Below are 576716 nucleotides of genomic sequence, written 5' to 3'. Positions count from 1 at the left end.
GAATCTAGCAGATAGGAATTATAAAGTGTTAGGACAGAGAGCTTTGTTGTTTTAGACGCTAAGTCATCTCCGACTCTTTCGTGACCCCAGGGACTATAGTCCACCAGGCTTCTCTGTCCATAGGATTTTCCAAGCAAGAATACTGAAGAGAGTTGCCATGTCCTTCTCCAGGGGATCTTCCCCACCCAGGGATCAAACCTGTGTCTCCTGCACTGGCAGGCGGATTCTTTACCGCTGAGCCACCTGGGGAGCCCAGCACAGAGAGCTTGGTGAGGCCCAAATTGGAAAGAAATAGTATTTTTGTTCATTGTTTGTTTTTCCCAGCACAGTTCAGGTCAGAAAGTGCCCTGACAGGCTGAACTGGTCAGACTGGGGGTAATGGTATGATGGACATAGAAGATAAATGCTGATTCACCACTTGAATGTTTTATAGCTGGTAGAAAACACAAGGTGGGAAACTTGCTGGCTAGTATCTTAGAAGAAACTCTTCTTATTTCATACGAATAGATGTGGAAACTGAGACACAGGTGGAAATTGTCCTGACTTAGACGTAGCCTGAGATTATTGATTTTCTGGTTGCTAGAACACTCCTTTTTCAAATAACAACAGTAATAGCCATAATAACAATAAAAACAGCCCACAATTTTCTGTGTGCTTCACATGTGTCAGGCTCTGTGCTAAGCATTTTATATGCCTATAAATACAGCATTGTGCAAACTTCATCACAGCCTCACAAGTAAGTTCTAAGGCTCAGAGAGGTTGAGTCAACTGCCCAAATCACACAGTTAGTAAATGGCAGAAATAAGATTTTAAAATGTAGACAGCCTGACTCCAGAATCTGAGGTGTTTTCTGTCTTGTTTTGTTTTGTTTTTTAATTGTTTGGTCACACCATGCAAAATGTAGGATCTTAGTTCCCCAACTAGGGATCAAACCTGTTCCCCCTGCATTGGAAGCACAGAGTCTTAACTACTGAACCACCAAGGAAGTCCCCAGAATCTGAATTTGTTTAAACTCTTTGACTCTGCTTCTTTATAAAATAGCATTCATCAACAAATATTGATGGAGCCCCCATAGGATTCTGGATGAGTGACAGGTTCTGTCTCTCCTCCATGAACTCATCACTTCATCAGAGAAACAGATTCATATGTAGAGAATTGAATACAGTGTAAAATGCTTCAGTGAGGGGACTTCCCGGGAAGTCCAGTGGTTACGGCTCCACACTACAATGCAGGAAGCACGTTTGAGCACCGGTCAGGGAACTAAGCACACGCACAGGGGTCTAAGGCCCCACATGCCGCGTAGTACTGTCAAGAAAAAGAAAAAAAAAAACAGAAACGGTGGGCAGGTATAGGAGTTACCCTTGAGAGCACACTTCCCGCATGCATGACATCTTGTTACTAAGGCCAGGCTCGCTCTGCTCATCACACAAGAGGCCAGTGAATCCGAGAGATGAGGGGTTGAGGCAAGGAATATGCAGAAAGCTTAGCATAAGAAGCTTGACTAAGAAGATGGCAGACTAATGTCTCAAAATAACCGTGTTGTTGGGGTCTTGACACCAGGTTCTTTTATGGATCAGAGATGGGGGTTATGTGAAAAAACAAAGTAAAAAGGCCATTTAATCTTGCAAATATCTCCTAGAACGGCAAGCTTCAGGCAGGGGGATGTGTTAATTTCTTCATTCCTGCCATCTACAGGTGGAAAGGCTTCTCAACAAAGCCTCTTTAGTTAACAGTCAGGCAGAGGGGCAAGATTCTCTGAGGCAGGCCATTATGTATGATTATAATAACAAAAGCAGTTTTAAAAAAGGGGGGGTTAAAATCAAAGAAACAGATCTAGCATGGAAGAGTCAAAATTGACTCTTCCCTGTTACAATCTCTTGATCCTCACAACACATCCTGAGGAAGCTATCTCCATAGAAGGACATGTGATTTGCTCAAAGTCACCCAACTGGTAATGCAAGGAGCCAAGATTCAAACTTGGGATAACTGACCCCAGTGCTAAGGAAAGTTCCTGACCACCATGCCATAAGAGTGCACAGGATCCCTCCAGGAAAGCATTCATCAAGGTAAGGCAGACTTTCCACTGGCCCATAGCTTTGTTGTCCGAAAGTTATGGTCAACTTGGAGAAGGCAATGGCAACCCGCTCCAGTACTCTTGCCTGGAAAATCCCATGGACGGAGGAGCCTAGTAGGCTGCAGTCCATGGGGTCGCTAGGAGTCAGGCACGACAGAGTGACTTCACTTTCAATTTTCACTTTCATGCATTGGAGAAGGAAATGGCAACCCACTCCAGTGTTCCTGCCTGGAGAATCCCAGGGACGGGGGAGCCTGGTGGGCTGCCGTCTATGGGGTTGCACAGAGTCAGACACGACTGAAGCGACTTAGCAGAGAGCAGCATAGCATGGTCAACCACTTCCTCTCAGAATGCAGTTCAAATCAACAAAACCCTAGGCTTCAGGAAACACTCCGTTTTATAGGACAGACCCTGTCCTTTAAAGAACACCTTCCCTTCCAGGTGTTTATAAATTCAAGGCCATTTTTGGACTCATGCATTTGAGGAAACCCTGGTGGCTCAGATGGTAAAGAGTACCTTCAATGCAGAAGATGCAGGAGACACAGATTTAATCCCTGGGTCAGGAAGATCCCCTGGAGGAGGGGATGGCAACCCACTCCAATATTCTTGCCTGGAGAATCTCATGGACAGAGGAGCCTGGTGGGCTACAGCGCATAGAGTTGTAAAAAGTTGGACATGACTGAAGTGACTTAGCCCAGCACAGCACATATCATGAAGGGGTTTCACAAGACCAAGTTTAAACTTGGTTCTCAAAATAGATTCACCTCTCCAATAAACCAATTCAGAATTATAACCAGTCTTGTTTAGGTAGCAGCAACCTGCATTTGTCCCGAAGACACAGTTTTTCCATATATTTTCCATATATTCACTCAAACGTTTTATTAATTGCTGGCAATGTGCTAGGCATTGTGATAGGCACTGGTGAACACAAGTTTTTAAAAGATAGAACTTAAAGTATCAGCAAAACAAGGGTTTCAAAAAATTAAGAGGAAAAATTTTTGAGTATTTCATATTTTATATCCCCCCCAAAAAACCATACAAGTAATCATAATAGCAAAAATTGAATTTAAGGCAATCATAATGTTTTCAGTACTCTAGGTCTCCAACTGCTTCCAAGAAAAAGACATTAGTCCCTAGTCTTTATGGAGCTGGATGAAATATATGTAGAAAATGTTTGAGCATGGTCATTTTTGAGTCAGACAGGACTTGGTTCAAATCCCATTTCTGCTACTTTCCAACTATATGATTTTGGACACGATCCTTAAATCATGAGTCTTGTTTTCTTCATCTATAAAATGTGAATAGTAACAACTTGCTCTTAGAGTTGTTATATGGATTTCATAAAGTGATGTCAATAAAGTGTATAGTCTAAATCAATATAAATGGAACCTCTTTTATGAGACCTTTCTTATCCATGGTTCTATTAGGTATCTATTTGTGCATAACAAATCATCATAAATTTAGTGTCTTAAAACAATGCACACTTATTACCTCACAGTGTCTGCACATCAGGAATTCAGGCATAATTTACCTAGGTTCCCTCTTTTCCAATCTCTCACAAGCTTGAAATCTAAGTACTGGCCAAGGTTGGAGTCCCATCTGAAAGCTCAACTGGAGAAGGTTTTTCTTCCAAGCTCACTTATGTTGCTGTTGTCAGGATTTAGTTCCTTCTGGGCTATTGGGCTGAGAGCGTCAGTTCCCAGCTGGCTGTTAACCAGAAGACACCCTCAGTTCCTTGTTACATGGATCTCCCCAACATCAAAGCCAGCCAGGGAGAGAGTCTGAGCAGGACAGAATTTACAATCTTAAATAATACAATCATGGAAGTTACATCCCATCATGTTTCCTATTTTACCTTGGTTAGAAGCAAGTCATAGGTCTTGCCCATCCTCCAGGGGAGGGAATTACACAAGAGGTGAGAGTTCAGGCCGGGGGAGGGGTGGAGGGCAGAAGGGGGGTGGGGAGGGGGTGGGTGGGGCAGTGGGAAACTTTTAGAAACTGTCTGCCACACCAGCTGACATTTCTCTCACCTTCAGTAGAGGTTTCTACTACTGGTGTCCTGCTTGAAATTAGGTGGTGTCAAATGGAACTCAGGACACCTTTGAACCCAAGTTGTATTTATTCACCTAGCAAATATTTACTGAATATCTACTTATTCAACTCTACTGGTCTAGACATTGGATATACTGTTTAAAAAAACTGTTTAAAAAATAAAAAACAGGTAAAATCTCTGTCTTCATGAAACATACCATATTGGCAGAACAGGGAGGAGGGTTACAGAACACTCTCTGCACTATCAATAATTTATCATATGTGACTCAAGTGTAAAGTTTAAACATAAAATTTGAAATCCATGGTTTATTTCCAGAGAATTGCTTAAAATGTTTATTGACAATTGCAGTAACCACTGCCTCAGTGGAACAAGGTCTCTCCAAAAAGAAATTAATTTTTAAATAACTGGAAGTCTTAACTCATGCTAATTACATGAGTACATACATTTGTTACAGCTCATTGAAATGCCACAGCTAGAATGTGCGCATGTTATTGCATGTAAATTATAGCCCATTAAATAAATAAATAAAAATTCGTTTCAGAAAAAACTACCTAAGAAGTGCCTTGCCTGATGAAAGATTTTTCTAAATTGGCAGGATCATCAATAGACCACAAATTATCAGAAAATATTGATTATAACCTATAATTCATCATTTTCCTGAAATGAAAGTAAGAAAATACATTTTTTACATTACAAATATAGAGCAATTTGTAATTATATATATCTTTATTTTACAGCTCATTCAACATCATCTACCCATTAATAGAGGACCAAGTCTTCCATGATTGTAATTAAATTCAGTCATCTTTGCTATTTTGCTGACTTTTCAGTTATTAAAAAACATATCACATACAAAATTTTTTATTTTGTTGTTATGAGTCATATATGTCAAGATGGGACCCCATGGTGGGGGGGGGGGGATAAATTGAAAGACTGGGAATCACATATAAAATATATAACTAATAAGGGCATACTGTATAGCACTCTACTCAATATTCTGTAATGGCCTATCTGGGAAAGAATCTTAAAACAAGTTGGCTATATGTGTACATATAACTGATTCAATTTGCTGAACACCTGAAACTAACACAACATTGTAGTGAATATGTTGTTCAATAAAGTTCTTGGTGAATATGAAAAATATGCCTTTTATTTTTACTTAAAACCAAACAGACGTTTTGATCAACCCAATAAATCAACTATACTCCAATAAAAAAAAAATTTTTTTTTTAAGAAGGGACCCCAGAACATATTTTAACAGTTTTTTTTTTTGTCTCGTACACAGGGTTATTGTTATCATCTTTCTAAATTCCATATATATGCGTTAGTATACTGTACATATACACAATGGAGTATTACTCAGCCATTAAAAAGAATACATTTGAATCAGTTCTAATGAGGTGGATGAAACTGGAGCCTATTATACAGAGTGAAGTAAGCCAGAAGGAAAAACACCAATACAGTATACTAACAGTTTTTTAAAGTACATTACAACATGTAAATTTTAGCCTTTGGGGTATGTGGGTCTCCCCATGTCCTCTTGCCCTGGGTCTCAGAAATGTCCCGGGCAAGCCTGCCAAGGGGCTCAGCTTCCAACTCTGAAGGTCACACCAGAGTGATGGTTGAAAGTGAAACCAGAAGAATCACTACACGAAATCCAGCCATGCCCCTACACAGCTGTGTGACCTGGGCAAGCATCTGCTTGTAAAATTACAAGCATTGTTTTCAGGGCAATTGCAAGAATCCCTGCCCTTCTCAGGTTCTAAGTGAGCCTTATTCATGTCACCCTTTAAAAATATGCATACTCGGTAATCAGAACGCCTGCACACCTCAAACTCCTGCATCTACCCAAGAGGGGCAGGAAGCCACAGGAGATAGCTTCTCCACCTCTGGCTAAGATCAAGCTGCATATCAGACCAGTGCATTGGAACCACCAGCCTTGGCAATCATGGTACATAGAAGAGCAAGAGATGAAAGCAAGCTGAGAACACAGGGCCTGGAGTAGGGGGAAGCAAACTTCTGTAAAGAACCAAACAGTATACAAGTTCCCTGGTGGTCCAGAGGTTAGAGCTCCATGCTTCCAGTGCAGGAGTCATAGGTTTGATCCCTGGTTGGGGAACTAAGATCCCACCTGTGGCATGGTGCAGTCAAAAGGGGGGAAAAAACGACCAAACGGTATGTATTTCAGCTCCACAGGCCGGACAGTCACAAAGGCGATGCATGAGCAGCCACAGGCCACACACATACAAATGGATGTGGCCAGTTTCCAATAAAACTTTATTTACAAAAACAGGCAGTGGGCCAGATTTGGCCCATGGGCCATAAGCTTACCAACCCAGGATCCAGATTCAAATGGAATATCTGTGAAATCCCAGCTGCGCTGTGCTGTGTGTTCTTGTATAAGTTACCTAACTTCTCTGAGCCTCGGTCTCCCCATATGAAATTCAGCAGAATAAGAATACCAGATCCACAGTGTTGGTGTGAAAATCCTCACATTTTAAATACAAAGTATTTCACATCATTCTGGGAACTCAGTATACCAGGATAAAAGTCAGCTGTTAACTACTGTCTGGTCTAGAATGAGCGAGGCTCCATCCCTTCCCAGCTGGGTGACCTCATGCAGGTGAGATAACCTCTCTGTGCCTGAGTTTCCCAGATATAAAATATGAATAAAAGCAGTTGTGAGAATTAAATGAGACAATTAATGCAAAATGCTTAGAAGAATGCCTGTAAAAAAAAAAAAGCACACTGGAAAGTTAGCTTATTATTGTGTTATGATAAATTATAAATTATTATTTTGTTATTATGTTTCTTACAGAGAAGAGATTGAATCAACAGAGTAAGGGGAAAAGTTCCTTTATAGCAAAGAAAAGAGCACCAAGATTCTTGCCTTTCCCAAAAGCTATTAAGACTTGAGCCTTTAGCCAAAGACACTGAGTGTAAAAATGTCTTTCTTTGCACCCACAGGTCAGCCAGGAGACAGCCACACTGAAACCAGCAGATTGGAAGCTGAATTGTATCTACCACACTTAGCTTTGCCTCTAAATTCCTACTAAAGATGAAACACAATATCTAGAACCTTCGTGGGAGCTTTGAGACAAAGCTATGGGATGAGATGGGAGGGGTATTTTAATGAATACCCCCCAGATTGTTTTTACCTGGTTTTAATCTTAGTTTCACATTTCTTCTATCCTTTATTTAGTCTCTAGAATTTGCCATCAGCTTGTCAAAGACCAGTGATGCCTCTTCAAATATATTCTCTTTTGTAATTTATATATCGAATATATGAAGGTCTCTTTGGCTGGGGGTTTTCCCAACACACACAGAAGCCAACTCAATTAACTTTCCTTAAGGAAATTCCATCGCCTTTGAGAAAAACAGTTCTTGATCCTCTCCTCTGGGCTGCTGCTCCAACACACACACACACACACGCACACACACACAAACACACAAACGCAAGTCCAAACAGCACTAAAGTAATTAAAGCAGCTGGGATTGATTGGGGTTCTGAGTGACCTTTTGGTAACTTACCTACGCCTGCCATTTAGAGAAAGAATAATTTATGATGCAAGTCGAAGTGCAGAAAACCAAGGCAGACAGAAAGAGAATTCTGATTAGCCAAGAGGGGTGAACTGTCAGGAAGGGGCCCCAGAGCCCCTTGTCAAAACAGGGAACAAAAGCAGTAAATGTCCAGGTTCGCCCAGACACAGACGCCTGCGGTTCCCAGGGTGAGTCTGCTCCTCTGGTTTGGAGAATCCAAGAAGTTCAGGGTTGGGAAGGTCTTAAAGGTCTCACTCAGCCCACTCATTTGACAAATGAGGAAACTGAGGCTCAGGGTAGAGGCTGACTCACTCCAGATTTGACTGTAGGTCATCTGCCTGTCGGATGCTACGAGTTTCCCACTTTATCTGGACCAGTGTATTCAAACCAGAGGGATCTTCAAATTCCAAAATGCCCTTTACTTGTAAATTATAAATAAGTTCGTGATTCAGATTACAAATTAAAATCGCAGAAAGCAAGCTCGACAACACATGGATTATTTTCTGCTTTGTTCTCTACTGTACCCAGCACCTAGATTAAGAGCTGCCATGAGGTAAATAATGCATTTCTCTAGAATGAGCTTTCAGGAGCCACCTTTCCTGGATTCAACAGATGAACATAGGGCTGGGGCAGCTCTGTATCCAAAGTGCTACCCATTTGAGGGTCAGGAAAACAGAAGATCTAGATGCCACAGTATTGCAGCTGCATTAAGACTATTCCATTGCCTCTCCACCAGCAGTCCCACAGGCAGGAATGGCCACTGATGAAATCTGTGCCGCTACAAGAATAGATCAAACGGCTGAGGCTCTCCTTAATGAATTCCCACCAGTGCCCCCCCTTGGCTTCGGCTGTTACTGTTACCTGGGAAATGCTTCGCTGGCCTCTGAGTCTTCACATCTCACCCACACTTTAAAATCCAGCTTGTAGGACTTCCCTGGTGGTCCAGTGGTTAAGACTTTGTGCTTTCAATCCAGGGGGTGTGGGTTCAATCCCTGGTCCAGGATCTAAGAGCCTCCATGCCATGCAGCATGGTCAAAAAGTAAAAAAGTAAAATTAAACCCAGCTCACGTGCTACCTCCTCCAGGAAGCTTTCTTTTCTTTTTCCTACACAGAAGCAACCCTTCCCTCTTTTGAGCTAACTTCCACACATCTTTTGGGACTTTGTTTAAATGTTACTTTGTCAGGGGAACCTTCTCTGACTTTCTGGACAAGGTTAGATTTTCCTACTTCTTATACTTTTACTATCACAGCACTGATTGTGCTTTTCTTATTATCTGTCTTTCCCCTTTGGATAGTAAATGTCTTGAGAAGAGAGATCATTTCTGCTCTCTTCCACCATGTGAATTCCTAGAACCTAGCACAGTGCCTTAACCACAGGAGGCATGAACAAACTGAAGGACGGATGGATGGATCGATGAATGGTTGAATGAATCAATTAATGAATTAACCAATGAATGAATCAACATATGAATCACTTACATATTATTATCCAACCTCTAGCATGCTGTTGAATTTACTTCTCAAAGACAGAAGAATGCAGTGGTTAAAAGCGTGGTTTCCAACAGGCTCATAAACACAGAGAACAGACCTGTGGTGGCCAAGGGGACGAGGGTAGGAGAGGAATGGAGCAGGAGTGTGGATTAGCAGAGGCCAACTATTATTACAGAATGGATTAACAAGGTCCTATGGTATAGCACAGGGAACCACATTCAATATCTGGTGATCAACCATAATGGAAACGAATATGAAAAAGAATGTAAATATGCATAGCTGAATCACTTGGCTGTACAGTAGAAGTTAGCACAGCACTGTAAGTCAACTGGAGAAGGCAACGGCACCCCACTCCAGTAGTCTTGCCTGGAAAATCCCATGGATGGAGGAGCCTGGTGGGCAGCAGTCCATGGGGTCGCTAAGAGTCGGACATGACTGAGTGACTTCACTTTCACTTTCCACTTCCATGCATTGGAGAAGGAAATGGCAACCCACTCCAGTGTTCTTGCCTGGAGAATCCCAGGAACGGGGGAGCCTGGTGGGCTGCCGTCTATGGGGTCGCACAGAGTCGGACACGACTGAAGTGACTTAGCAGCAGCAGTAAGTCAACTATACTTCAATAAAATTTTAAAAATTGTGCTTTCTAGAGTGAGGCTGCCTAAGACAAAATTTTAACTCCATTTACCACCTGCATGGTGTGGAAGAAGGTCCTTCACACTTCTGAGCCTCAGTTTCCCCATCTCTAAAGGAGAACCATCGTACTGCCCACACATCATAGGACTGTTGTGGGTTTAAATGAGATCATGCATGTGAAGTGCTTGGCACATCACAAGTACTCAGGAAACGTTAGCTTTATTGTTCTGATAACTCTTTTGGCAAGAGTTGTCAAATTCATCTTTGTAAGGCCCAGTACCTGGCAGATACACACGTTTGGGTCTCAAAAAGACTGAACACTTACATGGATATTGTAAACCTTTCTGCCAGGACACTTCAAAACTCTGAGAATGTCAAATATGTCAGCTACGTGGAAGGAAGCTAAAGGGAAATGACAGCTAAATGTAATCCCTGACCCTGGACTGGGTCCTAAAAGAATGCTATAAAGAACATCCTTGAGTCCACTGACAGAGCTGATCTACAGATGAAGACGAGATGCAGGTACTGTGTAAATGCTAAAGTCTCTGAAGTCGACAACTGTAATATGCTTACATGAGGCTATCCACATATTATACGCTGAAATATTTAGGGGTAAAAGACCTTCATATATGCACCTTACTCTTACATGGTTCAGAAAAATGATACACATAGAGAGAAAAGGAAAAAGCAGAGTAAAATACAAGTGACTCCAGCTCAAGGAAGGATATACTTCATGCTACTTTTGTTCTTGAAATTTTTCAACAAGTTTGAAATTATTTCCAGATGGAAAGAGTTTTGCAAATTATGGAATGAATCTGGAACCACCAGATTACAGTTCTGGATTTTCAAATAATATTATAGTTACATCTGAAAAACAATCTAGTAAATTAATAATCTCCAGGCTTCCCAGGTAGTACTAATGGTAAAGAATCTGCCTGTCATTGCAGGGGGAGATATGAGAGATCTGGATTTTCGATCCCTGGGTCGGGAAGATCCCCTGGAGGAGGGGATGGCAACCCACTCCAGTATTCTTGCCTGGAGAATCCCATGGACAGAGGAGCCTCATGGGCTACAGTCCACAGAGTTGCAAAGAGTCGGACATGACTGAAGTGACTTAGCACGCGACTCAAACTAATCTCAGCAGATAAGCCTGCAGAGGAGGCAAACACTCGACTCCCCAACCCTTTCTCAGGGCAGACATTACTAGTCAAGATGGCATCCTTAATTAGTAAATCCAGACACAACCTCTGAATCCTCAACACAGCTACTACCAAGCAAATAAAACAACTCCCTGGATGGAATAACCATGGACTTGACCTCCTTCCGAGAGCTTTCTGTTCTAATCAGGGACTCATCAGACTTCAAAGCCTTCCTAGTGGAGGCACCATAGCCCCTGGAACATCTAGATGGATGATCTACAAAGTACCACTCAAAGTCTTCTATACGTTATTCCCATTGAAACTTAGGACTGATTTTACTTTGGTAAATTTACTAAGGTTCTATGTGGTCGGAAGATTCTAGCAGTCAGATTTCTTTGTCTGAATAGCATCTCTTCAAGGCCTTCCCAGGTGGCACTACCAGTGGTAAAGAACCCGCCTGCCAATTCAGGAGACATAAGAGATGTGGGTTTTATCCTCGGGTTGGGAAGATCCCCTAGAGGAGGGCATGACAACCCACTCCAGCATTCTTGCCTGAAGAATCCCATGGACAGAGGAGCCTGGTGGGCTACAGTCAAAGGGTCACAAAGAGTCAGATATGACTGAAGCGACTTAGCACACAGGCACACCATCTCTTCAAACACACCTTCCAACTTGACAAGTCACTTTAACCTTCATGAACCTCAGTCTCCCCATCTACAAAAAGGAACATACAATAACCCTCCAGACTGTTATGAGGACTGGCCAAGGTAATGATCGTGAACATCTTATACCCTTTACAGCTAAATTATATGATTATAGTGATGGTGATTAACCACATCATCATCCTTCCATCTTTTTCTGCTCTCCAATTACCGCCCCCCTCCCCCTCCCGCCCCGCCCAGTTAATGGAGTCCTATTTCTCTTTAGAAGGTAGGAAACAGCCTCTTCCCCAAACATCTCCAGCCTGGGTTCTTCAACAACCCATGGAGCTCTCCTGCCTTGAACCTAACCATGCCTGAGTTTCGAGAGAGCAGTTATGTGTCCATTTTCTTCGATTATCAGTGAAAGGTTAAGTGCCCCGGGCCTCAGCTCCCAGATATCCATCTAGGCTTTCCATTATGAGCGGAGGTAGATCAACCGGGTCTGTGAGTTTCATTCTCTGGCCCTGGGCTCTCCAGCTAATAGAACCTCAGCCACTCTCTTGAAGGTAAAGCTTTATCTCCGGGCAAAGCCAACCAATTTAAATGGCACTCACAGCTCAGGCCCGCATGTTCATGGGCTCTGAGTACTCCAAGGAGCCAGAGCAATAAAATCTATTAGGTCTCCTTTGTCCCATCTTGTTGTGAACTTATAAGAAAAAGCCACTAAGAGGATCAGTACCCAGAAAAACCTTCATAATTGTGGCTTCTATGCAGCGAATGAGGACAATTACCAAGGCAACCGGCCAATCATTCTGGTTAAGGGCAGAGGGAGTTTATTCCAGAAGAGGCTGTTTCGAACCTCTATGGCACTGTAATCAGAGAGTAACCAACATTTTAAAAGGCCCTTGTGTAAAAACAGGAGGAACAGCAGGGGAGGAAAAGAGGAGAGGGGGGGAAGAAATTAATTTCCTCTTATTTCCTGCCTGCCTCATTGATTGCAGTCCAAAGGCAAAATGATGCACTCGCCCTGGTGCACCTGGGGCCATGGGGGCTGACAGCCAAGCCGGCGATGTTGTCTGATTTTATGCATGCATTTGTTTACTTCTTTTCCCCTCTGGATCTGGCACCTGCAGTGTTGATCTCAAGACAGGTGCAGCCAGGGCGTCAGTAAGAATCACCAAAAAAGGTATGGAGCTTCTTTCAGTACCTTCTGGTCCCGTGAAAATAAAAACAGTAGCCCATCCTTCCTGACCCTGCCTCCATCACCTCAGTTGCTGATTTTGGCAGATCATTTTGTGATGAAAGTTGTTTTGCTCAGCAGAGTGTCTCCTATGAGTTTATGTTGGAAATCAGGGGAAACTGGGAAAACTCTAGATGCTTTTCCATCTTGGGGACTCTGGAGATTTTAGCTGATACTGAATTGGGGACTGACTTTTCCTGCTGGACCATGAGAGGCTCCTGGGATGGTTGAGGACATGGGTGAGAATATATCTTTGGTCTACAGTCTCTGTGTTCTCAGCTCTGTGTCCCCATGATTCCTCCCTGCCTCCAACCCTCCCAGCCATGGGCAGTGACACACTAGATAACCTGCCCCGTGTTTGCTCATCTTCCTGGTAGGACTAGCAAAGCCAGTGAAACAAGAGGCTATCTTTTCCATTAGTGAGCCCCCATGATGTGAGGTGTGAAAGAGAGGTGTGCCCCATTGAAAAAAGTCCCTGATTCACTCGATAAACACAGGCCAGGCACTATTCTCTTAGCACCATGTAGGAAATCATTTCCTTGTTTCTCCCCAACTAGCAGAGTCTATCATTCTAGTTAGACTGAGATAACAGTAATGAAAACAACAGGAGTATAATAATATGACCCCAGCAACAGGTGAATTGAACATTTGCCCTTATGTCACGATCTCCCTTAAGCCTCTAGGATATTATGGCATCAGTCAGGGTCCCAGCAGGAAATAAGTGGCACATTCAAAGGGTTTAACTGATGAGGGTTTAATAAAGGGTCTCTCTTTTTTGTAGATGTACAGCCATGTTTCTCCCCCCAGCTTTATTGAGATGCAATTGACGTGTGCGTGTGTGTGTATGCTCAGTCGCTGAGTGTGACTCTTTGTGATCCTATGCACTATAGCCCTCCAGGCTCCTCTGTCCATGGGATTCTCCAGGCAAGAATACTGGAGTGGGTGGCCATGCCCTCCTCCAGGAGATCTTCCTGACCCAGGGATTGAGCCTGTGTCACCTGCATTGCAGGCAGATTCTTCACCCACTGAGCCACCTGGGAGCCCAAATGACATGTAACATTGAATAAATTTAAGGTGTACAAAGTGTTGATTTGAGACATTTATATATGGCAGTAGGATCACCACCACTACCGGCTTCCCCAACAGCTCCTTCACGTCACATACTAACCATTTCCTTTCTGTGGTGAGAACATGTAAGATCTCCTCTCTTAGCAAATTACAAGTACATAATACAGTGTTGATAAGTTCTGGTACTCTAATAAAGGGGTCTATTTTCACAGGTGTGAACAGGGTTCAAGGAGTCAGCAAAGCATATTTAAATTCCTGGGGTCAGCCTTGGGTGGGGAGATGTTACCACCTGCAGCCAAATGAAGGGGCATAGGGCTCCCAGGCGAAGGACATGGAAGAGAGGCCACCCAAGAGGAGCTGGAGAAACAGAACAGCCCAGTCATTCCCTCCCTCCTGACCTCCAGCCTTTCTCCAGTGATTCCCACTGGCCAATCAATTGAGGTTGAATCAATCACCAACAGCCAGTAAGTTAATCAATCATGACTATTTAGTGAAGCCTTCATAAAAGCCCAAAAAGGAAGGGGTTGAGAGCTTCCTCGATGGGGAACCAAAACACATCCACGTGCCGTTTGTGCTCAGCTCCAAGTCCCAGGAGGCAAGAAGCCTCTTTTTCAGTATCTTGCCCTATGAATCTTTTCCATTAGGCTGTTCCTGAGTTGTTTTATAATAAACTAGAATCATAAACTGTACAGTCAAAGCTATGGTTTTTCCAGTAGTCATGCACGGAAATGAGAGTTGGACCATTAAGAAGGCTGAGCGATGAAGAATTGATGCTTTTAAACTGTGGTGCTGGAGAAGACTCTTGAGAGTCCCTTGGACTGCAAGATCAAACCAGTCAATTCTAAAAGAAATCAACCCTGAATAGGGTTGAAATCAAGTCCTTCATTGGAAGGACTGGTGCTGAAGCTGAAGCCCCAATACTTTGGCCACCTGATGTGAAGAACCAACTCATTGCAAAAGACCCTGCTGCTAAAGACTGAAGGCAAGAGGAGAAGTGGGGGGTGACAGAGAATGAGATGGTTAGATGGCATCACCAACTCAATGGACATGAGTTTGAGCCAACTCTGGAAGATAGAGAAGGAAAGGGAAACCTGGCTTGCTGCGGTCCATGGGGTCACAAAGAGTTGGACACGACTTAGTGATTAAACAACATTAATAAACTGGTAATCTAGTGAATTCATGGATTTCTTGAGTTCTGTAAGCTATTCTAGCAAATTAATTGAATCCAAGAAATGGGTCACTGGAACCTTCCATTTGTAGCCAGTGGGTCAGAAGGACTTCTGAACCTGGGCTTGCGATTGGATTGGTGTATGAAGTCTTGCACGACTGAGCCTTTGTTTCTTTTTTAATATTTATGTATTGATTTAGCTGTGCTGGGACTTAGTTTCAGTTGCAGCATGTGGGATCTAGTTCCCTGACCAGAGATCGAACCCTGGCCTCCTGCACTGGGAACACGGAGTCTTAGCCACTGGACCACCAGGGAAATCCTAGGACTGAGCTCTTTACCTGTGAAATCTGATTCTATCTCCACAAAGTTAGTGTCAGGATTGAGCTGACACCCTGCTGGTGTCTGAGAATTGCTTATTGGTGCAGGAAAGCTGAATTTGGGTCCAGAAACCTAATCTAGTTGGGATACTATTAGATGATGCTATGGCCAGAGGATTCAGGAATATTGGAACCCTGTCCCAGACCATATGAGGTCCCGAGGCAATTCCATGCGAGGGATGGACACATGGAAGGTGAATTTGGAGACTGACACTAAATTCTCATGCATAACTCAAATTATCCCAGGGGGTCATGGAAAGACCCATTGGTAACAACAGCCCTGGAGCTTCCCTAGTGGCTCAGTGGTAAAGAAACCACCTGCCAATGTAGGAGACACAGGTTTAATCCCTGGGTTGGGAAGATCCCCTGGAGAAGGAAAGGGCAACCCACTCCAATATTCTTGCATGGGAAATCCCATAGAGGAGCCTGGAGGGCTGCAGTCCATGGGGTTGCAAAAAGTTGGACATGACTTAGTGACTAAACAACCACCACAATAGCCTTAGAAAAAAGCAGACCAGAGCTTTTTTTCATTTATTTCATTCCCTACATTTAAACTTACATTTCAGCATCACCAATTTTTTTAACTGAAGGATGATTGCTTTACAATGTTGTGTTAATTTTTGCTGAACAACGTGAATCAGCTACATGTATATATTTCTCCCCTCCCTCTTGAGCCTCCCTCCCACCCACCCCCCGCCCCAATCAGTCATCACAGAGCACCGAGCTGAGCTCCCTAAGCACCTCCACTTTTTATGCAGGAATTCACCTTTTATTTCCCACCTGGATGATCTTCTAATTGGGCTTCTAATTGGGCTTCCTGTGCATTTTCCCTGAAGTTTCTCTAATGTTGTTTACTAATGCTTTCTTGACATCTTCATTGAGGTACTGACAAATAAAGATGGTATATGGTATATGATTTGATGTCTGATATATGAATAATTATGAAAATAACTGCCACAATCAAGCTAATTAACATACTTCTGGTTGTGTATGTGTGTTGAGAACATTTAAAGATCTACCACTTGGCAAATTTTAAGCATACTATACATTTTTATAATTGGAGGATAATTGCTGTACATCATGGCATTCTTTCTTTTGTACAACAACATGAATCAGCTATAAATATACATATGTCCCTTCCTTCTTGAGCTTTCTACCACCCCCATCCCATCCCTCTAGGTCATCAGAGAAAACTGGGCTGAGCTCCCTGTGTTATATAGCACCTTCCCACTAGCTGTCTATTTTACACATGGTCGTGTATGTACATCAATGCTACTCTCTCAATTCATCCCCCCCTCTCCTTCCCCCACTGTGTCCATAAGTCCATTCTCTACCTCTGCATCTCTATTCCTGCCCTACAAATAGGTTAATCAGTACCATTTTTCTTGATTCCAAGTGCACGGATTAATACATGGTATCAATATTATTAACCGAAGTCATCCTGCTGTACATTAGATCTCTAGAACTTACTCATCTTGCATAATTGGAACTTTGTACCCCTAGACCATTGACCACATTTTTTCCTCCCCCACCCCTGGTAACTACCATCTTTTACTATTTCCATGAGTTTGACTATTTTAGGTTCCACATGTGAGTTCATGGCTTATTACCCTTAGCATAATGTCCTCATGACCTGCTTTGCCTAATAGAAAATGGTTAGGAGTGACATTTGGGGGTCCAGCTTCCACATTCATCCCCTGGGGACCCAGCACCATGCGGCAAAGATGCTGGTCCAGAATGCTGGAGGGAGAGAACACACAGAGAACCGAGACCCCCGTCTAAGAGCCACACCAATGGCCAGTTGTGTAAATGAAGTCCCCTCGGACATTCCGGCCCCAGCCGCATTCTCAGCAGATTGCAGCCGTATGAATGACCCTAGCCCACAACCCCACAGAGAAGAGGTGTGCGGTCCTAGCACAGCCCTGGGAAAATCACAAAATTGTGAGCTAATAAACAGTTGCTGTTTAAGCCACTATCTCTTGTTTACAGCGAGAGATAACTGAAATAGTGCCTTTTAAACATCCATCCCCCAAGAAAGAGTTCTCCAGTCCAGTGGACTGGAACCTGAATTATGCAAATCAGTGATGCCCATTCCTGAGGTGGAGTAAAGGGGATGGCAGGGTGGGTGGGAGAACCCTTCTTGTAGAAAGGAACAGAAGGACCAAACCTTTCATCCTTCAAAGTCCTGATATGTGTGTGTGGTTGTCCTGCAAGCCAGTAACAGCAGTTCACATGAGCTGTTGAGTTTTTTATTGTATCAAAATACACATAACATAAAATTTACCCTTCTAACCATTTCAAGGTGTACATTTCAGCAACGTTAGGTACATTCACCATGCTGTGTGACCATCACCACTACTCACTGCCCCAACAGAAACCCCACAGTTATTAAGCAATCACTCCTCATTCTCTCTTCCCCTCAACCCAAGATAACTCCTTACCTACTTTCTGTCTGTATGGATTTGCCCATTTGGGACATTTCATATAAATGAAACATGCAATATAATGATCTTTTTTGTGTCTGGCTTCTATCACTTAGAATGATGTTTTCAAGATTCAGCCATGTTGTAGCATGTATCATTACATCATTCCTTTTTATGGCTATATAATACTCCTTTGCATGGATAGGCCACATTTTATTTATCTTTTCATCCATTGATGAACATTTGGGTTGTTTCCACCTTTTAGCTTTATCATACAAACTTTGAACTAATTCAGTAGCTGTCAACCAAGGGTCCTTGTGATCCACCCTCAAGGGGACATTTGGTCCCATCTGGAGACACTCCTGATTGTCAAAAATGAGGCAAGGTGCTACTAACATCTACTGAACAGAAGCCAGAGATGCTGGTCAATGTCCCACGATTCACAGGAGAGCCCCACAAGAATGCTGCTGCTGTGACTATTCAGTTGCTCAGTCCTGTCTGACTCTCCATGATCCTAAGGACTGTAGCCCACCAGGCTTTTCTGTCCATGAGATTTTCCAGGCAAGAATACCAGAGTGGGTTGCCAATTTCCTCCTCAAGGGGATCTTCCCAGTACAGGGATTGAACCCACATCAACTGCATTGCAGGTGGATTCTTTACTGCTGAGCCATCAGGGAAGCCCTCACCACAAGAATACTCAAGACACAAATGTCCCCAGTGCTGTGGTAGAGAGACCCTGCTCTAATCCAACCTCTCCCAGCCACCATGGAGGTATAGGGACTATGCCACACTTTCCATTTAGTGTGGATTCTTTCAAAGCCCCCCTCCAATAAATGATCAACCTTCTCTCCTTCCCATCCCAGAATTCACAGCCTGGTGACCAGTTTAGAAATGTGAGATTCTTTTTTAACACCCACTATTTCCAAGAGGGAAATCAAAACAGAACCCTTGAAATCAATTTGCAGGAAAAAAAAAAATAAAAGGATATTTCTGATGTTTTTCTAAGCTTTTCATCCTTTTTAAAAACACGGGGGTCAAGTGGCAAGTGAAGAATAAAAGCAAGTGTTCAAAAGCACGAGCGACCAAAAGTCCACAGAAAATCAAAACAAACCCAGCTCTCAGTGTGCGTAATTACGGGTACAACCCAGTAATGAAAGCTTTATTGGTTTAATGTGATTCCATCAAGTACCAAAAAGCGGGAAGGAGTGGGAGAAAGAAAGAAAATGGATATGAAAGAGCAGAGGGAGGGAGGAGACATGAAAGAGGAATACGAGAGAGCAGAGAGGGTGAAACCAGGAGGCACTGGTAATTAAGCTGCACGTTCCGGGTGTTGGACCAGTGTTTATTCAAAGGAGCAGCAGGAACAGACCTGAACACCTTCTCCAAAACGTGCACCTCTTCATTCAACCAACAGATCACCTGCCAGTGCCGTGTGCTTGACCCTGGTTTTGGTAGCGGGGATCCAGCAATGAATAAATTAGACAAAAATCCTGCTGCTTCCCCCTGGAGCTTACATTCAAGCAGGGAAAACAGCCATTCAATGAAATAGTAGGTGTGGGCCTCCCTGGCAGTTCAGTGGTTAGGACTGTGCTCTTCCACTGCTGGGGGCCCAGGTTTGATCCCTGATCAGGGAACTAAGATCCTAAAAGCCACATGGTATGGTCAAAAAAAAAAAAAACACACAAAGAAAAGTAAAATACATTGTACCTTTGCAGAAAAAAAAAAAAAAAGCAGGGGGAGGGGACAGGAAGCACCAGGGATGGGGGAGATGCTGGAATTTTAGAGCAAGTGGCCAAGGAGGGGGTGATAATCTTTTTTTGACCATGCCACATGGCATGTGGAATCTAGTTGTCTGATTAGGGATCAAACTCATAACCCCTGCAGTGGAAGCACAGGGTCTTAACCACTGGACCACCAGGGAAGTCCCAGGAAGGGGTGATAGATAGCAAAGATCTGAAGGAAGTGAAGGAGTAAGCCAAGGACAGATTTAGGGAAAGATCATTCCAGGTGGGGGGAAAGGATGTGCAAATGTCCTGGAGTGGGATGTGCCTGTGGAGGAAGAGTGAAGGGGTTAGTGTTGGGACAGAGCAGCGGGGAGGCCTGTGGGAGATGGGTCAGAGCCCAGGAGACCTCATTGGGCACAGGAAGGTCTTTGTTTTTCCCCTGAGTGAGAAGTGGGCCCTGGGTGGGGGCAGGGGGTTAGACATAAGATTACTCTCATAGGAATTAGTGTGAGGCACCAAGGGAGGCACCAAGGGAGTGGCTGGTCCTGGGAGGGTCAGTTCCTCCAGGGTCAGTAAGAGCCCAGTTATCATAGCATCAGGAAATAAAACATGCTTAATACAGGGTGACCCACATCCAAGGACTGATCCACGCAGGAGTGTGAAGGTCTGGGTCTCCCATTTTCATTGCTGTATAGTATTCCTTAGCACAAATGTACCCAAATTCCCATTCTTCTTTAATGGATTTTGAGTCAATAGGCTTGTAGCAAAAATAATTTCTCCAAATGGCTAATAAACACATGAAATATTCTCAATATCATTAGTTTCCAGGGAAATTCTAGTTAAAACCAAAATGGGATACTGCTGCTGCTAAGTCGCTTCAGTCACGTCCAACTCTGTGCGACCCCACAGATGGCAGCCCACCAGGCTCCCCCATCCCTGGGATCCTCCAGGCAAGAATACTGGAGTGGGTTGCCATTTCCTTCTCCAACCCATGAAAGTGAAAAGTGAAAGTGAAGTCACTCAGTCGTGTCCACCTTCTAGCAACCTCATAGACTGCAGCCTACTAGGCTCCTCCGTCCATGGGATTTTCCAGGCAAGAGTACTAGAGTGGGTTGCCATTGCCTTCTCCGAAAATGAGATACTAATATATACCAACCAGAATGGCTAATAGTAAAAGTTGGAAAATACCAAGTGTTGGTGAGGATGTGGTCCCACAGTATTCCTCTTTCATCAAACCAAGCTGTGTGATAACTGGGTTCCTGGATGAGAAAGTAACTGTGTTCCCCAAAACCAAAGGAAACCAAGAACCACAGCAATTGAGTACAGATTTTAAATCAACCAATTAGCTCTTCAGTATAAACACAGACAGCAGGCAAATTCACCAGCCCTCCCTCCTAAGCCCCTCATCCAGCCTGCTGTTCCCTGTTAAGGCTATAAACCCAACCATAGTTGAATGTTGTTGTTGTTGTTGTTGTTGTTAAGTTGCTAAGTTGTGTCGGACTCTCTGTGACCCCATGGACTCCAGCACACCCATCTCCCATAGTTCACTAAATTCATGTGCATTGCGTCAGTGGTGCTCTCTAACCATCTCATCCTCTGTTGCCTCCTTCTCCTCCTGCTCTCAATCTTTCCCAACATCAGGGTCTTTTGCACTGAGTCATCAGCTCTTTGCATCAGGTGGCCAAAGTCTTGGAGCTTCAGCTTCACCATCAGTCCTTTCAATGAATATTCAGGATTGGTTTCCTTTAGGATCGACTGGTTTGATCTCCTTGCAGGCTGAGGGACTCTGAAGTGTTTTCTCCAGCACAATTCAAAACCATTAATTCTTCAGCACTCAGCCTTCTTCATGATCCAACTCTCACATCCATACATGACTACTGGAAAAACTATAACTTTGACTAGACAGACCTTTTTGGCAAAGTGATGCCTCTGTGTTTGAATGTGCTGTCTAGGTTTGTCATAGCTTTCCTTTCAAGGAGCAAGTGTCTTTTAATTTCGTGGCTGCAGTCACCATCTGCAGTGATTTGGGAGCTCAAGAAAATAAAATGTCACTTCTCCTTTTTCCCTTCTCTTTGCCATGAAGTGATAGAACCAGATGCCATGATCTTAGTGTTCTTCATGCTGAGTTTTAAGCCAGCTTTTTCATTCTCCTCTTCCACCCTCATCAAGAGGCTCTCAACACCAAACCAAAGGGGCAAAGATGGATATGCCATCTCTGACATAACTGTATGCTTGAACCTTGAGGCTGGAGAGCCAGCGGGCATGTGGATAGTCATCTCTCTTTGACATATTGCCTGAATGCAGGTCTGGTTGTTTTGATAGGCTTTCAAAAAATAAAAATTATAATCTAAAAGGTTACAGTGATGGATATTGAAATCCAAACCCTAAAAGCCTTCTGACTATGGTGTTCCAGGTGGCTCCAAGATATTTTTTTTTCCTTCTTTTTAATCTAAATCATGTTCTCAGACAGCACAGAGCCTGGTATAAATTCTCTTCTGCACTAATCTTTTATATACTTTTATGCTTGTCTGAGATGATTGAACATGACTCATTCATGGTTCTGTTTTCCACCACCGCTGGTCTCTTCCAGTCGGCAACATCTGGTTTTTTGCAGTAAAAGTTTCCCTTAGTCTGTCACATAACTCTGCGGTGTTCTGAGGAGAAGAGGAGTCTACACCAGGGGCTGGTCAAGTGCCAGGAACTGCCATGGACGATAGCAGGGCCGGGATCATCTCTACTATTTATCGATGGTGATATGAAACTGAAAGTCGGCTGAATAAAAACTGTCAGCTCTACAGTGTAGACTGATAGATTTCAACCTTTTATGTATATATATAGAGAGAGTTTTTGCTGCAAATCCTTTTTTTCAAACAAAATTTCAATAAAATTGTGAAGAGTTCCTGTTCTGGGGGAGACACACCCTCCCCTTCACTCTCAAGACAAGTCATGAAGCCCCTTCTCTGAGACGCCAGTGCTCCCAAGAGATTCTCAAAAGCCACTGTGCAAAGCAGGTTCATACCATAGTTCTGGTTACCATAGGTTATCGCCAGGTGATCTTGATTTTTTTCCCCTGCTTTTTCTATATTTTAAATGCTCTACAATGAACATTTATAACTCCATCATCATAAAATAAATTGGAACATCTTAAAGAAAACTGGTATCGTTTGATACTCCTTAAACATACCCCATAAAGCATCAAGTCAGTCTCTGGCAATCAGTCTTTAAGTATAATAACCAAGTGGTAAATACATGCCAGGTACTGTTCTTGGCATAGAAGATACAGTGGTGAATACTGAGAGAGCAGCTGACTTCAAAGGTCTGACAGTTTAACAGCAGGAAGACAGATGCAGGAGGCTTCTGCCCAGCATCACTCCCCAGCAACTCACTTGAAGAATTCCCTGTGAGTTGGAATCCTCTGGGTCTAGAGACCCTAGTACTCAGAGAGAGGCTCAGTAATAATCCCAGGACTCAACAATAATCCCACTCAACTCAAATCTATGGCTGCTTCCTGGTCACTTTGTGGAATTCACACCAGTCCTCCAGAAGGCAGAGCAATCAGCATGCTGGCATGGGTCACTGACCTTGATCATCATCAGGAGACTGGGCTGTAGCACAATGGAATTTTTATGTTTTTTGTTTTTGTTTTTTATTCACTAAGTTGTATCCAATTCTTGTGACCCCATGGACAGTATAACCCATCAGGCTCTTCTGTCCATGTGATTCTCCAGGCCAACAATACTGGAGGAGGTTGCCACTTCCTCCTCCAAGGGATCTTCTAGACACAGGGATTGAACCCATGCCTCCTGCATTGGCAGGTGGATTCTTTTATCTCTGAGCCACTGGGGAAGCCCAACACAATGGAGATAGGGAGGTAATTGCTTGTGTTTGGCAGTTTGCTAGGGCATCTCTTGTTGTCCCCATGCCTAGGAGTAACTGAACATGGATAATACAGCCACCCCGGCCTGATAAGGATGGGGTCACCGTGGGCTCAGACTCCTCCAGGATGAGGATCTGAGTCACCCCACCAGGCCAGTTGCTCAGACCAGAAGAGGGAGAGGGGAACCCGGAATGAATAGTGAGTGGGAGGAAGATGATGAGTGTTTGACATGGAAATATTCATTCATGTGATGGTTGATGACATGGAAACACTTGTCCATGGGATGGTTGATAACATGAAACCATCTGCAACAGTGGGGGCTCTCATCCAGCCCACTTCCCCTCCTCTTAGAAATGTCTTCAGGAATTGGTGACCAGAGTCCTGGAGATACTCCACCTAGATGAAATGAATGTATGTGAGAAGCAAATGGCTCTAAAGGGTGGATTGTAGCAGACAATGTTGGTGTCCTATCTGAACCCTCCTAGCTGGACTGTGCACCCATTCCCCCAGCTGCACTGTTGTTGGCTGAATATAGCTCAGAGCTGACTCATTCTCCATATAATTGGCCAAAATGGAACCGCCTCTTCCAGGAGGCTAAGCTATCCTTCTGTAGGGGAGGCTGGCATGGTGGTACAAAAGCCCATAATGGGGTACCAATTCCATGGAGCAACTTACGTTCCAGATCATGAACTCCTTATTGCAAAATTCAGAGTTAAATTGAAGAAAGTAGGGAAAACCACTAGGCCATCCAGGTATGACCTAAATCAAAACCCTGATGATTATACAGTGAAAGTGACAAATAGATTCAAGGGATTAGATCCGATAGAGTGCCTGAAGAACTATGGACAGAGGTTCGTAACATTGTACAGGACAGTGATCAAGATCATCCCCAAGAAGAAGAAATGCAAAAAAGCAAAATGGTTTTCTGAGGAGGCCTTACAAATAGCTGAGAAAAGAAGAGAAGCTAAAGGCAAAGGAACAAAGGAAAGATATACCCATCTGAATGCAGAGCTCCAAAGAATAGCAAGGAGAGATAAGAAAGGCTTCCTCAGTGATCAATGTAAAGAAGTAGAGGAAAACAATAGAATGAAAAAGACTAGAGATCTCTTCAAGAAAATGAGAGATAACAAGGGAGCATTTCATGCAAAGATGGACACAATAAAGAATACAATACACAACAAAGAAGAGAAACAGAACGGACCTAACAAAAGCAGAAGAAATTAAGAAGAGGTCCAAGAACACACAGAAAAACTATACAAAACAGATCTTATTGACCCAGGTAACCACAATAGTGTGGTCACTCACCTAGAGTCACACATCCTGGAGTGTGCAGTCAAGTGGGCCTCAGGAACTATCACTACAAGCAAAGCTAGTGGAAGTGATGGAACTTCAGCTGAGCTATTCAAATCCTAAAAGATGATGCTGTGAAAGTGCTGCACTCAAAATGCCAGCAAATATGGAAAACTCAGCAGTGGCCACAGGACTGGAAAAGGTCAGTTTTCATTCTAATCTCAAAGAAGGGCAATGCCAAAGAATGTTCAAACTACCGCACAATTACACTCATTTTACATGCTAGCAAAGTAATGCTCAAAATTCTCCAAGCTAGGCTTCAACAGTACTTGAATTGAGAACTTCCAGATGCTCAAGTTGGATTTAGAAAAGGGAGATGAACCAGAGATCAAATATCCAATATCTGTTGGATCATAGAAAAAGCAAGAGAATTCCAGAAAAACATCTATTTCTGCTTCATTGACTATGTTAAAGCCTTTGATTGTGTGAATCTCAACAAACTGTGAAAAATTCTTAAAGAAATGGGAATATCAGACCACCTTACCTGCCTTCTGAGAAACCTGTATGCAGGTCAAGAAGCAACAGTTAGAACTGGACATGGAACAATGAAATGGTCCAAAATTGGGAAAGGATTACATCAAGGCTGTATATTGTAACCCTGCTTATTTAATTTATATGAAGAGTACATCATGCAAAATGCCAGGCTGGATGAAGCTGAAATCAAGATTGCCAGGAGAAACATCAATAACCTCAGATATGCAGATGACACCACCCTTACGGTAGAAAGTGAAGAGGAACTAAAGAGCCTTGTGATAAAAGTAAAAGAGGAGAGTGAAAAAGATGGCTTAAAACTCAACATTCAAAAAGCTAAGATCAAAGCATCCAGTCCCATCACTTCATGACAAGTAGATGGGGGAAAAATGGAAACAGTGACAAGAGTTTATTTTCTTGGGCTCCAAAATCACTGCAGATGGTGACTGCAGCCATGAAACTAAAAGACGCTTGCTCCTTGGAAGAAAAGCTATGACAAACCTAGACTGCATATTAAAAAGCAGAGACGGTACTTTGCCAACAAAGATTCTTCTAGTCAAAGCTATGGTTTTTCCAGTAGTCATCTATGGATATGAGAGTTGAACCATCAAGAAGAATGATTGCCAAAGAACTGATGCTTTTGAACTGTGCTGCTAAAGAAGACTCGAGAGTCCCTTGGAATACAAGGAGATCAAACCAGTCAATCCTAAAGGAAATCAGTCCTGAATATTCATTGGAAGGATTGATCTGAAGCTCCAATATTTTCGCCACTTGATGTGAAGAACCGACTCACTGAAAAAGACCCTGATGATGAGAAAGATTGAAGGCAGGAGGAGAAGGGAATGACAGAGGACAAGATGGTTTTAGACAGAGGACAAGATGGTTTTATGGCATCACCAACTCAATGGACATGAGTTGAGCAAGCTCCAGGAGATGATGAAGGACAGGGAGCCTGGTGTGCTGCAGTCCATGGGGTTGCAAAGAGTCGGATACGACTGAGTGACTGAACAACAATTGAGGTTTCTTTTTTCAAACATGTATCCAGTTGAAAAGACTTTCCTTTCCTAATGGAATTGGGGCATTTGCTAAAAATTGTGTCTGTGTGAACTTGGCTTCTGTTGCATTGATCTATTTGTCTATCCCTGAGGTCGTACTCTTGCTTAGATTTTTTTTCCCCTGACTTACCATCTTTCCCTCATGCCTCATCTCCTAAGAGAACTCTCTTAATAAATTGGTTGGCTAACATTCCCATCACAGGCTCCATTTTCAGGGAAAGAGATTTAAGATTGCAACAGACATGCAGGTTAATTGTTAAATGAGATACTTCCAGGTGCTAATCAGTACCAGGAATAAGTTAAATATGGTAATACTGCAGTAAAGGACTGGCTTGCCTGTGGAAAGCTAGTTTAGCAAAGGTGTCTCTGAGAAAGTGACATTTAAGTCAAGTCCTGAGTCATGACAACATAAGTGGATGGTTGAAAGGCAAGGAAAATAATCACTAGAGCCAAGATGGTCTAGGAACTGAGAGGGAAGAGTGTTGAATGTTGATCTTCAATGTCATGACTGAAGCCAGAAGCATGATGGTCAGAGAAATGGTAGAAACTGGTGCAGAGAAGAAGTTGCCAAGCCAGGAAAGAGTTTATTGAAAAGCCCTTCATATTAGCTGGGAGTTTTGATGAGGGAAGTAGAGATCATTTCAAAGTGTCAGTTGTGTGGGAGGGAGGCTCAAGAGGGAGGAGATTTATGTATACATATAGCTGATTCACATTGTACAACAGACAACACAACATTGTAAAGCAATTATCCTCCAACTAAAAAAAAACTTTTTTTAAATGTTTTTAAGTGTCAGTGGAAAGCAAAGAGTACACCCACCACATCTGCAGGTACTGAGTTCTTCAGGAGCTGGGAGAAACCCACAATCTCCCTGAAGAGGGCTGTAGGGGAAGGTGTCCTTAGGGACAAGATATACAGCCAAGATGCATATGGAGAAAGAATATGATCAGAATTTGAACTTGAACATGTAGCAAAATCAAATGGAGGACTTGTTAAAACACAGATTTCTAGGTCCCACCCCAGGGTTTCTGATTCAGAAGGCTTGAGGTAGGGACCCAAGAATGTGTATTTCTAATAAGTTCCCAGGTGACACTGATGATGGGAGACCAGGGACCACTCTTTGAGACCCACTGGCTCAGACAATACCACGTCAGGAGACAGATAGTGGCTCAGCATTGGCAAGACCATGGACTGCTTTTGTTAATAAAGTTTTATTGGCACACAGCCATGCCCATTTGCTCACATGTCATCTGCAGCTGCTTTCCGGGTTCAGGGGCCGAGATGAGTAGTTGCAACAGAGGCTGTGTGACCTGCAGAGCCAAATATATTTATTAATACAACTCTGGCTCCTCATAGAAAAAGTTGGCTGATCTCCATTCTGTTTTATCACTAGACTTCTGGAGTTTCTTGATGGCGTGCCTAGGGGAGTTCAAGGCGACAAAGTACCCCAGATAAGGGTCATGATCTTTCGTAACCTAATCTTTCCTGTTCTCTTCGAAACGGTAGGTGTGTGCTCTTAAAGATTATTTAACTATCTTTTTTAGCGACCTTCCAGTTAGAACTGGGGGCTTCTCTGGTTGGCTCAGTTGGTAAAGAATCTGCCTGCAATGCAGGAGACCACCTGCAATGCAGGAGACCAGGGCTCAATCCCTGGGTCACGAAGATCCCCTGGAGCAGGAAATGGCAGCCCACTCTAGTATGCTTGCCTGAGAGATCCCATAGATAAAGGAGCCTGGCAGGCTCCAGTCCATGGAGTCGCAAGAGTTGAACAAAACTGAGCGACTAACACTCACTCACTCAGTTGGAACTGAGATATTTGTTTTCGATCCACCAAGGTAATGATGTGGATTTTTAATAGAACTATCTATGGGCCCATCAGACATGAGTCTTTACAAAACTCTAAGATGTAAAGAAATGCCTCTACAGAGAGAGTTGAACACATCGAGGTGGGGGGCTTCCCTCTTGACCCACTCTGGACCACCATCTGAACTGCTATCAATTCATAATGAAGACTTTAGGTGCCTGGAGCAAAATGAGAAGAGAAAGAAAATTTTTCTTTTTAAAATGAAGCTAACCATGCTTATTGTCCTTTCTTCTGAAAGCTTTTTCCAAATTTTTTGGTGTTAAAAATGTACTTTCTTTAAAAAAAGAAAAAAAAAGAACAAATGGTGATTTTTAAACAGCAGCTATTTTAAAATTTTTCTAGTACCTGCCAAACAGAGAAGGCAATGGCACCCCACTCCAGTACTCTTTCCTGGAAAATCCCATGGACAGAGGAGCCTGGAGGGCTGCAGTCCATGGGGTCGCTGAGGGTCGGACATGACTGAGCGACTTCACTTTCACTTTTCACTTTCATGCATTGGAGAAGGAAATGGCAACCCACTCCAGTGTTCTTGCCTGGAGAATCCCAGGGACGGGGGAGCCTGGCGGGCTGCCATCTATGGGGTCACACAGAGTCGGACACAACTGAAGCGACTTAGCAGCAGCAGTACCTGCCAAAACAAAGAGTGGACACCTAACACTAGTCCAGGGCTCAGATGGCAAAGAATCTGCATGCAAGGCAGGAGACCCAGGTTCAATTCCTAGGTTAGGAAGAGCCCCTGGAGAAAGGAATGGCTACCCACTCCAGTATTCTTGCCTGGAGAACCCAAGGATAGCGGAGCCTGGTGCGCTACAGTCCATGGGGTCACAAAGAGTCAGACACTATTGAGTAATGGACACTTTCACATTAGTGCATCTGATTTTTCAGAAATTCCACTGATCTGTAAAATACCAAAGCGTGGGAAACAGTGTACTAAGATACTATAACAGAACTGCAGTGCATGTCACCTCCTTTGCCCACACCCTAGAACATTACATTGAGTGGGATTCTACGGTCTGTCTGATCTCACAGGAAAGTGTGCAATGATCGATTGATTAGTGCTGTCTGCACAGGTGCAGGAAGTCAGCCTGAAGCCTGGGCTGCCTTCACCTGCCACCTTTAAACGAACACCATTATCAGCAAAAACACATTTCTAGATCTGATCTTGAGACCCAAGAGGTTCCATGAGCACAAAGCGTACAGCTTGCTCATAAACATGCCCTAAGACAGTAAGAGGGAAATTGGGTGTAGGCACTAATACCCCCCACAGCTCATTTAAAGACCCCAGAGATGGCCTCAAAAAATAGAAGCAATCGAGTTATCATAAAGTAGATCCCACTTCCCCAGAGGAACAATGTTATACTTGGTGCACCCAGCCAATGACTGGGTCCCAAGCAAACCAGAACAGGACACAAAGTGGAACCATACATACACAATGATAACGGAAATAACATCTAAGATCTTTTTAACTCCCACCCTCACTGCTCTGCCAAAGAACCAAGTTTTGCCCCATTAGGAACGATGTTGCCCTCTTTCCATGAGCATGCACAGACTAGACTAGGTCACGAGCAATTTATAAGAATCTGCCTCCTTCAGGGAGAGACACGGATGACTGAGAGTCAGGGAAGGGAGGGAGATTCACTTTATTTATCTTTGGAGCCCTTTAAACACTCTACATATATTGCCTATTCACTAATAAGTTTCCAAAACTTAAAACCATCACCACTGTCATTTCATAAGAGAAAGAATGTTTTCTAACCATGAAAAATAAAAGGACACCATCACAGAATATAAGATCATCTTTTTCCACAAAGAAGGGGTGGCAACTTAACACGGACTAAGAAATAAAACATGCAGTACAGTTTCATGTTTTGTCCAAATGCAAAAATAGAAACTTTCACTTTGCAATATACACTACATATAATTGTCTTAATAGAAGGTTGTTTTATGGGGGGAACACTTTGGTGATATATTTTGAAGTTAAACTCACCTAATTTCTTCCAGCCAATTATTTTCACATTGTTGACTGAAAAGCCACTTTCCCCTATGAATGTAGAAAACACCCACAGCACCTTCACTGATCTTTCAGATCTTAACTATTTTGGGCAAAGCCAGAAAAATTCAGGAACCAGGCCTATAGGTTTCTGGCTATTTCTCCTGACTTCTCACTGCAGTCATTTAGAAAAAACAGCAGCTACAGGTGTGAGTCGGAGAAGGCAATGGCACCCCACTCCAGTACTCTTGCCTGGAAAATCCCATGGATGGAGGAGCCTGGTAGGCTATAGTCCATGGGGTTGCTAAGAGCTGGGCACAACTGAAGCGACTTAGCAGCAGCAGCACAGGTGTGAGTTCCAACCAGCAAGTGTTACAAATGAATACACAATTTTTCAACTAAATAGTCTATTAAAAAAAAAAAACAAAACTAACCTACTAGCAGGCACTTTAAAGCCTATGAAAGTCTAAAAAGAGCCACATGAAGTATATCCTATTGGACCCACTTCCCAAAGGAGACAATGAAAGCTCAGAGCAGTTAAGTGACTTGCCCAGGAACACACAGCATGAAAGCAATAAAGAAAAATTCAAACCCCGCTCAGCCAGACAGCCAGGCTTACTCACTCAGAATGCATGTAGCTGGTGTTCACTCATGGCTGGCTCCCTTCTTGAACTTCTACTCCCAGTGGGTTCTGCCAGGAGTCTGCCAACTGAGGGAGAGAGCAGTCAAGACACACAGGCCTGGAACTGTTGGGGCTGGGAGTAGGGTTGGACACTGGCCCTCGGACTTGGCACTGCTTCCAGCACATGGCCGGAGTCCAGTTGGGCTTCTCCATAAATACAATCCCCAGTCAGGCCCCCTGGTCCAGGTACAAGTGAACTTCAACCTAAAGGAACGACTTGGGAGACACTAGGCCCCACGGGCTTGAAGAGCAGAAAAGGCCTCTGAGGATACATGCCTTCAAAACCCACTAGGCCAGGCCCCGTGTACCACTCCCTCCTCCCAGCCCCAAGCCTGGAAACCATTTCTTAAATATTCAAACATGGCCTCTAAGCTGGGAGATTAACCGAGACGCAGCCTTCTTATCGCAGGTAGGACTTTCAGAGGCCCTCCTGGTATAACCGTAACAGGATCCCTCCAGGAGGGGAACTAATCACCCTGAAAGCTTCTGAGCGTGGAGGGGAGGCAGGAGCAGAGTCTGCCCAACCCGGGCCAGCCTCATCCCCGCAGTGACCCACATACAGGGAAGAAACCTACCTGCTGCAAGACTGGGCCCCAGCCTCTCCGAACGTGCAGAACCCAGAGCTGTGGACATGAGACACAAGCGATAGCCAGGCCCATTTCATAGATGGGGTTCATCGAGTCACACTCAGAAAGCCCTCCAGGGCCCAGGACACCCAGGGTCCTCTTGCAGTTGTCCTAACCAGCATAGCCGGCCCATCTGAAGGATGCTCCACGTGCATGCTGGAAGCAGAAGGTTACAGTCAGGAGTTCTGTGAGTCAGTAGCTTGAATTCAGCCTCAGCAATTGTTCTCCTGGTGGTTTTTTGTTGTTGTTTTTTTTTTAACAGCCCAGATTGTGGGCATTCTTTGAAAGCCCACATGCTTGGGATATCATGCAATGCAGGTAACTGAAAGAATTTGAACTTTAGAACCCCAAAGACCTGGGGCAGGGTCTCAGCGCCTTAGGAACTGACTAGCTTCAGGTGCTTGATTAAGTCACGTGACTGCTTGGCCCCTATCCTCATCTCCTGAGTTAAAGTGAGAAAGGACCCCTACTAACGAGGCTGCTCCAAGGATTAAAAGAAACAAACAATTGTAAATCAAATGCATGGCCTTGCTGAAGGGCAGGGTGGCTGATGAAACTGACACAGGGGTCATTTTCAGGCAGGTCCCCTCTACCGGATTGTGAGTCCTGCTAAGGCAGGGTCTGGTGCTCAGTGAATTCTAATTGAAGGAAATCAACACAGAGGTATTTACAACTGCCTTTCTCATCTTCTGTTGCCAACAGCAGAATAAACATTCTCTTCAGGGGAGCCAGGAGAATAGATACTCACCCGGGCGTTGCCCTTCAGAAGCCAGTAGCATCATGGAACCTAAGCTGCTATTCTAATCAATACCTCTTTTTTTTTTTTTAACTCAAAAGATCTAAAGCCTGTATTTTTCCTATGTCCGTCTTCTTTAAAAGTTCTTTTTAGTTGCAGGATAACTACAATATTGTTTTGGTCTCTGCCATACATCAACAAGGATCAGCCATAGGTATACATATGTCCCCTCCCTCCTGAGACTCCCTCCCCCCTCCCACCTCATCCCACCCCTCTAAGTTGTCACAGAGCCCTGGTTTGAATTCCTTGAGTCATACAGCAAATTCCCGCTGGCCATCTATTTTACAAATGCTAGTGTATATGTTCGGAGAAGGCAATGGCACCCCACTCCAGTACTTTTGCCTAGAAAATCCCATGGACAGAGGAGCCTGGTAGGCTGCAGTCCATGGGGTCGCTAGAGTCGGACACGACTGAGCGACTTCACTTTCAATTTTCACTTTCATGCACTGGAGAAGGAAATGGCAACCCACTCCAGTGTTCTTGCCTGGAGAATCCCAGGGACGGGGAAGCCTAGTGGGCTGCCATCTATGAGGTCGCACAGAGTCGGACACGACTGAAGCGACCTAGCAGCAGCAGCAGCAGCAGCAGTGTATATGTTTCCATGCTACTCTCTCCATTTGTACCACCCTCTCCTTCCTTGGGCTTCCCTGGTGGCTCAGCTGGTAAAGAATCCACCTGCAATGAGGGAGACGTGGGTTTGATCCCTGGGTTGGGAAGATCCCCTGGAGAAGGGAAAGGTACCCACTCCAGCATTCTGGCCTGGAGAATTCCACGGACTGTATAGTCCACGGGGTCGCAAAGAGTCAGACACAACTGAGCGACTTTCACTTTTTCCTTCCTAAGCAACCCCCGCTGTGTCCGTAAGTCTGTTCTCTATGTCTGCGTCTCCATTGCATCTTATTTTAACTTTTTATTTTGTATTGGGGTATAGCCAATTTAAAATGTGATTGTCTCAATTAAACAGCAAAGGGACTCAGCCATACATACACATATATGCATTCTGCCCCAAACTCCCCTCCCATAATCACCTTCTATCACAAGAGGTACACAGGGGCCATGTGGCCTGGTTTTTTTTCATAATAATCCCCAATTTCCCAATGAAACAGACACTGTGTCATCTCCACGAGTTTGCCCAAGCCCTCTCCTGCTCTGGGAGTCTAGCCCATCCTTCCAGACTCAGTTCAGGTGCTTCCTGTCCAGTGAAGCCTCCCTACAGAGGAGGGAACCTCCCTCTGGCTCCGGACATGCTGACCTTCTCTGCTCTGGGCTGAGACACAAGTTCCAGACACACAGACCTGGTTCCCATCTGCTCTGGGTGACTGGGCAAACCACTTGATGTCCCAGAGGCTTGAGATTCCTGAAAAAATTCCCTAGAGCTACTGTAGACCTTAAACAAAAATATGTAAAGCACAAGACCTGGTACCTTAGGTACTCCTTCGATTAATGGGAGTTGTTCTTCTTACTGTGGACAAGGCCCATTTTCTCCAACTAAACACCCACTCCCCAACAGACACACACAGGTGCACCCCTCTAAACGCAGGGGGTGCTCTGCTTGCCCTGGTTGGTAAATGGCTGGTGATGTAAGACAGCAGACAATGAATATCACACGCTCTCTCTCTCAAGCACCTACTATGTGCAAGAATCACACAAGGAGAAAAACAGGAATAAAGGAATGAGTTGGGGTCTGGACATGAGGGAGGCCGATTTGCAGGGAGAACAGGATTTGTCAGCTTCAGGAAACAGGACCAAGCTCTGAATCACCAATCTACAGAACTTCCTTGAGTCCCAGGCTTCCTCATTTGTAAGCATGTTCTAGGATCCACACCGTGTGAGCATTAAACATCCCACATAAAGATCTAACACAGAGAAAATGTAAAAAATGTTAGTATTTATAAATGTGCTTGTTATTAGTGGTAATAAACCCCGGGAGGTATTATCACTGTGTACCTTGAAGTCAAGGGAGGAAAAAAGTGATGAAAGGAACCCGGGGCTTTGGGCTGTCCTTTTGTCTTCAAACAGAGCAAGGACCTGGGCTGGGAAGAGTTGTGTGTGCTCAGTTAGGGTGTGCTCAATTGCAGGTCACAGACTAGATCGCCTTAAACAACCAAGTACAATTTCCCACCTAACAAGCCCAGAGCAGGCTGCCGGGGTTCGCGAGCTCAGGGAGGCCAAAGTTCTGGATCAATATCACTGCAACTCTCTAGTCCTCCATTCCTAGACTCAGCTCCATGGTAGCCCTCGTCTGCCAGCCTCCAAAGCATTCGGGAGGGGGGGGGGGCGGGGGTGGGAGGAAGGGACATTTCCCGGAACCCCTCACAGTCCCAGAGCTGCCATCAGGTCCCGCTGACCAGAGTTGGGTCACGTCAGTACCCAGAAGCCAAGGATACCTAGGCAACGGGACTGGGTTTACCGTGACTACGCAGAGTCTCGCGATGTTTCATCCCTGGGGCTGGGCCCAGCTTCCCTGCAAACTTGACACGCCCCTTTTTTTCCCGCAAGTGATGAGGTTCTGTTAGCAGGAGCATCAAGGAAGAGGCTGGCAGTGCCCAACACCTGGATGTACACATGGAAAGAGCAAAAGGCGGGGGCAGAGAGGATCCTGTCCCCAGTGCCCCCAGGAACTAAAGGTCAGTCAGAGCCTCAGGTGAGACTTATAAGATGCTTACTGTGTTCCAGGTCCACATGCCTGACACAGTCGAGGGTACAGGAAACCTGACTCCTGCCCGTAAAAGGACAATAAGGTCAAATCACAGCTACAAGACACACACACAGCTGTCTAAAGAGTGGACGCTTCGATGGCTCCAGGCTGGTTGATTCTGTAGGTCTCAGTGTCCCGGGTCTGCAGAGTAAGGCCAGGGTGCCAGAAGAGGCAAGGGGGTCAGCCATTGCCAGTGCAGAGAGGGTCAGTGAGCCCAGCCAAGAACCTGTTCCCTACACTGAGAACACTTACTTCTATGAAATGTCAGGGTTTGCCCCGGATGCTGGGCACAGAGGGAGGAGCCCTCGGCCCTGTCCTTCATGAGCTCACAGCCTTCCTGCACCTCACTCATTTCTGTACCCCAAGTACATAATAACAGCAACAGTAAATGTGTATCATTTGCTGTAAACCAAGCCCCACTTTGAGCACTTCACAGTGCTCAAATCTCAGTTGGTATAATCTCAGTTGGTCAGACAACCACCCTATGAGGAGGTACAGTTAAGGTCCACATGTAATAAATGAGGAAACTGAGGCAGAAGACATTACATACCTAGAAAAGCAGTGTGATGAGAGCGGTGTGAGTGAGAAGCAGGAATTCTAGTTCCAGTCTTGGCTCAGCCACAGACGTTCTGTGGGAGCCAGGAAAGCTCTCTCTGGACCTCAGCTTTCCTGCCTGTAAAAGGAATGATGCTCCATGAGCCAGAAGGTTCTGAGCAGGGGTTCTTGAACTTTGCTGCCCAGTAGAAACACCTGGGATCTTCCAAAACTCTGATACCCTCATCAGATCACAGGTCAATTAAGTCAGGAAGTCTGGGCATGAGAGCCAGGAATCTGCGATTTCTTGTTTTGCTTCATTTTTAAGTCATCAGGTGATTCCTACTTGCAGCCAAGTCTGGGGACAAGGATGATGATTTCCTGGCATCCTGTAAGAGTGCACAAGGATGGCCTGGTACAGAATGAAGACTGAGCCACAATTAAATATCCAGAATGGTCAAATCCATAGAGACAGCAGATTAGTTGCTGCTGGGGGCTGGGAGGAGGGGGAATAGACTGTTCACTGGGTCCGAGTTTCTAAAAGGAGATGGAAATGTTCCGGCCCTAGATCCAGGTGGTGGTTGCACAGCATTGTGAAGGTACTAAATGCCACTGAATTGCACACTTCAAAATGCTAAATTTTGTAATGTATATTTTACCACACACACACACACACAAAGGTTGAAAATGAATACAAATTCAATTGAAAATATGGTGTCTCTCAGAAGGTCAGAACTTTGTGCGCAAGCAAGGGAAGGAACAAGGTCAGAGCTGTCTCTGCAGGCAGACCTGAGTTCAAATCCCTAGTCTGCGACTTGCTAAGTGGATGCTGTGTGACCCTGAACAAGTGACCTCACCTCTCTGATGCTCTTTCTGGCCTCCTCTATAAAATGGAGGTAAGAAAACTACTGACCTCAGAGAGCTATGCTGAGGCTGGAATGGGACATGTACACAACATATTGCTTAATGAATGAAAATTATTATTACTCAGAATCACAGGAAAGCACTTCAGGGATTTGGCAAAGACAGAGAATGCTGGGGCCCAGAGAGGGAAGGGACTTGAGCAGAGTCACCCAGTGGGGATGAGAGCCAAGGAGCACCAACATCCGGGTGCCAGCCTGGCCACCTCCCTCCACCCGCGGGGCCAGGGAGCCTGACCCACCTGGTCCCCAGGCGCTGGGCGGGGCTGCCGGCTCTCACCTGGCGCTGCAGGCGGCCCCCACCCGCCACCCGCCTTTCATCTCCCCTCCTCGTGGCTCCGGGCGCCGCTTTCCCAATTGCCCAGGTGACGCCAGAGCCCGGGCTCTTGGCTTCCGCGGGGGGCGGGGCGGGCAGGTGAGGCCGCCACCAGGTGAGGCCGCCCCGCGGGAGGCCCGCCCACCGCACCGCCTCGCCTCCTCCCGGTCTGTGGCGACATCTGCTGGCCGTCTCCGGAGGGACACAACCTCTGCTCTGATTTCTGCTTCAATTCAGACTCAGTTCAGTTCAGTCTCTCCTCGCGACCCCATGAATGGCAGCACTCCAGGCCTCCCTGTCCATCACCAACTCCCGAAGTTCACCCAAACTCGTGCATCGAGTCGGTGATGCCATCCAGCCATCTCATCCTCTGTTGTCCCCTTCTCCTCCTGCCCACAATCCCTCCCAGCATCAGGGTCTTTTCCAATGAATCAGCTCTTCACATGAGGTGGCCAAAGTATTGGAGTTTCAGCCTCAGCATCAGTCCTTCCAATTAACACCCAGGACTGATCTCCTTTAGAATGGACTGGTTGAATCTCCTTACCATCCAAGGGACTCTCAAGAGTCTTCTCCAACACCATAGTTCAAAAGCATCGATTCTTCAGTGCTCAGCTTTCTTCACAGTAATCCCCATTAATCCCTGAGCACCTCCTAGGGGCCCCGTACCGTGTTAGGTGTCTGGGATTCGCACCATCCCATGTCTCCAGGAATCTCAGACTACCTGAAAGCTCAGATGCAGAGAAGACAAAGAAAAACTTGCAAGTTGCAACCATTCTTTGCTCAGATACAGAATAACATTAGTTGGGGAGGTACCAGCCCATCCTCTCTGAGGAGATGTCCGTGGAAAGACTTAAAAGAAACCCAGAAAATCTCAGGGAAAGGAAGTGAAAGTAGTCCAGGCATAGGAAGACACCTGGCCTTTTACAGGTGAAAAGCCCAGAGGCTGGAACACCATGGCTGTGGTATGAAGTAGGCAGAGATCAGATGAGACCTTCTATCTATACTCTCAGTGTTCCCATGGGAAAACTAGGACCCGGGAAAAGGACTTTCCCTCTTAACAGAGTGAGGCAGTGACAGCCAAGCCTGGAGGACTCTTAGGCTCCACCACCCTCTCCAGCCTGGACTGCTATTGGTATCCAAGGATCCATTCAAACATTTCTTGAGCAGTTATTTGTGTGCCAAAGACTGTGCTAAGCATTAAGAACAAAGTAGTAAATGAGACATATTCCTTGAGATCCTCCTAATCTAGTGAGGGCATCAAATCTGTCTAGGATGGTTAGACAAGGTTCTCCGTCCCCCACAACATACAAACCCAAAGGAATGAATCTCTAATGGTAGAAATCTGGGACAAGTAGAGGCCAGTAGAGGAGGTATCTCGGCACTCTCTAAAGCATACCATAGGAACAAATCATTTTAATCAGTCCCTAGCCCCAGGTTTTTTGTTTGACTGTTTTTGGCCGAAGGGATAGGTCAGAGGGATGGAGTCAGGATACACAGCTGGACCTCTTCTGAGATCAAAATCCTTGTGGTAGATTCAGCTCAGGGAATGTGTTAGTAATAGGAGTTCACCCCCAGGTTCCCAGAGGAGAGAACTTGTGCTCAGAATTCTGTGAGAGGGTCCTTATTATATACCGGGTGGTCAGGCTGATGGGCTAGGGTGATCCATGCCCTCCTCCTCTTCATTGTCATCGTCTGGAATGATCATCATTGGCACTATTGAGAATTTACTCCCAACCAGCTTCCAGTCCTTGGTTTATTAAACCAAAGAAGGTTTATTAATCACCATTGCTGTCCCAGCATTCATTTGGGGTTGGGACAGACTCAGAAAGGTGAAAGCCACCTTTCAACAGCTCACAGAAGAGGCAGGTTGGTGTTTAAGCAAATTATTTCAACCTGGTGTGATAAAGTGATTACAACTGTGGTAATTTCCACTTGGGAGGATGGACGGAAGGCCGTGGATTCACTCTGCCTGGAGAGGTTTTAAGAGGGAAGTCCTACTGAACCTTGAAAACCTTCATCTGAATCTCTAGTCCCGTGGTTCTCAGACTGTGGTCCTGAAGCAGCAGCATTTTCACCACTAGGCACTTTGTTAAAACTGCAGATTCTGAATCTGGAACTCTGGGGTGGGTCCCAGTGATCTGTGTTTTAGCAGCCCTGAAGCTGATTTTGATGCTCCCTGAAGACAGAACCTCTGCGTGAGGCAGAAGGACACAGCATGCCTGCGTGCTCAGTTGCTTCAGTTATGTCCGACTCTTTGCAACCCTATGGACTGTAGCCTACCAGGCTCCTCTGTCCATGGGATTCTCCAAGCAAGAAAGAATACTGGAGTTGGTTGCCATGCCCTCCTCCATGCGCTCTTCCCGACCCGGGGATCAAACTCTTCCTGTGTCTTCTGCATTGCAGACAAATTCTTTACCCACTGAGCCACCTGGGAAGCCCAAAAAGAGGCAGAGGAGCCTATAAATTGGTGTCTTCAACAAGGGAACACTACTAAAGTTGAAATTACTAATTATTTTCACCCAGCTTTTACATTCCTTTTTATTTCTTTTGTCTCAGAATATTGTCTCATCTTAATTCTACATGTGTATCTGTTCTCATAGACTGTCAGGACCACACCAAAAAAGAACAAGTGTGGTCAAATAGGGGACTGAATGACCAGTCATTAACTTGGGACACTCCTGTTACAGCACTGAAATTATCACATCCCATAAGACCTTTAAGTCATGGGCAAACCAGGACAGTTGGTCATCTTAAGTAGGAATTTATAGTTGTGCCTTACTGTGACTAAATATCAAACAACCCAAACACTGAGAGTATTGAATTATAATGTTGGCAACCTTTTTACGCCAGTCCTAATCCCAAGTTCAATTTTGTAATCTTCATCATAATCATCTTCATGGCTTCTGATTCACTTTAATAAAACTCATAGGCAAAATGTTACACACTTCATTTTTATGACTCAGGAGTATCCTTAAAACTTGACCGTAAGGTCGAAAATGTACATTCTACGGTAGAGCGATCCTGCTTTTAGGAGAAACTTCTAGAGAAATTAGCTGGAAGAAAAGTTAATTGGTATATTGGTAGTTAGTGTCTTGAGAGATCCTTTTGCACTGAGATATGGAAACAATGTAAGTTATCATCAGAAGAATGGACCATCACATGGTACCAAAAAACAAATAAATCAAAGCTATAAGTATTTTGATTCAGCAGAACCCTAGGGGGCAATCCCAGGACAGACCCCTCCCCCAAATCCTCTGCTTTCAGCTCCTCTCTTAAGTACCTACATAACAGTACCTGATGCATATTTCCTGGGTAGTTTTTCATCTAAAACCCGCCACCAAATGGAAGAAATTAAGGACTTGAAGATCACGAGCACGTAGCCCTAGACCTTCTGGCCCTTCAGGATTGGTCACCATCAACCAATCAGAGAATTGTCGGGAGCTGATCAGGTACCCTGGGACGCCCGTCCCTCACCTGGTCTTTTTTAAATGATTTGCTGGAAGCCTGGAGCTCAAGGAGCTCGAGGAGCTCGGGGGCGGGGGTGGGTTTAGCACGAGCCACCTGTCCTCCTTGCATAAAGCTATACTTTCCTTCACTACAACGCGGTGTCAACAGCTTGGCTTTTACTGCGCATGAGCGAGGAATCCGTGGAGGCCTGTCTCGCGTGGATTCCTCGCGCGTGGACGCCTTGCCTGTGGCGTGTCAGAACCCGCAGCGGCGGCGGCATCTCCCGGGACCTAGCCAGCGGCTGCCTGAGAACCTTTGCCTCCAAGTCACCCCCAGAACTGGCCGGCGGGCGTCCCTGGCCCCTGGCACTTCGGAGTTTAGAGGTGATGCAGATGAGGCCCTCATAGTGGCCGACCGAGACATCTTTGGTGAGTAATGGCGCTCGAGTGTGATGACGCCTGGGTACCCAGCTCCATAACGTTGGTCTTGCCTGAGGTAGAACTTTACTTGGGTCTTTCCCCCCTTGGACCCACCTTGGGCTTTCCTTCAGCCTCATCTCTGATGGGACTGAGGTTCTACCTCTCTGGGGCTAGGAAACTTTGACCCTGAGAGACAGACCGTTTGGCATTGCGGTAGATTTCACAACACCTGCGGTGAAGAGTTAATTATGGGTATTCAGATCTCTGTTTTCCATCTTAAAATCCCCCTACGGGTGAATTTTGCGAAACTGGGAGAACTTCAGCTATGCTATCAGAAATGAAAGAAAGTGATGTTTTTGTTGTCAGCACTGTGGGTCTCAGTTCTCCTTGAGATCTGGAGAACAGAGGCTTCAGCGGTTCTGCTACCATATCAAAGTGAGCATTTTCCATAGCTTTGGCTTGTATTAATATCTCGGGGGGAGAGGGGGTGTGTGTTTCCATACCTAAGTCCAAATCCTGTTCTCTCTTCCTGGTTTTGCTGAAATTGAGGCATGTGATTCTGAGCAAATGATAGATATATTCTTTTCTATAACTGTTTGTTTCAACTGAATTGGGTGTTTGGAAACTGGGGGAACATTTCTGAAAATGGTCAAGGTGGCCGGACAGTTTGCAAGGAGGAAGCTGCATTTCTCTTGTGTCTTTCAGATGAATATATCGGCCTGGAACCTCAGGAACTTACCTAGTAATCTGTGTTCCTGAGGCTGAGGAAAAATATATATTTTAAACTCAAGCAGAAAAATTGAAATCCCTGGTTCTGTCTTTATGTATTTGTAAAAATTAACTTGTAAAAATGCTCTATTTGAGTTAAAAGTAAGTGCTTACAAAATACTTCTAAGTATAAAAGATGCTAGCCAGAAAAATTGCAGTTTCACTTGGTCTAGGAAATATGTAACATCTAATTAGTATCTGGTATTGTCGCTTCTTGGCCTTTTGGCTAAGATCTAGTGTAATATCTGGTATTGAAGCCAGTATAAGTTTGGTAGAATCAATACAGACATATATTTTGTTCTACCAAAATCCCATGGGCGGAGGAGCCTGGTGGGAGGCCTTCTCTGGGGTCGCACAGAGTCGGACACAACTGAATTGACTTAGCAGTAGCAGCAGGTTACTGAAGATAGATAAATTTGTTACTTTTGTTGCAATTTGTCAGCAGAAAGAAACATTTAATTACCTTGTATGATGAAATTCTTATATGTAAATTACATGCAAATAAAACAACAGCTTTTGGGTGAACTTTTTACAAATAATTGTTTTAGGAATGTCTACTTAAAAATGATTTCTCTAGATAATGTGGTAACTTGAAATTTCAGAGTTGTGCTAAATTAAGTTAAATAATGGAAGTTTATTTTATAGTTAAGTCATTAGCAAGCAAAATTAATGAAACATTAATAACTGGATGTTGGCTTCCCTTTACAGAGAAACTAAATGTGTTTAGGACTATTACTAAATGGTGCCACTGAGATGTTTTCTATTAAAAGCACATGTTTTTAGAAATTATTGGTATTTGTTTGACAAACTACAGAATGCTAATGTAAACGTTTATAAATACTTCTTGGTTTTCACTAGAGATTAAGGCTCTTAAGAGTTGAAGATTCTAATTTAAATATGTAATTAAAGCAGTTAGACTAATAAAGGAAACACTTCAGTATACAGTAGGAAAATAGGATATATGTTTTAAGTAAAAGAAGGTATGAGGAAAGGAATTGCATCTTGTTAAGAAAAAGAAAGGGATTTGGTTCTGGAGCTGTTTGTTTCTAGATCGGGAAAAAAATAAAGGACAAAGCTAAGATGGATACAGAAAGCTGTGGAAGGTTTGTGGAAAGGCAGTCCTGAAAAAGGAGTTTTATGAATGGTCAGGCTGAGATTATATTAAACTAAGTAAATGGATTTTATTAAAAGTAGGCTGGTACAGGACTAGATTTTGTTCCTCTCTTGAGAGAATAAGTTTACTTAGAATGCTAATTTTGATAACAGATTGTGTGAATTTCCTTGCCTTTAAGTGATCTGTATTTGCTTTTTTTAAATTGAAGAATAGTTGATTTACAATGTTGTGTTAGTTTCTGGTGTACAGCAAAGTAATTGTTTTGTGTGTATATATACACACACATACATATACACATATATCTTTTTCATAGTCTTTTCCAACGGTTTGTTACAGGATATTGAATTTAATTCCTTGGGCTATACAGTAGGACCTTGTTTATATACTAGTATCTGTTTATATGTAGTTTGTATTTGCTAATCTCAAACTCCTAATTTATCCCTCCCCTCACCCCCTTCCCCCTTTGGTATCCATAAATTTGTTTTCTATGTCTGAGTCTGTTTTGGTGGTAAATAAGTGCATTTGTATCATATTTTAGATTCCACATATAAGTGATATGGTATTTGTCTTTTTCTGACTTCAGTCGCTCAGTCATGTCCGACTCTTTGCAACCCCATGAATTGCAGCACGTCAGGCCTCCCTGTCTATCACCAACTCCCGGAGTTCACTCAGACTCACGTCCATCAAGTCAGTGATGCCATCCAGCCATCTCATCCTCTGTCGTCCCCTTCTCCTCCTGCCCCCAATCCCTCCCAGCATCAGAGTCTTTTCCAATGAGTCAACTCTTTGCATGAGGTGGCCAAAGTACTGGAGTTTCAGCTTTAGCATCAGTCCTTCCAATGAACACCCAGGACTGCTCTCCTTTAGGATGGACTGGTTGGATCTCCTTGCAGTCCAAGGGACTCTCGAGTCTTCTCCAACACCACAGTTCAAAAGCATCAATTCTTCAGTGCTCAGCTTTCTTCACAGTCCAACTCTCACATCCATACATGACCACTGGAAAAACCATAGCCTGGACTAGACGGACCTTTGCTGGCAAAGTAATGTTTCTGCTTTTGAATATGCTATCTAGATTGGTCATAACTTTCCTTCCAAGGAGTAAGCATCTTTTAATTTCAGGGCTGCAGTCACCATCTGCAGTGACTTCACTTAGGTCCATTCATGTTGCTACAAATGGTATTATTTCATTTTTAGGGCTGAGCAGTACCCTTATATATATATATTATATATATACACACATCACAGCCCCTTTATCCATTAAATTGTTAATGGACTTTTAGATGTCTTCCTTGCCTTGGCTATTGTAAATAGTGCTGCTGTGAACATTGCAGTACCTGTATTTTTTTGAATTAGAGTTTTCTCTGGGTATCTACACAGGCATGGGATTGCAGGATCATATGGTATTTCTATTTTTAGTTTTTAAAGGAACCTCTATACTGTTTTCCATAATGAATCAATTTTTCACTCCCAACAATGTATGAGGATTCCTTTTGCTATATATACCCTCTCCAGCATTTGTTATTTGTAAACTTTTTAATGATGGCCATTCTGACCAATGTGACATAATAACCTCATGATAGTTTCAAGTTGCATTTCTCTCAGTGATGTTGAGCGTCTTTGCATGTTCCTATTGGCTATGTCTTCTTTGAAGAAATATCTATTCAGTTTTATGCCCATTTTTTATTGGGTTGTTTGCTTCTTGTTATGGAGTTATATGAGCTATTTCTGTATTTTAGAAGTTAAGCCCTTGTCAGTTGCATTATTTGCAAATATTTTCTCCCGTCCCATAGACTATTTCATTTTGTTTAGGGTTTCCTTTGCTGTTCAAAACCTTAAAAGTTCGATCAGGCCTCATTTGTTTTTGTTTGCTTCTCTTTCTGTTGCCTTGGAGACTGACGTAAGGAAACATTGCTGCAGTTTCTGTCACTGTTTTGCCTGTGTTCTCTCCTAGGAGTCCCATGGTGTCATGTCTTTCAAGCCATTTGGAGTTTATTTTTGGGCTCGGTGTGAGGTTGTGTTCCAACTTCATTGATTTACATGTGACTGTCCAGCTTTCCCATCACCACTTGCTGAAGAGACTGTCTTTTCTCTGTTGTATATTGTTGCCCTTTGTTGAAGATTAATTGACCATACATGTGCTGACTTATTTCTGGGCTCTCTATTCCATTCTATTGAGCTACATGTCTGTTTTTGTGCCCAAAATACCATGTTGTTTTGATTACTGTTGCGCTGTAGTATTGTCTGAAGTCTGGGAGAGTTATGCCTACAACTTTGTTCTTTTTCCTGAGTATTGGTTTGGCACTTCTGGGTCTTTTACAGTTCCATATAAATTTTAGGATTATTCTACCTAGAGCCAGACATCCTGGAATGTGAAGTCAAGTGGGTCTTAGAAAGCATCACTACGAACAAAGCTAGTGGAGGTGATAGAATTCCAGTTGAGCTATTCCATATCCTGAAAGATGATGCTGTGAAAGTGCTGCACTCAATATGCTGGCAAATTTGGAAAACTCAGCAGTGGCCACAGGACTGGAAAAGGTCAGTTTTCATTCCAATCCCAAAGAAAGGCAATGCCAAAGAATGCTCAAACTACCACACAATTGCACCCATCTCACATGCTAGTAAAGTAATGCTCAAAATTCTCCAAGCCAAGCTTCAGCAATATGTGAACCATGAACTTCCTGATGTCCAAGCTGGTTTTAGAAAAGGCAGAGGAACCAGAGATCAAATTGCCAACATCCGCTGGATCATGGAAAAAGCAAGAGAGTTTCAGAAAAGCATCTATTTCTGCTTTATTAACTATGCCAAAGCCTTTGACTGTGTGGATCACAATAAACTGTGGAAAATTCTGAAAGAGATGGGAATACCAGACCACCTGACCTGCCTCTTGAGAGATTTGTATGCAGGTCAGGAAGCAACAGTTAGAACTGGACATGGAACAACAGACTGGTTCCAAATAGGAAAAGGAGTATGTCAAGGCTGTATATTGTCACCCTGTTTATTTAACTTATATGCAGAGTACATCATGAGAAACGCTGGACTGGAAGAAGCACAAGCTGGAATCAAGATTGCCGGGAGAAATATCAATAACCTCAGACATGCAGATGACACCACCCTTATGGCAGGAAGTGAAGAGGAACTAAAGAGCCTCCTGATGAAAGTGAAAGAGGAGAGTGAAAAAGTTGGCTTAAAGCTCAACATTCAGAAAACGAAGATCATGGCATCTGGTCCCGTCACTTCATGGGAAATAGATGGGAAAACAGTGGAAACAGTGTCAGACTTTATTTTTCTGGGCTCCAAAATCGCTGCAGATGGTGATTGCAGCCATGAAATTAAAAGACGCTTACTCCTTGGAAGGAAAGTTATGACCAACCTAGATAGCATGTTCAAAAGCAGAGACATTACTTTGCCAACAAAGGTCCATCTAGTCAAGGCTATGGTTTTTCCTGTGGTCACGTATGGATGTGAGAGTTGGACTGTGAAGAAGGCAGAGCACTGAAGAATTGATGTTTTTGAACTGTGGTGTTGGAGAAGACTCTTGTGGGTCCCTTGGACTGCAAGGAGATCCAAGCAGTCCATTCTGAAGGAGATCAGCCCTGAGATTTCTTGGGAAGGAATGATGCTGAAGCTGAAACTCCAGTACTTTGGCCACCTCATGCGAAGAGTTGACTCATTGGAAAAGACTCTGATGCTGGGAGGGATTGGGGGCAAGAGGAGAAGGGGACGACAGAGGATGAGATGGCTGGATGGCATCACTGACTAGATGGACGTGAGTCTGAGTGAACTCCGGGAGTTGGTGATGGACAGGGAGGCCTGGCGTGCTGCGATTCATGGGGTCACAAAGAGTCGGACACGACTGAACGACTGATCTGATCTGATTTCTGTGAAAAATCTCATGGGGAATTTAATAGGGATTGCATTAAGTCTGTAGTTTTATTTGGGTTGTGTGGCCATTTCAGTAACGTTAATTTTTCTAGTTCGAGAGCGCGGGATACCTTTCCATTTCTTTGCATCATCTTCAGTTTCCTTTATCAGTGTTTTTCTTCTAATTCTCGGCATGTAAGTCTTTCACCTCCTTGGTCAGGTTTATTCCTAAGTATTTTTATGCAATTTTAAAAAGAATTTTTTTTAATTGGCGTATGGTTGCTTTACAATGTTGTGTTAGTTTCTGCTGTACAGCAAAGTGAATCAGCTATATATATATATCCCCCTTTCTTGACTTCCTTCCCATTTAGGTCGTGACAGTGCATTGAGTAAAGGTCCCTGTGCTATACAGTAGGTTCTTACTTGTTATCTATTTTATACATGGTTGTGTATATATGTCAGTCCCAATCTCCCAATTCATCCCACCTGCCTTTCCCCCTTGAGAGCCATACATTTGCTTTATACATCTGTTTCTACTCTGCTTTGTAAATAAGATCGTCTATACCAATTTTTTTCAGATTCCACATATATGCAGTAATACGATACTTGTTTTTCTCTTTCTGACTTCACCCTGTATGACAGTCTGTCTATATCTCTACAAATGACCCAATTTCATTCCTTTTTATGGCTGAGTAATAATATCCCATTATATATATATATATATATATACGCACCACATCTTCTTTCTCCGTTCCTCTGTTGATGGACGTTTAGGCTGTTTCCATGTTCTAGTTATTGTAAATAGTGTTGCAGTGAACATTGGGGTGCATATCTTTTTGAATTAATGGTTTTCTGTCAGTATATGCCTAGTAATGGGATTGCTGGGTCAGATGATAGTTCTATTTTTAGTTTTTTAAGGAACCTCCATATTCTTCTCCGTGATGGCTGTATCAAATTACATTCCCACCAACAGTGCAAGAGGGCTCCCTTTTCTCCAGGCCCTCTCCAGCATTTATTGTCTGTAGATTTTGTGATTATGGCCAATCTGACCAGTGTGAGGTGATACCTCACTGTAGTTTTGTTTTGCATTTCTCTAGTAATTAGTAATGTTGAGCTTCTTTTCATGTGTTTTTTGGCCATCTGTATGTCTTCTTTGGGAAAATGTCTATTTCGGTCTTCCACCCAGTTTTTGATTGAGTTGTGTTTTTTTTTATATTGAGCTGTTTGTATATTTTGGAGATTAACCCTGTTTCATTTGCTTCGTTTTCAAGTATTTTCTCCCATTCTGCATGTTCTCTTTTTGTTTATGATTTTCCTTGCTGTTCAAAAAGCTTTTAATTTTAGTTAGGTCCCATTTGTTTGTTTTTATTTTTATTCTCATTACTCTAGGATTGCAGTCCCCAGCCTTTTGGCACCGGGGACTGGTGTCATGGAAGACAATTTTTCCGTGGACTGGGGAGGAGGGTTCTAGTTTCACCTGCCATTCAACTCCTGCAGCCCAGGTCCCCTAACACCCGGTGTTGGGGACCCCTCCTGTAGGAGATGAGCCAAAGAAGAGCTTGCTGAAATTTATGTCAAAGTGTGTTCTGCCTGTTTTCCTCTAAGACTTTTATAGGGTCTGGCCTTACATTTAGGTCTTTAATCCATTTTGAGTTTACTTTTGTGTATGGTGTTAGTGTTTTAATTTCATTCTTTTACATGTAGCTATCTAATTTCCCAGCACCACTTATTGAAGAGACTGTCTTTTCTCCATTGTGTATTCCGGCCTCCTTGGTCATAGATTAGGTGATCGTAGGCTTGTGGGCTTATTTCTGGATTTTGTATCCTGTTCCATTGATCCATATTTCTGTTTTTATACAGAAATATAGTACAGGCTGAAGTCAGGGAATATAGTCTGAGGTCAGGGAGCCTGATTCCTGCAGCTCCATTTTTTTGGTTTTTTTCTCAAGATTGCTTTTGCTATTTGAGGTTTTTTTGTGTTCCATACAAATAGTAAAATTTTTTGTTCTAGTACTGTGAAAAAATGCCATTAGTAATTTGACAAGGGGGCTTCCTAGGTGGTTCAGTGGTAAAGAATCCACCTTCCAATGCAGTAGACTTGGGTTCAATCCCTGGGTCAGAAAGATCCCCTGGAAAAGGAAATGGTAACTCACTCCAGCATTCTCGCCTGGGAAAGCCCATGGACAGAGGAGCCTGATGGGCTACAATCCATAGGGTCGCAAAGAGTCGGACACAACTTTTTAGCGACTAGATGACAATAACAATTTGATATGGATTGCATTGAATCTGTAAATTGCTTTTGGTAGTATAGTCATTTTCACAATATTGATATCTATTTGTATTGTCTTTGATTTCTCTCGTCATATCTTAGTTTTCTGTGTACAGGTCTTTTGCCTCTTTAGGTTTATTCCTAGGTATTTTATTCCAATGGTAAATGGGATGGTTTTCTTAATTTCTCTTTCTGATCTTTCATTATTAGTGTATAGGAATGCAAGAGATTTCTGTGTATTAATTTTGTATCCTGAGACTTTACTAAATTCATTGATTATCTCTAGTAGTTTTCTGATGGCATCTTTAGGATTTTCTATTAGGTTGATATAAAAGTAATTGCAGTTTCAGACCATAAATTTTAAGTCATTGTAACTAGGCCCAAACACATCTTTATTAATCAAGATAGGAACCATTACAATCAACACATTTTTGCCAACAAGAAATAAGACTTCTCATTCCTGTAGCATAAAAGTCCATGCTTCGGGATTCGATGAACTCTTGGTTGGTTGTGGAAGCATTTTCCCTGAAAAAAGTTGTCAAGATTCTTGTAGAAGTGGTAATCGGTTGGTGAGAGGTCAGGTGATAGATGATATGATAGATGAGGGAAAACGTCATAGCCTAATTTGTTCAACTTTTGAAAAGTTGTTGCGTGACGTGTGGTCAGGTGTGGTGGTGGAGAAGAACTGAGCCCTTTCTGTTGACCAGTGTTGCCTGCAGGCCTTGCGGTTTTCAGTGCCTATCATTGATTTGCTGAGTATACTGCTCTCAGATGTAATGGTTTCACTGGGATTTAGAAAACTGTAGGATCAGACTGCCGGTGACCATGACCTTTTTTTGGTGCAAGCTTGGCTTTGGGAAGTGCTTTGGAGCTTACTGTCAGTCCAGCTACTGAGCTGGTCATTGCTGGTTGTGATATAAAGCCCACTTTTCATCACAGTCCAATCAAGAAATGGTTCGTTGTTGCATAGAATAAGAGAAGATGATATTTCAAAATGATGATTTTTTTTTGAATAGCATTTGGCTCATGAGATACTCACTTATCAAGCTTTTTCAACTTTCCAGTTTGCTTCAGATGCTGAACAATCATAGAATGGTCGATGTTGATTTCTTTGGCAACTTCTCGTGTAGTTGTAGGAGAATCAGCTTCCACGATTGCTTTCAGTTGGTCATTGTCACCTTCCATGGCCAGCCACTATGCTGCTCACCTTCAAGGCTCTTGTCTCCCTTGCAAAACTTCTTGAACCACCACTGCGCTGTATGTTCATTAGCAGTTCTGGGCCAAATGCCTTGTTGATGTTGCGAGTTGTCTCTGCTGCTTTACAACCCATTATGAACTAAATAAGAAAATTGATTTTTATCTAACATCATTTCCATAGTCTAAAATAAATATGAAATAAACAGCAAGTAGTCTTTAGCAAAAAAACATAAAGCAAGAAATGTGCATTAAAATCATACGTAACATAACCATATTTATTGAGAATGTGTCCCAACATCAAGAGCAAATTTCAACAAAAACCATAGTTATGTTTGCACCAACCTACTATGTGTAGTATCATGTTATCTGCACTTCTTCAGGGCTAGTTTGGATTCCTTTTATTTCTGTTTCTTCTCAGATCGCCATGGCTAGGACTTCCAAAACTACAGTGAATAATAGTGGCTAGAGTGGGCATCTTTGTCTTTTTTCTGATTTTACAGGAAATGCTTTCAATTTTTCACCATTGAGAATAATGTGTGTTGTGGGTTTGTCATATATGGCCTTTATTATGTTGAGGTAATTTCCCTCTATGCCCACTTTCTAGACTTTTTTTTTTTTTTATCATAAATCAGTGAATTTTGTTGAAAAGCTTTTTATGCATCTATTGAGGTGATCATATGGTTTTTATTCTCCAGTTTGTTAATAGGGTGTATGACATTGCTATTGTGTATACTGAAGAATCCTTGCATCCCTGGGATAAATCCCACTTGATATATGATTCTTTTACTGTGTTGGTGGATTCTGTTTGCTAGTATTTTCATGAGGATTTTTGCATCTCTTTCCGTCAGTGGTACTGGCCTGAAATTTTCTTTGTAATATCTTTGTCTGGTTTTGGTATCAGGGTAATGGTGGCTTCGTGTGAGTTTGAGAGTGTTCCTCCCTCTGCAATTCTTTGGAAGAGTTTGAGAAGGACAGGTGTTAGCTCTTCTCTAAATGTTTGATAGAATTTTCCTGCGAAACCATCTGGTCCTGGACTTTTGTTTGTTGGAAGATTTTTAATCACAATTTCCATTTCATTACTTGTGATTGATCTGTTCATGTTTTCTATTTCTTTCTGATTCAGTCTTAGAAGGTTGTACCTTTCTAAGAGTTTGTCCATTTCTTCCAGGTTGTCCATTTTATTGGCATACAGTTGCTTCTGGTAGTCTCTTATCCTGTGTAAAGTGGATTTTTTTTAACTTTTATTTTCTGATATTTTATTGTTAGTGTAAAGGAATGCAAAAGATTTCTTTATGTTAATCTTGTGTCCTGCTGCTTTGCTGAATTCATTTATTCTAGAAGTTTTTGTGTGGAGTCTTTAGGGTTTTCTGTATATAGTATTGCCTTATCTGCATATGATGACGGTTTTACCTCTTCCATTCCAATTTGCAGTCCTTTTTATTTCTTCTTGTCTGATTACTGTGCCTAGGACTTCCAATACTATGTTGAATAGAAGTGGTGAGAGTGTGCATACTAGTCTTTTTCCAGATTTTACCAGGAAGGCTTTCAGCTTTTCACTGTTGAGCATGTGGGTTTGTCATAAAAATTTATCATGTTGAGATATGTTCCCTCATTACTCATTTTTGGTAAGAGTTTTTATCATGAATGGATGTTGAATTTTATCAAATGCTTTTTCTGCTTTTTCTGCATCTGAGATGATCAAGTGGTTTTTGTCTTTTCCTTTGTTCGTGTGGTTTATCACATTGATTTGCACATGTTGAACAATCCTTGTGACCTTGGGATGAATCTAACTTGATTGTATGACTTTTAATTTTATGTATTGTTGGATGTGGTTTGCTAATACTTGAGATTTTTGCATCTATATTCATCAAAGATATTGGCCTGTAATTTTCTATTTGGGTAATATCTTTGGCGTTAGTATCAGGATGATGGTGGCTTCATACAATGACTTGTGGAGTGTTCCCTCCTCTTTAATCTTTTGGAAAAGTTTGAAAGGATCAGTATAAATTTTTATATGTTTGGTAGAATTCCCCAGTAAAGCCATCTGGTCCTGGACTTGTCTTTAACAGATCCTCTTTCACTTCTAGTAATTGGTCTGTTCAAATTGTGTGTTTTCCTTCTTTCAGTTTTTGGTTGTATGTTTCTAAGAAATATTTCCATTTCTTCTAGGTTGTCCAGTTTGTCCTCATATACTTGCTCACAGTGTGGTACTTGTTATTTCTCATCTTTCATTTCTTATTTTGCTTCTTAGGCTCCTCTTGCCTCTCTTCTTGGTGAGTCTGGGCAAGGATTGTTGATTTTGTTTATCCTTTCAAAGAACTAGCTCTTGGGTTTATTTCCTTTTTTTTTTTTTTCAGTCTTGATTTTATTTCTTCTCTGATATTTAGTATTTCCTTCCTTCTGCTGACTTTGGGTTTTGTTTATTCTTTTTCCAGTTCTTTTAAGTGGTAGTTTAGGTTTTTTGAGATTTTTCTTGTTTGCTGAGAAAGGCCCATATGGGTATGAATATCCTCTAAGGACTGCTGCTGCCAATAAATTTTGTATGGTAGTGTTTTCATTGTCAAATTTATCTCAAGGTATTTTTAAATTTTCATCTTTTACTCCCTCATTGACCCATAAAACTCTTCATTTTATAGATGAGAAAGCTGTGTCTCAGGGTGAAAGGCTTTAGCTCAGACCAGGTGCTAATACTACACTGGCAACATCATGCTGATTGATTCTGCTAAAATCTCTTGCCTAAGGTGAGAGACAACTTACTGCACCTCCCACCTGCTGCCACCCAAAGCCAGATGCCATGTATTGCAGGTCCCTCTTAGATTCTGGAGGCAACAAGAACACGTCTGAGTGAGCTCCTTATCCACCTACAGAGCCACTCAGAAGGCTTCCAGCTTCAGTGGGAACCAGAGCAGAGAAAGGCTCTGCAGAGCATCCAGGCTACAGCACGAGCTGCTGACAACCCAGGTCCATGGTCTGGTGGACACACCAGTGCAGCAGAGGTTGCACAGAAGAGGGAAAGGAGAACACTCCCTGGATATTGTGGACTCCTTATACCACTGAACTGGCAAAGGAAACAAGTTAATTTACTGACAGAGGTTGATCCCTATTAGCAAGTGAGAATTAATAGGGATCAGTTTGAAGTGGGTGGTTTCAGTTCAGTGAGAGTAAGGAAGATGGTGTAACAAGGGTTTGGGTCACAACCACCAAATAAAGAACCCCCAGCAGCTGGCTAAGAGTGGAGGAAACACAGAATGAGGGGTGGGAGGATGGCAGCCTCACGACCACAATTCAGAAACAAGGATATAAGGACTTCGTATATTTTCTTTAGCTATGTTATAGGGATGTGTTTATTTTTATATACTAACAATTATATTTTCCTCCTTCCCATTATTTTACACATGACTGTTGGAAATTAAGTTTATGATTTAGCCATTAGGGACTAGAATATTCAGCAGCACTGTGACTGAATTTCAGGGGTAATTTGTATATTATTAATCAGCATAGATTCAGTGACCCTTGAAACTGTGCATCCTGTCAATTTGGAGAAAAGAGTGAGAATTTATTTGTAAGAAGCATGGCTGTATCTTTTTTCAGATAAGAACATGAAGTTAATCAATTGTATATAAATTGTATATATGGAAGCTGAATCGTGGAAGGAAGAGACTATGTTTTCAATTTATTGCCTCTAGTTCTAAATGCACCCTTTTTTGCCTGCTCTGTGGAGAGGAATCTGAGCTTCTAAACCGTTTTCCTTTCCCACATGGCACAATGTTACGTGTTGCCAGCAGAGGGCGCTAGAGAGACACTGCAGGAGGAAGGTTCTTCTAGTGCTGATGGGTTGTTTACCAGGTTTCTCCTGCGCGCCCTCCAGTGGCCGACTGCTGCCGTGCGCAGCAGTCAGCAGCATCTAGGCTCCCTTCACCTCCAACCCGATCGCAGGGCACTTTCTGAATGGAGTGCCTCCAGGGAGACCCCACCCTATAATCGCTTTCTGTGACACCCTGGGAGGGGCGTCCACTGTGTCGCACCAGCATGGCACCCCAGCACTTCTGCCAGCTGGTGAACCACAGCCGTGTCCTCCCAACAAAGCCTGGATCTCAGCCCTGTTGGGGGATCTGGGTGGGAGTCTCTTGGGCGGTCTACCTCCGCCCTAGGGGGAGGAACTGCTCCTTAGGGCTGCTCTTCCTGGAGCTTTAGATGTCTGTACTTCTTATTCAGTTCACGCTAACAACTTAGGACAAATTCAGACTGCCTGTGAGGAAGGGGGACTACCCGGCGCCTCTCCAGACTGTCCCCCCTCCCCTTCCCCCTCCTGTTTTCTTTGCCTCCGACTATCCCCCCACCACCGTTTCTCATCTGTTCCTCTCTGTCCCCTTCTCCTTCCTCCTCTTCCTTGTCTTATCACCACCCACCCTCCCTCTTTGAAAAGTAAGCAGCTCAGATTTTTGTGCGCTTGAGATGCCTGTTGCTTCAGAGCCTGGCAGAGGGCTCCTCTCTTTCCCTGTGATGACCCACCAAGAAGGGGTGGGCAGAGGCACAGGGCAGTCACAAAGGGCTGCATGGTCACTGCCCCAGCCAAGAGGCCCACACAGCACTGGCCTCCCTTCAGGCGCTTCCTGACACCTGCCTCTGCAGAACTCCTTCAGTGAATGTGGATTGAAAAATCTACACAGAAAAATCTGAGATCTCCAGCCTGAAACCTGAAAGTATGAAATGCACAACAAGACTTAAGACTGGCTAAATCCCCTCTCCAGGCCTCAGTTTTCACATATGTAAAATGGGGAGGACTTTCTTTTCTTCACATAATTTTATCTTTATATTAAATATTTATTTATTTGGCTGTGCCAGGTCTTAGTTGCAGCATGTGGGATCTAGTTCCTCACCAGGGACCAAACCCAGGTCCTCTGATTGGGAGTGCGGTGTCTTAGCCACTGGACCACCAGGGAAGTCACCTTCAGATAGTTTTACCTATTTGAAAGGTTTGTAGAAACAGTTTCTCTGTTCCAGATACCATTCTAAGCACTGTATACTGATGCTGCTGCTAAGTCACTTCAGTCGTGTCCAACTCTGTGCAACCCCAGAGACGGCAGCCCATCAGGCTCCCCTGTCCCTGGGATTCTCCAGGCAAGAACACTGGAGTGGTTTGCCATTCCTTCTCCAATGCATGAAAGTGAAAGTGAAGTCGCTCAATCGTGCCCGACCCTCAGCGACCCCATGGACTGCAGCCTTCCAGGCTCCTCCATCCATGGGATTTTCCAGGCAAGAGTACTGGAGTGGGGTGCCATTTCCTTCTCCACTGTATATTGATACATATTAATTGAATCAATATAACAAGCCAACACAGAGAAGGCAATGGCACCCCACTCCAGTACTCCTGCCTGGAAAATCCCATGGACGGAGGAGCCTGGTAGGCTGCAGTCCATGGGGTCGCTAAGAGTCAGACATGACTAAAGCGACTTAGCAGGAGCAACAAGCCAACAAGGGAGGGACTATTCTTCCCATTTTATAAGCATGTCTATGACACATTAATGAAACAAAACCAGTGTTTAAAAGTGTATGTGAACATGACATTTACTATTAAACCTGAAAGGGTTAAGCCCCACCTTGTTAAAAATCATAATCTCAAGGATGAAGGTGTTGAGGAATGCAAACACCGTCACTTTCAACCTAGGCTCTGGTGATGTTTGACTATAATGTGCATACAAGCAGTTTGTAATAAAACAGATATTTCCAATCTGAATAATGAATGCATGAAATGCACAAACAGACTTAAGGCTGGCCAGGTCCTCTCTCCAGGCCTCAGTATTCCCATCTGTAAAATGGAAATGGCCTCTTCTTCGTGTTTTATGTATTTAACAAAGATTTGTAGAAACAGTGTCTTTGTGCCAGGTGCCATTCTAAACACTTTGATTCAGTTAATATGTATAATCCTTACAACAAGCTAATGAAAGAGGGGCAATTATTCTTCCCATTTTATAGATGGAGGAACTGAGGCACAGAGAGATTGAGTGACTTAGCCAAGCTTACCTAGCTAATAAATGCCAGAGCTAGGATTTGAACTCAAGCAGTCAGGCTCCAGAGCCTTGCTGTCATACAGTGTAGCAAAGAGTCAGTGAGAATGTATGTGAAATGCTTTTCATGTAATGTGTCACCCAATACTTGTGGAAGGTGAGAGGTGCTTCTCAGACTCTGCCTGCAGCGTGTGCTCCCCACAGCCCCCTAGAGTAGTCCCTGGCCCATAAAAGCCTCAGAACCCAACTGCTGGGTTAATGAATGTGCAAATGAACAAATCCACAGATGCCTGGACCATCACCTTACTTCTCTAAGCATATTTTGCATGGCAGCATCTAGCCCAGGAGCTAGCACATATTAAGGCTAAGGGATAAATGGGTGGAGAGAGCATTTGGGACACAAGTAGGGCATCAGGAAATGACTGGCTTACAGCAAGATGGTTATTCTTCTGTTTCCTTAAAGCCACACTCTGACTCTTCTGGGAGCTCCAAGCAGGCAGGGACCTTAGCCCAGGGCATGGCACACAGTAGGTGCTCAGGAATGGGTGAAGAACAAATGGCTGAGAGTGGGGCCTGAGGGAACAGAGGGAATCGGAGCTGGGTGAGCGTCTGTCCTGAGAGCTCAGGCAGGATGACCCCAAGGTGCCAGCCTGCAGCCTCCGTGGGCAGCTCAGCATGGTGCCTGGCCATGCGTGACCTGGGGGAGAGGAGGCAGGATCTGCTCTGTGGGGGGAGGAATGTGAAGAGGAAGGAGCCGAGGGGGTGGCGAGAGCCCAAGCCCAGGCAGGGCTGGGAGGAAGCCTGCTGGCTGTCAGCTGTGGGTCTGCGGCCAAGAAGAACTTCCCTCACATTGTCTTCATGGGGCCCCTCCTAGGCTCCTGAAAGAACATACATGCAGCACCCCCAGAATCCTCCTTCCACACCCACAGCCCCAACATCCACCCTCTAAGGTCAGTGCACCCTAGGAAGAATCTCTCCCTTCCTGAAGCCCCCAGAGACAGAATTAAAATCAAGCCTTCTTTCTCCCTGTTCACCAGGACCTGTCCACTTCCCCTCCCCTCATGGAACCAGGTCCCTTTCAGCCTCCCTCCACCTCCTGCCCTCCTGGAGAGCAGGCTCCCATTACTCATTCTCACTAACATCCCCATGCTGCCAAGAACGTGAGTCTCTAATTGTGCGGTTCTAGGCATGTCCATTAGAGCTGGGCTGTTAATTGTGCTGTTCCAATGTCTTCTGCGTTCTTACTTATTACCCAGCTGTCAACTGCTGAGAGGCCTGTGAAAATCTTCCACTGTTATTGTGCACTGGGGCCGTGTGACATGCACCCAAGTTGGAAATGATGATAGCTTCCAGTGAATTGAGTCTTAACATTACATTGTAAGCCTCTTCTTTTCTGACAGTGCTCTTTGCCATAAAGGCTATTTGGCTGGATATTAATATAGTCATATAAGCTTGCTAGTATTTGCCAGGCGTGTGTGTATTATGTACCTTATCCTTGAACTTTGATGTGCATTGTAGGTTTAGCTGCATCTTCTATCAACAGTTTATAGCTGACTTTTATTTTTGTTTTTCATCCAATAAGACATGGCTTCTTATTGTTATTCCTAATATACTTAGATTTATTGTAATTGCTGGTATATTTTAATCTATATCTACCATCTTCTGTTTGCACTTTTTTCTGTTTTTCCTATGCACTTCTTTTTTTATTTTTCTGTCTTCAACTTGATTGACAGTTTTCTGTTTCTTTTACTTTTCATGTTGGAGGCTGTACATTCTGGCCCTTTACTGTTGATTTTTAATTTTTCTCCATGGCTTCTAGCTAATTGTGGGTAGCTGAGTTAATATGTATATCTTCCTCTCTAGCAATACAAAGATTTAGATCACTTTTATTCAGATTATCCTGGGGTAGGTTTTATTTCCAAATGGTTTTATAACCTCAAAATACTCTGTCGTTGTTTTTTTATAACTTGTACATTTGATTTACCCATATGTATGGATTTCTCTTCACCTCTTCTTGCTATGGTCCATGCTTCCTCCTGCATTTGTTTTCCTTCTTCCTCAAGGATGTGCCTCAGTATTTCTATGTCTCAGGTAATGTTTAAAGCTATTCTTTTGTCTGTTTGAAAATATCTACTTCAGCTCTCATTCTTCACTTGATAGTTTCCCTGGGTATAGAGTTCTGGGTTGTCAGTTACTACGTTCTCAGCAGTTTGCAAACGACTTTTATCCTCTGTTGTTGCTATTGAGACATGTGATGTCAGGACTTCCTTGCCAATCTTTTGTTTCAATTAAGGTTGTTTCTTTTGCTCTGTGTTCTGCAGTTTTATTATGATGTGCATTTATTTTTATGTATCCTTCTTGGTTTTTATATATGATCGAAAATTTCTAGGTATTTTGTAAACAGGGGGTTTGGGGTTTGGTAGTTCAGAGTCTAGTGGGGGTGGATCCAGAATCACTCTTGCGGGAGCCTGTGTGTCCCCAGCACTGCCTGGCTCAGAGCACACAGGCAGCTTGGGCAGGACAGGGTGCAGTCAGAAAGATCCCAGCCTCAGCTCTCAAGGGAGCCAGGCCTTCAGTTAACGCCCTGGGAGCAGGACATCAGGGTGGGAATAACTGACACAAGTAAGTAAGATCACTTGATAGACACTCAGTGATGCTCCCTCTGGAAGGGGATTCTCCTGACTGAGAGCAGAGAGGGGGAAGAACTGCCTGAGGTGCTGAGAGAACAGGGATGGATTAGGGGAGGACCCCCTTGGGGAGCACACAGTCCAACAAGGCAGGGCTGCTCTATGTAACCAGGAAGACGAGGCTCCCAAGTGCCTGCCCCCTGCAGTTTTAGCAAACATGCACCCTAGTGGTAGGTGGTGCCTAGGCTGGTTCTCAGCAGCAGCAACACACTGATGAAACACTCTTCATAGCTACAAATTGATTTCATCCTCACAACAGGCTACTGAGCCCCCCCATTTAAACATGGAGAAACTGAGGCTCAGAGGGCAAATAGTGTAACTTCTTGTGCCTTAGTTTCTTCTTCTGTCATGTGGGATAATGGTAACAACCTCTATGGGCTGGTGTGAGAATGAAATGAGTTGATGTCTATGAAGTGTGTTCTGTAGAGCAGGAGAAGATAATAGGTGTTAGTGATGAATATTATCCACCTCACCCCAGAATCCAGCCTTCTCTTGGCCCCTCCCCACCCTCCACACAATGTCCTGCATCACTGTCTTCATAACATTTATCCCTGTATGAAATTACACATTCACTTGTGTGCCTGTTTACTGTGTCTTCCCCATAGATTCCTTGTGCCATGGGGACAGAGCCTCATGTTTGTTCACTCTGTCCCTGACAAGGTGGCACTCCATAGATGTTTCTGAGTCTGAGAGTAACTAAGCAACTGCTGGAGTCTGGATTTCAAGGAATCCCCAGTTAACCTAGATCCATGGGCCAGCCACTCACTCTGACCCATAGAAAGTAGCCTCTGAAATGCACATCCCTGGTCAGCCACAGCCACACTGAGAGTTACTGTTAACCCATGCAGCTCTCTCTCCTCCAAGGGCATCCTCATCCCTGGGCTACATTTATTTTCCGCTCCTGGTACTCTCTGTTTGGAGCTCTTTATAATACCTGTTGGCAATTATTGATTCCCTGCACAGCTGGGGAAGGTTCTCATAGGCAGAAACCAAATCAGTCATCTCTGAGTCTCTAGCACGTGCCAGGTATCTAGAAGGTATTGGAATGAAGGACAGAATATTGGATGACACCAGGAAAGGGTCACCAGATGTAAGACACCAAGTTAAAACTGACTTCCCTGGGGGCTCAGTGGTTAGGACTCCATGCTTCTGCTCCAGGGGGCATAGAAGGGAACTAAGATCGTGGGTGTCATGTGTCACAGTTTAAAAAAGCAAAGCGAATTCTGATGGATATTTTTAGTATTAGTATGGCCCAAGTATGGCATGGGATATACTTAAATGGAAAACCATTTTTTTGGTTCTCTGAAATTCAAATTTAACTTGATAGCCTGTACTTCCATTTGCAAATTGTAGCAATCTTATAGGAGAGGTACATGCAAGGGACAGGAAGGGGAGACAAGTCAAACGTGCCTGTGGGGCTGGGCTTGCTGGGGAGGTGGGCAGAGCTGGCAATGCAGCTGCAAGATCAGTGGATTCTAAAGTGTGACCTCCAAGTATCTGATCAAGAAAGGTGGCAAGGGCTTCCTTTCAACCCCTCTGCCTCTGGCCTTGTGAAGGGACAGTCAGGGCTACTCAGGGAGTGTGGCTGGGGAAGAGAAGTGGGATGTCAGGAGGATCACTCTGGAGAAGGGGGATGCTCTCGTTTCGTCGTCTGGACCTCTCAGCGGGCCATATCCCAGGTCCTCAGGAAAGGCGTGTCAGCTGAAAATACACACCCCCTAAGGCCAGCTCCACCCTGCCTTCCCCAAAGTAACCACACGCTTCAGTCATCAGCAGGGGTGTGACACATTGCATTCATAATGAGGAAACCTCCACACCTTACACAATTCAAAAACAAATACTCTCATACATTTCTACATATTTGGACAGATTTTCAAATTTAACTTCATTAGGTACTTTTCAAACATGCATGAAAGTAGACAGAAGAATGTAACAGTCACCCATGTATTTGTCACATGATTTCACAATTATCAAAATTTTGCCACCCTCCTTATACTGATATTTATACCCTCACCCTTCCCCCACAAGCACACACTTACTTCCTTTGTGAGTTTTCTTAAAGCAGGTCTCAGACATCATATCATTTTATCCAGTTTACAATTCTAAGGGGTTTACAAAAACACCACAGTTTATCATGAGTGTTGTAATCCCATTTTACACATGTGCAAACTGAGGCCTAGAAAGCTGAAGTTCTTGTCCAAAGTGACAAGGAAATGGGGTTGGCACCAAACCATCAAGACCCCCGAACCTGAGACTCCCCTTCCTCCATGAGGCCCCTCAACCAGCCCTCCTCCTTTCCCCCATGGCAGGGCTCCCAAGTCAGACTTTGATCTCTGCCAGGCCCAAATTCCAGGCAGAGGTCTGGCCAGCCAGCTCAGGCAAGGCGATTGATGGGGTGCTGATGATGTCAGGGTTTACAGACAAGAGCCGGGCTGGCCCAGGCCAGGCTGCTGAGGGCCAATTGTCAACCGTGATGGGAACCAGACACCTCAGCCCCCTGGGGCCTGGAGGAGAAGGTGCGGGGCCAGGAGGGGGCCTGGGGGTTTCTCACCCTGCAGCAGCCACAGACTAAAGAGTACACGTCAGGTGGGATCAGATGGTCTCAGTTCCTCAAGGAGCCTGAGGGTGTCAGGGGTGTCCTGAGGGTGTCAGGGGTGTCCTGAACCTCCTCCACGTGGGATCTAGCAGGAAGGGCTCTCGACTGAGTCCAGTGTTGGCCTCTGAAAATGACCTCAGACCATCTTTCCCTCTCTGAGCCTCAGTCCACTCACCAATAACAAAAGAAGCTGAGACTAGATCAGGGGTCAGCACACGTTTCCCATAAAGGGCCAAATACTTCAGCTTTAGGAGCCACACAGCCTTTACTGTAGCTACCAGGTTCTGCCACTGTAGCCTGAAAACTGCCAGAGATGAGATCTACTGGAGTGGGCATGGCTGTGTTCCAATAAAGCTTTATTTACAAAAAGAGGTAGAGGGCCACATTTGCCCTCCAGCTGTAGCTGGCTGACCCATGGACTAGCCAGTCACTAAAGGCACTTTGATGGGCTTCTTCCATAGCTCAATTGGTAAAGAATCTGCCTGCAATGCAGGAGACACTGGTTTGATTCCTGGGTCGGGAAGATCCACTGCAGAAGGGATAGGTTACCCACTCCAGTATTCTTGGGCTTCTCTTGTGGCTCAACTGGTAAAGAATCTGCCTGCAATGCGGAAGACCTGGGTTTGATCCCTGGGTTGGGAAGATCCCCTAGAGAAGGGATAGGCTACCCACTCTAGTATTCTGGCCTGAAGAATTACATGGACTATACAGTCCATGGGATCACAAAGAGTCGGACACGACTGAGCGACTTTCACTTTCAAAGGCACTTTGAACTCTGAAAAATATGCACATCAGAGATTAGGGTTGACAAACTCCTATGCTCACAGGAGCCGGGCAGATAATGTGGATGAAGCAAAAGCCAGTGGAAGGCATTCAGGAGTGCTGAGGACTGAAGCAAAAACTACAGGCTGTGCCCTGATGAGAGGAGATGGCCTGGGGTGCTCCCTGCTTTAGCCAGTTGTTGCCAGGTGGAGACCAACTTACTCCCAAATATAAACGATTATTCAAAAGATGCTGGAAATCTGCTTGTTAAAAAATGTGAGTTGCCCCGTTTTGAAATGCTGGTTATAAACTCAAACTTGTAAGAAACATAGCGTGGCCACAATCCCATCACACTGTGTGCCGTGTTTGGCCCAAGGGCCACCTTTTGCCCTTCTTTCAGATCCTCCCCCCACCTCCCCACCTACTGCAGACACCAGGTTAATGTTTGCAGAAGCACAGAGACTGTTTTGGGGGCTCACCTTGGTGGACTGGTGTTTTCGCCCAGCCTTGGACACTACAGGCTAATGGAAAAGTAAGAAATACTGATACGAAAAGAACCCCGGCCCAGTCACGGGCCTTCATCCCTTGGGGCCTGGACCAGAGAATCTCCTGGGGAAGCAGCTCTGCTGCTGACCTAGAACCAGTCATCTGCAAGGCTCTCCGTCTGAGATGGGGGAGCACCGAGGTTTTTCCTCTTGGCGGGAAGCAGGCAAGGCTGTCACCCCAGCCACTTGCCCTGATGTCCCCGATGGCCACCGGCTCAGCCTTGGAGGCGTGTCCCTCTGCACCGGCTCTCCAGGAAGGCCCACATTGCTCTGGTCCATCATCGTTTTCCTGGCTGGCACAGAAGGGGCCATGTTGCCAGCCTATGGGTGTTTCATTGCCAACTGTCTGAAAAGCAACATCTAGCCAAGATGTGCAACTCTAGAAGAGCTGTGAGAGGCAGAGGACCATGGGCAGAGACTTGGGGCTAGGCTGGGATGGGGGTGTTTAGCTTGAGGCCTATTGGTCTGGGAGCCATAAAAAATGCTAATTAATCTTCCCGCTGGTCTCAGGGGATAAAGTTAGAGCCAGAAATGAGTCTGGCACTGTGAAGACTTCAGAAAGATACACAGAAGCTCTGCCCGTGTGAACTGAGGAGAAAACAAGACACCTGCCATCTCCCTCCAGAGCCATCCAGTGGGGTCTGTCTTCTCAGCCACCTTTGAAAATCAGGCTTACTGAGGTATCATTAATTTTTAAAAATACACCCACTTTGGTGCAGCTGCTGTAGAAAACAGAAGGGAGCTTCCCTAAAAAACTATAAACAGAATGACCATGCCAGTTAGAAATCTCACTTCTGGGTATGAACCCCCAAAACTGAAAGCAGGGTGTCAAAGGGACACTCATGGCCATGTTCAAAGCCACATTATTCACAGTAGCCAAAGGTGGAAGCACCCCACCTGCCCATGAATGGACCAGCAGAGTATGGTCTATTCCAACAATGGAATGTTCAGATCAGTCAGTTCAGTGGCTCAGTTGTGTCCGACTCTTTGCAACCCCATGGACCGCAGCACGTCAGACCTCCCTGGCCATCACCAACTTCCAGAGTTTACTCAAACTCATGTCCATCGAGTCAGTGATACCATCCAACCCTCTCATCCTCTGTCTTCCCCCTCTCCTCCTACCTTCAATCTTTTCCAGCATCAGAGTCTTTTCCAATGAGTCAACTCTTTGCATGAGGTGGCCAAAGTACTGGAGTTTCAGCTTCAGCATCAGTCCTTCCCATGAATATTCAGGACTGATCTCCTTTAGGATGGACTGGTTGGATCTCCTTGCAGTCCAAGGGACTCTCAAGAGTCTTCTCCAACACCACAGTTGAAAAGCATCGATTCTTTGGCGCTCAGCTTTCTTTGTAGTCCAAGTCTCACATCCATACATGACTATGGAAAAACCATAGCTTTGACTAGTCGGACCTCTGTTGGCAAAGTAATATCTCTGTTTTTTAATATGCTGTCTAAAATAGAGTGTTACCCAACCTTAAAAAGGTTTTAAGGTTACTCAAACCTTAAAAGGAAGGAGATCCTGACATATGTACCACCTGGACAGACTTTGAGGACATCGTGCTCAGTGACTTAAGCCAGACAGACAAATACTGTACAACTCCACGTGTATGAGGTTCCTAGAGGAGTTGGATTCATAGAGACAGAAAGTCAATGGTGGTGACCAGAGGCAGGAGGGGGAGGGAGAGTGGGGAAGTGTTGGTTCATGGGGGCAGAGTTTCCACTTGCAAAATGGAAAAGGTCTGGAGATCAGTTGTTAGCAAACTGTGAATGTAATGCTGCTGCTGCTGCTAAGTCGCTTCAGTCGTGTCCGACTCTGTGCGACCCCATAGACGGCAGCCCACCAGGCTCCCCCGTCCCTGGGATTCTCCAGGCAAGAACACTGGAGTGGGTTGCCATTTCCTTCTCCAATGCATGAAAGTGAAAAGTGAAAGTGAAGTCGCTCAGTCGTGTCCGACTCCTAGCGACCCCATGGACCGCAGCCTACCTGGCTCCTCTGTCCATGGGATTTGCCAGGCAAGAGTGCTGGAATGGGGTGCCATTGTCTTCTCCGTGAATACACTGAGCCCTACTTAAAAGTGGTAAGGTGATAAGTTTTATGTTGTGCCTTTTTTTCCCTACAATTAAACTTTAGCATTTTAAATGACGCACCCATTTCATGTGTACGGTTCCTTGGGCCTCACTGTAGTCTAAGGTGGTTTTAAACTTTTTGCTGAATGAAAGTCTAATTTAAAGGAAATGATTCCCCCCATCCCCTAGATCTGGGCCAAGTCTAACCCTCTGTGGCTACAAGGAGCTGCTCCTACCTAGACTTCTAATCTGTCTGTGGGAGGGGACAGGAGGGAGCCAGGGAAAGACATTTACTTTGGCTTCTTGATTTCTAATCAGCTGCCCAGGGATTGAAAGTAGCAGTATGAACCATTGGGTCGACAGACACACCCAGACAAACACAGCTCCCAAACACACCCACACCCAGACACACACCCCCCCAGACACACACCCACACACCCCCCAGACACATACCCACACACCCCAGACACACATGCCCCCCAGACACAGCAACCCCCCTTGGCAGCTGCCCAGCCTGAGCACACTCCCCCATGTGCTGTAAATTTGCCAGATAGGAGCCAGGCTGCTCTTGAAAACCACCCCACACTTGTCCTTGGATGTTGCCGGGAGTTTGTCCCCTGGGGCTGTTCACCCCAGTGAGAACTTCCCTGGAGAGTGAACTCAGATCAGCCTCCTTGACTTCTCCCTTCATACCCTCCTCCCACCTAGCCTTGAAGACCTTTGACTTTTGCCAGTAAAGAGTGGTCTATAAATGTCGCCCCCTGGTGGCACATCTGGGACATCACAAAAATATGTTGGTGCTTTTGTGTTTCATTGAATTCATTTAATTCCAAATATTTGAGGGGGGGAAATCATGACAGTGGAGAAAGCCAGAAGACACCTTAACCAAGTGATCAGATTCACGTCACCTTCCAGTGGACAGGGGGACAGCATGTACCCCCGACTATGGCTGTCTCAAGTATCCTTACCCCTCAAATCCCATTACTTTTGCAACTTCTTCATGATCCTAAATTATTTAAAATTTATTTCAAAATTTCAAAGTTATTTCAACATAAAAAGTTAGTGTGGGCTTCCCTGGTGGCTCAGTGGTTAAGAAATCCACCTACTGTTGCAGGAGACACGGGTTTGATCACTGGTCCCGGAAGATCCCACATGATGCAGAGCAATGAAGCCTGTGCCCCACAATTATTTTTTTTTAATTGAAGGATAACTGCTTTATAGTGTTGCGTTGGTTTCTGCCATACATCAACATCAATCAGCCGTAGGTACAGAACTACTGAGCCTGTGCTCTAGAGCCTGGGAACTGCAGCTGCTGAGCTCATGCACCACAACTGCTGAGGCTCACACACCCTAGAGCCCTGCTCTAGAGCGAGAGAAGCCACCAGCACGAGAAGCCGCACAGGGCAATGCGGGGCGGTCCTTGCTTGCTGCACCGAGAGACCGAAGACCCAGCACAGCCAAAATAAATGAGATACAATTATCTTTTAAAAAATAGCGTGTTTGTGGGCCTTCTTGCTTATGTGGAAGGCACTGATCTTTAAACTGGGGATATCTGCTTTCGTGGAACTTATGTTTTCATAGGAGAGAAAACACATACACAAACCCAGCAGTTGCCTCTGTGTCAAATGAAAGGGCTGGAAAGCAAAGTAAGGAAAGACAAAGGGTTGGGGGGAGCTGGTGGCTGGGGGTCAGGGGTGAGCTTTCCGTGGAGATACTCAGTTTCAGGGCCCCAAGTGGCTTAGGCGAGGCCCCATGAACTCCTTCACTAGTGGGCACTGTCATGTGTTAGATCGCATGAGGGCCGTGGATGAGAAGGGGGTGCGTGTGTTTTTTAAGGGCTTCCCTGGAAGCTCAGCTGGTAAAGAATTCGCCTGCAATGCAGGAGACCCTGGTTTGATTCCTGGGTCGGGAAGATCCCCTGGAGAAGGAATAGGCTACCCACTCAGGTATTCTTGGGCTTCCCTGGTGGTCAGATGGTAAAGAATCTACCTGTAATATGGGAGACCTGGGTTTGAGCCCTGGTTTGGGAAGATCCCCTGGAGGAGGGCATGGCAACTCACTCCAGTATTCTTGCCTGGAGAATCCCCGGCGGGCTGCAGCCCACGGGGTCGCAAAGAGTCAGACACGACTGAGCAACTAAGCACAGGGCTCTTTAAACAGCTGGTGTGTGACACAGGCCTTACTAGGCAAGTGGTGGGTGAGCAGAGGCCTGCAGGGAAAGGTCTGAGTTTCTGGTGCCAGGAACAGGATGCGCAAAGGTCCAGCAGTGGGCTTCTCACTCACAACACTGAGCACAACGGGACACTCAGTGTTACCCACGGACTTAACTTCTTTCTCTGCCCTCCTACAAGGGACACAAAAGTCGGCTTACTGCTGTGTCCTCAGCTGCCTGGCACATAGTGAGCTCGGGGATGATGATCTGCTGAATTAATGAACGTGTTTATGGGAGAGCTCACCCCAACCCTTCACCCCTAACCCTTGTCCTTGCTGTTTTTGCTTTCCGGTTCTTACTGTTGACATAGATGCGACTACTGGGCGGGTATGTGTGTGTGCTCTCCTTTAAGAACGTAAGTTCCATGAAGGCAGGTATCTCCAGTTTAAAGATCAGTGCCTTCCACACATGGAGAAGGTCTCACAAACACTGTAATATTTATTTTGAAATACTTTTGTATCTTGGAAAATTTTTTGAAATAATTTAGGGTCACAGAAAAGTTGCAAAAAGTAGGGATTCAAGCATTAAGGATACTTGAGAAAGGAGGTACTCTACTCAGTGTATCACGTCGGAGATACATGACGTCCCCCTGTCCTCTGGAAGGTGATGTGGACCTGATCACTTGGTTAAGGTGTCTTCCAGCTTTCTCCACTGTCATGATTTCCCCCCTCAGATACTTGGAATTAAATGAATTCAATGAAATACGAAGGCACCAACATATTTTTGTTATGTCCCAAATATTCCACCAGGGGGCGAAGTTCAGCTACCAATGTTCACAAGCAGAAGGCAGGGAGTTTGAGAACTAAAGGTCAAGGCTGGGGGCGGGGGGCGGGGCGGTTGGTGAGTGGAGGGTTAGCTCACGGAGGCTAGCCTGAGTTTGCTTTCCCAGGGGAGCCCTCACGGGTGAACAGCCCCAGGGGACACACTACCGGCTACACGCTAGGGCCAGTTGGAATAGTTGGGGTGGCTTTCAAGAACAGGCTGGCTCCTACTTGGCAAATTTATAGCACACAGAGGAGTGAGCCCAGGCTGGACAGCTGCCCTGGGGGTTGATGTGTCTGGATGTTGTGTGTGGGGGTGTATGTGTGTGTGCCTGGGTGGGTATGCGTGTGTCTGTCGAGCCAGTGGTTCATGCTGCGACTTTCAATCCCTTTGCAGCTGATTAGAAGTTAAGAAGCCGAAGTAAACGTCTCTCCCTGGCTCCCTCCTATTCCCTCCCACAGACAGAAGTCCAGGTAGGAGCAGCTCCTTGCAGCCACAGAGAGTTAGACTTGGCGAAGATCCTGGGCAGGGGTGGGGAGAAGATAATTTCCTTTAAATTAGACTTTCATTCGGCAAAAAGTTTGAAACCACCTTAGACTGCAGTGAGTAAGGCGCAAGGGGCTTTATGAATGAGGGCGTGCCCAAGGAGCTGCACACATGAAATGCGTGCATCGTTTAAAATGTTGAAGTTTAACTGTAGGGAAAAAGGCTCAACGTAGAACTCACCACCTTATCACTTTCACATAGTGCTCAGTGTCTTCACGGTTTGGTAACAGCTGATCTGCAGAACTTTTCCATTTTGCAAGTGGAAACTCTGCCCCCATGAAACAACACCTCCCCACTCTCCCTCCCCCTCCTGCCCGTGGTCCCCACCATCTTACTTTCAGTCTCTATGAATCCACCTCGTCTAGGAACCTCGTATATGTGGACTCATACAGTATTTGTCTTTCTGTGTCTGGCTTAAGTCACTGCGCATGATGTCCTCAAGGTCTGTCCGGGTGGTGTGTTTGTCAGGATCTCCTTCTTTTTTAAGGCTGAGCAACATTCCATTGTTAGAACGGACAGTACTCTGTTAGTCCATTCATGGGCACGTGGGGTGCTTCCGCCTTTGGCCACTGTGCATAAATGCGGCTTTGAACTTGGCCATGAGTGTCTCTTGACTCTGCTCTCAGTTCTTGAGGGTCAGTACCCAGATATGGGATTACTTGTCATTCTCCTCATAGTTTTTTAGGGAAGCTCCCTCCTGTTTTCCACAGCAGCCACACCAAAATGGGTGTATTTTTTTAAAATAAATGATACCTCAGTAAACCTGATTTTCAAAGGCAGCTGAGAAGACAGACCCCACTGGATGACTCTGGAGGGGAGATGGCAGGTGTCTTGTTTTCTCCTCAGGTCACACAGGCAGAGCTTCTGTGTATCTTTCCCAGGTCTGCATAGCTCCAGACTCATTTCTGGCTCTTATTTTATTCCCTGAGACCAGTGGGAAGAATAATCAGCATTTTTTATGGCTCCTAGGCCTGTAGGCTCCACTCCCCACTCCGAAAAATAAACACCTCCATCCCGGCCAAGCTCCAAGTCTCTGCCCATGGTCCCCTGCCTCTCACAGCTCTTCTAGAGTTGCATGTCTTGGCTGGATGTTGCCTTTGAGACAGTTGGCAACGAGACACCAATAGGCTGGCAACGTGGCCCCTTTTGTGCCAGCCAGGAAAATGGCAATGGACCAGAGCAATGTGGGCCTTCTTGGGGAGCCAGCACAGAGAGACACACCTCCAAGGCTGAGCTGGTGGCCATCAGGGATGTCAGGGCAAGTGGCCGGGGGTGACAGCCTTGCCTGCTTCCCGCCAAGAGAAGCCTCGGTGCTCCCCCATCTCAGACGGAGAGCCTCGCAGATGACTGGTTCTAGGCCAGCAGCAGAGCTGCTTCCCCAGGAGATTCTCTGCTCCAGGCCCCAAGGGATGAAGGCCCGTGACTGAGGCCAGGTTCCTCTTTATCAGCGTTCCTAACTTCCCCTTTGGCCTGTTGATGTCCAAGGTGGGCGAAAACACCAGTCCACCAAAGTGAGCCCCCAAAACGGTCTCTGTGCTTCTGCAAACACTAACCCGGTGTCTGCAGTAGGTGGGGAGGTGGGGGAGGATCTGAAAGAAGGGCAGAGTTTGCAGAGGGTGGCCCTTTGGCCAAATACAGCACGTGGCCAGTGTGATGGGATTGGGGCCACCCTATGTTCCTTACAGGTTTGAGTTTGTAACCAACCTTTCAAACTGGGGCAACTCACATTTTTTAACAAGCAGATTTCCAGCGTGTTTTGAATAATCACTTATATTTGGTATCCACTTGGTATAAATTGGCCGAAGCAGGGAGTACCCAGGCCATCTCTTCTAGTCAGGGCACAGCCTGACTAGTTTCCCTGCAGTCCTCACCACTCCCTAATGCCTTCTACTGGCTTTGCTTCATCCACAGGATCTGCGCTGTGAGCCCCAATCTGACTTGCACATTTTGCAGAGTTCAAATCACCTGTAGTGATTGGCTACTCCACAGGTTAACCAACTACAGCTGGAGAGCAAATGTGGCCCTTTACCTCTTTTTGTAAATAAAGCTTTATTGGAACACAGCCATGCCCACTCCAGTAGATCTCATCTCTGGCAGTTTTCAGGCTACAGTGGCAGAACCTGGTAGCTACAGTAAAGGCTGTGTGGCTCCTAAAGCTGAAGTATTTGGCCCTTTATGGGAAACGTGTGCTGACCCCTGATCTAGTCTCAGCTTCTTTTGTTATTGGTGAGCGGACTGAGGCCCAGAGAGGGAAAGAGGGTCTGAGGTCATTTTCAGAGGCCAACACTGGACTCTGAGTCAAGAGCCCTTCCTGCTAGATCCCACATGGAGGAGGTTCACAACATCCCTGACACCCCCAGGGCCTCCCTGAGCTCCTTGAGGAACCGAGACCATCTGATCCCACCTGACGTGTACTCTTCAGTCTGTGGCTGCTGCAGGGTGAGAAACCCCCAGGCCCCCTCCTGGCCCCGCACCTTCTCCTCCAGGCCCCAGGGGGCTGAGGTGTCTGGTTCCCATCACGGTTGACAATCGGCCTTCAGCAGCCTGGCCTGGGCCAGCCCGGCTCTTGTCTGTAAACCCTGACATCATCAGCACCCCATCAATCGCCTTGCCTGAGCTGGCTGGCCAGACCTCTGCCTGGAATTTGGCCCTGGCAGAGATCAAAGTCGGACTTGGGAGCCCTGCCATGGAGGAAAGGAGGAGGGCTAGCGGGGGGCCTCATGGAGGAAGGGGAGTCTCAGGTTCGGGGGTCTTGATGGCTTGGTGCCAGTCTACTGTGCCCCTCTCACTTTGGACAAGAACTTCAGCTCTCTAGGCCTCAGTTTGCACATGTGTCAATTGGAATTACAGCACCCATGAAATTGGTGGGTCTGTAAACCCCTTAGAATGTAAAGCTGGATAAGACAATGTCTCAAATTTAAGAATACTCAAAGGGGAATTAAATGTGTGCTGTGGGGAAGTGGAGAGGGCATAAATAAAATGAGGTTGGCAAAACAATAATCACTAAATCTAAGTGAAGACTATGTGAGTGATCATTACACTTTTCTGTTTTGTGGATGTTTGAAAATTTCCTAAAGAGTTCAATTTAAAAACTCTGTATAGGGCTTCCCTGGTGACTCAGTGATAAAAGAATCCACCTGCCAGTACAGGAGACAAGGGTTCGATCCCTGGGTCGGGAAGATCCTGCGTGATGCAGAGCAGCTAAGCCTCTGTGCACCACAGCTATTGAGCCTGTGCTCTAGAGCCCAGGAGCCGCAACTACTGAAGGCTGCATGGACCCTAGAATCTGTGCTCTGCAACAGGAGAAGCCACCACACCGCAACTAGAGAGGAGCCCCAACTTCACCACAACCAGAGGAAAGTCCATGCATAACAGTGAAGACCCAGCACAGCCATAAATAAATAAAATTATTTTTAAAAATCTGTATAAATCTGTAGAAATGTATGAGATAGTTTGTTTTTGAGTTGGGGGAAGTAACAGGGTTCCCTGATGATAAAATGTCTTACACCCCTGCTGATGTCTGAAGCCCGTGGTTAGCGTGGGGAAGGCAGAGTGGAGCCGGCCTTGGAGGTGTGTGTTTTCCCCTGACGCACGTTTGTTAAGGACCTGGTATATACTAGAGGCTGAGAGTGCCAGGTGATGAGATGAGAGCACCCACCTTCTCCAGAGTGATCTGCCCAACACTCCCTGAGCCGCCCTTCCTGAACATGCCCTGACTGTCCCTCATGGGACCAGAGGCGGGGGGTCAGCCCAGGCCCGTGGCCACCTTCCATGGGCAGATATTATGAGACCACACTTTAGAACCATCTTGCTGCCGCACTGCCAGCTGTGCCCACCTCCCCAGCAAGCCCAGCCCTGCAGGCATGTTTGACCTCTGTCACCCCTTCCTGTCCTTTGCAGGTGATTCTGCTATAAAATTGCTAGCTTTAGCAAATGGAAACACAGGATGTCCAGTTAAATTTGAATTTCAGAGAACCAATAGATGATTTTTAGCGTAAGCATATCCCATACCATATTTTATTGTTGTTCAGTCTCTCAGTCGTGTCTGATTCTTTGTGACCCCATGGACTGCAGCACACCAGAGACTTCACCATCCTGCCCTTCACCATCTCCTGGAGTTTGCTCCAAACTCATGTCCATTGAGTCGGTGATGCCATACAACCATCTCATCCTCTGTTGCCCCCTTCTCCTCCTGCTCTCAATCTTTCCTAGCATCAGGGTCTTTTTCCAATGAGTTGACTCTTCACATCAGGTGGCGAAAGAATTGGAGCTTCAGCTTGAGCATTAGTCCTTCCAATGAATATTCAGGACTGATTTCCTTTAGGATTGACTGGTTTGATTTCCTTGCTGTCCAAGGGACTCTCAAGAGTCTTCTCCAGCACCACAGTTTGAAAGCATCAATTCTTCGGTGCTCAGCCTTCTTTATGGCCCAAATCTCACATCCATATGTGACTATTGGAAAAACCATAGCTTTGAATATACGGACTTTTGTCAACAGAGTGATGTCTCTGTTTTTTAACATGCTACCTAGATTTGTCATAACTTTTCTTCCAAGGAGCAAGCATTTTTTAATTTCATGTCTGCAGTCACCATCCACAGTGATTTTGGAGCTAAGAAAATAAAGTCTATCACTGTTTCCATTTTCCACATCTATTTGCCATGAAGTGATGGAACCAGACGCCATCATCTTCATTTTTGTAATGTTGAGTTTTAAGCCACCTTTTTCACTGTTCTCTTTCAGTTTCATCAAGAGGCTCTCTAGTTCCTCTTTACTTTTGGCTATTAGGATTGTTATCACATGCATATCTGAGGTTATTGATCTTTCTCCCAGCAATCTTGATTCCAGCTTGTGATTCATCCAGCCTGGCCTTTTACATGATGTACTTTGCATATAAGTTAAATAAGCAGGGTGACAATATACAGCCTTGACGTACTCCTTTCCCAATTTTGAACCGGTTTGTTGTTTCCAAACAACCGGTTTGCTGTTTGTCCAATTCTGTTTCTTCTTGACCTGCATACAGGTTTCTCAGGAGACAGGTAAGGTAGTCTGGTATTCCCATCTCTTTAAGAATTTTCCACAGTTGTTGTGATCCACATAGTCAAAGGCTTTAACATAGTCAGTGAAGCAGAAGTAGATGTTTTTCTTGAAGTCTCTTCCTTTTTCTATGATCTCACAGATGTTGGCAATTTGATCTCTGGTCCCTCTGCCTTTTCTGAATCCAGCTTGTATATCTGGAAGTTCTCTGTTCACACACTTGAAGCCTAGCTTAAAGGAGTTTGAGCATTACTCTGCTAGCATGTGAAATGACTGCAATTGTACAATGGTTTGAATATTCTTTGGCATTGTCTTTCTTTGAGATTAGAATGAAAACTGACTTTTCCAGTCCTGTGGCCACTGCTGAGTTTTCCAAACTTGCTGGCATATTGAGTGCAGGACTTGAACAGCATGATCTTTCAGGATTTTAAAAAGTCCAGTTGGAATTCCATTACCTCCATTAGCTTTGTTCATAATAATGCTTCCTAAGGCCCATTTGATTTCACACTCTGGGATGTCCAGCTTTAGGTGAGTGGCCACACCGCTGTGGTTACCTAAGTCATTAAGACCTTTTTTCTGTACAGTTTTTCTGTATATTCTTGCCACCACTTCTTAATCTCTTCTTCTGTTAGTTGCTTATAATTTCTGTCCTTTATTGTTCCCATCCTTGCATGAAATATTTTCTTGATATCTCCAGTTTTCTTGAAGAGATCTCTAGTCTTTCCCATTCCATTGTTTTGCTCTATTTCTTTGCATTGTTCACTTAAGAAGGCTTTCTTATCTCCCCTTGCTATTCTTTGGAATTCAGCATTCAGTTGGGTATATCTTATCCTTTCTCCTTTGCCTTTCACTTCTCTTCTTTTCTCAACTATTTGTAAGGCTTCTTCAGACAACCATTTTGCCTTCTTGCATTTCTTTTTCTTTGGGATGATATTATTCACCACCTCCTGTACGATGTTACGAACCTCTGTCCATAGTTCTTCAGCCACTCTATCATATCTAATCCCTTAAATCTATTTGTCACTTCCACTGTATGATCATAAGGGTTTTGATTTATGGCCTAGTGCTTTTCCCTACTTTTTTCAGTTGAAGTCTGAATTTTGCAATAAGGAGCTCATGATATGAGACACAGTTAACTCCAGGTCTTGTTTTTGCTGACTGTTTAGAGCTTTTCCATCTTCATCTGCAAAGAATATAATCAATCTGATTTCGGACATGCTTATACTAAAAAATATCCATCATTTATCTGAAATTCAATTTTTTTCCATACCACGTGACATATGGGATCATAGTTCCCTTTCATATCCCCTGCAGTGGAAGCATGGAGTCTCAACCACTGAGCACCCAGGGAAGTCAGTTTTAACTAGGGGTATTATATCTGGTGTCCCTTTCCTGGTGTCATCCAATAATCTGTCCTTCCTTCCAACACCATCCAGATACCTGACATGTGCCAGAGACTCAGAGATTACTGACTTAGTTCCTGCCTATGAGAACCTTCCCTGGCTGTACAGGGAATCAATAATTGCCAACAAGTGTTTAAAATAGAGGTCTAAGCAGAGAGTATTAGAAGCAAAAAATGAAAGTAGCCCGGGGATGAGGATGCCCTTGGAGGAGACAGAGCTGCATGGGGTGACATTGACTCTAGATAGAGCTGTAGTTGACCAGGGATATGCATTTCACAGGCTGCTTTCTGTGGGTCAGAGTGAGTGGCTGGCCTGTGGATGTAGGTTAATCAGCAGTTCCTTGAAATCCAGGCTCCATCAATTGCTTAGTTACTCTGAGACTCAGAAACAACTATGGAGTGCCATCTTGTCAGGGACACTGAGTGAATGAACAGGTGAGGTCTTGTCCCCATGGCACAAGGGATCAAGGGGAAAGACACAGAACACAGGCATATAGGTAAATGAATGTGGGATTTCACGCAAGAAAAGTGCTATGAAGAAAATGATACAGGACACTGTGGTGGAAGGTGTTGAGGGTCTGAGGGGAGGGCTGGATTCTGGGGTGAAGTGGATAATATTCATCACTAACATTTTAACATTCCTTTTACTATTTCCTCCTGTATTCCTGCCTGGAAAATCCCAAGGATGGAGGAGCCTGGTAGACTATGGTCCATGGCGTCACAAAGAGTCGGACACAACTGAGTGACTTCACTTTCACTTTTCCTACTCCTCCGAATGCTCTTCATAGATGAACTCATTTCATTCTTACACCAGCCCAAAGAGGTTGTAACCATTATTATCCCATATGGCAGATGAAGAAACGGAGGCACAGAGAAATTACACTATTTGCCCTCTGAACCTCAGCTTCCCCATCTTTAATGGGAGGCTCAGTAGACTGCTGTGAGGATGAAATCAATTTGTAACTATGAAGAGTGCTTCATGGGTGCATCAGTGTTGCTGAGAACCAGCCTGTGCACCAAGCATCTATCACGTGGATACATATTTGCTAACAATTGGGGGAAAAGTGAAAGTGAAGTCACTCAGTCGTGTCCCACTCTTTGTGACCCCATGGACTATAGCCTACCAGGCTCCTCCATCCATGGGATTTTCCAGGCAAGAGTACAGGAGGAAATAGTAAAAGGAATGTTTAAAATGTTAGTGATGAATATTATCCACTTCACCCCAGAACCAGCCCTCCCCTCAGACCCTCAGCACCTTCTACCAACAGGCTTCCACTTGGGAGCCTCCTTGGCTTCCCTGTTACATTAGAGCAGCCTGCCTTGTTGGACTGTGAACTCCCAAAAGGGTGTCCTCACTTCATCTATCCCTGTTCCCTCAGCATCTGGACCAGCACAGGCATGTTGCAGGAATTCTTCCCTCTCTCTGGTTTCAGTCATGGAGAATCCCCTTCCAAGAAGCATCACTGAGTGTCTATCAAGTTATCTTACTTATTTGTGTCAGTTATTCCCACCCTGATGTCCTGCTCCCAGGGCACTAACTGAACATAAGGCTCCCTTGAGAGCTGAGGCTGGGATCTTTCTGATTCCACACTGTCCTGACCAAGCTGCCTGCGGGCTCTGAGCCAGGCAGTGCTGGGGACACACAGGCTCCTCCAAGAGAGATTCTGGCTTCCCCTCCCTCTGCTATCCCAGAGAAGGGAATGTCAACCCACTCCAGTATTCTTGCCTGGAGAATGACAGAGGAGCCTTGTGAGTTATAGTCCATGGGGTTGCAAAGAGTTGGACATGACTGAGTCACTCACACACACACCACACTGTACTGTGGACTATCAAACCAAAACCCCCTGTATTTACAAAATACCTAAAAATTTTGCATCATATATAAAAACCAAGCAGGATAAATAAAAATAAATCCACATCGTAATACAACTGTAGAACACAGAGCCAAAGAAACAACCTTAATCAATGGAAAGATCACCAAGAAAGGACTGACATCACACATCTCAGCAGCAACAACAGAGAATAAAAGTCACCATCTGCAAAATGCTGAGAACACAGTAACTGACAACCCCAAATTCTATACCCAGTGAGACTATCATGTGAAGACGGAGAACTGAAGTACATGTTTTTGTTTTCAAATAGACAAAAGAGATGCTTTAATCATCACCTGAAATGCTGAAATAACTGCTGGGGCATATCCTTTAGGAAGAAGGACAACAAATGCAGGAGGAAACATGGACCATAGGAAGAAGAGGTGACGAGAAAGCAGTAAATATACGGGCAAATCAAAATGCACAAATTAGAGAAAATAGCGACAGTGTGCTGAGGTTGTAAAACCATGCAGAAGTAAACCCTTCATGGGATTATCTGAATTAAAGTGTTCTAAATCTTTGTATTGCTGGAGATATGTATTGATATTGACGAACTTAGTTACCCATAGTTATCTTGAAGCCAGGGGGAAAAATCCTTAATTTCAGTGTCAACATTAAAATAATTGAGCAAAATACACAGCTTCAGTACTCTTGCCTGGAAAACCCCATGGACGGAGGAGCCTGGTAGGCTGCAGTCCATGGGATCGCTAGAGTCGGACACAACTGAGCGACTTCCCTTTCACTTTTCACTTTCATGCATTGGAGAAGTAAATGGCAACCCACTCCAGCGTTCTTGCCTGGAGAATCCCAGGGATGGGGATTCCATCTCTGGGATCACACAGAGTCGGACACGACTGAAGTGACTTAGCAGCAGCAGCAGCAAAGGAAAAAAAGAGGACATAGAGAAAACTCAGTCAATCCAGTAGAGGGAAGAAAAAAGAAATATATAGAAAAGACATAAAAGCACAAAAAGATGGTAGATATAGATTCAGTTATATCAGCAGTCACAGTACATCTAAGTTTATCAGTAACAGCAATAAGAAACCATGTCTTATTGGGTGAAGAACAAAAATAATAGTCAACTGTTCATTGTTTATAGAAGATGCAGCTACAACTATAAGGGCACAAAAAGATTAGAAATACAAGGACTAATCTGGCAAACACTAAGAGCAAACTTGCATGACTATATTCATATCTAGCCAAAAAGACTTTATCTCAAAGAGCACTGTCAGAAATGAGGCTTACAATGTAATGTTAAGACTTAATTCACTGGAAGCTATAATTATTTCAAACTTGAGTGCACTTAACATCCCCAATCCACAATGACAGTGGAAGATTTTCACAGGCCTCTCAGCAGTTGACAGCTGTGTAATAAGGAAGTAAGAAAACAGAAGACATTGGAACAACACAGTTAACAGCCCAGCTCTAATGGACGTGTCTCGAGCCACACAATTACAGACTCAAGTTCTTGGCAGCACAGGGACATTTGTGAAAATGAATGATGAGACTCTGCTCTCCAGGTGGGCAGAAGGTGGAAGGAGGCTGAAAGGGATCCAGTTCCAGGAGAGGAGGGGAGGTGGGCAGAGCCTGGGCAAACAGGGAGAAGGAAGGCTGGATTGTTTTTCTTAAAATATATATTTTATTGAAGTACAGTTGATTACAGTGTTTCACGTGCACAGCAAGGTGATTCAGTTTTTATATACACACATATATTATTTCTGAAATTATTTTCCATTATAGGTTATTACAAGATATTGACTGTATTTCCTTGTGCTGTACAGTAAACCTTTGTTGCTTGATGCATACCTATTTTTTTTTATTAGAAATCGAGCATTCTATTTATATCAAGTCAACAAGTGGCATCAAAATGTCATACATTTTTTAGTTCGGCAAAAATTTATAGTTTTTCTAAAATATATATTATACATATTACTTAGTTCAGTTCAGTTGAGTCACTCAGTCATGTCCAACTCTTTGCCACCCCATGAATCACAGCACGCCAGACCTCCCTGTCCATCACCAACTCTCGGAGTTCACTCAAACTCATGTTCATCGAGTCGGTGATGCCATCCAGCCATCTCATCCTCTGTCGTCCCCTTCTCCTCCTGCCCCCAATCCCTCCCAGCATCAGGGTCTTTTCCAATGAGTCAACTCTTTGCATGAGGTGGCCAATGTATTGGAGTTTCAGCTTCAGCATCAGTCCTTCCAATGAACATCCAGGACTGGTCGCCTTTAGGATGGACTGGTTGGATCTCCTTGCAGTCCAAGGGACCCACAAGAGTCTTCTCCAACACCACAGTTCAAAAGCATCAATTCTTCAGCGCTCAGCCTTCTTCACAGTCCAACTCTCACATCCATACATGACCACTAGAAAAACCATAGCTTTGACTAGATGGACCTTTGTTGGCAAAGTAATATCTCTGCTTTTCAATATACTACCTAGGTTGGTCATAACTGTCCTTCCAAGGAGTAAGCGTCTTTTAATTTCATGGCTGCAATGACCATCTGCAGTGATTCTGGAACTCAAAAAAATAAAGTCTGACACTTTCCACCGTTTCCCCATCTATTTGCCATGAAGTGATGGGACCGGATGCCATGATCTTTGTTTTCTGAATGTTGAGCTTTAAGCCAACTTTTTCACTCTCCACCTTCACTTTCATCAAGAGGCTTTTTAGTTCCTCTTCACTTTCTGCCATAAGGGTGGTGTCATCTGCATATCTGAGGTTATTGATATTTCTCCCGGCAATCTTGATCCCAGCTTGCGCTTCTTCCAGCCCAGCGTTTCTCATGATGTACTCTGCATATACGTTAAATAAGCAGGGTGACAATATGCGGCCTTGAAGTACTCCTTTTCCTATTTGGAACCAGGCTGTTGTTCCATGTCCAGTTTGAACCATTGCTTCCTGACCTGCATATAGGTTTCTCAAGAGGCAGGTCAGGTGGTCTGGTATTCCCATCTCTTTCAGAATTTTCCACAGTTTATTGTGATCCACATAGTCAAAGGCTTTGGCATAGTCAATGAAGCAGAAATAGATGTTTTTCTGGAACTCTCTTGCTTTTTCAATGATCCAGCGGATGTTGGAAATTTGATCTCTGGTTCCTCTGCCTTTTTAAAACCAGCGTGAACATCTGGAATTTCACGGTTCACATACTGCTGAAGCCTGGCTTGGAGAATTTTGAGCATCACTTTACTAGCATGTGAGATGAGTGCAATTGTGCGGTAGTTTGAGCATTCTTTGGCATTGCCTTTCTTTGGGATTGGAATGAAAACTGACCTTTTCCAGTCCTGTGGCCACTGCTGAGTTTTCAAAATGTGCTGGCATATTGAGTGCAGCACTTTCACAGCATCATCTTTCAGGATTTGAAATAGCTCAACTGGAATTCCATCACCTCCACTAGCTTTGTTCGTAGTGATGCTTTTTAAGGTCCACTTGACTTTACATTCCAGGATGTTTAGCTCTAGGTGAGTGATCACACCATTGTGATTATCTGGGTTGTGAAGCTCTTTTCTGTACAGTTCCTCTGTGTATTCTTGCCACCTCTTCTTAATATCTTCTGCTTCTGTTAGGTCCATACCACTTCTGTCCTTTATCGAGCCCATCTTTGCAGGAAATGTTCCCTTGGTATCTCTAATTTTCTTGAAGAGATCTCTAGTCTTTCCCATTCTATTGTTTTCCTCTGTTTCTTTGCACTGATCACTGAGGAAGGCTTTCTTATCAGTACTTGGATGCAATCTCAAAAACAACAGAATGATCTCTGTTCCTTTCCAAGGCAAACCATTCAATATCACAGTAATCCAAGCCTATACCCCAACCAGTAACGCTGAAGAAGCTGAAGTTGAACGGTTCTATGAAGACCTACAAGACGTTTTAGAACTAACACCCAAAAAAGATGTCCTTTTCATTATAGGGGACTGGAATGCAAAAGTAGGAAGTCAAGAAACACCTGGAGTAAGAGGCAAATTTGGCCTTGGAGTACGGAATGAAGCAGGGCAAAGGCTAATAGAGTTTTGCCAAGAGAACACACTGGTCATAATAAACACTCTCTTCCAACAACACAAGAGAAGACTCTACACATGGACATCACCAGATGGTCAACACCAAAATAAGATCGATTATATTCTTTACAGCCAAAGATGGAGAAGCTCTATACAGTCAGCAAAAATAAGACCGGGAGCTGACTATGGCTCAGATCATGAAATCCTTATTGCCAAATTCAGACTTAAATTGAAGAAAGTGGGGAAAACGACTAGATCATTCAGGTATGACCTAAATCAAATCCCTTATGATTATACAGTGGAAGTGAGAAATAGATTTAAGGGACTAGATCTGATAGACGGAGTGTCTGATGAACTATGGACGGGGGTTCATGACATTGTACAGGAGACAGGGATCAGGACCATCCCCAAGGAAAAGAGATGCAAACAAGCAAAATGGCTGTCTGAGGAGGCCTTACAAATAGCTGTGAAAAGAAGAGAAGCAAAAAGCAAAGGAGAAAAGAAAAGATACAAGTATTACTTATATATATGTATGCAAAAATTTTCTATGTTTGATAAAGGCTTGAGAGAGAACATAAAAAGAAGAGATGTAGAAATTGGAAAACATAAACTAAATGAAATGGGAGCACCGAATATAAAATAGAAAAAGTGAAACAAACTAGATAAAAGTAAAAGATCATCATGTAGTGCAGTTGTTTTTAAACATGACTTGCTCATTAGAAACATATCTGGAGCTCTGGAGGAAAAAAGGCAATGCCTGGGCATTTGAATATTTCAAAAAAATTCAAGATAATTCTGATATGCATCTGGATTTTAAAAAGTGATAACAGGTTTTTCTATTAAATCCTAGTTTTGACAATACAGAGTTCTATTTTTCTGTTGACTTATCATGATACAATGGTATTAAATGAGTAATAGTTAATCACAATAGTAAAAGATGTTATCAGTTTTCAGTCAATAGCCAGACAAAAAATAAAAGATAATTACTATTGTAAGCCATAATGGGAACATGATTAACTTAACAATATAAAATAATTACATACAATTTGGGGGATCAAGCAGAGTGATGTGGTAAGTGGAAGTGTATACAAGAACATGTTTTGATCAGATTGCTCAGCTAGTCTCTGTCTTTTGGTTGGTGCATTTAATCCACTTACATTTAAGGTAATTATCAATATGTATGATCCTATTACCATTTTAATTGTTTTGGATTTATTTTTTGTAGGTCTTTTCCTTCTCTTATGTTTCCTGTCTAGAAAAGTTCCTTTAGCACTTGTTGTAAAGCTGGTTTGGTGGTGCTGAATTCTTTTGCTTGTCTGGAAAGCTTTTGATTTCTCCATCAAATCTGAATCAGAGTTTTGCTATGTAGTGTTCTTGGTTATAGGGCTTCTCTGATAGCTCAGTTGGTAAGGGATCTGCCTGCAATGTGGGAGACCTGGGTTTGATCCCTGGGTTGGGAAGATCCCCTGAAGAAGGGAAAGGCTACCCACTCCAGTATTCTGGGCCTGGGGAGTTCCATGGGATCGCAGAGAGTCAGACATGACTCAGCGACTTTCACTTCACTTCATTCTTGGCTGTAGATTCTTCCTTTTCATCATTTTAAATATAATATGCCATTCCCTTCTGGCTTATAGAGTTTCTGTTGAGAAATCAGCTGATAGCCTGACAGAATTTTCCTTATATGTTATTTATCATTTCCCCCTTGTTGCTTTTAATATTTTTCTTTGTCTTCAATTTTTGTCAGTTTGATGTGTTCCTCCTTGGGTTTACCCCATCTGGGACTCTGTGCTTTCTGGATGTGGTTGACTATTTCCTTTCCCATATTAGGGAAGTTTTCATCTTTTATCTCTTCAAATATTTTCTCAGGTCCTTTCTCTCTCTCCTCCTTCTGGGACTCCTGTAAAGCAAATGTTGGTGCACTTAATGTTGTCCCAGAGGTCTCTTAGGCTGTCTTCATTTCTTTTCATTCTTTTTTCTGTATTCTGTCCTGCAGTGATTTCTAACATTCTGTCCTGCGGGTCATTTATCTATTCTTGTTGTTCAGTTGCTCAGTTGTGTCTGACTCTCTGCAACCCCATGGACTGTAGCATGTCAGGCTTTTCTGTCCTTCACCATCCCCCAAAGTTTGCTCAAACTCCTGTCCATTGAGTAGGTGATGCCATCTAACCATCTCATCCTCTGTCATCCCCTTCTCCTCCTTCTCTGTCTTTCCCAGCGTGAGGGTCTTTTCCAGTCAGTCAGCTCTTCACATCAGGTGGCCAAAGTATTGGAGCTTCAGCAGCAATCCTTCCATTGACTATTCAGGGTTGATTTCCTTTAGGATTGACTGGTTTGATCTCCTTGCTGTCCGGGGACTGTCAAGAGTCTTCTCTAGCACCATAGTTCGAAGGCACCAATTCTTCAGTGCTCAGCTTTTTTTATGGTCCAACTCTCACATCCATACATGACTATTGGAAAAACCATAGCTTTGACTATGTGGACCTTTGTTGCCAAAGTAATGTCTCTGCTTTTTAATACACTGTCTAGGTTTGTCATTGCTTTTCTTCCAAGGAGCAACCATCCTTTAATTTCATGGCTGCAGTCACCATCTGCAGTGATTTTGGAGCCCAAGAAAATAAAGTCTGTCACTGTTTTCACTGTTCCTCCATCTATTTGCCATGAGGTGATGGGACCAGATGCCATGATTTTCATTTTTTGAATGTTGAGTTTTAAGCCAGCTTTTTCACTCTCCTCTTTTACTTTCACAAGAGGCTCTTTAGTTCCTCTTTGCTTTCTGCCATAAGGGTGGTGTCATCTGCATATCTGAGGTTATTGATATTTCTCCTGGCAGTCTTGATTCCAGCTTGTGATTTATCCAGCCCATATGTACTCTGTATGTTAGTTATATAAGCAGAGTGACAATATACAGCCTTGATGTACTCCTTCCCCAGTTTTGAACCAGTTTGTTGTTCTGTGTCCAGTTCTAACTGTTGCTTCTTGGTCTACTTACAGATCTCTCAGGAGACCGGTAAGAAAGTAAGGTGGTCTGGTATTCCCATGTCTTTAGGAACTTTCCATACTTTGTTGTGATACGCACAGTCAAAGGCTTTAGCATAGTCAATGAAGCAGAAGTAGATGTTTTTCTGGAATTCTCTTGCTTTTTCTATGATCCAACAGATGTTGGCAATTTGATCTTTGGTTCCTCTGCCTGTTCTTCTGCCTCACTAGTCTCACTTATGCTGTTGATTCCTTCTCGTGTATTATTCATCTCTGTTTGCTTGTTCTTTAGTTCTTATAGCTCTTTGGTAAACATTTCTTTCATCTTCTCCACTGTTTTGTCTAGATCCCAGATCATCTTCACTGAAGAAGTGAAGTGAAGTTGCTCAGTCATGTCCGACTCTTTGCAACCCCATGGACTGTAGCCTACCAGGCTCCTCTGTTCACAGAATTCTCCAGGCAAGAATACTGGAGTGGGTTGCCATTTCCTTCCCCAAAAAATATTTCTTTGAGCCCCCCTTTTTTTTGCTGGGTGGGGGGGGCAAGAATACTGGAGTGGGTTGCTATTCCCTTCTCCAGGAGAGCTTCCTGACCCAATAATTGAACCCGGGTCTCCCCCACTGTAGGCAGACGCTTTACCGTCTGAGCCACCAAGGAAGTCGAAAGTTGCTTATCTCCACTTCATTTAGTTGTTTTTCTGGGGTTTTATCTTGTCCCTTCATCTGGAACATAACTGTGCTTTTTCATAGTGAGTAACTTTCTGTAATATGGTTATTGTTTTAGCTGTTGTGGGATAGTGGTTCTTTCTTATTCTGTCTGCCCTCTGATCAGTGAGGCTAAAAGGCTTGTGTAAGCTTCCTGATGGAGGTGACTGGCTATGGGAGAAACTGGATCTTGCTCTGGTGGGTAGGGCCTTGCTCAGTAAAGCTTTAATCCAGTTATCTGCTGATGGGTAGGGTTGCGCTCCCTCCCCTGAGGCAATCCAGCCCCGGTGTCTGCTTTATGGTAGGTGGTGAACTCCAAAGGGGACCTTCCCAGCCTGCTGCTGCCAGTGCCCCTGCCGACCCAGGAGGCCCTCCAGCATCAGCAGGTAGTTTTGGTTCAGTCTCCTGTGGGGTCACGGCTCCTTTCCTCTGGATCTTGATGCATGCAAGATTTTGTTTGTGCCCCCCAAGGGTAGGATCTCTGTTTCTCCCAGTCCTGTGGAAGTCCTGTCATCAAATCCCACTGGCCTGTGTCGACTGAAACAAAGATGTACAACTTGAGAGTTGTGAGTTAAGTTTTATTTGGGGCAAAATGAGAACTGCAGCCGGGAGGCAGCATCTCAGATAGCTTGGAGAGACTGCTCCAAAGCCGCAGTGGGGGAAAGTCAATATATAAGGTTTTGATGAAAGGGGAATTCAATACCATGAAGCACTCATTTTACAAAAGGTTTCTGTTAGTCATGAGACTCTGATGTCACCATGAAGGGATTTATTTAGTGCTTCTCTAGATATGAGGAGATTCAAGGATTGAGATCATAAAATCTGTTCCTAAAAACATCCAACTATCTAAAACCAGTCCCACCAGATTCCCTGGAGCACAGACTGCCTCACTCCACCCTGAACCCTCAGGGGTTGTTGGAGGTCAGCAGCTATAATAGCAGCATGGGGTTCAGTCTCCATAGAGGTGGATGGCAAATGCCTTTGTTGTTCAATTGTTGGCAATGCTCTTGTAAGTGCCCATTTGTAGTTGACACCTGCAAGGCCAGATTCCCTGGGGATTCCTGTCCCTGTGTTGGATCCGCAGGCTGAGAAGCCCAACACGGGGTTCAGAACCTTCACAACAATGGGAGAACTTCTTTGGTATTATTGTTCTCAGTTTGTTACCATACCACCCAGTGGGTATGGAATTTCAGTTTATTATGATTGTGCCCCTCCTACCCTCTCACTGTGGCTGCTTCTTTGTGTTTGGACATGGATATCTATTTTTTTGGTGGGTTCCAGCATCCAGCATCCTCCATGGAAAAGAAATGCAAAAAAGCAAAATGGCTGTCTGAGGAGGCCTTACAAATAGCTGTGAAAAGAAGAGAAGCAAAAAGCAAAGGAGAAAAGGAAAGAGATAAGCATCTGAATGCAGAGTTCCAAAGAATAGCAAGGAGAGATAAGAAAGCCTTCCTCAACAGTCAATGCAAAGAAAGAGGAAAACAACAGAATAGGAAAGACTAGAGATCTCTTCAAGAAAATTAGAGATACCAAGGGAACATTTCATGCAAAGATGGGCTCGATAAAGGACAGAAATGGTATGGACCTAACAGAAGCAGAAGATATTAAGAAGAGGTGGCAAGAATACACAGAGGAACTGTACAGAAAAGAGCTTCACAACCCAGATAATCACAATGGTGTGATTACTCACCTAGAGCTAGACATCCTGGAATGTAAAGTGGGCCTTAGAAAACATCACTATGAACAAAGCTAGTGGAGGTGATAGAATTCCAGTTGAACTATTGCAAATCCTGAAAGATGATGCTGTGAAAGTGCTGCACTCAATATGCCAGCACATTTGGAAAACTCAGCAGTGGCCACAGGACTGGAAAAGGTCAGTTTTCATTCCAATCCCAAAGAAAGGCAATGCCAAAGAATGCTCAAACTACTGCACAATTGCATTCATCTCACACGCTAGTAAAGTGATGCTCAAAATTCTCCAAGCCAGGCTTCAGCAGTATGTGAACCGTGAAATTCCAGATGTTCACGCTGGTTTTAAAAAGGCAGAGGAACCAAAGATCAAATTTCCAACATCCGCTGAATCATCGAAAAAGCAAGAGAATTCCAGAAAAACATCTATTTCTGCTTCATTGACTATGCCAATGCCTTTGACTGTGTGGATCACAATAAACTGTGGAAAATTCTGAAAGAGATGGGAATACCAGACCACCTGACCTGCCTTTTGAGAAACCTATATGCAGGTCAGGAAGCAATGGTTCGAACTGGACATGAAACAACAGACTGGTTCCAAATAGGAAACAGAGTATGTCAAGGCTGTATATTGTTACCCTGCTTATTTAACGTATATGCAGAGTACATCATGAGAAACGCTGGGCTGGAAGAAGTGCAAGCTGGGATCAAGATTGCCGGGAGAAATATCAGATATGCAGATGACACCACTCTTACGGCAGAAAGTGAAGAGGAACTAAAAAGCCTCTTGATGAAAGTGAAAGTGGAGAGTGAAAAAGTTGGCTTAAAGCTCAACATTCAGAAAACAAAGATCATGGCATCCGGTCCCATCACTTCATGGCAAATAGATGGGGAAACAGTGGAGACAGTGTCAGACTTTATTTTTCTGGGCTCCAAAATCACTGCAGATGGTGATTGCAGCCATGAAATTAAAAGACGCTTACTCCTTGGAAGGAAAGTTATGACCAACCTAGATAATATATTGAAAAGCAGAGATATTACTTTGCCAACAAAGGTCCGTCTAGTCAAGGCTATGGTTTTTTCCAGTGGTCATGTATGGATGTGAGAGTTGGACTGTGAAGAAAGCTGAGCACCGAAGAATTGATGCTTTTGAACTGTGGTGTTGGAGAAGACTCTTGTGGGTCCCTTGGACTGCAAGGAGATCCAACCAGTCCATCCTAAAGGCGACCAGTCCTGGATGTTCATTGGAAGGACTGATGCTGAAGCTGAAACTCCAATACATTGGCCACCTCATGCGAAGAGTTGACTCATTGGAAAAGACCCTGATGCTGGGAGGGGTTGGGGGCAGGAGGAGAAGGGGACGACAGAGGGTGAGATGGCTGGATGGCATCACTGACTCAATGGACATGAGTTTGAGTGAACTCCGAGAGTTGGTGATGGACAGGGAGCCCTGGTGCGTTGATTCATGGGGTGGCAAAGAGTTGAACATGACTGAGCAACTGAACTGAGCATCCTCCTATTGATGGTTGTTCAACAGCTAGTTGCAGTTTTGGTGCTCTCATACGAGGAGATGAGTGCACGTCCTTCTACTGTTCCATCTTGGAAGGCTGGGTTTTTAATTCTGCCTCTGGGGGCTTCAGGCAGGGAGAGACTCTCTCTGGGGTGCAGATACTTGTAGGGTGGGTGTTGGAGTTTTCTTGGGGAAGGAGGACTTTGGGTGGGAGCCTGCATGTATTTTCCTCCAGAAACCTTTTCCTTGAGGTCAGGAATCTGTTTTCTGGAGGAAACTGGGAGGAGGTCCCCCCAAAAGACATGGTGGGGGAAGTTCTTGGCCTCAGTCCCACAGGTGACAGCCAGCAGGCTTCTTCTCCAGCCACCCCCTCAGCTCCTTCCCCTAGGGCTGAGGTAGACCCCCACACACCCAGGCCCCCCAACAGGGCTGAGATCCAGACTTTGTTTTCTGAAGGGCATGGTCATGGTTCACCAGATGGCAGAGAAGTGCTAGGGTGCCATGCTGGTGAAACATGCCAGAAACCTGCCCCTCCCAGGGTGCCAGGGGTCTTCCTGGAGGCGCTCTGTAAGCGGAAGCTGCCCTGCGGAGAGGGCTGTTGGTGGAGGGAGCCTCTGGGTGCTGCTGACTGCCCTGCACTGCAGCAGCCGGCCACTGGAGGGCGCACGGGGGAAGCCTGGTGAGCCACCCATCGGCCCCAGGAAGAGCCCTGTCCTCCTGCAGTGTCTCCAGCGCCCTCTGCTGGCAACATTGAACATTGTGCCATGTGGGTGGCTCACTGGGTAAACAGTTTGCCTGCAGTGTAGGAGACATGGGTTCAATCCCTGTGTCAGGAAGATCCCCTGGAGAAGGAAATGGCAACCCACTCCGGTATTCTTGCCTGGAAGATTCCATGGACAGAGGAGCGTGGTGAGCTACAGTCCACAGGGTCACAGAGAGTCAGACCCAACTGAAGTGCCTAACACTTTCACTTCATGTGGGAAAGGAAAATGATTAAGAAGCTCAGATTCCTCTCCATAGTGCAGGCAAAATTGGGTGCATTTAGAACTAGAAGAAATAAATTGAAAACAGCACAGTCTCTTCCTTCCATGATTCAGCTTCCACAGGTACCCTGCCTCCACATTGTAATTTTATATACAACAAACAACTTTATGTTCCTGTCTGACAAGATACAGCCATGCTTCTTACAAATAAATTCTTGCTCTTCAAAATGAGGAGATGCACAGTTTCAAAGGTCAGTGAATCTATACAGACTAATCACATACACATCACCCTGAAATTCAGCCACAGTGTCACTGAATATTCTAGTCCCTAAAGGCTAAAGTTTAAACTTATCGGCCAACAATCATGTGTAAAATAATAGGAAGAAAGAAAAAGATGACGGTTAGCACATAAAAACACACACATCCCTATAACACAGCAATAGAAAACATACCAAGTCCTTACAGCCTTGTTTCTGCAGTCGTGGTTGTGAGGCTCAGTGATCCATACAGCTTCACCCTTCCTCCTCTCATTTTCTCTTTCCCCCACTCTCAGCCAGAACTCCAGCTGTTGGAGGTTCTTTACTTGGTGGTTGTGACCCAAACCTTCGTTTCTGAGTTTTTTGAGTCCTCAACCACCCTGACATTGTCGGCTGCCGTGTTTCTCCACCCACCTTCACTGTCTGGCATGGAAATGCTGGGGTCCACAGTACCCAGGGGGTGGCCTCCTTTCCCACTTCTGTGCAACCACCGCTGCACTGGTGTGTCCACCAGATCATGGACCCTGGTTGTCAGCAGCTTGTGCTGTAGCCTGGACGCTCTGCAGAGCCTTCCCATGCTCTGGTCCCCACTGAAGCTGGCAGCCCTCGGGTGGCTCTGGACGTGGGTAAGGAGCTCACTCAGACATTGCCTGCAGAATCTAACAGGGCCCACCACACATGGCATCTAGCTTTGGGTGGTAGAGGGTGGGAGGTGCAGTAACTCAACTTTGACCTTGGGGGAGGGGTCTCCACACATTCCAGATCACTGTGCCCCAGACTCCTTACCGAGGAGGGGTCCCCGAATGTTTGTGGTGGTTGTCTTCTCTCTCTCCTGTTTGTATGACTTTTGAAAGCATCTCAGACCTTGCTACTTCCTGCTCAGTAGAGCCGATCAGCATGATGTTCTCAATGTCGTGAACCACGAGTATCAAGGTCTCTGTATTAGGGCAGAGAACTGGAGAATTGGGGCATAAAAGGTTGAAGACATTGCAACTGGAAAATTTTTCTCAGCATTTTGTGTTGTTATTTAATCACAATTCAGTTGCTCAGTCATGTCTGACTCTTTGTGACCCCATGGACTGAAGCATGCCAGGCTTCCCTGTCCATCAACAACTCCTGGAGCTTACTCAAACTCATGTCCATAGTGTCAGTGATGCCATCCAACCATCTCATCCTCTGTCGTCCCCTTCTCCTCCTGCCTTCAATCTTTCCCAGCATCAGGGTCTTTTATAGGGAGTCAGTTCTTTGTATCAGGTGGCCAAAGTATTGGAGTTTCATCTTCAGCATTGGTCCTTCCAATGAATATTCAGGACTGATCTCCTTTAGGATGGACCGGTTGGATCTCCTTCTAGTCCAAGGGACTCTCAAGAGTCTTCTTCAATGCCACAGTTCAAAAGCATCAGTTCTTCAGTGCTCAGCTTTCTTTATAGTCCAACTATCACATCCATACATGACCACTGGAAAAACCATAGCTTTGACTAGACAGACCTTTGTTGGCAAAGTAATGTCTCTGCTTTTTAATATGCTGTCTAGGTTGGTCATAGCTTTTCTTCCAAAGACCAAGTCACAGTAAAGCACATATATAAATGCCTGCTAATGATGACTATCCTGGTTTGCCCAAAACTTAAAGGTGTTCTAGAACATGGGCCTTTTACTGTTAAAACAGGACTGTCCCAGGCAACTCAATGGTTAGTCACTGTATCCCCTGTTTGACTACTCTTGTTCTTTTTGGTGTGGTCCTGACAGTCTGTGAGAACAAATGCACTCGTAGAAGTAAAAGGGAATGTAAAAGCTGGGTGAAAAGAAAAATCAGGAGTTTCAACTTCAGTACTGTTCCCAGACCCTGCGGTCATGGGAAATTGTCTTGATGCTTAATGAAAACACCTATTTAGAGACTTCTTTGGTCCTTCTGCCTCACGCAGAGGTTCTGTCTTCAGGGCACATCAGAATCACCTGCAGGGCTGTTAAAACGCAGATCACTGGGACCCACCCCAGAGTTGCAGGTTCAGAATCTGCAGTTGTAACAAAGTCCCTGAGTGGTGGAAATGCTGCTGCTTCGGACCACACTCTGAGAACCGCGGGACTGGAGATTCAGATGAAGGTTTTCAAGGTTCGGTAGGACTTCCCTCTTAAGACCTCTCCAGGCAGAGTGAATCCACGGCCTTCTGTGTTCCTCCCAAGTGGAAATTACCGCCTTTGCAGCACTTTTGTGGCACTGCGTTAAAATGATTTGCTTCAGTATTAACACGCGTCTTCTGTGAGCTGTTCAAGGGTGGCTTTCACCCTTCTGAGCCTGTCCCAACCTCAAATGAATGCTGGGACAGCTGGAAGCTGGTTGGGAGTAAATTCTCAATAGTGCCAATGATGATCATTCCAGACGATGACGATGAAGAGGCGGCGGCCGTGGGTCACACTAGCCCATCAGCCTGACTGCCCTGTATGTAATAAGGACCTTCTCGCAGAATTCTGAGCACAAGTTCTCTCCTCTGGGAACCTGGGGGTGAACTCCTATTACTAACACATTCCCTGAGCTGAATCGACCACAGTGATTTTGGTATCTCAGAGGAGATTCAGCTGTGTAACGTGACTCCATCCCTCTCTGATCTAATGTTTCAATTCTGTGAAAACCTGGGACTAAGGATTGATTAAAATGATTTGTTCCTATGGTATGCTTTCAAGAGTGCTGAGATACCTCCTCTACTGGCCTCTCCTTGTCCCAGATTTCTATTAGAGATTCATTCCTTTGGATTTGTCTCTTGTGGGGGAGGGAGAACCTTGTCTAACCATCCTAGACAGGTTTGATGCCCACACTAGATTAGGAGGATCTCAAGGAATGTGTCTCATTTACCACTATGTTCTTAATGCTTAGCACAGTCTTTGACACATAAGTAACTGCTCAAGAAGTGTTTGTTGAATGAATGAATGGATCCTTGGATACCAACAGCAGTCCAGGCTGGAGAGGGTGGTGGAGCCTAAGAGTCCTCCAGGCTTGGCTGTCACTGCCTCACTCTGTTAAGAGGGAAAGTCCTTTTCCCGGGTCCTAGTTTTCCCATGGGAACACTGAGAGTATAGATAGAAGGTCTCATCTGATCTCTGCCTACTTCATACCACAGCCATGGTGTTCCAGCCTCTGGGCTTTTCACCTGTAAAAGGCCAGGTGTCTTCCTATGCCTGAACTACTTTCACTTCCTTTCCCTGAGATTTTCTGGGTTTCTTTTAAGTCTTTCCACAGACATCTCCTCAGAGAGGATGGGCTGGTACCTCCCCAACTAATGTTATTCTGTATCTGAGCAAAGAATGATTGCAACTTGCAAGTTTTTCTTTGTCTTCTCTGCATCTGAGCTTTCAGGTAGTCTGAGATTCCTGGAGACATGGGATGGTGCGAATCCCAGACACCTAACACCGTGCGGGGCCCCTAGGAGGTGCTCAGGGATTAATGGGGATTAATTTGAACTGAAGCAGAAATCAGAGCAGAGGTTGTGTCCCTCCGGGGATGGCCAGCAGATGTCGCCACAGACCGGGAGGAGGCGAGGCGGTGCGGTGGGCGGGCCTCCCGCGGGGCGGCCTCACCTGGTGGCGGCCTCACCTGCCCGCCCCGCCCCCCGCGGAAGCCAAGAGCCCGGGCTCTGGCGTCACCTGGGCAATTGGGAAAGCGGTGCCCGGAGCCACGAGGAGGGGAGATGAAAGGCGGGTGGCGGGTGGGGGCCGCCTGCAGCGCCAGGTGAGAGCCGGCAGCCCCGCCCAGCGCCTGGGGACCAGGTGAGTCAGGCTCCCTGGCTCCGCGGGTGGAGGGAGGTGGCCAGGCTGGCACCCGGATGACAGTGCTCCTTGGCTCTCTTCCCCACTGGGTGACTCTGCTCAAGTCCCTTCCCTCTCTGGGCCCCCCGTTCTTGGTCTTGTCAGGTCCCTGAGGTGCGTTCCTGTGGTTCCGCGTAATAATGACTTTGACTCATTAAGCAGTGTGTGGCGTGCATTTCCCATTTGAGCTTCAACACAGCTCTCTCCACCTGGGTTCCATCCCTGGGTTGGGAAGATCCCCTGGAGAAGGGAACGACCACCCACTCCAGTGTTCTGGCCTGGAGAATTTCATGGACTATACAGTCCATGGGGTTGCAAGGAGTAGGACAGGACTGAGCAACTTTCACTTTCCGTAACTCTCTGAGCTTGGTAGTTTTCTTATGTCCATTTTACAGAGGCCAGAGAGAGGATCAGGGGTGAGGTCGCTTGCTCAGGGTCGCACAGCATCCACTTAGCAAGTTGCAGACTAGAAATTTGAGCCCAGAGTCTGAGTTCTGGTGCTGTTCCTCCCCTTGCTTGCTCACCCTGTGAGAGAGACACCCTATTTTATTTTCACAATTCTATATCAATGTATCTCAAGAAAAAAATTTTTTTTACATATCCACTCTTTTAAAAATTCTTTTCTGGGACTTCCCTGGTGATCCAGTTGTTAAGAATCCACATGTCCATGCAGGGGACACAGGTTCAGTCCTTGGTCAGGGAATTAAGATCTCACACGCTTCGGGGCAACTAAGCCTGAGTGCTCTTGAGCTCATGCTTTGCAACAAGAGAAGCTACCACAGCGAGAAGCCTGAGCACCACCACTAGAGGGCAGCCCTGCTCGCTACCACTGGAGAAGGACTGCGCCGCGCAAACACCGGGCACAGCCGAAACAAGCACACGGGCGAAAATGCTTTTCCATGCGGGTCATTACAGAGTATGGAGAAGAGTTCCCTGTGCTCTACATTTTCCCTGGTGGCTCAGACAATAAAGAATCAGCCTGCAATGCAGGACATCCGGGTTAGATCCCTGGGCTAGGAAGATGCCCTGGAAAGGGGAATGCCTTCCCACTCCAGTATTCTTGCCTCGAGAGTTCCACGGACAGAGGAGCCTGGCAGGGTACAGTCCATGGGGTCGCAAAGAGTCAGACTTAACTGAGCAATGAATACTTTAAACTTTTTCACCTTCAGTGTGTATATGTAGATCCTAATCTCCAAATGTTTACCTCCCCTTCCATTCCCCTTTCCCCCGGAACCATAAGATTTTTTCCCTACATCTGTGACACTATTTCTGTTTTGTAAATAATTTCATTTGTACCGTTTTTTTTAAGATTCCGCATAACACCCTATTTTGGTTGAATTACTTTTTATTTACTCTCAATGCCCTCGCCTCTCCCACCCCCTCACTGCTTTTGGGGGCTGGCAGGCAAGGGCCACCTCGGAGCTGAGTCCAGAAATTGAAGTCTAGAGAGATGCAGTGATATTGATCCAGAACCTTGGCCTCCCTGAGCTCACAAACAACCCTGGACTGGACTTGTGAGGTGGGAAATTACTACTGACTTGGTTGTTTAAGGCCGGCTAGTCTATGACCTGCCGCTGGGCACATCCTAACTGAGAGAACTCTTCCCGGAAGGAGAGCACAAGGGCCAGCGTTCCCGTCATCCCTTTTCTCACCCTTCACGTCACAGCACCCAGTGCTGCGCCTTCTGGGGCTGAGAGCCACTATTTAGAGCCTGTTGAGGGTGTTCATTGGAGGGACTGATGCTGAGGCTGAAACTCCAGTACTTTGGCCACCTCATGCGAAGAGTTGACTTGGAAAAGACTCTGATGCTGGGAGGGATTGGGGGCAGGAGGAGAAGGGGACGACAGAGGATGAGATGGCTGGATGGCATCACTGACTTGATGGACGTGAGTTTGAGTGAACTCCGGGAGTTGGTGATGGACAGGGAGGCCTGGCGTGCTGCGATTCATGGGGTTGCAAGGAGTCGGACACGACTGAGCAACTGAACTGAACATTTTTTTAACACTTTCTCTGTGTTAATACTTTATGTGGAAAAAAAAAATACTTTATGTGGGTTGGGTTTTTTATTGGACGATTATTGCTGTACAGTATTATGTTGGTTTCTGCTGTACATCAGCATGAATCAGCCACAGGTATACACAGCGATTGTTTCATCTATTGATCACAGAATCCCACGACGTGAATCCTGGAACTTGTTTACAGATGAGGAAGCCTGGGACTCGGGAAAGACCTGCAGCTTGATAGTTGAGAGCTTGGTCCTGTTTCCCTTGCAAATCCTCAGTCTCCCTCACGTCAAGACACCCCAGCTCATCCCTTTATCCCCATGTTTCTCATTGTGCAATTCTTGCTCAGAGTATATGCTTGATAGAGGCAACGTGGGGTTCTAAAGTTCAAATTCTTTGTTATCTCATTCTGCCTTTAGGGTGATAACCCAGGCATGTGGGGTTCCAAAGGATGCCTGTGCTCTGAGCAAAAAATGCCAGGAGGATTGCCCTGGTTGAGTTCAAGCTACCGACAGTTCAACTACTGACTCACAAAACCCCTGACTCTCTAACCATCCTTGTCCAGCACGCACCTGGAGCATCCTTCAGATGGGACGGTAGGCCAGCCATGCTGGATTGGACAACTGCAAGAGGACCCTGGGCATCCCAGGCTTTGGAGGGCTTACTGAGCATGATTTGATGAACCCCATCTATGAAATGGGTCTGGCTATCGCTTGTGTCTCATGTCTTCAGCTCTGGGTTCTGCACGTTCGGGGAGGCTGGGGCCCAGTCTTGCAGCAGGTAGGTTTCTTCCCTGTATGTGGGTCACTGCGGGGATGAGGCTGGCCCGGGTGGGGCAGACTCTCTGCTCCTGCCTCCCCTCCACGCTCAGAAGCTTTCAGGGTGATTAGTTCCCCTCCTGGAGGGATCCTGTTACGGTTCTACCAGGAGGGCCTCTGAAAGTCCTACCTGCAATAAGAAGGCTGCGTCTTGGTTAATCTCCCAGCTTAGAGGCCATGTTTGAATATTTAAGAAATGGTTTCCAGGCTTGGGGCTGGGAGGAGGGAGTGGTACATGAGGCCTAGCATAGTGGGTTTTGAAGGCGTGTATCCTCAGAGGCCTTTTCTGCTCTTCAAGCTCGTGGGGCCTGGTGTCTCCCGAGTTGTTTCTTTAGATTGACATTCACTTGTAGCTGGACTAGGGGGCCTGACAGGGGCTATATTTACGAGAAGCTCAGCTGGACGCGGGCCATGTGCTGGAAGCAGCGCCAAGTCTGAGTACGGGCCAGTGTCCGATCCTGTTCCCAGCCTGAACGCGCCCAGGCCTGTGTATCTTGACTGTCTCTTCTCTCCCTCAGCTGGCAGACTCCTGGCAGGACCCACTGGGAGTAGAAATTTGAAAGGAGTCAGCCCTGAGTGAGCTGACCATATGCATGCATTCTGAGTATGCCTGGCCATCTGGCTGACCGGGGTTTGAGTTTGTTTTTACTCCTGTCCTGCTATGTGATCCTGGTCAAGTCACTTAATTGCTCTGAGTTTTAATTGTCTCCTTTGTGAAGTGGATTCTGTATTATGTACTTCACATGGCAGTTTTCAAACCTTAGGTTGTTTAAGTGCCTGGAATATGTTAGTTTTGTTTTTTTAATAAATTAGTTGAAGAAATATATATTCACCGTCTTGCTGATGGGAACTCACACCTGTCCCCAAAGTGATACGGCATAAGAAATAGCCAGAGACTGGATGAGAACAGGCTGAGTTTCTGAATTTTTCTAGCTTTGTCCTGAATAGTTAAATTTATGAAAGATCAGTGAAGACACTGTGGGTGTTTCCCACATTCATAGGGGAAAGCAGATTTTCAGTCAATGATATCAAAATAATTGGCCAGAGTAAATTACATGAGTTTTACTTCTGTACCTAACCACTCTTGGATCTGCTCACCCGTGAGCAGTAAATCCCATCTACTGACACCTGGTGGTCGTGACGGCAAGTGCAGCTTTAGTGTAAAGGTGCCGATAGAAGGCAGGCAGGTGGCCCTCTAAACCCTGAGCTCCCTGAAGGCTTTCAGCAAAGCCCTTTAGGAGGTGAGGTGAGGGAGGGGCTTCCCGGGTCTGTGATCAAGTCGTGCACAATTCTGTTACTGGTTGAGGTGAACAGTCTTTAGACACCAGAAGGTCAAGGACTACATGCTCATGATTATAAAGTCGTTAAATTCTTCCATTTGGTGGTTTTCAGAGCTGAAAAATTACTCAGGAGATATGCATCAGATACTGTTATCCAGGCACTTCACAGAGGAGCTAAAGCAGAAGATATGGGGGAGGGGTCTGTCCCCAGGAAGGCCCCATAGGGTCCTTCTGAGTTAAAATACGTATAGCTTTGGTTCATTTAGTTTTGGGTACCACGTGATGATCCAGTCTCCTGTTGACAACTTACGTGTTTTCCTAATTTACCTCCCCACTCGCGCTATCCGCTTTGGTAACCATCAGTTTGTTTTCTGTGTCTGTGAGTCTGTTTCTGTTTGATAAATAAGTGCACTTGTATCATTTTTTTCAGACTCCACATATGAGTGATATCGTGTGATATTTGTCTTCCTCTCTGTGACTTCCTTTGCTTAGTATGACAGTCTCCAGGTCCATCCATGTTGTTGCAAATGGCATTATTTCATTCTTTTTTATGGCTGGGTAATATATGGCTGGTAATAAAGTCAAAGGCTTTGGCATAGTCAAAGCAGAAATAGATGTTTTTCTGGAACTCTCTTGCTTTTTCCATGATCCAGCAGATGTTGGCAATGTGATCTCTGGTTCCTCTGCTTTTTCTAAAACCAGCTTGAACACGTGGAAGTACGTGGTTCACATATTGCTGAAGCCTGGCTTGGAGAATTTTGAGCATTACTTTGCTAGCATGTGAGATGAGTGCAATTGTGCGGTAGTTTGAGCATTCTTTGGCATTGCCTTTCTTTGGGATTGGAATGAAAACTGACCTTTTCCAGTCCTGTGGCTACTGCTGAGTTTTCCAAATGTGCTGGCATATTGAGTGCAACACTTTCACAGCATCATCTTTCAGGATTTGAAATAGCTCAACTGGAATTCCATCACTTCCACTAGCTTTGTTCGTAGTGATGCTTTCTAAGGCCCACTTGACTTCACATTCCAGGATGACCTGGCCTCTTGAGAAATCTGTATGCAGGTCAGGAAGCAACAGTTAGAACTGGACATGGAACAACAGACTGGTTCCAAATAGGAAACGGAGTATGTCAAGGCTGTATATTGTCACCCTGCTTATTTAACTTACATGCAGAGTACATCATGAGAAACGCTGGGCTGGAAGAAGCACAAGCTGGGATCAAGACTGCCGGGAGAAATATCAATAACCTCAGATATGCAGATGACACCACCCTTATGGCAGAAAGTGAAGAGGAACTAAAGAGCCTCTTGATGAAAGTGAAAGAGGAGAGTGAAAAAGTTGGCTTAAAGCTCAACATTCAGAAAACAAAGATCATGGCATCCGGTCCCATCACTTCATAGGAAATAGATGGGAAAACAGTGGAAACAGTGTCAGACTTTATTTTTCTGGGCTCCAAAATCACTGCAGATGGTGACTTCAGCCATGAAATTAAAAGATGCTTACTCTTTAGAAGGAAAGTTATGACCAACCTAGATAGTATATTGAAAAGCAGAGATACTACTTTGCCAACAAAGGTCCGTCTAGTCAAGGCTATGGTTTTTCCTGTGGTCATGTATGGATGTGAGAGTTGGACTGTGAAGAAGGCTGAGCGCTGAAGAATTGATGCTTTTGAACTGTGGTGTTGGAGAAGACTCTTGTGGGTCCCTTGGACTGCAAGGAGATCCAACCAGTCCATTCTGAAGGAGATCAGCCCTGGGATTTCTTTGGAAGGAATGATGCTAAAGCTGAAACTCCAATACTTTGGCCACCTCATGCGAAGAGTTGACTCATTGGGAAAGACTCTGATGCTGGGAGGGATTGGGGGCAGGAGGAGAAGGGGACGACAGAGGATGAGATGGCTGGATGGCATCACTGACTCGATGGACGTGAGTCTCAGTGAACTCCGGGAGTTGGTGATGGACAGGGAGGCCTGGCGTGCTGCGATTCACGGGGTCCCAAAGAGTCGGACACAACTGAGCGACTGAACTGAATTGAACTGGAGTATTGTATCCATGCTGCTGCTGCTGCTAAGTCGCTTCAGTCGTGTCCAACTCTGTGAGACCCCATAGACAGCAGCCCACCAGGCTCCCCCGTCCCTGGGATTCTCCAGGCAAGAATACTGGAGTGGGTTGCCATTTCCTCCTTCAATGCATGAAAGTGAAAAGTGAAAGTGAAGTCGCTCAGTCGTTTCCGACTCTTCGCGACCCCATGGACTGCAGCCTACCAGGCTCCTCCGCCTAGGGGATTTTCCAGGCAAGAGGACTGGAGTGGGGTGCCATTGCCTTCTCCATTGTATCCATACCACATCTTATTGATCCATTCATCTCCTGATGGACATTCAGGTTGCTTCCATGTCTTGGCTAGTGTAAATAGTGCTGTGATGAACATCGAGGTGCGTGTATCTTTTCAAATTACAGTTTTATTCAGATATATGCAAAGGAGTGTGATTGCTGGATCATGTGTCAACTCTATTTTTAGTGTTTTAAAGAACCTCCACATATTTTCCATAGTGCTGCACCAATTTGTATTACCACCAGCTGTATAGGAGGGTTCCCTTTTCTGCACACCCTCTTCAGCATTTATGATTTGGAGACATTTTGAAGACGGCCATTCTGGCTGGTCTGAGGTGATGCCTCATTGTGGTTTTGATTTGCGTTTCTCTAATAATCAGCAGTGGTGAGTGTCTTTTCACGTGCCTGTTGTCCATCTGTATGTCTTCTTTGGAGAGATATCTACCTAGGTCTTCTGCTCAATTTTATTAGGTTCTTTGTTTCTGCTTTTTTTTTTATTAGGCTGTATGAGCTGTTTGTATATTTTGGAAATTAATGCCTTGTCGGTAGCATCATTTTCCAACGATGCTTGGTCTGTAGGTTGTCATTTCATTTTGTTAATGGTTCCTTTGCTGTGCAAAAGTTTTTAAGTTTAATTAGGTCCCATTTGTTTATTTTTTGTCTTTGCTTCCATTACTGTAGGAGATGGGTCCCCCAAAATATTGCTGTGTTCTATGTCAGTGTTCTGCTTACGTTTTCCTCTAGGAGTTTGATCGTATCCGGTCTTACCTTTGGGTCTTTAATCCACGTGAGCTTATCTTGTGTATGGCGCTAGAGGCCGTCCTGGTTTTATTATTTCACAGGCAGCTGCCCAGTGTTCCCAGCACCAGTTATTGAGGAGACTGTCTTTCCTCCACGTGTATCTGTGCCTGCTTTGTTGTGGATTAATCGATCACAGTGTGTGAGTTTATTTCCGGGCTTTCTGTCATTCCATTGATCTATGTCTGTTTTTGTGTCAGAACCACACTCCTTTGATTACTGTAGATTTGTAGTATACTCGAAGTCAGGGAGAGTGATTCCTCCAGCTCTGTTCTTCTTTCTCAAATTTGTTTTTGGTTTTCAGGGTCTTTTCTGTTTCCATACAGATTAAAATTTTGTTTTAGTCCTGTGAAAAATGCGATTGGTTATCTGGTAGGGATTGCCTTGAATCTGTGGATTGTTTTGGGTAGTATGAACATTTTTACAATATTGAGTCTTCCAATCCAAGAAATTAAGGGATTCTCCAGTCCCTTTATTTTCTGATATTCTGTTGATAGTGTATAGAAATGTAACAGATTTCTGAACATGAAGTTTGTATGCAGCAACTTTACTGCATTTATTGATGAGCTCTATTAGTTTTCGGTTGTATCTTGAGGATGTCCTATGTATAGCATCATTTCATCTGCGAACAGTGACAGTTTCACTTCTTTTCCAGTTTAGATCCCCTTTCTTTTCTTCTGATTGCTGTGACTAGGACTTCCAAATCTGTGTTGAATAAAAGTGGTGAGGGCAGGTATCTTTGATTTGTTTATGATCTTAGAGGAAAACCTTTCAGCTTTTCACCATTAAGAATGATGTTAGCTGTGGGTTTGTCATATATGGCTTTTATTCTATTGAGGTTGATTCCCTTTATGCCCAATTCCTGAGGAAATTTTATCATAAATGGATGTTGAATTTTGCTTTTTCTGCATCTATTGAGATGACCTTACAGCTTTTATTCTTCAGGTTGTTGATGTGGTATAACACATAGATTTTAAGAATATTGAAAAATCTTTGCATCTCTGGGATAAATCCCACTTGATCACGGTGTATGATCTTTTTAATGTATTGCTAGAGTAAGTTTGTTAGTATCTTGTTGAGAATTTTTGCATCTATCTTCATCAGTGATATTGCCTGTAATTTGCTTTTTTGTGTGATATATCTTTGTCTGGTTTTGGTATCAGAGTGGCCTCATAAAATGAATTCAGAAATATTTCTTCCTCTGTAATTTTTTTGGAATAGTTTCAGAAGCAGAAGTATTAACTTTTTCTGTAAACGTTGGGTAGAATTCAACTGTCAAGGCTGCTGGTCCTGGACTTTGGCTTGTTGGGAGTTTTTAAATTACTAATTCCATTTCAGTACTGGTAATTGGTCTGCTCGTATTTTCTACTTCTTCCTGGGTCAGTCTTGGGAGATTATACCCGCCTGTGAGCTTGCCCATTTCTTCCGGGTCGTGCACTTATCGGCGCACGGTTGCCTGTGGTCGTCTCTTACCCTTTGTTTCTGCGGTGTCAGTCGTTACTTCTACTTGCTCATCTCTGGTTTTATTGGTTTGGGCCCTCTCCCTTTTTCCCCTGATGAGTCTGGCTAAAGGTTTATCAATTTTCTTTATCTTTTCAAAGAACCATCCCTTAGTTCCATTGATTCCTTTTTTTTTTTAATCTCTATTTCTCTTGTTTCTGCTCTGATATTTATGATTTCTTCCTTCTATTAACTCTGGATTCTGTTTGTTCTTTCTGTAGCTGCTTTCGGTGTAAGATTAGGTGCTAAGTTGAGATTCACCTTGTTTCCTGAGGAAAACATGTCGCTATGAACTTTGCTCTTACAACTGCTTTTGCTGTAGCCTAGAGGTTTTAGACCGCCAGGTTTTCGTTTGTGTTTGTCTCTAGATACTTTCCGATTTGCTCTTTGCTTCCTTCAGTGATCCCTGGTTGTGTAGTAGCCTGTGGTTTAGCAGCCTCGGTGTGTGTGTGTTTTTTTTCTTGCTGTTGTTTTCTTTGTAGACGTCTAGCCTCATAGAGTTGTGGTTGTAAGAGGTGCTTGATGTGATTTCAGTTTTCTTAAATGTACCAAGGCTTGCTTTGTGGCCCAGAGTTTGATCTGTCATAGAGAGTGTTCCGTGTGCATTTTAAAAGAATATATATTCTGTTGCTTTTAGATGGAATGCTCTATAAATATCAGTTCAACTGTTCTGATATCATTTAATGCCTGTGTTTCCTTTTTGCTTTTCTGTCTGGCTGAACTGCCCATTGATAGAAGTGTGTTGTTAAAGTCCCCACTATTATTGTTACTGTCATTTTCTCCTTTTATGTCTGTTAACATTTACCTTATATATTGAGATGATCCTATGTTGGGTACATATATATTTATAATTGTTATATTTTCTTCTTGGGTTGATTCTTTAATCATTGTGTAATGATTCTTTAACCACTGCCTCTTGTAATAGTCTTTATTTTAAAGTCTATTTTGTCTGATTAAATATTACATCTCTGGCTTTCTTTTGATTTCCATTTGCACAGACTATCTTTTTCCATCCCCTCACTTGCAGTCTATATGTGTCTCTAGGTCTAAAGGGAGTCTCTTGTAGGCAGCAAATATGACTCTTATTTTTGTATCCATTCAGCTAGTCTGTCTTTGGTTGGAGCATTTAGACTATTTACATTTAAGGTAATTGTTGATATGTGTGTTCCTATTGCCATTTTGTTAATTGTTTTGGATTTTTTGATGTGGACCATTTTAAAAGTCTTTATAGAATTTGTTACAATATTGTTTGTTTTCTGTTTTGGTTTTTGGCTGCAAGATACATGGGATCTTACTCTCTGAACAGGGATTGAACCCATACCCCCTGCATCAGAAGGTAAAGTCTTAACCACTGGACCACCAGGGAGGCCCCTGGATTTGCTTTCATAGGTCTTTCCCCCCACTTCCTTTGTTCTCTTCTCATTTGATGACAATTTTTAGTGTTATCTGTGGATTCCTTTTGCTTTTGTCTGTGTTTTTTGTTTTGTAGTTACCATGTGGTTTTTGTATAGGAGACTTTATTTAGATGTGCTTGTTTTAAGTTGATAATCTCTTAATTTCAGGCACATTTTATTTTATTTTTTTTTAATATTTATTTATTTGACTGTGCCAGGTCTTTGGGGCACAGAGGATCTTCAACTGTGGCATGTGGGACCTAGTTCCCTGACCAGGGATAGAACCCAGGCCCCCTACATTGGGAGCGCAGAGTCTTAGCCACTGGACCACCAGGGAAGTCCCCAGGCACATTTTAGATACACTGCATTTGTAATCGCCTCTCATGATTACTGTTTTTGTTTTTGTATTTTACATCTAATCATTTTCTGTATCCCTTAACTGCTTGTTTGTGGACACAAATGACTTTACCCCTTGTGTCTTTTAACCTCCCGACTAGCTTTGTGCCCGGATGACCTCCTACCTTTATTGTAAGTTTGCCTTTCCTGGTGAGCCTTTCTATTTTGCAATTTTCTTGTTTCTAGTTCTGGCCTTTTCTTTTCTGCCTAGAAAATTCCTTTGGCATTTGCTGTAAAGCTGGTTTAGTGATGCTGAATTTTTTTGGCTTTGCTCATCTGTAAAGCTTTTGATTTCTCCATCAAATATGACTAGATCCTTGCTGAGTAGAGTATTCTTAGTTGTATGTAGTTGTTTTCTCTTTCATCACTTTAAAAGCCTTATGGGAATTCCCTCACCCAGAAGTGTTCCAGGTACCTCCTTCACCCCGCAGCTCAGAGACAGATCTGAGGGCTTCAACTCCAACGACTGAGGAGCAGACCCTGCCCCCGACAAGGGCTGTGACAACCCCAAAACAAAGAGGAGGCCTTGCCGACACCCGGTGCAGGCTCTGGTCCCCACACCACCAGCCACACCCCCTTCAAGGGGATAATGCCCAGCACACACTGAGGACGCACACAGACACTAAAAACAGCCTTTGCACCAAAAATATTAGACTCCCACAGCTACACGGGGATGACCCACAGGAAGAGCAGCCCTTCAAGACCACTGTAGATGGCTGTCTCTTCTGAACCCAAAGAAATGTAAGTAAAATGAAGAAATAAACCCATACACATATGATCAACTCATCTTTGACAAAAGTGGCAGTATATACAAGGGCTTCCCTGGTGGCTCAGATGGGAGAGAATCTGCCTGCAATGCAGGAGACCCAGGTTCGATCCCTGGGTTGGGAAGATCCCTGGAGAAGGGAATGGCAACCCACTCCAGTATTCTTGCCTGGAGAATCCTATGGACAGAGGAGCCTGGTGGGCTACAGTCCACGGGGTCACAAAGAGTCAGACATGACTGAGTGACTAATACTTGCATGTTCGTACACAATGGAGAAAAGATAATCCCTTCAGCGAGTGATGTTGGGAAAGCTAGATCTACAGTGATACTCATTTCTCTAGTTCAGCCATTTTACCTGTGGTTTAATTATTCCAAATGTAGCCAGTACTTTGAAATAGCACAGCATTTGGGAGGTCACTTAGATTTTTTTGCTTTAATGTGGACCAATTTTTTTGTCTTTATTGAATTTTTTCAGTATGGCTTTTGTTCTATGTTTTGGTTCTCTGGCCACAAGTCATGTGGAATCTTAGTTCGCTGACCAGGGATTGAACCCCCACCCCCTTTGCTGGAAGGTGAAGTCTTAACCACTGGACCACTGGCAAAGTCCCTGGGAGGTCACTTTAAAACAGTTTTATTTTTGTTTTCCCCTGACTCCTTATTCTACAGTTACAGTTATTCCCTCGCTCCTAGATAGAATTTAGGGGAGGCCTCATAACTTCTCTGGTCACTATTAGGTAATGGTAAGTGTTCTGGTCCCTTTAAGTTACAAAACATAGGGACTTCCCTGGCAGTCCAGGGGTTACAACTCCACGCTGTCAGTATAGGGGGTGCAGGTTTGATCCCTGGTCAGGGAATTGAGATCCCACTTGCCTCATGGCATGGCCAAAAAAAAAAAAAAAAAAAAACCAGTAACAAAACACACTCTCGGCAGGCATTTGAATCTCACTGTCATGGAATGCTTCTGTGAGCTCTTTGGAGACTTGCCAGCCCATAATGGAGGTCCCTCCCTGGGTTTCTCTGATATGGCAAAAGTATCGTTCACAAAGCTGGATAGCTGCATGCCCACAAATGAAGTTAGAACCCACCCTAGCACCATACACAAAAACAGTCTCAAAAGGGCTTAAAGACATAAATATAAGACATGACACCATAAAACTCCTGACACCATGACACCATAAAACAGAGAACATAGGCAAAAATTCTCTGACTGGTACCATAAATCATACCACTGTTTTCTTAGGTCAGTCTCTTAAGGCAATAGAAAAAAAAGCAAAAATAAATGGGATCTAATTAAACTTCTAGGCTTTTGCACAGCAAAGGAAACCATACCCAAAATGAAAAGACAGATGACCGAAAGGGAGAAAATATTTGCAAATGATGCAACTGACAATAGCTTAACTTCCAAACGATACATACAGTTGATGTAACTCAGTAACAGAAACCCAAAGGATTCAGTCAAAAAAGAAGGCAGAAGACCTAAATAGATATTTCTCCAAAGCAGACAGATAGATGGCCAACAGCACATGAAAAGATGTTCAGCATCACTAATTATGAGAAATGCAAATCAAAACTACAGTCAGGTATCACAGCACCGACTCAATGGACATGAGTTTGAGCAAGCTCCAGGAGCTGCTGATGGACAGGGAAGCCTGGCGTGCCGCAGTCTACGGGGTTGCAGAATCGGACATGACTGAGTGACTGAACTGAACTGATCACCTCATACCAGTTAGTGCCCATCGTTAAAAAGTCTACAAATGACAAATGCTGGGGAGGACGTGGAGGAACGAGAAGCCCTCCTACACTGTTGGTAGGAATGTAAATGGGTATAGCCACCATGGAAAACAGTACGGAGGTGCTTTAAGAACTAAAAATAGAATTATCATATGATCTTGCAATCCCAGTCCTGGGTATATATCTAGAGAACACTGTAGTTTGAAAATGTACATGTACCTCCATGTTCATGGGCTTCCCTGGTAGCTCAGATGGTAAAGAATCTGCCTGCATTGCACAGACCTGGGTTCAATCCCTGGGTTGGGAAGATCCCCTTGAGGAGGGCTTGGCAACTCCCATATTCTTGCCTGGAGAATCCCCATGGGCAGAGGAGCCTGGTGGGCTACAGTTCATGGGCTTGCACAGTCGGACACAACTGAGTGACTAGGCACACCATGTCATAGCAGCACGGTTTACATTAGCCAAGACATGTTGTTCAGTCAGTCAGTTACGGCCTACTCTTTGGGACCCCGTGGACTATAGCACGCCAGGCTTTCCTGACCTTCACTATCTCCTGGAGTTCTCTCAAACTCGTGTCTGTTGTGTTGATGATGCCATCCAGCCGTCTCATCCTCTGTCGCCCCCTTCTCCTCCTGCCTTTAATCTTTCCCAGCGTCAGGGTCTTTTCCAGTGAGTCAGCTCTTGACATCAGGTGGCCAGAGTATTGGAGCTTCAGCATCAGTCCTTCCAATGAACAGTCAGGGTTGATCTCCTTTAGGGTAGACTGGTTTGATCTTGCAGTCCGAGGGACTCTCAGGAGTTTTCTCCAGCACCACAGTTTGAAATCATCAGTTCTTCGGTGCTCAGCTTTCTTTATGGTCCAACTCTCACATCTGTATGTGACCACTAGAAAAACCACAGCTTTGACTAAATGGACCTTTGTTGGCAAAGTGACGTCTCTGCTTTTGAATACACTGTGCAGTTTGTCCTGACTTTTATTCTAAGGAGCAGGTGCCTTTTAATTTCATGGCTGCAGTCATCGTCTGCAGTGATTTTGGAGCCCAAGAAAATAAAGTCTCTCATTGTTTCAATTGTTTCCCCATCTATTTTCCATGAAGTGATGGAACCACATGCCATGATCTTAGTTTTTTGAATGTTGAGTTTTAAGCCAGCTTTTTCATTCTCTTCTTTCACCGTCATCAACAGGTTCTTTAGTTCTTCTTCACTTTCTGCCTGTAAGGTTGGTGTCATTTGCCTATCTGCGGTTACTGACATTTTCCCCAGCAATCTTGATTCCAGCTTGAGCTTCATCTATCCCAGCATTCCGCATGATGTACCCTGCATATAAATTAATAAGCAGGGTGACAATATACAGCCTTGACATACTCTTTCCCAATTTGGAACCAGTCTGTTGTTCTATGTCCAGTTCTAACTGTTGCTTCTTGACCTGCATACAGATTTCTCAGGAGGCAGGTCAGGTGGTTTGGTATTCCCATCTCTTTAAAAATTTCCCACAGTTTGTTGTGATCCACACAGTCAAGGCCTAGTCAATGAAGCCAAAGTAGATGTTTTTCTGGAGTTCCCTTGCTTTTTCTATGATCCAAGAAATGTTGGCAATTTGATCTCTGGTTCCTCTGCCTTTTTAAAATTCAGCTTGTACATCTGTAATTTCTTAGTTCACATACTGTTGAAGCCTAGCTTGAAGGATTTTGAGCATTACCTTACTGGCATGTTTTGAAATGAGTGCAATTGTGTGGTAGTATGAACATTCTGTGGCATTGTCTGTCTTTGGGATTGGAATGAAAACTGACTTTTCCAGTCCTGTGGCCACTACTGAGTTTTCCAAATTTGCTGGCATATTGAGTGCAGCATTTTAACAGCATCTTCTTTCAGGATTTTAAAAAGTCCAGTTGGAATTCCATCACCTCCACTAGCTTTGTTCATAGTAATGCTTCCTAAGGCCCACTTCACTTTGCATTCCAGGATGTCTGGCTGTAGGTGAGTGGCCACACCACTGTGGTTACCTAAGTCATTAAGTCCTTTTTCTGTACTATTTTTCTGTGTATTCTTGCCATTATTTCTTAGTATCTTCTCCTTCTGTTGGGTCCTTACCATTTCTGTCCTTTATTGTGCCCATCCTTGCGTGAAATGTTCCCTTGGTGTCTCTAGTTTTCTTGGGGAGATCTGTAATCTTTCTCTTTCTATTGTTTTCCTCTAATATTTTTGCATTGTTCACTTAGGAAGGCTTTCTTATCTCTCCTTGATATTCTTTGGAACTGTGCATTCATATGGGTGTGTTTTTCCTTTTCTCCTTTGCCTTTCGCTTCTCTTCTTTTCTCAACTGGTTGTAAGCCCTCCTCAGACAACCATTTTGGAAGAAACCTAAATATCCATCAACACAATTAAGTATTACTCAGCTATTAAAAAGAACAAAATAATGCCATTTGCAGCAACATGGATGGACCTAGAGATTATCACACTAAGTGAAGTTAGAGAAGACACATATCATGTGGTATCACTTAATCACTTACATGTGAAATCTAAAATATGATACAAGTGAACCATTTACGAAACAGACTCACAGACTTAGAAAAGAAACTCTGGTTGTCAAAGGGGAAAGTGGAAGGAAGAGAGATAAATTAGGGGTTTGGGATTAACATATACACATTACAAGATATAAAATAAACAATAAGGACTTACTGTGTGGAACAGGGAACTATGTTCAATATCCAGTAATAAACCATAATGGAAAGAACATACACACACACACACGTATGTATACACATATATGGAGCTTCCCAGGTAGCGCTGGTGGTAAAGAATCCGCCTGCCAATGCAGGAGACACGAGAGACACGGGTTCAGTGGCTGGGTCAGGAAGATCCCAGAGGAGGAAATGGCAACCTGCTCCAGTATGCTTGCCTGGAGAATTCTATGGACATATAATATGTAACTGAATCGCTCTGCTATATACCAGAAACTGAACATTGTAAATTACATACCCTTTGTTTAAAGAAGATTCCAAACTGGCGACAGGAATGGGTTTGCCCATTGCCCGGGCTGGTTTGGGGAGTGCATTTCTCTGCGGGGCTCTTTTAGAGGCTGGTTCACTCTGTCACAGATGCTGGCCTCCTCGGTCCTTAGGATATGGGAGCGCGGGGGTTATCTCTTCACCCCCTAGCACAGGGCCTGGCACCTGAGAGGCACAGAGTATCTGTTGACAGAATCCTCAAATTCCTTCTGCAGATGTGTTACCGTTCTGTGAAGTGGCTTCTGCCTTTGCTATGGAGAGAAGCGTGTAACTAAGGGAGCTGCTCAAACCTGCAGGGCAGTATCCAGGGGAAAGGGGGACAAAGACGGACAAAAATTCTGCTCTGATTCACAGGTCTCCACAGGGCCTGGGAGATGCATACAGCTGCGTGAGTCTTGAGAGAACAGGATGGAGGTGGAGTTAGGACTCGTGGTTAAGGAAGGATTTTTTTTTTTTTAGATGTGTACATGTAGATAAGTGCATTGTGAATGTTTGTGGATTGTTGTAAGGCAGTCACTAACTGAAAACTAAGGTTTCTCTTCAAAATGTTTTGAAAGATAAAAACAATTGAGTTCATACACAAAAAGGTTAAACAGAAAAGAGAAAGGAAGCAAACAAATCATATGTGCATTTTTAAGAACTGGTTGACAGGTCAAAGGGCAACACAGAACAGGAAACGCAAATGGTAGAAATGGCGCTGTCGAAAGAGATTGTAATTCTACGAAGCAATGAGACGCCATGACTTGTATGAAGAGCAACTAACACAGAAAGACAAAGGTTGGAAATAAATGGTCGGTCAAAGATAGAACCAGAATTCCAACTAAAGGAAATAGGGTTGGTAATATTCATATCAAAGGATAATTTAAAGCGAAAAATCTATGCAGAATTCATTATAGAGATAAATTATATAACAGATACATCATAAACCTTTATGCAGCAATAATGTAGGGTAGAGGGAAAAAAGGACAGCCAAATTGCAGTGGGACATTTAACTCCTACTATCTGGACGTCAGCTGAGGTCCAGACAGAAGATATAGAAAATATATTGATACTTGAGACAATTAATCCATCTCAAATCTTACATTCTGGCACTGTACTGTCCAGTGGGATAGTTAAGTGTGTGACTTGGAAATGTGAACATGGCTGAGGGGACTAATTTTTAAATTTTATTTTATTTTCATTAAAATTTAAAACCTGAAGCAGCATACAATTTTTTGGTTAAATTCAGCCTGTTTTGATACAATTGTATTTTGCTTTAACCACTGAAAATTTAGCATCCAAATTAGATACATTGTAAACAAAATATTGAATTTTGAAGACTTAACTGCAAAAATAAGAATGCTAAATATCTGATAACTTTTATTTCACATTGAAATATAAAAATTTAGCTATATGGAGTTAAAGAAAAATATTCAAAGTAATATCCCCTGTTGTCTTCACTTTGTAAATGTGGCTACTAGAAATTATAAAACTACATTTATGTGGCTCACGTTATATTTCTGTTGTGTTAGTTACTCAGTCTTGTCCAACTCTTTGTAATCCCGTGGATTGTAGCCCACCAGACTTCTCTGTCCGTGGAATTCTTCTTTTTTTAATTACTTTAATTGGAGGACAATTACAATGTTGTGATGATTTCTGCTGTACATCAGTGTGTATTGGCCACAGGTATACACGTGTCCCTGCATCCTGAACCCCCTCCCACCCTATCCCTCCAGGCTGTCATGGAGCACCGGCCTTGGGTGCCCTGCGCCATACATTAAACTCCCACAGGCTATCTGCTTTACATATAGTAACATTTGTGTATGTGTTAGTCACTCAGTCGTGTCCGACTCTTTGCGACCCCATGGACTGTAGCCGGCCAGGCTCCTCTGTCCCTGGGATTCTCCAGGCAAGAACACTGGAGTGGCTTGCCATTCCCTTCTCCAGGGGATCTTCCCAACCCAGGGATCAAACCTGGGTCTCCCAGATTGCAGGCAGAGTCTTTATGATCTGAGCCAACAGGGAAGCCCAGTAATGTGTATGTTTCATTGCTATTCTCTCAAGTCATCTCACCCTCTCCTCCTCCCACTGAGTCTAAAAATCTATTCTTTGTCCATGTAATTCTCCAGGCAAGAATACTGGCATGGGCAGCCATTCCTTCTCCAGGGGCTCTGAGGGACAGAGCTGAATAGGACACACCTTGTTTTGAAGGTTTTGGAGACTGTTTGCAAAACCCAGTCATTATTAGATTATGTGTAGTAAGAGAAAATTACAGTCCAAGAGACTTGAAATCCAAAGAGAACTTTCCTTTATTTAAAAAAAAGCAGATCCAAAAAGAAAGAAAACACCCGAGTCTAAAAATAAAAATGAAAACATTAAACATCAAAACCTGTAGGATGCAGTCAGCTTTAACATAGTCCCAGAGCAGTCATTTTTATCCCTTTAAGGATCAGATACCGCTGAGAATCTGATACAATAGATCCCCGCCCTAGAAAAAATGCAAACACAAAGAATTTTGCTTGTAACTCCAGGAGGCCCACACACATCCAGAAGCCCCTAGGCTATAAGTGCCTGTATCATCAAAACGGAAAATAAATTAACTATGCAGGCAATTAAGATTCAAGGAAAATAAAACCCTCAAGGAAACTAGGAAAGGGAACAAGATTAAAAGCCAGGATAAATAACAGCAGAATTGTTAAATCCATGAGCTATTTCTTTGGAAAAAATCAAAACTAAAAAACAGCAACTGCTAGAATAATCCATCAAGAAAGGAAAAAGAAAAAAATGCATAAACAGAAATGAGAAGGACCATACATTACCAAAACAGCAGGTTCAAAATTAAGGGAATACTGTGCACAATTGCATAGTAGTAATATGTTGGAAAACTCAATTTTTTCCCTGTAAAAATTCAAATTTCCAAAATTGGCATAAGAAATAGAAAACCTAAATCAATAACAGAAAAATAAAAGGAATTCTTCTATTTTCTAGTATATAAAATATATATTTTCTGCTCCTCCAAAAAGCAGCAGCAGGTGGTGAATTTGCTGGTAAATTTCAGTTTTGATGTGTATTCATTCCACTCTTTCAACAAACGTTTCCCGTGTGCCTACTCACAGCATCAGTATATAGTCAGCCCAATCTGAGGTCGTTTTTGTCATTTTAAGTAAACTCTCCTGTTCACAGAAATGACTGGAAAGTCATTAGTTCATCCCATGAGAAAAAAAATGACCTTGATTCCTAGACCTGATAGGGAGATAAATTCCTAAGTTTTGTAGTGATAAGAGACCTGGTGTGTGCACATAGATAGAACTACATAAACATTCTCTTCTACAATTAAAAATCACACACTTAAAGGAGGCAGATAGTAAATAATTTTATATATTAAATAACATAAATTAGTAAGAGCTCCATCAAGCCTCTAAGTAAACAAAGTAAGATTTAAATAAGAGAAGCTAACTTGTAAATGCTTTCTGAAAAGTGTTGGGCGCTCAAATTAATTAATTAAGACAATGACCATCTTACATGTTAAATGGATGACCCTTCCACAGCAAACATTTCCAAGTCAGCCCTCTCACTTTAGCTCTGGCAGGGCCAGTTCTCCTGAATATCATGTGGTTTTATGAAACCTGCTTAATTTGCAAGCAAGGAGACAAAGACATAAAATAGGGAGCACTGGCCAGAGAGATGCTGAAAGGGGCTGTTATAATTTCAGCGTGTCTGCCTGTTCTGAGGTGTGGGTGATTTTAAACACACCGCGACACACCTGCTTAGACTCCAACCTGAGCAGAGCACCAAGTTGCAGCCCGGACAAACGCTGTTTCTAGATAACTAAAACATTCTTTCCACACCTCCCTGCTTGCCTTAAAAAGAAAAAAGTGAGACTGACCCAGTGTCTGTCTGCATCTGCATCTTCCTTGGTAACTAATGTTCACTGAGGAAAATAACCTTAACAGAGAAAAATCAGGACTTCAGTCTTGCCAAGCTTTCTTCCTCAACTTTTATTCTTACCTGCTTTATTACTTTGTTCTGACTAGAAGCAGTTAAGTGCCAAAAAAAAATCTTTTTTAAAGTTGACCTGAGAATTTCAAGTGAAGTGGTGGGACTTGGTAAATCTGGTTCCAAGCAGAGTAAGATGCCCAGGGCAACTGTTGCAACCCTGTAATTACCAGACAAAACAGAATTTTATGATGGTGTCTCATTAGGTATTAATGACATGAACTAATTCCTGGTAGAGTGACCTTTCCTTTGTGTCAAGGGGATATAAACAAACTAATCATAATCATGTATTACAAGATAATGTAATACATGAAAATCGCATCTTGTTAGGACTGTAGCAAGTGGTACATTCAAAAGGGAAAGAAATCTTTATAGAACAGTTGGTGGTGTGTAGATGACAAGGAACAAAATCTGTTTCCAGTATGTCTCACGCACACAGACACCAAGTCTTATGACAAATCTGTCCTTAAGAACTATTGACAAACTGCACTTTTTTATAAAGATTTTTCATGAGCTCTTTGATATCAGTTGGGAACAAATTCCTGGCCCCAGAACAGGGGCCAGGACATAAAACTATTGGATGGCATGGTTTGGGGGGAATGAACTGGTTTAAGCAGAATCTGAGCAGAGCAAATGCCTGGAGGCCGATGGCTGGAATGACAGGTCAGACTTACCTACACGGAATCTGCAAAATGAATGAATTTGATAGTTTTTTCTGTCTTAGAGATTTCGCTACTGTTGATGTTGGTATGGCTAATAATGTTATGAAAACAGAGTTCCTAGTATAAATAAAGTCAACATTCAATGGTTGTTGGATTAAGTGCCATCGGATGTATGAGCACAGAACCCAAGAAAATGAATTGGTTGGAAAAATACCACCTAGTTCTGATTTTTACAGGGACACAGGAATAGTTGGACTGACCCGAATTCACAGAATCTACGAAGTGCGCAGTTGTCGGTGCTTTTTGGCCAGGGGCGTGTCCAAGAGGGCTGGGAACTAGGTATAAAGCAGTGGTAACTGGATAAGACAGAGATCAACATTATCTGTTAACCGAAATGGTCTCACTTTTCTCAGCCTTCTTTCAATAGTACAACTATAGTAACACGGACACAGCTTTTGTGCTGGCATGGAACTGCCCTCAACTCAGTCGCAGAGGAAATAACTGAGGCTGAACAGTGGCAACAGTTTTATCTGTAGGTTCAGAGTTAGAACAGTGTATATTGCCCATGAGCTGGAGGAAGATTAAAGGCAAGGTCTTTCAGCTTACTCAGATTTTGACAGTAGGCTCTGCCAAGTCCTGGTGTTAAAACTACTTTAGCGAGTGCTTCTGCCCCGATGGTGGTTTCTCCTACGGAAAGGATCCAAGGAGAGCACGAGGCAGTGGGGCCATGCAGTCAGTGAGTGTCTTGTTTGTATGTGTGCTGGGTGGCACACAACTGTCATCAGCCCGTGTGCTGGGAAAACAGTAGAGTTGGAACTGTTGTTTCTAAGGAACAACAAAAGGGAACTGGCTGAGCCCATGAAGAGACAGGAGCAGAAAACAGACTTGTAGTCTAGGACTGACTGCAGCCTTAAGAGCTGGAAGACAGTAGATCATTGTTGGAGCGATCCACTCAAAACAGTGAAGGAAAAACACCAGAGCTCCAATTCCAAAGCTGTGTATGTGTGCTCATTCTAAACCTTGATCCATGAATGCACTTGTATCTTGGAGTATGTGAAACCTATAACAGCTATCAGATGTAGTGATCAGGGGAGTAAAACTTTACTCTGGAAGGCAGAGCCTGGCTCCTGGTCAAGGGCTGTTCAATCCATAGCGCATAACACCTTTTGAATAGGCGTCATCATTTTTACTACAAAAGCAGGATGGAAGGGGGAAAAAAAGCCACTCAATGTTTCAGTAATTCAATAATTTATTCCTCTAAAAAAGTGTGTAAAAGTATATAGCTCTCATTCACAAGGTATATATGAATGACATTTAAAATGGAGGCTTTTTAGTATTGTTTCTTTTATCAAAGTCTTTTAGTGTACTGTACCAGCGCTATACTGTAGTTTTTTTAAATGAACTTCACATATTTTTGTATTCTTTCAAATTGTTTGCTATATATAAAAGAAGCTCACTGCAAAATGCTTGAAGGAAAAAGGAAACAAAAGAAATTCAGAACTTCCCAGAAATGTACAGCTTTTACATTTAAAAAAGGTTCTGAAATATACATACAAGCATGCTGGACAAACCCACCCCTCCCCTCCCCATGTCCCCTCTTTAGTTCAAACCAAGGTAAGAGTTCTGATTTCTGCAGAATTTCCAAAATTAAAAATAAAAAAAAAATAAAATAAGTTCTCACTCTGTAGCAAATCCAGGGCTTGTACATTTCAGATTAATTCAGTAAAAAACTCACAAGTAAAATAATGCATATTTAAGGGAAATATTATACAGACTTTTTCACACAGAAGTACATAATAAGATTTTTTTAAAATCTATTGCCATTCATTTATTTTTGCACAAAAACGTATAAATATGTCACCAGCTTTTTCTTAACTTAAAAAACTTAAATAAAAGACACCAGATGAAAACTACCCTTTGCTGCCTTTTTTTTTTTTTTTTAAGTTTTTGTAGGGGTTTTTTAGTTTTTTGTGTTTTTTTCTTTTTTTGCTGAGAATTGGGTTTCTAGAGAAGAAAAGCCCCTGCATTAAAAACAGCCCATTAAAAAAAAAATTCAAAGTTCTGATGAATTCTGGGAAAAAAAGCAACCCCAAAGTGGTAAAAGATTACAAATATCTACTTTACAATTTGTCTTCTCACCAAGATAATTTTATACAAGTTTACAATCTTCATCATCTTATGCTCTTCAAAAGGCCTTGAGAATTTTTCCTTTCTGATTAAGAAAAAATAGCACTGCAATATTTTTAAAGTCAATTTTACACTGTACACATTAGATACAAATGGTTCGATATATCAGATTTTTTAACCTATACATTGCGAAAGTCAACCCCTCCCCCTCAATTGGTGGTACAGAGAACAAAATTATCCATTTACAAGTGATTTCTCTGCTTTCACATTCCCACCACACATTTTTTTTTAATGTTTTAAACGTTAGATTATTTCAAGAAAAATACTTTTACAAAATCATCAGTTATTACATTTTTTCTTTTTTTTTTTTGTTAATAACCAGAATATGGAAGTTTCTTGGAAGAACTTTTAAAATCTGCATGATTCTCTCTACAGATGACTAGAACTCTACAGCCTGACCAGAGTGGCTCACGGGAGGCAAGCCCACACCCACTGCCCTCAGATAGAAACGCACAGCAAGGTAGGGGGTAGAGACGGGGTCTTCAGGACAACCCGCTCAAGCCTGGGGTGAGGAGTCATAAAATACTTTAGTTAGCCTTAATGCTTTAAAAAGGCATGTTTGTTTGTTTTTAAAAAGTTCCACCACAAAGGCTCAACTTCAAGTACTAATTTAATGGTTAAGTTGTAATATTTCTTTGAAATAATATTCCTATGGTCCAGAAAAAATTCACCATATTTATAACTGATGTTATGAACGAACACTTTTGATTGTGATATGTACATGAGTCCCTTTTGATCTAATGAGAGGAGAGACCTGGCTTTCAGTAAGAATTCACTAGAAAATATGTTTCCACTGTGACTATATAAAACTAACGAAGGTACTTGCCTCCATGGCTCTGGGGGGAGCCTGACTGCCTTCTGTGTAAAAATGTCCTTCATGAAACGCTGGCCACTTCTAATAAGGAACGTGGCAGAGCGTTTACCCAGTTTGTTCTCGACAAAACCTACTGCTGGGTGGTTTGAGTATATTATTACTTTGTAGGCATGATCCTCCCTAATTTGTATTCACTCCTTTTCCGGCTTCTAGGACAGAGGTATGTAGTCAAAGAATCCTATGGTGGATCTGAGTTGGGTTTTTAGCTACTGTACCTGGTCCTCGCGAATTAAAAAAATAAAAATAAAAGAAGTCACATGACAGAACAACCTAAAATAAATAAACAAAACGAAGACGTCTCCAGACCGCTTGTATCCACACACAGGTATAAAGTCAACCAAAGCACTCACGCCAGTCTAGATGGGAGCACGAGAGAGACAGAAACCCTATGATGAAATCATGTCCTTGAGCTGGTTCTTATTTTTCAAAAGTCCCAGATTATGGAGTTCAGGTAACCCACAGGCCATACACCAGGAACTGGAGGGTTTCCTCGAGGGCTACACTGCCCATGTTAAACAGAGACTGAAAACACAGACTCTTGTGCAAAAGGACACCGTCTCTTCTATTTCCCTCTTAAAAACCAACAAAAACTTCCTGTGGCCCAGTGGTTGGGGCCCGCACACACTGTAACACTGGCTGAAAGTCACTGCTCGTGGAAGCTTCCAGGTCCATGAGAGGAGTGTCAGCGAGTCACTCTGGTACTGAACACCGCAGAAATGACATGTGCCTGCTGAGAAGGAATCACAGTGCGGGACTGTGCAGAGTGGTCTCCAAAGGAGGAAGTGGGGTATTTCAGAGTGTCGCAGGTTTCTTGGACTGAGGTTGCAGGGAGAAGGAACTGAGCCAGAGAGAACAAGTGCTTTTCCAATTAGAGTATATTCATGATGGCATTGTACAACTGAGTGAGCACCACAAAGTGGACGGGAAGGCAGGAGGTACGGTCCTGGGTGGCCGGATTGCACGTGAGCCACGACAGAGCGTTGTACTGCTCCAAAACAAACCTGCCGGAGAGAACACACAGGTCAGGGTGCCTGGCGGCCGCAGGACGAAGGCATGACCTCATTCTGTAAGTGGTCCCGCGCCCTAGCCCGGAGCGCCTGTCCTGACTCCCCTTCCTTCCAGACCTGCACTGTCCAATACGGCAGCCACCGCCCCTCATCAACTCAGACATGGTATATGTAGAGAACGGGCTCAGGGGTTTCAGGGACTGAGTATTTCAAAAAAGAGAAAATAGCTCCTGACTATTTTTACATTGATTACCATTCAAATGATACTATTTATATGATCATTATCATATATTTTTATATATTACTAAAATTTCAAAATTTTTCTAGTAGCCATATTAAGATGGTAATTATGTGACTCACTTCTACTGGATGGTGTTGCTCTAGAGGCTCTGGAAGCCAAAATCATGTAGATTAGGTTCTTGCTTTAATTATAATTTTCAAATCATTTAAGAGTTAGGAAACATTAGAAAAAGCTTACATATCTTCTCAAGGTATATGAAGCATGTTTATAGCTTGCTAAAGTGCAAGAGAATTCTGAGAGGTATTTCCCAACCATGGAATTTGTTTTACTTTATTTATATAATCTATGTCAGGGAGGGTAGAAAATGTGTTCAAAGTCAAGTGCTTTAAGCTTCAGACGTGGTTTTCTACCTATCCACGCCTAATCTGATCTACTTTCATCACCATGACTGCCGCTTGGGAACAGGAAGTGACAGCAGCGGTGCTCATGCCCAACTACCGGTGTGACGACGTCTGCTGCCCTGTCTGTCTGTCCGTCCGTCCGTCCAAGGCATGCGTTGGAGGGATGTGGTTTCTCACTGGCTAATTCGACAGTGCTCCACTGCACAAAAGGTAACATCTCTTCCACAAACACCACATTTTACTCTTGTTTTTCCAAGGTGTTTTTCATTAAAACATATAATTTCAAACTGTACTGCTATGTTGTCTAGGTCTGAATCTACCTTAAAACATCAGACGTGGTTTTGGAGTCAAGAGGATGTGGAACCCGCTGAGAATTCCTGGCGGGGAGAAGTTCGTCCGTCTGTGCTACAGAAATGTGGTGATGCAGCGAAGCCTGGTAAAAGAACAGAGAATGTTACTGTTCGGGCCTAGTCAACTTGGGAAGGAAGCCCACGTCTGCCAGCAGCAGATACTATCTAAAGTCCCTTAGGAGTCAGGGCTTCTGTAAGTCCCTGGATTCAAGCTGCTCAGTAACCCCAAGGTGATTCCAAATAACTCCATATCCTAGAATAGAGAGAGGGAAAAAGCTATTTTTGCAAATGCCCTACAAATAGTGTCCCTCCACAGGTTTTAATCTGCAGAGGCCCACAGTCTGGGTGTGGCTGACGGTGTCACCGTGATCCTCTCTCCTGACCTCCAGGCTCCGTCACTGGTGTACTGCCCTTCCAGCGTCAGTCCAGAGGCACGTGCTATCCCACCTGAAGCACCATGCCAGAGCCCTGGGTTCAGCAGGTACCAGCATGTTCTATCAACTATGAAGTTCCCCATCAATCTTTAACATAAGGGTTTTAGCATAGTTTTACTTTATTAATTTTGAAATATTTAAAGCAGAGGCCACATAAATGTTTGATTCTCCTTCAAAAGGTGACTTATTTTAAATGTTTTCTTTTCCAGCACAACTATGAACCCATAGACTTAGCATTAGCAGTCTGTTGCCACCACTGATCACTCTAATGACCAAATGACTGATCCCATCCCTGGGCAATGGGAACCCCTCCAAGTTGGCTGTTGGTTCTTAGAAAAGACTCTAATAATCTTTGGTAACGTCCATGCTTTTAGGCATGAAAAGATGTCTCAGGACATCATGAATTTCTTACTTTGGTCCTGCAATCAGTCATTCCTTAGAGAACTCTTATTCTTTGAATAGTAAGTGGTGTTGAGAAATCATACATGTGTCAAAAAAGGTGTTTATTGCTACTAAGCTATCATCTCTAAGTCTTTTCAGTAAACAGAGCTTAAAAATGTATATTTTTTTAAGAGAGGAGAAGATAATAATTCTGACGGTAAAGATTATGGATTTTTAATATAAATTCTTTGATTTCATAATACTGTGTTAAAGTCATCAGGAAAAGAAAACTGTTTTGGTTTTAACCATCCAGGTGTATGTGTGTGTATCACGTGGATTCCTCTGTGGTGGGACTTCTGCATCAGAAGGGGTATGCCACAGTCCTGCCGAAAGAGTATGATATTCAACATCCGCATTTTTGCCAATCTATGGATTTCTTCTAGGTTCTTTCACCCAAAGTGAAGTGAGAGATCTTTTGCTTTTAACTTTAATTTGGAGTAAAAGAAATATACAGGAAAGGCATGCATAAACATAGGGTTTTTAGCTCACTCCTGCCCTACTTCTAAAAAGAACACTGGCCCCCATGAAGGGGAGGAGGAGGACAAGCAGTCATTACTGACCTCTCCCTCCCCAGGCGTAACTTCCCTGACGGCAGTAATCCTACACAGAACCACAGGGTGACCTGAGGTCTCCTCCCTGGGGAAATGTCATTCCTCTGTGACATGGTTTTGGGTTCCTCTCCTAAATTCTGCTCTCTGCCTCTAGCTGTAAGTAAAACAGCCTCAGATTTCAAGTAGACACGAGAGAATCAGGGAACAAATTCTCACCAAATTTCGAGTTTTAAGTCATTCATTCCGCCGCACCTCCCCCCACCCCCCCGCGCCAAAACTTCAAACATGACACCAAACCAACCTTTAGGAAGAGGGGACACTGGTTCTGAGCCTGGGGACATGATGACCAAAACCACTGGGGGAGATTCTCGGCTTTGGCGGTTGACACAAAATACCCAAGGGCTAGAGGCTGCTGTTTCAGCTCCTCGGGTGCTTCCCTAGAAAGAAGACGCTCACCCTGGCTCTGAAAGACAAAGTCCCAAAGCGTGATCAGCATTTATCACCAAAGAAAGCTTTCTGTAAAATCTTTTCAAAAGAAATCCATATAACTGCCATGCACACTAGTTTCTGGTATGCCACATGACGGCTCTAATTGTGGGAAATCATCACGTAAGGAACATCCCCATACACAGAGCTGAATGGTTTTTATTTTGATGAGAACTTTAAAAAAAAAATCTACGCATAGCAACTATCAAATATACAATATGGTGTTTTTAAATGATTTCTTTCTGGCTGTGCTGGGTCTCTGTTGCGGCGCGTGGGCTGTGGAGCACAGGCCGAGCTGTCCCGTGGCACGTCCTCCTGGACCAGGGATGGACTCTGTGCCCTGTATTGGCAAGCGGATTCTTAACCACTGGACCACCAGGGAAGTCCCTACAATATGGTATTAACTATGCATTATTACATCTGCAGACACTTCTTGTGTAACTGGAAGTTCGTCCTCTCTGACACCGTCACCCAGGTTTCATCAGTTCACCGTGCACACTGTAGTGACCAGGCTGGTAGCACCTCACACAGATGAACTGATGGAGAAAGGGCGGCAGGGGAGGCAGTGTCTGCCACACACGGACATCTGGTGAGATATATACATAAAACTAACATCAGCCGAGTAAACAGACTTATTTTCTCTGCTTCCTTTTCTGCAGAACATAAAATCTGCTCCATGGCATTATTAGATAACAAACTAAAAATGGAAGGAGTGGACTCTGACAGCTGAAGGCGCCGCACCACCACACCCATCTGCTCTTTCCCCTGCAGTCACCCAAAAACAGACGCCTGACTGTCCACTGTCAACAGGTCGTAACAACTCAAGGGTCTCTGACCTGCCAGCAGTGGGAAGTCTTGTTTCAATTTACAGCAATCCCAGGAGTAAGAGATTTTTGTGAGAGACTTACTGGGCGTTTTTTTTTTTTTTAATTGACATTTTCCTCATCTTTGACTCTCTTAGCTAGCCTCAAGAGTTGAAAATGTACCTTTTATGCAAGCAATAATAAGTAATTCATTTGTTCTCAAAAGCCTTCTGTTTCAAAGAAAAAAAAAAACCCTCAACTACTACACCAAGTTGTAGCAATTCTGAGTTGCTTAAGAAAAACTAACTGCAACTTTGAATGCTTTCTCCTGTTGTAGCCTCTTAACTGAATATCAAAGAAGGGTTAATGGTTCAGGAGGAGGAAATGCTGAAAGCCCGTCAGAGTTACCCGGCTGCAGGCGTTCAGGAGTGAAAAAGGCCACCTGACCAGCTTCAGCACAGAACTGTTTCAAGTGTGACATTCAATGGCTTGAGGTGCCAACCAAGGGAGAAAAGACAGCACACCTCTGCTTCTCACAAAACTAACATACTTCAGTTACCAATTCTTTGTTAGTGGACAGGCTGAATTACAACCACCAGTACTGGTAGATAGTTGCTAGTATTTCCATTTCACAGTTAAAGTAACTATGGCTGAGAAAAGTAGAGTAAACTTGTCCAAGATCGCACAAGCTAGTGAGCTGTAACTCAGAGCTGTGTTTACCAACCTCCAGGGCACACATTCCTCGCTGCAGCGCTACTGGCCTCCAGAATCACGGTAATCCTAAATTCAACCACTCAATGCAAAAGTTGTGTTCTCGGTCCCCATCACAATCTCCAGTGAGCCAATAAATTGTCATTAACGGGCAAATGCTTGAGGAGGAAGTCAAGACACGTACAATCTCTTCCTCCAGAAGGGAAAATTAGGGGGCAGGCAGTAACATGAAGGCAGACTACTGAGTTGCCGTTCCTTGGTCTCATCTGCTCTGTAACTAAAGTTTTCCATCTTCTGATTGTCCTTCAGTGAACTCAGGGCTGGCAATAAAAGTCCCACCTGACAGAAACCTAAGTCCTTTAAGAACATCTTTGTGTCTAAATGAGGGTAAACAGATTGCTTTTACTTGTCCAGTTTAAGATATCGGACAGCTATTTTTCTGTGTCCAAGCCCTCAGTCTCTTAGTATTTTAAGTTTAAGACCAGGATAAGGCATGCATCACCTAGCTTTATGGCAGAACCTTTAATGCTTCAATCTTCTGCTAGTTCACCTCTAATATCCCTAGGATATTTAAAGATGAAACTAGTTGTAAGCTCTGTTTTGTCCCTTAATACTCTGGCATTAACATGGACACATCTCCAAAATCAGCCACCTGTGGGCTCTTCCATTCCTGCAGGCTGGCTACACAGGAGGTCAGACTGCCTACAAAAGGTGGAAAACACAGACCAAGACAAGGGAGGCCTCTTTCCGAATAACCATCAACAGTGTGTTCTTCAGTTAACACAGTTATTCTGCATGTTGAATAAGCAGGATTATTGAACTAGTCTCTGAAAAGCTGCTGTTTTGGCAAAAATATTACAATTAACTGGGAAACGGCAAGCAACCAAAATTAATTTTTGCTCAGAAAACAATTGCAAAAAACTCTGACAGCTGTAATGGACTATTCTTCTGATTAAACACAGTCATCAGGAATGGTGATACATTTCTTTAGAATTCCTGCCTTTGCTCAAAATGAAACAACAGAGCCACACTGACTTCACTTGTATCAGGACCACCGGGAGGAAAGGCGGATGTGGTAACGGAGGTCAGCACCTCTAGGGGCCTTCCCTCAAGGCTGCGGTGGGTTTAAACGTGCCAAGTTTCCCAAGTCATGCTTACCCGACTGTGCTGAAAGTGAGAGCCCACGCCGATTCCAGAAGGAGAGCCTGGGGAGGGGACTGGGGAGGAGTTAGGAGAGGAATGGAGATTCCCAGTCATTAATATGCCAATATCATTGTCCATATCATCTGGGAATGGAAGGTCAACAAACATGTCATCTAGAGGGGAGAGAGAAAAACACAAAAATTAAAAAGCTCATCCACAGCCCCGACTTAAAGCAAAACACAGTCTGCTGGCCTAGGGCTGTTCTAGGTATGCATCATTAACCACTTAGACTTAACGTGTGCCCTTTGGGTTCAAGGTGCTGCAAATAAGCCTTTCATTGTGTCCTGTCTCTAGTGATCTCCTAGTGTGAAGTATGCACAGAATGGAGAAATAACATAAAACTCCAGCCTCCAAAGGCACATAAAACATGGCAAAACAGCTAAAGAAGCAATTTAATTATTAAACAAAATTAAAACTGACGCCATCCAAGAAAACAGCACACTCCATCTATATATCCAATTAGCATCTAAAAACACTTAAGGCTGAATTAATGCATGCTAATAGGTGTGAACTTGGCCTGAAACTGGAGGCCTCTTACACCAGCAGATCAAAGCACACTGATTTCCCTAGGAAATTCTCTCCTGTATCATAGAAGTAAGGCACACAAACAGCAGAGAACCTGGAAGGTATAAAATGGGAAGCCTCGTCACCAAGAACAGTCCCGCTGGTTCTGGTTCTGTATTATGACCCCACGATCATGCTACACATCTAACCTGTGTGCACACACGCAGGGTGATGGCCTTTCACCCTCCCCCTTTAACGGGAGCAAATGCTGCTAAAAACCCCTCAAAAGACACTGTAAATGGCTGCATAATATTGAGCATTTTACAGTTTATACTCAGTTAACAAATGCTTTAAGATATTCAAACCAAGAATATCTATTAAGAATCATCAACTAAGGAGTTGTTTCAGAGCGAATTAGATGCTGTCTGACTACTGCCCAGTAGTCTTCACCCATTTCAAACCAGCTAAGAAATATTCATTGAAAGAGTGACATCACAGCACACAGACACTTTCTGCCTTTCATTTCATGAAAAACAGGAGAACGTTAATTACCCAAGAGAGGACAGTGTTTATATGGCCTTGGCAATGGTATAAATGAAATCCTCAAGACCGAAAAGATGCTTAGCCCTTCAGTTCCCTCATGCTCTATAAGCTGTTCATTACAACACAGAAGAACCTGCCGCAGCGCAGTGACTCCTTGCTGTAGCACGGCATTTTGGTGAAGGAGTCGAGCTGCACTGTGCCCACTCACCATTGTTGGGGCTAAACCCATCTTCATTGGGATAGTTGGCTGGAGCCACCTGGATGGTTGACGACGTCGGGAACACCAAGATGTGTGTACAGGAAGCGTCTTGAGGGGTGTTAAGCTGAGATGACTGCATGTTCAGTGCAGTACTTCGACCAAAAACAGAGCCCATTGTGACAGCATCTTAAAGGCAGGGAAAAGGTATTCACTCCTTTTGTGTAGCAGTGAACAACTCCAGAAATACATTTTAAGAGGACCTGAGCTGGACTGATATGAGTCTGACACAAGTGCCATGATGGACACACATTTAAAGTTGAGCCCATTTGTTTAAATATTTTCAAGAAACTGACTCAGAGCATTTACCTATGATAGCCCAAGCCAGATTTCACATTAGGAAAGTTAAGATAAAATTGGACTGAGCCAACCAAGTATGATTTAATTAAGTATTTCTAAAAATAAAACCTTCTGTTCTCCTGTGATTGCTAATAATTTATAAAGGACTGTTCTCCCAACAGCGCAGTTCTGTAGAAATGATACCATTCAACTAAAAATTGTTAAAATGCATATTTATTGAATGCATACTATATGCTAGATTCTATACTAAATCTTTACTCATCTCATTCAATCATCAAAGCCAACATCATGAGGTAAGAACTACTACCCCATGTCATAAGGAGGACAGAGCACAAAGAAATGATGTAACCCGCCCCACAGGCCGGGGTCAGGCAAATAATTCGCCATGACTCTAAGAGCTCTCGATCACACTCAGGACTCAGGCTCTCTCCCAAGTGATGGTTAACAAATAATAAAGTCACAAACCACTCCCTTGGAAGAGACCAAACGGTTTCCACTTTTGAGACTTGAGTACAACTGTTTTTCATAAGGATACAATCTATATTTGTGTGTGAACTTCAGAATAAATGGACTGAAGTACTCTGATACCTAATTAAGAAAACTGACAAGAGAGTTACCTGGCATCACTACAAAGGAGCCCTGGGGCTCCATGGCAACCAGGCAGGCACTGAGGATAGAAGGCGAGTCTGCGGCAGAGATTCCACACATCCGGCACACGTCCTTGAGCCGTTTACTGATTGTCTGTAGTGAACATTCTCCGAGGAGGATACTCCAATCTGGAATCAAATACCACAGTCTCACACAGTCTTTGAAATGCATACTGATGTGAGCTTTGAGTGTTTTACCAGTTCTGCCTGATAATTGAATTTCCAGGATTGGGCCCTAAAGGGAGTATGTCTTTATACAGGTTCCCCTCCTTGCTACAAAGAAAATGTTACTTGACCTCGATTACACTTCATTAACAAGGGAACAAAGGCCCACCATTATGGAGACTGAGGTTACGTGGGGGCCCAGCACAGACGCAGGCACATGTGCGCATACTTTCTGTTGGGGATGCCAGTCTATTCTGCCCTTTCTCCTTCTCCAGGCCTGGTTCTTTCACACCCTCATGGATACTTTTCCTCAGAAGAGAGCACAGCTGGGGGCGAACCTCAGTTTGGTTTACTGCTCTAGGTTGGTGGTTTCATCAAAGGCGAGCAGCAGAAGGAACCAAGGGGACCCTTTCCTGGCATGCCCCGAACAGCTGGTAAGCAATGGGTCCAAGTAACATGCTCCAGATAACGCCACATTAGCTGTTCAGATTAAAAAGGTGGCACAAATTTTCTATTGTTTGTTTCTTGCCCCCAAACAAAGGCAGGATATCTCATCACAGAACCGCAGAGGGTAATGTTACTCTGGGAATTGAAGAGCACTCGGCCCTCCCTTTATTCTGACCCTGGACACACAGGAGCCCATCAGTGTGACACGAGTGCAGCTGTGCACTGTCACACCCGAGGCAACACCACGCCACCTGTCCACCGCCACATGCTGCTCTCCCTTAAAAAGTTTAAAAAACCCCAAAACTTTCACGAAAATTTCATATTCCCAATGAACAGTGAACAGAAGTGGCTGAAATAAAAAGGGTCAAGGAACACGGAGGAGGGTGTATGTTGAAAAAACCACAGAAAAACCCGAGAAATGTGAATTCAGTATTTAAGAACCAAATAAGAAAGAAAAGCCAGTATGATTCTTTTTATCACAAACACTGTGGTGATAAAGAACAGAGATTCACAAAACCGAAATCTGTGGACCCGTATCTGCTACTGCCCCACAGAAATGCAAGGTGGTGCAGAGCTCGGTTTCCCAAAGGAAGAAGCTCGTGTCCTGGACACTACGCTGTTTCCTGTGTTTACTCCTTGAAGGCACGTTTTCTCTCAGTCTTCTGATGGAGCCCTTGGTCACACTTGTGTCCCTTCTAAAAAATCATACAAGGGAGGGCAACAGCTCTAATAATTTTCCAAAACACCAAATAACTAGACTACTAGGCTATATTTTCATCTCCTCTACTTCTTTTCTATTATATTCTAACTTTTCCCAAGGGTTAAGAGTAGCTTAAAGCCTTTAAGAAGTAAGATTGACTAAAAGGTATACTATGAGAGAAGATAGGAATTCTGACAGAAATGAAATGATGAATCCCCTAATGAATTAGACCTCCAGGCTACTGATACAGACTCATTATAAGTATAATATTCTTTTAAAAATGAAAAGGGTGATATTTTTCTCTTGGCCTAGAGTATGATTTAATAATAAAAAAAACTCTGTGTATAAGAAGATTCCTAAACAAACACTTAATACATATTATATATTTGTATAAACTGCTGTTAAACCCTAATAATTAACCCCTCTGGGCACTTGATACAAGACGAGTTATCTCCATATCAGGGGGTTTATTTCAGGGTTTCCCCAAATACCTGATATAAATTTCACGTAAGAAATACTATGCACACTCCAATACAAGGGTCCACAAGGCCAGGTCGTGCCCACCACCTGATGTCAGCAAGGTCTCTGAGAACACAGCCATGCCCACTCAAGGGGGTACTGTCTGTGGCTATTGTGACATACAATAGAATAGCTGGGTTGCTCAACAGTGACCAGCTAGCCTGCACAGTCCAAAATATTTACTATCTGGCCCTTTACAAAGAAAGTTTGCCAACTCTGCCCTAATATACACATGAAACATGAAAACTACCAGGCTAATTTGTGACACATGCTTGCTTTTGCACACACCTTAGAAAAAATTCACATCTATATGCGTATACTGGACTTCTTATAGATACGCCATTGATAGGCCTTAAAAAAAGATAATCTAGGCCTGTTCAAATAAAACTGTACAAGTAGCTCCACGAGGATAATGAATGAGCTGGGCTCAACATCAGCCAAGGCGGCTGCCAGTGGTCAGTGGTGTTACACGGCACTTATTTTTATTCCTTTGTTGTATTTCTTATAAGGAATATAAGTTCGGGGATTCAACTTTAAAAAAAAGACAAAACACCTGTTCTCTTAAATTTCCAGACCACAGACTATCAGATAGTGGTGATGTTTTATAAAGATGGTTCAAATTTGCAACTACTTGTCCTTGTCAACAAGGACTATCTTGTTATCACGCCACTGAAACAATACAGTCTCCTCACCATCAACCATCAAAAACAAACAAGCAAATGCAAGTAAAGGCTGTATATGACGTTTACGATCATCCATAATCTGATATAAAATTTTCCAGGTAAAACTGACTTGTTTAAAAAAAAACAACAAAAACCACTTGTTCTTTTCACTGACTCAATACACAAATGTTAGAAATTCTAATTTAGTGTCCCTTTTATAGATTAATATAAAGAATTATTTTTCTGCTAGGTTCAATATTTAAAATTTTCTTTGTAAATGATTCTGTTGCTAATAGAAAGTCTAAAAATCACAAGTTTACCCCGTACATTTAGAAGAATCAGAAAATATAACGTGCTCTATCTACTCTTATTCCCAACTTTACTGTTTTCTCCCTCAGCTTAGTTAATGACGTTAGCTCAGCCCTCTTCCTTTCCTTTGCTTCAGGAATTTCTCACCTTTGAGTTCCCCGTGGCCTAGACGCCCGAGTCGCCCGATCACAACTCTCCAGGGCAGAGATGTCATCTGGACAATACCGACGCACCATTCCCACAACTTCTGCAGTCCGATCTTACGTGCAGATACTTTACTCCTCCGTGACCTCAAATAAATGGAAAAGGGTCCCCAAATGAGTCAGAGCTATTACTCAGTATGACAAAACCAAGAAAATTCCAAAGAACCCACCCACATGGTACCCAGTGCATTTAGGTGGGAGAGTTAGAAATATCCATGAGCTGAGAAAAGGCACAGTGTCAGTCTCCATGCACCACGAACACCAAGGCTCCTCACCTGTTTGGTAAAGCAATATTTACAATACAAGTTTCTAATAATTCTCCATGGAGATCAGTGCAGGAAGCCAAAAGCCAGCGCTGGTCGTGAGACAGACAATAGCCCACAAAGAGCACGTTGTATTTCTGGCTCGCTTCACCAAGCGTCTCTCCCGGCTCTGTCTGCTTGTCTTTGATTGGGGCCAATATAAAAGGAGGGGAGTAAAGCTGGATCGGGCTGGGCCGCTGAAATAAGAATCAAAATCAGAATCAGTAACAACACAGAGCAACTCAATTCGGTGTTCACAACAAACCCCATATAGCACTGAGGGAAACCAACAGGGAGAAATGACAATAGACTGCACCCCGACTAGTCCTATAAATAAATGATGATACAAAAAGACTGTATAAGTCACATGAGCTGGGGAACTCAAGCCAGTATTTCTTTATGAAAATAAATAATTGGCCCAACTTAGTCATTAGGAAAGTCATTAGGATTAAAACCACTATATACCCACCAGAATGTGTGAAATACAAAAGACAGACAACATCAAGTACTCATGAGAACAGGGTGACTAGAACTCTCTCTCACTGCTGGTATATGATGTGCTTTGGGAAAGTATTGACAACAGCCTGAAAAGCTGAACAAACATGTACCCTCTGATCCCCACCCCACAAACGCACATATATGCTGACAAAGGACAGGTATAAGCATGTTCCTAACAGTATCCATTTTAATAGCTCAGAAAAAGGCACACAAAACTAACAAGCCATGTGGGATGTGTTACTTCTACCTTCTGATCAGCAAGATGTTTGTGGAAGCAGGAAAAAAGAATTCCAAAAAGAAATGGAGCAACCAGAAAAAAGATGAGTTAATGTTTGCAAATGCAGAAGAAGAATTTTTCTACAAGAAGACAATCCTGAAATTCAACTACTCGGTGCAGGAGGAGAGTGACACATGTCTGGGAGGCCAATGGTCCTTTGATGATGTACCAATGAAGCCCCTGAAAACTGTGATGTTAATTCCAAGCAACAAAATGAATGAAATTATGGAAAAACTGAAAGAACATCTGTCTGTCTAACCCATCTCCCATGGACCATGGTGGGCTTGCTTCTGTTCAATTACCAGAAGACTTGGTGGAGGCTTACTTAAAAACTCATGATTTTATTCAGATGAATGTCCTCTTAGAAAAAGTAGGGTTCTGTCACCCGTGTGTGCGACACATTTACAAAATATCTTTGCTTTTTAAAATTTTGGTCAAGTTAAGAATGGCTGCTTAAAAACTTTTCTAGTAATAAGAAAAATATGGAGTAGCAATTTAAAGAACTCAATAAAAACTTCTACTTTTAGTTTTTAAATTAAAAAAAAAAAAAAGCTCAGAAGAGAAAACAACCTAAATAACCATCAATAGTAACGTGGATGCTAAGCTGTGATAAAATTACACAAGCAGGGCATCAAATGGCCAAGAGAATGAAAAAACCATCACAGGCGACAAAATGGGTAATTCTCAGCACTGAATCAAAGTCACACAAAAGACTGTAAACTATAATTCCATTTACATAAAAGCCAAAAAATGGGCAAAATTACACTGTTACAAGTCAAAATAGTGATTACCACTGGAGTGACTAGAAGAGATGTTGGAGATGGATGCTTGTTATGCTTTATTTCTGGCTCTTAGTTACTTAATATTTTTACTTATAGAAATTCAGCAAGCAGTACACTTACTGACTATGCCAAAGCCTTTGACTGTGTGGATCACAATAAACTGTGGAAAATTCTGAAAGAGATGGGAATACCAGACCACCTGACCTGCCTCTTGAGAAACCTGTATGCAGGTCAGGAAGCAACAGTTAGAACTGGACATGGAACAACAGACTGGTTCCAAATAGGAAAAGGAGTACATCAAGGCTGTATATTGTCACCCTGCTTATTTAACTTACATGCAGAGTACATCATGAGAAACGCTGGGCTGGAGGAAGCACAAGCTGGAATCAAGATTGCCGGGAGAAATATCAATAACCTCAGATATGCAGATGACACCACCCTAATGGCAGAAGGTGAAGAGGAACTAAAGAGCCTCTTGATGAAAGTGAAAGAGGAGAGTGAAAAAGTGGGCTTAAAGCTCAACATTCAGAAAACGAAGATCATGGCATCCGGTCCCATCACTTCATGGCAAATGGATGGGGAAACAGTGACTGACTTTATTTTTCTGGGCTCCAATATCACTGCGGATGGTGATTACAGTGATGAAATTAAAAGACGCTTACTCCTTGGCAGGAAAGTTATGACCAACCTAGATAGCATGTTCAAAAGCAGAGACATTACTTTGTCCAGAAAGGTCCATCTTGTCAAGGCTATGGTTTTTCCAGTGGTCATGTATGGATGTGAGAGTTGGACTGTGAAGAAAGCTGAGCGCCTAAGAATTGATGCTTTTGAACTGTGGTGTTGGAGAAGACTCTTCAGAGTCCCTTGCACTGCAAGGAGAGCCAACCAGTCCATTCTGAAGGAGAGCAGTCCTGGGTGTTCATTGGAAGGACTGATGCTAAAGCTGAAACTCCAATACTTTGGCCACCTCATGCGAAGAGTTGGCTCATTGGAAAAGACTCTGATGCTGGGAGGGATTGGGGGCAGGAGGAGAACGGGACGACAAGAGGATGAGATGGGTGGATGGCATCACTGACTCAATGGATGTGGGTCTGGGTGAACTCCGGGAGTTTGTGATGGATGGAGGCCTGGCGTGCTGCGGTTCATGGGGTCGCAAAGAGTCGGACACAACTGAGCAACTGAACTGAACTGAACACTTAAGACTGGGCACTTTTCAGTATGTATATTATACCTTACTATGTGTATGTGTGTGCAATTTAAGAAATCAAAGCATTAGCTGTTACCGAAGACAAATATTTTAGATAAACTGTGATGAAATTTAACCTTTTTGTTTACAGCTATTACATACATATCGGTATTTAGTAGACTACAGCAGGGGTCAGCAAACTTCTATAAAGGACCGGACAGCAAACACTTTAGGCCTTGCGAGTCTCTTTCACATAATCCTCTCTTTGTAAAACTGTAACCATCACTCCCATCTAACTGCTCATACACATGCAGGCTGCAGGCTGGGTTTAGCCCACAGTCAGAGTTGCCAGCCCATGAACTACAGCATAAGAAACAGTAATAATGCAATTACAGAATTTTGAAGTTAAAGGAGACTTTAGAGATAATTTAACCGAATTCCTTTATTTCAGGGATACAAAGATATTCAACAATTTGTTCAAGTTTTAAACCTAACCTTATCACTGATCCATTCACTCTCCACAGACCTGGAAATTTCACACCAGAAAAACCAAAAACACATAGCTACATAAAAACTCATACACGACTATTTAGAGCAGCATTAGTCAAGGAAATGGCAACCCACTCCAGTGTTCTTGCCTGGAGAATCCCAGGGACGGGGGAGCCTGGTGGGCTGCCGTCTATGGGGTCGCACAGAGTCGGACACGACTGAATCGACTTAGCAGTAGCAGTCACAAAGTGGAAAAGAAAGTGGAAAAGTCCACACGTCCATCCACTAATGGGATAAACAAGTTGTGGTCCATCCATATAATGGAGCATTATTTAGCCACGGAAGAAGTGCCATATGTGCTATGACATGGAGGTACCTTGAAAACATGATGTTAAGTGCAAGAAGCCACACATAAAAGCTTACATGTGGGATGATTTCATTTACATAAAACACCCAGAACATGCAACCCTACAGAGACAGCAAGTGGGATCGTGGCTCCAGGAGCTTGCATGGGGCTGTGCCACTGCAGAAACTTCGAATCCCTGGAAGCAGAGGACTCGCATCTCGCTCACCGCTGCATAGTCGACACCTAACACAGAGTCTGGGAGCAGACACTCAGCTCCAGCCACTGAGTGAAAGTGAAATTCTACCCGCAGACTGAGGGAGAGGCCGCGCCTAGAGGTGAGCCAGGACCCTCACGCAAGGGAAGACTCAGAGACCTCAGCAAGTATTCATGATGTTTGGTTCTTAGGTTTTTAATTAAGTCAAACCATTGATTTCTCTCTTCCTGTTCCAGAGCAAAAGGAAAGAAAGCATATTTTTGCAATTTATTTTCATCTGAGCCTCACTTTGTCTCATGAACTCTCACGGTGTTCTGCCAGTACGTTATATAATCTTTTAAAACATTACATAATGCCTTGGGATATCTTAATATAGGCAGTCAGCCTTTACTTACTCCTATGAAAATGCAGACTGCTATTAGCTGTCACTTGAAATTGTGATAGCTTCTTATGAAAGCATAAGGAATGACTGCATCTGAATTGTACAATAACCACAAGAGGTAAAGAACTAAAAGATTTAAAATGCATACAGAAAGGACAAACTCATGATTTCCAGACACAAATAAGAAGCAGAAATGGATTTATTACAATTCTAGAAAAAGCTAGTAGAGAAAATAGATGACTTGCTCACCAAAGTAAAAAAAACACAAACTCAACAAACTAATCTAGAATTGCCAAAGACAGAACTTTTCTATAACCCCAGGGTGGATGTAAGCTGTCAGCTAAGCAGTTCCTTTCCCTGGGACCAAGCTGACTTGAACCAGGTTACAACAAATGCGGTATAAGTAGTACGTCATTTTTTTTTTTTTTTTAGTTTTCCAGAAAAACATTACCGACTAAAATTAGCTATTTGGGTATTAAGTTCTCTAACAGTAAAGCACTGTTTGCTGGCTCTCATTAATGGGTAATTTTTCATGCAAAAGTTGTGGAATTGATTTTTGAAGGCTTTGAAAGTCCTCAACACTGCCCTGTACATCTATCTTCAGGAAAAGATGATTTAGTAAAACAACAGCAGTATACAACTCTTGTTTAAGGCATGTTTGCCTTGGTGTTTTGGAGGTACACATCTGTAGAAGATAGGGTTAGGAAGACGGAGAGAAAACACATCCATCCACACACACAAGCACAGAGACCAGGGGAGGAGAAAGCATCAGAAGGTGAGGGGTCCGTGCGGAGTGAACACACACAACAGCTGCTCCAGGAGGAAAGAGCTGGGGGGGGGTGGAGGTAGAGAGTGATTCGAGACACAGATCAGCTTCCAAAACTAATGAGCAAAATAAACATAGGAAAGCTGAACATTAGTAAGTAAAGTAAAAAGGGTAAGTGTGTTGTTGCCTTAGATGTTACATCAAGAAAAAAGCAGGAGTTTGCTTGCCTCCTTTCTCAAAAAATTATACAAGTTCAGAGAAGTTATCTCCTCTATTTCAACTTAAGGATTAGAGAAATCTACCACTCTTATATAAAGGCAGAAGACAGAACAAGCAAGTAACTCTCCTGGCTTGCATCTTTAGTATAAAAGCAGTCTTTGCCAATTTCTGCCCTGCTGCTGCCTACCTCCGGGTTCTTGAGAGTCATCTCAATGCTGGCGGCAGGCCCGAATCCTGTGAGGGATTTAATGTGGATCTGTGTAGGCAGAGGTCGCCTGCACTGGCAGTACACTGAAAATGCCATGGACTTCAAGTACTGGATGTAGAAAACTTGCTCATCCTTCATTGTCTGCAGCATGTACTGGCAAGGCACAATCTACAGACACAAATACAAACAAGACTGGAAACAGATCTAACATGCTAACAGGCAGCTGGAAAATGAAACGGCATGCATTCTTTATTTGAATGGGGGAGGCAACTTTAGTCTTAAAATACAGAAATGCCAAACAATATAATTCAATCTTAATTCCTTTCAGTGACACAAAGTCTTACATTACAACTAACAGCAGTTTAAGAAGGGGTGTCACTCTGCTAGGCAAGTTACACTGTCACTTAGAAATTACCCTGTTCCCATTTTAAGGATAAATTCTCAATTTATTGTTGCTATGCCCTCAAATTTTAAAACTTGCTTTAAAATGTATTTCTCAGTTCTTACACTTAATATGCACGGCATCACTGGAATTATTGTCTAATCATGTGAGATACAAACTTCGATGAAAAACTATCAACAGACTACACCAGGAGCTTTAAATTAATTCTATAGAAATGACTTGAGTTAAAAGGGACAGTAATACAAAAATCTAAACACCCATCATTTTTCACCTATTAAATTATAAACTTAAAAAATTATTACACTATGAAGTTGGCAAAGGTGCAGTGAAAATGAGCATGCTCATCCACTCCTGAGAGAACTGTAAGTAACTGTAACCTTTTGGGAAAGGAATCTGGCATTATTTATCAGTATCTTTATCTAAGAATCCACTTTAAGAAATACTTGAAATATAAAAGAGAGATTACACATAAAGATGTTTATTCTGGCAGTATTCATTTATTTACTGGTCACACTATGCAGTTTTCGGGACCCTAGTTCCCCAACCAGGGGCTGAACCTGGCCCCGGCACTGGAAGCACAGAATCCCAACCACTAGCCTGCCAAAACAGTGAAATGGTAGAAAAAAATTACATGAAAATATGATCTCAATTGTGTAAACAAACACAGAAAAGAGGTTAGAGAAACAGCAAAATACTAACTAATAATGTCTGAATCTAAAAGGTTGAATTAAGAATAAATTTTTTTCTGTTTTCATATACATACAGTTAAAAAAAATGTATTCATATTCATAAAAACAACAAAGTAAATAAACTTGCAGTTAGTTACCTGGAGAATGAAAGAATTTCTCATATGCTCAGGTAAATTATCCAGCATTTCTGTGTAGCAGCGCATCAAACTCAACAGCCAAAAGTTTCCGGAAGTGGAGTCTTCCTCCGCAGTGTACGTGAAGGGGTCCACCATGTAGATGACGACAGCCGGAGGGTAGGCTTGGCTGTCTGCAGAGTCAGGCTCCGTGGGAATGCCTATTCTCTCCCTTTCTGTAACACTGCACACAGAGCCACTTATGAGATGTGCAACATAAATTATAAAAAATACATCAACTCCAGAGCAGACTGACTCCCTGGACAGAGATTACAGAGTAAATGCAACATCAACAGGGAACAAAATGAAGGCAAACCCAGTCAGTCAGCACCAAGATAGATGGAAAATGACAATGTGCTTCTCTAAAATGGGAGATCTCTTTTCACCGCCATGGTTTCCTTCTACAAAGATGTTTTATAATGCTGTTATGTTAATACGAAGAGGTTGAAAGTCAAAATGTTAGTCACTCAGTCGTGTCGGACTCTTTGTCCAACTGTAGCCCACCAGGCTCCTCTGTCCATGGGATTCTCCAGGCAAGAATACTGGAGGGGTTGCCATTCCCTTCTCCAGGGCATCATCCCAACCCAGGGATCGAACCTGGGTCTCCTGCACTGCAGGCAGATTCTGTACCATTTGAGCCACCAGAGAAATATTATTCATATAGTATTAATAGTAATATTAATTACACTAAGTATATTAATTAGTAAGTACATACTATTATACTAGTAATACAATAATTACTAGTAAGTTTATAAGAAGTTCTCAAATTTCTTAACACTGAACTATAGACTGACAGGTGTTACCTTCTTTGGGGAAGAACAGAAATATAGTGCTTCACTAGGTTTAGAGACGCATGAAGTTGAGGGGGCTGGGGCACAGAGGAAGGGTAGCCCAGGGGTCCAAGCCGAGGCCACTCGGCTCGGTCAGAGCACTGTACCTTTCCTGTCCATCCTGGGAGGGCTGCGAGGAGCTCTGCCCAGGCTCGGTGTCTCCAGCGCAGCCCAGGCTCCCTTGCGTTCTCTCTGCAGCGCTGGCCCCGGTGCTGGGGTTCTGCCCCCCGACACTACCGCTGAATCCTGAGGAAGAGGTAGTGCTGATCTGGTTGATGATGGGAGCAGAGGCCGATGTGGAGACTGGGGGCCCGGTGGAGCCAGAGGCCGAACTGCTTGCAGCCGGGTTCAGAGAACTGCCGTTGGAGGTGGGATTAAACGCACTGCCCGCCGAGGGCGCGGCCGAGCCTGAATTTGAAGCTAAAGGCCCAGCGCTCCCAGGTGGCACTTGTGCCTGTGCTGCTGCTGGTGGGGTCTGGTACTTAGGTGGTATCAACAGGCTGCTGTCGAGCTGCAGAGTGGCCAGATAAGGTGCTGAAAGAGGACACACAGAGAAGTGACTTCAGGGACGTCCTGCAGGTCTGGCTGATGCAGACACTCAGAACAGTCACTTTCTAAAGAGCTATGCTTCCAGGCTGCAATACTCTGGTTCTGACACCCAAAATGCTATCTCCACACTGAAACACAAGCTTGTAGATAAACAGGGAATAAACATGGGGCCACTTGTTATAAATTCTGGAAGAGCCTTCTTTGGAGAACAGAAGAAAAAGGACAAAACCAATCATTTCGTTTTCAAGAAAACCAATCATTTTCCTTTCAGACCAATTCCACACACCTTCACTAAAAACTGAGAGGCCATGTATTCTCAGACATCATGGTATATTATGCTCCTATGTGTTTAACGCCTTATAAGCTAGGTCTAAGATTCTCTTGATAATCTGGGTTAAAATTAACCAGTTAATACCAAATCATGCTGCTACATTTTTGAAACGTGGAGTAAATTAGATATGACTTCTTTAGGCTACTTTAAATAGCTTTTCAAGAATATACATGCACATGAAAACTAACATTTAACTACTTAGAACAAAAAGATTGTGCACTCAGCCGCGTACGATTCTTTGCGACCCTATGGACGGTAGCCCGTCAGGCTCCTCTGTCCATGGGATTTTTTCAGGTAAGAATGGGGGAGGGGGGAAACAATCTGATAGTCTACATCTCAAATTTGACTTTGTCACGTAAATCTCCACTTACCTAGGTGATGGCGGCAAACTTGCGCATAAAGTTTGAGTCTGGAATGATTGTCACTCTCCTCGCTGCCCCACGGCTGGCTGAACCACTCGCTCACGAGCTCTTCCGTCAGCTTCTGCGCCACAGTCCTCCCCACACGCATGATCCCGTCGCGCAGCACTTTGCAGATGGGCTTGTGCTGCCCGAGTCGGCACATCTGACAGAACACAGTAGACCCCACTCAGAACAGGGACCCTCCCTCCTCAGAGTGCACCGTCAGCCGCTGAGATGCCTGACACACACATGGAGGCATCTTCCTTCTTCACTCAGCGTTTCCACGTGCAACCAGACCAGTAATGTATTTGAATCTGCTCTCCTGTCTTTCCAAACCCTGGACCAGCCTCTCTAAGGAAAAATGTTCTTTCTGAAGAAAAAAATAAATGCTTGTTCACCCCAAGCACCTCCTCCCCAGCAAGGGAACACTGCTGAGCGCTACCTGACTGCTAATGGTCAAATAAAGAGCCGGATTCCTGCCTACGAAGGCTGACGGAGACATATGTCCACTGAAATCTCTTAAGTAATCCCTACTCTGGATGTTCTCCCATAGGATAACACTAACATTTTATGGGCCATCTGCTACACTGCTACATTTGGAGATCCCCAAGAGCAGAGGCCACTAAAGCAGTGGACATGCTGACTACTTTTTAAAAGTAAATAGTTGTTTTAGCACAATGAGATCCTATTATTAACCTCCAGAACATTAAAGGGGTGCTTATGGTAAAGAATGAATACAATATGTCTGCAAAAAGTAAGCTACTTAACTACATGCTCACTGGCAGGAGAGCCCATATAACTAGCCCATATTAGAGCTGATGAACAGAAGGCTTACCAAACCCCTAAAAAATCCTCTAGTGTACACTCCTCTGAAGCAGGTATACATTACTGCCAAAAGAGCAATTCTGAAGTGATCGGGTAATCCTTTTATGTTCTGTAACTTAGTCTGAGAGCTTCATTTAAAAGAATGACTGGGCTTTAAAATTGCTTAGACAAGTTTTCTGCATTAGGGTAATTGTGATTCAGTATTATTATGCATCATGGACCAGGCACAGTTTAGAAATTACTGTTTCCAAGGATTTCCTTTGGTGGCTTAATTGATGCCATTATTTCAGACATAAGCCCCTTCTCTTTTCTCTGAAGCAACATGTAAATTTACTATTTCATGTGTACTCATACATTTATAGATGGTCAATTTCCGTTATGGAATACTTTTGAAATTCAACTTGGCATCTTATTTAATAAACATTTTGGTAATGCTTATATTATGTCACAGCTCCAAACACTTTATAAACATTAATTTCATTTACTCTCATCAAATATGAAGATTAATTAGGAGGATAAGGTACAGAAACTTTAGTGTATATGTACTTTAGCAGAAGAAATATACACTAACTCTTTAAAGACAGGTATGATTCTAATTTTTCAAAAGTAACAGGACTTTATACACTAAATATACAAAATTATCTAACATTACTAGGGTTATTACATTATTAATCTGTACCAAAACTGAGTTTAAGATGTTTAAATAAAACATAACAGGGACATGAGTCACTAAACTTCTATGTGATTAGGAATTTTCCAGCTAAACACTTTTATACTGTTTTCAGGAACTCCCCCCACCCCCAAGAGTAGATGTATTTTCTTTTTGTGAAGTTCTTCTTTTGAACAACCACTAACCCCCGGTGAGTAGTCCTTTTAAACTCAAGCACATAAACGGGGGGAAAAAACAGCTAGTAAGACTGGTAGAGGAAAATCTTTTCAATCTAATAAAATATAAAGCTATGATGGGAAAACAATGTACTTCCTGAAAAACTTGCCAACTTATCCTTTTCTTCGTCCTCCAACTACATGCAAATTTTCCTGGAGATCTATTTTGAAGCTATTTATCCTTTAAAATTTAGCCACAACTAGAAACAGTCCGAGGCCCTGCATCATACAGACGACTTTCACCTCTCGTGTCTCTCTCACCTCATATACAGCGCTCAAGTCCCTGAAGAAAGTTTTGGCTCCTTCGAGCAAGGCCTCGTTTTCTGGACACACCACAATATAGGCAACATCACGGTGGCCCCCGTATGGGTCCAACAACAGCCTCTCCCAAAACGGCAAGGAGAACGGCGAGATGGTGAGGAAGTCCTTGTCGTAGCCTACCAGCAGGGTGGGGATGGGCAGCGGCTCAGGAGACTCTTCAGAACCTAAAACAAGACTGCAGCTTAGGAAAGCTCTTGCGAGTCCGTTTCCCGCTACCTCCTCAACTGCGCGTTCTCTAGCGATTTGTCTTAATTCTGGCATGGGACATTTTATTGTAGGCTGACATGATACTCTTAGTCTTCAAATCCTCTAATTAAATGGCCCCTGATGAAGAACTTTAATTAAATGAGTCAGAACATGCTTATAAAGGTTCAGTGAGTGCAGAGCAGAGCAGGTTAGTGTTAGTTCTCTGAACAAAACGATCTACCTGCCTCTAAGACAGGCACTCTGGTCCTGACTACAAAGAAGCTGTCAGAACTAGTTCAGAGGTTCACCCAGATGAAACGGCAGCGAGCACTGGGAAGACGAGATTCTAACAAATAGTCTAGTTAGGCATTGTTTGCCCCATTGACCTTGATTATGCCAAAGACATTAAGAAATAAGTTATCTCCGAAACTGACTATTGGAAAACAAGGAGATTATAAACTGTAGTAGTCAGGAGGGAAAAGATTCTATTTTGTCAGCAAAGGAAGACTTGACAGTAACTAAAGCTGCTCTTTTCACAGAAGAAAAAAATCCGAAAGAACGTCAACAGGGAGAAAGGTCTACCGTAGGTTCCCCGTCCTGCCATCTTGTGGAACTGCTGCCAGGTGAGTGGTCCCTGCACGTGCTGGATGTTCTCCCAGGTCCTGCCCGTGCGCTTCTTCTGGATGGCGTCCTGGAGAAAGGGCTGCAGGGACAGCAACGTACGGACCACGTCCTGGGAGGACAGCATGCTGATGTCTAGCACTGCAAAGGAAAACGACAGAACAGGACCCGTCAAGGCGGGCTGGCGCGGCCTCAGCAACAGGCCCTGACAGAGACGTCACTAGCAGTAGAGACTCTAAAATACTTAGTAAGTAATAAATTTTATTATTATTGGAAATAATAAAAGGGGAAATAAAGTTATTCTATATAATCAAGGCTAACTATAGAACTGCCTAAAAGTGGAAAGGTAAATAGGTCTGACTTTTTAAAACCATACAGACCTGTTTCCAAGGGTATTCACAAGAAAAGAGAGCTGCAAAAATTTCTTAATGATTGCTTCATAATTACTTTTAGTTTCTTAATTACTTTTCAAAAAATTATCTATTTCTGTATGGCTATGCTGGGTCTCTGTCGCTGTGTGCAGGCTTCTGGTTGCAGTGAACAGGAGGCTGCTCTCCAGTTGCAGTGGGGGCTTCTCACTGCAGTGGCTTCTCCTGTGGCGGCGTGCAGGCTCCGAGTACAGGCTCAGCAGCTGTGGCGCACCGGCCTAGTGGCCCCACGGCAGGTAGGATCTTCCTGGACTAGGGTCAAACCCGAGTCCCTGCACTGGTAGATGGATTCTTAATCACTAGATCACCAGGGAAGTCCAGTTAATTACTTTTGTTTACAAGTATCAATGTTTATCTGATTATATGATGAGTGGGAAAAGGAATTTAAAAAGAAGCTTAGAACAGCTGGAGAGTCACGGTTTCAGAACACACATTCTTCCTGCTAGCAGGAGGACTCCTTAACCTCGAACATGAAAACCTCTGAAACTCTCCCCAAACTGCACGTGCATGCATGAACACAGGTGTTCCCAGGGGGGAGAGGGTCCATACTGCTCACCAAATTCCCTAAAAGATCTGAAGGAAGAAGCACTGAAGTTGGAGGTGGTCAGCTATGCGCCTGCAGAGCGGGGGCCTTGAGACCTTTCCTTGCTCTCACTTCCCCGGCTGGCGAGGACGGTGGCACAGACGGAAACCTGTGACCTATTTACCAACCGAGCCCGGGACACACGGTGTGAAGGGTATGGAGACATTCTCAGGTGCGCCCTCAAATCAAACACAGGCTGCAAACCCATGGCACAGAGGTTTTGTTTTCATTTCTCAATCTGAAACGGACTTCTCAGGAAATTTCATATACAAATCTGGATTTCCAGCTTCTCTTGAAAAACTGGAAAACGATCTGACAACCCTGGGGCTGAGACCACCGCACTGCTAGAGGACCACCATCTAGAGTCGAGGAGCTGCCTCTTTCAGGCAGTTTTTGACACCCCTGCTCTGCTGCCTGCCTGAGACTGAAGCAGAATTAACCTCCTTTATCTTCAAGCCTGTGCTTCTTTTCTTCTTACAGTAAAGAAAAAAGTAAAGTACTTCTTGTACTCATGGTTCTATCCAATGTAGGAAAATGAGAGACTAAGAGAGTTACAGGTTAAAGAAAAATAAAAGCAGAGGCAATTCTTTGTGAACTCTATTCCTATGCATGCAAAATAGGATATTGTGGAAGGACACTGCTTTTTTGCAAAGCTGGCTCTCCACATCATTTGTTTACACGATCTGTCTGGTACTTTCAGCATCTGAATTTAGAACCCACATCTCATCTGCAATAAAACATGCTATTCTTCATATCCAAAGATGACACTACTCATCCACCCACCCAGACTGCTTTTCTATCTGAAGGCCACTATCTAATAAAAGAAACCACGTAAGATAATCACCCATAATTCTTTAGGGCAAAGACTAATTCATAAATTCATGCAGCAGCCATTAATCCAAGGCTTGCCAAGTATAAGGCATTGTACTTAAACCTTAAGGAGTTATAAAAATGAGTATAACCCTTGAAATATTTTCTCAGGCGTCTCTACCTCCCAGGAGTCTCCTTGCTTATATAACCTTCTCCTCTGCAAGACTGAGGATGATTCCAAAAGTAGGGTCCGTGTTTCTTCCATTCATAGAATCCCTCCAGCTTGGCCTCTGCTCCCACCAACAGCTCTCACTGTGGTCAAAAGACCTGTTTAATACTTATCTTAGAAGCCTGACTTACTGAATGCCTGCTGACCACTCCCTTTGTGGAGCTTGGTTACACAGCAGAATGCAGTAAAGCTCTAAGTCAGGCCCTCCTCTGGCTCCACACCTGCTTCCTCCTCAGTGAGGCCTCCTCCTTCACCACGCCCTGACCTGGGCTACCATCCCTGTGCCGTCCACTCCCCTTCCCCTGAGCTCCACGCCATCAAGTCCCAAGTGTCCACCTGGACATCTCAAAGGAGATCTTTAAAACTTACTTCCCAAACTCAATTATGACCTTTAGACCTAGTCTTTCCCCAGAACACTCATTTTTGACCAACATGCCACCATCTGTCCAGGTGTACAAGTCACAAACCTGGGTGTTTTCCTTAATCTCTCTCTCTCTCTCTGATCCCCAAAACCCAACGCATTACCAAGTCCTGCCATAATACCTCCCAAACGGCCCCTGACTGTTCCCACTTCTTGTCCATCTCCTGTGCTGGGACAGTAAGCCAAGCTACTGGTTCTTCATCTGCGGCAGGAACTTCTCAGTGTCCTTCAACCCCCTCTTGCCGTTTTCTAATCCTCAGTCCGCATTCCAGTCAGAGTCCACCGTTTCTGAGTACACAAATCTGATGGCAGTGTCTCTTCATAACGCATCAAGGACTTGTTAAAACTGAAGACCCAGGGCCCAGCGTGTTCCCAAAGGCTCTTGATAATCTAGCCCTGCTGGCCTCTGGGCTCGTCTGAAGGCCCCGCACCTACTTAACTGTGGCCCTCCACACTCGCCACTCCTGCCCTCAGTTAACCTGTACCCAGCGTTGCAATCTCAAATATCACTGCTTCTTCAAGAAGTGTCCTCTGACACCCCATGCTTTCATCACTTATAATGGTTTGCAGTTATATGCTTATTTGTTAGTTGTGTGATTCATGTCACTTTCCAAAATAGATTAGAAAGTCCCTGAGGGCAGGTACCTTGTCTCTTTCATTCACCACTTTCTCCCCCAGGACACATCACAGCACAGATAGAGAGTGAATAAAGAAAAGGAACAGTCAGGTGCTCAGCACTCTTAGAGCCAAACTCCAAAAACGTTTATCACCTGGAGTTTTTAAGACAGTGACATACCCAGGAGCCCCAACATAAAGTAAAACGTGATTACTGTTACCAGAGACATAAAATACTGGAAAATCAGAGGAAAGAGAAAGTACTCTGTAAATGGACAGAAGGCTTCCTGGAAGAAGTATCATGGAAACTTGACCCAGAAGGGTGTGCAGATTATCAGTCTGTATAATCTAGATCAGGGCTCCCCAATCCCTGGGCCACAGACAAGTACCAGTCCGCGGCCTGTTAGGAACTGGGCTGCACAGCAGGTGAGCCGGGCAAGCGAGTGAAGCTTCATCTGTATTTAGTCACTCCCCATCACTTATATCCTCCTGGTCGGTGGAAAAATGGTCTCCCATGAAACCGGTCCCAGGTGTCAAAAAGGATAGGGACCGTTGATCCCGATGACTTTTATCCCACAACGTAATTACTCTTCTCCAAATGTGTTTCACATGAAACATTTCCCCATCCTTAAATTTCGAATTTCAAGATAGCTCTCACTTCAGTTGTGTCTATTTTTTAAGAAATAAAACTTAAAATTTTGTCACATAAAGTAAGGCAAGTGTGGGAGTTATCGTCATGCCGAGACAGTTCTCAAAGTAAATCTGTACTCCGGGAAACCTACCATTGCTGTGAGGCCAGGAGTGCACAGTGGCGCTTCTCACCAGGGCTTCATCCACTTTGCCACCCGTGGGATTATCCACATACTGCCGACCCTGCTCCAAGGCATTAAAGCATTCCGTCCAGTAATCATTATTATCTGCCTGCACCCGGTCGTAACTCCAGCTCACGCAGGGAAGGGTCTGGCGGCTGCTGGAGGAAATGTAGTCTAGGAAACTCAGAGAAGCAAAAGGCTGTGTGTGTTGGTTCTGCAAGAGGAGGAGAAGGCTTATCGGTGGCTCCTGGGGTTTTCTGGCTCCTTCCATCTGAGGAAGGAAGGTGGTCTGACACATCATTAGGCGCCTTTCAGCAGCCTGACCAATGTCAGAATTCTTCCCAAAAATATCCAACTCGTCTTCCAGGAAGAGTCCTGAATTGTAACCAAGTTTGCGATTCATGATCGCACTAAACCCACAGGTGCAGCGGTACTGGTCCTCGTTGGAAGAATCAGGGATGTAGAGCCCGACATCCGCCCCTTTGATGTTCATGTTGCAGGCACAGATGCAACAGCTGTCAAAGTTTCTGTCTTTAAAGATATTCATCACAGAATCCGAAAGAATCAGGGTGACATAGAGACTGTGGGCTTCGGGGATTGGCTGCATGGTGGCAGGCTCCACAGAATTGAGAGGCCGAGTGGTAGAGGGGGTAGAGGCTGGTGAGCCCTGGTCGGTGCTGTCATACTTCACAGAGCCCTGACCACTGGCAGTGCCCCCTCCTCTGGGAGTTCTTGGTGTCCTGGGGGTTCGTGGTGTGGGGACAGAGAAGCGAGGGGTTGCTGGGGATGGTAAAACTCCTGCTCCACTGTTGCTGGCTGGGGCAGCGCTGTTGAGCGTCACCGGCGTGTTCATCTGTGGCGTGTTCAGATAATCTGGATCTGCCAGGCTCCCGACACTAGGCACATTGCTGCAAGAGAGATGGCACCTCGTGAGAACAGGGGGCAGGACACGGGTGCCAGACACACGCCTCAGCACCCCAGCCCGGCCGGGCCATTTCTTATTTACGCGTGCTATTGCTTGGTTTATTTGGTTTTCTTTTTTTTTTTTTTTTAAGGATTCAAAGGAGTCAGTGCAGTGTGTGGAAAAGCAAGCAGCAAGGTATGAAGAGTAATTCAATACAGCAGTGCCCGTCCACTTAGTCCACACTTCAGCAAGCCTCCTCTTCATCTTTTGAGGAAACTTTGGCTATTTTTAACAAGAAAACATGATACTGCGTTTGGACAAAGTAGTTCTGAAAAACTCTAACTACTAAATAGAACTTTAACACATGAGTTCAGATGCCAAATTAGCTAGAAGACCATAGATGAAATTCCCATCTAATTTGCAATTACAATTTTGTCCTTTTTTGAGACTGAAAGTCTGCCAGTGTACTTGTTCTCTGAGGCTATAATCTACATGTGATTCTATAGTAGTTATAATCAAACGCACATGAAAATTTAACATTTTTTAGTTTCCAAAAAATGCAGTCCTATCTAGCTTGCATTTTTATTGTAATGAGTGACCATGAGGGAATTCTATTTGAGGAACCCATTGGCCAGTCATATATTACAATTAATACAAATGTTACACATGCTGCCAAGAGGACTTGGTCTTAATTAGGTCTGTGCACGTAAGTATACATGCCACATCAAAGTGTCCCAACTGCTAACAGGCTTCTGCGGTAGGCAACTGCAGTTCATTTTCTATTTTCCATACGCCATGCAAAACAGCACCATGATTTTGAATTCCCAGAGACAATCACACTGTGCTGTTTTCTCATAAGCAGTGACTTCTGTCTGGAACAGCCACAAAGAAAACAAAAGTGTCCATGGTTTTGTAATAAAAGTTCTTATTGTAAAAAAATGTTCTTGATATACATTATTAGAGGTACCCGTAAAACAGATTGGGATCACTCTTTCCAATTAGAAGGTATCAAAAGAAATAATGTTTTTTAAATGCTTAAAATTCTTCTATTAATACTGTGCTTAAACTAATGTTCCTCCAATAAAGTACATATTCATTCACTTATAATTTGAAAGAAGAATGTCAAAAAGTAATGGCTCTTTGAATCATTTTCTTTTGATTTTTAATTAGCTATGCCTAACCTACCAACCTGAAAATCCAAATCAGGCTCTGCAAAGAAATGTTCAATCTGAGGCACAGCGGTGTCTTTGAGTGCAGATAACGAGTGACCCAGAAACCCTGATCAGCAATCACTGCTATCTCAGAGAGCAAAATAGTAAGTGTGTAATAATGATCTTTACTCTAATTGGACTCCTTTCAAATTTTCCTGTTCAACAAAACTCTAAAATGATTATGCAGTTCAGATCAGAAAAGGAACTACAACGATTAACCGAAAACCTAAATAATTAAATTGCTCCCGAGGCAGTAAAATGGTTTATTGTGTATAGGAACCTGACTTTTCCCATTCAAGAAAAATGAACTGAGGACCAACCAACCCCATGCTAGTTGCTGGGTATGCAACAGTGAAAAAAAAAAAAAAAGAGGAAGGAAAGTCAGTGCATGGCAAGTATGAGAGGCATCAAGAGAGTGTTGGTGTGTTCTGTAATAAAGCGGGAGGACTTCCCTGCAGCTCAAACAGTAAAGAATCCGCCTGCGATGCAGGAGACCAGGGTTCAATCCCTGGGTCAGGAAGAGGCTCTGGAGAAGGGAATGGCAACCCACTCCAGTATTCTTGCTTGGAGAAGTTCATGGACAGAGAAGCCTGGCAGGCTACAGTTCGTGGGGTTGCAAAGAGACACGACTGGGCAACTAATACACACACACACACACAGACACAATGACACACCCACACACACACAGAGTGAAGGAGACCACAGCACGACGACTTCCCACAGTCCACAACTGTGCAGTCCAGGAAGTAAGGGAACCACCAGCCCCATGTGCTGCACTTAAATGCAGTCTTGGTCTCAACGAGCCACATGCACAGCTACAACACGAGGGTGGTGGGCGCCACACTGGAAGGTGCAGGGACGCTTATTTCATTTCAGAGGGTTCTGTTAACAGCGCCAGTTTCGAATACCAAGAATCTCTGGGGTGGCAGACAACAGATTTAATAGATCTAAACAATTATCTAAATTATCTGTTACAGAAACTATCATGCAGCAAAGGGTTGTGTGTTGCTGTTTTGAGGAGCTTGTGTGTATAAGAGGCTAGGTGGTGGAATGGCTTCTGAAGCGGCTGCACTGCTTGTGCTCAGCACGCTAACCCCTGGGGTGCTAGTTGCTGCAGCCGTGTGGGCCAGTCTGAGGTGAAACAAGCTGGGACACAACTGGAGAACGGCAGCCGAAAATAAGCCAGGCCCTGCCCTACAGCGTGCTTCTGGGCACACACTTTCATACTGCTGGTGGCATGTTGCTTCCACAACCATTAGTTCTCAGAGCGTTTCAAAAATCTTGTGCCTGAAACTCCATTTTAAACAGGAGAAGACCTAGATAGAAGGATCCCTTAAGGTCATACAGAGACTAAACAAAAAAGGCAGGAATTCGAGTCCTGTGACTCCATGTACTTCTCCAAGTCTAAGGTTCTTTTAAAGTACTTCGCTGTCACAGTTTCTCATTCCAATACAGACTTTACACAAACACAGGCATAAAGCCTGCTTATAAAATTAAAGTTGATTTCATTAAGATGATTTCTATACAAGGTCACAAAAGTAGCCCACAAACTGGACTACAGCATAAATTTGTCTTAGCTTTTAGAATATAACTCTGAATTAACTGTCAACAACTTTTTCTTTGGCAGGGGGAGGTGCGCCACATGTCTTGCAGGATTTTAGTTCCCTGACCAGGGATTGAACCCAGGCCATTCACGGTGAAAGTGCCGATTCCTAACCACTGGACTGCCAGGGAATTCCCAACTATCAACATTTCAAAAAGGAAATGTACATTAAAATCTCTCACATTCCTGCCTGAACAACTCCCTAAGGTTGAATAGCAAAAAAGAAAAGCAAAAAGAAAAAAATAAAAGTCCCTTTAAAGGGGGCAATACATACTCTCAAACAGTTTACTGTTGGCCCCACTCGCCCCACTGCCCCCACAGTGACACTGGGTGTCAGGAGTGGCTAGTATTTTGCTCTGCCCAGTCCACTCCATCCACATACTGCTTACTTGGTCCTGACAGACATTTGAGTTTGTGGCCTTTTACTTTAAAGCATTTACATTATGTCATTAAGAAATTATCAATCAAAGGGAAAACTAATTCTGCACTGTTGAAGTCAGAATGACAGGATGAACTACGTACAAGCTATGATAAATACTTCCTTTTCCCTCCCCCGTATCTTGGCACTGTTCTATTGCTACTTTTTTGTATGACAAAGGGTCAGCAACAGAAATTAGCATATGAATACTTAACCTTAAAGTGCCTTAAGTAAACACATCTGAAATCATCAAAGTGCGTATTAAGGAGTACTTACCACCGTCACCCTAAAAATATTACCCACTCCAATCTACTGCTTGGTTCTGTGACAGACACTGATTTGACACTGAATGACCATAAACACCACGGTTCTCTATACAAATAACCTCAATTTTCCCATATATATGAAATTTAGTTTAGAAAATAATATTTTCAACACAAAAGAATATGCACAAAAACATGAATGGCCGATAAAGTTTCAAATGAAATGCTGTCATCATGTAAAGTAAATACTTAGGTTAAATGATAGAAATCCTATTAAATATGGCAGCCGACTTGACAGAATCCCAGCACATACTTGTAGCCATCTCTAATGAAAGTGGCCGCAGGTGGCATGGGCAGTTGTTCAATTTTAGGAGGGATTGCCCATGAAGGCCGAAACAGACAGGCATCAGGAATCTTCAGAGGTAGCAGGCATTGGCTCGGCAACATCTTCAGTGGAGCAAACATGGAGGATCCCACAAAAGGCTGAAAAGTTGGAACTTTGTGCACGTACGAAAAGTCCTGTGACAACAAAGTGGGGCTGGTGATCAAGCTGGTAAACAACTCGAGGACATACCGTAATAGCAACAAAAATGACTGAATTCACTATTTCTCTTATCTGATCAATGGAAAAATGTGAATGCCAACATTTAAATTAATCAAAAGACACTAATTAATACGCCAAGTGATATACCACATGATCTAATCCAGAGAACCCTTAGGAACGTATGTATATATTGCATACAGACAGTACTATTTTAAAGAAGTTGTAGAAAAATGTGCTTTAAAATCACCGTCTTTGTATGGGCTTCCCAGGTGGCGTGAGTGGTAAAGAGTCCGTCTGCTAATGCAGGAGATGTGAGAGATGTGGGTTCGATCCCTGGGTATTCTTGCCTGGAGAATCTCATGGACAGAGGAGCCTGATGGGCTGTGGTTTATGGGGCTGCACAGAGTTGGACACGACTGAAGAGTCTGAGCATGCATGCCTGTCTGTGTACAGTAATATCCCGGCAATTACCTTTATTTCCTCTGGCTTGGGACTTCCTAATCCATCTTCCACTTCCATCTTGAATTCAGTGAGCTGTGTTGAAACCATACTGACCATGGGGCTTTCCATCATGCCTAATGCTGTCACTGTCTCTGAGCTGATCCCATCTTTATAATTCATCACAGGAGAAAATGCAGGGTGCTGTTCCAAAGAAGGAGGGGTGGGGAACATCCTCTGCAGGTCTGCAACTGCTAAAAATAAATAAATAAATAAGTAAAATTTTTAACGGGCCTGACTTCTTTAAAAAAAAAAATCCCAGTTCATAATCAGGCCCCCTAGTTGGCATCAGAAATAATGTTAACTGAATGGGCATATCTGTTACATAATACAGTACTAATAACAGAAGTTCCTAAGAAGAAGGCCATCAGCAGAAAATTAGCCTTTGCTGAATCTTTACCACTGTCCTCTTGACGCTTTATAATTTGGCTTCACGTTAATTATGTGAACAAAATCTACATAAACATAATTTTTTCCCCCTTCTAACAACTGATACCCTGAAAAATCTAAGGAAACGAAACTTCATAGTCAGGATTAATAATCATACCTAGAACAAAAGACAATTTATTGAAAATCAACTGGGGAAAAAATTGTCTTTTAAGTAATATTTAGAACAGTGATTCTCAACCTTTTTAAAAAAAATCATTGTTATATACCTGAGGTTAACCATCATCATTTCCAGTGTCTCTTTAAGGCACTGATTCTTAGAGTAGTAGTGTATGGAATGAAACGCAAGTTGTGGTTATGAAATCTGGCCACTAGGGGGTGTCACGTACAGCAAATGTATTTGCGTATTTGGAGGCACAAGTTTAAACCAGTGATCTGGAAACATACCCAACTCCCCAGTTCTCAACCACACTGCTCTTTCTAGCAACTTCAACATTTAAAGAGTAACTACTGTCTATAGTAGTGTAATTTACTGTAACTACTGAACAGATGTTAACACGACTTACAGCACTGAATCAGAACTTAATAAAGAATAGCTGCCCTGTGCTCGCACCTGAGGCAGAGCTGTACAGAGGAGCGGCAGTGGGCTGGCCCCCCACTCAGGTGGTCCCACCACAGCACTGCTGTGTCCTGGGCACTTCCTCCCTCCGGGCCTAGCTCCTTCATCTAGTAGGAAAGGCTTGACTAGGAGTGTGGTTCTTATTAGGCTTGCTTTCTTCCCTTTGTTTATGGAGGGAGGGGAAAGCCTCCACCCAATGGAGCAGAGAAGGGTAAGAACCTCTGGATTAAATGATTTTTACCATGTTTCCTAGTTAATTATATAATCCTGAATAATTTACCCTCTCTTGGCCTCAGGGACCAACAAGGGGAGAAAAAGGCCAATAGGCAGGGTTTCAGACCTCAACTTTTACTTCCATTAGAGAAGCTCCACTTCTATTTAACTTTTATAATAGAATTCTGTATAAGATTTCATTTGACAAAACAGTACCTGCTGCTGCTATGGCAAAAAAGTTAAAAAGAGAGAAAAGAAGAAGAAAACCTATTGTAAAACTCCCAAGATGATCTTCAAGTTACTTTCTTGCTGTAATAGTATTTGACCCGAAGATCATATAACAATTCACAGTATTAGGGATACAAGCCAAGCCAGAAACTATCATAGAACCACCGGAGAGATTATATAGTTGATAAGTCCTGCAGCTGAAAAACAGGTCTTCAGATGCAGCAGCAACCAAATCAATACACTTTTTAAAAATAAGACTAAATACTTTAATACAGAAAAATAGGTTATTCTTGAAATATATACATCACCTTTAATTTTTGGCCCCTATTCCTTTTCCCAAGCCAAGGAGCAGCTACTGTTCAATGTAAATATAAAATTAATTTGTAAGCAGAGTGTTTTAAAACACGTGTCTGCTTCATCAAATCTTCAAACTCCTATTATATTACAGAACTTAATTAACAAAGCAGATATTTGGAAAATAATGAGACTATATAAATTCACTTTGAGTTAAAATGACAATGAACTTAAAACACAGCCCTTTCCTAACTTATTAAGTATTCAAGCTATGGTACAAAATGTTATCCCAAAATTATTTTATTCAATTTGTTTTCAAATTTTCTCTGAGAAATGTGAAAAAGGCATTTGCCATTTAGGGCTCCTCAATTTTTTCGATGCTACCGAACAGTTATATATCTCAGTTTTCAAAGCCTCAGCCACCTTGATCGTTTTTGTCAAAGGTTAAGAGAGAACACAGACCAAAAGTATGGATAAAATGATTTTTCATTTGCCAGAGATTTATATTAGAAAGCAGTCTTCACCATTCTCATTATGAGCTATTCATCAGGAAGGCTCATAACCTCTCTATAGCTTTAATTTCCTCATCTACAAAATGGGAATAGTATCTCCCTCATATTTTCTGTGCACGTTAAATGAGATAAGGTATGCACAGAAATGAACAGTTTGCCAGGTCCATCTAAATACTCAGAAAGTAGTGAGAGTCAGTAACAATTAGTCCTCCCTGCTAATTTTGGTTTGATTAGAAAAAGATGGAAAAGGCTATTCAATCACAGGAAATTCCTGAAATGACCCTAGAAAGTTTTGAGATGAAAAACAGGGAACTGGACTCAAAGTAGGTAAGGCAGAAAGAAAACAGAAACCTACAGAAACATTCTGGTCCTCTAAATAGAAAAATACTGCCTGTAGTAGAACTGCCTGTTCAATTTTCTTCCCATAAAATGACTAGAGTGAGTGTGAGAACAGCTACCAGGGCGGACTGGAGTTTACGAGTCTTGCCCACAAAGCTCCACTTACTCATCCCTGCCTGTCCTCAAGACCTGCTGCACCTCAGCAAGAACTCACCAGTCAGGGCACTCTCCATTTCCTACCCTGTATATCAAGTATTTATGCAGAAGACCGAAGCCTTCCAACAGAAGCATCATCACTAAGATTAATTTCTCAGTATTTGTCCCTTACAAATAGTAAGCACTCTTGTGGAATAAAAAGCCAATTCAAAAGTCTGACTCTTTCATTTTGCCTCCTCAAAGTCTCATACTTCAAACTGACATGCTTTCCAAGATAATTCATAAGTGACTGGTTTATAATAAAACCTAAGAGAAATGTTTCATTTTAATTAATGTAACAATACTTACTTAACACAGACTTGATGCTAAATTAACTCTCACTGTTACTATATGTTGATTTCTTCATTATTACATATGCAAATGAGTAATTATGGACCTATGCTGTGCAAGGCAGGACCCACTAGCCACATGGCCATGGAGCATTCAAAAGGGGGCCCCATCCATCCTGAGATACGCTTGTGTGTAAAAGGTACCTTGGATTCCACAGAGTTAATACAAAAATGGAATGTAAAAATCTCAGTATTTTTATGCTGATGACATAAAAATGACATATTGGATACACGGAGTTAAATAAAATATACTATTAAAATTAACTTCACAGTAAAAAAAAACTTCTTTTTACTCTTGAATGCAACTAACAGAAAATTTAAAATTACCTTATGTGGCTCTCATTTGTGGCTTCCCTCGTACTTGTGTTGGATGGCGCTGCTATTCTAGATATTAAATGCTATGTCTTTCCACTTCAATGTACAATAAGCTACTGTAGAAATTAAGAGCTTTTTGCCATGCTATTTTCATTGTCTCATCTTTGAAGGAAATACTATGTATATGTCCCCCCCACACATGCACACATACTCTGACATGTTAATCAGGTCCTCTGACTCTTATTTATCTATGTTTTCCTGATGCCAATATTTTTGCAATATTTCAAATTTATTAATTCTTATATCCTGTACTTTATCATAAAATTCTGAGTAGCTTCTTATTGAAGCAATTCCTTTTGGAACAGAAATGAGAGAAAAAAGAGAGAGCACACCATATTCTTTACTGGCAATGACACTAACCAGCAGGTTGGTTTGTGAGTGAATGATCTTGGACAAGTTTTCAGACATTTTAACATCTAACATGATTACATATTAGAGTGTCAAAAAAAGCACAGCAACTGGTTAAATGCAAGTGAAGAATTCATTCATCTGCCTTACTCCAGATGAATCTACTTTAATAATGTTTCTTTTAATCTGTGAGTTTCATGTTTGTAAAATTCTGCAGTGCAGAGTAATAAAAAAAGAAAAATGTTTAATTAAAAAAACTACAGCAACTGGCTGGCTATCATTATTCATTTTCATACATGTCATGCTTGAGAAAGCTTTGCATATTTTAAAAAGCTATGGATCCACTAAAGCTGTCAAAATCCAATCTCTGTATACTTCACACTTCTACATTTGAGTAAATCAGCAGTACATTTATAGGTTCATAAAACTTTTTGACTCATCCCTATGACATGGTGGTTTTTCCCCTCAATTTGTTCTCATTACCAGCTGAAGTTAATGAGAAGGTATTAAAGAATGATTTGCAATGGAATTGTGTTTCCGTTCCAGAGTACCCATATAAGCAACCTTGACTTTCTTCTCTCTTGTAGAATAATGTTTCTTAGGAAAAAAAGGAAGTTTCTTGTCCGCATACATAATAAAACTAGTTGATTATCTTAAACGAAACACAAAATCTTCAATATCAATCAGAAAAAGGACCATAGAAAACAAATATTCATTACCCTTGTATGAATTAAATTTATGAACATGGAAACATTCTACACAAGCCCTTACGCCAGAATGTTGCTCTGAAAACCACTGAGCAGCATCTACCCTGCTGGGAGAGGACCAGGAGAAAAACAAACCGAAACACGTGTTTCATAGTTTAAACCATGAAAGTTAATTTGAAAACAAAAGAATTTAAATTTAAATGGGTCTCTTAGCTACCTGCCACCCTAGGAATACCAATATATACAAGTTTTAATTTATTTTCAGTATTCTGTTAGAATGAGAAAAAAAAAAGGAGGGGACTCAGATGAGGCACCACTGAGGATGAGAACATTATGTATGTATCACGAGCAGTGAGCTGAAGCTACATCTCCTTTCCTTACTCGGTGGATAAGGAACAGCAGCTCTTCCGTCCTTCCCAAGAGGTCGGTCTTCTGTCCCAACTGCAGGCATTTTTGATGAGCGCAGTGCAGGTGACACAGCCTAAGAAGAGATTAGTAATTATTAAAACCGAGCAGCACATTTGTATATAAGCAGGGCGGTAGTTAGCTATTGCTTAGAGTGTATGGCTATTGATATTTTAAAAACACACTTCCTTACAAATTTTCACCAGGTGAACGTCTAGAAATACTAGCAGACAGTGACACAGAAGAGATGACGACAACCTTATCAAGTATGAGAAACGAACTGACTGGGTCTTCTTGTCACAGGTAAGGGGAGGGCAGACTGCCAGCTCAGCAGAGGTCCCAGACCTTGGGCCAATTCCCTCTCCATGAGGGAAGCAGTTTCAGGGACACAATAATCACATCAAGCGGGTGCCTCCAAGCAGTAACTGGTCATCAGTCTGGTTTTCCTTCTGTTTGGAAGCAGGCAGCTAAAAGAGATGACCTCAAGCCCTCCTAAGCTATTACTCTTATTTTTCACCACACACACATATACACATGAAAGATACTTCCTATTCCTATTTCTTGGGCTTCCAAGGTGGCTCAAGTGGTAAAGAATCCACCTGCCAGGTAAAGAATCCACCTGCCAGTGTGGAAGATGCAAGAGATGTGGGTTCAACCTCTCGGTTGGGAAGATTCCCCTGGAGAAGGAAATGGCAACCCATTCCAGCATTCTTGCCTGGGAAATTCCATGAAGAGAGGAGCCTGGTGGGCTAGACTCTGTGGGGTCACAAAGAGTGACAAAACTTAGTGCTCAGTCACAAAACTTAGTGCCTGAGCACACACATTCCTACTTCTACAATTACTATTCACCTTCAGGGGAAAAAACCCTTACCTCATAAAATTATTGAAATGTATATTCAATACATTTGAAGAAGGTTTTTCCTTGATTTGCTAAGTTCAGTTCAGTTGCTCAGTCATGTCCAACTCTTTCTGACCCCATGAACCACAGGACACCAGGCCTCCCTGTCCATCACCAATACCTGGAGTTTACTCAAACTCATGTCCATTGAGTCGCTGATGCCATCCAACCATTTCATCCTCTGTCGTTCCCTTCTCCTCCTGCCCTCAATCTTTCCCAGCATCAGGGTCTTTTCAAATGAGTCAGCTCTTCGCATCAGGTGGCCAAAGGATTGGAGTTTCAGCTTCAATATCAGTCCTTCCAATGAACACTCAGGACTGATTTTCTTTAGGATGGACCGGTTGGATCTTTCTGCAGTCCAAGGGCCTTTCAAAAGTCTTCTCCAACACCACAGTTCAAAAGCAACAATTCTTCGGCACTCAGCTTTCTTTATAGTCCAACTCTCATATCCATACATAACTACTGGAAAAACCATAGCCTAAGCTAGATGGACCTTTGTTGGCAAAATAATGTCTCTGCTTTTTAATATGCTATTTAACTTTTAGTCATAACTTTCCTTCCAAGGAGTAAGCATCTTTTAATTTCATGGTTGCAGTCATCATCTGCAGTGATGTTGGAGCCCCCCAAAATAGTCTGCCACTGTTTTCTCGTCTACGTGCCATGAAGTGATGGGAACTGGATGCCATGATCTTAGTTTTCTGAATGTTGAGCTTTAAGCCAACTTTTTCACTCTCCTCTTTCACTTTCATCAGGAGGCTCTTTAGTTCTTCACTTTCTGCCATAAGGGTGTATCATCTGAGTATTTGAGGTTATTGATATTTCTCCCAGCAATCTTGATTCCAGTTTGTGCTTCATCCAGTCCAGCGTTTCTCATGATGTACGCTGCATAGAAGTTAAATAAGCAGGGTGACAATATACAGCCTTGACGTACTCTGTTTCCTATTTGGAACCAGTCTGTTGTTCCAAGTCCAGTTCGAACTGTTGCTTCCTGACCTGCATACAGATTTCTCAGGGGGCAGGTCAGGTGGTCTGGTATTTCCATCTCTTTCAGAATTTTCCACAGTTTATTGTGAGGCACACAGTCAAAGGCTTTGGCATGGTCAATAAAGCAAAAATAGATGTTTTTCTGGAACTCTCTTGCTTTTTTGATGATCTAGCGGATGTTGGCAATTTGATCTCTGGTTCCCCTGCCTTTTCTAAAACCAGCTTGAACGTCTGGAAGTTCACGGTTCACGTATTGCTGAAGCCTGGCTTGGAGAATTTTGAGCATTACTTTACTAGACTGTGAGATGAGTGCAATTGTGCAGTAGTTTGAGCATTCTTTGGCATCGTCTTTCTTTGCGATTAGAACAAAAACGGACCTTTTCCAGTCCTGTGGCCACTGCTGAGTTTTCCAAATTTGCTGGCATATTGAGCGCAGCACTTTCACAGCATCATCTTTTAGGATTTGAAATAGCTCAACTGGAATTCCATCACCTCCACTAGCTTTGTTCGTAGTGATGCTTCCTAAGGCCCACTTGACTTCATATTCCAGGATGTCTGGCTCTAGGTGAGTGATCACATCATCATGATTATCTGGGTTGTGAAGATCTCTTTTGTACAGTTCTGTGTATTCTTGCCGCCTTTCCTTAATATCTTGTGCTTCTGTTAGGTCCATACCATTTCTGTCCTTTATCGAGCCCATCTTTGCATGAAACATTCCCTTGGTATCTCTAATTTTCTGGAAGAGACCTTGAGTCGTTCCCATTCAATTGTTTTCCTCTATTTCTTTGCACTGATCACTGAGGAAGGCTTTCTTAGCTCTCCTTGCTATTCTTTGGAACTCTGCATTCAAATGGGTGTATCTTTCCTTTTCTCCTTTGCTTTTTGCTTCTCTTCTTTTCACAGCTATTTGTAAGGCCTCCTCAGACAGCCATTTTGCTTTTTTGCATTTCTTTTTCTTGGGGATGGTCTTGATTCCTGTCTCCTGTACAATGTCACAAACCTCTGTCATAGTTCATCAGGCACTCTGTCTATCAGTTATGGTCCCTTAAATCTATTTCTCACTTTCACTGTATAACTGTAAGCGATTTGATTTAGGTCATACCTGAATGGTCTAGTGGTTTTCCCTACTTTCTTCAATTTAAGTCTGAATTTGGCAATAAGGAGTTCATGATCTGAGCCACAGTCAGCTCCCAAATCAAGTCCCTTAATAGGCAAGATTATCTTTAAGAATGCAAATGAATTGAATGCAAGATAAAGCAAAAAAAAAAAAAAAAATCTCACAAAGAGAAGGCCTTTTATTTATGTTCACTTACTCAATGGAGAATCCCCATGGACAGAGGAGCTTGGAAGGCTACAGTCCATGAGGTCTCAAAGAGTTGGACATGACTGAGCCACTAAACACACATTCAATGTTATAGAGTTGAAATGTGAAACTGAAGTCTGTGAGGTGAAAACCCAGACAACGGTTTCCCAATTCCAGTTACTAATAAGATGAATTAGCAAAACGATCCTAAGGTAAACTGTTCCTTTGACTAAATGTCAGGCCAGAAGTCAGAGTAGAAACAACTGTTCCAGAGAAATGAAAATCAGATTAAAAACTGTCCAATTCTCCTTTGTATATTAACACTACTAAAATATATTCAAAAAAACAGAGTACACATCTCTTCATTTAGTCAGTAATTCATAATTTATACAGAGAGTAAGGATGATGGTTCAGAGCAGAGACGAAATTCACTAGGGATGCTGGCTATGAACAGAAACTGGGCAACTGTACAAAGCTTGGTTTTTTCTTTCCTTATATCTCTCTTTCTACTTCTTTTTAATTCCTTTACTTTTCACACTTTCTTCTCACCACCACCAAACCAAAGCATCTGAACTAACCCTCAATGAAACCACTCCTAGATAATATATGGCTTTACAGACACAATTAGGAACAAAATGGATCTCCAATGCCTGGGTCAAAGAATAAGGACGCGTCATTTCTTCTAACAGTGTTTTTCACATTGCCACGTCCTTTTCTTCATGCAGCTACTCCCTGAATTTAGGTCCTCGTTTTTCAATCCAACAAGTTACCACATAGTACTCTTGCTTTCCATGTATCAGACTGATGTAAAACAGTACCCACTTCTACCAGGTCAGCTCCCCACTCAGCAGCCTTCAGAAGAGCACATTACCGTAAAGTCTGAGGTCCAAAGCTCTAAGTGTGGCCAAGTACCTCCCCAGCCCCAGCAATCTTTACCCCCAACTCAGGAAACAGATCGATGTGCTCACTATTCCACAAGGCCCCAGCTAGTTCATTCTCTTTGCTGAACCAAGACTCCTTCCAGGCTCAAACACACATCCCTCCCCTGCCTCTCACTAACCAAGTCTTTCCACATTCCAAGTCAATTTCATTTTTTGAGGTCATGACTATTCCATCTTCTAAGTACTTGGGTTTCTCAGGTGGCACTAATGGTAAAGAACCAACCTGCCAATGCAGGATCAAGACGAGGGTTCAATCCCTGGTCACAAAGATCCTCTGGAGGAGGGCATGGCAACCCACTCCAGTATTCTTGCATGGAGAATCCCACGGACAGAGGAGCCTCACGGGTTACAGTCCATGGAGTCAGAAAGAAGTACTTAGAATACTACTGGTGTACAGTGTCTGTTAACCAGATATATTTTATTTTAAAGTAAGAATGGGCTTTAGAAACCTGATTCCTATTTAACCTCCAAGCCTTTACTTAAACACTGCTTGCCTGTTGCTTCATACTTGAATAGGTAGCAACTTTAGATTCAGATAAATTACTGCACTCACAAGGCTAAGTATATTTTAAACTTTATTTATATGCTATTTCTCCTAAAGTCTGTAAGCACCTCAAGCTTAAGACTGGTAATTTAATTTTATCTATAAACCTAGAGAACCTGCCACAAAGGAACTGATCATTAAATAATTAACAAATATCACATCAACTGGATGGATGGGAAAGTAAATATATAAATGAAAGAAAGTGGACTAATACTTTGACTTCATTGAAGAGCAGACCTATCTTACTCATCTCTAGGTCCCCCAGAGATAACAGGGGCACTTCTGTTTACACAAAGATACAGGCTTAGTTAGGATGATGACAGCACACGTTTCCTGACTCAGCTCAACTGTTCTCCAGAGAATTATAAATTCTTATCTGTCACTTTAATCATATGATGTGCTGTGCTGTGCTTAGTCGCTCAGTCATGTTTGACTCTTTGCAACCCCATGGATTGTAGCCCACCAGGCTCCTCTGTCCAATGGGCACTCTGCAGGCAAGAATACTGGAGTGGGTTGCCATGCCCTCCTCCAGGGGATCTTCCCAACCCAGGGATCAAACCTAGGTCTCCTGCACTGCAGGCGGATTCTTTACCATCTGAGCTACCAGGAAAGCCCAAGAATACTACAGTGGGTATCCTATCCCTTCTCCAGGGGGTCTTCCTGAGCCAGGAATCAAACCAGGGTCTCCCACATCATAGGTGGATTCTTTACCAGCTGAGCTACCAGGGAAGTCCAATCACATGATACCTTGTATTATTTAATGTCTACGTGTATAAATTCTATTTCCTGACTATGATGTCATAATCCTAGAAAGTATAAATCATATTTGTAATCATCTCTCTAAATGCTGACTATTCTATGACATAAAGTTCAATATCATAAAATTCAAAAAGTTCAGTATGCCCCACTCAGTTCAGTCGCTCAGTCGTGTCCGACTCCTTGAGACCCCATGAATCGCAGCACACCAGGCCTCCCTGTCCATCACCAACTCCCGGAGTTCACTCAGACTCACATCCATCGAGTTGGTGATGCCATCCAGCCATCTCATCCTCTGTCGTCCCCTTCTCCTCCTGCCCCCAATCCCTCCCAGCATCAGAGTCTTTTCCAATGAGTCAACTCTTCGCATGAGGTGGCCAAAGTATTGGAGTTTCAGCTTTAGCATCATTCCTTCCAAAGAAATCCCAGGGCTGATCTCCTTCAGAATGGACTAGTTGGATCTCTGTAGTCCAAGGGACGCTTAAGAGTCTTCTCCAACACCACAGTTCAAAAGCATCAATTCTTCAGCGCTCAGCCTTCTTCACAGTCCAACTCTCACATCCATACATGACCACAGGAAAAACCATAGCCTTGACTAGACAGACCTTTGTTGGCAAAGTAATGTCTCTGTTTTTCAATATGCTATCTAGGTTGGTCATAACTTTTCTTCCAAGGAGTAAGTGTCTTTTAATTTCATGGCTGTAGTGACCATCTGCAGTGATTTTGGAGCCCCCCAAAATAAAGTCTGACACTGTTTCCCCATCCATTTCCCATGAAGTGATGGGACCAGATACCATGATCTTCGTTTTCTGAATGTTGAGCTTTTAGCCAACTTTCATGCCCCACTACATGGCTATTATTTTTTAAATCTAAGCTAAAGGGACTACATAATACATTCCTGTTAGTCTCATATTGAGGAGTATAAAAAAAAAAAAGAAAGATTTTAATATTTACAACAGTAATAACACTAATGGAAAAAAGCCATCAACAAACAAAACCCAAGGGTTATTATTAGAGAGTATACTAACAAGTTCAGAATCCTTTCAAGGTACACAAACATTTTTGAAGAATATTTAGAACCTGAAATATGAGCTCCCAATTCAGTAGACCAAACTATAAAGAAATACTGAAACACTAAGTCCAGCCACTGAAGTGCATTTTTTGTGTGTGTAGCTACTGCAGACTCACCCCAAGTTCGTCGTCATCAGAATTATCAAAGATGTTGTCTAAGTCATGAAGGGAAGGTGCCAAATCTGTCACCTGTGTGAGGCTACTGGAGCCTGCCCTGCCAGCAGCGTTGTCCTGCCGGACATCTGTGGGAAGGAGGCAAAAGGCACCGAATGAGCAGCTTCCTCAAAGGAGAAGGGGTGAGGAGAGGGCAGTGAGCAAGCCCTGCCTGCCAAATGCTTCCTTACGCTGTCAGTCAAATCGAGATACAATTAGTGCCAAATACACTTATCAGTTTTGAAAGAACTGAAAAACAAACTATGAAAATATATTACAGATGAGGTCAAATCACTGCTATTACAATCAGCACATAATGTTAAATAGAGAAGCATCTTCCTCGCATTTATTTTAGCAACAGTCCAAGTGAGGCAAATAATCAGTGTACACACCTGTTTTAGTAGAACTGAAAAGGGACATGGCATTTTTCCCTTCAGGCACCGGCGTGGAATGACCTGGTGTAGTGACATCCTTGGTACCAAATCCATCCTCTGACTGTGTAATAAATTCAGCCAAACAAAACACATGAACAGCAACCCAAAGTGTGGAATATGAGGGAGAACACAAAGAATTAGAGGGCAGAATGGAACTTGTTATGAGCACAAGTGTGATAAACCATGGTCTATGCAACCAAAGGAAATAAAAGATATGTCCTCGTCCCTGATTTTAAACTGAAACCAAAAACTCCCACACTTGCCCCTCAATCTGAGTCAATCAGGATTTTATGCCTCAACAGTACTGGTGGGGTTTGATCACAGACCTGCCATGGTGTTAAAAGCTGCCTTTAACATATTTTGAAGGCTGAATTATGCTTCAAGCTTTCTGGATCTAGATAGGTGTAAGAAGTATTCTCTTGAACTATACTGGTCTCCTTTCATTCTCTTATTTCCTCTGTTCTTAAGAATATTTCTTTAAACGGCCCAGTATTTTAGAATGCTTTAAAATTTAAGGCTAAAGACAGCAGACACCCCCAGTACTCATTATTGAGATAATGAAACCAGTAAAATTATACTGACACAGTCTTGGAGTAGTGATGATATTAATTCAGAGAAATTAGAGGTAAAGCGCTTAACACAGTAAACAGTGAGCGCCTGATAAATGGTAGATACTGTCACCAATATTCTTCCTTACATTTTGGAATAATAATTAAAAAGAAATAAGCAGGGAGCATAGGCCAGCAAGAATTAGCATATGAGAGGAAACATGCACTGTACAAGCTATAGCCTGGAAGCTGTGAGGCTTCATTTATGTTCGGCTGACTTTTGAACAAAGGTGAGCCATGACATAAAGAGGAACAATACGCTGTTCGATACAGTAGTACCAAGAGCATGAATATGGGGACAGAGCAATCAGGCAAGACTATCTCAAACATTCTGCCTCGAAGTCTTCCCACACGTGTTGTACTGACATAGACTGAAACCCACTCCTGACTGGCCTCTCTCTCTGTTATGCGGTACCTTATTCTTTTTCAGGGAGTCTTTTTCTGTCCCTTGTTTGCATTTCTTGTTCGCAGTAAAGATGTATTTTATGTCGCCATCCTCGAAAGTATACGGGTCGTTGACTTCTCCCAAACTGTCTCCAGGTTGTTGTGACAGAGGCAATGGGTCAAGAAAGTGGAGGGGCTGCATCTGGGGCTGCTTGTCTTGCCAGACTTTAAACCGTTTGTTAGGTTGTGCTAAGAGTCTGGAAGGGGAAATGAATAACGATTTAAGCAAGAAATTGTAAAAAGACCAGACTTTTTTTTTAAGCAACATTTGTGATTTAAAAGCATTTGGAAGCTTAAACTTTAACAACAACAAAACTAAAAAATTCACCTTCAAGTGACTCTGAGAGATTATATTCACAGTTAAATAAATCTTAGTAGCCTTTGTCAAGGCCATATACTTTTGTCTCTGATTCCACTGATTTCACTTAACAGCAGAGATGGGCTCTGGGGACAGACTGTCTGGGCACAAATTCCATCCATGTCATTTACTAACTGCATGACCCCAGTTTCTTTCTCAGCTATGACATTAAAGGTGGCAATATGGCTGTGGTGAAGATGACATGAGATAATCTGTATAAACTGTTTAGAGTAACAGGTTGCTCAATAACTCTCTGAAGTATTACTACTAGATGCATGATATACACATGAAAGCATGCAAAGCCTTCTAAGTGTCAACACACAAAGAAGGCACTGACTGCAATATGGAAAGTCCCATAAAGCTATATTCTTTGATTAACAAACACCAGACCAAAAATGAATTAATTCTAGTTAAGGAAATCTTACAACGAAACCTTTACAGGCCAGCATTTAAATAATGACACATATGATAAATATCACGTTGGATAAAGCATTTGACTTTTAAACCCTTTCCAGATGCAGAGTCTAGAATGGTGAAGAAAGAGCTCTTCAACTTTGGATCTGAAGGCCCTGATTCCTGGGAACCTTGGCCTTCTGTGGGTGGTCAGGGGGTGGGGTGGAGGATCGCCTTACCTTTGCAATGCAGTGCTCTCTGAGGTTACCTCCGTTTTGGCATCGCACCTCTCACCCTGGAGCTCTGGAGGCCGGAACTCAGCATCATCAACAGATGGTAGATGGTAACTGTGCCACCACTTATCTGACGACTCTGGGTTCGAGGGCCTGATCCCACAATATAAGGCGGTCTCACTGACCTCTGCCGTGAGAGGCACTCTTTGGCCTACGAGGACGGTCCGGTCATCCAGAGCAGACAACTGCTGGAGTTCGAGCCCATTTCCATAGAGGGCTGGATTCACAGGGACAGAGGGTGGGTCCAAACTCTCTGCTTCCTGACCTCGAGGCTGAGGGCTGAGTGTTGGCGGCAGAGGGGAAATAGGCGAGTGAGGTGAATCCATAGGATTCAGATTCATTTGCTTGCTTGTATTTCTGGAAGGCACGGCCATTTGCTTATCATACTTCCTACTGCTAGCCACCTCTAAGGAGGAGTCTATCCCTGCCAAGCCTAGCTTCTGTCCCGGTGGATCTTGTTCCATGCATAACTCTTCGGCCACAGACGGCCTGTGATGAAATGGTATCAAGGGTCTCTTTTGTAGCTTGTCTCCCTTGTCCTGTCTTTCTGTTGTTTTGTGCTTAGAAGAAGCAGGAGGTGGTAAAGATGAAGATGATGATGGTCCTGCACTGAACCCTGGTTGTGATATTGTGGGAGGTCGACTGGGGCCTACTGTACGTTTTAAAAGTTTATGCCTGAAATGAGAATGAAAATGAAGTAAGTAAATACACAGGTGAATATAACTATACCATTCTAATACTACAGAAGAGATGCCTCGGACCAGGTTACACCTTTTCAAGAACATGTTATACACACTAATACATCCAAATGGACTCTAGGTGTTAAATATATTGATAATGACTAAAAACTGCAACACACTCTGATAAGAAATAATGAACCAATTGCATGCAAGTAGATAAGAGTTGAACCTTAAGAAATATTCGTTAAAATGCCTCTAACCACTACAAAAATACTAATTTGAAAATTCCCAAATCTTCCAAATTTGGTGAGGGCCTCAGACAATCTATTCACATGGTATTTTAAAACCGAGACCATTTGTCAAGAAAGGCAGCAAAATAAAGCTTCCAATCTCTATTTTACAACACCCAACTAACTCCAACAGAGAATGGTTTATAAAAGCTTAGAGTGCTGTAAATCAGGAACAAGATAACTACGCAATTCTCCCACAAAGTGTGAAACTAAGGGTCAGTTTTAAGTATATTTAATAGGATAAATATACTAAGAGCCTTATATGCTACTATTATTCAAGAAAGAAGGGATAAAAGACAACTTTAGATCTTACAGAAATGTGCTAAAATGAGACAGAAGTAAAAAGGTTGTGAGTGAATATGAAAACAAGACACACATATACAAATGCATCTGTCCCATCTAAGTAGGAGCAGCAAGTCTGCTCACAACCTAACACACTTCTTGGCAGGCATGGGTGTGAGAAACTGCTCAGTAAGGGCCTACTAGATAATGCTAAGGTTTAATCTGCACAAAAAAGTTATACAGCAGGTCAGCCAGTTCCTCCCAATATATAAATCATTCCCAGGAAAAACGTAAGCTCTCCTGCCAGTGTATCAGTAACTCTCTGAGGCCACTAGGGTGGCATTAAATTACTGTTGCATTGCACTAAACGATGCCCTAGTGGGCAGTAAAATGGATTTGTGTGGCATAATGGGATGGTTTAGTGGGACAGCAGGATGGCCACCCTGCCCCATAAGACCATTAAATAGTGTGAGGAGTGGACCATCCCATAATGGGTTCGGTAATCCTGCAGTAGATAATCTGAAAACACTCTTAGAGCCCAAGTCTTAGCTACTCTTAAAAAAAATCCTGACTTTGAAGAAGTCAGTAGCTTAAAGCTACTGTCAAAAAGGCAAAAACTGGACTTTAAATCTCCAGTACCACACTGAGAGATGAATGTCTCACCTGAAAATATCTCAATTATATCTTCCAAGGGTGCTTATTTTAAGACCTAAGCTCTGAAAGTCTTTTACATAAAACTTTTTGATGTGGATTTTCTCCAAGACCATTTAACCACACTGATCTTTTGAGATAGATATTTTATAGTAGCCTTTTCAAAGTAAGGACTTTGTGCAAAGTGGATAATCTTATAAAGTCATTTTCTTCTACTACATTTAGCAACTTAGCTACGTTGTGGAACCTTCAGAATAGGGGATACACCGGTAAGGAACAGACCATTACTGCACATCTGTGAGTGGGTATGGGACCTCCCTGAAGCCGGCAGCAGGACCATCAGGCTCACAAGGCTAACTATGTGGCAGAAGCTGGGCCAAGAGTGTAGAAACATATGGTGACTAAATGAATAAGGAAAGCAGAATGACTGTAACAGACATTTCAAAGGAAGTCAGTGTGAAACGCAATGATAAAACTGATCTAGAAAACTAAGGAAAATAAATGATAGTTCTAGGCCGAGGAGGAGAAAACTGACAGAAATGACTGCAACAGGGTACCTGGTTTGACGTCAATATTAAGGGTATATCTTAAAAGCACTTTGCAAAATACAAGACTCGAGTACATGTGAGAAGTCAGGTGTAGAGATAAATATTTAGAAGTCAATGGAATGGAATGCATTTTTACAAATAAGATCTGAAGGGTATAAGAATTTGGTGAGGAGACAGAACAGTACTTCCAGAGGACAAAAGAAAAAGAGTTATTTATTTACACTTTAGGTAAAAATAATTCAAAGTACTGAATAAAAATGTGACAGAAATCAGTAAAAGGGTTATTTTAAAAAGTGAATAAATCTAGATTAAGAAAAAAGGCAGGAAAATATAAGAGGAACGCACAAGTGAAGTTAAATCCACTAAAATTTTTATCCTATGTACTTTCTAAAGGTGGACCATAACCTGGCTGTAAGCTGTTCAGAAGTCAATATTATTAGGAAAATACCTTTTTTCCCGAATAATCACATGATTAACAATGGCCTAGAGATGAAAGCAGACCAGGCATTCAGCTGGTATACCATTCCTATCCTGGGACTAAAGAGATTCTCATCAGCTCAGAGAAAGCACCCTTAATGAGCAAAGAATATCACCGAAAACATCCTCCTTGAAAAATCAATCAAGGGTTTCAGTAGGTACTTAAAACAGCATCTCTCAACAAAAAGCTGACTACCAAGGCAGGGCTTGATAAAAGAGAATCAACTTATAGGAAAGAGGAGCGGGGACAGGAAGAACCTGTTAAAACTTTTGCCAATGTGTATAAACAAACATGTGCACTCACATGTATATGCTCGCAGAGATTCCTGGGCATCGTGACCTCCTCCCCACCCGGAAGCCAATTCATATATGCCACATTAAGAACCCCGTGGTCTCAACTAGAGAAATAGATAGCCAACTTCCAAGTACACTTATCTCAACTGACCTTTGTATAAGCATTGAGCAGTATCAAATGGAAGCAAAGCCACTCTAAGTTGCTAAGAGAATATTCAGAAAATAATTTGGGTTTCTACTCAAATATCTAAACGAATGAGCAACAATTCTTTCCTCAGAATATCTGAGGAAATATTATTTCCTCAATACTATCTGAGGCTTTCCTCAGATATTATTACCACATATCTACTTCAGTCATCAAAAAACACCAGCACCAACAAGAAAAATTTTCTCTGGAAGGTCTATTTAATCCAAGTTCTATTAATTCAAGCCAACTTGCTTGATATTTATCTCAACTTTATAATTAAGAGTAACTAAATAAACTCATTTAAATGGCAAAAGATTGTCTTGTTAAACTGATGCCTTTAGTGCTAAAGAAGTTATCCTGAAGAAATCTGTGGGAGCTATTTGTTAACAGAGTCAATTGTCTAAAAAGGCCCAATAATAAAACTGTATCCTTTAGATAGAAACAAAACAAAAAAAAACAACAGCAAGCTTTTTTTCTAGCACTGGAAGTAGAAGGTTTATAAAGAAAACAAAGCAAAATGACGTGGAAGAAGTGGTCTGAGAGACCAGGAGACAACGAACAAAATGTACTATGATTCTGTCCAATTCTATCCGATTACTGCTCTGCCTCGGCCCCTACCTACCTAGAGCAAGAACAGCTGACTCTTTGGGTTGGATCCACAAAATCCCAAGTAGCAGGATTGTTAGCAGGCTCTTCTTCAAGAGTTGGAGTGGACATTTGGCTCCTCCTAAAAAAGGTTAAAATATGTGGTTTGTATAAACATGAGATAATATTCATACCTCTGGGGAGGAAAAGGATGTTAGAAAGACATGAATACATCTTACACAGTAACAGTATCCTGCCGATAGACAGTTAAGAGCAACCCAAGGTGTAGGGTTGGGCGGCAGAGGGGAAGTCAACTACTCTGTCTGTGCACCAGAAGGAAAATCAGATTCAAAATATTTTTATTTAAGATTAATATACATTTTAACATGGGTGGCACAGATAGCAATGAAAACACTATCTGGCACTATTAGCACTATTTTTTAAAAAGTCACCTAAATTCTGGAGAGACAACCTAAATCTTTAAAAATTATCTTTTCATAGCATCTATGAATCATATACCCTCAGACAGATTATTTTTTGGTTCTGTTTGTTTTGCTTTATTTCTTTGTTAGACTGTTTAAATCACTCTGAAAACATCTACATTTACTAGCATTTAAGGGCAGCACTCCATGTATATAATGTGAACCAAAATACAAGAATCAAAGATGTCTCCTACATAATAACTGGCAGCTAAAAGACATCTATTGCTGCATAAATAGGAACACTGGGCAGTCCCCCTGCACTGTGGATCCTACTACAGCTGATGCTGCAGCTCACTGATGGCTCTGCAGGGACTTTGCTTGCTCTCCACCCTCCCCTGCCTTTCTGGGCATCTCACTTCCCCGTGCAGTGCTGCTGATAGAAGGGCTCTGATCTGTTAAGAGTTAGTGGGAAGGTTAGTGGTGATAAAAATCAAAGATGCTAAATGAAAGAAAAAGAAAATGTTAACGTGGAAATTGTTGAGGCATTGCAGACAGAAATGAAAATATCTGTACCAATAATTTTAAAAGAAAGGACCATTTTTAAGCAAACAGAGCTACCTTTTAAATTCTAGAACATGACATGATTTCCAACTGCAATTATTTTAGATTCTTTTCTACTAAATCTTTAGTAGCCTATTCTATATGTGTTAGTTGCTCAGTCGTGTCTGACTCTTTGCAACTCCATGGACTGCAGCCCGCCAGACTCCTCTGTCCATGGAATTCTCCAGGCAAGAATACTGGAGTGGGTTGCCATTCCCTTCTCCAGGGATCTTCCCAACTCAGGGATTGAGCCTTGGTCTCCTACATGACAGGCAGATTCTTTACCGTCTGAGCTACCATTCTAGAGCCACTAACTGGGAGATAAACATATAGTATGAATTTGTTAAAAACTAGGTCCGAGGTCTGAAGGACAGCTCTTAAATGTGTATATATAAAGCTTTGAAGAGTAGTCACTTAAGAACACTGACTTAACTTCTAAATGAGTCCTTTGGAATTACTGACAAAAATGTCCATATTTGTTCTGCTCCAGAGAATCAAGACTCATTGTTTACTTGTATCAGTCAAAAAGGTGGACATCTCAGTCATATCAAAACATGTGAAAATATGCTGAATACGTTTACAAATTCTTGATAGGTGAAAAAGTGTTTACTGACTACTGTTTGACATTATCATCCATGCAATTAAAATAATATCTCGTCTTAGAATCAATTCCTACTCTTTTCCAAAAATATGTTAAGGAAGGAGGGAAGGAGGTCAGAAGGGATAGACAGGAGGGAGGTGGACAAGAAAGGGAAGCTGGGTAGAGGAAGAAGAGAATTTCCCTGAATCAAGAAACAGAAGCACAGCAGCTACTAAACACTTCTCTAACTCTCATCCGTTTAGTTGAGAAATACACTGTCAATTAAAACATGGCAATGAAGGTCATTTTCCTTTGTAAATAGCGAACACTCATTAGTAGGTATACAGGGAAAAACCATACCCACAACTATTCTCCTGATATTCAGGGTGAATCTCCAAGTCAGCTGTGCTAAAAAATGTCAGATGAATACCATGACAATCTTAAGATGATAAAGAACTTCACAATTTTCCTGGACCAGCAAATTACTCTAACATCTTTGCTTTGAATTTTACCCTATTATGATCAGAAAGATGAGCTAACAATGCAACGACCCCCTCAGGGTTTGGTCACGCAATGGAGCCGTATGACTGATCTTCTTCATGTAGTAATAAAAGGCATGTCAGGTAAACCACCACCCAGACAGAAGGGAAGCACATACTTAGACTGGGTTCTGTTGAGGATGCATTCCTTCCAGACTCGATGGACCATGTGATTGTGGAGTTTTGGAGGAATCTTCCCCGATCTCTTTGGACTGTGCATAGTTAGCATCCCCCCGTCCTGGGCGCCCAGGTGGCTGACAGCACTCTGTGCACCTCCATTCTCACCTGGGAAGGAAAAGACAGTTTGGAAGGTCAGAAGTTTCTGAAAAGGCCTCCTCGTGCACAGACTGCTCAGGGGATCTTCCCGACCCAGGGATCAAACCTGGGTCTCTGGCATTGTAGCCAGGTTCTTTACCGTCTGAGCCACCAGGGCAGCCCCTCATTCATTTAACATAGACATCTGACTGCTGAAACTGATCATGGCAGCTTTGCTGCTACCCCTGACAATAACGCTGTCCACAGCTATGAGTAGATCTGCGTCAGTATAGCTTTCAGTCATGTCAATACCCACACTCACATACCCGCAATGGCATATCCATCAGAAGGTATTCCTACTCAGAGGTTTTGGAGATGACTTACACAGGAGGACTCAAACATGACACCGTTAAAGATATAAACATGCATGGATTGTCTGAGTTTTTAAATCTCAATGCAGTAAATGAGTTTCAAGACAGAAGAAAACAGTAGAGGGAGCTTTATGCTCAAGCAGCTAAAAGGCTGCGAAGCAACTGCACACAGTGCCTGGGTAGGAGAGAAAAATCCTTAACAAGGTCAAATTTCAAATCTGCATGTGGAACTGTTCTTCCTTGTGCCTGACACCACCTATGCAAGCTAATACTAAAAAAAAGAGAGACTGACTCAACATTTTATATCAGAGGATTAGAAATTCACTGGTTTCTAATATTTCCACTTAGAGTTTCCAACTGTACTTGGTATGCGATACATTTTCGGTGCCATGCATGCTAAGTCTCTCTGTCACGTCCCACTCTTGGCGACCCGATGGACTGCAGCCCACCAGGCTCCCCTGTCCACGGGATTCTCCAGGCAAGAACACTGGAGTGGGCTGCCACTTCCTCCTTCAGGGCCATTTTCTATGATGCCTACTCTAACTGTTGATAAGATTAGTTATTGGTTGTAAATATTTTACTACTTTCATCTCATACAAGACAAATAATGAAGTCAATTTTCAGTATTAAATTCTGATTCGATTACTTTTATCTATTTGATTTCATAAACATATTGAGGGTTTTATTCCTGATAGAATTATGATGCAAAATATCTCAAATGAAATAATTTTAAAGTGCTCTGAAATCCTTCACTTTCATGTGAAAAAGAAAGAAGCAACCTAATATTACAAACTAATATTTCTTGGTATCAATGCAAAACCACCATTGTATGGAATTAACTGGTTAGTCTCAGTTCCACTTTTTTAATAAAGCAAACCCCAATGCTTACATTCTTAGGAACTGAAGCTTTCTTGTTCCCCAGAAAAGTACTGTTATAATATAAATGAGATAAATTAACAGAGACAAGAAATTTGATCTTTCACTGCTATCTTTTAATCTTAAAAGTTCTCTAACTTGGCTCACAGGACAAAATATTTCATTCTGACTTTACAATGGATTTTCAAATGCCTATTATAAAACTAGGCAAAGTAGCACAACAAACAGAAGTAGAGAGCATAGCCCTTTGACCCCAAACACTCAACAGTATAGCCAAACAGACCATCAGTCCATGGTATCATAAGGGAATTATTTATGACCAAAACAGGAGAGGTTGTGGGGAAAGCCAGCCAGACTCTTTTATGATTGAAGGTAGGTTAATAGTTTTTCAGTAGCTTTTAATGATTTAACTAAAATGTGGGTGGTATCTTACATGGAATTAAATGAGACTTGTATTACATGTTGTTAAATGCATATTCAATGCTTCTCAAATTATCTCCATAAACAGAAGAGGCAAGCTGATATATCTATTCACACAAGTCAGAACTCTGGCCCTCCCAGGTCCCGTGCCAATCTAGGAGACTCTTGGCCATTTTAAGAGGCAAAGTAACCCTCTTTGTCCTATGCCCAGGAAAGCATGGCAGTGTTCAACATCATTCAAGTGCAGAGTGACGAGGCTGAGCAGGATTCTCACAGATGGAGCATTAGGGGTCCTAAGCTGTAATTTGATGTTATGATGTATAAAGCTGGACAAATTAATTTTATGACAAATACATCAGTCACTCTCATTCAGTGTTTCTGTTCTAGGAAATAAGGAGACATCAAGAGATTTATTTACCCAGGGTGTAGCACAATGATATACACAGAGTAGAAATCTAAAGATCTATAGTTGTAAAAGTACACACCTGAAATCCACCAGAATAAAACATTTTTTTCTGAATTATGAATTTAAGAGTTCTGAACTAATCAAAGGTCAAGGCATCATGCCCAGAGTAGGCCTTCAATTTTAAGCTGAACACAAATTTTACTAAATACCAGGCAAAACAGTAACAAATGTAAACAAAAACTGATGACTTCTGTAGTTTGTTAAAAATCCAAACTTCCATATGAAATATGGTTAACATTTTTCAAAATACTGACAATTCTAGACTTATTAATATGTCTTCTCTATGGTGTTATTATAATTATAAAAAGACTATACAAGGGTTTTTCTGCTTTTTCAGTTTAAAAGTAGTTTTAATAAAAATCAACTGATGGCAAATCCTTTCACAAGGGATTGTCCAAATTCTCTGCTCTACTGTATTCAGAGCTGGATGTAGTACATTTTTTCACCATCTTAGCAACTACAAGGCTCTTAAAAACAAAGGCTAGGAATTTCCTGGCAGTCCAATGGTTAGGACTCTGTGCTTCCACTGCAAGGGGCACAGGTTCAATCCCTGGTGGCAGAACTAAGATTCTGTAAGCCGTGTAGGCCAGCCTAAACAACCCACCAAAATCCTAAACCCCTAAGGTTACAAGTTCATTTCTATGTCCCTCACACAATATCTGAGTTATTCCTTCCAGATAACTTAATGTGTGTGCTATGTTGCTTCAGCTGTGTCGGACTCTTTGTGACCCTACGGACTTAGCCCACCAGGCTCCCCTGTCCACGGGATTCTCCAGGCAAGAACACTGGAGTGGGTTGCCATGCCCTCCTTCAGGGGATCTTCCCAACCCAGGGATCGAACCCACGTCTCTTACATCCCCCGGCATTGGCAGGCGGATTCTTTGCTACTAGCACCGCCTGGGAAGCTGATAACAATACTGTGTGTTAAAACTGGAGTTCTGAGCACTTCTTTGAATTCTTGTACTACTGTTTGTATATTGCTTTACTGTTTATCAAACACTGTCAGGTACATGATCTAACATGTATAAGAGTCCTGGAAACTATATAGAACTTAACAGAGAAGGAAACTGGTGTTCAAAACAAGTAAGAAAATTAAATAAGGTCACTCACGTAGTAAAAACTAAAGCTAGGTTTTAAAAGGTGTGTTCAATCACAAAGTCTATACTTTCCCCCAATATGTCATTTAACCATGCACATTTACTGAATGTCACTACATGTCAAGCACTATGGCAGCAATTTTTAAATACTGCCTTATTTCATTCTCATGAAAATTACATGATGAACATGTATCATGCTTGATAGTCTGTTTTCAAAGTTTAGAGGACAAGACTTCGTTTACTGATGTTCCTGCCAATATGGCCCACATTAAATACCTATAAATAATCTTACTTCAGCTCAAGTGTGATGATTATCCTTTTCTTAGTGACCATATTTTCAATTAAAACGAAGTCAACTATAACAACAACAAAGTTAATATAGAATATATACTACTCGACAAAGGAAACATCTTCCCAATTTAAATAATTTCTGAATTTTCTCAAGAAGGAAGAATCTTGAAATGGGCAAATTTTTCAAGTTAATTAATATCTGTCATTAGTGTAGACAGATTATTGAAAGGACAAAGTATTTATTCAGAGCTCTTGGATGTCAGACTATCTTTATAACAAGAAAAGAGAATTCACCCAAGACTTGTCCCTGTCTAGCAACAGCCAAGTGGACAAGCACATCAACTATTCTCTGATTTAGTATTTTTCGCCACATCTCGTCTCCTGATTGCATGTGTGTGCACGCATGCACATCAGTGTAAAAGGGTAGATGCATGTGTAGAACTGAAGAGAAACAACGAAGGTGTTTAATTGGAGTAAAGACGAATAGACACAATTAAAATTCTGAAGCACATCAATTGTTTACAATTTTCCTTCTCTATTTTGTAAAATCCCACATTAGTCTATTTCCATCTCTTCCACCAGGAATTTCTCCGTGTGTTTTCTCATCTGTTCCGTGGCAGGGGTGCTACATGACTTTCTGGGATCTCTTCCCCCCAGGATGTTCCTGGATCGTACTCACCCATGATAGCCTGTTCTGGAGAAGTGGGAGGGGTGAGAGGCATCCCGCAGTTACTTGGGTCCTTCACGCTCCCAAGCCCCTGCTGCCCAACAGTAATATGGCCCCCGGTACTGGCCACACTCTGAGGAACGGGGATGTCATTCTGAGAGATCAGCACAAAAGCTGAAGGATAAACCATCCGAACACCACCTGTGAGGAGAGCGAGCGAGAGAACAGGCCTGAGAAAAAGGTCATGCCAGACTGCCAAATTTATTATTCCAGTGGTCAGAGTCAAAGCTCACTGGTGAAAATGAGACTCTCATTAGGTACTGTCAAAAGTGATAGGTTCCATCCTTTCATAAGTTAATAGCTATTTAAACATGTGTTCCAACATTATCATAATAGCATTTGGAATACAGGGACCATTGGTGCTTCAGGCAAGATAACTACTCAGCAAATACCACTATGTCAAGAGAATTCAAAAAGATGGGGAAATTATGGAGATTATTTTTGATGAATCTGAATGATTATCTTTTTAAATTAAGCAAGATGAAGAAGATAGAATTAAGTTCTTCAGGCAAAACATTTTCTCTTACCAACAATTACTTCTACTGCCACAGGGAAATCATCATCATATCCCAACTCTTCCTCTTCTTTCATTTCTTCTTTCTTTTTCAGCACCATTGGGTAGAAATACTGCCATTCCTCTATCAACTTACGGGTGGCTGGGTCTGACATCTTGTATGCTTGGCCTGTTAGCGTGCCGTTTAAGCCATAAGGACTTACCAGTACTGAAGCAGACAGGAGAAACATGTGTTACACATCAGAGTAATAATTCCTACTTAAGTGTAATGCTACATACACGGTAGTTTTAGGGTGAGGCATATTATCATTTGATGTATACTGCTCTTTATTTCCTAACTCCTTTTTAAGTGTAATTTTAAAGAATTTCTAATTTTAGTACTTTTTATATGCCTCTCAACTCAAATCAATTTTTGAAGGAAATCAAATGGGAGGAGATATAATTAACACCATCAGACAAGTACATCAACACACAATATATAAGCTATCTATACATAAGCTATCTACATATTACCTATCTATACATTAAAGCATATAAACATCAATTTGGTAATAGCTCATACAGTGTGAATACTGAATCTTCCATGAAAGAAGACCATTCAATACATATATCCTGAAACCAGCCTGGGACTTGAATGCTCTCCCTATGATTTCCTGAGACTTCCTAATATTTGAGGTAATTTAAAAATAATACATAAATAAAATGTCTATTGGCAGAAAAGTCTTAATGTACCAAATCTGAAACATAATGTTATGTATAATTTCAGTTACAACTATTTTAGAGGTCTGCTGATTAAACAACTCTAAAATAAAATTTATTTTACGTAAAGTAAAGGACTTAAAAAGTCCTTTTCTCTTACTCTTTCACTGTTTGACCTTGATGTCATTTTCACTGAGCTAGACACAAAAATGCAGTTAACATAACACTGTATAACTCAGTTCTTATTCTCACAGTGAGTATTTCGACATTTCAAATAACACTTTTCTAGGGATAAAAGTCACTTTTCCTTAATTCTGATTTATAAAAACAAATCTCAGCATAAGCATTAACTGGGAGGTCCTTTTGGGAGACAGTTTTTTTGTTAACTGCTGGATGATATGTCACATCAATCAAGACAGAGATGGTTAAAGACATCACATATTTCGTGTTGCCTTCTGCTACTCTGTATGGATACAAATGGAGAAATACTGATCTAAGCAACACAGCTAATCAAGGGCAATTTTCCTGTTTTAACACTTCTAAGAAATCCCCACATCAATATGATTAATTATGTTCACTATAATTGTCTATATACCAACACCTGCCCTAAGAATGTAACTTCTCTACACCAATAATGGGAAATAAGCAGGATAATGCCCCACAAAGTCTTCCATGATTCGAGATATTAGTAACAAACCAGTAATATTTAAAGTAAGTAGTCTACAGGGACCAAGTATGGCCAATATTATCTTTCCCAACTTAGAAGCTTAGTCATCTTTTCTCATGACTAGTAATTCCTTTTGTTACTTAAAGTAAATGCTTTTATTTTGCTCCACAAAATCTAAAGTCAGATGATCCTCAGCACTTTCAGAGTCAAGGAAACATAGTGTTTAAATAATCCTGACAATCCACAAAATGAGCATATTGTACAACTCAAGTGTACAGTTTGAGAACTAGGCTGTTTTGAATAATATAGCAGTTCATACATAAAACATCCAAAAAACTACAGAATAATAAAGTACACAGTTTAAAATGTGTTGCTAGATGGAGGAAAATGCAGCCAATAATCAGGACAAAATTACATGAGGTTCAATGTTCTTTTTTACCTTAAAAAAAAAAAAAAAAGGCTTAACAATCTTTAGGGCAAGAAAAAGCTGATTTCATCAAATTAACTTACAATCATTTGTATAAGACCAAAAACCAATATAAATAATATGGAGGCTAAACACTCATTTGACTATTATATAAATACTTTAGTCAATTTTATTAAAAATATTTTTAAAATTACATTTTGTGATATACTAAGGCTATTTCAACCAGGCATCTCTAGAATTGATAAGATTAAACTAAAAAAAAAGTTTCTATATGGTTCAATTTAATATTATAACATTTAAAAACAGTTATTTATAGAAAATTATGAATTCCAAAGACAAAACCAAAGCTTTAGAATATATAGCTAGAAAAAAAGAAACATGTTATTTTGGTGATATCTAGGTAATTAGTTGAGCATTCATGAATATATGAATGTAAGTTAAATTACAACCAAATATCTACAACCAACGCAGTCTAAAATTAAAAGAAAATAAGGTATTAATAAAGAAACTACAGACTATACAACTCCAGGAATTTGATTTTGGTTAGAATTTCAAAGAGTACAAAGCTTAATAGTAACTCTCTGTTAGTCATTACAGTCCTAAAACCATAGGACAAAGAAAACAAGGAAAACCTTTAACTTATAAGATTTTTGATCTTCAGGAAATCCTCCACACTTTATTCTTCAACACACTTAAGACCATGTTGTAGCTGAGGGAAGCTTTCAGTAAAAAAATGAGCAAGCTATCATCACTTACTTGTGGTCTTCCCTTTCTTCTTCAGAAACTAACCCTTCCTGCTTAGCTCAACACGTCCATTTCAGATACTACCTCATTCCATGAAACTTCACTGGGCAAGGTGGCTATCCACCAGGTAGGGAGTGGTGGAGAGGAGGAACATCATTGTTTACTTACCTTGAAATGGTGCAGGTGAAGACTGAGCCATGTGGATATGCTCCTCATTGATCAAATAAATTGGCTGGTGTTGGGCAATCTCCACACTTGTGCATACATTACTTTCCCCGTGAAGAAAGAATGTGAACGCACAGGACAAATGCTCACTAGAAAAAGACAAAATGAGAAACTCAGCTCTACATTTTGGTGGGAAATAAATAGGTGCTAGACACAGAAACACAGACGGGACACAGCTTTACTTTATCGAGCCTGCCCTAGATGGTATTAACAAGCACAAACTTTCCATTGCTGTGGACAAATAACAACGGTAATTAAAGATGCCAGATAAATAGAAAGTTAGGTCTCACTGCAAAACTGGAAATGACTGTGTAGAACGCTTTCTGCTTCCTTTGCACAGATTCTCCAACTATAAGCTCCCAAGGACAGGAAAAGAACACGTTTTTCTACCTTCTTGTGTGTTACTATCTGAACTGGCTTTTAAGTGACTAGGAACGATGACAAAGTAGTTTTGCTTGTGTTTGGTATGACATAACAGTAAGATCAAGTTTACAATCTTATACCATTACAATAAGGTTATTAAACTTATTGATCTAAAGATAGCAATTAAGAACACTACTATATGTAAATTTCCAATATACAACTGCTAAGATAATATGTTTCTAAATGGACTGGTGATTGATTATATTTAATTTTCACAATTTACCTCTGATCACAAAATTTTATTAAAGCATTCCACTTCTCCATTTTCCACACAATTTGCTAAAAATTGAAAAAATGATGTGTCTTGGAGAAAAATAATTTCAAAATTACTATAGTGGCACATTCTTTCAAAGTCGTTAACTTTGGCCTTAAGTCACCCATAACATCTCCATTTCTCAAGACAGCTTATAAGAACATTTGCCTGATGAACCAAAATCACTATATTCTAAGCAACCACCATTTGAAAACTCATCTTCCAAGATTTCCTTTTTTTCAAAAGTTCTCTAAAATATTATAAAGTATATTTTGAGTACCACTCATAAAATTAAAATTTAAGTATAAAATTATAATGATTTTGGAAAACTGAAATAAAAATGACAACATTTTCACTCTATTCCTACAGGGAAGCATATATTAATATAGTCTTCCTTGACAAGTACGTTGCAATGATCTGAGAAAATTTTGTGTTTTACTCAAATGTGCAGCTTCCTCAATAGGACAGACACACCTAGACTTGATATTTGGGTATTTAGCACAACAGAGTAATCGTAAGATAATAAACTGAAACTTCTCCTTGGCACCTTATGTCTAAGTTTCAAGTTCACAAAGAGGAAACAATGCATGTAATTTAAATGTATACAAATATACAGGAGTGTCAACATGTGCTGTCCTTCATTTATGGAAACGACACTGAACACATAGCATCCCCCAAGCACAACATTAGTCCAGGCATGTAAAACACCAACATACGCATCAACTGACTGTGGACTGGTCGTTTTCGTTTGTAAAATCCAGTAGAGAAGGAGGATCTGACATATCCCTCTCATGCTTATTAACCCAAGCAGTCATCCGAATAGTAATAAGGCCACTGGTGAGAGTTACAGATTCTGAGTACAGCCCAGAGCGCGCTTGCTCTTCTACCAAATCCCAACTGTGCATGAACACAAACACAACCTACCTTTGTCTATCAATCAGGAAGTCAGAATGGTACAAGAAGTCTGAATAGTGACAATGAATAAAATATGGTTCAGGGGGGAGGAGCCAAGATGGCGGAGGAGTAGGACGGGGAGAACACTTTCTCCCCCACAAATTCATCAAAAGAGCATTTAAACGTCGAGTAAATTCCACAAAACAACTTCTGAATGCCGGCAGAGGACATCAGGCACCCAGAAAAGCAACCCAACTCTTCGAAAGGAGGTAGGAAAAAATATTAAAAACAAAAAAAAAAGAGACAAAAGAGGGAGGGACGGAGTTCCGTCCCGGGAAGGGAATCTTAAAGAGAGAGAAGTTTCCAAACATCAGGAAACCTTCTCACTGCCGAATCTGTGCCGAGCTTTGGAAGCACAGAGGGCAACATAACAGGGAGAAAAAATAAATAAACAATTTAAAACTCGCAGATTGCGAGCCCTACGGTAACTCCCTCAGCAGAGAAGCAGCGCAGACGCCTGCATCCGCCATTAGCAAACCGGGGCTGGGCAGGGAGGCGCGGCGTGGGCTGCATCGCTGAGAGTAAGAATCTGGCCTGAATACCCTGAGCGCTATCTGAGTGAAATAATTTGGGCTAGCAAACCAGACTGTGGGATACCTACCACGCGAAAAGCCAGCCCTAACCTAAGACCGCCAGGCCCGCGCACGGAACAAAGGACTGAACAGAGATAGCCGGCTGCAGACCTTCCCCCTCCGGTGACAGGCAGCCAGAGCCGGAAGGGGGCAATCGCAGCCCCAGAGAGACATTATCTATAAAATTGTAAGCAGGCTTCTTTGCTAACTAAAACTTTTTGGGGGTCTGGACGGTCAACATCTGCCTGAGAAGGTGCGCCGGTTTTACATCCAGATAACCGTGTGGCGGGGAGGCGATAAGTCGCAGCATTGGCGCTCGCCTGGGAAGAGCAAATTGGCGCTCGGACCTGGGAAGAGCACAAAACCCAGGCCCAACTGAGTCTGCGCCTCTGAGGACTACCCGAGTGCCTGAACCTGAGCGGCTTGGACCTGGGAGGTGCATGCAGCCCAGGGCCAGCCTCGGATTGTTCCCGGCGGAACAACCTAGAGTCCGAGCAGTGTGGACAGGGAGGCTACACGCGCCGTGAGCGGGGGCAGACCCAGGGTGGCTGAGGCACTGCGAGCCCACGCCAGTGTTATTTGTTTGCAGCATCCCTCCCTCCCTCCGCACAGCGCGACTGAACAAGTAAGCCTAAAAAAAAAAAAAAAAAAAAAGTGTCCTCCACCGTGCCCTTTGAGTCAGGGCGGAAACCAGATACTGAAGAGACTAGCAAACAGAAGAAGATATAACAGAGGGAAACGCCTTGGAAGTTACAGGCAATAGATCAAAACCCTGTGGTTACTACGGACTACATAGGAAGGGGCCTATAGATCTTGAGAAATATAAATCTGACCAAGGAACTAGCCAAAAATGAACTGAACCCACAACACCCACAAAAAAGTCCTAGATATATTTTTATTATTTTTACGATCATTCTTTCTTTTTTTTTAATAAAAAAAAAAAATTTTAAGTCCTCTATTGTTCCTTTAATTTTCACTTTTATAACCTATTACTTTGCAAAAAAAAAAAAAAAAAGACCCTATTTTTTTCTTCTTCAGCAAACTTCATATATATATGTTTTATAATTTTTTGACCTTGTTTTTTTTGTTTGTTTGTTTTTGTTTTTTTCTTCTTTTCTTTAACATTGTATTTTTGAAATTCCAAACTCTACTCTAGATTTTTAATTTTCGCTTTTTGGTATATGTTATCAATTTTGTACCTATAGTTTTTTTTTTTTTATATAATCTCTGTGACTTTTTTTTTTTTTCTTCTTCTCTGTTTCTTTCTCTTCTTCTTTTATATAACATTGTATATCTGAAATTCCAAACTTTACTCTAGATTTTTAATTTATGCTTTTTGGTATTTGATATCAATTTTGTACCTGTATTTTCTTTATAATTTTTGTGACATTGTTCGTATTTGTTTGTTTGTTTTCTCTCTTTATTTTTCTTCTTCTTTTTTTTTTTTAACATTGTATTTTTGAAATTCCAAACTCTACTCTAGATTTTTAATTTTTGCTTTCTGGTATTAGTTATCAATTTTGTACCTGTACTTTCTTTATAATTTTCGCGACCTTGTTTGTTTTTGTCTGTTCGTTTTTTCTCTCTTTCTTTTCCTTCTTCTTTTCTTTAACATCGTATTTTTGAAATTCCAAACTCTACTCTAGATTTTTAATTTTCGCTTTCTGGTATTAGTTATCAATTTTGTACCTGTACTTTCTTTATAATTTTCGCAACCTTGTTTGTTTTTGTTTGTTCGTTCTTTCTCTCTTTCTTTTCCTTCTTCTTTTCTTTAACATCGTATTTTTGAAATTCCAAACTCTACTCTAGATTTTTAATTTTTGCTTTTATGTATTTGTTACCAATTTTGTACCTTTAAGGACCCAATCTTCAGGACCCATTTTTCACTAGGGAGTGAGATTACTGGCTTGACTGCTCTCTCTCCCTTTGGACCCTCCTTTTTCTCCACCAGGTCGCCTGTGTCTCCTCCCTAACCCCTCTCTACTCTACCCAACTCTGTGAATTTCTGTGTGTTCCAGACGGTGGAGAACACTTAGGGAACTGATTACTGGCTGGATCTGTCTCCCTCCTTTTCATTCCCCCTTTTATCCTTCTGGCCACCTCTGTTACCTTCCTCCTTCTTCTCTTCTCTGTATAACCCCGTGAACATCTCTGAGTGGTCCAGTTGTGGAGTGCACATAAGGAAGTGACTACTGGCTAGCCCACTCTCTCCACTATTGATTCACCTCATCTCATTTGGGTCACCTCTAACTCCCTCCTCCCTCTTCTCTTCTCCATGTAACCCTGTGAACCTCTCTGAGTGACCCTCACTGTAGAGAAACTTATCATCTTTAATGTAGATGTTTTATCAATGGTGCTGTATAGAAGGAGAAGTTTTGAAACTACTGTAAAAATAAGACCGATAATCGGAAGCAGGAGACTTAAGTCCAAACCCTGACTCCAGGGAACTCCTGACTCCAAGGAACATTCATTCACAGGAGCTCATCAAATGCCTCCATACCGACACTGAAACCAAGCACCACACAAGGGCCAATAAGTTCCAGGGCAAGACATACCAAGCAAATTCTCCAGCAACAAAGGAACACAGCCCTGAGCTTCAAGATACAGGCTGCCCAAAGTCACCCCAAAACTATAGACATCTCATAACTCATTACTGGACATTTCATTGCACTCCAGAGAGAAGAAATACAGCTCCACCCACCAGAACACCGACACAAGCTTCCCTAACCAGGAAACCTTGACAAGCCACCTGTACAAACCCACACACAGTGAGGAAACGCCATAATAAAGAGAACTCCACAAACTGCCAGAACACAGAAAGGACACCCCAAACTCAGCAATTTAAACAAGATGAAGAGACAGAGGAATACTCAGCAGATAAAGGAACAGGATAAATGCCCACCAAGCCAAACAAAAGAGGAAGAGATAGGGAATCTACCTGATAAAGAATTCCGAATAATGATAGTGAAATTGATCCAAAATCTTGAAACTAAAATGGAATCACAGATAAATAGCCTGGAGACAAGGATTGAGAAGATGCAAGAAAGGTTTAACAAGGACCTAGAAGAAATAAAAAAGAGTCAATATATAATGAATAATGCAATAAGTGAAATTAAAAACACTCTGGAGGCAACAAATAGTAGAATAACAGAGGCAGAAGACAGGATTAGTGAATTAGAAGATAGAATGGCAGAAATAAATGAATCAGAGAGGATAAAAGAAAAACGAATTAAAAGAAATGAGGACAATCTCAGAGACCTCCAGGACAATATTAAACGCTACAACATTCGAATCATAGGGGTTCCAGAAGAAGAAGACAAAAAGAAAGACCATGAGAAAATACTTGAGGAGATAATAGTGGAAAACTTCCCTAAAATGGGGAAGGAAATAATCACCCAAGTCCAAGAAACCCAGAGAGTACCAAACAGGATAAACCCAAGGAGAAACACCCCAAGACACATATTAATCAAATTAACAAAGATCAAACACAAAGAACAAATATTAAAAGCAGCAAGGGAAAAACAACAAATAACACACAAGGGAATTCCCATAAGGATAACAGCTGATCTTTCAATAGAAACTCTTCAAGCCAGGAGGGAATGGCAAGACATACTTAAAATGATGAAAGAAAATAACCTACAGCCCAGATTATTGTACCCAGCAAGGATCTCATTCAAGTATGAAGGAGAAATCAAAAGCTTTTCAGACAAGCAAAAGCTGAGAGAATTCTGCACCACCAAACCAGCTCTCCAACAAATACTAAAGGATATTCTCTAGACAGGAAACACAAAAACGGTGTATAAACTCGAACCCAAAACAATAAAGTAAATGGCAATGGGAACATACTTATCAGTAATTACCTTAAATGTAAATGGGTTGAATGCCCCAACCAAAAGACAAAGACTGGCTGAATGGATACAAAAATAAGACCCCTACATATGTTGTCTACAAGAGACCCACCTCAAAACAGGGGACACATACAGACTGAAAGTGAAGGGCTGGAAAAAGATTTTCCATGCAAATAGGGACCAAAAGAAAGCAGGAGTAGCAATACTCATATCAGATAAAATAGACTTTAAAACAAAGGCTGTGAAAAGAGACAAAGAAGGTCACTACATAATGATCAAAGGATCAATCCAAGAAGAAGATATAACAATTATAAATATATATGCACCCAACACGGGAGCACCACAGTACGTAAGACAAATGCTAACAAGTATGAAAGGAGAAATTAACAATAACACAATAATAGTGGGAGACTTTAATACCCCACTTACACCTATGGATAGATCAACTAAACAGAAAATTAACAAGGAAACACAAACTTTAAACGATACAATAGACCAGTTAGACCTAATTGATATCTATAGGTCATTTCATCCCAAAACAATGAATTTCACCTTTTTCTCAAGCGCACATGGAACCTTCTCCAGGATAGATCACATCCAGGGCCATAAAGCTAGCCTTGGTAAATTCAAAAAGATAGAAATCATTCCAAGCATTTTTTCTGACCACAATGCAGTAAGATTAGATCTCAATTACAGGAGAAAAACTATTAAAAATTCCAACATATGGAGGCTGAACAACACGCTGCTGAATAACCAACAAATCACAGAAGAAATCAAAAAAGAAATCAAAATTTGCATAGAAACGAATGAAAATGAAAACACAACAACCCAAAACCTGTGGGACACGGTAAAAGCAGTCCTAAGGGGAAAGTTCATAGCAATACAGGCACACCTCAAGAAACAAGAAAAAAGTCAAATAAATAACCTAACTCTACACCTAAAGCAACTAGAAAAGGAAGAAATGAAGAACCCCAGGGTTAGTAGAAGGAAAGAAATCTTAAAAATTAGAGCAGAAATAAATGCAAAAGAGACAAAAGAGACCATAGCAAAAATCAACACAACCAAAAGCTGGTTCTTTGAAAGGATAAATAAAATTGACAAACCATTAGCCAGACTCATCAAGAAACAAAGGGAGAAAAATCAAATCAATAAAATTAGAAACGAAAATGGAGAGATCACAACAGACAACACAGAAATACAAAGGATCATAAGAGACTACTATCAACAATTATATGCCAGTAAAATGGACAACGTGGAAAAAATGGACAAATTCTTAGAAAAGTACAACTTTCCAAAACTGGACCAGGAAGAAATAGAAAATCTTAACAGACCCATCACAAGCATGGACATTGAAAATGTAATCAAAAATCTTCCAGCAAACAAAAGCCCCGTTCCAGACGGCTTCACAGCTGAATTCTACCAAAAATTTAGAGAAGAGCTAACACCTATCCTGCTCAAACTCTTCCAGAAAATTGCAGAGGAAGGTAAACTTCCAAACTCATTCTATGAGGCCACCATCACCCTAATACCAAAACCTGACAAAGATCCCACAAAAAAAGAAAACTACAGGCCAATATCACTGATGAACATAGATGCAAAAATCCTTAACAAAATTCTAGCAATCAGAATCCAACAACACATTAAAAAGACCATACACCATGATCAAGTGGGCTTTTTCCCAGGGATGCAAGGATTCTTCAATATCCGCAAATCAATCAATGTAATACACCACATTAACAAATTGAAAAATAAAAACCATATGATTATCTCAATAGATGCAGAGAAAGCCTTTGACAAAATTCAACATCCATTTATGATAAAAACTCTCCAGAAAGCAGGAATAGAAGGAACATACCTCAACATAATAAAAGCTATATATGACAAACCCACTGCAAACATTATCCTCAATGGTGAAAAATTGAAAGCATTTCCTCTAAAGTCAGGAACAAGACAAGGGTGCCCACTTTCACCATTACTATTCAACATAGTTTTGGAAGTTTTGGCCACAGCAATCAGAGCAGAAAAAGAAATAAAAGGAATCCAAATTGGAAAAGAAGAAGTAAAACTCTCACTATTTGCAGATGACATGATCCTCTACATAGAAAACCCTAAAGAGTCCACCAGAAAATTACTAGAAATAATCAATGACTACAGTAAAGTTGCAGGATATAAAATCAACACACAGAAATCCCTTGCATTCCTATACACTAATAATGAGAAAACAGAAAGAGAAATTAAGGAAACAATTCCATTCACCATTGCAACAGAAAGAATTAAATACTTAGGAATATATCTACCTAAAGAAACTAAAGACCTATATATAGAAAACTATAAAACACTGGTGAAAGAAATCAAAGAGGACACTAATAGATGGAGAAATATACCATGTTCATGGATTGGAAGAATCAATATAGTGAAAATGAGTATACTACCCAAAGCAATTTATAGATTCAACGCAATCCCTATCAAGCTACCAACAGTATTCTTCACAGAGCTAGAACAAATAATTTCACAATTTGTATGGAAATACAAAAAACCTCGAATAGCCAAAGCGATCTTGAGAAAGAAGAATGGAACTGGAGGAATCAACCTACCTGACTTCAGGCTCTACTACAAAGCCACAGTTATCAAGACAGTTTGGTACTGGCACAAAGACAGAAATATTGATCAATGGAATAAAATAGAAAGCCCAGAGATAAATCCACGCACATATGGACACCTTATCTTCGACAAAGGAGGCAAGAATATACAATGGATTAAAGACAATCTCTTTAACAAGTGGTGCTGGGAAATCTGGTCAACCACTTGTAAAAGAATGAAACTGGACCACTTTCTAACACCATACACAAAAATAAACTCAAAATGGATTAAAGATCTAAACGTAAGACCAGAAACTATAAAACTCCTAGAGGAGAACATAGGCAAAACACTCTCCAACATACATCACAGCAGGATCCTCTATGACCCACCTCCCAGAATATTGGAAATAAAAGCAAAAATAAACAAATGGGACCTAATTAACCTTAAAAGCTTCTGCACATCAAAGGAAACTATTAGCAAGGTGAAAAGACAGCCTTCAGAATGGGAGAAAATAATAGCAAATGAAGCAACCGACAAACAACTAATCTCAAAAATATACAAGCAACTCCTACAGCTCAACTCCAGAAAAATAAACGACCCAATCAAAAAATGGGCCAAAGAACTAAATAGACATTTCTCCAAAGAAGACATACAGATGGCTAACAAGCACATGAAAAGATGCTCAACATCACTCATTATCAGAGAAATGCAAATCAAAACCACTATGAGGTACCATTTCACACCAGTCAGAATGGCTGCGATCCAAAAGTCTACAAATAATAAATGCTGGAGAGGGTGTGGAGAAAAGGGAACCCTCTTACACTGTTGGTGGGAATGCAAACTAGTACAGCCACTATGGAGAACAGTGTGGAGATTCCTTAAAAAACTGGAAATAGAACTGCCTTATGATCCAGCAATCCCACTGCTGGGCATACACACTGAGGAAACCAGAAGGGAAAGAGACACGTGTACCCCAATGTTCATCGCAGCACTGTTTATAATAGCCAAGACATGGAAGCAACCTGGATGTCCATCAGCAGATGAATGGATAAGAAAGCTGTGGTACATATACACAATGGAGTATTACTCAGCCATTAAAAAGAATACATTTGAATCAGTTCTAATGAGGTGGATGAAACTGGAGCCTATTATACAGAGTGAAGTAAGCCAGAAGGAAAAACATAAATACAGTATTCTAACGCATATATATGGAATTTAGAAAGATGGTAACAATAACCCGGTGTACGAGACAGCAAAAGAGACACTGATGTATAGAACAGTCTTATGGACTCTGTGGGAGAGGGAGAGGGTGGGAAGATTTGGGAGAATGGCAATGAAACATGTAAAATATCATGTAGGAAACGAGTTGCCAGTCCAGGTTCGATGCATGATGCTGGATGCTTGGGGCTGGTGCACTGGGACGGCCCAGAGGGATGGTATGGGGAGGGAGGAGGGAGGAGGGTTCAGGATGGGGAACACATGTATACCTGTGGCGGATTCATTTTGATATTTGGCAAAACTAATACAATTATGTAAAGTTTAAAAATAAAATAAAATTGGAAGAAAAAAAAAAAATATGGTTCATGTCCTCAAGGGGTGTATAAACTAAGGCTGACATAAATGCTTATCAGTACAATAAAGTCAAGTACAGAAACAGAAAACCAAAATGCCATGGGAAGGCTAAAGTGTACTGATTTTTTCAATTTTGAAGTCCAAATGCTTCAAAGAAGATGAAATCAGATGAAAGTTTGATTTCAGTATAGAGAAAAGAAAAAGTAAGAGAGGCAATGTGAGGCAAGGAATAGATGTAGTTAAGAACAGGATATAGCTTAGAAATTCTAAAAGGAGGAGAGACAGGACGTGATGGGAAAGGAAAAAGAAGTCTGAAAAAAGAAGTCAGAGGTCACCCTTGAGACAACCAAAAGTCTTCCCATGTGAAAAATAGCGGGGAGCCAATTTAAGGTTTGGTTTTTAAAAGTTGGCTCAATCTAAAGAATCGAGATAAAAACCTCAAAATAGAATTCAATTTGAATTTGATATGTTCCAAAAGAGGCTCAGAGGTTAAAGAGTCTGCCTGCAATGCAGGAGACCTGGGTTCGATCCCTGGGCCAGGAAGATCCCCTGGAGAAGGAAATAGCAACCCACTCCAGTGTTCTTGCCGGGAGAATCCCATGGATGGGGGAGCCTTGTGGGCTACAGTCCACGGGGTCGCAAAGAGTCAGACATGACTGAGCGACTTCACTTCATTTCACAAAAGACACAGAGAAACACAAATGAAAACAGTAGGAAGTCAATCAGTGACCTATTTTCTATATTGATAACTTTTAAAAACAAAACTTTTTTTTTTTCCTAAAGAGACAAAACTACACAAGAAAAACAACAAGTTATGGGGGAAATAGAACAGAAGCCACCAGTAACTACATAATGTTTGGTAAGTTACTTTACTGTTCTGATCACAGCTTCCTCATATGTCAAATCAGATGCTGGCACAAATCGCTGCCCCTTCACCCCGAGAAATTCTCATTCAGAAGGTCTAGAATGAGCCCCAAGAATCTGCGTTTCCATCCTATTCTCAGTGCTGCTGCTGCTACTCCTAGCTCAAGGTTCATGCTTCAAGAATCACTGAACTTTATGGCAAACAAATCCTTTTCAGCTATAAAATTCTTTTTTTTCCCCTAAGATTACAAGAAACAAGAGGGCAAGGAGGACAATACTGATGACCTAAGGAGGCTTTTGCCACTTCTAAGACTACACAGATAACACTTACAGCATTGCCTGTAATAGTTAACAACTACAGACAGACAAAATGCCCATTTGTAAAGGACTGGTTAACCAAACTATGATACATCCCTACAAAATAATACTGTGTAACCACTTAAAAGAAAATACTGATACATAAAAACCTACCACATAAACCCATAAAAGATGAGGAAAAAAACAAGGTACAAAATTGCTGTGAATCATATACACCCATCTGTATAAAAATGCGAGAGTGGGGAAAAAAATATATGCACACACAATCTGCTTACCCTGGCATAAAATTTCTCTGGAAGGATTCACTTTAAAAACCTAATAATTTTGGCTGCCTTTGGGGAATGCAGTGGTATGACTAGGGAATAAAGAAAGGATTCTCAATACTCTTTTCTACTTTTTGAATGTGGGGCCAGGGGTCACACAGAAGGTAATGGAGGCAGGATCTGAAGGAAGCCCCCGCCTCCCGTCCTGTGCAGTGCCTGCTGGCCCAACTAGAGGAACCCAGTCTTTCATCTCACCACATTTGGCTCTTAGTTGAAGCCTGCTGAGATCATCTTTGATTCTGACTCTGTTATCTAACATGCTGGATATTTAATCAGCAAGCATCAATATCTTTATCCATGTCAGTGCTAAAAATGGTCAATGAGACTATACTGAGGAAAGAATCCTGAGTCACTTTATCAGGTAATTTTCCAGTTACAAATGCTCCCAAGTGCTGCCATTCATGTACAGTTTCTTGTCTACAAAGGACACTCTGAAAGATTACTATGTCAAATGTCTTTATACAATGCAGACACATAACAACTACTGTATTGCCCTGATCTACAAACCTGCCTAAAAGCCAAATTCAGGTTGTCTGATATAAAAGTCAACTCTCCTCATTTTACAGATGAGAAGATAAGGATAAAAAGTATGGCCTGCAAATGCCATTCTTAGAAGCATAGCTGGAATTAGACTTGAAATTTAGGGATCCTTCCTCTCCTTTTCACCATACACCTGTCCGCTGCTGCACTCACCTCACTCTCCCCCAGAACGCTAGAGGACTACAGCTTTCCTTTTCTCTGTGAAGGGACTCCCATACTCTCTGCCACTCAGGAGTAGTCTTGATTTCCACAGCTTTACCTGCTCTTCACTACAGCACGCTACTCTGTTAGGGCTCCCTTATCTTTCTCCCTCTATTGACTAAGGTCAAATAATCAACATGTAAATAAAATGATTAGTATAATAGTAGCATTACTACTGATATCACTAAATAACCAATCTATAAATAACTCTGGTGTTATGAAGACGACAACTGTAAGGTGAATTTGGAAATACAGGTATAATTTATTCACTATCAAAAAGATAAAGATCATCTGAATGGCTGAAAAATACTAAATCCATCTACGTAATACTTACACCAGACATGCAAAATTAAACCACACCCATGGACCTCACCAGATGGTCAACACCAAAATCAGACTGATTATAGTCTTTGCAGCCAAAGATGGAGAAGCTCTATACAGTCAGCAAAAACAAGACCGGGAGCTGACTGTGGCTCAGATCATGAACTCCTTATTGCCAAATTCAGACTTAAATTGAAGAAAGTGGGGAAAACCACTAGACCATTCAGGTATGACCTAAATCAAATCCCTTCTGATTATACAGTGGAAGTGAGAAATAGATTTAAGGGACTAGATCTGATGATAGAGAGAGTGCCTGATGAACTATGGACAGAGGTTCGTGACACTGTACAGGAGACAGAGATCAAGACCATCCCTAAGAAAAAGAAACGCAAAAAAGCAAAATGGCTGTCTGAGGAGGCCTTACAAATAGCTGTGAAAAGAAGAGAAGCAAAAAGCAAAGGAGAAAAGGAAAGATATACCTGTTTGAATGCAGAGTTCCAAAGAATAGCAAGGAGAGATAAGAAAGCCTTCCTCAGTGATCAATGCAAAGAATACAGGAAAACAATAGAATGGGAAAGACTAGAGATTTCTTCCAGAAAATGAGATACCAAGGGAACATTTCATGAAAAGATGGGCTCGCTCAATAAAGGACAGAAATGGTACGGACCTAACAGAAGCAGAAGATAGTAAGGAGCGGTGGCAAGAATACACAGAAGAACTGTACAAAAAAGATCTTCACGACCCAGATAATCACGATGGTGTGATCACTCACCTAGAGCCAGACATCCTGGAATACGAAGTCAAGTGGGCCTTAGGATGCATCACTATGAACAAAGTTAGTGGAAGTGGTGGAATTCCAGTTGAGCTATTTCAAATCCTAAAAGATGATGCTGTGAAAGTGTTGCACTCAATATGCCACCAAAGTTGGAAAACTCAGCAGTGGCCACAGGACTGGAAAAGGTCAGTTTTCACTCCAATCTCAAAGAAAGGCAACGCCAAAGAATGCTCAAACTACCACACAATTGCACTCATCTCACAGTCTAGTAAAGTAATGCTCAAAATTCTCCAAGCCAGGCTTCAGCAATGCGTGAACCGTGAACTTCCAGACGTTCAAGCTGGTTTTAGAAAAGGCAGAGGAACCAGAGATCAAACTGCCAACATCTGCTGGATCATCGAAAAAGCCAGAGAGTTCCAGAAAAACATCTATTTCTGCTTTATTGACTATGCCAAAGCCTTGGACTGTGTGGATCACAATAAACTGTGGAAAATTCTGAAAGAGATGGGAATACCAGACCACCTGATCTGCCTCTTGAGAAACCTGTATGCAGGTCAGGAAGCAACAGTTAGAACTGGACATGGAACAACAGACTGGTTCCAAAAAGGAAAAGGAGTACATCAAGGCTGTATATTGTCACCCTGCTTATTTAACTTCTATGCAGAGTACATCAAGAGAAACGCTGGGCTGGAAGAAGCACAAGCTGGAATCAAGATTGCTGGGAGAAATATCAATAACCTCAGATATTCAGATGACACCACCCTTATGGCAGAAAGTGAAGAAGATCTAAAGAGCCTCCTGATGAAAGTGAAAGAGGAGAGTGAAAAGCTGGCTTAAAGCTCAACATTCAAAAAACGAAGATTATGGCATCCGGTCCTGTCACTTCATGGCAAATAGATGGGGAAACAGTGGCTGACTTTATGTTTTTGGGCTCCAAAATCACTGCAGATGGTGATTACAGCCATGAAATTAAAAGACACTTACTCCTTGGAAGGAAAGTCATGACCACCCTAGACAGCATGTTAAAAAGCAGACACATTACTTTGCCAAAAAAGGTCTGTCTAGTCAAGGCTATCGTTTTTCCAGTAGTCATGTATGGATGTGAGAATAAAGAAAGCTGAGAGCCGAGAATTGATGCTTTTGAACTGTGGTGTTGGAGAAGACTCTTGAGAGTCCCTCGGACTGCAAGGAGATCCAACCAGTCCATCCTAAAGGAGATCAGTCCTGGGTGTTCACCGGAAGGACTGATGCTGAAGCTGATACTCCAATACTTTGGCCACCTGATGCAAAGAGCTGACTCATTTGAAAAGACCCTGATGCTGGGAAAGATTGAGGGCAGGAGGAGAAGGGGACAACAGAGGATGAGATGCTTGGATGGCATCACTGACTCAATGGAGCTGAGTTTGGGTAAACTCCAGGAGTTGGTGATGGACAGGGAAGCCTGGTGTGCTGTGGTTCATGGGGTTGCAAAGAGTTGGACACAACTGAGCAACTGAACTGAACAAAAAAAAGTAGAAAATGATATTGCAGGCGAATACAAATAAAAATAAAGCTGGTATAGAGATAGTAATAAACAGTACATTTTAAAAACTTAGGTTCATCATTACAGAATAATGAACAGAGAAATTCACTAAGAAATTTAAACAATCTTGAGTGTGCATGTACACAGCCATATGGTACACAATATAACTTAGAAATATATAAAGAAAAAATGGCAGAATTACAAGGAGAAACTGACATATCTTTAATTGATAAGTATTTCAATATACTTTTTTTCAGTATTTAATAAGCAAATTACTTAGAATACCAAAAAAAAGACAAAAATATATAAACAAGTATGTATGTTGGCTTTTAAGAAATAAATAATCTGTTCTTTTCCAGGGACACATAGAAGATGTACAAAAAAGGACTGGGAACTAGGACACAAGACAAATCCAAAGTTTCAAAGAATTTATATCACACAGACTATACATTCTTTAATCATAGTGCAATTTAGTTAGAAATCAACAGTTTTTGCTTTTTTTTTTTTTAAGGTTAAAATAAAATCCCTTTGTTTGGAAACTTGAATACGCACTCCCTAAATAAATCATGGGTTACAGAGGAAATCACAATGGAAATCACAAAATGTTTAAAACTGAATGACAGCAAAAGTAATACATGTCAAAATCAGAGAGATACAGTGCTTAGAGAGTAATTTATATCCTCAGATGCCTAAAAGAGGGTCTTAAAATAAATGAGATAAGCCTTCAAATCAAGAAGTTGAAAGGGGCAACAACAAAAAACAAGTCAACTCAATGAAACCAGAAGGCTGAAAATAATGACAAAAACACAAAAACTAGAGGTGGGGGGGAGAAGAGAGGTAACAGAAATGATTAACAAAATGAACCTTGTTCTGTGAGCACATTAAAAGAAGACAAACCACTAAGCCAACTGATTTGAGGAAGGGAAGTGGACAGATGCCTATGCAGCAAAGAGGGAGGGGTACCATCACACAGTCCTGAAAACCAAAAGGAGGAAGCACCCCCTGAGGCATTGACCACGCGGCGTCAAGACTAGACGCTTACTGCAAAGGCTCTGCTGCTTCCTACACCTCTGCTGCTGTGCATGCTTTTCTTTCGTCTAGAATAAACTTCTCCCATCCTTCATCACCTAATTTCCTTCTCATCTTTTCCAAGAAATCATCTTTAAAAGTTCCAGAATTGGCAAAATGCACCCAAACTACTCTGTATATATCTCGGCCAAAGCTTCTCAATGCTCGTTAAGTTTTACGTCTAGTGCACCTGACTAACTTTTGTGAGGACAAAAGTCAAGTTCTATCTATCATTTTGTATTCCCACGCTTAACATGGTGCTTGGAATGGGAAGATGCTGCATTAATCACTTGCGTTTGTGATACTTTGTACCTTTCCTCTAAAATTTTCTGGCATTTTATTTGGAGAGTCTGAAATAACCATGGAATTCTGAGTCATGAGACAGAGAAGAACAAGAGGGAAAGGGGGAAAGGGAAAAAAAAAACACAAAAAATCTGTGATTTTCCAGTCAAGAATACATTACGGGAAACCTACCCCTGGTCTTGAGAATCTCTGACAATCTCTCCATTTGGTCTTCTAAAGGGAACCTGCTTGGGGGTATCACCGACAGCTGTGGAGTATAACATGGTATGACTCTCACTGGGACCCAAGACTGTATATTTTGCACACCTCACCTACATTTCTGTAATTCCACATTATTTCCTACTCTGTCACTCTCCTTAAATCCCATCTTTCAGAGTCCAATATCACTTCTACTTTTTCCATATAAGTTCTTTTACATGGCCTTCTACAAAGGCCTACCCACTCCAGTGTTCTTGCCTGGAGAATCCCAGGGACGGGGGAGCCTGGTGGCTGCCGTCTGTGGGATCAGAGTCGGACACGACTGAAGTGACTTAGCAGCAGCAGCATACAAAGGCCTTCTCATATAAGCTCTTTTCACAGAGACCTCTTTATTCTCTGCCACTAAGAGTATTTACCTCTTGTTTGGCACCCATATTATCAAAAGAACTCACTTAATTAACAAGGATTTACTAAGCACATCTATCTATCTTGTATCAAACACTATGCTGGACTTAGCCATGTAGAAATAAGACCTGAATCAGCCCTTGGGTTATTTTATGTTTTTTTAAGCAAAGCACCAAAAAACTTTAAAAGGGAATAGAAATTTGAAGACTAAGAAATTCTGGTAGGATGCCCTCAGTTAAAATTGTGTACTTGAATGTTAGAGTTCTCAAGAAAGGGCCAGCATCATTACATGATGCTTCAGGCAAGAATTCTGGAGTGAGATGCCATTCCCTCCTTCAGAGGATCTTCTAGACCCAGGGATCAAGCCCATGTCTCCTGCACTACAGGCGATTCCTTACTGCTAAGCCACTGGGGAAACCCATCCAATGATTCCATCATCCACCTTATTTCTTTCACAAGACTTTGTCGTAATTTGCAATTGGTTATTTTGATGGTCTCCCTCATCATAAAATAAGGTCCCCAAAAGGAGGAACCATGTCTTTCCCACTGTCCTCTGAATCCTCAGCACCTAGACATATAAGACTTAGTAGTCACTGCATGGCTAAATGCAGTTTTAGTCATAACCAAAGAGTACTTTTCTTTTAGCAAGTTCCATCATGAGGAGAACAAGAAAAACTGATGTGCACAATGAATATTTTTTAAGTGGGAAGATTAATTATTATTAATAGGAGGGGAATGTAATTTCCAATGACAGGAAAACAAGTAACTTTAAAAACTGTTTACTTGGCAAATATAAGGGATTGGTGTAGGTTGCATCTGTGTTGTTGAGAAAAGACTTGCAAAAATGCAAAAAAGGAAGAACTATTTTCCAGATCATTTTACTCTTAGAATATTCTAAATCTTACGAACAATTTTTTTTTCACTTCTTACACTGAGTTTTCAGAATGCAAGTATTACATGTGCTTTTCAAAATGCATTATGAATATTAATAAACTCCTGTTCTTTTCAGGGTGTAAAAGTGTTTTGATAACAGATTCACAATGCAGAATGCATTTAGATAATTTCACCTAAATGCTTTTTGTGTTATGAACTTATTATCTTAAAATTTTCCAAGTTGTCATTAACCAAATCTCTTGCAAGAGGTAATTTGCCTCACTCTATAGATCCTCATTTGGGAATAGTTTGCTAATGTTACTTTATCATTTTCTTTTCTTAAAAATATACCATTTACTTTGTCAGCCTTCACAAAGACTATGGTGAATCCTTTGCTCATTGGCATACTGACCTTTCTCTTATTGAACAGTTCTTAACTTTCATCTCCTTTTTACAAGATGGTGACACTATAATATTCAAATAAGAGTTGATCAAATTATTTTATAAAATCCTGAGATCCTTTCACCATTTCATGTATCTTCCCTTCAAATTAGAAGTTAAACCTGATTACAAAGGCAATGAAAATGTCCTGAAAAGTTAATGGCACATAATTTAAATAACAAAAAACAGGAGTACTTGCATTATAACTGTTAAATTATCAAGTACAACATTATGAATAATCACCCTGCTAAAAAATAGTTAATCAATTAAATTGTTTGAATACAAAATTGCCTCAATGAACAATTTTTCTTCACAAAGGTATATACATTTGTGATGCACAGGTATATATATGCATGTAATACATACACATGTGCATAAATTTATAAACATACACACATGCACATGAGAAATTAAATCAGTGAGCTCTATGACCATTCCCTTCTACCCTGCCAAACCTCAAAGCCCAGTTGGTCCTTGGCAGTAAATTCAGCACGGGAGTGGTGCAGTAATTCTTCCCCATCACAAGGTACTGCTCCTGGTCTTGCAGTGGTAACAGAGCAGCAGCACCTCTTGCACTGATGCAAAAACAGTGGCCCAGTGGTCTACAAGACTGAATGTTCCTCCCTGGGTGCCTCACTAGGAGCAAATGACAGTGTGCAGGCTCTGACTCAGTATGTCTTTGATCCAAAGGCAGGAAGAGTGTGACAGGTTCTCATCCTGATGGTACAAACTAGATAAGGTAATTTTCAAGATGCCAAAATTGACATAACAGTTACTCTAGTCAGTGAAGTGTGCTTGAAGAAGCTGGTATACACCATATTTGAGGAGACTTACGAAAGCTGTCTTATTTAAACTCTCTCTTGAGGTTACTAAATTAAGCCAGATTATCTAGTCTCAATCGCTGGACAACCCTTGGAAAATTCAATGGGAGTGTGCCTGGCAAAGAATACAGATGAAAGTGACATTTATACTAGGGAACTCATAACTACTACAGCACTTTTACTGCTCACTTTAAGACACGCTTGGATTCTTTTCTGTTTTATTAAGTATAAAACAAAACCTTTAATCCATTTTTTCGTTACTTTAAAAGACAGTAACAAAGTGGGGGAAGGGGGGAAGGTAGAGTAATGGAAAGGTATAGGGAACCATAGAGATTTTCTACCATTTTTCTCATTAAATATTGATACCAATTAGGCATTATATATTGCTAAGAAAAAGGCTGAACTGACACTAAAATAGCTAAGACATATATATATCTGAGATCATAAACCAGCCTTTCTCTGTTGCTCCTTACTGCTAAACTGAAATGCTATTTCTTCCCAAAGTACAAAATACATGTGAATGGTACCTCTTAAAATCAGTGACTGTTTGCTTATATTTTACACAAACGTCCAACCACTATGACAGATTCTGCTGCTGGAGGAGGAGCCTGAGTGGCAGACATGGTGGAGTTCTTGCCAGCTTGAAAGAAACATAGGGACAGACCTCTGACATCTGTCTAGATTCCCACAAGCAGCTCACAGTGGGAGAAACGACCTGCCAGAAAGCATAAAGCAGATGGGAATTCCACTATGCCATTCATCAGGTGAACAACAGCAAGTACGACTTTACCTATGTGATCAAACAAAAAAACCAAAAAAAAAAGAGAGAGAGAGGATAAAAATAGAAAGAAAATTATTAATGAATAAGTGCTAGGCAAACAGGGCTTCCCAGGTGGCTCAGTGGTAAAGAATCTGCCTGCCAAGCAGGAGACTCGGATTTGGCCCCTGGGTCAGGAAGATCCCCTGGAGAAGGAAATGACAAGCCTCTCCAGTATTCTTGCCTGGGAAAGTCAATGGACAGAGGAGCCTGGTGGGCTACAGTCCCTGGGGTCACAAAAAGTCTGACATGACTTAGCGACTCAACAGCAACAGCAGCAGCCAGGTATACAGCCTTTCTGCTGTCACAGAGTGTCATTTTTCCATACTCCATTACTACACTTTTCATCACTTACGAGTATCAACCCTCACTAGTTTTTCCTGCCTCATTACAATGATCATATGCAAACTACCTTAAATACTTCCAGAACAAGATGAGGCAGGTAAAAGAGACAAGGATCCACGTTGAGATTTTGCTTCTCTCTCATACCCCAATTCTATTTAAGGAACTGATAGTACTACAGAGTTAAGTTATAGTATGTATGTAACAGGAGCCAATACATAAAGAAACAGTATGATGAAATTATTTTATGTCTCTATTTACAATGACAGTTTTAGTCATATTTTAAAGACATTGTCTACGATAAATAAAACAAGAGAAACATCTAACTTCTTATATCGCTCTAATTCACATCTAGCAGCTGACACTCAATGTGGCTTGGCAAGTTCTTTAAAGGCTTTCCAACATTTGGCATTAACCAACCAGAGAGCAGAGTCTTTTATAATCAGCACTGCTGCAAAATGTCTCACTCACCAGTACTCAAAGGAGGTCACAGATTTCCCAGCTAAAGGAAAATAAAATTGGAGCTGACACTTACTTGGTAGAATGCTGTTATCAGCAAGAATTTATCCTCCATACTCTTCCCATGCCACAGGCCTACACCAGAAGCTACGTTTTCCTTTTCTTTAATCAAAACACAGTGCAGCCTTTAATCACCAGCACTGCTTGCCATCCCAACTCCCCTATCCCTAACACAAGAAAAATAAATCTGCTGGCTAGAACCAACAAAAATAAACATAAGATGCTTCTACATTTTTCTTTCAATCTAGTTAAGACTATGAAGTCAAAGAGAGCTACAAGTTGTGTGATATGTTTAACAAATTCCAAACAGAATTAACTTTGATTCTTAACAGTTGAAAACAATTTCTCCTAAAAATTCAGCAGTGATGATATACAAAGAAAAGTAGATATTGGAATTAACAGAGTCGTTAGTTGCTGTAAATAAGGATGACATTAGCATCTCACTTAAGAGCAACAGAAAACACAAGATCCTTCAGGTGATGGATGGAGCACCTAAAAAGTTAGTGTATACTCCAGACACCCAGTAGTATTCATTCTTCAAACTAGTCTACTATATACAGTAGCTACATAAGCAGTTATTTAATGACAGTGATATACATTCAGTATCTGGTCATCATCAAAAATCTGAATGCTTAAAATTATGGATGTTTCTTCCTTTTTTTTTTAGAGTACCAATTTGCAAAAGGTTTAGGGGGAAAAAAAATTCTGATACAGAATCTCCTTTCATTATCAAGAATCATTTGCTCAGGCAACTTTTGGTTTATTTGTTAATTCTACAAATACACAAGCATTGCTCAAAAATGCCAGGTGTACCACAGTGAAGAAGGCCTATAGTCCTGACTCCCACAGAGCTGAAATCCTAGAAGCTAGGGCAATCAGAGAGTTTAAAAGTTTTTTTAAAAGATAATTTTGAGACAAAAAGCCACAAAGAAAACAAAATAAGATGGCTGTGTTTAACAGTGGCAGTGGACTGAGGAAGGGGAGAAGCGACGACGCGTTAGATGGGAGGCAGCAGTGGGTAAGGGAGGGGTCTCCTTTGAAGAAAGGCAAATGAGAAGTCAGCCCTGGTGAGACAAGAGAGAGAGAAGTTTACGTAGATGGTCATACAAAAGCCAGAAGTACAGAAACAAGCTTACTGTATTCGGGGAACAGAATGGCTTGCTGTGTGCTAAGTCACTTCAGTCGGGTCCGACACTCTTTGTGACCCTACGGACTGTAGCCTGTCAGGCTCCTCTGTCCATGGAATCCTCCAGGCAAGAATACTGGAGTGGGTTGCTATGCTCTCCTCCAGGGGATCTTCCCAGCTCAGGGATCAAACCTGCATTTCTTACATCTCCTGCATTGGCAGGGTTCTTTACCACCACCTTGGAGGTAAGTACAAAATGAGATCAAATAGGTGAGCAGGGGCTGGATCATGTAAAGCTTTCAATACTGAGAAGGGGCATGGATTTTATTCTAAAAACACTGATAAACCCTGCAGGATTTTAAGCAAAGGAATTACCATGGTCTCATTTATATTTCGAAAGGATCACTTTTAGTTACTTTCTTGATAATTGGTTATGAAGGAGATACAGGAAGACCAGCTGAAGGCTGGTTTAGAGAAAGGCATGGTTGAGAGTAGGTTGGCAGCAGTGAAGACTTAGGGGGACATGGATTTAAAATCTATTTCAAAAATGCGGCCAACAGCACATGTAGACAGGCACACTATGAAGGAAGGTGGATGCATCAATAAGGAAGGAGGTAAGATCGAGATATCACATGTGAAAGATGTTCCTTAACGACAGCAGTTAAAGCCAAGGGGATGAGTGGAAGCACACAGGTCTGAGTTTGAAAGAGTCCAGATACAGAAGAAGTAACGCAAGTCAACTTCTATTCTGACATCCTCAGGTTCTTTCATGGGGGGGTGGGAGGAGTGGGGGAAAGGCTACCGTGTTTTTAGTAAGACAGTATGTGAGGCATATTTTAATGATCTTTCTCCAAACAATAGGTGAAGAGAAAATAGAAAGCTATAGTGTACTTTTCTTAATTTTTGTTTGTTTTGATGAGAGAAGCTCCCCCATACTCTGCCTGCACATACTCACTCCAATTTAGGGTTTAATGAATTTAACTGAATCAAACTAATCCATTTAAATTTTCTCCTTTCAAAATCGCCTTTAAAAAAAGATTACTAGGTTTAGTAATAAAATTAACTGAAAACAAATAATGAAGTTATAAAATACTATTTGATTCAAATTATCATCTGAATATCAAGTTTTTCTATTTAGTAATCACACCTAGAATCTAACATCACGATATTAAGTAACAATAAATGAAGTAATCACACAACCTATTTTACATTAAATTTGGAGATTTCCACTGAAAGTAATTTTCCCCTTTCATTATGCTAATAAAAGTGAGGGAGAAATGTGTTATCGTTTTTCTATAGATCAGGCAGGGTCACCCACTCAAAACACAAGACTCCATCACATCTAGCACTCTCTCACTGAATGACTTTGACACAGTATTATTTACTGACTTTAAACATATATCAGGACTGGAAACTACCTAAACTCCCATCAAGAATAGAAGAGATAAATCAACCCGGGCACAGTCACACAATGGAGTACTCTACGGCAATCAGAATAAGTGATCTACGACTGCACATACAACCTGAATAACTAAAACAACGGTGACCAAGAGAAGACAGAAACAAAAAGATACCTACATAGGATTCTATTTATATGAAATGTGAAGACACACTAAACCGCTGGAACAAGTGCTCATGCTTGGAGGGGAGAGGCAGTGCCTGGAAAGGAGAATGAGGGAGGTTTTCGGGCTGCTAGTAACATCTATTTCTTGTGCAGGAACAGGGGTGTGTGTGTGTGCGTGTGTGCGCGTGCACACGTGCGCGCATGTGTGTTAGGTGCTCAGTCATGTCCGACTCTTTGCAACCCCATGGACTGTATGAACTCAATTTGGAAAGACTCACTGAGCTTTATACACTTACGATATATGTACTTTTTGTACTGTATATTATATACATCAATAAAAAGTTATACACATGAAATATGAAAGATATATAGCAAAATGTTAACATTCTGGACCTCATCAGGTTAAATGAGTTGTAAAAGCATGAGTATTTATCTTATTGACTATGATAAATAGAATAATGATTTTCCAAATATGCTTGTGTTCTAATCTCCAGTACCTGTGACTATGTTATGCTATACAGCCAGGGGGAATTAAGGCTACAGATGATTAAGGTTACTAATCAAATAACCTTAAAATAGGGAGATTATCTGGGATTATCCAGCGGGCCCAATGTAATTACAAGAGTCTTTAATTTATTGTTCGAAGAGGCAGAAGAGTCAAGGTCAGAAAGACCCAACAAGCTACCGCTGGCTTTGACAGCAGAAGGGACTCACAAACCAAGGAATGTGGGCAGCCTCTGAGGCTGGAAAATGCAAAGAAACAGATTTGCCCCGAAGGCAAATCAAAAAGGAATTCAACCATGCCAACATCTTGGTTTTAGTCTAGTGAGACCTGTTTCAGACTTCTGATTTCCAGAACTGAAAAGATAATAAATCTGTAAATAGAATGTTCAGTTTAATTCTGGATGCCACATTTTAAAAGAATATTAAGTAACCGGAGCACACTCAAAAGAGAATAACCAAAAGCACTTAAAACCACCCAACATAACAATAATTGAAGGAAATGGAGATATTTAACAAATAGATAAGACAACCTAAGGAAGAGATACAATGAAACACAAGCCACAGTTAAGCATAAAATGTTATGAAACCTATTTTGTTTAATATGATATTTTATAATGATTGCTGCAACAGTATGTGCTATCCTCAATTGTGGCAAATATCAATTTCACACACTGGTCAAAATTTCATGGTATACCAGAGAACTCAGGTACAGTGGTCAAGCACCATTGATAAAGACTACAGAAAAATAGATTTCAATTCAATATGAAGACTTTCTAACTGGGTTTTTTAAATAAAAAATGGCTTACAAGAAGGGTAATATGTTTGCTTCCCTGGTGGCTCAGATGGTGAAGAATCTGCCTTCAATGCAGGAGACCTGGGTTCGATCCCTGGGTTGGGAAGATCCCCTGGAGAAGGGAAAGGGTACCCACTCCAGTATTCTGGCCTGGAAAATTCCACGGACTATTCTATAGGGTTGCAAAGAGTCGGACACAACTGAGCGACTTTCACCATTATGTCTGCTATACCTAAGGGTGTGGTGGAGGAAATTCAAGCATATTGAAAAGGGAAAGGATGATCTTCAATGGTGCCTTCAATCCTCAGATTCTGATAATTCTACAATTTGATTCTCAGGTAAGTTGTGCCTATTTTAAAATATCCCATATGGGATGATTACTCAGAAGCAGAATACCGAAAGGCAAAGTACATCAAATTATAAGAGAAACATGTATTGAGACAGGGTAAAGAGAAGTATCTCGAAGACACCATTCCTGAAGCTTGAAATGTATACTGCTAGTGAAGTCATAAATACAAACTTTAAAGAAAAATTTTTAACTCAAGTATAGTTGATTTACAATGTTGTGTTAGTTTTAGGTATACAGCAAAGTGGTCCAGCTACATATGTTTCTTTTTCAAATTCTTTTCCATTATAGGCTATTACAAGATCCTGAATACAGTACAGTTCCCTGTGCTAGACAGTAGGCCCTTGTTGTTTATGTATTTTATATATAGTGGGATGTACATGTTAACGCCAAACCCCTATGAATTCTCAATCCAGTCAGCCAAACCAAACTGTTCTGCTCTCCTTTTGTTACCAGGATTACTTTTTGAAAGCAGAGCTTACATGAATACCTATTTATTAAAGAAGCATTATAACAGAGGTGAATAAACACAGATTTATTCTCCCTGGAAAGGAGACATGAGGCTGATGCGATAACCTTCAAGAACAGCATCCTGTCAGACTGAAGTATCAGCTTGTGAGTCAGAATGAGAAAAATCAATATCAGTTGAATAGAAAGTTATACAAAATAAGGAAAACTTTCACTGGCGATAGTGCCATTACACTGCTTACCCTCAAAAGCTGACATCTCAGTTCAATTCTCCCAAGGATAAAGGGTTGTATTTACCCTGTTGCAGGTGTGTTAGTCGCTCGGTCATGTCCAACTCTGTGACCCCATAGACTGTAGCTCGCCAGGCTCCTCTGTCCACGGAATTCTCTAGGCAAGAACACTGGAGTGGGCTGCCATTTCCTTCTCCAGGGGATCTTTTTGACCCAGGGATCAAACCCTGGTCTCCTAAATTGCAGACAGATTCTTTACTGTCTGAGCTACCAGGGAAGCTCATTTACCCTGTTAGCCAAAGTCCATCTTGAACAATGTACTCACAGAAAGTAAACTTTTAAATTTCTTATTCAGTAACAACTCCTATGCCTGGGGTTATCACTGGTAAGAGTTCTTAGAAATAGTCTTTCCCTGGAGATACTTTCAGTGACCCTGGAAGAATTACCACCTTAAAACTCAATGGATGGTTCCATCCCTCTCCCCTTTTAATCATTATACGCTGAATCCCCTATGCATCAATTAAGCACACAATAGAGTACAGTACATAAAACCACAATAAGCAATACAGAAAAAAGGATTAAAGCCATGAAAAATGTATTAATTTATTCTATGCAATGCACTTGTAATTCTCCCACTTTCAGTCAAGATCACAGTACAGTTTAATAGTCTGGTTCAGGGACCAATTAATCCTTTTATATTTAAATCAATCACTGACTCCTCTCCGAATAATTTAGCTTCTACATGCTGCCTCCCATTTGATGTCTTTGGGGAAAGAGCACAGTTAACACTATGTGGCACATTAATCATGTTTGGTAATAGAAAGAGAAATGCATTACCAGAGAAATCTCTTACGGAAAGTAGAACATGCTCTAAAACATGTTAGCATAATCAGTGTAAGTGTCATCATTTTCTTAATTAAAGCAGGCAAGTTAAACCTGGAGCCAAGAATGCACCCTTCAGCTGCCTTTTCAAGGTATGTGTAATGCATGTATCTGTTTATTTTGATTATGTATAAAATCTATATCCAGACACAAAACCACTCTATACAGCCCCTCCCCCAACTGCTATCAGACTGCTCTCTTCCCTTCCAACCAAAATCAGAATGACCTGATGATGCTCAAACAGTGGGAAAGGGGAGAAGTAAAAGAAAAGCATGTACCTTATTCAAACTGGTCTGTGTTTGGCACCATGCCACAAAGCTCTGTTTTCTTCCTTGAGTAACTCTGAAGCCTAATTAACGGGGTTAATCCAATGCCATAGTCATGTGTTGCCTAAATTCCTTACCACTGTATGTAAAGAAGCTGTCCATATTTAAGAATATTTTCTCTAAATAAATGCGTCAAGAAAGCATTAAGAGTTCATGTGACTTAGAATTCTACTTACTTTGACCAACAGCAAGAGAAGGAAGTGCGCCTTTTCTTTCCTGGATCTTCCTTGCCACAAGAATAATTTTGTATTCTAGTGGCCACACCATGCATTGCAAGCAAATGCAGGGTTTAGTTTCAGAAGTTCCAAAGCAAACATAAGTACTTTTCAAAGGGTCCATAAGTGAGTATTTTCAAAAAAATTTAACCGATTAACTTTGGATATAGATCCAGAAGTGAAAAACAGTGGAGTCTGTATCTTGGCATAATCTAAACACAGTGCTGACTCAGGAGCTCTGCCAGTTCAAACAGCTCCCAAGAGAGGAAAGCACACAGTCAGTGTTAGCTCTGTGTTCACTTCACACCAGCACAGAGAAATCAAATGGTAAAAGTTTAAGGTCAGGTCTATAATACTAGTAGGAGGAATAATTTTAAAAGGGGCCATGATATACGTGGTAATCTGAACTTGAAGAGCACACCCCATCTACAGAAAGAAATTCAAAAGCCTGGCTACATTAACTGTCACATTGAAGACTTACTTCGCTGGCTATGTGAACCGTGACAACCTCTGAGACTTTGTTTGACAACTATGACCTACAAATAATCATCAGGTGGAAAAAGAATGATTGTCATTACTCTCTAATCCCTAGAATAGTCACATCAAAGAAACATTTATTAATAGAAAGAACACAAGTCCTTTGTCTGTTTTTCATCTAGGAATGGAACAGAGCACTACTAATCAAGATTAAACAAGTGAACCAAAGCTCATCATCAAAAACCATCATCTTGGCCCTAGAATATGAAGTCACACCAGCCAACAAGCTACCATCAGCAGGACGTGTCTGTCTTAGTTTGAGTTCATGGTGGCTGGGATTCACTCACAGTCCTCTCTGTCTAGTTTCCTCTTGCTAAGCAAGAATTGAATTCCTCTCTCTTGTGCCACAGACAGAGAGGTTATAAGAGACCCTCCAGATTACTTAAAAAAGGAAATCCCAGCAGTTAAATTCAAGGGAGAAAAACCTTCTGTATGTGTTTCGGCAAAATGCACTCTTATTCTATTTCAGTGACTCTCAGATGGTGAATCTCAACAGGTAAAATGCTACATGCTTTCTGGATTCAGTTCAGGAGACTGTTCGAAAGAAGATCATAAAATGCTAGACAGTCTTTTTGAACACTGATGTACCTTTCTTTTCTCTTCTCTATTTTTAATCTAGCTGTCCTAATTCTGGGCCTAAATAGCACTGATACCCTCTGGCTGAGACAGCAAGTGAAAACCTTACCACATCCCCAGAGGGCTCCTTTGTCAGGTCAGGCCCCATCCGAGCTGCTCTGGACAATTCCCTCCCATCATCCTGGCAGCAGAGGTTGCACAGCTCCTACATGGGGATCACAGGTACTTCTTAAGAGCCCCAGGTATGAAAGCTTCTCTCCCTTTACCAGGCTGTGCAGACTTAGGACTATGGACAGTCATTATTGAAATCTACAGTGTGACACAAAGAATGAGGCACTGCATATTTGGTGTTCTTCTATAAATCTTATACTGAACATCATTTGATTAAAATCAAGATACCAGAATGTCAAATAAATAACCCAGAAAGTATTATGACTACCAAAGAGGATTCAAGTTGAAAGTTACTATTATACCAGCAGTCATCTTTAGGCAAGTTACCAGTAAAAATGGAAAAGAAGCATATTAATGCAACAAAACTATTAATGCAGAAACAAGCTTTTAACCAGTCTTTCAAAATCACCAATAACAAGACGTAATAGGTAATCAATAAAAATTAGGTGACTGAATGGTGATATTTCTAAGTCAATATACTATAAAATCTACTCTGGAAGAGACTTTCGCAGGTTTATAAAACATCTTAGTTGTAAAACTAATATTAAAATTCAACCATTTTACTCTGTTTATTCTCTAACATACCATGTCTAAATCAAATATGATAGGCTGGTTTATAGTTCTCACACAAGGAAAAGAATTCCTGATTCTTCTCTTATTTTCAGAAGTTGAATCAGTTAATTTTAAATAGTCATTGTTAAATACACACACACACCACACACACACACACACACACACATTGAGTATCTATATGAAAGGCCTTGAATTCTCCTCCACTGACTCATTAAAACACACACACACACACACACACACACACACACACACACACACACAAGAAATTGTTAACACTGTGATGCAAAATCCAAGCCAACGGCAAATAATTCTACCTCCCAAAGTAACAGCTGGAATGGCCATTTAAAAGACACTTAATATCTGTAATGCATTTATCTTATATTCCAATATCTTCTCTGATAAATGAATCTGAATAATTCAACAAATACAACTCCAATAGTACTTCATATATGACTATTTTAACAGTATGTATGGAATAACACATGAAAATGTAATGAAATATACCTGTTCATAAGGAAATTTTTAGTTTTTTAGGAATCTGTACTATTTATTTATTTTTTATTTTTAAAGCTTTATTGAAGTATACTTCCATGTGTGGCTTACAATGCTGTGTTACAACAAGGTGACTCAGTTATACATACATATATATATGTATGTGTGTGTGTATACACACTCTCATATTCTTTTGATATATACACTCTCATATTCTTTTCTATTATGGTTTATCATAGATATTGAATATAGATCCCTATGCTATACAGTAGGACCTCGTTATTCATCCATCCTATATACACTAGTTTGCATCTGCTAATCTCAAATTCCCAACCCTTTCCTCCCAACCCCCAATCCTCTTTGGCAATCACATGTCCGTTCTCTACATCTGTGAGCCTGTTTCTGTTTCATAGGTATGTTCATTTGTGCTGTATTTTAGACTCCACATATAAGTGATATCATATGGTGTCTTTCTCTTTCATAAGGAAATTTTTAATAGCAGAGAAAATCAGTATAATATTTCTCTTCTGTTTCCATCTGTGTACAGTGAATTAAATTTTCTTTTTAAAAAGAAAACTGAAAATGCATTACTTTCCTCAGACACAAGGAGGACAAGCACCCTACTGACAAGGACATAAAAACATTAAAGATAAAATTATTGAGCTAGCTGTTTTACAAATTTATAGAAAAATATTGAAGGGGGGGCGGAAATCTGCTGCTTTCATTTTATTCAGTAAGTGGATTTCCTTTAGTCAACATATCTGCCTAGCTTAGCTACATGGAACAAGTGATATGTTCTTGATAATCAATATAAATTAAGTTAAAATAATGTCAGTGATTAAAAACACAAAATTAAAGGAACTAGATTAAGATAATGGGGAGCGAGACGCTGACAGCAGTAACATCATGCAGAGACAGCTCAAGGATGTTCTCTCCAGGGTCTCTGAGCCAGTTCTAGGGATCTCACTAGTAGCTCCTGTCCCACTTTTTCCTCTAGCAAAGTCTTCCTGATCAAACCCCAGGGCTCAATACTAGAACTCTTACCCTGTCCTTCTATCTGAATAACCTTCACATTTTATCTGAGAGACTCGACGGTTAGAAGCAGGGTTCTGGTCTCCCTTCTTGCTTTCTCTTTCAACAGTATAGAAAGGCTACACGGTATTAAGGAAAAGGGAAGCTTAACTATAACATTTATGGAATGTGTTTTTATTCAGGTTAGTTTTTACTTGGTTTTATGAGAAACCTGCAGAACACCTGTATTTGCAAAGATGCGTTACTTCTACTTGTTCCACTTAAAACCTCATTTACTACCATCTAAAAAATCTGGGGACAGAAACTTGGCAGAGAATAAAAAAATCCCTGACTAGCACTAGTTATAACGGTGGACAGGGAATCAAGGGTAGAAACAGTCATGAGGGCAGCTCTCCAGAAACCACTGTACATCATCCTGGGCTGAGTGTGGGCTGGGTACCCAACTCAGCCTTGCCAATCCAGTTTCCTTCCTAACACCTGAAACTGCGATAGAGCGAGTTCTCATCTCTCCATTGGATCGCACCTATTAGAACTGGTAGCGCCGGGATTTGTATGTGAGCATTTCAGGGTAGGGGTGTGAGTAAGGTACAGGAAAAGGATAGGAAATCAAAGTATCAAAAGGTTAATGCAGGATCTCAGAGTGAAGTGATGAAAACTTAAGATCAGAATATGACAGTGAAAATGAAAAGGAAATAGATTTTATAGGGAGACAAACCAAGAAGTATAAGTCTGTGAGACCATAATGGTCACATTCTTCTATTGGTAATGTTTAAGACATAAACCAATTTATAAATCAGAAAGAATCTTCGTCTTTTTAAATATCCAGGAAAATTAGTTTTCTGCAGAAAAATGAGCTGAGTTATCCACATCTTACTTGCAGTCTTTTCTTACACCTTCTAACTGGGAGGTGGGACAGGGCATCAAGTTACAGACAGCCATTACTATTAGAGATTTCTATTTTTAAAATTGCTGTTTTCTAATAACTTTTTTTTAAAAGACAATGATACTTACATCATCTCTACTTAACCTTGTTCCCAAGGAAACAGCTAACTCTCAAAATCAGACCCTGCATAATTATTGACTACAAAGAAAGTATGTTACGATGAGACACTGCACTTTGGCAGAATAAAAATGACCAGCTTGGTTTTGCCTTCATATCAAACAAGTCTCTGATTTTCATACAGAGAGCAAAACTTTCTACCAGGCATATGCTAACAGGACCAGGTTACATCACTTAACATGTTCTCAAGTGTGGAATGCTACTATTTTCAGTGGCATTCTATTCTAGATTAAAACAAAGATGTAACTGAAACCACTTTTATTTTTAGATACTAGCGACTGACTCTTTTGGAAGAAACTCAGCTTTGAAGTCATTCTATTAAAGTGTAAGTAGAGAGAACTGCTCATAAACCATCACAGATGAACATATTTCCCATGACCAAAAGCTCAAAATTAAAATGACTTGAATTTTAAAAAGTTTATACAATTTAAATTAGTAAAAGAACCTAACATCAACAAAGCATAAATCTTCTTGAATAGACTACATAATTTCTAATAATATAGCTGCGAATCTCCTACCTTTTATAACTAGCCCTTTTCTAGAGAAAGCATTTAAAATGTTGATGTAGCCAAAGAAAGAGAGATACATGAATCATTTGCAGATTTATGTGGGGCTTTTTTTGGTTAAAGATTTAGAAATATTTAAACTAGGCAGGTCTACTAAGTCACTTCAGTCGTTGAATCTAAAAATATAACATGCATGGACATTTTGCCCAAAATATGCAAATAGTAAAGGAAAGCTGGTTAATTAAAAACTCAGCCTCATTTACCACTATATGGAACAAACTAAAATACACATTAAGAAAAGACCTGGGAGACAGAACCTTACTGAAAGTGCATGCATCCAGGGCCCTTCCATATGGGGAGAAATGGTTCTGAGAGAACAATGAAAGGACTGATGACAGCATTTCAGATGTGACAACTGAGATTCATGACGATGGCCCCACATCCTCCGGGAACTATTAAATATATTCTGGATATTCTGATTACAAAGAGAATTAGGGAACATATTTGAGATTTCTTCAAAGAAGAAAATGAACAAGGAATTTCAAGAGAGAAAGAAAGGGAAAGTGAAAGAAAAAAGGGGAGAGCAGAAAAAAGAAATAAAAAAGGAAATCCCTGGAGAATAAAATTCTAGCACAGGATTTTTCAAACAGTAAGGGTCATGAAACCAATTTCTTCATGTTGTTCAATGGCTAAGTCATATCCGACTCTTTGTGATCCCATCAACTGCAGCATGCTAGGCTTCCCTGTCCTTCACTATCTCCCTGAGTTTGCTCAAACTCATGTCCATTGAGTCAAGTGATACCATCCAACCATCTCATCCTCTTGTCTAAATTGAAACCAATTTAGTGGATTTCAATCAAAATATTTTTAACTAAATATAACAGAATAGAAAGTGTAATAGAATTTCAGACTTGTTTTAAGAAAGGGAGAGACACAAACACATACATGCTGACTGCAATATAAGATTCATTTCTTTGAACGTAGTTAAGAATAATTAAAAAGTTTCCTGAAAGATCAAATATTATGGTAAACCTCAACAGAACATCCAAATAACATGAAGATTTTTCATTATATTGGCCTTTGAAAGAGAATGCTGTTAAAGCCCGAAAGGATAATTCACAACTAGATTCTTCTAGGTCTAATTGTCCTTGAAAGTTAAAATTTTGACTCTGGGAGTTCAATAACTCCTTTATGATACAAGAGACAGCACTGCTTTCCTAATGCTGGTATCCCAGCATGCCAGGACAATATATGCACTTAGAAAATAACTGTGAAGATGCACAAAATCTGAAAATAGTATAACAATTTCATTAAAAATTTATCAGACAAGTCTGCACATGCTATAAAACTTCTCTGTGTAAACACAGAATAGGCACATCAAGACAAAAACTCTCTATAAACTAAATGTATCTACTGATGGGAAATCAAGAACCAACATCACTGAGACATTCTAATACATCGGTGGCAAGAAGCCAAGCCTGGTTAATACAAAAGCAGTGAATTTAAAGACTTCTCTCTCTGAATTAAAAGCACATCGTAGTTAGAAGATGGCAATTCTTTTTTTTCCCATTAAATAGTTATGCAAGCTCCATTTATATATATCCAAATTCACTTGTTTTAAACTTATAGTTCAAGAAATATTCATTCTTAAAACTTAATAAAATACTAACTTTTAAAATACTTAACAGTATAGTTTAAAAACATTCTGCACAAAACTGTTTGCATGAAAAACACACATAAAAGTACCTAAATCAGGAAACCAATGTTTTAAAGTCTAATCCCAAAAGATAGGTTATTTGTGATTCTTCAACATCATAAGCAATTCCCACAGAATAAAAATTATGAAAAAATATTATATAATACCAGGAAACAGAACACATATTTTGCTAAGATAAAATAGTAGAATCCAATTAGTATTGCATTTAAATAATTTTTTAAATCCAGAAATACAGTTTTACTCTCCCAGTAAGGGGAATAAATCATCTGTATGATCTCTATGATTCTAAAATCATAATTGAAAAATTAATTCTAATTAATCTAGATATTAACTCTGTCATTAAGGAGTAAAAGCTGGCTATACGGTCACATGCAAAGAGTAATCATAAATGGCAACACATTTTATCAAAAGAGATAATCCCTAAGGAGCCATGATAATTGACATGAAGGCAAGAGACAAGGTGAACCAGCCATACTTGTAGCATCTAAAGAGGTATATGCTGAGAAATCACTTGCCAAAAAACCAGAATCAAATGACAGCCTGCCGCTCAATTTAACAGCAGCAGTCAACTGGTTTTCTGTTATTGAAGTCTAAAAGTGTATTATGTGCTTAACTAACTTTCAAAAGCACACTTCATATGGCTGAGAAGCAGACTGACTGTTTCTTGGGGTAAATGTCTTTCATAGTGTGAAGGAGTCATTAGGGGGCAAGGATTAGAATTCAAAGCCTTGAGTGACTTGTCTTTTGTGAGCTCAAAGAGAAGACCTGATACACAGGACAGAGAAACAAAAAGGTCAGGCTGAAAGGATGATGAAAGAGTTTAGAAATACAAAGGTTGAGAGTGAGGAGTGTTGTTAGGTCCAATATTGCAGGTAGTGGGTCTTATTAGGACAAAACCTCGATTTTGGATGCGTAAAGCCACCTGCTTGGTTCTGCAAGAGACAGAGCCTTCAAGTATTTAATAAATGGGAAAACTACTCCAAGATTTTACTGAGTTTTGATGAAAAAATTAATTCTTCATTATCCATTGAGAAAAATGCTTTGGTGTCATTCTAAAATAGTATTAAATCAATTGTGATCTTTGTAGGGAAAAAAGCTGGAAAGCATCATTCACTCTTAAAGCTACCCGGTTAATAACAAAAATTACTAGTCGTGTGCTGGACTCTGGTTTGCATTATATGATTGTGACAAATTACTCCAATCTTATTTTGCTTTATCTAATATTAAAACCTGGCTATACGTCCCATCTCTAAGACATATTTAGAGACTGGGAAGAGAGAGCAGAGGGAAATGGTTTGGAGTGCAGAGGAGAAGCAAAACAAGTAGGAAAAATTAACAAGAAAGAATTTTCAAGAATAATTGATATATGAATAATTGAGAGTTTAATGTCTTTTAATTAAATGAGGAACTCAAATATATTTCAACAAAGCAATGGGCAATGTAATGAATAATGTTAGGTAAAACCTCATCTTTAGCATCTTACAAAAGCAACAGAAAAACCTAAGGAATTTTCTACAATCCATTATTCCACTTATTAGGCAAATACCTATCTTCAAGAAAGGTTTACAGAAAAGTTCTCCATGTGTCATGCAGTATGTAAAACAAAACTACAGTACTAGAGTTTCTTAAAGAGTAAAAATCATTTTTTATTGGGTGACTTGTAAATTCTTAGAAAGGAACACAACTAGGGAGTTAAAAATATGAGTAAAACAATCTCTATCCTTAAGCAAATTATACTCTAGGAGAAATTTAAGTATAATAGATGGTACAGATAAATACCAGAGGACAAGTATAGGTTTCTCTAAAGCACCAAAAACAATTCTTCTACCTGTGGGAATCCAGAGGTGATGTAGAGGACTTAGGACTAAGGCTGAGCCCAAAGAATTTTCAGTGAGATAATGTGAGACTGAAAGCTTAGGAAGGAAGTCACTGCAGGAAAGGAAATACTAATAAATAGCTAATCTTTACTGAGTGCTCACTTTGGCAAGCACTATTCTAAGGGCTTTATTATCTCCTTAAAATCTCACAGTTAATTCTGAGACAGGCATTATGTTATTATCCCTATTTTGAAGTGATAAGAAAACAGAGATATAGAGTTAGGGTAACTTGCCCATGGTCACATCATTTGTCAAGAGTAGGGCCATCTTTCAAATTCAAATCTGACTTCACCAAAGCACTGTACTCTCAAAAGCATTGAACTTTACAACCTTAACTGAAATGGCATGACAAAAAGTAGCTTTCATACATATCTTAATAGCTAGACATGTCAATATATATTCTGTCAAGTTGAAATTCTTTTAAAATAACACAACTATCAGTAAAAAGTTCACAGACACCAAAATGGTTAAAAGAGACAATTCCAAGTGCTGACAGATGCAGAGAAACAGAAAATTTCATACCCTACAGATGGGACTCTATATTGCCGAAGTCACTTTTGGGAAACTACTCGACAGTATCTATTAATATTAAAGGTAAACATCTGTAGGTCCTCAGTTAACACACCGTTAAGTGTAAGGATCAGTTCCACCTACTGCTGGTGATGATAAACTCAAAGTCTAATAACTACATTTGTTTTCTATGAATTCCCCACATAGCAATGACATAAAGAAGAGAATCATTATGAGATTCTCTAAGATTCTTTAAGAAATTACATTCTATCTCATCATAAATGATTGCATAATTAAAAGATAAAATTAATATCTTGGGTACTAATTCAAATTGCACCTAATGATCCTAGAGAAATGAATTACTAGAGATAAAAGATAAATCTTGCTTGGGTTTCTGATCTTTATTTCTATCCTTAAAAATTAACAGACCTCTTTAATTTGTCTTTCTAACTTGGCAGATTTACTAAAATCAGGAGTATGCTGCAGTTACTTACATGTATTTGGTTACTGTATTTCCTCCACAACTAACACAAATAGTAAAAGAGCAAACAGTTCTGGTAAAGCAATAAAAATAGTCTTTTTTTTTTTTTTTTACTGTTTCCGACAATTAAATATATAACTGTAAAACAAAGTTAACCTAGAAGCAGAAGTGACCATCAGGAGAATCTCTGGAGAAAAGTAATGAGTGATTTAACAGAAAATGAAGCTGGCTAACACCTGAAGGATTAATGGCAGTAGATTATTCCAAGTTGCTCAGACACACAGCGTATAAAATAAAGCCCTACGAGGAAGTCAAGAGTCCCAAAGAGATTACATTTAATAATCCTCCTGAAATGGCAGAGGAACATTCTACACAAAAGTGTGGTGTCTGTGATGTCAAGGATGACAAAGACAGTAGCAGTAAACCCGAGAAGCCAAATCTCCAGCACCCAAACTCCAAAGTTCTCTCTGCCTTTATTTTGTGCAGCAGAGCTAATTAGCTGCCTTAAATGAGTATTCAGTATTCACATGCTATCCAGAGTTGCACACCATCTCTGCCATCAGCCTTGTCATCAGCACTTAAATTCTAGGTAGTGACCTAATAAAAGAAGATGTAGCATTCTATTTATGAGATATTGGTGACTTCTCTTCTGCCACTGGATAAGCTTAGTGTATCCTACACTCAGACTAATGGCCCTTATTACAATCTCTGAAACAGTTTACACATGGAGATAGTCCAAAAGTAAATTTCAATACTTTTACATTCACCTGGCAAAATATGATCACTTTCGTCAACTATTAAAGATAACTCTGAGTTCAAAATATGCCCTGCTTTTCAAAAATTTGATATTCAAAGTATCTAAATTTAGGAAGGAGACTTCGGTTTTGTTTTTAAAAAGCTCTGATGGTTACAAAAGGAAACTTTACAGGCTTATTTTAAATCACTCAGCTATCTATATCTAGCACATTTATAAATAGGATTCAGTTCATTAAAATGCATTTTTTTAAATGTATTATTGCATATGTTTCTTGATCCAATGTCTTAACGCATACTGAAATAACTATCATTTAGTCAAGGACTCATCTAGAACTTCACTAATTTTTCTTATCTCTGGCAAGATACATAACAGAAAAGTTTTTAAGCCTTTTAAATTAGTAAAATAAGTCAATTATAGCCACTCAAAAGACATACATTATATTTCCTCCCGACTAAGAATTCAGCTAGCACCCTTACCCTGAAAAGTGGCAATTATTTCCTACTGGACAAGTTCTAAAGAAAAGGCATCAGCTTCTGATTTGAGGCCCACATTCTTCTCAGCTGATCTGATTTCTCATTTTAAGAAGTGAACAAGGACATAAAGAAAATATACCTTCATTTGTTTACTTTCAACCTAAGCAATGTTAAACTTCTAAAATTCAAAAATACTATTTCCCTCATATATATCCTGGAGATAGGTCTATATAATTATTGTGCTCACATGTCTGCATAAGTAGCAAAATTAAAACAACCGTTGAGATTATTCAAAGTACAAAAGAAGTTTATACAATAGCGTGAATTGGCAATAAGACCTTTCACTTTTTCATGTCTACAATGGAAAAGAAACAGACCACAGGTTAAGGTGGTATCTTGTTGGCCATCTATATAGCTATTTTTAACTCCCCCAATATTTTTAAGGTCATCAAAAGAAATAGAAATCTTTCTTTCAGAAGTTGCTAATAACTGTTTTTAATCAGTGTTGCTAGAAAAAGAATACCATCCTATAGGGAAAGCTGAACTAAAAACAATGTAGCCTACTATAAGACGACAGCACAGTAAAGTACATAGTGGTTTATGGACTTCCAAATTTAACATTTATGTATTCTCAAATATTATTAAATTCCTCCATTCCCCCTCAGTAACATTCTAAAACATCAGTAGTTTTTCATCCCTTTTAGTAGAATGACTTACAGCCACAAATGTAAAATACAAATACATTAATTAAAGATCTTAATATGGTAAAAGTATATACAGTTGTTTCTAACAAGAAGCTGTTATGCTTATAAAGACATGTGAAATAATCATTTTCACTTACAAGTTTATGTTAAATAGAAATGTGCTATTATTTTTACCATAAAAAAGTTGTTACAGAAGTCATCAATGTCATAATTATCACCTTAAACAAAATATCTGAAAAGTCTTTGTCTTTTCTCAACTGTGAGGCAAAATAACCCCTGCAAATACTATATAATTCCTCATATGAAATTCATATATTTTGAGAGAAAAGTAAAGTAAGTTCAAGATATTTCCTATAGATTCCCCAGGAAACAGTCCAGGATCACCCTCTTTCAACTTGGAGCACGTATCTATCTGTGTATCATTAACGGTATCTGGAATTGTGCCAAATAGGCAAATTTCTAATAAGCCTCAAATTTTAAAAAATTGTTTTATTTTGAAAAATTTAAAAGAAAACAGGTAGAAGGATAGCAATCAAGTACATTTTTTTTCAGATCGGATTAAGTGGCCAAGAAGTGTCACTTTGTATTAAATATACTTAGTATTTAAAAATCTGAGAAATATTTTAAGGTCTGAGATATTAAAAAGCAACCATATATACACCAATATTTTGATAATTTAACTACAAAATACATTTATTAGATTGCACTGGGGGAAAAGATTCTAGATTAAACCATATCTTAAGTATACACACATCAACACAAATGACACTGGTTTTATGGAGCTTTGACTTTTGCAGAATTATTAATTCACTGAAGATAAACAGCAGGGAAAGCACAGAGACGAGAAGAAAGTTAAAGTGTCGTCTTTAGGATGAGGAAGTGGAAGCTGAGGACAGGGGCGTAAGAGCATCTGTGTCTCCTGTTGTTCTCCACTGTGCGCTTTCCTTCCTGTTCCATCTCTGAGGCTCAGCTAACATTCACAAGCATGCTAGCCATTAACTCAAAGCCTTTTTGTCACAAAAAGAATATAAGTAACTTTTTTCATCTTCAATTTAAAAAATTATAATTTTAAAGAAATTTGGGGGAAAGGTTTCTTTCTTTCCATTTTAAGTCATGAGACACCTATTTCTAAAACTTTCATTTTTGTTCTAAATTAAAATTCCACCTTCTAAAGTTGTCCACATCAATATTTTTGGCCCAGATGCATTTTTTTTTTTATTTTAACATACCCTGTAGTTAAACATAACATGTCTATTTAAATGCAAGGCTATATACAATCAATCCTCAATTGTTCAGCACTAAGAAAGGCAATGTCAGAGTGTCTCAAAATTGGGCAGGACCGGGTTCAAATGTGATCCATTATTAACTGTCTCAAGTTAATTAACCTCTCTATTTCAGTTTTCAATGTTCTAAAATAGAGATGATAAAGCACAGCTCACAGAGATACAAACATTAAACAAGATGTGATCACACTCTGGATATAATAGTTATTGACTAGAAAGGAAAATCCACTCCAGAATCCAAATAACAAGGTATTACACAAGCCACATCCAAACACTGATACCTTAAATCAATTCTGTGCCACTGGTTTTTTAAACTCTTCTGAGCAATACTGGGGCTTCCCTGGGGGCTGAGAGGTTAAAGCGTCTGCCTGCAATGCGGGAGACCAGGGTTCGATCCCTGGGTCGGGAAGATCCCCTGGAGAAGGAAACGGCAACCCACTCCGGTATTCTTGCCTAGAGAATCCCATGGATGGAGGAGCCTGGTGGGCTACAGTCCACGGGGTCCCAAAGAGTTGGACACGACTGAGCGACTTCACTTTCATTTTCACTTTCTCAGCAATACTGCCTTCCTTTCATACCAAATGTTACAGCGCATTCTGATCTACTTCAAAAAGCAAAGACCAGAGTGGCCTAGGCTGCACTGAAGGCTATTTTCACTCAGATGGCCTCACAGTCCTGCATACCACACAAAGTCCCAGAGCTCTTCAGACTCTCTACCAGAGAACTGCTCCCTCTATGGCAGTCAATCCTGTGTACACGATGTCCCATATATAGAAAGCAGACACACTTTGTGCCTTTCCTGCCTTCTTGCAAAATACTGGCTCCTCCACTTTATTATCTACTTTATTCCTCAAAATAAGCTCAAGATTGTTCCACAGGCTCTATAAGACAGTCCAGAACAAAACCCTCTCTCTGAACATGAACTATTCTTCCTGTCCATTCTTCTAGATGAGGGTCCACTCATCTCGGAGCAGCACTTTGTTTGGTATTACTTAACTTGGGGCACCTGTCTTCTCTGCAGACCTAGTCGCACTCACAAGGTATGTGTGAGCCCCTGACAGTCCTGAAGAGAGCCCTGCAGATCACTTTTTTGTATTACTGAAAGGCAGAGTGTGCTCTGAGAAATGGCGGGGTGGGAAGAGTCATTTCAATTATGCAATGTTTGGGATTATTTAAGCTACAGACTCTGACTTAGATAAATTAACATCAGTAGAGCCCAAGATTAATCAGGCAAAAGCCTTTTTTAACTGCTACCATTAAAAAAAACTGACTGGAATATACCCATTTAAAACTGTACTACACACATACACACACTTAGTTCTGTTAACTGTGGTACTGCTATGTTATTAACACAAACATACAAATAGCAGTATTTACTTCTTATGGAGAGAGGTTAATTTGATTAAACTTCTCTGCTCTTAAAATCTTTGGAATTTGGTGCCCCGGATGTCTGGAGCATGAGTGCCTGGGGAAGAGAGCGTGACTGAGAAAGAGGATCGACAGCTTAGTTACGTCTTAGACTGAGAAGGGCGTTCCCAGGGTCTCTCTAGTACTCAGCTTGTCTAACAGAGGGCTGCTTCAGCGAAGGCAGACAAGGAAGACTGCTTAAACACACAACAAAGCAACTGAGCCTTCCACAGCACTAAGGTGCCAAGAGAGCAGATTCCTCTCCTCACAGCTCCTCCATCTGACACTGCTTCAGCACTGAGACTCACCACACCAGTGCACGGTCAAGCTCTGCTTTACACGGTGCTGTTCAATTATAAACAGCGTGAGGACAGGGGCCACATCAGTTGCCCACATTGTTAAAAGCCCTCGCATCCATCATAATGTGTGGCATACAGCAGGCTCTTTAAAAAGGGGGGTTTGGGATGGGAATCTATGTATATGTACACATATATGCTGAGTATAATAAATGGATGGCAAGAATAAAGAAAAGCGCTTTCATGCTCACCATCACATCATACTGATTTTTTTTTAACAATATGACCTGAAGATGGAGTTTTAAAATTACGTTAAATGTAAGATATCACATTAATAAATTTCCTGCAAGGCAGGATGACATGTAGAATATTTAATATTATTTCTGACCAGGTCTAAGCTTTACTTATAAACAGTTTTTAAGAGTCTGAAGAAAACATGATTGCAATACAGTAGAATCTTCTGCATTCTGGCAGCACATCAAAAACCTGTCCCAACAGGCCTAATGCTGCATGGTCAGCGAAGAGGAAAAGTGAAAGGAGTCTTCTACTTTGCTGCTTCTCTGAAAAGGGAATCACATTAGGCCATTAAGTAGTCAGATACATTATTTTATTGCTTGCAAAACCCCTGGGTAATAAAGAATGAGTACAAATTGCCACAGGCAGTTTTGGAGGAAAAACAGAACTGTGCAAAACAATGACAGCTGCTCCCCGCAGCACTGGACGACTGCAGTAAAGAAAACAGGGCATCGGCTGCAGTCTTTCTGCTCAAGTGGAGCGCGCGGCCATGTGCAAGAAGGGGCTACATGAGCACCTGATTCTGCAGGAGCCGGGTGCACGGCACAGGGAAGAGAAGGGTGGGAAGAGGCAGATGTAGTTTGTAAAAGCAACCACAAGTCAGAGTCAGTCACACACATACATTTTCATTCTCTTCTCAGTAAGACGACCGTGGGCAGCCACCATGAAAAAAAAGCACATGCCCCTGGGAAACACATAAGTAAAAAGGTCAATACTTTTTATTGAGGGGAACATTAATATTTTCCCATGGAAATACTAAGACATAAAAATAAAGAAGGATATTTCTTCAACATGGTCTATGATCTAAGGAAATAATTTCCAGGCAAAGAAAACCAATTTGTGTCAGATCTCGTATGGGGAAATAGCAAGAATGAGTGATTTATTTTCATGGGGTTCAGAGACTAAAACTGGACTTGTATCTTCAACCTTGCTTAAAAGATGTTATAAAATATCAGATTTATTTCTAAAAACCACTGCTTTACTTTAACCTCTTTATTGTGCTATTTTTAAGTACTGTGTGAGACCTTTATTTTACACACTACTATACTATCAAACTTTTAGAAAAAATTACAAGAACTCTTCAGTATTATAGTAATAAAAATGCAAGAGCTTTGCTTTTAATTATAGAATCTCATTACAAAATCATGAAAGAATTTTATCTGTAACAAAATAGAGAAAACCCTTATTTATGAATTTTCAATTTTCAAATTTTCATTGAAAAGAAGAAAAATCTCTAGTGCAAAGGAATCAACTATACCAGTGACCAACAGATGGCACAGGTGGTCACAAGCAGCCACTTTAGTATCTGCTCTTTCAACTGAGCAGGTTCATGCTCAGTGTCACGAAGTTTTGATAAGATGACTAACCCTATGATGTTTAATAAGCAAAAGAGCAGCACAAAGAAAAAATGCGTGGTCAACAGAAATGAAACCCAAGATCATTTCTAAATCTAAAAGCGATGAGGAAATGATAAGGTCAGGACTTCCCTGGTGGTCCAGTGGTAGGACTCAGCACTTACACTGCTGGGGGCCTGGGTTTGATCCCTAGTCAGGGAACTAAGATTCTGCAAGGCTGTGTCATGTGGCCAACACAACACTGAAATGTGTGCTAGAAAACAAATCCACACAATACTGAAATGTGTGCTACAACAACATAGTTCTCGATGATACCTATTTTGATCATCCAATCACAGTTTACCTGCTTCAACAATTCTACAACGGTCCATATTAGTGCACTTTGGGAAAAGACTCTTGGATAGCACTTATACTGCCAACAGGCACCTGGTAACACTGGCAGGAAATTGCAGGAGAGGGAAAATTCGAATAAACCATTTTGACTACATACTCCTATCAGCTAAATAAATAAATAAATGAGCAGACATCACCAATATGGAGCTATTCATTTACTTTCTAATTTTCCACACTTAACTGTATTTCATTGAATGTAAGATATGATAAATTGTAGATACTGTTATCTTACTAACGCTAAGGAATAAAAAGCACTAATTACAATTATTAAGTAAGAAATACCACAATTTGAGATGTTAAGATGGTGGTGAGGGGGAGGAGATGCATTTTAGAGCCAAAGAAGTGTAGGGAGTGACTAGCACTTGATGTGTTGTGTAAGATCTAAAAACTCCAGGAAATACTGAAGCAAAGTTAAGACTGGCATATTGCAGTCCATGGGGTCACAAAGAGTCAGACATGACTGAACAACAACAAAATATCCACTAAGGTGGAATTTTTAATAGAAAGGGAGAAAAGACACGAAGTAACATTTTTATCCATGCACTTTAACAGATTTGTCTTCTGTTTGGAGATCCTTATCAGAATACAGGATGAAAGGACACTGGCAGAAGATGAGGTGAGATCTCAACAAATGGTTACTGAATGAAGAAGCAAATGTTTTATCTCCTCTACTGGGTTTATTACACATCACATGAACACGATCTGTGATGAACTCAACAAGAAGAAAGGAGAAAAAGCAGACCACAAATATTTCTCGTGAATTACCACCCCTCTTAACTTCTTCATTCAGTTCAGTTGCTCAGTGGTGTCCAATCTCTTCATTAGAGTAATATAACTGTAGGGGTAAAGAGCACAGACTTCAGAGCCGAACAACTCTGGTTTTGCAGCATGACTATCTGTGCCACTCATTATGAAAATCACTACAGACACTTCAGTGATCTCACCTATAAAATGAAGATAACAGTTCTTATATCACAGGATTAAAATGGGGGATTAAATGAGAAAATGCACACAAAGCTTTTAGCAAATTCTCAGAACTCAGCAAGACTCAATGTATGGCAACATAGGGATCATTTATTCAAATTAATTTCATCTTTTAAATTACTTTAGATTATCTGAGGTGAGAGATACAAAGATGGTATCTGAAAGTATTTGACTTAAACATCAGTCTTATTCACCAAGACCATGTTTAGATGTCCCTCTAACACAAATATTCACGGGATGAATCCTGAAATCAAAATCCATTTTTACCTATAAATCTGAGGGAAAATCAAATTAGGGAATGGCACCAAAAATCACATACTGCCTTCTTATTTAACACCAGGACAGCACTGAGGAGTGCTCTGGGCCTCAGATGTGTCTGACAACTGACAACAGTAATGGGAACAGCAAAGAACTCTCTCAACAACACAAAGCCAGAAGAATCTCCCCAAAACGTCAAGGCTCATTTTAACAAGATCTGGTTTTCTTAACAAGTGCCTTTGACACAAATACTAGTTTAAGTAAGAATGTATTGATAACCTGCCCTATAAGAATATATTCTACTGATGACCAATTTTCAAACATTAACATTGTCAAATATAAACACTCCTGACACATGGTTTAGAATTTCCGAAATGGTCAACTAAAGAGTTCCACCTTGGCATAAACCCAAAGGTGGATGGCAAAATACTGACACTGTTTGTGGTAAGCAGGAATCACTGGCCTATAAATTTGCTTCCTGACTCCCACTGCCTCTGTTTATTACCTTAGGACTGGCAATAGCTTTTCTCAGAGTAAGAAATCCGAGTTCTACGTACAAACTTGAATTGACTTTCCACATATGCTTTTCAGAATGTCAGTGCTTTGGATTCAAACTCTTAAACGTTACATTTTAAGGACACTCAGTCTGTGCCCTCGCTAGGACTGTGAGGATTCTAACCTGAAATAATACCTATCACTGCTACGCACAACCATATATATGCTAGCACGGGCATCACCTTTAATGTACTCATGGTAGCCCACATTAAAAAAAAAAAAAAGCATACGTTTCCAAGATATAAAAATCTAATAGGGAGGAAAAAGACAGGCCCTCAATTTGAAGTTCACAACCAAAGAGCTCTGGGTGTAACAAGGGAACCTGGGCACAAGAGCCAAGGTACTCAAGAGAATGCAGCACTCATGACCTGGTCCATGCGAATGACAAAGATGCTGCTTCCAAAAGTGACTGAGAAAAACTCAAGGTCCAAGGGATATGGAGGGTCTACTTTATTTGAAGATCTGACATCTTCCCATTGCAACAGTTCATCAAGTGGACACCTCTTAACAGTCAGAAACTTAGTGGCAGAAATGAATAACACCAAAGGAATCCAGAACAGCTCTATTAAAGCTGATACTTGGAACCAAGACTTGTTGGCCAAACACATCCCTCATTTAAAACAAGCCTAACCTTTGTCTTTTTTCCTGAAAGATGATATCCACCCTGGCTTCCTTCACTCAAGTCCTGACAAGTTTTTCCTTCTTTTGGCCTGGGCTCCTCATTTCCAACCTGCAGGTGAACTGCCTAGTCCAATGGTAAAACCCTGCCTGTCCCAAATTCTTGCTCTGGCTACCCAGTCTTAACACAGAATCCACCAAAGTCAAAGGCACTGAGGTAAGAGCAGAGATATGGGAGAGCAGGAAGTATGAAGGCAGGCTGAAAGCCCAGCCCCTTTAACTTGCTGGCTGTCCAACTTTGAGTGGGTTACTTAACCTTACTGCACCTTAGGTTTTTACATCCATAAACCAAGGGTAATTATTACCTAATAGGATTATTATCAGAATTAAGTAATCTTTGAAAAAATGCTTATAAAAGCAGTATACAGTACTACTTTAACCAGTAAGTGCTAAGATATTATTTCCATTTATATATTTTACATAACAAGAGGTTCACTGGGGGTAAAAATACTGCAAGAATAGCATGTGTTTCTTATTCAGCCAGCTTTACAAAAAATAAAAACTAGTTAATATCAATTATATCTCAATAAAACTGGGAGAAAATTTAAAGAAATAAAAACTATAACAGGATCATTCATTGATTTTTCTATCCACCTATCATCCACTGACTTATAGAAATCCTGAACAAAAGACTGGACCCTGTGCTTAACTCACTAGTCATCAGTCAGCCAAGTATAAGTCAAATACCATCAAACAGGGATGGAAGGGGCGAGGGGGAACTTCCTGGCCACAAAAAATAACTTTAAGAATCCATCACCTCTTGCTATCTTTGGTTCACAGGCTTCACAGAATCTGTGCCAGGTATCATTTTGTCTCACACCTTCATTTACAGATAAAGAAACTGGTATCCACCAAGATTTGTATAGGACTTTTATCATTATTAATAAGTTATTTTATATGAATGCAAGCATCATACACATTTGGTATTCTTGATTACTTAGAAGCACATGTTAAATACTATAAGAAATCTCAATGTGAGTGAAAATATAAATCCATATTCAAACAAATATTTTTGCTGAGTTATTGAAAATTAGGGGAGGTCCCACTTATTGGTCAAACATAAATAATACAACTAGAAACAACAATGGAAAAAAAATTTTCCCATAACACCATTTGCCAGAAATGGTATTACTAGGTGAAAGGTAACATGAATTTTACAGTTCTTGTTTTGCAGTACAATATCACTATCTAGAAAGACTGGATTCATTAACATTTTTTTTAAAGCGTTGCAGTAAATAAGTGTGGAGGCAACCCTTAAGTGTCACCAGCCTTGGTTTTGTCCATTTTATTTTTGCTTCATTAATATATATGAATGTATACTTCCCATTTATTTCCATCTGCATTTATTTGGGGGCTTCCCTGGTGGCTCAGCAGTAAAGATCTGCTTGCAATGCAAGAGATGCAGGTTCCATTCCTGGGTCAGAGAGATCCCTGGCAGGCTGCATGCAGTCCATGGGGTTGCAAGAGTGTTTTAATAGGATGGGTGAACAAAACACTTCTCTTGCAAACTTTGCCTTCAAGATTATTGTAAAGACTGACTGAAACTGAGTCTTTGTTTCATAAAAAATGGCTGTTTTTTTAATCTATTAACCATTTGCAAAGAGAAGGGTCTAATTAATGTGTTCATTTTCAGTATTTCCTAGATATTATACTTGATATATTTATCATGATCAGACTGTTGCTATTATTATTAGTAATGCTGGTTTTCAAGTACTTTTTGAAAAATTTTTAATGTAACTACCAAAATACAGATAAATTATTATTGGTTCAACAGGATTTCTTTTAAGCTCATTTTAAAGTACAGCCAAGATAAATAAGTTTTTTTGGTGTATTTATGCCTAATGAGCATGTTTCATTTCACATTTGACTTCAGTGCCTATATTTTGATTAGCAGTTTCAGGTTTTTTCCATATTAACATACACACCTTTCTCAGTTTATTATGTTTATCTTCTCAATAATTTTATTTCACTCAAACAAGTACTTGTTAAATTCATATACAGCCGACTCTATTCTAAACTATGTATCTTACGCTTTTTAGGGAGGGTGGGTGGGTAGGAGAGTAGTTGATGGGTACTAAGTATCATAAAATTTAAACAACTGTTACTTTTTTCATGACTTAGAAACAGGTAATACAATCCCCCATATGCCCTTTTTACCCATTAGAATCAGGCCTGATTATTTTTTCACGCATACTTGACTATAATTACGTCAAGTTTTACATAGCATAAGCATCAGTCACTTTTGATAGGATGCATTAAAGGCTAAACTAGATAAAATCACTGCCAGGGGACGTGTCCAAATGCAAGGGCTATTATAAAACAGGTACTTATAATTCCAACGCACATTTTTGGACAGCCCAGAATTTAAATCTCAGAGCCACAATCACTAGTTGTGTGACCTTAGGCAAAGCACATAATCTCTCTGAGCTTTACTCTTCACATCTGCAAGATAATCATCTCTCTGTAAAGGTTATTATGAGGATTAAATGAACGTTCATTTGACTAGTAAATAAATGTTAGGCACACTTCTAAGCACTTTGTAAGTATTAACTCATTTAATTTTCGTAACAATCCTGTGGTGTAGGAACAACAATTACCTTTCTTTTATAGATAAACTGGAAAAAGAGACATTAAGTAACTTTACTTACCTAAGGTCACACCACTGGTGAGCAGGAAACCTAGGGTTTGAATCCAGGCAGTCTGACCTCAAAGTCGACACTCAAGTACCGCACTAAAGTGCCCCTCAAAACACTGAAAGCACTTGCCCGGCACCCAGCATAATGGTCAGAACGATGATAAAGCACACAGTGCAAGGCTGGGCACAGAGCGCACAGTCCCCCAGAGGCCCAAAGATGGCTGAGGGCCACAGTGTTAAGACGACATATAAAATACACAAGTACTCCAAGATTAAACTTATACCCAGTACAGAAATCTCTAAAAATACAAATTAGTAACACTGCTCTAAGAACGTAAAAAGTAGTGAACTGTATTAGAAATCACTCTCCGCCACTGAGAGCCTAGTTTTTTCTCTTAACATTGTTAAATGAATCTTACAAATAACTAGCAGTTGAAACTTGGTATGTGTGTGTGTGTATATATATATATATAGCGGGTTATATAATGAGTAGCCATTTCTTTCTCCAGGGTATCTTCCCAATCCAGGGATAGAACCTGTGTCTCTTGCACTGCAGGCAGATTCTTCACCTGCTGAGCCACTGGGGAACCCCCAAGAAATACAAGGGTAGGAAGAAGAAAACAACAATCACTAGTACTTCAATATCATCATATACAGTTTGAGATAAATATTTAATTTTCCGATGATGACAGCTATAATACTTTCTTTCAATTCTGAAAACAGATGAAATTTCATGAACTCAACTAATGTCAAGGTGCTTCAAGACAGAAATGTTCTTCAATTGAGAAAGAAGCATTAACTCCACTTACAATTTTTTTATATAAAGAATGCTTTCTCCACTCTTTATGCTTAACGTAAATTAAGTTCAGTCAACAGACATGATTGACTGAATCCAACTAACTAAAATGGTTTCTAAAACCATTTAAATAAGTTTCTATAAAATCTGAGTCACATGTTGAGAAAGTGATTACTAATTAATGACAAACATTGGAAATAAAACTCATCCTCTTTCATTGTATAGATGACACCAAATCACTCACTTGGCGTTGCTCTAGCGTAGTATGTTTCAGCTTGGTTCCATATATGCTAACGAATTAGAAGAAAAAAGGAACTTCTGTTCTTCTAAATTGGGTACCCTGTGAAAAACAACTTTCAGGCAGAGCCAATACTATTCAGATGGATACCTATTCAAAAGGCATTTATTTACACTTTCAGTATACTAACATCAACAGTCCTCATAAGCGAGCCTTCAAATTCCAAGCCCTGTACTAGCTAGCAAAGGGCAAGAAAAGTAGTGTTGAAAAATATTCAAGTAAACTGCCCTTTCCCTGCCATACTCAGAACAATACTTTTATACAAATCAAACAAAACTCTTACACAATCTTTCTGGGTTTTCTACCATAATAACGGCTTAATGTGATATGATTTTTTTCTTACTCTAATTTACAGGACAAGTAAGACTCTTAACGTATCTTTCAATTCTCCAAACTAGTAATAATTAAGTTTTAATATTTAAAACAATCTTTTTAAGTATCTTTTTTTGCCATTTTAAATCTGTATACCAAATCAGTGAGCTCAAATAAATCCAATTAGTTAAAGGCACTCCAACTGTGGTAAATCAGCATTCACATCAGTTTTGGGAAGCAATTCCTTATATTTCAGGAAACTTAAAACTTTTAGGTTTTCAGCTTTTATATCTCATTTGATTTAACATTAAGCTAGCGCTGGTTTTTATTATATGTTCAAATAGGTTTCTCAGCAAGCTATTGATCTGCTATTTGAAGAATAAGCAGGCTTGCCATCCTGCAGATACTTTTGTTGACTGAGATACTTTTGATACATCCTGCAGTCGTGTCCAACTCTTTGCGACCCCATGGACTGCAGCCAATCAGGCTCCTCCGTCCATGGGATTTTCCAGGCAAGAGTGCTGGAGTGGATTGCCATTTCCTTCTCAAGGGGATCTTTCCAACCCAGGAATCGAACCTGGGTCTCCCACACTGCAGGCAGACACTTTACCGTCTGAGCCACCAGGAAGATCAAGATACTTTTGTTAACAAGCCTTAATGCCCTGTTTTTAACTGTACTTGTTTAAACACAAGGAATATTTTCGTTATATTTCATATACAGTGACAAAACAAGGCAAGGATTGTTCATATAAATGAATTTTATAAAACTGTAGAGTTCCCTCAAACTTCACATGTGTTTACATACCCATGGCTGATTGCACACTATTTCATATTATACTATGTCAAGGTAACTGGCAGATATGATTCCTGCCAAATCTTGCCCAGTAAGCACTATTTCACACGGGCCATGCTCTGTCCCCTGACACTACACCACCAGCAGCACCACCACTTAAATTCCAATCAGTTTCCTGACTCAAACTTCATACTCCAATTTCCAGCCATACCCCTCCCCCTGCCCCAGGTATGAGGGGGACTATTGGCTCATAAAATTAGCTCACTCAAGTATGCAGAACAGAGCTGTAATCTGATCTGAAATGTGTGGGAACCTGGTTCCATCTTGCAACATAACATAATTTTAAAATTTCCCTTTAACTGGACGAAACGGATTAATAGGAAATTTGGCACTTGAGTGGACCAAACATTGCAGGAGGCCCAAGTAGATTCTTGTCTGCTGGGAAAGGTGGTCAGGACCAACACAATAGCTTTTGAGTACAAAGAAAAACAACTTGATTCTCTGAGAGCAGAATGAAACTAAAATTAAAATCATACGCATTTACTATGGGAAAGTTCTTAAAAATAACAACCCCCTCACTTTTTTAATGAACTGTAATGAAAAATTACTTTATTTAAACCCAAATATTCAAGTATCCGTTGCATGCCAGGTGGTTGATGGATTGGATTTTTTAAAGCAACTCCTTTAGAACACATATGAAACACACCTGCTATGATACACAGTTCACTTTTAAGCCTATAAAATGAATTGAGAGGCAGTGGGAAGAACAGAAATCTAAAGGTTGGAACCACTTACTGGAATTAAACACTATGGAGCTCTGTGCAAATCACTTAACCTCTTATTTAAAAAGCTAAGGGGACTTTCTTACCTCACAGGTTCTTCCAACTCCAGTCACATAACAAACCAGATTCTTTTATTAAAAAGTAGCATTAAGTAGTTTGAAAGTCCACACTTGGAAGCTAGGAAACTGGATTAAAATGTAAAGTGTTTTAATTTTTCTTAATTTTATGGTAAATTAAATAAAAATTACTAATACAGAGATACAATATTAGAGTCCTCTGAATAAAATTCTGAAAGAATACCTAAGAGACCATTCACAGGGACTACCTCTTACGAGTCTGGGAGCAAAACAGCTGAAGAGGGAGGTTTTTGTTGCCTTCTAAACTACCTAATTTTTCCTAGAGCATTTATTACTTTTATAATTTTTTTGAACCTCCAATTTTTAAAAAACTCAGGAGCACGTAAATCATCGCAGGCTATGTAACACAGCAGAAAGCACAAGGGACTACGGACGGGGAGAAAAGGTGACTAGTCTGCCTCTGTCTGCCTCTGTGAGCTTGGGAAATACATTTGAGGTACAACATTATAGCTTTCTTATGAAAACAAGAATGAGACTGCTCAGTGTGTTACTATCCCACTGGACTCAATTTTATATTAACTGGTCTTAGGTTACTTTTCTCTCATTTAGCCATTAAGTGTGTCCATCAAACGGTGAAATAACAGCAGGACCTAAACAAAAGACAGAGTGCAAATTAACTTCCCTATAATAAAAATAATTAACAGCCCCCCGCCCAAATCTAACAGAGTTCTGAAAATGTTTAATTTGCGGAAAAGAAAAGAAGGTATAAAAGATATACTTGGTGAAAACCTGAAATCTATTACTGACAAAGGTGAATAAATATACACCTGGACCTAGACCTGAATGTTTTATTAGAATGCTTTCCAAACATATGCTAGAAAAGTAATTAAATTTAAAAATTATTATCAATCACATAAATTACAACTCTGCTGGAGTTAGGATATTGTCTTGTTTCTTAATTGACTGATGGTCATACTTTCTGTCTCTAAATATTAACCCCATTATGGATTTCCCTAAAGATGGATCTGAATGCATGAAATTATTCTTTGTAGTTTAACATTCGCCCTCTTAACAGACAAAACTAAGCTTTGTTATTTTATTGTCCTTCTCAGCTTCATGTGACCAATACAAGGGTTAGGTGGTTATCAGGCAGCTTTCTCAAAACTTCCTACTAACATGCATCTCTTTATTGTACTTTTTCCCCGTTTCACACCTCTTGAATAAAACATATTGTTAAATATTAAAACTTAAAGTTTTCTTAAGCATTTAACCTATGTTCAATTTTTAAGCTTTGAAAGAATGCTTTTTCTCACACCTCATCTAATACATAAATGAATAAATGACGGGATGGTAATAATTTTCTCCTCCGAAATTCTAAATTTGGCTAAATGCCACAAATAAAGTGTATTCTTAAATTACTATTAAGCACCAGTCGCTGAATATTTAGGCAAAACTTCAAAAGACGGGTAGAAACTCACCTCTCTGTACCCCTGATCTCTATTCCTTTGACCCAAGGATTCAAAGTGATACCTAGAAAGACTTCCAGTTTGACAGTGCTAGGGGAAGAAGCAAACCAGGTGATGACCACAAGGGAGCCCTCAACTGAGCAGCTTGCACCTTAGACCCTTAGGCCAAGTGCCCAACCAATGCCCAAGGCCTGGAAACTCTTTCTTCCTTCTAAATATGCATTTAAATGTCCTACTTGGGCTTTATAGTGCAAGCAAGGTCTGTAAAAGAAAAGCAAGATTAGGAATCTCCTTCAAAACCTTGAACACTGCCATCTCTGTCTTTTCTTGTGTCCCTTCTCCACAAAATAGTTTTCCATTGTCTGCAGTTAGCCCAGGAGGTAAAAAGCGAAATCATTTGTTTTTTGTTTGTTCTTTATGACGTCACACCTAATAGTAAGCCTGTACTTTTTATCTTTCTCTAACTTTTTTCATTTTTTGGAGGAAGACAGTACTTACTCTTCGTTTGTTGAAATCATGGGCAAGAGCCCTGGGAGAACAGAAATCCCGCTGTGCCCTGGTCGCAGTCTAGTCTCACTCACCACCACTCCTTACAGGCTGAGGAATGCTGGTGTTGTTTAGTCACTAAGTCATCTCCGACTCTGTGTGACCCTATGGACCATAGCCCACTAGGATCCTCTGTCCATGGGATTCTCCAGGCAAGAATACTGGAGGGGTTGCCATTTCCTTCTCTAGGGGATCTTTCTGACCCAGGGATCGAACCTGTGTCTCCTGCTTGGCAGGCGAGTTCTTTACCACTGAGCCACAGTAATAAGACACAAGGACCCAGCAAGCAGTTTGCAGAAAGGTCTTGCCCTTCTCCTGGAAAATGCACTCTTAGCTCTGGCACTTTTTAACTCTGTTACTAAAATTCTCTAGGTCTCCACGATCTCATCTGTAAAACCAAGGTAAATGACACAAAGCTCCAAGTATGTAATGAAGACTGGAAATAATTTATGTACAACATTTAGCACAGTATCTCAATTAATAATATTCCTAACTTACAAATATTAGCTCCCTTTCCTTCCAACTTGAAGTTTTGCTACTGAATATCTCTATCTTAGTTGGCTTTTTATTCTACCATTTCAATTTGACTGTGAGAACACATCCAAGCCTATACTGCGGACTCTGGGAAGCATGACTGCCTTTCTGCTGATGCCTTCTCTTTGAGTCTGAAGTAGATGCCAATTGATTAAACCCACACAGAGAGGCCAAAGTGGCACCAGGGAGCGCTATAAAGAAATCCCTGTTAATTCTATAATAAGGCTTAGATGCCTCTCAATTGCAATAATGTGAGACATTGATAGGTTCAAAAAAAATTTATCATGAGCAGTAAGAGCCTGCAGGTTGTAAATGCTAAAATCCTTGGCAAGAGAGAAAATAAGACAATACAAAAGGCACTAACTAAAAACAGTCCCAGACTATGTTAATAAAATCTGCAGAAGCAAGGAGTCAAGAGCAAGAGGGAAAAGTTATAGATGACTCTCCACAACTCAGTGGCCAGTTTGGACTGAGCCATCAAAAGAAGTTTGGTATTTCTGTTTAAGATCTTTAATTCTCAGGACAATGTTTACTGGTGGCTCTTTTGCAATTCTTAAATTCTAACAACTACTCTAATTATTTAGACATTACTAAAATAGCGTTTAAGTGTCTTATCTGTACTCACGAACTATTACAAGTAATCAAAGCTTCATTAATGTAGAAATCTGTCATGGTTTTAAACTTGCTATTTTGATGTTATGCTCTTTCAAAGAACATATCCTTAGCCCACATTCATTTACCAAAATAAATAAAAATCCCAAATCTATCATTGTGGCTTAAGGACAGAACAGTGTCTACAGGCAGAATTCATTTGTGGCTCAGCTCTCTACCAAAAATGAACACCTAGACAGTTTCTTAGTACAAGCACATAAATTCAGTGATACACAGGTCCTGCAAAGCAATTCATCATCTTTCGTACATCTTGGACCCACAACAGAGAAATGTCATAAAAGAACTTCTATGTAACTGTCGAGATCACTTGAGGTCTCCTATTAGAAATTATCTCTTATCTTCCACCGTACCTTCCTCTTGAGATGTCAAGTCTTTGCTTAAGACACCACTGGGATATGTCTCCTTGCTATTTTCCTCTCCACGATTGTAACCCAAGTCACCCAAACCTCAGATCTGACAAAATACAGTTAATTTCATGAATCTTTTCTCTCCACTAGAACCCACATCAATATCTTACAATTTTCCCCTTTAGTGCTTAATATTTCACAAACCAAGACACTAATTATATATAGTGTCTTATCTCTAATTGCTTTAAGTGTTTATATCTTGCCTTCCTGACAATAGTAAGATCTTTGGAAGGACTTTGTCAAGTTATTTTATCCATGTTGACCTAATACCAAAACAAAACCATTAAAACAACAACAACAAACTGTTAGAAAAGCTATTCACAGAACACAGATAACAAAGTAAACAAATCCTGAAGCTAGTAAACTTCCTATATAGTCCCATAGGTACATACTTGGATTGATCTTCAATACATCATTACTATAAAGTGAAATAAAGCAATGGAACGATGGGTAGGATGCGTGCACCATGTGGTATACTATGTGCAGAGAAAAGGGAAATATACACACTGCGTATCTGCATAAACTAATCTCTGGAAAGACACAAAGAACCTGGGGGCTTCCCTGGTGGCTCAGATGGTAAAGAACCTGTCTCCAATGCAGGAGACCATGGTTTGACCCCTGGGTTGGGAAGATCCTCTGGAGAAGGGAATGGCAACCCACTCCAGTATTCTTACCTGGAGAATTGCGTGGACAGAGGAACCTGGTGGGCTACAGTCCCTGGGGTTACAAAGAGTCAGACACAACTGAACAACCAACATTTTCATGTTTTTCCAGGTTCAACATGATTTAACACTAGGAGAAAAACTGACTGGGCAGTAAGTGGAGGAGATATTTTCACCTATGTAATTTTGTGCTGTTTAAATTTTACACTATATACATTTATTTCCCATTCTACACAATAATTTAAATAGGATAAAATAGCTTTTCGGTTAAAGAGAAAACACTGCCAGATATGTACATTTTAGTGAATTATCATGAAAATTAAAATGCTATGCTGTGCATGAGATTTACTATGATAAAGACACATACAAAATCATCTCTTGGGTATCCATGGAGATTCTAAATTCTAGCCCCTATATTAACTCTGTAATTAGATAAATATTTACCTCAAAAAATTTATTTACAATCAATGATCACTCCTACATTAAAGGTATAATCATTAACCTTACTAGTGAAGTCAGCATGAAAAACTGAGGAAAAATAATGGTTGTGAAACTAGAAATGCCTAGACCTGAATCCTCGACTTTCTAGCTATGTGGCTTCCCAGCCAATCACTTTAGCCTATCCAGACGGCAAATTTCCTTTTAAGGGCAGAGGTCTTCAAATTTAGGTACCAGGGCCAACTACATCCCATTGTAACTGAGAGTGGGGGTTCAGCTGCTTGCCTCTGGAAAGTCAATAAAGAGGCCAGTTGGTGAAAAGAAGAGTTTGCTTTATTTCAGAGGGTGGCAACCAGCAGGAGAGCAGACTCCTGTCCAACGGCTAACTCCCCACCACTGACAATCGGTGGGCAAGAGCTTTTACAGACAGAGCGAGGCGGCAACATGTAGAAACAGCACCATTAGCTCTGACAGTCATCTTGAAATTGGTTTCTTTGAGGCCATTTCTTGGAATTAGGGTAGCTTATGTCTTGACCAGAGTCTGGTCATCATGTAAACTTCCACCTAGTGGGGATTTTAGTATTTATAAGACAGCTCAAAGGACATGGCTTAGAATATTATCTATAACCCCTGAGGTCCTTGACTTTGCTCATTAGGTCTCCTTTGATGATTTTTGTTTCTCCATTTTCTCACTTCTTGGATTAAACTTACTCTTTGGATAAATTTTTCCACAGACAAAAGGCAAGCTGGGGATATGAGTGGGGTGAAGGTAGGGGAGGACCATTAGGTCCTGCTCCACTTCATGGTCACCTATTTTTTTGTAAATAAAGTTTTACTGGAACAGTCTATTGCCTATTTGCTAACATATTGTCTATGGCTGCTTTTCCAGTGCAGTGTGGGATGTGACTAGTTTTGACAGAAACCATATGCCCTTCAAAGCTGAAAATATTTACTATGTGCAGGAAAAGTTTACCTGCCCCAGCCTAAGAATAAAATGCAGACAAACCACATCTTTGTTGAAATTTTTTTAAAGTGCAGGAATGCTAAGCAGGCAGCAGGTCAAAACTACTTTCAAAATAACATGAAGACATTATCCTTTTCACTCTGATTTTCTCCAAGTGCACAATGGAGTTTTCCAGAGACTACACGGTGTTTTATGTCACAACAAACTATAAGCAGAAGCAGACACAAGAATACAGCTGTTTTCCCTTAAGCCAGACTTTAAAGACAGTCACAAAAACAGTGCCACTCTTCTAACTAAATATTTTCATCTTTTAAAAAGTGTTATTTTAGTTTAAAAAAGAGTTATTTGTGTTAACATATAATGGCCTTGTTACTGTTATTTTTAAAATTTATAAACATTTTAACTTTTCCAGTTTTATTTCTTTAAATACTGAAAAGTATAACCCAATAAACAAAAGCTCTATTGGGTGTTCAATAACGTTCACAGGTGTTGTGAAGTCAAAAAGTTCAAGAAACTGCTATACTATAGCTCAAATGTATCACAGCGCCATGATTAACTGGCCTACTAGAACAGTCTATACACTGGGCACGGACTGAGGATAAACATGAGGTAGTTCATTAATCATGGACAGTACCAGGAAAATCAATGGCACTACCACCATTCTGTGCAAGTTGTTTCTGAAAGAAAATTTGACAATTTGCATTAGATACTCCTTGGAGTACTTTTTAAAGAAATTTATTCAAAATTCTGAAATAAGGTCAATGGAAGACAGGCTGTCCTTACAATACTGTATCGGGAAAACAGCTAATCCAAGGATTAGCTAGTGTCTCAGTTCTTCGACTATGTACCCAACACCTCAGAACACTGCAGTAAATTCACACGGATGTGCCGGGATATTTTAGATTGGCAAGGCCAGGGGAATAAAGTGACATCTGTTGGACTCTACACAAACCACTAGCTCAAGGCAGTCTACAGTCTCAATATTACACTATACTGCATTCATGGCAATAAAGTCAGATCAGTAGGGACAGGAAATAAGAGCAGTGACAGCCAACCGGACTCCAAGGTCTGGGAAGCTGTGGTGCTCAACAGACACGTGTCCTATTTATAAGCAGTTCGAGGTAAGAAAAAAAATAAATTTTATTCTTTCAATTTATGTACAATATTTGTTCAAATAGCTACTAAGTTGTAGGTGCATAAATACCAATTAATTTTCTAGAAAAAGCTAGCTACTCAAATGATCTCTGAATTGGTTTTCACATGTTACTTGTTCTTTCACTAATTAATGAGTTGATTAAAATATATGGCATTTATTCATTTTATATTTGCAGTAGAGTCCAAATTTTACCTATCATTCTTCACTCCATGTCAAATATTCTTATATAGATCATTCTTCTCACTTCAAGCTACATAAGTGATAAATGTGTTTAAGAAGGAAAAAGAATAGAAAACAACTGTCCCCTTTCTGGCACCCTTATGAGGAACAATTGGGAAAAAAGCGAAGTAAAAAGCAAGTGCAAAAATATGTTTCTAGAAGGTCTGACAGATGCCTATTCAAGCAAGAGGAAAATTTGGGAAGTATCTACTACTTTTAATTCATGCTTTATATAAATAATACAACTTTGACATATATGTGCTTAGTTGCTCAGTAGTGTCCAACTCTTTGCAACCCCACAGACTGTAGCCCACCAGGTTCCTCTGTCCATGGGTATTCTCCAGGCAAGAATACTGGAGTAGGTTGCTATGCTGTTCTCCAAGGGATCTTCCCAACCCAGGGATCAAACTCAGGTCTCCCACATTGCATGTGGATTCTTTACCATCTGAGCTACTAGGGAAGCCTTCTGATGTATCAGTTCAGTCGCCCAGTTGTGTCCGACTCTTTGCGACCCCATGAATCCCAGCACGCCAGACCTCCCTGTCCATCACCAACTCCCGGAGTTTACTCAAACTCACATCCATCCAGTCAGTGATGCCATCCAGCCATCTCATCCTCTGTCGTCCCCTTCTCCTCCTGCCCCCAATCCCTCCCAGCATCAGAGTCTTTTCCAATGACTCAACTATTCGCACCAGGTGGCCAAAGTACTGGAGTTTCAGCTTTAGCATCATTCCTTCCAAAGAACACCCAGGGCTGATCTCCTTCAGAATGGACTGGTTGGATCTCCTTGCAGTCTAAGGGACTCTCAAGAGTCTTCTCCAACACCACAGTTCAAAAGCATCAATTCTTCAGCACTCAGCTTTCTTCACAGTCCAACTCTCACATCCATACATGACTACTGGAAAAATCACAGCCTTGACTAGACGGACCTTTGTTGGCAAAGTAATGTCTCTGCTTTTGAATATGCTATCTAGGTTGGTCATAACTTTCCTTCCAAGGATACAAATAATATTAAATAATCTGAAAATGGAAAAATAAAGTGACACACAATGCTATTCCTGAATTATGATCATTTAATTCTGAAAAGCTGAAAGGTTTCATTCATAATACAGTGAAGAGTATATAAAGTGCTATAAGAATCTAGGAAACTTATGAAATAGATTTTAAATAACCTGTCAATCCATTCATTAAGTATCTCCCACTTAATCCCCAAAACAACCAATATATAGACATCAATATACCCTTATTATTATTCCTACTCAGAGTTTAGGGGGGGGGGGAAATAGGAACCGAAACACAGGATACAGCAAGTGGATCATTTTGACTATGTACACTAACAGCATAACCAGGAGTCATAACACAGTCCTCAACTTCTGTCATTTATGTCCAAAGGAGCAGTCTGTTGGATGGGAGATGCAGGCCCATCAGTAACACTTATAATAATGTATATATTTGTGCATCCAATTCCTGAAAAAAAATCACAGGTACACGAAGTTCTAATTCCTGAACTCAATACTGATGAATCTGAATCCTTACATGGTAGGTCAGGATGACTGGTCCTTACTCAGCTGCCTCATCCTGTCTAATGTCATCCTCACATCAACTCCAACCTGGCAGCTCAGGGACTTCAGCTGCTTCTGAAAATATCTTATGTGTTCAAAGGAGTTACAGGAGCACTACATGAATCCTTAAAAGAGATCAGATATACAATGTGCCAATGGCCCAACTGAAGGCTTCTTCTCTATGATATATATACTTGGAGGAATTAAAAGAGCTCTGAAACTTAGGAAGCTTAGTTTACAGTAAATCAAAGCACACAGAATGCTTTGTTCCACAGCAGCTACAGAACATACCCTGTATTGTACTTCAAACAGAATCAAATGATACTTCGACTGAAGCATCCTCTGGTTTGAAATGCACTTAGCAAGTACTTTATTGAGTCTTTCCCGGGTATTTTTAACTGCATATATTTCTAAGGGTTGGGGTAAAGGGAGGCCTTGTCATTATTAGGGTCCTTTATTAGTGCCATTATTAGTAATTTATCTTTTTGAACCTACAAAACATGTACAAAGTGATCAAGGTTAATGCAAGAGAGTACATGTTTAATTTAGCACATGAACATAATCATGTGTCTCAAACCAGTAAAGTTTTTAGAGACCAGGTAAAGGAAAAGCTACAGGGATAAAGTCAAAAAGTAAAAGCATATAATCCCATTTTTTCTATTTTCACAAACTGGGTATATAAGGGCTATCACAATGTCTTATTTCTTTCCTAAAAAACTCTAGTTGAAATCAAGGCCTAGAAATAGTCAAGGATCCAATAAATCATTAGGAGAAGAAAGTGGTCATTTCAGGGATGTGAACCATACACTGATATAAAGCTTAACTTTTAGATCTTGAAATTATAAATAAGAAACAAAGGAGGGGAGGTGGCATGCTTGCACTGAAATTGATGTAATACTTTAAAGTCCACTGAGACAAACCTCAAAATTCTCCAGCTAACAGTCCAATTTTCTCCTTCAGTGAAACGTACCTTCTACAGTCTTTTTTTTTTTTTTAACAATTCACCTAACAGAGAAATACTTTAGTCAACTGTCTTCAATTATACATACTAAGATGAGATGTTTCTTTGTTTTCTTACATTTTCAGTACCAGATAAACTCAGCAAACAACACTGGGTCAATTTCAGTGGTACATAATAATGCTTCAAATGTTCCCCAACAAGGTTCTTTCTAGGCTCTTCTGTGTGCAACCAACTAGAAAAGCCTCCTTTTTTCTATGAGGTCTGTTAAGAACTCAAAACATGTTAAGTCTGTTTCCACTAGCAGAATTGCAACTCACAGGCCAGCAACAGGTGGCAAAGTCCAACAGGGTAAAGTCTGCTTTCTACTTATGGAATACTTAGACTAAAGTAACCATCATAAAGAGAGCCCAACTGCTCAAACCTGAAACAGCAACAAATCACTAAATAATATTGAGAAAAGACTCATGCAAAACTGACAATTATAAGAAACAAATGTTTTAACCCATTTATAAAAGGTAATAGTTGAAAATGGGAATGTAATCTTAAAAACTTTGATATTTTGTTTTACATTAAATCAATTTTAAGACATCATTTTTTAATGGATTCTCATCTTAGTACAAATTCAAGAGAAAAATAAAAAATTTTAAATAAAACACACACACACACACACACCAAGAATAGTAAAAACATACTATTGATAAATATTGAGGTAAAATGTCAGGGAAAAAAACAGCTAGAAAAGTTGCCTCAGGGGAGCAGCTCAAAGACGAGAGATCAAAGTTAACTTGAGTTGCCAGAGAAGACAGAAGCAGGGTGGCAGGGTGGGGGAAGAACGGGAACAAAAGAGAAAAGGAGTTGAAACCATACTACTAGGAACTGGGAAGGGCAACTCTGTCTGGACAAAAGGCTTCTTCTGGGGAACAAGAATGCCAGATAAAATTCGGGTAACACCCTAAACACTGACACCACATTATGGTCTTATACAGGAGAGCACCTCACCAAAAGCAGTCGAACAGAAGGATACAAAGGGTATTTGAAACACGAGCAGCTTGAAGTCAGAAGATCCAGACAGGCAGAAGACTGTAACAACAGACCAGACCTGAACAGTCCAACGGAAGCTTCACAGTTAACATAATTTAAGATTTCATCTGAACACTCACAGCTTCCATATTCTTTAGCCATAAATATTGAGTTATAATACCTCAAACTTACACAACTATTAAGGAAACCCTACATGAGAAATAACTGTCACATTCTGTCAGGTTCTCAGATAGAAACCTAACACCTTTGAAGAACCACACTTAATAAAAGCTTCATTTTTATAATGCCCTATGTCCTCTAACAGTCCAAATACATCAAAGAAGTAAACCAACTACTTATAAATCCCACTGGTACCTAAAATTTCTTCTCCCCTCTTGCTAATCTCATTATGAACATTATTACTGAAACTAACACAATCCCTTTCTCTAGACACATTCTTGAAAACTTTCAGACCTTTTGGAACAGTAATCAAATCCCTTGAATTGGTAAATAAAGGAGTTACTTTCTGCTTACAGCCAAAACAGAAACACAATGAAAACAGTATGTTTCTGGTGGTAGACAAAGAAGGCAGAAAAGATATATATGCGTGTGTGTGTGTGTGTGTGTGTGTGTGTGTGTACATACACCGAGGACTTGTCCAGATTCTACAATTTCCCTGGAAACATTTTAGAAATAATAAATGCTAAAACTAAAGTCCACAGGATTCAGTAAGTCCCACAAGGTCAGATAGTTAATGGGAGACCATCCATATTTCTGGATGGAGCAGTGATCAAGGATAGCTCTGTTTCCAGCTTAGTTTCGGTCCTCTAGCAGGAATTAAAACAATGCTATTCACAAAACCTCTTCAATGTATATATATGTTCAACTATATATGTATATGTTTACAGATATATAGGTACATTTTTAAGGAAAAATCCACCTGCAATGCAGGAGACATGGGTTCAATCCCTGAGTCAGGAAGATCCCTTGGAGAAGGGCATGGTGACCCACTCCAGTATTATTGCCTGGAGAATCCCATGGACAGAGGAGCCTGGCGGCTACGGTCCACAGGGTTGCAAAGAGTTGGACATGACTGAAGAGACTTAGCACAACACATCTCTTACTGTAGGGTGTTTAAAATCCATTTTGAAACTGGACAGTATATATTTAAACTGTGAAAATCCATTACTGATATTCAGGATATAAGTCTTTATTGTGTACTTTTTAGACTACTAATAGGACAAAATCCAAAAACCAACATTGATGATTGCCTTTTGGTTATTTTTAAAAAAAGGAAAGTAATTTTTAAAAAGTGAACAAGCTACTTCTGGTTGAGCCAGTCTTTCAATTTAACACTCTAAGCATCACGTCTGTGAAAGTACAAAGCAGAGTGCGTGGTATATGAAGGATACTTTTAAGAAGGATAGACAGTATCACTAAGACTCATCAGAGGCTCTTATTAAATGTCTCCTGCCTTCCTAGTAATAGATCCAACAGTTTACCACTGTGCAGATACCTGTGACAAAATATAGCAAGAAGTCTACATTCCTATCTTCATTTCAACTCCCATTTATAACTTAGGCTACCACAACCTGAAATTCACTTCAACGAAACTGCTCATGTCATGTCCATCATGACTGCCTAACTACCTTTTAGAATGTATTTTACATGTCCTCACTGGTAGAGACAGCTGATTACTCTTGACACTTTAGAAATTCATGGCTTTGGTGATACCAAACCCCTTGGGTCTGTCTCCTTTCTCACTGACCTTCCCTAGCCTCCTTTATGTATCCCTTTTCTCTACCCATCCTGTAAATGCAGATGCTCCCCAGGACTCTAACCTCATCTTCTCACTTTTCATACAATTCTCAAATTCAAGAGACAGATACATAGTACCTTCTGATATATCTTCCATCAGATAAGCTAGCAGAAAATGACTACATATTTTATAGATCCACCAAAAGCAAACAAAAAATATGGTAAAATTATTATGTATGATTAATACATCCAAATTGTCCCATTACTCTTCTAAATTAATTTCCCATCATAAATTCTTATAGGCACCATACACATGCAAATTAAATTTATATGGAAAATTACAAGGCTATCACTAATGACCTTATTTTTCTGGACACCAATAAGAGATTCTCATTACTTTTCATAATGAAGTGCCTGTTTAAATATCTGCTTACCCTCTAGTGAGATCCCTTTCCCTGAATTTTTATCTCTGCATCTCAAGAGGGAAACACAGATGACTGGGGCTATAAGGAAAGTACAGGAAAGAGGAAGATGGAAAGGAAAACAAGAAGAGGTGAAGAGACAGGGGAGGGTGAGGAAAGAGAGGGAAGGAAAGTTTTAAAGTGCTAGAGAATACTGGTACCTCAAAACATTCCATCCTGTTACACAGAAACTAAAATCAAAGGACAAGTACATCTCTTGCACATTAGGTAGTATAAGAACATAAAAAGGAAGTTACAGAAATAATTCCAGGCTTAAGGGTCAAGACAATATCCAGATGAGACGGCACAAAAGCACTCAGCGTAATACACTTCCCACTGTGTACGTGCATGTGCGTCCGCTGACAGCACACACAAGAGTAATGAAAAGATCTGAAAACACGTGAGGCTACTTGGAGCATTACCCAAGAGCAGGGCAGGTTTGCCGATGAGGAAGAGATGGCAAATTAATTCAAAAAATGCACTGGCAAGTTCGTATTTGTGTTAACTCAGCTACCATAAATTTGATACCAGGAAAGATCAAAGAGCCAAACTGCTATTGGGGACAATCAATTATTCTGTTAAAAATGGCATTCAAAGACTAAGGAATATAAACTTCAAATTCTGTGGCAGTCAAATGTGGGCTGAAACTAGACTAAAGTAGAAGATTGACATCTTTCCAATAGAAAGAACCTCCCCCACTGGATAATTTTTACGTTATCTTAAAAGAATATTTTTTTACTGGTTTGTTTTTAAGAATACTCTGGAAGTATTCTTTTTCAAGTTCAACATACCTTAGAAATCAGAAATTTTATTTGTTTGATGTCAGCTGTCACAACTTTTTAGGACAAAGCCAAGTTCTCTTTCCTACTGATTATATTTCCAAGAATGAGTAACAAGAGACACACTACTATAGCAAAAACAAAAAATGATATAAATTTCTTTTATCTTCCTGGACCTGCCTGGTCAAATCTGTGTGTGTAAATTTATACACATATATAATTTTTCTTTAATTATCCTGAACATCATCTCATATCAAACTTTGAGAACTCTAATTTCAGAGTCCTTTAACAACTTATTTTTACTATCAATACAGAGAGAAATGATAGCTCAAAAAATAATATATTATTAATCAAACTCATGAAACCTAATCATCAATATATTCTTTTGTCGCCACTATTAAGTTATTTTAGCTTACTTAAAATATGCAGTGTGTTAAGTGGTGCTTTTGATCTAAAGTATCTATATGCTAGTATCAGTTTACTTTATATTTAGAATATTATTGTTTACAGTATGTTCTTTTTATTTGGGTCTAATGATATCAAATTAGGGAATTCCTAAAAATATTAATTTGTACATACAATGCATTTAGCATTTGCAGCAAATTTTCCTCTCCATTGGTATTAAACTGGTATGTACAAAAAAAAAAAAGGAAAAACAACAAGAAGCTTAAAGAAGATTAATTTGTTCTTATTTCTCAACTAAATTATAAACTAGTCATATAAATTAACTCATTTAATCTTCACAATAATCCTCTAAGATATCATTATCAATTTAATAACAGCAAAAAATATAAGTTCAACTCAGAAAAACAAAACAACTTTTATAAAAGCAAATAACTTGTAAAAAGAGGTGTAGGATGTGATACTAACTCTTCTAATCCTAAATGACCTCCCCTACAGCACTACCCTATCCACCCAAAATGACTTAAACACTGAGATTCTATTCAACATCCGACAAGATACTCTATTTTCCACTCAGAGAACAAGAGTGAAAAAGTCACTACCCCTAATAAAGTTTTATTATACCATATGCCAAATTTTTTAATAGAATCTTTGCTTTAAAATGTTTTCTAATCATTAACACCTTCCAAAATAGCTTTTTAAAAGTATCAATATTTCTACATGAAAAGTTGCACAAGATTCAACTACAACTATAAAGTCTTAAAAATAATAAAATAATTTACACAACTCAGAAATCAATAGCCTCCCAGGTACACAAAATCAAATATCCAAACATATTACATGTATTATTTACATCTGGTTTGCTCAAGTTAGGAAGACTCTGAGTATCTAAATAAAGTGTAAAGATATACAAGCTATAAAAGAAGTACATCTGACTGTTAAACATTATTTTTTATATTAAAATAGTAATTGCTACTCCTTCAACCACTCCTATTTCTACATTTAGCTACAGTAGCTACTCCTATTTCTACATTTCCTCTTCATCCACAAATTCCTCACAAATCATCACACAAATATCTGTACCTTTTGGTCAAAACTTTCAGGACTGGCTCAGTTAATTCATCAGAGACCAGTTGTGAGAATGCACACTGAGCATGGAGAGGCGCGCTAAGGATGGCAAAGGAGAACCCTACACTAAAGCAAGACCATGCATCACCATTCAGACTCTCCAACAATAAAAGCCCAAACTTTAACCAGCAGGAAAGTTAAGACCTCTATAAATTTAAAGAAAATGCTAAGATGAATTATGTCCATGAAACATTCATCAGTTAGACGAAATCAGTAAAAATAAAAGGAAAAAGAAGTTCCTCTCCATCATTCAAAGCATCTGTAAACAGAATCACACCCAGACACATTAGTACCTTTTTTCTAAAAATCATTATCCTTTTTCAGGCAAACTTTGATACCCACAATACCTACTACCTACTTAAACACAATTTTAAATAAATGCTAAGTGTACTAAAAGGGGAAAAATATTTCAAGGAAGTTAATGAAGATTTGGAAAAAGAAAAAGAAAAGTCAATCCCTAATTTATCTGATTTGAAAAATCCCAATTTTCATAAATTAGGTTTAGTTAATACGGAGATTCCACAACCATTTAAATCAAAGCTTTATGACATACAGATTGGAGAGAAGGCTGGTATTATCAGAAGATGAGTCAGAGTAGCCAACTGAAATTCTGGCCAACTAACCAAACTGAACCTTCCACAAGGGCTTCAAGAGCTCCCATCTACAGCCACTAGCTGGTACCCTTAGCTTAGGACGACTTCACAGATAGTAAAATAGAATCAAGACTGTGTCCTCAGTTCTATAAAAAATGAAATAATCACCAACTTCCCATTAAACGCACACTGTGTTCAAAGGAAAGTGAGATAAATATTAGATTTTGATGGTTTTGGATTTTGATTCTGGCTTGATTGATCTAAAATTCCACGTTTGTTTAGTATCAAAGACTGCCTTTAAAGCCTTGCATATGATACATGATGGTAAAAAGTTTAGGACTGTTTAGATAAGTAATTCCCAGTCCTGGTCTGGCAACTATCAAGAACGTGTTGACCAACTTTTAAGGGAATCAAACAATTCTATAAAAACTGTTACCATTTTAATTCACTTGACTATTGATGTAAAGTTATGCCACATAACACTTTAAGGAATAAAGATAAATTAGAATAATGAGAATAACAAAATAGAGTAATTCAATTCCAAAGAGTGTGGCTATAAGGAAATCAGACATGCATTACCAATAATTCTTCTAGCTGAATTTAATATTTCACAAAAACTTAGTAATAGAGTATTTAATAAAATGTGATCCAGGAATCTGTTTCAAACACCAAACTATTTCAAACTATTAACATTATTGGAAAGTAAATAAAAGCTGCTTCCTCCATTCATCTCTTCTCCAAAGATAGTTGCAGTCAAGCAAAAGAAACCAAAAGACCAAAAGCAATGCAAAGACTCACCTTTTGTTGACTGGCTTTTCATCTTTTTCATAGGGTCGGACAAACCATTTCCCAATCCTAACGAAGTTCTTATCCATTAGGCACCTACAATAATTATATCAAGAATACAGTTTTAATAACGAATTAGCAAGTCACTGAATCAATAATCAGATAAGATCCACAACTGAAAATAAAACCATTACAAATTAAATTGGCAAAATGTTTTCTCATCACTTAAAATTTTTACACTATACTAAACTGAAAGAACTTTCTGACTTTGGGCACAGACTTCCATTATATATTATTCTTACACATTAAAAAAAAAAGAATTAAGTTGAAAAATTCCTGAAGCATTTTACACTTCTGAATTACTTCAAGTTCAATCACACCTCTGTGTGACTTTAATTCTTCTGTGATCAAGAATGTTGGGAATACATACAACATTTCTTATGAATACCTCAGAGAAATTCTTCCAAGTGTCTGATGCCCTTTTTTGCAAGTTTTAATGCTGGACTTGCTTGGTGTGTGGCAGTCAATTCTTTAGCAGGGATTTTGGTAACAAAAGCATATCAGAGCCTCTTTTTTTTTAATTTATTTATTGTAATTAGAGGCTAATTACTTTACAATATTGTATTGGTTTTGCCATACATCAACATGAATCCGCCACAGGTGTACACGTGTTCTCTTCAACTAGGTACTTTCCTTTTGTAGATATGGTAAAGCATTTCATTATGGCTTTGCCAAAACAAACAAACAAACAAACAGAGGAACTGCAGTCATTTCTTCACTAATGAATATTTGCTTTCTTCATATCTAAATTGTGCCCTGCTTCAGTTTTCACACCACTTTATGTACATTATTTTCCCATGTCAAGTCACAGGGTACTCCTTCTGAATACATGTTAATGGCAACTGAACTCAACTGATATAATACCAAAAATGCATACAATTCAACCGAAGTGACAACAATACAGATAGCTATGACCAAGTTCACTGGAATACAGGCAGATGACAACTATATCATAACTGCCACCCAGTCAATTGTGAGCTGCCATCATTTGTAAAGAATATCACTGATTTTGAAAATATAAAAATGTGGGAGAGAATGTGCATTTTGAAATTGATGAAATACAGTAATCTCTAACACTATTCAATGAAATCATACATATTTTGTAAGAAAACCTGTCAGAAAGGTAGATGTAATTCTTCTACACAAGGTTGTACCCACCAGCAAAAGAGCTGCACAGCAGTTCTTTATTGAATATTCAGGCAATTCTGCACGTGGCTTTTGCCTCTGTAATTCCCACTCCATCAAGGAGGATGGAAACAATTCAAACCTTCACCCAACTCATTACAGATTAGATGCCTTAGTAAATGGCAATAGTTTCTGTTGGCCACAATGTAACTCCCTGTGGGCAGAGCCAATTTAAAACAGTGTTGCATCAAAAAGCCACTGGCTTCAACTAGCTTTATTTTGAAAACTATTTCTACAACAAACTTCCTTAATTTACAATGAAAAAAAAATCATTTTCAAAGTAACCAGACTGTTCTAAAATTATAAATAAACTTGCTTTTTAGGATTAAAGACTGTATGACTCCATTAAAGTTAGAATAGAAAATAAGGAAAACCCATAAGATGGAAGTGCTCAAGAAGCAAAACTAAAAAATAAAATTAACAGTTTATTCTCTAGTTAAGGGACTTAATTGCATTTTTTAGGTAGATGACATATATGCTGTCACATTCATGCAATTCTTGATTCATTTTTAAAGTCCAAGTTTATCTTGTAATTGATTAATGTTTCTTTATTCTCCAAAAGCTATTACTAAATTGAAGGTATATCTTAAAATCAATAATGGAAAGCAACAGGACATGTACAGAGTCACACCAAACATTAAACACTGTCTTCTACTGACACTCATCCTCACTTACTAAATACCATTTTAAAATAATGTATTCATTAGCTTGTAAGTCTTAAAGGTCAGAATTCAAAAAACCCATTTGTTCAATAACAGAGAAAACATGAATTTACAGTTTATGGAAAGAAAAAACTCCAAGGCTTTTGACAGTATAACATCTCTCATTAAAGAGGACAATGTGTAGTCTGTTTCAAAACCCCTGCCCTTCTATGAAGTAAAAGCAACAAATTCTATTCACAATTTTCATTCCAGCACAAATGAGGGACTGGAGTGGAGGAGCAGCAATGCACAGCCAAGGACAAAGGCAAAAGGCAAAAAGCTAATGAAAATGCTGAGGGTCTACTCTGTGCTAATACATCTCCTGGAGTTTCCACTACAGATCATATTTCTTTGTCAGGCAATGTCAACAAAAGGTTATTACCACTAATACACAAAACAGCTATGGAAACGACTGCTCCTTCAATCCAAAAACATCTGGTTCCAAATCAGAGTCATAAATGACTTTTGTGATTTTTCAACCAATAACCAGTGTCTACATGATCAGTGATTTTCCTCGCACTGGAAGGAAAACATGAGAATGCACAGTTGCACTGGATGAAGCCATGTTTTTAATACTGTTCTAGATCTGTGACTGCCTGCCTGCCTGACTTCTGCATAAGGGAGCTATCACAAGTAACCCTGTCACCAGTGATGTGACAGAACGTTAGCATAGTCACCAAGTACCTCAGAGAAGGCTGGGACCAAATGAGTGAAGATGCTGAATGTGCTCCCTCTCTATCCTCTGACTCCCAACTCAATAGAGAAGTACAGACATGCTGTTAGATGTAGAGATGGGTAAGAAGTTTCTTTTTAGTCAATGAACAGGTTAAAAGAACTCAGCAACTATCATTATTAATTTTTATACTCCGCAATCTCTTAAATCTCCACTATGGCTGACCCAAAAAACAAACAATCTCTCTCACACACACACACACACTTCTCTCTCTCTCTCATAAACACACACAGTGATACACATGAATCCTTCAAGACTAAGCAGTACAGAAAGTATTTCCGTCTGGAGTCTTGTGCTTTATGCTATGGGAGGAACTGTGAGAAGACATGTGGCTCTGCTAAGAAAGACAGTTCTGCCACCTAACTGATACCTGGAACTATGCTGGCTCAGTAGCAGATAATATATTGAGATACTAATAAGTCCTTGCTTCTCAATCATTTTGGGGTCATGATTCATGTAATATACTTTGTATATTTGGAGTCATGATATGCAATATGCTTTATGTTCTGCTCAAAAGTAATAGGTGCTCAATAAGTATGTCAGAAATGAATGCTAAACGCTGAGTATTTTCCTATTCACAGTGTAATACTGAAACTCCTCTTGTTTGTAACCACTAATCAGGGGCAACCTCACATTGTTAATTGAATTTTCTTGTGTGTATGTGTTTGGGGCAAATATATATATTTCATTTCCTTACAGCCCATCACAACTCACTCCAGACTAAAATCATAGTGGATACTCAATATGTGGAAAATTAGATCAGATCAGTCGCTCAGTCGTGTCCGACTCTTTGCGACCCCATGAATTGCAGCACGCCAGGCCTCCCTGTCCAGTGTTAACAAATGTTTAGGAATATTGGCACTAGTATTCCTATGCTTTAATTATACCTGAAGAACAAAATTAAGCTTTTTTTTTTTTTAAAGAGAGAGAATGCTGTGCTATGCTCAGCTGTGTCGGACTCTTTGCAACCCCATGGGCTGTAGCCCGCCAGGCTTCTCTGTCCATGGGACTTCCCAGGCAAGAATACTGGACAGGGTTGCCATTTCCTTCTCCAGGGGGTCCTCCCAACCCAGGGATCGAACCCTTGTCTGCTGCGTCTCCTGCACTGGCAGGTGGATTCTTTACCACTGGACCATCTGGGATATCCCAAAAGAGATAATGCTAAGATATAAAAACTACAGTATATCAGAAATACAATTTCCCTCTTTTATACTGTATTAACTTTTATTCTTTTTGAGAGACAAAATTTATATTTAAGTTGACAAATATGTAAACCTAGAGATATACCTCATCTGCCAAAAACTGCTTTAAATCAACGTTACAAATAGTGCTAAGAATTTCTATCAGTTAACCCTGGCTATCCACTCAGTAATCCCACTCATTATTGTTGAGATTTAAAAAATTACCTTACTACTAAAATATGACAAAATTCTGTAAAGTAGTACAACAATGTCTTAAAAGATCACAATGTGCTTTCAGATTTATAAAGTGTTCTGTAAGTAATATTCTAGGTAAGTATTTCTTTTTGGAAATAATCCCAAGTCCCCTACTACCTCCCTAAAAATCACTATTTCAAGAAGAGAAGAAACAGGAGCCAAAAAATAAAAAAGAAATCCAGTTGTGTGTTTGTGGACACATGATTCTGCATCATGCCAAATGGTTCTAAATAATTAAGTTAATTGACTACAAGAACAACCTGACTCTGAAGTTGGCAAGCCCCAATCTCTAATCCCACAACCACGGGCAGACTTGACGTAAGATCACAAGAGCCACAGCAGTAACCACAGCATAAATCAGCAATCCATTTCCCAGGTAGGATAGCTGGGAGGTTTAGACGGGAGCCAACACTGGCTGCGGCTCCTTCTGAGCCCTCATATTCCATAGGTACCATAGCTTTCCTAGATACAAAAGTCCAAGGACAGCATTCCTCCACCACATGCTCAACTCAACTGCCCCTTTGTGCAAGCATCTACTTACAGGGCTGTTCAAATACACCAAATTTTATGTAACTTCATACCTCACCAGCAGTAGTCTTCACCTCAGCAGCCCAATCTATATCAAACATGTATGCAAAGAAGTATTTTCCCAAGACTGCAGTGCTCCCAATTCCCAACTAAATAAAAGAAACCCCATTTTTGTGACTCCATGGACTGTAACCTGCCAGGCTCCTCCATCCATGAGATTTCCCAGGCAAGAATACTGGATGGGCACCTATTCCCTTCTCCAGGGGAGCTTCCTGACCCAGGGATTGAACCCAGACCTCCTGCATTGCAGGTGGATTCTTAACCATCCGAGCCACCAGAGAAGTCCAATTTAAGGTTAAAGACATCTTTTTCAACGGATCCCTTCTATCTTCAGTACTTCGGGTTCCTACTGTGCCCGAGTGGATGCTGTCTCTTCCAACCAAGTAATCCCTATTATTTCCATCCTCTCCAAAATCTCTGTAAGGCTAAGGCCTTTTGTAGGACTGGCCTAACCTGAAAAGCCCATTATACAATAGTTTTGAACATTTAGTGTCTGATCCCACTCTCTAACCACACAAATAATAGTAATACATTTATATTTAAAATTTAAAGTCTTAATCCTTTCCCAGTCCTAAAAATATTAATAAATATTTTAGGTCTAAAGCCTTAGGTCTAAAGCCTCATCTTTCTAATTCTTTTAAAGAACTCTACACTGCAGCAATTCAATAAAATGAGAATTTATTAGTCATTTCCTGCTCTAATTACATTTATTACCCCAGGACCCTCAAGGTTGCAGTGTTACATCACCATTTCTTCAACTAAGGCTGCACTACTCACTATCCTCTACTGAATGTATTTATCATTTTGAAATATATTTATCATTTTGAACTACCACATCCAAGGACCTTGCTCATCTGCCCTCTGATAATCACCTCTACTGGATCACAATACCATAGGGTATTGAAAGCTACTAATTTACAAATGCAATGTTATTGTTATCATATAATTCTAATCCTCTCCATGTTATTTTTAATGTCCTTTTCCAAATTGAGTATCTTCACTTAAAATACCAACTCTTGGCAAACTTAGAAGCTCCAGACCAAAGGCAATTTTACAGCTGTGTTATAAACTTCCATGGGGGGAATATGCCAACAATCCATTAAAAAAGCAGCACCAATGGATGACTCAGAAGAGCCATTATGTTTTACAAAAATCAAATACTCACAGATTAAAGTCTCCCTAAGTAAGCATGGGGACTTCCCAGGTGGCTCAGTAGCAAAGAATCCTCCTGCCCATGCAGGAGACTCAGCTTTGACCCCTTAGTCGGGAAGATCCCCTGGAGAAGGAAATGGCAACCCACTCCAGTATTCTTGCCTGGACAGTTCCATGGACAGAGAAGCATGGTGGGCTGCAGGCCATGGGATCAAAAAAGAGTCGGATATGGTTTAGTGACTAAACACCACCAAGAAGTAAGCGTGGACTGGACAGAGCACAATGGCATCAAAAGACCCATGTAATCTTCCACTGTGTGCAAACCAATGATCTGCATTTTAGAGGAGGGAAGGGGGGGGATGGGGGGGAAGAGGGGAGAAAACCCAAAAAAAAACCCTTTCCATCAAAATCAGCTGTGTTTAATTCTAAAAGCTTAAGAAAATTAAAATTAAAGTATACTACCACATATACCCACACATAATTGCAATTTGACAGCATCATGGCAGGCATTTTAAGTATGTCTTCAAAGCTACAAAAGCAAGATTTTCCTAAGTCCCATATATGGTGCAAATCACTGAGGCAATAATAAAAACTCTGGGTGATATGAACTACACACATTTCCTGAATTTGTTTTAAAAGCTTTTCAATCAAATGTTTCACTTCATTTAAACAGTTACTTGGGAAGGTATGGTACATTATGGAAACTATACAAATTATAAGAGCAACAGCCATTATATCTGTAATATTAAAAATGCCAAAATGAAGAAACGTCTGAAAAAAGACTACAAGTTTCTGTTTTCCAAAATTTATTCACAGCTAAAGTACTTTAGTACTTTTCTATTAATGAGGAGTGTGAGACAACCTAAACCTAAAATACAAAGTGTAACCTTTGACAAGTTCATTAGAAATACATACAGAAACCCATATGAAGCTGCAAAGACTGATTAAGAACAGTTTGAAATAGAACATTACTTTAAAAGAGAGTGAGCAGGCACAAAAAGGTGAGGTACAGTGGAGTCAAGTCAAACTGGCAGAGATTCTATAGGAATAAAAAAAAATTAATGGTCTTTTATTATTCTAGTCATTTTGCCAAAAGGGATAACTGCACATTAAGAAAACAAGCAGCACCCTTTCTCAGAAAGGAGGAAAAATAACAATGATCGTATGATATAAAACTTAGAAGGCCTACATACTTTCAGGTACTGAAAATGACTCAGAAATCACAGGTGAAGAAAATACCAAAAGAAGCCAACATGGTCAAAGGTTTTAAAAACATGTACACATACACCAATAGTTGTGTTTCAGAAACGTATCTGGTTTTAGTAATATAACTAGCACCTGTTTGGAAGATAATTCTTGGAGAAGAGCTTAATTAAGAGACATGGTAGACTGTATCCTTTTCCCAGTATGTGCTACCCCTTCCTTTCCACTGACATCAAGCTTGGCCGTGGGACTTTAATACCTCTCAGTGATAGTTAATACTTTCTCACTCACTGACTTTAAGCTTGGTGGTAAATGTCCTAGTCAATGGAATATAAGCAGATATGCCATGTACCACTTCTGAACAGAGGCTTCAATGGGCTATTACGTATTTTGCCATTGCTCTTTGCTCTTTACCAGGAGTCTTTGACAAGGGGTGCCCCAACCGTATAATTCCTGCCTGGAGGGAAGAGGATACAGAGAAGGGCTGTAGTAAACGACTCACAATGGACAAGAAGCGTGAGCAAAAAATGAACTTCAACTGTCAGAAGCCAGTATGGCTTTCAGATCTTTTGTTACTGCAGTGTAACTGAGTCTAACCTGTCTGACTGAAGTTGTTGCTGCTGTTGTTCAGTTACTGAGTTATGTCTGACTCCGTGCAACCCCATGGACTGCAGCACACCAGGCTTCCCTGTCTTTCACCATCTCCTAGAGTTTTGCTCAGATTGACTAGAGAGGCCACTGCAATACTACATGAAACACCCATGAAGTCTTAAATTAGGCCAGTAGCAATAAAAAATGAAGAGAATTGGACTGACTAGAGGAAATCCTAAAAGGCTGAAGGAAAGGGTGAGGATATATATAGTAAAAATATATAAGGATATATAGTAAAGAACCACAAACAGAAAAAATAATTAACTCAGTGTGTGCAAGCTAAACTGCTTCAGTCACGTCTGACTCTTTGTGACCCTATGGAATGTAGCCTGCCAGGCTCCTCTGCCCATGGAATTCTCCAGGCAAGAATACTAGAGTAGGTTGCCATGCCCTCCTCCACGGGATCTTCCCGACTCAGGGGTTGAACCTGTGTGTCCTGTGATTCCTGCATCACAGGCGGATTCTTTACCACTGAGCCACTGGGGAAACTCCAAATTAACTCAGGGGACCAAGCTAGTGAACAGGCCGCTACAGGGAAGCTGGACTGATGAATTATATACAACCCCCAATGAACAGAATCAAGATCAAGAAAAGAAAATTACAGGGATACAGATTTCTACTCAGCATAAGAAACTTTGTAACAGTGAGTACTCAGAAGATAAAAAGAACTCCCTTGGGCAGCGAGGCTCACATAATCAGAAGTACTCAAGGAAAGGACAGATGACTACATTAACAAGGATATTACAGAATGGAATTTCATAATTAGCTGGGTAAACAGACTATTAATGTTGTGTCCAACTGTAGCAACAGTAACATCAATACTTCTGTTAGCTAATATTAATAGCAGTTAACCATTTATTGAGCTCTTTTAACAAGAAAGTTACTGTGCTGAGGAAACCAGCCCTTCACCCTTTTATAGGTAAGGAATAGGAATTCAGGTGACTTAAATCGTCTGCCCATGTCATATATAATTAGCAAAGCCAAGGCCAAATATATACGACATACTGTATGCAAATACAGAAAAGTTACAGGAGAAATGAGTAAATGAAAGATTTACTCAAGAGTAAATGAAAAATATTTGAAGTCAAATTACCTTAGAATTTAAAATCTAAGGAGTTCCCTGGTGGTCTAATGCTTAGGATTTAGTACTTTCACTATTGTGGCTGGATTCAATCCCTGGTAGGGTAAATGAGATCTCACAGACTGTGCAGCACAGCCCAATAAATCAAAAAAAAGATTAAGAAAATCTCTACACAGTATCACTATAGTATTATCTAAGCACTAATCAACAGTAACAGGGAATGAACTGATCTTACTCTATGTGAAGTTTACAATGGGACCTTAATTTCTATAATGAAATTATGTTTTATGCATCACTGCAGTGACCCATCATTCTGTACACACTAGCAACCATATAGAAGATCCATTTATATGACTACTGCTAAGCTGTGACAGCTTCTCAAAATAGTTAATGGAATTACTTTTTAATTAAACAGTTTTGTATGTTAAAAAAATTAAGAGAAGAAATAAATTGTAGGAGCTTTGTTAAAATGCAAACTGAAGGGAAAAAATGGTTCAGGAAGCACAAGTACCCTTCAAGTGATACATTCTTTGATGATGCATTTCAATAACCTCAGTTTTGGCTTTCATGCTAGAAACTCTAAACATATTCAACCTGGGAAACAAGTCAATCTTATCTCAATAGAAATGGAGAGATAATCTCATCAAAACAGAAAGTCAATCTTATCTAAATAGAAATGGAGCCCTGGTGGTCTAGTGGCTAGGACTCCATGTTCCCAATGCAGGGGGCCAGGGTTCAACCCAGATGCAGCAACTAAAGAGTTTTGTGTGCCTGCCGCAAAGACTTGTTGAATAAACAACTAAAAAAAAAAAAAAAAAGATGTAACAGAAAATTGTTCAGAATAAGATAGTGAACTGTATTTCAACAAATTTAGGTTGTAAAGAGAGAAGTAAGTTACAGCAAGTGGTCTAAGCTATGAGAAGAACAAAAGGGCAAGTATGTATTGGCCAACCCAGCTTCTACTGACAATGAATAAAGACAGCTAAAAACAACCATGCAAAATGCTTCCCTGTCTCATGAGTAGGGTAATTTTCACTCACAGAGCACAGTTAAAGTTTGATGAAAAGAGAACATTATTTTAAAGGACAAAAAACTATTACAAATTTTCAAAAGAATCTCAACTCATCCATTCTAATAGTAGGAAGGGAGCCAAACAGCATAATTATTCATTATTTTCTCAAAGAAACACTGTTTTCTTTGCTTCAAAATAAACTTATATTAGGATCCACATCAAAATATGCCAAATAATACTTTATGGGGAAAAGGAATTAAAAATTATTGAAAACAGGTCAAGTATTAAGTGGAAGGCATCATATACATTATCTAACAAAACGTCCAAATGCATAGTTCAGTTCAGTTCAGTCGCTCAGTCATGTCTGACTCTTTGCAACCCCATGAATTGCAGCACGTCAGGCCTCCCTGTCCATCACCAACTCCTGGAGTTCACTCAAACTCACGTCCAGAGAGTCAGTGATGCCATCCAGCCATCTCATCCTCTGTCGTCCCCTTTTCCTCCTGCCCCCAATCCCTCCCAGCATCAGAGTCTTTCCCAAAGAGTCAACTCTTCGCATGAGGTGGCCAAAGTACTGGAGTTTCATCCTCTATTTAATTTAAAGGGAATTAACTAAGACTTAAGAGAGGTCAAGGCAACTGTCCAAGTAACAGACCCTGAAACCAAACCAAGATCTAACCCAAAGTTCTTCAGAACTCAAGCTTTATTACATGTCACACTGCATATGACACAATTAACTTTCTTATAAAATAAGGAAGTTATTTCAAACTCACCTAGACTACATTTTCTAAGCAGTTCTATTGTAGCACTATAACCCTAGATATAGCTGAGATAAAAACAAAGGTACTAAAACGCCCTTTCAGTTTTGATCACCTAAAAGAACTATATGTAAACTCAGGGAAAGAAATACAAAGTTTTTCCCATAGAAATTCTTAAATAGCCCATTCTTTCTCTTAGCTCTCTCCCCTTAAAACACCATCCAGAGCCTGGGACATACTCTTACATGGAAGTAAAGAAGTGCTCAAATGAGGAGGACAGGTCAAAAAACCACAGGAGCCATCATGAAGGGACTTACCCCAGACAAATCCAGAAGAACTTACACATCAAATTAAGTGATAATAATAAACTATAATTCATTGAATAACCAGGAACCCCTTTTTTTCCAAAATTATAAAGATAAAAAGATTAAGTGAGACAGATAAATGCATAAATCTATCGAAGAAACTGAAAATCTTTTCCTTACAAAAGAATGCCAACTAAATAAAAATAGAAGGAATGGTACATTTGAAAATTAACATCAAAGTCACATAGTAATAAATGATATACAAGAACCATCAATAGAAGCTTAAACAAGCGATTTAGATTTTGATAACGAAAAGGAACACTACACAATTGTATTTGATCACACGAAATGCTGGGATGGATGGTTCACAAGCTGGAATCAAGACCACCGGGATATATATCAACAACTTCAGATATGCACATGATACCATTTTAATGGCAGAAAGTTACAGGAGAGTGAAAAAGATGGCTTAAAACTCAAGATTAAAAAACAAAGATCACGGAATCTGGTCCCATCACTTCACGGCAAACAGATAGGGAAAAAGAGGAAACCGGGTCAGATTTCATTTTCTTGGGCTCAGAAATCACTGCAGACAATGACTGCAGCCATGAAATTAAAAGACTCTTGCTCCTTGGAAGAACAGCTAAGACAAACCTAGACAGTGTATTAAAAAGCAGACATCACTTTGCCGACAAAGATCTGTATAGTTCAAGCTGTGGTTTTTCCAGTAGCCATGTATGGATTTGAGAGTTGGACCATAAAGAAGACTGAATACCAAAGAATTGATGTTTTCAAACTGTGGTGCTGGAGAAGGCTCTTAAGAGTCCCTTGGACTGCAAGGAGATCCAACGAGTCAAACCTAAAGGAAATCAACCCTGAATATTCACTGGAAGGAATGGTGCTGAAGCTGAAACTCCAATACTTTGGCCACCTGATACGAAGAACCAACTCACTGGAGAAGAACGTAACAGTGGGAAAGACTGAGGGCAATGGGAGAAGGGGGCGGCAGAGGATGAGATGGTTGGATGGCATCACTGACTTGATGGACATGAGTCTGAGCAAACTCAAGGAGACAGTGAAGGACAGAGAATCCTAGCATGCTTTCAGGGGGTTGCAAATAGTCGGACACGACTTAGCAACTGAACAACAATAACATTGGATCTGGCCACAAATTACTTATTAATATCAAAGACAGAAATAAGGATCATAGTTAACAAGTCCTTTTCTATGGTGTCACTACTGAAAAAGTATACAGTAAATCTAATCATGAGGAAAATATCTCAAATTGAGAGACATTATATAAAACATATGGCCTGAATCCATCCAAATGTCAATGATGACCCCAAGAGAAAAAAAAAAGGAAAAGTTAAGGAACTCTTCCAGATTTTAAAATGACCTCAGAACTAAATATAATGAATGATTAAGGGCTAATCTTGGGGGGGCGGGGGGGAGGCATGCGGGAGAGAGGTTAAGCTAAAAAGAACATAACTGGGACAGATGATAACAGCTGAGTTGAACTACAGATTAGATAATGGTATTTTATCAATGTTATATTTCCTATGGGCTTACATGAGAGGATGTCCTTGTCCTTAGGAAATGTATGCCTAAATACTTTAGAGTTATAAAAAATGAATCTCAACTGTGCAAATGACGTTTCAGGGAATAAATCTGAATGCACTCATGTGCACGCACAACACACACTGAGTGCAAAGCTGGGGGTGGGTGAGAGGGTGAGGAATCACATGGAATATAAAGCAAATTGGGCAAAAGAGAAACTGTAAGTGAATCTATGTAAAAGGATATATGGAGTTCTTTGGGCTATTTCTAAAAATTCCGTAAGTCTGAAATTATATCAATATTAAAAAAAAAAACGAGAAGTTTATATAAAATTTCATAAAGTTGTATGTGAAATGTTTTGAGAGCTACAGGAACCTTCTGAGTATCTAGCATTACACTAGGGTGTCAAAACCACCATGCTGCCGCTCCTTCTCTTACCTTTCTAACAGATTGTGGATCGCTTTGAAGAGCAGCGTCCGACATTCATAGGAAAGGCCATTTTCCCAGAGTCCTTCTTCCACAACTGAAAACAAAACAAAACAAAGCAAAACAAAAAAATGAACCAGTAAGCAGGGCATCCAAATAAAAATAAAAGAAACTTTAAAAATATTTTTCTAAAGCAAAGTTAATGAGTTAATTTAAGTAGATGAACTTACACTGAAACAGAAAATAAGTTCAATCCTTGCCCAAAGTCATAAAATACTTATGTACAGAGGGAATAATGTCTCAATTTTAAAGTTACTGAAACATGGGCATGGCACATCCCCCTCACACAAAGGTCTTACCAACCTGCCTCTGCAAAGTCTGAAACCATCCAAAAATCTCAAATTACTCTTTCTACCTAATAGTGCCTCAAAGATTAATTTTACTAAGGTTCTACTTAAAATAACAAAATGGCACAGATTAATACAAAGGTAATCATGTGTATTTTCAGAGAGAAAACCAAAAAAGAAAATCCAAAAAAAAAGGAACATTACACAAATTTCTCTAAATGTTTTGAAAGCAGGTATCTGAATAGGATTTTTAAAACATGGTTTTAGGGAGAATGTCAGAAAATTAAATTTTAATATAACATCAAATTCATTTCCTGAACTCATAATTTCATTAATGTTTAACATTTGGCAAAGTTTTAATATTTGTTTAATATTTGCCTTTGAAATATGCTGCAGCATCACTTGAAGAGCCGCAAGGAACTTTAACACCAGAGAATCCAACAGACCAACAATATACCTCATGCATTCCTAACATTCTTTTCATATGTAAAAACTATAAAATGCCTGAGAGAAGATAGCTAATTTTCTTCTAAATTACATTAGTTCATTTCAACACAGCAAAATATTCAAAGGATGCAGACAACATTTGCAGATGAAAATTTTCCTCTCCCTTTTTAACATGCTGTCTTGACAAAAGTACTCACCGGAGAAAATTGTAACAGAATTAAAACACATGTTAAATCCACAATGTACTTTTCATGCATTTACCGCACCAACTATCTTTCAAATTGCATCTCCTCATTCTCCAATTAGAATTTGAAAAAGTATACTTACATTTGGGGGTTTTTCTCTATATGAATTTTTTTTTAAATGATAAAACTGTATAAATATTTCTTTTCTTGGGATGTCAGGTAATTTTTTTATCTTCCTATGTGGCTTATCATGACCTACCAAATTTTTCCAAATTAACCTCTGACAAGAGACATTTTATACTATTTCTAACTAGATAAATGGAAATAAAAGTATAGCAAATAAACATTCCGGCTAGCAACAGACTATCTCTGCTCAGGACAAAACATCCAAACGTTTTCTACAGTCCTGTAAAGGCATCATGAATCTCTACTTTCACACATTTATCTTTGGGGTTGAGCTTTTCTGAGTGAGAAAGCAAGCTAATATATTTCAATGAAAGGAACACCCCATATTAATTTGCTCTTCTTTCCTAACATAAGCTAAAAATTCCTAAAACTTAATAACAAAGCCCAGCTCTTCTGAATTACTCTTCAAAACAGTCACTGGTTTCAGCTTTTTCTATAGTCTTTAGTGCCATAAAGAGTGTTGATGATGCAGTATTTATGAAAAAAGTATCCCATTCGTCCTTCCAAGATTTTCTTCCAAGTTGGTGGCACCTATTCTGCACATTAAAAACACAGGAACTTTTATAATTAAAACCTTCACACATACTTTAGTGTAGAATAATAGGCCTCAAATAAATTCCAACGCCAAATTATCAACAGTGTCATTTGCTTCAACCACACTGCTTTCCTTTTTCTCTCTTTTTTCCTTGATATATTTTTGAAGCACACCCCACTCCAAAGTACTTCAGTATATATAAAATTTGAATCTAAACAAGGTCTATCAATTGCCTGTCAAGTTGTATCTCTTAAGACTCCTTAATCTCAACATCTCATCTCCTTTTTTCAAACATGGCATTTATTTATTGAAGAAACCAGGTTAGTTGTTTTATAGAATACCTTGCATTCACATCTGATTGTTTCCTCATCATATTCTTTAATGTTGGCACTACTTTGATCTTAATAGAAGATGTCAAAGGAAAGCTCTCAGACAACAAGCAGAGCTCTATTTCTTCCTCAAAAGATCCTCAAATACTTTGTTAACTGAAATGTGGAAGAGTTATAGCTGTATGGTCATGCACTGTGGAATACTAAACAAGTTTTAGCATGCACAGGTAATGCCAACTACATCACTGTGCTATGATGCACAGTGATCTTATCCTGATTTCAAGAATTTTTAAAATAGGCCTTAGAAATTTTTCTTTGAAAAAAATCTTAAAAGAGCAATTACAACACACCTACACCTAACATCATACTGTTAAAACACTGAATGTTTCTCCTAATATCAAAAACAAAGCAAGGCTGTCTGCTCTGATCAGTCTTCTTCCACTTTACAGTGGAGGTCTCAGCCAGTACAAGAGAGTAAGTACCAGGCATACTAACTGCAACAGAAGAAATGATCTTCATACAGATGACGTGACTATTAGAAAATCCTAAAGGATCAACAAAGAAGAGCTACTAGAACCAAAACTGAGTTTAAGTTAGTTAAGGTCAATAGACACAAAATAATCATATTTCTATACAATACAATGAATAATTAGAAATTTTTCACAATTTGAGTACTATTTACAATAGCACCAAATCCCATGAAATTCTTAGGTGTAAATCTTATAATTGGGAGACTAACACTACCTAACTTCCAGGTTAACTATAAAGCTAGAATAAATAAGACAATATGGTACTACAGAGAGGACAGATACACATACAGATCAACAGAACAGAAGTCAGTCCAGATATAGACCCACAAACATACTGTCAACTGATTTCCAACACAGCTTGCAAAAGCAGTTTTGTTAAGAAAACAGTCTTTTCAACAGATGATGCTAGGATTAATGAATATCCTGATACAAAAAAATTGAGCCTCAAACCATACCTCCCACCATATAGAAAACCTCAAAATGGATCATAAAATAAAATGCAAAACCTAAAACTATAAAACTGTGAAAATATAGGAGAAACCTTTTATAAGTTTAGGTTAATCAAAGACTTCAAAGCTGACACCAAAAGCATGATTCATAAATAAAAATTGTTAAACAGAGCTTCATAATAACTTAGCTCTTTAAAAAACACAGAAAGTTATAGTAAGCTATAGAAAAGATAAGCCACAGATGGAGGGAAAACAATTACAAATCACATACCTGTCAAGGACATGTATTCAGAAAATGCTGTTGTTGAAAAAAAATCTCAAAACAACACAATTTTTAAAAAAAATTTTTAGAGAATGGAGAAACATTTGGACACTTCACCAAAAAGATATACGAATGGCAAATAAAAACATGAAAATATGCTCAAAATATCATTGGTCATTAAGGAAATGCAAATTAAAACCACAGTAAGATATCACCCATTAGAATGGCTTGAAAGAAAAACTGAAAATCCTAAGTGCTAGTGAGCATACAGGTAACTAGAACTGTCCTATACTGCTAACGGAAATGCAATATTAGTAAAGTCACTTTGGAAAAGCGGACTGGCAATTTTTCAGAAGTTAAACATATGCTTTATATACAGCTTAGCAATATCCCTCCTAAGTATATATGCAAGTGGAATAAGAACTTAGGTTTACATGAAAAACTGTAGCAATTTTTTTTTGCCCCCATAGTTGACAAAAACTAGAAACTACCCAAATGTCTCTTAACTGGGGAATGGTCAAACACTGGAAAATCCATACACCGAGATACCATTCAGAAATAAAATGAACTACTGATACACCTAAAACATGAACGAATGTCATTCAAGTGTTAGTCGCTCAGTCGTGTCTGACTCTTTGTGACCCCATGGACTATAGCCCACCAGGCTCTTCTGTCCATGGAATTCTTCAGGCAAGAATACTGGAGTGGGTTGCCATTTCCTACTCCATCTGATACACCTAAAACATGAATGAATGTCATTAGGCTAAATGGAGAAAGTCACACTTAAAAGGCCACATGCCATATGATTTCACTGGGTGACATTCTTGCAAAGGCAAACTTGAGGTAACGTGAACCACTCAGTGGTTTCCAGGGATGGGGTGGTGAGAGGAGGGCTCATAACATAAAGACATGAGAAAATGGGGCAAGGGGCATGGAGGTTGGGTTGGGGGTGCTTCTGGAATATGCTTAAACTGATTTTTAAAATACATTTTTAGTGTTGAAAATGAGAACGGAGTGTGAATTATAAGAACTCCTACTCTAAATATGTATTCTAAACATAATTGTTTTTATTCAAAGGATTGTGTATATTTGATTAACCTAAATTATTAAAAGCAAAAAACAGTTGTAAACAAAAAGAGACCACAGACCCAACCACAGTAGTCCTCCCAAACAACATAATATACTATTATCTATAGTATGTACTCTATGTTAATCACTATAAATAATACAAAGAGAGAGTCTCTTTCCTGGCTCACTCTGAAAAGAATCTGCCTGCAGTGTAGGAGACTTGGGTTTGATTCCTGGATCGTGAAGATCCTCTAGAGAAGGAAATGGCAACCCACTCCAGTATTCTTGCCTGGAGAATCCCATGGACAGAGAGGCCTGGCCGACTACAGTCCATGGGGAAGCAAGAGACAGACACAACTTAGCAACTAACCCACCATCATAACAAGAGATGAAAATAATTCAGAAAGATGTTTTTGCTTTTTAAATATTAAAAATATGAAAAAGTATCTTTATTAGTATTATTAATTAAATTCTCATGTCTCCCTATACAGTATAACAAAATTTAGGAACCAATGTAATAAAACAACAGGGAAGAAAGTAGTAACATGAAGTAAAACAGATTCCTCCACATTAAGCTCTTGTTTAAGAAAAGTATACTAAAGCTGAAACAATAATAGAAAATTATGAATTATCCTATAAGTTAACCAGTAAATTTTTAAATATAAGTCAGTAAAGGTAATTAAAAAGGATACAGTGTTTGAACTTCATATAAACATTTAAGTTTCATAAGTCATATGATTTATTGCAGATTTCAAAGCAGTCAATAATTTACTAGAAGTCAGCAACTGTGATCAAAGATTAACCACTGTAATAAAAACCATCAATATAAGCTATGGATTTAAGGATAATGCACTAACATACTAACCCTTTTAATTAACTATTTATATATACCCAATAAACTTGTAGAAAGGAACATTAAGTCAGAACATACTTTATTTCTATCAATTTCACATACAGAATTTTCAGAAATACAAGAGTGATCAATCTCTAAAATTCCAAAAGAAGCAAAATCTAGAATGACATTTTTGGAGTCTGGTAATAGATATTTGGCCAATAATCACTGGCCAACCGTTCTTGGCTATAAATCAGGAATGTTCTCAAAAATCAAACAGACTTTGAAAACCACTGTGAGGCAAGATTACTTTAAATACTTTTCAAATCTGCTATTGAATGCTGAAACTCTTTTCTTTTAAAACACTAATAGGAAAGCAAAATAACTTAAACAGTCAAGGTTAGTTTTCTCTTCAGGAATAAACAATCTTTCTCATTTAATTGAGGCTTCATGTACCCAGTGTGAACCAAGCACTCCATCAGTGCATGCAGATGCAGGGGAAGGGTCCTCTTTTCACAACACTCTGAGACAGAGTGAAAGGACACGCAGCGTTCCTTTTTCTCACTCAATACCTGACTTCTCCCCAACACTGCAAGCTGCTTACTTCATGAACTCTGGCTGGGAACAAAGATGGTCAGTCACCCCTAACAGGAGACGAAAATGCTGATTCTCCTACAAGTGGGACAAGGATCCATAAGCTAAATGCTAGGTGCTCCTACACCATAATTTTGACCCTAGATCTTGGGACACAAAAGGGAGTGGACAGAGAGAACTTTCTGTCAGCACTAAAAACAGAGGCTGCAAGATTAAGTTTCCTGAGGTACTGTAGCATCAAGGGCTTGGTGGTGATAACATAGTTTTCTCAGACCACATATGCAGCACTGATCCTAAAAGACAATACTCAGTATTCTCTTACCCAACTCCTCTTCTTAGTTTGCAGCTAAAAACACTGACCAATATACTTTATTCTAATCTTCATTTGAGAAAACTAAGGCTTAAAAAAATAAACTTCCTGATGGTCACATAATAAATTAAAAAATCTGGTGTTAAATGTAACTACACTCAACAGGACTTCCCTGGTGGCTCAGACGGTAAAGCGTCTGCAGGAGACCCGGATTCAATCCCTGGGACGGGAAGATGTCCTGGAGAAGGAAATGGTAACCCACTCCAGTATACTTGCCTGGAAAATCCCATGGACGGAGAAGCCTGGTGGGCTACAGACTGTGGGGTCACAGAGTCGGACACGACTGAGGGACTTCACTTTCACACTCAACAGCTAATGGGATCAAATCATTTTGTATCTACTTTTATAAACAATAAAGTATACAACTTAGTCCATTAATTAAACTCCTGAAGGGAAGCAATTTATTTCCATAACTGCACTGACTAGGACATCGCAGATACTCATAAACCTGTTTTAAATTGACTTGTTAGTATGTGTGTCCACATCTTTCAGATTTCATTGGAATTCGTTTCAATCTAAAATCTTCTTATATCTAACAAAGAGGATTAGCAGCAAAGATGGGATTCAAATCCAAGTTTTCTGACTAATGCCCAATGCTCTTTCTACTATTACACCATACTTCTCCATAAGTTTTTGTTGTTAAACTGCCCCACCCCAGCTTTTATTCTCATGCCAAGTAGAAAGGCAAACTTCACACTTAAATTTCCCCTTGGATTCATAATTTGCACCTTAAATTAATGTTTTCTAAATAACTGTAAAGTAACCTATTCAAAGGTTAAGCAAAACTGAAAGTGCTTCTGCAATCTATTTGTACAGATCCATGATAAAGTCAAAGAAAATCACAGATTTTTTAAATTAATATATCTGACACACCCCCCACCCAAGGTAAAATTTAAACCAGTACTTCATTTACTTTATATTGTGATTTTCCAAAAAGTATTCTTTTTTTGAGGGGGGGTGGTGGGGGGCTGGCAGACGGAGGAGTTAAAAAGTAGCTAGTCTAGGTTAAGATGCTATAAATGACATGAGGTGCATTTACTACTTAATTCTCTATCTCCCTTCCAATTGGACTGAGAAGAAAAGCCAACTGCCAAGAAGTTTTACAAGAAGGTAGGCAGATGCTAGGCCCTATCCTTAAGAAACCTACAATCTCCCCAGGGCACACTGTCTTCATCTTAAAAAAAAAAAAAAAGCCTTTCTAATTCTTTTGATCTTTCAAGTTTCAACTTAAAATGCTTATTAACTCCTTAAGAATATAAATTATCAAGAAGACTGTCTCTGTAGAATACACTTACTCTATATAATGGAAAATTTTTTCTAAAACTTTGTTAACAGTCTCAGGAAATAAAAGCAACAAAAGAAGTAAAATGAATGCACCAAAAATGACTGGCAAAACTCAACCAAAATAAATTCCTAAATTAAAACATGCTCTTGATGTTTTGTGGTCGATTAAAGCCAGACTGAAACTGAAAAATAAAATTAAGTACAACCATAACTGCCTACTTACAAAGAAAAACAATTTTGGCACTAAAGTTATCTAACTTAAATTGCAAAAGCTATAATCAGAATTTGTTCAAATGGCTGTTATTTAACCTTTTTTAATATACTAATCCTCATAATCAAATATTTAAACTGTGAAACTATTACGTAAATGTTTTCTTTTAGTGGAGAGAGAGTGTTTTAGAAGCAAAAATTTAAATAGCAGTAATTACTGCTTAGTTCACAAATAATTTTTTTAAATCATCACAAATTGTACTACAAATTCTTTCAACTTTGCTAAACATGGTTCCTTGCAGAATTAATAAGCTTCTTTGAAAGAAAAATCATATAAAACGTTCAGGGGGAAAAAAAAGTCAATATGGCAAAATATCAAAGCAGCATATACTTCAATGATTTTGTGTTTCCCAGCAGAGATCACGGAAAGATATCTCTTCCAATTCGACAAATGAAACTGACATACTTTACTTGAAGGGGGAAAAAAGGGAGGAGGGAGAATGGAATAGGGTTAAGGGAGGAGCATAAAAATTGTGAAACCTTCAAGAAATTCAAGCTCATGCTTTTAGAATTCAGGTCACCCTGCCTTATGCAGTTTAAAAGTAGAATTACTTTCAAAGAATACATATTTCCTCAGAGCTATGATACATATTTCCTTTTAATGTATCATATTGCGGCAACAGCTGAAATGAACGTCTAGACATCAAAAACACTTCTTACTCCCACCTACTGCTTTTTTACCTCAGGCATCAAAACTAATGAAACCTATTATCCAGAACATTGAGTTCAGTAACCACATTGGCCACTGCAAATACTGGAGGGGGGAGGGGCACTTTCCAGGGATGGCACTCCTGATTCAGCCATTAAAATTACTGAAAATCAAATTGTGTGCCAAACTCCAGAAATACACACAGATTAAAGCAAGGCACATGAAACAAGAAGATTATTTCTCAGTTAGATTTCAGAAGCAAAATGATAAAGATAATACAGCTCTGAATCCAGAATTTATAATTTTCCCACAGCCTTTGTGGTCAAACCTTTATCTGCAATATATAAAAAAGCCCACTAGATTTTTTTTTGTTTTTCTTTTTTTTTAATTAAATCTACTACCTAGGAATTATACTTAGCAAACATAATAACATTTAACAATTTATCATTTATCCATTTAATTTTAAGGGTTGCAATAAATATTTTCAAGATAAATAGATGGAGATTTTTGAAGTATCTGCTGTTTCTTTTTCTAAATTGGGGTATAGCTGATTTACAGTGTCTTCTTAAAATTGACTTATAAAAAAACTGAGTAACAAAGTAGCATAATGCTACATTAATTCTGAAATATAGCACAATACCCATAAAAAATCCAGTTACATACAACACTATTGATTGATCACAGTTATGCTGCCATCGATTTGCCTTGTAAAATCTATATTTGAAGTCATTAATAACTAAATGGACTGACTTATTACTTATATAAAATCAACCCACCTAAAGCTCTGATTTCCCTGAATTGTTCATGGATGTAGAATACTTGCTATCACTTAACAAATCTATGTTGAAATGGATTTTAACTTTCCCAATGTCAATTAATCAATCAAATAAGAATTTGAGATATAAGGTATGTATCAAAATGGTCAATTTGTTTCGACCTATTTGCCACTTTACATGATGACGAACACTGACAACATTTATCAGACAGAAGCACAGCTGTAATTCAAAATTTTAACAGTATAATGTCTAACTAAGGAATCTCTAACAGCATGAGTTCTCTGCCAGTTGCAGGATAACCAGAATTTTAATGACGGTTTCTACACACCACTGAAGCAGTTGAGACATGACCTAAGTTAGCATTTCAATGGATCACAGGACTCCATGAAAAGCCACTAAACTTTAAACTGAAGGAGACCATAAAACTAAATTTCTAGATAAATTGAACAAGACTTTCAAAAAACAACTGCTACAGAAAACAGTCAGGCTGCTATGCTACTTTAATAGCTACACAATGAAAAAAAATCTTGCACAATGGCTGTTACTGACTTCGAAGAACTAAATTGCCCCCATTTTTTACTCCTTTCAAAGATTTTTAAGTAATTATTAATTTTTATCCTTTCAAGCTATTAATATGCTCTTAATTTTATAATACACATAAACAAACAAAGGCCTAGAGGAACAGCCACTGAAATTAATAGAATAATTATTATTTTCTTTTTTACCTCTTTGTGTATGTTAGCGATCTTCTTTAACGAACATGTTACTTTTAAAAAGAGACATCATATCTGAAATAGATTTTTTAAATGTCTACTGTTGTTTATTAAACAGCAGTATATTTAAAAAAAAAAAAAAAGCTACGTGCTCATAAATTACAAGAAAGGTAACATCCTCAGGACAGGAATCGCCACAAGATAAATTAAATTTTGAAAAAGGAAAACCAGACATATGATTCCGTTAGAATATACATTTAAACCCATCAATACTGCAAAATGAACATTTTATAAACTTTCTCTAAGACAATGACTTTAATGAAGATGACTCAACTATTGATTTCAACATTGGCAAAACTGAGCAGTAAAAATTAAAAATATTTCCTTCCACTCTTCAGAAACAACCTGATTTGAAACACAAACACACACCCACCCCCACCAGACTGCATGAGCGCACACACACACACCCACCCACCCACTCACCCACACACACACACACACACCAGGCTGCTACTAAAATTTTAACAGAGAAAGTCTCCAAATTGCCTTTTACACTAAAGCTCAAACAGTTGTCTGTCACTGCTATTACAGTGAGTAATCCTTGCAGCTGTAAGTGTTTGAAAGGCAGCTGTCTCATTGGCATTCTCTCCCCACCCCCACTCATCCAGCATTTCTGTTCTTGCTACAATAATCTTAAAGAGCATTTTACAGGAGGCTTAGCCCTGGCTGAGGGCACTCTACGGCGTGACCGAGAGAACATGGAAACACGATTCATTAGACACGCCTGGAGTGATAACAATGGTGCTGCTTCTTGCTGCCTTTCATTTCGTACATCAGGCTGAGACTAATGCATTCTCGTTACACAACAAGCACATTTATAGACAGGAAAAAACTGTAATCACCTTTGATTAAGAGACAGCATATTTTTCCTATATGAGCCGCCAGCCATACTGACAGAGTAATTATTTTTTAACTGACAGGTTAAAATAGCAAATGTAGCAAAAATAACATCTGCCCAAAAGAGACAGAGAGATGACTACTATAAAGACTTCATACACAAAGGTTTCTTAGACCAGGCTCAGTGCCATACCCTTGAGAACTGATGGGTACCTGGGCTTATATTTAAGCTACACAGTCTATGAGAAATAGAACAGGCCCTTTAAGCAATCTCAATCTATACACCCAATTCTTTAAGGTAAAAATTACAGAATTTCGTTGGTCACTTTATCTGTAATTATTACTGACCTCCTTTCTACTTCTTTCACCACAGTACTACAAAATTCAACAGTACTATTAATCTTCTTCTCATTTTCCATTATACAAAATAATTTATCCTTTTACATAAAATGCTAGCCCAAAACAGAAAATCTGCTTTCTATCCAACTGTAACATCAAAAAAGTGTAATTTTGATTAAAAACAGGGATATAGAATAATTATTTTCTATCACCCAGCTTCCTCAATCACTGCACCCAATAAAGGTTTGAATTGTACATATAAAAGAATATAAAAGACCTAATTTAAACTGAAAAAAGTCATAAACCACATTACATTGACAATATGTAAAGCCAATTTTCTTACAGGATTTCTTACTTCTTCACATACCCATTCACTTGCAGCCTTTTGTGGTTCATGCATATATGTTGCTCACTTATTACTTATGGGGAGCTTGGTAGTTTAAATTATTAGCCAGAAACTAAAAGATTATACATTAGCCAAAAATATTGCAAAGTATTTTTTCAAGGTTAGCAGACTGCATAATTAAGCATTTTTTAAAAGATGTTTAGTTTCTCTTTTAAGCTTTCTATGATATACCTCTATTTTACACCGAGAATGTGCTACAAAACTACCAAAACATTTTGTACATGTGAACATTTGCTAAAACATTAAGGAACCAAAAGTGAGCAAATAACTGAAAAGGTCTGGTTCACGAAACTTTTGAGTTCTAAAAACAGCTTTAAAAAACAACAACAACAAAAAAAAACGGTTGTGTAGAGCAAATGAGTTTTTGTAAAGCAGTAAAATGTTTAAGTAATGTTTAGCTGCTGGATTATAGGTTTGCTGACCTGTGCCTCTACCACACCAAACTAGAAACTAGGAAATATGCTGTTCATCTTTGATGTGTCTGTAAGAGGACCACTGAACTCTAACATCTAAACACAGTGTGCTTTGAAGAGAAGTCTGATGTGCATCACAGTACATCAGAATTACATAAGTTTAAAAATTTTATCATCTGGAATAAAATAACATCTACTACAGAAGGTAACAATCATACAATTTCTATTCTACAGGTGCCCAAGTCTCATCTCTCTTATTTTGGTCTCTCTTAATTATTTTTAAAAAATCAGTATAAATGAATTCTTACTTTAATAAATAACCTGCTGTTTTACATTGGAGAAGGCAATGGCACCCCACTCCAGTACTCTTGCCTGGAAAATCCCATGGACGGAGGGGCCTGGTGGGCTACAGTCCATGGGGTCGCTAGGAGTTGGACACGACTGAGCGATTTCACTTTCACTTTTCATTTTCATGCATTGGAGACGGAAATGGCAACCCACTCCAGTGTTCTTGCCTGGAGAATCCCAGGGACGGGGGAGCCTGGTGGGCTGCCGTCTATGGGGTTGCACAGAGTCGGACACGACTGAAGCTACTTAGCAGCAGCAGCAGCAGCAGCTGTTTTACATATAAATTTCCATTATATTAATCTGGCTCTTAGAAGGATCTCAAATCATTATTTTCACTTTTAAAAGCAGGCCCGTGTAAGTCTGCCCTGAAGTCTTCAAAGTTAGTTTATGCTTTAAAAAAAATTTTTAAACAACCTATTAGAAAGCATTAAAAGCATCCCAAAACTTTAAATTCAAACATACACAGAAAGATGTTGCCTTTTCCCAAAACTTTTAACAAACTTTTAAACAGTTTCCAACTCATAAGCAAAAAATTTATAGATGATCTAAGCACTCCAACAGAGCCAACATTCTACTTCATGTAGGTGTTTCAACACTATAAGATTCCTTTACAGTAACAAGATTCAAATACAAAAACTTGCAAGCGCTTTGGGAAATGAAGATCAGTTATTTACCCAGCGGTGTGAGTGAGTTCAATCCTATTTTCTTTCTAAACTTGGCCAGAATGGCATTTGATTGGAGGGTAGGGCAACCCAGTAATTTTGGATCGGGCACAACCTGGAGCTGGGAAGGGCTGAGTAGGTTCAATAACACACGAGGCAGTGGTTTAGTCCCTGTGATCCTGGGAGGACGCTGTCCCACGGAAGAGCCCCAACAAGTCTCTAGTCTTTTCCATCTCCACATTAAAAAAGTAGTACGCCTCGAGTTTTATACAGATATAAATAATGGAGTTCTGCTACCGAGGATTCATTTGAAAACATAAATAAGTACAAAGAGTTTGCAAAGAGGACAGAACTTGCAAACCACTGGAAAAGGAAACGGAGTAAACAGGACCAGAAACCCACAAAGGCTACTCTCTAGCACTACACTCCCCGGCGCCACAGCTTTTTTCACACTTATCTGCACTCTTTTTGAGTGCTTCCAGCCCTCCAACTCCATGATTCTAAGGATGAGTGCTAGCATATGAGGAAGCCTGCCAAGACAAAGTGTGAGGGCTTCAAATACAGAGTCCAAAACCCAGTATGCAACTGAACACTAAAGTTAAGCATTACTGGTTAATAGACTATACAGACTAGCCATAGAATTTATCAACCAGTTAGGCTTTTCACAGGGGGGAAAAAAAAGTATGTTTCTCTCAAATTATTAACTTATAGATGGCCTTTCTGAAAACACAGTATTAATATTTACTTCATCAATTGGTGTTTGTCCATGATGAATCTTTCCAGTTTTTAAAACCTGCTATTATAAAGTACAATTAAAAGTTACCATAATGACCATTTATCACTGAAGGGAAAAGAAGAGAGTTTTGATAATGAAAAACAAACTCAAAAAGCTTCTGGAGTGCTGGTAAAATTTCTCAGGAGCTATATTTTAGATGTCTTTGTAGAATAATTCATTTATCTTGAATGTAAATCTCTATCATAGCTCACAATTTTAAAGTATGTGTTCAACTATGCTCCTAAAACATAAAAAATGTATATGGAATAAAGAAGATTAAATTTTAATTGCATATACACTATAATCACAACTTTTAAGAATGCATGTCTAAATATCTTAAAATGGAATAAAAAAACATAGTCATTGTTATAAATTTTAAATTTAAGTACACGCTTGCAGGCATGCTCAGTTGCGTCCAACTCTTTGTGACCCCAATCAGGCTCCTTTGTTCATGGGATTTCCCAGGCAAGAAACAGTACCGGAGCGGGTTGCCATTTCCCACTCCAGGGGATCTTCCCAGGCCAGGGATCCAACCCAAGTCTCTTGTGTCTCCTACGCTGGCAGACAGATTCTTTACCACTGCGCCACTTGGGAAGCCCAAGTACATGGATACGCTCCTTAAAATAAAAGTAAATATCTTAACTAAAATATGCATTCCTAAAGGGCTTAGCAAATCAAATATTTATCAGATAATAAAGAAAATAGCCTAAAAATAAAATGCAGTAAACATGAAACAGATATTATCTGGACAAAACATAAACTAACACTTTGTTGGGCTTCCCAGGTGGCGCTACTGGTAAAGACCCTGCCTGCCAACGCAGGAGACCTAAGAGACTGGGCTTCCATCCCTGGGTCCCAAAGATCCCCTGGAGGAAGGCATGGCATATACTCTGTAAAGTACATGTATTGTTGTTACATTTCCTTTACAATACAGCTTCATCAAGAAGCAAAAACTTCTAAACCGCTCTCATTGTTTTCACTCTTGGTATTCTAAGCCCACTTTTCGTGATGTGATCTTTCCAAAACTTAAATCACACCATTGCGTTCTTCTGTTTCAAACTCTACTCCAATGGCTTCACGTGACAGTAATAATCTATTTAAGCTCATTACCACAGCCTACAAAGTTCCATCTGATCTCATCTCTATCTCTTTCATCTCCCATGAGCTTACCAGTTTCAACAGCACTGACCTTCTGTTTCTGCAACAAGTGAGGTTGGAGGTTTTTGCCCTTACTTTCCCCTGGGATTGCATGTCTGGCTGGGTTCAGATCTCAAATCTCAACCCAAAATGTCATTTCCTCCCAGAAGCTTTTTGCTAAATAACCCCCTTACCTAAAGTATCCCTATCCTTTCCTAGTCACTCACTTTTTCACCATTTGCACTGTAACACATGATCATATGAAATTATTCATTCGTTTACTGTCTTTTGTCCACACAGAACAATGCCACTTCCAAAATGCACAGGCGGAATGTCAATACTTGTGTACTTACGATATCATACACTGTGACCTCAAAAAAACCAAAACATTCAGAACTTCTCTGGTGGCGCAGTGCATAAGAATCCGCTTGCCGATGCAGGAACACAGGTTTGAACCCTGGTCTGGGAAGATCCCACATGCTGACGAGTAACTAAGTCCATGTGCCACAACTATTGAGACTGTGCCGTACAGCCCACAAGTCCCAACTTCTAAGCCTGCATGCCCCAACTACTAAAGCTCGAGCACCAAGAACGTATGCTCTGCAGAGAGAAGCCACCACAATGAGAAGCTCACCAATGAGACCTCACACTTCAACGAAGAGTAGCCCCAGCTCACTTCAACTAGAGAAAGCCTACGTTAAGCAACAAAGACCCAGCCCAGCCCAAAATAAACAAATAAATAAAATTACTTTAAAAATAAAAACATTCAAAGTGGAACAAAAAGCAACCCATCACCCAAAGACAATTTAATGTCACTCAGCTTTTCAGACAAGGGAATTATATACAATATGGTAGCATGGTATAGCATGAATCTAAGGTTTTTAACACTATGCATAACAGACACTTCATAGAAAGTGTCTTTATCTTTATTTCTACTGATGATTTAAGGCAAGTTGTACACATTCTCAGAGTTGTGGTTTTATACAGTTTCCATGGAAACCAAATAGGGTCATAATTAAAGCACAAAAACATTTCTAAAGAATCAAGTATAAATGAAAGATGTGATGCAAATAAGATTTTATATGAACCCATGATCATTAACAAGATTAGAATGACTAACGAGAAGCATTCTTGAGGGGAAAAATCAATTGAATTAAGTTAAATTACAATGCTTTAAAATAATGGCAATAAACTATCACAATTTAAAGCAGTTCATGTAAGGACGTGAGCCTATGTTTTTTTGTGCTAAAATCAGATAACTCTAAGTTATAAAACTTCTATCCCAATAAGGAACATTTAGAAACAAAATGAACTCATCATCTTTCCTCAGCATAACTGATGCTAGTAATCAACTATAGATGGTTGCAATTAGTATTATTATTATTAATAAGGACTCTGTCACTATAAATTTATAATGTCCTCTAATTTCTGACTATCAGTCATATTCATCAAATTTAGAAAATAAAGTTACACAATTATTTAGCAACCTTAAATTCACATTATATGTTGATATAACTATATATAAACGTATTACTTGTTTCAGTCTATAAGGTACGAGCCAAAAGTCTCTCTATAGTTATCTGAAGCTACATCTATAAAGGCCACAGGAACATGTTTTTTTTTTTTGGGGGGGGGGGGGGTGGGAAGGAATGCAAAAAAAAATTTTTTTGGAAGAAAAATACCAAATTTTTGGTATTTTGGTAGAATCCATTTCTATGTAAGTTTTGGCAATGTTATATGGTTTTCTGAAGTTACCATCAGTAGCATTATTCTCAACTTACCTCTGGTTTATTCACGGACCAAATTTTGTGATTCTCAAACAAAATTTTAACTAAATTTTTAAGTATAACTTAATCACTTTACCAATAGTAAATTCTCAATTTTAGAGATGATATTTAAAAGATTTCTTTTATCTATTTGAAGACAACTCAAATATTATACTTTGAGCTAGTTATTAAAAATCCCATTTTCCACAGAGATGTTTACAAATGAAGGTACATAGAGAAGAAACTGAAACACAATGGCTCTTTTAAATTGACTAGACAACTATTCACTGTTCACATTCATTTTGTATCTTGCAGTCTGGAAAAGCTAAGGCTCCTTTTAACTTTCAATTAGTCATATGCTGTCCTGTTTAATTTTTTTCTCTGACCATTTTGCCCTTTTGAAGGTGAACTCAAATTAAGTCAAAAACATATAATACACTACAGTAATTTGGAAGTGGATTTCTGCCTCCCCAAACCAGACATTATGCCTTGCCAAGGGAAAAACTGTATAAATAAGACTATTCACAAGATAGGAAGCATAAGCAACATGCCCATTTACCTTCAGGGTAGTCACTGAAACTTCAAAGCACCATGAAAGGCAGCATCAATGCTTTTGTCTAAAAGATCTCAGAAAATGTAAGTTATCTTGGTTTCATAAATATCTAAGACTTTTCAGGAAACAAACAGGTTTCTTAAATTCATAAGAAACTGCCTAAACATCTCTTATTAGCAATGAAAACCACAACCTCTTTCCTTGAAGGTGATCATACTTACATAAGTTTAAGGGAAAAAAATTTTTTTGGCCACAATGGAATAACATAAAAATGTTTTTACACTTGCTTTACTTTAGTTCAGGTTAAAAACAACTATTTTAAAAATAAAACTCCAGATTGTGCAGTTTCAATTTTCCACTGCTCATTTTCTATGACAATCTGACCAAGAATTTCCCTGGTGAGGAAAGAAGATGATATCTGAAACCTTATTTTCAGAAAAATATCTGATTACATATCCAGTTTTTTTCTGAAAACACTAATGAAAAGGTAATGATATAATAAACTGAAAGTTGGTTTTAGAAATGAGCAAGTGAAGCTCATCTAAAGGCCAGAAAGGACTTTCTGGAAAGAATGATAAGCATCTTGGAATCTCACAACTCTCACACACTGAGCTCCAATCTGCAGCCATTTCCCTCTGAGCCAATGCACTTGATGGGTGTGATAACAGATGGATCACTATATCTGCCAACTTCCTGTGATGTACTGTATGGGGACTGATAATTTAGTGACTACAGAAGTCCTACAACAGACAATGCAAGCAATCCTGGCATTCGGTAAGTAGCTGCATGCAGTCCTTTGACAGTCTGTAGGTGTTGAATATATGCGGATCATTGTACAATGTAAGCTCTCTGCAAGTATCTATGCCATCTTGAAAAAAGGAAGAAATTAAACACTGGGCAAGCTAAGAACTAAATAGAACAAACAGGAAAGAACAAATATACTTAAAGTAACACTTTTTACTTAAAAAATATGAAAACCATATATTGCTCAAAAAGTCATTAGAGCCTCATGACCAGGTTAACTAGAAATATATGTATACACACTGTGGGCCTAGTTTTCAGGTTTCACAACCAGGGTGATACTGAAGTTTGTGTCAAATAATTCCTTGCTGTAGGGAGCTGTCCTGTGCATTATCCCTGGTTAATGGATGGTTAACATCACCCCTGGCCTCTACCCAGTAAATAGCAACAGCACCCTACCCCCAGTGGTGACAACAAAAAATGTATCTAAACACCGCTAAATGTCCCTTGGGGGACAACACCACCACCTCGTTGAGAAGACAGTCTAGAACTGCTGCTGCTGCTACTGCTGCTAAGTCACTTCAGTCGTGTCCGATTCTGTGTGACCCCATAGACGGCAGCCCACCGGGCTCCCCCATCCCTGGGATTCTCCAGGCAAGAACACTGGAGTGGGTTGCCATTTCCTTCTCCAATGCATGAAAGTGAAAAGTGAAAGTGAAGTCGCTCAGTCGTGTCCGACCCTCAGCGACCCCATGGACCGCAGTCTTCCAGGCTCCTCCATCCATGGGATTTTCCAGGCAGGAGTACTGGAGTGGGGTTTCAATTCTAATGTTTACTTTGGAGTGGAGGGAGAGAATACAAGGAAAGTGGAGTGTTTATTCATGGAAAGCATACACAAAATACTCAAACATAATCTATATAGTGTGGATCTGCTAAGCACATATTACTATGAAGAGGAAAGGCCATCTAGAGATTTGGTGGCTAAATTGTTCACCAGGTTATGAAGGGAAATGAAAAGGCAACTTCCATTAACAAGCATGAGAAGTGAATTCTCTCTGCAAAACAGGAAGAAAATCATAGCTCTGCTACAACACTATATACAAATGATACTGACAGTACTTTTGTCACAAATCCTCCTCAAATAAATTCTTCATTATGTCAGGCACCGATTTACAGAATTGTCAACTTTAACAGATGCTCAGAGATGAAACTCTCCAGGTTTCACGTTCTGGTTAAAAAAGTTGTGTCTGTGCACACACACACAAATGTGTGTGCATGTATATAGTCAAAATCCAAGGGTAGACACATTTGAAAAACATGGGTACTGAATTCAGTATGACCATCTTATTTTACTTGCACATCGCTGGAACCTGCCAAACGTACTCAAGTTATTTGGGAGAGGATTAGTTTGTCATTTTTGCAGCACCTCTAATGTAATGCTCTTCTCTAAGTCTAAAGCACAAAATCTCTTTTAAAATATTATTTTACAATACTACACAATATTAGCACTTGGAGTAAAGTCCTATAATCAAATTAAGGATGCTATTTGCACAAGGAAATGCAGTTTTCTTTCTCCTCATTTTCTGTCTGCCTACTCTTTCTGCAATTTCACTACTGAGCAAAAAAGGAGGACTAAAAGTGGGGGTGGGATAGAGGGATGATGAGAGGAACAGACTAACCAGGGGAAATGAACTCAACATTACTTCTGCTGCTGCTAAGTCTCCTCAGTCGTGTCCGACTCTGTGCGACCCCATAGACGGCAGCCCACCAGGCTCCCCCATCCCTGGGATTCTCAAGGCAATCACACTGGAGTGGGTTGCCATTTCCTTCTCCAATGCATGAAAGTGAAAAGTGAAAGTGAAGTCGCTCAGTCATGTCCGACCCTCAGGGACCCCATGGACTGTAGCCCACCAGGCCCCTCCGTCCATGGGATTTTCCAGGCAAGAGTACTGGAGTGGGGTGCCATTGCCTTCTCTGACATTACTTACTACACAGTTGCAATTCTTTGATTAGGAACGAATTTTTGAAACTAGAGATTTTTGAAAATGATGAGTAAGCTGGATTTACTAATGATAATATTGTCACAAAAAGAAAACTCGTTGGTAATCTGAAAGGAGGACATGAGTGAAGGGGCAACTTTTCCCTCAACTAGCAGAGGCCATTAACAATAATGAACAAAACCAGAATTGATTTCTGGCAGGTCACTACACAAGCAGTCTTTGGTTTCAAATTCTTGAAGGGCATCCATAAAACATAGCACTTTATCCTGGAACACTCACCCTGCCAGTCAGCACTGCCTTAAAGTCCAACCCTCGGCTTCGCTCTACAAATGCAAAGGCTCAATCTAAGAGTAGAAACAGGAACTCCTAACAAGGTGGGAAACGCATAAGCATGGAGAAGCACTTGATCCAGGATGACTACAGACCAAGCTGGTAGTGAAACTCATGCTCCGCTCAAAACTGGCTCCAAGATCATGCGACCCTCAGATACAGACAGACAGGCCCTCAACACCACAGCTCACCCAGCCAGATACCATTTGTTTTCCAAAGATGGCTGACACAACATATTCTGTCCTGTGCTGTGCTTAGTCACTCAGCCATGTCCAACTCTTTGCAACCATGGACTGGTAGCCCACCAGGCTCCTCTATCCATGGGGATGCTCCAGGCAAGAATACTGGAGTGGGTTGCCAAGCCCTCCTCCAGGGGATCTTCCCAACCCAGGGATCGAACCCAGGTCTCCCACATTGCAGGTGGATTCTTTACCATCTGAGCCACCAGAAAAGCCCAAGAATATTGGAGTGGGTAGCCTATCCCTTCTCCAGCAGATCCTCCTGACCCAGGAATCGAACCAGGGGTCTCCCACATTACAGGCAGATTCTTTACCAGCTGAGCTGTTCTTTTTACATTGTGACACTGTCACTCTTCTCATCAAGGAATAGGGAGTATGTCACCTTCCCTGAATCTAGATGGCTCTCTGTGAGTGCCTCAACACACAAAATTTGGCCAGAGTGACACCATGCTAGTCTCCGGGTTCAAAGCTTCAAAAACTGGCAGTCTCCATGTTCTGCCTCTTGGAATGCTCATTTTTAGAATCCAACCACCTCGCTGTATGGAAACCCAGTCACATGGAGAAGCCGCAGGTGGTGGTTCTGGCTATCATGGCTGAAGTTCTAGCCAATAGATAGCACCAGCCACCGGCTATGTAAGAAAGATATCCCCAGGGACTACCAGGTCCTTGCCACAGAGTCACTTTTAGTCTTGGAGTCATACTGGGAGTCCTCAGACATCCTGGAGCACAAACTAGTAGCCCCTGTTATGTCTGGAGTTCTGACCCATGGAGTCAATGGGTATAAAAAAATAGCTGGGTTTGTTTGTTTTTTGCCACTAAATAACTTATCCAGTGCAATCAGCATCCTAGGCAGAGTAGATTCAGTACTTCATTCACAAAAACAAAGCTCTTACAGTACTCACCCTAGTCTTGCTATATAACATGATCTGGATGGTTTATTGCTGGGTGACAAATCATTAAGGTAGCATACTGACAGTGAAAATATTAGATTTTAAAGGTTCTGATTTCATTACCAAGTACAATATAAACAAAGATGTAGAGATTCAGTGAAACAAAATAGGAAATTTGTAATTTACAGTATTACATATAGGACATTTTTATGAGAAATATTATGATGTAATGGAACACTGGGGTGGTATTCAGACAGATGAGTAAAGACACAGCCAGGCAACTCTAGCACCCAGCCATTCAGGTGTTCCAGTTTTCCCAGCTGAGGCCCCAGACACCATGACTCAGAGGTAAAACCTACTATATGCCCTGCCCAAATTATTGATCAAAGAATGTGTGAGCATTTTAAAGTTAAAAAAAAAAAAAAAGCTATTGTTTACACCACCAAGTAGAGGGTGGTTTGTTATGCAGCAGCAGATAACTGGAGCAAATGATAAGGGGAAGCCCACTGCAAGGAGGCAGCAGAGGTAGCATTTGTTATATGAGAAACAAATGCTATCAGGCAGGCAAGCTAATGAGGATGTTAAGAAAAAGCTGTCCCAAAAGGGAGAACGAGTATTAAGTCCTAAAGCAGGAAGGAACCTGGAGGCATGAGAGACGTCAAGCACGTGGCAAAGGCTAGATGATGCAGAATTTTGTAGGCCTTGATGAGTTATTCAGAAATTATCTTCACTGTACAAGGAAGTCACTGTAATGCTTTAAGTAGGACATTCTTTCAAAGATCCCTTTGGCTGCTGTGTTTCCTGATGTTAAATACGGAAACTAAACTAAACACCGTGATTCCTTTAGGTCTACCATGCATACACTCAGTGTGTCTCAAAACTGGGTCTCTAGAAAACCCTTAAGTTCTCTACAAAATTAAATAATCTTTTAAAATTAATGTTGATTTGGGTCCACTGAATGCCACCACACAATTTCTGTGTGCATGCATTCACACCTGTAAGTCCTTCACTGAAGTCTAATGAGAAAAGTACAAGACTCAGTCTATGTATGTATACACTCACATACAAATGCGCTAGACGTAGTCACACCACATGAGGGCCTGATGAAGCTCCAGGAAACTGTGCAAAGGAAAGTTTTACACGAGTTCCAGCAGGAGGAAATGGTGGAAGAACTGAGTCATCACACCATTCACAAAACAGGCAAGTCAAAATTAACAGATCTCTTTCAAAACAGATAGTACCAAACTCTTACAGAAAATTATATTCAGGTAAACATCAGGTAGCATAAAATGCTATTATGTTACTCTGTATTTTTACTGGTCATACAGTTTTGATGGTTACATTTAACCTGTAAAATTTTTACAGTTTAAGGTTTTATAATTATATATGCTATAAGGGATTTATTTTTCAATTAGTCACGCTGTCTCTAAAATCATAATAAAATGCTGCCACACATAATGTATGAATGTATTATACATCTGTGACTTTCACATCATTCAGTAGACACATGTTATATGTTCGTTTTCATCAACATTTTATTTTCCTGAATAAACTTAAGATCCCAGCTGATCTATGTCAATTATTTTAAGTTAGCATAAATAGAAGGGAACTGAGGTAAATCAATGGCAAATAACCAATAGTTATTTTGAAATAATTCTGTGTTTTAAGAAAATAGTCTTCTCCTTCCAATATGTCTTTACTTGACTAAATATTTTTCATTCTTCAAAGTCTAATTCAAGTACCACCTCTTTGTATAAACATCCCAGACCACTCCAGCACAAATACTTTTCAGTACCTCTAAACCCCCACATAATGTCTACACCCTACCTCGGCATGCTTCCTAACACTGTTAGCTATTCCATGCATTTGTCTCTTAAGATGGCTGATGAGGAGATGACAATGTTGCTACAGGTGCTATGATGATGATGACAATGGCAGCAGCTATCATTCACTAAGTGCTAATTTACATTCCAGGCACAAAATTCACTCTGTGGTCATCTCCATCTTACGGATAAGGAAACTGAGGTTAACAGTAATTATGTAATTGTCTCAAGGCCACAAGAACTAATGAAGGAACCAGAATTCAAAAATTCTGACTTGATTAACCAGAGTTAATCAAAGCATGGGCCTTTGAAATATCAGAGTCATAGGAGTGTGTGTGTTAGAAATTCTCAGGTACCCCAAATTACACTAACGTCTCAGGGAAATGGTCTTGAGAATCTAGTAACAAGCTTCCCAAGTACATTCTTATATACGTTGAAGATTAAGAAACACAATGCACCCAAATAGCACTGGGTGCCTCCATTTAGACTATTTTTTGAGTCTACAAACAATCTGAAATAGCTCTCCTTTAAGTAAAGAATACAGACAAGAGTAAGCCATTAAATTTTTATAGCTGTTAAAGTCTAAAAAGATCTAATTACAAAAGACACAGCTGCAATTATTAAATTTTATAAAACATAATCCCCATTCTATAGGTATGTATAGCCTACACTTAGAAAACAGTAATAATTTTCATGGTTTTCAAGTATTTTTTTTAAACATAAAGGTTTGCTGGTGGTGTTCGTATAAAGCCTGGAAGAGTTGAGTTCAGGATAGAGATTGGATGGCAATGACATAGAAGGCTGACAGGGAAAAGACTATAAAGAAAGGGAAAGAACCAAAGATTCCTTGAGTGGTTCCTGTTGTCTGTCAACCCCCTATTCTGCAGGAAAGCAAAGGCCAAGCTAGAATGCTCCCAGAGCTACAGTGTCTTTTCAGAATTTTATGATTCAGTGAGGTGGTTGCTGAGTTAAACTACTGTCTTCCTATACCAAAGATCTGTCTTTGTCCATCAGGATGGATCTGGGGAAGGTCAACTTACACATGTCTGACCTTGGTCAAGTCGTATGTCTTCAAAATACATCTGCAATATTGTGACTTATCAGAAAGATGTGAAAGGTGTGAAATTTTTATTCTATAGTATTTCCTTCACTCTATTCTGTTTAACCAATGATCTAAGGCACTACAGTTAAAGGTGTCTTAAGACAACTAAAATCTCTGCCTTAGGATGTTTTATTACATAAGAAAAGAGGAAAGAACCAATATTTTCAAATCAAACTACCCTTAAATGCCTACTTTATTAGTAACTACTGAAAATTAGAGCAATTAATACATTTGATTAATGGAGGACACCACAAAACCATAATATAGTTGAGAAATATTTCTGATTCTCTGAATCTACCATTGCCACCTTAGTGTTAACAAAGAGGTCGAGAAATGAGTGGGCTACAGATGACAAACTGAGCTTTTGATATGCCAACCTCTCACGCTGTTTAACCAAGGGCCTTTGAACCAAGAAGATCAGAGAGCGTATTTCTCAAATTTTAACCCAGCCAGCATTTCAAAGTTTGAAAACCAGGAACTTTATATAGTGTCCTATATTTTACCTATTTTATCTATTACATAAACTAAAAGATAAATCACAAGGTGATTCAATGATGGATTGGTGAAAACTTGGTAGGTTTTCCAAACTACACTCAGCAGGAAACAATGAATCATAATGCAGATTTTTTTTTCAAATACAGACATCATGATATCTAGAGAAAACACTGATTTTCAGCAGTCAGTATTATAATTCCACCAAGGGGTGCCAGTTCATAAGGGAAATAGTTTGTCATGTAAAGTCAAACCTAAAATTCTTTGTTATACCTACCCATTTTTTTTAAAAGAAGTGATAAACGACTCTCCTACAAGTTACCATAATGTGTTGTTTTTTTTAAAAATATCTTTCCAATCTGGTTTTAAACTCCTTAAGGGTACAGAATGTGTCTTCTATCTCCTTTGTTTCATAGAGTAGGTAGGACAAGGTAGGAGAAGGCAATGGCACCCCACTCCAGTACTCTTGCCTGGAAACTCCCATGGATAGAGGAGCCTGGTGGGCTGCAGTCCATGGGGTTGCCAAGAGTCGGACACGACTGAGCGACTTCACTTTCACTTTTCACTTTCCTGCATTGGAGAAGGAAATGGCACCCCACTCCAGTGTTCTTGCCTGGAGAATCCCAGGGACGGGGGAGCCTGGTGGGCTGCTGTCTGTGGGGTTGCACAGAGTCGGACACAACTGAAGCGACTTAGCAGCAGCAGGACAAGGTAATATGTGCTTGCTGAGTATTTACTAGATGAATCGCTGGATGTGAACTGTTCCAGTTTCCAAGTCAGATAGGACATTTAAGTGTACTTTCAATTTTAAGTGTACTTTCTTTTTATAACTTGCCTAGGAACAAAATTACCTGAAAAGGAAAATTTGCATAAAGTGAGCAAAAAGCATATCCTCCTTTTTTTCCCCAGCATACTCTGTCCTCATCTCGCTTTATCTTCCTCCAGAGCACTTACCACCATCTGACATGCTATATATTTACGTGTGTACATTGTCTGATTCCTTATCCCATCTCCTACTAGAATATAAGCTTAATGAAAGCAAAGATTTCTATGCTTTGTTTCAAAGCTATATCCCCAGGGCTCAGAACATTCTCTGGTATACTGTAAACATTCAATAAGTATCTGTCAAATCCATCTTCAGAGTTCCTTAATGGTGAATGAACTCTTTTTGTTTCTTCCAGCAGCATCTTTAGAGCTCTGATTTGATACTAACAAATGAGTAAGTCTTTTGGATATGCTATATGCATGTAAACAAAAATTATTTCATCCCTTATGAAATACTGATATCTTTGAGGTGTTTTATGTATATATATAGCAGGTACCTGAAGAAAGGCATATTTAAGATAGCAAGCCATCACATACTCATTTAATCACAAAAAATGATCCAGAAAAGCAGACAATTACTAAAATTGGTTTAAGACCATAGCCTTCAATTACAATTGGTCATCCCTCATGTTAAACATCTCTCATGCAGCAGCAAAAGCCTGATTCAGCCCTGACTTGAAGAGTATAACAGTACCAATACTATTCCTGTAACTCCTTAAATTATTTCAATGGGGGGGTGGGGGTGGGGGTTCTAACTAACACTATTCCTAAGCAGCAAGAAAAATGTCTAGAATGACATAATCATAACATTTTATCTAATTAAATTTTAAATGTCTACTCGCTTTGCTTGACTGTTAAGCTGCAGGTACTACAGGTACTACAAGGTCTGTCTCCTTCGATCACGAATTATTTCATTATTTGCTTACTCAAAAGAACAAAAAACAAAATCTGTTCCCTGTCCAATAGAACATAATAATCATGACTGCAGAGAGATGACAGGGCTGAGCACAACAAATAAATATTTGTTCAACTGAATTCAATACAGAGATTAAGATGCCAATAAAACTAATCTTCAATCTACAACCTTATTTCTAGAGAATTCAATTATCATATTAAAGATCCATACCAGAAACTTAATAGGAAAGCAATTAAGTAAGCCTCAATTAATCTGTTAACATTGTTTCAAACCAATATTAAAGCTATGCATAACCAGTTATTGTAATTACATAAATGAAGGGCTATAAACATTAGGTGGCAGCAGCAGTACACTGTACTCTAATCCTGAAATTGATCTTTTTATACCCTCATATATAGAAATCTGATCCATAAATGGGGCTACACAAATAGACTCACAGATAAAATGTGCAAAAGGAACTGAAAACACAATAATAAAACACAGTATCTCTTAGTATCTAGATTCCTCAAATTATTCTTTAATGAAATAATTGAGCAATTTCAAAAAGCAATTTCCTATAAACATACTTAAATTTTTGTTTTATATTGGTTCTCTCATAATCTACATCCAACCAGCCAACTGCTACCTTCAAAACTGTATGTACAATATGACCACTTATCACCATACCAATCAAATCCAAGCTACCATCAGCATTCACCTAGATCATTACAACCACTTCCCTGCCTCTGCACTGTCCCTCCCCATCCCAGCCCCAACCAATCTGCTCTCCAGAGGGTAGCTAGAGGGATCCTTTAAAGGTCACCTCATGCCTCTGCTCAGAACCCTTCAATGGCTTCCCAACTCAGAGGAAAGCCCTACTTTGTCTTCAATACTCTATGTGGATGCACCCCACCCCCATGCACGCCCTACCCCAACTTCACCCCTACTCCTCTTCACACTCACTCGGCTCCAGGCACACTCATCCTTCATCAGGTCAACAAGCACTCTCCACCTCAAGAGCCTTTGCGTTTACTCTTCTCCCTTCCTGGTATGCTCTTCTGACAGTCATGCCCAGTTTTTCCCACACATCTCCATCAGATGCCACTGTAATCAGTGAGACTTTCTCCTGATCACTCTATTTAAAATAGCAGCTATGTTTCTTACTGCTTCACTTTTCTCCCGGACACTAATCAGCATCTGACACACTTTATATTTTGTGTTCCTTTACTATCTCCTCTAGAAATTGAAAGCCACAACCATCAACATTTCAGTATGTTTTCTTCACTGTTTGGTCCAGAGCTGTAAACAGTACCAGGTACGTAAGTAGTGGCAGTCAACTATTTTCAACTATTTGACTCCTGCTGTCAAACAAGCTTATAGCAATAATTTTACAGCTGGTTCTTACTTAAGACGTACAACTGCCTGAAAAGTTCAAGAGTGCTATTGGTTTATTTACTATTTTTAAGTTCAAGTATGCATAATCCGAGTATGTGTATGTATAAAAATGAAGTGATATTTTTTAAATACATACATTTTTAAAGCAGTAAGAACTTGAGTCAAATGTGTTGCAATGACCTAATGAATTATATTTTTATGTTAATATTTTCTTTAAAATACAATATACTGATAAGTTCAAATTATATATATATATCTTTTAAATAACTATTTTTAGTGTCTTCAAATATTAAGTTCTTCCACTCAAATCAAACAGGTGAATTCAAAATTGCCTGTTAAATTTTTAATCTTATCTACTGACAAGCTTTGTGGCTTCAGGCTCTGCTGGTTTCAGGGAGAGAAAGAATTACAGGTTTGCTCTCCACTAAATGACTCTATAATCGGTGCTGATTGCTTAATTCTGAACTACATCAGTAGCTAACCACTGATTATGAAATGCCTGGATCTAGTTTATTTTCTTTACTGTTTACATTCTGTAGAATAAACATTTGAGCAAGAGATGGAAATACTAAAGAACCTCAAGGAATTTTCTTTATACCTATAATATACCTTTAAAATTCTCACATGCCCTTTGTTAGGATGATCAGTATTAGAGCTAACCTCTTAAGTGGCTTTGAAAGCATCTCAACACATACGTGAGAGTCATCACTGTCACTTATTAATTGTAATACGTGGCAAGGGCTTTTTTCACAGAGCATACTTGTACATGTTCCAAAGAAAAGGTTACAAAATTGCCCAGAAAAGGTTCTTGTTTTTGTTTTGCTTTGTTGCTGTGCAGAGTAGGGAAGCAGGAGAGGAATGGTAACACAGAATGAAGAGAAATCAGAAATTTAACAAATGTGGAATACTTTCTTCTTTCTGTGTCAAACTACAGGAGGCTACCTGCTCCTTTGCCATAACAATGTATGCAGAAAATTATCATGCCACAGTTTACCCACATAACAAGTAAAATGCAACACAAAATTATTTCTTGGTCATAAATTAACTAAAAAGAAACAAAAGATAACCAGAGCCATGGGAATTCAGGTATACCCATGACTGCTTGAGGAGAAGACAATGGCACCCCACTCCAGTACTCTTGCCTGGAAAATCCCATGGACGGAGGAGCCTGGTGGGCTGCAGTCCATGGGGTCGCTAGGAGTCGGACACGACTGAGCGACTGCACTTTCACTTTTCACTTTCATGCATTGGAGAAGGCAATGGCAACCCACTCCAGTGTTCTTGCCTGGAGAATCCCAGGGACGGGGGAGCCTGGTGGGCTGCCGTCTATGGGGTCGCACAGAGTCGGACACGACTGAAGCAACTTAGCAGCAGCAGCAGCAGCATGACTGCTTGAAGGCTGGCTTAGAAAGATCTTAATTAATTACAAATAGGTTGTGTTCCAAAATGTAATTTGTAAATTCACTAACCTGGAATTCAAAACTGTTTTCTCATAAGAACAGTGTTAAATGTAGCAGTTAGGTTCCCAGTTTGTCCATAACAGCTGACACTACCTTAATTTACACTTCCTCTAAAGAGTTAATTCACCTCCATTACTCTTCTCAGGGACCCCTTACTTCTAAAAGGTTTTAATTGTACATTCATTGACTTTTGTAGTCTAAGCTAGACATCACCACTTTATATGCTTTCTATATATTCCTATGAAAACAAGAAAACTGCAGGCCAAGGCAAAAAAAAAGAAGAGTGACTGAGAATACTTTCTGTCCTTCGTGTATCTGGAAAGAGCTAGACCCTGATGAGTTTGTTCGCCTTCATCAACAGGATAGATTAATGTTACAAATCCTAAACCATGTAAAGTGAGTATACAAAACTTGTTTTCAAGCAAAAAGAAAATCACAGTACTTTCTACCTTTATAAAATCAGGTTATTGATTGGCTAAAAGAGACCACACACACACACACACACACATACTTCCTTAAAATTCCCAATTATTTAGCCAATGCCATAGAACTTAATAAAAGCCAGGTGGTTAGACAGAACCACAGAAAAGGCATATATGCAGCTTATCTTTGCTTTGGCTTTCCCTCTACCCGTGGGTTCCACATGCCACACACTAGCAAGAATCCTGACTGAACTGAGAAATTCTTGCTATTGCACTGTCCCAAAGGCTTAACTTACCATTTGGAAGTACTCACTCCATGATTCCACGTAAAGTAATGCTTGAAAATCAGCGTTCTTCATTCCTAAATCAAACTTAGCAGCAACAAGGCCACATCCTCATCTAGGGTAAGGAAGCAAAGTTGCTGTCCAAGCATTCCCCCAAATTCCCCTATCTCCTGCTGTCCTGAAGGGCTTCCCTGGTGGCTCAGATGGTAAACAATCTGCCTGCAATGCAGGAGACCTGGGTTCTATCCCTGGGTCAAGAAGATCCCCTGGAGAAGGGAATGGCAAACCACTCCAGCATTCTTGCCTGGAAAATTCCATGGACAGATGAGCCTACTGGGCTACAATCCATGGTGTCACAAAGAGTTGGATGCAACTGAGTGACTTTCACTTACTCCATTGTCCAGAAGAGCTTGGCTCCCCTACTGTCCAACTCTAAAGCAGATTTCAGATACCTTTTCTGAAATTCTGGGTGATTCTGACTTAGATCTGAGGATCTCTGTCCCAAATCTATTCTTCAATTAAAAAAGAAAAAAAATGTTCTTTTTTTTTTTTTTTCCTTTAATGAGAGAGCCTACCCCAAAACATGGAACTTTGGCTCAAAGCAGTCTCAATATAAATTCTTTATACTAAAAATCAATTTGGCTAATATAACTAATAGCTCACCTACTGAACTTTTCATCATGAATTCATAGCCACTATGAATGTTCTCTAAAACTCCAACTACTTCATGGAGAGACTTTTTAAGGATTCAGTTCAGTTCAGTCACTCAGTCGTGTCCAACTCTTTGCAATGCCATGAACCGCAGCACGCCAGGCCTCCCTGTCCATCACCAACTCCTGGAGTTCACGCAAACCCATGTCCATCCAGTCAGTGATGCCATCGAACCATCTCATCTTCTGTCGTCCCCTTCTCCTCCTGCCCTCAATCTTTCCCAGCATCAGGGTCTTACTGAGATAATATCTAAAAGTACCTAAAACTGTCTCCAGCAGAGGGTAAATGTTCCATAAAAGATTATGGTAGTCCGTGCACGTAAGCAGTCTGACTGCTAAAGCTAATACATTCAACAGACTTAATTATTTGCTACCTAATAATCAACTACTATGCTACACTGCTTTCAAGCAGCAATTCATGGCATCACCAAAGCGTTTCTGCCGTATGGTTGCTCCACTTAATTCACCCCATACCACTTACAAAGGTAATTACATGTGTCTATGTGCCTAACAAAATAGCAGTGCAGGGCACAAGATTGTTGTCAGTATACTAACTTCATATTATGATCCCATTACCTTCACAAGGCCATTTAAATAAAACTGGCTTATCAAAATTATCCTCTTCAGATCAATAAATTACTGGTGTGGTTTTTTTTCTTTCCATAAGATGGCTCTAGTAGTGCTTAGTTCTCTAAAATCATTCAAAACAATTCCTGGATTGGATTGTGACAGCTGTCATACATAAGTGTGCGTTTAAAAAAAAAAACTTTTCAAAACCGGGGAATTTTTGTGTTGAAAATTTTGTGAATTTCGTATTAAAGATGAAAAAAGCAGTATTTTGGCATATTATGCTTTATTACTCCAAGAAAGGTAAAAAGGTAACTGAAATGCAAAAAAGATTTGGGCAGTGTATGGAGAAGGTGTTGTGACTGACTGAATGTGTCAAATGTAGTTTGCAAAGTTTCCTGCTGGAGGTTTCTCACTGGACAATGCTCCATGAACGTGTAGATCAGTTGACATTGACAGTGACCAAATCAAGACATTTATTGAGAACAATCAACGTTATACCATGTGGGAGATAGCCAACATACTCAAAATATCCAAATGAAGCACTGGAAATCATTTGCTCCAGTTTGGCTATGCTATTCATTTTCATATTTGGGTTCCAAATAAGTTGAGCAAAAAAAATCTTGACTGTATTTCCACATGTGATTCTTAACAAAAATGTTCCATTTTTAAAATAAATTGTGATGGGCAATGAAAAGGGGATACTGTACAATAATGTGGAATGGAAGAGATCGTGGGGCAAGCAAAATGAAACACCACCAACCACACCAAAAGCTGGTCTTCATCCAAAGAAGGTGAAGTTGTGCAGATGGTGGGATTGGAAGGGAGTCCTCTACTATGAGCTCCTTCTGGAAAACCAAACAACTAATTCCAACAAATACTGCTCCCGATGAGACCAACTGAAAGATGCACTCGACAAAAAATGTCCAGAATTAGTCAACAGAAAACGCATAATCTTCCATCAGTATAATGTAAGACCGCATGTTTCTTTGATGTCAGGCCAAAAACTGTTACTGTCTGGCTGGGAAATTGTGATTCATCCACTGTATTCAGCAGACATTGCACCACTGGATTTCCATTTTTTGGTCTTTAAAAAATTCTCTTAATGGAAAAAGTTTTAATTCTTTGCAAGACTGTATAATGCCCCTGGAGCAGTTCTTTGCTCAAAAAGATAAAAAGTTTTGGCAAGACAGAATTATGAAGTTGCCTAAAAAACGGCAGAAAGTATTGAAACAAAATGGTGAATACCTTGCTCAGTAAAGTTCTTGGTGAAAATTTAAGTTTCTTTTAGTTTTACTTAAAAACCAACCCAAGACTATCCATTTTGGCCAACCCCTACAATCCACCTCATACCAAATAGGGGAGACAAATTTCTGAAAGACAAAGTGCTCTTTAGAGGAGACGGAAGGAAGTTTAGTTATGCTGTGTCTCCTGGTACACTGTTTGATATGGCAATGCTAACGTTAATCAAACCAATGGTCTAAATGGCAGATGAAAACTGTCCAAAGGAATCCTGACACTTAATCTCTGTGGACATCAGTATGCTTCAGGAGTTCCTTATCATAGGCTGACAAACCACCAAGATGGATTTCTTAGAACAGAGTCTCAGGATAGCTGGATCTTTAAAGGCCCCTTCCAGTCCTGAAGTTCTAAGTTCTTTCCTATTACTATGTGGCTTTCAGAGTAAATAGCATGTAGTAGTTTCTGAGTAACTGTTGCAACTTTACCAATTAGCCTAAGCCTAGTGAGGGAAAATTTTTTTAATTCCCCATATAATAATGTTTTAATATCATGCTCCAGGTTATCTGCAATATCTAAACAAATCAACAAACAAGAAACATTGAATCCCTTCCTATCTGTGACAAGAAATATTTAAAAACTGTATTAATGACAATTAAGCAGTCCCTTGGAACATGCAGGTTCGCACCATCAACCCTTGATGCAGTGGAAAATCTGAACCCAGCGTTCCACATCCCTGAATCCCACCAAGAGTGCAATGTGTAGTAGTATTGCATCTACTCTGGGACCTATGGAGTTCAAACCCACATTCAAGTCAATTGTACTTTAAATTTTTAAGAAATCTTCTAAGTAGCCCCAACTCAAGAAGAGTGACAAAGGCACAGACCAAAATATCAAATGTACATCTATGACAACAAAGACAATCACCTGTCAAGTATCTGTGGTATGCAGTTTCCTGCAAGAAGGAACTACTGGAGCTGTAACGATAATTATACCCCTGGGCTCATGCCTGCAAAGATGACAGGAGACATATATTCACTTAACATTCAACAAATATATGTATCTTTGCTGATTATTATGTACCCTTGGCTGCGCAGCATGCAGGGACTTCTCCGACCCAGAGATAGAACTTGTGCCCCCTGAAGTGAAAGCAGTGTCCTAACCACTGGACTGCCAGGGAACTCCCACAACCAATATTCAGTATGCAAAAATCTGTGTTTAGTTAGAAATGCTGGGGGCGAGGGCGGTGGGGGGGAGGTCCGCAGGGGTGCTAACCCACTGTATTAGTTTTTGCCGGGTTTTGCAAAGGAAAAAAAAAGGAAAGGAATGGAGGGAGGGAGGGAAGGAGGGAGGGAGGAAGAAAAGAAAAAAAAGCAGGGAGCCAAATCAAAAACTTAACAGAAACTGTTTTGCTTTTCCTCTTACAATTTTAAGGACCAGCCATATTTCTGAAGCCCTGATATCTCTTACTATTCCACGTTCAAACAGCACCTCACTTCAGTATGTGCTAAGTCGCTTCAGTTGTGGCCAACTCTTTGCGACCCCACGGACTGCAGCCTGCCAGGCTCCTCTGTCCATGGGATTGTCCAGGCAAGAACACTGGAGTGGGCTGCCATGTCCTCCTCCAGGGGATCTTCCCCATCTAGGGATCAAACGCACATTCTTGTGTTTCTTGCACTAACAGGTGGGTTCTTTACCACTAGAGCCACTATAGTGTCCAATTTGACATTATATTGGATCAAAGCATCTAGTTTTCCTCACGGCCTGCGTAAACTGCTGATCGTGAAACTTAGAACTGCCAGAGAGCTCCATCTTATCAGACTCTTCACATCATGAGTAGTTGTTACCAGTATCAATAAAATATAAAACAGAATTGTTTTCCTGTGACTGCTATCCTGGCTGAACACAATCCCTGTAAAAGGTATGGGGAAATAAGTCCACACCTGGAAATCTTCACCAGACAACAGAGCCCTTTCTGACTGAAGAAGGCAATCTTGCACTGATGAATCTGCCTCAGAAGTCTTAATAGCAAGTTAAAATCACAGAATGCCAGTGGGGGGAGCAATTAAGATAAGCACAGATACGAAGATTTAGTCTCCTCCCACAAATTGGGAAAACAGGGGTTATAGGATAGCTTTTATAGGATGAAAAAGGATAATAAAATTGTCTTTTTTCCAGGGGGCGTTGGGGGGAGGTAACTCAGAGAGGTATGACATTTCCTTCATTTTGGTTTCTAACATATCCATAGTGACATAAAAAGATGCCCTTATCTCCCCTGAATTGTATAACATACCAATTAAGTATATACATTAAGCATATACATTTAATAAATGCACATATGGAGATATTTAGCTGTCAAAAAAATGGCTCAAACTGCAAAAATCTTTCAAAGACCTAATTGGAATCAGAGCTGACATTGAGATTGCTGCTATACCAGTACGGCCCTAAGCCAAACCTCTTGTTCTGGCTGACCATGCAGACTATGTCACTGGACATTAACTTCACACAACACGCAACAACCACCAAGTGTAGCCCTCTTGTGTCTGCCTAAGGCCAGATTCTACCTTTCCTCACAGGAGAGTAGATTATCAACGTACTCAAAATACTACAACAAAGTCTTGGAAAGAAACCAGGAGGACAAAAAGTCACTTCTGTTCTTCTTAAAGTCTAGATATTGTCATCATTCAGTAAATCAAAGTTCTATAATGAGGTGAGAAAGCCTTAATTCGCCAGGCCAGCATTCCAAATCTCCCAAGCATCCATCTTGGTCTTGTCTTCCGCTTCCTGAATACACCTCTGTTCTCCAGCTTTTAAATTCCCCTACCTGCTCCCTAAACACGCTCCACTGACACGCAGAGTTATCTATTATTTCTGGAGTCTCCCACTGTACTCAAACACACTGCATTTCCTAACTTTTACTGTTATCTGTGTAGGATTCTAAAGCTGGGAAGATAGTGAAAACTTACTTTATTAATGGATACTTTAGAATAATGGAAAAAATATAAGCTTTGGAATTAGACAGGGCTTGATTTGAAACCCAGATCTGCTGCTTCTTGGTTATATAGTCTCAGGCAGATCATTTATTTCTCTCAGTAGGTTTCCTCTTCTGTAAATACAATCTATAATATATCACTACCAGTTATTCAAAGAATTAGAGCTAGTGTATGTAAAGCATATGGCATTATACTAGGCACATAGTAAGGACCTAATACATGGCAGTTATTATTGTCATTCAATTTTGTACACCCCTTCACTCCATTCCCAAAGGTCCATCACATCGCCTTAATGTTTTTTTTAAAAAATGAGAAAATTAAAATGACAGAGAATAAACTGGACCCACAATTTCATCTTAACCAGGCTTGATGCAACCAAAATCATGGGGAGGTGTGGGTGGGGTACTGTTTAATTCTAACACTCTGTTATTCAAAAGAAATGAGTCTAAGTGGTCTCCATGAAGATGCCAATTTTCATATAATTGGTTAAGAGATCAGACATGTCTTAAGCTACTATAGAAATGTCAGAAATGTTAAATGCTTTAAGTGAAAGTGTTTCTTTACGTTCTATCTTTAAATTGCTTCTTCGATGAAAAAGAAAATTATTTTAAAAGGTATCATGAAGAGACCACATTAAGCAGGGGGTGAGGACAGAGATTTAACAATAAACATATACAATGGAACTCCTCTGTTGCACTGCCTGTAGGAAAATACGGGAGTGCTGTATGTATCCCATGGAGAGGCCTGAACCTGAGCAACAGGAAGCCACGTTACAACAGACCTCACTGCAGAAACAAACCTAGAGCAAGTTTTGGAAAACCAGAATTAACCGTCATGTCAGTAAAATGATACCTTCTATCAACAGTGGCTACGGAAATGGAGCAAATCAATGGATGTTGATTGTTAAGATTCCCAAAGGTGATGATAAGTACAAAAACACAGGAAAGCAGAGGATAATGTAGCTCTCTAAGATATATCCTAAATCTAAAAATTAGATATTTCCTAAATTTGAAAGATACTCAATTCAAATACATCAATGCTCAACTTCTATTCCCTATGCTTTCTCACCTCTATACTTCCATTTATTTTCTTCAGTTTGTCCAAGATGTCTGAAACATAAATTCTGCTTCTTTGGATCACTCAAAGACCATTTCTTCCCGCTCCCCACCACTACCACAATTTCTTCAGCATTTCACCTACCCGGATTTGTAGGACTTTCTTGCTGCCTATGACATGGAAATATCTTTTGTTTCACAGATTCTCTCTTCCCCACTGGATTATAAACTCATTGAGGTCAGAATGTTCTTATAAAGCTCCAAAGAGTTGTAAAAGAATAAATATTTTCAGAAAAAGTTTGTTGAATGAAAGGTATTAAAAGGTAATTTTTTCAAAGTCTGGAATTATTTTTAGCATAATCACGTTCTAGCAGATTTGCATTACTGTTTCCATATCTAAGCAAACTTAAATAATAATAATGGTTCCTATCGTGCTAATATAAAGTGAAAAAGTGAAAGTCAAAGTCACTTAGTCTGTTCCACTCTTTGGGACCCCATGGATATATACAGCCCATGGAATTCTCCAGGAAAGAATACTGGAGTGGGTAGCCTATCTCTTCCAGCAGATCTTCCTGACCCAGGAATTGAACCAGGATCTCCTGCTTTGCAGGCAGATTCTTTACCAACTGAGCTATCAGGAAAGCCCAAGGAGCTAATAAAAAGGTATTATTTTGTGGATTTGGCAGAGGGGCGAAAACAGATGATTTAAAGGGTCAAATTCTGTCTTCAGATAAAGTTGCTCTAACTTTTGGCATATGTCTACTACTCAAAGAAATGCAAGACACAATTTAATAACATTTTATACAACACCTTGGAGGCTTTCTATACATTTGCCCTCTCTGCTTCCCACTTCCTTTGCACTGGGGCCTCAGAAAGCAAAAGAGATCCTGAGTCGAACTTGGAGTCACAGGACCCAGTCTTTGCAAAACCCAAAGAAACAGAGAAACACGAGCAGGGGATAAAGGTTGAGAGCTGTTCAACAACTGAAAACAAATGTAAGAAAAATACTAAATGAAACATGTGAATACTGCAGTGTGGTTATAAGAAAATATTTTTTTTTAAAGAATCATAATGAAATAATATATAGAACTTGTTTTAAATTTTTCAACAAAAAAAATGATGAAGCAAATATGGCAAAACACTCTTTTGAGGTGTTCAGTATAATATTCTATCTAGCTTTTCATATATTTCAAATTCTTCATAATAAAAACTAAAAAGAATTTTAAAAACTTGAAAAAAATATTGAGCTGTGAAGTGTGGATTCTGGTCCCAGCTAGGTCATGTACTGATGGGCAAAGATAAGTAAAGTAAACCTCTGTGAGTCTTAGTTCTTCATCTGTCAATACTACTAAGCTTAAGAGTTATTTCAAGATTAAATGAGAATGTAACATAATGAGGGCAGTGCCATCACACAATAATTACACCATATAGGTTAGCTACTATTATTGTTAGTATTCCTGCTGGAAAGTGCAATAACCTAGTTAAACAGTTTTATTTTCCCGCTGTATACAGAACTTACTGCTGATGGCAGCAGGGGTACCGGAAGGAAAAGATCAACTGTCTTTCTCTGGTCCAATATTTGTAAAGAAACTACAGTGGCAGCTAAAAGCCACAAAATTAAACAAAGAAAGGAGGAAGCTAAAGCACCACCTCCCTCAGCAAGAGAAGACCTAGAGCTTACTACGGTGACTGACAGCTGCCACAAATCCCCACTGCCACGAACTCCACCTCCACAAACACAGAACTGGAAGCAATCAAGCTTTGTGAAACAGCAGTAATCTGACATGGCATTAACAATAAAAATCAGTTGCTATTCACACAATAAAAAATTAAAGGTAAGAGTTATGTATGCTTAAAAGGCTAAGAGCACGTTAAATTCACTCTCCTAGAAGAAATGATGGTCAAGATTCCAATGGGATATGCACATGGGAAGCAAATGATTTCTCTCAAAAGAAAGAAAAGACACATCAGCTTCTACTTCAACCCATCCCCCTACTGCAGAAAAATTTTGTAAGCAAACAGAAAAACCTTCTAACTTAAATATGCAAAGGTTATGTTTAGCTTAATCCTTCCTTTTGTGCTTAGAATATACTTGCCCATGAGGACACTGAAGACTTACACCATGGCCTCACAGGTTCCTTTCTTCCCCAAACTGACAACATTCAGATAAAAAGAAACAATCCCTTCACTAAAAATAGAAAACAGAAAAGACCATAATACATATCAATGTCAGTGAAAGGAAATTCAATGAAGAGTAGACCTAACACAGCAACAAGAAGAAAAGTCACTGCTGCCTGGAGCATTGTTCTTATAGCAATAGCAGAAATAGTGATGATGTTCACATTAACAGCTTATATTTAGTCTTCTAAGCTAAGTGCTGTGCTAAGTGATTTACTTGCATTAACTCATATAATCCTCAAATTCAACGAAGTATTATGACTTTAATTCCCCACTTTGCAAATGAAGATGAAATTTAGTGGTTTTGCCAAAGGTCATACAGCCAGAGATGGGATTTGAACCTGGGTCTATCACCAAAGCCCATGCTGTTAATTAATGAGACACAGGCTCTCTTGAATGGATTCCTACAGCTGCCATAAGCCTGGAGCTATGACTCTGGTATTGCCAAGGCCAATTAGAGGCACTGACAATGATAAACCACAGTCATCTTGCCGCCTTCCAATTTAAAAAAAAAAAAAAAAGATGTTAAAAACTAATTCTAGTAAGTATACTTTAAAAAGTTCTTTTTGTTTTTTTTACCATTAGTTCCATGCAAAACACTTACTTTTCCCATGTTGTGAGCTTAAATTCACCTTATTCAGAAACTTCGGTTTACAAAGATTCATTTTCTTGTGCTTTCAGATAAGTAAAGCACTATTGTACTAAGAATGAAAATTGAGCCGATAATGATTAAAAGAGGTACCGGTAATTCAACAAAATAACATGAAAAGTATCAACATAGCATAAAATATACCCACTCCACTTTTACTTTGTAAAACCTATTAAAAGAGGTAGATATTTAACCCCATCCACAGAAAGTAAGTACCCAAATTTTAAAAGTCATATTTTTTTTTAAAATTACTTTTTTGGGCTCTGAATACTTCCAAATCCCAAATGTATTTTAAATTAATAAAATTTAATGAAGGAAGCCAAATGGGGTAGATAAAGCAAATGTACCACAGTTAAGTCACAATATGTATATCTCATGTTTGTTCATGAAAAATGTTCACAGCTGAAATACTGTGATCTTTTGATCACAGCCTATTAGTACTATGGACAGTGCTAGGATTCATTCCACCACTGGGAAAACATTTTACCAAACAATATCTTAAACAAGTATCTGGTTCATACTTATCTATGACCACGATTTTAAAAACTAACTTGAAACTGCTGACATATTAAGTATTCTTATTGGTTCTATTCATAGAATTTTTTTGTTCTTCAAAACACAAAACCATAAATATATTGCTCCTTGGTTCCAAGTATTCATTCTTTCACTTTAACAAAATAAAGATATATAATTATATGTATCAATTGTATGAATATACAGTATATATTTAAATGATTAAAATAGCAAGTTAACAAGCAGAATTTAACCATTTCCACTACTGTATATGTAAATTTATACTCCAATTAATTTTTTACTCAACTCAATAGAGGAAAAATATCTGCATGTCAATTATTTCCATGCTTCTACAGACAATTCATTCTAGAATGCTTTTTTCTTAAGTCTTTTATTCAGTGTAAGAACTTTTCTCCATTCTGTTATTGTAAAACTGTCATGATCTCACTTCTCAAAAAAGAAAGTAATATCCGTTAAGTCTGTATTACTATTAGCCACGTTAAGGTTCAAGTTCACTGACTTTAGTTGTGTTTTTGCAATGGTCCTAAATATCTCTCCAACTATATGATGAACGTCCTCTAGCAAAAATAGTTTTAACTTTTCACTAAAGCATGTATTATACCTAATATTTGAGTACATCTATTAAGATCCCATTTTTTGTCTCCAAATTAACTAATGAAAGAATAGTGAATTAAAGGCAGTGTTAGTCGCTCAGCCATTCTGACTCTTTGCAGCCCCACAAACTGTAGCCTGGCAAGCTCCTCTGTCCATGGGATTCTCCAGGCAAGAATACTGGAGTGGGTTGCCATTCCCTTCTCCAGAATTAAAGGCAGCAGAGAATAAATGCGAAGTGTATCCAATGCCTAAGAAAAAGCTTTAATAGTCCAAAATTAAATTCAATACATCTGAGGGGAGAAAAGTGATGCTCACTGCAAATCAAACAACACTGGTAAGTACACTGCCAGGCCAGGTTTCCAAGCACCAGCCACCCCCTTATACACCAATACCAAAGTGTCAAAAGTATAAAGAACAAATATATGTGTATGTATACAGAAGCAATAAGGAGAGGTAAGTCAGATTTAGTTATTTAAACCAATGCATGTTATTAACTTTGAGAATCTGAAAGAAAGAGAAATAGAGAATATATGTGACTCACTGTAAGAGAAAATTCTTAAAAAATTTAGCATTTGCAAATACAAAGAAATACTTAAAACAACAAAATGACAGACATAACTTAGAGATGAAGTGGAGTAAGAAGAAAAAGAAGAGATAAGAAACCAAATTATTGCTTATGTAATTAGCATTTTGATGATGTTGATAATGGCTAAAAGATACTGGACATTATCTTGTTTATTAATTTCCATAACCCTCAAGGTAATACTATTAATATACCCATATTACAGATGGGGATACTGAGGCACATAAAGCTAAAGTAACATTTCCAAGATCACATGGTTAACAAGCGGTTCATTTGGATATAAATGTTTTCCTATTCTGTAACAAACCCAGAAATTTAGAAGAAATGGTTCATGTCAATCACCAAACAATAGTCTTTAACATCTCATTTCTCTTTGGAAACCAAAAAAAATAATTCAGTTTCACCTTCCTCTAACACAACTTTCTAGGAAATAATTTTCTTTATTGAGTTTTTTCTAAGTTTTAAAAGAAGGGCAGCGTTAAGAGTTGAAGGTCTATAGTGTTAAGCTTCTTAAAATAAATAAATTAATTCTTTTTCCTGCATTACTGAATACAACAGGGTCAAAATAGGGGCTCTGAGATTTTTATGTCCAACAAATGAAGGTCCCAGTCTCAAAGCTTACATAGACATTACAAAAAATGTTTCGGTGGTAAGCGTTTATTTTAGTATTGGCTGTCTGCCCAGAGAATACCAGAGTACATTTTAACCAAGTAGACAGAAAATAAAGTGGGACAGATTTGAACTCTACTAAATCTACTAAGATCTATGTAACACCACAATATAATTTCCTCTCGTTACTTTTAATATATAGTTAGACTAGGGAGGTGACCAGGTAATTTTTTTAAGTTCAATAATTCATATCTGATCATTTTACCTTACAGTCCATGTTCTTCCATACTTTAAAGTTATATTTTAATTGAATTTCGGAGATTTAAGGGAAAAAAAGCACTAAACCAACAATGGTATCTTGTTTTATAAGGTAACATCTGTGAAAAGGATATAACATTAAAAGAGCACACAGGTTTATTTAACTGTCTGCAAAGAATTAGAAAGGTTGCATTGTGTTTGTGAATACATATAAATATGTATAGTTATCTATAGATCTTATGTGCAGCATGTATACATTTAATTCCATAATACCAGCTTTTTTTGCTTTTTAAATTAAATCTTGAACTTTATGCTAACCAGTTCTCAAGAGGAAAGAATTATAAATGTGCCACATCCTGTTCTTTATTTCAAAGTGTCAGCGTGAAATAATAAAGAGCTAATGTGGTCCTAACGATTACTGTACATTTCATTAAAATTTCATCTCTTTGTCCCATTTAAGGACTCACGACATGCTTCTGGCCATATGGAGTCAGTTACACAGACTCTGATTTCGTCTCCATAAACATTATTTCACTACTTGCACAGGAACAAAAATAACATAAACTAAGAAATAATTTACACCATTTTTATAGCCAAGTTTTCCAATGATTCCATTACAATTCAAATCATCAATGTATCATGAGGTCAAATTTCATTACAATGAAATCAACGGAAATTTCAAATATTTCCCAAAGGAATACAGAAATCCCAAATTCAGTATTCATTAGCTTACACTTTTTTAAGTAACAACTGATTTTTAGCTTTTTTAAAACTGTTATGACGTATGTGAACATACATTTTAATGTTGCTGAATGAAACAACTTGGTCAATACAGTTAATACGAACCACGAAAGCATCACAGTAGCGACCACACTTCCTCTCTAAAGGTTGGCAAGCGTTACAGCAGCCTCCAGAAGCACTGTGGCATAGCAGGTCACAGCGCAGAGCAAGAGCGCCGAGAGCCTGCCCCTACTCCTTTACATGGAAATGGACAAGCCATCTCCCTCCCTGGACCTTGGTTCTCACTGGTAGGAAGAAATGGAACTAGATACTTCATTCGCAAACTTTTAAAGCAGAATCCTGGCTACAATTATGCCACCAGAATAAAAGAGATAGAAGGAGACCTGCACCGAACTCTCTCCAGCAGCAACTCATGAGGCAGTGCCAAGCAAGCACCTAGGGCCTCAGCAGAGTGCAGTCAGACATCTGGGGCAGTTGAAAATACTTATTACTGCTCAAACACTTTCCAGCACTTAACTCCCAAATGCTTTGTGCTGAGATTAAACTAACACAACCACATGCATTGCTGCTCCCAAAAATATCAATCAGAAACTGGATAAAGCAATTACATTCAATAAATATTTACTGAATATCCACCAGGAGGTAGATCCTGAGGATTAGTGGCAAATAAGACATAGTCCCTCCCCGAAAAAGAGCCTTGCAAGCTATAGGAGAGACAGGTACAACCAACTATAATACAAACAGGCAAAATACTGTGGCAGCAGCAGAGCGCTACCAAGACACATAGGAGGTCAGTTTACGCAAACTGGAGATGTCAGGCAAGGATTGTCAGAAAAAACTGCATATAAGCTAACAAACCAAATGTATACATCATAAATGACAGTGTCCTAACTCCAGTGGATTCACTCACTTTTCTAACCACTCCTCCAAGTCTCCCCCTTACGCCCTACACGTTCCAACCTTCTCACCCTTACTCTGCTGTTCTCAGTAAAACTGACAATGGGTATGTCCATGTAAGCACTTCTCTTAAGGACAATAATATGCTTTCAAGACTGAGTGCTTTATGGAAACATCCACATGGGTGTGAGTTAACACAAGAGATGTGTGGAGGTGTAAGGTGAGTGGTTATTTTTATAAAATCTGTCCATGAATTTCTACTGAGGGTAAGGGCCATAACTTTATGCTTAATATATTAAGGTTCAAAGATATTCTGAAAGTCCCAATGTCATCACAGGTATTAATCTAACATAGAAGTTAATTAACCAATGTTTTGAAAAGATCTGAGTCAGTACTATATTATATAAACTATGAGATCTTTTTCAGAATCAATAAAATCACGTCTCCAAATAACCCTATTAGGGAAGTAATATAATTTGATTAATTTGCTATCTTGACCTTCAATTTTTGTATTTAATTCCTTACAAAGTATAGTTTGGGGCAAGTGTTTTCTTCCATTTTTCTCTTTTACAACATCTTAACATTTTAATTAATGAAAAAATTCAAGTTCAATTGGCCATTAAAGTCTTATGAAATCAATTCCTTTTAAATGCAAAATACAACATTTTACAACTCTCAGATAGTAACAAATATGAAAAAGCTGCTTAATACATACTTGCAAAAAAATTTTTTTAATTCATAAAGGTTTAAGTATAATAGAAGACACCCAAAGCAGGTATTTACTATCAATAAGCTAATTATAATCAGCTCAGTTCAGTCACTCAGTCGTGTCCAACTCTTTGGACCCCAATGGACTGCAGCACACCAGGCCTCCCTGTCTATCACCAACTCTCCAAGCTTACTCAAACTCATGTCCATCAAGTCAGTGATGCCATCCAGCCATCTCATCCTCTGTCATCCCGTTCTCCTCCTGCCTTCAGTCTTTTCCAGCAACAGGGTCTTTTCCAATGAGTCAGTTCTTCACATCAGGTGGCCACAGTATTGGAGTTTCAGCTTCAACATCAGTCCTACCAATGAGTATTCAGGACTGATTTCCTTTAGGATGAACTGGTTGGATCTCCTTGCTGTCCAAGGGACTCTCAAGAGTCTTCTCAAACACTACAGTTCTAAAGCATCAATTCTTCAGTGCTCAGCTCTCTTTATGGTCCAACTCTCACATCCATACATGACTACTGGGAAAACCATAGCTTTGACTAGATGGACCTTTGTTGGCAAAGTAATGTCTCTGCTTTTTAATATGCTGACTAGGTTGGTCATAGCTTTTCTTCCAAGAAGCAAGCGTCTTTTAATTTCATGGCTGTAGTCACCATCTGCAGTGATTTTGGAGCCCAAAAAATAAAGTCTCTCACTGTTGCCATTGTTTCCCCATCTATTTGCTATGAACTGACAGGACCAGATGCCATGATCTTCGTTTTGTGAATGTTGAGTTTTAAGCCAACTTTTTCACTCTCCTCTTTCACTTTCATCAAGAGGCTCTTGGGTTTTTCTTCGCTTTCTGCCATTAGGGTGGTATCATCTGTGTATCTGAGGTTATTGATATTTCTCCCAGCAATCTTGATTCCAGCTTGTGCTTCTTCCAGCCCAGCGTTTCTCTTGATGTACTCTGCATAGAAGTTAAATAAGCAGGGTGACAATATACAGCCTTGATGTACTCCTTTCCCAATTTGGAACCAATCTATTGTTCCATGTCTAGTTCTAACTGTTGCTTCTTGATCTGCATGCAGATTTCTCAGGAGGCAGGTCAGGTGGTCTGGTATTCCCATCTCTTTCAGAATTTTCCACAGTTTGTTGTTGTCCACACAGTCAAAGGCTTTGGCATAGTCAATAAAGCAGTAGTAGATGTTTTTCTGGAACTCTCTTGCTTTTTCGATGATCCAGCAGACGTTGGCTACTTAATCTCTGGTTCTTCTGCCTTTTCTAAATCCAGCTTGAACATCTGGAAGTTCACAGTTCACATACTGTGCCTGGCTTGGAGAATTTTGAGCATTACTTTGCTAGCGTGTGAGATGAGTACAACTGTGCAGTAGTTTGAGCATTCTTTGGCATTGCTTTCTTTGGGAGTGAAATGAAAACTGATCTTTCCAGTCCTGTGGCCACTGCTGAGTTTTCCAACTTTGCTGGCATATTGAGTGCAGCACTTTCACAGCATCATCTTTGAAGATTTGAAATAGCTCAACTGGAATTCCATCACCTCCACTAGCTTTGTTCGTAGTGATGCTTCCTAAGGCCCACTTGACTTCACATTCCAGGATGTCCGGCTCTAGGTGAGTGATCACACCATCGTGATTATCTTGGTCATGAAGATCTTTTCTGTACAGTTCTTCTGTGTATTCTTGCCACCTCTTCTTAATATCTTCTGCTTCTGTTAGGTCCATACCATTTCTGTCCTTTATTGTGCCCAACTTTGCATGAAATTTTCCCTTGGTATCTCTAACTTTTGTGAAGAGATCTCTAGTCTTTCCCATTCTATTGCTTTCCTCTATTTCTTTGCATTGATCACTGAAGAATGCTTTCTTATCTCTCCTTGCTATTCTTTGGAACTCTGCATTCAAATGGGTATTTCTTTTCTTTTCTCCTTTGCCTTTAGCTTCTCTTCTTTTCTCAGCTACTAATTATAATATCACCCTTATTAATGAAAAATATATATTAAATCCAAAATATTAATTAACTACACCTCTCTTTATATAATAAATATTTGTGATAACTGCATTGTTTATAAGGTGAATACATTTTAAATGTACATGGAAAGGGTTTTTACAAAGATTCACAAGTAAATAAAGGTTTTCTAAATAAAAAAAGTACACACATATAACACACCATACTTGCTTAGAGGTGAATTAACCTGAAATTGTATTTTTAAAACTTTTATAAAACAGACTAATATAAACTGACTTTCCAGTAATATCTTCAAGTTGGCAGGCCTTGGCTTCCCTGGTGGCTCATAGGTTAAAGTGTCTTCCTGGAATGCCGGAGACCCAGGTTCGATCTCTGGGTTGGGAAGATCCCCTGGAGAAGGCAATGGCACCCCACTCCAGTACTCTTGCCTGGAGAATCCCATGGAGGGAGGAGCCTGGCGGGCTACAGTCCCATGGGGTCGCAGAGAGTCAGACACGACTGAGGGACTTCACTGGCAGGCCTTTAGCAGTAATGAGACACACAATAGCAATGCATTTTCAAAGCCTATAATATCACAAGAATAAAACAATGATTGTTTCAACCACAGAAGGCATCACATGATAAAAGAAGTAAAACTGAAACTCTTGGGGAAGGGGGAAAAATAGTTTAAACTACAACGGCAAGTTGGCCTATGTAATACTGATCATAAAACTTCACATATTTAAAAAGATACACGTCCACTCACAGATTCCTAAATTATACTGGGTTCAAATATTGTGGGTGAGCTTACTTCATGGGGACCTACTTGCTGCTCCTTGTCCATGTCATTCTTCTCCTATCTGCACTATGTGCCAAGGCACATAACCATGTACATCAAGAAAAAGAATTAAATCATTTCTCCCACTCAGTTTTACCTTTATTACTTCAGAGATTGGCCCTCCAAAAAGTATTTAATATTCTCAGACCATTCACTCATGAGCTGAACCCACCTGTCGATAAACAATTCAACTTCCTCAATCAAAATTCTATGTACACAAAAGAAAACAAATTCAACAACAAAAAGAGACTTAGGAACAGAGCAGTAAAATATGAAGGAGAAACACTTTTTGTTTATTTAACTGCAACAGAAGCTGCTGCAGCTGCAAAGAGCCTCTTCTGACTGATGTGACATGAGTCCCTACATTTTAAAACAAGACACTTTGAACAGATGGCTATTTGGCTGAAGTCTTCAGGCATTATCTCCCACTCTCAGTCACATTTGCCAAAGAAGAGGGCAGTAGGTTTCTGCTACAGCTTCAGTATTTGTACACTGACAATTACACACAGGACCACAGCTTAGTGATAAATAACTGCTACCATAATTTACATCTGTAAGGGTGTAAACTAGTTTCAAAGACACAGCAAGAAGCAAAACAGTAAAGCCTAGGTAACGAATTCATTTAAGTGCCTTAAATGTAGGCTACAGCTAACACACAATTCAAAGACTATTCTGTACTAATAAGTGTTTCAACTTACGGTCACTTTTAGTCATTTGTTTATGTCAGAAGTTTACGCTGCCACAGTAATGACTAGCAAAATGTGTAGCTGGAATATAAACCAATTAAGGATCACCTTATACTCACACATTTTTAATCAGTCTCCCAAAAGCACATTACAATGCATGCTTACGAATACTAGCCTTCATATAGCTGCTTTCGGATTATATCTGTGTTAATAATCCAAAGAAACAAGCAGCCATCTGCACTGGTGCTGCAGGAAAACAGTGGGATAAATAACATCCAAGCTTCTAACGCAATAACGTGCTAGAAACTGCTTCAGAAAGGGGGCTTACAGCAATTTAAAAAAACCAACAACAACAAAAAAGGCATCATCACTTCCTTGGAAGACTATACAAGCTTCCTGAGCAGAATGTCCGTGCCTGCCCTCTTTTTGGTCACATCCTCTTCTATCCACCCTGCACACTAAATTCCGCCCCAAGTCACACCTTTCCTTTCTCAATCCTCATCTGCACACATTCCCTCAGCGCCCGCACTCCCAATCCTTGCTTAAAATATGTAACACCGATTCTCCTAGTTCTTAGGATAAGTCCTTATCCTGTCTGGAGAGGCATCTGTAACCCAGCTGTGCCTGGTCTGCGCCCACTGACACTCAGATCTATCTCATCTGATAACACTCTCTCAGGCACTTTCTCTGCTAGAGCCACACTGGTCTTCCATTCCTGCAATACACAGAGCTTCCTGCTACCAAGGGCTACTGTCATATCTGCCACAGAAATACTGTTACTCCTCTCTTCATCCACTTCAAGTCTACTCTACTTTCACATTTCAGTTCAAACACCACTTTCTCAGACAAGTGATTTTCTTTTATTAAATCCCATACTATCTATATAGCACCATACAATCCAGTTTCTGTACTTATGGCAGTTGTGATTTTTTTGTGTGTATTTATGTGACTTTACTAATGCCTACATCTCCCCAACGGTTTAAATTCAAAGACTGCAAAAGTTCAAGTGTGTTTGCATCCACCACTATATTCCCCAGTGCTTACAGCACAGTGACTGGTACAAACTGAGCAATTAATAACTGCTGAGTGAGTGAGTGAAAACAGGTGATTAAAAAATCAGTATACATCTTTCAGTAAGAAAATTTATTACCACATTTTTCAGTTGCAATCCCATAACAATTTACTTTCACTGAATTGGAAATTTGGCAAAACTCCTCTTTAGGGATCAAATTTTTCATCCTTTGACTTCAAGCATGAAGATAAAATTCTTCATACATAAACCCATGAATTTACATCATAAAAATAAGAAGCTATTCTAGAATTAAATCTTTAAAAACTAGACTGTGCTTCAGAGAGACAAAGGATTAAAGACGAATTTATAAAAATAAAGAAATGGATAGGAAAAGGGGTAGAAAAGAAAACTCAAAGTAAAGCAACTTCCTGAAGGGAATAAAATGGTTTATAGAATATATTTTAATTCACTAAGATAAGAAGTTAGATAAAAAGATACTAGGGTTGAAATTTTTGGCAAGAAAGGAATAATATCATTTTTTATACATAAAAGGATCCCCTTAAAAGAAGGCAGATTAAACAACTGATTTTTTTTTTTTTTTCATTTTAACTTGGGAAGCAGATTAGATGCCAGCCTGTTAAGGATGTAATACTTTAATATAAAAGTGTCATAATCAACAGCCCAGCAGATACTGTATAATTCATTTTTCCTCATTGTAGTTATACTGATTTAGGATGTGGAGGTTTAATTTTTCCCCATAATATTTACACTTCTTAAAATCTTGTTCTCTAAGTAATGGCCATCACTTACAAGTGCTTGTTTTATGTAGAGATTATTCTGAAGTGTCAAGAGATCAATTCATCATATTATGTGTATTCCCTTACAACACAATTTACTAGAGAGACTTGACTACACAATGTCAAATAGTAACCAATTTTAAACTTAGCTACCTTAAAAAACACTGTGTTACAGCCATGTAGACATTCCAGTGTGTTCCTTTCTCACCTATATTTTTACTTCCTTGACTTCCTTATTCATTATTGCTTCATTGCTAACATTTCCTTTTGATGTGTATTGATCACACTAATAGCTATAATACTGCTTTTTGTGCCTGGAACTGATGGACTGTATTTTATAAAAATCTATATGAATTGACCAACAAGCTTATTTAATGATGCTTATTCAAAGGAATGACATTTTCTAGACATTTTCACCACATTTAAAATATTCAAGATAAAATACATGTTAGCTTTTTAAATATATATATATATTATAAAACTTAGAAAATCTTCTAACACTGTAACAAATTCACCACATGTAAATTTTCATAGACCATCTAAGCTACATGTACCAAGTCTATCACCAATATCTATTAAGACAACCTGATGTTGTGCTACACACCTGTTGGAAGTATAAAATGAAGATCTTTATGTGAATGTAGTTCTTTAAGTTCAAAATGAAGACATTTTTATTCCTACATATAAAATCCTAAATGTGACTAAATTAGTTTTATCTAAAGATTTAACTAAATTAGTCATGAGGACAAATAAGAGTACTAAACAGAAGTAACACACCTCTTTAACTCCTAGAATAGTACCTGGTGCTTAAGAAACATTTTCTAAGTGAATGAACAAATAAACAGCACAAATCTTTGTGATGAGAAACTATTAGGCTCCTCCCCTCACGTATTTCCTGGCCTCCAATCAGAAGGAAGGTGAGAAAATTAAACCTGTCTTAAATGTGAGTAACCCCAAAGCCTATAGAATCCAACCAAGTCTACAAGAACAACTGTTTAATCTCGCAAGATACTCCTGGAAGTCTCGCTGTTTTATAAACCTCCAAGATGCAAACTAAAATTAGAATTTTCTTCTTCAACAAGCCTAAAAAGACAGTCATCTGTTTAAACAATTTCAACAATGGTTGTAGGAGGGAGTAAAAAAAAAAAAAAAATTGCCAGGCCTAGGCCTGTAATACAGACTCTGAAATACTTTTTAAAAGAACATGATACAAATGGAAACCCACCAGATGCTACAGACAAGGTTGGGGGTGGAGGTGGGGCGGGGGAGCGGGGGGACACTCTCTGAAATGAAAGACAATAAGAAGCATAAGTTGCCTAAAGGAGTCTTCAAAATGTGACAGGACTAAGATGTCTGGTGAGCTGAATCAAAGTGATCAGAGTTTGGCCTTAGAAAAACATTACAGCACTGAATCAATTATGAGACGATGGGGTTTGGGGGAATATATATATATATTTATATAAATATATATATACGTATTTTAAGAATTTAAAAGGAGCCTGTCCAAAACAGAAACATGTAAACATAACAGACACTAGACAGCAGGGAGGTGCTCACTACTGCGCAGCAGGGACACAGGATAACATGTCCCAGAAAACAGTTAATTCCTTTGATCTCATGTTCACCAAGCAATCCTTTAACACTGCTAATTTAGTTTCCCAGGTACCAAGACACAATGGAAAAGCATGTTGGAGAGCAATGAGCTTTCCCAATTCACTCCACTGTCAATTAACTGACAAGCACTGAGGATTATAAATCAACTTCTTTCTGAAAGTGTCTCAGGTCCCCAGAGCTGGATCATACCTAGGCAAACTGATGAAAATATACAGCTGAAGTCATGCACCAAGAGTAATGGATCCCTTTACACTTATATATCATCACACAACATATTATTCATAGGAAAAATAACTATATTCACCAAAATTAGTTGAGTAAAGGGGTGCTGATTTTCATTATCGCTAACCACTTTTAAGTCTGCCTTAATAGAAGACAACTGAATTGTTGATCTGCTTCTAAATGCAATACATTGTAATATGCTGTCTTGGTTAAAGTTTACAAAAAAAATCCAACTCCATGCAAATAGGTACTTGGAGAAGAAAGGAACATTTTAATAATCTTTAGAATTAGCTGTGTTATACCAAAAGCTGATAAATGGTAGCTTCTCAACATTAGTACCATCTAAAAACCTGTATCAATGAACTTTCCATCATCTGTCACATTAAAACCCCACTGTTTGCCTTGCCCTCTAAATGGACCTGTTAACTCAATGCATGATTTTGTAATATCATGCACTGATTGTCTGGAAAATACTCGTTCTGAGTTATGCAGATCTTCTATCTGCTGACACATTTTACCATTAAGTGAAGTCACTCAGTCGTGTCTTAACTGTTTGTGACCCCATGGACTGTAGCCCACCAGGCTCCTCCATCCATGGGATTTTCCAGGCAAGAATACTGGAGTGGGTTACCATTACCATACAATATCCAAATATAAAATCACACTTACTGTTATCTCCAAAGATCTCATCAGAAAAATCTTTAGATATTGGGAACCTAAGAAAACACAGTAGCTGATAGAAGTTTTTAAACTATAATTTTCACACGAAATCACAAATTTTATAATAAGCAACAAATATGTCAGTCTTCCTTGACAAGCTCACTTCAAGTTCATTTTGGAGAAAACATCTGCCTAATACCTAGGTCTGAAACTATAGTTTGTCAGTTGCCTTTTGAAAACCAAGAAAGCAGCTTGTTTAACACAAAATTCAGATAACTGCACAAATGCTTCCCCCTGAGATAACCACCCTGAGCATAAGTGTCTGACGTATGTATATGCTTGTTAGTTTCCCTCATAGGACATTAAAAAGACACATACTCAAGGGTTAAGATTTAATACAGTTAATAATTTTTATGTCTTGATCAGTGACACTTAAACATAAGGTACTGTCTTCTTTGAATGTGTGGCAATGAAGAATAAAACAATGACAACTAATACAGTTTGATACCTCTGCCTTAATTTCATAAGGCACCTGCAGTTTGACACACCATTGCTTTTGCACCATCGGCACAAATTTGAACACAGTGAAAAAGGCAAATATTACAAAAATTGTTTTCAGTTCCTGAAAGAGACTAAAGGACTCCCTCTCACCCCTGTGACTGCATACCACATTTGAAACTGATGGATTATAAATCGACTTCTATGGGCTGCTGAGTAAGCATCTAAAAAACGTGCACTGCAAAGGCTTGTTGTTGTCGTTCAGTCGCCAAGTGGTGGAAAGCCCTGTTAGAGATAGCCAAATGGCTTCTCTCCCAGAGATTTGTTTTTGCTGGGAAGATGGAGGCTCCCTACCTAATGAGACAATGGATTTATAATGACCTCTATTCTTATACTAAGTTAAATCTGTAGTCCTGTAACTTATATCCACTTCTTGGAAAATAATACAAAATAATTTTTTGTTTACAACAGAGACTATTTTATAAGTCTCTAAAAGTCCAACATGTGTTTTCTGTTTCCTCTTTAGGCTAAATATATCTAATTGCTATAACCATTCCTAGTATGACATGGTCCCCAGACTTAGCCCCATCCCAACCAACCCTTCTGTCCTGTCATGGCTCCAGTTTTCAAAGTCCTTAGAATGAAGCTTTCCAACATGAGCATCTAATTCCAGACATGGCTGATGAAGAGAGAGAGCAGTAAAACTACTCAAGTACCCTGACCTGAATACAATGCTTATATCAAGACAGACTAGGTATCATGTAAACTTCATTAGGCACAGACCAAAACATCTAGCTTCTTTTCTTTTACTCACAATACTGTCAAGCCCCAGCTCCTCCATCTATACCTGTCAATCTGCTTTTTTAAAACCTTAATGCAGGGTTTCACCTTTATCCTTATTACATTTTATCCTGTCAATCAGATATGCTGACCAAAGATAAACTTCTAAAAACTCTCAACTTTATTATTATTTTTTAAATCAGCTTTAAGCAGATTTTATAAATATGACTTTTCTCATTATCCAAAATTTCCGTTGTTTTTGTTTCTAAATTAACAAGTGCTTAATAAGACAAAAACCACAGGCAAAGTCCAGGGACATAAAACTGCAGAATCTCCTTCTGGGCCATGAAAGACTCAATCAAGACCCACTTGGGTATAAGTTCCCCAACACATATCCCTAATTTGCACAGAGGTTAAAATTGTGTGCAACTGCTTACCTCCAAGTCCATGACTCAAGAAAAGGACCAAAGAGTTCCTTTCTAAAATGAAAGAATCACGTTTTCAGATGTAAAAACTTCAGTCAGATACCAGTGATCTTCTCCCTTCACCGTCAATGAGAAACGTCGTAACAAAGTGCAACTGCAACTTGAGTAACTAGTGACATCACTACCAAAAAGATCCTTTTGCCATATATTCCAGACAAGTAAATATATCTGAAAGAACATCTTCTAATTTCTATTCTCTAGAAATGAGAAACCTCCAGCTTTCAATAAATGGCCACAGAAACTGAAAGTACATTTTACAGAATTTAGGTAATCTTCTACTCCCTACTAGATACTTTATCTGGAATACTAAGCATCTACCCCAAGGCAAAAAAGCATACTAAAAAAAAAGATCTGAAGTCAAAAACTTCTTGAGCCCTAGCTTCACCACCTTAAAACGGAGTGGTCATGAGCCTTCACTTCACATCTGTGTAATCCTGAATATGTACTGGAACTTCAGTAGACTCAGAACACTTCATACATCATAGCATAACTGTTAAGAATAATAATTGAGGTAACATACAGGAAGATGCCTCATAAACTGTCTAGCACAAAGGAAAATTTCAATATACATGAGTTTCCATCCCTCTTGACACAGTGTCTTCCAAGGAATAAGCATTCCCTCATTATGCTTCCTTCCAAATCATTTAAGGCAAAAAACAAGTGTTCTTCTGAGCTTGCACAGAAGACAACAGTTGTCTCTCCCAGTCCCAGAGCTAACAGCTTTTATAGACAGCATTACAGATTGTGATATGATTGATCAGAAAATATGCCTTGCTCATCTTTGGAGACAGGAGCATGGCACACTACAAGTAAAGAAAAAGAAAAAAGAAGTTTGCCAAACTAGTGATCCTCAACCTAAGAAACTCTCACCCACAGAAAAAAGTACAGATTCAAACTGAATTTTTTTCAATCCAAAGCACCTATCATGTTTTTAAAAACATGAATCTAAGATCTCAAAGTAAGAACTGCAATGGTTAAACGTAACTTGGCTAACCACGGCACTGTAGGTGTCCTTTCAATGTCATTATCTTCACATACAGCAATAAAACCACGACAAGCAGAGAGAACGACAAAGTCAAGAAACTATGTCACCATGATTCAGAAACAGACATAGGACTGTCTTATTTTAACATGGCAGGATACAGGGTAGTAAAAGAGGTATTTTAAATATAGTATGATAAAACACATATATGCTATAATAAGAAGTACACATCCTGTTTCATAGTTTGTCTCTGTCTTCCCTTGAAAGCATGGCAAGACAATTTAATCAGAGATGTTTAATATACTACATTTCCTTTCCTTGACTCCCTTACAGAGTGTTAGATATCACGATAAGAGAAATGTGAGATGCAACGAAATTGGTAAATGTTTCTAAATACTGGCCCAATGACTAACAAAATATCACCCATACAACCAACTCTATTATCATTTCCACCTCACCAAATTAACAAAACCAAATATATCAGTATCACACAATTTGTATTACAGGAATCAAAAGGAAAAAGGACTATCTATATAAGGGGTCAACTGAGAGAATAATCCTATACAGGCTACCCACTCCAGTATTCTGGCCTGGAGAATTCCATGGACTGTATAGTCCATGAGGTCGCAAAGAGTCAGACACAACTGAGCGGCCTTCACTTTCACACTATATATGAGAAAGAGGAAGAATGGCAAAGCTAGGATGACCCAGTGCAAACACTTACATTAAATGTGAGAACAATACTCCATATTCGCAGGTAAAGGTTAACCAAAGTTCTACACTACATAAATGGACAAGATAATAACCTGAAGAGATGAAGGTTTTTTACTGGCTAAGCAAAAACATTTCAGCTACAAGTATACAAATTAGAAACAATCACCACATAATATAAAACTTTTTACATAATTTACATCCACTTTTATAGTTATTCATCTGTATTCCCAATATGATTCTTATTTTCCCCGTGTCTAAGTACTTAGAAATAGTAGTTTGACTTAAATCTCAGACATTTCACATGAAAATTTCTCAAGTATAATTTTAAAATTTCATCTTATATTGACATTATTAATTTGGTACCCAACCACACTATTCTTACTATATTTAATAGGCCTCTTTCATTACTGATTATCTCCCTGCATAGTTAATTTTGTATTATTAAAAACACACCAAAATATAAACCTATCATATAAAAAAAGTAGCACATTAAAAGAGTACATTATCACATTTAGAACTCAGTGTCCAAATATTTACTAACAGCAACTTGAATTTTACGACAACAATTATTTCACTGAAATGTCCAAAGCAAAATTCTTAACATAGATTACAGAATTTTCAGAGTTACCTCTACAGATTTGTGTTACATTTCTGATGGCCAGATGTTATACTCCTCTATGGTACACAACCAAATACTTTGATAACAGAGTATTTTGTACTGAAATATTTATACAATTTGACAAATGATCCTAATTTCACAGTTAGGAAGATCTAGAGTCTTAACGACTTGCAGAGCTAACTGTTCTTTGAGACTGACCTACAAAGCTATATGTAATAAATAATTCTGAAAATTAAAGTCAAAATTGGAGCTAAATTCAACTATGTAACTATGGAAAGCTATGCAGTCATTTGAAAGAAAAAATATCAGTTTCCCTACTGTTAGAAGTATCCAATATACAAACTAAAGAACATGAATATATTTTTATTAATACCAAAATAACACTGTAATCCTGTGATACATTAATACCATTCTTAACCACCCCTTCGAAGAAGGCAATGGCAACCCACTCCAGTACTCTTGCCTGGAAAATCCAATGGACAGAGGAGTCTGGTAGGCTGCAGTCCATGGGGTCACGAGGGGTCGTGAAGAGTCGGACTGAGCGACTTCACTTTCACTTTTCACTTTCATGCATTGGAGAAGGAAATGGCAACCCACTCCAGTGTTCTTGCCTGGAGAATCCCGGGGATGGGGGAGCCGGGTGGGCTGCCATCTATGGGGTCGCACAGGGTTGGACACGACTGAAGCGACTTAGCAGCAGCACCAGCAGCAACCACCCCTTACCTTGTCTTCACCTCTTTTGTACAGAATAACGTCCTTCCTGATTGATCACCTACTGAGTCTCTCACCAAAGGTGTATCTTAATCAGCCTTGCAGTATGCAGCACATATTAGGAATTCCAAACTTTGGGGGCTCAATCAAACTCAATATTCACTCCTAAGATATTCTGATTACTTAGCATTTGAAAGGGAGTGTGAAATGAGAAAACATCTAACATCTTTTTGTTAAGTGGGTTCTAAATTAATATAAAGAACTTATTGCAGACTATACAGTTTTGCTCTGTAAGCAAAGCAATCTATATCAGAATGAATTTTTGTGAAGTGAATTAATATTCTGCACTACCCATTTTAAAGTATACTTATTTTCTCCATGGAATATGCACTTTGAAAATACATACATAAATTGTTTGTATAAAAGGGGAATACTGAAAGCAGAACAGTTATTCAAAGCGGAAAGGTAATGAGTAATTATGGTTTTGCTCCAAAATTGTTTAAGAAGTTCTTCCCATACAGGATGCTCGGGGCTGGTGCACTGGGATGACCCAGAGGGATCGTATGGGGAAGGAGGTGGGAGAGGGGTTCAGGATGGGGAAGGGAACACGTGTACACCCGTGGCGGATTCATGTTAATGTATGGCAAAACCAATACAATACTGTAAACTAATTAGCCTCCAATTAAAATAAATAAATTTATATTAAAAATAAATAAAAAATTAAAAAAGATTTAAAATCTCCAGTTACTTATGTGTGTATATGTACATGATGTTTTTACAAAAGGGGAGCAGTTTCATGTCAAGAAGTAGTGGAGACTTTTTCTTAACTCATATTGTAAAATAGAATTTTAATATAAACTCATTCCGCCTGTATTTAAACTCAGAGAAACTGTTGACGCAGATAAAAAATAATATTGTGTATATGGGTTAAGGATAAGTGGGAAGGTTTCTCAAGGTCCAACAGTCGTGTCAGTAGTGGGGACATTCATGTACCTGAGCAGGACACAAACTGCTTCTAAAATGTTACAGGAGAGTACAGTAGAAGAAAGAAAAGGGAGAAGGAAGGAGAAACCAAAAGATTCAGGGCAAAATCCTCAAGTACAGTACAGATGATATGGCTGTTCTCCATGGAACACTCACTCACTGCAGAATTGGTCGCTGCTTACCCGGCTACCACCAGCTGTATTTTGAATCTATATGCATAGCTATTGAAAAGATTTTAAGTAAGTACCTGAAAGGGTTGTTGTAGAAGATGCCAATAACACAACAGTAAGCACCAGCTAAAAGATGCTGGTCATATCTCATAACTGTCAACATTCTTTACTTGAGTATCTCTATAATCTAAGTGATTTCCTTCATGGCCCTCTTCATTCCAAACTGCTAACTGGAACAACTTTTTAGGATTTCACCTCAGTCTCTGTGGCTTGACCACACTGCCTTGGTCATAAAAGTCCAACCTGGTGCAGTTTACAACAAAAGACTCTATTATTGCCTATCAGTGCAATGAAACTCAAGAAAGTGGAGAAGAATGCAAGCCAAGAAAGTGAGGCTCAACAGAATGCAAGGACAGAAATATTTTCTGAATAGAACAAATGGTTAGATGTGCCCAAAGTCAAATCAAAAAGAATGAGAACTTCATTTTTTAAATAAGTCGACTGGATATACATAGAAAAATATGACTTGTTGAATAAGTCTATAAAGATTACAGCTGACCATGTCAGGCTGAAGTGTTACTGGGATTGTATCTTGATCGATCAAGATAAATTTCTAAAATGCCAGTGTTGCAGTGTCAACCACCACAGAACAAAGACAAAACTACAGAAACAGCCACCTGCCTGCCATTTGTTCTTTCTCTCATGACTTGACTTTGCACTTCAATAGAGAAAGTAACTGGAAAATAATTTCCACAGATGCAGAACTCCACCTCTACCCAAATGCCAGAACCTCGGTCGCTCTTCTATTACCATAAATCACTGGTACTCAACCTGAGGCAATTCTGACCTCTAAGGTCAAAGTTTTTGATTGTCAAGACTGAGCAACTAGTGAATCAAGGCCCAAGGTGTGGCTAAACATCTTACAGTGCCCAGGACAGCCCTCTAAAGGAAGAATTATATAGCCCAAAACGTCGTCAGTGCCAAGGTTGAGAAAATGACACAGATGGATTATCCACGCTGCTAACAAGTCCCTAAGAAGATGCCCTAGACCCCATCCCCCTCACCTACTGTAAGACACAGGTTCAGTAATTCTAAGTATCACTATTACATCAATTTGTGTGCAAGAAAAGGTGGAATCTTAATTAAGGGGATCCAAAAGATATTTATTTACAGTAATATATATTTTAAGCTGTCTTCAGCACTAATCAAACCTAAAGGGCTAATCAAAACTGTAGCAGTTCCTCCTTACCATATAATTACAATGTTTATATGTAGAAAACAACTTCTAAAAAAACTTGGAAAGGAGTTCCTTGTTAAATAGAAACATATCTTGAAATTTTATCTAAATATACCATTTATGAACATTTTCTTTTTTAAGGAAGAAAAAAAGGTATAATCTAACTTCTTAAAAAATTCTCATTCAAGCATTTGGTCCTCTGTTTGAGATTACACATGACAACACCTAAACCTAAAATTCCTTTGCACATCATCCAACTGGAATCTGGCACCAGAAATTTAGACAACAAGAATATAAAAATACTCATGTTATCACAAATTACACTGGAAAACAATAATTTCTTTAAAGGAAACCAAAGTTTTAACTAAAATAATGTTTGTGAGATGGAACAAAAAGTGGGGGGAATGTATTTCTACAGATTATGCCTTCAAAAAAATGGAATACTAGGAGAATCTCAAAATAAACTTTTTTTTGGGGGGAGGGGGGGGCGGGGCGGGGAGGCCATGGTTAACGCACCCTTACTACCTTCCCTGGTGGCTCAGAGGTTAAAGCGTCTGCCTGCAATGTGGGAGACCTGGGTTCAATCCCTGGGTTGGGAAGATTCCCTGGAGAAGGAAATGGCAACCCACTCTAGTATTCTTGCCTGGAGAATCCCATGGACGGAAGAGCCTGGTGGGCTGCAGTCCATGGGGTTGCAAAGAGTAGGACACGACTGAGCGACTTCACTTCACTTTCTTTACTACCAAGAGTAAGGCCTAAAATCATAATTCAAATTGGTATTACCACAGTCAACCTCAGGCAACTGGAAAACGGTGGAGTTCGTAACCCCCAGGTCCCACCACCTTTCTTGTCCCTCATTCTCATGCCTTCTCCTAGATAAAATTCCGTGGTCACTCATTATAGTCACTGTGCGTGAACCTTCAACTGCCTTGGCCCTCTCTCATGTCCCTGTACACTCTGACACAACTCCAGTTAAATCCAACTCTCCACCTAATCAGTGCCTCAACCTACAGTTGAATGTGACTACATGAAACCCAAACCCACACAAACTGGTGATACTTTAAATTCAAAACCACAACTTAAGTGGGCTCCTGCCATCATGCAGAGAATTAAATCACTTTTCCAGAGGCCCTTCACTTTACTGCTCACGCAAGACTAACCCTTTTCTTCTTTGCCCTCTACAAGCCTGTGACATCTCTTCCTCTATCTTTGCTCTCAAGTGATGACCTTGCTTCTTTTTTCAATGATAGTTAAAAACCACTGAAGGAGAAATTCCACATTCCTCATCTACCACCTACTGCATCTGTATTCATCAATTCTTATCTCCTCTTTTATTACACAGATATGTCTTTGCTCTTATCTAAAGCCACCTCTCACTTCTGCACTTTCCCCCACTTCCTATGGCTTACTGAAGAACACTGCTCCAGCAAATTCTATCTATCCTCTCTGCTTATCCTCTATTCTACCTGTCAATTTCTCATTCTCTACTGTATTATTCCTGACAAACAAAGCAAATAAAAAACAGAAGGGAGAAACAGAGAGACACAGATACCTTCTCATGAAATCCTGGTCAGTGTTCAAGGACTATCCCCTTTAGAAAGTGCCTTCTCCCTTAAAGTTCCAGCAGAGCACCATCAGAGCACTTTGATCACCCTGCTAACATGCTGCTCTTCAAGTACAAAGATATACGTTTGTTGCCCTTCTTGAGATTTCAAGTTCCCTGAGGTGCGTGAATGTTCAGGAAAGGAAGGAAGGAAGGAATTTTTGCATATATTTCTTGCAGTTTACAAATCTGAAAAAACATTACCAAAAATCTGTTGAGAGAAAAGTTGATTTAAACCAATGTATTACAAGCACTTTAAAAAGGTCAGAGAAGGATTTGAACTTAATGGGACTCCACAAGTGACAACAGTTTGTAACATACCCGTTTGGGTGTAAATATCAGGAAATGAGTTCACAGTGGTTAAGGCGGCTATGCAGATTTCGACTGTGCTAAAACCTGAGATTTTCACAAACCCTGCTGTGAACAATTAAATATTTTAATAAACTTCTTAAATGAAACATCACCTATGAGCGACTGTTCAGTTCACAGATACTTAAATATAGGACTGGTGGGCTAAATTTTTAAATGCACATTTTAAAATCTCAATCTGTAAAACTGAGTTAATGCATAAAGTGGTATCATAAAGCATACCAAATGACTAAATACCACCAAGGAGGACATTTGATTTTTAAAATACCAAATTTTAAATTTCTGAACACCACCTAATAAATTCCTTAACTGTCACAATTCCTAGCATTTATAAACAAATATGCACTTTAGTACTAAGACCTTTAAGTTAATTCTATAATACAAGCAAAACAACCACTAAGGTGAAATGTCAATTTTCAACTATAAGATAAATACTCCAATATGTTTACAATCTCTGAAAGTTCACTTTATTTCTGTTTTAAAATTCATAGGAGTCAATGAAATTAAACAGCACTACTTTTTAGCGTGTGGGGAAAGGGAAATTAAGATCAGATTCTTTCTTAAATGGGTTATAAATTCTCCATGTGTTAAAAAAACAACAAAAAAAGAAAGGTGTGTGTGAAGAAGATGAACAACAACAACAAAACAACGGAGACCTTGGGAAATAGAACTTTCCTTGAGATAACTGGTTAGGACAAACTCCAAAGTTTGAACATTACACCAGGCAGAAACCAGAGAAGTTCTAAACACTTTACAAACCACCATTCCAACCACCCTTAAGCCTCATTTCAGGATTACTGCCGACAGTTTAACCTCACTGTTGCACTGCTTCAGTGATGAGTCCAAAGAAAAGACAAATATGGGGTTTCAGCAAATGTACTCTTCATGGGCTATAGAGAACACACTGGAGAAGTCTGCTCAACATTCAGAAAGTCAGAGCCCCTCTGGTAAGGTTGCCACAATCTTTAGTTAAACCTTAAACTTTTAGAATAATTACAATCAATCTGAGGTCAAATATGGTGAACAATATTCTCCTGCCTATTAAATAACAAAAACTAACAAAAGTAAATTAACAATTACAGAATATGGATGGTATGCAAAACAGTTTTCAAAAGTGCACAAATGGAAACTGAATACTTTCAGGAAATGTGGAGTTTGTAAAACAAAGAAGAGAGGGATGTTTTCAGCGAAGTGGCAACTAGCCAACCTCTCATTTTGAATCAAATCTGTCACTGAAATGAGGTTTTCCAGGAAGCAATAAGAATAATAAAACTTTAGGCTTCAAAGAAACTCAGCTTAAGAAAAAACTATGTGGCAAATACTCAAAACATCAGTAAAGTAACAATAAATCATTTATTCAACTTGAAATCTGAACAATTTCTGGAAATGTCAATTAAACCAGATCTCTATTTAAGCAGCAAGTCTGAACTACTTTTCTGATGTCAAACATTCACACACACACACAAAATCAATAAAAGTCATTATTTTAAATCACATATCTAAAAACATAACTATTTATCACTTGGTTTTTCACTTGGCACTGTTGGTTTTTCAAAACAACTAAAAGTCACTATTATTAAAGTTTTAACACTGTGTAAAGTTTACTTGACAACCACTACCAAATATTTATGACCCATGCCTGTTAGAAACAGCACTGTACATGGCAATGGGATTTCACACCTTTAGGAATATCATTCTAGTTAGTGTCTATGCTGTTGAGGAATCACAAAAGGCCTGAGAGAAGCAAGCACACCCAAAAGATTTGTTTTGTATTATCAGCAGGAAATTTTATCACCAAGAAATTTGAACATACAAACATTTTTATTCTTGAAGTGTCTCATCTGATAAAAAACTGTTGAAGACTGGCATAATTTCAATCAAACTCTGAATAACTACACAATCTGTACTCTCTTACAAAGTAGTGAGCAGAAAGTAGTAAATTGCTCTGGGCACAATAAAGGACAGAAATGGTATGGACCTAACAGAAGCAGAAGATATTAAGAAGAGGTGGCAAGAATACACAGAAGAACTATATAAAAAAGATCTTCACGACCAAGATAATCATGATGGTGTGATCACTCACCTAGAGCCAGATATCCTGTAGTGCGAAGTTAAGTGGGCCTTAGGAAGCATCACTACGAACAAAAGCTAGTGGAGGTGATGGAACTCCAGTTGAACTATTTCAAATCCTAAAAGATGGTGCTGTGAAAGTGCTGCACTCAATATGCCAGCAAAGTTGGAAAACTCAGCAGTGGCCACAGGACTGGAAAAGGTCAGTTTTCACTCCAATCCCAAAGAAAGGTGATGCCAAAGAATGTTCAAACTACTGCACAATTGCACTCATCTCACATATGGGGTCGCACATAGTCAGGACATGACTGAAGCGACTTAGCAGCAGCAGCGATGCACAAAATTCTCCAAGCCAGGCTTCAACAATACGTGAACCATGAACTTCAAAACGTTCAAGCTGGATTTAGAAAAGACAGAGGAACTAGAAATAAAATTGCCAACATCACCGAAAGAGCAGGAGCGTTCCAGAAAAACATCTATTTCTGCTTTCTTGACTACGCCAAAGCCTTTGACTGTGTGGATCACGATAACCTGTGGAAAATTTTCCAAGAGATGGGAATACCAGACCACCTTACCTGCCTCCTGAGAAATCTGTATGCAGGTAAAGAAGCAACAGTTAGAACTGGGCGTGGACTGACAGACTGGTTCCAAATTGGGAAAGGAGTACGTCAAGGCTGTATATTGTCACCCTGCTTATTTAACTTGTATGGAGAGTACATCATGTGAAATACCGGGCTGGATGAAGCACAAACTGGAATCAAGATTGCTGGGAGAAATATCAATAACCTCAGATATACAGATGCTGCTGCTGCTGCTGCTGTTGCTAAGTCACTTCAGTTGTGTCCAACTCTGTGCAACCCCATAGATGGCAGCCCACTAGGCTCCTCTGTCCCTGGGATTTTCCAGGCAAGAGTACTGGAGTGGGTTGCCATTGCCTTCTCCAAGATATACAGATGACACCACCCTAATGGCAAAAAGTGAAGAAGAACTAAAGAGCCTCTAGATGAAAGTGAAAGAGGAGAGTGAAAAAGTTGCCTTAAAGCTCAGAAAACTAAGATCATGGCATCTGGCCCCATCACTTCATGGCAAACAGATGGGAAAACGACGGAAACAGCGACAGACTTTATTTTCTTGGGCTCCAAAATCACTGCAGATGGTGACTGCAGCCATGAAATTAAGACACTTGCTCTTCAGAAGAAAAGCTATGACCAACCTAGTCAGCATATTAAACTTTGCCAACAAAGGTCCGTCTAGTTAAGGCTATGGTTTTTCCAGTAGTCATGTATGGATGTAAGAAAGCTGAGTGCCTTTGAACTGTGGTGTTGGAGAAGACTCTTGAGACTCTCTTGGACTGCAAGGAGATCCAACCAGTCAAATCCTTAAAGGAAACGACTGAAGGACTGATGCTGAAGCTCCAATACTTTGGCCACCTGATGCGAAGAACTGGCTCACTGGGATGCTGGGAAAGATTGAAGGCAGGAGGAGAAGGGGATGACAGAGAATAAGATGGTTGGATGGCATCACCGACTCGATGCACATGAGTCTGAGTAAACTCCATGAGTTGGTGATGGACAGGGAAGCCTGGCGTGATGCAGTCAATAGGGTTGCAGGGAGTCGGACCCAACTGAGAAATTGAACTGAACAGAGTACCTTATGATACTCAACAGGACAGCTGATCTTGACATCTAACAACATTCAAGGTCTAAAGTTCTAAAGCATACCAAGCAAGCCTCTTGGTAATCTGGTCCCATCCCATCTTTTTGATCTATTTCCTATTATTTCTGGCCCAGATACTTATTACAAAAACACCAAATTTTGTGGCCACATGTTTTTCTTTCTCTATGCCTTTATTCATTGTATTCTCTTCCCCTGAAATAAATAAATTCTCTTCATTTCAGCATCACATCCCTCTTTCAGCACTTCCTCCTCCACAAAGCATTCCCACTTCTCCCAAGCAGCAATAATCTCTTTTGAATTACCATAGCCATAATTATTTCATAAGCATCATTTTTCATATACCATTATACTTAATATGTTTCTCTCCCCTACTTGACAGAGTGTCCTGTGACCAAATCACACCTGCTGAATAAAAACCATCAGGGTGCCATAGATCACAAAGCCAGAAGAGATCTGGTATCAGGTGAATAGAAAAAAGCAAAGTCTTCCCACTCACCTGTAGTTTAATTCCTGTTTAGCAGCTTTATTGCTTAGCAAATTGTTTTCTGAGGAAAAATTTATATGGGTCCAGTAAGTTAAAAGTTAGATTATCTCACTTGCTTGTCACAGAAATCCTAAATTAGTTATGTGAAACTAACCCATTATACAGCTGAGGAAATGAAAGCCTGTGATTAAGTAACCCATTTCAAGGTCATTACAGCAAGGAGGTGGAAAGCTGGTACTACAGTCCAAGCTTTGTGATACTTGGTTTACTGCTTTGTTTCATGACACTATCCCCGCTCTGGATAATCACAGCAAAGCTAAAATACAGAACTTAGCATAGAGGCAGACAGACTAAAGAGCCACTTTTATAGTTTTCTCTAGCTCTAAGAGTCCACATCCAAGGTATCTATGATAGATTTGGCTCCTGCTGTTCCTCTAAATGACTTTCCAGAAAATGCGTTTCCCAAATCCACACTTTGCCATTCAAAAGTCTAACCCTAACTAATCTGGCCCATGTTTTCTACCGCTCTCCCAAACAAACTTTCAGCTCCCCACAGCTGCTTACTGCTATGCCACATACAGCACATGTAAATACTCACTGCTTTGTGCTCAGGCTGCTATCACATTCCTATGTACACTTGTGCTAATCTTTTGTGTTCTCCAGGCAAACTGCCCTAATGACTCCAGCTCACAGATTTTAGCCTATTACTTATGAGATCACATTACACGTTTTATTATAAGTGCTCTCAGTTCTCTACAGAAGTCAGTATAAAGTGGTTAAAACCAAAGACCCAGAGCCAGATGCCCTCCTCTTCCACTTACGTGTCTTCTGGGAGTTCTTAACATCTCTATGCCTCAGTTTCCCCATGTATAAACAGGAAATCTTAGTATAGTCTCTACCACACAGTAATGATATGATAAAATGAGTTAATACAAAAAAAAAGTGCTTTGAACAACACCCAACATGGAGATAATGCTTCAAAGTTACTAGCTATCATTGCCATTTCTTCCAGTACCACAGTTAGTTTTATCTCCTCAGAATTATTTAACTATTCCACAATGCTAGACACATATTGTTTCATTTGTAAGTTATATTTTAATAACATGCTTTTACGTCTTTCCCCAAAAAAATCAATTTATATTTTCTGAGATCTCTTTCATTTTATAAGGCAAACCAGTACACGTGAAAAACTTATTTTTATAATATAGAAAATATAACTATGGTAATCATAGGGGATTAATAGAGGTAAATATCCACTCCATTAAATCTGGAACTCTGTACTGATTCAACAGTTCCATTCATTTAATCAAACACTATGCAAACTATTAAGAGTTCCTTCTGACTTTAACAGCTAATTTCTCAGAGAAAAAGCAAGTGCCTGCTAAAAGATCTTAATAATCCACAGGGCCTGGAGAGTACTGCCTTTTTTTCTTTTTCTTTTTAAAGTTAAAAAAGGCTTTTCCTCTCAACAGAAATCAATGAAAAGCCTCTTGAACACAGCAAGAAGATAAGGTTGATTTTAGCTACAATGTAAGTCACTACAGAATTTCAGAGTGCCAATAATGGTGTCACTTTTCTCATTCACTGGACTTATTCCTATTTTTTCAGAACTACAATAGTCTGTGCAACGTTATGAACTCCTCACCAGTGTTACATTTCACATAACATCATTAACAAATTATATATATATTAAAAAAAAATCACTGTCCTATCACAGCTGCTATTATTAGTCCTGAAAGGAAATCCTCAACATGAAGGGAAAAAAATTGTATTATGACCAATGAGGCCAATTTTACATCTCTAAAACCATATATTTTGAGTAGTTTGAGGATAGCTAAGTATTCATGTTTTTTAAAAAGAGGGGGAAAAATCTGTGCCCATATTATTCAAGGATCCTCAATTTTAAACAACCGTAAAAAGATGAAAATAGCTGTGGAAATAGATGATTTGAGTTTAAATTTTACATAGCCAGCAAGTGATACAGATGCCAAGCAGCTAAGTAAAACATAAAATAAGTGCCTATCGAGTGAAAGGGGAAACCATTCACTTATATTCATTTTTAATTAAGCATTTCACTTTGAGATAACTGTATATTCACATGCAGTTATAATAATAAAAAAAAAAAATACCAAAGATCTCATGTACCGTTTATCCAGGGTCCCCAATGCTAAGTGCTTACAAAACTATTACATAATATCACAATTAAGACACTGACATTGATACATCAAGATAGAGAACATTTCCACCACCACAGGATCCCTCATGCTCCCACTTTTATAGCACACTAGCTTTAGCCCTCTCCCACCCTGACCTAAACTCCTGGCAAATACTCATCTGTTCTCTACATCTACAGCTAAGTCAAGAATGCTAGATAAATGGAATCAGACAGTATGTATTAACTTCCAGGGTTAGCTTTTTCACTCAGCGTAATTTTCTGGAGATTCATCCAGGTGGTTGTATCAACAGTTTACTCCTCTGGATTAAACTGTAGTATTCCATTGTGGAATGGCTATATCACAGTTTAACCTTTTTTCCACATATTGAGGGATATCTGAGTTGTTTCCAATTTGGAACTTTTTATGAATAAAGCAGCTATTTGTTTACAGCTATACATGTAAAAACCTGTTTTTATGTGAACAGACATTTTCATATATCAGGGATAAATGCCCAAGAGTACAGTTCCTGAGTTGTACGGTACCTGTACATTTAGTTTAAGAAACCATCCTGACAGGATTAGAAAGGTGAACCACTCAGGAACTCTCTGCACAGTGGTGCAGAAGAGCAGACAATCAGTGCTGTGCTGGCATTAATCCCAGGACCCACTAGCAGCAGTGGGGCACCACCAATCTAATACGAGCACAGGTGCTTCGTGACGAATGTTACTAGCATGTTCAACTGCATAATGTTCTAGCACTGTATTCTGAAAGACATTAATTTATTAAATAAATTGTATATATTTAAAAAAAAAAAAAAGGTAACCATCCAGCTATTTTCTATAGTGGCTTTGTGTACTATTTCAAAATCCCACCAGAAACACGTAAGTAATCATTTCTTCACATCCTCCCCAGCATTTGATGTTGTCACTATTTTTCACTTCAGCCACTACGATAGGTATGTAAGTAATGACTGATTATAATTTTAATCTGGATTTCCTTAATGGCTAATGATGCTGAAAAGCTTGTAATACACCTTGTATATTTGTCTCAACAAGTCTTTTGGCCATTTTCTTCTATATTAACTATTTGGTTTTTTACAACTGAGCTTTGAGAAATCTTTACATATTTGAGACTAGGCCTTTGTCGAATATAGTGTTTGCTAAGACTTTTCTCACATTTCAGCTTTTCATCCTCTCAAAGGGGTTTTCTGCAAAGCATAAGTTTTTAAAATAAATAATCTGTTAATTTTTCCTTTTATAAACTGTGCTTTTGCTATTGGCTCTAAAAACTCCTAGATCATAGAAATTTTCATACTCATTGTTTTTTCCAAACGTTCTATAGTTTTATATTCAATGCCTGTGATTCATGGAGTCTTTTTTTTTTTGGTATAAGGTATGAGACTTGGGTCAAGGTAATTTTTTTGGTTGTTTCTGGATGTTTAATTACTTCACTACCAATGGTTGAAAAGGTGTATGAACTTTCAGCATATGAGACCTATACACTTTTTGTTAAGATTTTTGGGGCAATTATAAATGGTCCTGGATTTTCAGTTTTGTTTTATCCACAGGTTCATTGCTAATATATAGAAATAAAAGTGATTTCTATATGTTTACCTTGTATCCTGTGACCTTGAACTCACTTATTTCTAGACTTACAGGTCTTTTTTCTTTTTTTGGTAGATTCCTTGGAATTTTTTACAAAAACCATTGTATCCACAAACAGGGACAGTTTTCTTTCTTTCTGATCTGCCTCTTCTTTCTTTTTCTTGCCTTACTGTACTGGCTAGAACATCAACGTTAAAGTGAGTAAGAATGGTTAGACAACCTGGCCTTGTTCCTGGTCTTGGGGGAGGGGCAGAAGTATTCAGTCTTTCATTATTAAATATAATGTAAGCTGTTCGTTTATGTAGATGCTCTTTACAAAGTTGAGGAAATTCCCCCATTGCTATTTTTCTAAGAGTTTTTATCATAAATGAGTATTAATTTCTGGACTTGAGTTTGTCACAATTTTCAAAGGGAAATGATGAAGAAGTTGCTCTGAATTAATCCTCAACTGTTTGCTCTTTAAGTATGAAGTTTGTGAACAGAGAAAATTGCTCACTACATCAAGTCTGAATTAAACTGCATTTCTTTTTACTATATAAACGTATACCTTACATCAACAGCTTCAAGTCCTTCCCCCCCAACCCTAGGAAGCAATCCAAAAACATGATCATTTGGGCAACATGCAACAATCTAATACTTTTTGTTGAATTAATTCATTAAAACTAAGTACTGCTTTGCTTTCCATGTTCTTAAAAGTTCACTTTTTTTTTCAGCATAAAAAGTGATGTACTATTTTAAACATATGAAAACAACACAATTTGACCTTGTCAATGGAAATATGAGTGGTTTTCTTATCCTGGGATGTTTCTGCTGCTACCTTGAAAATCACAGCTTAGCTCAGTCAAGTAACAGTCATTCCCTGTCAAATACCTAAAACAAAATTCTATCCTCTAATCACTATTAATCTAGTGTTAAACTGCAATGGTACTATCAAGGAGTACCACTCAAGGATTAGTGGTGAAACACTAATCAAACTCTGAATTTAAACATCCATTTGTTTTTAACTCAATTTTAAAACTTAGAATTTTAAGAGCATAGAAATCTACGTTTAATTTAAAGTTAAACTATAGCATCAGAATTTAAAAGCCCAATTATTTCAAATCACCAATGGACTATCAAAGGGAAGACAACGGAGAGGCAAATACACCCAAAGTATTAATAATCTGCATCCTACCTAAAACTGTATTCATTTCCTTAGTCTTAATAAGGGCAATAAATAGAAAAAAGTAGTTAGAACAACTATGATAAAATAGTTTACATTCAAATGCTAGAAAAGCAGATACAATTATTAAGTTAAGGTATCTTAAAAGTTTTACATCCAAAGCCAAAAAGAATACTAAGCTTAGAGGGCTATGGAAGCATTGTGGCTATTGCCTTTGTAGAACCAGCCCCCTCCACATACCCCTCTTAGTGAAGACACCCCACTCATAATCTACCATAGCCAGGCACTTCTGCACTCCAAACGACAGAGCATAACAAAACGCCTTTTAAACCAAGTATACCAAAATTCCAAAATTGCTAGTATAGTTGGAGAAAATTTAACTCTCTAATTATCTATGTTAGTTATGTTTGCTTTAAAGATAAATGAAGTAAACAGGATCTCTACCTGCGTAATCTAAAAGAGTGAACAGAGGAAGCAGAAGAAGACAGAAATGCAAACGCAAAACAAAACTGAGAAAAACAGAAATGAATATTAGTAGAATATACCACTAGTAAAAGGTTTTACTGTGTATGATTTCATAGGACTTTTTCTGAAAATGCAGAACTGTTCTTAAGTCACATAAGATATCTTAAATTACATAGTATATATTGGGGACCTGAATACACCAGTGTTAAATTTGTATTACAAACCTACTCAGGAAGTGACTGGATAGTTCAATATTCTTCAATTTCCAGGACAGTGTGACAAGAACAAGTAAAGCAAACAAGAAAAACTAGTCTCTTTCTTTATACTTCACCACTAAATTAAACAAACCATGTAAAAACTAATTTCTTTTTAAAACAACCAGAAGTATTTTTCAACGTAAATATTAAAGTATGATATTGCCAGTATTTTCTCTTAGAACCTAAATTCCTAAACCTAAAATTTAAATAAGCATAAATATCAACTGAAAATGTCTATATATTAATTTATCATTTTAAGAGTAACTTGAAATGTGAGCATCTCTCTCTTAAAAAAAAAACTCAAGTAGTATATAATTAAATACATTATGAAATCTAGTCAAGATGAAGACTTAGCATTAAATAGAAATCTCAGGAAAATCCAGCCCCTCTCAATCACCAATATACCCCCAAAAGACAGGCAAAAATTCCTAATTCCTCATAATCAGAGTCCCCAAATTAAAGGAAAAGGCACAAAGAAATGAAAATCACATGTATGCCTCAGAAGGAAAGCACCATGATACTAGCCAGTGACAATTGGAAACTGCCTCTAGTCCAAAGGAAAAATACAATCCAGGGAACTGATTACTTGACAGATGTATCAAAAATCGGAATATTAAAGGAGAGTTTGTTCTGTATTCTACTTTTTAACAGAGAGAGACATAAATGACAAGGTAGAAAGAAGAAAAAAGGAAGGGAAAGAGAAGGAAGAAAATCCTGTCTGTAGCCACACCTCTATTTTTTTAAAGTACAGGATGATTTCTAATTATTAGAGGGATAATAAAAATCATACATTTTAAGACTACTTCATCTACAAATTTTTAACCCATCTGATCAAATTCACTTTCACCACATTGATAAGTACTTCAAAAATATAAAGCCCACAAAGTAAAATAAATTTTGGCTGAACTACAGAAGGATAAAAATTTGTACCTTACAGAATACAAAAAGATTCAGAAGATTGTTTAAAAAAAAAAATAAAAGGAGTATTAAATATAAAGTATGACTGGGAATGTAATAAACTAGAATCCATTCTAATTTTTCAATTAATTTAGTTATTCCTGAAGTAATAAATCTCAGGACTTTCAGTCAAGCAGACATCATAAATTGCTCTGAAAACCCATTCTGCTCCAAATATATAGCAATGATAAGATAAAATAGACAAATTTTAAAGGCATGAATACACTAAAAAAAAAAAAAAAAGACAAACACCATGACAAAGAAACACATAAGAGTAAGAGGGATTTAAGCTGTGAGCCTCCTGGGCTCTTGTTTTAGAAGGTATCAACAGAGGCCCAGATTTCAGATTCTATGAGCAAAGAAATAAAAATGGCCCACCCAAGACTAGAGCCTAGAGCTGAAATTGGGCTGAAAAAAAACTGCTGGTAATAGCTGCCCCGGGATAAGTAAGTTGTGTGCATGTAAGTGTGGCTTCTAGACTTGAGTGCCTAGGAAAGTGAGACTATCCAACTTGACACATAGGACCTAAGCCACACCATCTAGTTGACTGGCTAATGGAACAAAGACAGACCGAGCATCAGGGGTGGGCAGTCATCTGGTTTTGGATTGGGGGTTGGGGGAAGGGACAGTAGGAAGAACCAGTTAAGAACACCTGCAAAACCACTAGATAAGAAGAGTAAGAAAAGACAGGGGGCTGGGGGGGTAGTGACTTCTTGACAGTCAAGTTGTACCATGACATATGAAGAAAACTAGTAAGAAAGACAGTCCACAAATACAGCAACTAAAGTACTTAATTCCTCCAAACAAAAATCAGGAAATACACCTGAAAAATAGATGTTTGATAGTTCCTAAAAGATAAATATTAGAAAACATAAAATTTCTTTTATAAAAGGAAAAAAGTCAAAGACAAGCAAAACCTAAACAAGAACAGGTGGAAATGAGAGAATCAGGTAAAAACTTAAGTTTATAAGTTTTAAATAAGTAATGAAATTAAAAATTCAACAGACAAGAGAAAGTTTAAACTGGGAAAGCTGAAAAGGAATTCATGAACTAGACGATAATAATGAGGGATGTAACAGAGAGAGTTTTAAAAAAATATATACTATGAAGGACTCTGTGGGAGAGGGAGAGGGTGGGAAGATCTGGGAGAATGGCATTGAAACATGTAAAATATCATGTATAAAACGAGATCCCAGTCCAGGTTCGATGCACGATACTGGATGCTTGGGGCTAGTGCACTGGGACGACCCAGAGGGATGGTATGGGGAGGGAGGAGGGAGGAGGGTTCAGGATGGGGAACACATGTATACCTGTGGTGGATTCATTTTTATATTTGGCAAAACTAATACAATTATGTAAAGTTTAAAAATAAAATTAAATTAAAAAAAAATCAAAATACCCAATAGACCTGAACACATTAAAGTTTTTAGAATATAAAAAAATATATATATATATACACTATGAAGGATAGATACAGAGGTTTCAAAATGTATTTAATAGCAGTTTCAGAACAAGCAACGGTAAGAGATTAACCTTCTATTAGTAGAAAAAAGAAAAATCACAATGAATCATACAGTATTCCAGACAGATGAATAGTTTTCATATAAAAAATATTCACAAAGGGTACATTTTAAACAGCAGGGGAAAAAATACTAACAACTCATCTGCTGCTGCTGCTAAGTCACTCCAGTCGTGTCCGACTCTGTGCGACCCCATAGACAGCAGCCCACCAGGCTCCCCAGTCCCTGGGATTCTCCAGGCAAGAACACTGGAGTGGGTTGCCATTTCCTTCTCCAATGCATGAAAGTGAAAAGTGAAAGTGAAGTCGCTCAGTCGTGTTCGACTCTTCGCGACCCCATGGACTGCAGCCTCCCAGGCTCCTCCAACTCATCTAACCTAATTTTAAAACTATATTTTGAAAGTTGACAAGACGTAATTAACAAAAAAGTTCCACTCACCCAGTCTTCATTTGCAACCCAATAGTCCTCCAAGTTCAGTTTCTACACTCAGAGAAATGAGGCACCATATGAGAGTGCTTTGCTTGTCAAAGTGCAGTAATAAAAATTGTGATTGGGATAGAAGAATAATAGAATAGTAGATTATGCAACTGAATAACAACTGATTTCCAACAAAAAAAGAAAATTTCTCGTTTACTAAAATCACATAAATCAACAAAAAGCAAAAACCAGTGCTATCAACAATAAATTATTCAAGCAAAAGTATCGATTAAATTTCCCCTCTAAGTTTAAAACAAGTTGTCAGAAAAACTGTAATGCTGACAATGGGGCCTGCATTTACACTCACGTTTTTGGTAGTTCAGCTATCTACAAGGCTGAAGAATTTGACAGTTTTACCTGAAAAGGTTAAGATACACAACTGGTTAAAGCTAAGATACACAACTGGTTAAAGCCTTGTGTGTTTTAGCAGGACGACTAGATTAATAAAATGTGAATTAATTTTATCATTATACAGACATGGATTCAATCATCTACACTAATCACTTATTTTGATAGAAATATGTATTTAGAAATCATTCAGAGATAAACAGAGTAGTTGAAGACTACACAAGAAAGAAACACAAACTATAGATAGAACATCAGCGTCTTCATCAAGACAAAGCATATTCTTTGCTGGTGATAAACAGTTTATTCACGTCACTTTAGTCTAAAACTCCACCCAGGCGATCCATAAAACTACTCCAGTGGATAAAAATACAGCAGCAGATATGCAGCCTGACTGCAAACACGGAACTGTGTACGCAGCAGAGTGCCTGGCCTTGCTAACGAGAAAAGTTCAGGCACTTCTACGGTCTGACAGTAGAGAAACACTCCATGCGCTTTCTCAGTTATCTATAAATGTCAGTAGCCCTCTGGCTCACTGCCATAAGGAGCTCTTATCTCTGTTCTCTGCTTTATCTCTTTGTCCATTCTTCAGTCATTTAGCACAACCACTACTCTATTTTCATCAGTAAGATGTTCTTCTGCAACAAAAATGGGAGCTCCAACTGCTTCAAAAGCAGTTACTCACCAGCTGCTAGCTAAAATCATGAAAATTACAAAGCAACACTTTGTGGCTTTTTTAATCAAAGGAGCATCACATTTCAAACTGACATTTACCACCCAGCAATCCACCCTCTTTTATAGTAAGCCAAATATATATACACACACATATATGTATTAAAACGTTCACATAAAAGCAATCACTCTGATAAAAAGTTTATAGACGTAACACTTACTTAGAAAATGTCTATGAAATCACAAACTCATTAACAGTAAGAAATAACATCAACAGTGTTTATTTAAGTATGACAGATAACCAAAATACGAGCTGTTATTTATTACTTTCCTTCTACACACCAAAAACCCAATAATTTTTTACTGAATGTAAAAAAGAAAAAAAAAGAAAGTATCTCAACCTTTCTTCTGTTTAGGTCTGAACTGTATCATCAATCTAACATTACATCCTGGCTTCATTCTGCCCTTTCCTCCCCGCTGACATAGAATTCTCTGTCAAGTGACCTAAGAGTATTCAATGTATCCTGTGTGTGTCCATATACTAAAAAAAAAAAGTAAATAGAAAAGATAAAAATATGCCTTTCTTATATTGTACCTTCTGCTTTGAGTAGCTTTTCCTTCCTCTTCTAAAGGATATTATTCTTCTTTTAAAGGCAGTAGCTCCATCCAGTTTTGCTAAATTTTCATCAATAGGCAAACAGAATAAACTGCTTTCTTCCTGTGATCCCATACAAAATTTTAGGCCTGCCTCTTTACATTGAGACTTGTCTGACAACTCTGCTCACCAGGTTGAGGGCAAGCAGAGTTTTGCAACTGGAAAAGACCCTGAGCAGCAGTTCCTGTTGTCATAACTTAGAGCATGATAGCTACCTCTTTTTCGGCAGCAATCATTCTGCCTGACACCTCCTCTAGCTAAAAGCTTCTTCAAGGCAGGGCCTCAAGAAACGTCTCTTACCACATAGAGATTGTAGCTCTCCACATAACCACCATGCAAAAACTGCTTGGTGAATAATGAAAATTGAATCTATAAACACACTTTGAGAAAACTAGTACAATGAGTTACAGTTATTGTGTTAGATAAAGACACAGATGCTAAGCAATGTAAGATCTTACGAATACAATTACACAAAGTCACTGTCTCTACTATGTCTCTCTAAGCCTTATTACCCACCCTCTCTATCCCTAGGAACCATTAAAATGTAGATATTTACAGCCCAACACACTGATTCAGGACTGTAAGGTATGTACAGGTTGGTGTCTGATCCACTCAGAGAAGTTATGATCTTCTTCTCTGATGTTCCTTCTGTCTGCTCTAAGCATCTGATATCAGCCTCCTCCAGAATTCCCTTCCTTCTCCAGTCCCATATGTCTCTCCATCTCTTCTACCTTCTCTTACAGATCAACTTGTACATCAGAGGACTGACACATTTTATACAATGCTAGTCAGCCAGGGAAACACATTTTATTCCATGCAGTAAAGCAAGCCTTGATCTTTAAATAGACTTTATAAACATAATCTCAGGCATTTCTGCCTAAGAAAATGGAGAAGAGAGTTCACACAAAAGTGGTACGGGCTTCATGCATACTTTATTTTATGTCAAGTAGCTTCCTATAGCAATATCCTCATCTGCAGTCAACACTAAGGTCTTATTTAGGAGTGCTAAATTGTGTCACCCTTGAGGCTTACAGAAGCTCATCATCTGACTTTTAAACATTGTCTATTAGAAAAAAGTTTCATCCAACACCTAAATTTCTACTTTCACTAAGTGTAAAAACAATAGCACTAAAGCACTTTCAGGAAAACAGTTCCCATTTTGTTAAACAATCATCAAACTTTAAGACTGAGACTACAACAGTTCAGTTCAGTCCATTCACTCAGTCATGTCCGACTCTTTGCAACCCCATGGACTGCAGCACAGACCTCCCTGTCCGTCACCAACTTCTGGAGTTTACTCAAACTCACGTGCATTGAGTCGGTGATGCCATTCAACCATCTCATCCTCTGTTGTCCCCTTCTCCTTCTGCCTTCAATCTTTCCCAGCATCAGGGTCTTTTCCAATGAGTCAGCTCTTCGCATCAGGTGGCCAAAGTACTGAAGTTTCAGTTTCAGAATCAGTCCTTCCAATGAGTATTCAGGACTGATTTCCTTTAGGATGGACTGGTTGGCTCTCCTTGCAGTTCAAGGGACTCTTTAAGAGTCCTCTCTAACACCACAGTTCAAAAGCATCAATTCTTAGGTGATCACTTTTCTTTATAGTCCAGCTCTCACATCCATACATGACTAATGGAAAAACCACAGCCTTGACTAGACGGACCTTTGTTGGCAAAATAATGTCTCTGCTTTTTAATAAGCTGTCTAGGTTGGTCATAGTTTTCCTTCCAAGGAATAAGCATCTTTTAATTGCATGGCTGAAGTCACCATCTGCAGCGATTTTGGAGCCCAAGAAAATAAAGACTGCCACTGTTTCCACATCTATGTGCCATGAAGTGATGGGACCATATGCCATGATCTTCGTTTTCTGAATGTTGAGCTTTAAGCCAACTTTTTCACTCTCCCCTTTCACTTTCATCAAGAGGTTCTTTAAATCTTCTTCACTTTCTGCCATAAGGGTGGTGTCATCTGCATATCTGAGGTTATTGATACTTCTCCCAGCAATCTTGATTCCAGCTTCTGCTTTATCCAGCCCAACGTTTCACATGATGTACTCTGCATACAAGTTAAATAAGCAGGGTGACAATATACAGCCTTGACGTACTCCTTTTCCTATTTGGAACCAGTCTGTCAGTCCACGTCCAGTTCTAACTGTTGCTTCCTGATCTGTATACAGACTTCTCAAGAGGCAGGTCAGGTGGTCTGGTATTCCCATCTCTTGAAGAATTTTCCACAAGTTTGTTGTGATCCACACAAAGGCTTTGGCATAATCAATAAAGCAGAAATAGATGTTTTTCTGGAATCTCTTGCTTTTTCGATGATCCAGTGATGTTGGCAATTTGATCTCTGGTTCCTCTGCCTTTTCTAAAACCAGCTTGAACATCTGGTCATAGTTCACGTATTACTGAAGCCTGGCTTGGAGAATTTTGAGCATTACTTTGCTAGCGTGTGAGATGAGTGCAATCGTGCGGTAGTTTGAACATTCTCTGGCATTGCCTTTCTTTGGAATTGGAATGAAAACTGACCTTTTCCAGTCCTGTGGCCACTGCTGAGTTTTCCAACTTTGCTGGCATATTGAGTGCAGCACTTTCACACACCATCTATTAGGATTTGAAAGAGCTCAACTGGAATTCCATCACCTCCACTAGCTTGTTTGTAGTGGTGCCTCCTAAGGCCCACTTGACTTTGCATTCCAGGATGTCTGGCTCTAGGTGAGTGATCACACCATCGAGACTACCTACTTACATTCTTTGGGGGTGGGGAAGGTGGGGAAATGTCAAACCTGCATCAAGAGAAATAATATTTTGATCCAGTATCAAATTCTACTCTTCTCCACATTCCCACAAAGAAAGAAATGTATCTACCCTAACACCATACTTCTCACATTTAAGAAGCTAATCAACTAAAACTATTAACTTCATACAGTAATCAATAAAAAAGGCAAATTATCATCTCAAGAAAATAATTTCAAGTTCAAGCTTATAATATGAGCATTCTCTTGCCTTCTCTCTTTTTGGCCACACTGCACAGCTTGTGGGGTCTTAGCTCCCCAACCAGGGATTGAACCTGGGCCCCCAGCAATGAAAGCACTGAGTCCTAACCACTGGAGGGGCAGGGAATTCCCTACATGAGCATTTTCTATCCTAGATTGTTTCTTCTATGTAATATAACTTAAACCCGCAAAGAGCCAAAATTCTTTGTTACGGTTGAAATAAAGGAGGAAAAACAAACATATTTTAAGCAGCCTGTTAAAAAATTCATATATAATTAAAATCACTTACCAACATAAAAGTTTGTTTGATAAAATGACACCAATCCTCTGCCTTTTTAAACAGTCTTATTTCCTTCTTAGACCATGAAAAAAGGAATAATGGCCATGTGGTAGTCATTCAACATTTCCAAAGCACTTTTATACTTTCTACAATGTTAACAATTCAATATAATTTAGCCATCGTTCTTATCATAGGCTGCAAAAATGATGCTATTCCAAGACATCAATTATATTCACAATAAATTATCACATTTATTAGAACAACAGGATTTATAGTTCAAAATAATTTGAACCATCAAGAGAAACAAAGAAAATAATCTTTCCCACCAAATCTAAATTTTAAAACTCTTGGGAATTCATTCAACTAAAAACTGTTCAACTACTGCTGAAATACTTAGTCAATACTATGCTAACAGTGTTCATAACATATATGGAGACTGCCCTCAATGAGTCTACAGTCCGCTGGGAGGGAGCATGAAACCCATGATAACACAATGATACATATGAAGCATGCTTCAAAGACAGTACCCTCACTGAAACTCACCTTCCTATTAATGAATTTTAATTGTCTTAATGAGTAAATGTTATTGATAAAATTAAAGAACATTAGTCAGCAAGTTGAAATTTTACAATAAAGGGCTGGAGATAGATAACATCATAAAAGTTCCTGTCACACAGTAGATACAATGGCTATTGTTCCTGTAACTTAAAAACGGAGTGAGGAACACACATAGGCCCAGCCTCTGAGTTTAAAAGAAATCTAATTCGGAGAGAAGGTTACAAAAGAAGAGCAGTCATTCTCAAGATAAATTAATAAACATTCAAGCTAGCCTTGAAGCACTGGCAAAATTCCAAACTGTAAACGAAAACTACACAAAGACTGCTGACTCCACCAAACACAACAGCACACATCCACTGGTTTGACGGACAGGCCCCTGTGGCTTGTCATATGAAGAGTATCTGACTCTACCTAAGTCTCAATTTTCTCTAAGGCATTCTATACCTACATTGAAAATATCATTTGGAAATATTACGCACAGAAAGTATCAAGGAAAGAACGTCACAAAATGAAATCAGATAAGCCCATTGTTAATACCATACAATCTATCATATGAACTTTCGTGATCAAATGTATCCAAATAACGGCTGTAAAAACCAAGAAACCCTGAGATGGATAGCTTTCCTTCTCTGGAAAAAAACTGGAAGAACAAGGAAAAATAATAAAAACAGATAATAAGGCAGGGAAAGAAAAATAATACATGTGTACATCAACATATTTTATTTAAAAGTGACTCAAATGTTCAATGAGTATAAAATCTGTATATAAAAAAGGTAACTTTGGTCCACAGTCAACAACATGATTAATGTACTTAATTACAGAGGTCAAACAAAGGACATCAACCAGGAAGCAATGTACTTCAGGGGATCTGCCCTAGGGAGCTCCACCTCCCACCAACTGTACAGTTTTAGAAGTATGTGCATAGGTGGTTTTCCTAGACCACCCAAAGCTTTCCGCAGATCTCAAATGCATAAATGACCTAAGAAAGCTAAGAGTTACTCATCTAAGACTGTAAGTTTCCAACATTCCCAATGTTAATTTTCCTTCACAATGAACAACAATAAGAAAACAAGCTAAACGCTTAATAAGGTTAAAACAAGCTATCATAAAACTCAGTGGAAATTTTTTTACAGCAAAAGAGAAATACACTGTATTCTCTTTGTAAGTTGTAAATTTGGAAATTTAAAGTTTTATGACACTAAACTAGCTTCACAAAACAGATGTTGTTGCCTATGCCATTTAATCAATTCAAGTCACATTCCTAGAAGACAATATAGCCATCTGATGAGTTCAGCGTCAATGGAATGAGCCAAATCCACACAACAGCATTTTACAAAAATAATCAGTGGTTTAAAGCAGGGCATGTGCAAAATTCCTGAAATAACACATACATAATTCACTGCCAAACTCAGATCAATTCAAAATCTGCAAAGGCAAGAAGCATTATTACGGCTCTGAAACCCATATTCAGTAAGGCTGTGTTCAAAAAAGTTTCATTTCAATTTCAAGAAAGTAAATGACTAGAGAAGTTCAATAATGATTTTGGCAGATATCAGTATCCCTCGTTCAAAGCAGAAAAATTTTACACAGCTCAAGATTCTTTAAAAGATAAAGAAAAGCACCAATTTATAGAACCTGAGTCTGAATTTAGGGATGAAATGTCACCTACTTGAGAAATATAACACTGCATCCTCTCAAACATTACAGCCATCTAGACAACAGAAGCAAAAGAGCACAATGGAAAAGTAAGGAGAAAGCACAGCCTTATTAGAGGTCAGGCTGTCATTCTGGCTCTGCCACCAGCAAACTGTAAGGCAAGTTAACTTTACCCCTTTATGCCCTGGTTTACTCAACAAAGTATTACCAAACTGAATCCAATACCACATAAAAAAAAAGATCACACACACGATCACGTGGCATTCATCCCAAGTTCACAAGGATGGTTCAACACGTGCAAACCAATCAATGTGATACACCACATAAACAAAAGACAAAAACCACATGGTCATCTCAATAGGTGCAGGAAAAGCATGTGACAAAATTCAACATCCACTCATGATAAAAATTCTTGCCAAAGTGGGTACGGAGGAAACGTATCTCAAAACAACAGAAGTTATTTATGACAAACCCACAGAGAATGCAATACCAGTGGTGAAGAGTAGAAAGTCTTTCTGCTAAAATCTGGAACAAAACAAGGATGCCCACTCTCATCACATCTCTTCAACATAGTATTATAAATCCTGCCACAGTAATCAGATAAGAAAAAGAACAAAAGGTATCCAGATTGAAAGGAAAGAGGTAAAACTGTCATTACATGCCAATGATACAATATGATATACAGAACACCCTAAGAACTCTGGGAGTTGGTGATGGACAGGGAGGCCTGGCATGCTGCAATTCATGGCGTCGCGAAGAGTCAGACACGACTGAGCAACTGAACTGAACTGAAAGACTCCATACAAAAACTACTAGAACTGATAAATGATGAATTCAACAGAGTGGCAGGACACAAGATTAATATACAGAAACTGGCTGCATTTCTTCACACCAGCAATGAAATATCAGAAAAGGAATGTTTAAAAAAAAAAAAAAGTAACTTTTAAAATAACAGCCTCCAAAATAAAATACTTAGGAATAAACTTCATCAAGGAGGTAGAAGACTCATACACTGAGAACTGTAAAACATTAATTAAGGAAACTGAGGGGGTGTGCTCACTCAGTTGTGTCCAACTCTTTGCAACCCTCTGGACTGTAGCCCGCCAGGCTCCTCTGTCCATGAGATTCTCCCAGCAAGAATACTGGGATGGGTGCCATTTCCTCCTCCAGGGAATCTTCCTGACCCAGGGGCTGAACCTGCATCTCTCACATATTCTGCACTGGCAGGTAGATTCTTTACCATTAGTGCCACCTGGGAAGCCCAAGGAAACTGAAGTGATTCAAAGAAATGGAAAGATATCCCATGCTCTTGGACTGTAAGAATTAATATTGTCAAAGTGGCCATACCACCCAAAGCAGTCTACAGATTTACTGCAATCAATATCAAATTACCCATGACCTTTTACAAAGAACTAGAAGAAATAATCCTAAAATTCATATGGAACCATAAAAGACCCAGAATTGCCAAAGTAATCCTGAAAAAAAAAAAAAAAGCAGGAGGTATAACCATCCCATGCTTCAGACAGTACTATAAAGCTGTGAGAATCAAAACAGCATGATATTTATACAAAAACAGACAAATGGATCAATGGGACAGAATAGAGCCCAGAAATAAACCCACACAGTCAATTAATCTTTAACAACAGGGGCAGGAATATATAATGGGAAAGAGTCTCTTCAGCAAATGGAGTTCTACACCCACATGTCAATCAATGAGGTGAGAACACACTCACCATACACAAAAATAAACTCAAAATGGCTTAAAGATCTCAACCTAAGACCTGACACTATAAAACTCCTAGAACAGAGGCCATTCTCTGACATAAATCACACCAATGTTTTCTTAACGTTAGTCTTCCAAAGCAACAGAAATAAAAACAAAAATAAACAAATGGGTAATCAAATTTACAACCTTTTTCACAACAAAGGAAACCATAAACAAAATGAAAGACGACCGACAGAATGGGAGAAAATACTTGCAAACAATGGCAACTACCAAGAGCTTAATTTCCCAAATATACAATACAAAGAGTTCATACAACTGGACAACAACAACAAAAATAACCTCATCAAAAAAGAAGACAGAAGACCTAAGTAGACATTTCTCCAAAAAAGAAATACAGATGGCCAATAGGCCCATGAAAAGATGCTCAACACTACTAATCATTAGAGAAATGCTAATCAAAACTACAATGAAGTATCACCTCACGCTGGCTGAAATGACCATAATTTTAAAATCTACAAATAACAAATGCTGGAGAGGGTGAGGAGAAAAGGAAACCCTCCTATACTCCTGGTGGGGATGTAAATTGGTGCATCCCCTATTGAAAACAGTATGGAGGTTCCTCAGAAAACTAAAAAGAGAATTATCATATGATCCAGCAATCCCACTCCTGATCATCATGTGTGTGCACTCAGTTGCATCTGACTCTTTGTGACCCCATGGCCTATAGATCACCAGGCTCCTCTGTCCATGGGATTTCCCAGGCAAGATTACTAGAATGGGTTGACCTTTCCTTCTCCAGAAGATCTTCCTGACCCAGGGATCAAACCTGCTTCTCCTCCACTGGCAGATGTGTTACCACTGAGCCACCATGGACTACTTCTCAGCCATAAAAAAGAATGAAATAATGCCATCTGCAGCAACCTGGATGCAGCTAGAGATTATTATACTAAGTGAAGCTAGAAAGAGACAAATATTATATGACATCACTTATGTGTGACACAAATGGAACCTAACGATGAAATAGAAACAGAATCAGGACACAGAAAATAGACTGTTAGTTGCCAATGGAGTGAGGTGTGGGAGAGGGACGGACTAAGAGTTTGGGACTAGCAGATGCAAACTAGTACACACAGGATTGATAAACAAGCTCCTACTGTACAGCACAGGGAACTAGATTCAATATCCTGTGATAAACCATACTGGAAAAGAATATGAAAAAGAATGTATATATAACTGAGTTGCTCTGCTGTACAGCAGAGACACAACACTGTAATTCAACTACACTTCAATAAAAACAAATTTAAAACAAATAAACTGCCTGAAGCTGTGATGCCCAAGGAACCTCTTAATCTCCCCTAACAACTACCAACCCTTAACCACCCCACAGGCTCAAGCTTTCCTTAAAAGACAATTTTAATGCTTTGCTGCTGCTAAGTCACTTCAGTCGTGTCCAACTCTGACTCCATAGACGGCAGCCCACCAGGCTCCCCCATCCCTGGGATTCTCCAGGCAAGAACACCGGAGCAGGCTGCCATTTCCTTCTCCAATGCGTGAAAGTGAAAAGTGAAAGTGAAGTCGCTCAGTCGTGTCCGACCCTCAGCGACCCCATGGACTGCAGCCCACCAGGCTCCTCCGTCCATGGGATTTTCCAGGCAAGAGTACTGGAGTGGGGTGCCACTGCCTTCTCCAATGCTTTAGGAAAATTTAAATTCCTTCTCACAAAAGGCATGGCAGTAAACACAAGAGTCTCAAAAATGTAAAAACATCTGGCAAAAGAAGGACAAAAGAAAGAAATTACAAAGGTTTACAAAAGCACTGCTGTTCAGGACCCAATGCTAAACATACCTGGAAACCAGAGCAATGAACTTTGCTAAAACTTTTCAGATCTGATTCATGACTGCTTTCCACAGAAATCTATGTAGAACCTGTAGCCTGAGTTTCCTCACCTGCCAAGTCGTATGTATGTCTAGGGGATGGGAGTGAGTATGTATTAAAATCAGCAGCTTTCAAAACATGTTCCTCTGAACTCTCAGGTCCTGTGAAAGTGCCTCACAGGTCTCGGGACAAATGTCTTCACACCACCTTCAAGCAGGCAACCCAGTTGTATTGCTTTATGTAGGATCTGGTTTTACATTAAGGAAAAATCACGTAAGGATTCCATGTAAGATTCTTACAACTAAATTCTGGTTATAAATGTTGGCAAGTGATACACAAAATAAATGGTTCTTAAAGCTCTGACACTCTATGATTTGATGGCTATCATTTTGAAATGGAATTTAACAGTAAAATGGGATTTGCTTTATAGAAACTTACTTGTGCTACAGATTCAATGACAGATTACATCTATTTAATACTATATTTATCCCCACCTCAGGACAAAGGTAACATCTAAAATGTTATCTTCATCAAGTTTTAGAGGGAAATACCAGAAAACTGACGAGAAAGTCAGATACAGAAATGCATGTGGTTTAATTCATCCATGTCTCTTGTAAGAACTTTAATGTGATTACAATCATAAATCCCTGCAATTCAATTATTGCTAAACTTAGTGTTAATTTACAAATGAGTTGCTTTGAATTTCTTCAAAGAAAACCTACATATGAAAGGAAGAATATACAGAAATTCCCTGGCACTGACAGATTTAAAGTTTTTTGTTTCAACTAGTCAAGAGGCAAAGGAAGGGCCACCATCATGTAGTAAACTGCATTTTGCAAAGGCTAGACTGTGAACTGCTGGCACAGTGACACTGGTGAAAGGGAGCAGTCATTTCACTTGCAAACAAGCTTCACTAGTAGACTGTTTATGATTTTTTTGCTATTGTTTATTTCCTTCTACCTGTTGTCAGAAATACAGCAACTTTCCTGAAGCTATTGTTTTAAAAGTTGCTTTTTTGTTTTAATCAAAAATGGACACAAAAATAAAAACCAGCCAATTGCTAGAGCTGGTGGTAGATGTGAAGAGGTCCAAGGAATGACTAGTGTTAGCCAAAAATACAAGAGGAGGAAAGTCACTGGTGACCACTCAGACTTAGGAAGTGAACCAGTGACCCATAGGCTCAGTTAGAAATAAGAAAAAGCCATCTGCAGGAGTATTTTTGGTGAGTGGACCAGGCAGGACAAAAATTATATTTTATGGAGGAAAATTCTATGTCATAATGGTATATTTAAAAAAAAAAAAAAAAAGTGGGACTTTTTTTTGAAGACTTCAAGATGTACCTCTCTCAAACAGATTTTATAGACCACAATCTTAAAATCTGTCTACTTTGACAGAGAAGAGAACTTAACAGAAACTAACTCAGCATAAAACCCTAGTGATTTGGACCAGCTGCTCAAGAGTCACGAGCAGCCAGATGTAAAGTGAATTGCTGCACTCTGCTATCACCTGCGATAAGGACCTGAAAGGGCCTTCCTGATGAGGAAAGACTGCTGTCTCAGAAGCCATGCTGCAGACGGCTCAAACCAGCTCTCCTGGTAGACCTCTTTTTCAGTGTAGATGGATGTTCTGAGTCCCAAATGAAAACATGTAGCCAAAAACCTTGTCTCTAGTATGTGTCCTGGAGTCTGACTGCTGCCATAACTTTTAATATAGAACCTTGCTGCATTCCCCATTAAATGCTCTCCTAGTTACAACCCATTTCTTTCCATCTTACTTTCCACTATGTATATCTTCCTTTGGTCCACCCCTTCTTTGTTTTAACCCACTGTATTTCCCATACCTGGCTGCTGCTCTTAATCCCAAACTTCCCTCGTCTTGTGTGTGTGGATCCCAGCTTGCTATCTTACTTTCATAAACTAATCCAGTCAGGGTCCAAGACAAATTGGCAGCAGACAAGACATGATCCCTTTCGGAATATATGAAAGGGCTAAGATTAAAGAATAGGCATAATGTCATTGACAAGAGAAAGGAACGGTGTGCACTAATGTGGTGATCACAGCTGGCGCTCACTCACAAACACCAGTTCCTTGCCATCTCCTCTCATGGTGACCCTAGGACACTGTCCAGGATTGGAAAGGGACAGCCCTCACTCTCAACAGCATGTGGCCTCCAACAATAGCCCATTCACAAAAAGGACCCAGAAGCCATCTCGCACAGGCTTTTACTGACTGAAAATAAGACAAGCAACATCAAGAAGGATGACAACTGCAACTGACTGAAACAATCTGTTTAAATTCTTGAGTTAAAAACATTCAAAAATAAACACTCACAGGTCAGTTCCTGAAGAACAGTTGACTATCACTCCTTAAAGAATTTTCTTCAAATACTAGTCATATTACACCTGCTGTTTCAGTAATAACTCTAGTAAGATTTAAATGTTCTATTCATAGGGAAATGGAAGCAAAACTAATCTGCATACTCTGCATGAAGAATAAAGCAACAGAAAAAAACATAAAGAAGAAATAGCATTATCTGGTCAAAGCCGTGATTTAAAAGATGGAAATGTTAAACCCCTCTCCCTCCACAAGAGTCACAATGTGTATTTTATGCATCCCAATCAGCATTTTTGTATATATATGTCCTGACTTTTAAATCTATGCAAGAATCATCAATGATTGAGTAGAGTTCTGAGAATCTAATGGTTTTTTAAATTGCCAACACTTTAGGTACCTATTACCAGCGGACTTTAAATACTGCAAGGATACAGAGCGGACAAAACTTTGAAGTTTCTGATTCTAGAGGATAAATTACAAACCAAGGAGATAAACACTATGTTCAACATCATTTAAAAACTTCTATTTTGGACTAAACCAGAACCCTAAGGCCACACTGAGGAAATATTTTTAAACTGTCCCCAGAAAAATCACACAAGCTAGAGTTTATTCCTCTTGAACTTCATGGTTTTGCTTTAAAAAAAAAAAAAAAAAACTACTACAAAAACTGTGCCATATTATTGACCTCAGGACATTTCTGAAGCCTTGTCTTGCTACAACCAAGACCATCTCACACTTTTTTCAAACTGTGACTCAAAGGAAAAAAAAACCACTCTTTACTTAGTTTACATAACTGGAGTATGTAAATCCAACCATCCTCTACCATGCTTTCCTTCCTAAGTATTTGTCTTAATATTCCTCATTGCTTCCTATCAACTGCTGAGCGAATAGTCAGATAACTATTAGGGCCAACCTCCTACCACAGTGAGGTTTGTTCCAGACCTACTTACATGGTCCCAAAGCCAAAATAAAACCAAGATAATACTTCCTCAAATGATACAGAGTCCTCCAACTGTGGTAAGCCCTGAAGATTTTCAAGCAGTTCTACTATAATCTGGGCTCTTAATGCTAATAACACTTTACCATGGAATAACCAAAATGATGGTTCCTCCTGAAATACTCTTCTAAAAAAACACTAGGAAAGTTAAAACAATTCTAAAAACTCTAAGAAAGTTAACTATTTTCCCCCTAAATTTCTCTAATGTTTTGGGCAGTCAACTGCCACAAACTACACTAAGCCAATTTGAGTGAAGAAAAATTCAACTGCTTTTCCTTCCCATTTCAACTTACATACTACATGAGATACAGCAGCTTGGGAGGGAGGGCAGGCAGGTTCAGACTAGAGAATAAGGCTTTTAAGTATGATGAGTTAGCAGAGGCACCTCAAAATGAATTCCAATCACCCCAAAAGCATACAGACATTCTCTAAAAGACACTCAAAGGATCAGAATCTTCAGCGAAATCATTTAAGGACAGAGTGAAAGTGAGACTGCACATGGGGATCTTCAGCTACACAGAAGGACAGGAGACTTCTTTGAAATACTGCCACATTTACATTCTCAAGAAAGTCAGAAAAATCACAAAGCACACGGGATGAATAACATTCTTTCTTCTCCCAAAGCTCTGAGGGCATTTAATCAATGCTTTTTGAGTGAAGTGCCTTATTTTATGCAAAAGCTGAAATAAGGTGGCCAACAGGGTGGCCACATAGGGCAACTAAGCATGTACCACAGCTCCTTAAACTTCTTTCTACCATTTCTCCAACACGGAATAAACATACCCAAATCAGTCTTAGAAGCTTACCAACATATACTCACGTAACATTTCTGTAACGGTATAGTTTAGCCCTAAAGTGTAACCACAGGTCTTTCCGGGAAAATGTGTACGTTCTGTACAGCACCTGATATTCTGTTCACAAAAGGACAACGAAAAAGCCACCAAGGATTCTAAAATCCGAAACTGGCACAATTGTATCCACCACGTTTATATCTGCCCACAAGCAGAAATGCACAAAAATAAGCCTCCATAAATCATGCCTGGGTTTACGAAAAATGTAAACTGGCAAGATCACAAAGAAAGAAACCTCTAACTACAGCTAATGCAAATGGAGAGGCATTTATAAATGAAAGCTCATCAGGAGATCAAGATAAATCATGCGAAAAGGAGATGCTGAAAAGCACTGTTAGGTTTACCACCTGAAGCTGTCAACTTGAAGAGCCTAGGAAAATCATCAAGAAAACTAATTCCCTGCATAGTAAATAAGCTCACCACCATTTCAAAAAGGAAGTAAGGGAAGAAAGAGAAGGACAGAAGTTTTCCTTAAGTCCTCCCAGGCCAAGGGACTTAGGGAAAACTTCCGGACACCCTTATTAAAGCTCCCAGTCAGATGAGGAAAAACTTTCTACCACATTCCTGCTCAATGGTCTTCTGTTAGAACACTTTAGTGCCTCCTCAAGGTGCTATTTCTGCCCTTTCCAACCACTGCTGGTTTTCCCCCATAGCAGAACTGCTAATCAAACCTTCCATAGAGATGAAAAGGTCTCCATTATCCAACAGGGTGGCCATGTAGGACAACTAAGCACCTGTAATGTGTCATGTGACAGAGGATCTGAGTTTTTCATTTTATTTAATATTAATTAATTTAAATTAAACAGTCACCAGTGAAGTGGCTGCCATGCCAAATAATGCAACTCCAGAGTCAAAGTAATTTGATACTTTATTGTTGAAAAAAGTTTTACTGATAAAAATGTACCTTTTAAGGTGGCTGATCGATTCAAAAAGGTGTATAAACTCAGGGGAAAAAAAAATTTTTTTTTCTTGAGTACATTCCTGTACATATCAGTTACACAGGGTCCTCTCTACTGAAAGGCAGGCATATTCCAAAACTGCTCTATTTATACTTTAAGACAGCCAAATTTTGGAGTTAGGAATAATTTTTATGACATGCACGAAAGGTAAGTAACAGAAGAAATACAGTACAAAAATAAACCTAGAAAGTTCCAAAATTTTTCTTAGTTTAACCTTTTTAAAAATAAAAGTAGCAGGAATTCCCTGACAGTCCAGTGGCTGGGACTCGACACTTCCTGCCTGGGGCGGGGGCGGGCAGGGTTTAATTCCAGGTGGGAAAACTAATATCCCCTAAGCCATGGTGCGGCCAAAAAAAAGTAGCTACTTATCACAGGTCCCAAACTACTAATCACTACATCCCTATTAAAAAGTTTCTTTCTCAATTACTACTGTATGATATTTTAATCTTACATGTATCATATTTTAACCTTTGATTACATTCAATTTTAAAACTTCGTTATACATGACTGTGTTAGGTAGCATTTCCTAAGAATAATGTGACATATTCTTATAAAGCAACATGAAAACAGGACTATAGTAGCTCAATAAATAATTACTGAAATAAGTTAAAATAATGAAAAACAGCCTTTTAAAATGCTTACTAAGTATATATGTACCATTTTCCCTGAGGAAGCCAAATCTACTAATCATATTATACCTCTGTAATTAAATCTTAAAGTTTGCAAATAACCTCCTCTTAGAAACCCATGAGATTAAGCTGCTAATTTTTTAATAATTATATTAAGTTAATTTTTATAAATTATTAAAATTGATACTATTATTACTTCCCTACTTGAACAAATATAACTCAAGAAGAATACATTTTGTCATGGGAAACCATCAAAACTTCTAAGAACCAGAGAATCTGACCCCACAATTTTCTGGTCTTTTCAGCAGAGTGTACTATGATGCTATTTCTCATAACTTGGTTTTTCTACTAGAAAGAGATTTTTTAAGCCAAACAATTACAGATAGTTAAAATTATTCCATAAATATAGTACATATGGAGCATGTTAAACAAAATCTAGTTTTCCAATTTAACATGGTATTCAAACTTCACTTCCTGCAGCTCATATAGCCAAAACAAACACACATACACACAACTTTAACCAGCCTAAGCAAAACACATGTACAGAAAACAAAATCAAATATGTTCTGCCCTAATCATCAAATTATACTTTTAAAAAAGGCTTTCTATAGTATCAGGAAACTCAAGTGATTCCTAAAAATACATAGTTCTTATAGACAACGAAACGACTGCAGAAAGGACACTGAGAGAATTACAACATACATTATCACTTTCCTTTTGAAACTAAAAATCCCAATACAATCTCAGAAAGTCAAGAGTAACGCTCAAGGCAACTCCTTGACATGCTGCCATTAGATCAAGTAGACTGTCTTCTGAGATGTTGCTATAGCAATCAGCGATGGCTATCCTAAAAAGAAAAAAGCAACTACCACTGTTAATTATAGTCTCAATACTAGCATCCAAAAACAAATCCAATACTGGAAGAAAAAGCATGTTGTAAATGAAGCACAAAGCCCACTGTTCCCATCATTTGTGTGGCTTGATGAACTTTTACAGTTTAAATTTTACTTTTCAATAAACCAAGGAGGTTTTCTTCCCACCAATTAATTCCCCTTCACAAGGATGCAGGGACCAATGGACTGAGAGATGCACAGCAAAAGAAGACGAAAGGGAGACCTCCCAGCTATGTATAACAACCTCTGCTTCCAATCAAAGGCAAAAGCAAGTATGGGAGGCAAATATTTTAGAACTAAAAAATAAACACTAAAATTATTTGCAAGTTTCTCGTGGAGTACAGGTTATTTTCCCTAACATTTTGTAACTATTCTTCCAAATTCCTAAATTTGATGCTTCTGATTTATTTGCACATAATGATCACTACCCAACAAAAGATCCTTTATTTCAAAGGGTACTGGTGAAGACTAAATTTAGGTACAAGGTAGAAAAAGCCAAGAAAAGCTCATTGGCCCAGAATTTAAAGTTTGTATCTAGGAAACAAAGCATTACATCCATCCTGTACAGTTCCATCGGTTACCCCCTGCCCCACCTCAACACCCTTTAAGGGAAAACAAAAACAAAACCTGAGGTATCTTTTACGTCACAGAGTAAAATGTAGGATTCCTTAGTGATGTGAACAACTCTACTAGAGACAAAGTTCTGATTTCCCTGCCCCCCCAATCAACAGATCAGGTTAAATAACAACTACATAATATAATATCCTCCTGCCAGTATGTTGCAGTCATGGTAACAACACAACAGCAAAATACTAAGCTGTTTCTTTCCCATCTGACTCATCTTGTTATGTAATAACTCAATTCTGAGAGTCAAGAGCCATTTAATGAAACTGGAATTACTTATGAAGAAACCATCTATCTTCTCTTAAGACTGTCAAATGATCTTAAAAAAAAAAAAAAAAAAAAAACAAGGGAAAAGGAAAAATAGCTTTGCAATATCTATTTCAAAGGTGTGAAGCTAGATCAAATATTTTCAAAATATTAACTAAAAACTGAATTAACCCCAAATCAAAATGTCAATATTTATATTCGTCCCAAATCTGGATTAAATATAAGTAACACTAAAATTCCCCCCTATTCAGGCATCCACAATATCTAAGGAAAACATGGTTTCCAGAAACAGTTTCTTTCTCTTGGTTTCCTATCAAACAACTTAAATAGGAGTAAGTAAAAATGGTTAGCTCAAATCACTTTATTCAATTTGTGAAAAAAGTAAATACAACAGCCCAGTTCACATTATATCTAAAAGCTTTGGAGGAAAAAAAAAAACCACACACAACTTTTAATCTAATTAATTGTGATTTCTATAAAGTGACCCCAAAGTATATTTGGTTAGCTTAGCTCTGCACTACTTTATCACCAAAAAATATCCTCATACATAGTAATTTTTGCTGCCCAACAGGATAATGTCTTTATTGGACTGACCAACTATATTTAGGCTGCCTCATTTGAAAATGTATACCCACCAATCTAGCCTCATAAAACTATCAAATAGTGTATCCTAATATTTCAGGGGCACTCTTAATTTTACAAATTATCAAAATCTACATAAAAATTTCAAAGGGTATCATTATATATGTACAAACTGAATAATAGATTAATTTTTTAAGTGTTACAATAAAAACATTTCAGGGGCAGGGGGTGGTTTAAAATATTTTATTTTTCCTTTAGCTATGCTCAATAGTATATTATAATACAATCTTTGTTCTCTTTCACCCACAAATGATGTTGTCTATGAAAATCAATACTGCCTTTAAGTGAACATTCCCTAATACCATTCTTTCAGAAATGACAAAATCATGTTTACAGGCTCTTCTCAGCAGTCTTAGAGAAATCTGTCACCTTGCATTCCATATAACTCCCAGTGGCTTTGTCCGATGTCTAAGAGATAAAGCCAAGGAAGCCTCGCACAATCTGATTCCTACCTACCTTTCCAGCCTCAACCACCCTCCCCTATCCAGTCACCTCTTCTACCACATATTCTACAAGCCCTGAACATTTGCAGTTAACTCAACCTCAATTCAACTTCTCCTGCCCTGTTAAAATACAAAAACCTAAAGAGTGCTGAGATCATATCTCACTTTTAGATCCACAATGCTTAACTAAGTATTTAGCAGAGAGGAACAAATCAACAAATTAAAACACAGATAAATTCAATATTAAGAAATCAAAAAGCCAGATTAAAATACACAAAAATACTATTTAATGGCTCTCGGATTTCACCAAGGATGATGGAACAGACTCCTAATATTCTCCTTGCCACCAACTTCCTTGCTCCATTTTATGTAACGCATTGCAGTCAGATTAATCCTTCTAACTGCTCTGGATTCTGAAGAGATCCTGCTAATGGTCTACTGAATGGTGCTAATTGCCTTAACCCACTATTCAAGGTCCCCTATTATTTGAACTACCTTTCCAATCTTATTTCTTGCTCTTTTCCTTATCACTCCTTTCTCAATCAGTTCAGTTCAGTTCAGTCACTCAGTCGTGTCCGACTCTTTGTGACCCCATGGACTGTAGCACACCAGGCTTCCCTGTCCATCACCAACTCCTGGAGCTTGCTCAAACTCATGTCCATCAAATTGGTGATGCCATCCAACCATCTTATCCTCTGTCGTCCCCTTCTCCTCCTGCCCTCAATCTTTCCCAGCATCAGGGTCTTTTCCAGTCAGTTCTCCTCAACAGCCAGGCTGAAACTCCAGCTATGACCAAAACTTCTCTACTATGCTTTTGTCCTTGGTTAATCACTTTCACTAGATTAACGTCTCTTCTTCCAGCCCCTGAAAGTCATATGTCCAAAATCAACTTTCTAAAACGTTTTTTTTTTTAACTGGTCAATGTAAGAAGCACACAGCCATGAATCCATCCTCTTGCATTCCATACTCAACAAACATCCCATTCAATTTAAGAGAATTACAGCTGGTAGCTTGAGAGACGGTAACAGTAGCAAAGACCAACATGCTATTTCTATATCTGATTTCACACTGAAAATCCCCAACAAAGATGTACCTAATTAGCAAGGACATATGGTATGTGGAATACATAAAAACATGTCATAAATAATGTATGACAGCAAAGTTGATAATAAGGACAGGAAACTTTCGGCAAAATCCCGTTTGTCTTCCACATGAAGAAAGTTTTAATATTCTGACACTTTTAACAAACCTAGCAACTTGGGAAGTCTTAACCTTTAGCTTTACAGAATATTCATTGAAGACACTCATTCAATTGACTTGAAATGTCTTCTCTCACCCTCTGAAAGTTGTCACAATCTAAAAAGACACTGCAACATATGAACAAGTCTAAGAAGCTGCTTGGGCACCCATCTATCTAGATAAAAATATAACAACCTATGTAGGAAAGAGGCAGGAACCCAGTGAGAGAAGTTGAGTTTTTACAACCTTCTGTCTTTTGCTATTAAATAAGCAACACAGAAAGACAATTTGGGGATGTAGGAGAAGATAAATAACTAAGCAACTTTTTAACTGCAAATCCAGCTGTCTTGAATCCTAACTACACATCTCTTGAGTTTCAAACATAAAATCAGTCAAGTTTTACCACCCTGCTCCCACAGGGAAAAAAAACTTCATGTCTAGCTTATCTTTCTATCATCTCAAGATAATGGCATCTTACAAAAGAAGTGCCTAAACATTTTTAACGGAAGAAACAAATCCCTTATGTCACAAGAGGAACAGGACACTTTGAGGAGGAAAAGAGCATGAACAGAGCAGAAGTACTACCCAGATCAGAGCATTTATAACACTGTACTGAGTACTTATCTAACTGTCCCACAAAGAATAAATCTGAGAGATCAAGAAGTGAGTTGTTCAACTTACCAGTGAATGCCGAATATCTAGCACATTATCTGGCCCATGTTCATACATGAAGATTGAACAAACAAAAAGCAAGAGTAAAGAAAACTCACTCAAACCTCATGAGTTCCTGAGAAATGTATCAAAGTAAGATGATCTAAACTCAAATTTTCATTAATTAAATTCTTGGAAAATGAACAACAAATTATGTATGTATGGAAGGCAATAACCATGTCATCCCCAGCACACAGGACAGTACCGAGCACTCAACAAATGTTTGTTGAAATGAATTCCGTACTTTTCTCCTCCTCCTAGTATAAGAAATATAAAGAGATTTGCTAAAATAACTATCTAATTAGCCTTTTTCTAATTGAATCTTTGCTGGGTCATTTTAGGAGATACACAATTTTATTTTAATCCAGTGGCATATGGTGATCAAATTTACCTCAAATAACACTTTTTTTTAAAAGCTAAACGAATAAAAGATGGGATTTTACTTTTTTCCTAACTTTCCTTAATAGTGCCCTTGATCTTAACCTGAATCTATTCTATAAGCTAAAAAAGTCTCTTTAAATCTATTATTCAGTACATTGGGCAATTACTATCCACTCAATATTACTTCCCTGGTGGCTCAGACAGTAAAGCCACAATGTCTGCCTACAATGTGGGAGACGCCAGTTCTGTCCCTGGTTTAGGAAGATCCTCTGGAGAAGGAAATGGCAACCCACTCCAGTACTCTTGCCTGGAAAATCCCATGGACGGAGGAGCATGGTAGGCTACAATCCATGGGGTCGCAAAGAGTTGGACACGACTGAGCTACTGAACTGAACTGAACTGAACTGAAATATAACCAAGTCAGGATTAGTTTTTACTCTGTTCAAAATATCAGGCACTTGAAGACAGACAACTCCTGCAATGCCAACAATTATAATCATGTCAACTAGCCAACATTTATAACAAAAACATGCTTTTTATATCCAACATGCCTTTATCCTAACTCTGGAATTCACAGTTTGGTACTCTGTGTACTTTTTGGCATTTTCCAGAAATTTAGTCTCCAGAAAACAGTTTCATACTTAACACACCAGGATTTTTTTTTATGACATTAACACCACACTTCTGAGAAAATAATGAAGTTGTTAAAGACTCTCTAATATCAAATTTCTTCTCTAAATAACCCAAGACAAAATTCAGTGGAGTACTTACCAACATTTTGCAAAGCAGTTAAGACTAGCAGTTAAATATTCTAATGCTGGTTTTAGCAAAGAACTGACTACATTTAGAATTCCATGGTAATTTTAATTTTCTTTACTACTTTCAGAAATCAAAAAGCCCACAAATGATGACTTTAAAGACTATCTCAATTATAAAAGGAACACAAATGAGATAATTTTTAAATGATCGAAACAAATGTATACCTCGAGAATTTACATCATAGTTCTTATAAGTTAGAAAGAAAGTATCATTGGATACTTAAAGCACAATAGTTAATTCCATACATCATTTTAGTTAACTCAAAATATTCTGGAAGAATATTAATAATAAGAGATGGAATTTATTCTTTTCCTATATATAACTGTACTGGTTTTTAATTTATATTGAATTTTAAAAATATATAATCAAGGAAAATGAAATAAAACATTTAAACATGAAAATTTAAATTATATATATGTTAATGTAGTACATATTTCTGCTACATTATAAACTTAAGATAGATCAGCATTACAAATATATAAATGATGAAATAAATTTATTTCAGAAGAAAATAAATTCTACACCCAACTCACTCATTTCATGAACCTTTAAATGATCTTTAGCACTTCTTAAAGAGAAATATATAAATATGCAGATTGATTCATTTTTATGTTCATAATGTGACCCCAATTAAAATCCCAAGATAGCCAACAAACCAAACTTTCAAAAGCATTTATCTACTGTACATCAATTGTAGTTTAAATTCTGTAATTTCACATTTACATCATTTCCAAGGCAAAATAATTTTAAGAACGAAATGTTAACAGCAAAATTGAACCACAGTTATTCAAGAAATACTCAACCTTCTAAGGCCTAAAGATTGGATTCCAGAAAACTCTTGTTAAATTAAGTTCAGCTGCCAAACATCTTTTCATGTGAAACATCACAAATATCTGTAAAGCCACCTATGTAGACTAAAACTATAATATATGGATTAACTTTGCTGTGTTAGTGCTGTTATAAACTGATGAATCTTTTCACAAAACACATATTCAATAATCATAAAAATCTGAATTATTGTTCCAATGAATATTTTTCCAAACTCTATTTTCTTCTACTAGAGACTTTCAAGAGAAAACTACGAACTCATTATTTACAAGGGTGACTTCCATATTTCCCACTTCTTTCAGCAGGACACCTAAATACATAGACTGATTAAAGCAGACTATGACCAAAGGTTTTTTTGGTTTGATATACCTAGACTGCTGCTGCTGCTGCTGCTAAGTCGACTCAATCATGTCCAACTCTATCCAACCTCACAGACGGGCAGCCCACCAGGCTCCCCCGTCCCTGGGATTCTCCAGCCAAGAACACTGGAGTGGGTTGCCATTTCCTTCTCCAATGCATGAAAGTGAAAAGTAAAAGTGAAGTCACTCAGTCGTGTCCGACTCTTCGCGACCCCATGGACTGCAGCCTACCAGGCTGGTCCGTCCATGGAATTTTCCAGACAAGAGGACTGGAGTGGGGTGCCATTGCCTTCTCTGATACCTAGACTGGCAGAGGTTAAATTTTATAGTCCATACACACAAGAGTTAATCAACCAAATAAGATGCCAGGTAAACTCTGGGGCACAACACTTAACCTTAGCAAAACTAAAAAGCTGGAAAAAGCTATGTGACTCTGCTATTTAAATAAAGCATCTCAACTACTAAACAACGGAACTAAAAAATTCAGTGGTTAGTTCACAGTCCCTCTAGTGTTCAACTAGTTAAATTAACAGTCTCAAAATGGTAAAGACTGCTGTTTATTTCATAACTATTAAATCTGTTCCACATATTAAATAAAATTGAATTAAAAAAAAAACAAGGTACAAAAACATATCAACAAACTCTGAAATCTTTCCCTTAAATCATTCAAGTTAAGATATAAAAAGAATGAATGAATTCAGAATCATCTTCCACTGCAAGATTGATAATCAAGCACCCAGCATGATGCCTGGCACATAACAAGTGAACTATAAATATTTGATTGTTGTCTGGTTCCTACTTTGAACATATAATTATTTCAAGCCATCATTTATTTTTGGTTTATTACTACTATAAAATTAGAAACAATAGCATAAATAAAAACTACTCTGCAAATAAAAAAAACAAAATGTGGAAGAAAAATAGGCTTATTATGGCATGTAACATGAATCTGTAGTAATCCTTGTTAGTCAAATATTCCTGCCAATTGTCTATATGCAACAGTCAATAAAAAGGAGAAAACACTCTGGTCAATTAATAATTCACATACACCATACACTTACCATAATTTTCAAGGATCAGATCACCATCCCTATTTAGAATAATACAGAATACAATTTTAATTTTTTATTCTAAAATCCCTTCAGCACAGGCATAAGTATTATCAACCATCCTTGTACTGCCAAACCCAAAAAAACAATTATGAGACAACTTTTTGAAAAATCAAATGGCTACATGTTAATTTAACTAAGATGACACAGACAATGTCAGGTGAAAAAGAATTCAAATTTTATCTACAGGCAGAAATTATGACCAAAACTATGAATTATAAAATAAGTTCATAAAGATTTAAATATTTTCAAAGCAGAGTTCATTAAAGGAAAAGTATGACTATGAAAAGCATTGATTTACACAGCACTTAAAATCTATGAACTTTCCCTAGTTGCTTCATGTTGTATCATAAAGTAAAGCTGTAATTCCCATAGTATAGACAAGAATAAGTCAAAGCAAATTTAAATGACTTGTCTCTAATGAGACAAGTATGACAAGGAGGGACAAGTTGTGAAAATTCAAAATTTTTTTTAGTTTACTTATCATACTTACAGTCTCTACCTCTATAAAGATAAAAAATAATAAAAGAATGCTCAATTTCTTCCTGGCCTCTGCTACATTTTGGATATGTGAGAGTGAACAGGAGGGAGTAATTCACAACCCATGACCTATACTTCTGCTGAATGCCAGCTGAGCTAAGGCGACAAATGGAAACAGAGTTGTAATGGTTCCTAGCCAAGAAGGTGTGATTGCTGAAGATGGAAGGGTTCTTCAAGCATTCTCTGTGAGACAGGGCTGCATTTCATGTGTGGTCAAATGCAATTTCAATTAACACAGGAAATTCAAGTAACTGCAGGTATATATGCAAGTACATTTACAAGCATCTTTGGAGGGACAGATCAACTCTGTGAATAGTTTTCGAAAAATGCCATTTTAGAATTATAGAACTAATTAAGTAACAACTTGCTATCTCAAATGTTTAGAAATTAATAGAACCAAAAGGCTATCTTTCTAACAAAAGAACAAAAGATGTATATTGACACACACACAAAAAGTCTGTCAAGGATTTCACTGAAAATGTTTGCCTAATAGTATACTAACTCATTTTATCATGTAGTCTATAGACATGATATTTAAAGAGGTCAGTAATTAAGGATTTCGGAGTGAGAAAGCTCAGTGAAAGCTTTCAATCTGATTCTATAGGAAAATATGCAGTTTACCAGTGAGCATCTCAGCCAAGCAATCTTAGCTAATGATTTCTACATAGCAAATATGAACTCTAAGATTGGGCTGGCGATTTATAACATAGAGAGGACAGCCAAGGTCATTCAATCTGTGACATAGTTATAAGTTAACAAGGCTTCTGACACATAAATATCATTAAGCACTTTAATCCAATAAACAGTGCTCTTCCAAAGCCCCTGTTCTACATGACACAAGCTTTTTTTCCCACTGCCCAATACTTGCTATCTACGAATGAATAAAATAATTTATGGAAAATAATTCAATTCAATTAAGTTTAATAAAACCTTTAAAATTAAACTATGAAAAGCAATAACTCCCCCCAAAAATGAAGAAAATTATACTACTGTCTTCTTAATTTGGACTTAAAAGAGAAATCAATGCAGCAAGAAAATCTTTCAAATGTGGTCATATACTTTCTTTACAGGTCTTCTGTTAAGAGCATGTTTTCCTATGCGATCCAGAATACTACAAGGACTTCATAGTGTGCAATGATGCTAAACTGATAATCTTCATACAAACTTTTCTTGCACTCATTCATTTACTAATTAACTTATCCTCTAAATATGTGCCAGGAATTATGTTGGTCCTGCAGTTACAACAATGGGCAAAGTCAGATGCAGGTCTTACCCCCAGCACATTTCACAGCCTACAGGGAGCTTCCCATCTCATCCTATCCAAAACTTCCCCAAATCCCCAACTACCTATTAAGTCCAAACTCCTCAGCCTAGTATTTAAGCTCCATCACCATCAGGCACAAGCACGCAGTTTCAATCAACTTATCTTTAACTCTTCCCCCACAGATACTGCAAACTTTCCTACTCTGTATCTTTGCACGTGCAATTTCATATACCTGAAATGTTCTTGCCATGACACAGTCATATACCCAAATTCTACCCACTCTTTAAAGTTCAGCTTAAGAATCAATTGTTCCTCAAAGTGCTGCCTCTTTCCAAATAACTCCAATAAGACTGTGTGTGTTCCTCTCAGGACATTTGCAATAATGCTCTAGGTACATGTGTTGTGTCCCCTATTAAGAGTGTCTGTTTCTGAAGAACACAGTATGTTTCTGATTCATTTCATATTCTGTACAGCACCTAAAATAATGCAGACTCAATAAATATCTGCTGGCTAAATACATGATGGTAACTCTAAATATTAAAGATCATTAAAGAGCAATAATACTTTACAAAGCTGAAAGGATGCTTTAAAAACATCCTTTTGTACGTTATTTTACTGCTGTTACAAAATACTATAAATTGAAACATGGGGGCAATTGAGCTGAATCAGTATTCCAGGACATCTGAGGAAAATGTTCTTGCCCAAGTGTATTCTACCTCATTGCCCAACCATGCTGTGCATCAAATTGATATCTGTGCACATCAGGACTAATCACAGAGAGCGCTTCATTTAAGTCATTTAACCCTTTTATTGGTAAAATTTGCTTTGAAAAATTGTAAGTCACTCAGTCGTGTCCAACTCTTTGCGAGCCTATGGACTATAGCCCACCAGGCTCCTCTCTCAATGGGGATTCTCCAGGCCAGAAAACTGGAATGGGTAGCCAGTCCCTTCTCCAAGGGATCTTCCCTACCCAAGGATCGAACCCAGGTCTCCCACACTGCAAGCGGATTCTTTACCATCTGAGTTACCAATGGCTTATGCTTATTAAGAATGGGTTTAAGGGCTCTGGCTATCTGAGTTCTGGTTAATGAAACCTTTTCTATAGCAACCAGGTATGTGTTCCAACCCCAGATGTGCTACTGGAATCAAGGGCTCCTCCTTGTTATACTCTTCATGAAACCAAGAAACGGCCTGATAAATGTCTCCATAAAAGTCACTGCCAACAAATGTTCCTTCCTTCCTAAACAGAGTTGCATGTAGTTTGTCCAAGAATGCCAAGGCAGGCGCCCTTTCCATTATTAATATCTGCTAGGCTACTTTTAAAATAAGTTAAAAATACACTGCCTAAAACTGAACTGACAGTATCCAAATTTTTCTCCTTTAGACTAAATATATTTCAATGTGAATAATCTGCCCTCTTATAAATAGCAAACATCAAAGCTGCTTACATTTAAACAAGCCCAAGATTACCAGTGAAAAAAATAATCTTAATGAAGAGACCTCATCTTGATGATGTTCACACTTTCCTTCTTCAGGCAGTCACTCTACAAATATTTACTTATCTCCAACTGAAGGCATAGAATAAGCCTTCAAGAAGATGAGCAAAAAGTCTTACCTCCCCCTAAGGCTAGTAAAGCCATAAATAAAGCTAATGTTTTAATGAAATATATTTTGCATATGACATTATATTAAATATGAGGAAGGGGTTTTTCATGACAAATCTGTGAATGCGCTACCTTTCAACTTACCACTGTATACACACAATCCTTTTCAACACAAGAGCACTCTATCCAATTTTTAATCTTAATATTTAATTTGTTTTAAGTCAAGCCAGTTTTGCTGCATGATCAACTGCAAACCACAGGTATTATTCTACCACAACAGCCTGGCAACTGGCTCATATTCAGTTACACTATCACAGCACACACACACACACACACACACACACACACACAAGACTAACTGTATGATCATGTGGCTACTGCAGAAGGCCTTCAAGCTCAATCCTAGGTGGGCCTCAAGAGGATAATGCTTATTCTGTTGAAGTCACAGACAAATCACAGTACCACAGAGCCAGGATCAAAACGAGACCCAACTATACCAAGAGTACATTTAATCAATATTGGGTTTATAAGAAATAGGTATGTGGCCCAGTACTTGTGGGAAATTGTACAGAAATATGTACACAGATGAAGCAGTAAAGAGAATTACTGAACACTTACTAGCCATAATGATATTCAATGAAAAACTCCTCAGGTAGCATCAGGACAATTTTAGGCATGAAATATTTAAAGCAACAGAATCCAATTTCATAATTCTCTAGTGCTTAAAACATTTCTAAACCTTTGAGATCTTTTGGGAGGAGGGAGGAAAGAAGCATATACTATGTGTTATTTCTGCCATTAAAACATTTTTTATACAGAACAAAAAATTCTAGCTCCTAACTGAATCATTTTGCTGTTCATCTGAAACACTGCAAATTAACTATATTCCAATATAAGATACAAATTCAATTTAATTTTTAAAAATACTAATAAATAAATAAAGTCAAAAAAACATAAGCCCTATGTCCAGAATTAAGCAAGTCAGTGCTCTATCTGTAAGTTCAGAAAATAGATTTTATTAGATACATAGATAATAGAACTCTAATAGTTTATTTTAAATGATATGGTAGAACTGAATTACTCTATGAGTAAATCACACAGTTTATGTTATATAGAGCTTTAGAGACAATAATGGTTTTAATTAAGGCATAAAGTATGGATCTGAGTTCCATTACAACTAGTGATATGACTAGGTCATGGACTTTTATAAGCATCCATTTCCCTGTGGGTGTGCTAACTCAAATGTATGAATGGACAGGACACTCAAGGAGTCCTCTCAATGATGAACCACCAAGATTCAGCCCCACTTTCTTCCTTCCTTTAAAAAACCTAGTTTTATTTTAGAGACTTCTAATTTTATCTTCTATATAAAACACTTCAAACAGTAAGACTGACTGAATATGTCAGCAAAGGATTTTCTTGTAAAGTGTGTAGCAAAAAGTGTTTTGTTCTCTAATGTGTAATTTTATATCTACATCACTCAATTTTAATCTCCAAATACGTATTTTTTCTTGAATTAATTAGGCCTTTAAATTAACTTTTTCTCCAATTTAGCACATTTTAATTTCTTAGATCAATCTCTCTGAACAAAGAGATAAAGAAATTGCTTTACTGGACAAAGAAATCTTTATAGTACTTTAATGCATAGGAACCTATTTTAAATCTTAAAAGTATTCTATTAAAATAGAACAAGATTTTGAACCGTGTTCATCACTAAAACTACTTACGTATCAAGCAAAAAGAAAAAAACAAAAGCTGGAATACACCGAGAAAGTTTACCTACTTTTAGGTTAATTTGCAACCCTACTTGTGGTGGTGACTTTAACACCTCATTACTGGGGAGTTTTATTCAGGTTTACTTTATAGAGTAGGTAATTTTATATATAATGCTTATACATACTTACCAAAACATAAATCTACACACACACATACCCTGCAAATCAAATGATTTAACTTTTCCCTAAAGCAACCATCTTTAAATTATAATTTTTCTTACCGTTTAATTTTCATATCATTAGAACATAAGTCCTTTACATGCTATTTCACTACAATCTCTATATAAATGTCTCATTTTTCATAGAAAAAACTAATTACATGGTTCAGTAAGTTGCCTGTGGTAACACATCGATTTTATTTACATTCAAAAATTAGACTTCAGCTTACTCTCTCAATTTCAAGCACATTTAGCTTAATAATTCTATCTAATCCATTACATCTTTTCCTATTCTTCATATGAAAGAATTCTGAAATCTTAACCATCATTTTACAATATAAATTTACTGCTTACCAAAGTCTTAATAAGTATTTTACTTTCTCTTTTAAGAATAAAATGTATAATTTTCTATTAAATCTTTCAGTAATTACACACTAGAATCACTTGTACAATCATACAATGAAAACTATTACTATTTTATAGTTTTTTAGCAAGCTAATTCTTTCAAAACAAAACACAGTGAAAACAAGGAATACTTTATAACTACTCAGAACTAGCTACCATTTACCACTCGGTTCATGTTTTCCATCAAAGTGTTTGCTTCTTTTGAAACATAAATGTATTTTTCTATTATCCTCCACAAAGCAAATATGAAAATTAAAGTAACATTTACTTTTCAGATACACTGTGTTAACAATCTCAAGAATTATTAATGCCATGTAATGAAATCTCCATATAAATGTTGATACATAAAATATTAATATTAGAAATCTAGAATGTTGTAGAATGGTATAATTCACTTGTTTTCAAAAACATTAGATTTATACACTTGAAGAATAAATAAATGCAAACAATGTGAAAAAAGCTTTTTCAATCTAGCCAGAGATTAATTTTAATGAATCATAAATGAACTATCAATAATGACAAAACAGATATAAAAGCAGAGTGGAAAGTCAGGGATCAGAAGAAATTTCTTTAGAAGAAAAATTCAAACTAAATGACGTTTTACCTAATTTCATTCCTATTAATTTTATATGTAAAGGTGTCATTACGTTCAGAGAAAGCAATTCTTTTTCATTGCAACTGAGAATAAATCCATTTACAATGCTGACTAAAATTCATTTCATTTAGTCAAAGATAATCAGAAATCACCAAAACCCAACTGAAAATTCACACTGTTAAGATACACATACATGGTAATACATTCCTGTGTAGACATACTTCATTGTCTATGATTTTATGAAAATTCAATGCCAACACTTCTCTTTTTAGTATTCTAAGCAATAAGTGGCTATTAATTTTCAGAGTTTGGCTTGATCAACATAATTTGCCTTTGCGAGCTCTTGAATGTTTTTCATCCTTTCTTCTCTCCTCTGCCTGCCCCCCATCTTTCTCATGACTTCAACAATCTTCATTTGAACTTTTAACTGCTTTTGTAAAAGCAGATGATTGAAGAAGTACTCTGTCTTTAAACAGGTTCAGGTTCTTCCTCAAGCCAGAGTGAAAAGTTATGGGGGAAAATAACAATCACAGTCTCAAAGTTTTGCCCCAAACTTAACAGTTACAAAAGTAGGAGGGCATCTTTATACTGGATATTTACACCTCACTGAGAATCAAAAACAGAAATAATAATGCCTTAACTAGGTTTCAATCTTCTCACATCATCAAATAATTCAAAATTTCAAGTGTATTTATTATAAATCAACCTTATGAAAGGATAAACCATGCTATGTTAGAATCATTTAAGAGGTTTTTCATTCATTCATTCAATGAACATTATTAAGCACATACACAACTAATCTGTGTAAGATACTTCTTCTGGACCAGGAGTTCTTTGGGTCAAGCCATCTCCAATCCCTAGAAGTCTGTGCTTGCTCTTTGTATGATTTTGGGACTCAAAGATTGCATGTCTTTCCCATTACTGACTAACAGGCAATGAAATAACCAAACAATTGTGTTTATAAAATGATTCTGTTTGGTAAATAAGAAGTCAATTTAGCATAATATATTATTCTCTAAAAATCAAACTGAAAAATGTGGCAAAGAATTTAGTCAAGCAAAAACAGCCCAGTTATAATAAAATAAAACGGGCAAAAACTATCAATATAAAGTTCAGTACATAGTCATTGGTATTTTTCAATTTAAATCTGTATCCTAAACTAAAAACATTTAATAACTCAATTCAGAATAAAATATTACAATATTATGGTCTTCCTGCCCATATTCAATATCTTATATATAATCTTTCTAATTATCTTTCTTGATCAGAAACCTGTAACAATTCCTCAAAATCTATCAGATTAAGTCCTTGCTTCAGTGAACACACTATGGCCCACCTCCCCACTTTTTGTTTCCCCCAACTATCTCACTCATATCCCACGTTCTGGGCAAGCCTGCCTCTTCCACAGTTCATTCACTGCCTGAAGGCCCATTTACAGAGGCTACTTTCTCTGACTAGGGCAAATTCCATTGCAACCTATGTAACAGATGTATCCTGTAAGACACCGCAAGCCTCACAGCCTCTGGGCTTCACCCCTATCTCCCTATCTCTTTCCCTGAAGTCGCATCTGGTACTTCTGCGAGATCCCTAACTTAAACATTTGGAGCTTACTCCACTATATCATCATTATGGACTCATTTAGCTGCTTCCCCAGTAAGACTGTGAGCTCCTTAAAGATGAGGATTCATTTTTACACATCCAGGGCTGATCACAGCTCTTGCCTAATAGAGACTGAATAAACAGACCAGAAACCAAGGTTTCTCACTAGGACTTACAGTGTTCTTGTGAAAACTTTATAGAACACTTATTTATGCATTAGTCCTGGAATTGAGGGCTTCCCTGGTGGCTCAGACGGTAAAGAATCCGCCTGCAATGCAGGATAGCTGGGTTCAATCCCTCGGCTGGGAAGATCCCCTGGAGGAGGACATGGCAACCCACTCCAGTATTCTTGCCTGGAGAATCCCATGGACAGAAGAGCCTGGCGGGCTACAGTCCATGAGGTCGCAAAGAGTTGGACACGAATGAGCGACTCAGCACAGCGCACACCTGGAACTGAATGTTTGCTAATGTGGAAAGCAGTCAATCTACTGTATTTCTCTTATATACTTACAGTGTTCCCTGCATTATACATATTTGTGTGCCTGTCTTATATCCTTTTCAGACTATAATTTATCAAGGGTAGAGATTTCAAAACCCTATAATTGGACCTGCTGATACAGGTACTTAGAGATGGAAACAAGGAAGGAAATACTTGTATATTCAGTATTCAGCTAGTGTCCTTTGATACCTCTATGTGGAAAAGGCAGTAAAGTTACAAATCTACATTACAGGGATCCAACAGAGTCAAATCTTAAAGTTCTGACCTCTTTACAACATAATTTAAGGTCTGTTATGAAATTCTGTTTACAGACTCTATCTAGACAAATTTCCTATGAATAGGAACATCTTCACTGCTCTCAGTTTATTATTCTCAGTTATTCGACATTAACAAACTCAAAAATGATTACTTCAATCTAAAAGTATACTTTAAAAAACTAGTATTTGACAAACATCAGCAAATAGTGAATGTTATACCACATAGACCAACTGCCAAAATGTTTTCATTTTAACGTCTGAGTTAATTGCTGGTACTGAAGTAGCAGCAGTAGTCACAATTCTAGATTAGCTTGCTCTCTGTGCTTTTCTGAGTACTTAAACATTTTTTATTCTTGTAACCCAGTTTAGAGTGAGGAAACTGAAGCACGAATAAGGTAAATAACTAAACCAAAGATACAGAGCAAGCAAGTCAATAAGCAGGGATTCAAACCCAAACCTCTGAACCACTATGCTATACAATATAAACAACAACTCCCTGAACAAGAGCCCAAAAGTGTTCATCCAAGTGACAGAGACCAGTTATAAACGTATCTTAGTCTTCTCATAGACTATTTCATAGGTATTTTAAGCAATTGAACAAAAAATGTAATATAAAACTATGTGTATCCTACAGGATTGTTCTCCTTCTGCATATACTTAAATACAATGCTTTGTGACATTTCTTAGTAGAATGCTATTTGGGCTTAACTGTAAAAACAAAGGTAAATGCCTAATAGCATAACTAAAAAGCATTTTTTTAAAGGACAGTAAAATGTCGCTTAAAAATAGAGAATGCTACAAATAATGGTACCATTATCTTAATATTAAAGGACCCTGACAAAATTTACTTTAGTCAAAACGGAATCATTCTTACACATACTAGAGAATGAAACAGATCAAAAGTATCCTAAATCTGTGTGACTGCCATTACAATACTCCCCTGGTATCCTTTCTTCATGATTGCTCTACATGTCACATTCTCCCTCACTTGAAACAAAGCAGTCTTTATGTCACTCATTTTTCTAATTAAGTTTCATATATTTCCTAATATTAGTTGAAACGTGAAACTACTCTTTGCAACCACTTTTACCTACAGAAAAGATCATTTGCCTTGATCTAATAACTTTCACACTTTCAACATATTAAAAAGAGTAGATGTACTTAACAAAGTTATGATTGTTTCATCACGCTAATACTTCCCCTGGTGACATACCAAAAAATAAACAGTTTACACTGTTTTCAGACTCAATAGGGAAGAAAATTAAAACGCAATCATTCTCAGGCGAAAACATTCATAAGACACCGTTAAGTGAAAAGGGCTGAGTTAAAAAACAGTATGATACCACTTTCATTTATACACAGAAACACCAAACATTAAAACTCTGCTTTAGACTTCGGGATTCTTGTTTTTTTGTTTTCTTCCTTTGGCAGTTCTGTTTTCCTAACTTTCTAATTAAAGTGTAATATTTCTGTAATTTATAAAACGATCTAAAAGAATTTAATCTTAAATATGTACCACAAAAAACACTTAAAACATGAACAAATGTACATAGGCAATCCATAGCAACTATAAAATATTCAAACAGGCTACATCTTTTCGTTAACACAGTAACAAAATTCATGAGAAATAACACAGTAACTTAGCAAGTTATTTCTAAAAACACTGACCATGTGCCTTTTTGGTATGGATAAATAACTTTATACATCAACTAAATAAGCTTAAGTAATAGTTGGGCTTGGTTTCATCTTCATTATAAAATGATTATTTGTGTTGCTAACAGTAAAGACCAGACCAAAAAGTTAAAACATAAAGGATCAACAGGGAAAAAGAAAGAGAGTGAGACTGAGTCAGAAACAATCACAGAAAATGAAGGGGAAAGAAATGGAAAAAAAAAAAAAAAAAGTTATATTCCTCTACCATGTGTGCAAAATACTGTGAAAGAAGAAAAAGATATGCTTTGATACTTAAATGGACAAATATAAATGCTATCTTTTAGGAGGTATTTTATTTTAAAAACTCTGATTAAACGGAAACCAGATGTTTAAAACTAATTTTACCTGAGTTCACTGCAAACTACATGTAATAAGCTTTGAGATGTACATAATTCTGAGATTTTGCTGACTAACCAGCTAGGTAAGCAATCTTACCCAGAATAGATTCTTATATATATATAAACCAAATACTCTAAAAAACTATGGGAGAAAGGTTTGAGCTGAACAAATGGACCATAAAGTAAACAGCTCAATTGGTCCACTGTGGTTTACTGCCCTCTGGCTGTTGTGGCAGGAGATATCACAGATAAAAAAAAGTGGCTGTAAAGAAAAGCCAGGAAGGTGTCAAGCAGAAGTTGGCGGGAAATCCTTTAGGGAAATTTAGATGCTTTAAAATAGATCCTCAGATACATTAAAATTAGTTTTACTCCTTCCTATAAAAAAAAATTAAATATACGCAGTAACAAAACATTCAAACACTAACCAAAATTTTTCAACCACAAATTAATAAGAGTAATTTAGCCATTATAACGGAGAAGGCAATGGCACCCCACTCCAGTACTCTTGCCTGGAAAATTCCATGGACGGAGGAGCCTGGTGGGCTGCAGTCCATGGGGTCACTAAGAGTCGGACACGACTGAGCGACTTCACTTTCACTTTTCACTTTCATGCATTGGAGAAGGAAACGACAATCCACTCCAGTGTTCTTGGCTGGAGAATCCCAGGCACGGGGGAGCCTGGTGGGCTACCATCTATGGGGTCGCACAGAGTCGGACATGACTGAAGCGACTTAGCAGCAGCAGCAGCAGACATTATAAATGCTGGCTCTAGGAGACTAAGTCCTAAAGAGTTAATGACCTATCCGAACTAAAAATCAGAATTAGCCCTGATTCAGAAAAATTCTTTAGCATACTAGACGAAAACATTTAAGGAAAGAGGTAAAAAAGTTTTACTAGAAATTCAAAGAATATCAATAAAATTTCCTCTGGTTATAAATTGGTGGTAAATACAAAAAGTATTGATAGCTCAGAAAAATCAAAGTCTTACACTAATTCAAAATTTCCAGATATCAGAGGTAATCTGAAGTTAAACATTAGGCAGCATTAGAGCAAATAATTCCTGGAATCACCTACTTACATAAAAAGCAGGAACAAAACACAGGAAAACATGCTACATCAAAACCAGAGTAGATTCTTTACATAAATCTTTCTTTAAATATACTATGCAATGACACCTCATAGTTCTGTCCAATAAGGCTTGCACTAAGTTTCTATTATCACTTTACAATTTTCCACCAGAGCTCAGCTGGCAAAAACTATAACAGCACGAGTCCAAAAAGAAAAAAAAAAATTCTTTTCATTTCACTGACTTGCTCTAATAACTCACATTTCACTATCATTTTAATACAGTAGATCTTAGCCTCAATTCCAACCCAAACACCCAGGGGACACTATACTTTAATAGAGTGGCTCTCAAGGTACTGAGTCCCAGTATGAATGGGAAAGAATCTGAAAAAAAAACAGGGGTGGAAAGAAGAGGGGTGAGAGTAAAGAGGTTCCTTTGACACAAATCCATTAAATACTTGGATTTTTCTTCTTAGCAAGTCTTAGTAACCTTTTCAGAATTTACCACTATTCAAAACATATATAATGCAGGTAGTTTTTAAGAAAAAACAAAAAACTTACCCTGTAGTTCATGATGTATTACACCCACTAGATTGGGTTCGTCTCCCCACCAGAATATCCATAACTCTTTGCAATCTGGTTTGACATCACGGCGCCATACACACAGCAAGTTGGCTTGGAGACAGCGGATGAAACTTAACAGGATTGGATCATCTTGGGCTGGGGCTGAAATTATGGGTCCACAGTCCCCGTGCCCTCCAAAATTGTACCTACGCCATTTGATTCCTGTGAGTTCAGCCTGGAAAAAGAAAATTACAATTTTGACTGTTTTCTTCACATAAAGAACACTAAAAACAGGCTTCAATACAGAAAAATAAATCTGCTAAAAATAATATTTACAAATTTCTGTCAATCCTTGATTTTTTTTTAAGGGGGTAGAAAGTTCATTTCTTCCTATCAAGATTTCTAAATACATTATGTATCAAAATACAGCAAAAAAGTAATCATTTCCTGTTGAACCGTTTTTTATCTATTATTTACTATAAAGTCCCTATACATAAAACTTTCTATATTATTATTCCTTATTTAATTCATAAATTACATTTAGAAATCAAGAGTCTGTAGAACTGAAATAATTTCTTTCAAAGAATTTCCTCAATTTCATCCCATCCAGAAACTATAGTTTAAATCTTTTTTAATTGGGGAAATACAATGCAGTAACATAGTACTTCATTATGAAAGCCAAAATAACCTGCTAATAAACTAAGGGAATGTTATCGGCAATTTATCCCTGCTATTTAGTGTGTGGCACACAGAAAAGCTTTCCTTCTATAACAATTCCCTAGTGCAGTTTGGTCTTTTGTTTTTAAAACACATTTTGAAACATAGTAACTTTAAACCAGCTGAGAGCAGATCCTCTATCTTTGATCTGTCTTGTAAATTTGTATTCTAAAATTTCTTAAGTATTAAGTTTAAAAAGAACGAAGTTTCAAGGATGTTTCAACACAAACAAAAGCTGAATTCCTTACTTGACTAGGAACTACAACTATGTATTCAAAACTGATAGTAAAACTTATTCATAACATAATTCTGTACCAAACAGTCCATGTATCCCTTGTATTTAACCCTTACTCACTCATATTCCCCCTCCTCACACCACTCCCAACCACCAAGTTAGTAATTTTTGTCAAGTTGCTTTTTGAAAAACAAGAACCACAGGTGAGAAAAATAACTGTTACCTTCTACTAGCATAACTAAAACAAGTTGAAGTCCTAAACAATCACTATAAAGAACATCTCCAAGAAAAAATTATCAGTTTTCTTCAATCCCCAAAAAAGCATCACTAAAAGAAAATGATTCCAAAAATACAAACACCCAAACTAGAACTGTCTGAAATTCACTAATTTTTCCTTTCACAGTATGAGATGTGGAAATCTAATCTTTAATGAAAATTCTCAGTAAAACCTGGTATTGGCATCATTTAGGCTTTCTCTTTGGACCACTTGGTTTTTCCTCCAACTAAATATACCTGGCCAAGGAAAAGGTTCAAACAAAAAAGTAAATTAATCACACAAGAAATAATTATTTTCCATTATCATATGAGAAATAATTATCAGCATACTTTCCTGTTTTTCTGTACCTAAACATTTTGAAGTTTACATGTTTTCATATCCTTTTTCATTTACTATAAATATTTTTTATATTACTAATTACCATTCAAAAATAATTAATACTTTCATACTACTCACTGCTTGGAGAAAACAATTTATTCAATAACAACTGGACAATCTTCATTTTTCTCACTATTAAATTATTATAACTGGAGAACATCCTTGAACATTATTTTCCTCAATTATTTCCTTAGGAGAGATTGTTTGATGCAGAATTACCAAAGACTACAAATATTTTAGTCTTTGGTAAACTCACAAAAGAATGCTACCATATTGCTTTTCAGTAATGTCATCAACACAAATAACCTTCTCCCAAACTGCCTATCTTTAAAAACTCCTATCAGTTTAATAAAATGGTATGTCCTTGTACTAACTGGTAGTCCTCATTCCACTTAGAGAAAATCATTATCATATATTTGATCTGATTTGAGCCAGTTTTCCTGGATTTGACTTCCAGCTCTGTACTTATTAGCTGGAGGCAGAAGTATCCAGCAAATCATTTAATCTTGGTCTCTCAGTTCCCTTACAAGTAAAATGAGAATAATGGTATTCAGAATTGATCAAATGAGTTAGTATACACAGACAGTGCTTAGGACAGTGCCTGGCACAGGGCCAAAAACATAAATGATACTGCTGTCATTACTAGTATAGTTGTACTGCTTCCCTTCAGTTGTCTGTGTTTTCTATCATATAGATTTGTTTCTTCAAATAAAAGCAATATGTATGTATCTGTTTATGTTTTAATCAGAAAGCCAAAGATCAAGCTTTAAATATGTATCAAAGAAGGTATTAAATAAAAAGACTACGTGGGAGCAATTGAAATCAGAAAAGTAGAAGACTTGTTCAATCACTCAGTCGTGTCCAACTCTGTGACCCCATGGGCTGCAGCCAGCCAGGCTCCCCTGTCCATGGGATTTGGGGGTTGCCATTTCCTCTTCCAGGGGATCCTCCCAACCCAGTGATTGAACCTGCATCTCCTGCACTGCAGACAGATTCTTTCCCACTAGAAGACTAACTTTTCTTTCATCACGTAAACAAGCATTCTACGCCCAAGGATCCTGAGGAAGTGAGGGGAGAGGGAGGTAAGGGGGGGAATGAAAATATACCAATGAATGCGAACCACTCAGCAGTCCATCGGGTCACAAAGAGTCAGAAACAACTGACAGACTAACACTAATGTTTACACTAAACGTATTTAAAAGGTTAGAAAATTTAAATATATCAGATATTTAAACATCAGGTGAGTCAGTTCCCAAGAAAATCTATGAACCGCAATTTACTCACAAGAATACTTTCACCTGTAACATCCAATATGGCTCGGCAGACAAAAATACTTGGCTTTGATTCAGGAGAATGGTTTCCTAATCCTAGCACTTCCACTAACTTCCTATCAGTGCTTCTATGGTCTCAGTGGTAAAAGAAAGCCGCTGCCACCTGCTCTCTATCTTTATGGAGTTCTTCTAGCAAGTGATATAATACAAATGCAAGTGACATTACTTCAAAGCTACAAACTTAATCTCTTTATAACTAATTCAGCCAGAAGTACTAAAAATGTCCAGTCATTTAAAAACAATTTACCCCTTTACCTTAAAGCTAAATATCACTATACCAATCTTCAACGGAAAATGTAACAATGAAACACCATTAAAGCCTAACATATATCTAAGTATAAAATGAATGTTCAAAGATTTAGCTTTACATTTTGAATTAGTGATGGACAGGGAGGCCTGGCGTGCTGCGATTCATGGGGTCGCAAAGAGTCGGACACGACTGAGCGACTGAACTGAACTGACTGAACTGAAGAGGAAAAATGATTGAAACACTTTGTCCATGAAAAAAAAATTTTATCATGGATGTAGATTCAATTACACTATTAAAATGTCCTTACATGCCATGATCATGTTTATAGTTAAAAATCAATTCCACACAAAGGTCTGGTGACCCCATTTCTGACAAATGTATATCTCCAAGACTCAATATTCTTGAGGCAATCCTTTAAAATATTTCTAGATGCAAATTGTCCCCAAAATGAAACTATTTCTCACTGTCAAAGATAAACAATCCATATTTATACTTAAGATTGTTGTTGTTCAGTCGCTCAGTCGTGTCCAACTCTTGTGACCCCATGGACTGTAGCCCACCAGGCTCCTCTGTCAGTAGAATTCTCCAGGCAAGAGTACTGGTGTGGGTTGCCATTTCCTTCTCCAGGGGATCTTCCCGACCCAGGGATCAAACCTGCATCTCCTGCGTTGGCAGGTGGATTCTTTACCACTGAGCCACCAGGGACTCCCTAAGCTTAAGATTACATAGTTTTAAAAATATAGAATCAAAAGTATAAATATATAAATATTTTTATTCACCACCTACTTAATACCAGGCACCACAGCAGGGTCTTCACATAGAATTTCTAATATGAGGCACCATACTAGGCTTCATATGTAATTTCTACATATGAGGCCTTCATATGTAATCTCTAATCTTGGCCAACAGCTAAAGAAATTAGAAGTCAGAAAAATTAAATAACTCTTCCATAACCACACAGGTAGCAACTGGCAAATCCCAAACATAACTGAATTTAAAGCATGAATTCTTTCTACTCTGCCATAATGTTTCATAGGGCTAATGGTAACAAGTAGCCCTAGAGGATTATAAAATAGTACAAAGAAACTGTCATCAACTCAAGTTAGCAATGACAAGACCTCATGGCCATACATTCCAATTTAAGAAAGTTCATGAATCTTTCTTCACTCTTCCTGAGTTATTAAGAAAACTAGTATAAGACTGCTCACTACACCATCCCATAAACAGAAGAGATTAATTTCACTCAGATAATTACATACTCCTGTACACATTACCACTGTAAGACCATAACCACACAAGCTAATTCTTAGGGTATGTATAACAAACCAAGAAAATAACTACTCTAATAGTAACAGAGACTGGAGGGAAGTTTTCTCAGCAATGGCTAGTATCAGCTGCAAAGGTAGTCAAGGTCCTTGGGGAATTGAACTTAACCAGAAGAGACTCTCCCAGCCAAAACAGTAGCTCAATTCAGAATGGTTCTAACTAAATTGCAACAGAATCAGGATAACTGCATTTTCTTATGACATGAATGTATTTAAAGAAAATTTATATTGAATCTTACCATCCTAATCTTTAGGTACTAATGTAAGAAGTGAGCTGATAAATTTTCCCACTGGAGGTCACTTATTTGCACTGACCCACTGCAATCAGATCCCTTGTGACCAACATACATCAATACTTGCAAAGTGGCTCTCCAAAGTTAACTGTATTCAGAGGCCATGGAATAGAGTAAAACTAATGTAACTTGACGGAGAAGGCAATGGCACCCCACTCCAGTACTCTTGCCTGGAAAATCCCATGGACGGAGGAGCCTGGAAGGCTGCAGTCTACTGGGTCGCTAAGGGTTGAACACGACTGAGTGACTTCACTTTCACTTTTCACTTTCATGCATTGGAGAAGGAAATGGCAACCCACTCCAGTGTTCTTGCCTGGAGAATCCCAGGGACGGGGGAGCCTGGTGGGCTGCCGTCTATGGGGTCGCACAGAGTCGGACACAAGTGAAGCGACTTAGCAAGCAAGCAGTGTAACTTGAGAAGAATGAACCCCGGGTATATTATGGAAAGAACACTGGCTGCAGGTCAGGAGACCAAGGCTCTAGTACTAGTTTTTCAACTATTTAGCTAAATGGTATCAGGAAATCTCCATCTTAGGGCACCTTGGCAAGGTGATACGGCTGACCTAGATACTATAAAGAGCTCATGTCTCCTGACCCAAGCTAATTACATCCCACTCACAAACGTGACTTGTAAATGAAACTGACCCTCATTAGAGACATTTGAATTTTCAAGAAATAGGTGAAATAAAGATTTCTCAAACTACAGAACAAGCAGCTTAATATCAATCCTTGGCAGGATTCTAGGATGATCTGTAGAAAAAGCAGATGTGATCATCTGGGACTAACGTGAGTACATGAGGAAATTTCAAGTCTGCCTCACACCACTTCCTCCTGTGATAGGGTTACTACGCTAGCAGATCAGAAAAATATAGCTAACAAACATATTAAGTCACCTCTCAACGAGTCAAAGGAAAGAAAAAAGTTAGGATAACAGAAAACGTCTGTTAAAACATAACTAATCAGCTCCAGGTAAAGATGGCAGAACAAATACACACATCTGCTTTTGCTCGCTCTTAAATCCCTCAAAAAACCCAGTAAGGAAGTTTGTTTCTTTGTTTTGTTCCCTTAAATCAGAAAATCACAACAGTAGGTAGCAGAGATGAGAGCATCCAGATTTTTAAAGGTAAGTAGCCAACGCTCAAGAGGTCAGGAGCCTTATAGTACCTAAGAAAACTGAATCTGGGCTGTGGTGAAAGCAAAGCTACAACCCAGTTTACACAGAACGATAAACACAGGTACAGTCGTCCCTGAGTATCCATGGGGGATTGGTTCCAGGACACTCCACAAATTACCAAAATCTGTGGATGCTCAAGTAGTTTAAATAAATGGTGCATAATTTGCATTTAACCTATGCATATCATTTAACCTATGCATATAATTATCAAAGAACTAAAAGGGCTCTTAGAAATTTTAAAACAATGATGCCAGAAACGATAAAACATCCAGAAAAGGGCTGGAAGATAAAGTTTCTCCCAGAAAGTAAAGCAAATAAAAATAAATAAATAAAAATAGGAGGGTGGGGGGAGATAAAACTAAAGGATCAGCCCAGGATGTTCAAAACCAAATAAAAGAGCTTTCAGAAAGGGAAAACACAGAAAACGAAAGAGGAAATGACCAATAAAATGATTCAAGAAAATTTTGAGGGGTGAAGAGGTAAGGGTGGGGACAAAAATGCAAATTTCCAGATTGAAAGGGACTCACAGAAACCATATTACTGTAAACTTTCAACACAATGCAGACAAAGACAAGCGCCTCAAAGCTCCCATATAGTAAAACGGGGTCAGGAATCAGAAGGATTTCTGACTTCTCAACAGTAATACTAGAAGCAAAAAGGCAATGGTGTAGTATCTCCAAAATTCTAAAGAAAAAGTATTCCAAACTAAACATCTATGCCGATCTAAATTATCTATGAAGTGTAAAAGCAGAATACATTTTAGAATATGCAATGTGTTTTTTAAAAAAATAAAAGGCACCCTTTCTTAGGAAGCTACTGGAGGCATACTCCATGAAAAGGAGGGAATAAACCGTAAGTAGCCATGAGATTTAGGAAATAGATTCAACATGGGAGGGAGCAAACGAAGCCCTAAGATTACAGGAAATAATCAGATGATCCCAGGTTGTGAACTGTGCACCAGTTAGAGGGCAACCAATCCAGATTATAAGAGGTCAGATGGCTCCAGGGAAGACCCTGTCACAAATCTGGAACTGACAGAACACCGGATATTTGAAAGTCTTTTAAATGGAGATTCAAATATTAGGCAAAAGGTTTGGTGATGAATTAGTAAAAAATACATAGAAAAGTAAACAGTCCAAAAGCAAGCAAACAAAATCCAGATAATTACCATCTTCGAGTTACACAGAAAAGAAAAAGTAATCAGAGTTTACTCGATGGCTCTGCCATATATTAACATAATCAAGTGAATGTTAACACTGAATACTGAGCTAACCAAAATTACAATACAGCTATTTTGGTGAAATGGAAGGATGGAAAAGGCATATTTGCTTAGTAGGCGGGAGACAGAATAAGCTAAATCTTGATTTTCAACAGTGGAAGGTTCAGAATTTTAAAACCTGAAAGTAATTATAAACTGTATTTAGAAACATTTAAAAATTAAGATAATGAACAAAAGTAGATGAACACGTATGTCTCTGGAGAGGGTAAAATAGGGGCCAGGAGTAAGGGAATGCTATTCACTAAACCTAGGAATTCCCTGGAGATCCAGTGGTTAGGACTGACTGTTATCACTGTCAGGCCTGGGTTCAAATCCTGGTTGGGACACTAAGACCTCACAAGCAGTGTGATGCAGTTAAAAGAACAATAAAAACCTTTTAGAACTATTTGATTCTTTAACTATGTCAGAGTACAATTCTGTTCTAAAATTTTAAAAAACACTAATCAAAATGTAGCAAAATATTTAAAACATACAAAAAGTTAAAACTAATTTTGAGAACTCACTTATACATTTTTACAGACTGATTTTAGGCAAATTCTTAAGCTTAAGAACAACTTAATATCCCATAAATTGTGTTGCAAAGCCAGAAACTTATTTTACTGGGGGTTAAGATAACTGTTGTTATCTGTTTCTTCTCTCCATTTTTAGACTATTAAAACTCTAGGTGGGCAGAGACATGCTTCCAGCTGCATGCTCCCTCCCATCTAGCTCCGCTCAAACTCTTCCTGCTCCCAGACGAGAGGTTTGCCAGGGATCACCTCCACAGAGGCAAGGAGCACAACAGGGCACTGGGCCTCTCATCTGACTCTCATCCAACATGGTATTTTCATGTTGTGAGAAACGCAGTACGGTAACTCCCTCCATACAATAAGTTGTATGTCAAACATGCTTTCTAACACATACATACCTTTGCTGACTCATAATAACTTTTTCCCTCAACTGTAACTTTCTTCCCAGCCCTCAGTTTACCAACACTAATTCAAAAATATAAAGATTTTAAAAATGGAGTGTAGCATGAGTGGAAAGGGGTGTTTTATTTGACAATGACCTAAACACAAACAATGTGAAGTAACTTATTTTAAAAGTTACTGCCATCCTAAGCTACACTGATAAATGTATAGTATCTAGATCCTATATAACAGATTTTAAGAGTCACTAGTCAATCCTGCTTTCAACTCTTAGCTCCTTAGTTTGAGAAAAATCTAGATAAGGTGCAACAAATTAACAGATTAGGATGAGGAAATCTAAACATGTCATATGGCTAGAGGTTATATGGCCTCATGTTCCAATTCTTTCAATCGAATAAATAGCAGAAAGAAAATAAACCCACAGCTGAATTAAGTTGAATGAAGTTAAGAGGCTGAAGAAATTTGAAAAATCTTCAAATTTAATCACAAAGAAGACTGATATAGGAAAGATGAAATCAATTTGCTCAGAACTGACCCAAGTAGTAGCAGACAATCAAATGGAAAAAACTAAAACAACAGTGAGAGCTCACTGAAGAAAACAGCCCTGACTGGCATCCCTGAGAATCATAGATATGGGGGGTTAGCGAGAAGCTGGTCAATGCTAGACATGGCTTCAAACATCGAAGAGCTGGTTAAACAGTATGATTTATAAGGTTCCTTTCAAACATGAAATATGTATCTCCTCCCTTTCAAGCATACGACTTCGTAACTCTAATATCATTTGTATCTCAGTCAAGTAGCTCAGGGGGTAGCAAACTAGGGCCTGCAGGTAGGCCACTTATTTTGTAAATTAAGTTTTATTAGTACACAACCACACCACGTATTGTCTATGGCTGGTTCCACAGTACAACCACGCTGTTCAACCTGAAGTAATGAACTCTCTGGTTCTCTAAGGAAAAGTCTGCTCATCCCTAAACTAGGATAATATACACAGGCAAATATGACACTTAAAATATAAAATAAGAAGCACCAGAATTATCCTCCCACCATAAACAATCAAAAAACCAGACCAAAAAAAAAAAAAAAAGGAAACTGGTTTCAGATACTGGACGGCAGACAACACAAAGGTAGAATCTCTGAGGTAAAGAAAACCAATGAAGCAGGTCCTATAGAGTCTACGGTAACTAGAATATATTAAAGTAGATCACCAGAAAAGAGAGAGTTTATACAGAAAAAGAGCTCCAGAGATCTGACAGGGTCTCTTCCAAGGCTGTTCCTAAATACCAAGTTGCACATTTAAACAAAATTCAACAGGTGCCAGGCAACCAGGGAGTTCAGTGAACTCAGAGCAATATAAACCAAAAGAAAAAAGAAAATCAAAATATATACAATCAAACATCTGAAAACCTGAGATAAAAAGGAAAATCTTCTGCAATGACAGGCAGGTTCTTTACCACTAGTGCCACCTGGGAAGCCCCAAAAAGAAAAATCTTAAAAGCTGTCAAGAGGGGAAAAAAGAAACACATTACATAAGTAGAAGCAAACAATATTTACAACAGATTGCTCAAAAGAAAATATGCAAGCAGAAAATAATGGAACTTGGGACTTCCCCAGTAGTCCAGTACTTAAGAATCTGCTCTTCCCATGGGTTCAATCCCTGGTTGGTTAACTGGGATCCCATATGCGACACTGTTAAAAAGCAAACAAACAAACAAAAAAAACCAACAACTGAACAAGCTGAAAGAAAAAAAATCTCCACTCCTATAACTCTAGATCAAGCACAAATCTTTCAAAAATGAAGGCAAAATACTTATTTTTTTTTTTTAGATCAACAGAAACCAATGGACTTGTACTTTAATAAATGTTAACTACAATAAATGCTTTTTAAAAAGTTCTTCTGTTACAAGGAAAATTTATCAGATGGAAACCTAGATCTACACAAAAGAATAACAAGCACCAGAAACAGTCAATATATAAATATAAATCATGTATTCTCATTTTGAAATTTCCTGAAAAGCTAATTAACTGTTATTGCAAAAATAATGGATCATGGACTGGATACTGGATATAGAAAAAAAATTTAAAACAACAGAACAAAGGCCAGAAGGAGAAAGTGGATATACATTGTTCCATTAACATAAATGAAAAAAATGCACTATTTAGAGGCAAACTGTAATAAGCTAAAGATGCACATTATAAACCCTTAACCAGTTCTTAAAAACTAAAGAAGCATATCTAATAATGAAGACAATATGGACTCATTCCCAAAAAAAAAAAAAGTACTCAAAATAACCCAAAAGTGAAAGTGAAGTTGTACAGTTGTGTCCGACTCTTTGCGACCCCGTGGACTGTAGCCCCCCAAGGCTCCTCCGTCCATGGGATTCTTCAGGCAAGAATACTGGAGTGGGTTGCCATTTCCTTCTCCAAGAAAATAACCCCAAAACAAGGAGAAAAAGACAAAAAAAAGAAAGAAAATGGGTGCAACAGACAAGAAAAAAGCCAAAATAGCTGATTTAAACCCAATCATATCAATATAATTATACAATTAAAAGACACCAATTCTCAGAGTGGATGAAATATTTAAAGGCCCAACTATATACTGCTCACAAGAAAAGCACTTAAAGAGTGAAATGACATAAAAAGGTGTATCAGGCAAGCATAACTTCTAAGAAAACCAAGTGACTACATTAATACCAAAGTTGACTCCAAAAGGACTATTACTAGGACTAGAGAGAGAAATTTTATAATGAGAAAATGGCAATTCTTCAAGAAGACATAAATCCCAAATGTGCAGGTATCTAATAACAAAACTTCAAAATATATGAACCACAATACAGATATATATATCTAAAAGGAGAAATTGACAAATCCAGAATTATAATTGGAGACTTCAACAGGCCTCCTCTCAGCAACTGATAAAACAAGTAGACAGAAAATCAATAAGGATATAGAAAAACATGAACACTATCAACCAACATAACCAAACTGACATTTATAAAACATTATAACTCAACAAAAGACTACACATTTTTTTTTCAAATGCACATGGAACATTCACCAAAAGAAACCATATGCTGGGCTTTAAAATAAGTATCAATGTATTTTCAAAAGCTGAAATCTCTGAACAGAATTAAATTAGAAATTAACGAAGTATCTCCAATGCTCCCCTACCCCACAAATAATTTTTAAATAATGCACAGGAACACCTCCTGCCAAAAAAAAAACACAAGGGAAACTAGAAAATATTTTGAACTGATTATGACAACAAAATATACTGAAATATGAGGGCTACAAGTAAAACAGTGCTCAAAGAGAAATCTGTAGCATTATATATTCATATCAGAAAGGAAGAAATGTATAGAATTGCTCTAAGCTTCTTCCTCCGGAAGTTAGAAAAGGTATAAATTAAATAAAATGCAAACTGACGGAAATAATAAAGCAAAGAAATAAATGAATTATAAAACAGACTAACAAGAGACAAATCCAATAAAATGAAAAGCTGGTTATTTTAAAAGATCAATAAGATTGACAAACTTCTCACTAGGTTAATCAAGAGAGGTAAAAAAAAGACAAATTACCATTATCGGGAATGAAAGATGAGAAATTACTCCACATCGTAATGACACTGTAAAGATAATGTAATTACTATAAACAACAGTATGTCAATAGTTAAAACTACTTAAATGGACTTCTTTGCAACAATTACAAAAGTAACACACACACAAAGACCTAAATAGCCCTTTATTAAGAAGTGGAATTCATAAATTAAAATCTTCCCTAAAAGAGTTCTCTAAGGCAAGATGGCTTCACTGGTAAATTCTATTCAAACATCTAAGGAAGCAATACCACCAATTCTACACAAACTTTAAAAAAACAGAGGGACTACTTATCAATTCATTTTTAGGAGACCAACATTACTAAGACCAAAGATGTTACAAGAAAAGAAATCTACATGTCAATATCTTTCATGATCATAGATTTAAAAATCAGTAACAAAATATTGGCAAATCAACTCTAACATTATATAAAAATGATAATACAGGAGTTTATTTTGGGTATTAAACTTAGTAGCATTAGTTTGAAAATCCATCAATGTAATTTCAGTCAAGTTTAGTTCAAAAACTCATCAATAAAATACCCCATATTAACAAAACTTGTGATCAACCCAACAGATACAGAGAAAACATTTTACAAAATTCAACACCAATTCATAGCAAAAAGATTAAGCAAACCAAGAATTAAAGGAAACTCTTGCAACTTGATGTACATTCTTAATACATTTCTATTCAACTTTGAACTATAGATCCCTCCCAATCAATGCAATAAATAAAGCAAGGAAAAGAAAAGGCATACAGATTAGAAAGGTGTAACACATCATTTTTATTCACAGACAACAGCATCATTTACATTTAAAAAGATAAAGGGACTTCAGAAGAGCTACTAAAATTAATACAGTTGACCTTCAACAAACACAGGTTTGAACTGTGCAAGTCCGCTAAAATGCAGAATTTTTTTAATACTACAGCACTACATGATTCATGGTTAGCTAAATCTGTGGATGCAGAACTGGGGATATGGAGGAACCATGGGTATGTTATAACTGACTATAAATTATATTCAGATTTTCAACTATGGGGATGGTTGCTTCCTATAACCTCCATATTGTTAAAGGCTCAACTGCAATTGAATTTAGGGAATTTACAGTGTGTGGGATAAATATTGGGCTTCCCAGGTGGCTCAATGACAAAGAACCCGCCTGCCAATGCAGGAGACATAAGAAACGCCAGTTCGATCCCTGGGTCTGGAAGATCCCCTGGAGAAGGGCATGGCATCCCATTCCAGTAGTCTTGCTTGAAGAACTCCACGGACAGAGAGAGAAGCCTGGCGGGTTACAGTCCATAGGGTCACAAAGAGTCGGACACGACTGAAGCGACTTAGCATGCATGCACAGGATAAATATACAAAAGTTAACTATATTCTATCAATACATACTGCTGCTGCTAAGTCACTTCAGTCGTGTACGACTCTGTGCGACCCCAGAGACGGCAGCCCACCAGGCTCCCCCGTCCCTGGGATTCTCCAGGCAAGAACACTGGAGTGGGTTGCCATTTCCTTCTCCAATGCATGAAAGTGAAAAGTCAAAGTGAAGTCGCTCAGTCATGTCCAACTCTTCATGACCCCCTGGACTGCAGCCCACCAGGCTCCTCCATCCATGGGATTTTCCAGGCAAGAGTACTGGAGTGGGGTGCCACTGCCTTCTCCGATCAATACACACTAGCAGTGAACCGGAACTACACAGAACTACAACTTAGCACTAAAAAGGAATTATCTACTTAAACAATATGAAGCCACACAAAGGGGACTATATACTATGTGATTCCATTCATAAAATATCCTAGAAAAGGCAAAATGAGTCTACAGTAACAGAAGATCAGTGGTTGCCTGGAGGTGGGGGATGGTTTCACTGACTACACATTCATCAAAACTCATAAATCCGTACTGCTTAAGATGGGTAATATTTTACTGTATGTAAACTATACCTCAATAAAGATAATAAAAAATGTATTAAATTAAAGAACCTACTTTAAAAAATTTCTCAAAGGAAAAAAATCTATTTTTAATATAGCCAAAGTAACCATATTGTGTATCTCCAATATAAATGAATCTTTTACAAAGTATACAATATTTTCAAAAAATATTATTTTATAACAATAGTTATTATTATTTTCAATTATTATTATTAACATTTTCATATAGTTATTTTCATGCCTAACTATATCAGGACACTGATTAATGATTTATATTTATTAAACTTAACTAAAAGAGAACTCTTATGAAATACCTGGGAACTATTTAATGAAGTTCATTAGTGACATTGGGATGATTTCTTATCCAACTGCAATAAGACTATAAATAAAAAATTTACGTTACTTTCTCTGTATATCAGAGAATGTTAGCTCCCTACCCAAGCATGAATGGCTCCTTCCTCCACAGAAACACACACTCCAGTGCTGGGGAAAACAATGTGCTCACTTGAAGAACTACATTTCCCAGCCTCCCTGAGGTTAAGTATGGCCAGATGCGTTATAAAGAACTTCCTAGAAGTTTCCTTTAAAAGGAGGGGTGTGGCCCTCCTACAGTTCCTTCTCCTTCCTATCTAGAATGTCACCAGGATGATTAGAGTTTGAGAAGCCATCTTGGACAATATGCTACTTGTGATAAACTAGAGATGATGGAATAAACAAGAAAGGACGAGCCTGGGTCCCTTGATGACTGAGAAAAGTAACCAAGCCAGTTCTAATGCTGCCTTCTGGTTGCATGTATGCAAAAAAGGAAACTTCTACCTTGTTTAAGCTATTTTTATTTTGAAATAAGCACATGATTATGTTACTATAATAAATCGTTTCTGATGAGCATTTCTGCAACTGGTTTTTCATTTTCAAAAAAATTTTTTGTGAGATGATGAGTTTTTTTGAGACTATACAGTTACCTAGGTTTTTATCTTGCCCAGTCATTGACCAAAACAATAAACCACCCTAATTTTTCAACTGATTTCTCTATTTGGAATAAAGTAGTCTAGGAGAAAAAAAAAAAAACCTGTCTATCTGTGGGAAGAAATTTTAAGCTGCGTTATTACTCCATTAATCTCTGATGAAACTTTTTAAAAATGTAAACTGTGTTATCACTCCATTAATCTCAGGCAAATCTATATGCTCCAGTGACTTCTACCTTCATGCTTATGCTAAATTATATGGTCTACACTGTTAATATTTAAAAGGCTCAGGAAAGAAAGAGACCAATAATGTCTGGAATAGCTAGGAAGAGCTTCACAAAAACTCTAAAAGGATTTAGACAAGAAAAGAAAGGAGCACACAATACAACGCACCAGGTTAAGTGCTCAGGCTTTTAAGTCAGTGACTCAGCTCATGACTGGCTGGCTGTGTGACCTAAGGCAAGTCACTAGAATCTCGCTTCAGTTTTCTTATCTGAAAAATGGGAACAGTAGTATCTATCTCATCAGCATCTTGATGAGAAAATTTATGTAGCTGGCAAGAAGTTAAGCAATTCCAGGCATTCAGTAAGCACTTTTAGAGCAAAAGCTCTGACATGAGAATGTGTGCAACATGTGAAGATCTAACCTGAAATAAAGATGCCTGTTAGTGAATGGTTGGAAATTTTAAATAGAAAAAGAAAACAGAAGGCTTTCTAGAGATTAAATGCTTTTGAAAAATAAGAAAATTCACAAAATATGTATACCCGTTTGTATAAAAGCATTCTCATAATCTCATTAGAAATAAAGAAACTGCAAACTTAAATACTGAGATATTTTCTACTCAGAGTATAAAAATTTAAATAAGTTTCACAATAGGTGAGGATAGAGGAATTGGGCATTTACATTATTGCCCAAGGAAATATAAACTGACACATCTTTCTGGAGAATTTATGGTTTTAACTATCAAAAATGCATAACTACTTGTTACCGAAAAACTGAACTGTAATATTTCTCACAGTTGATGGTTAAATAAACTGTACATCCAATCCTGTGAAACATGATACAACCGCTTAAAAAAAATAACAGTGAGGTATATCTAAATTTACCTGGCAGCAAAATATTTACTCGAAAATATTTTGAGACTTTGATTCTATGACTTTAATATTTTTTAAATGTTAAGTTGAAGTGTATGTTGCAGGGAAAATGGAAGAATTAGCCCCACCTGTAATTTTTTTAACTACAAATACGACCATCTTCAACAGAATGCATAAACTGTGGTACAAGAGTAAATGATAATTGCACATTGTTGGAACATAGTATTAAATAAAAAGGTAAGTTGCAAAGGAATATAGTTCATTCATAAAAAGTTCCAAAACCCAAAACTATATATATGTGTGTATATATATATCACACACTAAATTCACATGATTAAAACTTTGTTTAAAAACAGATGATAAAAATAAAATCCAGAATAGTTACCTCTGAAGGGATAGAAAAGAGAATGGAAAGCAATCACAGGACTTCACAAACGATAAGATGTTCTTTTTCTTACTCTGGGTATTAGGTACATGGGTGTTCAATGTATCATGATTGTTTGTACCTTACGTACGATTTATACATGCTATTATCTAATGGAAACAATTTTGAAACTGCAAGTTCATAAGCACACAAACATTTTTTAAAAACCTGGAATGATAAAAAGTAAACTAACCTGGAATGATAAAAATTAAACAACTGGTAGTTACCCCTACATGGGGAAGGGGAACCTCCTGTTACCAATATTGAATTATTAACTTATAAAATTAATTAAATTTATAAAATACTCTTCTCTTTCAAATTATAATCATGAAAATGGTAACCACATGGAAAATATGTTAGTGCATACAGCTGAATAAAGAACTGTATTTACCCTGTGATGATATCTGTTTTTCAAAAATTGCACGTTAACAAGAATAAAAAAGTTGTGTGTGTCTAACACACAGAGATCTAACGGTGTGTCTGGATTACGTAGGCACTTCATGCAGTTTAAATTTCTTGGAAGTTTTATTTCTTGGAAATATTTTGTATTTCATTAGTACGACCTCACTTGGAGAGAAATTACAGAAAAATGCAACTGCAAGAAAGCCAACTCTCCACCTCCAGGGTAGCCAAGTTAAAAATCTAGCACATGGGAAAGCTGAATGAATTACAGCCAATTGACAATGGATAGCACATGCTGTGCCAGTAAGTGCACTCAAAACAACTGGAGAGGATCCCCACCACAGCAAGGAGATTACATCAAAAGGTTCTGAAGTGCATATGTACATTTTAGCGCTTAACTGAGAACTGGTGCTGCCAAGTAAAAGTGCAGCGGGTAGGGAAAGCTCCAGAGCACAGGGAGTCCAGGAATGTGCTGAAAAAGGAAAGGGGCAGGGAGGGATGGGCAGAAAGTGAGGGACGAAGGGAAAACTTTTCCCAACATGTGAGGTGGAAATCTGACATGGCGTAACAATGATACTCTTATCTATAAAAATATTGTCCAACCAGAAACCTAAGTGCTGAGGGAAGAACAGGATGATAGGAATGAAAATTTAAAGGAACCAAAAATCAGAATAAAGAAGAGGTGTCAAAGATACACGCTGTTTTCTGATTTTTACAACTGTCCTCTTAGTTTATCCACTATGCCAGTTCCTAAAAACCAGCAGCTTCCACAAAGGCAAGAAGAAAAACAGGCGTAAAGGTCTTTTTCATCCTCCTACCAATAATATCACTAATATGAAATTAATATAAAGAAAGCCTTTAAATCTTAATATAAATAAAACCTTTAAATAAAAAGACTAAGTGAAAACCACCCAGAGCAGATTCACAGAGGGAAAATGTAACCTGCTTTCTGAGCTCACCACTATTAAACGCAGAAGCATCACGTAGCAAATGCTGGTAGAGCCACCGCTGTCGGGGTACACCCCACCTATTTCCTTTCTGTCAGAGTTTCTCCACACCCATTTCTGATCATAAACATTTCAAGAGCTCTTCCCCTACCAAAATATTCTTCATGACTACCTACAAACAACCACCATTCATCACCCACACCTCTCCACCCAGCCTACCAACCTTGCCTTCTCCTTCCTTCCCCACCTTTTTAATTCACCCCTTCTTGCCCCTAAATCTTATTCTCTATTTAAGAGAGAACTCTTGTTCCCACTGCCTCAAGTCTTTTCTGAAAATAGGCAGGTTATAAAGGCTAATGTTTGTTTTTACTTTTTCCCCACTATCTCTTATCTTTCTGCCCCCAGCTCTTGTCCATAATTAATCTTAAAACTGTGACTTCCACGGGGCATAATTTAATAGCAAGAACTCAGACTCAGTGAATACTTTCACATACATATATGACTATGATCAAAGCATAGCTCTTTTTAACAACTATAGCTCATGGATGCCGCTAACAGTTCTTTGTTTTGTATAAACAAGGACACAAATGCTATAAAACCAAGAATATCTGTTTGCCATTTGATTCCTCTCCTATGACAAAATTTGGTAACCAACTTCTGTCAATTCTACCTCCAAAATATTACTTGATACCATTTCTTTCTCTTCATTCCTACTGACCCTGCATAATTTCTCAGATCTAGACTATTCTAAGAGCCTTCTCTCTGCCTTTGGGGTTTCTCAGCTATATTACAGCTGACACTACACAGAACCCACATGAGTTTTCTCTCTGAAACATAAATCTGGTCAGGTCATTATTCTCCTCAGTAGCCTTCAGGCACTCCCCTGTGCATACAGAATGAACTTCCAGCTCCTTCATGTCATCCAGTATAGCATCAAACATCATCTTTCAGGATTGTCTCCTATCTATTATAAGCATTAAATAAAAATAAGTAAACTCAACAAAAGAACAATTTCCAAGGGTATCTAGAAACAAACTCTTAATATATTATGTATGTAATTATTTATGTAACTGATAAATTTATTTATCTCAACCACATACTATTACCTCCAAACTCAACTTTTACAAAATAGCTAAAATAAAGTTCTATCCACCTAATGTGTTAAAACTGAATTTCACTATTTCAAATATTTTTTATTTTCAATTCCAATATTAAAATGTAAGGTGGACAACAAGGATTCTAAAATCAACAGTTATCTTTTAAATGAATGTTAACACATATCGACAGATTTCTCAGTTTTCTGGAATTTGTTAAAGTCAGCTCTTGGAGTTGTTAACAGCGTATCACATCTACCATATGAGAAAGTTTGACAACAAAGTTTAAGTCACTTTAGAAGAAAAGCACCTACCTTACTGAATCCCATTTGTTTTCCATCTAGACTATTTCTTGAGTTCACCATATAAACTATCAAGCCAGGCTACTCATCTTAACACAGTTATTAGAAAAGTTTCCTAAAAACAAGTACTTCTTTTTCAAATCAAATTTATAAAATTTACTAAAAAAGACAGTTCATTAGCTTACACACAGCAAAGGCTGGGTTCTCATGAGAATCATTCTGCTGTGTAATTAAGTGTTGTAGGAGCTTGCAGACAGACTCAAGAACCGCACCATCTGTCTGGGTTGCAAAGCGCGGTTTTACCATGATATTACCAAACAGCAACAAAAAATCATTTTCATACATATCTCAAGTAATTTACAGACAACTAAAGAATTTGTCTATTTAGGATCACAACACTTGATTCAATCCATACCCATGATAACACTTTGTTATGTAAACCAATACTCTTTGAAAAATGTTTTTAGTAACTTAGACTTATATACTTAGTTTTTAGTAACTTAGAAGGTAAACATTTATGGTCTTCAGTAGCTACAATTTAGATTTATGCTCTGGTATAAATTCTAAATGTTAAACTGTTCAGGTGTTAAATACATCTGTAAAGTGCCTGTTATTTGTTTAGAATAATATTTAAAATCTATCCCAAATATCTACAGATCTAGGATTACACTGCCACACTTTTTGACAGGATTTCAATTCTCATTTTTTAATGTGAGAAGTATTTTTTAAAGAGAAATTATTATAAATAAAATCATCTATGTAACATGAAAACCATAGGAATACAGCTGATTGAGAAAACTCTCATGATATTCCTGAATTCAAAAGCAGAAAATAATCCTTGCCACTGCAACTCAATCTAAATAATACAAGCACACCTGCCACAGATCAAACATCCTCTGCACCACCTCCTCTAACACTGAATGTTAAGGCAGACCATGAGAAAGTAAAATCCTAAATACGCACGTAAGTGCTAATCTTTGCTGCCTCGTGTCCAATTCTTTGTGACCCCATGGACTGTACCCCTACAAAGCTCCTCTGTCCATGGGATTCTCCAGGCAAGAATACTGGAGTGGGTGGCCATTTCCTTCTCCAGGGGATCTTCCCAACCCAGGGATCGAACCCAGGTCTCTCACATTACAGGCGGATTGTTTACCGTCTGAACCACCAAGGAAGCCCATAGTTGACTATGTGGGCAGCCTCAAATGAGTAAAGCAACACTCAGTGGACAAAGGTAAGTTACTTTGGTTTCACAGGCCAAACTTTCTGTTAAAACCTAAAGAAACTGTCTCAATGGGATACTTTATTTATCCTAAGGCTTTTCTTTACAATTACTTCCATTTAGCCAAAATTGAGGAGGCTGCCGACATGGCTCAGTGTTAAAGAATCTGCCTGCCAATGCAAGAGACACGGTTTCAAACCCTGGGTAAGGAAGATCCCCTGGGGAAGTAAATGGCAACCCACTCCAATATTCTTGCCTAAGAAATCCCATGGACAGAGGAACCTGGTGGGTTACAGTCCATGCGATCTCAAAAGAGTCAGACACAACTTAGCGACTAAACAAGAAGCCAAAAATGAAGCTCAGGAGGATGCTGACGTTTGCTAGACAGACAGACAGAGCACAACTTACAATTCTACTCCTCCTCTTCTGATAATCTGCCTTGATCCCCAGAGAGCAAAAATGGCACTCCCGATATGTAGTCCAATCAAGGGACCACTAAATCCACCTCCACTGAAACTGTACTGAAACAAACACACTGCAGCACCAGACAGAGAACCTGGAAGGCAACTGCACAAGCAAGGAAGGAGCTCTTGGCATACATGCATCATGTATGCAATCCAGTACAGCTGGCCTTGAACTGCCTGCCCTGAAGAGTGGAAAATTCACGTGTAACTTCAGTCAGCTCTCCTTATCCATGGAACTCAATCCATGGAGCAGGTCACATAATACTGTAGTATTTATTTATTGAAATACACCTAAATATAAATGGACCCATGCAGTTCAACCCCATGTTGTTCAAGGGTCAACTGTATAGCCAAAAGCAGAGTTCTTCCCAGGACTTCTGCTCAACACCAGTAAAACCCCCATCAGAAGGCACTAAATTACTGACATAAGCAATAATTTACAGCAAAAAGCAGAACCAAGAGAAGAGAAAAGACACTGACCAAAGAAGTATACTTTAAAATAAGACTTTTCAGGACAGCTGACTAAACTGTCTCTAAAAGAAATTCCAAAGGAAAAAGACCAAAAGATACTAGACAATGGCATCAATATCTGATCCATTTCAAAGGAAAAGCTTCTCATTTGGGCACATGTGTTCTAGTTCTAGTGTGACTAGCTCAAAATTAGTTTTGTAATTGTGAAGTGTACAACCAAAGGAAGTGACATTTGACCTACTTAAAACAACCATTAAAGGAAAATAAAAACAAAAATGGTTGATAGTAACAAGAACATCAAGTAAAATGCAAAATTTTTAACTAAAAAAATTTTTACATGTTTATTCAGGCTCAAGCTCAGTATCTTTTAGTCTTTGAACTTAAAAAGCACTCAAGCTACAACTGAGATTGTCCCACTGCCTTCACACTTACTCATTTCTTACACCCTCACAGCTTTTATTTCTCAGGTGTCTTACTCTTTTCCCAGTGCTAACCCCATCACCTGGGTTCTTAATACCATCCCCAGCCTGATTGTTTCATTGATTATCAACTACTCTCGTATCTTTCATTTTTCTTTCCATCTCTCTACTACAGTTGCTCCTAACCTACAAATACAAATGAGGCTCTGGCCTTCTGAAAAACTGCCTTCATCTACCTTTCAGTCTCTTACCCTTCCCACTCCCATATCACTGCTTGTTTCACAATCAAGTTTCTTCAACTGCGAAGTGTACCATTTATTCATTTTGCAAGCTGCTGTAATTCAGGTTCTACCCTCAATAAGCATAGTTAATGATTTCAACCAAGTACCAAGCTGCCCAAACAGGAAACTTCCTCATCTTCCTCTCCTTAACTCTTTCCTTCAAGGTCCACCACAACTGTCTTTGAAAATTACGATTATTCCTTCTTTATTATTTTTATATCACATAAAGCAAATTATATTGTCTACTGAAAACACTTTAACATATATATTCATGACTTGAATGTCTAGGCTTCATGAGAAGTAATTCTAGACCAAAATCTAATTTGTTTTAAATGCACAAAATTTAAAGAACGATAGGTTACACAGCTCAACAATTCCAATTTGTCTATGTAAGAGAGCAATCCTAGAAAGGCTTTTAAACATATTATTAAATGTAATACCATTTAACACACTTGTTTTTCCTCAATTCATTTCTCATAATAGTTTCTATATCATCTTGGATTATCTCCCACTTTTAGTTTCATATCCCATCTGCTCATTTAAGATTCACGTCTGTCCAGTTTCTGAAATATTTGTCACTTTAGTCATTAGCATTTTGCGTAATATAGCACTGTTTTTTAAAGTTCAAAACTGAATTATTTTAGAAAACTGATTATTTTAACATCACCACTTCTTAACCTAAATCAGTCTGCCCACACTTCAAATTTTCCACCTAACAAAAAGCAGATTTCAGTAAGTTTTTTGTACTGTTTTTTTTAAAAGGAACCAAGACCATAGATTAGAAGTGCTCTCCTATACACCACTTAGGAAATATTCTCAAGGACAGACAGAGTTGACAACTGAGCTTCCAAAGAATATGCAAGCTTTCCATCCCCCTCTAAGAAGCCATATCCATCGATTCCTTCAAGACCCAGTTTAAAATTCCCAAGTTTTTCTGGTTGAGTTACTATGCTCCCTGTTCACGTTGCTCTCCCTCTCCACTTACCATATACAATCTTATAGAAACTAAATATCAATAGTATATACATGCAGGTCTTTATCCTACATATCAAACCCTTTGTTTAGTAGCTAAGCCAGCTGTCTCGGACTCTTTTGCGACCCCATGGACTATAGACCGCCAGGCTCCTCTGTCCGTGGGATTTCCAAGGAAAGAAATCTGGAGTGGGTTGCCGTTTCGCTCCAGGGGATCTTCCTCCAGGGGATCTTCCAACTCACATCTCCTATATTACATGCATATTCTTTACTACTATTTTACTACTATTCCCTAGGGAAGCTCATTAGCCCTTCTGTAAACCCAAGCCAGATTTCAAGCATTTCTAATGTATGTACATTATTTGAAAAAAAATTATATACATCCTAAATTTCTCAAGCATCTGTTGTTCAGTTGCTTAGTCGTGTCCGACTCTTTACAACATGGACTGCAGCACACCAGGCTTCCCAGTCCTTAACCGTTAACATTCAAAAAAATTGTCTAAATACTTTATTAGTTACCCCATCCAATCTCACCCCCAATTCCCTTTGCCCTTCACTGAGGCTCATAAGTGCTCATTTATCATATAACATAGCAGGTAGAAAAGACTGTCTTTAAGGGTGAATGAAGGAAAAAAGAGAAGAGAAAAGCTAAAGCACAAAGATGACATCACAGAACCTGTTACTACTCCCTACATTTTAGGGAGGACATCAGCAAAGAGAAGCAGCAGCAGATACCCTCGGAAAGGAAAGGGACTATCTGCTTAAATCCTTGTTCCAAAACTGTTCTTCCCATTGGGGAGAGGCCACCCTCACCTCTCCATGCCCTCTTCAAGACTCTGTTTCAGACAGCTATCCTCTCCTACCCTTCAAACATGCCCAGAGTCTGGGTGGGCCTCATTCTCACTGCCTGGAGCTAAGATGGGTTTTAGGGAGGGCCTGCTCTGACAGCCAGCACTATAATCAGAGGAAAGGTACTCCTAATACCCTAAACTTTCCCATAAAAATGCTCACATAAATATCATCTGAGTTCTATAATACAAGTAATTAAGTACAATACAATAGGCTTACTATCATTTGTAGCGACAGAATTAAGGGTAGGTTTTATTTAAAAGCAAACTTACGAACAAATTAACTTTTTCTAATATTTAGAATGCTGGAGACCACTACATGTAAAATTCTACACTTTGGATAAAAACTTAGGACACTGTTCATAATCAACATGACTAAAACTACAGACTGGGGCAGAGGGGCTTTCCTTCCTTCAACAAGGTCTAAATATTTTTAGATGTCACCACATTATTAAATGGAAAATAGAAACTGGCTGGCAGTTGAGGATATATACTTTGTTCAAAACAAAGTAAGGATTATGACATGTGTGTCACACTAAAATGTGATTTAGTCTTTAAAAAGAAAAAGATATTTATTAAGTACTATTTCTGACATTCCCTGAGACAAATCTCAAAATGTTAATAGAACTGCTATTTAAAGTTCAAAGAGCACTCTGGAGCTGCCAAGGAATTAATAGCTTAAACTACCAAATAAGAGTCACAGTTCAATCTCCAGTCTCAGCCAGTCAGAGCTCTGGGTTGGCACAGCAAAATCACCCAGCTTATTAAAGACACACTGTGCAACCTGAGAATCATATACACAAATGAAAAGCTGTGACATCTCAAGATGGCTCATTTATAAAGAAAGACACAAGAACAATTTAATCTTCTGCTCCCCTCAAAAAGCACAAATTCAACATAACTGCCATACTTAAAACAAGTAATTTTGCTGTTCCACTTCCTAGTTAACTGTCTAGGGTTACTCTATAACTTGAGTTGTAATTTGCCAGAAAACTCTTACTACTAAAAAACATTATCTAGTCGTCCAAAGTGCTTTCCTTAAAAGATACTCAAAATGATTTCTCACAAACTCCCGTATTTCCATCAAGTTTATAGGAGAAAATGAGGCACAGAACCATTATGTGACCAGATTTAGTCACTAGTTTAAAAAAAAGGCGGGGCGGGGGGTGTTGAATACCACTCAACTTTCCCTATTACCAGTTTACTACCGTTTTACTGAGCTCATAGAAAGTTATCTTATAACTGAAGATTAAGCAAAAGCCTTCTTACAGGATACCTCTTAGAGAATGAAAATGGAGGAATTTTGGATCAAACCTCAAATAAAATCTCCGACAGGTTCCAAAATCTATTAGATTGCTACCACCTTACACAAAATCTAAATAGGAACCAAATTCCTACTCCTTTGGGATATAAGCATGCATCTCTTGATCAGCTGGAAATTTTTAAGAAAGATTTTCTAGAACTCATCTAAAATATTACCAAGTAACAGTACATACAGCCTAAACAATGTATGTTCAGAACACAGAGCTGAACAGCTAAATAAACCTCAAAAATAATAACAACATGGTGTGATCAGGGCCTAAATGGGTAATGAGAACTCCCTTACGAAACAAGGTGGGAAAGAGAATAGTTGTCCAGTCATTCATTCATTCAACCGAGTTAACAGTATTTAACTATGAAGGGAATGCAAAGATGGCTTAGACAGGGTCACTGCCCTACGGAAGTTCATATGACTATCAGAGGTAGAGAGAGGAGGTAGATGGAAGGAGCAAGAGTGACAAGTTCGATCTGTGGGAGTCAAGGAAATCTTCACAGGGGGATGACATTTGACCTACTTCAAGATGAGGAGGACTGTGCCAAACATATATGTGTGCAATAAAACTAGGAGCTGGTTCCTGAGTTGGACATACGTATGTTTTTCCTTATTTCTCTTTAGAACATTATTACTCAATCCTGTGAACTGCCAACACAAAATGCTTTTTCACACCTATTTTACTCTTGTGAATACCTTACTTATTAGCTCTCAAATTAAGCACAGATGGACTGTGGGAACTTTATGTGTCATGCAAAAATACTTCCTCAGAAATACATCAATGATGGGAGTGAGGGGAAGGATCATGGTTTTCATGCAACTTAATATGTTTTATGTGAACAATCTTTGTAATTTCCACTAGTATTATAAAGAATTCTGTGCATAATTAATAATATATTTTATTTGAAACAAATCATTTCTTCAAATTTAATTTTAATACCAAATGTCTTAAATATATCCAATTAATGTAGTGATTTAATACAAATCAAGACAATTATTACAGTAAAGAGATCTAGTGAAGATTGAGAAAACATGTTTACCTGAGAATTTACCTAATTCTCTTTATCTTCCTTTTCATTTTTTAAATTACAAATTTAAACAATGTAAAATAAAGGCACAAGTGAAATTTTAAAAGAATCAATTCAGGATGTTCCTTTAACAGTAATGGAATTTCACTGTACTTGGAAAAAGTACAAAATGCAGAAAGCTGTCGACCAGGGCTCTGTACTATTTCACAGTAGTAGAAATACAGCTTTAATAAGACTACCACAATTTATCTAGAATGAGAAAATAAACATTCAGAAATATACATAATAAACTACAGAGTATGGAAATGCCAATGGCGTAAACATTCTCCCTTGGACACCATTGATTCTTCTAATTCTCATCTAGAAAGAACAACAACAAAAAAACCATCTTTCTTGACTAGAATCCAAATGTACTCTAAGACATTTTATTAGCTTAAAAAAGGAAAACAACTTTATTCCAACAAACATAACTAAAACATGTTAATACAAATGCAAGTAAAACAGGAGTTCCTAAAAGAAAACTATGATAGCCAATTTATGACAAGAGAATCCAATCTATAGTACAGATGATTTCAAAAATTAAGTACACAACAAAGTGCGGTGAGGGAGCTGCCTCTAAAAGAAACACCAATCACATATTAAAAGCATTTAAAACTATTTTTGTGTAAACTAAAGCAAAGATAGAAAACCATGCTGATGTACATAAGTGACTTTATACTCAACAAAAATTGAGCACACATACATATTTCATTCATGCAAATGAACACGAATTTACAATTCCTCGTTTATGTTAATATTTACCAAGATTAATGGAAAATCATCTCCCCTATGTAATGAAGTGAATTCCCCCAACAGAACAAAGCTAACACCTTCAAATCTTTCGAATAAACAATGAAAGCACATACTATAAAAGGAAATTATCTGAACTGGATAGAAGTTAAATGACTCAAGAGAGAAGGAAAGTCCGAAATTCCAGTACACATTACAACCGTTGATTCATTAATTCCAAATCTCTAAACCAGTTCTATGAAACAAAAATGTGTGCCTGCAAATTTTTTAACTACCCCCCACAGCACATTTTTAGACTACCTACCTAATTACCTCATTTTGCAATGCACTAAATGCAATTTCTTGAAATAGCAATGTTTACACAATGACAAAATAGAAATTCTGGTAGCCACAACACACACTCTGTAAAGCAAGTTAGCACATAACACATTTTAAATAAAGGACAATAAAAGAAATGCCACAGAAACTCTTTTTCTCCATTTCTAATAAATGGCTGCAATGCATAGCTCAGTAGTAACATCTAATATTCAACCGTATTACTAATTCTCATAAACTTCGTCTAATCTCTTACAGTAGCTAACTTCTGTGAAATAAATATATCATCCACTTTCAAAACAATAAATCAGTACCTTCTACTACTATTTCAAAGGAGAAGATTATGCTTTTCCCCTACTGAAAACAAATTAAACCATTCAGAAAAACATCTAGTCTAGGAATCCCCAAGCGGTCCAGGGGTTAGGACTCTCTTCCAGTACATGGGTTTGATCCCTGGTCTGGGAACTAAGATCCAAGCCGCCAAAAAGAAAACAATCTAGTCTATCTCTGAATCAAACTTTGGCAAAAAGCTGAATTATTTCAAAAAATCCAGATAAATAACCTTAATACTATTTACACTGAATTTCACCTCAATTTTAAATAACTTAAACATTACTATAGAATATGCCTATCTTTTGTCAATATATAATACATAGACTATAATATAAAGTGGGGACAGAGTATTTTTCTTATTAATCTCAAGAGCAGAGAAGACCTTTGAAAATGTTTGATGAATACAATTAATTCAGAATTAACTAGGCTAAATTAGCCCGTGAACAAAAAAGATGAATCTTTCCATGCCTAATTAATATAATCCACTTCTATAACTTAATTTTATTTAAAGAATGCCTTAAAAGGCTGTTTTTCCCCCAAATACCTAATACAGTCATGAAAAAAATGACCAAAATATTCCAAAGAAAGTGCTACACTACATAAGCACCTGGCATAAACTCAACACTCATTGTCGTAAGGCACCCCCTGCCTTTATTCTCACAAAGCAGCAGCCGCAACCTAACTTCCTCTCAATGAACTAACTCTTCAAGCAATAACACAGCAACATATTTTGTAGCATACAAGTCCTGCATACATTATTTTCTCTTTAAAATTATGAACTCATCACACGTACAAATGGCTCTTTAAAACGGTCCAGTAAACTGCTATGCTATGCCTTAAATTGCTGTCTATTATGTACTTAAAAATATTTACTAGCAGTTGGAGGTTAATACAGCAACTACTACCGGGTAAGCAATTATTGCTATTAAAAATATATAAATATCATTAAACAAAATGAACCATCATGAAAAACAGACGCTTCACGTGTAAATACTAACACTGGAAACTCAGATAAAAAAATACTCTGTATCAAGTATTGGCATTTGAGAAAATTAATCATTCCTTCTTCCTCATTTTCAATTGATGGTCCTCCCCATCTGGTTCTAACTCAAAAGAACAAATCTCAAAGTTTCTACAACTATCTTCCCTCTCTGCAAAAAAATAAAAATAAATCTCAAGAAAAAAGAAAGCAGGTCAATGAGAGATTACTGTAAAATCTTCAAATATTGAATGAATGGTCCTTAATAGGAATTATGTACTAATGTGTATTTCAATTTAGGAAGGAAGAATTTGATACCATCCCCCAACTACCCCATAATTAGGAAGATTCTATGCAAATAAAACAACAAGAATGTGGGGCATACATAACTAAGAATTAAAATGCCCTGTGTCAAAGAGTGTATATATATACTTTATGAAGGACATAAAACCACTTTTCTCTGTATCATCTTGAATAAGAAAACAGAAAGAAACAAAAGTAAAGATATACTTACATCAGGAAATTATAATATGTCTTTCCACAAGGGTGAGTTGACATCCCATAGAGCATTTGTACACTCTCCAAAAGGGCAGATTTAACACACTTAACTGAATTATAACTGAGTGAATACATAACAAGAGTCTCCCGGAAATGTGATGGACAGCATGAGAAAACAGTTCTGAGTCACAAAGGCACAGTCAGGCAAGCATTTAATGCAGTAGCTACAAATCTCACAACTGCCAAGAATAACCCATATCATGTATGCACAATGGCATTTTTCACATGTTAGGAAAAGAAGCAGGGTTGACAAAGAATTTAGGAAATATGATGATGCCATGCAGTAGAATATCAGAAGACAAACTAAGTAAAGGACTAACAAAAATCTTTAAGGCATCTGACTGCCCAAATCAACTCCTGCTAAGCCAGGTGAACACCTTGAGGTAACAGAAAGTGGGTGGGTCGTTAATGTGGTACAGAACTTTATCAGCTCTAGATTACATTTCAATCCACATTAATCAGAGTATTTAGGTAAATTCTCTATAAGCAATACTTTTCTCTGCTCAAAAAAACTACAGGTCAAAAAGAAAACTATATGCTAATATTATATACTAAGAGTTTTTATAATACATGCTTTATTTTGAACAGGTGATGATTTTATCTCCTTTGGAATTAATTATTCTATACAATGTATTTTAGGCAACATATTTTTGAAATTCCAGGTTGCTGCTGTATCTGATTTTCAAGAAAATGCTCAATTTGGAGCAAGAAAAATTTACAGTATCAGCAGCTCCTTAACGGATTTGTAATTTTTTAATAACCAGCTATCCAACCTCCATCTATGAGAATACAGACATTCCACCGTCTTTCAAAACAAAAAAAAAGCATTTCTGCATTTCAAAGTTGCTACCTAAAGAATAATTCTGTTTAAAAAAAAGTATACTCAAAAATCAATTCCTGGTTTAAGCACAAACCTTTAGAAAGTCAGAAAGCACAGAAGTATACAAATTGTTTCTCTCCTACAAATTGTACACTCTCCTACAAATTGTTTCTCCAAAACATTTAAACATCTTTAGAAACATTATCATTCTTACTTAAGCTTTAAAAAAAAAGGGATAAAAAAAGAAATGATATATACTAAAGACTGGCTACACATGTATTTTCATTCCTACATGAAAGGTACTGTATACAAAACAGCCACATATATACAAGACATTATCAGTCAGCATGATATATGGTAATTTGGGGGAATCTCTCCTCACTAACACTGATCTATTTGGTCATTTTAATTTCCTGATAAAGTGTCAATGCGGTCACCAGTCACCAAACAAAAACCATTTAAATACCCCTTAGTCAATGTTTGCTAACCTATGGAAGTCCCTGAGAATCTGAGTGATACTAAATGAGAGACTGAGAGAAGAAAAAAAGCAAGGGGAAGTTATCACAGGACTGAAAGGGAGAATCACAACTTGTAACTGAATTTTAAGATTAAATATCCAAAAAAAATGTTGGGAGGAAAAAAACTGACCTGCCATTACTACAGTAAAAGCACAGAGACTATGTCACTCGGTCTCAGAAGGTAAAAATCGCTTGTCTTCATTTTTTTTAATCTGTATAATGAAATATATTTAATAAAGCTTCCATTTGAAAAGTTGGCAAGAATTTGTATTTCTCCACTAGTCTCTAAGGGAAAAAAAAAAAAAGCATCTATGCTACCCGTAATTAAATGTAACTAATTACAATTTGAACACTAAATTATGTATCCAGTGTAAACAAAGATTAAAAGGAAATAAAGCTCTATGTACAGGAGATGTTATGGAAAACCATTTCCAAAATGCATCTTCTCTAAAGGCAGTCCCCCAAAAAGGGTACACCACTTAAACAAAGTTAGGTTTTTTAAAGTCTAAATTAAACAAACCGTTCAGCCAATTTTCCAATTATATTCCACGCTTGAAACATAATTGCCTTACATCTGTTTACAAATCTTTGCTCAATATTTAAACAAATTCGTAGTCTCCCGGGCACATAGCTATACATACAGTTACTCATGCACAAAGCACATATTTAAAGACCACGCACTGCAATTATTAGTCTAAACGCCAGGTTTAACAACGTGAATGTTTTCAGAGCTAGGTAATACGACCCAATAAAAAAAAGCAAAGATGGCATTTACCACCAAATGTCACTGCCACCGCCAGGAAAGAGTTGCTGGAACCCTATACATTTTTAATTTCGATGAATCTAGACGCCGTCGTCGAATGCCAGGCTTCCAGGAGAACAATTGACACCCTAACTGCTTTAAGATTAAGGCAGGCGATTCAAATCCAAAGGAAAAGTTGTCAATTATTAGAGAGAGAGCGCGAGAGAGGCGAAGGCAGATAAAAGCGATGTTATCAAACCGCCCAGCTTGTTGCTTTGTGTGTGTGTGTGTGGATTCGTTGTGAGCAGAGAGAAAACAGTTTTTAAAAGACACAGGAGGAGAGAAAGAAAAAAAAGCTTTCTCCACCTTCCGTCGGCTCGGTGCAATGGCTTTAAGGCTCTCCAGCGTAGTAAGCCCCGAGAGGCAGGCGGCTGTCGATGTTTACAATCGCCGGAGCTTCGGGTGCAAGAGTCCTTTACTGACACAATCGCATTCAATCAACTGTTTTCGGGCGAAATTGCAGGTGTCATTATGGAATTTTTTAAAAAATTCAAAAGGCGGGCGGGCGGGCAGCCGATCCGACACAAGGGGGAAAAAAAGCTGCTTATCGCAGGCGCGGGCAACACAAGGCAAAAGCCTTCCACATTTAGGAGGGGAAAAGAGGGGGAAAGGGAGGGGAAGGGGAGTGCGACTGCAACAGAGGGTGGGCGTTCGAAGTGCGACCCAGAATCCGCAGCTTTGAGACTTCCACATGCAAATTCCACGCCGAGCGCCGCGCTCACAAATGATTTTTAAAGAGCCAAATAAACACTGGATGGGATCCAAGGCGAGGGAGAGACGATCCAAAAGGGGGAGAATCGGCAAGAGAGAACGGCGGGGAGAGGCGAGGGAGGGGCGAAGTCCCGGCGGCGGGAGGAGAAAGTTGGTCGGCGGCGGAGGTCGACCCCCCCCCACCCCACGGCACAGCCCCCTCCCCGCAGCCCGGCTACTCACCAGCGAGAAGAGGTTGGAGTGACAATCCTCCAGGCTCGCCCCGTTCGCCACCCAGTTCGCTGCCGCAGTCATGATCCTCCGCGAGCCCGGCCGCCAGAGCGGGGCATGTCGGAGCGAGGCGTCCGAGGCGAGGCCGGGCCGGGCGGCGGCGCCTCGCCGGGGAGCGTGGGGCGGCCCGGCCGCCGCCGCCGCCGGGGGAGGACGCGAGGGCCGGCGGGCGGGCGGGAGGCGCCGCGGCGACGCCGCGCCGGGGGCGGCGGGCCCGGGCCGGCGGGGGGGTCCGCGGCGGCCGCGCGGCTCCTTCCTGCTCGGGCGGCGGCGGCGGCTGCTCCCGCGGCGGCGGGGGGCGCTGTCCGCGCGGCCCGGCGCCCTCCCCGCCTCTCAGGGCCCCCGCTGCCTCCCGGGCCGGCGCTGCGGGCCGGCCGCCGCCTCCGCCTTCCCTGTTCCTCAGCCGCCGCCGCCGCTGCTGCCGCCGCCTTGTTTATCTCCAGCCACCGACTCCCCCTCAGCCCCCGCCGGCGCGTGAGGGGAGGCGAGCCCTGGAGTCGCCGCCGCCGCTTCGGAGCCGCCGCCGCCGCGGAGCGCGAACTCGCGAAGGGGGGGGTGCGGACGAAGCCAGCGGGCGACCCCGGCAGCCGAGCGACGTCCCCTCCTTCCTCTTCCTCCCCCACCCCCCCCTCCTCCCCAGTCAGCCTCGCTTCTCCTCCCTCCCCGGGCTCGCTCGCTCTGACAGCAATGGCGGCCGCCGACCGCGGCTCGGCCCGCCATTGGCTGGAGCCTTGTCACGTGACGGGCGCCGGCCGCACGGGGGGGGGAATGGAGGGGGCGGGGGAGGGGCCGGAGCGGCGGCCGCGGCTGTTCGCTGGTGGCGCTGCTGAGCCGAGTGCGGCTGGATTCTCCGGCGGAGAGAGGGAGGGAGACGGAGACAGAGAGGGAGAGAAAGAAGTGCGGGCGGCGCGGCTCCGAGGCGGGCGGGCAGTCAGCCGCCGCGCCGGCCGCCCCGCGCCCCGCCCCCTCGGGTGCACGAATCTTTGCCGGGCGCGACCGCGAGCCCCGGGAACGCCCGTGGCCGTAGCTGTGGAGGGCTCGGGGCCCCTTGCCTGTGCCCTCGCTCGCCCCGGCCGACTGGGTGGCAGAGGCCCGCCATGGGCCAGACAGCAGATCCAAGTGCTTCGGAGTGTCTCCTCGAGGTGTCACTCCGTGGTCCGCGTTTTGCAGATGAGAAAACTGAAGCACAAAGAGCTTAAGACACTTACCCGAGGTCGCTCAGCTGGAAAGAGGAGGGGGTGGGATTCGAACCCCTGCCCTCAGGCACACAGCGAAGCGAAGCTCTTGCATTAAGATTTTTAAGCCTAGCCCAGGAAGTGCTTCTTGTGTACCATGCACTATGCACTGAATCCAGAAATGTCTTTCAAGCCCTTACTCGTAGGCGCTGTGTGCATGCATGCATGCATTGCAGAAATGCTTTCTGACCTCTTGCTTTGTGCCAGGGTATAAATATATGTGTTTTTTAAACTACCAGACACTTCTGGGGTGGATTTGGGGCAGACTTTCCCGCCTGGCTCCATTCAGTCAATAACCAACATTTCCCAAGCATAACAGCGTGGGAGTCCAGAGAAATAACAGTATGAGGAGGCTCTCTATCAGACCTCAGAGCTCATGCTCCCCGCGAAGGTGGGAAGGAGATAACTTCTTCATTAACAAGCCCGCAAACGTGGAAAAGCCAGGTGGATTGGATTAAAACAGGGACGAATGGAAAACAAGAAAGAAGCAATGTGATAAAAGGAGAACAGTATTAGATATATGAATTGAGCTTTGGAATTACCACAAATTACTGCTAAAGCAAAACTCAGGAGTAGCATGTTATAATGTGTATTATCATGACTGACACTACGGTATAACGAATGTACCTACATTATTTCACATAGTCCTCAGAACAACCGCATTAAGATACTGTTATTATCCTTAGACTGTAAGTCAAAGCTCAGAAGTGCAGTGACACCTCCAAGCTCTCCCGTTAGTGAGCGGCTCAAGCCCAGGTGTATCTGGCTTCAGAGCCCAAGCCTGAGTCCAGAAGGTTGTGTCAACAAGTGCCTATAGATGACTCTGGCACCCATGGTTGTATTACCTTGTCACAACAGTTTAACTCTCTGAGCCTCATGTCCCAGTCTGTCAGAAAGAGATCCCAGTTGCTGACCCACTGACTTCAGAGCAATTTCATGCATTTCTATTAAGATGTATTGATGCAAATGGGAGGAAAAGAGCACTTTTTCAACATGCATGATGTTACTTGGGTCTGAGCAATCAGAGTGATGGTCTATCATATCCAGGTGTGTTTCTATGCCAGGAGGCTTTCATCTTACATAACTGGTCAACAAATTCTCATTCTTCAGTAAGTTTTTTTTTTTTAAGTCTCCCAAAGCAACCTAATTGAAAAATGATAAAAGGACACGGACAGTTTACAGAGTAGGAAAGACATATTGCTCTTAAATATATAAAAAGATGTTCAGCCTCACTTGTTGCAATGGACAGAGTGTTTGTGTTTCCCTAGAATTAATCTGCTGAAACTTTCATCCCCAGTGTGATGGTATGTGGAGATAGAGCTTTTGGCAGGTAATTAGTTCACAAGGGTGTGGCCCTCATGATTGCAGTAGTGCCCTTGTAAGAAGAGACAGCAAAGACTTCCAGCCTTCAAACTCTCTCCCTCCCTCCTTCTTTCTCTTTCTCTCCCTGCCTACTTTGCCCTCCCCCACCTCAACTGGCTCTGCCCTGTGAAGACAAAAACCAAGAAAAGCATTCTTACAAGAAACCAAATTGGCTAGCACCTTGATCTTAGACTTACCAACCTCCAGAACTGTGACAAATAAATTTCTCTTTTATTTGTTTAAGCAAGTCAGTCTATGGTAATTTGTTGGAGCGGCCCAACAAGCGGACTGAGACACTCATCATAAGAAAAACAGAAATTAAAGCTATAATAAGTATTGACAATATTTTAAAAGCTTAGGCAACTGTGAAGGGAAGCAGAACTCGTACACGCTGTCAGTGGGAATATAAATTAGCACTGCAGCTTTGGGTGTCAATTTGGAAAAGAGCAAAATTTATAATGCACCTTCCGTTTGACCTAGCAATTCTGCACAGATGTGTAAAGACCTATAGAGCAAGGATGTGAACTAAAGCCTCTTTGTAGAAAGCAACTTCCATGTCCATCATTTGGGGAGTAGTGAACAGTATAATTTAATTCCATGCAGCTGTTAAAAATAATGAGTTAGCACTATGTATACTTATACAGAATAATCTCAAAAAGAGATTATTAATTGAGATATCCCTGGAAGGTTGCACCAGAGATAATGGTAATATCAGTTTTCTCTGGGGATAGAGAGAATAGGGAGAGAAATCACTTTTCACTGTTTTGCATTTTTTTAGCCAAATGTGTATATTACCTATTCAATACAGTAAGTTTTAAACAACACAAATCAATAGATAAAATTGAAATCAAATTTTGGAATCAAATAAAAATAAATAGAAAGCAAATAAAGCAAATTGGGAGGAAAAAAAAAAAGAGAAAACCTCATCTAGGGAGAGCTCTTCGGCTGTCAAAGCAAAAGCCCCAGAGTGGAAAAGAAAAGGCCAGAAGTGCAGTGTGCAATTGCCTCAGCAACATGAGTAACAGAATGAGGACCCAAGAGAACTAGGTTCTAGTCTCAAGTGGGCCCCTGAGCAGCCCTGTTATCTTAGACAAACCACCTGACCTCTCTGGGCGTTTCCTCCTGTGTAAAAAGGCAGCCCAGGTGATCCTCCATGCTAAGTCATTTCTAGCAATGAAACCCTTTGACTCTGCACTGTAGAGATGACTGATAAATATCTGCAGAGCCCTTAATAGAGAAAGCAATGGGAGTTGATGGATAGCTTCAGGAGATAAAATCAAAACAAAAAAAAAAAAGCCATGCTGGCGACTAGGCAGCAGCAAGACACCAGGCACTTCTGAGTCCAGTTCCCCATGTGGGGGGCTCATAAGAAGCATCCTCGTTCATGACGTTCATGAGTTTCCCTCTTTGTGAAAATGCCTAACTGCCCAGGCAGGAAATGAATGGGCCCCTCTGCACAAGTCTCAGGTCCTATTCTAAGAATGACAGGTTAGTTCCCTTTCATGGTTACCAAATGTCATGGCAGAGAGAAAATGGAAGCAAAAACCTGACCGGAGGAGGAACCACCCTGTTAGAAAGACCACAGGAAGCCGCCACAGCTGCAGGGTGGGAGTATTTTGTAGGAGTTAAGAAGACGGCTTCAGAGTAAGACACACCTGGGTTGCAGTCTCTGCTCTGTCATGTGCTAGCTGTGCAGCCTTAAGCAGGTCACTTAACCCCTGTTCCATGAGTTGACCTCCCAGAGCGATAGCACAGAGAGAGATCTTAGCACAGTGATCAATAAATCACAACAATCACAAGTCACTTGTCTATCCTTGTACAACGGAATGTAGCATCCAGTCACATCACTTGGAGGTTTTTTCCCTTTAACCTTAGTTTCAATGGATGTAGTTTATCGTAAATAACAAAAGTAACAAAATGCTAGCTGTAACAGGTTAAACAGCATGGGAGCATGCCAAGGAAAATCTCTACCACTAAGATCACCAAACTCAACCAAATTATTAGGAGTCCTTATTTGGCTTCCTCCAAGATCATACCAAATCATATTGGTTGGCCCAATAAAGTTCCTTCAGTTTTTAAGTAAAAATAAAAGACACATTTTTCATTTTCTCCAAGAACTTAGATCAACAACGTATTCACTGTTTTGTTCCAATACCTTCTGCTATTTTTTAGGCAACTTCATAATTCCATCTTCCCCAAACTTTTTATCTCATTGAGCAAAGAACTGCTCCAGGTGTCTTTTACAGTCTTCCAGGGAATTGAAATTTTTTCCATTAAGAGAATTTTGTAAAGACTGAAATAAACGGAAATTTGAAGGTGCAATGTCTGACGAATACGGTGAATGAATCAGAACTTCCCAGCCAAGCTGTAGCAGTTTTGGCCTGGTCATCAAAGAAACGTTTGGTCTTGAGTTATCCTGATGGAAGATTATGTGTTTTCTGTTAACTAATTCCAGAAGATTTTCGTCGAGCGATGCTCTCAGTTGGTCTCACTGGGAGCAGTACTTGTTGGAATGAATCGTCTGGTTTTCTGGAAGGAGCTCATACTAGAAGACTCCCATCCAGTCCCACCATATGCACAACCTCACCTTCTTTGCATGAATATCGGCCTTTGGTGTGGTTGGTGGTGGTTCATTTTGCTTGCCCCACAATCTCTTCCATTCCACGTTATTGTACAATATCCACTTCTCGTTACCCGTCACAATTTGTTTTAAAAACAGAACATTTTCATTACATTTCAGTAGGGAATCACATGTGAAAATATGCTCAAGACATGGGTTCAATCCCTGGGTCAGGAAGATCTCCTGGAGAAGGAAATGGCCACTCACTGCAGTATTCTTGCCTGGAAAATTCCAAGGACAGAGGAGCCTGGCAGGATACAGTCCATGGGGTCTCAAAGAGTTGGACATGACTGAGCAACTGGGCACACATGCACACAGATATGTGGGACCCAAACATCACAGTAATTAACATAACCAAGCTGGTGCAGGGTTTCCCTGGTGGCTCAGATGGTAAAGCGTCTGTCTGCAATGCAGGAGACACAGGTTCAATCCCTGGGTTGGGAAGATCCCCTGGAGAAGGAAATGGCAGCCCACTCCAGTACTCTTGCCTGGAAAATCCCATGGACGGCGGAGCCTGGTAGGCTACTGTCCATGGGGTCGCAAAGAGTCGGACACGACTGAGCGACCTAACTTCACTCCTTCACTTCACTTCAAGCTGGTGCAAATGATTTTCAATGCTTGATTTGGATATTTTGAGTATATTGGCTATCTCCTGCATGGTATAGTATTGATTGTTCTCAATGAATGTCTTGATTTGGTTGCTATCAACTTCAGCTGGTTTACCAGAACTGGTGTGTCATCCAGCAAGAAATCTCCAGCACCAAACTTTGCAAACCACTTTTGATACATTTGACCAGTCACAGCACCTTCTTCATACACTGCACAAATCTTTTTTTTTTTTTGGTGGGGGGAAGGGGGGTTCAGTTGCGTTTTTAACCTTAAAACAATAAAGAATACTATGCCAAAAATGTTGCTTTTCTTCTTCCATCTTCAATATTAAAATGGCTACCCAAAAATTCACCATTTTTGATAAGTTTTTTTTTTAATGCACACTGATAGAACAGCTGTAATGATACAATGTAATAAAACTGTTTCAAATGAAGTTAGATAACTAAGCATTACTACGGCCATCTTACAGAAAAAAAAAACACAAACTTTTGGCCAACCCAGTACAATTTAAACAAACATTCCTAAGAGGATTTTTTTGTTTGTTTTTTACAAAAATGGGATCGTGTCACATATATTACTTTGCAAGCTGCTTTTTTTTTCACTTAACAATTTATCACAAATATACCCCTAGGCCTATATATCTAGATCCAACTCAGTCTTTTATTAGTTGTATAGTGTTTCATAGAACACCTGTGCCATAATTTATCCAATTATTCCACTATTTCTGAACCTTCGGGTGATTTTCAGTTTTTTTTCCGACTCTAAATAAGGATGCAGTAAATATCCTCATCCATATTTCCGTATGAAGTGACACTTTTATTTCTGTAGAATAAAGTCCCCAAAATAGGATTGCTTTTTTATTGTTAATAAATGTGTGTTTTTATTGTTAATAAATACAGCCGGAAGACTTTCCCCAAAGACTGTAGCAATCCACACTCCCTCAAGCAATAAGGGAAGACAGTATACTTCCTCACCACCCTGCCAGCATTTGCGTGTTGCCAGTCTTTTTAAATTTTTGCCAACCCCACAGTAAAAAATGGTGTCGTTGTTGTCTGGATTTGCTTTCTCAAACTCCAGCGAGGCAGATCGGCTCTTGGGTCTCTGGACCCTTTGCATTTCTTCCTGAGGGTTTTTTTTTTTTTTTTAAATGCTACTCTCAAGTCAGCAGCTGAGACGAAGGAGAACCAAAGGTAGTCTCAAGGAGACCAGCCAGGGGTTGGGCTCAGTGACAAACACGAGTCTTGGGTCCCTCTCACCTGGTGTGGACAAGGCCGTTCATTCTGTAATTCCAGAAAGATGTTTCTAGATGCTTCCATGTGGCATGCCTATCCTTTTCATTTCTTCACTTTCATAATTCAATTTTTAAGTTGAGGTTTTTAAGTTACCTCTGAGAGAATGGTCTTATACCAATCAAGCTGGGCTGCCTTGGGCAATAACAGCTCTGCTCATAACCACCAAGGATTTCCTAATTGTTCCAACCTCTCCCCTAAGACCGTGCAAAGGATGAAGTAAAAACAATAGCAGTCATTGCTGGTTCCGAGCGTGGCTTGAGGTCTGGGGAAGGGCAAGAACATCAGTGCTGGGCCAGACCCCAGCTCTGTCTTGGACTCTCTTGAGCTGTTGGCCAGTGACTTGACCTTTCTGCACCTCAGTTTCCTCATCCCTAAAGCGGGGTCGTCCTTGTGTCTGCCTCTTAGAGCCACTGTGTGTATTCAGTGCGTGCACACAAAGCACTTGGCCCCCACCCAACACATAATAGGTGTTCAATAAATATCAGTGACTCTTCAGACTCAGAGCTTTTATAAAATGTAGGTGGAGACAGAACTCCAACAAACACCACCAAGAAGATCATTTAAGCAATGATTTGAGTTTTTAAAAATCCCAACAAGCTTAAATTAACTGTACTTGGTGGCATTTTACCTATACCTACATACAAAGGACTCTTGCTTCTGGTAACGCGGATTTTTGAATGAATTTAACAAACCACGATAAAGCGCTTTCAAATAGCCAGTAATAAGGAAGTGTGTGAAGGTCCCTGAAATCTTTCTTTGACTACTCTGCCTCTTGACCCAAAACAAGTGACCACATTCATACATTTTCGGCCTCCGCTACGTTCACATGTTGCAGGCTATGACCATGGCAGGTGGTGAAATATATCATATGAAACTAAATTCTGTTTCCTCTGGATGGACCCACATACATACACACTCTCTCTCTCTCTCACTCTTTCTCTCGCAGTCTGAATGTCCTCGCTTACAACAGCCAATTCTGGTTTGAGGCTGAACAAAATCGTCTTTAAGAGAAGAGGGTGTTCAAGAGGTGGATTCTGTAACTTTTCCTCTCCAGGGCTGTGCAAGTGTGAATTCAGTGCTCACAAGAGAGGCTCACAGTCAGGCTGTGCTCTGGGAGGGGAGATGCCAACTTCTCTGGCAATTTTGCCAGCCCATCTCAGCCTTTCTGCTTTCTTGTACTCCAGGCCAGACCCAAGCATCCAGGGGTTTTGTAAGGAAGACAAACATCTTTTTGCTGGTGGCCTGAATCAGGGACTTCAGCCGAAGTCTGGATAGGTGAGAAGGCAACTGATCGAGCCACCCAGGCCATGTGATGCTGCTTTTTGAGAAGCGGCATCCAGGTCCTGTCACGTTAGACAAAGGCCACCATCCTCCAGGGACCCTACCCGTTCCCTCCAAACTGTGGGCACTTTCCGTTCCCAGCCTGAGAGGACACTTTCCTGCTCCCTGGCGCAGGTGTGCGGGCTGCCTGCTGGCTGGGGCCCTGCCTGGAGCCCAGACCTTGCTTTCTGCAACAGATCATTTTATTTAAAGGCAACCCTTGGAAAGAACATGGTCCTCACTCCAGCAGCACTTTGGAGGCAATAAAAAAAATGCCATGGTGTGAAACTTGAGTCATCACTTTGTCTTCATGTGGCCTCAGTGACCGGTTCACCGGGCTTCTCCTGTCACCTGGGTTATGGGTTCCCGGCAATGATGAGGCAAGCAGCTCATCTCTCCAGCTTGAGTCTCAGTTTCTCCTTTTTAAAATGGGCTGCCAACCTCTCAGGACGCTGGTGAGTTATAATCAATTGTTTTTTTTTTTTAATTGCACACACAATTTCTCAATTTTCAAATGTGCTGACTGCAATAGTCTGTCAAGGATGGAAATGGAGTACATCTAGAGTTGCTCTGTTGCTGCTGTCGGTACAGATCGCTTCCCCAAGGAAATAAATTACATTTCATTCTCTATATATTGTTTACTTTATAGTCTCTTGATCTTACTTTGCTGACTTCTTGTTGTAGATTTTTCGGTAGCTTGGTTCCCACTTAATCACAACAGCTTCTGTAAATGTTAGCGAGTTGTGTTATGGGGATTTGCTACCGGCGTTTCACAACGGTTGCTGAACATAGAAGCCCCTTCTTTATTCTACCAAAAATGCCTCGGTAAATATTCCCTTCACTTAAAAAAAAAAAAATAGACCCTTAAAATGATTTTCCAACGAGCGGACTTTATTTCATGTTCGCCATGCAATAACTCAAAGCATATTTTGCATGGTTCTGTATTTGTGGCTTTATGAAGAGGTCACTGTTTACACAGCATGTGCACCCCGATGAGCCGGTTCATTATAATCTAATCAGCCACTTCCCAAGATCACAGTGGAAGACAGGCTTTCTCCTCCCTAGCAGAACTGTGTGGTGCAGCCAGAAAAACCAGCCATTTACTCGGTTACAACCCTCCTTACTGTACCACCTTTCCAGGAGGGTGCTATCTTCCAGATGTGTTTATGGAGCTCATTTTATGCCAGATATCTACTTGCCACAACTATCTTGAGGTAGGTTTTATCCCAGTCTACATTTTATAAGTGACACAGCTGAGGCTCAGAGAGGTGAAGTGACTTGTCTGAGGTCACACAGCTTAGAGGAGCCAGACAGGATCTGAAGCTTGGCCACTGCTGCCTTCTGTACTCAGATGAGGTGAGAAGACTTCCCCATGCTTAGACACCCTCTGCCTCTTATCTAGGCTTCTAGTCTTCTTCATCAGCCCCGTGTGCCTCCCCAAAAATGTTCCAAGAGGGTCTGGAGAAATATAGTGCCAGAAATACTCACCAGCCATCTGCTCTCTGAGCCTCAGTCTTCTCATCCATAATGTAGGCATAATTATCCTGGCCTCTCTGGAAGAGTTGGTAATAATAATAATAACAACAAACACGGACGTATGTATGGAGCACGTCCCTTATCCCAGGCACAGGGCCAGGTACTTAACACCATGAGCTTGTTTAATCCTCCTGTGAAAGAGACACTATTATCATCCCATTTTGCAGATGGGGAAAATGAAGAATGAGATAAAAATTCCAGAATGTGCCACCACCAAGTCTAAGCCACTGGCCTCTCTGCTCATCCTTCACTCCACCCTCACTGTATTCTCTTTTCCACACAGCAGTTGGAAGGAGTCTAACTAAACCTAAGTCAGATCAAGGTCATTCCTCTCTCCAAACCCTTCCGTGACTCCCACCTCATTCAAGGTAAAAGCCAAATGCTCCTTCACCGTCTGTAGGACCCTGTGTGCCCTGGCCTCTTGCTCTCTTGCCAGTGTCCCTGCGCACACTTGGCCACAGGCCTGTGACCTCCCTGGGGCTCTTCTCACAGATGTAACCGCAGGGCCCTGGCCCTTGCAGGCCTCTCCACTCCTCAGCTCAGTGGTCCCCATAGTGATAAGATCCCTTTGGGCCTCTGTACCTAAGACGGGGTGCCTCATCCCTCCATCTGGCACCCCTCACTCTGTTCAGTTTTCTCTTAGCATCTAAAACCCCCTGACTTATATTTGCTTCCATATATTTTTGCCTGTCTCCCCCTCCCCCTATTAGAACATCAGGTGATAGAATATAAGGGCTTTTTTTTCCTCTTATTTGTTCATTGCCACATCCCCAGTGCCTGGAACATTGTTGGTATTTAATAAATGTTTGTTAAATGAATTACAAAATAACATTAAGTGGTAAGTGTTTGGTCTGTGTCTGGCACAGAGCAAGTGTCAACAAACGGCTGTTACTATCAGAGGTGTTAAACCACCTTGGGCCACGGACAGTTCTCCACGACAGGAGGACAAGGGTCATGCCAGCCCTGAGCCTCATTCCACCTCCATTCAGAAAACTTAGTCCCATGGGAACTGCTGAAGGGCCATCTCCCCCCAGGAGCAGCTTAGAGGGGACAGCAGCCATTCCTCACCTGAAAGTAGGGTGGGGGTCCCAAGCCAAAGAGAAGGGCATCCCCCAGGCTTCTCAGGCTCTGCGAAGTCACACTATATCTTTGACACCTTGAGTGGACAACTGCCCTCCAGAGCCAAACTTAGGGTCACGTGATGTGCCTGAGCCTCTCAGGTGAGTTCTGTGCCTCCCCGCAGTAGCCTGGCCGGCACGGAGGACGAAATTTTGTATCACAATTTGATTCTCCCTGTAATTTTGCAAGTAACACTTGCCCTATAAAATATTCAAACATCAAAGATATGTGTAATTTAGAAAATGAAATACCCCTTTCCCCAACCCAGATAACTTACTGTTAATAATTTGGCATGATGGATATTCACCTAGACTTTTTTCCAAAGCATATTCTAACATTATTATTATTATTACTTACAAAGATGGGATCATATTGTATGCACCTTTTGCACTTCAGTTTTTCCCCTTAATCAGGTTTACTGAGGTATGACTTACACATAGTAAAATTCACTGGTCTTAGTGTAGCGTTCTTAGGATTCTCAACAAAGCATCATCAGCTGTGTAAGCATCACCACAATAAAGACTTAACACAGGGACTTTCCTGGTGGTCCAGTGGCTAAGACTCTGAGCTCCCAACGCAGGGGGCCCAGGTTCGATCCCTGGTCAAGGAAGTAGATCCCACATGCTGCAACGAAGAGTTTACACGCCTCAACTAAAAATTCCGAGTGCCACAACTAAGGCCCGCTGCAGCCAATGAACTTATTCATAAGTGGTTTTCTTTTTAAAGGCTTAATACAGTTCTAACATCCTCTGAAATTCGCTTGTGCCCCTTTGGAATCAACCCCTTCCTTCACGCTTTGTTCCTGGTAATGACTAAACTGTTCTTCGTCCCTAAATTTTACCTTTGCCAGAATGTCATATAAATGAAAATAGTGAGTATGCGGCCCTCCACTAAACATGATCCATTTTGTTGCATGAATTAGCCTCTCCTTATTTTTTATTGTATATGATATTCCGTTGTATAGCTGTACCAGGTTTTGTTTAACCACTCATCAGTTGAAGGACATAAGGTTGTTTCCATTTTGGGGGTGACTACAAATAAAGTCACTATAAACAGTCACACACAAGTTTTGGGGTGAACAGAAGTTTTCATTTCTCTTGGGTAAATACTCAGGAGTGGGATGGTTGAACTATAAATAACTTTACAAGAAAATGCCAAACTATTTTCCAAAGTGGCTTTTCCACGCTCCTTGCTTTTTTGTAAGCTCCATGAGGCCAAGGACATTGTCTCCTTTCTTTACTCCTGCATCCTCTGCCTAGAGCAGTGCCTGGAACTTAGGAGGTGCTTGAGAAATGTGTGGAGGATGAAGGAACCCCAAGCCTGCAGAGCTCCCTCCTCCTGCAGAAACGTAGAACCACATCATTAACCCACCAGGGGCAACACCATGAATGGTGCTGCCTGGCTGAGTCTCACGTGTCTCCGCTAGTCCTCCTACTGTGAGTCCTTGGTATCCTCCAGTTTTTTCACTTTAAGACAAGGCTACATTTCTTTGCAAACTTGTGTGTGAGTTTCCCATTAAAACAAATTCCTAGAAGTAGAATTGCTGAGTCAAAGTTTATGAAAGATCACAACTTTCATAGATTCTGCAAAAAGGTTATGCCAATTTATACTTTTGCCGAGAGTGGAGGAGATAGCCTGCTTCGGGAGATTACAGGCTTCGCCGCAGCCTCACCTACACTGAGGATGGTCACTTGGGATAAATACGTTAAATCTATGTTGCTGGAGGTCTCAGGGTCATCAAGATCAGGGCTTCCCAGATTTTTGGATTTCACATGTGGGTACACTCTCCAGAAAGAATGGTGGAGATCCACGCAAGACTGCTAGCTTCTTGTTTGGCTAAGCAAAGGCAACAACCACAACAAAATCAAGACCGAAACAAACCTATCTATAAAACATAGTACCACCTCCTGTGGTGTCATAAATAAAAGGACATTTTTCCCCACTGAAAAACTGGAAAGGCAAACGTGGAGAATAAAATCAATCTAATTGTGATCCGGTTGGACTTGTTTTTTTTTTTTTTTTTTTTCTGATTTCACTGTGAATTGGGGAAAAGAATGCAGCCTGGGTCTTGCAGATGAGTTTGGATAGGAGCCTGGTTAATGCCAGCAGGCCTGCGTAGGTGACCCTGCGAGGGCTTTAAATGAGAACAACAAAAGATAGTTGGGAAAAAAATAAAACGAAATTGAAAGGGGGAAAGAAATGAAAGTGTTATAATTAGTTAATTGGGCTCAGTTCTTGTGGTTGTAGCTTTATCTCCCCCGCTGTGCATGGAGTTCTTCTCCACATCAAAGACCATTGATCGCCTGGAGAATTGGAACCACTGTTTATGGAGTGCTTTGAAGATGTAAAGTACTGTTTAAATGCTAAGTATTATTATTATTATTATTACTTTAAATTTTAAATACCTTTTTTTGGTGCTGATGGGAATTTTTCATATATTTGCCATTTTTATTTTATGCTGAAAGGGAACTTGTCTGTTAAATCACACCTCTATTTAGGCTGGGGTGGGGCAAGCACTCCGACATACCTTTGGAATATGGAACTGAATTCACCATTCTGTCCTTGTAAATTGTGTTCTCTGGGAAGATGAACGCTGTCAATCCGATGCTGTCAGTTTATGTAAGAACATGTCTCGAGATCTAATTGAAATACAGTCTCTTTCCAGGCAGGGTTGATAGAGTTATCACATTACAGATTTTATTTGACTCTGCATCTCAATTCATTCCTTTGTATAGTTTCCAGATTTCTTCATAAAACAGAATTAGACACAGTCTTGACATTAGAATTTCACGAAGAAGCAATCAAATCCAAATTACTTCGAAGAAGGAAAGGACTATAAAAGTGACTAAACAAAATGAAAGGGAAAAAACCTTCTGGAGGGCCCTAGCTCATGAATTAATTTTCTGATTTGGTCCTTGGGACAAGTCCAACTTAATTTAGGAGGTTGCCTGACTTAAAAACATGAAGAAAGACTTTTGCATCTGTGGCTACTAAGGACTTAAAGATAAATATTGTAAAGTTTGAAAGTTTTGTTTACTTTTCACCCTCACAAGTTTTTTTTGTTTTTTGGCATAGAACTCAAGACAGTATCCCTCTCATGCGTTCACCGTGTGCTAATAGATTTTTTTTTTGAGCATTAATGGGGAATTTTTTAAATTAAAAAGTCATCAGAGCTTAAATGAATCATCCGGCATAAAACTTGGATCCAGAATGAAACACAGTCATTGGGTCTTTGCAATTTCCTATGGTAACCAAAGACCAAACTGTGTTTTAAAAACTCTTCTAGTAATGAGATTCACAAGAGGTCTCAAGTTACTAAGTGGCTTTGAGCCTCTTTTGAAACCGAAGTAAAGGAAAATCTCATTAATTTGAACTGCGCTAATAATGGAATTTGTTATAAGTCAGCCTGGCCTAAGCTGCAGTTTACCTTTGGTCTACCTGTGAAGAAAACTTTACAGTGTAACCGTGTAAAGAAGGTTGTGTAAAGAGTGTCTCATGTCTTTAAAGGAATAAACCGTTTTAAGGCTTTTAGCACCTCGTCTTACCCAAAGAAATTCCTGCCAAATCCAGATGAGTTTTAAATGTTGATTAGAGCAGCTGGGAAGTAATACTACTTGGGAACTCTTTCTTTGTCAAATTCTCCTCTGTACTCAAAAGAAAGAAAGGTTCATTTTGTTTAAGGATTCTAAACAGGCCCTTTAATGTAGACGGATCTCTTAACCTGCCCTTCATACATACTGTCATGAATGAATGAGGTTTTATTGAAGCAGTAGCAAAGATCTGTAATTACAACCACCAACAAAGGAAGGAATTCAATAAAATGCGTTTTTCCATGACACTTATATGTGTCAGGCCATGTGCAGCACTTTTTAATGTCTTCATGCGGTGCCTGGTAACTAAATAGGTTCTTACTAGATGGTCACATTTACTATTAAGTAATCTGTGTCTTCTTCCAGTTACAGGAGGACATTAACACTTGTTGACCTCATGGCTATCAGTGGATGGATAAAGGACAGTTAAAGGAAAAGGAGGAAAATATATGTAAAGAAATAGATAATAGATGATAGATAAGGATGGATGAGGGCTTCTTGGGTGACACTAGCGGTAAAGAACCCGCCTGCCAGTGGAGGTAGATGTGAGAGACACAGGTTGGATTCCTGGGTTGGGAAGATCCCCTGGAGGAGGGTATGGCAACCCACTCCAGTATTCTTGCCTGCAGAATCCCTTAGACAGAGGAGCCTGGCAGGCTGCAGTCCATGGGGTAGCAAAGAGTTGGACGCGACTGAGTGACTTAGCCTGCACACACGCAGGGATGGATGGAGAGATAAACACATGGATGGATGGACGGATGGACAGATGCACACAAAGCAAAGAAACAAGAAGTGGCACTTTGGGCACGCTAGCCTGTTGCCAGTGAATGGCTCTCTCCATCCAGTCAAGAACTGTGGCAAGGCACAGTTGAAAGGTGGCCATGTACCAAGAATGACACAGCCCTTCTGGCGGTTATAGCAAGCTGGCTTAGGAGTCTGTATCTGGTGCTCCTCCGGTGAGGTTCCAAGGTCTTATTAAACTCCATTCAGTAATTTCCCTATCAGACAGATAAGGGGGTCATTACAAGTGCTTTCACTATTAAGTATAAATGCTGTGATGAATGTCCTTACAAATAGGCTCACTTCTAAAGGAAGTGAATAGATAGGTAGATAAATGATAGATGATAGGTAGACAGATAGATAGATGGGAGGGAATAAAGAAGGAAGGAAATAAACAACCAAAGAAACAACTGAATAAATGAATTATGGTATGTCCATACAAGAGAACACTACTCAGCAATAAAAAGGAATGAAGTATTGATACACAGCAACATGGACAAATCTAAAATTGTTTATGCCAAGTGAGCTTTTCATAGCTTCAGTTTTCTTATCTGTGAAATGGGAATAGTAAGTAGTGTTGTCCACAGAGTGCCCGTGAAACAAAGGCATGAGAGGCTCAGCACAGTGCGTGGCACGCAGCAGCGCCAAGTGAGAGCTAATTTCATTTTAGTTTTTATATAGTAGTGAGGAGGTGAAGAGCTTGGACTCTGGATTCAGGCTGATCCAAATTCAAACCCCAGATAATTGCCCCTGGGCAAGTGACTTCATTTCTCCAAGCTCCAGTTTCCTCCTCTGTAAACGAGAAGTGATGCCAACGCACTGGTCAGCAGTCTGGCAGGAAACAGAGGGCACACTGAAATGGAGCAATCTGAGGTGAGTTTAATATTAATAAATTATTTGCACAGTTGTGGGCAGGGTTTGGGGAGACCAAGGCAGAGTGCAATACCTGGGGATAGCAGAGGAAGGCGCTATTCCTGTCTTGGGTCTATAGGAGCAAGGAGAAGGGTTCATTCCAGAACCTGGAAAGGGGAGCTGTATGGAGAGAATCACCCAAAGGAGCCAGCCTACAGCCACACAGCAAGGACGAGTCTGGAGGGGTGGGAGTGGAATTACTGGCCCCAGTTCATTGCCTTTCTTCCTCTTTTCTTCTTGTGCAAATCCGATCAGAGGCCAGAGTGCACAGGAGCCGACTGGTGCCATCCACCCAGGTCAGCCTCCTGGGCTCAGAGCAAGGGTAAAGGGGGGCCAGCAGACCTAGAGGGGCAAAGAGATGAATACAATATGCAAAGGTCCCACCTCATAGGATCAGTAGGATGAACTGAGTTCATGTCCGTAAGGCATTTGCACATAATGAGGCTTTGCAGTCCATGCTTACCCCAGAACCCACCCCAGCCTGGGTTCTTGAGGTTGGTGCCAGGCCAGCCTTGACCCAACCTACAGTGCTGGGAATGCAACTGAGCTGATCTACTGCTACATTCTGTGTTTACTTAGAGAAAACTTGGCAGCTGAGAGCAAGAAGAGGTTGACTGTGGTTTTCTGCAACAGCTGGGGGGTGGAGGGGAGGTGGAGAGAGGGGAGCTGGAATCTATTAGGACGCCTGAAAACCAAGAGACCCCAGAGCCCAGGAATCTGAGAAGAGTCCAGGTCGAGGGCCGAATCGGCCTGCATTCTCTTTGCCAAGGGGGCTGTGGATTTCGGGGGCTGAGCAGCAAGCCCTGGGACCTCATCCCCACGGGGCCAGGCCATGGAACAGCCCCCTGTGCTGGCCACGTGGAATGTGCCACTCTTGGAACTGAGGCTTTTGCTTTTCAAAATTGGCTTGTAAATCTCTGTATAGTTTTCAGGGTTTGGGAATTTTATTTTATCTGGATTAAAGTCATGTTCTGCTTTGGCATCCGAAGGCGTTTATGACTGTTAAAACAAGAAATGAAAAATATAGGCCTGGAATCGGCAAGGCTGCCTCCTGCCAGACTCCTAGGGATTTGTCTTGGGGGCTAGGTTGAAGGTTTTCTGCCCCTTCCCCTGCCTGCTCTGGTCTTCCTTGGTCAAGCTGGAGCTGACTGAATCCAAGTACCGAACACAATGCAGGGAGAGTCCATCAAGAAGAACACCTCTCTTTTTCCTTAGGTGAACTTTACCACTCTCGCCTCCTTCTGGTTCCACCTCCCCTCACAGCACACCCTCTTCTAGGTCATTGTTTAAAGGACTTTCCCACTCTCACTGTCACTTGGCTTCGCTTGGTCTAGGGGGCAGATAGCTTAAGACTTTTGCTCCATCATTTTGGGATAACTTTGAACTCCCCAAATTGCAATTTTGGGCAAGATTGAAATAACTGCAATTCCAGCTTCTTTGGCCTACTTTGCCATCTTCTCTGTTCCCTCTGCCTTTTAAAACACACACACACACACACACACACATACTTCTTTCCTAATGGCAAAGGTTATAGATGCTTCACGAAGAACACTTTAAATGCAAAGAAAAGCACCCCCGGGGGGAAAGAAAGCAAAAAATCATGAGAGAAAGTCACTCAAGCTTTGGGCAAAGATTGTTCTAGTATTTTTCCTCTTCTCCATTTATCTAAAATTTATCTGTTTTAAAAGTATCACAATGTGCAATCTTGTCTCCCGTATTGTCACTTGTATGTTGGGAGAATCTTTGTATTCCTACAGATAATGTGTTGTATTTTATGACAGTAACAATAATGATTGCCATTTATTAAGCACTGTGGTTTAGAACTCAGCCTTTGTAGACAGAGAGATTTGGGTTCCAATCTCAGCTCAGTCAATGTCTAGCTGTGTCTTTGGGCAAGTTACTTAATCTTGCTGGGCGTAAGTAGGTGTTAATATATAGTAAGTGTTCAATAAATTCCAGTTCATATTCCTATGGCTGTGTTCAGCAGTGATCCATATAAGACATTTGTCTGTGTTTTTCTTTTCATGAGAGTGTTACATGCAGCATTCTCTCTAAATCAGAACTTTGCGTTCCACAGCATTTGTTTCACGGTAAGCAGCTAGCTGATTTTCAACTTCTATCTTCCCTCAAGAACACGCGACAAAATTGGCAGTCTGTACTATGCAAAAATTCACCCAGAAATGGGAGAGAGGGACATTTGCACAAGCTGGGTTGTGTCTACAGAATTAGAAGGCACATTTGGACTAATTTTAGTGCTAAAAATTGGAAACATTGGAATCATGCTTCATAGGGAAAGCAAATTCTCAAAAGTGGTGAAAGGAACCCTCAGGAAGGTTTGAATTGGGTACCATCCCCTCAAGGTTTGGGCACCAGCCCAAGCTGTACACAGGTCTTGGTTTGTCTGAGAGTTGAAAGGTGCAGGCGGGAAAGAGTTAACTGTCCTTCCAGCCTTCAGGTTAGCAGTGACCAGGGAGGTCTCCTTCACGTGCCTCTTCATTGTCTTGGCTTTCCCGGCTATCTGCTGTCCATTGTGTGGCCAGAGATAATTTTGATCCTGTGACTGGGCAGTTGCTGTGTTGGGGCCCGCTGGTATTTTGTCCTTTGGGATTTCTGAGCGGCACGGGCCTCTGTGATTGGCCTCACGTGGGCAAAAGCTGCACACAACTCACTTTGTATCTGAGGAGCCGGAGCAGGGGCCTTACTCCTTTTTTGTCGCAGCCAATCAGGCTGGGGCTGAGAATTTATGAGATGAAGGGGAACCACTTGGAAGAAAGACGCCCTTGTCTGCGGGCCTGGCCATTGCTCGCTGGTGCGCGTGGGGTGGCTGGGAGGGGGTGGGCCGGCAACCCTGGGGATGGATGGGGAAAGAAAGAAATCTGAGCAACCAGGGTCAGGAGTCTTTCTGGGAGCAGGAAAGAAAACTGAGCAGGTCGCCTTGCAGGTGGGGAGCCAGAGCCCTCCCCACGGGTCAGGGAGGAGTGGGAACATCACATCTGCCTGCAGACCCCATTCCGCCACAAGGGCAGAACCAGAGAGGCGAGGTCGAATCGCTTCTAGAATCAATCCCGCCAGCCAGTAACTTAGACGCGGTAATATCTCCATGGAGGCTTCTCATCTTGTACCGCTTCTCATCTTGCTGGCCTTATACGTTTTTGGCTTCTGATCTCTGAACCTCCGTTTCTTCATCTCTTAAAGGAGGTGGTTGGTTAATCACAATCCCTTGCTCATGGGACTTTGGGAGTAATGTGTGGAACACATTCAGTACAGCTCCTGGTATGAAGTCAGTGCTGAATAAGTAGAAGCTATTATTAATGATGATATATTTGGTTTCAGAAGAGAGTAGTCTGTTTTCATGAAAGCTCAAATTAAAGTTCATTCATTCACTGGTTCTTTCATTCACTGGTTCAGGTGATCAGTAAAGACTGATCAGGGCCTTCTACCTGCTGGTTATTCTACTGGAGGTGATGATAATAGTCGCTAACACTTGCTTGGGGCTGACTCTGAGTTAGGCTCTACTGCCAACCCTTCATATATATTAACTTACACAGACTTCACAAGCAGACCATTGGGTGGGAACAGTTTCTAATATCTGAAAGTAGAGTGTTCCTACAACACTTTGTAAGCCAAGATTGTTTAAAGCAAAGAAGCGATTACTTTAGGATACATTGCTCAGCAAAAAGCAGAGACATCACTTTGCTGACAAAGGTCCATATAGTCAAAGCTATGGTTTTTCCAATAGTCATGTACAGATGTGAGAGCTGGACAATAAAGAAAGCTGAGTGCCGAAGAACTGATGCTTTCAAACTGTGGTGCTGGAGAAGATTCTCGAGAGTCCCTTGAACAGTGAGGAAATCAAACCAGTCAATCCTAAAGGAAATCGTCCCTGAATACTCATTGGAAGGACTGATGCTGAAGCTGAAGTTTCCATACATTAGCCTCTTGATGCCAAGAGCCAACTCATTGGAAAAGACCCTGATGCTGGGAAAGATTGAGGGCAGGAGGAGAAAGGGGCAACAGAATATGAGATGGTTGGATGGCTTCACTGACTCAATGGACATGAGTTTGAGCAAACTCCAGGAGATAGTGAAGGACAGAGAAGCCTGGCATGCTGCAGTCCATGGGTCACAAAGAGTCGGACATGACTGAGCAACTGAACAACAACACATCTTGTTCATGTGGACTTCCCTGGGAGCTCATCAGTAAAGAATCCACCTGCCAATGAGAGAGACTCAAGTTCAATCCCTGGGTCAGGAAGATCCTATAGAGAAGGAGATGATAACCCACTCCAGTATTCTTGCCTGGGAAATCCCATGGACAGAGGAGTCTTGGATACAACTGAGCAACTGAGCACACATGCACATCTTGCTCACAAATTCACAGAATGAATTGAAATAAAGCACAGATGCTCACACAGTTCAACACTGTGGCGACTTGATGCTGAGATGCCAAGGGTAGTTTCTGGAGAAGAAAATTGGAGCTGCCACTGCTGCTGCTTGGGGGCACCTGTTGCCTCTACAAACAACCAAACAGCAAAACAAACAGTGAACACTATTTTGGCTTTTAGCCTTTTTTCTGTAAAAGTGAAAGTCCTCTTCACATTTCTTTCAGTTACCGATGTACTGATGGGTGCTGGTGTGAGTCTTTGGTAAAAGTGAAGTGGTGTGAAGCAAATTTCTGATAAGCAGGGGACACCTGTGTTGAGAAAATGAATTTGGTCAAGATCACAGAGCTAGTAAGGTTAGAAGCTGAGATTTGAACTAATGTCTGCCCACCTCTCAAGTATGTGTCTTAAATACTCTGCCAGCTCTAAACTAAGAAAACAACACTTGACTCCGGCCCCACCCCCTCAGGGCAGTTCTGTTGGCTGGTGGCTATTGTATTAACCAGGACGGTTCTAGGAATTCAGAGTCTAGCTGAAGCCATTTGTGTTAATCAAGGCAGTAAGTGTTATGCTATCCATTCAGTTCAGTTCAGTCGCTCAGTCGTGTCCGACTCTTTGCAACCCTGTGGACTGTAGCACGCCAGGCTTCCCTGTCCATCACCAACTCCTGGAGCTTGCTCAAACTCATGTCCATCAAGTCGGTGATGCCATCCAACCATTTCATCCTCTGTCATCCCCTTCTCCTCCTGCCTTCAATCTTTCCCAGCATCAGGGTCTTTTCCAATGAGTCAGTTCTTTGCATCAGGTGGCCAGAGTATTGGAGTTTTAGCTTCAGCATCAGTCCTTCCAATGAATATTCAGGACTGATTTCCTTTAGGATGGACTGATTTGATCTCCTTGCAGTCCAAGAGACTCTCAAGAGTTTTTGCCAACACCACAGTTCAAAAGCATCAATTCTTTGGTGCTCAGCTTTCTTTATAGTCCAACTCTCACATTCATACATGACTACTGGAAAAACCATAGTTTTGACTAGATGGACCCTATGGCTCTGCCCAAGTTGCAAGGGCATAGGGAAGTCAGCATTGTTGTGGGGTGGGGGCCTGTGCCCAGGTCAGGGGAGGCTTCCCTGAGAAAAATCTTCTCTGAGCCAAGTCTGGAAGAAGGAGGAGCTGGCAGGAGGGGAGGTATTCTCAAATTCACCCACATAGGCTGGGTTTCACAATACAGATGGTGCTCAGTCAGGACTTTGGTGGAGATTGAAACCTGTAATCAAGACCCAGGGTCTTCTCTGAGCTATAGGATAACCAGAGCTTCCCCCTGAAGGATGAAAGAATATTGGATTCAAGAATCTGTTCACTGTGTTGTTGTTTTTCTTCAGTTTACAGGTATCAGCTTGTGTTTGGCTTCTAACCATCACCTCTCTGAGGATGTGAAAACACCAGGAAAACAAATCTGAAAGATTCACCAGCTCATCAGAATGCTTTGTCAATATCATGTGACGCTAAATGTCCAAGAATCGTGAGCCAGCTGTAGGCAGACAAAAGGAGTAGTAATAATAATAAGGATAATGATGATAATAATGAAAAACAGTTACCACTTATTAAGACACTTACTTTGTGCCAGACCCAATCTTAAGTGCTTTCGTGTATTGATCGTCTCACATAATTTTACAATCTATTCTCTACATGGCAGGAGAGTGGCCTTTTTAAGACATAAACTCTAAATCAGATCATGCTAGTCTGTGGCTAAAAACCCTTAAGTGGCTCCCCATTATATTTAGAATGAAATCAAAGTTTCTGGCCCCAGCCTGCCAGGCTTGTCCCCTGTCTACTTCTCCCCGTTTGCTTCCATCTATGCACCAAGCTCCAGACACATAAGAACACTCTCTGGTATAAAGCACTAAGCTATTGTCTGCCCCAGGACAAAATTCACCCTTACCCTCCACTAGAATGAATGTGCCGGTGGAGAACAAGGACTTTGTTTCTTTGCTCACTATTGCATCATTAGCTCCTACGACGGTAAGAACTCAATAAAAATATGTAATTGAAAACATTTCAATCCTATATACTAGGCATTATTATTCTCATGTAACAGATGAAGAAATTGAAGGTCGGAGTGGTTCATTTGCTCGAAGCCACACGGCTTGTGAGTTTCTGACTCTGTAGCTGGAGGAATCTGTCCATTTCCTCATCAGCCAGCCGTGCCGAGGCTGCACACCTACCCCTGGAGGACGAGCATCCTTCAAGTTGTGGTTTTCATCCTTTCACTCTGCAAACAGTTCTGGTTTGCCTCACTTAGTCCTTTATTGCCTGGACCTGTCTATATAATAAGAAACCCTAGCCTGCATAACAACCCAGTTTTCTTCTGGCTTTTACTTTATGTTTTTCTCTGATCATAAAAATGAGTTTTGGAGACAGACTGGAAAATATAAGGAAAACATATAAAAAAGCTGGGGGAAAAAAACCACTCATGACTGCACAACCCAGAAGCAAATGGGTTAACACTTTGGTTTCTTGATTGCCAATCTTTTCTATGGTCCTGATCTCATTATCTGTATGTAATTTTGTGTCCTGCTTCTATCCTTTAACACTCTATCTTCAGAGTGTTCTCAAGGCATTGCAAAGTTTTCATAAGCATTAAAGCTAATGATTGCGTAATACTCCTTAGGTACACTCAATTGACTCAATCATTTTTTTTAATTGGGGGGCGGGGTGAGATTCCCTTTTCTTATCTTGCAAAGTTAGTAAGCCAAAAATAGGGCTTAAATGTAAGGAGGCACATATTACAATTATGATTTAAAAATAAAGAGATGCTTGGACAATGATGTTTCCCTTTTGAGGTCAGACAAGGGAACATTTGGGCTTCCCTGGTGATTCAATGGTTAAGAATCCGCCTTGCAATGCAAGGGACGCTGGTTTGATCCCTGGTCCAGGAAAATCTCACGTGCCACAGGGCAACTGAGCCTGTGCACCACAACTACTAAGCCCATGCTCTGGAGTCCACAAGCTTCAACTATTGAGCCCACGAGCCGCAACTACTAAAAGCCCACATGCCCTAATACCTGTGCTCTGCAACAAAAGAAAGGGCTTCCCTGCTGGCTCAGACTGTAAAAGAATCTGCCTGCAATGTGGAAGACCCAGGTTCCATTCCCAGGTTAGGGAGATCCGCTGGAGAAGGAAATGGCAACCCACTCCAGTATTCTTGTATGGAGAATTCCATGGAGCCTGATGGAGGACAGAGGAGCCTGGTGGGCTGCCGTCCATGGGGTCGCAAAACAATGAGAAGCCCTTGCACCACAACAAGAGAGTAGGCCCCCCTCACCACAACAGAGAAAGCCTGCACGCAACACAGAAGCAGCAGCACAGACAAGAATACTTTGGTTTTTTTTTTTTTAAAAGAAAAAGGCACATTTGTATGCCATCAGAATAATTATTGCTATTATTTTATCATTTCCTGAGATTTCATAGTATATTAAACTTGCAGATATTCCAGAGAAAATTGTGGATTATACCTGAATGTCTTTACCCAAAGTAAATGTTTTAGGGGTGTGTTGACTCTTGGGAAAATCCCTTTGGTTGCCTCATCAGGGATACTTTCTTAGCCGCTAATCCTTCCCATGATGGGATCCGGATGGTAAAGAACCCATCCTCCTGCCAATACAGGAGATGTAAGAGACACGGGTTCAATCCCTGGGTCAGGAAATCCCCTGGAGAAGGGCATGGCAACCCATTCCAATATTCTTGCCTGGAGAATCCCATGGACAGAGGAGCCTGGCAGGCTACAGTCCATAGGGTCACAAAGAGTCGGACACGACTTAAGTGACTTAGCACATAGCACAGCTTTTTAAAATATAGCCATTGGCAAGTCCCTCGTCTTGCTGGTGATTGGTTCCATGGGGACCACATGACCCCATTCTAGCGACTGAGACTGTGAAGGTGGGGAAAACTCTCCTTGCTCCAGGAGGTAGAGTGAAAAATGGCTGGGATTCTAGAGGCCAGAAACCAGGGTTCAAGGTCTAGCGTTAGGGCCTAACCATGTCATGTGCGTTTGGTCCCGTCACTTCTCTTCCCTGCAGAATGAGGATCATAGTCCTTGCCTCAGAGAACTGTGAAGGTCAAATGAGGCATCTGACAGGGAGGGTGTGTAGTAAACTCAAAAAGGCCATAAAGGTGTTTGGAATGCTTATGATCCAATGAGTTATGACCACAGTGGCTATTTAAAAAGACTTAAAGGTCAGTAGAGCCAATGTTCTCCAGCTCAAATCTTTAAAAGACTTGCTCTTGTTATAAGACGTTATATATAAACCAGATTAGCGGGTCCTCTGCTTGTCATAAATTCATGGGGATTTGAAAGAGTGGGTGGCATAGGCTGTGCTGGTTGCCTACCCAGTGTCCTTGTCCTACTTCGCTGTGTCCTAACAAAAGATCTGTTGGGGTCAGGCATTCGCCTTGCCCCATTCAGAATGTGACTCAGGGCGAAGTGACTCCACCCCCAGCTGCAGGGGTGGGCCTGATTGGTCAAAGAGTAGTCCCTCTTCTTGCCAGTGATTGGTTCCGTAGGGACCACGTGACCCCATTCTAACGACTGAGACCTTGAGTATGGGGAAACGTCTCCTTGCTCCTAACAATTTATGACTGGAGAGAGTTTTGTTTTCCTCTGGATGCCCTACCTTGAACTCTAGTCGCCATCTTGCTATCAGAATGGGGGATGAAGGCAACACGAATAGGGGAGGGGTCCAGAGAATGATGCTGGATGTGTTAATAATAACAACAATAATAATAATAGCAGCAAACTCTTTTTGAGCATTTAGAGCTTTACAGGTACTATTCTCAATGTATTATAGGCTTTAGTTTAGGGGGGCAGCTACACCTATTTTGATGGCCAGTGAACCTAAGAATGGTTTTTATATTTTATTATGATTAAAGAAAAAAATCAAAAGAACAGTATTTCACAACACATGAAATTACATAAAGTTCAACTTTCAGTGTCCATAAATAAAATTTCATTGGGCCACACTCATGCCCACTCATTTATCTGTTGTCTACCATTGCATTCATGCTATAACAGCAGTGTTGAGTGGTTGGGCAGAAACTACCAATTACCTTGCCAAGAGCAAAGCCTAAAATATTTACTGCCTGGTCCTTTATAAAGTTTGCCTGCCCTTGCTTTAGCACAGACAACAGTACTATATGAGTCAGCGTACTATTTCTAGCCAATTTTTAACAGATGAGAAAAATGTGGCTCAGAGAGGTTAAGTAATTTGCCCAAGGTCACACAGCTATTAAGAGCGGGACTTGAGATTCATTACCAGACAGTCTCGCTCTAGAGCCAGTGTTCTTAACCTCTTTGGGAAAGAACCTGTATTCGCGATGACATTGTTGAGATGTTGAATCAACTAACCCCAAGCCTGCCTCCCTTGGGATTTCCAGATTCAAGAGGTACTGTGTTAGCAAAACCAGTTTGAGACTGTGTTTCTGTTCTTTGTAGGTGAAAGCCTCCCAGCTAATGCCATGAGGAAGCACCTTAAAGAGGCAAGAGCAGAAACAGAAGGCAAGCTCTTTGGACCAACTGCTTTCTTTCCTCAGTCAAGAGAGTAAAAGCTTTCTTTCTCTAGGCAGTTCAAGTCTCCACAAGTTCTTCCCTTTAAAAGGGATTATGAAGGAAATCCTATTTTAGGATTGCTGCTGCTTTTGGCAATCTGCAATATTAGCCTGATGAGGAATTACACTCGCTAATAAAATATCTCAAGTTGGGCTGAGTCTAATTGTTGCGAGTGCTGGTTGTAATAGCCTGTCATAAGGACTTCTATGCCAGCGCATCCCTCGCTTGGCTACAGCCCATGTGGAAAATCAATTTCCTCTAAATGTTTGAAGAATGGCACAGAAGGACCTGATTTCTTTTCCCTCTGCTGGAGTCAATCTGGAGATAGTGAGCCTATGAGATGAGTGAAAACAGCTATGATTACAAGACGCAGGGTAGAATGCCAAGTTGAGCAAAGCCTGATCACAAGCTCTGAGTTCTAGACTTTATGTCCGGAGACCGCAGACAATTACATTTGTGTCCCAAATCAACATGCTCTTGAAAAGTCACAGAACAGAAAGGATCTGACTTCAGCCCAGCTATTTCACTTCTAGGAATCTCTCCCACTGAGAAACTCCTATAAGTAGGCAAGAATATACAAACAGGGGGTTCCTCACAACCTCCTTTGTGAGGGTGAAAAACTGGAGGTAATATAATTATCTGACAAGAGGAGACTGGTTAATTAAAGGGTGGTATTTCCAGGCTATGTACCCATTAAGAAGAAACAGATAAATCCATATGTATTCATGTGGAAAGATTTTTGTGATATGGTATTGAGTGGAAAAAAAGAAAGCTGAAAACCAGTGTGTGTAGTATAAGTTTGTTTTGGTTTAAAAAATGTGCACATTTATATGCAGATGCTTGTACATGTAGAAAAAGGTATGAAGGGATACACACCAGCTTATTGATGGTGGTGGCTAAACCCAGAAGGTGGGAATAGTGCAGATGAGAGGGAAAATGCTCCTTCTATATTATTGAGATTTTTTACGAGAGTATATGAGTTTGACAATGATAAAGGAAATAAAGAGTTGACTTTCTGGCATGTATGAATAACACTGTACTCACCACCATTTCTGAGGGTGCAGAAAATCAGCCTCAATTCCACAGCACTTACCATCCAATCAAGTCACAGATGTAAGTCTGTTACATAGCCTAATCTGACGGGTCATAGCTCCTCTTAGTTTATAGTTGTCCCAAAGAGACTTCAACCTTAGCTACCTGCCTGCCAAATCAGAACTAACCCAAAATGTCCTGCTACCAAGGCCAGAATTTAAAGACTTACTTTAAAAATCAATGGCAAAAGATATGTAACATAAAATGTACTATTTTAACCATTTTCAAGTATACAATTCAGTGGCATTGGGTACATTCACAGTGTTACGCAACCGCCAGCACTGTGTGGTTCCATAACGTTCTCATTACTCCAAAAAGAAACCTCAGGGACTTCCCTGGTGGTCCAGTGATTAAGAATCTGCCTTTAAATGCAGGGGATGCTGGTTTGATCCCTTGTCAGGAAACTAAGATACCCGTGGGGTAACTAAGCTTTCCTGCTGCAACTAGAGAGCCCATGCTGCAATGAAAGATCCGATATGACGGAATGAAGATCCTATGTGCTGCAACTGAGAATTGATGCAGCCAAATAAATAATTTTTTTGAAAAAGGAAACCTCATACACATTAGCAGTCACTCTCACTCCCCTCTGCCCAACCCCTCTGAAACCACTAACCTGCTTCCTGTCTCTGTGGATTTGCCTATTCTAGACATTTCATACAAATGGAATCATACCACATGTGGCTTTCTGTGTCTGGTTTCTTTCATGTAACATGATGTTTTCAAGGTTCGTCCATGTTGTAGCCTGTATCAGTACTTCATTCATTTTTATGGCTAATATTCCATTGTATGGATAGATCACAATTTATGTGTTCATCAGTTGATCCACATTTTAGATGTTTTTATCTTTTAGATGTTATGGATAATACTATGAACATTTCCCATACATATTTTTGTTGAGCACCTGTTTTCTACTCTTTTGTGTATACACACAGGAATGGAATTGTGGGGTGATATAGTGAACCTTATCAAGATTTGCTTTTAAAATCTCATAGAGCTTCCTTGACCATAGGGGACATAGCCTGAATGGGAAAAACTTCCCCTAAGTTCTCCTAAGTTTCTCTATCATGTCCCCCGAGTCTAGGCAGTTAAGTACATAGATGAAGATAACTACTATGTAATAACCTTATCTATGCTTTAAAAACCATCTGCTAAGATCTCACTTCTAGGATATTCCAAATATTGCTATCACATGAGCATTTGGGGAACTGTTATTCAAAGTACATGAAACAAATAGTTAACCCAGGATTTCCCATGAAAGTTGCACTTTCTGTTACCACTTGTGGGAATTCAATAGTTCTGACTATTACTAAGCACAATGGCACTAACTTTGAATTGCTGAAACACCAGACCAAGTGAACAGGATCTTGAAATGGGCTTTTGCTCAGTGGTAGCTTGCAATTATCAGTGTATCTTAAGATGGGCTTAACTTGGGATCAGTACCAAGTTGGGATTAACTAACCATAGCAGTTAAGTTGCTTTGGGACAGTAGGACCTGGATTCAAGTCCTAACTCTGCCATTAACTAATTTACCCTGGGAAAGTCACTTAACCCTTCTGGGTCCCCCAGTTCTCTCCTCTATAATATGGCTATAGGACATACTTCATGGCTTATTCAACAAACATTTATTCTATACCTATACAAGCATTTACTGACCAAAACACAGCAGTCCCTGGTCTTGTGGAGAGAGGCAAAAAATAAACATAACCAAAAGTAATTATGAGGTAGTTAGATGGTGATACATTTTATGAGGAAAAAATAGACCAGGAGGGCTGTGGGAGGGTCTGCATTTTAAATACTGTGGTCAGAATAAGCCTCCCTAAGAAGGTGACATTTGAACAAAGACTTGAAGGAAGAAAGAGGATAAGTCGTGTGGGTGACTGGGAGGAAGAGGAACAGGTGTGCAAAGGCCCCAAGGCAGGAATGTTCTCTCACATTCACAGAAAGTTGAGGAGACTGACTGGCCGGGCCCAGCATGTATTTCGTGCATTTGGGGGAGAACAAAAGAAGCTGATTTTGTGGGCTTTTGGGGAAGGACTTTGGATTTTACTCTGAGAGAGAAAAGGAGCCCTTGTAGGCTTTTGACCTGAGATGACTTCTACCTCAAAAACATAATTTAATCTGCTCTGTTGAAAGTAAAGCACAGAGAGACAGGGGCAGCAGCGGGCAGATCAGTTAGGTGCGTTCTGCAGTAATGCAGGTGAGACAAGGTGGTGGCATGGAGATGAGTAATGGCAGGGCTCGGAATACATTCTGAAGGCAGAGCCAACACAATTTCCTATCGGGAGGATTAAATAAGATAATGCAGGCAAAGCTCTCATCACAGAGCCTGCATGTAGTTAATACAAAATAATAGTAGCCGCCTTTATTATCAAAGTGGGCTCCTTTGTAGGGGCAGATTAGGAGCTAAAAAGAAGTGAGCAGACTTGCATTGTGGTCCAGTGGTTAATAATCTGCCTACCAATGCTGGGGACATGGGTTTGATCCCTGGTTCTGGAAGATCCCACATGCCAAGGGGAAGCTAAGCCTGTGAGTCACAACTGCTGAGCCCATGTGCCCTAAAGCCTGTGCTCCTCAACAAGAGAATCCATGTCAAATGAGAAGCCCGTGCACTTCGACTAAAGAGTAGCCCTCTACTTGCTGCAAAGAGAAAGCCCACATGTAGCAACACAGACCCGGTGCAGCCAGAAATAAGTAAATAAAAAGAAAGTGAGCAAAAGAGACCATATTCAGTTTCCAGTGTGATTTTCAGTGAGTCATAAGACCACCAAAGGTAAGGAGACGTTGACACAATGAAGACAAGGACTTCTGGACCTTCCAGAGAACTGGAAAACCCAGAGCAACAAAAACTGACATAATTTAGGCCAAAAATAGAGATTTTAGATGTCAAGTTTTTCAGATAATCGCAAAAGCTTCCTTTTCAATGCAGTGGTAAAGAATCTGCCTGCCAATGCAGGGGTTGCTAAAGACTCAGGTTCAATCCCTAGGTCGGGAAGATCCCCTGGAGGAGGAAATGGCAACCTGCTCCAGTATTCTTGCCTGGAGAATCCCATGGAAAGATTGGTGGGCTATACTGGTGGGCTATACTCCATGGGGTGGCAAAGAGTCGGACATGACTGAGCACACACATACATAGTGTGTGGAAGGCAACATCAGTCGGGGGAAAATGTTTGTTTCTAGATTTCCTTGCTTTGGAAATATTTACTGGTGCCATCGTTGCAGCCCAGGTATTTAATTTGGGGTTTTTGATTGAATGCCCAACTCTAGAATTCCTTTCAGGAAGAAAAGCCAATTGCCAGGAGACAACTGGATTCCTTGCAGCTCACCTTTTCTTTGTTCCAAATTTCAGAGACGAGATGAAAGGTCGTTCTGAGACTGATAAAGATGGATTTTTCCACGGGGGATGCCAGCATTGCTCCTCGAGCCTCTGGCAGTTACGCCTCCTGGAAGCCCTCTGCCAGCCTCTTCCCATCAGACATCTGGCCCCAGCAGGAAGAAACGAGGACCAAGGCACTTATTTTGGTTTTGACATCGGCAAAGGAAGGCTGATTAAATCCATCATGAGAGCAGATGAAAAGCTACCAAACAGTATCTCTCTTCGTTGCATCACCTGCATTTCTAGATCAGGCAAAGGTCTTGCTTCCTTTTTTTTTAAATTTTACTCTGGATTAAGGTGTGATTTTTTTTTTACAGTTAATTAATTAGAAGATAATAATGCCAGTGAGCTTATTGCTAATTATTTGTATCTGTACTTAATATTTATAAGTGTGCTCAGTTCTTGCGAGCTAACATTTGGCTTGTCAGATGTGTTAGTCATTGTAATTAATTGAGCCCGTGTATGTTAAGCGTCTGTCTACAATGTGGGAGACCCAGGTTTGATCCCTGGGCTGGGAAGATCCCCTGGAGAAGGAAATGGCAACCCGCTCCAGCATTCTGGCCTGGAGAATCCCATGGACAGAGGAACCTAGTAGGCTACAGTCCATGGGGTTGCAAAGAGTCGGACACGACTGAGCAACTTCACTATATCCCCATATGTTCACTGGGGAGATTTCTAGGAATAGCAGCAGATATGAAATGTCTTCACTGCCCTGAACTTATCTTGATTTTTTGTTGTTTTTTTTTTTTTTTTGACCACACTGCATGCCATGTGAGATCTTAGTGCCCCGACCAGGGATTGAACCTGCACCCCCTGCAGTGGAAGCATGGAGTCTTAACCACTAGAGCACCAGGGAAGTCCCCTGCTCTAGATAGAGAAAAACTCTGGAGGTTGCATCCTTTGGGTGATGCTCATTCTTTACCTATCAGGCCTCTTTCCTCATTCCTCTTGAGATGGTCTTTTCTGTAAGACTCTCCACATCCTCTCTCTTGTGACTCCCCTCTCCTCCTTCATTTCCTTTGTACCACCAGGCCCAGCTGCCTTGCTTGTGGGGGTCTGGTGCAAAATAAAAATATGGATCCCGTTGGTCAGAAATGATAAAGAATGTCAAGACGGTGACAGCAGAGTATTAAACCCAATGTGCAGTCCTGGTGACTGCATAGGTCACACGCCAGTGAAATTGGCTCTGCATGCCATGGTTGCCTTTTGCTTTTTCCCAAAAAGCATCTTCCCACCAGAAAGCACCCCATCCCTCTTCTCTACAGCTGAAACAGGGCACAGCACCCAGGAGGGGCTCAAGAAATGAGTAAAAGATTTTCCAAATGCAAGCCTGAGAAAAGCAGAGCATAATCATGGAGCTCTCCTGTTTTCCTCTGGATGGGTTGGGTTCTATATTGATGTAGAGGTGATGGTCACAGAGGGGTAAGTGTTAATAGCTCAATCGTGTCTGATTCTGTGCGACCCCATGCACTGTAGCCCATGAGGCTCCTCTGTCCATGGGTTTTCCAGGCAAGAATACTGGAGTGGGCAGCCATTCCCTTTTCCAGGGGATCTACCCTGACTCAGGGAGCAAACCTAGGTTTCCTGCATTGCAGGCAGATTCTTTACCATCTGAGCCACCAGGCAAAGCCATGGTGGTGGTGGGGGTGGGAGGTGGTTGAGGTAAACATTTGTAAAAACTCATCAAACTAGACTTCAGAGGACTGCACTGCACTGAGGATCATTGTACGTCAATTAAGTGGGCCTAAAATAACCCCCAATGCTCCACGTTACCCTCAAGACAATCTTGTTTTTGTCATACAAGGTCCTTCCTCAGGGGGCTGTTCATTGTTTTTCAGTCCCACCTCCAGCACTTCTGGGCTCCCTGTTTCCTAGCTGTGCTGGCTGCCTGCTCCTCCATGCCCTTCCTACTCAACAGCTTCCCAGTGGCCCAGGAGTAAAAAGTCAAATACTAACAACCAGTATGGCATCAGCACCACCAGGGAAGGACTGAGGAGCTGAAGTGGAGTCCTGGAGCTTCCTGCTGTGCCAGGTATTAACCTTGTCTTCTCTGCATTATGGGAAGGGGATGGAGGCCCAGAGAAGAGAGTGTGAGGTGGAAAGTATGCGGTAGGCTGTAGGCACTGGCTATTTATCCATCAATACAAAGGTTGGAAGGAAAGCTATGACAAACCTAGACAGTGTATTAAAAAGCAAAGACATCACTGTGCCTATAAAGACTCATATAGTCAAAGCTATGATTTTTCCATTAGTCATGTACAGATGTGAGAGCTGGATCATAAAGAAGGCTGAGCACCGAAGAACTGATGCTTTCAAATTGTGGTACTGGAGAAGACTCTTGAGAGTTCCTTGGACTGCAAGGAGATCAAACCAGTCAATCCTAAAGGAGATCAAGGAAACCAACCCTGAATATCCACTGGAAGGACTGATGCTGAAGTTGAAGCTCTAATACTTTGGCCACCTGATGCAAAGAGCGGACTTATTGGAAAAGACCCTGATGCTGGGAAAGATTGAAGGCAAAAGGAAAAGGAGGCAGCAGAGGATGAGATGGTTGGACAGCATCACTGACCCAATGGACATGAATTTGAACAAACTCTGGGAGACAGTGAAAGACAAGGTAGCCTGACATGCTGCAGTCCATGGGGTCACCAAGAGTCACACACAACTTAGCAACCGAAGGACAGCAAAGGTAGTCAAATATATGACCTGACATAGCCAGGCTCCTGAACATCAACCCACTGCCTAAAATGAGGGCTAGGTCTTTCTTCTCTGTCGACACTTTCCTCTTCCTCCTTCAAGTCTCAGCTTATGGGTTTTCTCCTCCAGGAAGTCTTCCCTGACCCCAAATTCTCTCTTGACCTCTCCTTCCATAGCATTTACCACACTGCTCTAGATGAATTGACATCTGTCTTCTCCAGCTCTTTAAGGCTGAGTCAGTGTCTTCCTAGTTCCAAAGTCCAATAAGGTGCTGGACACAGACACCTGGGTATACACATGAGTGAAGGGTTCTCTTTTGGCTTTCCTGGTGCATGGTGCAGACGCAGATAAACTCGCATGGAGGGATGTATGCGTAAATGTCCCCCATACCTCATCTATCATTCCTTTAATCGAGGCAGTGGGGGGGCTTGGGACATGGGTTTGGAGAGAATGTATTGCTGCAGCTAAAAGGTCTCAGGCAACCCAGAGAGATCTTAGCCCTTGCTGGCAGGCATGCACAGGCAAGCGACTTGACCTTCCTGAGCATCAGATCGGGTCAGTATTGCTCTGACTTCACAGGGTTATTGAGAAGCTCAAAGGCAATAATACCTGCAGAACACTTAGCCTTCAGCAGCTCTGACTCAAAGAGAAGTTGGATCTTGTTCACCAGGGGGCCTGAATCAGTGACTGTGGTCACCGGACAACAGGAAAAGAGGCCATCTGCCATTTGTAGCTGTCTCGAATAAGCAGCTCTGATTTTTGCCTTCCGTGAGCTACCCAGTCTCCTGGGTCAGGCAATTGCACAATAAAAGTGAACTTTTCTCTGCAATAAGAATATAACTATTGGCAGATGTCACTGAACTGAAATCTGGAAGACAATAAAAATGGGCATTTTCTTGTGGGCCTCCAACTTCCTGTTTCTCTGCAGGAAGACCCCAATTTCAGCCCCGAGAGAGAGAAGAGAGTGGTCCTCAATCATAAAAATCAAGAGAGAAACCAATGCATTGATTGGCTTCCCAATCAAAATGCCTTGTTTTCTGCCTTTCTGAATATTCCGCCCAAGAATAATTCTTGGCTAAAACATGGCATAAATTGTCCCATTGCCCCATGCTTCCTCCTCCTTCCAAACCACGGTCTCCCAACAAATCCTGAATTCCCAAGAAAAGGCAGTTTTGCATCCTGCCTGAGAACTCAGACTCCAGAGTCAGACAGACTGGAGTTCCAGTCCGCCCCTTACTGGTTCCTGGCGTGAAATCTTAGTCAAGGTTCTTAACCTCTCATAGTTTTTTTTCCTACCCTGTTCGGTGAGGAAAGAACGGTGGAGCTTCTGTGAGGACTAAGTGACACTAAGTGGCAGAACTTCGTGAGTTTTCACGAAGTATTGGTTGTTGTTATACTCACTGTTTTAAAGAGAGGATATGGGATGGCAAAAATATTTTAAATGCTTATAATAAGCCCTGCAGACCTGCAAAATTTGGGAGACTCTCATTTTATAAATCATCTCATCTCCCGATGTGGTAGGAAAGATTTAGAATCAGTTCCTTGGAATCTGGGAATGTGATCTCACTGGAAAAAGAATCTTTGCTGATGTAATTTAGTTAAGCATCTTGAGATAAGAAGATGCGAAGGGGCCCTAAGTCCAATACAAATGTCCTTAGAAGAGAAGGGGAGGAGACCTGTATGAAGACCATGTGGGGACAGAGGCAGAGATTAGAGTGATACAGTCACAAGCCAAGGAATGCCAGCAACTACTCAGACAGGGAAGGATTCTCCCCTAGAACCTTCAGAGAGGGCAGGAGCATGGCCTTGCCAACATCTTCGTTTCTCCCAGAACTGTGGGAGGATACCCTTCTGTTGTTTTAAGCACCCTGTTTGCAATAACTTGTTATAGCTGCCCCAGAAACTAACACATCTTATGGCATCTTTAACAGGGAATTCAGTATCTTGCCTCACAGGGTTCTAAGAATAAAGAAGGTGATGCTGCAGGTTTGCTGCCTTGGGAATTTTGTTAGAAGCCAGCATGGAGCCCTCACAGCCTGATCGTTGAGAGCAGGCAGACTTGGGCTCAAATTCCAGCTTCCCTTTTAATTGCTGTTCAGTCTTGGGCAGGTGACTCAACCTCTCTGAACTTCACTTTCTTCATAGGTAAAATAGGAATTGTTGTTCAGTTGCTCAGTCATGTCTGACTCTTTGCGACCCCATGGACTGTGGCACACCAGGCTTCCTTGTCCTTCACTATCTCCTGGAGTTTGCTCAAATTCATCTTCATTGAGTTGGTGATACTACCTAACCATCTCATCCTCTACTGCCCCCTTCTCCTTTTGCCTGGCTTCATTGAGTTATGCAATCCCCATTGCCAACAACAAGGCTGTGATCCATGAAGGGGAAAATAAGAGTGGTAATATTCTTTTTGAGTTAAATAAAAAACTCAAAAAGTTTTTGATTTAACTCAGATGACCATTATATCTACTACTGTGGGCAGGAATTCCTTAGAAGAAATGGAGTAGCCATCATGGTCAACAAAAGAGTCCGAAATGCAATACTTGGATGCAATCTCAAAAACAACAGAATGATTTCTGTTCGTTTCCAAGGCAAACCATTCAATATCAGAGTAATCCAAGTCTATGCCTCAACCAGTAACACTGAAGAAGCTGAAATTGAACGGTTCTATGAAGACCTACAAGACCTTTTAGAACTAACACCCAAAAAAGATGTCCTTTTCATTATAGGGGACTGGAATGCAAAAGTAGGAAATCAAGAAACACCTGGAGTAAGAGACAAATTTGGCCTTGGAATACGGAATGAAGCAGGGCAAAGACTAATAGAGTTTTGCCAAGAAAATGCAATGGTCATAGCAAACACCCTCTTCCAACAACACAAGAGAAGACTCTATACATGGACATCACCAGATGGTCAATACCGAAATCAGATTGATTATATTCTTTGCAGCCAAAGATGGAGAAGCTCTATATAGTAAACAAAAAGAAGACCAGGAGCTGACTGTGGCTTAGATCATGAACTCCTTATTGCCAAATTCAGACTTAAATTGAAGAAAGTAGGGAAAACCACTAGACCATTCAGGTATGACCTAAATCAAATCCCTTATGATTATACAGTAGAAGTGAGAAATAGATTTAAGGGCCTAGATCTGATAGATAGAGTGCCTGATGAACTATGGATGGAAGTTCATGACATTGTACAGGAGACAGGGATCAAGACCATCCCCATGGAAAAGAAATGCAAAAAAGCAAAATGGCTGTCTGGGGAGCCCTTACGAATAGCTGTGAAAAGAAGAGAAGTGAAAGCAAAGGAGAAAAGGAAAGATATAAGCATCTGAATGCAGAATTCCAAAGAATAGCAAGGAGAGATAAGAAAGCCTTCCTCAGCGACCAATGCAAAGAAATAGAGGAAAACAACAGAATGGGAAAGACTAGAGATCTCTTCAAGAAAATTAGAGATACCAAGGGAACATTTCACGCAAAGATGGGCTCGATAAAGGAGAGAAATGGTATAGACCTAACAGAAGTAGAAGGTATTAAGAAGAGGTGGCAGGAATACACAGAAGAACTGTACAAAAAAGAACTTCACAACCAAGATAATCATGAGGGTGTGTCACTCACCTAGAGCCAGACATCCTGGAATGTGAAGTCAAGTGGGCCTTAGAAAGCATCACTACGAACAAAGCTAGTGGAAGTGATAGAATTCCAGTGGAGCTATTTAAAATCCTCAAAGATGATGCTGTGAAAGTGCTGCACTCAATATGCCAGCACATTTGGAAAACTCAGCAGTGGCCACAGGACTGGAAAAGGTCAGTTTTCATTCCAGTCCCAAAGAAAGGCAATGCCAAAGAATGCTCAAACTACCACACAATTGCACTCATCTCACATACTAGTAAAGTAATGCTCAAAATTCTCCAAGCCAGGCTTCAGCAATACGTGAACCGTGAACTTCCAGATGTTCAAGCTGGTTTTAGAAAAGGCAGAGGAACCAGAGATCAAATGGCCAACATCCGCTGGATCATCGAAAAAGCAAGAGAGTTCCAGAAAAACATCTATTTCTGCTTTATTGACTATGCCAAAGCCTTTGACTGTGTGGATCACAATGAACTGTGGAAAATTCTTTAAGAGATGGGAATATCAGACCACCTGATCTGCCTCTTGAGAAACCTGTATGCAGGTCAGGAAGCAACAGTTAGAACTGGACATCGAACAACAGACTGGTTCCAAATAGGAAAAGGAGTACGTCAAGGCTGTATATTGTCACCCTGCTTATTTAACTTCTATATAGAGTACATCATGAGAAACGCTGGGCTGGAAGCAGCACAAGCTGGAATCAAGATTGCTGGGAGAAATATCAATAACCTCAAATATGCAGATGACACCACCCTTATGGCAGAAAGTGAAGAGGAACTTAAAAGTCTCTTGATGGTGAGTGGAAAGTGGAGAGTGAAAAAGTTGGCTTAAAGCTCAACATTCAGAAAAAGAAGATCATGGCATCTGGTCCCATCACTTCATGGGAAATAGATGGGGAAACAGTGGAAACAGTGTCAGATTTTATTTTTGGGGGCTCTGAAATCACTGAAGATGGTGATTGCAGCCATGAAATTAAAAGACGCTTACTCCTTGGAAGGAAATGACCGGGAAATCAACCTAGATAGCATATTCAAAAGCAGAGACTTTACTTTGCCAACAAAGGTCCGCCTAGTCAAGGCTATGGTTTTTCCTGTGGTCACGTATGGATGCAAGAGTTGGACTGTGAAGAAAGCTGAGCACCAAAGAACTGATGATTTTGAACTGTGGTGCTGGAGAAGACTCTTGAGAGTCCCTTGGACTGCAAGGAGATCCAACCAGTCCATTCTGAAGGAGATCAGCCCTGGGATTTCTTTGGAAGGAATGATGCTAAAGCTGAAAATCCAGTACTTTGGCCACCTCATGGGAAGAGTTGACTCATTGGAAAAGACTCTGATGGTGGGAGGGACTGGGGGGAGGAGGAGAAGGAGATGACAGAGGATGAGATGGCTGGATGGCATCACTGACTCGATGGACGTAAGTCTGAGTGAACTCTGGGAGTTGGTGATGGACAGGGAGGCCTGGTGTGCTGCGATTCATGGGGTTGCAAAGAGTTGGACACGACTGAGCAACTGAACTGAACTGAACTGAATATCCTTTTTAAGGAAATATTTTATTATTTTTTGGCTGCACCAGGTGGCATGCAGGATTTTAGTTCCCCAACCAGGGATTGAACCCATGCCCCTTGCAGTGGAAGTAGAATCTTCACCTCTGGACAACCAGGGAAGTCCCTGGAGTAGTGATATCTTTATATCATGCGATAATGGGATGATTCAGAAAATACATCCGAGGTGCCTGGTATGCAGAAAATGCGACGATGACTCTTTGGGGGAAATCCATCTAGCTTCTCACACACGTGGCAAGATGCTGACGTGATTATGGAGTGACTATGGCCATGGGGAGCACGCAAAACTAAATGGCATCGTGAACGGGCTGACCCCGTGGTCATTCCTGGTTAGCACAGCTAGAAGGAAGGACTTGGCTATCTCAAGGTGCCTCGTGAGACAGCCCACACTCAGACCTCCTACTTTATTGTTCCTGCTGAAATCAGAGGGGACAGAAGCCTTGAAAGCCAGCCCCAAGTGTTGCTCTGTGTCTGCCAGGAACCTTCTAAAGGTGATGACTTTTAAACAGGCAGTGTCGATTCCAAGGCCGGTCCTGCTTCCTCAGTGTGTCTGTGTTCAGAAGGCCCCACCATCCATGACCCTCCTACTTACTTCCTAGAAGGGGCACATCCTTTCCACTCAGTTAAAAGGACATTTTTTCCAATGAAAGCGGGTCATATTTCAAGTTGCATTGCCAAGGTATTGGGAGCCAGTAAAAGGGGGCATTTAACACCGTATTTATTTTGACTGGCAAAACAGGTCACGGCTGTAAAAGAAACAGCTCTTGAGAAGGAGGCAGCCTCGCCGACTCTGGGCTCACTCTTCCTACCCACACACACACTGTTTAAAGCATTCCAGCGCTGCTGCCAACCTTCCTGGCAGTGCTCTTATTTCTTTACATGTATGTTGCATTCCATCTGTTTAATGTGCTCTCTGTGCCATTCGTGGATTTTGGCAAGGCCTGGCGAGGTGGCATGGCATGCTGAAGCTTGTTCTAAGCAAAACGGGGCACAAGGCAGAGAGAGGTTGGAGGCTGATGAAGGGGTCCTATTTCCCCTTTGACTCGGGTGTGGGGGGCGGCACCTGGAGTTGCAAAGACTGAGGGGGAGTCGCAGAGCAGTTTTTTCTCCAGATGTGGTTGAATCATGTGCGTGCCACTACAGCAGTTCATCCTTCGTGGGGATTTTGGGGTGTACTTTTACAGTTTCTGATATGTGGCCAGAAAAATTAAAGTGATGGAGGAGGGTAACTGTGGGGAAGTTGACTCGTGCTCATGAATCTGGGATTCCACCTGGAAATCTTCTAAAGCGAAGCCAGAAAATGCCAACACCTGGATCCAGTGGGCCCAAGGCCTGAGGAAAACTGAACTCCATCTTTACATTATTCTCAAGAACCATTAAGTACTTGGTTGGAGAAGCTGAGGAGACGTGCTGTGATTTGGATCCTATTTCATCCACTTGGAAGACGGGAAAGCCAGGTTTATGTACCGCCAAAACATCTGGTGAATTCAGCTAAAGAGAAAACTCACCACTCCAGTTGCGGGGTGGGGGGTGGAGGTGGGGACAAACCCTTTAGAAACAGTTGTTGGGTATTGGTTGACCAAAAAACATCCTGTCGATTGACTCAAATGTTCACTTTTCCATTGGTTCCTGTCGAGTCCAACTCTTCAGAATGAGGAAACGATGAAGATTCCGGGCAGAGAAACAAAGATTCGGGGGTTTAAAAGACACAGAAAAAAGACACGTTAAGAAAAAGTTTGAGTGCACATTTTTTTTTTTTTTTTTTGAGTCCAGCCAAGAGTGTGAACAGAATCCCCGTGTTAAGAAATGGAATTACTCACCTGAATCAGGAGAGATGACATGGTAAAGGAAAAAAAATAAGATCCATCCTCCTAATAAGAAACAGCCACATGTGGAATAAAATTAGTGCGAATTGTGTAATCCCAGTTGGCCAGTTGTAAGAACAGGGAGGAGGAGAAAGGAGAACGGGGAACATGTTTCAGATGTGATTCAACAGGTCCTGGAGCCTGTCCTGACCCTCTGGGTTGGAATTTCTGACTCCCTTCTCTGCCTTGACTCAGAATAGGAAACCGTATCCTGACCGCGCGTTTCTTTTTATAGAATTAAACTTTCTTGCCAACTTCCTCTGGAGCACAGGATCATCCCTCCTCGCCTCTAAACAATACGCCAATCATCAGATGGAAGTGAGGGTGGGGGGGCGCGGGTACTGACCTGTTTGCACCAAACATAACCCAGACCCTGAGCAGAAGACAAACAACGGGAACGGAGCTTGGCTTTCATACCCGGCCTGGTAAATACAACATGTTCTTACAGGTTGGAAAACCGTCTGGCTCATCTTTTGTACTTTCTCTTCTTTCTCCCACTTCTTCTAACTTGGATCTCATCAGTCAGCTTTGACGTGGGCCAAGTTCATGTTTGCCAGATACTGAGTGGATAATGGATGGTTTGTAAGATTAGTAATAGGTTAGAGATGAGGAGTCAGGCAGCCAAGTGTATACTGGATGTGTGTGTTGAGATGACTTCTCCCAGTTTCCCACCCAGCCCTGAGAAGGGCTGGCCCTGTGCACCCAGCTGGCCATGTGCAGAGGGGATTGAGGGGGGTGGGGACAGGATCCCTTGGTTTCAGTCCATTTGGGCGCCATATTTGCACTGGGGTGCGAGACTCCTAGGATACTCTCTTGCCTTGGCCAGTCAGTTAGTGGAGGTCATTTCTTGGGGTATAAGATATACTGAGGCTTGAGAGGCCAAAAGGGACATTAACAGAATGCAAAGTGTTTAGTAGTCCCTCATTAAAAATGGATTTTGTTTTCAATGCTTTTGAGGAGGGAACAGTGAAGTTGGAAACTGTGCTTGTAATTGGGAGCAGGTCTCCTGCCAGATTCTAACAGCTTCAAGGGATATCCAGTTTTAGGTTTACAGTACTACATTCTGGCTCATTGCAATTGCATCTAAACGTTGCCAGAATGTGTCATAAACTACAAAATCTGTACAGAAATGTATCGACATAATGGCTCTGTAACCTTAAATCAGAGCGCTTGGGGAGCAGCGTTTGTTCCCAGCAGGATTGTTCTTGCTTTGTCCCATGTCAGACTTGGGGCGCCTGGAACAATTATCATTCATGGGATTCCAACTCTGGTCTGACCAGTTCTCTCGGCTCTTAGGACACCATGCTAAAGGACTCTAGATATAATGCATCTTCCTTCAGCTCCTCCGTAGACCAGGCTCCCTCCAATCTCAGAGCCTCTGCTAGTGATAGTCCGCTGTCAGGAACCCTATTTTCGTGGTTGACCCCCAATCCAGCCCTCAATTTACAGGCTCATTTTTCATGGAAGCCTTCCCTGATCCCTCAGAGTGGGTTCCTTTGTAGCTGTCTTAGTCCATCTGGGGCTTGTTGTTCAGTCTCTCAGCTGTGTCTAATTCTTTGTGGCACCATGGACTACAGCATACCAGGCTTCCCTGTCCTTTACCATCTCCCAGAGTTTGCTCAAACTCATGTCTGTTGAGTCAGTGATGCCATCCAACCACCTCATCCTCTGTCACCCATTTCTCCTCCTGCCCTCAATCCTTCCCGGTACCAGGGTCTTTTCCAATGAGTTGGCTCTTCACATCAGGTGGCCAAAGTATTGGAGCTTCAGTTTCGGTCTTTTCAAAGAATATTCAGAGTTGATTTCTTTTACTGGTTTGACTGGTTTGATCTTTCTGTCCAAGGGGTCTCAAGAGTCTTCTCCATCACCACATTTCAAAAGCATTTGGGGCTGTTATAACAAAAATGCCATAGGCTGGTGGCTGAAACAACAGACATTTATTTCACACAGTTCTGGAGGCCAGGAAATCCAAAATCAAGGCAGAGTCAGTGTCTGGTGAGAAGTGAACCCTCACCATATCCTCAAACAATGTCCTCAAACATGGTCCCAAACACCATGCCACGTCCTCAAACAATAGAGGGTGTGAGGGGGCTTTCTGGGGTCTCTTTTGTAAGGGCACTAATCCTGCTCATAAGGACTCTGCCTTCATGACCTAATTGCCTCCTGCCTTCATGACCCCACCTCCTGAGACCTTCACATTGGGGGTTAGGATTTCAGCATATATCAAGACTATAACTTAAAACTTCTGTTTCAAGTCTGATTAGAGCTGCAACTTCTCATACTATAACTGGGTGCACACAGATCTCCTGAGGTGGTGTCAACATGCAGAGTCTGATTTAGCTGACCTGGGGTGGGGCCTGAGTGTCTGCATTTCTAACAAGCTCCCAGGTGACGCTGATGCTGCTGGTCCATGGACCATACCCTGAGAGCAGTGGTACCGACCTCTCTCACTCATGGTTCCATGAGAGAAGAAAATCTGACAGAAAATGAGTTGAGCTTCTGTTTTCTCATTCCTCCTAAGGATGGTGCTTAACTAGAAGCATTGACTAGAAGTTAGTTCCTTACACACCTTGTCTGCATTAAGGTTAGGCTTTTCAACTTCCATTCGGTTGACATTTAGGGTAAGGGGCTGTGTATCATGGGATGTTCAGCAGCATTCCTGGCCTCTACCCATTGGATGCCAGTAGCACCCTCCCGCAATTGTGACATCCAAAAAGGTCTCCAGACATTGCCCAAGAACTCCTGTCTTAGGACTTTAGGGCATCTTTCTCTGGCATGCCCAGCTGAGAAAAGTGGAAAGTCAAAGAGAGTGTTTTGTTCATGGCTATAGGCCCATTGTCTAGCACAATGCTCTCTATATGGCAAGCCTTCAATATGTGTTGATTGACTGTCTGAATGAATGAATGAACGAATGAAAATGAATGAAAATGAACTTTCAGATCCTGCTTGGCTGGTGGGTGAACAGAACTGCCTTTACACAGCCTCCAACCTCCTCCGCTCCTTTCTTCCCCTCAAAAAACAGTACAACTTAGTGGGCCAGTTGTCATCCAAGGCACAATTTTTCTAAATGTAGCATTTTCCAAAGTAAATATCCTTTTGAAAAAAATATAAAGAAAGATTCTCATTTGAGATCTGTTTTTAAATGTCTCCAATGACTAAAATCCTCTTACAGTAAGTACCCAGAGAGTTGCATTTGCTTAAAGAAAAGAAAATGCCATTTTTAGTCTCAAGTATAGAAAGTACTTGAAAACCATATACTACTTTTTTTTTTTTTTTGCATCTGACTGGGCAGATTATAAAGTGGTAGAATTAATTTTGGTTCTAGATTGTTTCTAAAACTCCATCTCAGACTGAGGACTTATAGATAAAGTAACATCAGGAACTTATTTGAAAAAAAATTCCTATAGTAAAAACACAAAGAATTTGAGGGAAAAAAAACAGCAGTTATAAGGACTGGAGGGGAGAGGAGAAGTAATTTTATACAATTTCAAGAGGAAAACTGAAAATAAAAATAATCTGCACCTTACTCAAAAACTACAGACTGAGGTTCTATTAAGAAAAGAGGTTGAATTCATTCAATTTGCTTGTTTCTACGTACGCAGAGACTTCAAGTTTTTAAACCAAATTGCTATGGAGAAAGCAAAGCTGACCTCTCCCTTTTCTCTTTCAAACCTTTGGTCAACTAGGATTTGGAGCACTGAAGAGGTTTCTGGAAAAGGATACAGTGGTGGCGACATTCCATGCTCTTCAAGTATTATTCTTTTTCACTTAGCAGAGGCAAAAAATCTTTTTTTATCTTATGTGCTTACTCTGAAATCCACTGGTAGTGGCTGTATGTGTGGTTTAGGGAAAAGAGTCATTGATCGGTAATGTCTGCCGTAGGCAGAGGAGTGGAGAGTAGATGTGAATCAGCTGTGTATTTGCCATTCCTGGATCCTGGTATGGTCTTCTCTATCATAGGTGTTTTAGGAAAAGAAGGACATCAAGGAGAAGGCCCTGCCCATCTGAGAATAATGTGCATCATTCTGTGTCACAGAGACACACCAAGACAATGTTTCAAATCAAGAAAACTCCTGAGACAGAGTGATGCAGAAATGCACTCTGGGGGCACATTTCCCTTTCTCCTCTGGATGTATGGGAGAGGATACCATATGCACGTCCTCCGTTTCAGGGGCAGGATGGCCAGGACATTGCCTTTCCCCCATCCAGATACCCTACATTCGACTCTCTCACCGTGACACCATATGCTGCCAAAACCACACATCCTCCTTCCTTGGAAAAAGGCCTTTTCATAAGACTTATTAAGTCTGAATATTAATCATATTCATCATTATTCAGTCTGCCTGCTGTCCACAATATTTAAATGAAGGAAAATTTAAAAATGGAAAAAGACAAGTTTAGGATTTTCAAGACACTGATGAGTAAGAAATGATGGGGAAGAAAGCAACAGTGACTGTAAAAAAAGAAACATCTTAGAGTGAAAAAAAAAAAAAGAATCCACAAATAGACTCAACTTTCAATATTAGTCTTTATTTAAAAAATAAGGGGAAGGATGATTAAAGAGATGAATTCACTTTTGAATAGAGTCCAAATGACTTAAGAATTATTTGGATTCAAATATTTCAGTTGGACAGGGAATGATATTAGAGTTATGTGATACATTAGGGGCTAAAATGAAATGGAAATATTTCTTTTGTTTAAAAGCAATTTTCTGGCCTGTGTGGTCCTTGAGAATTTCCTAGGTTGTAAGTGCCAACTACCATCCCCCAGCTTTGCTTTGGACACATGGACTCCTAGTTCAGATACACTCTGTTTTTGGGGGGAAATGGAGTCTGTATTTGTGAGAGCTCCTTCTTAAAATCATGTGGCTATGAGGAAGGCTTTCCACAGAGAGTTGAGAGGTCAGTAATTTTGAATCCAAATTATGAAGTTTTGATAATCATGATATAGCAGGATCACATCTGAATTGGTGCTGGCTTCAGAACCTCCCCTCGTAGAAGATAGCCGCATGAGGTCTGTCCCCAGTGAGTGGGGCTGAAGTGGAAATTCCAGTTTGGGAAGACAGGAGGCAGGTGGCCCAGCAGGTCTCCAGCCACATTTCAAAAAACAGTGTGTATGTGATAGAACCCAGCAAGCAAGATGCAACTATACGCTCACCAAACATTTGTTAAGCACCTACTTTGTGCCAGGCCCTGAACTAAGAACTCTGACATATGGCATCTCATTAAACTCCCACCACCCAGCCCCAACCCCTGACAAGCAGACCATCCAAGCAGACTCCACCCATCTCTCATTCCTAAACGTGGATTTGATAGTTACCTTACAGCAGGGTTTCTCAACCTCGGCACTAGTGGCATTTTAGCCTGTGTGGGTCTTTGTTTTGGGAAATTGCCCTGGGCACTGCAGGATATTTAGTAGCATCCCTGGCTGCTACCCGCTGGATGCCAGTATCATACCCCATCCTAGTCATGACAGTGCCTTTCTAGACATTGCCAAATGTCCTCTGGGAGCGGAAAAATTGCCCCCAGTTGAGACCCTCTTCCTTGGACACAGAATGGTTTGAATCCTCAGGCAATTGTAGGTAAACTTTCCTTTTATTCTGTCTAATGGTCTGACTCAGTGGTTCTCAAACCCGAGTTGTTTGTATATAATACCATATATACCCTACTTTATAGGCAGGTCATTTTCAAGTGTACCTTGACCCCATCCTTTTTTGCCTTATGTGCTGACATGAGAACCTAAAACCTCTTTTAAATTTAACAACCCCAGTCTCCTGAAGAGCCCTGCAGTGATCACAAAGATCTTGCCAGGACAGAATCTCTCTTATGCCCAAGCTTTTCCATGGAGCCAATGGTGATAACTGCCATTGCTGAACACTCCCCATGGTGTCCCACCATCTCACTAAATCCTCATGTTTACACCATTTCTGCCCCATTTCAAGAGAAAACACTGAAGCTCACACAGGGTAAATCACTTGCCCCAAATTCCATGGCTAGTAAATGGTAGAACCCATTTGATGCCAAGCTGTATGACTTTTCAATAGAAAATACAATATGCACAGCATACACTCAATAACTATTACTGACTGTTTACTAGTGGGAAACAAATCTAATTTGATCACGAATAGTCATTCAGAATTCTTTCCCTGAGCTGAAGAAGCCTGATAGGATTGCCCAATCCTCCCACCATCCCAGCTAGCAAGGAAAGAGCTTTTCAGAATGTATATATATATACATACACCTCAAACTTTGTTTCTCTTCTGCAACACCAAACAGAAACTACCCAAACATGCATTAACTAACTGTCAAAACAAAACAGATCATTTCCTTTGGAACTACAAAAAGACTGGAGTGTTGGCAGGTACTACAGAATAACTCACCATCATACTTGCCACACCATAGTATCATTACACATTTCTACTATATTTTCCCACATGGCTGAGTGCTTCTTGACGTCAGGGACTGACTTACTCATCATCACTAGACCCTGTTCCCATACTACGACTGTAGAGTTAGTGAATAACACATGAATACCCTTTTTAACTCAACATGCATATTTTATCTCCATTCTCTCAGTAACTGTGGGTGGTATATATTTTCAAGAGCCTCTTTTTCATAGGAAGAGACTAAAGTTGAAGGAGATAAAGTGACCAGTAACAAGGTCACCCTGTGGAAAATTGTGGACTCAAGTCTCATGCTTTGAACTCCAGATCTTATGCTTTTTACAAAGAGGGCTTTCAAGGTCAAGATGGCTTGGGATCCCCAGGTCCTAGCCTTGACCCTGATGTCTAACATTTCTGAACTGTCTTACTATGAAGCAAATTAAATATAGGGAAATTGCCTCCTATAAGCCTTTAATGTTCATGGATTCAGATACACAATCTTGTGAAGAGAAAGAACAATGTAACAAGTACAGGTGGTTCCTACAGCAGAATATGGGATAAAGGCTTATCCAGGGTGACCTTTGGGTGGGACCTGAGAGAATGGCCAATCCCTTGACTCTTGAGTTTCTTCTTACGTGTGGCCTTTGGCTGCCCTGACTGGGAGTCCAGTGTTTATAAATGTTTTTAAAGTATTTAAGGGTCAGTATTTTTCATACAACCTGACTCCTAAATACAAAGATACTGCTTTATCTGGTACTCAGCCAAAGAATAATGTGGGATAAACTGACTGGGCAGAACTTAGTAGATTGAGAGATGGTCTACAGGTGACCAACATGGCTGCTTCCAAAGGGATTTTTGAGGGATCACCAAACATGTTGATTCTTGACCCCAAGATATACCTGAGAATTACTGGGGCAACATCAAAATCAGATCTTATACAAGAGATCTATGAAGCTATAAAACAAGAAAGAAAGACAACTTGGACATCTTTTTTGAGTTCTAGACATTTTTCTTTGACGTTCTATATTTTTAGCCCTATTTCACAGATGAAAAACTGAAGTATACAGAGATTCTGTACTTTGCCCAAGAATGTAGCTAGGAGGTGACAGAATCAGTATTAGAACCTCAGTAGTCCAGGCCCCCTACACTAAACCACATTCCTATCTCCCCAACTAGACAGTCATCTCCAGGGGACTTAGACGGGAGTTTCTCATCTTTCTGTCTCCTTCAAACCTGCCGCTATCTTGTAAACACTAGGATCTCAGTAAAGCTTGTTTTGATATGAATCAACCTCTTAGACTGTTGACTGGCCTTTAAAATTTTTTGATAAGGGAAAAAGAACCATTACCCAGGAGGCTCAGTGGTAAAGAATCCTCCTGCCAATGCAGGAGACTCAGGTCAGATCTCTGGGTCGGGAAGATCCCCTGGAGAAGGAAATGGCAAGCTACTACAGTGTTCTTGTCTGGGAAATCCCATGGACAGAGGAGCCCGGTGGGCTACATACAGTCCATGGGGTTGCAAAGAGTCAGACAAGACTGAGCACACATGCATGCACCCAGGAGCTCAACATTTTAAGCAATCTATAGCTTGGTAATCACACCAAAAGGAGTGGAAACTGGGTGATGAAATGAAATATAATCAACATTATCTGCAAAGCACTATTATAATGTATAACAGTGGCTTGTCTGCTCTCTATAGAAAACACAACCTGTTTGCAATGTTTTGTTTGTGTTACTGTTTCTGTTAGTATGAAAGGATTACAGATAAAGAATTAAATATTTTAGTGAGAATTCTATTAATCGGGGAAGGAGTTGAATGTGGACCTATATTAGTGCTAACTCTGAAAAAGGCTTTCCAAAGCCTGATTGTGTGTTGGGGGTAGCAGGGGAAAGGCTTAGCCTACTCAAGACAACTGTTTTTAAGTAAGTTGACAACCACTTTGCCGGGGTTCCTTTAATGAGCTAATTATAAAGGGCTCTTAGGTGTTCACTGCAGCCAGTCCTAGAGGAGCTCTACTTAAGAAACACTGAATGAGTCATTAGCACCTGAAATACTATAAACACTATAGACTCTTAGAACGTATAATGAAATGAATGTATCTACCACTTCAGAGTGATCTGGTGAAGTCAGGACTTTTTCAGTTGCAAGCAACAGAAAACTAACTCCAATTGGCTTAAACAGAAAGGAATGTTTGTTAACATTAGGCAGAGCTGAGCCCTTGTGCTTAAAGGGATGTCAGCAGGAATCCAACTTTGTCCGTTTCTTGCCTTTTCATCCTTTGTGTTTGCTCCATTCTCAAGCAAGCCTAAATGATGTTGAACCATTCCTGACATTTTCAGCCTTACATTCTACCTGCTTAGCATCCCAGTGGAAAGACAGCACTCTTAATATCAGCACTTCCGCCAAAAATCCCAGGGCTAAGATTCTTTGTCTCTGATTGGTGTAGCTTGGGCCATATGCCCATCCCTGAGCCAATCCCAGTGGCCAGAACAACACTGTACTCTTATTAGTCAGGACCGGGTCATGCCTACCTCTAAAGCCAATACATGGCCAGGCCCACCTTGAGCCACAAGGATCTAGGGGAAGGGACCATTTTCCCAGAGAAATACCTGAATTCTGATGCCAATGTGGGCAGGGGTACAGAGCAGGTGGATGCTGGAGCAGGCAAAACCAATGAACGTTGGAACCTTCTCTCTAAATTATCTCCAACAAGCAAGGTGTTACCAAGCAGGAGAACTTTACAGGTGTTATTTAGATATTTGCTCAGATATCTGAGGTTTAAAACATGACCTGTGTTGGCTACATTATTTTGGAAATGTTTTTCTGCAAATTGTACTCACCCACATGGCTTGAAGTTTTGGGGGTTTTCTGTCTTTCTGTTTGTGTTTTTTTTCTAATTCTTGGAACTAGTCCTTAAAAAAAAGAGGAACAGAAATGCCACAAAATGATTCAAAACAGGCAACTCTGAGAACAGACAGAGATGGCAAATTAACACACTGTTGACATTCCTCCTGTCCTGATGACATTTCTTATGTTGAATAATATTCTCACGGTTCCTTTTTGCCTCTCCATTTTTATGTTAATAACCGTGTTTCAAGTTACAAAAGCAGTAACAACCTAACTCAGGAGGAATTGAGCACATCCGGAAAGCACCATGGTGAGCACATACACACATATACCCACATACTATCACCCACCATTTTAGTTAGAAACATTTATTTAATAAGTACCTTGCCCTTGGTATAGTCCAGAAACCATCCTAGCCCCATATCAAAGATGAGGAAGCTGAGGCTTACAGTGTTCAAGCTGGTAAGTGGTGGACCTGGGAACAGAACTCATGTCTGTCTTATCTCCAAGCCCTCATCCTTACCCACCTCTGTTACTCCTCCATTCTATCATATTACCCAAAGATCTCCAAAATTAACCTTACAAAGATGACATGATGTTCATAATGTTTTACAGCCTGCCTTTTCATATACCACATTCTCCCATGTTATTTAATATGCTTCTATGCAGTTTTTTTTGGACTGTATTGAATCTGTCATATGGACATGCCATAATTTACTCAACTAATCCCTGATTATTGGCTATTCAATTTAGTTCTAATTTTTCAGTATTATATTAATGCTACAGTGAGCCACCTTGGAGGAACATTTTTTGCATACATATCTGATTGTGTCCTTATGACAAATTCCTAGAAGTTCTGGATCAAAGGGATTGGGTATTTTTAGTGCTTTAGTGTATTGCCAAGTTGTTCTTTAGGAAGGCAGGCCCAGTGTACAATTCCACAGTAACAGATGAGTTTCTGCTTTTCCACTCTTTGCCACTTATGCCTCTTCCTCAGAGATTACCAGCCATTAGTTAATTGTGCCTCCCACCCTCCGAAATGGGGAACAGTGCTCATACTCAGTCACAAAGTCGTGACTGACTCTTTGCGACCCCATGGACTGTAGCCCTTGAGACTCCTCTGTCCGTGGAATTTCCCAGGCAAGAATACTGGAATGTGCTGCCATTTCCTCCTCCGGGGGATCTTCCCAACCCAGGGGGCACACCCAAGTCTCCTGCGCCTCCTGTATTGGCAGGCAGATTCTTTACCACTGTGCCACCTGGGAAGCCCAACTGGGAACAGGGGCCTTTTCAAAGTATAAATCATTTAATAATATTCAAATGGTTGAATGCAAATGCAGGGGTAAAAAATTGTCAGTGATCACTTGCATCCCTATCATTGTTACTGCCTCCATTGGGAAAGTTCATAACCTTTCTTCCCCAGCCCTTGGGACTGGATCTGCAGCCTTGGCACAGGACTCTGGCCGGTACCATGAAAACAACTCTTGGTCCAAGTCAGGAGTCACGCACTGATTTCCGTGAAGGAGGCTGTGAGGCTGACCTGCCATCATGATCCTTGCTTATGACTGTGTCTTCTGACATGAGCCCAACTTCCCTTCCTCTGGAGATAACCATGCTGCTTTGGGGAACCACTGTCCGTTGTTCATGCCCCATGGTGGGTCCTGATTGGACCTGCCCTGGGCCTGTAATGTAGCTGGCCTCAGAACACAAGCGAATCAGACGTCTTTCAGAGATTTGAACTTGAAAAACTAAAACAACTGAAGGCAAGTGGAGAGTAGTTGAGTCCATTAGAGGGAAGGAGGGGGCTTGGGAGGGAAGATCTGAAGCTCAGGATTCTACGGCTCTATGTCAAGCAGAAGCTTGGAACACCAGAGTAGTGCTCAATATGTGTTTGTTGTCAAATGAATGAACGGCTTTGCTTACAGTGAATTTTTTTTTTTTTCTACTCAGTTCAGCACTCTTTCCTCCTTTTTTCTGACAACACCTCTGATGGGTAATTCTAAAGCGTCCTTCTAGTGGGAGGAAGGCAGCCTCCACTATGTGTGAGTTGACACTGTCCCCTGGACCCCCCTGAGCTGGGAGGTGAAGTATACCCCTTTAGCCTTAGGACCTCTCCATGGTGTGTCGCCAACATTCTTTTCCTTCCTCACCCACGCTCCCCCTGGCTTATCTCCATTCCCAGGATGGGCTCTGTACTTCCCATCCTTTCTGTGTTTACTGTTTCTCAAGCCTAGCCTACTTCTCCCTCCATCTCTCCCTATCGAAATCCTACAAGCCCAGCACAAAGGTCACCAAACTTTTCCTGCTCTGCCCTATTTGATTTTCTTCAAAGCACTGGTCAGGACCTAAGACTCCCTCACTTCTTTAGGTGATTATGGTCTGTCTTCCTGACCATGAGGTGCCTGGCATGAGATCTTGTCTGTCCTGTTCCCAGCTGCACCCCCAGCTCTTAGACCAGAGCCTCGGACACTATCAAGGTTCAAAAAACCTGTCTCAACTGACCTAGCCTTAGGGATATTGCCTAAGCAAGGCCACCCAGGAGTTGGACTCTTGAATAGAGGGTGGGCACCTGCTTCCCAGGTGGCTCAAGTGGTAAAGAACCAGTCTGCCAATGCAGGAGATGCTAAAGATAAGGGTTCGATCCCTGGGTTCAAAGATCCCCTGGAGGAGGAAATGACAACACACTCAGCATTCTTACCTGGAGAATCCCACAGACAGAGGAGCCTGGCAGGTTCCAGTCCCTGGGGTCGCAAAGAGTTGGATGCCCCTGAGCATGAGCATGAGGGGAAAGGGGATCTGCCGAGTCATCTGTTGGTTCCGCGTCATGGCCAAGGGCCCCAGGCCTGCTTCAGTCCACCCTTTTCCTAGGACCAGCTACCCCCACAACCTTCCAATCAATTATTTACTTGCCCATGTGGCTGTTTCTGCTCCTTGCCATCCTAAAACCCTAAGCACATACTGATCTCCATAACTAAGGTTCATTTACTATTTTCATCCTCAGCAGAGGGTGAAGCTGAGGCATGGGCTTGCCCCCACATCCCAGAGACAGCATCGCTTGTGGGCTTTGAGGAGCTTTTCCTGAGTTCCTGTTGAATGTGGCTGATCAACAGCCAACTCAGAACAAGATGGGGCCCCTTCACTGTTTTCCAAGTGCCCACGCTGTTGTTGGTGGCCTGACCTCTGCCTGGTAATGAAGAAGTGACTGTCATTCTTGGGAAGCAAAGGGCCAGGTAGGAGATGTTGCATGCCATCTGGAAAGGTGAGGACTGAGTTTGTTCCTCAACGGCTTCCATAACTGAAGGAAACACAAAACCAAGGCCCTCTCTTCTTGGGCTTGGATTCCTCCTGGCTCCCACACTTATCACAGTCTGTCTGATGTTCTGGGTCCACGTGCCCTTACAAAGAGTCAGACATGACTGAACACACGTACAAGGGGAAAGGGGTCCTGCCGAATCATCTAGTGGTCAGATGCTCCTATCCACTCTGATTGGACTCCGTACAGAATTTATGACATAATGTTGGGCTGATTTCTTGACCTGCCATCTGTCAAGACCCGTCATTCATTTATCAAATATTTATGGAGCACCTACTATGCATTGCCCTATTCTGGATAAATCAGATCCCTGTCTTGTCAAACTTACAACAGGAGGAATAAATAATAAGTAATAGATCACAATAAATGAGTAAATCCTCTAGTATATTAAAGGGTTATAAATAGACCTTCCTTTCTCCAGAAGAAAAAGTAGAGCCAGGTAAGGGGCTGAGGAAGAAGTAGAGAGGCTGGTTACAGTTTTACCCAGGTTACGGGCATACCTCGAGATGTGAGGTCAGTTCTGCATCATCATCATAAAGTCAAGGTGGCAATAAAGCAAGTCACATGAAGTTTTTGGCTTCCCAGCGCATGTAAAAGTTATGTTCACACTACGCTGTAACCTATTAAGTATGCAACAGCATGATGTCAAAAACCAATTACATACTCTAAGGATACTTTAGTGCTAAAAAATGCTAACCGTCATCTGAGCCTTCAGTGAGTTTTTGCCGCAGTCACATCAAAGGTCACCACAGAACACCATAACAAATATAGTAATGAAAATGTTAGAAATATTGCTATCCAAATGTGACAAAGAGATACAAAGTATGCCAATGCTATTGGGAAAAAATGGCGCCTATAGACTTGCTCAATGCAGAGTTGCCATAAACCTTGAACCTGTTAAAAAAAAAAAAAAAAGGCAAGATCTGTGAATCTCTATAAAGTCAAGCACAATAAAAGATCTCAGTGAAGCACAATAAAAGGCCTATACTCAGTGGTGGCCTCACTAAGGAAAAACTGGAGGAAAGAATGGCTGGGTCACATGGATGCCGGGGTCCAGGGCGGCGAGAAGGGTTTTGCAGGTCCAGGGACCGCCAGGTGCAACGTCTCTGAGTGAGGAGGTTTAGAACCCAGTAGATTGGGGTTCCACTCTCTAATGCTCTTTCTCTGTGTGCAAGCTCGGGAAAGTTAATTAACCTCTCTGAGTCTCAGGGTGCTTATAAGAGAAATGGAGATAAAAAATGAGATAATACCCACAAAGCAGGTTGAACAGGGCTAATTATCAGTAACTGCGACGAACAGGCCCTGCCCGATCCCAGAGATGTGGAAATAACTACAGGAAAGTCCGAGGTAGCAGCGGGCAGTAAAGCGTGATGATTAAGAGCATCAGCTGTCATTTAGTAGTCCTGTGACCTTGGGCTAGTTTATGTAACCTCAGTCTCCTCTGTTGTAAGTGGGATAATAATAGCAGCGACATCAGACTGTCATTGTGAGGAATCAGTGAGCGAATCCTGGAACGTGCTCAGGAGGTGGGCTTGGCTCTGAAGAAGCACTCGGTGAATGGCAGCTATTTTTTTGGCTGAAACCATGGGGAGAGAGGCATTCTTTTCTCCGTAGGATTGCTAAACTGGTAGAATGTGAGCCGGGAGCTGCTGGGGACCATCGGTGGGAGGTCTTCCTGCAAAGGAAGCCAACCCAGGGAAAGCAGAGCTGAAGGGTGGACAGAAAGGGACTTCTGACAACTTAAAAAAAAAAAATGTAACTTTAAAAATTAACCCAAAAAACTTACTGTCAGGGGCTTGCGCCATACACACATTCAGCTTGGGCAAATCCAATTTGCCTTGGTGCAAGTTGGTTGCTTGCCTTGGTGATGCAGTCCTCAGGAAGCAAAGGGCCAGGCAGGAGGGGTTAGGTGCCAGCTGGAAAGGTAAGGACTGAGTTTGTCCCTTGGTGGCCTGTAGCTGAGCAGGGGGGACGGGGTGAGGGCTCCAAGCCAAGCACCCCATCCTTCTCCCTTCTGGTTCCCGGCCATCCCAGTGTTTAGCACCTTTGGATGCCCTTTTTAGACCCTCTCAAAATCTCACCAACTTGCACATTAAACAGTTAAGAGAAGGCCTAACAACAAAAAGCCATGATGACTTATTCTCTGCTTTAAAAGGATTTTTTTTTTCATTGCACTAGTGTTGAAAATCCAGTCATATGTCTATGTGTGGGAGGTATTGTTTATTCATTCAATGGATAACTCCAGCTGCACTCTGGACATGCGGGCCCTCGCTGTGACTCTGGAGCCCAACTCCCCCCCGCCCAGCCCCCAGACCCCAGACCTCGGCCGCCTGCAGGTCACAGTGGAGTCGTCCGCAGTTGGTGACCCCCAGCCCACTGAGAGGGTCCACCGCTCCCTCCTGAGGGCCACGACCTTGTCCTGAAAGCAAGTAACACATACATCCGTGGATTTCCAGCTTTATGTGTGACTAAGTGTCACTTTCTAGGAAACTACTGAGTTACTACAATTCACTAGTCATAACTAAAATTAGTATGTTACTAAGGTTTACCAAGATCTCAGCTGCAGCATTCTTCTTGGAAGGCTGGCTCCTGCTCTGTGCTTCCCAACCTTGTAGAACTCCTACTACACAAATTGGAAAGGGAACTGGGGATGGAGACTGAATGGCCTTCGGCCACACCTAAGTTAACCAAAAGGGGCAAAAGAGCTTGAGAGCTACTGTTCAAGGATCTGGAAATTCAGAAATCTCCTCTCTGGGGTGCTTTAGTGACACCCCCCCCAACACATTTCAATAGCCCTGATATTTCCAGTTGCCTCTACATTAATAGTGATTGCACACATTTAAACCACAATGAGTTACCCACAGAACACATTTTAGACCAGTATCCATAAATAAAATTCTAGTTCTGACCTCCAGATGCCTAAAGAACTCCTTCATACATTTAATATATATTCATTAAGACTTTAAAATAGGGACTTCCCCAGTGGTCCAGTGGTTAAGAATCCACCTACCAATGCAGGGGACATGGACTTGATCCCTGGTCTGGGAAGATCCCACATGCGGCAGGGCAACTAATCCTGACACCACAACTGAACCTGCACGCCTAGAGCCCGCGCTCCACGACACGTGAAGCCACGCGATGGAAAGCCCGGGCACCACGACTAGAGAGTAACCCCCTGCTCTCCACAACTAGAGAAAGCCTTCCCACGGCGACAAAGATCCAGTGCAGCCAAAAAATTTTTTTAAAGACTTTAAAATATATCAGGCGTGGGTTAGTTCTGGGGCATGCCGTGAAATCAAATCTGTCACATTCCCTGTCTGCATTAAGCTTACAGTCTGGTCAGAAAAAGACATGACACGAGCAAACAGCAAAGCAATTATATAATTCCAGGGGTTTAAAATACTAAACAAGGTACTAAGAATAGCAGGGGAGGCCCTATTTAAACACTGTGATCAAGGATGGTGTTATCAGCCAGGCTTCTGTGCTTGCAAGCAACAGAAAATGATGCTGGAATGTGGTTGCAAAAATGTGAGATGACCCACAGATACAATGGAAAACCGGACAGGGTGCTGGAAGAACAGGAACCAGGGAAATGCTGGGAATCCTGGACACAAGAGGAATGAGATGTCTTAAATACCTCAGACAGGAGGTATCATGGCCAACCATTTCCTATTTTTAGTTCACATGAGTCAAGGGCCCCTCCCTTGCTGGAGAAGTAGTGGAAAGCCAGGACACCTTGACTGACAGCTGTTACAAGACCACGTGGAACAGGGGGAGGGAAACAGGGGGTCCCATGGCGGATCCCATTGGCTGGCCAGACGAATATACTTCTCCACCTCCTTCCCTTCTGCATGTTTCCATTGTCAAGCCTGATATAACCTAATTCCTCGCCTTCCACACCTTCCTTGCACGAATAGGTGGCCACATGTATGACACAGGTCTGGCCCATAAGACAAGCTGCTGGGGGTGGCGGGGAGAGGGTTCTGGAAAAGCTTTTTGTTTTTGAATAAAAGGGACAGAAGTTACCAGTAGCACCACTTTTCTCTTCTTCCTGGTTGGAATGTGGAAGAAAAACAGCTTGGAATGTTAGCCACCAGCCTTCTTATAGACCACAAGAGCAAGCCCAAGAGAAGTACGGAGATACTGGTCAGGATATTACTGTGTTGCCAAACTCTGAAATCACTTGAGATCTTGCTTTGTGAGAAAAATAAACCACCTTTTTTTTTTTTTTTTTAAAGCTACTGTTTGTCAGGCATTCTTTTGTTACTTGCAGCCAACTGTATTTTCAGCAGATTGTGGTAGATTGTACTACTCTTCCCCAACCATTGGCTTCCTTCCCTATAGCAAGCTTATACACTCGTTCACTGGTGTGTAAACTGCAACCCCCACCCCAGAGGTGGTCTACCCTTCCCCATCTTGACAGACTGGGACATGTGACTTACTTAAGCCAATGGAGCACCAGCAGATATGCCTGACATTCACATGCCAAGTCTGAGTTAATAGCTTTAAGAGAGTGTAGAGAATTCTCTGGTGGTCCAGTGACTAAGACTCTGTGCTCCCAATACGGGGTAGCGGGGGCGGGGAAAGGGTTTGATCTCTGATTAGAGAACTAGATCCCACATGCCACAACTAAGAGCTTGTATGCCAGAACTAGAGAGCTTGCACGCCACAACTAAGACTGGGCAAAATAAATATTTTTTGAAAATAAAAACACTTCTTTAAAAAAAAGAGAGCGTGTACATTTTTAGTTGTTACCTGCTGTTTGCCATCAACCACCAGGTAACTTGTCCCAGATAGTGGCTTCTCCTTCAGCTTGTATCACGGAATGAGAGATACACGGAGCTGGAGCTGCAGTGGCTAAAAGGTGCCATACAAGAAATAAACGTTTGTTGCAGTGACCCACAGTGTTTGGGGCTGTTTGTTACTCTGACGAAGCTGACCAAAACACTGTAAATGATGCTTGTACCCGCCCCTCCCCCGCCCCCACCCAAACTGGTATGGATGTTGGGCAGGCAAAATTACTAGGTATCAACTATTGAAGACCTTGCTGAGGAAGTGGCAAGAAAAGCTGAGGCCTAAAACCTGCAAAATAATCATCTAGTCAAAGAACCAGGTGAAGTATTCTAGGTCAGAGAATCACGTGCTCAAACATCTGAAGTAGAAAAGTGCTTGGCTTTTTTAGAAATTGGAAGAAGGTCAACATGGCTGGAACATCCTCATTCTTACTCCTTAATCTGTGTCTCTTTTCTCTATTTTTAAGCCTTTAGCTTGGACTCCTGTTTCTAGTGCCACTCTGATCTCCTTGGACTTGCTGACCCAACTCAGATTCACTCTCCTTGACCATCCACCTCTCTAAGGATTCAGCTTGCAGTCATTTCTGGCTCATCCCACTCTTAGCTCTTTGGGGTATCCTTCTTGCCCACTCCAACTGTGACCCCATGAAGCAAACCCTAGACTGAATCCAGTGGAGACCCTCTGGAAACACAAGGCCAGGCATCAGACAAGGTGGACTATCTTCCCAGCTCACTACCCAGGCTCATTTTGTGGGGCTCCAATTCGGCCCCAGGGAAGGAGAAATCCTTCCACATATCTCTTAATTGGTGGCCACACACAGCTCGTTAAGCTTAATTAATGAGCCTTTATCAACTTATTTTTGATGCCTTGGTGGAAAGTTGAATTCTACGTGCAGGCTGGGAAAACAGATGGATGGGTGTGTCTGCATGGTTCTCAGTGGTAGGCTGAATTCCTGGGAGGCACTCATTGGATCTTCAGTTTAAAACAGTCAAAATCCCAAGCTTACTAAACTGAATGGAAAATCTGCTCCTAAATCCTATGAAACAGATCCATTTTAAAATACCTGCCTGCCCACAGGTCCCATTGCTGAGGTCCTGCCTGCCCCCAGGAGGCCCTGGAATGCTTCTCGGAGGCTTTCTATTTCTCAGGAGGCTTCTCGGTTCTTTATTGATTCTCTGTCCTTGGTTTCTGAGAGAACTGTGTCTTTACAATAAATCTTGTCTTACTTGGGGGAGACCGAGCAGGTTTCTGTTTCCTTCAACTCAGGATGTTCAGCCTAGACCACCTGCTTTCAATTTTGCCCTAAGCTGTGTTATCTGGTAGAGACCAGAGTGTCATTATCTGGAGAAGGGCTGTCCGCCCATCTTCAACTGATCCTTTGGGAGAAAGTTTGGCTTTTTTCATAGTGGAGTCAAGGTGACCCTAGCAAGAGGAGGTGAAGAAGGATAGGGAAGTGGAGACTGAAATGGAAACATGACATTGGAGGCTGATAGAGGAATGGAAGATTCTGGTGGTGCTTCTAGAATTTAGAAACTGGGGTGACTGGGGGCCCTACTTCAGCCTTATTTTTAAACACTTGAGTGTAAATGCTTTCGGGCAGGAATGCACTTAATTTTTTTTTTTAATGTGGGCCATTTTAAAAGTCTTTATTGAATTTGTTACAATATTGCTTCTGTTTTATGTTTTGTTTTTTCTTGGCTGCAAGGCATGTGGTATGTTAGCTCCCTGACCAGGGATTGAACCCTTACCTCCATGCATTGGAAGGCTGATTCTGAACCACTGAACCACCAGGGAATTCCCATGAGTGCACTTTTTTGTTCACCATAGTTCTCTCTCACACTTCCTATTGTATTCTACCCAAATGTTTCCTTCACTTCAAGTCATATTATTAATACTTGTCTGGCTTCAGCTAATTGAGATTATCATCTGTGCTTTACGTAAAAAGCCTGGTGAGAAACAGTTAGTAGAACTCTATCATTCAATTCAACCCTGACTTCACACTTGAAATCTTTCCACCAGAGTCCCTCCCACTTTATCAGCCTCTGTCCATCATTTTCATATATCTAATGTGTTCAAGAGTCACGTGCAAACCTGCACTGAAAGTAAAAGGAGCGTCTCACATTGTTTTGGACTCAAAAACAGAGAACTAATATTTCTCACCAGTTTGCTGAAGCTTGAGGAGGAAAATAACCTCGGGTATCCCTTTGGAAGGGAGAGGGCTCTCAGTGGGAATCATTTCTGCCTCTGGGACCATCTGACTTCTCATGGGAGGAAAAACCAAAAATACCTCTCTAAAGAGCAGGGAAAAAAGAAAACCCACTCTGGGACTGCCATGATGGGGAAGCCCAGTCCAGGGCAGTGCTGAAGGCAGGGGGCAATGGTAAGAGACTCTTCAGCTGCATTCCCCAGCTCGGCCTGAACTTTCGACCCCATTGTCTACTCTAATTACTGGAACCAGCAGGATTAATTCCTCGACCTACTTTCCAGTTCTTTTTGCTGCCACAGAGCGATAAGGCCTCACTGGGTTTCTCTCTGTCATTTTAATGCAGCAGAACTCGCTGAGAAGTTACATGTGAACTCGAATTTGAACCAAAGGAGCATCTCATTTTTTGAACTGAAGAAAGGGACTCAGGATAGCTCCTTTTTAGCTGATTCTGACATTCGGCTTCTTTAAAGTTACTCAACAAAGAGCAATCAAACACAGGAAAAAATTCCCTACTTTGAGAACAATTGGAGATAGAGCTAAAAACAATGTATCATTTTATATGTCCTAAATTAGAGTAAGATTTAACCTAATAATAAGTGCTGGTGAGGTTGGAAGAAATCTATATGTTCACAAGTTGCTGGCTGGCACAATTTTATAATATGGCAATATATAGCAGGGGCCATTAAAAACATTGCTGTCCATTGATCCAGTAATCTCATTCCTGGGAAGTTATCCAAAGGAAGTGGTTCAAAAGAAGGAAAAAGCTGTATACATAGAGACCTTCCCAGCAGCATAGAGACAGGGGGTGGCAAAATAACCTGTGGGCTGGCTGGCAAGTCTATGGACCAAATTCAGCCTAAGACCTGCTAAGACCTGTTTTTATATGACCAACAAGCTAAAAATGTTTTTCTGGTTTTTTTTTTTTTTAAGAATTATGAAAAGATTGTTAAAGCAAACAAATAAAGGATATGTGAAGTGCTGACCCTGGAGGAGGAGAAAACTGGATGAAGACTATAAAACAAGGAGAAATGTTTATAATACATTAAACTTTGCAAAATATAAATGGGATGCTTGCCATGATATCAATCATGTAAAAATTTGTCATGCCATACAGACAGGAAGAGAATGCAAAAAAATGAAATCTGTTGTTTGTGAGTAATTTCAAAGGTTTATTTTTCTTAAAAGAATTCCTTCTTATTGGTTAATTATTTTTTATTGAAGGATAATTGCTTTACAGAATTTTGCTGCTTTTTTTTTTTAAAGCATTCCTTCTTATTGGAAACAGCCCAGATGTTCACGGGGAGGGAGTTAATTGTGTGAATGCTATTTCCTTATGATGGAGTACTATGCAGCAAGCAAGAATGATACTGTGGGTCTGCTTTTACTGAGATGGAAAGGTACTTAAGATGTATGTCGAATGAAAACACACGTTTTACAGCAGTTTGTGCAGTGTGCTCTCGTTTATATATGGGCACACCTCATTTTATTGCACTTTGGTCTATTGTGCTTTGCAGATATTGCATTATTTGACAAATTCAAGGTATGTGCAACCCTGAGTCGAGCAAGTCCATCAGCGCTATTTTTCCAGTAGCATTCTCTCACTTTGTGTCTCTGTGTCACAGGTTGGTGATTCTAGCGATATTTCAAGTTTTTGATTATTTTTTATATTTGTTGTGGTGATCAGTGAACTCTGATGTTACCGTTGCAAAAAGATTGACTTGCTGAAGCCTCAGATGATAGTTAACATTTATTTAACAATAAAGTATTTTCTTTTTTTTTTTTTTTGGCCACATAAGGCAGGTAGGATCTTAGTTTCTGGACCAGGGATTGAGACTGTGCTCCCTGCAGTGGAAGCACAGAGTCTTAACCATTGGACCACCAGGCAAGTCCCAATAAAACATTCCTAAGTTAAAGTATGTACCTTGTTTTATTTAGACATCATGCTATTGCACACTTAATAGACTACAGGATAGTATAAACAACTTTTATACGTACTGGAGAAACTGAAAACTGCATGAGACTCGCTTTATAGTGATACTAGCTTTATCTCGATGATCTTGGAACTGAACCCAAAGTATGTCACCTTTATATCTCTATCTATAAGGGTGGAGAACAATCTGGAAAGACAGACATTGAATATGTTTATAGCAGTTATTTTGGGGTGATGGGATTTGTGGCAAGCCTTTTTTCCTTTTACTATTAGAAGGTTTAGAGTTTTTTTTAATTTTTTTGCAAGGATCATTTATTATTTTTAGAATCAGAAGGTATTTTCATAAAAATTAAAGAATGTTGTGAAGGGCTTCCCTGGTGACTCTGGTAAAGAATCCGCCTGCCAATGCAGGAGAAATGGGTTCCATCCCTGATCTGGAAAAATCCCGCATGATGAGGAGCAACTTAAGCCCATGCACCACAATTACTAAGCCCACTCTCTAGAGCCCAGGAGCCACAACTACTGAGGCCGGAGCACCCGAGAGCCTGTGCTCTGCAACGAGAGAAGCCACCGCAGTGAGAAAACGGCACACTATTAACTGAAGAATAGCACCCGCTGTCTGCAGCTAGAGAAAGCCCACATGCAGCAGCGAAGACCCAGCACAGTCAATAAATAAATAAGTAAAATTATATTTTTAAAATGTTGGTAAAATATTTTTACAGTAGAAAAAGAAAAAGGTGCCATTTACAACGCTGCCGACGTTACAGGAATCGAAGCAAAAGTGTCCCTCGGGCTGCCGGCTGCCTTGTCACACCGTGTCCACCTTAAATGCTGCGTCCCCCAGCCCGAGGCTCTCCGACACAGACTGAGGTCACCAGGGGACTGAGGCTCTTGCTTTGGGTTCAAAATTTAAAGTGACACCAAAAAAATCTCAGTAGTCACGATAAATATTTTAATCCCATTTTTTTTTTCAGAAATTAAAATTAATGGGGAAAAATCCATAATGAACAAAATATTAACATTTTAAATAAAGACAGGATCGGTATGACTGATTTTCCTTTTGCCTCAGGCCACCATATTGCTTGGTACACCACACTTTTACTGATCCTGTCCTTATTTAAAATGCTGATATTTTATTCATTATGGATTGTGGAGCATCGTTTTTATTTTTAGAAATATCATATTGGGCTTCCCTGGTGGTCCAGTGGTGAAGAATCTGCCTGCCAATGTAGGGGACACAGGTTCAATCCTTGCTAGGGGAATATCCCACATGCCAAGTAGCAATTGAGCCCACACAATGCAACTATTGAAGCCCATGTGCCTAGAGCCTGTCCTCCTCAACAAGAGAAGCCACTGCAATGAGAGGCCTGCATACAACTCGAGTGTAGCTCCTGCTCACCACAACTAAAGTCCACAGGCAGCAACAAATTCCCAGCGCAGCCAAAGATAAATAGATAAATCTTTAAAAAGTATCGTATTAAAATATTACTTATCTTGATCCTGAATTTTTTGGCACCTCCTTAAATGGACTGAAAAGCATCGAATTGTGCATTCAAAAGATCTTTAAAATATATAAATTATATCTCAGTGGAGCTGTTTAAAAACTATTTGTGGCAACTGAAATTTAAATTTTATGTGATTTTCACATATCACAAAATTATTCTTTTGATTTCACTCCTCCAATTTACAGGTGTATAAACTTTCTTAGTTAGTGGGTGATACAAAAGGGGGTGACTGTCCCAATTTTGCCCACAGACCATAATTTGCTGACTCCTGAGTTAAAACATGGGAAGTGCTTGACATGGAGCCTGACAAGCAATAGTTTAAGCTTGAAAGGAGTTCACTGGCCTCTGAATCTGTTTCTTCTGATAGAGGATGGGCTCACGCTAGCCCATACCTATAGTATTAATACCTATAATACCTGGAGTAAGTTGAGGGAATGGAGAAGGCAGTGGCACCCCACTTGAGTACTCTTGCCTGGAAAATCCCATGGATGGACGAGGCTGGTAGTCTGTAGTCCATGGGGTCGCTGAGGGTTGGACACGACTGAGCGACTTCACTTTCACTTCTCACTTTCATGCATTGGAGAAGGAAATGGCAACCCACTCCAGTGTTCTTGCCTGGAGAATCCCAGGGACAGGGGAGCCTGGTGGGCTGCCGTCTATGGGGTCGCACAGAGTCGGACATGACTGAAGCGACTTAGCAGCAGCAGCAGCAAGTTGAGGGAATACAGGCTGTGCACCTAGAATAGACTTTCCTTTTGGGGTGTTAAGATTGAGTTTCCTTACATAACCAGGAGCAGGGCTGCTGAGTGAGGCCCCAGGCAGCTCCCTCTGGAGGCCCAGGGGGGTGCTGAGCCAGCTGCAGTCACTACTTTTCTTCTCATCACTCCTTGGTCTCGTCCTCCCTTCCATAGTCCCCGCTTCCCACTCATATTTCTCAGCCGAGTTTGTAATGACTGTCCAAGCAGCCGCCACCTAGCAGCTTATCTGCTTCATTACTGCATGACAGGGCCGTAAAACTGCAGATAACCCTGGCTCTCTGGGCAGGAGGGCGGCTGCCTTATCAGACACCAGCTACAATAATTAACCACGCGGGGAAATAAAAACAAGTATCAGACAGTGGATGCCTCATACGTGACCTAAAGCCCCTGACTCCACAGAGACTATGGGCTCTGCTGTTTCCTTATGGCTCTGATGCTGTTCTCACTGCAGTTTTCCTGAAATTTCCATCACCTGAGCTCCTGTTCCAGCTGCCTGTGACTTCTGAGTTAAAAACCCCATGTCTTAACCTATCGTTTATCATTCACTTCTATCTAGCTTTTCATGCTCCCCAATTCTTCCACTTCAATTTGTCACAGCAGACCATCAAGGAGGAAAATGGACTAATGAGGCCTCCATCATGGGCTTTTTGAGTGGATTAAATGAGACAACATACATGAAGGGCCTGGCTTGACGCCTGGCCCACAGTGGGTCTTGGTGAACAACTGTTAGTATCATTTCAGTAGATATGTGTTAAAGAGCAGTGCCTAGGATTTGCAGGCCTGTCCTTATTTCCAGGGGTACAGACTGTCGATGGGTCAAATTTCGTCACCCCAAATGTAATCAATATCTTGCCCTATCAGAATGGTTTGTAATCAATTTCATTCATTCATTTATTCAACACTGAGGGGCTTCTGTACCATGTTAAGTAATTTGAATTCTTCTGTGGGCTTTGGAAGCATTGGCATTGAAAAAAGCAATGGACTTATCAAAACTGTGTAACAACATTTAAGCTCTAAGCACTCTTCTAGACAAGAGTGGTATGGTTCCTGTCCTCAAAGAGCTTAAAGTTGAGATGTGCAGCCAGGCACACAATGTAAGCAACTTGCAGGAAAGAGGAATAAGTTCAGCCTAAAGGTTGAGCTATAGCTTCTTCCTGTAGGGGGAAGAGTGTGAGTTGGCTTTGAAGGAAAAATGGCCAGGGGGGTGGGGAGGTGAGTGGGGAGTGACCCAGATGTGAAGGGGTCTTGGTCATCTGAACACCAGCACAAGGGAAAAGCAGAGATGGTCCTTGTGATTTCAGCATATTATTACACCAGCAGCTCTTTCTTAAATGTACTTTGAAAGGTTTGCTAGGTTCCTAGCTTATTTTAGGAAACTAGTTCTGACATGACTGAGCCACTCAACTCACAGCACAATTTCTGTTTGGTGAAAAGATAGACCCTCACGTGTTTAGCTGTTGTAATGGTTTTGGTTAGTCAGTGCCAAAGGTGATCCTGGCGGATTGAATAGGGTTGATCAAAGACAAGCTTTCTGGTCAGAGCCAAGAGCACCAATCGAAAGCATCAAGTCATGAGTGTCTGGGGTCTAGAGTCAGGTCACCAGGCAGGTTGAGCAACTGAGAACTCAGGAGCTGGCAGTGAGGCTAGGACTGGAACACGGAGAAGCTGGCCGCCCCTTTCTTAAGCCAGAAACATGACGTGGATTCCTGGGTGGAGGAAGAAGTGCCTCCTATCCAACCTGGCAGGCTGGGGCATGTCAAGGCCAGAGGAATGGGTCTCCAGCTGAGATAATAAGGGCTCATATACCCTGACACTTGATTGTATCTGTGGCTTCCACTCCACTGCATGCCCTGTTTCCTCACTAGACCTGGCATTTTGTTTCTCTGATTCTTTCTTGTGAGGTCTTATTTTTATAACCTTCTTCCTTTACTCACTTGCTGCTAAGAATAAGGTAGAAAGATGAGAGGGCAGGAGGCTTAAAACTCCAAGGGGCTGTGGTTCCTTCTCCCCACTGCCCCTCCACCCCACCCCATGCATAAACATTTGCTGAGTGAGCGACTGAATGCACCAATGAGCGGGTCCTGCAGATTCCATCCTGCTACTATCTGTGCTAATCCATAATCATTTCTATTTGACTTTGGAATGCATTATGTAATTTGAATTCTGCAAATTTACCTTCCTAATTAGGTTCTTCTTTGGCTAACACAGAAATTACTTTGCACAGATTGAGTGATGGTGGGGGAATGTTTGCTAGGTGTTGGGATCATTAGGTAGATAATCCATATATTGGCAGTCAAGAGCTGTCTATATCAGGAAGGTCAACTTGATTGATATTTGAGGCATGGGGAGTATGTGTGTGCGTGTGTATGTGCGTGTGTGTGTGTGTGTGCGTGCGTGTGCGCATGAGCCTGGTGTTCTGTTTCTGTATTAGCCAATCCATGGAAACTGGGTCTACTTAAAGCCCTACCTTCCAGCTCAGTCTTCGTCTAAACTTTCTGTCCTGTCCTGTCACTGTTCTGAGAATGATGAGATTGCTCACAGCTTCAAAGCTCCAGAAAGGAGTGTGATTACACCTGGTCCTGCTCATACTTCAGGACCTCAATGCCAGGGACTAGGTTCCCAGGTTAGTACATTACATGCTGGGATGCTGCCTTATCTAACCCCTGCTTGCCCAGTGCATATTAGGATGAGTGAATGGATGGCTGGATGGACAAACTCTTTATACAATAGGTCCCCAGTCTCAAATCTTGGTTCTCCAGGAACAATTGCTGATGTATTGACTTCTGTGCCATCCATCCACCTGGATATCCACTGACTGACCCTTCTGTTTGAACTGGGGCTGTGTTTTACTTGGACTTTGATTACTAGAATCTACTTTCCCCTGGAAAGTATCCCAAGTGCCCAGCCCAGCTGGCGATTCTTGGCCCCGTGTGCCTGGGTTTAGGATGCCCGGTCCCTGAGCTTGTTTCAGTGTTTAGACATTTGATGGGGCCTGACCTGGCCACGTGCCTTTAAGCTGGCAGGTCTCACCCCAGCCACATGGCCAGTATTCAACACAAACGAACCACTGACACTGTCAACTCACTCACAGCCTTTGTCCTGGATCATTTTCCTTGACCTAGATAGCTTGCCTTTCGTTCCTAACATCCTCTAGGTTTATCTAGCCCCTAGATTAACATTCAGATTGATTTATGCTTCCATATTGGCTGTGATCTCGTAATTCCCTCCTGAGCAATGGGTCACACTTGACCTCCTACCCCAGAATTGTGTTACTGAGCTCTGCCTTCTCTCCTCAATGAAGGTTCATGCCAATCCCTTTGATTACATCACTGTTGGCAGCTTTGGGTTAACATTTGGCCAAATCCGGGACTCTATATACATGGCATCTTGTAGCCTTCTCTCTCCTGGGTCTATTCAGCCTCGGGAATGACAGCAAGATGTCTACACCTGTGGATCTGCTTACAATCCCAACACCAGCCTTTCCTGATCTCTCTTGGCAGCTTTCCTTCATCAAACATGTATCAAATACCTACTATGTGTCAGGCACTGTACCAGGCTCGAGGGATTTAATTGCATCCTAGACATAGTCATTACATGCATCCTGAACGCAGTCATTACATGAAAGCCTCTCAGGGAGACAGACATGTAAACAGGCAACTGCAATGTAGCTTGTCAAGAGCCAGAACAGAAGGAAGAGATCTCTGTGAACCATCACAGCACCTCTCAACAAGAAGTCGTAACTAGAACAAAGGAGATGAAAATGGTGCCAGACGCCAAGTGAGTGCCAAAGGAAACCCCAAGGAATTGCTGCCCCAGAGTTCTCTGCCCTGGAAAACAGAGCCACTTCCCCCTCTGGGGAGAGGCACTGAGGGTCCAGGAATGGCAACCATCAATGCCACGTGAGTGGTGATAACTGGGCTCTGAAGGGCAAGCCAGGCGTACTCCCCACAGAGGGAGACTCTATTGAGCCTCCCCTCTCCAAAGAAGTATTGCTCCAAAGCAAACCTGGTGCTTCTGCCTAAAAGGAGAGTGTTGGAGAAATTACTGAAAATACAATGATGTTCAATTCTGTCTCCAAGATAATGGGGACAGGGCTTTGAAAGAGCTCTTTGATTCTAAGGAAAAAAAAATTAGAAGGAAGCTGAGCACTTGTCTCTGTGAGATGAGAAACCAAGAGACAACGCAGTATGGCAGTCCTGGGGTCAGACCATGTCAAAGAAAAGAGCAAAACAAATGCCGTAAAAATAAGGTTTGTTCCCCTCTCCCCCACATGCCTATTCTTAGCTGATACTCACAGCATGGCATCTGGAAATCTGAACTCACTAATTTGAACTGTGTGAGGAGAGATAGTCTAAATGAGTAAGTGGTTCAAATGTTAGAATTTATTTGGAAAGAAATGATTCAGTTATCTGGAAGAAAGTATGATGCCAAAAAAGCAATGTCAGGAAGTGGGGGAGGGGGTCTCCTTAAACAAATATATGATGTTCATTTGGTAAAACAGTATTGTGTTCATGAAATGATGCCTGAGGTCCTCAAGAAACTGCTTGCCCTTCCTCTTCCTGTCTGGATGGGCTTCCCCTACCATCATACGACCTGCTTTGTTGAGGCGACATTCACTCTACTCTTCCCCTTAGAACACGAGGTGGACAATGTGTAGGGAGAGAAGCTTCTCAATAAAGAAAGGGCCCCAAATGCCTCTCCTCTTATGCTTGTTACTGTTAATTTCCTTGTCAAAACCCGGTGGGATTTAAAGCAAAAGGATTTTATTAGGGGAAAGGTCCATGTGAGAAAAAACAGGCAGGAAGCCATGGAAGTTAGGAGGATTATCAGACCCCCAGTGAAGAGGAGAGGAAAGGCAGGTCTTGTGGGAAGCAACCTAGACTGTCACGCAATCTGAGGAAGATTCATTCGGCCAGGCCCATGGATCGCAGCTGCTGTGCTCATTCACTGGCTGGGAGCAGCAGCCCTGGGGATGTCAGAGCCAGCACTGGGGCCCTCGATCAACTCCAAGTCCTGTGGTAAGAGGTCCTCAATGCACATTATCATGGTTGCTTCATCTCTCTGTAGTTAGGGTGGCTCCAGTTTCAAGTTTAGATCTGTGAATGTCTGGACTAGGGGCTTCTGCTTTTGGGTATGACGGGCAAATGGAGAGAGAAGGTTTGCATGCTAAAATATTTCAGGGACTCCCCTGGCGGACTAGTTGGTTAAGACTCTGTGCTTCCAATGCAGGAAATGTGGGTTTGATCTCTGATCAGAGAACAAAGATCCCATATGCTATGTGGCACAGCGAAAAATAAATAAAATATTTCAGCTGCTTAGATATTTCAATAGTTTGTGAAGATCATTGGGGTAAATATTTAAAAAATTAAGCAGAGCTTATCAAGGGTAGTCCTCTTCTGGCAGAAAACACCTGTTTAAAAGTCTTTATTTCTGCCCAGATCTGTTGAATTAAAACCTTAGGGGTTGAGAACCAGAGGTCTAATAGATGCCATATTTATAGATAGTACAAAGTAAAGAAAATCTTGTTTGAGGTTATTTACACCAGACCCAAATTAAATGATACCTAAATGAAATATGACCATATTTTAACATCAGTCTTCCTACTTTTTCCTTGCCACTAGTAGCTACATACACCCTTCTGCTTCAGATTCCTTCTGTTTCCCAAGTCCTCCCTTCAGACAGCTAAGGGGAGGGGGGAGTTAAGAACATTCTCAGAAAACTGGGCTTCAGAGAAAGCAGTAAGATTACTCAATTGTTTCACTCTTGTTAATTTGAGGGTCTTAAATTATGCATGTTGTTGTGCTCACATTTGCATGTTCAATTCACATGCCTGAGCTACCAGTCAGCAAGATAAAAATCAAGCACAATAATTTAAGTAACCTGGGTCTGATTTCTCCTCATCCAAATTTCAGGGCTAACCGTCTTTGAAACAAAGAATAGATAATTAAATCACTTGGGAAATGCAGGAGGCGTGCTGGTGGGGTCAAGAAAGGAAAGCACAGGTCACGGAGCCAACTCCTGCCTCCATCCCTTGCCGATGCTTTCTCCTTCCATGCCCTGCTGGATTTTATAACCTCTATAAGGTAGCTTTCCCAGAAGGGACTGACTGCCTTGATTCCAATCCTTAAATCTAGCCAGGCAGGGAGGCCAGAAGTGGAGTTTGTCCTCTGTCTGACGTGGGTAACCTTGATAGAGAAACCACCACAATAGGACGGTCCTGAAATTTGAACCAATGCGAGCAAATATGCAGATTAGGAAGTTGGAGCCACTCGTCCACTGGCGGATTGCTCATGTGACTTCACAAAGACCCTGCCCAAAAGTGTCCAGAAGTGCTGTTGGCAAGTTTCTGGGCAAGTTGCAAAGTTTTTAATAAATTGTTATTATTATTACTATTTGTATATGTGAGCCCCTTAAAAAAAAGAATCAGCTGGTCCTATTTTCCTGAATTTCCTGTGTTAGGAGAAAAGTGTTCATGTACTAGCCAGAGCTGAAGGACTCAGGGCCGAAGAGCATTTTGTTCTGTGTGGTGGCTCTGTCCCTTTACTTAGGGCTGACTTGGTGTTTTGAACAAACATGACATGAGGGAAAGCTGTGAATTCCAAACGAGCCATGGGGACTTCACGAACCTCTGCAGCTTAGTGATGTCTGAGAAGCCCCAGCCTGACCTAAAGTTTATGAGCCAGCTCAGTGGAAATCTTTGGCTGCAATCTTGACACCAAGGCTCAAGACATGCAGGCATAGGAGTGTGGGGCCTCCTTGACTTCCCCTACCTCTCTTTGCCAGGTTCAAGGCAAAGGTAGAAGCAAGTTCTCTGACTTGTGAGCTTCTAGCAGTTGGCACCTCAATGCGAGGTTCCCAATTTCAATACCTCTGAAGAGTTGAAGTCTGTTAGAAAGGAGGGAGAAAGCTTATGTAGAGAATAACAAAATAGGTATAACTGCTAGCTTCACACACCCTGAAAGCTTGTTTTTCCCAAACAACTGTCCTTGAAATGTCTGGCAGCTCCTATGACGCTATTTGGTCTCCTAGAGCCACTAGGAATTTTTCCAACATCTCTCACCACAGGAACCCCTCCTCCCCAAATTGGCACAGGCGGGAGATGTAACACAGCTGAAACGTTTCATGGGAGTTGGGGGAGGCACTCTGTGTTGTTTGGTTTGTCCAGATACCATTTTATCTCCTGGGAATAGCATCCATTTTCCCCCCCACTCCCTTGGGGGAATCATCCCATCATTGCTGTGAGTCTTTCTTTGGATTAAGAGGGAGCCCCACCCCCAACTGTAGAGACTGGAATGTGTCCCAGGCCTGGCTGACCTGTATGTCCCATTGTCCTGGCTACACAGGGATCAGGACTGAGCATGTCATGTGCGTGTGGTCCAGTGATGGTCAATCCAGGGACTTTGATAGGAACTTTGTGACAGTAGGTGCTCTCTTTTCGCACTGAGATTGCTAAACTGACAGAGCACAACCATGGAGTTGATGGTGACCATCTTCGCCCTTACAAAGAAAGAAGCCATTCAACAAGGAAGTCAATACCAAAAAAAAAAAAAAAAAAAGAGCTAAAAGAGAGAGAGAGAGATTTCTGATAATGTTGTTTGAATACCTGGATCCAGCTGTGCCTGAAACTAGAAATGGGAAATTTTAGTTAATGGAGCCAATATATTTTCCTTTTGGTGTAAGTCAGATAAGGTTGAGTGTCTGTTAACTTGGTAAAAAGAATCCTCACTTAGATATACAATCACCGGGTAAGGCTTACTCTTACATCTCAAGGATGGTTTAGGGCTAGATTAGTCCTCTTCCTGTGTGGTTTCTTCCTGGTTCCTTCTGCTTAGCTGGGGGCAGGGCAGTGGGGTTGATTTGATGACATATAGGTGACAGATAAGAGGAGACTGGTTATTCTGGAGTGGTACAGCACAAGGATCAAATGAAGGGTACTGGGGTCCTATTAGGGCTGGGAAACTAACATCACCTCGCTGACCCCCACTTCTCTCATCTGTAACATGGGGAGAGCGAAGGTCTCTCCCTGCTGTGTCGCTGTTCTATGCACAGCATCTGGTGCATAGTAAATGCTCAAGAAATAGCAGCCATTAGCTAATTCTAGACAATCAACTACAGAAAAGATGGGCTTTTCCCCCCAGCCTCCAGTACAATGTGGGAACAAGGGAAGGGAGGGCTCTGAAAGCCTTCACTGCAGTTCTAACCAACAATTCAGAGCTTCTGTTGACACTGCCAGCCACAAGCACCTGCTAAGCGGGCAGCATGCACCTGCCACCTGCCACTCCAAGAAGAGATTCCTATCCAGCCAGAGCAGGCGGCCTCCCTTCTAGGCCAGATCCTGGCTGTGTGTGGAGTCTGCAAGCCCGCCCACCTGTTCTGAAACCCCAGCTGGGCTCTGTCCTTCGCTTGTCCCACCTCCCACCCCCAGCTTCCTTCCTTGATCCCACGCCTTCCACGTTGCTGGCACTGCGCTAGGATTCACAGAGTGCGCAAGGAAAGAAACCTGCATCAGTAAAGCACCTCCCACCTGCCACACAATTGCTTTGCTTATCTGTCGGTCTCACGAACCTGAGAGTTGTGTTAAACACACCCATTTCACAGAGGCACGATCTGAGAGCACTTCCCGCCATGGGTGATGGAGTCAAGATCTGAATCCTGGCGTGTCTCTTCAAAGCCCATATTCTTCTCTTTCTTCTCACAGGCTGCCTACCACAACAGTGTAGATGGAGGCATGATGTCACATTAAAAAATGTAGTGCGCAGTCACACTTGTGGCACATTATCTCAGAGAAACGAAAACCAAAGTTCAAATAGAAACCTGTACATGAATGTCTACTGTGGCTTAATTCAGAATTACTAAAAACTAGAAACAACCTGAATGTCCCTCAGTTAGAGGATGGGTTAAAAAAAATCTGTGGTACATCCATACTATGGAATATTATTCAGTAACAGAAAGGAATGAAGAACTCGGATGCATCTTGAGTGAAAAAAGCCAGTCTCAAAAGTTTGCATACTGTAGGATTTTATTTATGTAACATTTTCAAAATAACAAAAGGGAGAATAGATTAGCAGTTGCCGGGGACTGGGGGAGAGGAGTTGTAGCTACACAAGGATACCATGAGGGAGCTTTGTGATGACAGAATATTTCTTTATCTTGATTGCGATGATGTTTACACAGATCTGCATGTGTTAAAACTGCATAGAAATGTCCACATGCAGGACACCGGAAACCAGCAAGATCTGAATAATTGGTCAACTGTATCAATGCCAACTCCTGGTTTGTATATTACACTATAGTTATGCAAGATATTCTCCTTGGGGGGAATTAGGTAAGGGTACATGGATCTTCCTTGTCCTTTTATTTCTTTTTTGAAACTTCCTATGAATCTATAAAAATTAAAAAATTTTCCCTTAAGCTAAAATAACATAATTCCTAGCACAGAATAAATGCTCAGTAAATAGTTGCTATAAATACTACTAGGATTCTGGCTCTTATGTAGCCATATGCATGGAGTAGGGAGACAGATATGTTAACAATTGACTCAAATACAGAAGACAGAAAGCAGAGATGTGCAATAGAAACATACTCAGAGCCATATACATAGTTAAATTCTTTCTAGTAGCCGCATCCAAAAGGCAAAATGGAATAGATGAAATTATTCAGATGAAATTAACTTTAATAAGATAGTTTATCTAACCCAGTATACCCCAAACAGTATCATTTCAACATGTAATCAAGATAAATATTAGTGAGATATTTTACTTTTTATTTTTTGGTACCACATCTTTGAAATCTGTGTGTAAGTAGTCAGCTATACCCCAAAACAAAATAAAAAGTTCAAAAGAAAAAAAAATAAAAAGTTTAAAGTAAAAAAAATCTGTGTATTAAGTATAACACATCTCAATTCAGACACTAAATTTTCATTGAAAATACTTGATCTGTATTTAGATTTTATAATTTATGGTTGAAAAACTAGATTCACATGCCCAAGTTGTTCCAAACATACCTAGTTTTCCAATAACTGAATGCAATATTAGTTTCTTAACTTAAATTTAAACTAATTAAAATTAAGTTATTTTAATTAAGAATCCTGTTATTTAGTTGCACTAGTGGCTGCCTTTGGCTACTGTGTTGAGCAATGCAGGTAGAAGGGGGTGTGGGCTAGACAGAGGATTCCAGGTAAGACTATAGGGAAGTGACGCGTTTGAGCCAGGCCTCACAGGATCAGTATGATTTTCACAGGGAGGGAATATGTCAAGTACACAAATCACATGGACAAAAGTAGGCAAATTCTTCTGGTTGCCCACGCAATATCTATACCCACTTTCCTTAGTGACCTAACTTTGTTTTTTGTTAAGTGGCAACAGATCAACTAAAAAAGTCTACATTTCCCAGCTTCCTTTGCAGATTGTTGTTGTTCGGTTGTGTCGACTTTTTGTGACCCCATGGACTGTAGCAAGCCAGGCTTCCCTGTCCTTCACTATCACTTAGAGTTTGCTTAAACTTGTGTCCAGATATACAAGCCATTTCTGATAAACAGTATGTGGAAAACAGTTGGGTAGAGCTTTCAGGAAAGCTTTTTAAAAAAGGGTCAACTCAGCCACTGTACCCTTTTGCTTTTTTCTCTTCCTCTTTCTGCATGCCTGGAATGAAGACATGATGGCTGGAGTTGCACCATTGATTTTGTGACCTTGATAATGGCACCATAAACCAAGGATAAATGAGAAAAAAAATGAACATGGGACACTGATGATTTTGAGGACACAGTATGCCAGTCCTGGACTTCTGTTTAAGTGAGAAGAAAATAAACCCCCATTTCTTTAAAAACCACTGTTATTTTATGTCTCTGTTACCAGTAGCTGGGGCTTTTCAGGTGGCACTAGTGGTAAAGAACCTGCCTGCCAATGCAGGAGACGTAAGAGACACAAGTTCGATCCCTGGGTTGGGAAGATCCCCTAGAGGAGGGCATGGCAATTCACTCCAGTATTCTTGCCTGGAGAATCCCTTGGACAGAGGAGCCAGGCAGGCTACAGTCCACAGGGTTGCAAAGAGTCAGACATGACCGAAGCAACTTAGCATGCACACCAGCAGCCAAGCACAATTCCTAACCAATACAAGGTATGAGTGGAGAAGAGAATGGCAATCCACTCCAGTATTCTTGCCTGGAGAATCCCATGGACAGAGGAGCCTGATGGGCTACAGTCCATTGGGTCGCAAAGAGTCAGACACGACTGAACGACTACACCACCACCACAAGGTGTGAGAGTGATGGGAGAAAAGCAAATAGTTTGGTACAATTGGTATTTCATAAAACCATCCTGGGAAAATTATTTACGTATTGAGTACTGCTTCACAGAGCTTAAAAAGTATAATTTACCTAATCATTGCTGCAATAAAATTGTGTTAATGAGGAAACTGAGACACAGGGAGAATTAAGCAACTTAGTCAAGGTTGCAGAGCTGACAGGTAGTGAATCTGGGCTTCAAGTCCAGGCAGTATGTCCAAAGGGCTGCTGTCTTGGACGAAAGTAAAGGAATTCTGTCTGAATAACGTGAAGGAGCTCAGACTAGGTTTGGACACATGGACCTTGGCCTAGATGTTCAGAGCCTTCAGGCCCCTGTGGGTCTCTGAATACCAACCTCAGCTCATCTGTTTGGATGTGCCAGGCCGTGTCCCTCTACTTGACTGCACCCAGACTCTGGGCCATGCCTCTGAGATTTGCTTACTCCTTCAAAGTGTGCTATGTAGCCTCAGGGAGATGACCTCTTGGCTGGATATCATATTCTCTGATTTTCTCCCAAGCTTTCTGACCCAGCAGGGAGCTCCCTCATTTTTACCCCAAGTACACTGGCTTCCCCCGGGGGCCCCACAGCATCAGAGGTTGCAGGAGCCTCACTGGGGCTGATGCTCATAGGTACGCCAGGCCAGGGGTTCAAAGCTGTCTCTTCTGATTGGCAGGTGGCCATACTTGTGCTGGTTATTAAAGACATGTAATAATGCCCTTGCTTGGGCTATAAACTCTGCGTCTTCACAGCTATGGGATCTTGGAAAAGTCACTTCACCTCTGAGTTTTAACATGTTCATCTATAAAGTGGGACTATAATACCTCCTGTGATCAATGAGGCTGCAAGATCAGATTAGGCCTGTAAAGAACTCAGCAGCTCACCTAGCTCCTTGACAGGGCTGGATAACTGGTAGTTACTATTATCCTGCTAGAGATGTCTCAGCTCAAGAGTCCACAGGTCAGCGTTATTGTTTCCTGGGTCTTGAACTTGAAGTAGGGAGCATCTTTGATAGCGAACAACTGCAATCTCCCGGCTCTGAGCCTCAGTTGGTAGGTAACGTGGAAGGAATGCTGGTCCTGTTTTTAGATGATCTGGGGTCTCATCCTAGCTCAGGTCTGATGTGGAACAAGCTGCCACTAAGATCTCTGAGCAGTCTTCAGTGGGGAGATTGTAGACAAAGACCCACAGGGGGCCAGGTGGGCTGTGCAGATGGGAGAAGTGGTGTGGGGGGTTGGGTTTCAGATACAAGGAGAGGGGGCAAAAGTAGTAGGGATGAGGCAGGGGTGGAGAGGTTCCTGTCTTAGAGTAGGCCAATTCTACCAGCCTAGAGTCACTAGCAACTTCATGAAGGGAAGGGAGGTAGATATGAACATCTATTAAGCTCCTACTCTATACCAAACTCTCTCTATATTATCTTATGTAATTTTAATAACACAGTTCAAGGAAGGCATTTTAATCCCCATTTTATAAAGACAGAGATTAAGGCCAAAAGAGGGAAATGACTTTCCCATGAGTCACACAGCTGGAGGCAGCTGAACTGCCATTCAAACCCAGGCCTGACTGTCCAGAGGGGGGGTCTTTTTGATTCCTTGAAAAATGCCATTTGGGGGTTTCCTTCTGAGGGTGCTGCTCCTCTGACTGAAACTTCCCCAACTCCTGTCTGCTTTCCAGGCCAGCTCCTTCTCATCCTGCAGGCTTCCGTTTAAACATCACCCTTTGGGGAGGCCTTCCCTGACCACTCCCTGCCCTGGGGCCCCGAACAGGCCACACCTGCCCAAGTTAGCCTCTCTCACTGAGCTGTTCCCTGCGTCACAAGGCACAATCACTTATTAACTTTTTGTTTGCTTCCTTTATCTAGACAAAGGCTTTACTCCCAAGGAGCTCGCATTGACATGGAGAAGAAAGACACGGAACCCAGAAACCAATAGTTATCCAGGATGGCGATAAGTGCTGAGAAGAAAAGAAAACTAGGCAACAGGCTGGAAAGCGACAGAGAGGGAAAGGGAAATTTAGAGTGGGGGTTGTCAGGGAGGGCTTCCTGGGGAGGCGATATTTTCGATGAGATCTGAAAAGTGAAAAGGAGTGAGTCATATGAAAATCCAGGAAAGTTAGCTCCAGGCAGAGGGAAAAGTAAGTACAAAGGCCCTGGGGTGGGAATGAGTTTGATGTGTTCAAGAAGTAAAAGAAAGCCAAGTGGCTAGAGGTTGGCAGTCCCAGGGAGGGTGACAGGAGATGAGACAAGGCCAAAGGCCAGATCATAAAAGGCCTTAGAGGCTGAGCTAAGGAGTTGGTTCATTGCTTGGTTAGTCTCCCACCTAGGCTGTGAGCTCTACAAGTGCAGGGCCCTTGCTCACCACTATATGCCAAGACTCTAGCCCAGTGCTGGGCACATGGCAGATGCTCAGTAAATACTGTCTGAGTCAATGAACAAATGTGTTCACACACTGCCTTCTACACTCAACACCTTCTCTCTGTGTATTTCACCATCTCTTTCCCCCAGGCTTCCTGTTTTCTCTTCGCTGTCCCCTTCACCCTAAGCCCCAGCTTTAAGAATGTACCCTAATCATGTGAGATTATTTACCCACAAAGGCTCAGGGGTCCCCCTTTCAAGAAGGCGTGTATTTGCATAGCGCATTGCAGAAAGTGAAAGTGTTAGTCACTCAGTCGTGTTCGACTTTTTGCAACCACATGGACTTCAATAGGCTCCTCTGTCCATGGAATTCTCCAGGCAAGAATACTGAAGCCATTCCCTTCTCCAGGGGAGCTTCCTGACCCAGAGATTGAATCCAGGTCTGCATTGCAGACGGATTCTTTACCATCTGAGCCACCAGGGAAGCCCATTTCAGAAAGCTCCCTCCAAATCTGATGGCATCAGATGGTGGAATTGCAGGCCCATATGTGTCTGTGTCTACTTGGAAGTCCTAGTTGCCCCCTCAGATCAGTGCAAGAAGGCGACCCCAACCACCAGCTGCTAGGAAACCCGGTCACATCAATAATTCCTATGCCTAGCTCTTACACCAGTGCCCGAGGGAGCGGGAAGTTAATTAGCTTTGCTAGAAAGGGCCTGTGAAATGTGTGGGACTCTGCAGACTTGAGAATCCTTCACACTCCAGGCACAGCTCTGCATTCCAGCCCCAGCCCTGGCTCACTAGGCCAGATCTTACACCTGTTCATGGTGTGGGGTGGTATTTACAGACAGTAGACACTCGTGGGTCAGCGGGAGGACAGGGATGGGGCCACCCCTGCGCTGCGTTTGAGTCGTCACAGAGTTAACTTAATGATGAAACAATCACCATTCATTCTCCCTTCTCCTGGGAGTGCAAATGGCTTTATAAACACCAGGCCTAGGGCGAACGTGGGGAGGCGGGGTAAGCGGTTTACCTTGGGTGGGGAGTGAACCTTCAGTCCATTAAGGGGAGTCAGAGCAGAAGTTAATGGTCCCTCCAGGCCTGGAAGTTAATTCGGCCTTGAAAAGAGTTCTCAAAATCCATTTGCCTACCACTTTGGCCCACACTGATCTCCACGCCCTGCCTATGCCTCCTTGTAACCTCTCCACTCACTGTTCCTTGGTCTGATTTTCTCCAAGATGCTGGCCCAGGAAGTCAATGACCTTAGACTGGGTTTCTCAAAGTGGGGAGTACCTTCCTTCTGTATGCAACACAGGTGATGTAATGTGAGTGAAATGCTTGCCTCTGGTCCAGAATTTAAGGTGCTGACAAAAAACTCAGTCATCAAGATAAAATAAGCACAAGCAATATTAGAAGAATTAAGATTCATGAAAAATATCTATGATGAACAAAATAACAAAATTTATAATAAGTTCAGGATCTTATTCTCACTCACTCGGACCCTTGCTCAAATGACCTTGACCCTCACTCATCTCCCTATAACCCTGATGCAAGATGATCTTAGATGGCCCGCATGTGAACTTTCAAAATTTTAATACACACTTTTTTTTTTTAAATTACAGCAAGTGATCCCAGCTTTCTATTCATGGTAGGGATATACCATTTCTCGTTTATAAAAAAATAGTTTTATTTATTTATTTTTGGCTATGCTGGGTCTTCACTTCTGCGTGGGCTTTTCTCTAGTTGCAGTGAGGGGGCTGCTCTCTAGTTGCGGTGCTCGGGTGTCTTATTGGGATGGTGGTTTCTCTTGTTGTGGAGCATGGACTCTAGGGCTTCTTGGTCTTCAGTAGTTGCAGCATGTGGCTCAGAAGTTGCAGCTACTGGGCTCTAGAGCACTGGCTCAAGAGTTGTGGGGCACAGGGTAATTTGCTCCGAGGCATATGGGGTCTTCCTGGATCAGGGCTTGAACCAGTGTCTCCTGCATTGGTAGGCACTGAGCCACCAGGGAAGCCCCAATTTCTCTTTAAAAATACATTGATTTTAACAAATAATTCAAAGAAATTTATTGAGTAAATAATAGGATGGGGCCAAGGTCCTGGTGGGGGGATATTTGGTCAAAAGCTTCATCTGTGATCCTGCCGAAGGCAGGGCCAAACTAACCTTCTCTTCTGTTCTTTGTTGTATGAAGGTGACTTCTGATTTATAGCAGGAGCTTAAGAAAAAGAGAATGGGCCTTATTGGAAGGGTGGCTTCAACAGTCACCAAGTCCAGCTGAGCCTCATACTCCTCACCTCTTGAATGGGGCTCACAACATTTGCCCCAGAGGGCTGTGAGGTTTATAGGAGATGACTATAATGTGCTCAGTGGGGATCAACAGGGCCACACCTTGATTTTTTTGTGGGCTCCTTTCCTGGAGAAGGGAATGGCTACCCACTCAGGATTCTTGTCTGGAGAATTCCATGGACAGAGGAGCCTGGCAGGCTGCAGTCCATGGGGTCGCAAAGAGTCAGACACGACTCAGTGACTAACATTTTCCCCATTAAAAATACTAAAAGTTATTTTTTATATCTGCATAGTTATAAAGATAAAATGCAATCCACTTTAATTATTAATATATTCACCTTTATACCAACACAGTCAAGGTATGCATCTTGCTTATTTCAAGAAGTATTTTGGTGGTGGTGGGGGGGGGGATTCCTGAAAGTACCATGTCCACAGGCCTTGTGCCTGCTGTGCTAGATGGAGAGGCCAGCGCTGGGCACAACAGACAAGCATTTACTCTTTTAATCTTCACAGTGCCACAAATCAGGCATTAACTAGCTCCATTTTATAGATGATGAAAAGAAAGTCCAGAGAGGTTCAGCAACTTGCTCAAGGTCACACAGCCCCTGAGTAGCAGGGCAGAGGTCTGAATACAGACTCCTCTGATTCTGGAGTCTGCCACACTGCCATGCCCCAGGAAGTGAGAGAATCTGGAAGGCTGCCAACATGAGCGGCTGTGTCCCTTGGTAATGGAAATTGTGATTACATCTGGGGCCGGCTCCTGCAAGGCCTGCAAGGTGGAGGCCATCTACAGGAGGAACCCAGTCTCCTGGCCCCTTGGTTGCCTGCTAGTTTGGGAAGGGGCTGGGCAACACGCGCAGGCTGGTTCCTTGAGAGTCTCTGGGCATTTAAGCTGCCACCCTTAGGCAGCGAGACGTGCTCAGGGCCTCTGAGACTCTGAGGACCAGACTCCAGCAGACTGGGCTGCAATTTGCTTCACAACTCTGTGTTCTTGAAAAAGACAAAGAAAAAGAGAAGAGGAACTTTGGATGCAGACCAAAGCCACTCAGGTTTTCCGCTGTGTCTTCTTGCAGGCTCCTCAATGAGGAGGGCCTGACAAGTGTCACCTGAACGAGGGGTCAGAGCCATTCCCCTCCACGCACACGACACTGCAATTTTAAACAATTGTGTCTTGAGACAAAGATCCTCCCAGGGAAGGAAAATCTAACCGAGTTTGCAGTTTCTAGCTCCGGCACTTCTTGAATTATACATGGGCAAAACCCCCTTGAAGGCTGCTTTTTAAGCCGTGAGGGGAAGGCATGTAATTTTGGTCTCTGGCATTCTGCTAGAACACTTGCTGAAAGTGGGGGCCCCTCCCCAGCCAAGTGGCGTTTGCCTCGAAACCAACTGGGGGACGTTTGACGCCTCAAATAGCTTCAAGCTGCCAGCTGAAAGGATGCTGAGGGAATCGGTTTTCTCTTTGCCACAGGCTTGTCTCCTTAGGGGCCTCTGTCCCTCGGAGGCTTTTGCCTTGCCGTGGCAGCTGTGACACTGACCACAGACATCCTCCTCCTTCCTGGCTGGGAAGACGGACAAGTGCTATATTCTTCCGGAAGGGAAGGCAGGGGGCTGGGTGGGGGTCTGCAAGGTGCAGCAGGTCCAGCCAGGCCCATTCCAGTGTCCTCTGGGAGGTGGCAGCTCCAGGTCCAGACCGCCCTGACAGTACCCTGGGTCCACAAAGAATGGCGCCGTTTCTGGTCCCTGTAATCGGGCAAACTGTCTCCAGTGATCTGCAACTGCAAAATGCAGCCTAAAAGAAGGGGGTTCCCAGCATTCTTCTCCCACGGGGGATTGCCCCAGGACAGTGGACAAGGGCATTTGAGGATTCTAAGTTGACTGGGATCATTTGGGTCATTGGTGGCTTAAAGTGAGGGCCCTGGTGACAGTCCTGGGGTTTGGAATGGCTCTTTGTAACTTATTAGCTGTGTGAACCTGAGGTTACTGCACCTCTGGGACCCTCAGTTCCCCTGACTGTAGAATGGGCTGATCATCTACTTCAAAGCATGGCTATACAAATGAAATGCATGCTGTGTGCCTTTAACACAGCAGTAGGGCAGATTTGAAAAAAAGTGAAAGTGTTAGTCACTCAGTTATGTCTCTTTGTGACCCCATGGACTGTAGCTCACCAGGCTCCTCTGTCCATGGGATTCTCCAGGCAAGAACAGTGGAGTGGGTAGCCATTCCCTTCTCCAGGGGATCTTCCTGACCCAGGGATCACACCCAGTGATCTGTATTTGCAAGCAGATTCTTTACCATTTGAGCCATCAGGAAAGCCACCAGAAATGGTAGCTATCATGATCATCTGCATGCTGAAGATAAGCAAATGACAAGTGGTGTTAGTTCCCATTGGTAATTCAGAGGGGGGGGGTTGTGTGTGTGTGCACGTGCATGTATGCATATGTGAGTGCCTGTTCCCTGAGTGTGAGTATGTGTGTTTGTGCATTCGTGAATAGGCTCCAAGCAAAGGTCAGGGGAAGAGTGTTCTTGTTTCTAGACGTGGAAACTTGAGAAGGGCAAATACTTCATTATTTAGATTCAAAAGCTACTCATTAGACGAGACTCGGACACTTAGAAAGAAGAGCTGACCTACAAGTGTAAAATGTTATTATAAGTAATGACAATGATTATAGGATGAGGGTTGAACGGAGAGAGGGAGCCCGAGAGGTTAATGTCCATTAACTACAACGAATTAGGAGATGGTGCTTCTGCAGACACTTCTGGGTGAAACCTAACGGTCTGTTTATTTACCTCACGGGGAGCTCTTAGCACATCAAAAAGGTATTTAAAACACCCCCCACCCCCCTTCCCGCCAACAATTAGCTTTAGGAAGAAGAGTAAATATGGACACAATTTATCACTCCAAGAGAGCCCTGTATCAGAGACAGATGCCGTCAGTTAAATAAAACAGACACTAAGACTTGCCAGAAAGACCAACCCAGAAGCAATTTGCTCATTTGCTGATCATCAGTGGACAGTAGGATTTTGGGGGCCCATCAACAATTCATGTCTTTCTGCTGATTTTTGTAACCTGAATTACATGTTTCTTTTTGCTTCCAGTGGGGGAAGGAAGACTCAGGAATGGGTTGAGGTGATTTCAGTGGCTTTGTCCATCTGTAATTTTAAAATGTAATAGAAAGAAGTTGAACACTGAAAGAGTCACAGGATTGGGACTTCATTGTAGACGGTCCAGTCATCCTGATTTGCCCGGGACTGAGAGGTTTCAGTGCTAGAGCCAGGAGAGGGTTGGTCACCCCATTTATATCCCCTTCCCGGGGTTCCCAAGTGTGAGTATCGGTCAGTCCCAGTCGGAGTAATAGTGGGCAGAAGCTGGCTTGCCTCCCCTCATATGGCGAAACAGACTGTGAACCCATTAGCAGCAGGAATGTGGGGTCACGTGGGACGAGTGCGGGGGAGCTGCGCACACCGAGGTAAACGTGCAGGGAGACCTCTGACAGGTTAAGGTGCGGGGGCCCAAAGCTGATCTTGTACAGATTGCTTCTAACTTCCCAGAGAACTCTTGGAAAATTGCAGAGCCCAGTGACACTGCAGATTCCAGAGTCTCTGCCCTCCCCACCCCTGCCAACAGGTATCCGATCATGTTTTATAAACTAGGACAAGAATGCACACTAGATACTCAAAGTGCCCATCATTCTATCATTTCAGCTGTTCCCACTGCTTCTGAGACTTTTGTATATAAATATCTCTGTGTGTGCGTTCGTGTGTACATTTCTTGACATATTTACGAAGTCCCAGTTTTCCAACCTTCAAGGCATAATGCAAGAACTATTTTTCATCCTAATCTTCTGTAATGACATGTTTTATTATACCATTTCAGCTGTTTTCATTGCTTTTGCTGTTTCATGTTTTATGTATTTTAACTAATGCTTTAATTTTAGGACGTTGTGCCCTAAGGTGGTTTCACAAAGGCTCACTTTGGAAAATCAATGGGGATTCACAGAGATGGCCGCTGGAGGCTCTACCCACACACAGCACGGCACAGAAGCAAGAGGGTCCGAACGCAGGGCAGGGAGCAGACACACTGGGAGGCAGACTGTGCAGGCCAGCAGCCTAAGGGCCCAGCGTCCGCAACACCGAAATGTAAGGGGAGCTTGTGTTCGCCCAGGGCTTCGGCCCCACTTGGCACCTGTGAACCCCCTGGGTTCTGGACAAAGCAGGATGGTCGGTCACCCTACCAAGATGGTGGGTTTGATGCTTGAATATCCTGGTTCTTAGCAGGAGCGGGGCTTTTGGTGTGACACAGAAAGAGCCTGGAGTTTGGAATGCGCTCTTCTTAGTTTCAAACCCCAGCTTCGTCCATGCTTTAATAGTCATTTGAATCTGAGGAAGTCACTTAAGCCCTCACTAAGCCTCAGTTTCCTCATCTGGAAAATGTGGCTGGGAAAGCATGTTGTGCAGAAGTGCTATTAGGGATGGAGGAAGTGATGTGTGATCTACACCTGGTACATCATCTCCTGGTTCCCCGATCTCACAATTCGCCACAGCAAATGCTCAAAATCCACGTCCCATGGCAGGCCACCACCCAGACCTCCCAGACTTGGGCACCGTGTCCCCACAGCCTGTGCAAACCCATTGGCAGTGGGGGCTAAGGAGTATAAGAGGCATAATAATAATGGTAATAATTATAATAATTATAAAACAGTACATTTTTAGTTTGCCAGGCTCCTCTGTCCATGGAATTCTCCAGGCAAGAAAACTGTAGTGGTTGCCATTCTCTTTTCCAGGGGGTCTTCCCAATCCAGGGATTGAACCCAAATCTCCTGTGTTCTTTACCGTCTGAGCCACCAGGGAAGCTCAATAATGGTAATAATTACAATTACAAAACAGTATATTATAAAATACTTTATCATCATAAAATATTACAGTAATCACGGTGATACTAAGGTGGCTTCTGTTTACTAAGTGCTAGCTATGTGCCAGGCAAGCCCTGTGTTACACAGTGCCCTTCCTCATCCCATGTACTCTCCCAGCAGGACAGCTGCTGGGTAGGTGAGATCATAACTCCCATTTTGCAGATGAGGAAATGGAGACCCAGAGAGGTGAAGACATTTACCAAAGACTACATAGCAAGCAAATGTTCAGTGGGGCACTGGGAGCCACATCAGGGGTACTCCAATGTCCATGCTTTTTAGCATGAGGCCCTGGAAGAAAAGCTATATAGAAAAGCATATAGAAAAGCAGAGACATCGCTTTTCTGACAAAGGTTTATATAGTCAGAGCTATGGGATTTCCAGGAGTCACGTACGGATGAGAGCTGGACCATAAACAAGGCCGTGCTCTGAAGAATTGATGCTTTTGAACTGTGGTGTTGGAGAAGACTCTTGAGAGTCCCTTGGACAGCAAGGAGCTCAAACCAGTCAAGCCTAAAGGAAACTGATCCTGAACATTCATTGGAAGGACTGATGCTAAAGCTGAAGCTCCAATACTCTGGCCACTTGCAGTGAAGAGCCAACTCTTTGGAAAAGACCCTGATGCTGGGAAAGATTGACGGCAGGAGGAGAAATGGGGTGGCAGAGGATGAGATGGTTGGATGGCATCACCAGCTCAGTGGACACGAGTTTGAGCAAACTCTGGGGGATAGTGAAGGACAGGGAGGCCTGTTGTGCTACAGTCCCTGGGGTCACAAAGAGTTGGACATGACTTAGCTACTGAACAACAACCTGCAGCCTCCTTGTCTAGAAGGAGTGCAGAATCAGTCAGGGTTGTAAGGCACTGAGAAGAAATGGAGAGGAAAGGTCAGTGGGCAGAGCTGAGAAGCCCTTCTGTTGTCGGGCCTCGAACACACACTCCAGCCTGGAACAATCCCAAGGTAGGGCAGGGGCAGGAGCCTGATATTTGACACCTGCCTTTCTCATCCCCCTTTCTCACCTGTACCCACTGCATATCCACAGCCCACCCACCTGTCTCTGGGCCTATGCATGTACGTGTGGTCCGTGAGCATAGAACATACATATATGACTTTTAGCTCTTGGAAAACTCGTATTCACCCTGCAATGCTCAGCTCCTTCACGTCCAGGCCCGTGTCTCTTTAGATTCCCACTAGTGGCTTCTTTACTGACTTAATGGTAGCATCTGCTCGTACCTGACATGAAATGATGGAAAGTTGGTGGGAAGTTCGTTGGTCAAAGTCTCCGCTGTCTTGCTCACCCTGTCTAGATGACAATAAGCCAACGTGTTTCAGACCCTGACAATGTGCTACCACACTGAGTTTAATTTAATTAATGGGGTCCCAGAAGCATCATCACTTCTATTTTCTAGATGATGGGTAAGCAAACTACAGCCCCTAGGCTAGCTGCCTGTTTTTGTAAATAAAGTTGTACTAGACACAGCTACCCTTGCTCATTTATGTGTGTCCTCGGCTGCTTTCACACTACAGCGACAAGGTTGAATAGTTGCCGCAGAGACCGAATGGCCTGCAAAGATGTTTACTATCTGATCCTTTGCAGAAAAAGTATGCTGGCCTCTGTAAATCAACGTGAAGACCTGAGGTTCAGAGAGGCTTAGCAACCTGCCCCAGTTCACTCAGCCAGCCAAGGGCAGCCCTGGGGCTCAAACCTGAAACCCCAGCCTTCAAAGTGGTGCTCTTTCTATGCCCCAAATGCTATCCTGGCTTTCTTCCACGTCCTCTTCCAAAGACGTCCTCAGGTGCTCAGCATCAGACCACATAGCGGAGGCTCCCTCCTGCTTGGGTTGGAGGCCAAGTGCAGCGGCTGATCAGAGTCACCTGGACTCAGGTGTGAGCACTTTAAGGCACACTGGGGCCCAGAAAAATGGGAGTGGGCTGGAGAAGATCTTTTTTTTTTTTACAGGATGAAAATACACTTGATAAAGAATCTCACCTCACCTGCCGACTCATTTCCCAAGCACTTTACAGATAAACCCGTGATGCTAAGTGAATCAGTCTCTGCTTCGCTGCTCTGCTGTTTCCAGTTTCAGAGGGGCCAGACCCAGCACAGCTTGCAAGCGGCAAGCTTCCCTGGGTCTGGAGACCGCCCCTCAAAGGAGGAGACAAAACTCCTTCCCATGTCCCACAGCCAAGATCCTCTATGTCCCCCTCCCCTGCGCCCCAACCAGCACCCACCTTCCCCATTTCAACCCTGCATCCTCCCTCTGCCTGTGTCTCCAGGGGTCTGCTTCCCCACCCAGCCCTGGGAGCTCTGTTTCAACTGAGATACAATTACAGATCACAGTCCTTTTCTTCCTCCCTTTTTCTTTTTAATAAAACTGTTTTGTGTCTCCACCACCCCCCCTTCCTGCATTCCTCCCATCTTAGTCTTCCCCTCTCCCCCTCCTGTAGGAAATGTCTTGGATTCTCTCACTGGGGTGTAATGGTTAAATTGCTACCAGCTGATTAAACAGCAGAAGTTGAAGCTATAATCCTTGGTGTTCAGGAACCCGGGGAAGCAGAGACGAGGGCCCTGACCTGCTTAGCCCCCCTGACCCCCTGCCATGGGCCCGCCCTAGCTTCGCTCTTTTCATTTGTCCCGGGCTGATAGAATCCTGGGGCGGGGGGCGGGGTGTGGAATGGGGTTGGGGGAGGAAAAGGAGAGGAGAGGCAGAGACAGGGGAGGGAGGGAGGTGATGCCTCCCCAGCCCTGGCCCAACCTCGAGGAATGTCTGTTCCCACCTCTGTCCCTTCTCTGCCCCCCAACAAGCCACACACACACACACAAACTGACACATATACATACAGACATTCTCACATACACACATGCTCACACACACCCAGACCCCCAAGCCACACACATACCCTCAGACACACACACACTCACATGCACATGCAGACATTCTCACATACACACACTCATGCTCACACACACCCAGACCCCCAGTCACACACATTCACACACTCTCACCCAGGCACTTTCTCACTCTCTGCAGAAGGCAGACCAGGTGAAGGAGAGGACCCACCTGCCTTGCCCCTCCCTCCTCCAGGGAACACTGTCTCCCCACCTGCCCCACCCAGGAAAGGACGGGGAAGACAGAGAAGAGTGAGCTGGGATGGAGGGTCAGGGGAGAGGGAGGAGGAGAGCTTTTTGGTGATGGGCCCACTTAGGTTGGACCCAGGCTCTGCAGGGGCCCGGGGGTTTCGGGACAGCCCTTCTTCGATCTTCTCTGAGCCTTGTTCGCTGACTGGGGTGACAGCCACCTCACAAGGCAGCTATGAGGATGAAGCAAGTGAATACAAAGCATCATGCCCAGCCCATCATAAAGCCTGTCTCATCTCAGATGGCCTGGGCTGAGGGCTGGGGTGCAGGGCAATCGTCGTAACCTCAAATACATCACCTTCAAATACACTCACCCCCTCCCCCCACCTGCTGGCAAGTAAAGCTGTGTGCCCCTGGGATCCTTACGGGACCCCTCTGGCCCTCAGCTCTTCCCCTGCAAATTGCCATTGCCATGCTCTCCTCACAGGCCTGTGACAACTGGATGTGACCCTGCACTAGCCGTGCCAGGTTCCCAGAGGCTGGGGACCCCTCAAGGGAGTCTCTCTGTTATGGGTGGTGTGGTTACGAGTGACGTGGTTGTGAACTCAACCTCTGGGTGGAGAAGAGCAGGAGGCAGCGAGCCTCCTTGGGAAAGTTTATTTCCATGGAAAGTGCGGTTCAGATGAGGGGAGGATCCGGCCTAGACTCACCCTCCCCCACACTTACTCAGAAATCAGGAGAGCCCCGGGGTGAAGAGGGAACTGGCTACCAGCACAGGGAATGTCTGCCCCTCCGTCCAAATACCCTTGGAAGCGACCTTTCTCTTCCCTTGGGGGAAAGAAAAGCCTCTGTCTTAGGGTTCTCCAGAGAAACAAACTCTCTATCTGGAGACACGTGTCTCTGTCATTGTATCTATATAAGTAGTTCTGTATAGAGAGATATAGATATGAAATAGATATTCTACATGTAGGATAGACATAATATGTTATTGTTGTTTAGTCACAAAGTCATATCTGACTCTTTGTGACTCCATGGACTGTAGCCTGGCAGGCTCCTCTGTCCATAGGATTTTACAGGCAAGAATACTAGAGTGGGTTGCCATTTCCTTCTTCAGGGGATCTTCCCAACCCAGGGATCGAACCTGTGTCTCCTGCATTAGAAGGTGGGTTCTTTAGCACTGAGCCACCAGGGAAGCCTATACGTGATATAGATCAATCCACATGTAGATTTGGGTGTGCAGCCAGCCTTCCCTACCTGCGGACTTCACACCCCTGAACACAGAGGGCTGCTTGTATTCACTGTGCTATGCCATGCTAAGGAACTTTAGCATCTTTGTTGGGTGTTTTGTGTTTTTTTTTTTTGCCTGGAATCAAAACTGGGCTGTGGTAGCTAAAGCCCAGAATCCTAACCAGTAGGCCACCAGGAAACACACATATTTGAAATTTGTATCTGTTGGAACCAAGCCCCACATATACCAACGGACATTCATAAATATAGATCTGAGATAGATGTCACATAACCTACATCTATCTATATCTATCCATCTATTGAGCGGGAGAGAAAGAGATGTATTCCAAGAATTCGGCTTGCACAATTACAGAGGATGAGAAGTCCCACAGCCTGCCATCTGTCAGCTGGAAACCTGGGAGAGCTGGTGGTGTAAGTTCCAGTCCAATCACAGGAGAAAACTGCGTCCAACTCAAAAACTAGCAGGCAGAGAGTGAATTCTCTCTTCCTCTGTCTTTTTGTTCTATTCAGTCCTTCAAGGGATTGGATATGGAAGGGCCATCTGCTTTACTCAGTCTACACATCCCGATGCTAATCTCATCCTTAAACATCTCAGAGACACACCCAGAAAGTGCTTAACCAGGTATCTGGGCACCATGTGGCCTCATCAAGTTGACACATGAAATTGACCATCACAGCCTCCAAGTCGGGGAGTAGGAGAGAGTGGAGGAGAAGGCTCCTCGAGGGCTGAGGGTCGGGCCCGTTTCTGTGCAGTGGGGGTGATTAGTGTCCCCCCAAACTCACCCCCCAAAAGGGACATATCTGCAGGGGAGGGATGTGGTGAAAGATGGAAGAGAAGGCAAGCGCTGGCTTCCTCTGCTGCCAGCTCACAGGTAGCTGTGCTGAGGGAGGTCCTAGAGAGAGAACCTGCTGTCTCAGGGGTTCTTTCCTAGGCTGAGAGTCCCTGGTGAGGTGGGGTGGGGTCTGAAAATTGCACCGGTGTAATTACGGGAGAAAGAAACTCTGGTCACAGCTGGTTTGACCAGAACATTCTTCCTGTGTAGGACCTGCCCTGAACTTGGTGTGTGCAATAAGCTACTAAACCTGGCTGTTTACCTAGAGGCGGGGCTGAGGCAGGTGCCCAGGGCTCAGAATTCAAGGAGGCACTTGCTCACAGAGTCATGCCAGGGCCCAGCCCAACTGTGGCATGATCATGAGCCTGAGTGCCTTCTTACATGCCCCCAGGGGTAGGTAACTTTTCAGAGAAACAGGGGGCATTCTTGGCTACTGGCAGCAAGTGGGCTTTGGAGCCACAGAGATCTGGGTTTCAATCCTGGCTTTAGCTGCTTACCAGCTGGGTGACCGTGGATGAGTCTATTCTCTTATTTGAACTCAGTTTTCTCATCTATAAAATGGGTATGATACATTAAAACCTACCTCAGGGGCTGTGGTGGGGATTAAATGAGAGTCTGCCCAAGAAGTGCCTGACACTCAGTTAAGACTATTGTTACTGTATTTGCAGCTTGGAAAGAGGAAGTTGGGAGGTAGCAATGGGAGTACTGGCTGCATCTGGAGGCAGATCAAAGGTGGCCAGCCAAGCTGATGAGCCGGTTGGGTGCACCTTCAGAATGAACGATAATTGGTCATTTCTTGTTTGAGAAAAACCCGGGCTCGCACTGGAGTAGCAAGACCGCTCGTGCGTGCAGCCCTTTAGGGACCTTCACAGCCCTTACAGGAGTCGCACTTCCCCGCCTCTTCCTCTTCACAGCCCTTACAGGAGTCGCACTTCCCCGCCTCTTCCTCCTGTCTGGAGTGGAGCCATGACGCTCCTGCGGGCTCCTGTGGGCATCACCTCCTGGTGGGGGGCGCTGAAGACAACAGTCTCAACTCCCCACAGTTTCAGCTCTGAGGACATGAGCTGGTCACCTCCTGGTGTCCTGGTGCTTCTGTCGGAGACACAGAGGACGTTGGGCTGGGTCCCTGGCGATAAGGACAGGTTGGGTTGAGCAACCGCATCTGTTCCTTATCCAGGCGACCGATCTTTTCTGAAGTGCAGCTCTGGCTGATGCCCTGCATCGCGGGGGAGGTTCTTACTCCCACCACCCGTGAGTTCACAATTCTCCAGGCGGACGGTAGTGGGCTGTGAGGCCCCACAACTGCTGCCTGCCCCGCGAGGAAGGCAGACAGGGCCTCACATCATTGACCTGCTCTCACTTTTCAAGCTCATCGATTTGTCCTCTTGGCCCTTGTTCCCAGAGAGAGAGAGGAGAGACTTACATCCCAAGCAAGGAGCAGACCCAGAGTTCCTATCTGGGTTTTTTTTTTTTTTCTTTTAAGGGTGGGGCTGCTCATCAGCCTGAAGCAAACCCCTCCCAATCTTCCAGCTCAAACTACAGCCCTCGCTTGCTTGCTTGCACCTGGCTTGAACCCAGCTCCTTAATCTGTCCCTCTGCTAGGGCTCCCAACATGATGACGTTCATGATGGTTTGTGGAAAAACTGTCTTCCACGAAATCAGTCCCTGGTGCCAAAAAGGTTGGGGACCGCTGCCCTGGGGTATAAACTCTGAAAGAGCAGAGAGACACAGCTATTATTTTTTCAAAAGAAATTATATAAACTTACAATTAAATAAATAAATTCTGTTAATAACAAAGGAAATAAGTATTCAGAACTCCTCACTTAATCAATCGACTGCATTATTCTACTATCTATGCTATAGAGATTATTTACGTCTATTACTTCTATGTGGGGAAGATACTATATGGTATTTGCTACTGTACCTCTGTCTGCACATCTTTTCCCAACTCTGCATTCAGTGAACTCATATTGGTAGCTTGAAACTGGCCACAGTGAGAGCCTTTGCACCACAGCAATTGGCAAATGCTGCAAATCAGAGTTTTCCTTCTGGAAGCCAGGTATCAGATATTTGCACCAGTGGTCACAACCTTAGTGGTAGGTATTAATCATTTCCCTTGAACAGATGAAGCAGTTAAGGCTCAGAAATGCTAAATGATGTGCCCAAGGCCAACTGCTAGGAAGTGATGGGGCTAGGGTAAGATCCAAGTTCATGCCATTTCCACTGCCAGGATACACCTTCATGTCTCCTGAAGACAGGAAAAAAAAAAAAAAATCCAGAAGCTCACTTTTTTCCAACTTACCTGATCTCCAGCTGCTGCCTTGTCTTTGGTGAATGCCAGCCATGCAGAAGACCTCTGATTCAGAGAAGAGTGGTAGGTAAATCCTTGGCCTGAGAAGAAGGGAGAGAAAAAGACAAAAAAGACAAGGTCAGGGGCTTCCCTGGTGACTCAATGGTAAAGAATCCACCTGCCAATGCAGGAGACACGGGTTCGATCCCTTATCTAGGAAGATTCCACGTGCCACTGAGCAACTAAGTCCGTGCGCCACAACTACCGAGCACAGGCCCTAGAGCCCGTGAGAAACAAGGACTGAAGCCCGCGCGCCTCGAGCCTGTGCTCCGCAATGACAGAAGCCACTGCGGTGAGGAGAACACTCACCACCACGAGAGAGTGGCCCCTGCTCACCACTAGAGGAAAGCTGTGTGCAGTTTTGAAGACCATGCACGGCCAAAAATAAATAAATAAATAATAATAAAGAAGCAAGGTCAGGTTTTTAACAGACTGAAATCACATTCCACTCACCTAAGCCTTCAAGACGGAGAAGGCAATGGCACCCCACTCCAGTACTCTTGCCTGGAAAATCCCATGGACGGAGGAGCCTGGTAGGCTGTTGTCTGTGGGGTCGCTAAGAGTCGTACACGACTGAGCGACTTCACTTTCACTTTTCACTTTCATGCATTGGAGAGGGAAATGGCAACCCACTCCAGTGTTCTTGCCTGGAGAATCCCAGGGACGGGGGAGCCTGATGGGCTGCCGTCTATGGGGTCGCACGGAGTTGGACACGACTGAAGCGACTTAGCAGCAGCACCAGCAAGCCTTCAAGAGCTAGTACTAGGTTGGTCAGTTAAAAGTCATTTCATCTCTAGAGTCCCTGTGAGGGTTATTTAAAGAAGACTTAACAATTAATCTCTCACTTATCCCAAGAACAAAACAAGGTTTCCCACCTCCAACCTAGCCACTCTTTTCAAAATGGAGAGGTGTGGTGTTAAATTAATGTTATTAATTGCAGATTGCAATTGCAGAACTCTGTGGACCTGGCATGGTATATTGCATCTTTCAGTTACATGTGTATTTTAATGTAGACTCAAGGTCCCTCTTGTGAAAGAATCATGAGCTCAGCAAATAGTAGAAAAACCTGACACTCATCGGTTGGTAAATATCATTTGTTCTGTCTCTGGGAGGGCAGAGACCTTGGCCCGCGTGCCCTAGAGAGATTGGATCCTTACTCCTGAGAATTATATCATCGAAGGCAAGCCCGTACTAAATGGCTAGAGAGCAGTGAGAGAGGAAATGCAGATGCTAAACAAATCTGGAGGGCAACTCAACGACTATTAGCTGAGAGAGGAAACCTCAAACAACACTTAGAAATCATTCATATATACTTTCAAACTAGCAAAGTTAGCAAGGAAGGAAATAACTCCAGTAGAGGTCAACGCTGGGTAGGATTTGGTGAACCAGACATTTTTCATTCAGGGTAAACAGTACAACCTTCTAGAAACAAGCCAGGTAGATAATGCTTATCCTGAACTTTGTGTTCACTACAAATGTCCTCAGTTGTTTTGCAGAGGCCTTTGCTACTTTGTCCATCTTGGACATGGAAATCACAACCATTTGTAACTTAATCACACATCACTTTTGCTGTATTCTGCTGATTAGAAGTCAGTCTTTAGGTTCAACCGTCAGGAAGAGGGAATTATACAAAGGTGTGAACAACAAGAGACAAGGATCACAGGGTGGGGTGAGGGGGTAAGAAGGGATCTTGGAAGTCTGTCTACCACACACTTGTACAAGCCAGAGGTGAAATCAGCTCCTCTTGAACTATGGTGGGTAGAGAGTGGAGGGAGAAATCTTCCCAAGAAATATTGGGATGCTTTTACCAGGAGAAGGGTAAGTTTATATAATTTGTACAATAGTTTGCTATTTATTTAACAAGGGGTCAAGAGGCACATGGTCCCTCTCACCAAGAGGCACATGGTACCTCCCACTACTGTCAGGGCTCAACAGTGTCATCAGAGATCCTAGGTTATTTCCACTTTTTTACTCTCCCAGTTTCAGAATATCAATACTGTCTGTCTTCATGGTTGCAAGACAACTTGCCACAGCACCAGACATCACAGTCTCATCTGACAGTGTCAGATACAGGATGAGAGAAAAAGGAGAAGGAAAGAGAGAAATTATTCTTAGGTAATTCTTTTTTCTTTGGGAAAGAAAATCTTTCCAAGACCACCCTCCCACAAGACTTCCTATTACATCTGTTTGAGTAGAACTAGGTCACCTTCCCATCTCTAAACCAATCATTGGCAAAGAGAAATAATACTGTGTTTTGTTTTTTCTTTTCCCTCAATTTAGGTATGACCCATTACTGGACACGCAGAGTCAAATACAACTGAGCACGCACGCATGCACATTACTGGACCTAGACAGACTGCTGTTCTGAACAACATCAGGGGAATTTATCATGAAAGAAAAAAGAAGGGGTCACTGGTGAGTGACCAAGAAGAGTGTCCATGACAGTAATGATGATTATTCTAGGCATGTTTTTCTGGCTACCTATAATCCACCAAGTCCTGGACTAAGCATTTCATATGCATTATCTCATTTGATCTTTGCAACCACCCTATGAGACACATTCTACCTGGTACTCATTTTTTATGGGTTGAATTATGTCCTCTCCAAATTTGTATGCTGAAGTCCTTCTCCCCCCCACCCTACCCCATCAAATACCTCAGAATGCGACCTTGCTTGGGTCATTGCAGGGATAGTTAAGATGATGTAATTAGGGTGGACCCTTATCCAATATGACTGGTGTCTTTTGCAAAAGGGGAAATTTGGACACAGAGAGAAGGAAGGCAACAGGAAGAGGTGCAGGGAGAAGATGGCCATCTAAGGAGAGAGACTTCGGACGGATCCTTTCCTACACAGCTCGCAGAAGCAAGCAGCCCCGCCGTCACTTTGATTTTCAGCTTCGAGCTTCCAGAACCACGAGACAATAAATTCCTGTTGTTTAAGCCACACAGTTGGTAGCACTTTGCTACGGCAGCCTTAGCAAACAAAGATACCATTTTCACAGAGTGATGGCTGGGAAAGTTACGTGAATTTCCCAAGCACTCATTCCAACCCAGGTCTCTCTGACCACAAAGCCCATGGTCCTAACCACAAATCCTGTATCCTGCAGGAATGGGGAGCTGAAGAAGGTTTGAGTGGCCCAATGGAGCCACGTTTCGGGTGGAATATCATCACTGCAGAGATCAAAAAGTTCCTTTTTGTGTCTATTGTCAATCTCTTTTATCCCAGGCTCACAGCCTCTGGCCTGGTTTCTAGGATACAGGCAGAACCCCTCCTAGAGGCCTCCTCATAAAACCCCCTGTGTGGACAAGAAGCAGGTAATTAAGTCCCTTCCTTTCTAGGACCTGTGGTCTTGGTCTTTGATCTTTCCTCGCTCTGCCCTGAAGCTTCCTTGGCCAATGAAGGAGGTGTGAGCAGGGTGTGAGAATGGCAGGGCGAGGGCAAGTGTCTAAGGGGACCCGGGACTCACCCAGAGCCAGGGGGATAGGGAAGGTGTGCTGGCTGGAGGCCTGACCTGCCACACATGATGTGGCCATGGCGACCCCCGTCTACCCAGCCAGGGGCTGACGATGCTGTATCTAGCCTCCTTCTTTGCTCCTGAGATCCAAAGTCACCTGATAGTTTGGCGTCTCTATGTACCTCCCCGCCTTCAAAAATGCGTACATTTATATACTATGTTTTTTTGGTTAAAAAAAAAAAAACATAGAGAGAGGGAGAGTGAGAGACTGAGAGCTGCTTCTTTTATCTCCAGTCATTACAAAGCTCCTCTTCCCATCCCAGCCCTGGCCCCGGGGCCACCTCCCTCATCATTCTCTACTCAGTTTGCAAGGCTGTTATTTCTGCCAAATGAGTCACTGATGTGGGAAAGTTAATTTATTTTGGCAGACTTCATCACTGCTCTGAGAAATGGACTGTGCACCTATTGCTGCAGAAGACACAGGTTATTGTGATGATTCATTCATTCCTCTCTGCTTTCTTTCATTCATTCATTCATTCCCAGAGCACATGACCATCACTCTCACAGATACACATGGGCAGACTCACGGATTGTTTTCTATCTCAGGGAGTAGATATGAGGCTTACGTGAGGTCATGTATGTAAAATGATTAAATAATAATAATAATTATAATAATAGCTAATCCTCACTTGAGCACTTATGTTTCAAGCTGCATGCTAAGTTTGCTTTTTTTTAAAATAAATATGGCAATAAATCAAGCAGGCTTTATTTAATGCCTTTAATCCTGTTGCTGCTATCTGGGGCAGAGATGATGATTATCTTCATTTTGGAGATTCAGAGACTGAAGCTCAAAGGGGTCAAGGTGACCTGGTCACAGTCATTACATGTCTCATAAGTGGTAGAGGGAAGTCACGTCCAGCTCCATCTTATCATGACCCACATTTATAAGGTGTTGGCCACGTGGCAGGTACTGGACTTACAACATGCTTCTCCGCTCCCAGTCCTCTTGGTTTTTCACAGGAACTGTGACATGGGGACTGTGATTAGCATCTCCGTTTTCCAGCTGAGCAAACCTCGTTTTGGAGAAGCAGGGCAAGTTGCCTGAGGAGGCATGGCTATTACTCAGAAGAGCTGGGCAGAGAGCAGGCAGTGAGTGGAGAGCAGGCAGTGAGCGGAAAGCAGGCAGTCTGGGCTCAGAAGATGCTTTGCCCTCACTGTGAGCCGAGAGCTTGGTGCTTAGCACATGTGTCCCATTCTTATTGACCACACTCACCATCAGCACCATCAACACTCCTTCTGACGTCTTTACATGGTCCCAGGCACATAGGTCCTGTGACAAGGCAGTGCTGTGTGCTCACCAAAACCCCATGTCTTCAATCTTTGAGACACACAGATGGACCCCAGCAGTGAATTGGGTTCATGCCACTGAATTCTGACCAATGGAATGTGTGGTAAGTGATGAGGGTCACTCCCAAGCCTGGCCCTAAAGAAAAGCCCATGATCCTCTATCTGCTGCTCAGATGCAGAGGATCCTGTGGAACATTCTGAGATCCTAGGGGAGGGTGGAACCACTCAACTGGAAAATGTCCAGGTCCCTGGGTGACTGTCTGAAGCCAAGCTCTTCCAACCTGAGCCATACTGGACTGTAATGTGGACCTCAACCTTTACTGGCTATTTGTTATAGCAGCTAGCCTATCCTTACTCATACAGATGTTACTGGAAGGATTTTTGATATAATGACATTCTGATCTAGGGTTTCCTTGGGAAAAGGCTCACCTCCACTAGAACTCTAGCTTCATAAAGGTAGAGTCCCCTGTGTCAAGTGCAGGGCCTGACATACCTTAGATCTTCAGGAAATACATCTGGAAGTGACCAAATGGACCTCCCATCTCAGAGGTCCTTGGACCACTGGGAAGCTTCCTGGATGGAGATGCAGGAACAAAGTCTTAATCATGCTACCTAATCCTCCATCCTTTCCCAATACTCATGCTAACTAAATACCCTTTTCCAATTCCCTGCATGTCCCTAGTAGAGTGCTGGGGAGACAACCCAAGCAGTAACTTATAGAACTTGCTTGTCAAGTCTGATGTCATTCTACAAATATCAAGCTGACTTCATTCCATCCAACCTGGCTGTCAAATCTGGAAAAAGCCAAGCAGAGTGGGCTCCAAGCTGCACACACTACATTCAGATGTTTACAGAAAACCAGTGCATGAGGATTTGCTCAAAAGCTAAATTTCCTCTTAGCCAAAGCCCAGAAATACCTTTTAAACCCTGAGCAAATAAGCCAGAGAAGAAGGCATTTTCCCTCTGATGGAGCCCTTAGAGCCTGGGAGATCTTCAATTTTGCAAGGAAGCAAGCTCACTGCAGAAAGGTGTGCTGCACAGTGGAGCCCTTCACCACCCACAACCAGCCCCTTCAAGAACTTCCCCTTTAGTCCCAGAGCACATGGCATGTACGGCCACAAGCCCCAACCCTGATTTCAGGCTGTGAACAGAAGCTGTGACATGCACATTTAGGTCCACTTGGAGAGATGTTGACTTCGAATAAAATTAAAAGGAGCCATTGTTTTTTTTTTTTTAATTAACCAATCAAACAAAACCATTTCCCTATGGGGTGTTGAACTGAGTGGGATGTATACTGAACAAAGCCTGCTAGAGCCGCCACTGACATGGGGAATATTGCCTGACATTTATCAAGTTCTTAGAAGCCAAGTGATGGCTTTCTACAGAAACCTGGTTTCATCCTCACAACAAACTTCTGAGTCAGAAATGGCCATTATTACCTCTTCTACACATGCAGAAACAGAGGGGCATAGAGGTTCAGTCACGGGTTCAATTTCACACAGCCAGAAAGCAGCTGTCCCAGGATGCTCACTAAGCATGTCTGCAATTAGCCATGCATTAGTCCCAGCTAAAAGGCCAACTCAGCTGGGCCACATGATCTTGGGCAATGTATTCATTAAATAACTTCTCTGAGCACCTCAAGAATAGCAGTTACCTAGTTTATAAATTTAAGTGAGATGATATATGTGAACATTGCTAGAACGGTCATTGGGTCTTACGGCCTTTCATCTTGCCTGTTGTTTTATTTGTAAAGTGCTATTCAGGCTGCTGGTGGTGGGAAGCAGGGGTCTGCTCCCATATCCAGATGCGTCAGAGACCCTGGGGACCCAAGACCAGGAAGCAGCCAATTCCTGGGGCCTGAGTGCATTGGCAGCAGTGAGAAGAAGTAGGAAGTGACCATGGAAGGGTGAAGAGAATTTGGCGGGAAGAGCAACGAGACCTTCAAATCCATCAGCAAAACCAGTGAAAGTGGCCCTCTAGATCCAGTGTGATGTGGCCCTATTGGGTACAGCCACAGGGGTACCCCTTCTTTCTACCTATAACAGGGAAGATGATGTGTTTGATCAAGAACAATGCAGACAGAGGAAAGCCTGTGGACCACTGGGGTGATCGGGGCAGCGTTTGGGAGAAGGAAGGGGCCAGTTGAACAGGAAGAAATAGGCAGTGTTTGAGTTTTTCTGTGGCTGCTGTACCAAATGACCACAGATTGCTAGCTTAGAACAAGAGAATTTTTTCTGTCTTTCAGTTCTAGAGGCCAGAAGTCTGAAATCAAGGTAGTGTCAGGCTCACACTCCCTCTGAAGGCTTGGTGGGAGGCCTCTTCCTGGCCTCTCCCAGCTGCTGGCAGCTCCAGACATTCCTTGGCTTGTGGCTTCATCACTCTAGTCTCAGCCTTTCTTTTCATGTGACCTTCTCCTCTGTGTCTCCCCACCTTCTCTTTTCTTCTCTTCTAAGGACCTGTCATCACATTTAGGGACACCCCCCCCCCCGCAATCGTGGATAATTTCATCTTGAGATCCTTAACTTTATTACATCTGCAAAGACCCATTTTTCAAATAAGGTCACATCCACGAGTGGAAGTATCTTTTGAAGGCCACCATTCAACCTGCTACAGGCTAAGGAAATAGATGGGTTCATTTGCTCCCTAAAACTTACAATCATTAATGATTCCAAACATTAAAAAGCACAGAACATAAAATAACAGACATCCATGTACCCAGAACTCAATTTAACAGATGTTAACATTTCCCCATAATTGCTCTGATTTCTGTCTTGGAAAAGAAAAAAATATAAAACACAACAAATACATCCCTTCTTTTCCTTCTCTCCTTAGAGAGAACCACAATCCTGAATTTGGTCTTACACTTTTGTGCATATTGCTATACTTTCCTTGCATGTGTATGCAACTTTAAAGAATTGATAGTATTAATTCCTGTGTGTTTTTAAAGTATTACATAAGTGCTATCACGCTGTATCTCTATAAAAACCTGAGGCTTTATAAAAATACAATTCACATATCATAAATTTCATCCTTTTAAAGTTTACAATTCAGTGAAAGTGTGAAAGTGTTAGTAGCTCAATAATGCCTAACTCTGCGACCCCATGAACTGTAGCCCAACAGGCTGCTCTGTCCAGGGAATTTTCCAGGTAAGAATACTGGAGTGAGTAGCCATTTCTTTCTCCAGGGGATCTTTCTGACCCAGGGATTGAACCCCGGTCTCCAGCATTGCAGGCAGATTCTTTACTGTCTGAGCATTCAGTGGCTTTTAGTATATTCACAGAATTGTGCAATCATCAGTTCAGTTCAGTTCAGTTCAGTCGCTCAGTCATGTCGGACTCTGAGACCCCATGAATCACAGCACGCCAGGCCTCCCTGTCCATCACCAACTCCCAGAGTTCACTCAAACTCACGTCCATCGAGTCGGTGATGCCATCCAGCCATCTCATCCTCTGTTGTCCCCTTTTCCTCCTGCCCCCAATCCGTCCCAGCATCAGTCTTTTCCAATGAGTCAACTCTTCACATGAGGTGGCCAAAGTACTGGAGCTTCAGCTTCAGCATCATTCCTTCCAAAGAAATCCCAGGGCTGATCTCCTTCAGAATGGACTGGTTGGATCTCCTTGCAGTCCAAGGGACTCTCAAGAGTCTTCTCCAACACCACAGTTCAAAAGCATCAATTCTTCAGCGTTCAGCTTTCTTCACAGTCCAACTTTCAGATCCATACATGACCACAGGAAAAACCATAGCCTTGACTAGATGGACCTTTGGTGGGAAAGTAATGTCTCTACTTTTTAAAATGCTATCTAGGTTGGTCATAACTTTCCCTCCAAGGAGTAAGCGTCTTTTAATTTCATGGCTGTAGTCACCATCTGCAGTGATTTTGGAGCCCAAAAAAATAAAGTCTGACACTGTTTCCACTGTTTCCCCATCTATTTCCCATGAAGTGATGGGACCAGATGCCATGATCTTCGTTTTCTGAATGTTGAGCTTTAAGCCAACTTTTTCACTCTCCTCTTTCACTTTCATCAAGAGGCTCTTTAGTTATCTAATTCTAGACCATTTTCGTTACCCCACGAAGATCATAATCACACCCCTGCCTTTCTTTACCCTCCAACCTCTGGCAAGCACTACTAGTCTACTTCCTGTCTCTACTAATTGATCTATTTGGGACACTCCATTTAAATGAAATACATGTGGTTGTTGGGTATCTTTAATTTAGCACAAAGTTATTAAAGCTTCCCTAGCAGCTCAGACAGTAAAGAATCTGCCTGCAATGCAGAAGATGCAGGAGACAGAGTTCAGTCCCTGGGTCAGGAAGATTGCCTGGAGAAGGACATGGCAACCTACTCTAGTAATCTTGCCTGGAGAATCCCATGGGCAGAGGAGTCTGGCGGGCTACAGTCCATGGGGTTGAAAAGAGTTGGACATACCTGAGCAACTAATACCAGTTTTCAAAGTTTATCTGTGTTGTACCATGCATCAATTCTTCCTTTTTATGACTGAATAATATCTTATTGTATGGAAGGACCATATTTTGCTTATCCCTACGTCATTTGATAGACATTTAGGTTGTTGCCACTTTTCGGCTACTTTATGATGTTGCTGTGAACATTCATGTACATGATTTTGTGTGGATGTATGTTTCAGTTCTCTTGGGAGTGTATTTAAGAGTGGAATTACTAGGTCACACGGTAACTCTATGTTTAACTTTTTGAGGAACTGCTTAACAGTCTTCCAAAGCGGCTGTTTCATTTTGCTGTGTCCCAAGCAATGATGAGGGTTTCCAATTTCTGTGCATCTTTGCCAATATTTGTTACTGGCTATCTTTTTTATTATAGTCATCCTAGTGGGTGTGAAGTGGTTATCTCACTGAGGTCTAGATATTCATTTTTCTGATGGTAATGACACTGAGCATCTTTTCACATATTTATTGGCCATTTCTGTATTTTCAGTTGAGAAATATTTATTCAACTCTTTTCTCCTATTTAAAAAACTGCATTATTTTTCTTTTTATTGAGTGGTAAGAGTTTTTAAAAATGCATTCTGGATACAAGTCTTTTATCAGTTACATGATTTGAAAATATTTTTTTCCCTTTCTGGGGAAGAACGCACAAAAATTTTAAATATTATGTCCAACTTATCTATTTTTTCCATTTGTCACTTTATTTTTTACTTTTCATGTCATTTCTAAGAAACCACCACCTAATCCAGGGTTACAAAGATTTATGCCTATATTTTCTTCTAAGAATTTTATAGTTTTAGCTCTTACATTGAGGCTTTTGATCCATTTTGGGTTAAATCCTGTAGATGGTATAAAGTAGGGTCCCAGCTTCAGGCTTATACATGTAGATGTCTTTCTTGTATGTGCCCCAGTACATTTTGTGGAAAAAATAGTTTTTTGGCCACTGAAGCATGTCTTGGCATCCTCGTTGAAAATCAATCAAATATAAATGTAAAGGTTGATTTCTGGACTCAATTCTATTTCATTGACCTATACGTCTGTTCATACACTAGTACCACACTGTCTTGATTAGAGTAGTTTTGCAGTAAGTTTTGAAATAGGGACATGTCAGTCCTTGAAATTTGTTCTTTTTCAAGAGTTTTGGCTCTTCTAGATCTCTTGCATTTCCATCTAAATAGTAGCATCAGCTTGTCAATTTCTATGGAGAAGATGGCTTGAATTTCGATAGAGATTGCATTGAATATTGAATTAATATTGAGATTAATCTGAGCAGTACTGCCATCATCACATTATATTATATCTTTCAACTTATAATCATGGGGATTCTTTCAATTTATTTAGGTCTTTAATTTTTCAATGGTATTTTATAGTTTTTAATATTCAAATCTTATACTTTGGTTAAATGTATCTCTAAGTATTTCATTTTTTTATGCCATTATACATGGAGTTGTTTCCTTAATTTTGTTTTCAGTCTGTTTATTGTTAATGTATATAAACATAATTATTATATATTGATTCTGTATTCTACAACCTTGCTTAACTCACTTTAAAGTTCTAATAATTTTTATCTTTGTTTTTTGCATTTGTGGATTCCTTATGAATTTCTACATACAAGATCATTCCATCTGCAAATAGAGATAGTTTTACATCTTCTTTTCTAATCTGGTTGCCTTTTATTTCTTCCTCTTGCTTAACTGCCCTAGCTAAAACCTCCAGCACAACGTTGAATAGAAGTGGTGACAGTGGATATCCTTGTCTTGCTTCTGATCTTAGAGAGAAATTAGTCAGTCTTTCATCATTAAGTATGAGGTTAGCTGTAGGGTTTTTCATAGATGCCCTTTATCAGATTGAGAAAGTTCCCTTCTATTCCTAGGTTTTGAGTGCTTTTTTTTTTCAGTCATGAAAGGATTTTGGATTTTGTCAAGTACTCTTTCTGCACCTATTGAAATGATTGTGTGATTTCCCCCCTTTATTCTATTAACATGGCACATTACATTGACTAGTTTTTTAGTATGTTAAACCAATCTTGCATTTCTGGGATAAATCCCACTTGGTCATGGTGTATGATCCATCTTATATGTTGCTGGATTTAGCTTGCTTTGTTGAGAAATTCTGCATCTATATTTACTAGAGATATTTTTACTAGAGCATACTATATTTACTAGGCCGTACTACAGTATGGTCTGTAATTTTGGTGTCTTTGGTTTCAGTATCTTAGTAATACTGGCCACGGGAATGATTTGGGATGTATTCTCTCTTCTCTGACTTTTCTGGAGAGTGTGTGAAGGGAACAGTCTTAATTATCCCCTTTTAACATTTTTAAAAATTATTCTTTACATGTAGGGTAGAATTCTCCAGTGAAGCCATTTGTGCCTGGGCTTTTCTTCATTGGAAGTTTGTTTAATTACATATCAAATTCTTTAAATTTTAATGATGGTTTTTCAAAGGTCTAGCATATGGTCTCTCCTAGAGAATGTTTTATGCACACTTGAGAAGAATGGTCACTGATGTTTTGGGGTAAAGTGTTTCATAGACACCTAAGAGGCCTGGTTGGTTTATAGTACTGTTCAAGTCTTCTATTTCTTTGTTAATCTCCTGCCTTTTGGTAAGTACTGTATTGATATCTCCAACATTTATCACTGCATAGTCTAGTTCTCCTTGCAGTTCTGTCAGTTTTTGCTTCCTGCATTTCAGGACTCTGTTATCGCCTTGACTGATTGATTATCATTATGAAATGTCCTTCTTTGTCTCAAGTACAGTTTTTTCTTAATGTCCATTCTGTCTGATATTTGTATAGCCATTCTAGTTCCCTTTTGGCATGATATACTTTCTTCCATCCTTTTATTCTCAATATACTTGCGTCTTTGCATCTAAACTGTTTACATAAATAGCGTATAGTTGGATTTTAAAAATTCATCCTGCTCATTTTTGCTTTTGAGTGCTGTGTTTAGTTTCCTGGTGGCTCAGACGGTAAAGAATCTGCCTGCGATGAAGGAGAACTGAGTTTGATCATTGGGTCAGGAAGATTCCCCTGGAAAAGAAAATGGCTACCCACTCTAGAATTCTTGCCTGGATAATCCCATGGACAGAGGAGCCCGGTGGGCTACACGCCATGGGGTCACAAAGAGTCATACACGACTGAGCGACTAACACTTTCACTATAAGGTAGAGTTTAATGTAATTATGGATGAGGTGTCTGTAATTTTTCTATTTGTTTTTCTATGAGTCTATGTCTTTTTCTTTAACCTCTATTCCTCTATCACTGCCTCCTTTTGTGTTAAATATACATTTTCCAGGGTACCATTTTAATTCCCTTGTTCTTTCTTTTGCTACATTTTTTTGAGTTAACTTTCTTAGTGATTGTCCTGCAATTAACACCTTCATTTAAAACAATCTGCTGTTGCTGCTGCTGCTGCTGCTAAGTCGCTTCAGTCGTGTTCGACTTTGTGGGAGTTCAGACTAATACCAACGTAATTTCAACAGTGCACAAAAACTTTATTTCAAAATAGCTTTTTTTCCTTACCCTGCCTTTGTGTTATTGCTGTCTCACAACACAGTACACAGAAAAACTACATCTTTCTCATTATAAGCCCACCAACACAAGTTAATAGTTATTACTTTATGCTGTTCTTTTAAATAACAAAGGAAAAGAAAAGTACTTTTATGCATTATTTCATATTTACCAATATAATTATCTTTACTTGTGCTCTTAATTGCTTTCTGGGATTCAAGTTAATGCCTAGGGTGCTTTAACGGTAACCCACTCCAGTACTCTTGCCTGGAAAATCCCATGGACAGAGGAGCCTGGTGGGCTGCAGTCCATGGGGTCGCTAAGAGTCGGACACGACTGAGCGACTTCACTTTCACTTTTCACTGTCATGCATTGGAGAAGGAAACGGCAACCCACTCCAGTGTTCTTGCCTGGAGAATCCCAGGGACGGGGGAGCCTGGTGGGCTGCCGTCTATGGGGTCGCACAGAGTCGGACATGACTGAAACGACTTAGCAGCAGCAGCTTTAATTTTAACCTGAATGATTCTCTTTAGTATTTCTTGTAGAACAAGTCTCCCAGCAATAAATACGCTTCTTATCTGTCAATGTCTTCATCTTCATTTTTGAAGGATAGATATACTGGGTATGGAATCCTTTGTTCACAGTCTTCCTTTTGGAACCTTGAATATGTCATCCTGCTGCTTCCTAAACTTAATGATTTCAGATGAGAAATCCATTGTTAATCTTAATGAGGTATGAGGTAATGAGTCACTTTTCTCTGCTTTCAAGATTTTCTCCTGGTCTTCCCTTTTGACAGTTGGACTATCTGTGACATATCCGTGTCCAGATATGGGTTCTTTGAGTTTACTCTACTTGGAGTTTGTTAAGCTACTTGGATGTGCAGGTTAGTTTTTTCTTAAAACAAATTTGTGATATTATTTGAATATTCCTTCTTCCCCTTTCTCTCCTTTCTTTTGAGGACTCCCATTATACATTCAATGGTATACCACAGGTCTCTAAAGCTCTGTTCATTTATCTTCATTTTTCTTTCTGTTGCTCAAACTGGATACTCTCAATTCACCTGTCCTCAAGTTTGCGAATTCTTTCTTCTGCCAACTCAAATCTGCTCAAGTTCGTCCACTGAATTTTTCTTTCTAATTATGGCATTGCACTTTTCAATTCCAGAACATCTATGTGGTTCTTTGAAAAGTAATTTCTATCCCATTATTGATATCTCTATCTGGCAGTACTTCATCTCATGTGTGTGTGCGTGCTCAGTCCCTTCAGGAGCGTTCAACTCTTTATGACCCCATGGACTGTAGCCCACAAGGCTCCTCTGTCCATGGGATTCTCCAGGAAAGAATACTGGAGTAGGTTGCCATGCCCTCCTCCAGGGGATCTTCAAACCCAGGAATCAAAACCACGTCTCCTGTGTCTCCTGCATTACAGGCGGATTCTTTACCACTTAGCCACCACGGACACCCACTTCATCTCATCCTTTTCTTTTATCCTTTAGACTTGGTTTCTTTTAGTTCTTTGAACATATTTAATACAGTTTATTTAAAATCTTTGTCTGGTAAGTCCAATGTCTTGGCTTCCAAAGGGACTGATTTCTGTGTATGAGCCATATATTCTGATTTTTTGAATGTCTAATATTTTTTATAGAAAATTGGACTTGTTAGTATTATAGCAACTCCAGAGATCAAACTTTCTCCCCAGGGCTTTTGCTTTTTGTTGTTGTTACTGTTTGTTTAGTGACTTTCCTGGACTTATTCTGTAAAGTCTTTAATCTTTGTTTTGCATAATCACTGAAATCTCTGCTCTGCTATCTTAGTGGTCAGTTTTTTTATTTAACAGAGATTTTCATAAATACCTTGAACCAGTTAGTCTCCCAGTCTTTGCTGAAGGTTTATGTGTGTTGGGTTATACTTTTCATGCTCTGGCAGGCACTTTTTTCTAACTGCTTTAATCTTAACTTGTGCTTGTACACAGCTCTTCAAGGTTAGTCAGAGTTGAGCTGTAAGTGACCCACTCCAGTGTTCTTGCCTGGAGAATCCCAGGGACGGGGGAGCCTGATGGGCTGCCGTCTATGGGGTCGCACAGAGTCGGACACGACTGAAGCAACTTAGCAGCAGCAGCAAGGTATTTATGACCATACACACAGTCTTGCATGTATGCAAGACCTTCCGAATTCCCAGGTCTATATCAGAACTTTCCAAAGCCCCCTAGGGACAGTTGTTACTTTTTCTGTTGTTTGATCAGCTTCTTTTAATCCCAAATGGTAGAACTGCCTTGGGTGACTGTGATGTTAAAAAATTGCCACTGACTGTTTTTGACAAATGCTATGGAGATAGATCTGGGAGAGCTCTCTGTCAGGTCAGATAAAGACAAGACCTAAGAATGGACCTTTTCAGCAAGCCACCAGACAGGTTATATGGTGACAGTTCTCTGGGAATGGGACTTTTGGAGAGCTCTAAACCCATTTGATCCCTCTAGCAGCTGCTAGCGGGGAGAAAAGTGGGGTTAGGGTAGGTAAGTTAAAACAAGGCAAAACTCATTGTTGTCACTGAAATTCAGTCATTAAAATTAATCTTTAGATTGTTGTAAACCTTTAATTTCCAGAGTTCTCAGAAAGTTCTTTTTGACAATTTTTTATAGTTCTCATTGCTTTTATGGAGAAGCAGGATTTCAGAGGTCCTTTCTCTTCCATTCTGAAAGTGCTCCTAGTTCAGTCAGTCAGTTCAGTTGCTCAGTCGCGTCCGACTCTTTGTGACCCCATGGACTGCAGCACTCCAGGCCTCCCTGTCCATTGCCAGCTCCCAGAGTTTACTCCAACTCATGTCCATTGAGTTAGTGATGCCATCCAACCATCTCATCCTCTGCCTTTCCCCTCTCCTCCTGCCTTCAATCTTTCCCAGCATCAGGGTCTTTTCAAATGAGTCAGTTCTTCACATCAGGTGGCCAAAGTATTGGAGTTTCAGCTTCAGCATCAGTCCTTCCAATGAATATTCAGGATGGATTTCCTTTAGGATGGACTGGTTGGATCTCCTTGCAGTCCAAGGGACTCTCCAGAGTCTTCTCCAACATCACAGTTCAAAAGCATCAATTATTCGGTGCTCAGCGTTTTTTATAGTTCAACTCTCACATCCATACATGACCACTGGAAAAACCATAGCTTTGACTAGATGGACCTTTGTTGGCAAAGTAATGTTTCTGCTTTTTAATATGCTGTCTAGGTTGGTCACAACTTTTCTTCCAGGAGCAAGCGTCTTTGAATTTCATGGCTACAGTCACCATCTGCAGTGATTCTGGAGCCCCCAAAAATAAAGTCTGTCACTATTTCCACTGTTTCCCCATCTATTTGTCATGGAGCAATGGGACCAGAGGCCATGATCTTAGTTTTCTTAATGTTGAGTTTTAAAGCCAACTTTTTCACTCTCCTCTTTCACTTTCATCAAGAGGCTCTTTAGTTCTTCGCTTTCTGCCTTAAGGGTGGTGTCATCTGCATATCTGAGGTGATTGATATTTCTCCTGGCAATCTTGATTCCAGCTTGTGCTTCATCCAGCCCAGCATTTCTCATGATGTACTCTGCATATAAGTTAAATAAGCAGGGTGACAATATACAGCCTTGACGTACTCCTTTTCCTATTTGGAACCAGTCTGTTGTTCCATGTCCAGTTCTAACTGTAGCTTCCTGACCTGCATACAAATTTCTTGCCACCTCTTCTTAATATCTTCTGCTTCTGTTAGGTCCATACCATTTCTGTCCTTTATTGTACCCATCTTTGCATGAAATGTTCCCTTGGTATCTCTAAATTTCTTGAAGAGATCTCTAGACTTTCCCATTCTATTGTTTTGCTCTATTTCTTTGCATTGATCACTGAAGAAGGCTTTCTTATCTCTTCTTGCTATTCTTTGGAACTCTGTATTCAAATGGGTATTTCTTTCCTTTTCTCCTTTGCCTTTCACTTTTCTTCTTTTCACAGTTATTTGTAAGGCCTCCTCAGACAACAATTTTACTTTTTTGCATTTCTTTTCCTTGGGGATGGTCTTGATTCCTGCCTCCTGTACAATGTCATGAACCTCCATCCATAGTTCTTCAGGCACTCTACCAGATCTAATCCCTTGAATCTATTTGTCACTTCCACTGTATAATCATAAGGGATTTGATTTAGGTCATACCTGAATGGTCTAGTGGTTTTCCCTACTTTCTTCAATTTAAGTCTGAATTTGGCAATAAGGAGTTCATAGTCTGTGCCACAGTCAACTCCCAGTATTATTTTTGCTGACTGTATAGATCTTCTCCATCTTTGGCTGCAAGGAATATAATCAATCTGATTTCGGTATTGACCACCTGGTGATGTCCATGTGTAGAGTCTTCTCTTGTGTTGTTGGAAGAGGGTGTTTGCTATGACCAGTGCATTCTCTTATATGTAAAATTTGACAACCTGCTTTGTTCTCTTATAATTGCCTTTTTATATGAGACCAAATTTATTCATTTTAACTGCTGAATAGTATTCTAGTTTGTAAATAAAACACCACATATTAATCTACTCTCTTAGTAAGAGATAGTTATTATTTTCCAAATTTTGTTCTTATCAATAATACTATAATAAACATCTTTGTGCATGTCTATATGAGAACTTCTCTAGGACATACATGTAGAAATGTATTTGCAGAGGCACAGTGTATATGTATCTTTAGTTTTATGTGATATTTCCACATTTCTAATCCACCAGCAATTGCCAACCCACCAGAAACAAGTAAGAGTTCCAATTTCATCACATTCTTACTAACATTTGAAATCATCAGATTTTGTTCATTTTTGATAATCTAATGGGTACTAAATGGTATCTCATTGCTTCTTAATTTGCATTTGGATATTTTGTAATGTTAAGTCAAGCCTATGAAGCTATGAAGAAGATAGACATTCTTTCAGCCTGGTAAGCTGTAGAAAAGCCAATAGGAGTTAGTATTCCCAGTGATAAATGTATCTTTTAGCTATTCCCACTGAAGCCAGACCCTAACAGGCAGCTGTGGATCTTTTCCTGGTTGAGTTTCAGATGAGATCACAGCCCCAGCTGACCTCTTGACTGCAGGGAGGGATGGTAAGCAGAGGGCTGAGATAAGCCTTGCCTGGACTCTGGATCCACAAAAACTGTGAGATAGTAAATATGTGTTGTTTGAAGGCTCTAAGCTGTGGGAATATTACTAGGGAGCAATAGGTAACTGATATAGGAGACAAGGACAGATCGCCAAACTCTGAGGTTCTGCAGGTCTCCTTTACTGGATTTGGACTCCACCCCAGGAAAGACCATCATCTGTTTACTTTCTGTCCCCTGCAGGCGAGGACGGTATCTATAATCTCAGTGCCCTGCACAGTGTGTGGCATAGCATGGGTGATCCATCATTATGTGTCAAATTCTAAATTGATGAGTGAGCTCCAAGGCCCCCAGAGGATCAGGGAAACCCAGCTGCAAAACACAAAGAGCCAGGCCTGAAGACCCTTAGGCACAAGGTCAGAGTCTGGCCCTGAAATAGGCCATTTTTCTCCTTTTATGAGGACCAACAAGAGAGCCTCATTGAAGTGTGAGCATTACCCAGACCATGACAGTGTGATCATGGGTCTTGAGGGAGGCTGAGGCATTAGGAGCAGTGCAAGGCGGTGGTTAGTGCAAGGGCTCTGGCCCTCACTGGATTAGGCCCCAAATCCTCACTCAGCCTGGTTCCCTTCCATTGCTAAGCCCCAGTTTCTCATCTGTAAAATGGGTGCTCATTAATGATAGTGCTCATCTTGCAGGTCTGTTGTGAGGATTCATGAACACATATAAAATTCTTAGTAGTAGTAGTTTAGTTGCTCAGTTGTGTCCGACTCTTGTGACCCCACAGACTGTAGCCTGCCAAGGTCCTCTGTCCGTGGGAGTTTCCAGGCAAGAATACTGGGTTGCCATTTCCTCCTCCAAAAGAATATATATGTTTGTGTGTGTGTGTATAAACATATATATTCATATAGAGAGTAAAGTGAAAGTCGCTTAGTCGTATCCAACTCTTTGCAATCCCATGGACTATAGAATCCATGGAATTCCCAGGCTAGAATACTGGAGTGGGTAGCCTTTCCCTTTTCCAGGGGATCTTCCCAACTCAGGGATCAAACCTAGGTCTCCTGCATTGCAGGCAAATTCTTTACCAGCTGAGCCACAAGCACATAATAAATAAATGCTCAGCTAACACATCTCTCAAGAAACACATTTGAATAGACCACCAATGAGCAAGGTGGCGAGCCCCAGGCAGCTAAAATTGTGTAGACTGGAGGCCAGTTTCCCTTTCATGGAGTCACAGGAAGCTGGCTCCACCCAACATATGCCAAGGAGAGGAGGAAGCTTGGAGAGAACCCTGGCGAAGTGGGGTGGGATGATGCTATCTAAAAACACAGTGGTTTCTCTTTCCCCCTCTTAGGGAAGAACTGCTGCCCAAACCCAGAGAGTTACTGGAGACAGGACTATGCTATGCTAAGTCACTTCAGTCGTGTCCGACTCTGTGCGACCCCATAGACAGCAGCCCACCAGGCTCCCCCGTCCCTGGGATTCTCCAGGCAAGAACACTGGAGTGGGCTGCCATTTCCTTCTCCAATGCATGAAAGTGAAAAGTGAAAGTGAAGTCGCTCAGTCGTGTCCGACTCTTAGCGACCCCATGGATTGCAGCCTAACAGGCTCCTCCATCCGTGGGATTTTCCAAGCAAGAGTACTGGAGTGGGGTGCCAGAGTAGCAGTTGTGCAATGGAGATGACTGAGAAGCACAGTGAATGACCACTCCCCCTCCCCTCCCCCTCTCCCACCCACAGGCCAGTGGGAGTACCAGAGATCTCCACCAATCAGTCTGCTCCTAAAGGTCCTGAGAAATGTAATCTGTCACCTTACACTCATCCAACATCTCTTTAGCTCTTACTGCATACAGACCATTTTGGGAGAAAGATCTACTCATGTTTGTCTGGTAATTTACAAGGTACCTGAGTAGCTAATTTGATCATCATGATAATGCTATGAAGTAGGTATTTAAGATTCTCCCCATTTTGTAGAGGAGGAAACTGAGGCCCCATGAGATTAAGGGTTAAGGGGCTTAATGCAAGTCAAGCATGTAGTAAGTAGCAGAATCAGATCAGGCTCCAGAGTCAATGAGCCTGGCTCCAAGTTCTTGGTGTTCTGTTCATTTTTGTTTTGCTTTTTTTTCATCCCCGCTGCTCTCAAGTTTACAGAAAACAGACAAGTCGGCCAATTGACAAAATGATCAGGGGCTTTTCAAACCTGGTATCCTAGGGGTCCCCCGGGGGCTGAGAGGTGGGAGAGGGTTGACAGGTGGGTGGCACTGGACCTCCGGCTCCCCAGACATGGTGACCAGATCTGCTCCCCATTTTTCTGTCTCTGGGGGTACAAGTGGTTCGATTTTCCAGAAGAGATGATAACCACAGGAAAACCAAATGAGAATTTCTTGGACAACTATTGTGCATCAATACCTACTGAGCCTGGAGTGGCGGGGAGGCCACTTCAGGGAGCATAAGGGGAACTTACAAAACAACCCACTTGTGAAAACTTGAAGAACAATAAAAAATTAAATAACGGATCAATTTAGCAACAGACGAGCTGTCCCACAGCCGCATTTGGTTCCCTAATTAATTGCTTCAGCAGTGACTTGGGTGGTCAAGGGAGAGTAAGGATCTGTTTAGCTGAGTAACCCAGCACCACCCATTATCAGCACAGAGAGCAGGTGCCTGGTGCCATGAAACCCCGGGCTGGGCAGGTTTGGACGGGAGGAGACACGAGGGAAGGCGCTCAGTGCGGGGTGGTGAGCACCAAGGAGGCAGTGCTACAGCCAGAACCCTGAGCAGAGGGCAGCACCACAGGCTTGTACAACTCCACCATCACCGCAGCCTTGCCCCTGTCGATGAGGACTCATCCTTCAGAAAGCACCCCTGTGGACCCCCTCGAATCCCCCTGCCACTTGCCAGCCCACTGGACCCTGGTGGACAGAGATCATACGCTGGATGGTCCTGCAGGTGGGGTGCGAACCCCAGCCCTGCCTCCCTGGAACTTGAATATGTGGAGGAAACAACATCCACCTTGTGGGGCTGCTTGGATGGTGAGCTGGATAGTGCACATTAACAGCCTGGCACCATTAGCTGCTGGCACATGGCAAGTTCTCAATGAATGTTATTAGCTACTCTCTGCAGTTATCAATACATTTAACATGGGCAGCCTGGGAACAGGCTCATCTTGGTCTTTATTCACTCGTTTAACAAGCATTTAATGGGCACCTACTCTGTGCCAGGCACTGCACTGGGAGCCGAGGCCAGAGATGGGAAAGTTCATTTTCCTTAAGTAGCTCCCGGTCCACTGGGGAGGCAGAGGGCAGATAACCCCCATTCCGAGTAAGTATTAGAACGTCTGCCCGGGAACAAGGAAGCTAGTTCATGTTTATTGAGCACGTGCTGTGTGCCAGTTACGATGCACTTGATATGTATCATTATCTCATTTGATCTTTACGAGGTAGGGGTTGGCCCTCCCTTTTCCAGAGGGGGTCACTGAGGCCCTGAACGCCTCTGAAAGGCTATGGCTTTAGCCCAAAGGCACATGACCCGTAGGTGGCATGAAATCTTCACTATTATTTATTATTATAGCAGTCCCTGCTTTTGCGTGGTTCTGATATGCATGAACTTCTGTTACCAAGCTTTAAAAAATAGCTCTGCTGCTGCTAAGTCGCTTCAGTCGTGTCCGACTCTGTGCGACCCCATAGACGGCAGCCCACCAGGCTCCTCTGTTCCTGGGATTCTCCAGGCAAGAATACTGGAGTGGGTTGCCATTTCCTTCTCCAAAAATAGCTCTAGCCATCCCCATTCTCCAACGTGGTTCAAATTTCACTGACCACAGTATATTGGGCTTCCCTGGTGGCTCAGACAGTAAAGCAATGCAGAAGGCAAGGGTTCAATCCCTGGGTCAGGAAGATCCCCTGGAGAAGGGTATGCCAACCCACTCCAGTATTCTTGCCTGGAGAATTCCATGGACAGAGGAGCCTGGTAGGCTATAGTCCCTGGTGTCTCAACAAGTCAGACAAGACTGAGCGACTGACACTGAACATGGCATATTAAGTGTGAGTGATTGCACAAAGTACAGACTTCGCTGCTGGCTCCTCAGTCTCCAGATCACTAGGTAAGTAACTGAAGTGCATCATGGCCCATGACCCATCACATCACTTCTTACTAGTCTGCTGGGGACTCGTCACTGAGCATCTGCCATTCAGCCCACGTACTGACCGCTGAGTGTGTGGCTGTGTTGCCTCCCTGCTCCCAGTGATAACCCATGTGACAGTTCACACAAATAGATGATAAAAAGAAAGGAATGGCCAATGAAGATTAAAGTGCGGTGCAGGAAAGAAATGAAAAAGCAAAGCTGGAAATGAGATTTGAATCAAGCTTCAGAGGCGTTTGTCACTGGAGAACATCAAGGGTCAGGGTTCTCCAGAGAGACAGAAATAATAGACTATATATTACATACATGGGCTTCCCCGGTGGTGCTAGTGGTAAAAGAATCTGGCTGCCAATGTGGGAGATGCAAGAGATGCGGGTTCAGTGCCTGGGTTGGGAAGATCCCCTGGAGTAGGAAATGGCATCCCACTCCAGAATTCTTGCCTGGAAATTTCCATGGGCAGGGGAGCCTGGTGGGCTACAGTCCATGGGGCTGCAAAGAGTTGGATGACTGAGTGACTGAGCACGCGCACGTGTGCATGTGCACGCACGCACACACACACACACACACACACACACACACAGCAGTTACTATGCGCAGATATGATATACTCTAGATAGATACAAAGAAGGATGGATGGAGAGGTGGATGGATGAATGGATGGATAGAAAAATAGGTAGGTAGGTAGATAGAGGAGGCTAGTAAGCACAAAATCTGCATGGCTAGGCTGGCAAGTTGGAAACACAGTTAACAATGCAGTTTGAGTCCAAAAGCCATCTGCTGGCATAATTCTCTCTTCCTCGAGGGAGGTCACTCTTTTTCTATTAAGGCCTTCAACTGATCAGATGAGGCCCACCCACATGAAGGAGGGTAATCTGCTTTACTTAAACCCCACCAGTTTAAATGTTAATTGCATCTGAAAAAATACCTTCACAGAAATATCCAGAATAATGTTTCATCAAACAATCTGGGTACCCTGGCTCAAAATTAACCACAAGAGGATTACAGGCTTACAGAAAAAAACAGACGATCATGAGAATATTGACACTGTCTCCATGTAAGAGGCTCTAGACCTGCTGCCAGAGGAAGACAGATTTACTGACATAAATGAGGGAAGTGCCTGTGACGAAAAGGATGAAGACATCCCGAGGAAGTAAGCCAGTGGGAACTCTGAGATATTTCACAACATTCAAGGCAATAAAGGATAAAATGCTGGAAAAAGATCCAGTCTTATAAAGGAAGATGACAATTTGCCAAGGCATATAAAAGATGCTCCCTCTGTATTATTAGTTAAACAACCAGAAGAAGAAGGCAAGCACTGTTCAAACTATTCTTGATCATATTTACACAAGGAAATAACCACACTTCAGTTCTAAATGTTTCCAATGGTCTAAATTTAGGTATACTAAATACATGTTGGAAGAAGGTGTTTGCTATGACCAGTGTGTTCTCTTGGCAAAACTCTATTAGCCTTTGCCCTGCTTCATCCTGTATTCCAAGGCCAAATTTGCCTGTTACTCCACGTGTTTCTTGACTTCCTACTTTTGCATTCCAGTCCCCTATAATGAAAAGGACATCTTTTTGGGGTGTTAGTTCTAAAAGGTCTTGTAGGTCTTCATAGAACCGTTCAACTTCAGCTTCTTCAGCGTTACTGGTTGGGGCATAGGCTTGGATTACCGTGACAGTGAATGGTTTCCCTTGGAAACGAACAGAGATCATTCTGTCATTTTGAGATGGCATCCAAGTACTGCATTTCGGACTCTTTTGTTGACCATGATGGCTACTCCATTTCTTCTAAGGGATTCCTGCCCACAGTAGTAGATATAATGGTCATCTGAGTTAAATTCACCCATTCCAGTCCATTTTAGTTAGCTGATTCTTAGAATGTCAACGTTCACTCTTGCCATCTCCTGTTTGACCACTTCCAATTTGCCTTGATTCATGGACCTAACATTCCAGGTTCCTATGCAATATTGCTCTTTACAGCATCAGACCTTGCTTCTATCACCAGTCACATCCACAGCTGGGTATTGTTTTTGCTTTGGCTCCATCCCTTCATTCTTTCTGGAGTTATTTCTCCACTGATCTCCAGTAGCATATTGGGCACCTACTGACTTGGGGAGTTCCTCTTTCAGTATCCTATCATTTTGCCTTTTCATACTGTTCATGGGGTTCTCAAGGCAAGAATACTTAAGTGGTTTGCCATTCCCTTCTCCAGTGGACCACATTCTGTCAGTTTTCATTCCAATCCCAAATAAAGGCAATGCCAAAGAATGCTCAAACTACCACACAATTGCACTCATCTCACACGCTAGTAAACTAATGCTCAAAATTCTCCAGGCCAGGCTTCAGCAATATGTGAACCGTGAACTTCCAGATGTTCAAGCTGGTTTTAGAAAAGGCAGAGAAACTAGAGATCAAATTGCCAACCTCTGTTGGATCATCAAAACAGCAAGAGAGTTCCAAAAACACATCTATTTCTGCTTTATTGACTATGCCAAAGCCTTGGACTGTGTGGATCACAATAAACTGAGGAAAATTCTGAAAGAGATGGGAATACCAGACCACCTGACCTGCCTCTTGGGAAACCTATATGCAGGTCAGGAAGCAACAGTTAGAACTGGACATGGAACAACAGACTGGTTCAAATGGGAAAAGGAGTACGTCGAGGCTGTATATTGTCACCCTGCTTATTTAACTTCTATGCAGAGTACATCATGAGAAACACTGGACTGGAAGAAGCACAAGCTGGAATCAAGATTGCCGGGAGAAATATCAATCACCTCAGATATGCAGATGACACCACCCTTATGGCAGAAAGTGAAGAGGAACTAAAAAGCTTCTTGATGAAAGTGAAAGAGAAGAGTGAAAAAGTTGGCTTAAAGCTCAACATTCACAAAACGAAGATCATGGCATCTGGTCCCATAACTTCATGGGAAATAGATGGGGAAACAGTGGAAACAGTGTCAGACTTCATTTTTGGGGGCTCCAAAATCACTGCAGATGGTGACTACAGCCATGAAATTAAAAGATGCTTACTCCTTGGAAGGAAAGTTATGACCAACCTAGATAGCATATTCAAAAGCAGAGACGTTACTTTGCCAACAAAGGTCCGTTTAGTCAAGGCTATGGTTTTTCCTGTGGTCATGTATGGATGTGAGAGTTGGACTGTGAAGAAAGCTGAGCATGGAAGAATTGATGCTTTTGAACTGTGGTATTGGAGAATATTCTTGAGAGTCTCTTGGACTTCAAGGAGATCCAACCAGTCCATTCTAAATGAAATCAGTCCTGGGTATTCATTGGAAGGACTGATGCTAAAGCTGAAACTCCAGTACTTTGGCCACCTCATGTGAAGAGTTGACTCATTGGAAAAGACTCTGATGCTGGGAGGGATTGGGGGTGGAAGGAGAAGGGGACTACAGAGGATGAGATGGCTGGATGGCATCACCGACTTGATGGACATGAGTTTGAGTGAACTCTGGGAGTTGGTGATGGACAGGGAGGCCTGGCATGCTGCGATTCATGGGGTCGCAAGGAGTCGGACGCGACTGAGCAACTGAACTGACTGAAATACATGTTGAATACTAGAGTGGGTTGCCATTCCCTTCTCCAAGGGATCTTCCTGACCAGGAATCAAACCTGGGTCTCCTACATTGCAGGCAGATTCTTTACCTTCTGAGCCACCAGATCAGATCAGATCAGATCAGTCGCTCAGTCGTGTCCAACTCTTTGCAACCCCATGAATCGCAGCACGCCAGGCCTCCCTGTCCATCACCAACTCCCAGAGTTCACTGAGACTCACGTCCATCGAGTCAGTGATGCCATCCAGCCATCTCATCCTCTGTCGTCCCCTTCTCCTCCTGCCCCCAATCCCTCCCAGCATCAGAGTCTTTTCCAATGAGTCAACTCTTCGCATGAGGTGGCCAAAGTACTGGAGTTTCAGCTTTAGCATCATTCCTTCCAAAGAAATCCCAGGGCTGATCTCCTTCAGAATGGACTGGTTGGATCTCCTTGCAGTCCAAGGGACTCTCAAGAGTCTTCTCCAACACCACAGTTCAAAAGCATCAATTCTTTGGCGCTCAGCCTTCTTCACAGTCCAACTCTCACATCCATACATGACCACAGGAAAAACCATAGCCTCGACTAGACAGACCTTTGCTGGCAAAGTAATGTCTCTGCTTTTGAATATGCTATCTAGGTTGGTCATAACTTTCCTTCCAAGGAGTAAGCGTCTTTTAACTTCATGGCTGCAGTTACCATCTGTAGTGATTTTGGAGCCCAGAAAAATAAAGTCTGACACTGTTTCCACTGTTTCCCCATCTATTTCCCATGAACTGGTGGGACGGGATGGCATGATCTTCTTTTTCTGAATGTTGAGTTTTAAGCCAACTTTCTCACTCTCCACTTTCACTTTCATCAAGAGGCTTTTTAGTTCCTCTTCACTTTCTGCCATAAGGGTGGTGTCATCTGCATATCTGAGGTTATTGATATTTCTCCTGGCAATCTCGATTCCAGCTTTTGTTTCTTCCAGTCCAGTGTTTCTCATGATGTACTCTGCATATAAGTTAAATAAACAGGGTGACAATATACAGCCTTGATGAACTCCTTTTCCTATTTGGAACCAGTCTGTTGTTCCATGTCCAGTTCTAACTGTTGCTTCCTGACCTGCATACAAATTTCTCAAGAGGCAGGTCAGGTGGTCTGGTATTCCCATCTGTTTCAGAATTTTCCACAGTTTATTGTGATCCACACAGTCAAAGGCGTTGGCATAGTCAATAAAGCAGAAATAGACGTTTTTCTGGAACTCTCTTGCTTTTTCCATGATCCAGCGGATGTTGGCAATTTGATCTCTGATTCCTCTGCCTTTTCTAAAACCAGAGAAGCCCCTAAATACATGTTTGTTTTGCTAGTTTTTCATTCATTTCCTTAAACATTTGTAACTGACAATAAAAGAGTATTCAGTGTTTTGGCAAAAAGTATTAAGGTCACAGAGTAATCTTTATTTTCTCACATTGACTTTTTTAAGACCGTTTTGCACAATTTCCGCTTGCAGGTTCTTACAGTCTACATGACCGTGCAAAGTAAAGACTGTCTGCTTTATCTGTAGCGTCACTGTGATTATCATCATCAGCTCTACCAGGCAGGTCTGGCAGACATGCCAGGATGCCAGCCCAGGTGTCAAGTTCCTTTGACACCTTTCTGACTCTGGACAAGGAGCCTCCTACAAAATCCCAGGCCGGCTCTGGCCAAGGCCGCTCGTCCTGCATCGGCAGGGGTTTCAGGATTCTCTACAGCCTCAGGAAGTTCCCAAGGAAGAGAGCTCGGTTTACACACCAATAAAAATAACTCAGGGGGTGATAAACAGCCCCGTGTCTCCAGGGCAGGCCGCTCTTACGCAACCTGCCTTGATTTCAAAAGCCCCACATGGCACCGGGAGGCAACTCAGACTTGTATGTACACCCTGGCTGACAGCACAGGGAAGGGGCCCCTGTGGCCACAAGATCTGGGGACAAGTGACTTTGGCAGTGACATGGGGGTGGTTCATTCACAACAGAAGGTACACAGAAATAGCACATCGATTGACTGGCTTAAATACTGATATTTCTTTTTACTTTCTATTTTTGGTAAGGTATGTAAGCAGTGGATGGTCTTAGTAGAAAACTCAAAACACACATGGGCCAAAAGGGAAAGAAAAAAAAAAAAAATCAAAACCACTTATGGTCCGGACACCAGAAAGCCCTGATAGAGTTTTCTAGAAGCTATGTACCAAGGGTGTATGGTGTAGAGTTTCAGACCACAGACTCTGGAGCCACTCTGTAAGTCTGTTGCATGGATAGAGGGCTTCCAGTTTTCTTCCCACTGCGAAAGAAAGCAAGAGGAAGCTGCTTGCGGTTAAGTCTTTGGGTACCTCAATTGTTTCTTCAAGATAAATTCTTGGGAGTGCAGCTTCAGTGTCAAAGACGATTCACATTTTGATGGACTTGTTCATCCACTCCCTACCCAGGAAACTGTTTAAAATGGGCTACCTGGGGTCTTCCCTAGTGGTCGAGTGGTAAAGAATCACCCTGCTAAAAGCAGAGGACCTGGGTTCGAGCCTTGGTCTGGGAAGATTCCACATGCTGTGGAGCAACGAAGCCTGAGAGCTGCAATGACTGAGCCTGCCTGACCTAGAGCCTGTGCTTTGCAACGAGAAGCCACGCAATGAAAAGCCCATGCATTGCAGATAGAGAGTAGGCCTCGCTCGCCACAAGGAGAGAAAGCCCACACGCAGCAATGAAGATTCGGTGCAACCAAAAATAAATAAATAAATAAATATGTTAAAATGGCCTAGGACTCCTGCTGCAGTAGGGGTTGGCAGCCGAACCAACCATCAGAGAAGGAAGGCCCCAAAAGGCTGAGTCTCCCATCCACGGCACACAGTAATCATCACCATTGGACTGTCAGCCCCACGAGGACAGGAATGGTGTCTGTCCTGCTCACTGCAGTGTCCCTGCTTTTCCAGTGGCTGGAACAACTCAGAAGAGCCAGAATGTTCTGGAACCAACCGGAGCCCTGAGGACCCCACGTCATTCTGCTAACCATTTTCTTAGAGATACCATGCTGGATTCTTTGCACCATGCAGCCTTTGTTAAATTCTATAATGAATAAAATATTAGCCAACACACTTCAAAAGAAAAGGAGGGCGCCAGAAACCCCCCAGAAGGAGAACTCGGGAACAAAGCAAGCCCGCCGTGAGAGGCAAAAATAAATAAATGCATCATCATTACTGTCGTTTGATTGACATGTCTTGAATCATTTATGGCGAGCTCCGCCTCTTTCTAATAATATGGAAATTGGGAACATGTTGCTTTCCGTCATGATTATGAGTGCGTTTCAGAGCATGTTTGTAGGTGAGGGAGGGACGGATGTAGGTGGTGACACAGCCATTAAGGTGTGTGTAGATTTCAGCGGGCAACCACCGCGGGCTTCCTGCAGCGTGGTGGCCTCTGATGTCAGTGAGTGAAATGTCTCCTGTCCTTGTCAAAATGATCATCCCGTCATCCAGTATTTAACAAGTACACAATATGCACTAGGCCCTGTGCCGAACGCTCAGGACTCTGCAGGATCCTTTCTTCACTTTGCTGGGATGAAATGCTGCACGAACACCTACTCTGTGCTGGATGCCGTGCCAATGGACAGTCAGTGGAAGAGTCTGGAGAGTGACACAGATGCACAAACAAGTAGCCACCTCTCCCACTGATGTAGGGCTTATTCTTCTAAAACCAGGCTTCCTGTGCATTCACTCCTTTGATCCTTCCAGAAGTCCTAGTGGCCACCAGCTTGAGGATTCTTCTAGTCTCAGACTGATCCAGCTTGGGCTCCTGGCTCTGCCACTTACTGGGGAAAGTAACACACCCTTCTTAAGTCTCCTTTTCCTCCTCTGTAAAATGGGGTGCTGCCAGATAAAACATGAGCTCCCTTGTTAGTCTAAGTACATCCCAACCATTTCATGGGATGTGCTTATACTAAAAATACTTACTGTTCCTCTGGAACTCCAAATGAACTGGGTGCTAGCTGTTTTTGTTTTTTGCTAAATCGTGCAGTCCTGGAAGGGAAGACAGTGATAGTGACCAGTGGATGCCTCTCAAGGGCAGTTAACACTCTCAGTTCCTCCCAGATCGGGGGCAGGGGAAGAGGAATATTGTTTCTATAAAGGGATTCTATGCAGAGCACCAGTAGCATCCTGGAACAACTTCTCACTCTCCATTCCCAAACCTTCGCATCAGGCAGACTCCTGGGCCCAGCAAAGCTGTAGGTAGACAATCCAGTTTGCTGTGAAGAATCACAGACTCTGTCAGTTGAAGAGACCCTTAACGATTGCTAAATCCACCTGTCTGGTTTTGCTGAGAGGGTCTGCAGAGGTTGGGTTATTTTCCCAAGGCTGGGGTCACAAACCCCATTGCCAAAGGGGTCAGCCAGGAGAAACAAATGGTATCCAAGATGACGAGGAGTGGTGGGGAATGTGGCAAACTGGAGAGAAGGGGCTCCTCTAACGAGGCAACAGCAACAGCCTGTTTCCCAGAGCCATAAGGGAATGGGTGCTCAGAGTGATGAACGCCTCTAAAATTCTCCTGAGTGCTCGCTTCAGCAGCGCATATACTAAAATTCTCCTGAGGAGCTGGAAATATGCATGTCTGTTTCATGTGAAATCTCTTGGTTTTGAAATGTTGGCACCTATTGGAAATTCTTAAGAACACTGGAAGGGCCAAGGAAAATATGTCAGCAAGCCAAACTGGGCCCTGGGGTCACCACGTGCAATCTCTGGCCTATGGCCCCTTGGGACATGGGAAGCACAGCCAGGCTTCCTGGGCCAAGGTCATTTCTATCACGCCAGCAAAAGGCCACAACTCGAGAGGAGGGAGACAGGAGTGGAAATACTGGAGGAACGGCCAGCAGCTCCTACCCAGAGCCTCCAGTGTGAGTTAGAGTGGGAAATCTCAGGCACCAGTGTTATTTTGTTTTAATTGCGATGGAATTCAAGAACATACAATGAACACTTGTAAAGTGTTCAGTTCAATGGCACTGAGTACATTCAAAAGGTCGTGCAACCAACCTGATCTAGTTTCAAAATGTTTTGGTCACCCCCAAAAGGAAATTCTGCACCTGTTAAGTGGTCACCCCCTCCCCATCCTCCCCTCCCTCCAGCCCTTGGCAACCACTACTCTGCTTTCTAGCTCTATGGATTCACCGATTCTGTGCATTTCAGATGGATGGAATCCTACAACATGGGGCCTCTGGTGACTGGCCCCTTTCGTTTAGCATCATGCCTTCAAAGTTCTTCCAAATTGTAGCATGTATCAGTGCTTCATTCCTTCTTATGGCTGAATAGTATTTCATTGTCTGGATGGACCACATTTTGCTTATCTGCCTATTGATAGCTAAGTGGGTATTTTCACCTTTCAGGTGTGGTGAACAATCTCAAGGCTCACTTTTTGAGGGGAGGTAACCCCACGCTGGTGTTCAGGGACACAGAGCCCCACTGGACCCACTGTGTGCAACAGCACAGTGCCTAGGGCCCACAAAACTGTCTTCATTCCTTTGAAAATCAGAAGCAAAAAACCCTGACTTTCAGAGTTGAAGAAAATGTTTTACTTTTGAATTTGGCCTGGATTATATTTGTCTTTATACCAAAGCAGCCATAAAATATAATTATGGAGGAAGGAACCCACAAAGGCAAAAGTGACTAAGGCACTCAAAAGTGGTCCTGCAGGGACACAGAACAATTAAGGACCTGGAGTTAGAGAAACCGGAGGGGGACTCCTCGTTCTCCTCCGACTCGCCAGCCTTGTGGGTGTGTGCCCAGGGGCCAGGTTCTTTGCCCTGTTCAAATGTGGCATTCCTCACTGCCAAGACAGGGCCTGGCATTCAGTAGGTACTCACTAAGTACTTTTTGAAAGGATTCATTAACCTAACACGAGTCACCGAGTTCTCTGCGCCTTGATTTCCTCATCTGAGACATGAAAAAAATAATCTGGATCTCTGAGGGTGGCTGAGAGGGTGAGAAGGCTGTGCCCGGTGCCAGGAAGGGAGAAGGCCTTAAAGAATCCACTTCCTTCCCTTTGTTTTTTTTGGCAGGGTGGGGGCAGGGTGAAGTTGATAGCCGACTTAAAAGAAACAGTCTCCATCAAACCCAAGGTACATTTGCTCTTGTCTCTCTGAGCAAATATATCAGGTATTTCGACATCTTGGCTGAAGATCCCAGGGTCTTGCGAGCGGGGGTGATTAGCAGGCAAAACCACAAAGAAAACGTCGAGGAAAATGATGCCAGAGAGAAACAAGTACTGACAGGGAAGGGCCAGTGAGGGAGTGAGTGAGTGTGTGTGTGTATGTGTCTGTAAATGCATTGTGTGTCCGCGTGAGAACTGTGTGTGCTTGTGAGTACATATGTGTGCATGTGTACGCGAGAACATGTGTGTACACACATGGTGGGAAGAGGCAGTGGCAGGGAAGGGGAGGGAGGGAGAGAATAGCCCTGTGATCACAGACACGGGAATTCTGCTTTGACTTTAGGTTGAGGCTGCACATTCCTGGGGCAGGCCTCCGGTGGGGTCTGAGAGCGGGAAATGACCATATCTGGTGTTTTGTCTTGATGAGAGGAAATTCTTTGCCCAGGGCAACAGCCCCCCTGGGGTGTGCCCTCCTCTGTGGGTGACTGGGAACTCAAGAGAGCCAGAGCCCAGGATCCTCTTCAAACCCAATTTGCACGAGAAATCAATGTGGTTTTATTTTATTTTTGTTGTTGTTGTTCTTTTTCTTCAGGCCCTGAGATGCCAAGACCCTCAAGTAAATAATAATGATGCTTTTCAGACCAGGATTTCAAACTGCTTAGCTGTGATTAGTCTTCTTTTTAAACACAGAAAAACTGAGGTGATTTGAAGGAATCCACTGACAGGTCAAAGGGAGGCTCAAGGAAGCCTTGGCCCCATGCTGGGCCCCACTTACCTGAGGGCAAGGAGGCCCTGCTGGTTTCTGGACAGAAGTAAATTGAGTCTCTTATTGATGTCTCCAGGGCAAAGCCCTGTAGGCCAAGGAGGCAGGCTGCAAGATCAATTCTGGAAGGCCCTTCTATGGTCAGCTTTGTCCAGAGGCATCCGTGTGTCATGGAGTAAGAGGCAGCTTACTGGTTGGAATAAGGTTTGAGTCCTGTGACAGGAACCTCAGTTTTCTCATCTGTGAAATGGGGATAGTGTCCTTAGGCACAGGGTTCATTAAGGACTAATTAGATGTGGGAGAGTGTAGCGCAGTATATGGTGCAGAACCAAGCAGTGATAATCATAAGAATCATAATACCACCATCGTCATCATCATCTCCCTGTGAAAAGACTACTTCCCTAGCAGTGGAGATCCCAAGAATCTCAAAGATCCGAGGGGGCTAAGAAAACTCACCCCACACTCCTGGACCCTTCGGGCCACTGCTGCTAAGGGAGGAGAGCAATTCCATAGAAACAGCGACAAGATTTCCTGGTAAGCTCACTGTCTCCTAGATTCCTGGGGAGCCTTGGAGATGTGGGCTGAAGAGGTTCTGAGAACCCCTGTATCAAGAATGTCTGACTTCAATATAGAACTTTTAAAAAATTAATTAATTACGGGGTGTTGTTGTTGTTGTTGTTGCCACACCACATGGCTGTGAGATCTTAGTTTCTCAGCCAGGGATCAAACCTGGGCCCTCAGCAGTGAAAGCTCGGAGTCCTAACCACTGGAGGGCCAGGGAATTTCCAAGATGGAACTTTCAAAAATTTACTCTCTAAAGGACCTGGACTAAGACTGTGTGTCTGCAGACCCTGAAACTGATGATCGGCTTGATGGGAGCAGGTATCCTGGAAAGGAACTGAGTTTGGAGGGAAACCCAGAGCTCTACAGACCTGTGTTCCAATCCCCTCTCTGCTAAATCTCAGCTGTGTGGGCCTGAATAAACAACGCTGAGGTAATACACTCTCTTGGGATGACAAATATCAGGCTGCAGGCCTCACAGTAAGAGGCCCCAAATGGCAGCTCTGTTGGTTGGATCAACGCAATCAGTAAATGGACTGGTTTGAGACGATTGAAATGATAATGGTGAGTTGGGGAGCGGGGGTGGGTGGGGGGGATGGGGGGGTGGGGGCGGTGTTTAAGTCCTCAGATGCTTACAAAGAACCACCTATGTGCCAGGTCCTGGGAAATGGGACTGGGCCACTGTCTAGGAGAGGATCCAGGAATGGTGGTAACAAATGTAGTCTGTTCACCATGTCCAAGCCGAGGCTGACATATCCCTCTCCAGTGCTTCCATGGTAAGATGGGCCTCTGGGGAGAGTACACCCAACCCCAGAGTCTTGGAACTGCTGTGGTGGTCCCTGGAGACACGGGGTGACAGGGGACGGCTTTCTGATCCCAGATGAACAAACAAGAATAGAAGAAAAACCTTGCCAAGTTGTCAAGTTGGGAGGGCATCCCTGACAGTTGAACCTAGGCTTGGAAGACTGAGGTGCAGCCTGGTTCCTCGGGAGCCTATCTGAGGTAAGATGACTCGCCCAGCATCATGCCATTGGCACAAGGACCTCTGGGCCATCAGCTACCAGTTAAGAAGTCCCCACGGGCTGTTTCCTGACAGAAATGGGCCTCTCTGCTCTTATGTTCAACCTGCAGCTGCAGAGGCCCACAGGATTGCTTGAGGAAGGTTTCTGAGGAAAAGGAAGGGGGAAAGAAGGGGCTGGTCATTTGGCCTTGGGTCTCTGGGCCCACTAAAGGTTCTCATGGGTTTCTCTCTGATCAGGGATCAGGAAGCAGCCTGGTCCTACAGCTCCCTAGGTGTGGTCCTGGCAGAGAGGAGATGAGTGGGGATGAAGTCAGGACAATGGAGGACAGGGGGTGCGGGCGGCCTCTCCCACCTCTCCCAGTAAGGATGCATCTTCCAACAGGAAGCTGCCCAGGACTCAGTATCTGGCTGGAGCCATGGTCTAACAGCTGTGTGGGCATTATAAATCTCTCTCTTGGAGATGAGGCTCTGAGGCTCTCGATGGATCCTGCTAATGGTAAATCTGTCAGTGCCCACAGCGCGAGACCTGGACTCAGAGCATCAAGGTGAGAATGTCTGCTTCCCTCAAGCCTGTTTATTGCACATGCTGTCTATTTCTCTCCAAACATGGAGGGCTGTCACCTTCTTCATTGAAAGTGTCAAGGGAGTTTTAACTGCAAGGTAGACTGTGCTTCAGGTCCAGCTGAAATGCCTCTGAAGCCAAAGTTTCACCTAAAAACTTTCTGCCAGAAGGGACCCTTCTTCTGCAAGACCCTGGGTGATTTGGATGAGTTTAGGCCAGACAGTGTGTGTCCCTTGGGTATTGTGGAGGTTTGTGTGGTTTTTAATTGTTTGCTTTTTCGGTGCAGCCTAGCTTTAAATCTTCACTTTCAAAAAAAAAAAAAAAAAGTGGTCATTAGCCTTATTTTGATTTAGAGGATGGGAAATCAAAAGTTCAGGCCCCTGATTTATCACCCATAGATGTATGTCTTTGAACAATTCCTTCATCTCTCTTACATTGCTCATTGTAGAAAGACGATAATAAAGTCTTATTGGTTGGGTACGAGGATGAAATGAGATACTCCATCCATCAGAGCTTTAGTTGGAAACATCCAGTGTTACTGCTGATAAATCAACTCCTTGAGAAACAAAAAGCTCTGATTTGTAGCACTTGCCAATTTCCATAGTGTAAACACTCCCATTACTGACACTTGCAAGCTACCAACATGACATTGCTGAATAAAGAGCTGGGAAGAAGAATGAACCACTGGTCCTTCTGTACTGAGCGGAGGCTCCTTAGTGCATCCCTGAAGACAACAGACACAAACTCTGTCTAATTGTATCACGAAATAAATGAGTCCCAAGGATAGGGGGTAGCTTGCAGAATTTCCAGTTGGTGAATTTAGCCTGGAGTTTGTGCAGGCAGAAGTTACATCCTAAATTACCCACAAAGCTACTGTCCAATAATGATGTTGCTACTGTCCCCTCTGGCACAGATACAGTAACACGCCCCATTGTCACTAACAATTCTGGACACTGGCCAATGCCACGAAATCTGCAGCCACTGATAGCCCTGAAAATACCATGGTGCTGTGCTGTGCTTAGTCACTCAGTCATGTCCGACTCTTGCGACCCCACAAACTGCAGCCCACCAGGCTCCTCTGTTCGTGGGATTCTCCCAGCAAGAATACTGGAGTGGGTTGCCATGCCCTCCTCCAGGGGATCTTCCCAACCCAGGGATTAAGCCCAGGTCTCTAACATTGCAGGCAGATACCATCTGAGCCACCAGGGAAACCCTGAAATACCACAGAACTGCCCCTAATGCCATCCTTGCCAGCATGGAGAAGGCCCTGGGAGAGGTGTGGCCCCTGCTTCCTCCCACCATTAGCTTCCATTTAACACAGGAATGTGCATCTGATTGGTAGAGTCAAGTCGTATGTCTCTGCATAGCTGCAAGGGAAGCTGGGAAAGTGAGTTTATTAGTTTCTTGTGGCTGCTCTAACAAATAACCAGCAATCAGGTGGTTTGAAACCACAGAAGTTTGTTCTCTCACAGTTCTACGGACCTGAAGTCCAAATTCCAGGTGTTTGCACGGCTTCCCTTCCTCTGGAGTTTCTAGGAGAGAATTCTTTCCTGCCACTTCTAACTTCTGGTGGCTGTTATCATTCCTTGTGGCTACATCACTCCAGTCTCTGCTTCTGTCTTCACATGGCCTTTTCCACTATTCTGTGTCTCCCCTCTGTGTGTCTCTTTATAAGGATATCTGCCATTGGATTTAGGGCCCATTTGGATAATCCAGGAAGACATCATCTCAAGATCCTTAACTTAAGTGCTTCTGAAAAGACCCTTTTATCAAATCAGATCAGATTCACAGATTCTGGAGGTTTAGGGTGTGGACATATCTTTGGGTATCACTATTCAACCCACTTGCAGTGAGTATCTGTGTTTTTCAGGTTCTCTGGCAAACAGTGAGCCCTACCTCATTAGATGGGAGATTCTTGAATTATAAAATGGGGATTCACAGGCTGGGCAGTCAGAAAAACATCCAATGTCTTCTAGAACAGGGGTCACGGCATTTTTTCAGTAAAGAGTCAGAGGGTAAATATTTTCAGCCTTGAGGGTCATATGGTTAACTACTCAACTCTGTCCTTGTGGCATGGAAACAGCCACAGACATTCTGTAAACAAATGGAGGTGGCTGTGTTCCAATAAAACTTTATTTACAAAAACAAGTGTCTGTTTCAATTTGGCCCAAGGGCTATAGATTGCTGACCCCTGTTCTAGAACATGAAGGAGTGCTTAGGAAGTATTGACTGAGTCTTCAATCCTCAGCATGTTTGAAATGTATTGAACATGGAGGACAGAACCAGGACAGAAATTAATAAACAACTAAAATGTATCACTAATGCTCTGTGACCCACACTTTTGAATATGCAAGGGTGAAGAGCTGTAGTATCTAACTGAAAAAAAAAAATCCAGTTTTACCTGTTTTAGAGCCTAGTACTAAATAGGGGCCACATTTTGATTCTGGTTTCATACCTAGTGACAGCATCCTGACCCAACCAGAGACCAGGGAGGAGTGTGGAGGATTTACACAAATGAACTCCATCAGAGGAGCACTGGGGGCAGGAGTCCAGCACTTCCTGCTGGCAACAGAGAAGAGCCACAAATGCCTCCACGAAGGGTGAATCACATGAAATCCAGATTTCTACCTTTAAGATGGTAAAAACAGCACAGAAAACAGTGTCTGAAGGGCAAAAGGGCAAGGTTGGTGCTTATAGTAAAAAGACAAAACAAAACAGTTTGGCTTTGAAGGCCAACAGACCCAGGTCCTTATCTCAGCTCCTCAGTCACCCAGTACAGCCCCTGAGTAGGTCTCTTTACCTCTCCAAGCCTTGATTTCCTCATCTGTAAGATGGGAAGAGTTAGATCCATCCCACCCAATGGTTAAAAGGATTGAAGGGGACAATTTTCATAAAATACTGTAGCACCCAATGAACGCTCAGTAACTAACACTAGGCAAATTCCTGACAAGTCTGGAAATTAGAAGTGGATTTTCGAAGTCTGCACACCAGAACATATATGGTGAAGAAAGCATACTCCTTCAAAGGAGGCCCCCGGGAAGCCCGACCCTTGGCCGGCTGGCCTGCCCGTGGAATAGCAGCCCTGGCAGGGTACTTTGGGAACTGGCTGCTGATGAGCCTTCGGCGCCTCAACAATTTGTCCTGACTTTCCTCAGCGGCCAGCAGGTCCTCAGTCTTGGAGAGTGGACTGCTTTCTGGATGGAGCCCAAGGTTAAATGGAGCCAGGTCTGATGAACAAGGTAGGAAGGAGATGAAGCTGGCTGGGATCACTTTGGATGAGAAAATATCTTGATTGCAAAATAATGAGCAGGGGTGACTTGGAGCCTTTCTCTGAAGGAAATCCCCAGAGAGGAGTTCCAAAAGGGTTTTAAGCATTGGGAGCTTTCCTGGAATAAGTGAGTAAGTCCCTGGAGGGGTGGCTATGGCAGGGGAAACACTTGTTTGGAAGGGCTAGTACTGGGGTATTGGCGGGGGAGGGGTGTCTCTGTATGTTACAGTTGTATCTTGTAAGATTCATTCATTCAACATTTGATAAGCAGTAGGGGCTCCCCTCGTGGCTCAGATGGTAAAGAATCTGCCTGCAATGCAGGAGACCCTGGTTTGATCCCTGGATCAGGAAGATCCCCTGGAGAAGGGAATGGCAACCCACTCCAGTATTCTTGCCTGGAAAACCCCATGGACAGAGGAGCCTGACGGGCTACCACAGGATGTGACTGAGTCACTAACACACTCTAAGGCTAAGGCCCTGTCCTAGGCACTGGGTGTGGTGATGATATGCTTTCCTCCTTACTCTCAGATTACAGCCACAAACAGACATTATCGCAACTTTTGTGCTATGCTTAGTTGCTCAGCCATGTCTGACTCTTTGCGACTTCATGGACTGTAGCCTGCCAGGCTTCTCTGTCCATGGGCATTCTCCAGGCAATGTCACTGTGATCTTTGCAAATGGTCCCTCTGGAGTTGTGCAGTGCACAACCTGTAGAAAGGTACATGGCAGCCTTACTTGAATGGGAGAAAAAAACAAGGGTGTGAGTTATACGTGTAGGCTCAGGGAGACACTTGGTCTGGATCACTGAGGATGTGAAGGCGTTTTCAAGGGAAAAGGGGTGGGGAAAGGGAAAATCAGACTCAGGGACATTATGTACTAAAGCTCCAGGGGGAGGGCAAGGTGGGTTCTGAGAACACTGAGACATCTGCTAGATTTGGGGAGGAGGCAGGCCAGCAGGCTGGGGGCAAGGAGGTTGAGGGGACTGACTTCCTGCACATGAGTCAAGATCCCCCAGGAGCTTCTGGGGGAGTCAGAGAGGCTCTTGAATGTCAGACATTCCATTCCTCTGAGTTGGCCTCTGCTGGAGGGAAAGATGCAAGGAAGCACACTGGCCTTCTTAAGTGTGGCACAGATCAGGTCTGGATACCAGCTCTGTGTGTTCTCCAGTCAGTCACTTAACCTCTCTGAGCAGGAGTTTCCTAATCTGCAAAATGGAGGTCACAGTAATGCTGGGGGTTGGGAAATTTGGCAAGATTCAAAGTCAGCGATGCAACAGGTGCTGTAAACGTTCTTTCCTTTCCTTTCCAAGTTGTGGTCTCAGTCAACCTTTGTTTAGGGACGGAAACCGATACTTAGGGTGCTGACAGCACCAGCCCTCTGTAGGCTGAGCAGGTAGGAGACAATTCTCTTTCAGAAAGTCTCCCTAGATAGTTGGCACAAGTCTCCACATTTCCTTCATTAACATGAGCATTAGAGAGCACTTTCTCTGTGTTAGGCAGGCCCTTGCTCCTCTGTGATTTTTTTTTTTTTTAATGCAAATCTGCCCCTTTGAGTCCCCAGTACCTGAGGGTAAGTGACTTTTATCAGTGTTCCATCTACCCTAGAGTAGAAGGGTGGGGCCCAGAGAAATGAGGATTGCACATCTGAAATGGAGAAGGTGGGGGTTGCTTCCCCCATCCCCACCCCAGAGATAGCAAGGAAGCTCCTGGGATTGGAATACGGAAGGAAGAGGGGAAAGAGCTCTGAGGGCATATTAAATGCCTCCTCTATCCCCACCCTCTCTCTGCATGGTACTGTGTAGGGTGACTTGTGTGGAGTTACACAGACACTCTGCATACCCTGGGTGAGCTGTGTGCTGGGCTAGGATTGTAAACACCAGAGAGCCCTCAGGGACTTACTGTCTGGATGGGAAAACATCATCAACAATTAAGTAAGGCATGGAGGCCAAGGTGATGTTGCAACGGTAACTGTGATGGCTAGGGCTTTCCAGCTGCTGCTGCTGCTGCTGCTGCTAAGTCGCTTCAGTTGTGTCCGACTCTGTGCGACCCCATAGACGGCAGCCCACCAGGCTCCCTCATCCCTGGGATTCTCAAGGCAGGAGTACTGGAGTGGGTTGCCATTGCCTTCTCCGTGGGCTTCCCAGGTGACTCAGTGGTAAAGAATTTGCCTCCCAATGCCAGAGACATGGGTTTGATCCCTGGGTTGGGAAGATTCTTTAGAGGAGGAAATGGTAACCAACTCCAGTATTCTTGCCTGGGAAATCCCATGGAGAGAGGAGCTTGGCAGGCTACAGTTGCAGAGGGGGACACAACTTAGCAACTAAACAACAATATATTGTGATGGCTACCTGTTACTGAGCATTTACTGAGCCTGGCCCTATGCTAAGAACCTTGTTACTTATTATCTCCACCTTGAGGTGGCTATTAGTAACCACTTTTTGCAGATGAGGAAACTGAGTCTCCCAAGGTCAGAAAGCTGGCAGGTGGCAAAGACTAAAAAAACCTAAGTTCTCCCCTGCTGTGTTATTTGGCCTGAACTGGAAAATCAGCCCACCTGTGTGAGTTCATGTAGGGATTTCCCTCTGTTACCTTTCACTGCCTTTCATTGTAACATTTTGGAAATAGAACCCTATTTTGTTTTGAGAGCGTTTATTGTCTCATTCTGAAGACTGCATCAGAAACCCTCAGGGGTCCCCTCTTAACCACAGGATTCTTCCAAAGACACCCTCCCCACTGCACTGTCTCCCCTTCTTTGTGTGGGTGGGTCTACCATGGGGAAGAGAAAATTTGAAATCAGAAATACTGCAACATAAAAGTATGTATGAAATAAAGCCTCCCGTTAGGTGCAAAACGTAGAAACATGCAAATTTCTGCAGTCAAAAGAAAAAGACATCAGTAATTGCATCATTTCAAAACCGAGTGGCTCGAGTGAAATTTAAACAGTGGCGCACAGTTGCCATGTGTTAGAGACGTTTTAATGGATATAAACAGACAGGCTTACCACCCCTTTCAGGGCTATGCTTGGATTAGTTGAGGTTTTTATTATGTAAAGATCTTCAAGAATACATTCCTTTTAAATCTGTGACCTCCCTCATGACTATTGTGTTTGTGTATAAAAATATGTAACCCATATAAATTATGGGTCCCCATATGGCTCCTTCTATGACTTAGTTGTATGTGAAGAACTACCGTCTAGCTATCAAACAATAATCAAATCCTTACTGTATGGAGTCCAAACCCCATGGCAACACTGAATACAAGCTGTCCCATCCTTCCCCTATTCTTGCATCTCCCATTCCAAACTCCTAAACTCCCAGACAGCATGTCCTTTCTCATTGTCCCAGCTCTTAGATATGTAAATGAAATTAGTTTCTCTACCAAGTCCTCTCCACCTTCCTCTTTTGTCCCTTGTCTGCATTGAATGGAGGTTCTTCTGAGTCTCCAGGCTCAGGTCTAAGAACTGGGCTGACAAACACTCTTAGGGGAAAGAGGGAAGGAGGTGGAAATACCAGTGCTGGTAGGTTGTAGATTCTAGTAATGATTACCCCTCAGTCTTATCTCTGCACTCTCCCCCCCGCCTCACCATACCTTGCTGATTCCTGGGTAGGGGTAATCCCCCAAATACACCCACTGCCCATCTTAGGCTGCCCCCTCTGTCTGACTTGCCCATCCGCTCCATCTTCAGGAGTCCACTCTTGCACGGTTTCTTCTGTTACCCATCCCCAGCACCCCTTACTGCCCTCCACCCCAGGCACACTCAGCCCCTCTTTCCTCTGGATTTCACCCTTGACACACCTACATTCTTGACAACCACCTGCAATGGTTTGTTTACAGGTCAGTTTTATCTCTAGGTGGTGACCTCCCAGAGAGCAAGGACTAACTCATTTTAATGCCTCCATCCTCAGCACTGAGCCCTGCAGACATAGTAGGTGCTCCACAGATGTTGTTGCTGTTGTTTAGTTCCTAAGTCGTGTCCGACTCTTTGCAACCCCATGGACTACAGCACGCCAGGCTCTTCTGTCCTCTACCACTCCCCAGAGTCTGCTCAAATTCACATCTATTGAGTCAGTGATGCTATCTAACCATCTCATCCTCTGTCACCTTCTTCTCCTTTTGCCTTCAGTCTTTCCTATCATCAGGGTCCTTTCCAATGAGTTGGCTCTTCCCATTAGGTGGCCAAAGTATTCGAGCTTCAGTGTCAGTCCTTCCAATGAATATTTGGGGTTGATCTCCTTTAGGATTGACTGGTTTGATCTTGTAGTCCAAGGGACTCTCAACAGTCTTCTCCAGCACCACAGTTTGAAAGCATCAATTCTTTGGCACTCAGCCTTCTTTATGGTCCAATTCTCATATCTATATGTGACTACAGGAAAACCATAGCTTTGACTATATGGACTTTTGTCAGCAAAGTGCTGTCTTTGCTTTTTAATACACTGTCTAGGTTTGTCATAGCTTTTCTTCAAAGGAGCAAGTCTGTTAATTTCATGGCTTCAGTCAGCATCCGCAGTGATTTTGGAGTCCAAGAAAATAAAATCTGTCTCTGTTTCCACATTTCCCCCTTCTACTTGCCATGAAGTGATGGAACTGGATGCCACGTTCTTAGTTTTTTGAATGTTTCAAGCCAGCCTTTTCACTCTCTTCAGCCTCATCAAGAGGCTCTTTAGTTTCTCTTCACTTTCTGCCATTAGAGTAATATCATCTACATATCTGAGGTTGTTGATATTTCTCCCAGCAATCTTGAGTCCAGCCTGTGATTCATCCAGCCCAGTATTTTGCATGATGTACTCTGAATAGAAGTTAAATAAGCAGGGTGACAATATACAGCCTTGACTACTCCTTTCCCAATTTTGAACCAGTTCATTGTTTCATGTAAGTTTCTAACTGTTGCTTCTTGACCTGTATACAGGAGATACAGGAGACAGGTGAGGAGGTGTGGTACTCCCATCACTTTAAGAATTTTCCGCAGTTTGTTGTAATACACAGTCAAGGCTTTAGCGTAGTCAATGAAGGAGATGTTTTTCTGGAATTCACTTGTTTTCTCCGTGATCCAACAAATGTTTACAATTTGACCTCTGGTTCTTCTACCTTTTCTAAAGCTGGCTTGCACATCTGGAAGTTCTCAATTTACATACTGCTGAAGCATAACCAAAGGATTTTGAGCATATCCTTGTTAGCATATGAAATGAGCACAATTACATGGTAGTTTGAACATTCTTTGGCATTGCCCTTCTTTGGGACTGAAATGAAAACTGACCTTTTCCAGTCCTGCAGCCACTGCTGAGTTTTCTAAATTTGCTGACATATTGAGTGCAGCACTTTAACAGTATCATCTTTTAGGATTTAAAATAGCTCAGCTAGAATTCTGTCACCTCCTCTAACTTTGGTCATGGTGATGCTACCTAAGGCACATTTGACTTCACACTCCAGTATGTCTGGCTCAAGGTGAGTGACCACATCATTGTGGTTATCTGGTTATTAAGACCTTTCTTATATGGTTCTTCTGTGTATCTTGCTACCTCTTCTTAATGTGCTCATCCTTGCATGAAATGTTCTGTTGATATCTCCAATTTGGTTGAAGAGATCTCCAGTCTTTCCCATTCTGTTGTTTTCCTCTTTGCATTGCTCATTGAAGAAGTCCTTCTTATCTCTTCTTTCTATTCTCTGGAATTCTTCATTCAGTTGAGTATATCTTTCCCTTTCTCTTTTGCCTTTTGCTTCTTTTCTTCCCTCAGCTATTTGTAAAGCCTCATAGACAACCACTTTGCCTTCCTGCATCTCTTTTTCTTGGGGATGGTTTTGGTTACTGCCTCCTGTACAATGTTGTGAACCTCTGTCTGTAGTTCTTCAGGCAATCTGTCTACCAGATCTAATCCCTTGAATCTATTCATCACCTCTACTGTATAATCAAAAGGGATTTGATTTAGGTCATACGTGAATGACCTAGTGGTTTTCCCTACTTTCTTCAATTTATACCTGAATTTTGTAATATAATATATTTATAATCTGAGCCACAATCAGCTCACAGTCTTGTTTTTGCTGACTGTATAGAGCTTCTCCATCTTTGACTGCAAAGAACACAAATCTGATTTTGGTACTGACCATCTGGTAATGGCCATGTGCAGAGTTATCTCTTGGGTTGTTGCAAAGAGGTGTTTGCTATGACCAGTGTGTTCTCTTAACAAAACTCTGTTAGCCTTTGCCCTGCTTCATTTTGTACTCCAAGGCCAAACTTGCCTGTTATTCTAGGCATCTCAACTTCCTACTTTTGCATTCCAATCCCCTGTGATGAAAAGAACATCTTTTTTATTTTTTGGTGTTATTGGTCTTCATAGAACTAATCAACTTCAGGTACTTTGGCATCAGTGGTTGGGGCTTTGACTTGGATTACTGTGATGTTGAATGGTTTGCCTCAGAAATGAACTGAGGATCATTTTGTCATTTATGAGACTGCACCCAAGTATTGCATTCTGGACTCTTCTGTTGACTGTGAGGGCTATGCCATTTCTTCTAAGGGATTGTTACCCCTGCTGCTGCTGTTGCTGCTAACTCGCCTCAGTCGTGTCCAACTCTGTCCGACCCCATAGACAGCAGCCCACCAGGTTCCCCCGTCCCTGGGATTCTCCAGGCAAGAACACTGGAGTGGGTTGCCATTTCCTTCTCCTAGTAGTAGATATAATGGTTATCTGAAATTCACTCCACAGATATCACAATATAACAGAAAGGCTTTCGGCATTCCAGACTTGAAAAGGAAAGTGAAAAGGAAACGTTCCGAGCATAGCGGCTGATATTCCTCTGGGAAAGGCGCAGCACAGGCTGACCGCCCAGTTCCTCACTGGTGCTCTCTTGTACATTCTGGGTGAGTAAGCAGCACCCTTGGTGTGCTCCGTCCCCAAAGACAGCTGAGCAAACAGCTTGCTCTTTTGCAGTTGGCGGTGCCCCTGCTCACATCCAAAGGCAGGGTCATCTCCCCTCTGCTTCAGTCAGGGCTGGCCTCAGGATAGAATGCAGCAGAAGTGAGGTAGGTCAACATCCAGACCTCAGCCCTATGAAGTCTTTCAGCTTCACTGTTCACCACATCAAGAAGCTCAGGCTATCCAGCTGGAAAGGCCACACAGAGGAAAACCAAGCACCCCGGCAGACAGCCAACACCACTACCAGACAGGGGAGGGAGGGCATCTTGGATCTTTTAGACCCAGCCATGCTCCCAGGAGAGTGTAGCCACATAAGTTGAAGAACTGCCCAGCAGGACCCCTCCTGAATTCCTGACCCACAGAATCAGGAGCAACAAAACAGCCGTGTTAACATTTAAAGCATCTGTGTCTCGGGATGGTTTGTTATACAGCAGTAGATAACTTACACATTAATATTTTTCTGAATGGGCAAAAAAATTGGTGGTATGGGTTTCTGTGACTTTTGAGTTGGGAGCTAGAGAGGGTATGACTAGAATTCTAGCTTTGCTATCTGTATGTGCTTGTTTGCTTGCTTTTTAGCTTTAAAATATGGAAGGGTCCCTTAACCCAGTGATCACAATCAGCATCACCAGAATGGGGCAAATTGATAAAGATGCATTGGGAAGAATGCAAGACATTTCTATGATCATCCAGCCAAAAGTGTAACACCTGAAAATAATCACAAAGAAATATCTGACAAACCAAACTGAGGGGGCATTCTATAACATAACTGACCACTTCTCTTAAAAATTATCAATGTCTTGGGACTTCCCTGGTGGTCCAGTGGCCAAGACTCCATCCTCCCAATGCAGAGGACCTGGGGTTGATCCCTGATCAGGGAACTAGGGCTTCTGTGGTGGCTCAAATGGTAAAGAATCTGCCTGCAGTGCAGGAGACCCTGGTTTGATCCCTGGGTTGGGAATATCCTCTGGAGAAGGGAATGGCAACCCACTCCAGTATTCTTGCCTGGAGAATCCCAAGGACAGAGGAGCCTGCCAGGCTACAGTGCAGGGAGTTGCAAAGAGCTGGACACAACTGAACAGTAACGCTTTCAGTTTCTTTCAGGGAACCAGATCCCACATGCTGCAATTTAAAATTCCAGATGCCGCAACTAAGACCCATCGCAGCCAAATAAATAAATATTACAAGAAAATCATCAATGCCTTGAAAGAACAAAGAAAGACCGAGGAACACTTCCAGATTAAAAGAGGCTGAGCGATACGAACTGAATGCCACGTGGGGTCCAGGGTTTCCTTGTGTTATAAAGGACACTGCTGGGACAAATGGCAAGATCCATGTAAAACAGACAAGAATGCTGTTTTGGTGTTCATTCCCTGATTTTGGTCATCATATTGGAAGATATCATATTGTAAGAGAATGTCATCTGCTTTTAGGCAATACACGCTAAAGTATTCAGAGGTAAAAGCAGTATTATGTCTGCAGCTTACTGTGAAACAGTTCTAAAAAAAAAATCTTCCTCTTCTATGTATATCTATCTAGAGAGAAATGGAAAAGAATATGGCAAATGTGATAAAGTGTTTACATTTGGGGAATCCAGGTGAAGGGTGTGTGGGAATTCTTTGTACTGTCCCTGCAGCTTTTTTGTAAGTCTGAAATTGTATTTAGATAAAAAGTAATGAAAAAGAAAGAAGTAGATTGCAGTGGGTGCATGGTTGCCCCCCAAAAGAGGAAAAACTGACCTGCAGTAGGGGCGGGACTGTCCCTGGAAACGCCTGCCTCAGCTGACTCAGGCCCCGTTCCCGTCTCCCTCTGGTGGCTCGCAGGCCTGCCCTGCCCCACAGCCACAGCTAAACTCACCGTCTACCTCACTCACGCCCGGGCTTCTCTGAAGGCCAGGCTGGGTGTGGACAGGTCACGGGCCCTAAGAGGGCAGTCACAGAGAGTTTTCCCTGGGAACCCTTGGCTGTGGAGACACAGCTCCACCCTCCTTGCACATCTGGGTTTGGGGGACTCTATTCAGAGCCACAGAGCAGAGGACCATGGAGGTGAGGGGTCTACAGAGGCCCCCCATCTGTCAGTAAGCATTGTGAAGAGTACATACCTCGGGCGGTCTCGCTGTTTCACCTGCCTGGGCTGGGCAGGGCTGAGAGGAGAGGGTCTTTATGGCCCAGAGGAAGGGCAATGTGGGCGGTGTTCACAGGATCTGGGCCGACCAAGCCTCCCAGGCTGAGTAGTGCCAACCGGGCATGTTTCTGGGCAGAGTTTCCTTCCGGAGGGGAGCTGGCTGGGCAGGAAAGAGCCAGGAGTTTGGGATCCAAGAGAGCCAAGAGGGCAGACTCTGACTCGCCCCTTCCTGGCTGGGTGACGCTGGCCCAGAGAAGTCTCCTGGCGCTGCGTGAGGGCCCTCATCTGCAAGGGAAATAATCAAACATACCCTGAGATGTGAATCAAGTGGTAAGACAGTGTCCAGCACAAAGGAGGGTCCATGCTTCGATTCTATTCACGTTTAAGGAGCATGGGCTCACAGCCAGGCACAGCAGGGATGTCCTGTGTGCCCCCCAGACCCCTGAGAGTGGACTCAAGGCCTTCCCCTCTTGCTTCTTCATCCTGATCTTCCCCCTCTTCTGTGCCAACATCACCACCAAAGCCCAGGTGCTAGAGCATTTGGGTTCAAATGTGAGCCTTGCCTTGGGGTGACTGAGGTTAAGTTACCTAACCTGTGTGTGCCTCGGTTTCCCTACCTGGTATAGTAATAGCATCCACCCCCTAGATTGTTCTGGAGATCAACTAAATTCATCCTTGCAAATAATAGTGAATGCTTGCATAGTGGTTACTATATGCCAGGCACAGATCTTCACTTTTAATTGGTGTCACCCCCATTTTACAGATGACAAAGCTGAGGCACTGAGAGACTACATAATTTGTCCATGGTCACACAGAGAATGAAAGGCAGAGCTGAAATCTGTGTCCCTAACCCCTGCTGTCTCCTGACGTGGGCATACAGTAAGTGCTCAATTCATGTCTGCTGTTACTGAGGCTCAGAGCCAGGGCCAGCTTCACAGGTGCACCACCTGCACAGTTCCACAGGGCCTGGCACTTAGAAGGGCTGCTGCTGCTAAGTCGCTTCAGTCGTGTCCGACTCTGTGTGACCCCACCAGGCTCCCCGTCCCTGGGATTCTCCAGGCAAGAACACTGGAGTGGGTTGCCATTTCCTTCTCCAATGCATGAAAGTGAAAAGTGAAAGTGAAGTTGCTCAGTCGTGTCCGACTCTTGGTGACCCCATGGACTGCAGCCTACCAGGCTCCTCCGTCCATGGGATTTTCCAGGCAAGAGTACTGGAGTGGGGTGCCATCACCTTCTCCGACTTAGAAGGGCAATACTTGTTAATGCCCTGTCACTGTCTTGAAGTTCTCAATAATGTTAACAGGAGTGCCCACATCTTCATTTTGCACTGGGCCCCGAAGATTCCATAGCCGGTCTTGCTTAGAATCTGACAGGACATGACCACCTCTTCCTCCTTCTTCGTCCCCCACCTAGACTGTGAGCCCCTTGGGCTCTGAGATACAGCTACTTATCTCTCCATCCACCTTATTCCTTGTCCGGCAGGTAACAGGTTCTCTTGTTCTAGCCAAGAGGGACAGAAGTGGCTAGAGTCATAGCTGTTGCCCCCACCCGTACTTCCTCTCAACATCCTCAAGAAGAGTTTCCAGTCCCAGGAGCCTCAGGAACTGCCAGAGAATAAACTTTTCAAGGCGTGTGAAGACTCCCGGCCAGTGGCCACCCAAACCAGGTCTTTCCAGAATGGCCAGGGGAGGGGGGTACAGCCAGAAGACGGTGTAGATCGCTGCAACTGGGGAATCCCAGCCGGGCCTGAAAGACCCTAAGAAGCAGTTAATTATGATGCTGGCTCTGTAAACAGTGGCAGTGAGACCTGGCATAATGTGTAATTACACTGGTTGGAGCTAGAACTGGGCAGCGTTTTCTCCTGCGACGCTGGAGGTAACACAGTCCCCAAAGTGCAGGCTTGAGGTCAGGGCACAAAGGTAAACAAGACCCTCCCTAAGGGCAGGCAGGACTCAGTCCAAAGGTTCAAGTGCAGTAATGGTGGGGGTGAAAAGAATTTTTTCCTTCTTTTTTATATAGTGAGCAGGTAATGGGGGTAGGGGTGGAAGGGAGGACAGCACCTACTGTGTGTCAGTCTCTGTGCTCCATTGACATTATGAGAAAGGCATCTGGGGCCAGGCAGGGGGCTTGGGCATTTCTGGGACCGGGTGTCACACCTCTACAATCCTTGCCTGCCTGCCTTCCCCTCCTCCACACACATTTCTAATTACTGATACTTTAAAAATTGAGGTGAAATTCACATAACATACAATTAACCATGTTAAAAGTATACAATTCAGTGGCATTTAGTACATTCACAATCTTTTCTTTTTACAATTGAAGTACAGTGGATTTACAATGTTTCAGATATATAGCAAAGTGATTCAGTTATACATATACATATTCTTTTTCATATTCTTTTCATTATAGGTTATTACGAGACATTGAATATAGCTCCCTGTGGTATATAGTAAGTCCATGTTAGTAATGTGTACATTCACAACCTTGTGTAACCACCATCTCTACCAAGTTCCAAAATATTTTCATCACCCCAAGAGGAAATTCTGTACCCGTTACTCACTTACTCCCAGGCAACCACTAATTTCTTTTCCGTCCCTATGGATTTGCCTATTCTGGACATTTTTATACAGATAGAATCATATCACATGTGACCTTTTGGGGCTGGCTTCTTTCACATTCCTTCCTGCCTTCAAGGTTCATCCATAACTAGCATGCATCAATGCTTTATTACTTTTTATGGACAAATAATATTCCATTGTCTGCATCTGCCACATTTTGTTTATCCATTGGTGGACATTGGGTTATTTCTACTTTTTGGCTTTTACAAATAATGCTGTGAACATTTGTGGACAAGTTTTTGTGTGGACATGTTTTCAGTTCTCTTGGGTGAACTGAGGAGTGAGATGGCTGGGTCATAGGGTCACTCTAGATTGAGCTTTTTGCTGGTTTCTATGGCATATGGTGCCATAGAAACATTTCATTCTCATCTGTAATGCACAAGGGTTCTGATCCCTCCACACCCTCACCAATGCTTATTTTCTTTCTTTTATTTTTTAAAATTTATTGGGGTATTGTTGCTTCACAGCGTTGTGCTACTTGCTGCTGTACAGCGAAGTGGATAGGCCATATGTAAACACATCTCCCCTCCCTTCTGGATTTCCCTCCCATCTAGGTCACCACAAAGCACTGAGCAGAGCCCCTTGTGATAAACAGCAGGCTTTCACTAGTTATCTATTCCATGCATAGCAGTGTATACATGTCAATCCCAAAATAATCACTGATTTCTCATGGGGGCCGAGGTAAGCCTCTGTCTGCCACTGGGGCTGAAACACAGAGCCCTGTCCTCTGGAATTACAGGAAAGCCCTATAGAAGCTTTAGCCTTCCCAGGCGGCTCAGTGGTAAAGAATCCGCCTGCCGATGCGAGACGCGGATTCGCTCCCTGGGTCAGAAAGATGCCCTGGAGGAGGAAATGGCAACCCACTCCAGTATTCTTGCCTGGGAAATCCCAGGGACAGAGGAGCCTGGCGGGCTACGGTCCATGGGGTCGGAAGAGTCTGACACGACTTAGCAACTAAACAACAACGACCTATAGAAGCCAGAGTGCAGGAGGAACAATTTGGGGCCCCCTAGAAATAATTCATCGCACAGAAAGAGCTGGATAAAAAGAGCAGCTCCAAGCTACACCAGTCTTGTGGGGCCTGGTGATGAGCTCAGCGCGGCAAGCTGCCCCCAGGTACTGTGTGGGTGCCACGGAGGGAAACGGCTAAGTGTGAGTTGACAGACAGACAGCCTGGGCCTCTGGAACCCAGCCAACTTTGCCCCGGACGCCCCTGCCTGAGTGTCACTGAGAGAGGCGACGTTTGCAGCTCTAGGGAACCTGGTACAGGGCAACGCTGACGAAATGAGGGGCCACTCCGGGTACTGGGAGGTGGTGGGTACAGGGCCAAACTATGTGAATAGTCATATGGCTTCTCCCGCCTGTGAAGGAACCAAGGACAGCCATACCTTGTTTCATTGTGCCTCACAGATAGCGCATTTTTAACCAACGGGAGGTCTGTGGCAACACTGCGTCGCGCAAGTCTGTCGACGCCATTTTCCCCACGGCATTTGGGCACTTCCTGTGTCGCTCAGGTTTTGATAAGTCTCGCGATATTTCAAACTTGGTCATTATTATATATCAGTTATGGTGGTCTGTGATCGGTGATCTTTGATGTGACTAAAATGAAAAGGTTAAGACTTGCTGAAGACTCAGATGGTGGTTTAGCAATAAAGTATCTTTCAGTCAAGGTATATGCTTGGTTTTTTGGGGGGGGCATAATGCAATTCCACACTTAATAGACTACAGTACAATGTAAATATAACTTTCATATGCACTGGGAAGCCAAAAAATTCACGTGACTGGTTTTATTTCAGTATTCACTTTATTATTCCGTTCTGCTGGAATGGAATCCGCAGTAACTCAGCGGTCTGCCTGTACCTCTGCATTATACTTGTGAGGGAAGAGAACCGGAAATATTTGGCAAACAGCACTAATGACTCCCATGTATATCTAACTGTTAATAGTGTATAATCTACAATGTATTCATAGGTAAGCAATAATTACAGTGATGTTTAGGAGTGCTTCCTGTGTATCATGCACTGAGCTAAATGCATCCTTTAATGAATTCTCACGGCAATCCTGGGGCCTAGGCATTATGATCTCTAATGATTCTAGTCTGTTATTTAAGGATGCTTTAGGCTGCAAGTTACAGACAACACAGCTTAGGCTCAAATGGCCTTAACCACTAAGAAGATTCATTATGTCACATAATAAAACATCCAAGGAAGGGCACACTCCGGGGGTGATGCTTATGGCTGCATTGTATCTTCAAGGTCACCAGTTCCTTCCATCTCAGACCTGACCGCCTCAGGCTGCAGGACTTGCAACATCACATTCAAACGTCATGACCATCCAGCATCACCTTCTTAGGAGGGAGGAGGAGTTTCCCCAGAAGCCCTAGCAGACTTTCCCCCTGTGTCTCTTTGGCTGTCACTGGATCACATAACCATTGGGGAACCAATCCCAGCAAGAGAAAGGGGAGCCCCATGCTTGACATCATCGTTTGGGTTTAATACATTCTGGGGAGATGGGAAGAGTGGGGTTAAGCACATTGAACAGATCCAGTGTTTGCCGCCTTCTTGACCTCCTGGATTTTCAGGGAAGCAGCCCAGGCAAGGGTGGTCCTGAGCCCTCCAGCCCAGTCACCCTCCACTCCTGATTTCCTTGTTAGCCATGGTGTCCAGCACCTGGGTATCATCTGCCTTCGATCCCCCCCTCCAGCATCTAGCCAACCAGTGACCCCACACGTCCATTCCAATCAGCGAGCCCAGCTCAGAGCCAGCCAGACAACTTTCCATTTTGCTCCTGATCATGTGTCCACCCACATCAGCCTTTCCCAGCTGCCCGCAGGGCCGAGGCCTCTCAGAACTGCTCCTGTGCAGTCAGACATATCGGGCTGATCAGCAGTTCTGGGCAGGGGGCCAGCAGGGGCAAGGGCCTTTCTGGTTCTGTCTGTCTGCGTACGTCAAGCTGTTCCCAGCCAGCGGCTCCAGCACCATCAGGCAACACGGCAGGGCCTGGCTCTGTCAGTAGAGGAGCCATGCAGTTAGAACCCCGCCTGTTTTGCCTGGGGTTGGGTGAAGGCGATGGACAATGGTAGTGAGGGTTTGGGAGGAGTAAAAGGTAGGGATGACAAAGGAAGAAGAAAAGAAGAGAGCAAGAAAAACACAAGGAGATTCCAAGACAGCGGAGATCTCATCTTAGTCCTGCCTGCCTGCACCCCTAACACCTAACAGAGTGCCTGGCACAAAGCAGAAAAGAGTTGGTTCAACTGGTCTAAACAATGGAAGAGAGAGAGGTGATCCCAAGAGCAAGGAGGGGGAGGAAGAGGAGAGCGACACAGAGAACAGAGCAGGGCAGGAAGGGCTGGTGAGTGTAACCCCTCTTGTTTGTCTTTCCATCCCGTCACTCTCGAAACCCCTGGTTTACTGAGGCAGCTCCGCAAGTGTTTATCTTGCTGAACCAAGTGAAGAGGAGGAAAGGGGAGCCAGAGTCAGACAGGAAAGAAGACAGAAGGAAGAAAACCCCCGGGGGAAGGGGCTCTTGTGGAGGAGGGAGATTGTGAGACAGAGAGAGAGAGAAAGGGAAGGGGAGGTCAGTAATCAGAAAAGAGAACAGGCAGGACCAACCCAGCAAAGGAAGAGGAAGGAAAGAGGTGAGGCAGGCAACTGGGAGTGGGGCAGGCTCGGCCTTTTGATGAAAATGCACATTAACAAACGTGCTGCGATCTGACAAGTGCCAACAGGCCCATCGCAGAGTTAAAAAGTGCTACAGCTGTCAGGGTTTCAATTTTTAAGTCAGCACTTTTCTTCTCGTTCGCATGCTGGGATTCTGCAACTATGGTCTTCCCCGCGCATCTCCGTCAAGCACCTGGGGCTTGTCCTGGAGGGTGGGGTGGGTATGTTGGGAGAGTCCATGGGCTGGGGGGAGGGGGGTGTGGCTGCTGCCCCTACAGCAGTTGTGGAAGTGTTCTGTGGAGGGAGGGGACGGGAAAGCAGGTAAGGTTTTCAGCAGACACTGGGAGGACCCAAGGCAATGAACCTCTATGTACTGGGTTGAATAGGGTTCCTCCAAGTTCATGCTCATCCAGAACCTCTGAGTGTGACTGTAGCTGGAAATTTGGTCAAAGACCTTGAGGTAAAATCATCCTGGGTTTACGATGGGCTCTAAATCTGATGACTGGGGTCTTATAAGAAGAGGAGAGGATGCAGAGCCAAAAGGAGAGAAAGGCGGTGTGAAGACAGAGACTGCAGTGACACAGCCGCAAGCTGAGAACACCGAGGACGGCCTGGAGCCACCAGAAGCTACGAGGAGGCAAAGAACCCACTCTCCCCTAAAGCCTCCAAAGGAACCCTTGATTTTGGACATTTGGCCTCCAGAACCGAGAGGGAATCGTTTCTGTTGTTTTAAACTCCCCACTTCCAGGTAACTTGTTACAGCAGCCCCAGGAGACTAATACAAGCTCCTGCCTTAGGGGACCTATTTTGCATGCTCTTGGGTCTGATGGAATGGAGGGCATGACTGTCAGAAATGAGGGAGGGTGCCTGGCTCTCAACCCAGTCCCATCCAGTCTCCAGAGCTGGAGAGTGACTTTTGTCCCCACACAGGAATCACATTGACTCTCTGCTCTCCAGAAGAGAACTCAGGTTCCTGCCCTGGCAGCTGGAAGTTCTGTCTGGGGGCGGGGTGGGGGGCAGCTGGGGAGTGGGGGCGGCTGGGGTAGGAGGGGCTTTCATCCAGGTGTGCATTCAGGGGCTAACAGAGGCTCAGGAGTCCACCAGACCCCACAGGACCTGGGCCCCACAGGACATAGTGGCTCTCCTGGGTGGTCCTTCAGCAAAAGCTATGACCAAGTATCAAGTCCCACAACTTCCAAGGTGTATGAGTTTCCCTTGGTCTTGCCTTCAACTCTGGGCTTTGAAAACAGCCTCCTCTGAAAAATGAGAAAGAAAATTCCTTTTTCCCATGGTCACTAGGAGAATTAAAGAAGAAAATGTACAAGAGGAGCCTAGACAAGGCTTTAGGAGATGGTGATGAGGGAGATGAAGATCTCTCCAAGCCAGTGTCTGTCTGGCCCTGGATGGTTATAGTGGGCCGTAAGGAAAGATGCCCTCTGCCCTTTAGCAAAATTGGCCACAAATGTGTGAAAATATTAGAAAACTATTAAAATACATGACAATAGCAAGTGACTGGGATTTGGCGCCGCCTGACTGGGATCAGGTCTGACAGGGGGTCACGCAGGCAGGAGGTAGCATCACATGACTAACTCATCCAAGTTTGCCTGGGACATGCCTGAGTTAAGCACCAAAAGTCCCCTAGCCTGGACAAACAGGGACAGCTGGTCACCCTACACGGAGGTAGACTTCAGGTGGACCTTGAAGGAATCATTCCTTCATTCGTCCATTCTCTGAACGTTTTTTGAAAGCTCACCAAAGGCCAGACTCTTTTGGGCACTGGGGACACTGGACACAGCTCCTGCTTCCAGATCATTCGCTGGCATACTTGTATGCATACATCTATCATTCAGGAAAGCATCTATTGGGCAGCTGCTGTGTGCCAGGCACGCAGGTGCAGTGATGGCAAAGACGAGTGACATCATTTCTGATCTCAAGATGCTCACGTCAAGTCGGGGGGAGGGTGGCAGTTCGTCCCTTCCAGTGCAGGAAGAGTTGCTGCAGCATGCAGTGGGTGGAGAGACCTCAGGAGAGAAAAGGGACTCCCAACCCCATTAAGGCTGTGTTTCGGTGGCAGTTGAAAGAATTTTCTGGAAAGAGGTTGCACTAAGAGGTGGCAGGCACCAGTCAGAGAAATGGAGAAGGGTACTGAGGCAAAAGAATCAGCCAGAACACAGGTGGCCAGGCAGGGTGCCTGGAGGAAACATAAGTGGGGCACGTGTGTGCAGAGAAAAGCCTCAGGCACCTGGCAGGGAGGTGGTCAAGATGAGGACAGGCAAGGAGAAGGAAAGGGAGGAGCGAGCCTGGTCTGCAATGGCACAGAGGATGGAGCTGGCAGGATCTGTGGCAGGGTCTTGACTGAAGGGAGGCGTTTAGGCCCTGTGCCCACCCTGGCTGGGAGTGGGGCAGCTGTCCTGGCTGCTGGCGCAGAGCACCATGGGGAGGTGCAGGGGAGGAAGGGCACACGAGCTCAGCTTCAGGACCAACACTTGCTGGGAGAAACAAGGAGAACAAAGAAAAGCCAGGACCCACTGAACATCACCCTACACTTGGGCCCCAGTTTGGGGGGCTGGATGATGGCACTGAGCCTTCCTTGGAGTTTGGATCAAGCATGCACATTGTCCCTACTTGTCCTGTAATTTTTTCCATCCAAAGAATAAACACCTGTTGAGCATCTTGGAGCGGGGCCCCACTACTGAGAAGACTAAACTGGGTATTGTGAGAGAGAGCAAGCCCTGGGGGTCTTGCCTAGGGGCTTGAGGGCGCATGGGGCCAGGGCAGGTCTCCCCAAGCTGATCCCCAAGGATCCAGAGATGCTAGACTTGGGAAGATGCGGGGAGAGGAGGAGAGTTCCACGCCAAGCGAACAGCATGTGCAAAGGATCAGAGGTGGGAACGAGCCGCATATATGGAAGGAGCAGAGGGGCATGGAAAGGCTGGGAGATCTGGGGCCAGGGGAGGTGAGGCAGGTACAGAAGTGGGCCGGGTCAGATGAAGGCTGGTGGAAGGGAAAAGTCAGTGAAAAGGCTCTCCTTCTCATTGGACGTGGCGGGCCAGACACACAAGCGGCCTGTCAGCATCAGAGCTGAGGTTGGGACCCAGAACCCCAGCTTCCCGATTTCCTTTTAATCTGACCCTGTTTCCCCTTCTGGGGAGGTGAGGACAGCGGCTCAGCTGGTGGTGTAGGGGGAGACCTTTCAAGATTCTGCTGCCGCCCCAAGAAAGGCTAGGTTCATCTGGGCCATGGGGCATGGCCCCCAGAGCCCAGAACCAGCCTGCACTCGCTGCGCAGTCTTTATGTCTGCCCCTTAATTTCCAAGCCTTTCAATTTCCTGATCTTGGAGAATTTTACAGACATGGTGTGCGTGGCTGGCTGTAATAACCGTCTGTTGAATAAATGACCCCTTCTGTCTTGACTCACAGGTAGTTAAACCTCATGCTGAGAGCAAAGGTGAAGCCACTGGGGCTGGGGGGCGGGGGTGGTTTGCTTTGCCAGTGACCTGCAGGCTGTCTTCACTCTTGGGGGCTTCAATTTGTCATTGACAGAACATGACTAACAATGTTTATTTAACTCCTTTGGTGTTTTGGAACTGCTTAAGCAAAAATATTTGGCGTAGGAAATGCTTCGTGAATACTGTTGTTGAGTCTCCTTCTGGTCAAAGCTCCCCAGTTTTCCTCTAGGGAGCCACCTCTCCCCTACCACCCTTATGCACAGTCCCTTTGGGTACCAGTGAGTGCATCCTTCAGCTCCAGGGACCATGTGACTCTGGACTCACCAATCAGAACCCTGCATTTTCCGGCCAAAGGGGCTGAATGGGAAGTGAGCATGTGGCCCAATCAGAACCAACGGGACTTAATGATTTTTGTTACTGCCTTTGGAAAACCCTGCTCACTCTTCTCTGCTGGACTTGAAGCTGGGAAAATGTGGTGGGGGCTGCTGGTGGCCATCTCGTGGAAATTGAGAGTGGAATCAATATGGAGTTCTGGTGACATTTGCACTCCTAGATCCGACAGTGCCTAAAGCCCACCTCTCCTCTAGGCTTTTCGTTAAATGCATCAAGAAGTTCCTCATTTTGCTTTAATCAGATTGGGTTGGGCTATTGCCTGTTTGAAATCTAAAGAGCCCTGATAAGGTCATCGTGTAGATAGGGGTCAGCAAACCATGGCTTTTGGGCCAGATCCAGTCTGCTGCCTACGTTCCCCCTCCCCACCATTAAGGGCTTTAGTGAGATATAATTTACATAAATTATTTCACCCATTTTAAATATAAAATTTGATATATGTTTGTGAATATACACAGCCATGCAACCAGCACCAAAATCAATTTTTGGAACATTTCCGTCCACTCCCAAGATTTCGCTCGTGTTCCCTCTTTTTTATGCTTTATCAGTAAATGAATGTTTTTTATTTTTATTGATATTTTTGGTGGTGCTGCTCAGCATGTGGGCTCTTAAGTCCCTGACCAGGGATTGAACTTGTGTCCCGTGCATCGGAAGCATGAAGTCTTCAGCACTGGGCCACCAGGGAAATTCCAGTGAATGAAATTTTTAACAGCAGCTCTACTGAGATATGATTCACATACCATAAAAGTCACTCATTTATAGTGTACAGTTCAATGGCTTTTAGTATAGTCACAGATATGTGCAGCCATCACCACAATCAATTTTAGAATATTTTTACCACTTCAAAAAGAAACTCTTTTGGCCACCAGCGCCCCACCCCTCTCAATCCCCTGATTCTTCCACTCCAGCCCTAAGCAACCACTAATCTACTTTCTATTTCTATGGATTCACCTATTCTGGACACTTTGAATAAGTGGAATCATGTAGTACGTAGCATTTTGTGTCTGGCTCCTTTCACTTAGCATAATTCAAGACTCACCTGTGTTGTAGTGTGTATCAGACATACTACATTGCTTTTTATAACCAAGTGATATTCCCCTGATGGGCAGACCACATTTTGTTTATCTAGTTATCAGTTGATCGCTGTTTGGGTTGTTCTCTCTTTTTGACTCTTATGACGTTTAATTCATGACTGTTGGGCTGCTATGAACATTAGCATACAGATTTTTGTGCAACACATGTTTTCAGTTCTCTTGGGTATACCCCTAGGAGTAGAGTATATCCCTGAGTCACATGATAACTCTACGTTTAACCCTTGAGGTACTACTATTTTCCAAAGTGCTGTGCCATTTGACATTTCCATCAGTGGTGTACGAGAACTCTGATTTCTCCACATCCTCACCAATGCTTGTTATCTGACTTTTCAATTACAGTCCCCTTAGTGGGTATGAAGTGCTGTCACCTGTTTTTATAAATAAAGTTTTATTGTAACACAGCCACACTCATTTGCCACTTCGATATTGCCTATGGCTACTTTTATGCCACCAGGGCAGAACTGAAGAGTTGACAAAAAAAGACGATGTGACCTGTAGAGCCTAAATGTTTACTATCTCACTTTTTACAGAAGAAGTTCTCGAATCCCTGATTAAGACCCACTCTTTCACTTTTTTTGTAACAGGAAACTTAGGCTCAGAGTTCTCTCTCTATTCAGTCCCTGTATCATGGGAGACAATATTACAAGATGTGGTGAGAATTAAAAAAGGCAGTCAGTAAGGTACCTAGCCCAGGGGTAGATATTCATTAAGTGTGACACAGCCCCAGAAGCCGAGGTGCCCAATACCTGGTCTAGTAGTTCACCCAATCCCTAATTTCCCGTCTCGATGCTTCTTCCATCAGTCAGCTGGACCCAGCTGAGTTACTAGTGTGCACACTGGCCCTTCCTTACCCTACTCTGACGTACATTGGACATAAAATGAGATTCCCTACATCTGGTAACATCACTCAGCATGTAAAATGCAGCCCTCCCTCCTCCCCAACGTCCTCTACTCTCTGCTGTCCTGTGGGCCTCTGGCACATCATTGCTTTTGCTGGCCTGCAAGGCTACTCTCACAGCTCTGCAGCCGTCACCTCTTCCTGGCTCTGTGTCAGAGGGTCAGCCTTCTCTGGTCCCCACAGTCACTTCCTTCCCACATGCAGCCATGCACCACAGAACAGGTCATGCATGCTTTCATAGTTGAGAACATGGGCTCTGTCTGAAGTCAGGGTCTGGCCCTGGGACCTCGGGCATACCAACCAACCTCTTTGGGCCTTGGTTTTCTTATCTGCAAAATGGGGATAGCTGAGTCTACCTCTTAGGGCTTCACTGAGTAATAATTAAAGGAATAGAATGCCCAAGAAGCTCAAAGCATAGTGCCTGGCGTGCTCAGTTGCTCAGTCGTGTCTCACTCTTAGTGACCCCATGGACTGTAGTCTGCCAGGCTCCTCTGTCCATGGGATTACCCCAGCAAGAATACTGGAGTGGGTTGCCATTTCCTTCTTCAGGAATCTTCCCGACTCAGGAATCGAACCTGTGTCTCCTGTAGCTCCTGCATTGGCAGGTAGGTTCTTTATGACTGAGCCACAATAAATGTGTTCTTGGAAAACGGGTAGAAAAGAGTGACTGCTGCAGCTGTGCAAAGGGCTTTCTGTACATTCTTTCCATGATACAATGGGGATGAGGGTTCAGAGACATGAAGTGAGCTTCCCAAGGTCACACAGCAAGTGAGGGATAGAGTTCTGTCCCTAACTCCCTGTGCCACCTTGAGCCAGGCCTCTCCCCTTCCCAGGCCTCCATGCCCCCATCTGTCCCCAACACTGGGGTGATGATCTAGAAGACCTCCTCCTGTTCTAGGTCCAGGGTCCTAGCTCCCTCAGGGTCCATCTCCTGGCAGGGGAGTGCCTTATCTATCTGTCACTCATCTGGCTTCCTGACCAGCCAGCAGTGCCCACATCTGTCCCACTTGCTGCCCTCCCTTCCCCAGCCCTTCCGTCTCTTGTTTTTGTGTCTTAAGAGCATCACCTTCTTCCTGCACAACTGACTCAGCCAGGAAGCATGGGCTTGGGGTCCTACAGGTATTTCTACTCTGGCTAATTTGTTTTCACCAAGTGCCAATCTGATGGTTCTGAAAACTTCCCTTTGAGTTGGAAATAGGGGCTTGCTGCCACTACTGTGGCAGGGTCCGGAAAGAATCGTTACTCAACTGGGATCTGTGAAATGACTCCTCTACAAGCCCTCTCATCTGAGTCAGCCATCCAGGATGCTGTAAAATCTGTGGGAAGAGACCCCTGATGGGAACTTCAGTCTTCACAGTCACTCTGTCTGGAGCAGCCGACTGTCCCTGCCCACTTCCTGCCACCTGCTCCCACTCTACATGGTTGACTTTCTCTTCTTTCGAGTCTTGTCTAGGAATGTCACCTCCTTAGAGAAGCCCTCCCAGATTGCCCCATCTAAGTAGCTCCCTCCCTCTGCTCCTCTCATCCTCATTTCTCGTTTGCTTCCTTCAGCATACTTGACCCAAGTTACAGTTTTACACATTCCTGTTGATTTGTTTGTGTGGGTGTTGAGTATTCCAGGTCCTGGGCTGGGGTAGGGGGATAAGGCCCTCATCTGGGTTTTCCATCAGTCTGGAACCCAGCTCTCTCAGTGCCCAGCGCATAGTAGGTACTCAGTGCCTTTTGGCGGAATGAATGAAAACCTTGTTTGGAGCAGTGAGGGAAGCCTGGGGAAGCTGCTCTTTGGCACTGAGAAAGCGCCGAGCTGGAGGGTCCTCCTGCTGGGAGCTGACTTCATCGCCAAACTTGTCCAGAGGCTACAGGGCCGCACGGAGGGCACTGTGTGTACAACTATCGTCGCAGCTCTTCAGACTTCTGAACAAGCTGCCTTCCCAAGAAAACACATTACAAAGAGCATGCCCCCCGCCCTCCTGCTCAGACAGCCAGCGTCCCAAGAACCAGCCCTTTGTTTATGATAATAAAGCAGGGGCCATGGCAACACACTGTGATGTCATGGGAGTATGAAGTCATAAATCCTTCCAGGGGAAGAGTAGGACAGAGTGGACACAATGGAGTCCGAGCCTCCCCTGGCCTGGCTGGGACTGTTTGCTGGATATGTTTTTCTCACCCCGAGGGGCTCATTTCTTTTTCTTTATGCCTCTTCTTTTTTTCTTGTTTCCCTCTCACTCTTTTTTTTTTAATCCCCAAGTAAAAGAAAATTAAAATAAATAAATAAAAGTTTTAAAAGACTCCAAGTGGAAAGATTTGTTCCAGGAATTTCCTGTTGGCTAATGTCCAGTTAGCAGGGAACACCAGCAGTCATGTGAACAAGGCTTGCTCGTCCTGGACCTGCCACAGGAAAACTTCCCTGATCCCCCAATTTCATGGCTGAAATGGGGCAAAGACTTGGAGGGTTGCTGGGCTTGGGACCATGGGGTTTGCAAGGAAATCTTTCCCTTGCTCACTTTCTCTGTCTTTCCTTCCACTCAACCGTTCTCCCTCTGGCTCTTTTTCCATCTTTTTCTCTCCTCACTGCTCTCACTCCGTCCTGCCTTCTCTGGATCTGGCTTCCTCTCTCTCTCTGTTTTCCCCCAGGACTCTCAGTGTGTCTCCTTCCATCTCAGTCTCCATCTCTTTCTCAGTCTCAGTGTCTCTGTGTCTTTCTTCCTCGGGGCTTCTTTTCTCCTGCCGAGTCTGTCTCTCCCAGTCTCTGGCTCGGTCAGCCTCACTGTTTTTGCCTCCCTGTCTCTCCCTCTCTCGCTTGCTCACTTGCCTCTCGTCTTTCCCCTGTGCTCATGTTACTATAACAAATCAACATTTCTGACTCAGAACACTGAAGGGTGGGCCCACTGCCCGTGCTTTCTGATCTGCAGGCTGAGCAGCGAGGGGTCCAGGTTTCCGGCTGGGGGCTCCAAGTGGCAGGAGGCGCACGGATGCTGGACGCCTGCACCCACCTCAAGGAACTTGTTGGGCCCGCGATTCAGGAGCTGCAGGCGCAACTGGAGAAAGGGTAGCCCGCTGCCTGCCAGGGCCTACAGACCTTCTGGCGACACGCACCTCCCCCAGCCAGCCCCTTCTCTGATGCTCATTTGGAGAAGGAGGGAGGGGGTGGGAAGGCGGGGCGGGGGAGACTCTTCCAATCGCTGACCACCCCAGGGCCTGCCCAGAGCCTCCTCTGATAACCCATATTGTGTCCTGCACCAGCCCCCATACTAAACCTAAACTCAGGGGTTTTTTTTTCTACCTCAAGCCTACTGACATTTGGGCTGGAGAATCCTTTGTGGTGGGGGCTGTCCTAAGCACCATAGGTTGTTTAAGAGAATCCCTGGCCTCCACCCACCAGATGCCAGTAACATCCCTCCCCCCAAATGTCCCCTGAGATGGGGGAAATAAATCACCACTGGGTGAGACTCATTGCTCTAAACTGTCTCTGTTCCTGTCCTTCTACCCAAATGCCTCACTCTCATTTTCTCCCTTGCTAAAACCATCCACCACTCCCCTTTATTATTATTACTATTAACACCATAACAGACATCTATGTGGGACTTTCTATGTGGCCAGGAACTGTGCTAAGGGCTTTGGATATGTGTATGCATGCGTGCTCAGTCGTGTCTGACTCTTTGTGAGACTCTTTGAGACTGCATGGACTGTAGCCCACCAGTCTCTTGTCTGTGGGATTCTCCAGGCAAGAGTACTGGAGTGGGTTGCCATTTTCTCCTCCAAGGGATCTTTCCAAGCCAGGGATCAAACCTGAGTCTCTGGTGCCTCCTGCATTGGCAGGTGTGTTCTTTAGCACTGAGCCATCTGGGAAGCCACACTTTGTATAAACGTGAACTAATTTCTTAGCGCTTTTCTCTAGGGCTGCTGAGGTTGGTCACAATAAAGCAATGCCCCTTAGCTCAGGGCTAGGCTGGTAGATATCGCTATTATTGCTTCTGCATGTGGGTCTTAGTTTCCCCAAACCCTTTCATGCCTCTGTGCTTCTGCACCTGCCCTTTTCTCTGCTCACATGGCCCGTGCCCCCTTTTTCCACCTAGCACCCTCCCGTGCTTCCCCCAGGACCTGTTTCTGATCTGATTGGTTCTCTAAAGCCTTTCCTTGGGGCCTGAAGCACCCTTGGGCTCCTCTGTTGGAGACGCATCTCTTTTTCAACAGTTCCTGTAGTGGACACCTGCCCCTACTCCATCCCCCCAACAACCTTCCCCACCCCACAAGTTGGGAGCTGGGGATGGTGAGTGGGCAGGGGCCATGGTTCATGCATCTCTTTGTCCTGGTGGCAGATGGGGTTGGGGCTTGGTGACCATTGAAGGTGCTGATGAGAGTAAGTCAAGGACGTTGGCTGGGAAGACTAGAACAGGAATACAAATGGGGAGGAGGAGCTGGCCCAGCTCCAAGCCCGCTCACCCCATCTGGGTCCACACGGTCCAGCCACTCTCTCTTACAGACTCCAGGGGTGGCTGTGTGAACCAGGCCTGCCCATCAAGGGAAGTCCCCCACCCCCACCCCCGTCCCCAGCCACAGTAAGTTGGCTTGTGGAGGGACACATGACTCAACTTGGTCCAATGACATTTTTTTTTGGAAGAAAGAGGACTTAAAGGTACACTCAAGGGTCCTACAGCCTTAATGGCAGCTGGAGGAAAATCCAAACCAAGAGAGGCAGGACTGCAAGATGGAGGAAGAGCCCAGACGTCAGCACTTGAAACCCTCGGTCAGGTGATGCCTGAAGTTTCCACCTTGAACTCTCCACTTCTGGGGCTAAAAATTTGCCTATTTCATTGAAGCTGTTTGGAGCGAACTGTCTATCCCTTTAGGTCAGGCCACCTGACTTCCCAACAAGTACCCTTTGCCCTGCAGCACCTCCTACACCCTCATCCAAGTCCTCCTGGTGGGAAAGTCCTTCATCCTTCTGGTCTCAGACCCAAGAGCTCCCCCCAACCAACGAGGGACACCTGGGGGCCCCCTTAGCTCTGCACACTGTTTGCTGCCCGCCCTCCCTCAGCAAACTCAAGGTGATACTTAAACCAGGAACTGAAAAAACATCCACGTGTCCCCAGGGAGGAAGAGGGAAGTGCCTCTCACCTTGGGGGTCTGTCTGCTCAGTGTCAGATCAAGACATGAGGCCTCTGCACAGATCGACGGAAGGCGGGCCTGGGGGGAGGGCTCGCCGGGGCCCACACCTGCACGTCTCCCCCGCGAGAGATGAACAGGGTGCTCGACTTCCACCGCAGCCCCACCATCTCTGTATACAGCCCTGCCACCTCGACCCTAGAGCCTGGTCAAAGGCAACTCACTAAAAAGTGAGTCATGGAGGATGGGGGGAGCGTGGCACCAGTCACTAATGTCGATGCAGCTGCACCTTCTAGAATGAAGTACAGATGGGCGAGTGTGCACACGTGTGTGCGAACCCAGTGGGTGAACTACCGTCCAATGCGTGCTGCAGATTGCATGTTCATGCCAACAGCATGGTTTGCGTGCGCTAGGAGGCATGTGTGCGCTAGGAGGCATGTGTGCGCGCCCGCACGCGCACACGCCTCCAGGGCTAAGCACTTTGAAGCACCGCTCTGCTCAGGATTCTGAAATCTTAAACCTGGAAACAAACATGGGGCATGGTGCTGTCAGGCAGTGAGTGCAAGTAAAAGCCAATGGACAGTTCTTCACTGTACCCAAGGTGGCCTCCACGCTATCCAAACGTAACGGTTCTCCAGTATCGGGGATTCTGGGAGGCACCCCAGACTCATCAGCGCTCATGCCACTTCCCACCCTCACGCCCAGATGGTGGTGCCTGCGATATAATCGCGGTATAACCCCCCTCAAGGCTGCGAGCCATGGAATAAATTTCGAGCCATGCTATAAACCGTGCTTTTGGATGTCATTGAGCGCTCCCGTGCCAATGACATCACCGTTTCCATGGCAACTAATATAATTAACATGAGAGAAAGTGCAAGGAGAAAGAGAAAGGAAAGAGGGAAAACACCAAGTCTAACCCCAAACAGAGCAAATTACACGGTGGGGGAGAGAGAGGGGGGCCGAAGGGGTCTATAAAATGTTTTACTGCCACTTGTTAGGAAGGCCTGACATAACTCTGTTCATGGCTTCGGGGGTAATGAGATCATTTGCAAACTGTATCTCTCACAAAATACAGAAAGGGCTTTGTCGCCTTCACAGTTTATGGAGTTGAAACAGAGGAGCCTGCTCCAGGTGAAGCAGGAACACCTCCGCCTCCCTCCCTGTTCAAGGTTCCTATTAAGCCAGAGCCTACTGGACCTGGGTCCCAGAGGGACTTAAACAGTCGCGGGTTTGGTCCTCTGGGCATTAATGTCCTCACACTGAAACATACCCAAGTGTGAAGCAGAAATGGGCAAAATGATGCAGCAGACACTCCTAGTTGACTGTGAGTGGTGGAAACATCTCACATCCCATTCGGGCTTTCCAGCACCTAAGAGATTTTCGTGAATTATCTTGATCAAGCTTAGTCGACTCTGGGCACCTCCTGTTTTACACCCACTCTACAGATGGGCACATTGAGGCTCAGAGAAGAAAGCACACTTGAGTGGGCTGAGCTGAGTCTAGGACCCAGCTCTGTCTGACTCCTGGCACAGGGACCTCTCCACCGTCTCAGTCATCCCAACCATTTCACAGCTGTCAGCTAACTCCGAGTGGGACTGGAAGAAACCCCCAGCCCAACCTTGGCTTTCAGGCCACTTGCAGGGTAAGTTGTCATTCTTCTTCACTGTGCCTCAGTTTCTCTAGTTTCCCATTACTTGATAACATTGAGCTGGTCTGGCCCAGAAAGGTGGTGCCCTCCGTGTCCGTGGCCAGCCTCATGTCAGAGTCAGCTGGGCCCACGAGAACACCTCATGCAGGGCTCCATCCCATGGAGAGGTGGGGCTCCTCAGAAGGATTTGGGGTGCAGTGTGGGGTGGGGACACCAAGCACAGTGAGGGCAGGATTGGCTATGTGTGGAGCCCAGTGCAACAGTGCAAATTGAACACGTGGCACTCTCACTCACGAGAGAGGAGCAGTGCTATTAAAGGTGCTAATATATAAAAAGCCTTTTCCTTCTCTCTCAACTTGTCAGAGTGTTTGTATTAGCTATTCAATGCTGTGTTCTCTTCGGCATGGAGATACCTGGGGGGCAAACGCTGACCCAGGTGCCCAGGACCACTGGCCGCTGGGTCCCCATCCCACCACCTGCTGAACTAACTTGCTGTTCCTGCGCAGGGTGGAGAAATTGATCAGGACATCTTCCCCTTCCATAAGCCTGCCACCCCAGCCCCTGGTGGACTATGACCCCAGGTACCAGGTAGCACTTAGCACCTGGATTGGGGGTGTGCAATAGGCTTGCCCTCTCTGAGTCGCCTGCTGACTGCACCACGGCACTGCCAGTCTGGGGTACAGAGAAGTTTGCCAGTCTGTCCTTGTGCTGAGACGCTGCAGGACACACATGCCTAGCCCCAACTCTCCCTGTGACACCCACAGTCTCCTGCCAGGGATAGGGTAGGAATTGTTACTGGGTGGGGCTGAGGAGAGGTTGAGAGATTCCCTCCTGGGGAGATGAGAAGGCCCGGGGAGCGAGACCCGAAGTCAAAGCTCCAAGCCCTCTGTGCTTGTTGCCTTGCCCCACTGACTTCCACTTACAAAAGAAATCCAAAGATAAACGTAGTAAGCATGCCAAGATGGTAACAGCAGAGCCTCAGTCTCCAAGTACGCGCGCCCCGAGTGATGGGACCTGTCCGTTGCCTGCCCGTGCAACCAGCTGGACCGTGAGTCTTGTTGACTGTGATTCTAAGTACGATTTCCTGTGGTGGAAAAAAGAAAGATTCCCTAGCTAGAAAGAATGTGAATTGTAAATGATAAGATAAAAGATAAAGATAACCCCTGGGGTGGAAGGGGGATGGAAAAAGAGTAACTTTTCGGGAGAGAAACCTGACAAACGCTACCTCCACCTGGAGATCAAGGTCAACATCAAGTGTAAATCAGAGGTGAGAAGCGTGGCACTTTACCTCTGTGGTCTTCCTCCCCAGTACCTATGACCCCAGTCTAGTCAAGAGAAAAACTTCAGACAAATTTTAATGCGGGGAGGGGGTTGCGGCTGGAGTCCAGCAAAATCCCTGACCAGAAATCCTCAAAACTGCCAAAGTCATCAAAAACAAGGAAAAGTCTGAGAAACTGCCACAGGCCAGATGAGGCTAAGGAAACACAATGATTAAATGTAATGTGGTTAACTGGATGGGGTCCTGAGACAGAGAGTGGACATTAGGGAAAAGCTAAGGAAATCTAAATATAAAGTATGGGTTTTAGTTAATGGATTTGTATTGGCTCCTTCATGGTGACAAATGGACCAGACTAATGTAAGATATTAAATATAAGAGGAAATTGGGTGTAGGGTATAAGGGAACTCTCAGTACTATTGAAACAGGAGGGAAGGGGGCAGGGCACAACCTTTGAAAGAATGACATAGCCCGAGGACAAAACATAAACAGATTAGAATCAAATGGGTCCAAGATGGCGGACAAATCAACTTAGACTAGGCTTCGACTGAGCGACTTCACTTTCACTTTTCACTTTCATGCATTGGAGAAGGAAATGGCAACCACTCCAGTGTTCTTGCCTGGACACTGGAACGGCGGTGCCTGGTGGGCTGCTGTCTATGGGGTCACACAGAGTCGGACACGACTGAGCGACTTAGCAGTAGCAGCAGCAGCAGCATAAGTGTTATTTGCACGGTCGTGTCCAACTCTTTGCAACCCCATGGGCCTCCAGGCTCCTCTGTCCATGGGATTCTCCAGGCAAGAATACTGGGTGGGTAACCCAGTCCTTTCTCCAGAGGGTCTTCCCAATCCAGGATCAAACCTGAGTCTCCTGCATTTCAGGCAGATTCTTTACCATCTGAGCCACCAAGCAAGTTAAATGGCATGCTGAAAGGCACCAAGACAGTTCCAAGGCCAACCATCAAAGACCAAAGAGTGAGTGATGGCCTAACTCCTGGAAATCTCCGCTCCTTTCCCCAAATAGATGGAATAATCTTCCCACTCATTAAAGCTTCCCTAGATCCCCTGAAATGTAAAAAAGCAAAATGGCTGTCTGAGGAGGCCTTGCAAATAGCTGTGAAAAGAAAAGAAGCAAAAAGCAAAGGAGAAAAGGAAAGCTATAAGCATCTGAATGCAGAGTTCCAAAGAATAGCAAGGAGAGATAAGAAAGCCTTCCCCAGCAATCAATGCAAAGAAATAGAGGAAAACAACAGAATGGGAAAGACTAGAGATCTCTTCAAGAAAATTAGAGATACCAAGGGAACACTTCATGCAAAGATGGGCTCGATAAAGGACAGAAATGGTATGGGCCTAACAGAAGCAGAAGATATTAAGAAGAGGTGGCAAGAATGCACAGAAGAACTGTACAAAAAAGAGCTTCACAACCCAGATAATCATGATGGTGTGATCACTCACCTAGAGCCAGACATCCTGGAATGTGAAGTCAAGTGGGCCTTAGAAAGCATCACTACGAACAAAGCTAGTGGAGGTGATGGAATTCCAGTTGAGCTATTTCAAATCCTGAAAGATGATGCTGTGAAAGTGCTGCACTCAATATGCCAACAAAGTTGAAAAACTCAGCAGTGGCCACAGGACTGGAAAAGATCAGTTTTCATTCCAGTCCCAAAGAAAGGCAATGCCAAAGAATGCTCAAACTACCACACAATTGCACTCATCTCACACGCTAGTAAACTAATGCTCAAAATTCTCCAAGCCAGGCTTCAGCAATACATGAACCGTGAACTTCCAGATGTTCACGCTGGTTTTAGAAAAGGCAGAGGAACCAGAGATCAAATTGCCAACATCCGCTGGATCATGGAAAAAGCAAGAGAGTTCCAGAAAAACACCTATTTCTGCTTTATTGACTATGCCAATGCCTTTGACTGTGTGGATCACAATAAACTGTGGAAAATTCTTTAAGAGATGGGAATACCAGACCACCTGACCTGCCTCTTGAGAAACCTATATGCAGGTCAGGAAGCAACAGTTAGAATTGGACATGGAACAACAGACTGGTTCCAAATAGGAAAAGGAGTACATCAAGGCTGTATATTGTCACCCTGTTTATTTAACTTCTATGCAGAGTACATCAAGAGAAACCCTGGGCTGGAAGAAGCACAAGCTAGAATCAAGATTGCCAGGAGAAATATCAATAACCTCAGATATGCAGATGACACCACCCTTAAGGCAGAAAGTGAAGAGGAACTAAAAAGCCTCTTGATGAAAGTGAAAGAGGAGAGTGAAAAAGTTGACTTAAAGCTCAACATTCAGAAAACGAAGATCATGGCATCTAGTCCCATCACTTCATGGGAAATGGATGGGGAAACAGTGGAAACAGTGTCAGACTTTATTTTTGGGGGCTCCAAAATCACTGCAGATGGTGATTGCAGCCATGAAACTAAAAGACACTTACTCCTTGGAAGGAAAGTTGTGACCAACCTAGATAGCATATTCAAAAGCAGAGACATTACTTTGCCAGCAAAGGTCCATCTAGTCAAGGCTATGGTTTTTCCTGTGGTCATGTATGGATGTGAGAGTTGGACTGTGAAGAAAGCTGAGCACTGAAGAATCGATGCTTCTGAACTGTGGTGCTGGAGAAGACTCTTGAGAGTCCCTTGGACTGCAAGGAGATCGAACCAGTCCATCCTAAAGGAGACCAGTCTTGGGTGTTCATTGGAAGGACTGATACTGAGGCTGAAACTCCAGTACTTTGGCCACCTCATACGAAGAGTTGACTCATTGGAAAAGACCCTGATGCTGGGAGGGATAGGGGGCAGGAGGAGAAGGGGATGACAGAGGATGAGATGGCTGGATGGTATCACCGACTCAATTCACAGGAGTTTGGGTGAACTCCAGGAGTTGGTGATGGACAGGGAGGCCTGGCGTGCTGCGATTCATGGGGTCACAAAGAGTTGGACACGACTGAGTGACAGAACTGAACTGAACTGAGATCCCCTGGAGAAAGACATGACTACCCACTCCAGTATTCTTACTGGGAGAATTTCATGGACAGAGGAGCCTGGCAGGCTACAGTCCATGGGGTCACAAAGAGTTAGTTACAACTGAGCGACTAACACAGTTCCCACTCATTAGCCTATGAAATTACCCAGCCCATAAAAGCTAACCACACCATATTTCAAGGCTGCTCTTGCACTCTGCAACAGCCCCCACTCTCTGGACCATGTTTCAAATAAATCCACTTCTTCACTGTTCAGTTACTCAGTCGTGTCTGACTCTTTGTGACCCCATGGACTGCAGCACGCCAGGCTTCCCTGTCCTTCACCATCTCCCAGAGTTTACTCAAACTCAAGTCTATTGAGTTGGTGATGCCATCCAGCCATCTCATCATCTGTCATCCCCTTCTCCTCCTTCCTTCAGTCTTTCCCAGCATCAGGGTCTTTTCCAGTGAGTTTGCTCTTCACATCAGGTGGCCAAAGTATTGGAGCTTCAGCTTCATCACCAGTCCTTCCAATGAGTATTTAGGGTTGATTTCCTTTAGGATTGATTTATTTGATCTCCTTGCAGTCCAAGGAGACTCCAACATCATGGTTTAAAAGCATCAATTCTTACTTATCACTTTGTCTCTCATTGATTTCTTTCTGTGATGAGACACCCAGAATCTGAGCAGCATTAGGTTCTGAAACCAGGTGTGTGATCTCAGTTGGAAGACTGTGGGTTTTGGCCAGGTTCAAGTACCTGTCATATGGGTTATCCAAGCAGGATTTTGGCCAGGTTAAGGTCCTGGCCATGTGGGTTCAAGGCCCAGTCTGAGGGGAATGGTTTCACTATCTTCATAATTTTTCAGACTCTGATGCTGGGAGGGATTGGGGGCAGGAGGAGAAGGGGAAGACAGAGGATGAGATGGCTGGATGGCATCACCGACTCGATGAATGTGAGTTTGAGTGAACTCCGGGAGTTGGTGATGGACAGGGAGGCCTGGCGTGCTGCAATTCATAGGGTCACAAAGAGTCGGACACAACTGAGCGACTGAACTGAACTGAACTGAAAGCTATTCTAAAAAAAATGATGTCTATTAAAAAAAGATATTGCTCCCAACCCCCTCCCCAAATCCCCCTGTTCTAGTCCAAGACCTTGCTGGTACAGAAAAAGGCACTATAGTGAGGTGGTCACAAACATGCGCTCTGGAGGCAGGAAGTCTGGGTTCAAATTCTGGCTCTGCCAGTCTGCTGTGTGAGCTTGGGCAACTGACTTCGCCTCTCTGAACCTTAGTTTCCTCATGTGTCATAAGTGGGTAAGAATAACAGTCAGTGTTGTTGTAGGGATCAAAGTGGAGACTTCGGATGAAGCTCAAGGCATTAAACCTGGCAAGGACAGTGATGCTGCTCCCAGGGGTAGGGACCCATCCATGAATACAAACTAGCCAAGCCTTTTCCATTCACACTGGAGCAACCCCGGGACAGAACATGTCTTTTGAAGATATCTATATATAGAAACGGCTTGATTTATTTGATGGCCCTATTGAGTCAAGGTGACTCTTAATTGGAAATGCCAGAGTTTATACCTGGCCACTGGGCTGTATCACTGAACTCCCAAAAAAGACGGTATGATTGCAATTTCTCTATGATGAAGCCACATTCTAAGAGGAATGTGGGTAAATCCAGCCCGAGGAACTGCAGTATGGAGAGAAATGTTTCCTCTGGATTTCTTAAGAGTTTCACAAAAAGGGGAATTCCTCGCCTCTCTTCCCCACCTATGAACTCGATAATAATGTTGCTCACCCTCAAGGTTGTCATAAAGACTCAGTGAGACAGTACATATAGACAGTGGAGCCCAGGGGCCTGGCAGAGGGCAACCACGCAGTCTATATGGACTGTTATTTACTGGCCTCCAACTGGGAGCTAATGCCAGACTATCACAGATTTGGAGACTGAGACTCAGGGTGGATAAATGACTTAGTCAACGTCAAACACAGGGTGAGTGGGAGACTCGGAGGTGTCCTTTTGAGCATCCTTTCCTGAAGCTGGGAAAGACTGAGGGCAAGAGAAGAAGGGGGCGACAGATGAGATGGTTGGATGCCATCACCAACTCAGCAGAAAACTCCAGGAAATAGTGAAAGACAGGGAAGCCTGGCGTGCTGCAGCCCACGGGGGTCGCAAAGACATGACTTAGCGACCGAACAACAACATCCTTTCCTAATTCCCACAGTGGTGATGGGTGGGCCAGTGGCAGCTCTGTGAGCAGAGAGGAGATTCAAACACATACTTAAATTTCTCCAGAGACTGAACTCTTAACTGGATTATCCTGTATGAGGGAACGGCTCTACTTTCGATATTTTCTATATCCTCGCAACAATCTACTAAATCATATCCTTGGAGCTGCCCAGGAAAGGAGAGCTACTCAAGTCCAAGGTGATCATTTTCCTTTGCATGCACAGTACAAGGTCTGCTGTTTGGGGGCATTTGTACAAGGCATGCAAACACTGCTGGCTGTAAATATTCATGTTGAGGACCATAGCTGGGCCATTCTCGGCGGAGCTGGGCTCAGGCTGACTCACAGATGGCTGTCTGAAAGATGCACGTGGAGGATGTGAAAGGTACCACTTGCCCCTGCTGTCCCTCCTGCTGCCTTCTGGATGGCTGGCCTGCTGTGGCCTGAGCTTCCCATATTTGACCTTCGTGGACCTGCTTCGGTCTCCTGCAGGCTGCTGGGAAAATACATGTTTCTGAAGGAGGCATCAGGCACCAGCCTTGTGGGCAGCTGGGATTGTTTTAAGTAGTAGTCCCGCCCACATTCCAAATTCGGAACCCAAAGGCTGGCTAGCTCCCTGCTCCAGCCAGAACACTGTACTTCCCTTGCCCTGCGCCGGAAAGCACTTTGTGCAATTAGAGAGCCCCAGAGGAAGGGAAGGAATTGTTACTCCATTTATGTAGGTTGGTGCAGCCTTCCTTGATCACGTGTCTCAACTTCCCTGCCCCGCCTCCATAGCATCTGTCTCATGAACGTTCTCAAAGCACCGTGGGAATAGTGCCCATCCATTTCTCAGCAGCTCTTTCTGAACCCGCCTTTCCTGTGCAGTTCCCCTAGCCTCCTGGGTCACATCTCTGGCCCCTGGGAGACCTAGGTGACAAATGCACTTCATTAGGGTGCACTGGTGGAGACACCAGTTCGATTCCTGGGTCTGGAAGATCCCCTTGAGAAGGGGTAGGCTACCCACTCCAGTATTCTTGGGCTTCCCTGGTGGCTTGGTCGGTAAAGAGTCTGCCTGCAGTTCGAGAGACCTGGGTTCAATCCCTGAGTTGGGAAGATTCCCCTGGAGGAGGGCATCGCAACCCACTCCAGTATTCTTGCCTAGAGAATCCCCATGCACAGAGGAGCCTGGTGGGCTACAGTCCAGAAGGGTCACAAAGAACTGGACATGACTGAGCACAGCACACAGCACCGGGCACACGGGGCATGGGACAAGGAGGGATCTTTGGTGGGGGCATTCCGCCAGATGACTTCCTAGGACGGAGGGGGAATGTATAAACTTGGGGGCACATCCCCATTTAATCCTGGCCAAGATGGTTTTTCCCAGTGCTGCCCTGATTGCCCACTAGTACACAGCGGGACCTCTACTGGGCACTGTGTGTGATGTACGTTTCTTGGTAAGATGGTAGGATTAAATAATGATGCATGGAAAGCATTAGCAGCTTGCCTGATACATGTTTCTGTTATTATTGTTTTGGTTGAAAGTTCATGCCCTAATTTATGCCAGAATGCGTCCTTTCTTCTCAATGCTCACCATCACCCACAAATGTTTACAAAGCTCCCATCTGGTACAAACCCATTATGGACCAGACGCAGCGGGTGATGTCCAGCTGTGGAAGAGAACTTCCTGACTGATTACCTAGGTGCCAGGCACTTTACCTGTGTTACTTGCTTCACCCCCCAAGAACCCTAACAGGGAGGTGGAATGACCCTTGTTTTATAGATTTGGAACCTGAGGTACAGAGATGTGAATGTTTCTCGCCTGAAGGGCAGAGCTGTGAGACCTCTGTGGCACAGAGTCCCTCGTGCAGAAACAGTGTCCCTGCCTTCATGAAACCGTGGTCTGTGGTAGAGCAGAGAAAAAAAGAACAACGTGTCGGAGTTGGTGACCCAAGTGAGCACCTGTAGGAGCCAGGTGAGCTCAACGGAGGTGGCCTTCACTGAAAACAGAAGTTACCAGGAAGTACCACCAAGCAGACACAGGAGGACAGTGGTAGAAGTAAGTAGACAGGACATAAAGAAAGAACTGGGGGAGTTCAGGTATCAGCTGGGCTTGAGGGAAAGAGGAAAGAGAGAGAGAGAGGAAATTCTGATGGAGGGCCAATTGCAGAACTTTTACTAACTAACCAAATGAGCTCAGACGTTGTTTTGCAGGCAGTGGGAAACCCTGTTGGCTTTTAAGGAAGAAAGTGATTTCTTTAAAAAGGCAATGCCTTGGGGAAATCCATCCATTTGTGTACCGTTATAGTTGGTACAAATGCTTCTCCTACTACTACCATTCTTGAGTGCATTTCTCTCTTTATCAGTCAGGCACTGTACTAAGCCTGCTAATGACTTATTTTACTGTCCACATGGCACTTTGTGAGAGGTTTTATAATCACCTCCATCTTTCAGTGTCCATCCCTCTATTTCCAGATGTTGGGATAGGGTGGAAGCGTTTTGCATTGTGAGATGGATGTGGATTTTGGAGGTCCATAGGGCAGACTGCAGTGGGTTTAATAGTGGCCCCCCCAAAAAAACTCACATCTACCTGGCATCTCAGAATTTGACCTTACTTGGAAACAGAATCTTGCAGATGTAATTACTGAAGGATCTAAGATGATATCATCCTGGGTTTATGTTGGGCCCTAAATCCAATGGCTGGTGTATTTGTGAAGGAGGAGAGAACAGAGAGACTAAAGGAGAGGAAGGCAATGTGACTGTGAAGCCCGACTGGAGCGATGGGTTGACAAGACAGGGAATACCAAGGGTTGCCAGGAGCCACCGGAAGCCAGGAGAGAGGCAAGGGACAGATTCTCCCTGGCCTCCAGAACCTCAAGTGACTATACTTCTGTTGTTTTAAGCTATTCAACTTGTGGCAATTGGTTATGGGAGCCCTGGGAAAGTAACACGTACTTTGCTGTGAGTAAGAAGACCTGGCTTTCTCTGATTCGGTCTGACAGAGCGGAAGAGGGGATGGTGGACTGGATCCTGGTTAGAAAGTCTGCTGTGGTTGAGAGCTGCCAACAGGGCTTCATCCACAGGAGTATGTGCTCAGGGCTGTGCATGGTGCCCAGCACACAGTAGGGGCTATAGGTAGGCCAGAGAGAGTGGGAACTGTCCATCCTACTAGGTGCTGATCTATGAATGGGCACACAACCACCTTGGAGATGGACCAAGTTAAAGGAGGGAGGTGCGAGAAGACAAGGCGTCTGGGTCAAGGTTTGGGGGCCAGGGGAGAAGTAGAGATTTCCCCCTCTCCTCTTTCCTTCAGCCATTAAACAAGGCGTGGCTAGTTTGGAGGCTATGACCTCCATCACACATTTCAGAAGACTTTAAATCTGCCTCTTTCTCTAGCCCAGAGAACTAAGATAATCTTAAGTGGCAGCCTACTGAACCTAAACCCTCATCACTCACCAAAAACATCCACACAACTCTCACAGCAAAAAGTCCTAAGGGGTCCCTCTGACTCTGAAGGGCCAGAAAGCACATTTGACTTTTTTTTTTTTAATTCTCATCTCTCAGCATAAGGAGAGATAGTAGGTATTTTTCAGATAGGCTGTTTTTTTTTTAATCAAAAGGAAATTAAAGATCAGGGAATGATGTACATTTCTTATGGGGAGAGCGGGAGACCTATTCCTCGCCTGTCTTAAAATAGCCTGACGGAACACAGTATTTGCATTATGCTTGGGGTCAGCTGCTCTGGGGACCGTGGCCCAGCCCTGCCTGGAGTGGGGAGCGAGGGGCTGAGTTTTGAGATTTACTGCATTAATGCTCCTCCAGTTTCTGTGGAGTAGCCACTGGAGAGAAGCTTGGCTGCAGATGTAGTGAAAGAAACACACGCAAAAACGCAGTATCAATAACTAAATATAACTCACATCTGAAAAGCCTTTCACTGCACCCGGAGTACTTTCCAAATATATTATCTCATTAAATCCATACAAAAGCTGAGGGAGGTGGGGTCCTCTCTCCCTCCTCTTATGAGGGGAATGGAGATTCAAAGCCCAGGCCTTGTGACTGCATGCAGTGTTTCCTTTCATCTACAGCTATGGTCTTCCACAGGCCTTCACAGAGCACTAAGACTCCATGGAGGTGCCCTGGGGACCAAGAGCAGGGATGTGCTAAGGCAATATCAGCTGCTGTAACACACCAATACCCCCGCCCTCTACAAATCTATTACTTAACACAATAGACATTTATTTTTCACTGTGTGAAATCCCAGATAGGTATGCTGGTTGGCAGGCAGTCTTCCCCACGATCATTTAGGGTCCCCAGTTCTTTTCAGCTTTTGGCTCTGCCCATCTCTCAGTCAGGGCTTCTCTGGTGGCTCAGATGGTAAAGACTCTGCCTGCAGTGCGGGAGACCTGGGTTCAGTCCCTGGGTCAGGAAGATCCCCTGGAGAGGAGAATGGCAACCCACTCCAGTATTCTTGCCTGGAGAATTCCATGGACAGAAGCCTGGTGGGCTACAGTCTATGGGGTCGCAAAGAGTTGGACATGACAGATTGGATTCTCTCAGTTTCTTTGCATTTAGCCTTCAGATGGGACAGAGTTTTATGGGCCAGGCCTGTGTCCCCCTAGCTGTGCATGCTTGGATCGGTTCCTTAGCCTTCGGGTCTCTTTGAATCCTCATTTCTGTAATGGAGATGAAAAGCCTTCCTCATAGGAGAAAATATATACCGTGTTTAGTCTCCTCATTGGAAAAAAAATATAGACCATATTTAGCACAGGAATCAGTACATAGTAGGTGCTGGATAAATTGTAGCCTGCCTAGGCTAACAGACACCTAGGTTGTGTGAGCTGATAGGAGGCTGGATCTGAGAAAGCAAAAGCCAAGGACACTGTGGTCATCCTTGTACCATCCTAATTCCTGTCGCATTTTCTGTCTCCATCTCCATCTGTCCTGACTTCCTCCATCCACCTCCTTCTGGTTAACATCACAGGGCTGGATTTTTCAACTGCTCAGATGGTTGTGGAAGGAGTCATGCAGACAGACAGACGGACACCAGGTGTCCCTGCTTCTGTGCTGCCTTCGTGCGGGTGATGCTTGGTTCCTTTCATGCCAGCAGTGCCCATCCAGCACTCAAGGAGCATTTCAGGGGCTCCTCACCTGATTCTGAAGCCTGCACACCTGTCCTGGGGAAGGCGGGCGACACCACTCTGTGTTGTCTTGGCTCCATCTTCATTCTCTCCTTAGGACCCTCCTCAGTTCAACACTGTCCCCAAGGTACACACCCATCAATTTCAGCACCAGGCAACAATTCTGTCCCAGTTTAAAAATGGTTGTAAAATACCAACATACACCAATGGTGAGACTGTATCTGACCTGATGTGGGCTATGGCATCTCCCCATCCTCGGGGGGCCTTCAGATTCACAGACGTAGGGCATCTGTGAAAGATGGGGAAATTTTCCCAGGAGCCATTTTGCTATTTTAATCACCCATTCTCCAATTATGGCCTCTGCTTCCTTTATCTCCAAATTCAGGGCCTCTCTGCAAAAGTTTTTGGGACAACGGAGATCATTTAAATGTATCAAACACAGAATTATCAGAACCGCATCCAAGGGGTGTTAAAGGCTATTTGCAAGATTTTGTGGTCAATTAAGTTTTGAAAGTATCAGGTTGTGCTATGCTGTGCTTAGTCACTCAGTTCATTTCCAACTCTTTGCAACCCCATGGACTGTAATCAATCAGCCTCTTCTGTCCATGGGGATTCTCCAGGCAAGAATAATGGAGGAGGTTGCCATGCCTCCTCCGGGAGATCTTCCCTCTTCCCAACCCAGAGATCGAACCCAGGTCTCCCACATTGTAGGCAGATTTTTTTACCATCTGAGTCACCAGGGAAGCCCAAGAATACTGGAGTGGGTAACCTATCCCTTCTCCAGGGGAACTTAATGACCTAGCAATCAAACCAGGGTCTCCTGCATTGCAGGGAAATTCTTTACCAGCGGAGTATCTGATTAATAACAACTAAAAAAAGATGTCTTTACTGCAGGATTTCTCAGAGCCTTTAATATGCTAATGTACATATGAAAAGCTAATGAAGGACTAGAAACATTTTCCAAGCTCCCCTCAGAGTTTCCATGAGACTAGTGTTCCCCAAAACACTACTCCCTCCCCCCCAAAAAAAATCTTTGGGGGAAACTCTGCTGTATCTGGAATTTCAGACTGATGGTATAGAAATACGACTCCTGCTTGCAGTGAGCCCACTGGGCAAGTATCCCTGTTGAGGGAAGAGGGAAGGTGAACTAAGTCTCTGATCATTCTTTGCCTCACTCTACCCAGCAGTCAAATGGGTGCAGGGCCATTAACACCAATAATGAGAGGTTATTATATTTTGCTATGTGACTCTGGAAGGAGACATTATTATTATCATCAAGGGTACATAGGAGTGGGCAGCTTCACAGCATCATATAATTTCTGGATGACAAAAAAGATTCCCATTAGATCATCTAATTGGCTCCTTTGGTCAGAACAGGAAGATCCTGGCTGATCTAGTCACACCCTTGGCTTTGCAGGCACACCTTCCTCCGAGGGACTCAAAAGGCTACACTTTTACTAGGGTTAAGAGTTTCCCTGGAGATGAAGGAGGAGAATGAGGGGTGGTTTCCTCAACTGCAAAAAAAAAAAAAAAGATTATTTTTTAAAATTACAACAGAAACATTGTTCCCAAGCCCCAAATGGCAACCCTACAGACATAGACGATTAATACAACTCAGTTTAGTTCAGCTCAGTCATTCAGTTGTGTCTGACTCTTTGCAACCCCGTGGACTACAGCACGCCAGGCGTCTCTATCCAACTCCCACCAACTCCCGGAGTTCACTCAAACTCACGTCCATCGAGTCGGTGATGTCATCCAACCATCTCATCCTCTGTCGTCCCCTTCTCCTCCTGCTTTCAATCCTTCCCAACATCAGGGTCTTTTCCAACGAGTCAGTTCTTGGCATCAGGTGGCCAAAGTATTGGAGCTTCAGCTTCAGCATCAGTCCCTCCAATGAATATTCAGGACGGATTTCCTTTAGGATTGACTGGTTTGACCTCCTTGCAGTCCAAGGGACTCTCAAGAGTCTTCTCCAACACCACAGTTCAAAAGCATCAATTCTTTGGCACTCAGCTTTCTTTACAGTCCAACTCTCACATCCATATGTGACTACTGGAAAAACCATAGCTTTGACCAAATGGACCTTTGTTGTCAAAGTAATGTCTCTGCTTTTTAATATGCTGTCTAGGTTTGTCATAGCTTTACAACCCAACAGCGGAAATGATTCCAACAGCACTCAAGAGTCTTGTGTTTGAATGCCTTCACTTTGCCCAGAGTTCAGGACATGCCAACCTCTGCTCCCTTGAAGACAAAAGCAAGGAGCCATGGAGGCTGCATCTTTTACTTTTCACCTACTTGACTCAGAATCACGAAGTCAGGGATGTCAGTCAATACACAGCGCTGGTTATAGACATTTTCTTTACCTACTGTGCATGCTTTCTACTGAAAAGCAATACAGCTTGCGGTCAAATGGCCTTGCTCTTTACTGACTGTGTAACGTGGGGAAGGGCAAGCTATTTAAGGTCTGGGAGCCTCAGTGTCTCCTCTGTGAAATGGGGCAGTAACAGTGCCTACCTCACAGCGTCAGCATGAGGCTGCAGTGGATGGCCTGACGCCGTTATGTTCAATAGTGGCAAGTTGTCACCACTGACCTCACAGAAGCCTGGGCGTGAGAGACAGTCTGTGCCGGGCAGACCTTTGTGACCACTGCAGGGCTCTTCAGGAGACCAGTGGTGTTAAATTTAAGGGAGGTTTGGGGTTCTCGTATCAGCATATAAGACGTTTTGGATGGAGTCAAGTTATCCTTGAAAATTCTCTGCCCATAAAGTAGGGTATAATGGTAACATGTATAAACCATCTGGTGGCTCAGTGGTAAAGAATCTACCAGCAATGAAGGAGACGCAGGTTCAATCCTTGGGTGGGGAAGATCTCCTAGAGAAGGAAATGGCAGCCCATTCCAGTATTCTTGCCTGGGAAATCCCATTGACAGAGGAGCCTGGGGGGCTACAGCCCATGGGGTTGTAAAAGAGTCGGACACGACTTAGTGGCTAAACAACAATAAACCATGAGAACCACTGAGTTAGACCATCAGTGGGAATAAAAGGAATATTTATCTAGAGCTGCCTGAGGACTCAGATCATTCTGTCTCTAAGCAAGAGGGTATCTACTGGGGGTGACTCCCCCCTCCGCCCACCCAGAGGACATGTGGCCATGTCTGGTTAAGGACACTCTCATGAGCTTCTGGACGGAAACCAGACCTGCCAACCAGCTGTTTGGGGAGTACTTTGGCAATAAGCAGCAATAGGCTTAAAATATGTGCATCCCTTGACCAGCAGTTCCACTCCTGGGGATTCATCCCAAGGAAATCAGAGTGTTCAATGTGTCGTTTAGCTATAATGACATTCACTACAGTTTTTGCAAAAACAGCAAAAGATTAGGGACCTACTTGAATGCCCAACAATAAGGAACTGATTGAAGAGTGTGGCTCTGACGCATGATATAACCACTACGAATGATGCAAAAGTTTGTGTGCTGACATAGAAAGATGTCCTTTCTGTACTTTGGAGAAAAAAAAAAAGGCAGATTTTACAATGAAGCAATGTAAGACATCTAGAAAGTGTATATGGCTGCATATGTATAGAAAGAAGGTTGATGGCCAATAAACATATGAAAAGATGCCTAGCTTCACAGTAATCAGGGAAATGCACATAAAGATGATGTGTTTATCCAGGAAATTGATCAAAAAAGAAAAAAAAAAAAGGACTGATCATTTCCAGTGCTGTCAAGGGTAAGGGGGATCAGATTTCCTCATGTGCTTTATGGAAAGAGATAATTTGAGACAGTCTTTGGAGAGCCATTTGACAATGTCTATCAACATTGATGTATAATTTCATTTCTATGAATCTTTCCCACAAAAATGGTTGCACAGGTGGACAGAGACATACACTTCGTATTAGTGACGGATTGGAAGCAACCTAAGTGCCCATCAGGAGGGGAGTGGGTCTATAAATCACAGTTTGTTGATGTAATGGAATGCTACCCAGTTGTCAAAGAGAAAATGTAAGATCTGAATGAGTGGGTACAGAAAGCTCTCCAAGACATATTGTCAGGTGACAAAAAAGTAAATCAGAGAAACACACACATTGCATGACCCTGTGTATGTTTTTTAAAAACATACTGCATATCTATCTATACACGCATGTCTACAAAACAATAAGACGGTGGGCAAGTTTATACCGAATGCTTGACAGCAGTGACTTCTGTGGGGAGGGACTGGGGAAGTAGAAAAGGAGGTACTTTTTCATACCCCCCTTCTTGCATAGTTTGCATGCATTCATGCAATTGGCTGAACTTAAAAGACAAAGAAGAACCGTGGAAAGATGTTAACACTGGGCCTTTCTGGGTAGAGGGGTTATGGGTGATTGGTTTTGTTTCTTCTGACTTGTCAGGACTTTTCTACGATGAATATAGGTTATCTGTACAATTAAAAAAGGAATGATATTGATTGAATACCTTATGAAGGAAAGTTGCATGGGTCAAGGTAGCCTGGAGTTAAAACTCCCCTCAAGGTCCTCCCCACCATTCCAGGCAAAACAAGGAACTCTCTCACCCAAAGAAAAAATAGACATTAGGTTGATTACGCCCAGCTCCAAGCCGGCCCAGCCTCTGGCCGATCTCCAGAACTCTTTGCCCCAGCCATTTAAGAGATAACTACTCCCAGCAACCTTGGAGAAGAACAGGCCCCCTTAAGACAGTAGCTTTCTACATACATGCCTATATATACTTACTCTTTTCTTAGATAAGTGCAGCAGCTCGCTAATCTGACTGCTGCCCCTTCTCGCCTCATTAAAGGTGATCTGTGCCTGTAGAGTGCCAGTCTCGTTCTTTTTCTGAACCTCGCCTACTCTAACTCCATACCTTACATCTTACAAAAGCATTTTAGGAGAAAAAGCTGCTGCAAAGTAAGGGACACAGC

At 41.4% G+C, this 576716-nt stretch overlaps 1 protein-coding gene, 5 long non-coding RNA genes and 1 other non-coding gene across 9 annotated transcripts; 4 read left to right on the top strand and 3 right to left on the bottom strand.

Annotated features, from left to right (window-relative positions):
- Positions 1-28569: 28569 nt before the first annotated feature.
- Positions 28570-35888, bottom strand: LOC133228880 (uncharacterized). Its single transcript, XR_009730398.1, has 3 exons — positions 35529-35888; positions 31434-31640; positions 28570-30885 (listed from the first exon to the last, which is right to left on the bottom strand). It is a non-coding gene; the product is annotated as an uncharacterized LOC133228880 (long non-coding RNA).
- A 74637-nt stretch (positions 35889-110525) lies between these two features.
- On the bottom strand, positions 110526-401831 carry MED13L (mediator complex subunit 13L). Of its 3 annotated transcripts, none has more exons than XM_061384909.1 (31): positions 401748-401831; positions 369761-369998; positions 258468-258552; positions 245620-245703; positions 177068-177213; positions 174376-174570; positions 173801-173989; positions 169465-169630; positions 167242-167346; positions 163157-163885; positions 162138-162363; positions 161073-161175; positions 160645-160769; positions 154007-154106; positions 149032-149252; positions 148330-148535; positions 143588-144525; positions 139681-139860; positions 138853-139076; positions 136852-137044; positions 135708-136134; positions 134735-134954; positions 133485-133673; positions 128112-128335; positions 127781-127923; positions 124802-124960; positions 123837-124013; positions 122537-122694; positions 119680-119841; positions 117923-118035; positions 110526-116954 (listed from the first exon to the last, which is right to left on the bottom strand). In XM_061384909.1, exons 1-31 carry the CDS (start codon positions 401817-401819, stop codon positions 116822-116824), a joined length of 6630 nt encoding a protein of 2209 aa, XP_061240893.1. In that variant the 5' UTR covers positions 401820-401831; the 3' UTR covers positions 110526-116821. The 3 variants fall into 3 exon arrangements, with proteins under 3 accessions (XP_061240893.1, XP_061240894.1, XP_061240895.1); XM_061384910.1 differs by having other exon boundaries at positions 149032-149249; XM_061384911.1 differs by lacking the exons at positions 258468-258552; positions 401748-401831 and having other exon boundaries at positions 369761-369850.
- TRNAV-UAC (transfer RNA valine (anticodon UAC)) lies at positions 220662-220733 on the top strand. The gene has a single exon. It is a non-coding gene; the product is annotated as a tRNA-Val (tRNA).
- On the top strand, positions 279955-296862 carry LOC133228879 (uncharacterized). The gene is made up of 3 exons (XR_009730397.1): positions 279955-280125; positions 286155-286229; positions 296552-296862. It is a non-coding gene; the product is annotated as an uncharacterized LOC133228879 (long non-coding RNA).
- A 49742-nt stretch (positions 401832-451573) lies between the features above and the next one.
- Positions 451574-545561, bottom strand: LOC133228875 (uncharacterized). The gene is made up of 4 exons (XR_009730394.1): positions 545346-545561; positions 541317-541624; positions 494389-494477; positions 451574-451666 (listed from the first exon to the last, which is right to left on the bottom strand). It is a non-coding gene; the product is annotated as an uncharacterized LOC133228875 (long non-coding RNA).
- On the top strand, positions 491078-497383 carry LOC133228874 (uncharacterized). The gene is made up of 3 exons (XR_009730393.1): positions 491078-491167; positions 496717-496851; positions 497189-497383. It is a non-coding gene; the product is annotated as an uncharacterized LOC133228874 (long non-coding RNA).
- Positions 531393-541322, top strand: LOC133228877 (uncharacterized). The gene is made up of 3 exons (XR_009730396.1): positions 531393-532276; positions 539006-539160; positions 540310-541322. It is a non-coding gene; the product is annotated as an uncharacterized LOC133228877 (long non-coding RNA).
- Positions 545562-576716: the final 31155 nt, after the last annotated feature.

This window comes from Bos javanicus, chromosome 17 (assembly GCF_032452875.1).
Source record: "Bos javanicus breed banteng chromosome 17, ARS-OSU_banteng_1.0, whole genome shotgun sequence".
Taxonomy (NCBI): Eukaryota; Metazoa; Chordata; class Mammalia; order Artiodactyla; family Bovidae; genus Bos; species Bos javanicus.
This window is presented reverse-complemented; position numbering and strand designations above follow the sequence as displayed.

Coding starts and splice junctions, on each gene's coding strand:
- MED13L (XM_061384909.1), bottom strand. CDS start 401,819: ATGACTGCGGCAGCGAACTGGGTGGCGAACGGGGCGAGCCTGGAGGAT. Junction 177,214..245,619: donor GAAAAGCCAGTCAACAAAAG/GTGAGTCTTTGC, acceptor GTCTTTTTCTAG/TGAGCATTTGTCCTGTGCGT. Junction 174,571..177,067: donor TTCACCTGCACCATTTCAAG/GTAAGTAAACAA, acceptor TGTCTGCTTCAG/TACTGGTAAGTCCTTATGGC.